At 36.1% G+C, this 576,716-nt stretch overlaps 1 protein-coding gene, 2 long non-coding RNA genes and 1 other non-coding gene across 4 annotated transcripts in view; 2 read left to right on the forward strand and 2 right to left on the reverse strand.

Annotated features, from left to right (window-relative positions):
* LOC129525635 (uncharacterized) overlaps positions 1-2,185 on the reverse strand; it is a 4,422-nt gene extending 2,237 nt beyond the window's left edge. Inside the window, exons 1-2 of the long non-coding RNA XR_008670041.1 lie at positions 1,979-2,185; positions 872-972 (exon numbers count right to left, since the gene is read on the reverse strand). This is a non-coding gene — a long non-coding RNA (uncharacterized lncRNA). The remainder of the gene's footprint in view (positions 1-871; positions 973-1,978) is intronic.
* A 12,478-nt stretch (positions 2,186-14,663) lies between these two features.
* CPNE8 (copine 8) lies at positions 14,664-270,608 on the forward strand. The gene is made up of 20 exons (XM_004052956.5): positions 14,664-16,283; positions 47,159-47,199; positions 48,625-48,671; positions 75,132-75,235; positions 83,812-83,851; positions 95,309-95,385; positions 142,485-142,548; positions 151,050-151,153; positions 156,263-156,367; positions 157,591-157,632; positions 187,865-187,940; positions 193,301-193,354; positions 194,366-194,427; positions 221,341-221,387; positions 230,412-230,593; positions 238,636-238,763; positions 246,698-246,800; positions 248,479-248,536; positions 253,447-253,520; positions 270,146-270,608. The coding sequence occupies exons 1-20, from the start codon at positions 16,186-16,188 to the stop codon at positions 270,332-270,334; spliced, it is 1,695 nt and encodes a 564-aa protein (XP_004053004.2). The 5' UTR covers positions 14,664-16,185; the 3' UTR covers positions 270,335-270,608.
* Positions 270,609-334,627: 64,019 nt separating this feature from the next.
* LOC129525740 (uncharacterized) lies at positions 334,628-377,942 on the forward strand. The gene is made up of 3 exons (XR_008670193.2): positions 334,628-334,722; positions 377,211-377,334; positions 377,823-377,942. It is a non-coding gene; the product is annotated as an uncharacterized lncRNA (long non-coding RNA).
* A 188,703-nt stretch (positions 377,943-566,645) lies between these two features.
* On the reverse strand, positions 566,646-566,768 carry LOC115930347 (U6atac minor spliceosomal RNA). The gene has a single exon (XR_004066983.1). It is a non-coding gene; the product is annotated as a U6atac minor spliceosomal RNA (small nuclear RNA).
* Positions 566,769-576,716: the final 9,948 nt, after the last annotated feature.

Here is a 576,716-nt window from a genome sequence, read left to right on the forward strand (position 1 = left end):
GAAGCCCCTTTATTAATCCTTTTTTAGGATCCTTGGTTATCATGTTAAACATCTCTAATCTAATCTCCAAAGGAAATCCAATAAATTTTTCAGCCAATTATGATTAAATTTATATTATTATAGTATTGATTTAATTTTTTATTTAAGAATATAACCTTAACTTATTATAAATAATAATCTTATTCCATTTAGTATCTTAGGAATAGAGTTTGATGAAGCATAATACATTAAAGAATAAATGCCATTAATTCTTTTTAAAACAGGATCCTTCTTCTATTTGATTGAAGTAGTACTCTAAGCAGAAGAAAGGGCAAAGAAATCTTTAGTTAAAACAAAAGTAATACAAAAATTTGAATCTGAGCAGTCACAGCTGTTCACAACAGCTTATTGTAAGAAAGTCAGTTACTGATTATTTGTACTCCCTAGCAGGTAGGCATGTGCCACCTGCTGGTCAGATAGTTTGAGCTGCGAATATTCTTAGTATGTTACATGCATGAGTCAGGAGCCTGGAGTGTGGATATATTTTTACAAAGCAAAACCTGTTGAGAGTCTATCTATCTATCTATCTATCTATCTATCTATCTATCTATCTATCTATCTACCTACCTATCTATCATCTATCTATCTACTATCTACTCTTCCAAAAGGAGGTATTTCTATTGTAACATAACTCTAAACGCCCATAGATTTAATTTGTGAAGCTATGATGTTAGTTACATATTGAACTGAAATCTACTCACTGCACAAACATAAACGTTTGCTTTGATGCTGTTGTTTTCCCTATTTATTGAATCTCCCTTTCCACCAAAGCAGATATATTATTAGAGAATTTTCAATCAAATTATAAAAACAACCCTTGGTGAGGACTTACCTATTTATCTATCTTTCACAGTCTGAGATGGAGATAAACACTAAGTGGCCTGTCAAGACCTCTTATGGTGATGTTTGAAGATTAACGGATAATTACTGGAACTAAACATGTATAAGATAATAAAAGAAGTCTTCATACACTCAAAACTGTTATTATATAATCCATTTTATCAGATAACATTGTAATTGGATTATTAATCAATAATAAAAAGATGATAAGATACTCTTTTGAGAAAAAAGATATACTCCATACAATCAATTGGTTAAAATGAAATTTGTAAAATATTATAAAGCAGCAGTCAAAGTACAGTCAGCCCTCTGTACCTGTGAGTTTTACATCCATGGATTCAACCAACCACAGATCAAGAATATTTTTAAAAGCATTTCATTTATGTACAGACTTTTTCCTTGTCATTATTCCCTAAAAAACACAGCATAGTAACCATTTACATAACATTTACACTGTACTATTATACTAACATAAATAATCTAGAGATGCTTTAAAATATACGGGAGGATGTGCAGAGATTATATGCAAATACTATGCATATTATATCAGAGACTTGAGCATGTTGGTGTCCATATGGGTCCTGGAAACAAGCTCCCATGGATACTGAGAGGCAACTGTACTCTATATCAAAACTTGTAGAATGCAGCTAAAGCAGTACTATAGGGAAATTCATGGCTTTAAGTTCTTGTATTATAATATGAAAAAGATTGTGAAAAACTAAGCATTAAACTTAGCAAGTTGGAAAAAATGAAAACAGAGTAAAGACAAAAGACACATAAGAAAAGAGCAAAATGAAAAGAACAGAAATTAATAAAATAGTAAATAGAGAAAATGATACACAATTACAGGCTGTGTCAGCAGAGCTAAATGATTGTGAGCAATTGTAAATGGTATGGACATACAGAGGAGGAACAGATTGGCTATGAGGGAATGGAAGATAAGTGCTATAGTTTGAAGAATTCAACCTTTGGAGTTATTTGATTAGAGCCATTTGCCACTTGCTATAGATATGTGACCTTTAAGTCATGGAGCTTCCCTAAGTCTAAATTTTCTTATTTGGGATGGGAATAAATAATACCTATTTTAAATAATACTTACTTCACAAGGTTTTGATGAGAAGTAGTTATTGACTTTATTTAATATACGTCAACTTTGGCTCTCACTGCCTCACGAGTGATATGATACAGAGAGTTTCATTCAAGTTTCTGAAATGCTTAATGTATAGATTTTTACATGTCATTCATAGCCTATAATATATATGTAAAAGGAAACAAAACATCTTTATTATTAGAATTCTAGATTTTAAAAACTCTCTGGATTGAAAAATCATACTGCTTCCCAGTTAACTCTGCCAATTTTCCTCCACATTAAAAAAAAACCCTCCCATTTTTAATCCATTCAATACATATTCACCATGAGTCACTGTGTGCCAGGCCCTGGCCTCAGCAGTCACGTGTCTTGGCTCACTCTCAGCTGATGGATGGCCATGGTCTCTTGGAAGCCAACTTAATTATTTTTTGTGGGTCATTTTGTTTTGGGTGAAAACATGTTTTGTGTTTGCAATTGTGGAGGGCCGGGTAAACACCAGTTGCAACCAGAAACAAAAAAAAAAAGCTTATTTGAAGTTTTTAATGTTGTTTAATTTTTTCCCCAATGGTTTGACTAGTGTGTTGGACTACATACAACTTTTTGCTTCCTTAACCAAATCTATTTATGTGGACCTGTTATACTGTTGTTAAACCACCATCTGGAACTTTATCGTTCACTTGCAAATGCTGCAGTCATGGAGCTACCATTTGTGTGAAAAAAAAGCAGGTTTATGAAAAGAGATTTGTACTGAAGATGTATTTAGCATTCTATACATTGAAGTTACATAATATCCTACTATTTTTGGCTACAGTCATTATAAAAACAAAGTGGCAGGAAAAAGTCTCTTGTAAAGAATAAGAATATTGCATCCTTCCAACCTGTGATTCTTTGAATGTTATAGTACATTATCAAGAAAGAAAAGATAACTTTTTTTTTTTTTTTAAATACAGAGTCTCACTCCGTCACCCAGGCTAGAGTGCACTGGAATGATTTTGGCTCACTGCAACCTAGAGGCATGTGCCGCCATGCCAAGGTAATTTTTGTATTTTTAATAGAGATGGTGTTTCACCACGTTGGCCAGGCTGGTCTCAAACTCCTGACCTCAAGTGATTGCCCTCCTCGGCCTTGTAGAGTGCTGGGATTACAGGCGTGAGGCACCGCACCCAGCCACCAAATTTTTAAAAATTTTAAAATCCAATGTAGTTGTCAATCTTGGCAATCAGAACAATTAACTGCCCAGCTAATACAATGAGTCACGCTAGAAATGCTTCTTAAAACAAGCATAACAACCATCACCACGACCACCATCATCAAAACCTAAGATTTAGTGGAAAATGGTTTTAGTGACCTCTTAAAGGTAAGCCATTCTAAAATATACATGGAATTAATGAATAGACCTTTTAAATATTAATTTTTCTTTTTTATGTTTGTCGACATTCTTTGACATGTTGATTCATGCTGGGATAAGCATGAGTTTTCTTGTACTGATTTTAAAAGCTCCTAATAGAGATACATTGAGATCCTGTGAACACCAGACGGAAGGCATAGAAATCAGTCTTTTTTTCTCTGCCATATGGAGAGCTACTATACCAAAAATGTAGTATCCCAGAGGCCACTACAAATCTGTGGCATAGTGTGATATTTCATAGTTTATGAAAAGAAAACAGAAGGAGGCAGAAAGAAAGGAATGGTGGGAAGGAAAGTGAGAGAAAACACACCTGCAAGTAAGATGCTTTTAGGGTCTGTTTGTGGCCAGTGGGATGGAAAGGATCACTGCTGGAGTAGAAAACAAGCAATAGTTGGTACAATTGAATTGCTTGAATATTTTCCCAGAGATCTAATAAATATTTATTAAATATTTAAAGAGTTAAGAGTTTTAGCTAACTGTATGTATCATAACAAAGATTTGAGAGTAAAAGCTGTCGTCCCTCAATTAAGTGACAGGGCCACATAATAATCATTTTATCTGACCAGGCATGGTGGCTCCTGCCTGTAATACCAGCACTTTGGGAGGCTGAGGTGGGCGGATCATCTGAGGTCAGGAGTTGGAGACCAGCCTGGCCAGAATGGTGAAACCCCATCTCTACTAAAAATAAATATTCTTTATTATGCCTGCCTCATATTCAACTGTGAAACATTCTTTATTTATCAAATTCCTTACTGATGAACACTTAATTTGTGTCCAGTCTTTTGATATTGTTAACTGGTATAATAGGTAACCTTAGGCAAATATAATTTCACACATTTGCAAACATTTCTGTAGAATGGATTCCTCAATTGGAAATGCCAGGTTAAATGGTGTGTGCATTTTTTTAAAAAGCTTTATTGAGGTATTATTGACATACAATAAACTATATGTAATTAAATTGTTCATTTTGATACATTTTGACATATTTATTCAACCATGAAAGCACCACCACAATCAAGGTTATCATTATAGCCATCACTCTCCACTGTTTTGCTTTTTCAGTATTACAAATAAAGCTGCTATGCACATCCATGTATATATCTTTGTATGAATATATGTTTACTTGGGCAAATACCTAGTGGTGGAATGGCTACATCATACGATCATATGATGAGTGTATGTTAAACTCATACATCATATGATCAGTGTATGTTTAACTTTTAAGAAACGTCCGGACTTCCGAACTGTTTTCCAAAGCGGCTGTATCATTTTACATTTCCACCAGCAGTATATAAAAGTTCCAGTTACTCCATATCCTCACCAATACTTGGTATAGCCAATTGTTTTTATTTTAGCCATCCTAATATGTGTGCTCTAGTATCTCACTGTGATTTTAATTTGCACTTTTATAACAATTAATGATGTTGAGCATTTTTTGAAGTATTTATTTGCTGTCTGTATATCTTCTTTGGTGAAGTGTGTGTTCAAACGTTTTTTCAGTTTTTCAAATTGTGTTGTTAGGTTTGTTATTAAGTTTTGAGTTCTTTATATATTCTTGTCATTGATCAGATATATGTTTTGCAACATATTTCCTCTCCTATGTGGTTTGTCTTTATTCTCTTAAGAATGTCTTTCAAATAATAAACATTTTTAATTTTGATGAAGTCCAGTATATCAGTTTGTTCTTTTCTGTATCAGGCTTTTCTGCCTCAACCTCCCAAGTAGCAAGACTTACAGGCTCCCACTACCGTGCTCAGCTAATTTTTGTATTTTTAGTAGAGATGGTGTTTCATCATGTTGGCCAGGCTGGTCTCGAACTCCTGACCTCAAGTGATCTGCCTGCCTCGGCCTCCCAAAGTGCTGGGATTACAGGTGTGAGCCTTTGCACCCAGCCAAACTGTACAACATTCTAAGGGACTCACTTGTGAAATAACAATTTAATTATTTGAACTTTCAATAAAGAATATTGCATCTGTTATCACAAAATTATGGTAAATTTAACAGCAATTAACATAACTATGAAAAACAGTTTTGTGAATTACAAGTTTTGCCTGAATCTCTAGGACAGTTAGAGAAAGGTCCTGTAGTATTTTAACATTTTCTAATTAAAATAATTATTTTCAAATATACCAAAAAGCCTAGGTTAGCTCATAAGAATGTCAATTATAACAAGTTACTAAACACCCAAGATTTATATTCTTTTTTTCCTCTCTGTCTCTATTTCCCTAGTTGCCAGCAAAATTTTTACTTTTTTGCATGGTTGCACATTCTAATTTTCCACTCAGGAAAGAAACCAGAGCAGACTCTGACCACATACTAATTAATGCTTATCTGCCCTGCTCTAGCAGCGATCTAAATCAGGTTTGGAAATGAGGCATTAGTTCCTCATACATCTGGCTATAGTAGGCCAGAGGGGATTGTTCCTATGTGAGGTCCTCAGCCATGCAGTTGCTTACTTAAGAGCTATTTTCTGGATTAATGGCATGTGAAGTAGGGTGGGCTTTATTCTCAAGACATCACAGTGGGAGCTACACTTGGGCTTCTAGGACATTTTGGTAGAAGAATCTGAAAGACAGTCCTAGGATGATTACAGAAAATCTTTAGAGGATTCTATAACATTGATAACTGCCCAAGAAAAAGAGTGAGGCAACCCACAGGGACAACAAAAACAAGGCAGAAATGTGGCCTTTGCAGCTTCTACCACAATGATCCCATTGACATCTTTCCCCTTAATAGCTTCTTCTTTTTATTTAGTGTCTTGATGCTGTTTTTTGTTTGTTTTTGTTTTCCTGTTTGTCCACGTGCTTCTTCCCAACTTGTTTCCTTGGTAGGACCTTTCTTTGTCCTTCTCTTCCAAGGCCAGATATGCATTATTTTTCTTCTTTTCCTTTCTTTCCTGGAGTACTCACCAAAATGCTTGGCATCAACTGCTAATTCTAAGCTATTGATTCCAATATCAACAATCTTGTCCTCTCACCAGTCCCAAATGCCTGTTGGACAGTCCATCCAAGTGCTCAGCTGCTGCTGAACTAAACATATCAAAGTGAATTTAGATACTTTTAACAGTCCTTGGCCACATAGCACCTCATTCACATCGGTGTACACTGAGTGCAGGGGACAATCAATGAGTAAGACAGATGGACCCCTATGCCCTTGAGGCTCAATGTCTAGCAGGGGAAATAGGTATTAAGCAAATTGTCAAACAATGCTTATTCTAATTATGACAGTTAAAAGTTATTGCTTATTTTGGGCATTTAGGAAGGTGTCTGTAGACGCAAAATATTTTAGACTTCATACTCCTTTTATAAGAATGTATATTTTCTTGTATTCTTTTGAAAAGTTTCAGAATTCTTTAGGCCTGCCCTTTCTGATTCATTCTTGCAAATGGATTTCTTTCAGCAGTCTTGAAAAATCAAACTCTCTGAATTAGCAGATTTAGTGAAAAGCTACTTAGAAGACATTTTTGATAAATTTAGAGGTTGAAAATATTTATAAAAAATAAGTCTTGTTCTGTACTTAATAATCATGAAAAAATATCCCTGTAAAATTCTTATGGACAGGCCCCTTTCAAAGACATCTGGATTTCAAGGAGTAAAGGCTTTATTCTAGGAAGTCTCTCAATGTTAGCTGGGTATCATTGAGTAATTATATTCAAATAAATGTCTACAACTCTAGAAGAAACATACTGCTATTTTCTTTATTAGATAAAGGAATCCTCAGATTTCATATATGTCTCTTCTCTATGCATTAAGTTGTCCTGCTAGATTCATTGTTTAAAAAGCAATGCAAATGAGAGTATTTATTGAACACTTCCATGAAGAAATGACATTTTAGGTAGGCCATGAGGACTGAATAGGAGTTGGCCAAGTAAGACAGAATTAAAAAGAAGTACAGTTTAAAAGCTTTGAGAAGGAGAGGGGCAAAGTAAGTTAGAATAGTTCAGGGAAGGCTGTGTGGCTGAACTGTAGTGAATGTAGATGCCTCTTAGTCATATAAGCCACATAAGTAATTTTAAATTATTACTTGGGAGATAGGTGACACTTGGAATGCTCCTCTGGGAAGCTTACGTAAGAAAATAGAGCCAGAGGGTTTAAACCATCACCACCAAATTATGGTCATCACTATAATCAGCATCACTACTCTCATTTTAAGTGTTAAGTGCTAAATGAATTACATACATTTTCTCTAATTTTCACTAACTGTATATCACACATAATGGTATCATTTAACAGGTAAGAATATTGAGACTCAGAAGTACCTGAAAAGACTGTTGAGGTAGTGACATCTGATTTGGGGCCAAATATGTAAGTGTTAGCTAAAGAGGAAGGCAGAGAGGAGTATTACAGACAAGGAGAGTGGTATGAACAATTTAGGAAGGATTTTGACAAGATCAGATTAATGTTTTATAAAGTGCATTCTAGCCATGGAATGAGGAGAAGATTGGAGGAGGGGACTGGAAACAGGGAGACAAGGTAGGAGAGTGCTGCATTCACCGGGGTGAAAGATGACCATAGACTAAACTAATGTCTACCATTAATGGAGTGGATGAGAGAATGTGAAAGTTGAGGAGATTTAAGAAATATTTAGGGAGTAGAATAGGTTGTCAGCACTATCCAATAGAACTTTAGAGAGTAGGCTGGGAGTGGTGGCTCACGCCTGTAATCCCAGCACTTTGTGAGGCCGAGGTGGGCGGGTCACCTGAGAACACAAGTTTGAGACCAGCCTGGCCAACATGGTGAAGCCCTATCTCAACTAAAATACAAAAATTAGCCGAGCATGGTGGCATGCACCTGTAATCCTAGGTACTCAGGAGGCTGAGGCAGGAGAATTGCTTGAGCCTGGGAGGTGGAGGTTGCAGTGAGGTGAGATCGTGCCACTGCACTCCAGCCTAGGTGACAGAGTGAGACTCCATCTCCCAGAAAAAAAAAAAAAGAACTTCAGAGAGTAAAGGAAATCATCTATCATTTGCGCTATTCAATAGGGTAGCCCATAGCCAGGTGTGGATATTGAGCACTTGAAATGTATTAGGTTGGTGCACAAGTAATTGCAGTTTTTGCCATTACTTTTAATTGCAAAAACTGCAATTATTTTTGCACCCACCTAATTGTGCAACTGAAGAACTGCATTTTAAATTTTATTAAATAGCAATTAATTTAAATAGCCACTTGTGACTCATGGCTACTCTGCTACAGTTCAGAATTGTATAATTTTAGATTGCTGAAAGTTTTACATATCCTCACTTTAATTACAAGATCTTTTAAGATAACTTTGTGCTGTCTATCCAAATTTGCACACTTCTTTGGTGAGTTTGGTTGTCTTTCTACTGTGCAAACATATGTAGTACTTAATTTTACTTCTATATTTACTTATATTGTAACCCTTTTCTATATTGGTCAGTTGTCTTTTTTTACCTGTTGGAAAGTGTCAAGTCCCATTTTTCCAGGAAAGTTTTAATAGCTTGTCTTTCTCATTAATATGCCTTCCTTTGAGCATCAATTACATTAGTCTATATCACATTATCTCATGACAAATCATTGCTTACTTCTTGCTCTTTCATATTCTTTATTGGTGCAATGAATTGAAGCTGGGTCTCACACTAAACTCTAAGATGCTTGGAAGGAGGGAAGATATCCTTCATGTCTTCTATATTTCTTCCTCCACCTCCACTGTTCAGCCTATAGTTGGCATAACAGCAATTCTTAAAGACAAATACTTGCTCACTACTCTGAGCCTACTCATTACAATGTATGCTATGAGATTTCTGGTTCCTTAAGTGTATTTGTTCTTTTCAATTAGAAAAAGTCTAAACTAGTGAAAAAAAAATATGAATGTCTTTTTTTTTAAAGTGGGGGATACATGCTATTTTAGCCTCTATTGACTATTTTAAGTAGGTAGTCCCCAAGGATGCCTGCCATCAATTCCTTCCCTCATAATACGTGCATGCTGCTCTACCCTGTAAGTCAAGTCAGCCACCCCGCTCCCTCCAGCTCCTTACAGTGGCCTTGAGACTTGTTTTGGCAATTAGAAATCAGTGATACTGTGCCAGTTCTGGGCCGAGGCTTTCGGAGACCTGGCAGCTTCCACTTTGGCTCTGGGAAAGCCAGCCACTGTGTTGTGGAGAAGCTCAGGAGAGACTCTAGAAGGAGGAGAAACCACAGAGCAGCTACTTGGGGGAAAGGCACTGAGCTGCCAGACATGGGAATGAAGCCTTGTTGGATTTTCCAGTCCGGCCAGCCTCTAGCTGAATGCAGCCATGTGTATGACCCAAACATGCTACATGGAGCAGAACCGCCTGGCCAAGCCGTGCCCTAATTTCTGACCCAAAGAATCATGAAAAAGAGTAAAATCATGTTGTTTTGCATGACTAAATGCTGGAGGGCTAGTTATGCAACAATAGATAGCTGAAGTATTATCATTAAAAATAATAGAAGATTCAGTTATAGTAAAATAACTAACCTCTGGTCACCTTCCTGATCTACACTCTCTCTTAACTCCTGCAAGTTTATGGCCTCCCTTTACTGAATAGCCAGTGGGTGGAGCCAGTTGACTCCGTGATAATGGAAAACAAATATCCAAACCAACCCAAGACCTTCAAAACATCATGTGAAATAAATTATATGCTTAAATATGAAGTGTGAAATTCTGAAATTGAAAAGATTTCGCATTCTATGTGCTCTCTTAAGTGTAAAATTTACTTTGGAAACATTTACTTGAGACTAGGTTTACCTAAATAATCATACATGGTCCCTTAGAAAAGTGTTACTTGATTAAAATATTGGATTTACTGTCCCTAGACACTTATTCATGACAGATCTTAACTCTGTTATTATTTGTAGTATTTTAAAGTTGATTTTAAAAGTGATAGTCTTCCGACTGTCTTAGCTATTAGCAAGGTGGTAATTTATGAGGTTGGTGAGACACTGATCTTACTTGGTCACAAAGGTAACTTTAAGCAAACAGTGTTAGTGATATTGACAATTTGAATGTTTGAAATGATTGAATTGTTTACATACTTGATCCACTTTGTATGGTTTAAAACCAGGTGGTTATCTGATCCAGAGAGAAGGCAGGTACTCAGAAAACATGTTTTGGCCACTCATCACAATGTCTTCCCTCATCTGTCACTCCCTAAAATTAAACAACTAGCCCGTTTTTGCTGTGATATAAGTTTATTTTATTTTAAGCTGTGTCTTCATAGAGCAGGTCAAGTAGCTAAAGTAATTATAAAGCTATCCACAGAGGTTAGAGAACTATGTATTTTCTTCAATTTCCTGAGGGTATTTTAAAGGTGAGCATAGGGCAATGCTGGTATTTCTGACTTATCTTTGGCTAGGATAGTTGTTGGAGCCAATAGCGCAAATGTTCCATGATGAAGCTATACCCTGAAGAAATGCTCAGTCCAATTTGTTTTGGATTATGTGTGAGCTGACACATCACTTGCCAGGCAAGGTAAATACATTTTATCCTTATATTATAAGCATACACTGTTTCAGGGACATTCTTCAAAAAGTATGTTCCCTTCTTTCTGTTTTGTTGCTCTCACTGGAGACTCAACAGTGTTTTTTTTTTGTTTGTTTTTGTTTTCTTGTTTGTTTGGTCTTTCTCTTCATGTGTTTTTCTCGTTAGCCTCTCCTTAACCAAGCTATTTTGTAAATAAGTCCTTCTGAAAATAATGGTTAATAATCATTTAATTTACAAACTGAAGTCTTCTCTAATCTTGTGAAATAATAAAATCTCAAAAATGAAAAGAACTCCGTGATTCACAATAACCAAGATATGGCATTAATGTAGGTGCCCATCAACAGTGGATTGGATAAGGAAAATGTAGTACATATGCACCATCGAAATACTAGACAGCCATAAAAACAAACAAAATCATGTTCTTTGTAACACAGATGCAGATGGAGGCCATTATTCTAAGAAAATTAATTCAGGAACAGAAAACCAAATACTGCACATTCTTACTTATATGTGAGAACTAAACTTTGGGTGCTCATGGACATAAAGATGGCAACAACAGACACTGGGGACTGATAGAGGGGGATGGGAAGGATGGAGGCAAACTTTGGGGAACTGTGCTCACTATCTGGGTGACAGGATAATTTGCATCCCAAACCTCAACATTATACAATCTATCTATTTAACAAAACTGCACATGTACCTCAGAGATCTAAAAGTTGAAACTATATAAAAAACAGAGCTCGATGATTCAGTCAGTATAATCTTTACCCAATAATGTATCTCCTTGCTAACTTTTACTTGGTCTATAAGTGCCAGAAGGAGCCTTAGCTCTTAGATCTAGTATAGTGCCTAGTGCATAGCAGACATTGAATTAATGTCTGCTAAATCACTGATTCAGTGAATGATGGTTTATTACGTTATAGTAAATGTAACTTATCTTTGATTTTTAGCATATTCCAAGGGCTTTATGTTATTAATTTAAATGAATTTTAATAAACATAAACTTTTTATTATAAAATCTCCAAAATAAAAGTTTAGACATGTCATAATTTATATTTATATTATTAAAATTTATTTTTAAAAATTATATTCCTTTCTGTATTGTGCTAACTATAGCAACAGAATTTGAGTATACTTTCAAAGTTTTATCATTTAAAGCTTACTTCACTATGATGAATTTATAAGCACAGAACTTGAAAGAGTCAGCAAAATGGAAATAATAAATGTTATTGATATGTATTACTTTTCTTAGGGCTGCTGTAACAAATTACTGCAAGCCGAATTGCTTAAAGCAACAGAAATTTATTCCTTCACAATTTTGGGGGTCAGAAGTCTAAAATCAAGGTGTTCCAGGGTCAGGCTCCTTCCAAGCTCTCTAATAAAAACCTTTCCTGGCCTCTTCCAGCTTCCTGTGGTTACTGACAATACTTGATATTTTTTGCCTTTGGTGGCACAACTTCAGTCTCTGCCTCTATCTCCACATGGCCTTGTTCTCGGTCTGTATTTTTCCAAGTCTCTCTCTCCTTAAGCACACCACTCCACTGCTGACATATATTAAGGAAGACCTAAATAAATGGAAAGATATATAATGTTCATAGATCAGAAGATAAATTTGGATCAGATGTCAATTATTCTCTAATCTGTCCATAGAATCAATGCAACCCCAATGAAAATCTCAACAAGACTTTTTGTGGACCTTGTCTAGCTGATTCTAAAATTTATATGAAAATGAGAAGGATTAAAAATGAAAAAAACAATTTTGAAGAGGATCAAAGTTGGAAAAGTTATACTACCTGACTTTAAGAGTTATTTTAAAGCTATAGTAATCAAGACTCTGTGGCATTTGTTTAAAGAAAGACAAATAGGTCAATGGAATAGGATAGAGTCTAAAAAATGGACTCATAGATATATGTTAATTTTTCGCAAAGGATGCAAAGATTTTTCAATGAAAAAGGGTAGTATTTTCAACAAATGGTGCTAGCAAAATCTGATGACAATGTGTAAAAATGAGAACTTTGATTAGAAAAACCAAAATAAATTATAGAGATAAACATAAAACCTAAAACTGAAATTTTAGGGGAAAGTATAGAAGATGATAATTTTTGTGATCTCACATTAGACAAATATTTCTTAGTTTTGACATCAATATTATGATTTATAATAGATAAAGTTGAAGAACTAGATTCATCACAATTAGAAACTTCTTCTCTTTGATAGACAGGAGAATGAAAACACAAGCCACAGACTGTCAGAAAATATTTTGTAAACCACATGTGTTAAAGGTCTTGGATACAGAATAAAGAATTCTCAAAACTCAGAAATAAGAAAACCAACAACATAATAAAAAATAAGTAAAATATATGAAGACACTTCACCAAAGAAGATACGTATACACATAGCAAAAAGACATAGGAAAATACGTTCAACATCATTCGTCATGAAGCCACATGAGATATTACTACACATCTGTTAGATAAGCTAAAATTTAAAAGACCATCATAAATGTTGGCAAGGATGTGTGCAACCAGATCTCTTATATACTGTTGTGGTAAAGAAAAGTAGTAAAACTCTTTTGAAAAAAAAGTTTAATAGTTTCTTTTTCTTTTTCTTTTTGAGACAGAGTCTCGCTCTGTCCCTAGGCTGGAGTGCAGTGGCGCGATCAATCTCCACTCACTGCAACCTCTGCCTCAGGGGTTCAAGAGATTCTCCTGCCTCAGCCTCCGGAGTAGCTGGGACTATAGGCGCACATCACCATGCCCGGCTAATTTTTGTATTTTTAGTAGAGACAGGGTTTCACCACGTTGGCCAGGATGATCTCGATCTCTTGACTTCATGATCCGCCCACCTCACCCTCCCAAAGCGCTGGGATTACAGGCATGAGCCACCGCACCTGGCCTTAATAGTTTCTTAAAAAGTTAAACATACACATTCCATATGATCCAGCTGTTCCACTCCTAGGTACTTACACAGAAGTAATGAAAACATACGTCCACAGAAAGAGTTGTACATATATGTTCATATCAGTTTCATTTGTAATTGCCCAAAGTTCGAACAACCAAAGTGTCCATCATCAGGTGAATGGACAATTTATAGCGCATATATACAATGAAATAAATTAAAAATTTATTTCATTAAATAAATGAAATTTATTAATTTAAAATAAATTAAAAATTTATTTCATTGTATATATGAATAAATATTTAAAAAGTAGAATGAACTATTGATGCTAACATAGATGAATCTCAAAAGAACTTTGCTTAGTGGAAGAAGCCAGACCAAAAATACTACCTGCTTTATGATTCCACATACATAATTTTTAAAAATGCAAACTCTTCTATAGTGACATAAAGATCAGTGGTTGCTTAGAGGGTTGTTTCAGTGATGAAAGGAGGTACTGATTTCGACGTAAGAAAACTTTTGGGTGATGGAATGATTCATTATTTTGATTTTGGTGATGGCTTCACAGGGAGATACATGAGTCAACATTTATCGAATGATGGATGCACTTTAAGTGCAGTTCATTATATATGTTATACCTCACTGAAGTGGAAACAAATTGGACGTAAGTATCCCACATGTTGACTACTAAAGTTCTCAAGTTTCATCTCTTCAGTAGGCTTCTGTAAAGTAAAATTCTGGTGAGCTTAAAAAAAACCCTAGATCTCTATGCCAAATTAACTTTGAGCAGCATAATAGAAATGCCTGGAGTTTTAGGGCATTTCCAAATCGCAGTAAACTACAGTTTAATTTGTAATAGGACAAGAGGAAGAAAAAAAAAAAGAAGAAAAAGCGGTGGGTGGGGAAATCAGGAAAGGAAAGCAAGAAGAAACAGGGGAAGTACACTCGGCAGGGGAAGCGGCAAGACTGCACCTACACACTCTCACCCGCCTCTATAGATTCTCTAGGCAGGAGGCTGCAAGTGGATTAAAATGTCACAACGCAAGGCAAGTCCTCCACCGCAAAAACTGCTCCTCCCAGACTTAGCCCAACCAGCTGGAAACTCCGTGCTTGGAGCGTTAAATCGGACGGACACCCGCCCCCTCTCCACCCTCCGCCTTCCAGCTGCGCCGCATCCTGTTCTTCGTCGCCGCCTGGTGGCGAGCGCCCGGGACCCGCAGGCGCTCGGTCGAGGCAGGAGGGAAGGCGCGGGGAACAAAGGTCCCTGCAGTGGAGGGGCGCCGCGTCTACCTTCGGATGCTTTTGCCACGACTCCGTCTTGGCACCAGTCTTGCTGCCCTGGAATGCAGTTTCCCAAACGCAGGGCTCACTCTGACTCCTCTCTGCTTTTATCCGTCAGGTCTCAGGTCTTGCGGGTGGGAGTCGGCTGAAGGAGCTGCGTTATATGGTTGTGACATCACCCTCCCCGGCCCCCGTTTTCAGGTCAGAACTTTCATGCCTTTGGAAACGAGGGACCCAGAAGAGCCCTTACTGTAGGAGGATTGTCGCCGTTAGACCTCTAAGCTCCAAAGAACCAAGGCGAGGCAGAATCCAGATTGCTTCCTTAAATCCCAAGTAGTATTGTTTTTTCCACCTTAGAGTCCGCCCCCCCGCCCCCACTTGTCCCATATATTGATCGGCCACTTTGCCACCGCGTTCCAAGGTTGGAGAGCGTCACAATGCCCCACCGTCCCCAACTCTCAAGTGGCCGACAGTGGGCAGTCCAGAAGCTGGGACCAGACTCATCTGCCCGAGGGCACAGTAGGAGGGACGGAGGGATCTCCCATGAGCTCCGAGGGCGAGGTGAGAACCAATTGTGGGGAGGGGGACCTTATAACGGGGCAGTTAGGAACGGGCAGAGGTGCCCCCACCTCCAGCTTTTAACTCAGGCGAGGAAACTTCGAGACCTTCCCGTCCACACCTGATTGACAGAAGGAAGCTGTCGCGGCCCAGGAGGCGAGTGTGGGTGTGCAGAGGTGGAGACAAAACCTAAAAGCACGCAGAGCGGGCGAGGGCTTGCCGTCCTGGACGGTAGGGGTCTGCGTCTGGTGCCACCTTCTCCATCAGGCTGCTTGCTGGGTCCACCAAGCCTGACCCCTCCAGCCAGGAGGGGATCACGGAGTGTGTCCCCCGCCCGGGCTGCTGCCTGCCGGAAGGGGGCTGGGAAACCGGGATCCCCGCGCGCCACTTGCCCGGCAGCGTCAGTTTCACCCAGGACTGGCTCGCGGTTCCCTCGTGGCTCTGCGCGGAGGTCCGCCTCCTCCCTTCCCTCCCCCATCCCGCGCGCTGCCTCCGCCTCCTTCTTCTGCCTCCACCCTCAACCCCCATCCCCGCCTGACGGGAGCTAGCCCTCAGTCCTCCCGAGCTGTGGTTGTGGGCGCCGGACAAGTCCAAGGCGCCTCCTCCCAATATGGACAGCCGCTACACCAGCACTGCGGGCATCGGGGACTTGAACCAGCTGAGCGCTGCCATCCCGGCCACGCGGGTGGAGGTGTCCGTGTCCTGCAGGTGAGGACGCAGCCCTTCCCCTCCCTCCTGCCCTCTCATCTGTGGGGTTGGTAGCACTTGGAGAGCGCTCGGGGTACCACGAGGCTTTGCGCAGGCAAGAAGTTGCGCCATGAGTGGGAAATATCTCAGTAGTGGGGCTGGAGTTACCCCGGGTCAGGTGACACAGGGGAGCGGTAATTAGAAGCGGTGGGCTCCGGGACTGAGACTTTGTATTTTCTTTCTGGGAAACGCTGTAAAAGTTGGCTGGGCTGTGACTCAGCTGTGGAAACACCGGCCGCCGCCCACATTACAAGCCGGTTTTCCGTCCCAAACCCGGGCTGGATGGTTGGGTGATGACCGGAATCGAAGGGGACAGCACTGCCAAAAGCTCTTGTGACCGCTGCACGCTTAGGCCCGGGACTTCCTCTGCCAGGCGTGTGCAAACCTGCTGTTGCTAGGGTTGGCTCCAACCTCGGCAGCTTCCTCCCCACCCGCTTCCTGGAGCCTTCCAGCTTGCTTCTCCCCCACCCTTCCGGGCTTTTTGCCTTTTGCCTGATAGGTAGAGATTTCGGCCCTCCTTGCAGACGAATCTATGCCTTACCTAAGATCTGGGAAGTCACGACTTTTGTTTTGTTTTGTTTTGTTTTGTTTTGTTTTTGGGCCCACATTTGAGTGCTTGTGAAAACTGACTCTCGGCCGGGCGCGGTGGCTCAGTACAGTTTATACGCCTGTATTCCCAGCACTTTGGGAGGCCAAGGCGGGTGGATCACGAGGTCAGGAGTTCGAGACCAGCCTGGCCAATATGGTGAAACTCCGTCTCTACTAAAAATGCAAAAATTAGCCGGACGTGGTGGCACGCGCCTGTAGTCCCAGCTACTCGGGAGACTGAGACAGGAGAATCGCTTGAACCCGGGATGTGGATGTTGCAATGAGCTGAGATCTTGCTATTGCACTCCAGCCTGGGCGACAGCGCAAGACTCCATCTCAAAAAAAAAAAAAAAAAAAAAAAAAAAAAAAAAAAAAAAAAGAAAGAAAGAAAAAAGCTGATTTTCGACCCTGTCCAGAGACTGTAAATTGCAAACTCGTTGTCCTGACCTTTCGGTTAGTTGCCCTGTAAATAAAGCAGCATCACCGCTATATATCGTAGATGATTTTGAGAAGGAGATGAGCGATGGTGCTAAACTGGTACTGGCCACTAATTTGCGAATTAATATTGACCCTGGAGCCCACTCCCTTGTTTGCATAATTGGGTCTGTCTCACTGGAAAACTGTCTCCTCATTTATCCATTTTTGCCCTAAGATTGTTTTTATGCCCTGACATCCTCCCTTTCCTTTCCTTAGCAAACTTGCCTTGAAGATATCTAACAAATTTGGGTAATCTTGATGTAAATAAGTTTAAAATTCCATCAATCTTGACTTTGCATTTTCACAAACTGAGCCTAAAGCCAAAGGAATTCTTTTCTGGGGGTGGAAATTCGAGCACCAGCAACCCTAGTAGAGGTATTATTTGAGGGTAGGGGACAGCCTTTATCTAGCCCTGAAACTATATCACCTGATTGTTTGCCGCCTCTTAAGACTGATCTGGGACTATGGAAATAATCATGCTGATAATGATAGCTATCATTAAGCTCTTGCCTTATTGCTGTCACTGCTTGAAGTGCTGCCTGAGATTTTTCTGTCAATGGAACAGGTGAAGCTGTTTGGAAAACTCTTTAGAGGATTCCTAGGCCTTTTTCTTTTCTCTGAAGCTTGCTTTCGATGTTAGAGGGAAGTTACTGGTATATACAGATAATGGATAGCCGGAAGTCCTACAATAACAGCATTACTAGAGTTCTTATCCTCTGCTCAACAGTCTGCAAAGTCTGAATGGCATGTGGCCTATACTTGGAATGAATATAAAAGAATATTGTCAATCAAATCTGAATTTTTCCATGAGCTTTTTAAGGGAAATTATACCTAAACTGGTCATTCTGCCAGTAGGGCCCATGTTTAATGCAGCCCCTTTTTTGATGCATGTTTTCTGTGAGTGTGCTGGGCATACTGAAGTCAATTGGCTTAAGGCAATTTGTTTCAGTTTGCTGCCTCAGAACCTGCAAATCTCTTGTTCCAGCTTTTTTTCATAACATTGCTTTGACATTTTGTTTTTAATTTTTAAGATTTCTAACAGGAAAAAAAGAATCCTGAAAGAGAACCCGAATACTTAGTGTCAAGCATCTCTGCCAGGGGCACTAGTGCTTAGTCTATTGTTTGAGTTGCTTCTGACTCAGCTTACTATTTACGATAAGTTTGAGGTAAAAAGCATCTTTCGGGCAAAGAGAAACATAATTAAATACCCAAGTTAGTGCCTTTGGAATAGGTTTGGGAATAGTTCCTGAAAAGGTGGGTTAAATTTATTTTTAATACATTAAAATTCAAAGATAAAAATATTTGAGTATTGTTGGATCTTGTAACCATAGGAGGTGGTTTAGTTTGGGCTTTGGCATCAGAGACCTAAGTACAAATTCTGGCTTTGTGACTTGTTCTTGCTACCTTGGAGTAAGTTCTTATTCAGTCTGTCTAAGCATTCTCATCTCCAAAAGTAAGAATAATTATGGTATTTACCTTATATAGAGTGTTATCAAGGTGGTGTGTGAAAGCGCTTACACAATGCATGAAACAAAAACATGTTTTCAAAAATGTTAGCTATTATTATAATATCGGAAATGACATTTGTTGAATAAATGTGTTATATATGATTCAGGTATGGAATTCTGTAAAAGTCCTCTTTTGAACTTCAATAAGTTGGTTAAAGAACACAAGGATAGAACCAGCATTGGGATACCTGTTCCCTCTTTCTCTATCTTCTTTGATGTGCATCAAGAACATGTTTTGTAGAAAGTTTGTGGGGATTTCACTTAGCAACAAAGCACAGTTGAAGGCCTCTGAGCCTTGCTATGGGCAGGCAGAGTAAGGAATTCCCTTGCCTTACTATACCAGAGACTTCTGAGGATTTGCCCACACTTCAAAAGCAGCTCAGGTTTGAATAGGTTCTTTCTTTCTCATTCTGTCTCTTTCTTTCTCTCTCTCCTTTCTTTCTTTCTTTCTCTTTCTTTCTTTCTTTCTTTCTCTTTCTTTCTTTCTTCTTTCTTTCTTTCTCTTTCCTTCCTTTCCTTCCTTCCTTTCTTTTTCTTTTCTCTTTTTCTTTCTTTCTTTTTTCTTTCTTTCTTTCTTTCCTTCTTTCTTTCTCTTTCTTTCTTTTCTCTTTCTCTTTTCTTTTTTCTCTTTCCTTTCCTTTTCTTTTCTTCATTTCCTTTCTTTCACCTCCTTTCACTGTCCCCTATCATTAAAAGCTTTATGACAAAGTTTTTATCTTCATTTTGGGGAAGGTGAAAAAGATCAACAATTGAAGCTTGAATATAATTCATGGAAATAATTTAGTCTGTTTATTCATCAAGTGTCTGAGTGCCTTTTATATGTCTATGTTTATGCTAGGGTCCATGAGAAATGCAAAAGAAGTTCTCTTCTCTGAAAATGTAAAATCTGATTGAGAGATAAACACTACAAAAGACACGGTAACGGGGCTAAATTTAAAGATGAGGCTCATGCATGAGGAGGGAAAGGATCATTGTGGAATAGGGTGCTTGGAATATATTACTAAGGGGAGATGGGGCTTGGGCAGAGACAAGCTGGATAGGCATGGTTTGGATTAGAGAAGGGACAGTGGTTAAATTTATAGCCACTTAAATTTGTGTTAAGGGGGTGAGAGGTAACCTTTTCTAGATGTATGTATGCAGAGGCAAGCTCCTGCTATTTGACTTCCTTCGTCTTCTACCCATTGTCTAGCTCTTCTTGCATTCATTTTCTTTTATTGTATAAATTTGTAGATTTTTAAATTAATTAGCTTACTTAATTAACTAAAAATGCCTGTAGCTGAAATGATACAACCTTGAGAGATAAACTAAGGTAATATTTCCATTTTATTCTGAAAGCTTATTACTATAGAATGAGGTAAACCCACTGGGAAAAATAATATGCAGTAATCACCTGTTTTCCTTGGGTCCTTGATTTGTTGCACTATTTCACTGATTTTCATCATTTTCTCTGATTGAGAAGTCAGCTTATCAATAATAAAAGCAGTGAGAATATTGTGTATTTCTAGACTTTGCATGTTAGGTATCAAATGTACATCCTGTCACAGAAATAATCCTATAATGGTGATAATACTGACTATTTATTTATTTGAGATGGAATCTCACTCTGTGGCCCAGGCTGGAGTGCAGTGGTGCGATCTCTGCTCACTGCAACCTCCACCTCCCAGGTTCAAGCGATTCTCCTTCCTCAGCCTCTTGAGTAGCTGAGATTACAGGTGCCTACCACCACGCCCAGCCAATTTTTGTATTTTTAGTAGAGATGGGATTTCACCATGTTGGCCAGCTGGTCTGGAACTCTTGACCTCAAGTGATCTGCCCACTTTGGCTTCCCAAAGTGCTGGAATTACAGGCCTGAGCCACTGCCCCCCGGCCAATACTGACTTTAAACATTAAAGTGGAAGGAAGACTATGAAGTGGAAAAGGGTTGAGTGCCTATGTGGTGCTAGGCATTCTAAAAAGCCCTTCCTGACCTGGTGTAAGTCTATTGCCTCATCTCCCATCACTCCTTGCATGAACCCAGCAACTGTATATAGTCTGATAAACAGATGTGTGCCGTAGCCCAAAATGCATGCCCGAGAAATACGGCTAAAAAATACTCATAAGAGGTACAGTCCCAAAGCGTGAGCGTTCATCCTAGACGACCAAACTCCTCATGCTTTTGTGGCTACACAGGTGCTGCTCTTTGCCCTGCCCTACCTCCCTTCCCCTTCTTTTCTGGATTAGGCTGTGCTCCTAAACTGGATTAGTCCCAAAGTAGCCGGGGTGTGCCAGTGTCATAGGTATATTACCACTCTTAGTCTTTCTATTCTCGTTGAGGACAAGTTTTGTCTCTTTCATGTCCATGTACTACATTCTGAGCTTGGCACAGAATATGTAGTTAGTAAATGTTTGATGCTGCAGTTCTATAGCCAAATTGTCTAATGTGGGAAGGGGGATTTCTCCTGTTAAAATATCATTCCTAGGTCCCACAGCAGATCTGTTGAATCAAAATCTCTGGGGATGGGACCCAGGAATCTGAGCTTTTAACAAGTTCAACCTGTGCTGGTTATACACACTAATTATTTTAATCTCCTGGTTTCATGAGTAAGTGACTCTAACTCTAGTCCCTTGATCTGAGTTAGTAAAACCCACCCTAGTAGGGTGTTAGGAAGATACTTTTTGATGGTGTGCTGGAGCTTAAATGGGTTTGGGAACAGAAATTTGTAAGTCAGTTGTTAAAGTGACTATTAAAAATTGAATTTTATAAACAAAATTAAATTATATTAAAAATAAATTTAAGAAATGCTGAAAGGTTATAACTTCCTAATTGCTTTACTACATGTTACTGTCATCTGTTTTTTTTAATAATCATCTATTCTCTATTTTTTAAATCTGTGTGTTGAAAGTATTCTGCAGTGCTGTGCTTCTGTTCTCTTCCCAATTCATGTATGCCACCTTGGCAGCTTGAAATAAGCCATAGTGGGAATATTTACACCATGGAAATTGGCAAACACTGCAAATCAGTGTTTGACTTACCCTTTTGTCATCTATATTTAAGAAATCATTCTGTGGGAATCAGTTGACTCTATGGAGTTTATAATAAAAGTACTATATGCAACTTATTATTTGTAGATTGTGTGCCAAGCTACATACTCTACACATCAGTAAAAAATAACAAATTTTGTACACACAAATGTTCAGCTGTTTATTGAAGAGGTTGTTTTAAAATATATACTTGCACATCACTGTTTATGGACTTTTGGAAAAGGTAAAGCCTTATATAAAAGAAAATTATTGTTGTTTGTCTGGTTCAGTTCTGGCTATTATAATAAAGTACCAGAGACGAGGTGGCTTATTAACATCATACATTTATTTCTCACAGTTGTAGAGGATGGATGTCTGCGATCAGGGTGCCAACATAGTCAGGTTCTGATGAGAGCTTTTTTTCAGGTTACAGGCTGCCAGCTTCTCACTGTACTTTGACATGGCCTACAGAGAGTGAGAGAGCTCTCTGGGGTTCCTTTTATTAGGACAGTATTCCCATTCATAAGGGCAGGCACCATCATCATGACCTAATCATCTCCCAAAGGCCCTACCTCCTAATATCATCGCATTAGGGGTTAGGATTTCAACACATGAATTTTGGGGGGACACAAACATTCAGTTCATAACACTCTTGTTAGACTGTCACTATTAGAAGTGGTAGTGTCAAGTTCAGCACTATCTCTGGTCTTCCTTCTCTACTGGAATAAGTGGGGTTGTATGATTTTATAATCATAAAAGTTGTGATAGCAAGTATATTGCAGTTAGGAACTTATAGACTTTTAAGTTTCTCCCTCTCCTTTTCATGTGGTCCTCTCTATACCTTTATTCTTCTCTTACTTTGAAGTTGTATTTTTCTTTCCCTGTTTCTCCATCCACTGGTGGCATATCCTTTGCAAGTTTACATGTTACAAGTCCAGCTACACTTAGTGATTAACTGACCACCTGCGAAAGCAAAGTTAGATTCCAAGAGAGAGGGTCTGACCCTTTTTGGAGTTGGCTGTCTGAGGTAGATACCTGTGCTGTTCTAATGATCTGTGGTGAAAGGAATCAAAGCATTAAAACACAACAGTTGGAGACTCTACCTTAGTCCACATTGGTTCATCTCTTAGCATACTTTACCTTTCTTTAGTCAGACAAAAAATTTGGAGTTACTATGTAAATAGATTTTCAAGTGATGTTGTTAGTTGATAAATTAAGTTATATAAGCTAGGGATATTAGACTGCCTGTTGTGCTGTTAATGAGCCATATGACAGGTAAACAGAGGGTAAAGTTGTTGTAGACCGTAACATCCTATTCTGTCTCTGCAGCTCTTGAGATCCTGTGGTTCAAGATTGTAGTCACCCTGTAGTGCCTTTTTTGATCATATTTAGGTTTGTCTTAGCCCCAGAGTTTCAGTAAAATTTGTCCTGGGAACTTTCTGAACTGTGGCGTTGAAGTCTTAATGTGAGAGTTGCCCTGGTATATTTTTTTTTCAGAGAAATACCTTATTTAACATTGTTGTTCCACCAGTATTTTGGTCTGCCTGTGTTTTTTAGCATTTGGGGCCTGAGGGGTTCTAAAACAGCCCTGGTATGTGGAGAATGCTAATCTAGAAGCAGTTTAAAGGACAGGATCCCACAGGAGAGGGTGGTAATAGCTGTGCTCCTTTAGGCCTGTTATTTGTGTTGTAGCAGGCAGAAGCCTACATCCCCTATTTGAGTTTACTCAAGACTGAGAAGAAACACAATTCCTCTCAAAGAGATTTCATCCAGTTGGTAGCCTGTTTGAGAGCCAGTTTTGCTTAGCGCTGAAGAACGTGGGTGTAGGGCTAGATTAGCTCTGCCACTTAGTATCTTTGAAACATCTGTTCCTCAGTTTCCTCATCTGTAAAGTGGGGATAATAATAGCCCCCAGTTCTTATATTTGCTTTGAGGATTAAATAAGTTAATACATGTAAGTGAGATAAAACACTGCTTGTGACATTAGTTAAGCACTCAATGATTACAAAGAGATAATAAAAAAATTAAAATCCTTCGCGGTTCCATCAAACTATGAGCAAATGAGTTCGTTTTTGTCTCATGTATAGCATCACATTTATATTCTCTCTCTGTGTATATGAATATATACACACATATATAATATATAATACATAATACAATATGTAATATATTAATAGTGTGTATTAATATAGAATATAATTATATATTCTATACAATATTTTTCCTGTACTTTTCCCTGAATATTATATCATGAATATGTTGTTGTTATTAGTCTTTGGAAATATAACCTTCCATGTCTGTGCAGTATTCTATTATATGGTTGTACTATATTTATTTAACTTAACCCTTGTTTTCCAAAATTTATTTCAAAAAGTTGCTATTCAAAACAGTGTTAAAAATGAGTATTCTCCATCACAAACATCTAACATCTCTGGTTACTTTTTTTCCTGGGGATAGTTTTCTAGAACTGAAATGATTAATAAGCTATCTTCTCAAAGGGATTTTGGTAGCTTGTTTTGGTTACTTCCATCCCATTCCTATTTAAATACGCAGAATCAAGGCTAAGCTACTGGCTGCACTTTTCTAAATACTTTTATTACCATAAGAATGTTGCATTTAGAGATTAATGAGAATTTGAGGCAGCAGAGTATAGCAGCAAGAAAATGGAATTAGAAATCAGACAGATGTCTTTAAATCTCATTTTTATCCCTTTTTGGAATGTTATTTTGGGTAACCTGTTTCAACTTTTGGAACCTCATTTCCTAATCTGTAACATGGAAATGATTTAAAAACCAACATTTCAAGGTTGTTGGATAAGTAAATGAAATAAAGTCTGTACAATGCCCAGCCTGTCTCAAGAAAAGCACTAAGTAGCTATTAGTCTTATCCCAGGTTCTTCAGCATTTTACTGTGTGGCACACAGCAACTTAGAAGAAGGTATCTGTATTTTGGAAAAATTTACAGTCAATTTGGGGAGCCACAGAAACATAGAACCAAGGTGACAGTGATAAAGCTGCATGTTATCCCATGCTGATTAATTCAATGTGGAGAGAGTGTGGAATAAAACAGTCGTTAGAATAGTGTGGATTTGTAAATGCACACTCAGTTTCTACAGATTCCACCCCATAGGCCCACTTCTGCCAAGACACAATCAGTCATGTGGGATTTGACAGGTAGGAGGTGGTCTGCTATAATAACCAAGTTTTACAACAAAAGAACATTCTTGTATCTGCTCAGTAAAGTCAACGGGCTGATATTTAAGACAGCTGTTTTGTGTTGGGCATGATAAAACAGATACTGCTGTAGTTGCCAATACAGGCTGAGGTAAGGCAAGTAGTTATTGCCCGTAATAAAATAGGATGTATTTAAAAGGTGCCTGCCCCAGGGACCAATGATGTTCACTCCCTGATACACAATACCTTAATATTGGCAAACTTAATGACAACTTTCAGTGTTAGTGCCTCTCCAGCCAGGACCATTAGCTACCAGACATTCTTGTTCAAACTGTGAGGGTTTTTGTCAGGTTTATTCTGTGAAGAATAATGTTGCAGACCTTCTGAGGGAATCATCAGCTGATTTTCTGAAACTCTGAAGAAACAAAATATCATTGATAGTCCCCAGCAAATATTTCTATTTATTAGACAGTAAACGAATTCAAATATAAGCTATTTTAATGAAGCCAAGAAACAAGCAACTTTTGGATATTTGCCATCTATTTTCTTTAAATTAATCTCAAAATCTAACTCTTTGTCAGACAATGTATAAAGTGGTTAATGTGGGCTAATTCATTCAATCCTTGCAATTCTGAAAAGAGGTGATGTTATGTCCTGTTTTACAAGTGAAGAAATTGAGGTTTAGAGAGAGTATAAGTAATTTGGTTGAAGTCACGTATCTAGTAAGTGGCAAAGTTGAGTTCCTATCCATATATGTCTAATTCCTAAGCATATGCTTATGACCATTAGCTATATTATGTTGTTCTTCCATAAATTCTTTATTGTCGGCTGAAGAGTGGAGCTCTTTTCTGTCAATACCAGTGTGTTAGTAACTAAAAAAAATTATAAAGCTTAGGAGATGCAATTATAATAGATCATATCAACACTACTCTACCACAAAGGATATATTTCTCTGAGGATGCAAAATACAGAATTCTTTCCTGTTTTTCTGTTCCCTACTGGTGAGAGCTTTGAGTAGAGCAATTCATAGGAGTGGCATAAACTTTAACCATGTGATGTTTTATTTCCAGTATTGATTCTTATCTTTTTCTGATGCTGAGTTACCTAATGAAGATGTGGGAAATTAAGTAATGAGAAGACTATTTAGCTAGAAATCAGCAGGCAGGGTGAGATGAAAACTAAATACTGGAGAGAGATGATAGACTGGGCAAATGAAAAGTAAGAAAAATTAATTGAAATGACTATGTGACATTCAAATTTACCAGTGGAATTGAGAATTGACCTCAGGCCCTACCATTTCAGTCCAGTGCTTTCTTAGTACTGGGGAAGTCACCGTTTAACTTGCTAGCTTTTCAATAATACCTAATTCCAGAGTTTCCCTTCATGGAAAATTCATTCTTCAGAATTTCATGTAAATAAAATAACTACTTCGATATTAATATCAGTACATTATTCTGAGCTATATGAATTGTGGCATGAGTTTGTAAAAGTCAATTTTTTCTTACCTTGCTAATTAGCTTCATGCTCTCTATGTATGTAAAATAAGTAACAAGTGACACATTAATTTTATTAAGAACGATCTCAAATGTCAGAGAGTGTAATGAACCAGAGATATGATTATAATTGCCATAACTGGTTGAAACCAACATGTGTCTCTGCCTTAGCATAATAGTGGTTTTATAATCATTTTGAGAAATGTAATTGTTTCTCACTGTCTGCAGATCCTTCTTATTGCATCCATCTCCTATAACTCTGAGCATTCCTACAATCCTCTTTTATCTAAATGTACTCCTATAAAGGAGTACTCTTTTATCTAAATGTACTCCTATTTGTGGATTTTTTGGTAATTGAAAGTAACACAAACATTTTTCTTTAATGTCTTAAGTAGGTTTTCATGTTTCCAAGCTATAAGCAAAGAATATGAGAGAGAGAGAGAGAGAGAGAGTGAGCTAGAGTGAGAGCAAGCACGTGAGACTAAGGGATACGTGGGAACTACACTAGAATAATAAATGTATTTGCTAAACCCATCTCAATTACCTACGATTTTAGATATAGCTTATTATCTGACTTATCTTGGTATCTCCACTCTCAAATTAATTATGGAAGCAGAGATATTAGAAAGTTGATTACAATTGATTTTTATGCCAGTGGTTTCATCCAAAGCCTCTTGTAGGCATTGGGGAAAGGAGGCATAATCAATATCAAGTTACTAGTGAACTTCTCTCTTAATTGATAATTTAAATTAGTAAATTTAAAAATGTTTTTTTGGGAAAAGTTTGAAGTACACTACCTAAAAGATGATTGATTTTTTGACTTAGGACATGTCTTATAATGGCTTTAATTTCTTTGTTTCACTTAAATCACTGTGCCATTGGAATGTCATATATATGGCATCTTGCTTCCTTGTGGAACACTTCAGCAAAGAAACAGCATCTGTTTTATTTCTGGAACTAGCTCTGTGACCTTTGACAATCATGCCACTTCACTGGATCTTAGATCCTATAGAAAGGTTGAGTCTCTGGTCAAGATGACCTATGATATTACTTGGAGTTTCATAATTTTATGATTGGAGAAGCAGGACCTTGAAATAAAATGGAGACATACTTCAGTTTAAGGAAATAATGTGATTGTCAAAGCCCATTGTAAACTAGCTAAACCAGGTGGTGATAATTTATCTTTAATAAAACAAACAAAAAAGGCTATTTTACTTTCAAAATATTTATCTCAGAATGTCTTTAGATAGACAATTCCTCTAGTGTATTTAAAATGATATTGATATATGAATTTTAATTTTAATCAGAACAAGTACAGATATAGAGTAAAAGTTATTTATTATCTTTGAGTTTTTTAAATAAAAGAAGGTTTGTGAAGAAAAAGTAATAGGGAAAGGAGTAGTATTGTTACTGGAAAGGGGTCCCGACCCAGACACCAAGAGAGGGTTCTTGGATCTCGTGAAAGAAAGAATTCAGGGTGAGTCTGTACAGTAAAGTGAAAGCAAGTTTATTAAGAAAGTAAAGGAATAAAAGAAGGGCTACTCCATAGGCAGAGCAGCACCAGGGTGGCTGGTTGCCCATTTTTATGGTTATTTCTTGATTATATGCTAAACAAAGGGTGGATTATTCATGCCTCCCCTTTTTAGAACGTATAGGGTAACTTGCTCATGTTGCCATGGCATTTGTAAACTGTGATGGCGCTGGTGGGAGTGTAGCAGTGAGGATGACCAGAGGCCACTCTCATTGTCATATTGGTTTTGGTGGGCTTTGGTTAGCTTCATTATAGCAGTGTGTTTTATCAGCAAGGTCTTTATGACATGCATCTTGTGCTGAACTTCTATCTTATTCTGTGACTAAATGCCTTAACCTCCTGGGAATGCAGCCCAGCAGGTCTCAGCCTTATTACCCAGCCCCTATTCAAGATGGAGTTGCTCTGGTTCAAACACCTCTGACAGTGTTAACGTATATTTAGAAAACCTTAATTTCCTCCAAACAGTTTAACTTTGTTGCCATATTACACTTGATTTTCTAGACATAGGCTCTTAAACCTTTGTGTGATCATGAGACTTTAAAAATGTAGGCTCTAATTCTAGTGTCTAAGGTTTTTTTTAAAAGAACTATTATGTTAGATTATTTCTAACACCAACTACTTGCTATTTCAGCGTCCTCATTTTCCTTAATATTCTCCCCAAGAGTTGTCAAGTTCTACTGTTGCTGTTCTAGTTTTTTCTCTCAACAGAAATCTATAACAAACTGTATTCATGGAAATGAACAGTGTTTGATATGGATAGATATCGGTGCCTTTTCAGTAATTTACTTTTCTAATACGTTACTTTTAAAAAATCATTTAGGTCTCTTTGGCAACTAGAGAGTTTTTAGTAAAATTGTCAGATGGATTCAGTCTTGTGTGCTTCCTCTGATCAGTTGTCACTGAGTGTGGGCTACCTGGGCTTTCTGGAACAGTTGACTTTCAAAATGAAATAAGCCAACACTGTGAGTCATGTATGCTATTACTTCCCTACCATTATAATGCTTGACTTACTATATTTCATAAGCTTTATGAATGGTTTCAGTATTTTTAAAATCACCTTATCAGTCACCAAGACTTGTTTATTCCGTTCTCCAAAGTGTTGGTCACCTCCTTTCCATTTCTGCTGTCTCCACTCTGGCTCAAGAAGTAATCATTTTTCCTCTTCTTCACACATGTAGTGAGCTTCACATGTTTAGTTAGCTTTGTAAACAAGGGTTGAATTGCATGATTTTTCTTTGCAGAAACTTCCCCTGTTTCAGCGCGTCCCCTTTGTTTACAGAGTAAAGTGCAAGTATGCTAGCATGTGTTCAGAGTACTTACTCATCCTGCCCAGATTCCTTTCCCAGCCTTATCTCAGACATGGGCACCAGCCAAAGTGGACTAGGTGTTAATCCCCACATTCCTTTGTGTCTTCCCTTTCTCCACCCTTGTTGACACTTTCCCTCAGCCTGAGAAGCCTTTCCCCCATTTGTGGCTCTCCTTGCCTGGTTGTCAAGATTTACCTCACTCAGTGCAATTTGTGATATTTTACTAGATTCTTGAAATTGGAATTAATTGTTGCTCCCTTGGAGTTCCCAGACAACATTTCTTGTACATTCTTTTTGTTTTATTTTGACTTAAAATTTTTTAGGTTTTTGCATGCCTGTCTTCCCAACCAAGTTTAAAAATACCTGTTTGTTTTATCATTGATTATTACAAAACCAGACTTTGTGCTTTGCACATGAAAGGTTTTCAATAAATGTTTGCCACTTGATAGATTGGAAGAATGAATGTGGACATCTATGAATTTGAATATGTTTATATATTATATGTTTATACCCTTAAAAATATTAGTTTATATTGGCTGGTTGTGGTGGCTCACGCCTGTAATCCCAGCACTTTGGGAGGCCGAGGCGGACGGATCACATGAGGTTGGGAGTTTGAGACCAACCTGACCAACATGGAGGAACCCCATCTCTACTAAAAATACAAAATTAGCCCGGCGTGGTAGTGCCTGCCTGTAATACCAGCTACTACGGAGGCTGAGGCAGGAGAATCGCTTGAACCTGGGAAGTGGAGGTTGTGGTGAGCCGAGATCGTGCCATTGCATTCCAGCCTGGGCAACAAGAGTGAAAACTCCGTCTCAAAAAAAAAAAAATTAGTTTATACACTTAGTGAGAACACTGAAATGCCTGCCTGATTTTGCTATTCAGTAAAAATATAATTATTTAATCTTTGTTTATATAACGTTCTACAAAGTTTTATTTGTGAAGAAATGAGAAACAAATAAATTTAAATTAAAACACGTTGTCCTAAAGCAGAGCAAAGCTAATTTTAGAGGTGGCCACAGTACATTCTAAATATTGACGGATAATTTGGCCAGGCGCAGTGGCTCATGCCTATAATTGCAGCACTTTGCGAGGCCAAGGTGGGTGGATTATTTGAGGTTGGGAGGTTGAAATCAGCCTGGACAACAGGGTAAAACCCCATCTCTACTAAAAAATACAAAAATTAGTCAGGTGTGGTGGTGGGTGCCCATAATCCCAGCTACTTGGGAGGGCGAAGAGGCAGGAGATTCTCTTCAACCCAGGAGACAGTGGTTGCAGTGAGCCGAAACTATGCCACTGCACTCTGGGTTGGGTGACAGAGTAAGACTCTTTCTCTCTCTCAAAAAAAAATATATTTTATATATATACATATATATATATGTATATATATAAATAAAAATGTTGACAGATAATTCGCTTAATCTGGGCATGAATACTACCCAAAAAAAGGAGACAATTTGCATGTGTGATATCCTATATAAAATACCTAAGTAGAAAAATAAGTGAACATATCTTTTACTCAAGGAAGACTTTTGTCTTGGGGAAAAATATGTCTTAAAGTACTTGGTGAACTAATAAAGTGCAGCAGCACGTGATGGTTTCACTTGGGTATAATTTAGGGTAAGAAGAGCTGTTTGGTGGCCTGGCCACTTGAGGAAGCAAAAATTTGCTTATATGCTAATGTACTTCTTCCAGACTCTGTATTTTTTTTATCACCAATTTAAATTTTGTGCCACACAATGCAAAATAAAATTTTAGAAAAGTCAAAATCCAACTAAAGAAAAGTGTCAAGGATGAGAAGATGGAAAACAATGCTTTCTATAAAAAGGAAAAGACAGAACTTGTTTACACATGTTCAAGTTAAAAATGAGCAAGTTTACTTAAGTCAAGTCACTATCCATAAATCATGTCTTTCCTACACTTGTCTGGCTATAAAGTTTCCTTGGATGGCCTAAGTAATTTCCTAAGTGCTTGTAACAGCTGAAGTATCTAAGTGCTCAGTTGATTATATTTAGCCTAAAATGTTGCCATCCCTGATTACATCAAGTCTTTCCAGAGAAACAGACCTCATTAGTGGCTATAGCTATAAAATTAGGAAAAAAAAGAAAATTATAAAGCCACTTTGTTTCAATGAGGTCAATAAATGGTAATACAAGGTGATGATGATGATGATTGATGAACAATTTCCAGCACATATATAAAATGCTGTGATTTACAAAATGCAACTGTTGTGTGGTTGTGTCATTTTCATTTTGGCAGCATGGTCTAAACCAGCTATTGTCAACAAGAGGCACCATCAAAATTGCTTCAGAGGTTTTGCGAACTACTTATGGGCACTCCTGAAAATTCTAGGTTGCTTTCCTACAAGGGACTAAGTCCTCCCCATCATTTTCTCTATGCCCCCAATACCCCAGTAAATCTTCTGTCAGTTGAGCCTCAGGCCTCATCCTCCCATTCCTTCTACTTCCGTATCGTCTCTTTAACATGGCTGACCATTCTGCTAACTAGGTCCAGGCCAGTCTGACCCATGCAAAGACTACGCACAAGTTCCTTGACTCTTCCAACCTCACAATCTCCGGCCAACCTTCTCCTCCTCGCCAGGAATCCTGTACTTTGAGCTGGTAGAGTTGTACTCAAAAAGGGCAAATGACATCATGCTATTACTCCCTTGTCTAAGACCCTCTAGTTGCCTGTATAATGAGTCATCAGGATCTTCCAAACCCTGACTTAAATTTTCAGCCTCGTCTCTTTCTCTCTATGTCCCACCACCCTCCCCTTCTCCACTTTTGCCTCTAAACTCTTTCCTAAACTCTAAGTCACTTCAGACACCTGCATTTCCTGAGAAAACCATGATGTTCACACTGTGGTTCTCTCTGGTAGGAACAGTTTGGCCTCACGTTGTTATCTCACCTGATGGACTCTGCCGATAGTTCAAGCATCACTCATACTATGAAGACTTTTCCTGATCCTTCAGATTGAATTGTCCACCCCTCCCTTTCTCTAATTTGTAATGAATTTATTTATTATACATATTCCACATTTCACTGCACATATTTGTTTACAAATCTGTCCCCTTAATGGAATATAAATAATCTAGGGCCTGGAGCCCAATGTGTTCATATCATGGTCTCCAACACTAAATCCTTTATCTGGCACTTAATAACCTAGTGCTGGTTGACTAAACATTTGAATGAGTGTCAGACAGGTATTAAACTGTAAATTCTCATAGGATAAGAATCATGTCTTATTCAGCTTTGCATCCCACTTAGCTTCTAGTCCAGTGTATTGCATATAGAAAGTGCTTGATAATTATTTATTCAATATGTAGTTGAAGAAAGGAATGTTAGTAGAAGAAAGGCACATCACATATGAACAGGAACCATGGCTGGAAGGCCTGAAGTCCAGAAAGAGTATAGTATTAATTGAGTTGAAAAAAAATCAATTGTAAAAAGGCAGGATGAAGGAGACATAGCCAAGCAATTGCGTATGCCTGTTTCATTCAGTGGTTTTTTTAGGACTTGTAGAACTGTAGGTAGGATGGGCTGCTACTGAGATTTTGTTTCCATTGTTGTTTTGTTGGTTTTGGGGCCGAGATGAGAGCCTTTGAGTCAGGGCACACTTCTGTTCTACTCACTTCTGATAAGGATGAAACATACATATTAGGAAGTCATTTTCATTCTCCTGTATCTCAGCTGATCATTTATGCTGACCTACATATTCCCATTTGGATTAGTTCCTTCTTCTGTTTAAATTCTGTTATTGAGTCTGCAAATCTCAGATTACTCCTAGGTACTTCTGAATTGTTCAATGGTCCAAAGAAATTACAGAAGATATTGCTTAAAATCTGGAGGAAGAAAAAAACCAACCTTGCCAATCTAGCCTTACCTTTACAAGCATGTTATTGTTTTCATTGTCATAGCCTATGTATTATTTTATGCATCTTAAAGAGAGCTGGCTCAAGACAACCTTGCATATAGATAAAGATTTTCTTTTGAAATGTTGAAATGTTGAGCCTGAATATACATGACTTTTCCTCCATTATAGAAGCAACATATTATTCTACAGCTAATAGACAAAGGAACAAAATGTTAGAAAATCCAGTCATATGATCAATATATTTTGGGAGTGGTGCTTGGAAGGCAGCAGTATGTGAGCTGATGTTGGGTAGAGTGATGTTAGCCTCCAGCTTTCTACTTAGTGGAGATCTGTAGGCACATCACAGTCATCAGCTCTTGTTCTTGGACAAGTGATCCATTGCACTGACTCTGGGAAAAGCAATAAACCCTAAAAGACTGCTAATCTAGCTAATTGTGTAAAATATTTGGAGGATCATTGTCCACTTAGCTGTTAGCAAGTGAGCTGAAATGTGGTTACTGCTTTTAGAGTGGGCAGGAGGAGAGACTGAGAAAAATAATGATATATAATCTCAAGTGTTGTAACATAGTTAGGGAATGGTGTAATGTATTACAGGCTTAGCAAAAGTTTAGAGCCAGAAAGATCTGGATTTAAACGGCAGCTCCATACTTTACTATGAGAGTTCAGATAAGTTAGTTTCCTTGTGCTTCTGTTTATAGAAATTCCTTCTGATACAGTTGTATAAGGATTGTTTGAGATAATATTAATAAAGTGTTTTGAAAGTTTCCATAGCTTAGCAAGGAATTCTTGTTTTTATACAGGTATTCAACTGAAATATTTGGAAAACAGTAGATCACTTCATGAAGATAAAGTTGTAAAAATATGCAAAAAAAAATCAAATTATGTTGAAAAGAGCAAAGGATAAAGTACAAATCACCCCAACTTTCTTACCCAGCAATAGGTCAGGCTAAGCAGATATCTCTTTGTGCATTTATTTAGAGGCATATAAGGCATATTTCCATTCATATTTATTTTACAATGACTTACGTAAGATGGAAGTCGAGTTTTTTTCCTTGGATTTTGGCTTCAGATATTAATACCTGAACCTAGCTGCTGCTTTTCAGGCCTAGTACCCCCTGCCTGGCGAGCATCTCTCCAAGGGAATGATCTCAGCTGTGGTCTCAATATACCCCTCTTCCTATCTGTCTGCCTCCATGGAGCCTTCACTGCTGTTGTTAAAACATTGCTGTTGACAGTGCCACTGGGAAGTTGCAGTAATGTCCTATTGCTACAAAGCCTGGCATGAGACCTTGCTGTCTGCTGTCCCTGTAACCCTGTATGTAACTCTGCTCATTGCCTCCTGGTGCTTGTCTCTCTTGATTTACCAGATCTTTGTGGTTCTATGTGGTCCTTCTAGGTTCAGTCTCAGTCAGAAGTCCTCCTTACTAAAGACTCCCTGGGTGTCGTCATTTCTTTAAATCCATATATTCACAACTTTTTTGCTCTGTGGGCACACACCCCACAGTTCCAGGCTCCAGACTGTGTGGGCCTGTCTTTGTCTCTGAATCTGGGTCTCCCATCTGAGCTCTACCTTCTTTTGTAAAGAAATTCCTCTCAGCGTTTCCTATTATATATTCCTTCCACCAGACCCTGGCTGGGCCGACAGTATAAACTTAAAAAGAGATCAAGAGGATTCATTTTTCATTTTACCAGGAGGCTCTTTGGCCCCTTTTAATTTCATAGAAGGCAAAAGGAACTTGGAGGAGCAGCCTTAGGCTCACATTACATCTCTTCTTTCTTCTACAAAGTGGACTTGAGATCAGGGCTTAACTATTCCCATACACTACTCTAGTAGTGCCTGGCACATAATACATGCCCAATAAATCTGTGTTGAAAGAAAGCATGAATGAATGTTTTCGAATGAATTTGACCTTTTTCCTTAATCACAGTTTAGGGCTTTATCACTTAATTTAGGGCATTGCACACCCACTCTACATTATTCTCTTTGCCTTTGCCTCTAATAGTTTTTCCAATATTTACTATATGCTGGGTTTGCTCTAAGCGCTTTATATTTACTTACTTACTCCTCAAACAACTCTATGAGGAGGATACTATGATCATCTCCTTTTTTACAGATAAGAAAACTGAAGCCTAGAGAGTTTTAGTTTACACAGCTAGTAAATGGTGGAACTGGTGGTTCCCAGTCGTAATGACTGTTCAGAGGTGGCACCCTGCCAGGTGATGACAAGTCCATGAGATCTGGTGATTGTAATGAAGTGGGGAAAAGCTGGCACTCTCTTCTTGGGTGCCAGAATTATAAAATATGGAGCTAATAACCCCAGCCATCTATATTAGTCTGTTCTCCCCTTGCTGTAAAGAACTACTTGAGACTGGGTAATTTATGAAGAAATGAGATTTAATTGGCTCACCATTCTGTATGCTGTACAGGCAGCATAGCTGGGGAGGCCTCCAGAAACTTTCAATCATGGTGGAAAGCACAAGGGGAGGCAGGCACGGCTTTACATGGTGGAGCAGGAGAGAGAGAGAGAAGGGGGAAGTGCTACACACTTTTAAACAACCAAATCTCCTGAGAACTCACTATCACAAGAACAGAAGGGGGAGGACTGCCTCCATGATCCAATCACCTCCCACCCGGCCCCTCCTCCAACATTGAGGATTACAATTCTACATGAGATGTGGGTGGGGACATAGAGCCAAACAATATCAGCATCTATGTTTCCCACCATGTAGTTTAGAGAAGTAGAGGAAGCAGTTAAAAAAAAAAGATTGAAATAGATAATACTTGCACACAGAAAAACAGTTTGGGTATTTCTGCCCTTGTTTTTGTTCTTCTCACAGGGTCAGCTACATGCCTGAATCTGGGCTGTATAAAATATCTGTATTTTCACCATAAATTTCCCTTTTCTTCTGTAACTTACAACTAAATGAGTTCTATTCATGCAGCTAATATTTGTCTGTCTCACAGTAGAGCATTATCTTATTTATTTTATTTGCATGTCATTGCTCATTATTCAGGATGAACTTTATTTAAAATGTGAGTGACCAAATATATTTCTTCCTCTTATAAAATGCCAATTCACTTCTTTAAGTCATTTTTCTTTTGGGGTGCTTATACTTTTTTCTCATTAATTTAGAGAGTGCTTTGTATATTTATAGCCTTAACATTCTTGTATATGATATATGTAACAAATGTTGCATTTTGAGTTTAATTATTATATCATTTTCTCTATATAAGTTTAAAATACATTCATTATCATATAAATTAATTTTTTCTCTAGGCTTCATAATCAAGCTTAGAAAGTATCCTTTACGCCAAAATTTTAAAATAGTATGTTACCTTTTCTTCATCTTTTTTTCAATTGATTGTGGTTAATGATTTTTCTCTGTAATTTACTTTAAAATATTTCAGCAGAGAGTGTCATATAGATGTGTGTGTTAGACTGTAGAGTTAAATCTCAAGGATCCTAATCAGTTTTATATACTTTGGGTGTGGTGAGTTAGCATTGGAAGTTTAATCAGTAGCTCATGCTCTGGAAGTGGCTACTCCTAACTGTTAGACTATCTTTACCCTTTATCAACACCAGAGCGTTTTGTAATTACGATGGATGTTAGACTTAAAAAAACCAAACTGATAAAACGTGTGGTGATCAGGTATGTGGATTGACTACTTCATACCACTATACAATTATAAAAAAAAAGACTGACAATAACATTGGAGAGGATGTGGAGAAATTGGAACAACTATATATTGCTGGTAGGAATGTAATATAATGCAGTCACTTTGGAAAATAGTTTGGCAGTTTTTTCAGATTTTAAAAATAGTGTTACCATAGGACCCAGCAATTCTGTTAGGTATGTACCCCAGAGAAGTGAAACCATATGTCCGCATAAAAACTTGTACAAATCTTCATTGCAGTATTATTCATAATAGCCAAAAAATAGAAACACCCCAAATATCTATGAATCGATGAACCAAAGTGGTATATCCATACAATAGAATATGATTTGGCAATAAAACGGAATGAAGTACTGACAGATACTACAACATGGCTGAATCTTCGAAACATCATGTACTTGAAAGAAGCTAGTCACAAAAAGAGCACATATTGTATATGATCGTGATTCTATTTACATGAAATGCTCAGAATAGGCAAATACATGGAGACAGAAAGATTAGTGGTTACCAGGGGCTCGGGGAAGTGGAATAGGGTGTGATTTTTGATGGGTTCAGGGTGTTTTTGGTGGGAGGAGAGAGGAAAATATTCTAAAATTAGATAGTGGTAAGTAGTTGCACAACTCTGTGAATATACTATCAACCACTGGATTGTACACTTTAAAAGGGCAAATTTTATAGTATGTCATTTACATCTGAATAAAACTGTTACAAAAAGATACTGTGGATTAGCTAGAAATATTGCTCAAGTGAACGGGAGATACCTGCCTAGTGACCTTTAGAGTGGTGCCGTAGGCCTAGGGACGCCTTAGGTAATGGATATAAATGTTTAGAGAATTCTCTACACTTATCTGACCAGAAAGTTAGACACTCTCAACAGAATATTGTCACATCTGCCTGAAGGTGCTATTTAGAGTGTCTGAAAGGACAAGGAGCTGGAAGTTGATTAAACTGATGGAGTACACTGTGTGACTGTTTTGAGTTCTTCTTGGTAATGAATATTTGTCACTTTGGCACAATTTGGCCTGAGACTTGCTTTCTTGGTAACATACTATTTTGGAGTGAGGTTATAGTGAGAGCTGCATAGCTCACATACTTCAGCAATTGAAGGCAACATATCACTACTAAACAGCCTAGTTGGATAGAATGATTAACAGTTGATACCCAGGAGAATTATTGACTATTATGTATTCATCAAGCTCCCAATCACTCTACTGAATTATCTTATTAATTTAAAAAGCTTTTATTTGTTAATTCTCTTGCTTTTTTCTGTGTACAAAATTAAATCTTCTGCAAGTAATTTAATTTTTCTCTTTCCAATACTGCCTAATTTTTATTTTATATCTTTCTCTGTAGAGTCTCTGAAATGATGCTAAATAATAACATTATTTGCAGCTCATTTCATTTTGTTCTCAATGATATAGATGAATAGTGTAACAAAAACAGACATCAAAAATCAAAATCAAATTCAGAAATCAATAGAAAATTTGCAAAGCAGCCTCCAAGTGTTTGCCCTTTCCGTGACTTTGGCCACTTTATTTAACCTCTCTGAATTTGATTAACTTATTTGGAAAATGGATCCTGCTAATAATTGCTACTTGGTAGGATTATGGTGAGGGTTAAGTGAAATGATTTATTTAAGTGCCCAGCTCAGTGCCTGGCACTTAGTAAATAAATAGAAGGTGTGCAATTTGTGATACAGATTCTTGTTGAGTGTGATGGGGCACCTGGGGGAAATAATCAGTTCTGCATGCTAGGACAGAGCCATGGAGAGAGGCTGAAAGAGGAATTCTCATTTCCTAGCAGGAAAGGGGTTGGTGAGGAAATTTTGGGAAACAGAATGCTATGGTAAAACGTAAGTGTAGAGAAGTGTGAGGCAGGATTCATTTGAGGGACCGCAAAGAATCTGAAGTGTCTGGAAGCAAAGTCTGTAAGAAATAATATGGATAGAGGTGCAGCTGGAGACATAGCCAGGGGTCAGAATGTGGCAGGTGCTCAGTGCAATGTTATGGAGTTTGGAATTTCTGGAGGTAATGGGTTTTTTTGCAAGCGAGGCATTTGCTTAAGTATTTACAGTAGAGAGCTTTCTCCTGGAGGCGTCTTGGTGAATGAACCGGGATATGGGAGACAAGATGACCTGTTACTGAGGCGTCTTGCTTGGAGGAGAGGTTGGACAGTGTTGCTGGCTGTATTCGTTTCCTGTGGCTGTTATAATAAATTGCCACAACCTTGTTGGCTTAAAAGAACAGAAATTTATTTTCTCACAGGTCTGGATGCCAAAAGTCCTAAATCAGTATTGCCGGGCTGAAATCAAGGTGTTGGCAGGGCTGATGTCACTCCAGCTGCTCTAGTGGACAATCCATTCTTTGCCTTTTCCAGCTCCTGGTGGTTGCTGCTAGCTTGCTTTGGCTTGTGACTGCATCACTCTAATATTCAAGGCCAAAATCTACAACTCTCTCTGTGCTGTCACTGTCTTGTCTCTTCTGTAAGTGTCAAATCGCCCTCTGCCTTCCTCTTATATATGATATATGTGATTGAATTTTTGGCCCTCCCAGATAATCCAGGGTAATCTACTCATCTCAGGATTTATAGTTTAATCATGTCTGCAGAGACCTCTTCCAAATAAGGTCACATTTACAGGTTCCAGGGATTTGGACCTGATATGTTTGGGTGTCCATTATTTTTCTTTCACAATTGTCATTTACTAGGACAGAAAATACAGGAGCCATAAGATTGGGGAAAAGGTAATGAATTTAGTTTTATACCTGAGATTTAGGTTTTTAAGAAGACCCATATCCTGCTCTCAGTCTCTTTTTTTTTCTGCATTTTTTTTAAAGCATAAACATGTTTCCCTTTTCCAGCTGAAATCAGGAATTGCATTCTGTATCTTTTTCTGAAAGCTTGCATTACCCTGAGTTAACCCTCCATTACTTCAAACCCGTAGGTTCTTGTATTTATCTCAGGCTAACCAGAGCTCTGACGTGTCAAGTTCTGACAAAGCATAGGTTTCTTTTTAAGTAGTTTCCAAGGATATCAATCACGGTTGAATGCTTCAGAACGAATATAAAAAAATATACGGTTAATTCTCCTCTCTTCAAATTTCTGTTAGTGTCTAACCCAAATTCACCCATGCAAAGGTTGAAACTATAATTTTATAACTGGCCTTTTCAGCTTAACAGTAGTAATAAGTACTTTGAACAACCAATTTCAGCAGAAACTGAAAAATAACTTAAAATTTCTTTTATCCCTAGTGTCTGTTGGGTAATATCTGTCATTTATGATAAACTTCTTGCTGTATATTCAGGCTACCAGAGGAAGCTGTTGAACTGAATTTTTTAGTCTATTTGTGCAGCTTCAAATCTGAAAGTCTGTTCTTAACTTTCTTGAAAGACAGATAATCTTGTTAAGTACTTTCCAATGACCCTATCCTTCAGAATTACTTGGTATCTTAGATGCTAGCTGACTTTGGCTTTTTAGTAAGTTTCGGTTTTAAAATATTTCTTTTTTTTTTTTTTTTTGAGACGGAATCTCGCTCTGTCCCCCAGGCTGGAGTGCAGTGGTGCGATCTCGGCTCACTGCAAGCTCGCCTCCCGGGTTCACGCCATTCTCCTGTCTTAGCCTCCCGAGTAGCTGGGACTACAGGCGCCTGCCACCACGCCCAGCTAATTTTTTGTATTTTTAGTAGAGACGGGGTTTCACCGTTTTAGCTAGGATGGTCTCGATCTCCCGACCTCGTGATCCACCCGTCTCGGCCTCCCAAAGTGCTGGGATTACAGGCATGAGCCACCGCTCCCGGCCTTTTTTTTTCATTTCTAAACCTTTCCTTTTTGCCTGTACACAGTTTGGCTCCCCTTGCTATAGAAATTGTAGTTTTGGGAAAAATATTTCTTCCTGAAGTGTGTTATGTTAAATTTCTCAGGGTATTGTTTATTCAGTGAATAAAATAAAAGAATGAATGAATCAGAGAGAATTAAACATTGCATTTAAATCACTTCCAAAGATTAAATTTGCTTTCAGTTGCTCAAAAAAAGTTTTGATTTCCTTGTCTTCATAAAAAAAAATTCTGAAAACCATTTTGTGTGTATGTACATTAAAAAAATATATATACATACAAATAACTTTCTGATTCCAGTCCATAAGATAACATAATGCCCTAAATAAAGGCCGTGGGCATGGTTCAGTGACATGGGGCTCAGTGATGCTGTCACTCTCAGGGATTTTCAGTTAATGGATTACCTATTAGAGCAAAGGCGCCAAATGCTGGATTCCCCTTCTACTCTGCCTTCTATAATAAAACACCTAACCTTACCTAAAGTGAAAAAAGATGATGCTGTAGATTGGAGACTAAAACTCTTCGTTCATTCAACGGGCCCCACTTATGTGCAAGCTTGTGCTAGTTTCTGTAGCTGCCTAAGCAACATTTGGTAAAGACTTTGCAGGCTATCAGTGGTCCAGAGACTACACTGAAAAATAAATAAATAAAAGGCCCTTAATAATTTACAAAATTTTAATTAAAACCAGAATCATTCTGCTTATTGACACAGGGCAATTTGCAGGGGACATTATGATTCAGAGATACTGGTCTCTGTCCACATGTGGAAAATTTATTCTGGACAGTGTTTGCAAAATGATAAAGCATTGTTTGGCTCTACTTATAAACTGTATTTTTGTCCCTATAGAAAATTAAATATTTTTTTGTTGGGCTCTATTTACAAACTATATTTCCATTCCTGTTGAAAATTAAATGGAAAAATTGCACTCAAGGTACAGCAGTAGATTTTTTAATGTGTTGTTTCACTTCTGCTGGTCACAGTGCTTTTTGGAATTAATTTTATGTCTCCAAGTTGAGGACTTAACCGCTAAAACAAGTATCTTGTATGTTTTTTTTTTTTATTGAATTAGAACTTTAAAAATTTCTAATTTTTTAATTAAATTAGAACTTTAAAAAGGTCACAAATAGCAAAATTGCCTTTACTCTGAAACTATTAACTTTAAAATTCACACACAAGTTGTCTTTTTCAAATTTCATCTGTGGAAGGATAATGATATTTGTTTCCCTTTTAAAGGATTTTTTAACAAGAATATTTATTAGGTGATTTTATCTGCTGAGCAAGAAAGAGTGAGTAGCATGCCTGCAACTTTAGGATTAACTCACAAGTCACTTTTTACTTTAAATACATCATGTTATGCTCATTATACATATGAAGAATTCAAAGTTTTTATTTTCTACTACTAAATCCTTAATACACATAAATATAATGGAAAAAATACTTAGCTTTTTAAAAATAATATTGCAGGATTTTTTCCTTAGTTTGGCTAAAGACAGGGTCCTTGTCCCATAGCCATGAAAATTTAGGCTCACAGACAATTCGAGGAGGGAGAAAAATGGGACGTATTTGGCAAAAAGGAAAAAAAAAAGGGGAAACAGAGACTCTCTGTAAAGCCAGGGTCCCTACTGGGCTGCTTCCTATCTGGCAATTTGAATCTCAGGTTCCACTCAGGAAGAGGAGTGGCCAGGCTCCTCCCCACTGCAAGTGGGGCAAACTATGGCTCCACCACAGTGTAGATTCCCAGTGCACAGGCTGGTTGGAGTTTTGCCAGGGACACCCTCCCACCTGACTGTCTCAATAAGGTACTCATTTCAGGACATATATTTATTTAGATCACTTAAATTATATATATGATTATCAATTATTTGAAAAATAGTTGGAATAAGAACTAATTACTGTACCTGGCTTTTGTTGTTGTTGTCGTAGCTGAATCAATTTGACAGTTTTTAGGTTACTGTTCTTTCTCCCTATAATAAACTGTGATTTCATATACCATCCTATATTGCTATTTAGTTATTTATGTAAGTAAAATTCAGCCTTCTTGAAATAAACCTTTAATACAGATTGTATTATTTTTGATAGTGCTTAGTTAGGTCTTGGCCATAGATTATTTGCTTGAAAAATACTTGCAGATTTGCTTTGAAGTTGAAAGAGAATTGCTACTTTCCAGTTTGAGAAAGACAAGCATGAGATACAATTTTAAGAGGCTAGCTGGCTGTTCAATGTGGGTCTCAGAATGCCGACTGACAATAAAAACTACAACAGTAAAGACAACTGTGATATTCATATTGGCTACTCAGTAACAACTATATGAGAAACTGTCTTAAATTTGGAAGATGACTTGTTGAGCATAAAATCAGAGCAGGCTGGGTTATCAGATGAGCTAACTGACTATTGTGTTTAGGGGAAGGCAGGCTGTTCTCAAGGATGAATATGCATGAGAATTGAGTAGGAAGGCCCAGGAGTCAGGGAATTCTTTATCTTGGATGGTTTTGGAAAGGTGTTGCTAAATTCCTGCTTATCTACTTTTTAATTTTACATTTCATGCAAAATACACCTCTCCAGTTAACCCAGTGATGTTACTAGAAAGGTGTCCCGATCAAGACTCCAAGAAAGGGTTCTTGGATCTTGCCCAAGAAAGATTTCTAGGTGAGTCAATAAAGTGAAAGCAAGTTTATTAAGAAAGAAAAGGAACAAAAGAACAGCTACTCCATGGGCAGAGGAGTGCCGAGGGCTGCTGGTTGCTCATTTTTATGGTTATTTCTTGATTATATCCACGGGGTGGATTATTCATGCCTTCCCTTTTTAGAACATATAGGGTACTTCCTGATGTTGCCATGGCATTTGTAAACTGTCATGGCCCGGGTGGGAGTGTAGCAGTGAGGAAGACCAGAGGTCACTCTCATCACCATCTTGGTTTTGGTGAGTTTTGGCCAGCTTCTTTACTGCAACCTGTTTTATCAGAAGGGTCTTTATGACCTGCACCTTGTGCCAATCTCCTTATACCGTGACTAAGGATGCCTTAACCTCCTGGGATTGCAGCCTAGCAGGTCTCAGCCTTATTTTACCTAGCCGTTATTCAAGATGGAGTTGCTGTGGTTTGAAGACTTCTGATAGTATTTCTTCCTACAGGTTAGAATTAAATTGGCTGGGCCTCGGCTTTAGTTATGCTATTTCAATTATCCCCCTTTAAGCTCATAGTCTAGGAATTTTAATGAAATTTGAGGATGAGTGGATACTAGAACAACTCAGGCACTTTATAGATTATAATTTTGATTAGATATTTCATCAGATAATTTTTCTAACTTGTACACTGTATTTTTCCAAAATTTCTTTTGAAGAATTTGTTCTTTTGTATTAGCTACATCTAGATTTGCAGAATAGAAAGACATGTTCAGGACTTTTAACCTAGTGTTGATGTTCAACATCATGTTATAAAATGGTAGGAACAAAGTTACAGGCATCCTAGCTCAAGCAGATGACAAGTCCATGGAGGGAAGAGTAGCCTTCTCATATAAAATCTGGTCATGGAGGGGTGTGTGTATGTTTATTTTTAAAAGTGCAATATATAAAAAACAAAGATTTTTTTTCTTTGAAAAGTATAGTGGGTTTGGCCTCTCATTCTGGTTTTCTGTCCTCATTCTATAAGCAGCATCTCTCTTTATACTAGTCTATGAACAGGAATTTATTTTCCTTTATATTCATGTGGTAGGTAAAATTGGAGGCCTTTGACATTTTCAATACTCATAGAAAGTAAGAAGTCTTCTGGACTTCTCCAGAAACTGAGGTATTTTGTAAAGAACAGAAGAATCAGATTCAGAATGATTGGTACCATTAGATTATTCTGTACTGGGCTGTGTACATTGACTCATTCACTCACTTTCTCTGAGCCCCAGCTTAGTTTCTGAATTTATGAAATGGCCTTTGCAATAATACCTATCTTATTTTACTTAATGTGAATGGGCTTTGTTTCTAATAGGATATTGGGAAGATAAAATTCTTATTCCTAAAATAAATCTAAACTGAATGGTGCATTTTAACAATCACTGGTCTTTTGCAGTGTATATATCACTAAGAATATTTGCCTTTTCCAACTTTGCGATCATATATGCTTGAGTAAAGTAGTCTTTTGGGAATTCAACCTGTCAGAGATAATCTATTCTATTATATTCATATGACCAAAGTACAGGTAAAATTATTACCAAATATAATTGGAAAGTTAAATTGCAAATTTCAGACTATGTTATGAAGATTTATAGATTTTTACTTGTCATTATACAAAGAGTTTTTTGTTGGCTTGTTTTATTTTTGATCTTACCATTATGTGTTATGGATCACAATGGCTGAGTGAAACAATGTGACAAGTAAAGTTTATGATTAAGAATACTAATCTCAGTGGGGTGCAGTGGCTTACGCCTGTAATCCCAGCACTTTGGGAGGCAGAGGTGGGTGGATCACCTGAGGTCGGGAGTTTGAGACCAGCCTGACCAACATGGAGAAACCCTGTCTCTACTAAAAATATAAAATTAGCTGGGCGTGATGGCACATGCCTGTAATCCCAGCTACTTTCGGGAGGCTGAGGCAGGAGAATCACTTGAACCTGGAAGGCGGAGGTTGCAATGAACAGAGATCGCACCATTGCACTCCAGCCTGGGTAACAAGTGAAACTTCGTCTCAAAAAAAAAGAATACTCATCTGTCCTATTGTTTATAGAAATCCTTTATTTTGTATTTGTGGTTAAAACTTGTAGTTTACTTTTTTTTACATAAGTAAGGCATTGAAACTACATTATTTTCTGTTAAATATGTACATAGCATAGTTTTTGAGTCACAGCCACATCACAATATTTTGCACTGTCATCTCTGTTTCTTTGTGAATTCTGAAAGAAACAGCATAATATTTTCCTAGGATACCTAATGAGCAAAAGCTTGAGTCACAGGAAGGATTGGGAGAATTCCCACTTAAGTGAAGAACTACCTTTGTATAATAAATGTAATATCACAGTAATTTCTCAAATGAAAATATTTTAGTTTACTGTTTGCTAACCATTGCTGGAGTCATGGTGTCTGCTCAGGGGACAGAAAGGATTAATTTAATGTGATTACTGACTAGTGGTCTTCTAATCTGATTTAATTCCAAATATGAGTATGTCTGATGTTTCTCCTTTCTAGGAATATTTCAAGACATGATCTCATTTCATTGTTTGTGCTGCATTGGTTTGTTGAATATGTTTTTATTTTTTCAGTGTATAGTGATTCAATGGAGGCAATCACTTTTGAGAACCTGAAATAAGAAAGGATGCCAGATTCATATGAAAAAGGGACTTTTCAGATACCAAGGGCAGTACAAATAAATGCACATGAATAGTAGTCCTGGTGGAAAATAAGACAGCTTGAACACGAGATTTTTATTATAAGTATTACAAATAGAAATGTAATTTAGCTATTCCATTTTAATTAATGGAAGATGATTGTTAAACACAAATTTGAACTTTTAGAACCCTCAAGTCATCATTCTGGATAATCAAATTTTTCAGAAAAGCATATAGCTTTAAATCATAATTTTATAAAAACTAATTTTAGATGGAAATTTTTCTAATAATTTCCTGCCTTGTGAATCAGAGCATATTGAATTTAACTTTTTAATGAGTACTCAGGGTTATTGTTATGAGCATAAAGTATAGGACTGCATTACTACCATTGAGGGTAGCAATACACTAGTATCAGAGGAATCCAGGCTTTCCTACTTTCTGATTTTCCATTGTTATTCTATTTTAGAAATATCTGGAAAAAAAAGTACTAATAATGGCCTTGTGTACGTTTTTAATGTTTACTGAAAAGAGTCTTCAGGCAACATCTATATGTTCATCTTAAATTCCGAAACCGTAATAGCAACATAAAACTCATCAGGGTTGATGTAACACAAATGTCAGTAGATGCTGCTTCACAACTGTATTCTAATTGTATAGACTAACGTGATCATGTGCTCTGAACTGCAAACAATTTTGCATTAACAACTCACAATTCAATTCAGGAAGCATTTCTGAACACCTTTATATTCTTAATGAAAGATTAAATGGAAACCTAAAACAGTTAATTCTCTCCAAGAGATTTTAATCTTAGGATGTAAGGAGTCATGTTATTGGTTAAGTGGAATGAAAGTGAGAAAATAAAAGCTTTCTCTTATTTTGGAGTCCAGTGATGTTCAGTCTGAATATATACAAGCAGACCCTTAGGACATGTTTATTTAGTCATATATATGTATATGTGTGTGTATGTGTATGTTTATATACACAATTATGTACATACACGTTTTAATATGTCTATATAAATATAAATATTTGCTTTTATTTTGCTAACATTTTCTGTTTTATTCAACAGAAATCTTCTTGACAGAGACACATTTTCTAAATCTGATCCAAGTAAGTATGTATTGCTTGCCTTTTGAAAAATCATTTGATTTTGCAAAAGTTGTAGGAAACTCATAGTTCTTGTTTAAAGGTTTGTTTTAAAGCCTAGAAAGCAACAGGGGAATGGTCCCAAGCCCTACATACTCATCAACCCCGGGCAGTACTGTGGGTAAAGAGGGACTTGCTGAGCACTTTGAGAATAAAATGAGAATGCAAATGACTCCAATGTGGGACAGTTCACTTTGAAATTAAAACCTCGTACTATGGCCATTTGGTAGAAATTATTATATTTGAAAGAAAACTGTAATGGGCCATAATTTAAAGTTATTTAGTCACAGAGTAATACGTTTCTTTCTTTCTTTCTTTTTTTTTTTTTTTAATGAAAGTGGTGGTCGGGCAAGGTGGTTCATGCCTATAATCCCAGCACTTTGGGAGGCCGAAGCAGGACTATTGCCTGAGCCCAGGAGTTCAAGACCAGCCTGGACTACATAGTGAGACCCGCCCAACCCCGTCTCTTAAAAAAAAAAGAGAGAAAAGAAAAATAAAATAAAAGTGGTGTATACAATTTACAACCAAGTGAAATATGTAACATCTGATATGAACCAAAGTGTTTGATTACTAATTAGAGGTATTGAAAATTGGAGATAACTTGTAAAGTGAGAAGGGTAGTTTGAATTAGAAAACAGCAGAATGAACTGTATAAATCAATGTGTTTCCGAATCTTGTAATTTTAGAAATGGGTATACAACAGTTCTCTATCTCTACAAACGTGTGAACAAATATGGTTGAATTACAGAGGGAAGGTTTTTGTCAGTTGTCAGAATTCTTGAGGTAGTCATTGGGAAAAAGGCATTGCAATTGTGGGTATTAAAAATTCCTGGGGCTCATTTGACAAGTGGGTGGGACACTTCTTATCCCTTAATCTTTACCCAAAACTCTTAATCTCCCTTTTGGGAATTCCTTTCTTGGTTGACAGGATTTCTTACCTATTTACAAATATTAAGGGTGGAAGTTATAAATATTAAATGTAGAGCATGACTTGCCCCAAGTTTTCATTCCTATTATACCTTTGAGCACTGTAAATATCTTAGGGAGAGCTTGGCTTGTTTTTCACAACATAATGAAATATTTCAAATTGTTTAAATTATGGTTTTAAAATTTATCTATGAAGACCTTAGCAAGTACTTATTATTTTATGTGCCAAGCTCAATTCATACTAAGTTCTAAAGATCTGGCATAATAGTTTGTTTTCTGATTATTTAAATTAATTTTTAGTCATATGATGATTTACTAGCCTTTTTTTTTGCAAGGGTAAGTCTAGGAATTAGGCATTTAATTTTCATGTAGCTTCTGAACAGCTGAAAAATAAATTGTATACATTCACTTATGATTTTCATAAAAGACATTTATATGTGCGTATTTTTTCATCTTTTGTAGTTTGTGTCTTATATGTACAAGGAGTTGGAAATAAAGAATGGAGAGAGGTAAGTTTAAAACTTTTTTAAAAAAATCACTGGGCTTGAAGATACAGTAAGTTATAACTTGATCAAGATGATACTTTCTATTTTCCGTTGTAAGTCCTTTTGAACCCAAAGATTGAATTGTTTTTATCTTAGGAAAGTTACCTTTGTGTTTTGTTTTTAATAACAGTGAATGTTTAGCTGATTTATGACCTTCTTGTGAGATATTCTAGTCCTGAAACTTGTACTTCCTTTATCCAGACATAAATTTAATGTGTTGCAATCTATTTGACATGATTTCTTACAAAATTTAAGTTTGTGAGTTAAGTCTTATTTTTAGAGATCAATTGCTGATACTTATAAAATGCCACTTGAAAAGATTTCAGTTGTGCTGCTTAATACCAAATATTGCCTACTTTTTGCAACATATTTAAAAATAAAGTAGAAATTCAGCTTCTTAATACAAATGTATGTTGTTTAATGAAGCAAAAGTGAAGAGACTGAATTGTTAATTTATTTTCTAGAGTGTCTTCACATTCAAATGGGTGGATGATCATTGGATGGTGGAGTGCATATTAAATAAAAGGCATTTCCATCTGCCTATAGTTGCCAGTTATCTCAGGAAGTTAGTGCATTGTTTTAATGAGGTTACAGTTTCTGGCTAGATTTCCCTAGTGAGGTTTGTGCTATTTGTGCCACAGAGTGCATTTGCCAGTCATTTTACCACTGTGTCTCAATTTTGAGTAGAGGGCAAGAATAAATCATTTAATTTATTCTTAAAACCTGGGGAAAATAATTCAAAACTTGTTTCTACTGATAATGAGCTGGTGGTCAGTAGTCTGCTGAACATGTTTATCGTATCTAACTGCTTCTGCACATTTTTTTTTTTTGTTTGAGACAGAGTTTCACTCTTATTGCTCAGGCTGGAGTGCTATGGCACAATCTCGGCTCACTGCAACCTCTGCCTCCCAGGTTCAAGCGATTCTCCTGCTTCAGCCTCCCGAGTAGCTGAGCTTACAGGCATGCGCCACCATGCCTGGCTGATTTTGTATTTTTGGTAGAGACGGGGTTTCTCCATGTTGATCAGGCTGGTCTCAAACTCCCAACCTCAGGTGATCTACCTGCCTCGGCCTCCCAAAGTGCTGGGATTACAGGTGTGAGCCACTGCGCCTGGCGCATTTCTATTTAGTTCAATATTTACCTCAAACTCTGTATATCAAATATAAACTGATCATCTTTATGCTATGTCTGCTTCTTCTTTGCTTCAAATATAGCTAAAACTACCAGCCAAAATATGAAACTGCAATTTTTGTAGTCATCCTGAGTTTCTCTCCCACATCTTCATCACTTAATGTCATCCAGTGCTATGAATTCTCTTTCATAAAAAAGAAAAATCCATGCTTGGATAAGCCAGCCTTTTTATTGAGACCCATTTTCTCTTTTGTCCTTCCTGTTGCAACAATTCTCCTACCTTAGTATATGCCCCCTTTTTCCATGTTCATCTGTCTAATCATCCCTTTGATTATCTTCCTGAAAGACATGCTGTCTTGTCATTCTCTCCGGAGTTCCCTTTCTCAAAGGCCTGAAACAATACAGTGGAACTGCTTATTGACCATAGATGCCAGGCTAGATGGGACTGAGCATTGACCAGGGTGTCCACAAAAGGGCTTTGCTTCAGGCACCAAAAAGTAACCAGGATAAGGATACCTAAGTTATAGTACCAGACATCTGGGCCAGTGCAAATGACTAATAATGAGGCAATTGGAAACTTTATTGGATAAAGGGAGTTTGAAGAAGGACAACAACAAAAAATTTTGGACCTAAACCAGGGTTCTGGGAGTTAATTCTTAAGTGGGTGCTGACCAAGTAGTGTTAGCCAGTTAGTTTAAGGGCAGCCTCAGCTCAAAATCTCCCTTCCTTAAAAAATTTCTCATGCTTTCCTATTGCCTAAGCAATGAATGATAAATTTCTTATTTAATTTACAATTTTTATAATAAAGATGGCTAACTAATGTTCCAAACCCTTCATAAATATTGACTAATTTAGTTTTCACAGCAACTTTAAGAGGTAGGTTATATTATAATCCTTATGTTTCATGAGAAAAATGAAACACAGAAAGGTTAAATGACTAGACCAAAGTTACCCAGTTGTAAATGACAAAGTGGGAATTTCTTTTTTTTAACTTTTACATTATTTAAATTTTTATTTTTATTTATTTATTTATTTATTTATTTATTTTTATTATACTTTAAGTTAAGGGGTACATGTGCAGAATGTGCAGGTTTGTTACATAGGTATACATGTGCCATAGTGGTTTGCTGCACCCGTCAACCTGTCATCTACATTAGGTATTTCTCCTAATGCTATTTCTCCCCTAGCCCCCCACCCCCCGACAGGCGCCAGTGTGTGATGTCCCCCTCCCTGTGTCCATGTGTTCTCATTGTTTAACTCCCACTTATGAGGGAGACCATGTGGTGTTTAGTTTTCTGTTCCTGTGTTAGTTTGCTGAGAATGATGGTTTCCAACTTCATCCATGTCCCTGCAAAGGACATGAACTCATCCTTTTTTATGGCTGCACAGCATTCCATGGTGTGTATGTGCCACATTGTCTTTATCCAGTCTATCACTGATGGGCATTTGGGTTGGTTCCAAGTCTTTGCTATTGTGAACAGTGCCACAGTAAACACACATGTGCATGTGTCTTTATAGTAGAATGATTGATTTATAATCCTTTGGGTATATATCCAGTAATGGGATTGCTGGGTCAAATGGTATTTCTAGTTCTAGATCCTTGAGGAATCACCACACTGTCTTCCACAATGGTTTAACTAATTTATACTCCCACCAACAGTGTAAAAGCATTCCTATTTTCTCCACATCCTCTCTAGCATCTGTTGTTTCCTGACTTTTTAATGATCACCAGGCCATCTGGCTACACAGCCCTTGCTATTAGACCATCTTGCTATGCAGAATTCTTGTCTGATACCAACCTTTATGCTCTTCTTTTATAAATGGAAAGAAACTTTACCAATCAATTTTTGGGGCTTTATTAATATTTTCTTATGCTTGGCTTGGAAAGAAAGACGAGTAGAAAGAGGAAGCCTACAGTTTATGAGAAATGGCATAATATTAAAATAGAAAAAACAGAGTATTTTGCTTATTTTTTATTTTTGAAGGAGTTAAAAGTATTGGTAAGATGGAATAATGATCAAAAACGGTTTGAAAACAAAATGAAAATGGACAAAATGATGAGATAGGACCCAGAGTTATATAGAGTAGGTGGGAGCTGAAGATGGCTGAAGATGGGGAAATACAAATTAAGAGGCATTTTCAACATAGTTTCAGAAGAGTGAAAAGTATTAAAGAGAGAATGGTCTGGAAGAATAGAAAGGAAGTGCCAAATGCAAGAGACAAGCATTTTGGAACATTTAGCAACTAATTGAACTTGCTGGATAATGAAAAGGGATCAAAAAATGAATGACACTGTGTGTGTTACTAAGCCCCACAAAACCATTTGAGAAAGAGTTTATTCTGAGAGCCAGCATAATGTTGTGGTTGAGGGCATGCACTTGATCTTTCAGTGACTCTGTTTCCTCATTTGTAACATGAGAAATAATGATAATGATTCTAGCTAATACAGCTGTTATGAGGATTAAATATGAATCACTTGTAACAGTATCTGGCACATAAGAAGTACTATACAATTAAGGATACATTATAATTCTAAGACATTAAACAACTTGTGAAAGGATAACAAAACCAGGAAGTGGCAGGTAGGTAAATTCCTGCATTATAAAATTCTGTAAAATTCTTTGCACAAGCCCAGCAGTTGATGGGAAAATGACTTATGGGATTTACTTGGCCTCAAACCTAATATGAAGCTGTGGTGTTACCCAGCTGCTAAAAAGCTAGTGCAATCTAAGGATCCATTGATGGATGTGCAGTGTTTACATCAAGGAAGATAATGCTATTATGTTGAACCATATGAAATTGTCATATTTTATCGGTCAGAAATGGTTGAATCTTGGCAGTTTCATGTGATTCAACTGAATACTGTTGCATTTTGCTCCAGTGGAAAATTGCTTTTTTATCTACATTTCAAACCATTGGAAAGCCAAGGCTGTATTTGAAGAGGGCTGCCATTTTGAAGAAAGGGATAGAAACTATACCATACGAATAAAATAATATTTAATCTGAAAAAAGGCAAAGACTGAACAATTCACAGTACTTTCTTCAGACTCTTAAAATATTTTCATTTGGAAATGGGGGTATACTTGATGTTCAAGAGAAAACAAAATTTTAACCAAAGTTTGGAGAGACAAATAGATAATATTTAGTCTACTGTGAAGAAAACCTTTGTAACACTTAAAGTATCCCACAGTAGTAGGTTTTTCAGAGCTGTATCCTGAAAGTATAGCGCATTTACTGTTACTGGAAGTATTGAATAAAAGGCTGCATTGATTCATCAGGAAAGAAGTTGAACTTCATTATCTCTATTTTCTTACAAGTTTGTGAATTCTTATGATGCTATGGAGTTCAAAGAGTTTCCTAGTCATTTTATTAATTCTACCAAGTATCTTTTAAGTATTGAACACTATTTTATAAGGATGAAAAGTAGCAAAGCTACTGTAATAATTACTGTTAGGATTATTTGAAATCAGACTGGGAAAATTTAGATACTTTATTAATAGTTTTTAAATGTATCTTTTATTTATCAATTTGACCAATATTATTGGGTGCCAATTATGTAGTAGTGAATAAAATTTAAAAATAAATAGTGTTTCTACCTCAGGGAGCATGCAATATAATTGGAGAGTTTTCTCAGCAATTTTGGTATATCTGTAAAATCAATTTATTGATGGAGGTATCAGCATTATCTCAATAATATAGCGGTTATGTTTGTATTTAAATTCAGGTATATTTTGGAAAAGCATGTATATAACAAGCCATATGAATTTATGTTCTGAGATGAATCACTTTTAGATAATAAGGGGAATAAGTGAAAAAATAAAGCTTAAAAATGTATTGAAACAAATGCTCCAAATAAATGTAAAATTATTTAAAATTAATCTGTAGTCGAAATTTGTGGTTTAAAAATCATCTCTAACATGATTATAATTACCACTATATTGTTGATAAATTCTATCTAATGAGTGAATTATGAAAAACTCTTGAAGTAATGGATGTTGTAAAATTAAAATTATTTTTAGTGTATAGTAATTTCAGAGCTAGAAATGATGTTTAAGCACCATGAATTATGAAAATGTGGAAACCTCCTAGTGGCAAATGGAAATAACAAAGTAACATCTCTAAGAATGGCCACTTTACTCAGAGTTGGGAAAATGTTCCAACTAATTTCTTGAAGTTAGATTTTAGTTATCCATAGACAATTCATTTTGTGAATTACTTTTAAACATTTAAAATTATAGAATTTGTTCCAGGTTCCCTAAGTTAGTATGTGATAAAAGAAGGCAAGCAGAAGTTGTTTATGAACTACAGTAATTATAGCATAGAGGCAAACAAGTCTGCTTTCAAATGCTGATTACTACAGTTTGACATTGTCTCCGCTCTGCTCCATTCCATTGACACTGAGCTATTTTAACATTTATTCATCTCCATACTGAATAATACTTGTTTTGGTATCTCTCTCTCTCTCTCTCTCTCACACACACACACACACACACACACACACACACACAAACACTATACTATTCAACAAACATCAAGGACTTTTTTGTAAACTTACTCTCTTACATGTCTTAGCTTCACTGTTTAGCTTTGTGCTTCCAAAGGTGAAACCTCCTGCACAGCATTTAGAATATGGCTTTCTTTGTTCTTAAAAGGTGTTCAGGGCCAGGTGCAGTGGCTCAGGCCTGTAATCCCAGCACTTTGGGAGGGTGAGGTGGGCAGGTCACCTGAGGTCAGGAGTTAGAGACCAGCCTGGCCAACATGGTGAAACCCTATCTCTACTAAAAATACAAAAATTAGCAGAGTGTGGTGGTGGGCACCTGTAATTCTAGCTACTCAGGAGGTTGAGGCAGGAGAATCGCTTGAACCTAGTAGTCGGAGGTTGCACTGAGCTGAGATCCCGCCATTGCACTCCAGCCTGGGTGACAGAGTGATACTTTGTTTAAAAACAAAATGTTCAATTAATATTTGATTGAACACCCAAATTTAGGGACACCCGAATTTAGCCTCTCAACACAGGCACATACAGTTTAACGTCATGGTTTCAGAATTTATGTGGTGGAAGAATCCCTATAGATAATTTGCTATGTAGGCCACATTTTTATATTAAATGTGAGAACATGTATGTGTCATGATAACTAGTTATGGGAGCCTAAGACTTGTTCTGCTGCCCTTTATTCTAAGCTTAACTACATGTTTTGGAATTTGAATTATAGCATCAATTGAAAACATGTTATATATCTCTTAAGGCTTAGGTATACTCATTACATTCTTTCATTTTTGTTTTAGAGAAATACTATGATGAAACATAGAAAGCTAATGATACAGGAGAGAGGAAGCTTTTAAAATTTTTAGGCCATAACTGTTGCTAATTGATTAAGCATTCTGCATGGCTACTGATACTTTCTTCACTATTGAATGCATGTTGCAGAACAACTGAATGTTTTTATTTTGTTTTGTTTTCTGTCTTTTAGAAAAGATGTGAATTGCACTATTCTGCTGTGCATTCAATCTACAACAACTATATTTCTTTAGTAGATATTGGAAGGAGTCTCACAATATGTATAAAGACTTCCTGTGATTGATTGAGGGGATTGTAGCAGAAGACATTTGCTGTGTTCTTGTAAAAACAGTTGTGTGACATGTGGTTGAAAGAACTTAGTAAAGCCAATATATTTTATGAAATGCGTGGCCATTAATATTTCAGCAAAAGTATGTTGTATGTTACTCAGACAAATACTGTATTGATCCACTTGGATTTCCAATGTCAGCAATACCAGTTTTGGAAAGAGATCTGCAGACTGGCATTGGAATCTTTCTGTTCAGAAAAGGACATAAAATAGTATTTACAAACATTACTGGATATAGATAAGCAGAAACTGTGGGTTAATATAAGTTACCTGTAGTTTATAAAGCTTAGTTGAAGTCTATTAGCTCTGTGCATATCATGTGTTCAATTGAACAAGTATACACTTTAGACAGAACTTTGCTGGTTGTTAGCTGAAAAGCAAATCCAGAATATTTTGATCTCTTAAATTATTTTTTCTGTCCCGTTTTTAATATACCTTTTTATCAAAATAAAACACATCCAAATGAAGGGCACAAACTATACAGCACAATGAATTAGAAGTAAACACACCCATGTAACCATCATCTAGATGAAGAAAGGGAACATTACTAGAAATCCAGGAATTTTGATTGTGCTCCCTCCCTCCTCCTAAATTGAACTACCATTCTGATTTCTAACACTATAGAATAGTTTTGCCCATTTTTAAGCCTTTTATATACATAGAATCATATAGTTTATACTTAATTGTGTTGTTTCTTTCAGGGAGCTCTATCCATGCCTGTGGCAATAGGTTGTTCATGCCTGTTGCTGCATGGTTCTCTATTTTATGAATATACCCCAATTTACTTATTCTACTTTGGACAGATTTTTGGCTTGTTCCCAGTTACTGAATATTATTATGTGTCTAGAACAATCTTGTACGTATCTTTTGGGTCTTACATTCACATATTCCTAATATATGTAGGAGTGAAATATCTGAGCCATAGGGGGAATGCATATTTTCATCTTCAGTAGATACTGCCAAATGGTTTTCCATAACTTTCCATCTGCCACTTGTATTGCCATACATCTTCGCCAATGCTTTTTATTGCCAGTTTAAAAAATATTTCCATTCTCGTTAGTGGGTAAAGATATCCTATTTTGTTTTTTGACTTGCCGATGATTACTATGGTTCAGAACCCTTAGGTAGGCTTAATGACCATTTGGCTATTCTCTTTTAAGAAGTGTTGTCTATTTTCTTACTAATTTTTAGGAGTTATATCTCCAGGACAGGAATTCCTTGTTGCTTGCGTATCTTGCAAATATCTTCTTCCTTTATATAGTGTGGCATTCTACTCTTTGAATAGTGTATTTTGATGAACAAAAGTTCATAATTTTAATTTAATCTTACATAGCAATATGATCCTTTATAATCATAACATATCCTTTATGATCTGTGCTTTTGTTCTCTTTAAGAAAATCTTCTTCTCTGAAGGCCATGATGATATTTCCTAGTGTTATCTTTTAGAAGTTTTATTGTTTTACCTTTCATGTTTAGACCTACAGTTCCTCTGGGATTAATTTTTGTATATGGTTTGAGATGAAATTTACTTTGATGCCACTATAGTGTTGAATTGACTCGGGAACATTTGTTGATGGGATCGCCTTTCTCCGCTGCACAATTACATCACCTTTATCATAAATAACTGTATATGTGAGGACCTTGTTGAGGATTCTATTGTGTAATACCATACTGTTTTAATGACTAGTGCTGATGGCATGAGCTTTGTAGTTTTTTTTTCTTCTTCTTTAGGATTTTCTAGGGCAGGGGCTGGCAAACTTTTTTCTGTAAAGGGTCAAATGTAAATAGGAGCCAGGGCAAAGATTTTAGGCTAGGTGGGCCTTATAGTCTCTCTAGCTACTGTAGCATGAAAGCAGCCATCGATAGTAAATAAATGGATGATGATGGGACTATGCTTCAGTGAAACTTAACTTACAAAAACCAGCAGCAGGCCAGATTTGGCCTATGGGCCATAGTTCTTGAACCCTATTTCTAGGATATTCTTAGCATTACACAGCTCAACAGAAATTTTAGAATCCGTTTGTCAATTTATACATACATTTATCCTTACTGTACTGACAGGGGACTCCTGTATAGTGTTGAATAAAAGCGGTGACAGGAGGCATTCTTTTTTTTTTTTTTTTTTTTTTTTGTGAGAGATGGAGTCTTGCTCTGTCGCCCAGGCTGGAGTGCAGTGGCGCAATCTCGGCTCACTGCAAGCTCCACCGCCCGGATTCACACCATTCTCCTGCCTCAGCCTCCTGAGTAGCTGGGACTACAGGCGCCCGCCACCATGCCAGGCTAATTTTTTTTGTATTTTTTAGTAGAGACGGGGTTTCACCGTGTTAGCCAGGATGGTCTTGATCTCCTGACCTCGTGATCCGCCAACCTCGGCCTCCCAAAGTGCTAGGACCACAGGAGTGAGCCACCGCACCCGGCCGACAGGAGGCGTTCTTGTTCTTGATCCCATGGGTAAAATTTCCATGTGTTTGCATTTATTCAGATAATTATATGATTTTTATTTTGTCATCAAGGTGAAATACATGCTTGATTTTCAGTGCTAAAACGCGTATTTCCATAATGTTTCCAGCTGAATAATAATGTATTGTCTTTTAAATATATTGCTTACTAGGCTTTGCTACTATTTGTTAGAATTTTGCCTGTTACGAATTATATTGATCTATAAATTTACTTCTTTGTCATAAACTTGTAGCTTTTGTTGTTAAGATTAGGCAAGCCTCATTACTTCTGTCTGAAAGCATTTCCGTTTTCTCTTTGAAGGAATATGAGTAAAATTGGTGTTATATTTTAGTTAAATGTCTGACAAAGTTTGCTGCTAGAGCATTCTGAGTCTGGACATTTCATTATAGGAGGTTTTAATATCAGATTCAGTATCTTCGTTACGTGCATGTCTACTTAAAATTTCAATTTCTTCTGTTAGTTTTGTGTGCCATGATTTTTCAGGAATTTGTCCATTTAACCTAAATTTTCAATTTATTGGCATAACACTGCTTGTAATACGCACTTACGCCATGTGTACTTTCTGTAGGATCTATCATGATGTCCCTTTTTTACCTTCTTATATTGATAATTTGTGTTTCTTTTTTTGGTTCTTCTTGGCAAAGGTTTATCAATTATTAGTCTTTTCAATAATCAATTTCTGCCTTTGATGGTTATCTCTAATTAAAAAACTGTCATTGGTTACTGCAACTAATTTTTTTTTCTCATTTTTGGGTTTAATTTGATCTTTTATTTCTTTTTTGAGTCACAGTCTCATTCTCTCATCCAGGCTTGAGTGCAGTCGCATGATCTTGGCTCACTGCAGCCTCCATCTCCTGGGTTCAAGTGATTCTCATTGGTCAGCCTCCCAAGAAGCTGGGACTTCAGTTGTGTGCCACCAGGCCTGACTCATTTTTGTATTTTTAGTAGAGCCAGGGTTTTGCCATGTTAGTCAGGCTGGTCTTGAACTCCTGACCTCAAGTGATCCACCTGCCTCGGCCTCCCAAAGTGCTGGCATTACAGGCGTGAGCCATTGCACCCAGCCTTTCTCTTCTAAGTTCTTGAGAATGACAGCGTAACAGTTATTGTCAGTCATTTTTCTAATATATGCATTTTAGGCTAAAAATTCTCCTTTGAGAGGCTTTAATTATATCCAAGTTTGTTATGTTATGCTTCTATTACCTTCCAGATTCAAAGTTATTTTTTAAAATTTGAAGCTATGTCGGGCGTACAGAAAAGGTGCAAATATAGTATAAAGGATTTTTTCCCTTTAAACTGTTTGAAAATGAGTTGCTGACAAGATGCCCCACAACATCTGAATGCTTTATTTACATAAAAGACATGCTTCTCCATAATCATAATCAGAATCAGGGAATTAAACTCATATGTTTCTACCATCTAATCCTCAGGATTATATAAGAGAAATATATAATGATTATAATATATATAATAATATGTATAATGCTAACAAGCTAATTTGACCCACAGTTACACAGTCAGGATCTTGTTGACCATGTGCTTATGGTGCATTTCATTATATTTTTTCTGTTCTTTGCATTTCTACAATTTGGCAAATTGAATCTGAAGGTTGAATAGAGATTTAGTTTCTTTAACAAATCTATTGGTGGTTGTATAAACTTTCATTGGAAAGCAAATTATGTCTTGTTTTCACTCTTTTGTGATATTAGTACCCTTTGATGTTTAGTGCCTAGATCATTGGAGATTTTCATGTATTAGTTGGAATAATGTTATACTATACCAACATTAGCAGATTATATTGCCATTCATGCTTTATTTTCTCTCTTTCAGCCATAATTTAGTCTTAGTTCTGTAAGTAATGCTCACCACTACTCTATATGTCAATATTTCTCTAGTAATTTTGGTTTTATAAAAATCTTTAGTAGATTCCTTAGAAAAGTTCATAGGAACAGTATTTCCCTAGTTCTTGCATGTTGATAACAATTTGTGTCCTTTATATTTGAAGAACATAAAATCTTTTGATCACATTTTCTTTCCTTGTGTATCTTTAATATATTATTCCACTTTTATTCTGTCATAAAGCATTTCTGACAAAAAGTTTGATGAAAATATAATTTTATTTTAAGCCATGTACTCATTCTGCATGAATGGCTAGTGGATTAGTTTTCTTTTTTGAATAATATTAAGTACTTTCACTAGACTGTATCTTGGTATTAGTCATTCAAGATTGATATTCTGAGTAGGTCATGTTTTCTTTTAATGTTTCAATTTGTTTTTGTGTTTGAAAGTTTAATAAGTCATTTTTAATATTCGTTCTGATTTGCTTTGCTTTGATTTTTCTTTATTTTTTATTGTGATAAGAACACTTAATATATGCCCTTTTAAAAATTTTAAGTGTACAGTACAGTATTATTAACTATTGGCATTGAGCTTACTCATCTTGCATAACTAAAACTTTATACCCATTGAACAACAATTTCCCGTTTTTCTCTCCCCCCCCAGCCAATGGCACCCACCATTCTGTGCTGTTTCTTTAAGTTTGACTATTTTAGATACCTCATGTAAGTGGAATTATACAGTATTTGTCCTTCTGTGACTTGTTTATTTCAGTTAATATAATGTCCTCCAGGTTTATTCATGTTGCTGCATATAGCAGGATTACCTTATTTTGTAAAGCTGAATAATATTCCATTGTATATTTCCACATTATTTTTTGTGATAAGAACACTTAACATAATATCTACACTTTTAGCAAATTTTTAAGTATGGAATACAGTATAGTTAACCATAGGCACCATGCTGTACAGCAGATCTCTGGGACTTACTCATTTTTCGTAACTGAAACTTAATACCCTTTGACTAATTCTTCCCAGTTTTCCCTCCCTTCAACCCCGGACAGACATTCTTCTACTTTTTGCTTCTATGAATTTGAATATTTTAAATTCATCATATAAGTGGTATTATGTAGTATCTGTCCTTCTGTGTCTGGTTTATTTCGCTTAGCATAATATCTTCTACATTCATCCATGTTGTTGTTACAAATGGCATGATTTCCTTCCTTTTAAAGGCTGAATCATGTCCCATGGTATGTAGACTATTGTGAATAATGCTGTAATGAACATAGGAGTGTAGATATCTCTTCAAGATCGTTGAGTTTTTTTTTTGGATATATACTCAAAAGTGGGATTGCTGGACCACATGATAAATATTTTTAATTTTTGGAAATTTCATACTGTTCTCCATAGTGGCTGCACCATTTTACAATTCCACGAATAGGGCACAAATGCTCTAATTTCTCCACATCCTCAAAAACAATTCATCCTTTTTTTTTTTTGATAATAGCCATTCTAACAGGCATGAGACAATATCTCAGGGAAGTGTGAATTTACAGTTCTCCAATGATTAGTGATGTTGAGCATCTTTTCATATACCTGTTGACCATTTGTGTATCTTCTTTGGAGAAATGTTTATTCAAGGTTTTTTTTTTTGCCTATTTTTAAATTGAGTTATTTGGTTGTTTTGCTGCTGAGTTTCCGATTTCTTTGTATATATTGGTTGTTAATCCCTCATCAGATGGTACACAAATATTTTCTCCTTCTGTAGGTTGCCTTTTGACTCTGCTTTCCTTTGCCATGGAAAAGCTTTTTAATTTGAGTTAATCCCACCTCATTTTGCTTTTGCTGCTTGTGCTTTTGGTGTTATAATCAAGAATTCATGGCCCAAGACCAATGTCATGAAACTTTTACCCTATGTTTTCTTCTAAGAGTTTTACAGTTCCACATCTTACATTTATGTCTTTACTTCATTTTGAGTAGCCTTTTGTGTATGATGTAGGATAAGTGGCCAGTTTCATTCATTTGTATATGAATATTGAATTTTTTCTACACCATCTGTTGAAGAAATTATCTCTTCCTCATTGACCCCCTTGTTGAAGATCGGTTAAACATCTCTGTGTGAATTTATTTATGAGCTTTCTCTTCTATTCTAATGATCCATGTGGCTGTTGTTATCAGTACTATGGTATTTTAAGGACTATAGCTTTTTAGTATATTTTGAAATCAGGAAGTGTGATACCTCGAGCTTTGTTCTTTTTCAAGATTGCTTTAGCTATTCAGGATCTTTTGTGGTTCCATATGAATTTTAAGATTGTTTTGTCTATTTTTATAAAAAATGTCATTAGGATTTTGATAATTATTGCATTCAATCAAAGATCAAGATCACTTTGGGTAGTGTGATTATTTTGATTTTCCAATCCATTAACATGAGAGGTTTTTCCATTTTTTTGTCTTTCTTATTTATTTCATTCATGCTTTGTGTTCAGTGTCTTTTACCTTCTTAGTTAAGTTTATTACCAAGTATTTTATTCTTTCTGATTCTGTTAGAAAGAAATTATCTCTTAAGTTTCTTTTTGGATGGTTCATTGTTGGTGTATAAAAGCACAACTGATTTTTGTATATAGATTTCGTATCTGCAACTTATGAATTTGTTTATTATTTCTAATAGTTTTTATGGAGTCTTTGGGATTTTTTTTTTAACCTATAAGGTCATTTGCAAATGAAGATAATTTTACTTCCTCTGTTTTGATTTGGATACCTTTTATTTCTTTTTCATGTCTAATTGCTCTGGCTAGGATTTTCATACTATGTTGATTAGAAGTGGTGAGAATTGTCATCTTTGCCTTTTTCCTGATTTTAGAGGAAAAGCTTTCAGTTTTTCACAAACGAGTATGATGTTGCCGTAGGCTTTACGTATATGGTTTTGTCATGTTCAGGTAAAGTATTTACTAAGTATTTTCATCAAGAAAGGTTGTAGAATTTTGTCCAGTGCTTTTTCTGTGTCTATTGAGATGGTCATGGTATTTTATCTTTTAATCTGTTTTATTGTGTATTGCACTAATTGGTTTGCTTTTTTTCAATCGTCCTTGTATCACAGGAAAAAAAATCTCATTTGCTCATAGTGTAACTGAGGTGGAAGTTGGGACTCGACTCCAGAGGTGAGGCTTAGACACTAGACCAAATTGAGGACTAGCAAAAACAGGGCTGGTGTGGAAGCAGCTTTCCATAAGATGTCTACCAATGTGACATGTCAGTTTACCATTGCCGTGACAATACCTGGAATTAATTGCCCCTTTCCATGACAACAACCTAATGATCTAGAAATTACCACTCTTTTCCTATAAATTTCTGCATACACTGCTCCTTAATTTGCATGTAGTTAAAAATGAGTATAAATATGACTGCAGAAGCACCTTTGAGCTGCTACTTTGGCACATTGCCTATGGTGTAGCCCTGCTTGCAAAGAGCAGTAACTCTGCTGTTGCTGTAGACTGACACTTTAATAAAAGTTGTTTAACACCACCAGCTGGCCCTTGCATTCTTTTCTGGGTGAAGCTAAGAACCCTCCCAGGCTAAGCCCCAATTTTGGGGCTCGACTGAACTGCATCATAACCATCTATGTTAGGTAATTGGCTTTATATGGAGGAAAAACAAACTTCCTGTCTTTAGGACAAAAGGTAGTTTTGCAACTTGGAACAATGACTCTACCAAATTAGGCTCCTACTTTCCCACAGAAACTGGGAGACAGAGGTGCAAGTTATTTCGATGTTTACATTATATAAAGATGGCTCCTATGTTCTTGAGAAAGGCATTCCTGGGTTATAAAGCTGACCAGAGTTTTCAAAAGGATTTATATACATTTCAGAGAGAGAAAGTACTTGTAATTACATGTTTTCCAAAGTAAATGCTCTGAATAAAAGGAGGGAGGGAAATATTTTCTCTTATTATCAACAGGGAGAATTAAGCCTCTTATTTATTTATTTTTAGACAGAGTCTTGCTCTTGTCTCCCAGGCTGGAGTGCAATGGCACGATGTCAGCTCACTGCAACCTCCGCCTCCCGGGTTCAAGCAATTCTCCTGCCTCAGCCTCCCGAGTAGCTGAGATTATAGGTGCCTGCCAACATGCCTGGCTATTTTTTTTGGGGGTTCGCCATGTTGGCTAGGCTGGTCTTGAACTCCTGACCTATTGATCCACCCACTCTGGCCTCTTAAAGTGCTGGGATTACAGGCGTGAGCCACTACCTGTAGCCTAACCCTCTTATTTTTAATTTTTGGTTTGTATTTGTCCTTACATAAGAAATAATACAGAGAAATCCTATGTCCTGTTTGCTCACTTTCCCCAAGTGGTAATATCTTAAAAACTCTAGTACATTATCACAACCAGAATATCGACATTGATAAAGTAAAGAAATAACTATAATGTAGTTCAGTGTTTTTAGTTGTACTTTGCAAGAAAAATAGAGAAACGACTCCATCTTTCTGGAAGTGAAAGTCCCATCCTTACAGTTTATCTGATAGCCAATCAATAAACAATGACAGATCTATGTTTTATTTATAGTCAATATATTCATGTACTGCCAATTATATTACAAAATAAAATATGAATTATTAGAGTTGTAGCTATGATTTTAATTTGTTGTGTCTCTTGTGTTAAGGCTACATTGGCATGAATAATACTGATATATTTTGTTGACATTTACGTATGTTAAATCAGTGTGTGATAGGGTTTTGCTATATGATTCAGTAACATTTGAAGGAAAAGTTTGAAGGTTGTCAATATAGGTTGCTAGCCTTAAGGAAAAAGACAACAAGATTAAGGTAAACATCTCTATTATCATAATTTATTTCTAAAAAAAGTATTTTTTATCAAAATATATCTAGGCTGTATATTGAAAAAAAAACCCTGATACTCATAGTATAGTCCAGTTAGAAACCTTATGCAGTCACAATTTTCCTTAAATGTGAAGCATCTAAAGTTTTAAATAAAGATAAATCACAACATAAGGTTTTGTGATAGTACATGTATACTGAAAAACCACAGCCTAAAATTTTATTCTATGGTTAATCATTGATATAGTAGCTGTCTTCTCCCAAGTTTTAAATGTGGTGATCAGTTTCTTGTAGTACAACATGAAGTACAGAACAATGTCCAGCCTATTTGTATTTTTATTTTATGGGCATTATAAACAATTCAATTTTACATAGGCATTTTGAAAAATTTGTAAGCACTACTGTCGAATTTATTTTATCGATTCAGAATATTATAGGAAAACTAAGAGAAATCTAAGATTCTGCCCTCTAGGCAACCCATGCCATTAGTTGATGACACCAGGTGTCTAGCTAGTGAGGATTATAGACAAGGATGATCCTTTTAATGTGCTGTTGAATTTGGTCTACTTGTATTTTGTTGAGGATTTTTACATCCATATTCACCAAGGATATTGGTCTATAATTTTCTTTTCCAGTTGTGCCCTTGTTTGGCTTTGGTATGATGATAATGCTGGCTTCATAAAATGAGTCTGAAAGGTGTTTCTTTTTCTTAATATTTTGGGAAGAATTTAAGGAAGATTGATATTGATTCTTGTTTAAATGTTCGGTAGCATTCATCATAGAAGCCATCAAGTCCCAGGTTTTTCTTTTTGATTACTGCTTTTGAGGTTGTTGATTACTGCTTCAATCTCTTATTCATTATTGGTCTGTTCAAGTTTCCTATCTTTTCATGGTTCAGCCTTAGTATGGTATATGTTTCCAAGAATTTATCCATTTCTTCTGGGTTATTCAATTTGTTGGCTAAAGTTGTTCATAATAGTCCCTTATGATCATTTTTATTCCTGTACCATCACTTGTAATGTTTTCTCTTTCATTTATTATTTTATTTGTGATTTCTCTCTTTTTAAAATTAGTTTAGGTAAAGGCTTGTCAATTGTTTTATTTGTTCTTTGGTTCCTTTCTGTCTCTTTCTTTCAGTTGTTTCATTGAATTTTAGAGTTTTTAACTTTTAATTGACAATAGTTGCATATTATATATTTATGGGATACAATGTGATATTTTATATGTTTATGTTATGGGAATAATTAAATCAGGTTGTTTGAGAAATCCAGTACCTCACCTACTTATTATTCTTTTTGTGGTGAAAACATTTAAAATTTTCTCTTAGCAATTTTGAAATATACAGTGAGTTATTATTATAGTCACTTTTTTCTACAGTAGATCATTAAAACTTATTCCTCCTGTCTAACTGAAATTTTGTACACTTTGATCAACATCTCTCCTTTCCACATTCTGTGTTGTGCATGGATTTATTTCTGGACTCTCAGTCCTGTTCCACTGGTCATATATGTTGTTATGACAGTAACATGCTGTGTTGGTAACTATAGCATTGTGATCGATTTTGAAGTCAGGTAGTGTGATGCCTTCAGCTTTGTTCTTTTTTTGTCAAGGTTACTTTGGCTATATGGGATCTTTTGTGGTTCTATATAAAACTTAGGATTGTATTTTCTATTTCTGTGAAAAATGACTTGGAATTTTGATAGAGATTGCATCATTTATGTAATATGGCCATTTTAGCTCTATTAAATTTTCAGTCCATGAACATAGAATAGTTTTCCATTTATTTGTGTCATAATTATTTCTTTCATCAGTGTTTTTTTTTATTATATAGGTTTTTCACCTTTTTGGTTAAATTTACTCCTCAGTATTTTGTGTTTTTTCATGTTATTGTGAATGGGATTTTCTTAATTTCTTTTTCAGATAATTTGTTGTTAGTGTAAAGAAATACTACTGATTTTTCTGTGTTGATTTTGTATCCTGTAACTTTACTGACTTTATCAGTTGAAATAGTTTATTGGTGGAGTCTAGAACTTTCTCTATATAAGATCATGTCATTAGCAAATAGAAACAGTTTCACTTCTTTCTTTCCAATTTGCATGCCTTTTATTTCTTTTTCTTGTCTAACTGCTCTGGCTAGAACTTGCAGTCCTATGTTAAGTAGAAGTGTGAGAGTGGGCATCCTTGTCTTGTTCCTGAATTGGAAGAAAAGCTTTCAGTATGATGTTAGCTGTGGGCTTTTCATATATGTCTTTTATTGTATAGAGGTATATTCCTTTAAAACTTAACTTGTTTTGAATTTTTATCTGGAAACTTTCTTGAATGTTGTTAAAAGCCTTTTTGGCTCCATTGAGTTGATCATATAGTTTTCATAATTCGTTCTGTTAATGTACTGTATCATCTTTATGGAGTTGTGTATGTTGAACCATTCTTGCATCCCAGGGATGAATCCCACTTACGATAAATTATTCTTTTAATGTGCTGTTGAATTCAGGCTGATAGTATTTTGTTCAGGATTTTTGCACCTGTGATCATCAAAGATAGCTGCCTTTAGTTTTCTTTTCTTATAATGTTTTTGTCTGGCTTTGGTATCAGGGTGTGTTAGTCAGAGTTCTCTAGAGGGACAGAACTGATAGGATAGACGCATGTATAAGTGGGAGTTTATTAAGAAGTATTGACTCACACGATCACAAACCACTGGTGTAAGTCCAAGAGTCCAAAAGCTGAAGAACTTGGAGTCTGATGTTTGAGAGCAGGAATCATCCACATGGGAAAAAGATGAAGGCTGGAAGACTTAACAAGTCTGCTTTTCCATCTTCTCCTGCTTGCTTTATTCTAGTGTGCTGGCAGCTGATCAGATGGTGCCCACCCAGATTGAGGGTGGGCCTGCTTCTCCCAGTTCACTGACTCAAATATTAATCTCCTTTGGCAACACCCTCACAGACACACTCAGGAACAATATTTTGCATCCTTCAATCCAACCAAGTTGACACTCAGTATTAACCATCACACAGGGTAGTGCTGAACTTGTAAAATGAGTTTGGAAGCATTCCCTTTTCTTCAGTTTTTGGAAGAGTTTCAGAAGGATTGGTATTACAGATTGATTGTCCCTAATCTGAAAGCTAAAAATCCAAAATGATCCAAAATTTGAAACTTTTTGAGTGTTGTCATAATGCCACAAGTGGAAAAGTTTACATGTGACCTCATCTGATGGGTCACAGTAAAATGCGGTCAAAACCCTGTTTCATGAACAAAATTATTAAAGTTATTGTATATGATTGCCTTCAGCATATGTGTATAAGACATACGCTGAAGCATAAATAAGACACACACTAAAGCATAAAACAAAGGAGTTTCATGTTTAGACATGGGTCCCATTCCCAAGATATCCTAATATGTATATATAGTATTCCAAAATTTGAAAAATTATGAAATCTGAAACACTTCTTGTCCCAAGCATTTCAGATAAGGGATAATCAATCCATATTTTTTCTTTTAATATTTGGTAGAATTCTGTGTCAGTGTCATCTGGCCTTGTTTTTCCTTTGATGGGATATTTCTTTTTTATTATTATTGATTTAACCATTTTATTCATTATTTGCTTATTCAGGTTTTCTATCTTTTTTTTATTCAGTCTTTGTGGGTTGTATGTTTCTGTGAATTTATCCATTTTACCTAGGTTATCCAATTTGTAGGTACCTTGTTTATAGTAGTCTCTTATGGTCTTTTGTATTTCTGTGGTATCAGTTGTAATGTCTTCTCTTTCATTTCTGAATTTGTATATTTGTCTTCCTTTTTTTTCTCTCTGACTAAAGGTTTGTCAATTTTGTTTACCTTTTCAAAAAATCAATTCTTAGTTTTATTGTTATTTTCTATTGTCTTTCTAGTCTCTGTTTTATTTATTCTTCTCTGATCTTTATTATTTTCTTCCTTCCACAGACTTTGAGCTTAGTTTTTTCTTTTTTTTTTTTCTAGTTCTGTGAGGTATAATGTTGTTTATTTGAGATCTTGGTCTGCTATATGCTGCTGTGATCTATTACATAGAGCTGGAACAGAAGTTCTCATTTCTGATGATAATTGCTGCATATGGTATATGAAAAATTAGAGATAATGCAAAGGTTTGAATGATTTTGTAATTTTCTAGAGTGGGTTTACTTTTACTTATGTAGATACAGAAAGGCTAGTAAAAGTTCACCTTAATCCCTTAAACATTTGAATGACTCTAATATGCCTTTCATTGCTCTTGAGGGTTGTTCTTCCGATTTATCCTTCTCAATTGTAGCCCTTTGGGATCCCAGTCTAAAGATTTGTTGACTTATTTTTTAAAATTTTTCTCTTTCACTTTTGAAAGGTTTAGACATATTAAAAATGGAAAGAAATGTAGACCAAACATGCATATACACTGCTAAAATCTCTGCCTAGTTTGGCCTTTTCTAAAGTATATGATAAAACTTTAATAAATGTTTTAACTAAAGTTTTAAAACACTATAATATAATTTTAAATGCTGGTGGACTTTAGTTCTTTCTATATTTTATGTGTGAAAATTATAGAGACATGATGTAGGTATTCATTTGTTGGTGGTTAATGATTTAGGTGAATTCCTAAAAACAGAAGATCCTAAAAATTGAATGACAGTCCCTTGTGTGAAATACTTTGTCTTATCCAAGAACATTAGAAGGAAGTCATTTTACTTCTCTTTCTCTCCGTGTGTGTGTAGTGTGTACATGTATTTTTATATCTATAGCTGCATCTCATTGATCTACAGTATTGTAAGATCTAGATAAAGCTTTCAGATATTCTACTTGTTATAATAAAGTGAGTTTCGTATTATTGGATTGTGAAAAAAATGCCTTGGATAATGAGTTATATAACAGAGCTATATGTCTTCCTCTTATAAGAAGAAGGCTGTGGAGTCTCTGTTGAGGCCAGTGTTTTATTTCCAAGAGGAAGAGTATGAGAATGTAAACCTTCTTTGTGTGTGTAGCTGTGTGTGTTTGTATGTTTGGTATCCTTCATGCAAGTTGGATATTTATAGCCCTAAATTGCGGTTTTAGATTAAATTTATCTTAATATTATGTCAGAGTATTCTGCCTACCGTAGTCATCTAATTTACTCTTGTGTAATCTCTGGAAAGTGCGGCTGTATATCATGGCTACTAAGATTTAATTATAACATAATAATTGAATTAAAGATGTGCAGTTGTTCAGATGACCTTTTGTCTTCATCACTTTCACTTGACAAGTGAATGTGAGACTGGGTGGTTGTGCTGGGCCTTCATAATATATTAAAACTTTCTGAACATTTTTATCAAAACGTAGTTCATCTGCTTGGTGCCATAAATAGATGAAGTTACTGAGTGTTCTTTCCAGTACTGCTTCTCTGAAGTAGTTTAATAATTAGTTGATTTAGAAATGAGGAGTATTTCTATTCTATCATTTTCTGCAAGATTTGTTCCTAAATTGGAAAAGTAGCTATTTATCCAATTAGCTCAAGCATAAAACAAAGGAAAACTTTGAAAGACTTGATTGTGAATTGTTTTTCACTTTTTGCTTGGAATTTTAAAGGGAACAGTGTTTTCCGGTTTTAACAAATTTAAGTTTACACACTTTTTTTTCAAATAACTGAAAATTTTCGTAGTTGGTGAATAAAAGAATAGTTTCCCAATTATAAGTTTATGAAAACTTAATACTGTATCATTATGTAAAAGTGCTTGGCTTCCGCATATTTGTACATGTACATTGTACCAGAGGTTATTGTAATTAGGTTCATAGGTACTTTTGATAATCTAGTATTATTGATATTCAGAACGAGACTTTTTAGGACACAAGTTAAAATTCTTTAAAATGTAGCTGTTTCTGGGTGTATAACATCAACAAATATTATTAATAATTGTCTTTCCTCAAAATTTTACACCCCTTTGATAGGTATAGAATGATATGCAACTGCACATTTTCCAAAGAATTAGCAATTATTTATTTAGTAGCATAAGACATTAGCTAAGATGTAAATTTTATTTCAAGTCAAAAAGATTAATCACTTGGTTGATAGCTAATACATTCCAGTGTCCAGGAAATAACCAGTGTATTTCCCATAAGCTGAACTAGTCATAACATATCTGTAGATTTCTTATTATTTCCAGTTTTCACTTTTTATAATAGAGTGAACTAAAAACAGGAAAACTGCCTGAAAGTTTTTTGTTTCTGATTTTAAAAGTAAATTCTACTTATTGCAAGAAATTGGGAAAACCCAGAAATGCATAACACAGTTTTAAAAAATTAGATGATAATCATTACATTCTGGTACACTGTATTCTATTTTTTTCCATATATATATATATGCATATATATGCTTATGTTTTAATCAAATTGGTATTATGCTATACATATACCAAAATTGGTATTATACTATATATTACCCTTGATATATTTTCTGAACCTTGATATTTATATCTCAGATCTCCCTTATTTAACCATTTGTTCAATTTTATTCAGGTGTAAATCAAACACATGTCTGTGTCCTGTTCCTTCACGAAGCTTACTGTCTAGTGGGGGAAACATAAACATTTTATTTTTATTTTTATTTTTTGAGATGGAGTTTCACTCTTGTTGCCCAGGCTGAAGTGCAATGGTGCGATCTTGGCTCACCACAACCTCCACCTCCTAGGTTCAAGTGATTCTCCTGCCTCAGCCTCCTGAGTAACTGGGATTACAGGCATGCGCCACCACGCCTGGCTAATTTTTTTTTTTTTTTTTTTTTTTTGAGACAGAGCTCACTCTGTTGCCCAGGCTGGGAGTGCAGTGGCGCGTTCTTGGCTCACTGCAAGCTCCGCTTCCCAGGTTCATGCCATTCTCCTGCCTCAGCCTCCTGAGTAGCTGGGGCTACAGGCGCCTGCCACCACACCTGGCTAATTTTTTGTATTTTTAGTAGAGACGGGGTTTCTCCATGTTGGTCAGGCTGGTCTTGAACCCCTAACCTCAGGTGATCTGCCCACCTTGGCCTCCCAAAGTGCTGGGATTACAGGTGTGAGCCACCGCGCCCAGCCTACATAAACATTTAAATGTATAGTAGCAAAATATAAGTTTTATTAAGGGGGAAGACAGGTGCTGTGAGAGAGACTAAGAATGGAGCACCTATTTCAGATTGATGTTTAGAGCTGACATGCTGACATTTAAGCAGAGGCTTAAAGGATGAGGAAAAAGTCAGCCATTCAAGAATGGGGTTAGGAACATTCTAGTAAGAGGAAATAGCAGGTGCAAAGGCCATAAGGTGGGAAAGGGTTTGGTGTGTAAAAGGGCCAACAAGAAGGCCAGGAGGCTGGAGCAAAGAGAAAGAAGGGATACTGCCTAAAATGAGGTTAGAGAGGAAAATAGGAGCCAGGACCTTTAGACCGAAGAAAAGAGATTTTATTATAAGTACTACGGGAAGCCATTAAAATTTTTTGGCTGGTGGAATGACATGGGCATGTTTACATTTTCAAAAGATTATTCTGGATGTCACATAGAAGATGAATTGGAAGGAGAATAAAAGAAGAAACAGCAGAAATGTAAGTTAGGGGGCCCTTTGGGTAGACCATGAGAGGGAAGAAAAGCTTGAGTTAGGCTGATGATGGGAGCTATGGAGAGAAGTAAACAGCTGTGAGGCATGTTTTGGAATTATAACTGATAACTTATGAGGTAGTGATGAATAGGAGTTGGCAGATTAAAAAGAAAGACTTGAGATTGATGACTTTCATTTATGGTCTGATAAATCAAGTGGATAGTGGTAACATTTATTGACAAGAAGTAAACTTGGTAAGCACCAGTATTAGGGTGATGTTTGTGATATAAAATAATTATTTTATGTTTGGATGATACTTTTGAGGGATCTATAAGACAACCACTTGTATAAGTTAAGAAAGCAGTTGTATGCATGAATACCCAGAAGTGAGTCTCAGAGCTGATGACATGCCTTTGGAAGTTATCATGTAGATGGGATTTAAAACCAAATAAATTATCCTGGTCTGTTTTGTGTTGCTATAACAGAATACCTGAGACCACGTAATTTAAAAAGAAGAGAAATTTATTTTCTCACAGTTCTGAAGTCTGGGAAGCCCAAGATCAAGGCACTGGCATCTGGCGAGGGCATTCTTGCTGTATCACATGGTGGAAGACGGAAGGGCAAATGATGGCCAAATGCTGTATGAAGCCTCTTTCATAAGGGCCTTCCTGCCATTCATGAGAAAGGTGCCCTCATGGCCTAATCACTTCTTAAATGCTCTATATCTTAATACTGTCACATTGGTAACACCTGAATTTTGGAAGGGATACATTCAAACTATAGCAGGAACAGATGAAATAACCTAATAAAAAGTGACTGTATAGAGAACAAGAGTGCCTTGAACTGAGCTCTGCCAATGAGATGTTGAATGCTTGAGAATCTGAGAAGAGGAGAAACAGAGGAATGTGGTGTCAAAAGTCAGGAAAGATGGCTTCTAAAAAGAATGAGTGGACAGCTGTGTCACATGCTGCTGAGAGATCTGGCAAGATGAGGGCCAGAAGTGACCACTGGATTTAGCAATATGAAGGTCACTGGTGATATCATCAAAAACAATTTCAGGGCTGTGTGGTAGAAGACATATTGTAATGGATCTAGTCATAATATATAGATGATTTGCTAAAACCAGGATTTTAATGGCTACAAATTAATCTTCGCTAGAGATAGCAGAGTATACTCAGTCACTCCTATTGCTGAGGAGCCAGCATTCTATGAGAAATAGGCTTGTGTGTGTTTTAAGGGCTAATAGGCTCTGGGGAGTTGCTGGCTGCACTTCAATGGGGCTTACTGTGGGAAATTTCACTTCATTTTTAAAAATTCTCTCTGAGTGTGAGTTTGGGTTAAAAATCCAAATACTTGGGAATATGGGTACTGGCTGAGCTTCTGTTTGAGAGTGTTGTGCATTTGCTGCTTTAGTGCTCTCTGCTCTGGTCTGGAAACAGTTTTTCCTCCCAGCAGTAGGAACAGTGGGAGGGTGGAGGGTCCGTCTGGTTTATACTTGAACTTACTGACCTCTGCACAGTTCTCTTGAAGTATGCAAGCACTGCCAGCCCCTGGTTATTTGGGTATATTCTCCTATTCCCACTCCCTTCAGATTAGAAAATTAAAATGGATAGGCTTATTGTTGGATCTTCTCCAGGGCCTATGTTTTACGCTTAAATAGAGGAGAGTCCTAGAAAGAATGCAGATTTTGTAGCCAAAGTGACTTAGGTTGAAACTCTGCTTTAATTTTCTTATCTCTAAAATGGGGCTAGTTCTACCATGCAGAATTATAGTAAATATTAAAAGTAATGTGTGAAAAGTGCTTGGAACAAGGTAAATACTCAATAACTGGTGGCTGTAATTGATATTATTGTTTAAAGTAAATTCTCAATATTATTGAAATGTTGAATTAGTGACGTGGGTTATAATTTGTCTGTATGATATTGGTCTGTGATATAAAACGTTGTCCAATGGCATAGGCCTCTGAAAATTTGTTCTTTTTGGGAGTGATCCGTTGGAAGTAGCCTTAGTAAATCCTATGTCATCAATATTTTGTACTACAGTTTTATTATTACAATTTAAGAAAGCTTCACATTTTAATGGATTATCATAGTTCTTCTCTTTTCCTATTAAAAAGATAATATTTCATCGAACTTTAATAAAAGTTGGTTTGTGATAAGACAGCATGCTTCATTGCCTAATGTTGCTCAGAACTAAAGTTAAAATTCTCTCATTAGAATTCCATGGGAGTTGGAAGGGAAGAATGTAAGCCAAGGATAGAAAAGAGATGTAAATTTTATATTTGTGCTCTATCTTTGGGAGAAGTGCCAAATGGCCTTCTTTCACATTGAAAGGAGGGAGGACTAGAAAGTGGAATATTTTTTCCTGTTTTCCACTTGCCCTAAGATGGAGAAACTTAGTTTTTCTAAGCTAAAGTGCAGCATATTGCTTTAAAAGATGCAAGAAGTATAGGTCCCATTTTAGCTATCTAGATATGGTAAGAATTAAAACATGATTAATCAGAAACAACTGATTGTTGTGACATATGTGTAGGAGATTTTCAGAGCATTCTCCCCAAAACATGGCTAATAAACGGCATTGTATATGGGACTGTTATGTATAAAAAGAGGAGGAAGGTTATGAATACTATGATCTCTTCAATTATAAGAATATGTATTGTCTGGCCTTCTTATATACAAGGTTAGGAAAATAATTTATAATACATTTAAATTTTAGGTAGAAATAACTTCTTTTCATTAAAAGAGGATTTAACTTACAAGTAGGGAGAGGAGAAGGAGAAGCATTATGGTTTGTCATATGAATTTTGGGGAGAAGCTGATTTTTGAATGAACTCAGGGCTTATTTTATGATTTCCCTGAATAAATAAGAGAGGTGATTTGATCGCTAAAAAATTTCTATTATTTGGATATTTATTGCTTATTTTTTAAAAGAACTGTGTGATGTTAAGTACTATACTTGTAATAAGTAGCCGTACAAGGTTTAATTTTAAATTCTCTCTCTCTTTCCACAGTTTGGAAGAACTGAAGTAATTGATAATACTTTAAATCCTGATTTTGTAAGAAAGTTTATTCTGGACTACTTTTTTGAAGAAAGAGAGAATCTTCGTTTTGACTTGTAAGTGCTACTAAAACTTGCATTTAGAAAAATTTGATTTTAAAGACAATATTACTAATGTAAGGCAGGGTCCTATGGTTGCACTGAGTTCTAGATTATATTGGCAGGAAACCAGATTAATTCTGTTCAGAGTGTGGCCCAAGCAAGCCCCCTGCTTTGCATTTTGTAGGTCTGAATACATGTTGAATGAATAGGTGAGCAGTTTAGCCATGCAGGACGGTGTATATGGACATTCTTCCCAACTGCCCCGTGCTTCAGTGGATTTCCTACAAGTTCTATGTATACTCCAAAGTTATCACATCCACTCCCATGGCTGATGTCTCTCAGATCTTAAGTTTGGCTCAGCAGCTTCTTAGCATAGCACCTGGATCTCTGCCTAAATATGGCTTCCATTCATCCCTTGGTAGCCTTGTATTTTTCCAAGGACCAGGATAATTGAATTAGCATTTTAAATATGTTAAGTATTCTTGTTACTTTGATACTAAGTCTGGCATATTAAAACATTATTGTCAAATCCAAGTTCCTGTCCACAGAGAACCTAGAGTCAGCCTGTTTATATTATTATAGAGTTTTTGTTCCACAGAAGTGAACTGTAGTGATTGTTGAAGTATCTGGATATGGTTAAAAGGAAATCTGTTGTGGGGAGGTGGGTAAAATGTGCTTAAAATATGAAAATAATTAAAGGAAATTCACGAACATTAAAAGATAAATGTCTTATTTTAAATAGCTTAAAATCCTGATGTACCATGCTTTTACAATTTATAAATACTTTTTGATAACAAAAGCTATCAACATCTTATTTGAAAAAGTCATAATTTGCTTCATAATGTAAAAAATAACAGCTCTTTACTGTTAATAGTCTTTCTCATTTTCCTCTAAAATATGCATGGTAAAATAACCTGCAGTGCTTGTGTTTAAAAAAGATCTTATACTAGCTTCTTTCTTCAGGAATGCTGAGTATTTGTCATATTTATCAAATAAAATTTATTACATCCACATTTGGTTTTTTATTTTTTAGAAACTCCTTTGCAAATAGTAAAAATGAGGCTCATTGGAAGAGAAACTGAAATGAAATGTAGTAACTTCCTGATTATGTTTATTGTAGAGGCTGCACATAGCGTTGCCACTAAAAAACAGATATAAGTCATGTAGTATGTGGTTGAATTCTCCCATTATTCTGGGCCTTGGTAGCAATTGCTTTTTAAGAATTTTCTTTTACACCAGCATGGGACTCTTAATTTTTCCTCCTTAATCCCAGACTTAAGTTTATGTTAAAACCAGCCTCTATTTCATGATTCTTTGTTCCCCCCTTTGTTTTTTCCTTTCTTTTTCTTCCTTTCTCATTCATCTGCATTGTTTTCACCGTTGAAAGTAATAAATATTTATTGCAAACTTTAAGTGATATAGACATTTAAAATGAAAGCTTCCTTTTATCCTAATACAAAAAAGCATTGCCTCCCCTCCCAAACCTGCAAATGACTCAATGTATATGCTGGGAGTTTTTTTTTCTTTAAACATACACATATGCATACAGGAATTGCAATAAATATATTTTCCTTTACCTTGTATTTTGCAGATATCCTTTTATGCCACAAAATATGCATATACCACATTCATTTTAAAGGTTATATAATTTCCATTGTTCAAAAGAACTGTAATTTATTTAACAAAACCCTTACTGATGGGCATTTGGCTGGTTCCATTTTTCCTACTACATATAATCCTGCAGTGAGTTTCCTTGGATGCAAATCTTTTTGTAGTATATATTTATATATACTTTACGTTTTCAGAGGACAAATTACTTAGAGCCAAATTTTAGGATTATAGGATGCAGACAGGAGTACCCACTGTCTGGTTCTAAATCTTTGAAATCAACTTGGTGTGAAAGTTGATTATATGAATTGAGTCATTCTTGTCATACTCAACTAAATCAGAGTCAACAGGCCAGGGGGAAAAAGCACTTATAGCACCTGTTCCAAGAATTGAATTTTCCACAAGGCCAGTTGCTGAATCGGTCCAATGTAACCCTAAAGAACAGTCATGACCTGCCATGACTCTAAGACTAGTTTTACCTACCACTGTCACTCACCAATCGCCACTTTTGCCAGCTCCCAAAATCTTCTGTAGTGCCAATCAGTTTTCTTTCAAAACAATATATAGCTTTTCTCTTTCTAATAAAATTCCCAACCTTCTCTTTGTTTTTTGGACATACTGAATGAAAATCATCCTGGTCTGCATGTATATGCCCTGAATTGCAATTCTGTGCATCCCAAATAAAAGATTTAATTTAGAGATTCATCTCTGTATTTTATTTTGATTTCAACATTGGAGATCCTATAAGTTTTGTTACTTCCCTGAACTCCTCGTCTGTTATTTAGCTCTGATTTTTAGATCCATGTCCTGCTCTTCATTCTTACCTGATACTCAAAACTTGTCTGTTCCAGGAACATTTATCTCAGAGTGTCAGGAAACTATAAAGTAACATAAATTAATGTTAAGTAAATGGATATATTTTAACTTCCTAATTGAAGTTGAAGCAATTTTTACAGAAATAGTGTAATGTTTGAAATGTGAAAGCATATTGCAAAATGGAATTAAATAAGTATTGTTTTACCTTTTGCATGTATTTTGTTAGTTTCAGAAATTCAATTCAAAGAACATCTCCATTTTATATGATTGCTGAAAAGTTCAAACAATTAGGGCTAGAAAGGGTTACCTGCAGAAGATCATCAAGAGGAGTAACAAGTCCATCCTCTTAGTTCATGTAGTGTCTTTGCTATCACTTTAGTTCCTTTTGATTTTCCATTTTTTAGAATACTCACATAATAACCTTTAACCTGAAAGAACAGGCTTATTATTATTATCATCATTATTATTGTGATTTCTTCAGGATATCTACATAAGTAAATGTGGAAATAGTGTAATAGTTCACGAGTTATATATATATATATATTATACCTGTGATATTGGTTTTTAAAATTCTTAGCAATGTGTTATTCCTGGTAAAAGTAACATATTCATGGTAAAAAAATTGGAAAATAAAAAAGATTAAAGTAGGCAATACAAATTGCCAGTAGTCCCAACCTCTACCACCCAGAGAACTACTGCAAATATTCTGACATATTGGCAGTATCAGCCTTAAGTAAATATATACAGAGATTAATCTCTAAGAAAAGTGTTTATTTAGGAATAATATACAATAATTAGAATTGCAATTTGCACACGTACACACATGTACCAGAATGGTTTCTGGTGTGTTCAGAGAACAAAAGGAAAGGCTGGAGTTTTACTGGGAAAAGAGAAAAATTACATAGGTTGTTTTGAAAGAAACTTTATTGATGCTGGTTGTGTCTTACAGAAGCTGGTGATCTCTGATTGGTAAGGGGTGGCAATTACTAGGTTAAACTTGTCTCAAAATCACAGCAGGTCCTTGAGGTTTTGGATTGGGCTTGTGAGACAGTTCTTGGAGTAGGTGTTTGTGACTCCCAAGTGATTTTCCCCATGGCTCTGCTGCCATGGGGAAAATCAGTCCTGATTCTGTTTTAGTTGGGTGTGACAAAAATGACCTCATTTTGTGTGATCAATTTTCATTGTAGTAATGTAGTTTGTTGAAGGAATAGCATGCTGAAAGATGCACTAGTGTAAATTGACCAACAGATAGATGTAAATGGTTTTCAGAATTGTTTTGTGTTTACTTAATGCCTGTTGATTTTATAAAAGTCTAAACAAATTAAAAAAGAAGCTTTGAACATGTTTTATCTAAACTGGATATTATAACAGGTTTTAGAAATGGCTTTTATAAACTTAAAAAAAATTCAGTGCTGAAATAATTGTAACGACAGTGAGAGAAAAAGAGAGAGAAAGAGATAGAGACAACTTATTTCTCCTACCACTGACCCAGATTCTTATAAGTACTATAATAGTTAACCGATAATAATTTTTTTTATTGTTACTGTGGTATGTCTGAGATATATTTTCAAGATTACCTTATCGGCTATAAGTCCTAAAATTCCCTTGCCTTTTTGATCTAGTATGTGCTTACTCATTCAAGAGACATGGTTTCTCTCATCATGCTATGTATATATCACAGAGAAAGTAATAAACTTTGACATTTATTTATTTTCATTATAATTATCACACTGATGATAATACAGGTTCCTAATAAATCCACTTTGTTGTTGTGGTTGAAAACTTTATTATTGGTAGAGTAGCTGTACCAAAATGCGTTTGAGCAGGAAGTGTGGATAGCCTTATCACTTCGTAGTATGTGCCAGATAGAGGATAATTTAGAAATCACTCTTCTCATTCGTTTTTCCATTCAGATTGGAACACTAAAAAGGGATATCTGAGTCTAGATATGACTTACCTAGATAATTATTTTCTTTCTTGATAAATAAAATGGTAATAATCATGAAATGTATAATGTTATTATAAAATATTTTAGATGGATCTCAACACTTTGAGGAAAAATAAGTTGTTTTATTTCTTCTAGTAGTTGTCCCAACACCATGTCAACTGTGGTTTTTCCCATTGGTTAAGGGCTCCCTTAACAATGTCAAAGTCTAATTTCATGCCTTTCCAGTCACTTTGGTTTCTTAGAACCATCTTACTCTGTTAATTGTTAGGTACTTTTTATTTTAAAACTTTAATCTCAAACTTCATTTAAGACTTTTCCCTTCCTCTCCCTTCAGCTGGAGCTATTACCCAGCTCCTTGCAGGACAGAAGGGAGGTGGGAATGCAAAAAGATAGGCGGTGTTGGGAGACAGAGATGGGGGTCTCCTACCGTCCAAAAAATCCAGACCTTATGTGGGAATCAGCCTCAGAGGACACATTTTAAGTACTTTGCTTGTCTTGTCCTTATGGAGGAGGGGCCAAAAAGGACATTATTCTATGTTTTTCATCGCTCAGAAAGCACTTTCTAGAACTTTCTAGTGAGTTTCTCTTTCATTGACAGCCCCAGGGTGGACTTGCAGCAGGACCCCGTAGCTTACTGATGAACCAGATGCTGCACTCCCCTTCTTGCAGGCATCCCAGATTTTGGAGCCATACTTTACTTGGCTTTGGGGAGTGGAAAGAACCTCCCTACTGCCCCCCAACAGAGAAGGAAAAGTCTTCACTTATGAATAGTGTGTTCATCACCTGGCCATGGACTGGTCCCCTGAACTTTAGGGAGAAAGTATGTGACCCTAATGTGATTGACTCAGTAGCTCTGAGCTAAGCATGATCACGTATTTTGTTTTTTTTCTTTGGGCCTTAGTTGCAATTCCAGAAATACAAGAAAAATTTCCATCAATATCTGTTACTCTCGAATCAAAAACGTAATCCTACGGTGCACCCAAATCAGCTACTGCCAATTCATTACTGTAGTAATAAGGTTTCAATGGCAGGATGAAGTTGTTTACAAAATTTGTTACTAAATTTAGGCACAGTGGATGCATCCTCTTAGGAGAAACTACCAAACTTCCTCCATGATCCTATATTCTGTCTTCCTTAAAGAAAGTATGGAACTTATAAACAGATACAAAGGTACACGTATACATTGTAACCAGTTAGGATGTAGTGTCTATGTTATGACCTGTGAAAGTGGGACTGGAGAAGTCTTGATATATTTAGAAAAGTTAGAAGAAAAATTGTGTTAAAAGAAAGATGGTAATTTTAGGCTAGGCACGGTGGCTCACGCCTGTAATCCCAGCACTTTTTGGAGGCTGAGGGGGGCGGATTACTTGAGGTTAGTAGTTCAAGACCAGCCAGGCCAACATGGTGAAACCCCGTCTCTACTAAAAATACAAAAATTAGCCAGGTGTGATGGTGGGCACCTATGTCACCTCAGTGACTCTGGAGGCTGAGGCAGGAGAATCACTTGGACCAGGGAGGCGGAGGTTGCAGTGAGCTGAGATTGCACCAGGGCACTCCAGCCTGGGCAACAGAGTGAGACTCTGTCTCCAAAAAAAAAAAAAAAAAAAAAAGGAAAAATGGTAATTTCTAATGCTTTTAATCTAACATATTGTATTCAGGTGTATCATGTAAATTACCTATGAGATAATGGTATTTAAAAAGCTTTGTAAAATACAGTGAAAGAGGATTGTATTTGAAGATACTTAAGCTTTTTGTGATGAAAACATTTTCCTTTTACTTCTTAATTGAACATTCGATGTCATTTCTCCCCAGTCCACACTCGGTTCTTTTTAGAAGATAGTTTCCAGAGTTGATTTTTGAGAAGGAGCTAGCACAGCTATGTTTCATCTCTGATATTGTTTAAGTTGCTAATTTCAATCTTACCTTTAAAAAAATTTTCTTATATAAGAAACATTTCTTGGATAAAAAATGTATTTTTTTGTACTAACAACTGTAGTTCTACAGTAAATGTTGGCAATTTGCTGATTTAAAATTCCAGGCTATAGCTGTTGAAAGTGCTCAGAATGCCTTGATGCGAAGGAGAGTAATTTGTAATTCTTCTGAGGCATGTTTTTGCATCATGCTTTTTTTTTTTTTTTTGCTATTGTAAAATTTAATTATAAAAGTATGAAAATAAATTTATTTACGTAGGTAAACAGGTCATAATGAGTGTGTGCTGTTGGAAGAGAGAGGCAATTAACTTCCTCCTTATTTAAAAAATAATAACAAGAAGTCATATTCTCTGCGTTTAATCCTTCATCTTTCTGCTTCTCCCTGTGGAAAGGAAGTCACAGGACTTCTGGAGGAGAGACTATTTTGATAAAGACAGAAAAAGCTCTAAATATTTTAAGTTTTATCTGGACATTTTGAAGCAGATTCAAAAGTGGCATGTATGTATTGCCAGTTTTGGTTCATTTACTTCCTCCAGGTTATTTATTATATACTTATTGCTGAATCACTTTAAAGCAAATCATTTCACCTACCAATACTTCAAAATAAAGCTCTCACAGATAAGGATGCTTATTTATGAACCTCCTGTTTGTTTGCTTGTTTTTATAAGACCACCACGCCATTGTCCAGCCTTACCCCAAATAACTACTTACTGGCAGCTAACATTCAGGCCATTTGGAAATTTCTCAGATTGTCTTAAAAATGCCTTACAATTAGTTTGTTTAAGTCAGGCTCAAAACAAGAGTCACACATTATATTTTTCTCCTGTGTCTCCTGTATTCTATAATACTTTCCTTCCCCTTTTTAATACCAGTTATCTGTTGATGAGATTCATAATATTTTTTAAAAGAGAAGGTGAGGCAAGAAATTCCATCTCTATAGAGTGGCTCTGTGTGTTATCTCTCACATCCCATCACTTGGAGTAATGCTAAGATTGTTCAGGTGTTGTCTGCCTGATTAGAAAAGACCCTGTCCTTTCACCTCAAAGCCTTAGTATCCCTGGATGATTATTACTTAGAACCATTGCAATTCTAAAGCTAGTTTATGGTAAACATTCTTTGCTAGAGAGTGAATGGACCCTCTGCCTAGCATCCGTATACTCAGTGAACTTTTAATGATTGAGATGTTTTCTTTATTTGTGAAAACATTCTTATGTGAGAGAGGAGACTTTAACCTTTAAAGAGGCAGTTAATTTTTGGTAGGAAGTTATTCACAAGAAATTTGAAATGAATATGATTTGGGAGAAAGACTGTAGTCAGTACAAATATTTTCCTATACAAGAATTTGGCAAATTGAAGGTATTTCGATTATCAGTGTCCTCTCTATTTCTACAAACTCTTTAATGCCGGGGGATAAAGTGATAATGAATGATCTTATTGCAGACTCTTTCCAAGAACTGATTAATTTCCAGTACCAACTGGTCAAAACCAGAACATATGGTAGTCTTATGTAAATATGTTTGTTTCCATAAAATGTATGTTTTCTTTAAGTTCTGTGATTAGGGAAAAATAATGTCTCATTACTGCAGCCAATTTAACAATAGCATTTAAGATATTAAGTAAAAATTAAAATGTGTGCTAAGGACAACCTGTTACCAGGATCTGTTTGTTAAATAATTAATTTGATTTTTTAAAATATTTTATTTTGAGATAAACATAGATTCATTCACATGAAGTTGTAAAAAATAATACAGGAATTATACAGAGAGACTTGTGTATCCTTTACCTAGGTTCCCCCAGCAGCAACATCTTGCAATATCACAAATAGGATATTGACATTTATCCTGGCAATATACAGAACATTTCTGTCACCTCAAGGATCCCTCATGTTGCCCTTTAAAATGATGTCCAGAGAAGAGGGCTTTTCAGTTTTTAAGGAATTTTGAAGTAAGTTGCACAGTACTGGGATACTACTGATGCACAGAAAAGAGAAGGTTTAAACTTATGCACAGAAAAGAGAAAGTTTAAACTTATCAAAAAGCAGAATTGATTATTGAGAAAATATTAAGACTTGTTAGGTGTTTAGAAATGAAAGAACCCAAGGATCATGAATTCTACCACTGGCATGTAAGCCACGGAATATGTGAAACTTTAAAATTTGCTAAGTTTTTCTTCCTATTTGTATTATTTTGGATTCATTTTTATATTATTTATGTGTTTTGGAAAATACTGGTTTTTTTTCTAGCTGTATTTTGTGGAAATAATTTGAGTTTTATATTTCAATCTTTTAGGTATGATGTTGATTCAAAGAGTCCCAACTTATCCAAACATGTAAGTTCATATTTTTATGTTTTTATAACATTATAATACAATGATTAGTACTTATGCTGACTTATTAATATTAAAGTTATACATCTATTAAGTTATTCATGTAACGTGATTGTCATAGAAAATAAGTAACATTTTAAAAGAACCCCAGAAAAACATTTTGGAGGAGCTTATTAAAAACGTTACCTTTAGTAAGTAAAATGGACTAATCTTCTTCTTAATTTTTAATCTTTATTTTTTCAATAAATGATGATTACAGTTCCCAGTGATGTTTGAAGTTGGATCAGGTTAAGCAAGATGAAATTGCAAGTGTCTTTTTGCAAGGTTTAACTTCTAAGAGAATGGGAAGTAGCTGAGTGTAGGCAGAGTGGTTTGTTATTCTGTTTTTTTTTTTTGTAGTTTGTTTATTTACCAATATTTCCTGAATATCTGTATATGCCAGGCATTGTGCTAGTTTCAGAGGGCATAATATGGACATGATAGACATAATCTCTGTCCTCAAGTCACTTATAGTTTTGTTTTCTTTTTTGGGTCCCTCCTTTGGTCTATTCCTCTTTTCTCAAGAGCTCTAGTTGCTAGGTAACAACTGTTACCTGGGGAAATTTCCAGGTCCAGGAGTAGTTGGGCATCACAGCTAGACAGAAAAAGAAGTGTAGATGGGAAGGGAGGAATGAGAGTGAGATACTCCAGCAAAACATTGTGCTAATCCATCAACTTGTTTATTGACCTGTGAAGTTGGAATTAGGCCACCCCCAGTAGGAAGGGCTGAATGAGGGTGAAAACAGCATTCTGAAAGGAGATAACTGAGGTGCCAAGTGAAATCTGGGTACACAGATGTAGAATTAGCAGTTGTGTCAGAGTTAGGAGGCTGGCTGGACTAACAGTGCCCAGAAATGTAGGAGGGTGAGATTTTTTTAACTTTTCCACTGTTGTACGCTGTCAAACTAGAATAGATGGGCATGTGATTTCCCATGAAGTTTGGAGAAGGGGAGTGTAATAATTCAGAAAAGAGATGAGACAGAAAGGGGAATTACGAGCTAGGAAACAGATTTGGAAAATCTGGGAGCATGAATACGTATGGTGGTAAAAATCACATTTACTGCTGCCCCCTTCATTGAAGGAGGTATGAGATTTATTTGTGTTATGAAGCATACAGCAGAATCATGTGAAGCAGTATTCAGGAACAGTCTGTCTAAGTGATTTACCTCTTTACAGGTTGAAAAAAATGCTGCAACAAGCTTATTGCTCTCCATAAGTAAAGTTCATTGTGATCGCCATGCCACCTTCCTTCTCATGATTAAGGTTTATAGCATTGTGACTAGACATTTACAATTTATTTGCATAGCTTTATATTGGAAGTTTTGCAAATGTCCTAAAAAGAATCAGAAAAGAAACTGCATTTTATAGTCAAAGTTGTTGAGTTGTAAAGAAAGAAATGTATTCACTTCTCACACATAGGTTGTTGATTAAAGGGATTATGAGCATGTCATAAATGTGAAGTGTAGGTTGGCTTTATGGGAGCTGGCACTGGAAACGGTGGTGAGTTGTGAGTGAGATAGCTATTCTCTCCATTTCTCTTTCTCTCTCTCAGGCCACATATTCTTTTTACCATGTCTTTTCTCTGAGCTTCTGCTTCTCTTTGAAGACCAAGTTTCTCTGTTTAGGGAAATGACCTCACCACTTCTGACTGGACATAGACTTCCAAGTACCACTCTCCCTGAATATAGTTTCTGTGTTTCTTAGTTCAAACTACTCTTCAAAGGGCGTAATAACTGGCAGGTAAGGACATTTCCGTGGGGTTGGATATTTTAAGTGAAGTTGGGAACATGTGTTTCCTATCAGTGGAGTTGCCTTAAGTACAGGGCAGAGAGAAGTGTATGGGATAGGAAGGTACCTTAAACATGGCTAATTCTTTTCCCTTTAATAGTCACTAGTGACTACATTTTATTATATAAGAGATACTCCTCCTAGAAATCATAAATGTATATTTCCTTTCAAATCTTTCTCTTTTGTAGAAATACTTTTATTTTCATAAGAAAATTTTATCTTCTCATCGTAAGAAATTTTATCTTGACACTGCTTTACCCTCATGATACCTCTTTTACTATCTCCTCATCAGGTTTTCACTTCTGCTTAAACTACCCCGACATAGGTGAGATTAAGATTGAATGTCTTCTCTTCACTCTTTACCTCGTAATCTCTCTCTCTCTCTCTGTTCCAAATAGGATTGACTACTCCATTCTTGAAACATTCATTTCTAACTTCCACAGAAACTTCTCCCTTGCTGCTTCTCCAGCCTCCCTGTTTACCCATTATCTGTCACTTTAAGCGTTATTTCCTCCTCTTATCCCTTAATATTATTTTTTCTCATAACTTTATTTTCAATTTTTATCTCATCTCACTATATAAACTGTTTTTGGGAGAGCTCAACCATGTCCCTACCATACCTGATGACCCTCAAGTGTTTATCCCTCTGGATACCTTAGCAAATGCAAGTTTCAATTGCTTGTTAAGTATTTCCTAGTACATACTCCACAGAAGCCTAAAACTCAAGTAGATCTAAAATTTATGATTTTTTCCTTCCAGATCATGTGCTTCTGCTTCTGTGATTTATCTTGAGAATAATTCATCAACACAGTTTACTCAGTTAGAAAATTTGGATGCATGGTTAACCACTTTCTGTGTCACGTGTGACTTTTACTGAGTCACCAAGTCCTGTTCCTTCTAACAAAAAAATGCTTCTCTTTCTGCTTTCTTCTTTCCCTTCTTGCTGTTATTGCCTTAGTTCAGATTCTCATTACTTTTCTACCGATATATTGCGTCATCTCCTGTAGGTCCCATGATTTATATTATTTCACATTTTAAGCTATCCTTTGTATTTGTGTCTGTGTTATATTTTTAAAATATATTTATTCGACTGTACAGATTAGTTAATAAGTGCCTGAGCTTATAAGTAGGTGAAGGATGTCGAAAGAGAAGAAAAATGTGTTTTTTGAATTGTTATAAGAACTGTTAGAGATGACTATCTAGATTTCTGTTAGAAATTTATAGCAAAAGCTGTTCCTTAATTGAAAGCATACAAGTACAGATTTTAGGTAAAGACGCATATAGCTCATCCAACCCAAAAGAAATTCATGAGGATTTTTGAAGACCAGACAGAATCAATGAACAAGATAGGTTTATTCCCTGAGGATATGATTCATTAAGACTGTTGTTGTCTACCTGCCAATTTTGCAAAGTGAAATAAATATGAACTGGAACCTTGTAGGAAAAACTGCTAAGTGCCCAGGTTGCATGTGGCATAAAGGCACTTACTTATTTTTTTATAAAAGGGATTTTGTAGCAAGAGAGACCCCTTGAATTAGTAATAATAATTTTTTTTTCCATTCTCTTTTCTGATAATTTTGAAAGAATTTTCTTTCAGGATGACTTTATTTGGTGTTTGGTACTTAAGACTCTTGGGTCAAATTCCTGTTTTTTGATACTGTTAGGGAAAATGGAGATAGAATATAGAACTGCACCTTAGATTTCTAACATTGCAAATAAATATGACGTAAGACATAAAGAATCATAATTACTTTAATTGATTCTATTTGCTGTGGAAACGTGTTTTAGTGAAAACCATTGTGCACCAGACAAAGACTTATGGAATCTAGGGACATCTTTTTTAGAAGATTTATTCTGTTTATGATTCTCTGAGGAAATAGCTTTACTAAGATATTTTTCCCTATAGTGTTAGGCCCTGTGAACAAAATATGGCATTTTGAATTCTGAGTTTGTTCTGTAAGGTACTAGTGAACCTACTCAACTAAATACTATTAGCAGAACTACATAGCATACTTTCATTTGCATAATTAAATTGCATAAGCCAAACCATTAATGAAAGGATTAATGACAGGCCCATAATTGGTGTGTACAGGATTCTGCTTGGGATGTTGGACCAGATAACATAGAAACTGTACTCTATATACTCAATTTTCATACAGACAAGGCAATCCAAAATACATTTATCCACTTGGTTGGTTGCGGAAGGCACCACTAAACTTTTTGTTTCAGACATATTCATGGCTCACTGGATTATTTTGTACACTAGACAGTAGCCTTCAGTGAAGGTGTATAGTTTTTAACACACTTTCTAAATATTATAAATATAAGCTTTCACATGCAGATCAGTTATATTTAAAAATTTTATTTGAATATTGTTTGGACTATGAAATGGATTTTCTCATAGAAACAGATTTTTAAGTGGGGCAAGATTCTTTCATTAGAGTATAAAGCTAATTTAACCTATATATAGATGAACTGAATTCTAAAGTATTAATATATATTCATATAGGCAGACAGGCAATAAATATAGGACAGGCACTTGTCATGCTGGGGAATATAGCAATGAATAAGACAAACAAGGCCTCTCTCCTAAAGCAGCTTACATTTTGGAATTGAAGAGGTGAGGTAAGCAGATTTACTCAATGAACATGAATACAGTAAGTGATTAAGATACTTGACTTTCTTTATGGCACTTAAACTAGTAAGACATTGACACTGGGAGAGAGTGACTGGAGAAGCACCAGTAGTCAGAAGCTGAAGTTTCCCTAAACCAACCAGCATGGTTCTATGCCATTTATCACCTTGGGTGTATATTTACTGAGGAGAAGGAGGGAATGATTGAAAATCTAGGAGAACAGCATCCCAGGCAAAAGGAAGAACAGTACAGTGGCCTTGAGTCAAGAAAGAGTTTGGGGCCAGGTGCGGTGGCTCATGCTTGTAATCCCAGCACTTTGAGAGGCCGAGGTGGGCGGATCACGAGGTCAGGAGATTGAGACCATCCTGGCCAACGTGGTGAAACCCTGTATCTACTAAAAATACAAAAATTAGCTGGGCGTGGTGGCACATGCCTGCAATCCCAGCTACTCAGGAGGCTGAGGCAGGAGAATCGCTTGAACCAGGGATGAACCAGGGAGGCAGAGGTTGCAGTGAGCCGAGATTGTGCCACTGTACTCCAGCCCGGTGACAGAGTGAACTCCATCTCAAAAAAAAAAAAAAAGTTTGGAACGTTGGTGTGACAGAAAGATGGCTACCATATGTAAAATATTATGAGTGATGAGGGGAGTGTACTAAAATAGTTCGGAAACATACATAGGAATCAGATGATGGAGAGATTTGGAGGCCACAGTTAAAAAAAGAGTTTGGATTTTTCTTTTTTTGGATGGATGTCACTGGAGGATGATGTGATCTGATTTATGCATTTAAATGGTGACTGTGACAGTTGAAGTGGAGAGTGGGGTTGAGGAAGCAAGACTAGAATTAAGGAGGTCATTTATAAGGCTGTTGTAGTTTGACTGGATGAGCAACCTTTGGTGGTTAAAAACCATTGAAGTGGTAAGACGTGGTCAGATTTGGAATATATGTTGGTAGTATGACTGATGATGAATTGGATGTCCAGTGTAAAAATAAGAGAAGTTAGAGTGGCTACTAGGTTCCTGATGAGAACAAATGGGTAAATAGTGATGTGGTTCATATAATGAGGTACATTGGGGAGAAGGAGATTGAGGCAGGGGGATGAGGATTGAGAGACCCATGGTAAGGCCAAGTTCATGTTAAATTTGAGACCCCCAGTAAGCATCCAAATGGAGATATTGATTAGGCAGTGTTTGAAGACTAAGACATAGATTTACTAACCATCAGCCAATCAAGTTGGAACTCAGAGTTATCTAAGAAAATGCAAATGGAGAAGAGAATAGGATAGAATCTTGAGGGAAGAAGAGTAGCTAGAATGATCATTTTAAAAGCCAGCTAGGACATGTCGCTTTCCAGTTTAAACCCTCCAATGGCTTTCATCCACACTTAGGATAGAAATCAGTCCTTGATATAGCCCCTGGTTACCTCCTCTCCTGCCATTCTCGTCATTGCTCACCCTGCTCTAACCTGCTGTCTCTCTTGCTTTCCTTGAGCACCCAAGTACTTGTCTCAGGGACTTTGTTCTTGCTTTTTCTCCTATCTGTAATGCTTCTGCCCCAGATCTTCACATGGTTCCCTCCCTCACATGATTAAGGTATCTACTTGAATAGATAACTGCGAGGCATTACCTGACTGCCCTGTGTAAAAGAGCTCTTCATGTTATTCTTTGATGCTTTTTCAATAAAAACTTTCTTTTTTTCCTGTAGCCTTCTTTCTAGTTCTTATTAGATGATGAGAGGTAGCCTTATACACATATTCAAGCTAAAATGTTTATGACTGTTGCTATACATGGCTATCTTTCCCATTTGCATTCTCAGTAGGGTCTTAAAGAATCTGCCTTAGACTTTCAGACAGAGATAGGGATAATGCCTGAGATGAGTTTGAATATAGTAACTTCAGCACTCATTAAGTTATATTAGGTGGGTTCGTTTGCACATAAAACTGGCCCTTACTCAGGGCTTAGTGTTTAATAATGATACTTTGTCATAGTATAATGTCATATTTAATATTATTATTTGATAATGCTATATTTCAGATATTTAATCATAATATTTAGTAAGTTTTCTAGTTATTTGGCATAGCACCTGTCTCACCATGTTTACTAGCAGTGAGAATATTTACTTATTTTCTGTTAACATATTACGTTTTGAACTTCGTTATTGATGAACTAGTGTTCTATCAAAAGTGATGTGCTGTAACAATGTAAATATTTTCCATAGATTTGTAATATTTGTGAATATAAATATTTAAAAACTATGGTAGAATGTTATTTTACTATAGCATAGCTTTATTTTGAAAAGCTGTATGTGGTATATGTTTGCAATTATTGAATATATATGTGGATCTTTTTTTTTTTTTTTTTGAGACAGTGTCTTACTCTGTCACCCAGGCTGGAGTGCAGTGGCCTGATCTTGGCTCACCGCAACCTCCACCTCCCGGGTTCAAGCTATTCTGCTGCCTCAGCCTACCAAGTGGCTGGGACTGCAGGCCTGCACCACTATACCTTGCTAATTTTTGTATTTTTAGTAGAGACGGGTTTTCACCATGTTGCCCAGGCTGGTCTTGAACTCCTGACCTCAAGCGATCTGCCGGCCTCTGTCCCCCAAAGTGCTGGGATTACAGGCGTGAGCCACCATGGCTGGCCAATATGTGGATAATTTTTAAAAATTGGTGGCCGGGTGTGGTGGCTCATACCTGTAAACCCAGCACTTTGGGAGGCCAAGGCGGGCAGATCACGAGGTCAGGAGATCGAGACCATCCTGGCTAACACGGTGAAACCCCGTCTCTACTAAAAATACAAAAAATTAGCTGGGCGTGGTGACGAGTGCCTGTAGTCCCAGCTACTTGGGAGGCTGAGACAGGAGAATGGTGTGAACCCGGGAGGTGGAGCTTGCAGTGAGCCAAGATCGCGCCACTGCACTCCAGGCTGGGCAACAGAGCAAGACTCCTGTCTCAAAAAAAAAAAACAGGTTAATTTCAGTCACTGATCATCTACTTGTTGAAAACTTAATTTTCTTTCAGTGTCTTATTTAACTGCGTTCATTTGGACTGTTAGAAAGCCAAAGGTATCTTTTCTTTTTCTTTTTTTTTTTTTTTTTTTTTGAGATAAGGTCTCACTCTGTCGCCCAGGCTGGAGTACAGTGCCACGATCTCAGCTCACTGTTACCTCTGCCTCCGGGATCAAGCGATTCTCCTGCCTTAGCCTCCCAAGTAGTTGGGATTACAGGCACACAGCACCATATCCAGCTAATTTTTGTATTTTTAGTAGAGGTGGGGTTTCACAATGTTGGCCCGACTGGTCTTGATCGCCTGACCTCAAGTGATCCGCCCACCTCGGCCTCCCAAAGTGCTGGGATTACAGGTATGAGCCACTGCTCCTGGCGTAGCCAAAAATATCTTAAAAATCAACAGTTGTGCTGAGGGAAAAGAAATGTATACACTCAGGGATAGTGTATAATTTTAGAAATTGTATTTGTAATTTAAATTTAGAACTTTGTGTTATCTCTCGGAGGTTGGATTTAGCATTTTGGTTTGTAGATGGATCTATCCGTTAAAAAGACAAATTCTTGCTTTTTTATAATATTAAAATGTGAGAAATTGTTTCTACTAAAATATTGAATCAAGCCCGGGTGCAGTGGCTCATGCCTCTAATCCTAGCTCTTTGGGAGGCTGAGGCAGGTGGGTCACCTGAGCTCAGGAGTTCGAGACCATCCTGGCCAACATGGCGAAACCCTGTCTCTACTAAAAATACAAACATTAGCTGAGAGCGCCATAAATATTTGGGGGCAAAATGTACGGTACCTGTAGAGGCCTCCATTCAAGTCGTATGTACGTTATACTCACCTGAATTTGCAAGAGCAACAGGCCGAGGTCTTCTATAGCCTTACACTTCCCAGCTTCACCTTTAAGGGAGAGGCCTGGGAAGTGATCTGGCAGTACTGCCCTGTATGGCTATATGTCCAGCTTACTGCCACAGTACTGTTTTCCTTCTCAGCTGATGCCTGTGCTTTTCATGTCTGCCATTATGGGCCTGTGTTGATTCTTCAGCAGTCCCAGTTTAGCTAACTGGGTGATTGCATTCCCCTGCGCTGGTGGAGCTGGAAAAGGAAATGACTTCTGATTTAGTTTTCTCCTGGGGCTTTTTCTGTAGAGTCCAGTGGTGTATGTCATAGTGTATGTCAAGCCACACACCCTTTCCTGTGCTTCTTGTAGGTATGAAATCGTCCTCATTACCTAGCACTCAGGTGTTTTTAATTCAGGGGTTTATCAAACCAGTCTAGTGGAGTTCTGGCCAATCAGCTAGGACTAGCCAGAGCTGGTTGACACCAGTGTGTGTGTGGCCTTTGACACAGAAATACACAGATTCACGTCATAGCTTTTTGTTGCACGTTTTGTTGATTTTGTTCAGCCAAGGTGATTGTTCATATGTTCTCTTGTATTTGTTAGTGTGTCTCCATATTAATATGATCCTGCTCAATATTTATGTTTTATTCTCTTGAGCAATTTCAGCACAGATGGCTTTTACTGAGACTCGCTACTCCATTGGCAAAGTCCATTTAATATGTAGTATTTGCAGGTGCGCATTAGCATAATTATCCTTAGAAAAGAATTCTGGAATCGCCCTTGTGTGTTTTTTTGCTGCTGACTCAGAAGAGCAGTGATACATTTCAGATCTTCAGTTTTCAGTTCTTTCTAGCTGTCATGAGACTTAAAGAAATTTAGGTTTATTAAAATTCCATAAACATTTGTAAAATCTGTTTTGATATTGATACAGAAGTGCCATTATGAAAGGTGTTTCATTTAAATATGGGAAAGTTTTATCTTAAATTCTGTTTATGTATTTGAAAGCAAATTTAAAGTGATTTGCAGTTTAATGACCATGCCGGCAGTATCCAAGTATCAGATGTGGGGTTATTTTTTGTCTCAAGTGCAAGTACGGTTTTCACCAAATCCTGTCCTTTTTCTGTGCGGTACTGTTTGGGGCCTTAACACTTTGCCTCTTATTAACTACCATAGCCTTCTGATTGATCTGGCTTCTAGTTTTTTTCCTCATTCCTGAAATCACTCTGCAAACAGGCACTTGAGTAATCTTCTGAATACACTGCTCTAATGGTGTCCCTGAATTGGTGAAAGGCTTCTGGTTGCTTCTGATGACCCTAAGACAACTTTTGTGTCTGGTCATGAGGGCCCTCTCTGGGCTTGGCTCTTCATCTCCATTTCTGCTTTTTACTTGAGTCCTTCTCTTTTCTCATTATTCTCTGGCCTGTGACTCTGATCTGTTCTGTAAATCTAGAATGTCCAATTATCTTCTCTCCAAGCAATATCTGATCTGATTCCTTACTGGCTCTCAAGAAAGTAATTCCTTTGGGAAAATGTTCCCTTGACTATGCTAGTCTACAGATATCTTTTCCTCCTGTTTTTAATTAGGGCACTTCTCACCCCCACTTTCCCCACCTCCAACACTGAAGAACATAGTTTTTACTTTTGTGGCTTGGTAAGCTTTTTTGTGACTGGGTCTCATTCCTTTCATTCGACTAGAAGCAGAGAGGCAGCATGGCTTGGCATAGTGATTAGGTGAATAGTAAGCCTTGGGTTTAGACTTGGGTCCAAATTGTAGCTCTGAGCAATTTACTTTCTCTGTGCCTCAGTTCCCTTATCTGAGAAATGGGGCCAATACTAGTTCCTCACCATGAGTTGGCTTTTTTTCTTTCATCTGAGAACAGTCATTTCTCTGTAAAACTACTAAACTAAATAGATTTGTTTATTTAGTATACTGAACACATTTTGTTTGCCATTAATCCTCTCTGTCCATCCTTCTTAGGAATTTTCTTGGTCCTGTTCACTACACAAACAATTTAGAGAGATCTCCCACCTTGTTTTAGAACAGGGCAATTCTTTGAATCATATACAGGCTAAGCTAGAAGGCACGTGTCTTTCCCTGGAACAACTTCACATTTTCTTGACCTACATATCCAGATGGTGTTGGTGCCCTTATTTTATAGATATATGAGTTTGCATTGTACTTATGGTATTTAAATTCTTATGTGGCATATCAATCTGGAGTCAGAACATCAGAGTTTGTCTTGGCTCTGCTATTTATGGAAAATCAACCTTCTAGAGTTTTAGTTTCTATTTTTTTAATTAAATTAAATTAAATTAATTTAAAAATTTTTGTGAGTACATAGTAGGTGTATGCATTTATGAGGTACATGAGATGTTTTGATATAGGCATGCAACGTGAAATAAGCACTTAGTTTCTTTATATGTGAAATGCAGTGTTAATATCAGACCTCTCACTTACAGGGTTATTCTGTGTCTTGAAAATAAGAATCATACGGTTGTATGTTAATGAACGTTATAGTATATTTTACTTAACCCATTTTTAGGCACTTACAATATGCTAGTATTAACTCTTGCAATAGCTAATTGAACCCTCAGAACAATTTTGTGAGGAGGTACTAATACATTATAGAGAAGAGTAAACTGCAGAGCTTAATTGATTGCCTACAATCACAGTTAGTAAGTGGTAGTACTAGAATAGACACCTGGCAGGTTGGCTGTGGACCCTAGTTGAGGCTACTGCATCACATGACCTTTCTCTAAGTGTTACTGGGATTAGCCACCTCTGCTGTGGGCTTTCTCATTTTGTCTCCTCAGCCAACAATTCCAGTAATTCAGAGGCATCCGAAGTTAAGCCAATTGTGCATTCAAAACCCCCAACTTTTGTCTATTTTTTATTATAACTTAAAACATAAAAAGAAAACAAATGCAATGCCTGTGAACTCAGAATAACTGCTCTGTGATTAAAAACACAAAATGCTGTACAAACATGTGAAAGTCACGTGGTAAGATTAATGCATATTGAGCTTATTTTACTTATTATTGGAAGTTAGAAATGTCAATATTTCAGCAATGAAAACAATGCAGATGTATGATGTACAAAACATATACTGTAAAGATAGTTTGGAAACTTATGAGCTTTAATCTTTTTATCTATTTCAGGACTTTCTGGGACAAGTGTTTTGTACATTGGGAGAGATCGTTGGTTCACAGGGAAGTCGCCTGGAAAAACCAATAGTGTAAGTATTTTTTAATTCAGACAATGAAATGCCAACTTTAACAGTTTCTATTTTGTCAGTTTGGAATTGGTGAATGCCTGGTTGTGGAGCAAAAGTGGGTTTTAAAATCTTGTTTGAGTTTTTTCTTTTAACAAATAATTTTGACATATTTTTAAAGAATAATTTCTATGTCACCTGTCATATGCTATGCTAAAAAATTTTCACAAGATGAAATGAGCAAATTTAAATAAGGAAATGTGTTGTTTTTCTTTTGGTTGTACTATTAATTATCAGATTTAGTACTTCTTGAAAAAGAGATTTTACTCTTTTGGGTTAGTAAATATGTGTAGTAAACTGCTGTTAATACCATGTATTTCATAAATGAACTTTCGGTTATTGAAATTTTCATAATAATTTTTACCATGGAAGTGGCTTGTAGAGAAAGCTGTAAGTAGGTAAATATTGGGAGAAGGTAATCACTAAGAATGGTCTATTCCATCTTCACCTTCAGTTACTAGGATCATGTTTAGTTTTCAGGTCAATTGCATGAGTTGATTCTGTTTTCTCCAGTTCCAAATAAGGCAGAGAGCAAATTTTAGAAATTTTTCATGGCTTTATTCTCCTTTCCTCCTTCTTCCCCTTCCCTAATCCTGATTATTTGGATTGACTTAACTGTTCATAAAATTCAGAAGATCTAGAAAGAATAGTACATTTGCAGAGCTAACCACAATGTCAAAAGCTTTAGGGAATTTTGAAGTCTTTATCTTCATCAATCTTTTAAGAATCTCAAACTCAAAAAATAAATATTCCAATACTCCATAAATCTGTTTATTTCTGACATAAATACTTGAAATGGCAAGGCATTATTCTCACATTTCTTATATAAAATTAAACTTTTTATTTAGTGTGTTCATTGCTTTGCAAGAAATTATTAGGCTAATAAGAATTCTATAAATTATAATTTTTTGAAATTTAATTTGATTTTCTTAGAAAATTATTACCGAATGTCAGTTTGAAAACTTTCATATATCAGCTCCCATTTTAAATTCTTTTTGTGTGTAATTTATTTTCACATAATTATAGGACTTGGAAGCTTATTACAAAAATATATTTATGCTCACTTTAGTAAGTAGTAAGCAATCTGTGAGGCAAATGCAAATATTTTATTGAGTGCATATAATTCTAATTGCATCTCCTATTCTAGTGACTTATGCTCACAAGGATTCCTAAGATCACTAAATCTACCTTTTGTTTTTTGTCATTAAAAAGAATCAATAATATATGCAATACCACCTTAAAGATGCCTTTAACATTCTTCAAGAGAAAACAAAAGCAATTAAAATACAGAATTTTCATTTCCAAGCAACAGAATAGAGATTTTTATGAATGGGTACACTTCTTATTCATTTATTTATTTGTTAACTTTTATTTTAGGTTCAGAGGTACTTGTGCAGGTTTGCTAGGTAGATAAATTTCACATCACAGGGCTTTGGCATACAGATTATTTCATCACCCAGGTAATAAGCATAGTACCCCATAGGTAGTTTTTCGGTCCTCACTTTCCTCCCTTCCTCCACCCTCAAGTAGGCTCCAGTGTCTGCTCTTTCCTTCTTTGTGTCCATGACTACTCAATGTTTATCTCCCGCTTATAAGTGAGAACATGTGGTATTTGGTTTTCTGTTCCTGTGTCAATTTGCTTAGGATAATGGCCTCTAGTTCCGTTACTGTTGCTATAAAGGATAAAATTTCAGACTTTTTTATGTCTATATAATATTCCATGTTGTATATTTACCACATTTTATTTATCCAGTCCACCATTGGTGGGCATTTAGGTTGATTCCATGTCTTTGCTATTGTGAGTAGTGCTGCAATGAACATAAACATGAATGTCTTTATGGTAGAACAATTTATATTCCTTTGGCTATGTACCCAATAATGGGATTGCTGGGTCAAATGGTAATTCTGTTTTAAGTTGTTTGAGAAATCACCAAATTGCTTTACACAATGGCTGAACTAATTTACATTTCCACCAGCAGCATATAAGTGTTCCCTTTTCTCTGCGGCCTCACCAGCATCTGTTGTTTTTTGACTTTTTAGTAATAGCCACTCTGACTGTTCTAAGATGATATCTCATTATGGTTTTTATTTGCATTTCTCTAATGATTAGTGATGTTGAGCATTTCTTTCCTATGCACGTTGGCTATGTGGTATACTTTTTTTTTTTTTTTTTTTTTTTGAGACGGAGTCTCCCTTTGTTGTCCAGGCACAATCTCTGCTCACTGCAACCTCTGCCTCCTGGGTTCAAGTGATTCTTCTGCCTCAGCCTCCCGAGTAGCTGGGATTACAGGCGCACGCGTGGCGCCCTGCTAATTTTTTTTTTTTTTTGTATTTTTAGTAGAGACGGGGTTTCAGCACGTTGGTCAGGCTGGTCTTGAACTCCTGACCTCGTGATCTGCCCGCCTCGGCCTCCCAAAGTTCTGGGATTACAGGCGTGAGCCACTGCGCCCAGCCTATGTGGTATACATTTTTTAAATTAGTAATTTTATTGGAAATTTTTATCTGGTGTTTTTTTAACATAAGGAAATCATAATTCTAATTTCAGAAAACGATTAAATTATTAAGTTATAAAAAATTTACCAGTGGAAAATCATATTTATATTAATCTTGGAACATATTAAAAATTTGATATTATTATAATGTGTTGATTGGGGTATGTGGTGAATAGAACATAGCATAAGATATGGTCCTTGTTCAGCTGATTCAACAATTCCCAGTAGGTGTGACCAGCAAAAATAAATTCTTGCTAAGAGGTGAAGATACCTAGGGTAGACTGGTAGAATATGCAAATGTTGGGAGAATTTGCTGGGGGTTGAGTCATGATCATTTTATGTAATCAGAAAGGATGAGATTTAGATTTTTCTTAGCTCTTGCTAAGGGCGGGATATAACATACACATATTTCATATAGTGTAATGAGGGAAAGACTTCAAAACTTGCTCATCCAACATGGATCTACAGTAACCACATGCTGTGCTTCATCTATAGGATATTCTGAAATTTAGACAACTTTATTGAAGGTCCTCAGGTTCTATCTTTCTTACTGAAAAAGGAACAATTAATTTGATTTTCTAAGCTTATATCACTAAATTTTATTCAGCCCTTCATCTCCTTGGACAGTCTTGTCAGGCAAATAAACATTAAGAAAATAGTTTAAAGGTAAGATTATTGTTTGAGCAGTGGAAGATTTCTAAATTTTTCTTAGAAAACTTATCTAGGCAAGTTTTAGTACTAAGTGGGTAAGAAAATGTAAAGCTTGAGTGTAGCAAAGAGATGGGCTACAAAAGAAAAAAGCAAAGAAACAAAACCTTAGGAATTGCAGACTGGTTGCAATTATATTCATTAAACAGTAGTGAATTGGATTAGATACCTAAGATAATCCAATAGAGGAAAGAGATGAGAGGGTGAAATGAAATAGGAGAGATTAATTAAAAATGGGAGAGTAAAAGTAAATACGATTAGTTTGCTAGTGGAAAGATATTTTGGCTTTATTAACTAAGGCATCCAGTGACATGCTATCACTGGATCAGATGTTCCAATGCAGGTGAACAATGGACTGGAAAAAACATTTTGTAGTCACCCTTCATCTTGCATAGAAAAGACTGGCTTTAATGAAAAACTCTAGCTGTGAGAGAGGCGTGTGTCTGGAGGAAGAACATGTGGATTGAAGAACAAGGTCTGTTGGCTAAGTTTTAAGTTCAGGTACTTTGAGAGAAGATACAGCTTCTCTGCAAATAGCATTTTACTCCCTTACCTCAGTCTCAAATGAAAAACACAACCATTCATACTTTGTGTTTGAAAAAAGCACAATTGGGTTGAGGAAGAGCAAAATGCTGTTTGCATGGAAGCTTTATCTGCGAATAATGCCAAGGTAGCCCTTCAGAGCAGCTGGTCCACTCCATGGAGTCCTAAATTCCACATTCATCCTTGCTAACTCCTGCTCTTCCATGTACTTCACTTTTTTTACTTTTTAACTTTTTTTCCTGAATCAATCTAATAAGCAAATAGTGGGAAGAGATGGGAACATGGGAAGATCTGAGATATTTCAGTGGAAGAGGGAATGGCTTTGGAAGAAATGAAACCAGGGAAGATATTGGAGATGATGCAAGGTCAGGAAGTGTTTTCTTCTCGTGACAGGAAGCTTGGTGACAAACACAACTTCGAAGCCTCCATGTTTTCACATGAATATGTAAGAGTAGTAAAATTTATGAATGCATGACCGAAATAGCGGAGAAATTCACACTGGGGAAATAATAGGTATTTATGGTATAGCTCTTCCATCTATTCTTCATAGTTTCCACTGCCTCCTGCTGTCTTGCTGTGTGAACCTGCCCTGACCAGATATCTTTAACTGTCTGGTTAAAGATAACATTGTAGGACAGCCACTAAACATTCTACTGTTTTTCATGGTCTGGTCCTCATGACTGAGGATAGAAATAGAATTTGCACACTCCTGGTGCTGCAGCCATTACTTTTTGCAATCATGTTTGTGAGAGGTTAGGTGATTTTCCCTATCTGGATGGGCACTGGCTTCTGAATTGCAGCATAGGACACCTCCAGAAGCAGATATCCTGAGGCAGACAGTCCACTTGCAAGTAACACACAATTGATTTATCATGAATTTAAAGTCTTCTTGTGTCCCAAATGTTATTTATCTTAAGTAGCATTATCCAAGTACCTCTTATTTATTAATTTTAGATTAGAGATTTATTTCCCAATTAGTTTCCCATTTATATTCTAAGTTATTCAGAATACTTCCTTGTTTTTTTTTGCTTTCTTTCCTTTAAATGGCCTAACTTAAATTATTTTCTGAAAAGATACTCAGAATAATTTCTTCTAGTTTTTAATTGCGATTGTGTTGTAATATCTCCTCAGAGGTAGTCTTTTTAATTTTATGATAAGTGTAAAATTGGGAGATTTAACGGAGACAACTTAGAATTTGAAATTATTTAATATCAATCAAACTTTTGACAACGAAGTTAGGATTATTATGAAGGTAAAATGGTTTGTTGTATTTAGCCTCTTGCCTCATTCTATAATGAGAATTTGAATTTAACCTCGGGCTTTTTTACTTTCTGTGTTTTGGTTATTGTTGTCATTTATAAAATTAGATTTTCTCATTTTATTATGAGAAAAAGCATTTTTATTTTTAATATTTTATATGCATAATGATGAAATAATTTGAAATTGATGTTCAATAATTTTTAGTTTACTTTTTAATAGCAGCTTAAGATTTTTGCAATTTCAATAGTCTGTTCTGTTGGATTTAAGCTTTGGGCAAACACGTTTCTCATCTGAATTGCATCCTACACTTTTGGTCTTTTCCTGGAACCCTCCTAAAATGAGTCTTGTGCTACTTAATTTGACTGAAACATTTACTGTGCTTCCTATGACTCATCGGCTCCTCTCTTTAGATCATCCCATTATTATTTAGCATTATACCCACTCAGCAGTGTGTTTTCTCATGCTGTGAGATTGTATCCAATTTTCTGTGATGCTGTCAAAGAGTCGTATGTCTTCTATCTTTAGGGATCTCAGTGATGGATTCAGCAAAGCCTTCCAAAATGCAAGAATCAGCACCGGTTTAAGAAAGATTGCCATTCTCTCCTCTGGGAGGGAAATATTTATTATGTTCCTCAAGTAATAGGCCTATTTGTTCCTGTTACTCTCAGCCAGGCATGAGTGGTTCCATATAAAAGGATCAGGGAAAAAGGCAGGCACTGGTAATAATTAGAAACTAGATTCTTACTCCAGGGAGAAGCAGGATACAATGGGAAGAAGCAGTACCAGCAGTAATGGTACCAGCAGCTGTTTTGACTAAAGGACATTTAGGAGGGCAAAGGCTATGTTTTTTGTAGGCTGGCAAAAGCGCTTTGTGATCTAGGCAGTTGGTAGTGGGTGGAGGATTAAGGGAAGGTTCCTAGATGGATGATTGTGTCCTAACAGGTGAAGAGGACAGGGACAGGGACTCAGAGGCAAGTGATAATTGAAAAACCAGCTTGTAATTGTCTGATAAATGTGGGGATCTCAATTGTGACTTAGGGTTCAAGGACAGAGACAGACAGGTGCTGAAGTACAACAAGATGAAAGCAGGGAGAGGAACAGAGCAGAAAGGAAGCTTCAGAATAAGGAAGAAGACTAAAGTAGAAGAAAAGTGTTTGAGGAGACTTGAGGCAGAGACTTACAGGGTTGGCTTAAAGATTTGACACAAATGTGGACTTATCCTGAAAGTTAGGCTTTGACTGTGAATGCACTTAGAGATCAAATGTCTGTGAGAAGGAAGAGGAGGAAGAGGGATAGGAGAATGCGTAGTCATAAAAGTGGGAAACATACAAACTCACCATAAAACAGGGCATGTTTTTAGCATGCAGCTTTTTGCCTGTAAAAATGTAATCAACTTTGGGGGAAATTTTGAGGCTCAAAGTAATCTTTATTAATTAAATTGATATTGTTATGCTCTCTAATTTACTTCAGTGGAAAGAATATTGGGCTGGACTCAGAAGATGGTGTTTTTAGTCCTATCTCTGCTACTAACTTGCTATTGCAATATTAGGCCGTTTTTACATCTATACTTTTTTTGTGTCTATGGGTCACATTTGTAGTAAGAATTTGCTGTAGAGCTAAATGAACAGCCACTGTAATGAAGTTGATAATACACGAGCTTTGGGAGCAGTCAGACCTGGGTGTTACAATTGATTAGGTATGTAATTTGAGCAAAGTGCATCAAATTCCTGAGACCCAGCTTCCTCATCTGAAATATCTGAATAATACTCATATAAGAGTATTATTGTAAGTAACATCAATACTTTATACAACTGATTTGTGATGGAGCACATTAGAATTTAATAAACACTCAAATGGTGACTATTATTAATATTGTTTTTATTAAAAATAGCCAGTATCTTTCCTTCCTTCCTTCATCTTTATTTTTCTTAGAGACGTTTTTAGCTAGGAATTCAGCAAGTTTAAGGAAAGGACCGTGTTAAACCAAACTTGATTACACTTACGTAAAGTGTTAAGTATTATCCAAATATAAATATTAAAAACTATTTGTCTGTTTTCAGTATGTAGCTGAACTATCAAATAGGGGAACTGAGTTAGATGTCTTCTTTTCATTAGCTTGGGTTTTATAAGATAGTTTTGGGAATATCCTGAATTTCCCATGTTAACATGTAATTGCAAAAAATAATCCAGAGTTCAATGTGAATTAAGAATTAGTTATATTTTTTTATTTGCAAAGACTACACAGATGTGTATACATGTTTGTAATCTTCACATGATTCAACACATTAAAAATAAAACCACTGATTGCCTTTCAGATAGATATTAGATACTTCACCAGCCTAGAGTAGAACTTTAATCTACTTCTGGGAAAGCCTCTTGAAAAATGGTATATTCTTTTTAAAGGCCAAAGATAGAAGGAATTTTAGTACATTTACTCATGTTATTATACACAAGCTTCTGAGGTTTACATATAATCAAAGTTTAATAAAAATGTTGAGTTGAACCACTTTCTTACGTTCATTTTCGAATGTGAGTGAGCTCATTCTCTGGAATGATCTCCAGGGAGGTAAATTGCTTACTCTAAATAGGCAGATTATGTGTATCTGCAGATTCCCATGATTCTCTGCTCTACTCAGATATTCCAGTAGTGACAACTAAAGTCGTACAGATGAAGAACTCTTCTGGATGGAAAGGATTGTAAAGGATATGACCAGTCATGAGAGATATAGGTAAAATGAATGAGTTTTTTACAAAATAGCCTTTAATGTCATTGTCAGAGACAAGCCTCAGAATGATTGGTTGGTTGTTCTGACTTGGTGTGGCATGTGTCTTGTTCCTATGAGACTTGTGTGCAAGTAAGCCCTTTGGGCATCCCAGTTTAGGAAAGAAAAACAAAAGGAAAAATTATTTTACGAATGGTAACTGTATAGAGCAAATAATTTACTGACAGATTCTGGTAGATAGAATCTGAGTATAATAGAGGTTTTAGGGATTGTATTTTTTAAAAATGATATATTCAACAAATCTTTACTAGGAATTGATTATGGATCAGAAACTGTTAGGTACTAAGTATACAATGATGAAAATGCAAAGTTGTTCCTGTCTTTATTGGTTTTTACCATTTATTCATTAAATGAATAATCACACAACTAAGTATAATTGCATATTGATACAGGCCCTATGAAAATTAGAATATTAGCTTAACCTACAATATGTAGGTCATTTTTAGTATTTTAAACTTTATCATAAATGCAACGGGAAAATTTATAATTGTTTTCAAAGAGGATCATTGACTTTTGTGTAGAGAATGGTTGTATGTGGTTAACAGATAGTTGTTTGGGTTAGGAAGATGAGGAAAAATGGACAGATGAAAAATATGTTCCGAAGGTTGATTTCACAAGGATTGGTGAAAGATTGATGGTCTAGGTTGAAGAAGATTTCAAGGACCTTCAGGTTTCTTTCATGAGACAGTGGATGTAAGGAGGATGTATGCTAACAAATGGAAGATCATCCATTTTTGAGGTTGCCATACAGATTGGTGAGCTTTAGTAGTAGATGGGACATTCTGTCCATCTGTTTTAGGTGCCAGTATTCACCCAGAGTTTCAACATTTGCAAGATATTTTTGTTTATATTTGCCTAACCTCATTGGGTTGGATTGAAAACCTGTTGGAAACATTATAACTGAAAGAAACAAGTGATAAGACATGATCTATATTATTTTGGAGGGTGAGTTCTAATAGTATTACCTTTATAGATTCAGTGAACAGTCTCAGTTTCACTCAAATAAAACTAATAAACAGGTTAGTTTTATTTGATACTTCACCAGCCTATAAAACTAATAAAACTTATTTATTAGTTTTATTTGAGTGACACTAAGAATGTTCTTAGTTTTCTAAATAAAACTAATTTACTCAGATGAGTTTCTATTTTTCTTTTCTTTCTTTCTTTTTTTTTTTCTGAGATGAAGTCTCACTGTGTTGCCCAGGCTGGAGTACAGTGTCACAATCTTGGCTCACTGCAACTTCTGCCTCCCGGGTTCAAGCAATTCTCCTGCCTCAGCCTCCTGAGTAGCCAGGATTATAGGTGCACATCACCATGCCCGGCTAATTTTTGTATTTTTAGTAGAGATGGGGTTTCACCATGTTGGCGAGGCTGGTCTTGAACTCCTGATCTTGTGATCCCCCCACCTTCGGCTCCCAAAGTGCTGGGATTACAGGAGTGAGCCACCACGCCCTGCCAATTCAGTTTAGCTTCCAAATGGTTACTTTTTGTATAGGAAGTGTTTAGAAGTTATATTGTGATAAAATCTTTCAGAGAAACTACAATTTCCTCTACAGTGAAATTTATTGCTCCTTTTTTTCTTTTTTTTCCTCTTGTGTATGGCATAGTTTGATGATTCTAGGATTCAAAATGCAGGCTAAAGAATATTAGTTCTGTAGTTAAACAAACTAATAGGTAAGGAAAGACCCTTATGGACCAACCTTGGAACATAAGCATCATTCTTATCTTGGTCTGAGTTATAACGCACTGATGAGTGTTTGGAAGGAACATTTGGGAATTATCTCTGCTCTTTTTTTTTTTTTTTTTTTGAGATGGAGTCTTGCTCTGTCACCCAGGCTAGAGTGCAGTGGTGCGATCTTGGCTCACTGCAAGGTCTGCCTCCTGGGTTCACGCCATTCTCCTGCCTCAGCCTCCCGAGTAGCTGGGACTACAGGCGCCCGCCATCACGCCCGGCTAATTTTTTGTATTTTTAGTAGAGACAGGGTTTCACCACGTTAGCCAGGATGGTCTCGATCTCCTGACCTCGTGATCCACCCGCCTCCGCCTCCCAAAGTGCTGCGATTACAGACGTGAGCCACTGCGCCCGGCCCTGTCTCTGCTGTTATACTTATTCTCAGATGGAAGTTAGTTATCAAAGCAAATAAAAGGACCTGTGAATTGTTATTTTAAGTAATACCAGTGGCTAACTTGATTGCATTATAATAAGTCAGTTATGGCTAGCCATATGAAGAAAACTGAAACTGGATCCCTTCTTTATGCCTTATACAAAAATTAACTCAAAATGGATTAAAGACTTAAATGTAAAACCTAAAACCATAAAAACCCTAGAATAAAACCTAGACAATACCATTCAGGACATAGGCATGGGCAAAGACTTCATGACTAAAACACCAAAAGCAATTGCAACAAATGTCAAAATTGACAAATGGGATCTATTTAAATTAAAGAGCTTCTGCACAGCAAAATAAACTATCATTAGGGTGTACAGGCAACCCACAGAATGGGAAAAATTTTTTGAAATGTATCAATCTGACAAAGATCTAAAATCCAGAATCTTTAAGGAATTTAAACAAATTTACAAGAAAAAATCAAACAACCCTATCAAAAAGTGGGCAAAGGATGTGAACAGACACTTCTCAAAAGAAGACACTTATGTGGCCAGCAAACATATGAAAAAAAGCTCATCAACACTGGTCATTAGAGAAATGCAAATCAAAACCACAGTGAGATACCATCTCATGCCAGTTAGAATGGCAGTCATTAAAAAGTCAGGAAACAACAGATGCTGGAGAGAATGTGGAGAAATAGGAACGTTTTTACACTGTTGGTGGGAGTGTAAATTAGTTCAACCATTGTGGAAGACAGTGTGGGGATTCCTAAAAGATCTAGAACCAGGAATACCATTTGACCCAGCAATCCCATTACTGAATATATACCCAAAGGATTATAAATCATTCTACTATAAAGACACATGCACACATATGTTTGTTGCAGTACTGTTCACAATAGCCAAGACCTGGAACCAACCGAAATGCCCATCAATGATAGACTGGTTAAAGAAGATATGGCACATATACACCATGGAATACTGTGCAGACATAAAAAAGGATGAGTTCATGTCCTTTGCAGGGACGTGGATGAAGCTGGAAACCATGCTCAGCAAAGTAACACAGGAACAGAAAACCGAACACCGCATGTTCTCATTCATAAGAGGGAGTTGAACAATGAGAACACGTGGACACAGGGAGGGGAACATCACACACCAGCACCTGTCAGGGGGTGGGGGACCAGGGGAGGGAGAGCATTAGGAAAAACACCTAATGCATGTGGGGCTTAAAACCTAGATGATGGGTTGATGGGTGCAGCAAACCACCGTGGCACATGTATACCTATGTAACAAACCTGCACTTTCTGCACATTCATCCCAGAACTGAAAGTATAATTAAAAAAAAAAAAAGTCAGTTACTATTCTACTGGCTTTGCATCTATTAACTCCTCTAACCTTCATAGCACTATTACGAGCTAGGCAGGTACTGTTATTATACCCATTTCATCAGAGGGAGAAACTGAGACAAGATTCTGAAAAAACTAAGTTCAAATACAGGGTGTTTGGCTTTCACGCCTGCATGCTTAACCACAGCATTATATTGCCTTCAAAAAAATGAATAAATTGGCCAGGCGCAGTGGCTCATGCCCATAATCCCAGCACTTTGGGAGGCCAAGGCAGGCGGATCACGAGGTCAGGAGATCGATACCATCCTGGCTAACACAGTGAAACCCTGTCTCTACTAAAAATACAAAAAATTAGCCGGGCGTGGTGGTGGGCGCCTGTAGTCCCAGCTACTCGGGAGGCTGAGGCAGGAGAATGGCGTGAACCCAGGAGGCAGAGCTTGCAGTGAGCTGAGATCGAACCACTGCACTCCAGCCTGGGAGACAGAGCGAGACTTTGTCTCTCACAAAAAAAAAAAAATAAAATAAATTAATGTGTAACTTTAAACGAAATTTAAAAATTTGGTATCACTTTAGTAATACAGAATCATTTACTGAAGAGTCAAGAATATCTCTAGATGCAAGAAGAGCTCCCAGGGAACACCCATTCTGATTTAGGTCATTTCAAGGATGAGGTTCCTTCCTGGTGTCTGTTACCCATGCAACTCTTCCTCAAGCACAGTCCAGTGGCCCACCTTTATCTGAGATAAACAGGGCTCAACTGTTTTCCAGAACAGAGCCAACTCAGTCTAAATATAGGAAGGCAATTGGAAGGATTAAAAAGTAAATTCATTTTTAGTTTTGGAAATAAGTACTTCTGTTTTTTTCCCCTTATTTGGAAAATCATTGTTTTGAATTGACAATGTGGTAACAAGAAAACTTCACAGTGTTGTCATCATACCTGGTCATTTTTTCTATTTGATAATTCAGGATGATTTGCCCAGTCTCTAACTCTACAGAGCTTTCTAGGGCTTTCTATCCTTTCAAAAGTTCCTGTTTAAATGGCTCACATATTCCTTGGAGAAAGGGAAGGGGAGAGATTAGACATACTGTTAGTGTTTGTATTCATTCATTCGTTTATTTAAAAAGCTTTTGAGTATTTAGCCTTGATTGGGCTGTGGCATCATTTTAGGTCCAGGTAGACTCAGTGCATCAGGCTGCCCTGAGAACAAATGCCAGTAAGTAAAAAATTCCAATAATCTTGACATTTCACTGTTTTCTTTGATAACAACAATAGTGATTGGACCCTCCCAGTAATTGTGGAGATAGATCAACTGGCTCTCAATTCTTTCACAGTTTGAGGTAACTCTGATGAAAGATTCTAAAGATGGACAGCAGTTTAGTAAGTGGACATTCACAAATACAGCTACATTCCAGTATATATTTTTAATCATTAGCAGGAATTTATTTCAATTTTTAAAATAAATATACAATTTCTAGCTAACTGTGAATTGTTAGTTTCTCTGGTATTAGAGTGATAGTTCTTTCTCCCCTTTCTTTCATACTATTTTTGTTTGTTTTAAATTACCAATTTTTCTTTCTTAAGCAGGTCTGCTTAAACAACAACAAAACAAAGAACCTTCAATAGTTGTTCCTGTTAGGTTTTTATTAATTCTCCTGTATACTATGACACAGGGAGTCCACAGCATGCTGGATCAAAGAACCTGAACAAACTTCTAAAACTCAATCAAGAGGCTGAATACCTTCCCCCATTTCTTTCTTTATAGAACAATTGTAAAAAGACTTAAAAAGAAAACATTATATTCTTTGTATTGTAGGGACCTGTTGTGCCTTGTAAATAGTAAGAGTTCAATAAATGTTTATTGCACTGAATTTTCCAGGATAATAGTCACATTTATATGTTTCCTCTTTTTCTCTTGATTATTTTAAGTATCTCTCCTGCACATTATAACTTTGCACTTGTTTCCCAAGACTTAGGAATTTTAAAATTCAGACTTTAAAAATACAGAATTTTAAAATTATAATAGCCTTGCTACATGTGTACCTTACCACATTATAAATGCAAACTATGATTTTAGTAATATTAGAAACCTCATATTTCTATAGATGGATAGATAGATAGACCTAACTTATCAGAGCACAACAATTTCTTGAAACATTTTTGACATATGTGATATGTAAGAGCTAGGAATATGCTACTCTATTCAATAATTGTTTATTTTTAAAAAACAAAATCTGAATCTCCAGAGGTTGAGCAGTTTACTTTGTTTTTGTTACTGAAAAATCTATGTATTACATAATTTATTGTACTCCTTATGATTCCTTACCATGATAATAACTATTTTGCTTTCCTTTTAATGTCAACATTTACATTCTAACTATAAAATGAGATCCCATTTAGTCTAATTACTATGTTAAAAATTACCGGGTAACAGATGGATTTTTTGATGAGCATAGTGTTTTAAATTTTAAACAAAAGTTGCCATTTTAGTTTCTGGCATATGATGTATTTTAACAGTGAGCATGGTGTGTTTCATGTGTGACAGCGAATTTATTAAAATCTTAGAAATGACATGTTGTTAATAATTTGAAAATAAAAAAGCTGCATAGAAAGATAAACGCATCTGCTTTAAATTAAATGAATCATTAGTTTTAAACTGTACTTGCATGCATCTTTTATTTTTAGTTGAGGAAAGATTGAATGATATGTGAAAAGCTCTTGGGCACAGTGTGATAGAGGATTAGATAATAAATATGACAACTAATATTTAATATGATATTATCTACTCAGAGTAAAAGGTGAGATTGTAAAAATAAAAGGCTAGGAGTGGTGAGAAGAGGAAAGGGTGAGTGCTGGGGGGCTTGAAAAAAGTTATTCATAATATTTGGAGAAGCTACTGAGTAGAAAAGGAAAATGTGCTTGGAAGGGTCACAGAACATTGCAGATGGAGCTATGGCTGGAGCCCAGGACCCAGTGGTGGCACCAGCCTGTTTGGTTCTGTAGTAGCATCCTGCAGTGCTCACACCACATGGGTCTGCCTAGGTGCAGAGAGGGCAAGTAGCTGGGGTTGACGACAACATAGAAGGATGAGGTCAGTGTGAAAGGGTATTGAAGATGTGACAATAAATTTAATGAAATGTGTGACCAAAGCAGAAAGTATCATACGTAAGGTATTGCAGGTCTCATGTGGCTAACTTAAAAAAATATATATATAAAGTTAAAATTGTTGACATATTCACTACCAAAATATAATTGTTTCAGTGGGGTCCATGACAAACCTACAGAGATTTCTAAGAGGACACTAAACAAGAAATAAAAAGCTACGTTATTTGCTGACAGCTATAATTAGTGTTACTATAGTTTACAACCTAGTATAGAATATGAAATGCTATATATTAATAGTTATATAGAGAATATTCCAGACTGCGTCAAAGCATAAGATGTAGGCCTGTAAATGGATATTTAGTCATAAGATCTTAAAATTCCATTGTTAAGCAAAGAAAAATAGAAGCCACATAAATAGCCCACCCTAAATCAATAGGGGAAGGAAGTCAGGAGCAGGACTGGTTTTTAAAATTCAGGTCTGAGGTCACAAGTTCAAGACCAGCCTGATCAATATGGTGAAACCCTGTTTCTATTAAAAATACCAAAAAAAAGATTAGCTGGGCATTGTGGTGTGTGCCTGTAGTCCCAGTTACTCAGGAGGCTGAGACAGGAAGATTGCTTGAACCCAGGAGGCGGAGGTTGCAGTGAGCCAAGATTGCACCACTGCACTCCAGCCTGGGCAGCAGAGTGAGACTCTGTCAAAAAAAAAAAAAAAGCCAGGTCTGGCTCCTTAAACTTTCTTCAGTTTTTTTTATCTCACTACAGTTGAGATATATTTTCTTTTCTGGCTTAGTCGAGCATGTTTCTCTTCTTCTCCTAAGCAGTTGCATTTATCAAAGCTTTGGATTTCGGTACACAGAGGCTTCTCTAGAGACCTTGCCTGCATCTTGAACTTCCTCCCTGACAGCCCGCAGACCCACAGTTCTGCTTCTACCTCATGCTGCAGCTCCCCCTCCATTCTTTCTATCCTCAAAGACTCTTCTTGTACAACTACTCAGCTACTACTCCCTCTTCAACTCATTCTTCATGATTCCACTCCAGTGGCATACCTGGAGTCAGGGACCTCCTCCGTGTCATGTACCCCAGGTGCTTGCAGTTATCATATTTGGCCTCTCTGTGGCTATTGGAAATCTTGACCACTTCTTCCTTGAATCTCCTCTTCCTTTGCTTTCATGACACCATCTCTCTGAGGTTTTCTTCTGGCTCTCTCGATAGTTTTCACACTGTCTTTCACAGGCCTAAGAATGACCTGGAATTTTATGCAGAATTCTGGGTGAAAATCTTTTCCTGAAAATTTCTGTAGCTCTTAATGGAGTCTCAAATGTGTCTGTGAATCAACAAAGTTTAAACCTACTGTCTGCAGTGTATATTAACCTGAGTGATCTATTACATGTCCCTGATTTTAACAGTCAACTTTATGCCATCAATGTTCATGTCTTATAACAATTATATTTCTCCCCTTGGCACAACTGCCCACTGAACATAGATGTCCCAAAGAAATCTCAAACTGAATAAGCCCCAAAATTGAATTTATCATTTATACCTCAAAACTCCTCCCGCTCTATTTTATTTCTGTGATAGCATCACTAGACAGTTTTCTAGGTTAGATAGCCAGAAGTCATATTCCAGTCTTTTTTCCCCTCTATCATTCTTTTCCCAATTAATGACCATCTTTTCTGGGACTCTTCTGTCCATCTCCATCTCCACCTCCACTACCCTTGTGTAGCAACCCTTCTTATTTAGATCATTATATGGCTGTCACAACTGGCCTTTGATGTGTATGGTCTCATTATGCATTAGTCCTGTCTGTGTATAGCAGCTCCTAATTGTTTTTTCTGGAATAAGATATAAAATTCAGCCCCCTTTCCTTGTTTGAAATCCTCCAATTCTTTTCCATGCCGTTTGAAGAAAAATAATCTCAACTCTTTATGATAGCACTTGAGACCAAGCAGTTTACTCTCATATTCCTAAACACATCTTATGCTCTCAACTACTTAGATTTTCTCCAGTGGGCCGTATTCTCACAACAATGTATCTGCTCCCTATGTCTGAAAGGTACTTCTCGTAGTCTATTTTGTACTGCTATAACAGAATACCTGAGATTGGGTAATTTATAAGGAACAGAAGTTTAATCATTCACAGTTTTGGAGGCTGCAAAATCCAAGATCAAGGCACAGTGTCCGGTAAGGACTTTCTTGCTGCATCTTTATATTGAAGAAGGCAGAAAGGCAAGAGAGGGGCATACTCTGTCCTCACATGGCAGAAGAGCAGAAGAGTGAGAAGCCACTTCCATAAATGCTTTTGAATAGTGGCGTTAATCCATTCATGGGGATGGAGCCCTCATGACTTAAACACCTCCCCAAAAGCTCCACTTCCCAATTGATATGGTTTGGCCATGTGCCCAGTCAAATCTCATTGTAGTTCCTGTAATCCCCACATGTTGTGGGAGGGTCCCAATGGGAGGTAATTGAATCATGGGGGTGGTTACCGTCATGCTGCTCTTCTCATGATAGTGAGTTCTCACGAGATCTGATGGTTTTATAAGGGGCTTTTCCTTTTTTTCCTCGGCACTTCTCCTTCCTGATGCCATGTGAAGAAGGATGGCATCCCCTTCTGCCATGATTGTAAGTTTTCTGAGGCCTCTCCAGCCATGCTGAACTGTGAGTCAATTAAACCTGTTTCCTTTATAAATTACCCAGTCTCAGGTATGTCTTTATTAGCAGCGTGAGAACAGATTAATATACCAACACTGTACCATTTGGGTGAATTTTCCAACACATAAGTTTGGATGGGACACATTCAAATGATAGGACTATTTCTGCACCTGTTCAACTTGCCTATTTGTACTCACCTTTTTAGTAGACCCAGTTCCTGCCACCTTCTGTGTTAAATCTTCTTTGTCTCTTCCAGACCATGATTATTGCCCCATTTTTGGTGTTCTTCTATTGACTTTGTCTTACTTCAGTTTATATTGCCCATTATCCTTTGTTGTTACTGCATCAGTGTCTGTATCAGTTATGACATCATTACTATGTGCTTATTTGCTTTTCTTCCCAAGAGACTGTCTAGGCTAGGGACCATATTTCTTCAACTTTGTGACCTCACTACCTAACATAATGCCTATAAAAGGGTAAGCACTACATACATTATTTTAAGAGCTGGAATCTTGCTCTGTCACCCAGGCAGGAATGCAGTGGCACAATCATAGCTCACTGCAGCCTCAAACTCCTGGGCTCAACAGATCTTCCTGCCTCAGCCTCCCAAATAGCTAGGACTACAGGTGTGCACCACCACACCCAGCTAATTTAAAACCTTTGTTTGTTTGTTTGTTTCTTGTAGAGACATGTTCTCACTATGTTGCCTAGGCTGATCTCAAACTCCTGGCCTCAAGTGATCCTCCTGTCTCAGCCTCTGAAAGTGCTGGGACTTCAAATGTGAGCCACCATGCCTGGCCAATACATGTCTTTTAAACAATTATATTATGGAACCTAAGTTTGACTTTTTTTATGTTTCTTAATTTATATAACTGAAATCTTACTGTATATATTTTTGTGACTTGATTTTTTTGCTTAAAATAATTTGTGACAACCATCCATGTAATATGTGAAGCCATAGTTTATTCATTTTTTATTGCTATGTCAATTTTATGAATTACAAATAGATTTGCCTAGTATCTAGTCAACGAGCTTTTTTGTTGTAGTTTAGTCTTTTTCTCATTGTTCTGTAATAATCTATTTTATGAATTATAAACAGATTTACCTAATGTCAAGTTGATAGGCTTTTTTAGTAGTTTTTAGGTTTTTTCTATATACGCAATACTGCAATAAAACTTATATGTCTTATATGCCTAGGAATGGAATTGTGAGATTATGGGTATGTGCAGGGTAGAAGGAAGAATTTTGGCTCTCATGATCTTAGCTGTGTGGTGTCACACCCATAGTTAGGCTACTTTACACGGCAGGAGGAAGTTTACAGGTATAGTTAAGGTTACTAATAAGTTGAGCTCAAGATGAGGGTGGGCTTAATGTACTCACATGAGCCCTTCAAAAACAGAAGAGAAAGGCAGACTAGGAAGTCGGAGAGATGCAGTAGGTGGGGAAGTCTAAGAGATTGAAATAATGAGAAGGATTTGATCTTCCTTTCCTGGCTGGAAGATGTAGGGAGCCACATGGAAATCATGAGAAGAAAATGAATTTTGCCAACAACATGAATGAACTTGGAAGTGAAGTCTCTCTCAGATCCACTAGATAAAAACATAGACCACTTGACACTTTGATTTCAGCCTTTGAAATTCTAAAGAGAATACTTAGCTGATCCTCCTAAAATTTTGATGTACAGAACTGACCAATGATGAATGGATATTGTTTTAGCCCACTAAGTTTATGGTAATTTGTTATGGCAATAGGATAGCCCCTATCCTCCACCCACTCCTCTTGCATAGAAGTGGGTGGAGAATGGGAGAATTTTGAAGAACATGTTAGAAAAAACTTCGAAAGCTTTGAATAGACATGATGAGTTGGGAAATACTCAGCTTACCCCAATGGCCGAAGACTCTCAAATGAAGAGATTGAGTATCACGAAAGTCTACTCCAGAAAGAAGCATGAAGATGTGACTCTGATACTCCTGCTAAAACTTCAGGGAGATATACAATTAGAATATTCAGTTGCACAAAAGGCTCTTTGAAAAGACTGAATATGTGATCTCTAGACACTCTCAGTTATCTCAGAAGAAAATAAATAGAGATAGTATTATCTAAGAAAGATTTGTGGAGGATGCCATTGCCTGGTGGAATGAGTCCTCATGACATATGCAGGAGACCCATAAAGATGTTGAGGATTTTTTGTCAGCAGAAGCACTGCCAACTTGGACTGAAAGAGAGAGAGGCAGAGTATAAATGAAAGTAGATTGTCATACCCTCCAACTTCTTCTGGCAGGAAACAGGCTGATAAAACTACTCAATTGCAATTTCTTGCTACCCTTTTACAAAAAAAGGAAGAATGACTCAGTTGATGGAGTTGCGAACCATGAAAAAGCTCATAGAGTTTGCTCAGCTGGATTTCAAAATTATTTTGGACTCATGACTCCATTTTACCTTTTATTTCCTCCCTGTTTGAACTGGAATGTCTATAACTGTTATCCTATGCTTGACCCATCATATGTTGGAAGCAGATAATTTGTTTCTTTACAGCCACAGGTCCCTGATGGAGGGAGCTATGTCCCATGATAGATTATATACAGAGCCCCAACCATATGTGATTTAAAGGATTTAGATGATGAGATTTGGAACATTAAAGCTGGTTAGATTTAGGGAAGATTTTTGAACTGAATTTGTGTTATAATGTGATGAGATCTTCAGGGACCTGGGCAGGGAGTGAATGTGTTTTTATATAGGAGGACCATGGATCATGAGGGCCAAAGGGTGAACTGTGAAAGCAAAATTCTGCCTCCATGATCCTCACTCTCTGATGTCACAACTATAGTTATGTTATGTTGTGTTATGTGGCAAAAGGAACTTTGCAGATGTAACTAAAATTACTAATCATGCTAATTAGCTGACCTTAGGATCGGAAGATTATCTTAGTCTATGTAGGTACACCTAATATAATCATGTGACCCTTTAAAGGCAGAAGAGATGCAATGCAAGAGAAAGTTAGAGACTTGTAGAGTGAGAGGCACTCAACCTACTTGTTGCTGACTTGAAGACATGGAGGCCACGTTGAAACCGTGAGAAGGAATTAAATTATGTTTGCTATCAACCTGAGCCTCCAGATAAGAACTCAAGCTAGCCGACACCTTGATTTCAGCATTGTGAGATCCTAAGCAGAATTCCCAGCTGAGCTCGCTCAACTTCTGACTTCATAACTGTGAGATAGCATTATTTTAGCTGCTAAACTTGAGATAATTTATTTTGGCAGTTTTAGAAAACTAACATAAGCAGCTTGAAATTTATTAGGTTACCAAATTGTTTTCCAAATGGTCATACTCACTTTACCTTTCATAGCAGTATAAAAGAATTTCACTTGTTTTAACTTTTTGTCGAAACTTGACACTTTCAAACTTAAATTTTTGTCAATATATCATATATTTTAATTAGCATTTACCTGTTTACTAGTGTGCTTGAAATCTACATATTTATTGCTTGTTTATCATATTCTATAAAATATTGGTTTATAACTTTGCCCATTTTTTCCTGTTAGGTGGTTTGCCAAAATTTTCTTACTGATTTTTAAGCATTTTTTTATATAGTCTTATTTTATTTTTTTTATTTTATTATTATTATACTATAAGTTTTAGGGTACATGTGCACAATATGCAGGTTAGTTACATATGTGTATACATGTGCCATGCTGGTGTGCTGCACCCATTAACTCGTTATTTAGCATTAGGTATATCTCCTAATGCTATCCCTCCCCCCTCCCCCCACCCCACAACAGTCCCCAGAGTGTGATGTTCCCCTTCCTGTGTCCATGTGTTCTCATTGTTCGATTCCCACCTATGAGTGAGAACATGCGGTGTTTGGTTTTTTGTCCTTGCGATAGTTTGCTGAGAATGATGGTTTCCAGTTTCATCCATGTCCCTACAAAGGACATGAACTCATCATTTTTTATGGCTGCATAGTATTCCATGGTGTATATGTGCCACATTTTCTTAATCCAGTCTATCATTGTCGGACATTTGGGTTGGTCCCAAGTCTTTGCTATTGTGAATAGTGCCACAATAAACATACCTGTGCATGTGTCTTTATAGCAGCATGATTTATAGTCCTTTGGGAATATACCCAGTAATGGGATGGCTGGGTCAAATGGTATTTCTAGTTCTAGATCCCTGAGGAATCGCCACACTGACTTCCACAATGGTTGAACTAGTTTACAGTCCCACCAACAGTGTAAAAGTGTTCCTATTTCTCCACATCCTCTCCAGCACCTGTTGTTTCCTGACTTTTTAATGATTGCCATTCTAACTGGTGTGAGATGGTATCTCATTGTGGTTTTGATTTGCATTTCTCTGATGGCCAGTGATGGTGAGCATTTTTCCACGTGTTTTTTGGCTGCATAAATGTCTTCTTTTGAGAAGTGTCTGTTCATGTCCTTCGCCCACTTTTTGATGGGGTTGTTTGTTTTTTTCTTGTAAATTTGTTTGAGTTCATTGTAGATTCTGGATATTAGCCCTTTGTCAGATGAGTAGGTTGTGAAAATTTTCTCCCATTTTGTAGGTTGCCTGTTCACTCTGATGGTAGTTTCTTTTGCTGTGCAGAAGCTCTTTAGTTTAATTAGATCCCATTTGTCAATTTTGTCTTTTGTTGCCATTGCTTTTGGTGTTTTAGACATGAAGTCCTTGCCCATGCGTATGTCCTGAATGGTAATGCCTAGGTTTTCTTCTAGGCTTTTTATGGTTTTAGGTCTAACGTTTAAGTCTTTAATCCATCTTGAATTAATTTTTGTATAAGGTGTAAGGAAGGGATCCAGTTTCAGCTTTCTACATATGGCTAGCCAGTTTTCCCAGCACCATTTATTAAACAGGGAATCCTTTCCCCATTGCTTGTTTTTGTCAGGTTTGTCAAAGATCAGATAGTTGTAAATATGCAGTGTTATATCTGAGGGCTCTGTTCTGTTCCATTGATCTATATCTCTGTTTTGGTGACTGTAGCCTTGTAGTATAGTTTTAAGTCAGGTAGCATGATGCCTCCACCTTTGTTCTTTTGGCTTGGGATTGACTTGGTGATGCGGGCTCTTTTTTGGTTCCATATGAACTTTAAAGTAGTTTTTTCCAATTCTGTGAAGAAAGTCATTGGTAGCTTGATGGGGATGGCATTGAATCTGTAAATTACCTTGGGCAGTATGGCCATTTTCACAATATTGATTCTTCCTACCCATGAGCATGGAATGTTCTTCCATTTGTTTGTATCCTCTTTTATTTCATTGAGCAGTGGTTTGTAGTTCTCCTTGAAGAGGTCCTTCACATCCCTTGTAAGTTGGATTCCTAGGTATTTTATTCTCTTTGAAGCAATTGTGAATGGGAGTTCACTCATGATTTGGCTCTCTGTTTGTCTGTTGTTGGTGTATAAGAATGCTTGTGATTTTTGTACATTGATTTCGTATCCTGAGACTCTGCTGAAGTTGCTTATCAGCTTAAGGAGATTTTGGGCTGAGACAAAAGGGTTTTCTAGATATACCAGCATGTCATCTGCAAACAGGGACAATTTGACTTCCTCTTTTCCTAATTGAATACCCTTTATTTCCTTCTCCTGCCTAATTGCCCTGGCCAGAACTTCCAACACTATGTGGAATAGGAGTGGTGAGAGAGGGCATCCCTGTCTTGTGCCAGTTTTCAAAGGGAATGCTTCCAGTTTTTGCCCATTCAGTATGATATTGGCTGTGGGTTTGTCATAGATAGCTCTTATTATTTTGAGATACATCCCATCAATACCTAATTTATTGAGAGTTTTTAGCATGAAGGTTTGTTGAATTTTGTCAAAGGCCTTTTCTGCATCTATTGAGAGAATCATGTGGTTTTTGTCTTTGTTTCTGTTTATATGCTGGATTACATTTATTGATTTGCGTATATTGAACCAGCCTTGCATCCCAGGGATGAAGCCCACTTGATCATGGTGGATAAGCTTTTTGATGTGCTGCTGGATTCAGTTTGCCAGTATTTTATTGAGGATTTTTGCATCAGTGTTCATCAAGGATATTGGTCTAAAATTCTCTTTTTTGGTTGTGTCTCTGCCAGGCTTTGGTATCAGGATGATGCTGGCCTCATAAAATGAGTTAGGGAGGATTCCCTCTTTTTCTATTGATTGGAATAGTTTCAGAAGGAATGGTACCAGTTCCTCCTTATGCCTCTGGTAGAATTCAGTGTGAATCCCTCTGGTCCTGGACTCTTTTTGGTTGGTAAGCTATTGATTATTACCACAATTTCAGAGCCTGTTATTGGTCTATTCAGAGATTCAACTTCTTCCTGGTTTAGTCTTGGGTGGGTGTATGTGTTGAGGAATTTATCCATTTCTTCTAGATTTTCTAGTTTATTTGCGTAGAGGTGTTTGTAGTATTCTCTGATGGTAGTTTGTATTTCTGTGGGATCGGTGGTGATATCCCCTTTATCATTTTTTTATTGCGTCTATTTGATTCTTCTCTCTTTTCTTCTTTATTAGTCTTGCTAGTGGTCTATCAATTTTGTTGATCCTTTCAAAAAACCAGCTCCTGGATTCATTTATTTTTGGAAGGGTTTTTTGTGTCTCTATTTCCTTCAGTTCTGCTCTGATCTTAGTTATTTCTTGCTTTCTGCTATCTTTTGGATGTGTTTGCTCTTGCTTTTCTAGTTCTTTTAATTGTGATGTTAGGGTGTCAATTTTGGATCTTTCCTGCTTTCTCTTGTGGGCATTTAGTGCTATAAATTTTCCTCTACACACTGCTTTGAATGTGTTCCAGAGATTCTGGTATGTTGTGTCTTTGTTCTCATTGGTTTCAAAGAATATCTTTATTTCTGCCTTCATTTCGTTATGTACCCAGTAGTTATTCAGGAGCAGGTTGTTCAGTTTCCATGTAGTTGAGCAGTTTTGAGTGAGTTTCTTAATCCTGAGTTCTAGTTTGATTGCACTGTGGTCTGAGAGACAGTTTGTTATAATTTGTATTCTTTTACATTTGCTGAGGAGAGCTTTACTTCCAACTATGTGGTCAATTTTGGAATAGGTGTGGTGTGGTGCTGAAAAAAATGTATATTCTGTTGATTTGGGGTGGAGAGTTCTGTAGATGTGTATTAGGTCTGCTTGGTGCAGAGCTGAGTTCAATTCCTGGGTATGCTTGTTAACTTTCTGTCTCGTTGATCTGTCTAATGTTGACAGTGGGGTGTTAAAGTCTCCCATTATTATTGTGTCGGAGTCTAAGTCTCTTTGTAGGTCACTGAGGACTTGCTTTATGAATCTGGGTGCTCCTGTATTGGGTGCATATATATTTAGGATAGTTAGCTCTTCTTGTTGAATTGATCCCTTTACCATTATGTAATGGCCTTCTTTGTCTCTTTTGATCTTTGTTGGTTTAAAGTCTGTTTTATCAGAGACTGGGATTTCAACCCCTGCCTTTTTTTGTTTTTCATTCGCTTGGTAGATCTTCCTCCATCCTTTTATTTTGAGCCTATATGTGTCTCTGCACGTGAGATGGGTTTCCTGAATGCAGCACACTGATGGGTCTTGACTCTTTATCCAATTTGCCAGTCTGTGTCTTTCAATTGGAGCATTTAGTCCATTTACATTTAAAGTTAATATTGTGATGTGTGAATTTGATCCTGTCATTATGATGTTAGCTGGTTATTTTGCTCGTTAGTTGATGCAGTTTCTTCCTAGCCTCGATGGTCTTTACAATTTCGCATGTTTTTGCAGTGGCTGGTAAAAGTTGTTCCTTTCCATGTTTAGTGCTTCCTTCAGGAGCTCTTTTAGGGCAGGCCTGGTGGTGACAAAAACTCTCAGCATTTGCTTGTCTGTAAAGTATTTTATTTCTCCTTCACTTATGTAGCTTAGTTTGGCTGGATATGAAATTCTGTGTTGAAAATTCTTTTCTTTAAGAATGTTGAATATTGGCCCCCACTCTCTTCTGGCTTGTAGAGTTTCTGCTGAGAGATCAGCTGTTAGTCTGATGGGCTTCCCTTTGTGGGTAACCCGACCTTTCTCTCTGGCTGCCCTTATTTTTTTTTCCTTCATTTCAACTTTGGTGAATCTGACAATTATGTGTCTTGGAGTTGCTCTTCTCGAGGAGTATCTTTGTGGCATTCTCTGTATTTCCTGAATCTGAATGTTGGCCTGCCTTGCTAGATTGGGGAAGTACTCCTGGATAATATCTTGCAGAGTGTTTTCCAACTTGGTTCCATTCTCCCTGTCACTTTCAGGTACACCAATGAGACGTAGATTTGGTCTTTTCACATAGTCCCACATTTCTTGGAGGCTTTGTTTGTTTCTTTTTATTCTTTTTTCTGTAAACTTCCCTTCTCGCTTCATTTCATTCATTTCATCTTCCATCACTGATACCCTTTCTTCCAGTTGATCGCATCGGTTCCTGAGGCTTCTGCATTCTTCACGTAGTTCTCGAGCCTTGGCTTTCAGCTCCATCAGCTCCTTTAGGCACTTTTCTGTATAGGTTATTCTAGTTATACATTCATCTAAATTTTTTTCAAAATTTTTAACTTCTTTGCCATTGGTTCGAACATCCTCCTTTAGCTTGGAGTAGTTCGACCTTCTGAAGCCTTCCTCTCTCAACTTGTCAAAGTCATTCTCCGTCCAGCTTTGTTCTGTTGCTGGTGAGGAACTGCATTCCTTTGGAGGAGGAGAGGCGCTCTGCTATTTAGAGTTTTCCGTTTTTCTGCTCTGGTTTTTCCCCATCTTTGTGGTTTTATCTACTTTTGGTTTTTGATGATGGTGATGTGCAGATGGGGTTTTGGTGTGGATGTCCTCTCTGTTTGTTAGTTTTCCTTCTAACAGACAGGACCCTCAGCTGCAGGTCTGTTGGAGTTTGCTGGAGGTCCACTCCAGACCCTGTTTGCCTGGGTATCTGCAGCCGTGGCTGCAGAAGAGCGGATTTTTGTGAACCGCGAATGCTGCTGTCTGATAGTTCCTCTGGAAGTTTTGTCTCAGAGGAGTACCTGGCCGTGTGAGGCGTCAGTCTGCCCCTACTGGGGGTGCCTCCCAGTTAGGCTGCTCGTGGGTCAGAGGTCAGGGACCCACTTGAGGAGGCAGTCTGCCTGTTCTCAGATCTCCAGCTGAGTGCTGGGAGAACCACTGCTCTGTTCAAAGCTGTCAGACAGGGACATTTAAGTCTGCAGAGGTCACTGCTGTCTTTTTGTTTGTCTGTGCCCTGCCCCCAGAGGTGGAGCCTACAGAGGCAGGCAGGCCTCCTTGAGCTGTGGTGGGCTTCACCCAGTTCGAGCTTCCCGGCTGCTTTGTTTACCTAAGCAAGCCTGGGCAATGGCGGGCGCCTGTCCCCCAGCCTTGCTGCCGCCTTGCAGTTTGATCTCAGACTGCTATGCTAGCAATCAGTGAGACTCCATGGGCGCAGGACCCTCTGAGCCAAATGCGGGATATAATCTCCTGGTGTGCTGTTTTTTAAGCCCATCGGAAAAGCGCAGTATTAGGGTGGCAGTGTCCCGATTTTCCAGGTGCCATCTGTCACCCCTTTCTATGACTAGGAAAAGGAACTCCCTGACCACTTGAGCTTCCCGAGTGAGGCAATTCCTCACCCTGCTTTGGCTTGCGCACGGTGCGCTCCACCCAGTGTCCTGCACCCACTGTCTGGCACTCCCTAGTGAGATGAACCTGGTACCTCAGATGGAAATACAGAAATCCCCCGTCTTCTGCATCGCTCATGCTGGGAGCTGTAGACCGGAGCTGTTCCTATTCAGCCATCTTGGTTGCCTCCTTTTTTTTATATAGTCTTGATACTATTTTTGTTGTTCAACTATTTTGAAAACTTTTCCCAGAGTATGATTTTTTCTTCTATTTTTTATATACTATGCTTTGATGAATAGGAATTCTTAATTTTAATGTGAAATCATCAATCTTTTATCATTTTTACTTTTATGACTTGTTAAAGAAATTTTTGTTGCCCTAAATTTGCATTATTTTATAAAAACTAAATATTTTTGTCTTTTCCTTTTGAGTTCAAGATTTTTATTTTTTTTTAATTTTTTGAGATGGAGTCCCACTCTCTCTCCCAGGCTGGAGTGCAGTAGCACGATCTTGGCTCACTGCAACTCCTGCCTCCCGAGTTCAAGTGTTTCTTTTGCCTCAGCCTCCCAAGTAGCTGGGATTACAGGCATGCACCACCACATCTGGCTAATTTTTTATATTTTTGGTAGAGACAGCCATGTTATATTTTTGGTAGAGACGGCCTTCACCATTTTGACCAGGCTGGTCTCCAACTCCTGAAATCAAGTGATCTGCCTGCCTTGGCCTCTCAAAGTGCTGGGATTACAGGCATGAGCCACCGTTCCTGGCCTGAGTTCAGGATTTTAAAATGTTACACAGTCTTGTATTCTCAGAATAACCTCAACTAGTCATGTTGTATTATCTATCTTTTATCTATCATCTATCATCTATCTATCTATCTATCTATCTATCTATCTATCTATCTATCTATCTATCTATCATTCTATCTATCTATGTATCCATCTATCATCATATTTACCATTTTAAATGTACAGTTTAGTAGTGTTAAATATATTCACATTGCCGTGAGACAGATCTGTAGAACTTTTTCCTCTTACAAAACTGAAACTCTGTACTCATTAAACAACACTCCTTTTCCTCTTCCCTCTAGCTGCTGGTAATTACCATTCTACTTTCTCTTTCTATAAATTTGATTACTTTAGATATTTCATATATGTGGGATTATACAGTATCTTCTGTGACTGGCTTATTTCACTTAGCATAATGTCTTCAAGATTCATTCTTGTTGTAGTATGTTATGGGATTTCTGCCTTTTTAAAGACTGCATAACATTCCGTCCTATGTATATACCACATTTTGCTTATTCATTCATCTGTGGATAGATTTTTGGGTTGCTTCTACTTCTTAGATATTGTGAATAGTGCCGCTATTAACATAGGTGTGCAAATATCTCTTCAAGACCCGGCTTTCAATTATTTTGAATATACACATGGAATTGGGATTGCTGGATCATATGGTAGATCTACTTTTAATTTTTTAAGGGAAGTCCATTGTATTAATCAGTGTTCTCTAGAGGGACAGAACTAATAGGATATATATGTATACATGAAAGGAGGTTTATTATGGAGAATTGACCTACCCATTCACAAGGTGAAGTTGCATGATAGGTGGTCTGCAGGTTGAGGAGCAAGGAAGCTAGTAGCGGCTCAGTCTGAATCCCAAAACCTCAAAAGTATGGAAGCCAACAATGCAGGCTTCAGTTTGTGTCTGAAGGCCCAAGAGCCATTGGTATAAGTCCAAGATTCCAAAAGCTGAAGAACTTGGGGTCTCATATTCAAGGGCAGGAAGTATCCAGCACAGGAGAAAGAAGAAGATCAGAAGATTCAGCAAGTAAGCATCTCACACTTTCTCCTGCCTGCTTTATTCTAGCCATACTGACAATTGATTGGATGGTGCCCAGTCTCATTGAGGGTGGATCTGCCTCTCTCAGTCCACTGACTAACAGGTTAATCTCCTTTGGCAACACCCTCACAGACACTCCCAGGAACAATACTTTGTATTCTTCAACCAATCAAGTTGACACTTAATATTAACCATCACATTCATACTGTTTTCTATAGCAATTGCACTGTTTTATAATCCCACCAATAGTGCACAAGGGTTTCGGTTTTGCCATGTTATCACCAACGCTTGTGTTCTGTTTTTTTTTATAGTAGTTTTTTTTAAATAGTAGTTATCCTCATGGCTATGAGGTGATATTTAATTGTGGATCTGATTTCCATTTCTTAATGATTAGTCATGTTGAAGATCTTTTTATGTATTTGGCCATTTGTATATCACTTTTGGAAAAATGCTTACTGAAGTGCCATGCTCATTTTTAAATCAGGTTGGGAGGAGTTCTTTATGCAGTTCTTATGTATTATTAACGCTCTATTGGATATATACTTATTTGGCAATTTGTATATAATCTTTGGAAAATGTCTATTCCAGCCCTATGTTCACTTTTTTAATCAGATTATTTAAAGCAGTTCTTTATATATTTTGGATATTAACTATCAGATTTATAATTTGCAAATATTTTCTCCCATTCTGTAAATTGCTTTTTCACCCTGTTGAGCATGTCCTTTGATACACAAAAGTTCTTAAACTTAATGCAGCCCCCATTTGTCTATTTTTGCTTTTCGTTGCCGTACTTTTGGTGTCATATCCAAGAAATCATTGTCAAGACCAATTTCAGGAAGCTTTCCTCCTGTGTTTTCTTTTGGGGGATTATGTTTAAGTCTTTAATCCATTTGAGTTTATTTTTGTGTATAGTGTAAGATAAGCATCCAAAACATTCATTTGCATGTGGATAGTTTTCCCACCACCTTTTGTTAAAGAAACTATTCTTTCCTTATTAAGAAGTCTTGGAATTCTCATTAAAGGTCTTCTCATCATGTACATTAGGGTGTATTTCTGAGCTCTATATTATTTGTCATTAGTCTATTTGTCTTTATACCAGTAACATACCATTTTGATTACTGTAGCTTGTAATATGCTTTGAAATCTCAAAGTGTGAGTTTTCTAATTTCATTCTACTGTTTCACAGTTGCTTTGGCTATTTGGAGTCCCTCGAGGTTCTATATGAATTATAGGATGATTTTTTTTTCTATTTATTTCTGCAAAAAAATGCCATTGGCATTTTGGTAGGAATTACATAAAATCTGTAGCCACTTTGGGTAATATGGATATCCTAACAACATTAAAGCTTCCAATCTATGAACATGGGATGTCTTAACATTTATCTGTGCCTTTAATTTCTTTCAGCAGTGTTTTGTGGTTTTAATTGTAAATGTTTTTCACTTCTTGGTTAGGTTTATTTCTAAGAATTTTGTTCATTTTAATGCTATTGTAAATGAAATTATCTTAATTTCCTTTTCATTATTGTTAGTATATAAAAACAGAACTAATTTTTAATACTGATTTTATATCCTGCAAATTTGAATTTGTTTATTAGTTCTAACAGTGTGTGTGTGTGTGTGTGTGTGTGTGTGTGTGTAATTTTTAGAATTTTCTACATAATGCATGAGCTTTTCTGTAAACAGAGATAATTTTATTTCTTCATTTTCAATTTTGATGACTTTTATTTATTATTCTTGCCTAATTGCACTGGCTAGTACATACAGTATTATGTTGAATAGAAGTGGGAGAGTGGGCATACTTGCCTTCCTCTTGATCTTACAGGAAAGTCTTTCAGTCTTTCACCATTGACTACAATGGTTGCTGTGGACTTTTCATATACCGCCTTTTTTATATTGAAGTAATTTTCTTTTGTTTCTAGTTTTTATCATAAAAGGCTGCTGGAATTTTGTCAAATGCTTTTTCTGCATCAGTTAAGATGATTATGTAGTTTTTTGTTCTTTATTCTGTTAATGTGGTGTATTACATTGATTGATTTTCATATGTTGAACTATCCTTGTATCCCAAACATAAATACCAGCTGGTGATGGTGTATAATTCTTTTAGTGTGCCATTGATTTCAGTTTGCCAGTATTTTGTTGAGGATTTTTGCATCAATATTCATCAGGGATATTGATCTATAACGTTCTCTTTCTTTGTGTAGTGTTTTGATGTGCTTTGGTGTTGGGGTAATTCTGATTTCCATAGAATGGACTTGGAAGTATTTTTTCCTTTCAATTTTTCGCAAGTGTTTCAGGAAGACTGGTGCTAATTCTTTTTTAAATGTTTGATCAGATTCTGTAGTTGAACCGTTGGGACTTATGCTTTAATTTTGTTGTGAGGTTTTTTGATTATTGATTTAACCTGTTTGCTAGTTATTGGTCTATTTAGATTTTCTATTTTTTCATGATCCAGTTTTGATAGTTCGTGTATTTCCAAGAATGTGTCAATTACTTCTAAATTTTTCAATTTCTTGGCCTGCAGTTGTTCATAGTATTCTTATACTTTTTTCATTTCTGCAGCATCAGTTGTATTGTCCCCTCTTTCATCTGATTTTGTTATTTGAGTTCTATTTCTCTTTTTTGTAGTTAATCTAGCTAAGGGTTTTTCAATTTTGTCAATCTTTAAAAAAAAAAACTCTTAATTTCATTGACTTTTTTTATTGTTTTTGTATTCTCTATTTTATTTATGTGTGCTCTAAATTTTATTACTCCTACCTTTTCCTAGCTTTGGGTTTAGGTTTTTCGTGTTTTTATTTGTTCTTTGAGGTATAAACTTAGGTTGTTGACTTGAGATCTTTCTTTTTGTAAATATATATGTTTACAGCTATAAACTTCCTTGTTAGTACTACTTTCACTATATCATAAGTTTGGTATGTATGCTCTGTTTTTATTTTCATTTGTCTCAAGTTTTTTTTTTTTAATTTCTCCTGTGATCTCCTCTTTGACGCACTGTTAAGTGAAAAATGTGTTAATTTCTACTTATTTGTGAATTTTCAGTTTTCCTCTGCTGTTGATTTTAAATTTCATTCCATTGTAATTGGAAAATATGCTTTGCATGATTTCAAGCTTTGTGAATTTGTTAAGACTTGTTTTGTGACCTAAAATGTGGTCTGTCCTGGAGATAGTTTCATGTTCACTTGAAGAGAATGTATATTCATTGTTATTGAGTGACATGTTCTGTATGTCTTTTAAGTCCAGTTGGTCTATAGTGTTGTTCAAGTTAGTTCCTTGTTGACCTTTTGTCTGGTTGTTCTATACATTATTAAAGATGTGGTATTGAAGTCTCATATTATTTTCTTTCTGTTTTATTATCTTTTGTTAACACACTTCAGGATTGTTGTTTAATGCTAGTTTGTTTAGGTTTTTTACACATTCTAAATAATAAACTAGTAGAATGTTAGAAGTATTATTTTCATTATTGTGCAATTCTAAGTATTCTCTTCTCTATTTTTATTCCTTTTTTTCAACCAATAAGTTTTTCAGAAATTTTTTAATAATTACCTTAGCCATTAATCTGTAACTCAATTTTTTGGTTAGTAAGTATATTTTAATAACTATTCTATAACATAGTATATGGTCCATTTTAGACTGTGTTTCATAAGTTAAAGCTAATTTTGAAGAAGAAGAAGAAGAAATACCTGAGATGAGAAAAGGTCATTGAGTAGTTGGTAGGGTCAATATTCTAGGTAAAGTCTGGGAGAAATGAAACATCTGTTCTGAGTTCAAGTGACTCTTTAGGAAGGGGTTGGGAAAGATGAAACTACATGGCTGTATCATATGAAGGCAGTTACATCTTAATTAATAAGTTTAAAATTATTGTACGATCTATATAGAGACACTGGAAGATGAAAGTGTACATAGTTAAGATTTGTTGCCAGATCAATTTGGCATTAACGAAGAATGTAAATTAAGTGGGTACTAGTCTGAGACTGCTGTGAAAGAAGAAAACTTCAGGAATTGAAGCAAAAGTATAAAGGTACAAGCTAAAGCAGTGGCAGATATAAAGGAGAAATAGTAAGAGATATGGAGAATGTTACAAAAACAAACAACTACAACAATCAGTACAGGGCAAAACAAACCAAATCACACAAAAAACAAATTATCCAGTCTCTCAAAGGTCATTTATTCTTCATGTGCTCGATTTTGTTTTTTGTTTGTTTGTTGTTGTTTTTAAACCTTTTTAATTTTTGTGGGTACATAGTGGTGTATATATTTAAGGTGTATATGAGATGTTTCGATATAGGCATGCAATGGGTAATAATCACATCATGGAAAATATGGTATCCATCCCCTCAAGCATTTATCCTTTATGTTACAATCTAGTTAAACAATTTTAGTTATTTTTAAATATACAATTAAATTATTATTGACTAGAGTCATCCTGCTGTGCTATCAAATACCAGGTCTCATTTCGTTATTTCTAACTATTGTTTTTATATTCCCATTAACTAGCTCTATATTACCCCAAGCACCCACTACCCTTCTCAGCAGCCTCCAGTAACCATCTTTCTACTCTCTGTCTTATGAGCTCAATTGTTTTGATTTTTAGATCCTGCAAATAAGTGAGAAGATGCAATGTTTGCCTTTCTGTGCCTGGCTTACTTTACTTACTATAATGACCTTCAGTTCCATCCATATTGTTTTAAATGGCAGGATCTCATTTTTCTTTATGGCTGAATAGTACTCCATTATGATCAGTATCACATTTTCTGTATCTATTCTACGTGGCTTTCAAATCTTGACTGTTGTAAACAGTGCCGCAACAAACATGGGGTGCAGATATCTCTTTGATATACTGATTTCATTTCTTTTGTGTATATACCTAGTAGTAGGATTGCTGGATCTTATGATAGCTCTATCTTTAGTTTTTTGAGTAATCCCCAAAGTGTTCTCCGTAGTGATTGTACTAATTTACATTTCTACTAAGAAGGTCCAAGGGTTTCTTTTTCTTCACATTCTTGCTAGCATTTGTGTTGCCCGTCATTCCGATATAAGCCATTTGAACTGGGGTGATGCTATATCTCATTGCAGTTTTGACTTGCATTTCTCTATTGGTGATATTGAGCACCTTTTCATATGCCTGTTTGCCATTTTTATGTCTTCTTTTGAGAAATGTCGATTCAGCTCTTTTGCCCATTTTTTCAATGAGGTTATTAGATTTTTTTTCCTACAGAGTTGATTGAGCTACTTATGTATTCTGATTATGAATCCCTTGTCAGATGGGTGGTTTGCAAATATTTTCTCTTATTCTGTGGGTTGTCTCTTCCCTGAGTTGATTGTTTCCTATGCTGGGTAGAAGTTTTTTAACTTGATGTGATCTGATTTGTCCATTTTTTATTTGATTGCCAGTGGGATATTACCTAAGAAATTTTTGCTCAGACCAATGTCCTGGAGACTTTCCCAAAAGTCTTCCTTTTTTCATAGTTTCATAATTTGAGGACTTTTGTTTAAGTAATCCATTTTGATTTGATTTTTGTATATAGCAAAAGATAGGGGTCTAGTTTCATTCTTTTGCATATGGATATAGAGTTTTCCCACTACCATTTATTGAACAGACTGTCTTTTCCCCAGTATATGTTCTTGGCACCTCTGTTGAAAATGAGTTCACTGGAGGTGTATAGGTTTGTTTCTCGGTTCTCTATTTTGTTCCATTGGGCTATGCGTCTACTTCTATGCCAGTACTATGCTATTTTGGTTACTATAGGTCTGTAGTATAATTCAAAGTCAGGTAATGTAATTCCTCCAGTTTTGTTCTTTTTGCTTAGGATAGTTTTTGGCTATTCTGGGTCTTTTGTGGTTCCATATATATTTTAGGATTGTTTTGCCTATTTATGTGAAGAATCCATTGGTATTTTGATAGGGATTGCATTGAAACTGTAGAATGCTTAGAGTAGGATGCACATTTTAACAATTTGAATTATTCCAATCCATAAACATGGAATATCTTTTCATTTTTTGGTGTCCTCTTTAATTATCTTTCATCAGTGTTCTATAGTTTTTATTATAGTCATCTTTTACTTCTTTGGCTAATTCCCAGGTATTTAATTTTATTTGTGGCTACTGTAAATAGGGTTACTTCTTTTTCAAATTATTCACTTTGGCATACAGAAATTCTACTGATTTTTACGTTGATTTTATATCCTTCAATTTACTGAATTATCAATTCTAATAGTTTTTTTGTGTGGCATCTTCAGGTTTTTCTAAATATAAGACCATATAATCTGCAAACAAGTATAATTTGACTTCTTTCTTTTTGATTTGGATGCCCTCTATACCTTTCTCTTGTCTGTTGTCTGATTCCTCTAGCTAGAACTTCCAGTACTATGTTGAATAACAGTGGTGAAAGTAGGCATTCTTATTGTCTTCCAGATCTTAGAGGAAAGGCTTTCAGTATTTCCCTATTCAGTTTGATACTATCTGTGGGTCTATCATAAATGGCTTTTATTATGTTGAAATATGTTTCTTTTATACCCAGTTTTTAAAGGTTTTTTTGATGAAGAGATGTTCAATTTGATCAAATGGTTTTTCAGCATCGATTGAAATGATATGGATTTGGTCTTTATTTTGTTGATCTGATTTATCACATTGATTGATTTGCATATGTCGAACCATCCTTGCATTCCAAGGATAAATCTTACTTGATCATGATGAATAATCTTCTTAATGTATTGTTGAATTCAGTTTTCTAGTATTTTGTTAAGGTTTTTTGAATCAATATTCATCAGAGATATTGGCCTGTAGCTTTCTTTTTTTGATGTGTCTTTGTCTGCTTTTGTTGTCAGGGTAATATTGGCCTTGTAGAATGAGTTTGGACCTATTCCCTACTTCTCTTTTTTAAAAATATTTCGAATAAGATTGGTATTAGTTTTTCTTTAAGTGTTTGGTGGAATTTAGCAGTGAAGCCATCGGGTCCTGGGTTTTTTTTTTTTTTTTTTTTTTTCTGGGAGACTTTTTATTATGACTTCAGTCTCTTTACTTTCCTTACTTGTTATTGTTCTGTTCAGGTTTTGGATTTCTTCAAGGTTCAATCATGGTAGATTGTATATGTCTAGGTATTTGTTCATTTCTTGTAGATTTCTTAACTTATTGGCATATAGTTGCTTATGTTAGCTGCTAATGATTCTTTGAATTTCTGCAGTATCAGTTGTAATGTCTTGTCTTTCATCTCTGATTTTATTTATTTGGCTCTTCTCTTTTTATTTATTAGTCTGCCTAAAGGTTTGTCGATTTTGTTTAACTTTTCAAAAACCTAACTTTGTTTCATTGAGCTTTTGTATTTTTGTAATTTCAATTTCATTTATTTCTGCTTTGATCTTTATTATTTCTTACCTTCTACTAATTTTGTGTTTGATTTGCTCTTGCTTTTCTAATTCTTTAAGATGCATTGTTCGATTGTTCATTTGAAGTTTTTCTTTTTTTTTTAATGGAAGCACTTACAGCTATAAACTTCTTAGTACTGCATTTTCTGTATCCCATAGGTTTGATATGTTGTGCTTCCCTTATCAATTTTTCAAGAAAAATTTTCAATTTTCTTCTTAATTTCTGACCCACCATTCATTTCAGGAGCATATTTTAAATTTTCATGTGTTTCTATATTTTCTCAAATTCCCCTTGTGGTTGATATCTAGTTTTATTACATTGTAGTCAGAGAAAATGCTTGATATTATTTCAGTTTTTTTGAATGTTTTTAGACTTGTTTTGTGACATAAAATATGGTCCATCTTTGAGAATGATCCATGTGATGAGGAACATGATGTGTATTCTGCAGCTGTTGGATGAAAAGGTTCTCTATATGTCTATTAGGTTCATTTGGTCTATCTATACATTAAGTCCAATGTTGCTTTGTTGATATTCTGTCTAGAAGATCTGTCCAGTCCTGGAAATGGGGTGTTCAAGTCTTCAGCTATTATTGTATTAGCATCTGTCTCTCTCTTTATCTCTGATAATATTTGTGTTATATATCTGGATGCTTCAGTGTTGGGTGCATATGTATTTAAAACTGGGTGTTCCAGTCTCCAGTATAATTGTATTGGGATCTGTCTCTGTCTTTAGCTCTGATAATATTTGTTTTATGTATCTGCAAGCTCCAGTGTTGGGTGCGTATGTATTTAAAATTGCTAGACTCCCTTGCTTAATTGACCCCTTTATCTTTATATAGTGACCTTCTTTGTCTCTTTTGATAGTTTTTGTCTTGAAACCTATTTTGTCTGATATAAGTATACCTGCTCCTACTCTTATTTGGTTTCCATTTGCATGCGATATTGTATTAATCAGGGTCCTCTATTGGGACAGAACTAATGGAATATATATATATTAATAACTCACACGATCACAAAGTCCCATAATAGGCCATGTGCAGACTGAGGATCAAGGAGAGCCAGTCCAAGTTCCAAAACTGAAGAATTTGGAGTCTGATGTTCCAGGGCAAGAAGTATCCAGCAGGAGAGAAAGATGTAGGCTGGGAGGTTAGGCCGGTCTCTCTTTACACATTTTTCTGCCTACTTACATTCTATCTGCACAGGCAGCTGATGAGATTGTGCTCACCCAGAGTAAGGGTGGGTCTGCCTTTCTCAGCCCACTGACCCAAATGTTAATCTCCTTTGGCAACACCCTCACACACACACCCAGGATCAGTAGTTTGTATCCTTCAATCCAATCAAGTTGACACTCAGTATTAACCATCGCAGTTATCTTTTTTCATCCCTTTATTTTCAGTGTATGCTTGTCTTTATAAGTTAAGTGTGTTTCTTCTAGGCAACAGAACATTGGGCTTTGTTTTTTAATCCATTCAGCCTCTCTGTGTCTTTTGATTGGAGGGTTTAGTTTATTTGCATTTAGTGTTATTATTGATAAGTAAGGACTTTCACCTGTCATTTTCTTATTATTTTTTTCTAGTTGTTTTGTGTTCTCTTCTTTCTTTCCTTCCTTCTTCCATTTTTTGAAGGTGATTTTCTCTGTTGATATGATCTAGTGTTTTGCTTTTCTTTGTTATTTTTTGTATCTCTTGTATTTTCTTGTTTGTTTGTGGTTACTATGAGGCTTGCAGATATTATCTTATAACTCATTATTTCAGCCTTTTAACAACTTAACACTGTTTGCATAAACAAGGAAGTAAGCAAAAAGACAACTCTTAAATTCTATGCTTTAACTTTGTTCCTCTGCTTTTTAACTTTTTGTTGTGTCTATATATGTCTTTTTGTATGTCTCATGGTGCTAATAAAGACATACCTGAGCTTGAGTAAATTATAAAGGAAAGAAGTTTAATTGACTCATAGTTCCACGTGGCTGGGGAGGCCTCACAATCTTAGTGGAAGGTGAATGATTAGCAAAGTCATATTTTACATGGAGAGAACATGTGCAGGGGAACTCCCCTTTATAAAATCATAAGATCTTCTAAGACTTATTCACTATCACAAGAACAGCCTGGGAAATACCTGCCTCCGTGATTCAATTACCTCCCACCAGGTCCCTCCACAACATGTGGGAATTATTTCAGCTATAATTCAAGATGAGATTTGGGTGAAGACACAGCCAAACCATATCATGTTTTTTTTTTTTTATTGGTTAATTTTTTAGTCTTTCTACTTAAGATTATTTTACACACCACAGCTACACAGTTATAGTGTTATAATATTCTATGTACTTACTACTATCAGTGAGTCAGTGAGTTTTGTACCTTCAGATGATTTCTTATTGCTCATTAATGGGTCCTTTTTTTTTTTTTTTTTTTTTCAGAGACAGAGTCTCACTCTGTCATCCAGGCTGGAGTGCGGTGGCACGATCTCTGCAACCTCCTCCTCCTCCTGGGTTCAAGCGATTATCTTGCCTCAGCCTTCTGAATAGCTGGGACTGCAGGCACGTGCCATCGCGCCCAGCTAATTTTTGTATTTTTAGTAGAGATGGGGTTTCACCATGTTGGCCAGGCTGGTCTGAAACACCTGACCTCAGGTGATCTGCCCACCTCAGCCTCCCAAAGTGCTGGAATTACAGACGTGAGCCACCGCACCAGGCAAGGTCCTTTTCTTTCTGATTTGAGATATTCTCTTTAGCATTTCTCATAGGAGAGGTCTTGTGTTGATGAAATCCCTAAGATTTTGTTTGTCTGAGAAAATCTTTATGTCTTATTCATGTTTGAAGGATACTTTCACCAGGTATATTATTCCAGGGTAAAAAGTTTTTTTTTCCCTTCAGCATTTTATATATGTCATGCCACTCTTTTGTGTCCTGGAAAGATTCCACTGAAAAGTCTGCTGCCAGACATATTGGAGCCGCTTTGTGTGGTGTTTGTTTCTTTCTCTTGCTGCTTTTGGGATTCTTCCTTTATCCTTAACCTTTGGGAGTCTGATTACTACATGCCTTGAGGTAGTCTTCTTTGGGTTAAATCTGCTTGGTGTAGTATAACTTTTTTATCCTTGGGTATTGATATCTTTCTCTAGGTCTGGGAAGTTCTCAGTTATTATCTCCTTGAATAAACTTTCTACTCCTCCTGTCTCTTTTTTGCTTCCTTTTTAAAAGGCCAGTAGCTTTTAGATTTGCCCTTTTGGGGCTTTTTTCTAGATCCTGTAGGCATGCTTTTTTGTTTTTCATTCTTTTTTCTTTTGTCTTCTCTGAATGTCCGTTTTCAAATGGCTTGTCTTCAAGCTCACTGATTCTTTATTCTGCATGATCAACTCTGCCATTAAAAGACTGATGCATTCTTCAGTATGCCAATTGTATTTTTAGCTCCAGAATTTTTGTTTGATTCTTTTAAATTATTTTAATTTTTTGTTACATTTATTTGATAGAATTCTGAATTACCTTCTGTGTCATCTTCAATCTGAGTTCCCTCAAAACAGCTATTTTTACTTCTCTCTCTGTATGCTCACATATCTCTGTTTCTCCAGGCTTGGTTCCTGGTGCTTTACTTAGTTCATTTGTTAAGGTCATGTTTTCCTAATGGTCTTGATACTTGTAGATGTTCATTGAACATTGAAGCATTGAAGAGTTAGGTATTTATTTTAGTCTTCATTGTCTGGGCTTGTTGGTACCCATTCTTCTTGGCAAGACTTTCCAGGTATTTCAGAAAACTCGAGTGTTGTGATCTAAACTGTATCTACTTTAGGGGCCAAAGCCCACCAATGCTGTGGTTCTTGCAGACTAGTAGAGATACTGCCTTGATAGTCTTGGACAAAATCTGTAAGAATTCTTTGGATTACCTGGCAGAGACTCTTGTTCTATTTCCTTACTTTCTCCCAAACAAACAGGGTCTCTCTTTCTCTGTTCTGAGCCACCTGAAGCTTGGGATGCGGTGACACAAGCCTGTCTTTGGCTATCATCACTAGGACTGTGTGACTGTAGTAAGACTAGTTTAAATGCTCCCTCTGTGGGTGGGCATCAGCTGAGTTTGGTTTGGTTTTACTTTCTGCTGTAACAGGGCAGCACTGAGTTCAATACCTCACCATTGCTGCACTCCCCTCCCCCCAGCACACGGAAATGTTCTCAGCACCACAGTGTAGCTGCAAGGGGATTAGGGAGGGGTGACACTGGTGATTCAAGACTGATTTTCTTAGTTCTTCAGTGCCTCTTTCGATGGTATGAAGTTAAAGCCAGGTACTGTGAATGCTCATCTGATTTTCAGTTCTTATGAAGATGCTTTGTGTGTGTGTATAGATAGTTGTTAAAATATAGATAGTTGTCCTTGCAGGAGGGATGATCAATGGAGCCCTCTATTTCATGATCTTGCTCCGCCTTCCACCAGTCTTATCTATGTACTAAATTTTGTGAAGGATTACTCATTTCTAATAATCTCTTGAGATCATGTTTAACTGTAATGTGGATGAGTTTTATTATTCTATGTCTCTCAAAATGTAAGAATACAGTTAAAAGAAGCAATCTTTAAAATTGATCTTTTTTGATAACCTTCTTTTCTGATATAATTTCAACTGCATGTAAAAGTTGCAAGAGTAGGCAAGGTGGGGTGGCTCATGCCTGCAATTCCTGCACTTTGGGAGGTCAATTCTGGAGGATTGCTTGAGCCCAGTAGTTTGAGAACAGCCTAGACAACATAGTGAGACCCTGTCTCTAAAAAAATGAAAAAACGTTAGCTGAGCATGGTGGCACATATGTGTATTCCTAGCTACTTGGAAGGCTGAGATGGGAAGATTGCTTGAGTCCAGGAATTTGAGGCTGAAGTGAGCTCTGATCACTCCACTGCACTCCAAACTGGGTGACAAAGTGAGACCCTGTCTCAAAAAAAAAAAAAAACAAAAACAAAACAAAACAAAAAATGTAGTTCAGAACTCCTGTTTACTTTAATCAGAAGCTAACTTTATTCTATTCACTTTCTTACCCTCTTTCTCATTCTCTTTCTGTTTCATATTCTAGGTCTTTCTTTCTGAGTCATTTGAGAGAGTAAGTTGGAGACATTGTTGGAAAAATTATGCCCTCTTTCCTCTAAATACTTGAGAGTGAATTTCTTAATAAGAATATTCTTTTACACAACCACAATATGATGATCAAAATCAGGAAACTTCACAATGATACAGTATTATCTAATCTACGCTTCACTCGCATTTCAACAGTTGTACCAATAATGTCATTATAGGTATATTTTCCTCTTCTAAAATTTAATTAAGAATCATAATTGAGATTAGTTGTTTTAATTCTAGTCTCTTTTAACCTGAAATAGTTTCTTAGCCTGTCTTTGTCTTTTATTGACCTTGCATTGTTTCAATAAACTTTGTATTTTAGAATAGTTTTATGTTTATAGAAAAGTCACAATAGTACAGAAAGTTCCTGTATTCCTGTCACACCAGTTTCTTCTAACATTAACATCTTGTGTTACCATGGTATTTAATACATTTGTCACAACTAGAAAGACAACAGTGGTACATATATTACTATAAGCTAAATTTCAAACTTTATTTGAATTTCACTCATTTTTCACTAATGTTCTTTTTATACCAGAATTCATTCAGAATTCATTTCAGGATGTACACTTTCTTTTGATCTGATATGTTACAATTTCTTAGTCTTTCCTTGTTTTGTATGACCTTGATAGTTTTGAGGAAGTATTAGATTTTTTGTAGAATGCCGCTAAATTTGCATTTGTGTGATGTTTTTCTCATCGTTAGATTGGAGTTAAGGATTTGGGTAGAAGGCCACAGGAGTGAAGTGTCTTTCTCCTTACATCTTATCAGGAATACATATTAATATGACTTATCACTGGTGATATTAACCTTGATCACCTTGCCAAGGGTGTTTACCATGAAATTGTTCAACATAATGGTGTATTCATCTTTTTGTAGTTGGGTCAATTTTGCTTTATGTATTTTGGAGCTATAATAGTAGATGCATGCAGTATTGAGGTTACTATATCTTCCCAATTAATTGAATGTTTTGTCATTACACATAACTATTTCTTGCAACCCTTTTCAATTTAAAATCTGTATGTATGCTATTAATGTAGGTATACTGATTTTCATTAGAATTAGTTTTATTTTCTGAGATATCTTTCCATTCTTTTCTTTTGAATTTTTTGAATCAAATTTTGTTATCTATTTTAGATAGTTCATGGCTGAATTTAATTTTTATATAATTACATACAATATTTGCATTTAATCTGGAGCATTTAGTTCATTTACATTTACATCAGTAACTATTCCTCTAGGTTTATTTCTACTACCTACTTGGTGATCCTCATCTGCCCCATTCTTTCTTTAATCTTAGTTCCTTTTGAACTGATTGCATTTTAGAAACATAATTTCAAAAATTTTGTTTTCTAAACTTGAAACTATAAAGTACTTAAATAATTGTAGTTTCTTTGAAGTTTTTAAACATATTTACTCATTGTTTATGAAATTCTATTTTTTCAGCATATTTAATTTCTCCATGAACAGTAAGAGACCATGAGAAGGCTTTAACTTAAATTATCACCTTGCTGATTAATGCTATCATATTCATTTGTATTTGTTATTTTAGTTTTTAACATTAGTGTCACTGATTTAAGATTAACTCGTATTTAGTATTTCCTTGCCTTCTCTCCTTCTTTCTTTTTTCATCTTAGATCTCCCATCTGTGATCATTTCCTTCAGTTTGAAACCCATTCTTTAGAAACTTCTCAAGCAAAGATTCTTGAATATAAATGTATTATTTCTTATTTGTTTCAAAATATCTGTAGTTTATGCTTGTTTTTAGAATAGATCTTTACTGTTTACGATCTTATATTTATAATTATTTTCTTTCAAACCACTGAAGATATTGTTTCAGTTGTCTTTCAGTTTCCAGTGTTGCTTCCAAGTAGTCAGCTCTTAGTTTAATCTTTGTAGATCATATCTTTGTTGATCATCTGTCTTTTCTGTCTGGTTCATCTGGAGATATATTCTTCATCTCTCACATTTTTCCATGCTCCTACCATGTGCCCAAGTGTAAATTTATTTTTATTATGCTGCTTGGGATTCACTGAGCTTTCTGAATCTAGAAATTGAGGTGGTTCACCATTTCTAGAAGTTTCCCAGCCATTATCTCTTCAAACATTGCATCTGCTCTATTTATTCCTTCTTCTACTGGAACTCTGATTAAACATATTATTAGACCTTTTACATTTGTGTTCTGTGACTCCAAACGTCTTCATAATAGTTCCCATGTCTGCTTCTCCATGCTGCATTATGGATAATTTATTTATATCCTTCTTTCAGTTCACTAATTCTCTCTTCGCCTTTGTCTAATCCAAACATATATAGTCAACTAATTTTTTACAAGGGCACCAGGAGGACAGGATGGGGAGCAGATAGTCCCTTTAATAAATGGTGCTGAGAAAACTGGACTTCCACATGCAAAAGAATTAAATTGGACCCTTACTTAACACCATACACAGAAATCAGCTCAAAATGGGTAAAACACCTAAACATAAGACCAGAAACAATAAAACTCCTGGAAGAGAACATAGAGGAAAAGTGCCTGGACATTGGCACTGGCAATGACAGCTTGGATTTACTTCTGGGCTCCCTATTCTGTTCCAAATATTCTTGCTTATTTTTTATAATCCTTTGCTAGTTATCCATATGTCCATTTCCTCTTTACATTTTAAATATATTATAAATGCTTATATTTTGTATACTATTCATAATATTTACAACATTCTAAATCTGTGTTTGATTCTGCAACCTGTTGTTTTGGAGAGTCTAACTCATGGTGGGTGCATTTTTCCTTGTGTATTTTTTAATGTTGTAAAACGAGCTTCACATTTACTTTTAAAACTTTAAATATGAGATATTTTGAGATGTAATTTGAAGGGAAACTTTTCTAGAGAGGATTTGCGTATACTAGGCAACCATGATCACTTGAATTAAATGTAATTCTTGGTTTGAAGTTTTGGTAACTACTCAAGTGATGTCAATTAAGGCAGCAAGCCTGGTTGAGCCTTAAATTATTAGGATACATTTTTTTCTCTTTCACTCATCACCACCTTTTAAGGCAGTGATTTATTTTTTAGGCCCATAAAGTGAATGTTTATATATAACTCATGCTACAATCAGGCAATCTAGTTAATGAGATATAAGCTTTATGCTGTGGGTTGGCTGTTTATTGAATTTCCCACCTTATGAGTCCTACCTCCTCTTGATTTTCTCTCTAATTTTTATGCCCTAAGTAACCATAAAAATCAGAAGCCTAAGATCAAGTTCTCCAGTGTTCAGTTCTGCTTATCTTTCTGACTTCACTTTAAACTTCTGATTGGTCCTTATTTTCTTGCAACGTTATCTGAGCATTTATAAAGATCTTTGCATACTTTATTCAGCATTGTAAAGGGTGCTCAGGTTGATGCTCAGTCAGGGTGTTTGGTTTTCCATAATGCTGAAAATATTAAACTCATAGTTCACAAATAGAAAGAAGAAGAGAAAGGTACAGCTGAATTAGAAAAATTAACTGATTAAGGATGCTGGAAGGATGCTGAAAATGATAATGTAGTAATATAAGACAAAATGTGCAATGCTATATTGAGTTCTTAGTCATAAGGACCTAGGGAAAATGGAAGATCTTTACATGTGCAATTACCCTGGTTAAGAGTAAATACATGGTGGAAACAAGCATTAAGCAATGCATTGACCGTATATTACATACTTACCTATAAACTAAACACCTGCTGTATACAGACATTTAACTCTGTGCTTACAAGAGGTTTATGTCGTGAATATTGCTCTTACAGAAAGCATAATCAACTTGAGAAAAGAAAGGTTAACAATTTGTCCTTTTAACAGTTAAGGAATAATTAAGTGCTAAACCTTGCAGTATTGACTTTAACATCAATAGGAAAGCAGAAAAGGCTGAGCTTTGTGTAAGGCTGCCTAGGATAAGGTTTTCTTGGAACAAATGGAACTTGTTCCATATCCAATTTGGAGATATGGAAAGTTTGAGGCGAAATAGGGAACAGTTAACAAGCTATAGTTTATCAAGGCATGGGAGTGAACACAAAGAAGAAATAAGCACAAAATGTCACCGAATTGATGAAAGGAGAGGGAACAGTGAAACCCACGGTTTTAGATAGGTTTTAATAACATACTAAAGAACTTAGAAACCATGAGAACATTTTGTTCTATAGTCATGCACTACTTAGCAACAGTGATATGTTCCGAGACATGCTTCCTTGGGTAATTTCATTGTTGTGAAACCACCATAGACTGTACTTACACAAACCTAGATGGTCTAACCCAGAAGTCCCCAACCTTTTTGGTAACAAGGAGCGATTTTGTGGAAGATCATTTTTCCATGCACTGGGGGTTTGGGGGTAGTTTCGGGATGATTCAAGTGCATTACATTTATTGTACACTTTATTTCTATTATTATTATATTATAATGAAATAATTATACAACTCAATGTCATATACAATCAGTGGGACCCCTGAGCTTGTTTTCCTGCAAGTAGATGGTCCCATCTGGGGGTGATGGGAGACCGTGACAGATCATCAGGCATTAGATTCTCATAAGAAGCGTATACAATTTAGGTCCCTCTAAGTTCACAATAGGGTTCGCATTCCTATGAGAATCTAATGCTGCTGCTGATCTGACAAGAGGCAGAGCTCAGGTAGTAATGCCAGTGATGGGGAGCTGCTGTGAAAACAGATGAGGCTCAGCTTGCTGGTGCCTGCCGCTCACTTCCTGCTCTGCAGCCCTGGGGTTGCAGACCCCTGGTCTAGCCTACTACATACCTAGGCTATATGGTATAACCTCTTGTTCCTAGGGTACAAATGTGTACAGCATGTTACCTCACTGAATAGGTAATTGTAACATCAGTATTTGTGTATCTAAACATAAGTAAACATATAAAATGGTATACCTGTGTAGGGTACTTACCATGAATGAAGCTTACAGGAATGGAAGTTGCTCTGGGTGAGTCTAAGTGAGTGGTGAGTGAATGTGAGGCTCTGGGACATTGTACTACTGTAGGCTTTATAAACACTGTATAGTTAGGCTACACTGAATTTATTTAAAACTATTTTTCTTTCTACATAATAAATTAATCTTAACTTGCTATAATGTTTTTACTTTAAAATATTTTAAACTTTTTAAAATGTTTTAATAATAACACTTATCTAGAACACAAACACATTGCACAGCTGTACAAAAATATTTCCTTTCTTTATATCCTTATTCAGTAATCTTTTTTCTGTTTTTAAGTTATATTTATTTTTACTTTTTAAACTTTTTTTTTGTTAAAAACTAAGACACAAAGTTATACATTTACCTAGGCATACACAGGGTCAGGATCCTCAGTATCCCTGTCTTCCACCTCCACATCTTGTCCCACTGGAAAACCTTCAGGGGCAATACCATGCATGGAGCTGTTGTCTCCTGTGATAACAGTGCCTTCTTTTGGAACATCTGCAGGACCTAAATGAGGCTGTTTTTACAGTTGGCTTTTTTTTTTTTTTTTTGTATGTGTAGAAGAAATACACTTTGAAATAATGATAAAAAGTATAGTATAGAAAATACATAAAGAGTAACATATTTGATGTTTACCATTTTCAAGTATTATGGACTGTACATACATACTTTGTATGACTGGCAACACAGTAGATTTGTTTGCCTCAGCATTACACCAACACATGAGTAATGCTCTGTGCTAAGATATTACATCATTAGGCGGTAGAAAGTTTTCAGCTCCATTATAATGTTATGGGGCCAGCAATGTATATGCAATCTGTTTCTTACTGAAACATAATTAGATGATGCATAACTATTACATTATCTTATATTTTATTATATATTAGACAATATGGAGATATTGAAGATTCTTGAGGAGAGGATCGACATGTTTAAAGTTATGTTGAAAGTTTAGTCTCACTGAGGGCCGGGTGTGGTAGCTCATGCCTGTAATACCGGCACTTTGGGAGGCCGAGGGGAGCGGATCACTGGAGGTCAGGAGTTTGAGACCAGCTTGGCCAACATTGGCGAAACCCCATCTCTGCTAAAAAAACGTACAAAATTTAGCTGGGCCTGTAATCCCAGCTACTCAAAATATATTTGTTAGGGAAGAACCATGTTATGATTATATGTTCTTTATTACAGTACATAAAAATAAACATGATATATAAATTTATATATAGTATTAATATAACATATTAATGTATATAAATATATTTTTGTTGTTTTAGAGGAATTCCAGGGAAGAAATGTGGTACAATCATACTTACAGCAGAGGAATTAAACTGTTGCAGGGTAAGTAAATATTTCTTTGGTTTAGAAAATACTTCCATACTTCAAATGCTATATCTAAAATTGTACTTAACTAATTAATTTTTAAGTAATTGTAGCAAAAGTGTTATACAATTTTATAATCCATAAAATATCATTTTAGGTACTTAGCCCTATGACCAGAGAGACTGTATTTCATAGTCTGAAAAGTATAATCAGTTATTTTAATAATCTTTTTAAGGAATTGAAAGTATTAAAATAACACCTAATATCGATACTGCTTTTTAAGCATTAGTATAAGGACTAGTCAGTTATACCAATCAGTTCAATTACTGCAAACTTTTTTGCAGTATTTTTGAAGATCTTTGTGTAATCCTGAAGGAATATTTCTTGTCATTTGAGTTTACCCCATTTGTATAAGATATTTTCCCCAATTTTTCTAATTTAATTAATCCAGAATTTATATTGGTTCCATCTCTTGTTAGCTTGGGAAGTCCACATTTGAAGAAAGGATTAGCTGCCACTACAGCTAGCAGTATGACTGCAGAGAGTGCATACTCTGTATTTTTAGAACATTGCTACTTTCAGTTGTGATTTGCTGATGCACCCATTGACTCATGATTAATGATTTCACTGTTGTCAAGAAATGGAGTGATAGCTATGACACTCCACACTGAAAGTAACAATGACCAGCTTAATCTTAAGTCAATATTGTCTGTTTAATGTGGGCCAGCAGATCTCTGGGAATTGATATTTCCAGAGGAAAAAATTTTTCCCTAGATTACCTCTAGTGCTCTTTACTTTTAATTGCTGCTTGATTGCAGGAACAGAAACTCACCCCAAATACCAAAAACTTAATATTTTGACATTGACCAGAGTTTTTATAGAGAGAGCCATAGTTTATTTTATTATCTCAAGAAGTTGTCTTTTTAACTTTTAGATAAATTCTGTAGCTTTATTTACATAATACATTTCTGGTGGGACGTGGTGGTTCATGCCTGTAATCTCAGCCTTTGGGAGGCCAAGGTGGGAGGATCACTTGAGCCCAGGAATTCAAGGCTGCTGTGAGCTATTGTACCACTGCACTCCAGCCTGGGCAACAGAGCAAGACCTTGTCTCAAATATATGTATACATTATATCTCTCAAATATAGATAGATGATCAATAGATAGATAGATAGTTGAAATAATATGCTCAGGGAATCATATGATATTGTCAGCAAATGATAGAAACTGGGTATTACAGCTGATTACATACCTTTGGGATTCTGGGGGCAGGAGTAGAACAGTGAGGTAACAATAGGGACTATAATAACAGATGAGTGGAAATAGTTAAACACTAATATTATGATTTAAGTCATTTAAAAAACATGTAAATTGAAGCCTTCCTATTGTTGTGCTCATTGTCTTTGTCCCTCTGGGCATGTCACGGTCATATCAGTCTCACTTTTCTCATCTAAAAAATACCCAAACATGCCCACATATAATGCTGTTAAAGACTATCAGACTCAAGTTTTGGTTTTGCTACTAATTTTTACTTTGTCTGATCAAGACACTTGACTACTTACTCTGTGTTTTACTTTTCATATTTGAAGGGCAAAAAACCAAAAAATGTGAACTAATCACTAGACTATTTAAAAAAAAAATCTTCCAGTCCTGGCAATTAACTACCATAACATTAAGTTTGATACTATAATGTACATAAAAGTAGTTTGCATATACTACCCAGTGCCTTAGAAAATATAGCATAATTATTTAAATGCAACAATATTACCTATCCTATTTTTTAGTTAAAATGATACAATGATTTCTTAAATTATATTATCTAATCATCATTTATACTTGTCTCAATTTGTAAATGTTTAAGATAATATATGTTTTGTATGATAAAGGAGGAAAGAAAAAAGGAAGTTCACAGTCTATAAGATACATGTTCTTTATGGTGATATTAACATGCTATTTTGTCAAAATCTTGGGTTTATTGAGCAGATTTTGTGTAAATGTGTCATGAATACAGTACTATCTGTTCTATTTCAAAGTAGAGCCAAGATACCAAGACATAGGTTGAGTATGGACAGGCTGCATCCTAAATATCTTCCACTTTCAGTTCTACTCTCTTGTTGGAAGAGCTGGGAAAATTCTTTTACCAGGCCTTAGTAAATGAAAGGGAATGTGTCATTTAGTGGTCTAGGTATTTTTATCCCTCTTTTTACAATTAATTCAATAACATCTGGAATTATCTTTCAATGAGTCAACACATATTTCTCATACTTAGAAATTATAGATTAATATTTTTATCAATATTCTTTAAAATCTTGGTGTAACTTCATCTTATGTTTTCTATGTCCTGATTCTTGGCTACAGCCTTATTGATCATCAGCATCATTATTAATACTAATAAACTTGAAATAGTATTTCATTACTACATTAGTATAGTAGAATGCACAAGTGTACTCAAAGCAATGTTCATAGTTACTTCAGAAGAATCAATGCTTTTTAAATTTATACTTTAGGGAACATTTAAAGTATTGGGCATTATTATTTATAATGTTGAATGCGATCATTTTAATTCACCTACAATATCATAAAAATCTACATTTTTTTTCTTTAAAACGAGTTGTCAGTTATTAACTTGTACAATGAACATAAGCTTTAGAGTCAGCTCACCTACATTTTAGTCTTACCTTTTTCACTATTTAGCTGAGTGAGGTTATATTGTTGAAGCTTTAAGTTATGCATTTGTAAAATGACAATTTTTTTAAACCAGTTTATTAGGTATAATTGGCATACAAATAGCTGGACATATTTAATGTATACAGCATGGTGAGTCTGGAGACAGGTATATACCCATGAAACCATCACCACAATCGATGTCATATATTAGTCACTTACAATGGTTCCCCCTACCCTGCTTATTTATTATTAATATTTTTGTGATAATAAACAGCATAAGATTTACCCTTTCAGCAGATTTTTAAATATACAGTGCAGTATTGTTAACCATAGGTACTATACTGTATATAGTAGATCTCTATGAGTTATTCATCTTGCATAACTGAAATTTTGTGCTCCTTGATAATACCTTCCAGTTTCTTCTTCCCCTCAATCCCTGGAAACCATCATTCTACTCCCTGCTTCTATAATTTTGACTATTTTAGAATCCTCATGTAAGTTACAATATGTAGTATTTATCTTTTTATGGCTGGCTTATTTCACTTATATAGTGTCTTCCAGGCTCATCTACCTTGTTGCAAATGGATGGATGTTCTTCCTTTTTAAGGCTGAATAATATTCCATTGTTATATATATATATATATATATATGTGTGTGTATAAATTTTATATATATATATAAAACATTTTCTGTATCTATTCATCTGTTGATGGACACTTCATTTGCTTCAATATCTTGACTTATTTGTGTATAATGCTAGAATGAACATGAGAGTTCAGATATCTCTTCAAGATACTGATTTCAGTCTCTTTCTTTGGATATATACCCAGAAGTGGGATTGCTGGATCATACAGTATTGCTGCTTTTAATTTTTGAGGAACCTCCTACTATTTTCCACAGTGGCTGCACCAATTTGCATTCCTACCAACAGTGTACAAGGGTTTCCTTTTCTCTACGTCTTCACTGACACTTCTTCCTTTTGCATTTGTTTTTTGATAGTAGGCATTCTAACAGGTGTGAGCTAATCTTTTGTATGGATTTGCATTTCTCTGATGATTGGTGATGTTGAGCACCTTTCATATGTGTGTTGGTCATTTGTATGTCCTTAGAAATATGCTTATTCAGGTTCTTAGCCCATTTTTAAATTGGGTTGATTTTCTATTTTTTATTTTTATTTATTTTTAGTTTTTCCAATATTTTTGAAGATTTGTAGGAGTTCCTTATATATTTTGGAAATTAACCTTTATAGTATACAGTATCTTAGTCCATTTTGTGTTGCAATAAAAGAATACCTGAGAGTAGGTAACTTATTTTTAAAAAGAAGTTTATTTAGCTCACTCTTCTACCAGCTGAGAAGCTCAAGAGCATGGCACTGGCTTGTGGTAAGGGCTTTTATACTGTTTCACAATGTGGCAGAGAAAGTGAAAGTGGAAGCAGACATTTGTGAACATAGGGAAACCTGAGGGGCACCCTAGCTTTATAAAAACCCACTCTTAATAGAATGAACTCATTCTGAGGGAATTAATCCAGTCTCATTCAAGACTGTGAAAGCAGCACCTACCTATTTATGAGGGATTCGCACCCATAACCCAAACACCTTCCATGGGGCCCCACCTCCCAGCACTGTCACACTGGTGATCAAATTTTGACATGAGCTTTGGTAGGGACAAACAAGTCATAGCAACCACAGCATATTTTCTCCCATTCTGTAGGTTGCCTTTTCATTCTGTTGATTGTTTCCTTTGCTGAGCAGAAGCTTTGTAGTTTGATGCAGTCCCACGTGTATTTTTGCTTTTGTGGCATATGCTTTTGTATCATATCCAAGAAATAATATCCAAGGCCAATATCACAAGGCTCTATGTTTTCTTCTAAAAATGTGAATATTATTAATACTTCCTTTAGATGGATACTCTACAGGAAAGAAATGGTAGCATTTAAGAGATGTATAGGTCATAAATTTATACAAATATTTATTTGTAGTGTAATAATCCTAATTATCTCAACTTATTTTGATAGTTTTATTCAAATGCAAATTTTATATTTAATTAAATGACACAGTAAAAACTAATGTAGTTTAGAAATTATGTTGGGAGTGTATCTTCAATCAGTATTTTTTTTTTTTAAATACGGGGTCTCACTCTATTACTCAGGCTGAAGTGCAGTGGCACAATTTTGGCTAACTACAGGCTTTGAGCTCCTGGGCTCAAGTGATTCTCCCACCTCAGTCTCCTTCCTAGCTGGGACCATAGGCAGGCACCACCACACCTGGCTAATTTTTTTTTTTTTTTTGATAGAGATGTGGTCTCACTGTGTTGTCCAGACTGGTCTTGAACTCCCAGACTCAAGTGATCCAAGCCCCCCTTGCCCTCCCAAAGTGCTGGGGTTACAGTCATGAGCCACTATGCCTGGCCTTTTATGTAGTATTTTAAAAGTAGCTTGAAATTTTTCATAAAGTATATTTTTTGTTTTGATTGATTGATTGATTGAACAGTGTTTACAAAATGTTATTATGTCCTTGGAATGAATGCTTAGAATAGAATGGCAAGAAAAAAACAGTACAAAAGACAACACCACAACCCCCAACCCTGGTCCTTGTTTTTAATGAACACATAGTTTGTGGGAAAGAGAGACATTAGTCGGCTGACTATGCAGGTAATATATGTCACGATATGTGACAAATGATTCAAATATATTATGAGAGTACAGCAGGGATCTAATTTATATTAAGCCTTGGGGGGATCACTGGGCCTCTTTGTGAAAGTGACATTTAAGCTAAGACCTAAAGAAGGAGTAGTGTTTGCCAGCCCAAGGATAAGAATTCCAGCAGACACAGCTGTATAAGGTCCTGAGGTGGGAAAGGCATGTGTGGGTCTGATGTGAGATGGCCAGGGGTGAGCAGTGGGAGTTGATTGAGCTAAAACATTGCCAGTCGAAGGTGGAAAAGGCTGGTCAGAACCCATTAGATGTTGGCCTTTGCGGACCATGTTAAAGGTTCTGCATTTTTCCTAAATGCAAGAGAAAGCCTTAAAGCATTTTAAGTTGTGAGCAACATGAATTTTTCATGTTTCAAGAATTTTATTCTGTCTGCTGAATGGAGAATGGATTGGATACATCAAAGAGTCGAAGTGGGAGTAAGGAATAAATGTCACTGAACATGTCTGGGTGAGAAATAAGATTGAACTGGACTGAGGTGGTGGCAGCAGAGCCAAAGTAAAGCTTTGAGCAAAATTTTAGAGGTAAATGGTGCAACCGATGGTGGTGGACTGGATAAAGGATCAGGAAAATAGAAGAGTCAAGGATGGCTTCCTTGGGCACTTGAGTGAATGACAATGCCACTAACTGAGCTGGGAAAATTATAGGAGAAGCAAGTTTGTGGATAGACGTTAGATGTTCAGATTGGAATATGTTAGAAGTGCCTGTGAAACATCCAAGTGTCTTTATGCAATAGAACGGTCGTTATATGTGGAGTATTAAAGAGAGGTCTTAAAAAATGTATTAGGTGACATTAAGCATAAGGCATAAAAACAAAGCAAAACAAAACAAAACTTTGCAGTGATGCTAGTGTATTTCTAAAAGTATATAAATACTTTCCTCTCAAACAAGATGTATTTTGTGCTTGATACAAATGTACCATTTAATCCCTGCTAAGTTGTTAACCTAGGTAATTGCAAGAACATTATTTTTCCTAAGGTTATATAATTTTCTTCATTGAAATAAATCTTTATTTTGAATCAGTTATTCATTTTGCAAGCCCTAAGGAATATAATTTGAAAAATTAAATTTAGTATTACATTTACCAGTGAGCCTATGAAAATTCATGCTTTTATAATAATACACCTCTGATGTTTTATTCACAATCTATTTGAAATAAACACATTTCATTTATCTATTATGCATTGTAAGTATACAGAATGTATCTTGGAAGTTTATATTTTGGTCCAGGTGCTTTGGGAGAAATGTGTTAAAGTGTAATGTTTTTCTGCGAGAACAATGTCCTTGGAATGTCCCCATGTTCTTAGCCATTCTCTCCCAAGGGCATTTAAATATATATGGAAATGAAAGGACATTCAAAATAAACAAACTAAACCAAACAGCTCGTCCTTTTCAATGCTGCCTTTGATTTTATAATTTGATCATCCAGAATGATTATTTCACTGCTTCTATAATAGATAGTATAGAATTTTTGATCTTTAAACCTCGAATTTAAAAAGAACATGATATGCTTGAGAGGTTTGAGGTGATAGTGATGTCCATATTGTCCTTACCTCTATTGTCACTATACCTTGCTAGAATGTATTTCCTGCTCTGTTATAAATGTTCCTCTGATAGAAGTCATCACAGCTACATGCTAAAAGTAAAATCAAATAACACTATACCAATACTTTTGAAAATGTAGAAATTAAGAAATCTGACTTTTCCAAGGGTAGATACTGCCTTGTTCATTACCCTATTCCAAGATTCTAGCTTGACTATTGCTTGCTAAATGTTTGCTAAATAAGAAAATGAATGAATAAATGAATGATAAAGGTAGCATCATGTTTTCTGTAGTCTTCTGGAATTACTGAAAGGAAATAATTAAAAGTTTAGGTGTATACTTAGTAAGTATTGCTGGACTCTGTAAGATAAAGAAGTGATGAATAAGGGAATGCTTTTTCAGACATTGTTAACATTTTATCACATAATATTCAAAATTGTAACCTCTTTGTTTAATCTGAATTACTTTGCCACTTCACCTCTTTCCGACATTTTAAGCTTTCCTGTTCAGTTAAAAAACACACAAGCCTGTAATCCCAGCTCTTCGGGAGGCTGAGGCAGGCGGATCACGAGGTCAGGAGATAGAGACCATCGTGGCTAACACGGTGAAACCCCGTCTCTGCTAAAAAAAAATACAAAAAAATTAGCTGGGCGTGGCAGCGTGTGCCTGTAGTCCCAGCTACTCAGGATGCTGAGGCAGGAGAATGGAGAGAACCCAGGAGATGGAGCTTGAAGTGAGCCGAGATCATGCCACTGCACTCCAGCCTGGTGACAGAGCGAGACTCCGTCTCAAACAAAAACAAAAACAACACACACACACACACACACACACACACACAACCCCACAAAAGTATTTATTTTGATTTTAAATAACAATACATTTTCTACTTTAAAAATGGTTATCAATAATGTGTTATGATACCCTAGCTTGTTTTCCTTTAAATCATGTAGCTGCGAGTGTTTGAGTACATAAATTGGTTTAAATGATCGATTTGACATAATAATTAACATGCAAATTGTAATTTCAGTTACAGAAGAAAATTGTTATTAAATGTGGTTACTGATTCATTATACTACACTTGTATATGATTAAGAAAGTAGGAACTTTCCTGTCCCCAGATTATAAACTATGTGGTCAGTGTTTATCTTTCTTATTCCCCATCTAATCATCTAGTACATCTCAACATTTTATACATACTAGATATGTAGTAAAAATTTAGTAAATATTTCCTTAATGAACAGGAATTTTTTTAACTATGTTCTAAAAATGTGTACCTGTATAACTGAAGATATGAATGAGGATCCTATATTATAAAATTGAGTACCTGGCATCACTTAGCTTAATATCACTTTTCAAAGGAAAAATGTTAAAAGTTTTTGGAAAGTAATAGTTTTGTAATTAGAATGAAAATTACCAGCAAAATTTTTAAAGTCATATAACCCTTTAAAAAGCAATTTTATGTTGTCTGGGATTCTCCCAAACTTGGCCATTTGCATTAAAATAGCAAATATGTTTTCTTGTCAAGTCTTGTTTGTGATCTTCAGTTTCTAGTTATTTATAGCCCAAATCTTGAACTGTTTTATTAATTTTGTTTTTAGGATACTGTTTTGATGCAATTTTGTGCAAACAAATTGGACAAGAAGGACTTCTTTGGAAAATCAGATCCTTTCCTTGTATTTTATCGAAGTAATGAAGATGGCAGGTAGATTTATCTTTTATGCATTTCAACTATATGGTAATGATGATACTTGAATTATAATTATTTTTCTCAGAGAAGCTCATTAAATTGATAAATGAAGTAAAATAGTTTGAGATTTTAAAAATTGATATGATTTTTGCATCTCAAAATAATGTGCAACTTTATAAACATTTTATGTTTTGTCTGATACTTAAAATGAACAATTTCTAGTTTCATAGAAATATTTCCTCTTTATTTGTTATACAATTATAACATTGAGTTAATAGTTTAGAAGAATTATATTTTGTGAAAACCTGAATGCTGAAACAAATATATTTTGTTACAGATTTGAACCAAAACCATTTTCTTAGAGAAGGATATGGAGCTTATGGGTTTTTTTTGCCAATAATATCTGAGACTAACTTTCAATAAAAATGTTCATTATATTCTAGTAATTTGAATACTTTTGCCAGTTATGATTAGACTAGTTTCTATAAATTTTGAATATGTCCTTATGAGTTATAGACCATAATTTAATATGTATGGCTCTGCTATTAAATATATCTGACTTGTTCTTTGTGATTCATATTGTACTATTAGTATTTGTGAGAATGTTTAGTTGTTAATAATATGGCTAATTTCTGTTGTCTAGATTTAAATAATAACCTTGCTACTTAATAGCTATAGTACTATGGCAAGTTTTTAACCTATGTGAGATTCCGTTTTCTCCTCATCTGTAAAATGGGGTAGTAATCATAGCTACCTCACAGGGTTGTTGATCAGATTAAATTAGTTACTATACAAAAAAATTACTGTTTGTCCAACACATAAGAAGAACTTAAACATTAGCTAATATTATTATTATGTATAGTTAATATTTTCTTTTTTGTTTTTTTAACTATGTGTAATATATCAGCTAAAGAGAACATGTTATTTGGAAATTAAAAATGAGGGGAATAGAATGGGAAAAAATGCTGCACTTATATATGAAACTATACAATGTGTTGTTATATAATAAGTATAAAATGTTGCATAATATAGACAGTTTGCTATTCAAAGTGAATGCACTGGCCAGTTTAAAATGGTGGTCTACTTATTGGGAGATGTTTGTTGATGCAGCTACTGAGCAACTGTTGGATATATTTGCTATAGTGTTATACTATTAGATTTTGTGTATTTCCCTTCTTTTTGGTGGTAAAAATGTCAGTGTCATATGCATCTGAACACTAATTTTATTCATAAGAAAAATGTTGCAGAGTGAAGAAAATAATATTTGCCAGGCATTTCGAAAATAGAGGAAAACCTCAAGAATGATTCCGAATTTCTTGAATGAAAATGTTCTTATGAACTACTTGCTCCCTGAATTTTCTATTTTTATTCTTATTAGTTTTCTTTATAAAGATTAGTTGTACAATTGTAAAATTTCACTTTATCACACATCTAATGCTCCTAGTGATACTTTTATTAAAAAATGTATTATGCTTGTAAAAATGATGTTCACGGCCAGGCGTGGTGGCTCACGCCTGTAATCCCAGCACTGTAGGAGGCCAAGGCGGGCGGATCATGAGGTCAAGAGATCGAGACCATCCTGGTCAACATGGTGAAACCCTGTCTCTACTAAAAATACAAAAAATTGGCTGGGCGTGGTGGCAGATGCCAGTAATGCCAGCTACTTGGGAGGCTGAGGCAGGAGAATTGCTTGAACCTGGGAGGCGGAGGTTGCAGTGAGCCAAGATCGTGCCATTGCACTCTAGCCTGGGCAAAAAGAGTGAAACTCCATCTTAAAAAAAAAATTAAAAAAAGATGTTCACTCATTAAATAAAATCTAAATATTAAGAAAAATACAACGAATCCAAAAATGTCAACTAATTTGAAAAAACTATTTTTAAAAGTTGGTGAATCTCATTTCAGAAAACTTTCCGTTTATATTTACACACAGAAACCTAGTTTGCCAGCTTGGTCCAGATATTTTATGTATGTATACGCACACATAGGCTTTGTTGTATTTTGAGTGTATACAGGTGCTTTTATGCCTGACTTTTTGTCTCCATTTTTAACTGCAAAGATTCTAGCTTTATTTTAAATATTTTTTAATATAGGACTATTTCAAAAATTTCCTAATACCTAGTGTATTTGTGGCTTATTTCATAAGAAAGACAAAAACTTAATTTCTACTGGAAGTATTAATTAAAAGCCTTCATACTATATGATCTTATACTCATATTCTTGCTTTGACATTTATTTAGTAGCTTGATATTTATATATGATTGGGTAATAATTTTCCTTTGGAATAGCTAGTTTTGGTAAATGACCTCACTTAAAGTATCTTAATACCAGTTATTCAATAAAAATATATTTTTATAATACTATTTGTAACACACACATTATATTTATATAGAAATACTTCTGAATGTTAGGCAAAGCTGCACTGGACTCCTGGCAGAATTTTTATGAGTTACACCAGCACTGGAATTCTTACCAATGAGGTTTTCCTGTATATATGATATCTAATACATTAGAAATGAGAATGATTAATAGGCAATAAATGACTACCTGCCTCATAAATATCTCAGTTAGAAGGACATGCCTTCCCTCAGAGGAAATGTTTCAAGTGTCAAAAGTATTTAATTACTGCAGCTGGTGACACTAGGAATATAAGAGAAATTTTGATTTAACCATAAGCAAAGAGGCCAAAAAGTCAGTAGATAGTTGAACATGTTGGTCTGAAGATGGTCAGTTGGTCTCTCAGTCTAGTCTCTCTCTCTGTCTCTGTTTTTCTCTCTTTCTCTCTCTCTTCCTGTCATCTATCTAGATAGCATCTATTTAGCTATCTGTATCTATCACCATACCAAAGACTTGCTGTATATTAGAATATGATACAAGAGAAGAAATTCCCCTTTGCAGATCTTTAAGAATGTATTTTATTTTTATGAATATATCTTAATGAATATATTGTTTCTGAAACAAACCAACATACAGCTCTGCCTTCCCTCTGTAATTTGTTTTCTATGAATTTTTCTTAACAATTTTTTGGTACCTTTGCCTTTTCTCTGTGTTCTGAGCCCCTACAGCTCTCCCCTAACTTGCCCTATCCACTTTGATTTTCTTCTTCAGCTTTAGACATCTTCATTACCCTTCAAGAGTCTTCTCTGTCTGCCCCTCTGTTTTACTTGTAATGCCTTTTCCCCCATTGACTCCTAAATTGCTTCAGGTGAGTCAGCTCTGAGAACATTTGACCACAGATACATTTTCCTGGGCTCTGTCAATTTAATGACACGAGTTTCCTTAGGTGGGTGAGGATACTGCCTGGAAGGAGAAGGCACGGATGCCGTAAGTCTTGTAATAAAAACTTGATCCTTTCATAAAGTATTATGTTTCTATCTTATCTCTTAATAGAAACAAATCCCTCTTGTTTGAGAGTAGGAAAATGAACTTGAGGACTTATCAAAGGGGGAATATTTCATCATGGGGGTTAGGGACAGTATATTCACTATGGTATTTATTAATATTTTCATGTGTCATTACTGTTTGATAATTGCATTTGAAACACTTTATGACTAAGGTCTTGATGAAGGTTTATGTATTGTTTCAGTGAAGACCACTTTGAATGCTTCTAGCTCAGAAACTGCTGCATAAATTCACATGAAGGAAGAACATTTCCAGGAGCTGATTGATGTCTTAAGATTGAATAGTTTTGTGGAAATGACACTGGAATTTGAATCAGAAAACCGAGCTTAAGGCTTCATGAATTCTGCCCCCTATTGTGAATTGCTGTCTTCCTTCCCTTAGGAATTCTTTAGATATATAGAACCAATAGTTTAGATAAAGAAAGAACCCACACACTAAGTGGTCTTTCTATAGATTCATGATGTGATGTTAAACTTAAATGGGCCCTTGGGGCTCCCGAGGAATTCTACTCCTTTTTCCTAATCTATGAACATTTTCTTTATCCCAGACACTTTATCACTTATGTCCCATCCTCCTTCTTTGCTCATTGTCATGCATCCTCTTTCATAAGAAAATGGTGGCAATTGGAGAGCTTCCTCATGATCCCACCACAACATCAACCCATGTACTCTGCCTTCCTGAATGTTCTTGCAGAATGACTGTCTGGCCTCTCAAGGGCAGCTCCTCCACTGATGCTCAGGATCCCATCTACTCTCACCTGCTTAAAAGACATTGCTCCCGGCTGGGCACAGTGGCTCACGCCTGTAATTCCAGCACTTTGGGAGGGCGGGGCAGGTGGATCACAAGGTCAGGAGTTCAAGATGAGCTGGGCCAAGATGGTGCAACCTCATCTCTACTAAAAATACAAAAATTAGCCGGGTGCAGTGGCAGGCGCCTGTAATCCCAGCTACTCGGAAAGCTGAGGCAGGAGAATTGCATGAACCCGGGCGGCAGAGGTTGCAGTGAGCCAAGATCACGCCACTGCACTCCAGCCTGGGCGACAGAGACTCTGTCTCAAAAACAAACAAACAAACAAACAAAACAAAAACATTGCTCCCACCTTTCTCTCATGCATCAGAAGTGGCTTCCTTTCTGCCAGATCTTTTCCTTTACCAGACAACCTTGCTGTTATTTCTTCCATCTTGAAAACAAAAATTAAAAGTAAAAACAAGAACACCAAAAACCTTTCCTGTGATTCATCCTTTCTTTTCCCTTAAATTAGCCTAACTTTTTTCTTTTTCTTCACAGCTAGACTAAAAGTTCACACACTGTGCCTCAGTTTCTCTTCTCTTTCTTAAACCCACTCTAAAACCAGGTTTCTCTTCTCAACACTCCAACAAAGCTGTTCTTCTCCAAGTTGCTGGTGATCCTCATATTCTTAGGGACCTATGGATATTTTTCACTCCATCAGCATGTCGCCACAATTTTTACAGAGATTGTTTACAAAACAACTTTAGGATTTATTGAATTTTCAGATTGCTTTTGGTAAATTTATTGCAAAGTAGGTTATGGTAAGGTGATCTTTCAGGTTTTAAAATCACGTATCTCTTTCCATGAAGTAATATGTAGCAGCAACAGCAGAACTGACTATTCTGAACACAAAGTAAACAGAGGAATGGCTACTAAAACAATAGATCAATTAAAATAGTCAAAGCATGCAAATAACTGAAAACTCTTTCTTTATAGTTTTACAATTTGTCACAAGACAGAAGTTGTCAAAAACACTCTAAATCCAGTATGGCAAGCATTCAAGATCTCAGTCAGAGCATTATGTAATGGAGACTATGACAGGTAAGAAGGATAGTTTATTCAAAAATCTTCAAATAACTTTTAAAAAAATCTACGGTGATTTGAGGAAGTGGGATAAGTTGGCTAATTAAAATTTGGTTAAACTTATTTTCCAAAAATGAAAATATTTAAATGCTAAAATACGTTGCATATTTGCTTTAAATTTTAATTTATTATTCAAAAGTTATTTCAGAATCTTCATTGCCCTAAGCCTTTTCTATAGTACAGTCCTTCTAGAGTGGAACAAGTAGAAACACGAAAGTTGCAACACTATGCTTAGACATATTATCAACCCTGAAATACTCTTGAAAATGTTATTTGGCGTAACTCATGGTTGCTGATTCACGAAAGTTCCATAGTTATAGCACAGGAGATTTTAATGTTTCACAATTACCTGGGTAAGGTGGTCCTGAGGATTTTCCCACAATATACCTGAAGATTTCTTAATATCAAAGTTTTTTTCTTATGAAACTTTATTGTATGATTATAATATAAAAACCCCATCCATCCCAAAAGAAAAGCAAATGAAAAGTAAAAATCTCAATCTTCATTTTGTTACATATGATAGAAAAATAGTTTAATTAACCCATATCATAGAACTATTATTAAGTTTTCTTTGAAATTTATCATGCCACTTGACTATCATTCTTTTCATTTAATAAGTTCATATCTTTATTTTGCTGGACTCATTTTTTCCTAAGAAAGTTCTTAGAAAAGTTCCTAAGAAAGTCATAATGTTCTTCCTGATTAGCAGCATCAGTCAGCATCACCTGGTGATCTCATAGAAATTCAAATTATCTGGCCCCAATCCAGACCTGCTTAATCAGAAACTCCAGGAGAGAGGTCCAATAATCCATGTTTTGACAAGTGCTCCATATGATTCTGATCTTTGCTGAGTTTGAGAAACACTGCTCCAAGACAGTAATTTTCAAGAGTGGAGAAGTGGGTGCATACCATCCCTTTGAGGAGCTCTATCAAACTGCACATGCTTCCCCTGTAGACTCTCCTTACTCTCTTTAAGGAATCAATGAAGATTTTAGAAGCCTGTTTTAAGATGCGAATTGGATTATAGTAATGAAATTAGCAAAATTAACTTCAAATTCATATGTAAAATCTGCAGGCATACATTGTTTTATCTAAGAAAATCAACTTATTTTTAAATTCTCAACCATACATTATTTTGATCTTACTAAGTAACTTTATGTGTATGTTTTTCTCATGTACAGAACAATCAAAGTAGAGGTGTATGACTGGGACCGAGATGGAAGGTAAGACAGTTCTTATCTTCTTACTCTTGAACTGGGTGTACTTTAAGAGGCACATACATTGAAATGACCACATTTTTAAATTGTAATTTTTAGATGGCATATTTGTTTTGTTTTTCCAAATGTTACTGATGCATTTACATGAAATTTTAAAATGAGCATATTTTCTCCAACCTCGAGATGAAAATAGAGGTTTTTCTTATTTCCAGTAACTTAGTAAAGATTTTCAACTTGAATCTGATGATTATAGATGTCTAGTTTTATAGCTGTAGTGAGTATCAAATTTCTGCATTTCAAAATTTCTCTGAACATTTCTATGACATTGATATCCCATACTCTTCAAGGGAACACAAGTAAGCTTTGCATTCACCAGCCAACTCTGCCTATATATATATATATATATATGTATGTGTATATATATTATATATATATGTATGTGTATATACACATACATATATATATAATATATATACACACCACACAACAAAACTCGAGAATTGTGTCTGGTCATTGCCAGACCAAATAGTTGTTCAGAGCTCTGCAATCACTGTAGTCCTCTGCATATCAAAGTGGATATTAAAGACTAAAAGAGAGGAAACACATTTTTTTCTTTTTTAAGCATATTTTGTTTCTACTGTCATCTTCGTAGGATGATGATGAGATGTTTGTAAAATGATCTTAAGCCAAGGACCCAGAAATGCTCAAATCCCATTTTGCCCTAGACTACTGCCTCTCTAGGTGCTCCCTGAAAGGGCTGAATATGTGGATATCAAAGGAGAATGATAAATGGGAAAGCAAATGTTACTTTTAATTTTTCAGTCGATGTGTGTTCTAAACTCAAATCCATAGCTCACTGATAAAGGAGCTGAAACATGAGGTTAAAGCTAAATAATGCTTTTCTCTCTGCATCGTGTACAAGCCAGAAACCAACCCCCAAAGGGATGAAAGTGCCTGGATACCTGAACACTCCTGTGAATACAGGAACAAGTTCAAGAAGGCTGGCCTGTGCTGAGGGGGCACCCCCTTCTCTTCCCTTCTGCTGCATTGGCAGAAAGTTGCTCAGTTGGAGAGCCACATGCCAGCATGTGTATGACACTTGCCCATATGCTTACTCACACACACTGTGCAATAAGTGTCCTGGAATTTGATGCAAATAGCATCTTTTTTTCTTTCAAGAAGTGATAAGAGAAGATGGGGAGAGAAGTGGAGATTATTATTCCACACTTTAACTGCTACCAAATAAGTATATAAGGCTCAAATATTTCAGTCTTTAAGTTGTATCACAAACATTATTATGAAAAAGAGTTATAACACTGATTTGAAGTTTGCTCTTAGAGATAACTTCATAATAATCCATGCTGTGCTACTGATCTTTACGTTTCTACCAGGTATTCATTTGGTTAATGTATTATTTAGTTCTATGTGCATTCTGGAGAAATCTTATCAGAAAACTTTCTATTTTTCCATAGGGATTTATGCTCCATTGCTTTACTAAACTTGATTCACTGAGATAATGAGTTTTGCTGCTCAGAATAATAGAAAAGGAAATAATGCCAATCTGAGTAAAGGACTTTATGCCCTGTATTATATACCCTATTTTATATTTTAATTGTGAATAGGCAAAAGTGGTGGCTTTTGCCTAGTAATTTTTAACCCATTTCCCATTTAGAAACAAAAAGTGCAGCTCACTGCCAGAGCTCCTTTAATTTTGCAAAACACAATCCTTGAGGCTGAAGCAAATCTGACTGATTTTCAGTGTGAAAATATAAAAACTGTTTTTGGAGTTATTTCTAAATAGAACTTGTCTCTAATCCTAATGTAACAGAAATGTATGTGATATTACATTAGAATTAGAGACAAGAGCATTTTTGGGCACATGAGAAATGGCTTAAAACTTTGGGAAATGGTTTTAATTTAACCACTAATAAACAAGGGGTGTAAATTTAGGTTTCATCCACATCCATAGATGTTCAATCCTAAATTTGCTGAAATTATAGATATTGTATTGTCTTCCTTCAAATGATGAGTTTCTGTGACTCTCCTATTGTCTCCAATCTATTTCTGAGCCACAAGAATTTTGAATAGCTTTGAAGATCAGAATTACCTTGGAATTTAATTATCTTTTTTCCTGACTTGAGCATTTTGAGCATTCCTATTCAGGATATGATTTATTGAAAGTTTCTAACATACCAGGTATTCTCTAAGCATTTTTAATGTTATTCCTTTTTTAATTTTCACAATAAATGATAGGTACTACATTAATTACCTTTTACAGGTAAAGAAACTGAGGCAAAGAAGTAACTTGCCTAAAGTCGCAAAACTAATCAATGGTGGAACCAGGGCTTGAACCCTGGCAGTTCGCTTCCAATAGTATATTCATAACTATTGCACTGTCTTTTTTATAGCATTGTAATCGTAATTCCTGGCATTAAGTGAAAGGCTTCAACCTGGACATTGGACTTATTCTGTGCTACTTTAATGTGATAGTTATGAAGACTATAAGGAAAATTTAAGAAACAATCTAACATAATTTTTTTATTATCTGAAATTGTATATTGTCTGGAAAAGTGGGTAAAGCATTTCTTGGTAACAGTTTTTATGTAACTAGAAGTTAGGTAGAAAGAAATGAGTATTACAGACTCTGAAAGAATCCTAATAGACATTGAAAGGACCAGTGAAATGTGAAAAAGAGGTGGCTTAGATGAAGCGAATGAGAGCTATAATAAGAGCAAGAATAGAGAGAGAGAAAGCGAGAGTTTGTTCACAGATGATTTGTGCCATTAGATAGGAAAAATATTTTTCAACAAGAAATAATAATTTACTTTTGAGACATCAGATTTAAAAGCAAAGAAACTATTTAGATATTGAGATTTGATAAGCATATTTTGTCATTGGGTCATCAACTGCTTGGGGGGAAGATTGGCAGTGCTGGAGGATATATTAATGCATTTTTAAATACTCATCTTACTATACCATCATTAACAACATGTTCAAAAGAAGTCTAGGGAGTTAAAGACTGAAAATAAAGGGGTGAGATCGGGAGGGGAAAATTGTTTGGTGAAATTTAAACATTCCTTGGAAATGAATTATATGATTAATAGAATAATTAGGGGAATGGATTTTAATTTTGTAAGTGTAAGTTTAATACCTTTTTAATGTTTGAGTAAAGTGCTCTTTTATTAATCCAAAAATAGATCTATATTTTAATGTAGAAAATTTAGTGTATAATTCTATATAATACATTTTCACCAAGAAACCTTTTTCAATGTTAGCAAAATGATCAGTTTGTGGACGCCATATAAAAAGCAAAATTAAAATAATTCTTGATAACCCTTTTAATGCAATAACTTGTCTTATGTATGAAATTTGAAAGGCGCATTAGTCTCCAATAAAATATGATACATAAACGTTTTTTAAAATCCAGATATTAATTTTATAATTTAATAATAATGATCACTGTGTGGATTATTATACAAATTGATATGAAGCTTATGATTATGTGTGGTCTAATAACATGGTTATTACACTTTTTACATGTTTTTTTAATCTGACAAAATTGTCCAATGTAGATTTTTTTAAAAAATCAGAGTGACTATGATAGGACTCATTATGTTTCATGACATAATGATCAACAGCGACTGTTTCCTATTACTTATTTTTGTATTCCCGTCGTCATTAATATTTGTCCTAAATCCTGTACATGTGTCATTTTTTACCGTATTTGTTGATCCAGAACTTTTAATTCTTCTTACTAAAAAACATTATTTGCTCAGTGGATGTTTTTTGAGAACTTGGACTAACATTGTACAATGGAAATATAATGCAAGTCACATATATAATTTTATATTTTCTAGTGACAACATTACAAAGTAAAAATAAACCAGTGAGATTAATGTACTAATACATTTTATTTAATCCCGTGTTTCCCGAATATTGTCATTTTAATATAGAATCAATACAAAATTACTAAGAAGGATTTTTACTTTTTAAAAATACTAAGTCTTTGAAATGTGGTATACATTTTATGTTTACAGCACATCTCAATTCAGACTAACTACATTTGAAGTTATAGCAGCATGTGGCTAGGGGCGGCCATATTGGTTGGTACTATGTAGACTTTAATGAAGTCCATGTAATATGCATCATAAGTAACTTTATATCAGATGAAATGTTTGTCTGCATTTAGTAGAAGTCTAGAATCGACTCCTTATAAAATGGGGAAAAGCTGGTCAGATATCTGTATTATTTTGTATGTATATTTACTCATAGAAAACCAATAAGGCAATGTGCTCTTTCAATCTAGAGAGAATATGTCAGTCAAATATTAAAGTGGCAGCCAAAGCAATAAAACAAGACCCTGTCTCTATGAAAATAATAAAAACATTAGCTGGGCATGGTGGCATGTGGCTGTAGTCCTCGCTACTCGGGAGACTGAGGCAGGAAGATGGCTTGAGCCCAGGAGGTTGAGGCTTCAGTCAGCAATTATCATGCTACTGCTTTCTAGCCTGAATGACAGAGTAAGACCCCAGTCTAAAAAAAAAAAAAAAAAAAAAAGTGGAAAATGCTTTACTTGCTTACAGTCGCATTTTGTTTTACTAGCTAGAGTATTTCAGACAATTGTGGTAATTATATTCACAGATTGGGCACTTCAGGGACTGGTGTCCTCTTGTGTCAGAATTCTGATGGCATTTTTTACTAAATTCATCAACTGAAATTAATTCTATAAGAAGCACCTCACAAATCTATGAAGCAGACAAAAATGTGGTAATGCTGTTGAGCATGTAACCAGTTGACATTAAATTAGGTATCTTGAGCTAATGTAGAATAGAAGAAATATAGTTACCTGTTCTTTTTATTGAAACAGATTGACAAGGGTCTAAGAGTTAGAGGCATTGCTTGACCTTGGTATTAATAATCAGTTGAAATGTATTTAATTTTCAACAAGTTAAACCACAATGCTAAAATCATTCCTATACTTCTCACTATTTCTTTTTTTTTCTTTTTTTGAGATGGGTGGATGAATATTTAAAGCTCACTTTAACAATTGAAAAACTAAAGTGCTGAGAAACTGCCTTGTGCTGGTTGAAAAGCAATCAGTAGTGATATCCTTGAAAAGCTTCAATTGCTTGAAGTTTTTTCAGCTAAATTTCTGGCTTAAATTAAAATTCAGGGAGCATTAGTGGAACAGTGCTGCATTAATACCATGTGGTTGTGATGTGGGACTGATTGTAAATGGGCCACCAAGTAGATTGCTGCCTACCAGAAAAATGATGCTTTGATGAAAAGGCTGAGTTAGTGAACTGTCCATCATAAAATCCCCGCTCGTGAACAGAGAGAGTAAAAGTTTCATTTTTACCACTCTGTATTTTATCAAATGTAGTCATTTCAATAATGATATTTATATAATTAAATGCAAACTTCGTTTGTCTGCAAAATGCCATACAAATGCTGTCATTTTCTGTTGTTACCTTAGAAGATAATATTTGATCAATGCATTTGATGTTTTCATTCTGGGATTGTGCATTACCATGACCAAGTGATTCCTTGCCTATTGCTGAAATGTATTTGTGAATTGTCTAAAACATTAGAACTCATTTAGAAGAAGCATTTGTAAACCTTTTATATTTTTCTTATTTATTTTGTTTCCTCACTTACTCTGTGGAATCTTCCCTTAATGGTAACCTACAATTTGCTTGCAGTTAACCCTGAATATCCTAAACCTGTATTTAACAGGCAAGTTTCAGTCTCTTTTTCTTGTTCCCTTACGTATCACTTCTTTCAGACTTAAAATGTTGATAAATGGAATTTCATAATCTATATGTGATTCATTGACATATCTAGTCTTCCAGCTGCTAAAAATATAGGTCATGATTTTTCTCAACTCTAGCTTGTGAATTTTTTGTCCCATTTCACTTTAATCTATAATTCTTGCTCTCAGGAAAGACCGATTTAATTATATATGTATCTAGTATACCTGAAGTGGTAATCAATTTTTAACTTCTGTACATCTTCATTTATTTATGACTCAATAGAAATTATATTTATTAATTTATGAAGAAATTGTTATTGAGCACTCATTATGTGTTCAACATTTTTCCAGGTAATATGACTTAACTAAAGACTTCAATCTTTATACAATATTTTAATTTTATTTAATGTGTTTTTTTAAATATATATCCACCTGCCTACCTTGAATGGTTTGGGATTCTTTCAGATAATGTTTCAGAGGAAAAGGCTTTTTCTCATTTTCAGTAACATTTTTAAGAAAATTATATAAATGTTCAACACCAGCCCTTTACTAGAAGATCTTTGCAGGATTTTTGAAAGTGGTATTTCAGCCAGTTTCACTATGCAGTTTTGGTGTTTGTCCTGTGCTCTTCTATCCCACATATTTGCTTGGCCTCACCATTTGGAAAGCCCTTCTGTGTTCATTTTGCCTGTTGATATTCTGTTCAGGTCCGATTTCAATGCTGTCATTTGTAGAAGGTTTTCCTTGTACATTGAAAGTCATTTAATCCCTCTCTCTTGTGTGTTTACTTTGCCACTTTGGAATGTTTATCAGCATATCTAACACATTATGACTTATATTGAAGTTATTTGTTTCTGCCTTGTCCTTCATATCACAGTATGTTCCAAGACCCCCAGTGGATGCCTGAAACCATGAATAGTACGGAACTCTTTATATAGCTGTATTTTTTCTTATACGTACATACTGACTTTAAAGTTTAATTTTTACCTTAGGCACAGTAAGAGATGAACAATAATAATAATATAGAACAATTATAATGTACTGTAATACAAATTATGTGAATGTGGTCTCTCTCAAAATATCTTATTGTACTGTACTCACCTAACTTACAGGTCATAGTTGACAGCAGGTACCTGAAACCACAAAAAGTGAAACCATGGTTAAGGGGGCAGGGGTGGGGGAGACTTCTGTAATTATAAACTACCTGAAATCAAGGACTGTGTTTTGTCATATTATTCTTCACAGTGTAGATTATAGTGCCTTTAATGTAGTAGCTTCTTGCTATGTTACTTCAGTAATACAGAAGAGAGGACTTAAAATAGAGCTCTGATATCTTTCTTTTTCTTGCTTTCTTTCTTTTTATTTGAGATGGAGTCTCACTCTGTCTGTCACCCAGGCTGGAGTGTAGTGGTGTGATCTCAGCTCACTGCAACCTCTGCTTCCCAGATTCAGGTGATTCTCCTGTCTCAGCCTCCTGAGTCGCTGGGATTACTGGTGTCTACCACCATGCCTGGCTAATTTTTGTATTTTTATTAGAGACGGGGTTTCACCATGTTGACCAGGCTTGTCTCAAACTCCTGAGCTCAAGTGATCCACCCGTCTCGGCCTCCCAAAGTGCTGAGATTACAGGCATGAGCCACTACACCCTGCCAGCTCTGATATTTTTCTATATCAACACTCAGTCCTCCATCAATACTTATATCCCCTCTTTTTCAAATTATGAAATTACCTTAAATAATATTAGAGCTTTTATTTCTCTGGTGAAACTTCAGATAGTGAGTAATTAATTTAGATGTCATTTTCTTAGTCTTGTTTTCACAATTTGCAGGTACCTTAGATTTTATATTCAGGAATCTATCATCTTTCTTGTCATTCAGATTAATTACTTTTTCTGCTTTATTCCATATCTAAATACCGATAATGTTCACCATCAGGAGAATTATCAAGTTCAAATCATCAAATAGATTTATATTTTAAATTTTTATTTTTAACCACCTTACTATTTAAATTCGTCTCCATTAGAATGTCATCAGTCAAATTTGGAATACAAATTAAATTCTTATTCTGGTATAAGGTGATATTAGAATCTTATGGCTAGAAGAGGCCTTTAGAGTTAACTCTTTGTTTACCAAGAACAGATTGAGCATATTTCTTGATATTTGATGCTGAATGAGTTATATTAATTTCACCACTAAATCTGCCTTTTCTCTCTCAAGTTTTATTCTGTTGTGAGGTTACCAGAGGTGATATTGAAAATATTTATCTGCCATCAAAATAGATGGGAGCTGCACAATGGGAATAGGGTCCCGGGAGGCCTTTTCTTTGCCAGAGCCAGCTTTTTAATTGCTGAATTATGGGGTGGCCCAGGGAGTCCAGGGGAAGGTTCTGGGAAGCTGAGGTAATAGCCAGGCACACAGAAAATGGTGAGCAGTGACTAATTATCAGTGGGAGGGTAGATAGATATCTTTGTATTTTTATATTTACTTTGGCTTTATTGATTTACATCTCTTGAATGTAAGGCCTAGGCATTACTACAACCCGAACCTTGCAGACTGGAGAGATCATAGCCATATTAACCCTGCCCTTGCTGTCATCCACTAAATCCAATCAGTTGCCAACTCTTGCATCTGTTAGAAATAAATAATTGAATGTTGCCTCCATTGTCACTAGAATGAATGAATTTCCTGAAGTTAATTATGTAATTATTTATAGTTTTATGACATGAAAAGATGGAATAAACACAGATGTTTATGAAAAGAGTATAAATATTTGTTACCAGGCTAAACTTATTTTGCAACAGTATCACAATTTATACAACAAAATACTGAGGATGAATTTTTTAAAAGTAAACAGATACTGAAAGAAAAGAACAGTAAAGAGAGCAGCGTAGCAGTAGAAAAAGTTTTTACAATGCAGCCTGGTGAAAAAGAAAATAAATCAGAAGTAGAGATAGCCTGAATAATAGAAATGGTAAAAAGTGATGTTATAAGGGACTATTGTGAATTAGACAAAATAGGAAGCTCTGGAATGAGGGCAAGTGGGTGGACCTGAGGTTTTATACATGTCTGTCAAAAACATCTGAGTTATAAATCCAACTTTCCAAAATAAATATATATATTTTTTTATCTCCAGTGCCGCTATTGCTGAATTAGGATTAACTCTATCACTGAAAATGAACTCAAGTTATCTGAAAGTACTAGTTTTTAATTTGGCCTGTAGGCATAATGTAGTATCAACGTTCCTAGCTTTCTAACTCAACATCCCACAGCAACTCAAGCTGAGAATTTCTATGTGAAGTCCATAGATTTAAATACATCAAGCTTTATAGGTAAAAATATCGTACAACAAAAAGTTAAAAGATGATTAGAAAATAAATTGCAACATACATAGTAAAATAAGATTTCTTTAATGTATAAAGAGCTCTAGTACAATAATAAGAAGATGCCCATACCTAATAACAAAGGAGCAAACACTTTAACAATTTTTTTTAAAAAGGTGAATAAATATTTTAAAAATGAAATTTACTAGAATATTAGTCCGTTTTCATGCTACTGACAAAGACATACCTGAGAATTTACTGTATTCGTCTGTTTTTGCACTGCTGATAAAGACATACCCAAGACTGGGCAATTACAAAAGAAAGAGGTTTCACTGGACATACAGTTCCAAGTGGCTGGGGAAGCCTCACAATCATGGCAAAAGGCAAGGAGGAACAAGTCACATCTTACATGGATGACAGCAGGCAAAGAGATAACTTGTGCAGGGAGACTCCCATTTTTCAAAACCATCAGATCTCATAAGACTTATTTAATATCAGGAGAACAGCATGAGAAAGACCTGTCCCCAGGATTCAGTTACCTCCCACCAGGTCCCTCCCACAACACGTGGGAATTCAAGATGAGATTTGGGTGGGGACACAGCCAAACCATATCATTCTGCCCCTGGCCCCTCCCAAATCTCATATCCTCACATTTCAAAACCAATCATGCCCTCCCAACAGTCCCCCAAAGTCTTCACTCATTTCAGCATTAACTCAAAAGTCCACAGTCCAAAGTCTCATCTGAGACAAGGCAAGTCCCTTCTGCCTATGAGCCTATAAAATCAAAAACAAGTGAGTTACTTCCTAGGTACAATTGGGATATAGGCATTGGATAAATACAGCTATTCCAAAAGGGAGACACTGGCCAAAACAAAGGGGCTACAGGCCCATGCAAGTCCAAAATCCAGCAGGGCAGTCAAATCTTAAAACTCCAAAATCATCTCGTTTGACTCCGTGTCTCACAGCCAGGTCACACTAATGTAAGAGGTGGGTTCCCAGGTCTTGGGCAGCTCCACCTCTGCGGCTTTGCAGGGTTTAGCCCCCTTCCTGGCTGCTTTCACGGGCTGGCATTGAGTGTCTGTGGCTTTTCCAGGTGCAAGGTGCAAGCTCTCAGCAGATCTACCATTCTGGGGTCTGGAGGACCATGGCCCTCTTCTCACAGCTCCACTAGGTGGTGCCCCAGTAGGGACTGTCCTAGCAGAGGTTCTCCATGAGGGCCCCGCCCCTGCAGCAAACTTCTTCCTGGGCATCCAGGGGTTTCCATACATCTTTTGAAATCTAAGCAGAGGTTCCCAAACCTCAATTCTTGACTTCTGTGCACCTGCAGCTCAACACCATGTGGAAGCTGCCAAGGCTTGGGGCTTCCACCCTCTGAAGCAATAGGTCAGGTTGCACTTGGCCTCTTTTAGTCCAAGCTGAAGTGGCTGGGATGCAGAGCACCAAGTTTCTAGACTGCACAGAGCATCACAGGGACCCTGGGCCCAACCCAGGAAACCATTTTCTCCTAGGCCTCTAGGCCTCTGATGGGAGTGGCTGACATGAAGACCTCCGATATGCCCTGGAAACATTTTCCCCATTGTCTTGGGGATTAACATTTGGCTCCTCCTTCCTTATGCAAATTTCTGCAGCCCGCTTGAATTTCTCCTCAGAAAATAGGATTTTCATTTCTATTACATTGTCAGGCTGCAAATTTCATGAACTTTTATGCTCTGCTTCCCTTATAAAACTGAATGCCTTTAACAGCACCCTAATCACCTCTTGAATGCTTTGCTGCTTAGAAATTTCCTCTCCCAGATACCCTAAATCATCTCTCTCAAGTTCAAAGTTCCACAAATTGTTAGGGTAGGGGCAAAATGCCGCCAGTCTCTTTGCTAAAACATAACAAGAGTCATCTTTATTCCAGTTCCCAACAAGTACGTCATCCTCAGCCTGGACCTTACTGTCCATATCGCTATCAGGCTTTTGGTGAAAGCCATTCAACAAGACTCTATGAAGTTCCAAACTTTCCCACATTTTCCTGTCTTCTTCTGAGCCCTCCAAGCTGTTCTAGCCTCTGCCTGTCACCCAGTTCCAAAGTCGCTTCCACATTTTTGGGTATCTTTTCAGCAACACCTCACTCTACTGGTACCAATTTAGTGTATTAGCCTGTTTTCAGGCTGCTGATAAAGACATACCTGAAACTGGGCAATTTACAAAAGAAAGAGGTTTAATTGGACTTACAGTTCCACGTGGCTGGGGAAGACTCACAATCATGTCAGAAGGCAAGGAGGAGCAAGTCAAGTCTCACATGGAGGGCAGCAGGCAAAGAGGTAACTTGTGCAGGGAGATTCCCATTTTTCAAAACCATCCGATCTTGTGAGACTTATTCACTATCACAAGAACAACATGAGAAAGACCTGCCCCCAAGATTTAATTACTTCCCACAGGGTTCCTCCCAGAACACGTGGGAATTATGGGAGCTACAAGATGAGATTTGGGTGGGGACACAGAGCCAAACCATGTCAACTAGTAATCAACAAAAAAAGAATTTAAAACATATAACTTAATATATAACAAATAACATTTAAACTAATGTAAACTATTTAAACTAAATAACTTTTTAAACGAAACTGGCAAATATTTTAATATATATTACCCAATGCTGTTTAGGGTGAACTGAGATAGGTATTTTTATATTTTTAAGGTATTATAAATGGGTACAATTTTTTGAAACTAATTTAGTTACATGTATTAATATCCTTAAAAATTCTGTTATGGTGGATCACAAGGTCAGGAGCTTGAGACCATCCTGGCTAACACTGTGAAACCCCGTCTCTACTAAAAATACAAAAAAAAAATTAGCCGGGCATGGTGGCGGGCGCCTGTAGTCCCAGCTACTTGGGAGGCTGAGGCAGCAGAATGGCATGAACCAGGGAGGCAGAGCTTGCAGTGAGCCGAGATCACGCCACTGCACTCCAGCCTGGGCAACAGAGTGAGACTCCGTCTCAGAAAAGAAAAAAAAAAATACTATTACGACTTTTATCTAGTAATTTTATTTCCAAGAATCTATTCTAAGGTAATATTGGAAAACTGAAAAAGGCTTGTGGTAAAAATGTTCAACTCAGTTATTTATGATAGAACAACCCTGATGTCCAAATTAAATTGTGGTACTTCCATCAAAAGGAATATTATGTATCTATTAATAGTATTGCATTCGGGTGGGGTTGCTCATGCCTGTAATCCCAGCACTTTGGGAGGCCACGGCAGGCGAATCACTTGAGGTCAGGAATTGGAGACCAGCCTGGCCAATATGGCAAAACCCCGTCTCTACTGAAAATACAAAAATTACCTGGGCGTGGTGGCTCATGCCTGTAATCCCAGCTACTCGGGAGGCTGAGGCAGGAGAATCGCTTAAGCCTGGGAAGCGGAGGTTTAAGTGAGCCGAGATCGCGCCATTGCACTCCAGCCTGAGCGACAGAGTGAGACTGTCTCAAATAAATAAATAAATAAATAAATAAATAAATAAATAAATAAATAATTACAATAGTATTGCTTTCTAGGAATGCTTACTTATTTGGGAGTATGCTTTTTTTAATAAAATGAAAAATGAAAATTACAGAGTACTTTATACTAGTACTGTCTAATAGAAATGTAAATTACTCACATATTTTCTAGTAGCCATATTAAAAATGTAAATAGAATCAGTTAAAATTAATTTTAATAATATATCTTAAATTGATATCAGAAGTATTCAGCGTGACTAGTATCTAAATTATTGAGATATTTTTCTTATGTACTATCTTTGAAATACAGTATATGTTGTACATACTTACAGGAACAATCAATTCATACCAGCCACATTTCAAGTACTCAGTGAATGCAGGTGGCCAATATCTACTATATTGAACAGTGCAGATTTATACAGTGTATCTAGAATATTTTCTTAAAATATATACATGGAAAAGATGTATCAACCATCAGAAAGATTATCCCTGGATAATCTTAAAAAGTAATACACTTTTTACTCCTTTTTTAATGCAATTCTGTATCCTCAACATTTTTTACTAGGAGCTTTAAAAATATATTTAGAAAAGAAGGTTTTAACCAACTGTCTAGAAATGTCCACATTATAAATAAGCCAACTTGTCATACCAATTCTCCATTCCTATAGGTGGCTAAATAACTTAAATTCATAATTCAATTCATACTCCTTCACTTGTGGGATTGAGACACAGATGAGTAAGTAAGCAAACAAAGACTTCACCTCGGTGTGAAAGAGACACAAAATGGAGAATAGGCAGTGACATTACAAAGGATTCTATGTAGAAAATCTTTGGCAATAGCTACAAATATTGGTGCTAGTAGTTTCATTAAGCTGTTAGTAGAGCATATAGTGTTTTATTACTGAATCAGGATCTGCTTCTCTTTAAAAATAGAGAAAATCTGGTTGCTTCTGAAAAGTGTGTGAAGATCAGATGAGAGTAATTCTATATGGCAATGATAGAGGCTTGGAGTTTAGTGTGCCTGATCTGAGGTGGCCTGCAGATCACTCATGTGTCCCACATTTCTTATTTCTCTTCATAAAAACCACATCTTAGATGTTTCCTCATTCATTTAATGAAGGTATATTACATTTCAATCTTACTAGATTGGGAGACAAAAACCATCTAAGTCATATGCAAATTCAATCTCTTTTTTATATATAGGATTCTAGTTCCTGTTTTAAAATTGAGCAGAAACAAAGAGGAAACTTTTAAGTGCACTTTATTCTCTGTAAAAATTAAGATAATACCTGCTTTATGGCGATGATTTTGATTCAAGTTCCCGTTAGCATCTCCAAGGTATGTTAGTTTTTGGTCCTTAAACTGAAAATATTTCTGTTCCTGTTATATTCAAAACATTTATGAATGATTTCTTATAAAGATGCTTTTAGCAAAAAACAGTCTTCTAATGAAAGAAAGCAGAGTTCTCAATATCATGTTAAGAAACTTTCACTTGTGTCAAAATGATATTTAGTCTTTCAATCTGAAGCACCTCAGCATTGTTTGTTATTGTCAATTTTGTTATCATCTTATGGTGTCTAACTATCTTACAATTTGTAGCTTCGGAGAAAATTAGTCTGGAAAAATACAGTTTATTTATATTGTAACATGCATGAGAAATATACAAAGTTTTCCAAAGAAAAGAAGTGAAAGCCTGACCTCTTTCCCCCATTCATGGTAATCCTTTTGACCACCAAGTTACCACATAAAATACTTCATTGATTAGCATATTCGTGACTTTAGGTAATCTTATCACCTACCTCCTAAAATATTTTTGATCTATGTTCAAAAGGGTTTTTTTTAATACTGAAGAATATTTTGAATATCTCTGTGATGACATTGTCATCTCCATCCTATGAAATAGAATACCTTGACCTCTTTCTATAATCAAGAGCAAAATATATTGAAATTGTCTTACTGATTGCAAGAAATACATATTGCGGCCACTTAAAGCAGTGGTTTTAACTGGAGGTATGCATGAGAATCACCTGGAGAGCTTTTATTGAAATATCACTTCTCCAGATGCTGCTTCAGGATGCTCAGGATGTGGTCCAACTGTGAGTATTTGAAAAAACTCTCCAGGTCGGCCTGACTCAGATTTGGGTTAAGGACCATTGCTAGAAACTCATTCTGGAATAGCATAATAAAAAACCTATGGGGTGCCGTGGCTCACGTAGGTAATCCCAGCACTTTGAGAGGCTGAGGCAGAATTGCTTGAGCCCAGGAGTTTGAGACCAGCCTGGGTAACATAGTGAGACCTTGTCTCTACAAATAATTTTTTAAAATTAGCCCAGCATGGTGGTGCACCCCTGTGGTCCTAGCTACTTGATAGGCTGAAGTGGGAGGATCGCTTGAGCCCATTAGGTCCAGGCTGCAATGAGCTGTGATCACACCACTGCACTCCAGCCTGGGAGACAGAGGGAGACCCTGTCTCAAACACTTAGTAACCTCACTTGGTTATGTTTTAACAAATGTTTTCTGAACATCTGTTAGGTATGGGTCACTATACTAGTTACTGCAGGGGAATTTAAAGATGATTGCTATCCAGCCCATGGATTGAAGAAGGGTATGTTCCTGCCAAGAATGCAATAAAATTCCAGGAACAAAATACCAGGCAAAGCATGGATGTTTCCTGAGAGAGGTATAATGTGATGCTGGATTTCAGGAAAGGATAAGTTCACATCTGTGTTGAAGTATCCCAGATGTGTTCATAATAAAGTATGATATGTGATTTATCTGAAAGGAGTGTAGGAATCAAAAAAGGATGGATATTGTGGGTGAAGAGTTCTGCTTTGGCCATGTGGTTCTGAGTACGTTATAATGTATTAGAGGGAATTCATGAGAAATGCAGACACAGAAAGATAGATGAAGATTATATGGTGGAAGGCCTGTAATGACAGACTGGATAGTATGTATTGAATCCCATTGAAATTTTGGAATCTTTGAGAAACTTTTTGACTCAGAATCAGGCACATTTTGGCATGGCCAAAGGTGCAGGAAAATATCTGTAGAATGAATTGGAATCAGATACAGAAGTGCAAGCACTAGTTCAAGATTATGGAGGTCATTAGGAGAGTAATGAAAACCTATATTAGGCTGGTAGGAAAGGTAAGAAAAAGAGTAATAAAATCACTGTTATGAATGCCATCTGAAGTACACTTTGAATACGCATAGAGCTTTTCAGTTTACAAAGTACTTTTTTTACATCCTTTTCCATTTGATCTTTGCAAAAATCCTGATAGGCATGCATAACTTATGGTCGTTCTGCTTTTGTTGATAAATGAATAGAAGTTCAGCTTCTTGCCGAAGTTTGCCTAGATGATGGCTTCAGAATGTGGAGCCTTCAGATTTCACATTTATGAGTTTTCATTTCTCCACAGCACATGAAGCTGGGTAGTAGGGCCAGTGTTAAAGAGATGACATCTATGGGTTTATAACAGCCACATTATTTTAATTGAAGACTGATGTAAAACACAATTCTAAAATTCTAAATGTAGTTGACATATATAGTATTATTGATGGGAACAGGAGAATAAGGCGTTGCTGACTTGTCAGTTTGGGGGAATAGAGGTCGATATAATGGACTTAGATTTTGAATGGGTGAATTTAAAATTCTAATATTAGCTTTTCTTTAGTTTTGATGAGGAGAATCCCAAATGTAAACTTAGCAGATAGTTACAATCCAGACAATACTGGAATTCATGATTGCCTCATGTCAGAGGAATGAAAATATTTCAGATTACACCAACCTGAATCTATTGTGCTTTCTTATGTAAGGTTTAGTTCATGCTTCCCAACAGACACAGATGTTTCCAAGACCTCTCTGTGTTTTACTCTGGTTCCCTTTTTGTGAAAACCGGCTATTTCTTCTGATATTCAGAAGTCCAGAATCTTTTCTTGAAAGCACAGATACTTAACTTTTCACGCTTGATGCTGCCTATAATAGATCCAACCTGAGATAATTAAAACCAAACAAAAATATGTTTAGCCATTTATTCATGTCATAGTCAAATCATGCCTGGAAAGGAAAATTTTATAGTTGTTCATCTGGCAGAAACAAAGACATGTAGCATATTGTCACTGCCAATAAAAATTCAGCTTTGATAAATACTCAGATACATTTCAGTGCTGCTTTTACTTACTTTAAATTTTTTTGATTGAATTACTGACACACGCTTCTCCAGTATACTGGAGATACTTTATGTATCTCCTAATGTACCCTAAATATTACTTTACAGCCTGAAGTTCGATTTTCTGCTCCCTAAATCAAGAATTTTGTCATTGCTTTTAAAATTTAGTCTCTGGAGTTCAACTGTGACATTCTTAGTTCCAGCCTGCTTATGCACATAGTTTTAGATACTCATAATTTTTAATTTGTATCAACATATGAGAGAAGGAAAATCAAGCCTTCAAATAGTTTTATTTAAAATATATATGTAATTGTATATTTCAATGATCTAAGTAATTGCCTCAATAATCCACATCATTACAAAGGGAAGCCATACTTTTTTTGTGGCATAAGATCTTTTAAAATATTTTGGATCATTTTTGCATTATAGTTTTAACCAGATAATATAGTCTACATTAAGATTTATGCTACTAAAAATTAGAGCATTTTAATATAAAGAAATACCACATAAAATCTTTGGCATTTCACCGACTTTGACATTTTCAAAGAAATTTGAGAGACTAACCCATTCTCTTCTACTTTATTAAATCTATTTCATGTTCATATTTAGTGGTTGTAATATCATTATTTGGCATTGAAATTCAGGAAGAGGAAATACTCAGTAAATGCTTTCTGACTAATAAATAAGGTCATAAATGGTTTTGCTTTTTTGATATAATTCTATGATTAATATTTATGATATAATGTTCTTTAAGAATATCAAATTAATGTGAGATTTTAGATTTTCAGTTAAATTGTGTATTTAGTTAAGTACAAATGAAATATATTAATTACTATTGTGTATGCTATGCTATGTAGGGTTTTAGAATTATTTAGACAACTTTTTCCTTCAGAAACCAAATATTCTAAATTTCTATGTTGATGCACACATGAAATAAACTATTATAAACATGAAAAAATGTTTACGGATCATGCTACTTATATTGCTGGTTTTGCTTGTATTATACTATGATTACAACTCTAGGACAGAGACACAAACTTGTTAACTTATAATTTTAGAGTTTACATTGTATTGCACATAGAACAAAATAAACATAGCAAACAACAGAAGAAATTTCTGATGTGCCATTCTTCCTATGGTTTATGTTTTATTTTTATTTATTTATATTTGTTTATTTATTTATTTATTTATATTATATTTTAAGTTCTAGGGTACATGTGCACAACGTGCAGGTTTGTTATATATTTATACATGTGCCATGTTGGTGTGCTGCACAAATTAACTCGTCATTTACATTAGGTATATCTCCTAATGCTATCCCTCCCCCCTCCCTCCACCCCACAACAGGACCCAGTGTGTGATATTCCCTTTCCTGTATCCAAGTGTTCTCATTGTTCAATTCCAACCTGTGAGTGAGAACATGCGGTGTTTGGTTTTTTGTCCTTATGATAGTTTGCTGAGAATGATGGTTTCCAGCTTCGAACCATGTCCCTACAAAGGACATGAATTCATCATTTTTTATGGCTGCATAGTATTCCATGGTATATATGTGCCACATTTTCTTAATCCAGTCTATCATTGATGGACATTTGGGTTGGTTCCAAGTCTTTGCTATTGTGAGTAGTGCCGCAATAAACATACATGTATGTGCATGTGTCTTCATAGCAGCATGATTTATAATCCTTTGGGTATATACCCAGTAATGGGATTGCTGGGTCAAATGGTATTTCTAGTTCTAGATCCCTAAGGAATTGCCACACTGATTTCCACAATGGTTGAACTAATTTACAGTCCCACCAACAGTATAAAAGTGTTCCTATTTCTCCACATCCTCTCCAGCACCTGTTGTTTCCTGACTTTTTAATGATCGCCATTCTAACTGGTGTGAGATGGTATCTCATTGTGGTTTTGATTTGCATTTCTCTGATGGCAAGTGATGATGAGCATTTTTTCATGTGCCTGTTGGCTGCATAAATGTTTCCTTTTGAGAAGTGTCTGTTCATGTCCTTTGCCCACTTTTTGATGGGGTTGTTTGTTTTTTTCTTGTAAATTTGTTTGAGTTCTTTGTAGATTCTGGATATTAGCCCTTTGTCAGATGAGTAGGTTGCAAAAATTTTCTCCCATTCTGTAGGTTGCCTGTTTACTCTGATGGTAGTTTCTTTTGCTGTGCAGAAGCTCTTTAGATCCCATTTGTCAATTTTGTCTTTTGTTGCCATTGCTTTTGGTGTTTTAAACATGAAGTCTTTGCCCATGCCTATGTCCTGAATGGTATTGCCTAGGTTTTCTTCTAGAGTTTTTATGGTTTTAGGTCTAACATGTAAGTCTTTAATCCGTCTTGAATTAATTTTTGTATAAGGTGTAAGAAAGGGATCCAGTTTCAGCTTTCTACACATGGCTAGCCAGTTTCCCAGCAACATTTATTGAATAGGGAATCTTTTCCCCATTTCTTATTTTTGTCAGGTTTGTCAAAGATCAGATGGTTGTAGATATGTGGTATTATTTCTGAGGGCTCTGTTCTTTTCCATTGGTCTATATCTCTGTTTTGGTACCAATACCATGCTGTTTTGGTGACTGTAGCCTTGTAGTATAGTTTGAAGTCAGGTAGCGTGATGCCTCCAGCTTTGTTCTTTTGGCTTAGGGTTGACTTGGGAATGCGGGCTCTTTTTTGGTTCCATATGAACTTTAAAGTGGTTTTTTCCAATTCTGTGAAGAAAGTCATTTGTAGCTTGATGGGGATGGCATTGAATCTATAAATGACCTTGGGCAGTATGGCCATTTTCACGATATTGTTTCTTCCTATCCATGAGCATGGAATGTTCTTCCATTTGTTTGTGTCCTCTTTTATATCATTGAGCAGTGGTTTGTAGTTCTCCCTGAAGAGGTCCTTCAAGGAGGAGCTGGTACCATTCCTTCTGAAACTATTCCAATCAATAGAAAAAGAGGGAATCCTCCCTAACTCATTTTATGAGGCCAGCTTCACCCTGATACCAAAGCCTGGCAGAGACACAACAAAAAAACAGAATTTTAGACCAATATCCCTCATGAACATCGATGCAAAAATCCTCGGTAAAATACTGGCAAACCAAATCCAGCAGCACATCTAAAAGCTTATCCACCATGATCAAGTGGGCTTCATCCCTGGGATGCAAGGCTGGTTCAACATATGCAAATCAATAAACATAATCCAGCATATAAACAAAACCAAAGACAAAAACCACATGATTGTCTCAATAGATGCAGAAAAGGCCTTTGACAAAATTCAACAGTCCTTCATGCTAAAAACTGTCAATTAGGTATTGATGGGACATATCTCAAAATAGTAAGAGCTATTTATGACAGACTCACAGCCAATATCATACTGAATGGGCAAAAACTGGAAGCATTCCCTTTGAAAACCGGCACAAGACAGGGATGCCCTCTCTCGCCACTCCTATTCAACACAGTGTTGGAAGTTCTGGCCAGGGCAATCAGGCAGGAGAAAGAAACAGTATTCAATTAGGAAAAGAGGAAGTCAAATGTCCCTGTTTCCAGATGACATGACTGTATATCTAGAAAACCTCATCGTCTTAACCCTAAATCTCCTTAAGCTCTTAAGCAACTTCAGCTAAGTCTCAGGATTCAAAATCAATGTGCAAAAATCACAAGCATTCTTATACACCAATAACAGACAAACAGAGAGCCAAATCATGGGTGAACTCCCATTCACAATTGCTTCTAAGAGAATAAAATACCTAGGAATCCAACTTACAAGGGATGTGAAGATTTATGTTTTAAAATGAATTCACAGTGGGATTTTTGTTTAGATCTATAGAAAAATATTGTTATATTTAAGTCTTCACACATTGACAATGCCCCTTTGAAGTCATTATTATTTAAACATATCCCTGGTGTTATGTTTCCTAAAGGTATAGAATAAGATATTACATATGTAGAAAGAGTCTACCATATTGTAGAGTCTACCTTATCTTATCTACTTTAGAGCACAAACTAATTCTGAATATATCATAGTAGAGACTAAATGAATCAAGCCATTGGAATGCATATGTTAAAATGTAAATTTTAATCTCCAAAATTAATTTCAGTATATATTGAGATTAGGGCTGCATTTTTATTTTCTAAGATAATAGTTTTCTTCGAAGAAACTAAAATAAAATTTTGGTATCCCCTAATTAATTATATCAACTTTTAAAAAGTGAATAGGAAAAGGTATTTTATGGTTTTGAGGGGGTGAAAAAAATTATTAGAAAGCCTACTAAGTGACCCAAAGTCAGTAGAACCCAAAGGTAGAACCAAGAGCCAGACATTATTTTTGCAGGATGGCAAGGATATTCCTTTCATTTTCATAGAATATTCAAAGATTTTTATAATGCGTTTTAGGAACAAGTTACCTACTATGCATATTTTAAAGAAGAGTTTCCACATACAGATATTATATCATCCAAGCAGCAGCTCACTCACCTTTTTAAATTATTAGATTTAATGTCTCTGGGGAACTCAGTAATTCTGAAATTTTACTTCATAGTTTCCGGGAGCCTCATTTGGTTAAAAAAGTATATAACATATGCAGACTTCTAACAATAAGTCTTTTATGTGGTGAACTATACTTTTCCATATTTTAATGCTTTGAGAACATTTATATTGTTAAAATCATTTTCATAAAGTAACACTCTTCAAAAACCATATAAGAAATTATTGAAGCCTATCACAAAATCTAAGAAGTTTGTTTCCCCATAAATAGTTTAAGAAAGTAATTTTAGGCTGGGCGTGGCAGCTCACGCCTGTAATCCAAGCACTTTGGGAAGCCAAGGCAGGCGATCTCTTGAGCCTAGGAGTTTGACACCAGCCTGGCCCACATGGCGAAACCCCATCTCTATGAAAAGACAGAAATTTTCTTGGTGTGGTGGTATGCACTTGTGGTCCCAGCTACTTGGGAGGCTGAGGCAGGAGGATCCCTTGGGATGGAGAGTTGGAGGCTGCAGTGAACCAAGATCATGCCACTGCATTCCAGTATGGGCAACAGAGCAAGACCCTGTCTCAAAAAAAAAAAAAAAAAAAAAAAAAAGAAAAGAAAAGCTTTAATTTTGAGAGGTGAGAAAAGTAATGATGTAAGAGTCCAAAGAGAACTTTATAAATACTGAAGGGTAATAAGGAGTTATTACTTTTACTTTAATATTAAAATATGTACCCAATCCCCCGCTGGCTGAAAATTCTTTCAAATCTGAAAGATCTGAGTTGTCAAATAAAATCAATGTCAAGGATTACAGTACACTGTCAGCTTTAAATTCAAAATGTCACTAAAGTGGTAGGGTGGTCTTTTAAAATTTCATAATGTACATTTTTTGACTAACAATCCCTTATCTATACAGCACAAAATAAAATTAAAATTTGTGAATTAGTTGATTTATTTGAGGCAAATCTTCTAGGCAAATTTGGTGGGAGCTGGGATAAGTGCTTTTGGGACTTGAATTATCTAAATTGTCTCTACATATTGATTGATTGAAAATGACAACAGCAACAATTTACATAACTTTGTACTGAGTAGACATATATTTTTGGGGTTTGTAAGACTATTAAATCTAAAATCCTGACATGATCAAAGGATGTTTTCCAAAATGCATTTTCCGCCCATGTTTGAAAAAATTTCAATAGCAAGTTTACTTTAATCTCCTCCTCTTTGTGACTTACCCTTTGCAGTTGATCCTTGTTGCCCTTTTTGGAGTCCCTCAGTCTGTCAGGAAGATAATGAACAGTATGTAGACTGGTGGCCAAAGAAAGCGTGGAAACTGGTAGCCGGCTCCACAAGCAAGAATGGCTAGGGAGCTAGAACACTTATGATGCCTGTTGGCAACTCTGGCACAACTATGGGAAGTGGTGTCCCGAAATACAGAGAGAGAGGATATGCCAGAGGCAAAGAAGGGACTGTTCGCCATTGAAAAGACCCTACCCTTGTGTAGCAGTGGACTCTAGAGTGCAACTTGCCAACTTTTGCTACTTCAGGCTGGGGGTTTTGTGTGGTATACGTGTGTGCAGGAGAGAGAGAGAGAGAGAATGAGTATGTGTTACTCCTGGCAGATTTTTTTTCTTTGTGCTTTCTTATCAAAACATGAACCTTGGTTCAAAAAGTTATGGACTCTCTGTGTTCCAGGTTTAATCTCTGTGAAAAAGTGAGAGAAATTAAGATGAAATTATTATCTTTCAATGACATGTGGTAGTGATGGCTGACAGAGAAAAAACAAAGGTAGCAATATAATAGCAAATCTAGAGAGATGATTATATTGAACCTTACCTAATGAACTCAGGAAAATTTGAGTGAAAAAAGTAAAAAAATAGAAAGTACTAATCTATATTTAGCATTGGCCCAGAATTATCCCAGTATGTAAATGAGTAGGCTATAAAAGTATATGCTACATAAAGTAAAATTTTTTGAACTACTGTGCTATATAGTTAAAGTAAAATTTTTTGAACTGCAAATTTGTTTTGTCTTGTCTACTTATGACTGAAGTATATGTGTATATTTGTTCTTGAATAAGGTATCTGTTATTAGTATGTGGGAAAGTAGGTGATGGCATTTAATTGCATTTATTTAGCCATTGACCAATGACATAAAAAAAAAAAGATACAAGAATACAGATTTAGTAGCACAGTTTTTTTTTTAACTTCAGTCTTTGTTCAGCATTGAATATGTCATCATTTTATAATAATGCTGCTTTTTTGTTTTGCGTATAATAATGATAATTATTGTTATTACTATTATTAATTCCCATTACTCTGAAAAAAATTACAACTTACTGGCTTGTAGTTTAAACTTTTGAAACAGGACACTGAGTCACACAGACTTCCTTTTCTAGAGATTAGCATTCAAGCTAAAAAATGAATTCAATCACATACAGAGACAAAGTATGTGAGTTACATAAATATTTTAAAATCCATGAAACTGGACAAGATTTTAACCTCAGACATGAGCACAGTAAAGTTTCTAATTTATATAATTCTAGATAAGTATCCAAGGTCATAACTGGATAAAGAAACTCCATTCTACTTTTCAATAGATTAAGTTACATTTGTGAAACTGTTGCTAGGTAAAAGTTATTTCCTGTTAAGAATTTTTTGTCTTAACTATCATATGCTTTCTATTTGTGTAGGCAAATTTTAATTTGAATGGGGAGCTTTTGTTTGACAATATTCTGGTGCATTCAGCTTGTTAGAAGCAATAGAAATAGAATTAAAGGTGTTTATATTTTAAAAGTATACTTCATGTGGAGTTAAAATTTAAATTACGTCTAACAGATACACATGCAATTTAAATGATCTAACATTATGAATATACTTAAAAATATGTATATATTCTGTTTTTTAAAAAAATAATTTGGCGTAACTAAATAGGCATACAATTTTGGCTTAAATGTGATAAATTATTATATGTAACATATCCTTAACTATGGCTTATAGCACTTGCTTTACCAATGTAAACCACAATAAAAATATTATCTTCATCTTAGAAAATGTGATTTGTTCTAGTCTTCGTGTATCTTTGTGTGGATATAATCAAGAGGTGAAAATAAAATTAATAAAATATTCAATAATCATAATAGATGAAATATTAACTTACTAAAATTTAGGATTATAGAAGTGTAATACACACACACACACACACACATATACATCCAGCAGGGCAATAGAACTTATTATATATATGTATAAAAAGATAATTATATCTTGTAAAAATTCTATCTGTATTAGAAATGGATTAATGAGCAGGTGTGGCTAAGACTGATAAAATTAGCCTAGTTCTCCTGCTGAACTCTTAATTTATGAGAGTGGTTTTATCTATGTATTTCCCTCTTGGAGGCGCAGAGTACTATTGTAATCTACATAGAGAGCAAAGGAAATTTAACCCTTTTGAAATGATTTAAAATGTCAGCAAAGCTGGAGATAAATGATCACTTCTACATTGAATACATTGATACATATCTTATATATAATAATTTATACTATGAATAGTAAAAACATGAACCAGGACTTTATGGAGAAAAAATTATTTTTGCTCAAAATATGCTTATAGTTTGTGTTTACTGGGGCAATTAATTAAAAATCATGCTAGTTCTGCAGATTTAGACAGAGATCGGCTCATAATCTAGGAATACTGAAAGGTCATATTTCTTACCTTTTTAAGAAACTAGATTATCAGGATTTGAAGAAGTTAAAAGGAAAAAAAAGGCTTGATTGTGTTGATGTTTTAACTACTTTCTTTAAGAATCAGTGAAGGTTGTTGATGTTATCATGTAAGAAAACATTCTTAGATGCTGACATCAATCAGGCTTAGATGTCAAACACTATGCCTACAACAAAAGCAAAGAAAGCAAAATCAGGGAGAGCTAATATGTTGTTATCTGGACCTATGAAGATGGCTTTTTGTGGTGATAGGAAAACACAAGTCTCATGGTGCATTTTACTTGTAATCATGGAATTAAAGGCTTGGTTCCAATCACCTCTGAAAAACTCTGCTGCCCTCTGCCCACAAATACAGGTTTAAACCTTTTTTACTGTTTAAACAGTAAAAATGTCTGCAACCCATGCGTTTAATTAGGGTCATCATAACTACATTTCAGTCCAAGGGGTCTTTCATTTTCGTGACTGCTCCATTTTCAAACTCACTGTTTTCAAAAATCTTGATATGTGTTCCAGGACTTGAACAGAATTGTAAGACAGGGAAACGTGGGAAATCACTGTGCTGAAGTACAAATGAGAGACAAAAACTAAGGGTGTTGTTCCCCATGAGAAAAGATCATACCAATTTTGTTCCAAAATCCCTTCAGCATCCAAATTAGAGAAGTTGTCTTTCATATACAATTTGTTTACAAATTCTCATTTGAGATATCCTTTGATACATATCTGAAACATGTCACACTGCGGTGTACTCCAAAGGGGAGACGTGCCTTGTGAATTAAGCATACCTGCATGAGAACAACACAAGCCACATGCGTGTGTAACTCCAAAATATTACGAGACAACACACATCCGTTCATAAGCCTATTACTTCTTTACAAATTAATTTGATTAAAGCTTCTTTATTGACAAAATGTATAAGTGTCTGGAGTTATAGTCTTCATAATTAGATTGTATTCTAGAAGTGACTTTTTGATAAGTTAAACACCTTTCATAGAAAGAATCAAATGAATTCTCTGGTTGATGTTTGAAATAGAAAGTAGGCATTACCTCCAATTTTAAGGTGAAGACTTAAGGACCCAGAGGCTGACTGACTGACTCAAGACAACATGGTGGTAGAGAAAGGGATGAGGTGGATTAGGTATGTATTTGCCATTGGTCCATATTATATGCAAAACTAGATAAATGTCAGGAAAATAAGCATTATCTATTGAAGGGTGGCCTTCAGGAAAATCTTCAGATGTGCCAAAAAAGGCAATATTCTCTTTTTTCCATAGCTTTGTTGTAATTACATGGGGACATTTTCATGGAAAATCATAGTTGTCTGCATTGCTCTCAGAGTTATTTTAAGGAGATAGAGAAGGTTAATATGTTTAATATAATTGGCACTTGTGCCATTCTTTGGGGCTGAATATAATTGATGTGAGGCAAATTTGTTAATATCACTGGCAAGGTAAGATCACAGCATGACTGTGCTATTGCCCTAAGTGTGTTTGCAAAATTCAGCTGCGCCCATTGTGTAGCAGGTACGGAGGGGGATGCTGGGAATCCTGAGATGAAGTTAATACCTTTCTTGCCTTCAAAACATAGGTGAAGAGAGGAAATACATGAATCGATGGGTTTAATATAATATAGGAACTGTGATGAGAGATACTGGTTATTTGTTTGCTTGTTTTGTGTTTTTGAGAGCAAAAAAGAAGGGAATGAAGCAGAAAAGACTTCTTGGAGGATATCATAGCTGAGCTGTAGAGTAAAAGATAAGTGATATAGCGGAGTAATACCCCAAAAGTAGAGGGAAATGGATAAGTTTGTAAACTGTCCTATAGGTTTCAGGTATAAATGTGACTATGCATAATGCCGTTTTCCCACTATTAATGGAGCATAGAAATGATCCTAATGAACAGATTTTATTCAACAGTTTAATCACTTTACTCAAGGACTTTTAGAGCCAAATTACTAGCTACAGTAGTAATCAGTTTGCTCAAAATACCTGTTTAATTCATTCCCTCAGACTTTAAATAACACATACATGTAATAAAAGGTATGGGAAAAAATAGAAACGTAAACAGACACAAGCCAGATAAATGGCACTGGAGTAAACTTTATTTTGTAAATGCAGTCAGAGAGCTTGGAACTTATAACATAGAATAATTATTTTAGTTATAATTACATTAACAGGAAATAGCAAAACAGTATTATTGAATCACAAGGAAATTATTGGTTGTGATTTATCATCAAAGTATTTTTCGTCACGTTTCTCTGTATAGTGAGAATTGTTTCAATATTACAGTATTGAGCATCATGAACAGATAAAATATTAATGCACATTATATTTTTTCTTTTAATCTTAGTAGAATCTAGGAATAGTTGGTAATAGTGTAAAATATGATAAAAATCAGTGAAATATACCTGTAATATTCTCTTTAGAGTAAGTATCTGCGATTTAATATATAGTATTTGAAGTCAGACAGGTTACAAAGTTTAGAAAGTATAAAAATATCCATGTATTAAAAGAGATCTGTAACAAAATTGGCCTGAGAATCTATCTACTTATCTACCCAGATTCTTCAGATATATTCTTGAGACAATGCATCTTATAGCTTAGGTTGGCTATTTTATTTTTATCTCCATATACTGCCTTATGTTTATGACTTTTAGCAAATCCTCACTTCTGAATCATCTACTTCTCTAGATGCTGAATGGATGCAATAATATGTTTTCTTAGTCTTACAGAAATGTTATGTTGGAGGCTGAAATGCAATATGTGATCAACATACTTTCTCCTCTACAACACATGGATAGCATTGCATTTACATGACATGCAAATTCAGTGTTTTGTTCAAAATAATCATCTTGAACAAGATTTAGAAAGGAGGACTAATATTTTATTCATTGTTTCATTTATGTATGTTCTATCTTATTCTGAAAAGGATCCAAGGCAGCTTATAGAGATGCTTGTAATATGAGAGTAAACTAAATTGGCTGGGGACATTGAAACAAAGGAGTAATATAGAGTGAGAAATCTGAAAATCTGCAGAGGACAGTATGTCATGAAGACATGTCTTACTAGAGACTTTAGCTGTAAGCTCTCTAACCACTAATGCAGAGGAGAAAGCTTTCTCCCTTTCATGATAAAAAGGGTCCTTTCAGAACAGAAAATATAAGTGGGCAGCACAAAAACACAGATTCCTAGTCCTGAGACCAAAGAGATTGTCATAGACCTGTTGTTCACTGCTCAGTTCTGTAGAGGCTTACAAATTTAACTAGAACAAAAGAGAACCAAATATCAAAGAACTGCTTCAAAGTTCCCCAGTGACTTCAACACAGGCAAGTCAATGTGTAGTTTGGCAAACCTGACCATTGCAGTTGGGTCCGGATTTGTTACTCTGTCAGACTGACTTTATCCAGGTGGAGGAGAAATTGGATTTACTCAAGACCAGTGAATTATCACTTCTTTCTGCCACGTTTTTGATAAGCATTGTGTGGCAGAAATTAAGTGTTAACAATTAACAGTTGAACATTGGATTGAGATAATTAACCAAGCATGGGTAAGTTTAGCACAGTCAGAAAATGATCACAAGGGCTTAAGTGATTCAGGCATTTTTAAGGCCCCTATGTTAGGTTCCCACCACTGCTGTGGTGAGCTCTGTTTATATAAGCCTCCTCTACAACTATCGATATCAAAGCGTTGGGTTTGAAGTGCTCTAATAGAACCTTTTATCTCAGTGGTTATTAAGCTATCTGAAACTTGCATAGCAATGGAGGAGGATGGATTCTAAAAAAAACCTTCATAATTCAGAAAATTTTAAGAGTGCAGTGAAATAAATCATGAGTATATACTTGCACTTTTGAAGGTCAAAGAGAATTATTTTATGTGTTCTGATTAAACCAATGTTACTGGATTTCATATGAATTGTACTAATCCAAAAGTAGTGTGTAACACTAAAGTGCTGTTTTGTGATTTTCCCTGGGTAACTTGAAAGTGAGTTCTAGAAGTTTGGGTTCATAAATAGGAATATATCAGAGCCTACAATTCTTTTTGCTTTTAACATATTCATACTAATCTGCTTCTGAAATTTAAATCTAGAAGAGGTCAAGATGCTATTGATATAAAGAGTAACGTTTCACATAAAATACCATGATATATTAGTATATACAAGATAGTTTAGGGAGAATAAAGGACTGGATACCTAAGTAAGTTTTATCTCAAGTTCTTTAAAAACATTTTTTTATTGCAAAAACTCTACTAAAATTAAGGGCAGATAGCATTTTTACCCCTCCACATCCTGTCTTTAAAAACTGGTATTTTCATTGGTTAAACACCACTTGTATGTTGCTTGTTACTGATCACAAGGTCCATAAAAGTTTCATGGATTTTAAGCGATTCAGTTTTATGGCAAGGAATAGCTTGCATTTGCAAAACAAATTGGCAGAGCTTAAATTCTATTATACAAATGGCTACTGTGACATCCCTTATGTTTGTTATACTGCTTTAGCTCCTACAATCTGTATCTTCTTCTAACATGCTACATTTCACCATTGCACTGAATACCAGCAGTTTGTACTTATTTCTCAGCAGTGTGTGTTCAACTTAGCACTGGCCATTAAATTAACTCAAAGGGGTAGAATATGAGTCTGCTCTAGATTGCTGAATGTTTAGCATGTTTTTGTAGTTGCACAGGTCAACCTCAGTTGATGAAAGCTTTTTAGTTAGAACTAATACATGTTTACTCAATCCTTACCCCTCCTCACCTAAACTGAGAAGACACCTGAGAAGGTAGTGATGATTACTTCAAGATGCAGAAATTCTGAATTAACATGTTGTTATTGATAAAATATTTATTAACTATTATAGAAAAAAAGTGTAGTGACTATTACACATATTAATATGTTATAACTTTTTAAAATAGCATCCTATTACACTCTGGCCATAGGAAAGTTTGAAGATTCTTAAATTATTATATTTTAAAAATATATATCCATAGATATGGACAATAATAAATTTATTAGTATAGTCTCTAACTTTCATCCTAGTTAATCATTTGAATAATAGATGATTTAACAGTTTTGAGAAATGTGTTATCAAAACTAGTATACCTGTTTGAAATGTTAATATTGGTGGAATAAATTAAACATTTGAATATTAATAAAATTGTCCAGCATACATAATTTTAGATTAATGAACAATGTAATTATGTATTAGTCCTTTTAAATATTTTGTAAATTATTAATTTATATTCATAATATCAAGCATTTTTTTGATAATGATTAAACCTTTCTAAAAACTTTAAAATACAATTGACAAATATATGAAAGCCAATATTATGTACTTTTTTTCCTTTAATTTTAGTCATGATTTCATTGGAGAATTTACAACAAGCTATAGGGAACTTTCTAGAGGGCAGTCACAATTCAACGTATATGAGGTAAGAGGCATTTTATTTTACCATTGTTTTTTTCTAGAATAAATAAATCTATGCTTTAAAAGTATGGATTCTGCAAAGCATAATTGCCAAAGGTTAACTAAGTATCAATGTATGTAGGAATCTTTGAAGTTGTTGAGCAGACATTTTTAGATTCAATGATATTACTTCTTCAAGTCACATTTAAATGTTTTTGATTTTTAATTCTTGTGTATAAAGCATTTTAATTTAAAAATATGGATATGAGTTTATTGTTTCTTAAGCTTCAGCCTTTATGTTTTGCCTTTTTACCAACCTCCTCTTCCATCCCTTCCTAATAAAGAAGAAGATTAGCATTTTTGTGGTGTCAGTGTGGCGTTATAAAATGAGCTGTGGTCTGCATATATATCTGAGCACCTTCACTACCGTTTAGGTGGAGACTGAAGGGAATGACAAGGTAATATGCAGCCATTAAAGAAATCCAAGTTGTTAAAGCAGACACGTTGTAGTTATTTCTGCCTAACACCACCGTGCCAGTTAATCAACAAATATGTATTGAGCATATAGTATGTTCTAGCACTGTTATTCCTTGAGCTATGGTATCTGTACATTTCCTTTAACTTTAAAATTTAACGTATGTGGATACCAAAGGAGAATATCTCAGTATTTAATCAAGAATGGTAATACTTCCCTGCCAGGTTGATGCTAAAATTGGCCTCTGTTAAGTAGAGAGTGAGAAATCTCCTTCTACCACTTTATTCCAGCATTCATTTATTCATTCATAAAACAATTTTTTAAGTAGTTTCTATATTTTATGTTCTATGTTAGGCCCTGGGGATACAGAGGTGAATATAAATTTCAGTACCTAATGGGAGAGACAGGTATAAAATATGTTTTGTGTAGATTGATATGTGCTCTATATAGTAGTATACTTAGTGCTCTATGAAATTATTACAGAGGGGCCAAACTCAGCTCAAGAAAATTTCTCAGTCAGAAAGAGACAAAGATTATGCATTAGTCTAGCTGGGTCTTTCAAGGAAAGAATATTTAGGTTCTAAACAGGAAATAAATCATATAAGACAGGTTGTAATTACGTAAATACCTATTTTGTCTGCCTAACATCAAGGCTGAGGAAGAACCACACATGCACACTAGTTCTCCTTGTACTTAGGCATCATCTACTGCTAGTCAGCATATAATACTCCAGAGATTAACCACTTTTAGTTTCTCTAGCTTTTATAGCATTTTCTCATCATTGGTTTCAGTCAGTCCCCAGACTGTCTTGTCCAATAAAGCTTGCTAACTGACAAGACTGGTGCCACATCTGATGAGATGACAAAGAAGCTTAATAATGTTTATGTGTTCTTAAATACCCTGTAAGGCCATGACTTCAAATATAAATGTTTTCTTATTATACATATTTTCAAAAGAAGAGATCAGTCTGAAGAAAATCTAGGAGACCATTATGAATTATGTACAAGTAATTTTAGGAGTTCAATGGACAATCTTTGGTCCAATACATTACAAACTTTATTATCTGCACTTGTGCAAGGGATTCAGGTTTATCAAGCAACCGAAAAAATTTCCAGCCATTAGTTCTTCACATAATTATTTCTGCCACTTTCTCTTTCTCCTCTCTCTTTTTGGTACTACCATTCTACTTATGTTGTTATGCTTACTGGTGTCCCATGGCTCTCTTAGGCTCTGTTTTTTGTTTGTTTGTTTTGTTTTGTTTTTCTTTTTTTGTTTCGTTCCTCAAACAGGAAAATCTCAGTTGACAAATCTTCAAAATTACTGATTATTTCTTCTGCCAGCTCAAATGTTCTGTCGAACCCTTCTGGTGAATTTTTCATTTCAATTGTACTTTACAAGTTGAGAATTCTTATTTGGCTCCTTTTTATATAATTTTGATTCATTTTTGATATTTTCTGTTAGGTAAGGAACTGTTTCATACTTTCATCCTTTAGGCATGATCTCCTTCTTTCAATATATTTGCAATAGCTGATTTAAAGATTTTGTTTAATAAATCCCATATCTGCAAGTCCCCAGGGACAATTTCTGTCGACTTCTTTCTTCTATGTATAGAAAAGTGTGGGCTATACTTTCCTGTTTCTTTGCATATCTTATTTTTGTTGTTGTTGAATGCTGGAAACTTTAAATAATATAATGCAGCACATTGGAAATCAGATTCTCCAGCTTCTCCAAAGTTTGTGTTTTTTGCTCTTTGTTCAGTGATTTTCATGGACTAATTCTATAAAATTGTTATTCTTTGTCAAGTGGGCTGCTGAAGTCTTTGCTTGGTTAGCTCCGTGATCAGCAGATGTTTTGACAGAGATTTGTATACATTTGGGCACTCCTTATATGCTCCAGCAACGTAAAATCCTGCCTTAGCTTTTACTTGTTTGAGCAGAGACTTGAGGTTGGATGGAGATAAGAATTCCCTAGATCTTTCTTGGGCATGTGTACACCCCTTCAAAGGGCATGGGCTTCTAGATTTCCAGCAATATGCCAGAGCTTTTAAAAGCCCCTGATAAACATCTCATTCTCTAGATCTTCCTTTTTGGTTTTTGAGTTAGCCTCTTACTTGCCTCAGATTATATCATCACCTCCAGCAGATACGCTGTTAAACACCTGCAACTGACTACTTTCAACAAATGTCCTGGAGATAGGGCATTTTCGTCTGAGCAGGCTTTGAGTTAAGTCAAATAATGACAAGCCCAAGCCCTATGAATGGAGCTTTTCCAGAAAGCTTCCATATAAGTCAGTTAATGACAATTCACTAGAAAAGACACATTTTTTTTAAGTTTTGTTTTTAATTGACACATGTTAATTGTAAATATTAATGGTGTACAGTGTGGTGTTTCAATACATATATACATTGTGTAATGATCAAATCAGGATAATTACCGTATTCATTACCTGAAACACTTTTTGAAGAACTTTATACCCATTCTGTCCCCTCCAATGGCTTTTAAACTGTTGGTTTACACAGCCACTGTAGTTGCTAGGATGACAGTTTTCAATGCTGCTACATACAGAGCTGGGAAAAGTAGGATTGCAGTAAAGCAAGTTAAAATGACATAGTGAGATTTACTCTTTTTCTTGAATGAGTGATCACTGATTTTTCCAAGCCTTTGATTACTTTCCAGATTCATGAAAAAATTTGATTTTCACAATTTTTGCTAGTGTTCTCATTTTCTTTATGGACAAGCAACTTTGCAGAGGGCCTTACTCTATCATTCTAAAGTGACTTCCCTAGTCCATTATTTAGTTTTAGAAGTGACAGTTGCTACTGTATTTATATATTACATAACTTTATTATTGTTATATCGGATGTATTATAGGCAATTGAAATGGCCCTGTATGATTAAATGAAAACATCCTTATGCAATTAAATTTAATTATGTAACTTAAAACCAAATCATGAGGTAATTTTTCTGTGACAATAGTGCATTATGATGTGCTGACAGCAAAAAGACTCATATGAACTGAAAGATGCTTATGAAATTCTACTAAAAAGTTATTCCTAAAATTTAGGAAAAACCTCCTCTAAACCGAAGGCATAATGCTAGATTCATGATTTGTAGGTGGAAAAATGCTGAAATATGGTTTTTCGAGAAAAATGTATCACTGAACTTTTTATTTTCAAACTTTTGATTGAATTAATTTTATTCACTGATTTCCTATATATTGTTCAGAGTGCTTGTTCCTCAAATTATCTGGAAGAATTGCAGAATTCTTCAAACCTCAAGATCAAACATTACCTTTCTCCTCCGAACAACCTGCTCCATATTTAATAGAATAACCATTGAACCATCTGAAAAATTTGTGATCTTGCCAGTGATGCCCAACATCCTAACTGGTGCATGTTTTCCTGTAGAATATGTTCAATTAGGGCTTTCTGAAATACACAATAAATAATATGTGGAATGAATGAATGGATGACCAATTTCTCCTTTAGATTTTCTACTTAAATCTGAAAAATGTACTTTATTCTGTTGTCTTAAATTTTTTTTTTGGTGAGCCGTTTTTAATGGGGCTTCCTTATTTAATGATTCATTACTTCTTGCATAGAAAATTTAAAAATAGGACCCTAACTGTTGCTTTCATTTTCTCCCCTTACAACTCTATCCTGTAGACCAGGGGTCCCCAACCCTCAGGACACAGACTAGTACAGGCCTGTGGACTTTTAGGAACTGGCCACACAGCATGAGGTGAGCCGCAAGCAAGGGAGCATTACTGCCTGAGCTCTGCCTCCTGTGTGCTCCTTATATGAATCTAATGCCTGATGATCTGAGGTAGAACAGTATCATCCCGAAACCATCCTCCCCACCCCCATCTGTGGGGAAACTGTCTTCCATGAAACCAGACCCTGGTGCCAAAAAGGTTGAGGACTGCTGCTGTAGACCTATTATATCATTCTCCTATTTAAACATCAACTAAATAACACCCAAACTCCCTGGCCAAGATTAAGGATCTCCTTAACATGCCTCAGCTTATTTTTTCAGATTCACTTCTGATCCAGTTGTGTGGGCTCTCTGCCCCAGCCAACCTGGGTCAGTTGCTTTTTCTTCTTTCTAGAATGATGTGTTTATTTATTTATTTTAAATTGAAGCCCTAGTTTAAGTTAATAAATTATGGTTCAAATAATACTTATTCATAAACTATTTCGTCTTTTTTTCCCTGTCAAAGGCTTTCTCCATATTTTGGATTGAGATGATCTGAAGAAGTCTCTCCTCAGGCAATTATGTATTACGTTTATCCCATTAGATAGGCAGGTCTTATTTATCTTAATATTCCCTATATCCCCTAATGTCTTATGAAATCCAGAAGTGCAATCTTATTTACTCATGGATCAAATAGTCAAAAGGCCAATCTTATGTCTACAAAGCAGACCTTTACCAATTATTATGTAGCATGGGAAACTGGTGGAAATTACTAACATTATAAAGCAATAGTGAGGTCAATAGATCCTTTAAATATTCACACATTGGATGATTTGCTATGTTAGTGTATTTAATTTTTAAAGTTATGTCACTTGAATATTCTTTAACAACCCATCATTTTTCTATAAAGCAATCATTAGTTAGGACATTAGTTGTTAAAGGTCCCTATCATATCAAGAACGTGACCATAGTTAAGGGTAATCAATATGTACAGGTGAGAAGAATATTACAGACAAAACATTTTTAAAAGATAGTCACTATTAACTTTTGCAGAAAGTTTTGACTGAATGACTGTCCAAAGTCATACTGAAAGCATTTGTAAATGAATACATGCATAAGAAGTGAAGGCTGCAGGTTAAACTTCACATTTTTAAAAATTCAATATAAAACTTCGGTATAAAACCTAACACATTTTAATTGTTTTATCTGCTTTTTAAGGTGGTGAATCCCAAAAAGAAAGGAAAAAAGAAAAAATATACTAATTCTGGAACAGTAAGTCAAATTTTATGTTATTTATTAAAGATTAAAATAAATGAATAAGCATATATGTAGATGGCATCTTTAATCCTACTGGAAGCAATTAAAAAAACTGAGCTGTGTTTCACTCAGGGTTTTAATATGAAGGAACACAATAGAAAAATCAACTTCTCAGGGGACAGATTGTAATCAAGAATACCTTATAGAAGGTAGTGACTTGGCTTCTTGTGGATTATCCTAGGGGCTGCAAGGCCTCTGAGAGAGGCTGAAGTTTTGTTATGAACTCTTCATTCAGTGGAATCCAAGTATAATGAATCAGGCAGATGTAAAAAACACAAGTGGTAGTAAGAAATACTATACTCTTTATAGGCTATACTTAACAAGTAAGACTCGTTTCGTGGGATGTGTATGTGCTCAGTAAAATTGACAACTCTGTGGGAATGGTGTACTAAATCAGTACAGAAGGCAAAGATGTATCAAAAAATATAAAAAAATCAGTATCATCCTATTTTAAGAAAAAATACTGCAGAGTTTTTTCTTAAGGTAAACTTTTTTGGAGAGTAGCAAAATCTAACTTTTCCCTCAGTTTTCTTTTAAAGATCTCTATAAAGCAAGACAGTTAAAATATTAGATGAGCTCGTTACAGAATCCTGACTGAAAACACACATTTCCTCTTGAAGGCTTTGCTCACTGATTTTGGTTTTTTGGTTTTAACCATTTTCCAACTCCCTTTCATCTTTCCTTTTATCTAAAATGGGAAGTAACACAATATCGTTGTAGATAATTTTCATGCTGGTCTTCAAAGGAAGTAAACTGGTCATAGAAAGACACTGGTTAATTTTTTTGGTCCCTTTTCTTCAGATAATTTAAAATGTAAGAACAATCAGTCCTAGCAGATGTTAATAAAAAATAATATCTTTAGTGAGTTTCAAAATGCAAAGAAATATGATTTTCTCTCTAATAGTTAGAAAAGTCTATTTGGGGTCACAAACAACTAGAAGGTAATTCTGTCTTTTTCTTTTTCAGGTAACTTTACTCTCTTTCTTGGTAGAAACAGAAGTTTCATTCCTTGACTACATTAAGGGAGGGTAAGTAATTCTCTCAAATTGTTTCGTTGCTTAGGCATTTCCTAAAATTTGTGTAACAAGCGCTACCACGAGGTACCTGGTACTGAAATGATCACCCTTATTATATTTTGATGGCAAGCCTATTAGACTTCTGTTTCAGATATAAAGAAAATACGTACATACCTAGAGCTATTACTTTTGGGGCAAATTGTAACTTTAACCAAAAGAAAATATTGTATGATTAATAGTTGTAGATATGGCTATTATGTTCACTTTCATAGGATGTTTTTGTTTGCCTAATACATAGGACATTTTACATGTACTATTTATTATTTGTAATATAGGTGAAAAGCTTCAGGGCCTGATTTAAATGTATATACTAGGTTAAGAATATTAAAGGAATGTGCCTTGTCATAAAATCAGAATGCAAAAATGGATGGTGTAGTCATTTAGTTGGTCCCACAGCTCTCAGACACGAATACATTTCAGGAAAAAAAAAATAGTTGTAACCAATTTTGAAATTTTTCAAAACCCAGACAGATCCTGTGTTGGTAATGTACTATAAGTTCTTATACCCTTGTAAATAGGGAAGTATTTTCAATTTTGCTTCTCATTTTAACCTATTTCTTCCTTTTCTTAACCTTACCAAGCATCCCCTGTATTAGTCTGTTCTCACACTGCTATAAAGAAACTACCCCAAACTGGGTAATTTATAAAGGAAAGAGGTTTAATTGACTCACAGTTCCTCACGTCTGGGGAGGCCTTAGGAGACTTATAATCATGGCGGATGACCGATGGCGCAGGGGAAGCAAGGCGTGTCTTACATGGCAGCAGGCGAGAGAGTGCATGTGAAGGAGGACCTGTCAAACACTTGTAAAACCATCAGATCTCATGAGAACTCACTTACTATCATGAGAACAGCATGGGGGAAACTGCCCCCATGATCCAATCACCTCCCACCAAATCCCTCCCTTGACACAGGGGGATTGTGGGGATTACAATTTGAGATGAGATTTGGGTGGGGACACAGAGCCAGACCATATCATCCCCAGAGATTTAAAAAAAGCATTGGTTGTCTTGCAGTATAAAATGTCTACATATTCTATTTTCCTTCACCTTGTATTTTCAATACGCAAAAGTGGAGTGAAGCAAATTTGAATGTGTTTAGTAACTTCATGATGAATAACAGTCAGAGATATCACTCACATAAACCTCTTCCTAATTATGATTCAGCAACAGCCCCCTGCCACCCCATAAAGACACTGATAGAATGTCCTCAGGTTGAAGAAGGGGTTGAGGGAGTGGGGGGACCAAGGGAAGAAAGATAGCTTCACAAAACCCAGAGAGCTTGCCTCTTGTTGCTCTTAATTAAGGATACAAAGCAAACAAACAAGCAAAATACCTACTTAAATGAGTACTCTTTGCTATATATGGGCATCCAAAATGCAAAGTGGCTGCACAGACTAAGAAGCAACAGTGGTTGTTTCAATAAAGTTAAAGTACAAAGTAGAAAAAAAAGTTTGCCAACTCTTAGTATTCCAATGTCTTTGCCTATTTTTATTTTCAGAAGATAGAAAAATAGGATGTTGAATTTGTCATAAGAATATATTTTATTCATGTAAAAACTCCTTAGTAGTTGTAGGTAATAGTGTTACAGGATCTTTAGGGTGTCGCTTTTTCTGGCCTGAAACCTCTGGCCGGTGACACCTTTTCCTGAGTTTGCTAGGGCCTGCTGGGCTCGTTCCATCCGCTTGGCCTAGCAGGCTGCACTTTTCTCATGCTACCAGCCTGGATCCCATGCCTGCCAAGGGTGAATCAGGTATGGAGTGGTGAGGGGTGTGTGAGCGTGAGATCCAGCCACTGTGCAGTCAGACATGCTGGCTGCTGCAGCAGGGTCGGCAGCTCAGGGTGCTGGCATAGGTACCAGCTCTCCGCAAGGCTATGGCTGGACCAGACGCACCACAAGCAGCTTCCCTGGCTGGCACCGGGGAATTCAGTGGCACCCGAAAGCTTGAAGATGCTAGGCACTGCAGGACACCAAAAAGGAAGTCACATCCCTGGCTCAGGGAGCTCCCAGGTCTGGGCTCCCCCAGGGGCCACAGCTATTCTCTCCTTCTCTATGCCTGCAACATGGTGAGTAATGGGCAGGTTTCAACCCTGTTTGTGTTGTAGTTTGTTTAGCTCCGCCAGTTGGCAGGTCCCAAGTTCTTCTCCTATATCCAGGAAGAATGAGGTATGCAGAAAATGAAGGGTGAGCCAAGATGAAGAGGAGTTTTATTGAGCAATAGAACTGCTTACAGGAGACCCTCAGGGGGTAGCTCCTTTTTGCAGCCAGGGCGCCCCTAGTGTTTAGCTCCTAGCAGAGAGGGGACCCTGGAGTGGGAAGCTCCTCTCTGCAGGCAGGTTGTCCTATCATCTTCCCAGATCTCCCAGATAGGATGCCTTGGAATGGGTTGCTCTTCTCTGCAGGCAGACCCTCTCATCATCTCCCCAGCTCCTAGCAGACAGAAGGCCCTGGAGTGGGTCGCTCCTTTCTGCAGCTGGCAGTCCTGATGTCCCTGCAAGTCTCTAAAGTGCTCAGCAGAAAGGAGGCCCTAGAGTGGGTAGCTCCTTTCTGCTGCTGGTCAACCCCATCCTTACCAGGCATCCATCCCGTCGGCCCAGGAATCTGCCTCCTGCTGCTCTTCTTGGCACCTGGGCTCGGCACTGACTTTGCTCCAAGATTAGAGCGGAAGCCAACAGCAGGGAGAAGCCAGGCAGTGGGAGTAGGCACTTCTGAGCCTGTGAGGGCAGGAGCTCTTCCTGGGCCCCCAAGGGTACAGGGATGCCTGAGTTTGCAGCTGTGGTTTGGGCAACTGCAGCTGTGTGGGGAAATGCGAGGGGGCAGCTCCTGCCTGCTCCATGGAGCAGGAGTGGCCTGGGAGGTCTGAGTCTGTAGCCGTGGCTTGGATGACTGCAGTGCACCTGGGGAGCTCCTACCCCAACTCGGAAAAGGCAGAGCTCCCACTTGTCCCTGGCTCCCACACGCTCCCCGGAGCATGCAGCCCCGGCTGAGCCTCCTTGCTGCAGCCAGCGTGATGGCAGCGTAAGGCTGTCTGGAGCAGCTGCTGCCATCAATAGTTGATAAAGAAATAAGGTAAGTAAATGGATATCCCTTAGCACCTTCTTTATAACTTAAAAAAAAATTACTTGATATATCTGGTTATATTTTACATGTAGAAATACTGATTTGTGGTATTGAAATGTTATAAATTTCTTTCAGTTTTTGTCTTGTTTTTTTGTTTTGCTTTATGAGCATGTGAAGAGTATGTATGTGTATATATAACAGATATCCAGTACATTCGGTCAGCGGTGCAAATCTAGCAATATTTGGGTGTGAGTCTATCAGTATAAAACATTCTCAGAATCTGGTACCAATAAATCACATTTATTGTTTGCTCTCATTCTCCTGCTGAAAATTCTTAGGGCTAATCAGAGCAAATGGCATTCTATAGTACCTAAAGCAATGACAGTCTTAACTCTATCACATTTGTCATATTTTTCTGTTGCTTACAAACCTTCGGATTCTTTTCCTTAGCTACACACTTCCTACTTATAGCACTGCCTGTGCAGGAAGAAATGCTAGTTATTCTATAAGTGGAGCCCCAACTTATGGGGTACAGTTTGCCCCAATCCTGGCTTCTTGAGGCTTTTATAAGAACCCAGTTCTGGGGAGGTGGAGCTTGCAGTGAGCCGAGATCGCACCACTGCACTCCAGCCTGGGCGACAGCAAGACTCTGTCTCAAAAAAAAGAACCCAGTTCTGATTTACAAATGGGGCCTGGGGAAATATAGTTTAAGTTTCACAACATAATTAATCTAACTAGACCTAAGATAATTTCTATAAAACTTTATTATTTGTAAAGGACATGAAAAAATATTATTTTCATATATTCCATTGTTTTTATACAAAGATATATTATAAATGTATGTAATATCCTTAAAATATATTACAGTTATACATTTATTATTCACTACAATATAATGTTTATAAGTAAAATACAGGGGTATTAACTTATTCTTTTGGATAGTGGAATCCAAATCAACAAGCAATAATAATCATTGTATTATGTATCTTTAAATGTATTTATATATCTTTGCCCTGAAGGACTTCTTAAGAGCAATTGGCACAATTTCTTTCTTCCTTTCTTTTTTTTTTTTTTTTTTCCTGAGACAGTCTTAACTCTGTTGCCCAGGCTGGCGACACTGCAACCTCTGCCTCCTGGGTTCAAGCAATCTTCATGCCTCAGCCTCCCGAGTAGCTGGGATTACAGGCATGTGCCACCACGCCCAGCTAATTTTTGCATTTTTAGTAGAGACGGGTTTCGTTATGTTGGCCATGCTGGTCTTGAACTCCTGGCCTCGAGTGATCTGCCCTTCTCGGCCTCCCAAAGTGCTGGAATCACAGGAATGAGCCACCACACCCAGCCAAATTGGGCAGAAATTTAAAATTTGACTTTTATTAATGATATGGTAAAGAGATCTAGCTTGGTCATGACACCCTTGTGTTATACAGTGACAGGCAAATCATTTAAAATATCTAAACTATAATTTCCTGTAGTTCACATGAATTGGATATTCTGAAGTCCATTTGTAAAAGGATATAATTCAATTCGATCTTCCAGCTCTTCCATGACCTTAATGACATCTTATTTATTTTTTCTTCACTCTGAAATCATTGTTTGCATTTTTACAGAAGGCTTACTCTAACCTATCAACTAACTCTCAGGTGTAATTTGTGTATGATAATAGCTAACATCTGCTATTACTATTTTTTTTATAATCATGGGATCACACTATGTGCAATACACTGCATTGTATGTTTTGTTCATTAAATGTATTGTGTGTATATGCTAGTATGTCACTACTACCTTTTTGTAAACAGTTTTCCATTATATGATTGTACATCATTTAATTTAAAAATTTCCTGTTAATACATGCTTTAGTGACATACATTTTTTATTATAAACAAAGCTGCAATGTAAATACATGGTACATGGCATTTTATGTACTTCATTAGTGCATTTGTGTATAGATATGCAAGCATATCTGTAGAGTTCCTTCCTAGAAATAATGTTATTGGATTTAATGATATATGTATTTCAGAATTTGTTAGATATTTCTAAATTGTATTGCTAAAATACTCTAAGAATTTATATTCCCCAAATCTGTGCAGGATGTTTACCATATCCTTACCCTTTCTGAATAGTGCCCCTCCTTTTTCATTTTCACTAATTTAATAGATATAAGTCCTTGTCAGTTTTCACCTGTAAAACCTTTTTATCAGCTATTTTCATGTTTCCTGTAAAAGCTCATGTCAAACCAGCTGTGTCTTTGGAAACAGACCTGTCAGAACTTTTTGTCTTCTGCTGCTTCTTCCCCCACTTCCACCATAAAGGATTGTGTATTTTCAACTAAAGAAAAAACACAGAAAGGTAGTTTGGAGCTATATTCCTTTTTTAACAAGTCAGCTAAACTTCTGCAATATTCACACCTTGGTCTTTGATCCTGCTCCTCTTCAGCATGCCTCAGGGGAGACTCTTCTTAAGTTAGCCCATCTGGCCATTATGCTCTCTGATGACACTGCAAAAGAATAAAATAAACAAAAACCTTGGGCTATCATCAACCAAACCACCCAAATTAATGCATTAGAGGGCATATTTATTAGTACATTTGAAGATTTGTGGAATTATCAAACTTAGCTTTTTTTTTTAAAGATGCTCTTCCATAATACATAATAAGTATGATATTTCAAGGTAATTGGAACAAATTGCTGAATTTAATTTGGTTTTTATAATGAATCACAGTAACTCCTCACTTTTAACTTAAAATACTAAGATAAGAGCACTGATTGCTGCATTTGTGGATGGTTTTGTTGCTGGCTTAAGGTGGCATCATCAATTCAGGGAACTTTTTTTTTTCTGACTTCAAGGCTTATTTCTTTATAGTTTTTTGGGGGGGTACAGGTGGATTTTGGTTGCATGGATAAGTTCTTTAGTGGTGATTTTTGAGATTTTAGTGCACTTGTCACCTGAGCAATATACACTGTATCCAATATGTAGTCTTTAGTCCCTCACCACACTCCCAACCTTCACCCCTCAAATCCCCAAAGTCCATTGTATCACTCTTATGCCTTTGCGTTACCATAGCTTACCTTCTGCGTATAAGTGAGAACAAGATATTTGGTTTCGCATTCCAGAGTTACTTTACTTAGAATAAATACCTCCACCTGCACCCAATTTGCTGCAAAAGACATTATTTTGTTCCTTTTAATGACTGAGTAGTATTCCATGGTGTATATATATATATATACACCACACTTTCTTTGTTTACTTGTTGGTCGATGGGCACATAGGTTGGTTACATGTATTTATAATTACAAATTGTGCTGCTATAAACATGTATGTGCAAGTGTTTTTTTCATATAATGGCTTCTTTTCCTCTGGGTAGATACCCAGTAGTGGGATTGCTGAATGAAATGGTGCATATAATGGCTTCTTTTCCTCTGGGTAGATACCCAGTAGTGGGATTGCTGAATGAAATGGTGGTTCTACTTTTAGTTCTTTAAGGAATCTCCATACTGTTTTCCATAGTGGTTGTACTAATTTGCATTCCCACCAGCAGTGTAAAAGTGTTCCTTTTTCACTACATCCATGCTAACATCTATTGTTTTTTGACTTTTTAATTTTGGCTGTTCTTGCAGGAATAAGGTGGTATCTCATCGTGGTTTTAATTTGCATTTCTCTGATAATTAGTGATGTTGAGCATTTTTTCATATGTTTGTTGGCTGTTTGGATATCTTATTTTGAGAACAGTCTATTCATGTCCTTCCTCACTTTTTGATGGGGTCATTGTTTTTTTCTTGCTGATTGGTTTGCATTCCTTGTAGATTCTGGACACAAGTCCTTTGTCAGATTCATTGTTTGCATATATTTTCTCCCACTGTGTGGGTTGTCTGTTTACTCTGCTGATTATTTCTTTGGCTGTACAGAAGCTTTTTGATTTAATTAGGTCTGATTTGTTTACTTTTGTTTTTGTTGCATTTTGTTTTGGGTTCTTAGTCATGAATTCTTTGCCTAAGCCAATGTCCAGAGAGTTTTTTTGATGTTATCTTCTAGAATTCTTATGGTTCAGGTCTTCAATTTAAGTCTTTGATCCATCTTGAGTTGATTTTTGTATTAGGTGAGAAATGGAGTTTCAGTTCCATTCTTCTACATGTGGCTTGCCAGTTTTCCCAGTATCATTTATTGAATAGGGTGTTCTTTCCCCAGTTTTTATTTTTGTGCTCTCTCAAAGATCAGTTAGTTGTATTTGCCTTTACACCTCGGTTCTCTGTTCTGTTCCTTGATCTATGTGCCTACATTTTACCAGTACCATACTGCTTTAGTAACTATAGCCTTGTAGTATAATCTGAAGTTGGGTGATGTGATGCCTCCAGATTTGTTCTTTTTGCTTAGTGTTTATTTAACTATGTGAGCTCTTTCTTTGGTTCCATATGATTTTTAGGATAGTGTTTACTCATTCTGTCAAGAATGATGCTGGTATTGATGGGAATTGCATTTGAGTCTGTAGAATGCTTTGGGCAGTATGGTCATTTCACAATATTGATTCTTTCCATCCATGAGCATGGGATGTATTTCCATTTGTTTGTGTCATCTATGATTTCTTTCAGCAGTGTTTTGTAGTTTTTCTTGTGGAGATCTTTTACTTCCTTGCTGAAGTATATTCCTAGGTATTTTCTTTTCTTTCTTTTTTTGCAGCTGTTGTAAAAGGGATTGAGTTCTTGATTTGATTCTCAGCTTGTCACTGTTAGTGTACAGCAGTGCAACTGAGTTGTGTACATTGATTTTGTAACCTGAGACTTCACTGAATTCGTTTATCAGATCTAGGAGGTTTTTAGATGAGTTTTTAGGGATTTCTAGATATACAGTCATATCACTGGCAAACAGCAACAGGTTGACATCCTCTCTTCCAATTTAGATGCACTTTATTTCTTTCTCTTGTCTGATTGCGCTGGGTAGGACTTCCAATACTATGTTGAATAGAAGTGGTGAAAGTGGGCATTATTGTCTTGATCCAATTCTCAGGGGGAACGCTTTCAACTTTTCTCCATTCAGTATGCTTTTGGCTGTGGGCTTGTCATATATGGCTTTTATTACTTTGAGGTAAGTCCTTTGCATGCTTATTTTGTTGAGGGATTTTTATCATAAAGCAATGCTGGATTTCATTAAATGCCTTTTCTGCATCTATTGAGATGATTGTATGTTTTTCTAAATTCTGTTTATGTGATGTATCACATTTATTGAATCGCGTATGTTAAACTATCCCTGCATCAATTTAGGGGCCTAATTATCATAACCTTTCCACTGTCGGGTTATGCTCATGTTGAATCTGAATTGACAAGTAAAGCTTGACGTCATCAAAAGGGTGAAAAATTACAATGTAAGATATCATTAACAACAATTATATTGATTCTCTAGCTAGCTCTGCTTAATCCAAATACTTAGTTGAGTTTTCTTGAATTTATTTTGTCCTCTACATTAATTTTATAAAACATTTCTCTTAGAACAGATGCAAGGGAGCACAGAGATAGAGAAAGAGTGTGAAACAGGCAACTGTTGTGAACTGTTCAGCAATTTTGCTGAGAGTCAAACATTGCAATTAAATTCACAGAAATAACTTATTGAATTGCAATTTAAAATTTTATCTCTTCTTGTTTCTTCTCACAAAAAAATAATGGAATCAAAAATTATAAAAATGTTAAGTTGGTTTTTTACTCATGAATCCAATTAGAAATTATGCAGAGTTAAGAAAAGACACATTTAAATACTAAACAAAATTGTTTTCATAGCCTTTTAATATCTTTTCCTTCAAAGGAACTTATTTTTAGGCCTGGTTCGTAGTATTCAATATTATACACTTCCATTAGTTTAGTTATTATTGATGTAGATATTTACATGAAAATACCAGCTTGATTGTTTGTGAAACCAGGTTGTTAGTTTGTTACTTTTCATTCATTGTCTCAATCCCTAAAATACTGTGTTTAGCTGCAGTAGACAGATTTATGGATTCAGGTACACAGTGAGCAGATGAGACAGATGCATTCTAAATCAACCCAAATCCAATTTTTATTCAAATATTCTCTGAAATACAAACCTAATTTTTAGATCTTTTTTTTTGATAAGCAGTGCTGTGTTTTTTCTGGAGTATGAGATACATTCTATAATTTGAAATAGTGAAAAGTTTTATTTTCTAGACAGAAGAAGAATATTCATAAAGGAGCTTTGTCATGGTCTCTTCTGGATTATTGACCTTGGTGTCATCATTTTTAATCACACTCTGTACTTTTATCCCTGTAGTTATTTTATTTCTCTTTACTTATTAAAAATAATTTTAGATATTAAAATTTGAATACAATTGTCTACCTAAAATGTTTATTTAGTAATCTCCAACCTTTGGCATTGAATACTTCAATTATCATTAATAAGGACAATGTCAGATTCATTTCAAATTACATACTGTTATGAAATCTAAGATAATTTCTTAGGTAGCATGATAATTATTTCAATTATTATTATTTGTGAACTGGGTTTATTCACTTTTACAGACTTATAGAATATATACTTCCATATCCCCAGCAGCTCACACTGTAAGTGTCTGAAGACAGAATCATAAATTTCAATTTGGTTCTTCTGCCTTTTAGTCCTCTATGTCTCTCAAGTGTTATGACACTCCACTTCCCCATCCCCGTAACTAAGGAACAAATATCTATAAAGTTTTCCACATCTCTTTGATTGGCAGATGAAGGAGGAAAACAGATCACAAATTTTGTTGCACACTGAGTCCCTGCTAAGCCACTAGAATTTCATGTCAACATGAAATCCTGGTCTATGCTTTTATCAGAAAATTGAGTGTGTTAGAAACTTGGAGGTCTACAGACTGTCATTTTTATCCTTTGAAAAAAGGCCAAACTCTCATCCAGCGAGTCCAGGTGAGCTTATACTAATTTCCCTGGATGTCATTTTAATTGTTTATTTGTATGATTTGTTTGTTCAAAGAGACATAATTTTAAAATATTTTTATAGGTCTGAACACAGAGTGGCCATTGAATAAATACAGACTAATTAGACGGCCATTTGGAGCACGATTTTCTACCCTTTTTTTCTCCCAAATTTCTTATCAAAATTAAAACATAATGAACAAATAGAACTTTAAATACAGAGTGTGACAAACTGGAATACAAACCCTCACATCTGTCTGTCTCAGATTTTATCAATTTGCGATCTTACTCTCTCCACGAGTCACACAGCAATCATCAGATAAAACAGATGGACCAGGCTTTCTGGAATAAGAAAACATGCTTTTGTATTGCCTCTACCAGGATTTGTCTCAGCTGAACTCTATATCTTCGTTGTAGTTACTTGGAGGAAGGGCAAAATCAAGATTAGAAGAACAAACAGCTTGTTTTCTTCATATCTTAAGAGAAAGGGAGTATGAGAGAAGGCAATAGGAGAGACAGTAAGCGGGCAGTAACTTCCTTATTGAATAAGAAATTCAATAAGGAATAAATGTTTGCGAAAAAGTCAGCCCAATTTCAAAGAAGTGGTTGCTGATAATTGAGGCATTGTATAGTAGTGGCAAAGAATTTGGGTTCTGGCATTAATTGTACAGTTCAAATCCTAGATCTGCCTCTTGCTAGCATAACCTGTTTTCATTTCTGTGAAATAGGAATATGAATAACAATGACTATTTCATAGAGTGGCTGTGAGGGTTAACTGAATTTCATGTAGTTAACCCTCAATAAATGCTAGCTATTATTTTTCTGAAAAATCTCAAAGTTCTAATATGTCTAAGCTCATCATATTGTTGTCATCATATTGCTGTAGTAATCGCCCTAGTTATAAGAGATATGAAGAAAAAAGTATGTATTCAAATTTACAAAGCCCATGAAAATCACTTTCTTATAGTTCATTTCTATTTGAGGATAACCCCAGGATACTTCTTTCAGTCCAGACAGTCCTGTTCACTCCAACCCAAACTCAACTCTAAATCTAAAACTTGTTTGAAAAAATTTTTTAAAGAGCTATCTACCTATCATAAGCTAATCTTAAAGGCTAAAGTGGGCTTCTTGATACTACTTATTTTGGAGGCTAGATCAATATCAGTAAGTTCCTTTATCAACAGACCCCATACAGATTATTTTTTTTACTTAAAAATACTTGAACAATTGAAATGACTCTGTAAAACATTTAATTTAGTTTTATAAAATTGGTGGCAGCCTGGGCATGGTGGTTCACACCTGTAATCCCAGCACTTTGAGAGGCTGAGGCAGGTGGATCTTTTGAGCCCAGGAGTGTGAGACCAGCCTGGACAATATAATGTGCCTGCATCTCCATGAAAACTAAAAAATATAATAGTTGGGTGTGGTGGCACATGTGTGTTCTCCCAGCTACTCAGTGGGCTAAGGTGCAGGGGCGGTGATTGTTAAACCCAAGAGGTTGAGGCTGCTGTGAGCCATGATGATGCCACTGCACTCCAGCCTGGAAACAGAGCAAGACCTCGTCTAAAAAAAAAAAAAAAAAAAAAAAAAAAAATGGCATCATTGCATTGGATATGTTGCTGTGTTGCTTCAGGAAGCACATCTGGCCAGAACATGCAACACTATAAAGTTTTTTTTTTCCTTAATCCAATTTCTTATTCGAAAACGGAATACACATGTCTAGAATTTTTTATAATGCTTTTTGTTGTGGCACCCAAGTACTTTCATTCATCAAATCAGTGGAAAGCTAAACTCTGTGGTGCTGAGTAGGGATAAATCTAATAAAAACAAAGCCATTCTGCCTTCTATAAATATTTTCACATGGAACATTATCATATCAAAACTGAAAAGTTTGTTTAGAAAACAAACTTTTAGGAATATTAAGAAGACTGTCATAAACATTTATTTGGTTAAAGTTTGATTCTCATTTTTGTACGTTTAAAATGCATACTTGGGCCGGGCATAGTGGGTCATGCCTGTAATCCCAGCACTTTGGGAGGCCGAGGCGGGTGGATCACCTGAGGTCAGGAGTTCGAGACTAGCCTGGCCAACATGGTGAAACCCTGTCTCTACTACAAATACAACAGTTAGCTGGGCGTGGTGGCGCATCCCTGTAATCCCAGCTACTTGGGAGGCTGAGGCAGGAGAATCGCTTGATCCCAGGAGGCAGAGGTTGCGGTGAGCCGAGATCATGCCACTACACTCCAGCCTGGGCAGCAAGAGCAAAACTCCATCTGGAAAAAAAAAAAAAAAAAGAAGTACACTTGGAAAGCTTAGAGATATCTAGTTACATACCTTATGATTGTGATTTCATTGCCAGTTTGTTATGCTGCAGATAAATTTTTTCAGAGCTCTCCATTTCAAAGTCAAAGGAAACTCTTCAGGTATGCCTCATCATCAGGACTAGCACTAATCTTGCCAAATATTGACACTCTATTGGTATTGGGCAGTTTCATAGTTATGTTGCTTGGTTACAGTGTGCACTTTTAGCCACACACAGTGAAAACTGAAAGAACAGAGTGATGCAACAGCAATGAATTTTTGCAAAACTATTATTAATAGTAGGAAAACAACTTTAAATATTTTCCTCCTGATGATGTACTAATAATTTTCTCTTGAAACATATAACTTTTCTTTGAAACTTAGAAACTTTTGTAGGAACAAAATTTTATCATCTATTTCTGTGAAATTATTCTATTGTAGACAACATACTTTGCTATTTCTAAAATAGTTTCACAGTGGTGGGCAATTAAAAGGTTGGGGGCTGGGAGCAGGAGAAACAGAAATACATAAAAACAGTAGCTTACCAAGGGCAGGAGGTAGTAGAGTGGGAAAGAATTTATCACAGACATTGCTTAGAATTGCTAGTGTACGGTGATATTAAAATGTAGGTTGCATATGCATAAGATACATTACTATATTTAAGTTCTGTACAGACAGTGTACCCCTTTACTGCCTGTACTGGTTAGAGCTTCATTGCCCCACCCTTGATACATCACTAACCCACATTATGGGAAGGACTAGTGGAAAATAAATTTATGTTAATATAACGAAAGAACTCTCTTCTTACCCAACAGAGGAGAGTATTAGTATGAACCAGGAGAAAATGGCATGGGTTGCTCACGAAATTTGTCCTACAGCATGTAGAGTATTTGCTATGTGCAAGTACTTGAGAGTTTTATTTCTAACATTTAGAAGTCTCCTTCAATGTGGTTGTTACCTATCTGTCATTTGAGAAAACTAGGACCCAGAGATCTGATAGTTTTGCAAGGAGTCACAACTAGCTAGCTAGTGGTGATTCTGGGATTCAAACTCCAGTCTGTATGACTCAAGAGTTCACTGTCTTCCTACTAGGCAGGCATTACCTCTCTGGCACCTACCTCATTTTAAATGGGATTTTGATGGATAGTGCTTACAGTTTTGGTTTGGGGTTAGTTTTTTTTGTTGTTGTTGTTGTTAGCTTATTTTGATTATGTCACATATATTTTCTAACTATTGGTTAGAACAAAGGTTGGCAATTTTGCATACCTTTTTGATAAGGTGTTCTTGAATTGCATGAAGATAAGCTAGCCTCCTTATGAAGTTGTATTTTGGAGTAGTAGTATTGTGTGAAAAAATATAGAAATCAATCTTCAAAGTCTAGAGAAATTAGAAAGTTTTGTTGATTTGTAAAAACTGAATTCAGTAAGGTTGAAGAATAAAGAGTTGAGGGATCATATCTCTTGTCTCCAGTTATTTTTTTTATTGTTACTTTTGACATTTCACTGATCCCCAGGAATCCAGAGTGCATGAAGGAAAGAAAGGATAGAAAATACGGCAAAAGTCAAAGTTTACAATTACTTCATGCAGTAGAATTTTGTTTGAGGAAGTACCTAGATAACACCTAACAAGGTTAGATTATAAATTCATGGCTCAGTTTTGGGTTGAGCAGATTGGTACCTTACTGGTGGGTGTGAAGGAAAGGAAATCTGACATGGGAGCGTCAGATTCTTTGCAATAACCTGAACCTCTGGTAGACCCAGAAATTTGATAAGCATTATACAATCCAGTATTCAAAGAAGTATGCAACACTCAGGTTCTGAAAAACTAGTATCAATAATCGTGATAATAATGAGTCATCTACTTAATGGGCCTTCTAAAGGACAGGTCCTTTTATGGACCTCACAGCAACAATCAGGGAAGGTTTTATAATTATTTACAAGTGAGCTGCAGAAGATTGAATAGTTTTTTCAAGATCACATGAATCATGAGTGAAAGTATTTATATCTGAATTTGCATTTGTGCTTCTCAAAACCTGCCCTCATTCTAGCAGATCTTACTTGGCAAGGTTAATTCACTGAGTAGTTCATGGGCATGGGATGCCAGAATTTTGAAGATGCAGCAAAGTTTGGAATGAGGCATCTGTCTGCATTGTCATTCAGGTAGTTGAACCAATTTTAAGAAAAGCAAAAGGATAAGACAGAAAAGGGCTCAGGGTTTAGCCCATGGTGAGAGAAGGTCAAGAAGGGTTAGGTTGGATGACAATGTTTGAGGCAAGTGCACCAGGGCTTCAGGGCATGTTCCAGAACCAAAGTGTGAACTAGAATACATACTGGTAAATCAAGGCAGAAGCATAGTCCTGGTACCAACATAGAAAGAATGAGAGGAATATTATTGTTAGGTGGGCATCCCAACTACATTTTTGGGTTCTAGATACCAACAGGTAGTGGATGTGAATCTGTTTGTCAAGATTAATTTAAAGAGGAGTGGGAGAAATCCATTGTATAATTTACAACGTTCAGTTTGTGCAACTGAACTAGATTTGAAATTGGGAAGAAAGAAAAACAAGCCTTCTGCACATCCCTATCACAGTTTTGTTAGTTCTCTGTAATTAATTCAAAATAACAGCTGTAGAAAACACATGTAAGATGGTATTACTCTCTGTATGTGTATATGTGTGTCTAGTTTTCTTTGATACTCACATATATACTTGCTTCCTGTGGATCTTTGCTGTGCTAGTAAATTATTCTCATCTTGACATCTGATTTCTCTGTCATTCACAGCTTTTGGAAAGATGGTAAAATAGGGACATTTTCCAAGTTCATATTTTAGTAGTACTAGGACATATGTATTGGGAGATCTCCTAAGATGTTAGTACTAACTCATGCAATTTGGCAGGCATAACTTTTTATATTCTAAAATATAATGCTGCTAACTGGATTTTATGAAATCCTTCTGTCTTTTCTGCTTCTAAAACATAAAATGACAGCTAAAGTAACACTTCCTAAACAAAATGTTTCGAGGATTTAAATGTGATTGTTTTATGAATATTCTGTCAGGAGTAATCTTATATAAATTTGGATTTTTTTTTTACTTTGACACATGATTGATTTTTTTTTTCCTCTAACATTAGGCTTCAAGCAATATTAGAGAATGAAAAAGGGTAATGACGTTACTGATTGAAATGTTGTTTGGTTTACTTTTATAGCAAATTATGCATTAAAGTCTTCAAGAAACCTGTTTTGTAGCTTGAGGTTATAGTATTGCTAGGAACTTTCTTTAAATTTTTTATCAGTTAATATTTTCTAAATACATAGAATATGACACTTGATTTAGTAAGTATGTATTATAATATGAATGGAAACTCTTAGGAATCATGGCATTGAACAAACTGATATTCACAGTAAATGTGCAGGTGAATTTTAGGTTATGCTATTGATTTTGAATTCAATGATAAAATGCTGTGCTATCTTTGTCATTGAACAATATAAAGCTGGAGTTTTGCTCTGTGAGTTCAAGAATGGTGTTTTATTTGCTCCTGTTTCTCTTCATCCTATAGCACAGTGCTTGGCAATTGAAAGGTGCTCCATAAATCATTGTTGAACTGTGGTTTTCTAAGTAGAAAAATCTCAATGGTGTGATAGTAGGCTAAGTGACCATCGCTACCATGAGCTGCTTTATTTAGTAAGCCGTAATATTTTCCTTCTGAGCTGAATGCTGCTGCTGATTCAAAGTAATAAAGGCAAGAGATTCTTCCTGACATGCAGAATGAGACAAAGAATTAATCAAATCTTGTCATCAATCAGTCATCAAATATGCTTCAGGATTCTGCTTTACTCATTGAGTGTCTCTGTTGCACCATAATTACCAAATGGTCTTATTTATCATTTAGTGCTAAATGAATGCATCCACCTTTTATACTTAGGCTTAGAGTGTCCTGGATTCCAACAGTGCTCATTGGTCCTGCCTTTCATTCTTCTTCCTTCCTTCCTTCTTACCTTCCTTCCCTCCTCTCTCTTTTTCTTATCTTGTCTTCTTTTCTACAGTTCATTGTTTTATTGTACATAGTCTACATGGTTTTATAATTTAGTTTAGCTATTGATAGTTTTAGTAAGTTTAATTCTAAATATCTGCTCCTTTTTATTTTCATTTTTTAACAGACAGAGTCTCACTCTGTCGCACAAGCTGGAGTGCAGTAGTGCAAGTATAGCTCACCGCAGCCTCAAATTCGTAGGCTGAAGAGATCATCACACCTCAGCCTCCTAAGTAGCTTGGACTACAAGTGTACGCCACCCAACCTGGTTATTTTTTAAAATTTCTATACAGACTGGGTCTCAGTATGTTGCCCAGGCTGGTCTGGAACTCCTGGCTTCAAGTGATCCTCCCACCTCAGCCTCTCAAATGCTGGGATTACAGGTGGGATCCACTGTGCCTGTCCTCTGCTCTCTCCTTCTTTTTAACTCTTATGTATGGTTCTTTAGTGAATAGCCATAACTTTTCTTTGTAGCTTTGGTAGGGACAACTTTGTCTTTGAGAGGACCTTTGCATCTGTGACTACTGAAGTCTTGTATCTGCAACCAGTGCTTCTAGGAAGCTGACGGTTATGCTGTAGCATTCTGGGCTACCCTGGAGAACAAGTTAGAAACAGTCATAAACAAACGTATCCATTTGCCCAGTGAACACAGTGAGGTTTCAATATGTGGAAAGCATTGTGCAGACACTGTTGCAAGAGAGAGTTGAATCAAGATAGTAATGTGTCTTCTCCTACAGTGTACAGAGATTGAACCAAAGACTGGACTTCTAAATTGATCTTTATAATCTGCTAAAACATATATTCTTAAAGCTCAAAGTTATTTTTTATTCCTAATGAGGTGTTATTTGAATAAAATAACATAAAAAGAATATATACATATTATTTTGTTACTTATATACTTGATAACATATTTGATAGAAGGAAAAATTTGCCCAAGCATGAGATTATATCCAGATTTTTTTATCATTAAGAATATTTACTGTCTATATCTGATAGAAGAATCCCATTTCTCATGAGAAAATCAATGGATAAAATTCAGTGTTTCTTCAAAACCAAAACTTCCTTTATCAAAACCTGTAGAACACAGGTTTCAGCAAACTTCGTAAAATATTCAGATCAAATTTTGGTTTGTTATTGATTTTCAGGAGGATTAATCTCTTTTATATTAAAAGCTCATTTGGTCACACACAAAAAAGAACATCTGTTTAGTTTTTTTCTAGGATTATGGCATAATATTAATAATATAATCCATATCCTTTATTGTGTGCCTATTATAGCCAGAAAGTTTGCAAATATTTAACTGGAGGAACAGATTAGTTGAATGTGAATTCAAATTCCAATGCTGTTGTTTATTACTGGCATGGAAATTATTAAGTTTTGCGAGCATAGATTTCCTTCTCTGTAAAAAGAGGATGATAGTATCTTCTCTTTAAAATTATTTTGTGGTTAACTGGTACAAGCCATGTAACATCACATTATATATAATGTGTGATATGTATAATGTGAATATCTTATGATATATGTATATATATATTATGTGTGTAAAATAAAATGTATATGTAATATCTCATGTTGTTTCCTTTCAGTTCTCATTTTTTTTCTATCTGCCAGGTACCTGCCCTCCAAGAGTTTTGAAATTTGGCTAAGGTCACCAACTGGGTTGCTGGGACTCAAACCCAGTTCATTCAGATTCAAAATCCACACCCTTTCTAATCTACCTTGCTGCCATGTATCACAGTCATTTCTCTCCCTACCACAGCATGACGAAGCAATGTGCTGATGGTGATTGTTCTTTTCAGTCCCTCAAAGGGGCTTTTATCTGAAAATGTTCTCCCAGAAGTCTTGCTATATTCTTTTTCTAAAAGTTTGTACTCACTTAGGTTCATGCTGGTTAGTGTTATGCTCCAAATTAGCCTATATTCTTAGCCTATAAACCTGATTTCTACTCTGAGAAAAAAATACCATATAACTATTAATATAAAGGGAATCTATACTAGTTTTTGTTAAATATAAGCAAGAAAGGTTGTTGTTTCCGTAGGAAAAAAAAAATGTGTGAATTTGATTCAATCCCTGCGTTGTATTTAGGTCTTTCCAGGCCGAATATTTGGAGAAAGAAGGAAATATCACAATAGTTTTTACTAAGAGAACTACAAGAGACCCTATGCTGTAATAGCAGAATCAGATTGCTTTATTTAAATCCCATCATTATTTATCCAATAGTTCCAAAATTGGAAGTGTTAAATCAATTGTGCTGTGTGTCAAAAGTAATTTGTTGCTAAAAAATAGTCAAAGTACTCATGTTTTCTGATGATTTACTTTTTAATTAAAAATTATTTTGTAGATTAGATGTGATTCTAGGTTATTACAGTATTTATAGCATTGTCATGTATTTGTGTTTTTATATTTTCCCTGGTAAGGAAGAGATGAAATTACATACAGAGTCATAGGTATACTCAAAAAAGTGAATTTCTTTTTTTTTTTTTTTTATTATGCTTTAAGTTTTAGGGTACATGTGCACATTGTGCAGGTTAGTTACATATGTATACATGTGCCATGCTAGTGTGCTGCACCCACTAACTCGTCATCTAGCATTAGGTATATCTCCCAATGCTATCCCTCCCCCCTCCCCCCACCCCACCACAGTCCCCAGAGTGTGATATTCCCCTTCCTGTGTCCATGTGATCTCATTGTTCAATTCCCACCTATGAGTGAGAATATGCGGTGTTTGGTTTTTTGTTCTTGCGATAGTTTACTGAGAATGATGCTTTCCAATTTCATCCATGTCCCTACAAAGGACATGAACTCATCATTTTTTATGGCTGCATAGTATTCCATGGTGTATATGTGCCACATTGTCTTAATCCAGTCTATCATTGTTGGACATTTGGGTTGGTTCCAAGTCTTTGCTATTGTGAATAATGCCGCAATAAACATACGTGTGCATGTGTCTTTATAGCAGCATGATTTATAGTCCTTTGGGTATATACCCAGTAATGGGATAGCTGGGTCAAATGGTATTTCTAGTTCTAGATCCCTGAGGAATCGCCACACTGACTTCCACAATGGTTGAACTAGTTTACAGTCCCACCAACAGTGTAAAAGTGTTCCTATTTCTCCACATCCTCTCCAGCACCTGTTGTTTCCTGACTTTTTAATGATTGCCGTTCTAACTGGTGTGAGATGATATCTCATAGTGGTTTTGATTTGCATTTCTCTGATGGCCAGTGATGGTGAGCATTTTTCCACGTGTTTTTTGGCTGCATAAATGTCTTCTTTTGAGAAGTGTCTGTTCATGTCCTTCGCCCACTTTTTGATGGGGTTGTGTGTTTTTTTCTTGTAAATTTGTTTGAGTTCATTGTAGATTCTGGATATTAGCCCTTTGTCAGATGAGTAGGTTGCGAAAATTTTCTCCCATTTTGTAGGTTGCCTGTTCACTCTGATGGTAGTTTCTTTTGCTGTGCAGAAGCTCTTTAGTTTAATTAGATCCCATTTGTCAATTTTGTCTTTTGTTGCCATTGCTTTTGGTGTTTTGGACATGAAGTCCTTGCCCACGCCTATGTCCTGAATGGTAATGCCTAGGTTTTCTTCTAGGGTTTTTATGGTTTTAGGTCTAACGTTTAAATCTTTAATCCATCTTGAATTGATTTTTGTATAAGGTGTAAGGAAGGGATCCAGTTTCAGCTTTCTACATATGGCTAGCCAGTTTTCCCAGCACCATTTATTAAATAGGGAATCCTTTCACCATTGCTTGTTTTTCTCAGGTTTGTCAAAGATCAGATAGTTGTAGGTATGCGGCGTTATATCTGAGGGCTCTGTTCTGTTCCATTGATCTATATCTCTGTTTTGGTACCAGTACCATGCTGTTTTGGTTACTGTAGCCTTGTAGTATAGTTTGAAGTCAGGTAGTGTGATGCCTCCAGCTTTGTTCTTTTGGCTTAGGATTGACTTGGCGATGCGGGCTCTTTTTTGGTTCCATATGAACTTTAAAGTAGTTTTTTCCAATTCTGTGAAGAAAGTCATTGGTAGCTTGATGGGGATGGCATTGAATCTGTAAATGACCTTGGGCAGTATGGCCATTTTCACGATATTGATTCTTCCTACCCGTGAGCATGGAATGTTCTTCCATTTGTTTGTATCCTCTTTTATTTCCTTGAGCAGTGGTTTGTAGTTCTCCTTGAAGAGGTCCTTCACATCCCTTGTAAGTTAGATTCCTAGGTATTTTATTCTCTTTGAAGCAATTGTGAATGGGAGTTCACTCATGATTTGGCTCTCTGTTTGTCTGTTGTTGGTGTATAAGAATGCTTGTGATTTTTGTACATTGATTTTGTATCCTGAGACTTTGCTGAAGTTGCTTATCAGCTTAAGGAGATTTTGGGCTGAGACAATGGGGTTTTCTAGATAAACAATCATGTCATCTGCAAACAGGGACAATTTGACTTCCTGTTTTCCTAATTGAATACCCTTTATTTCCTTCTCCTGCCTAATTGCCCTGGCCAGAACTTCCAACACTATGTTGAATAGGAGCGGTGAGAGAGGGCATCCCTGTCTTGTGCCAGTTTTCAAAGGGAATGCTTCCAGTTTTTGCCCATTCAGTATGATATTGGCTGTGGGTTTGTCATAGATAGCTCTTATTATTTTGAAATATGTCCCATCAATACCTAATTTATTGAGAGTTTTTAGCATGAAGGGTTGTTGAATTTTGTCAAAGGCTTTTTCTGCATCTATTGAGATAATCATGTGGTTTTTGTCTTTGGCTCTGTTTATATGCTGGATTACATTTATTGATTTGCATATATTGAACCAGCCTTGCATCCCAGGGATGAAGCCCACTTGATCATGGTGGATAAGCTTTTTGATGTGCTGCTGGATTCGGTTTGCCAGTATTTTATTGAGGATTTTTGCGTCAATGTTCATCAAGGATATTGGTCTAAAATTCTCTTTTTTGGTTGTGTCTCTGCCCGGCTTTGGTATCAGAATGATGCTGGCCTCATAAAATGAGTTAGGGAGGATTCCCTCTTTTTCTATTGATTGGAATCGTTTCAGAAGGAATGGTACCAGTTCCTCCTTGTACCTCTGGTAGAATTCGGCTGTGAATCCATCTGGACCTGGACTCTTTTTGGTTGGTAAACTATTGATTATTGCCACAATTTCAGCTCCTGTTATTGGTCTATTCAGAGATTCAACTTCTTCCTGGTTTAGTCTTGGGAGAGTGTATGTGTCGAGGAATGTATCCATTTCTTCTAGATTTTCTAGTTTATTTGCGTAGAGGTGTTTGTAGTATTCTTTGATGGTAGTTTGTATTTCTGTGGGATCGGTGGTGATATCCCCTTTATCATTTTTTATTGTGTCTATTTGATTCTTCTCTCTTTTTTTCTTTATTAGTCTTGCTAGCAGTCTATCAATTTTGTTGATCCTTTCAAAAAACCAGCTCCTGGATTCATTGATTTTTGGAAGGGTTTTTTGTGTCTCTATTTCCTTCAGTTCTGCTCTGATTTTAGTTATTTCTTGCCTTCTGCTAGCTTTTGAATGTGTTTGCTCTTGCTTTTCTAGTTCTTTTAATTGTGATGTTAGGGTGTCAATTTTGGATCTTTCCTGCTTTCTCTTGTGGGCATTTAGTGCTATAAATTTCCCTCTACACACTGCTTTGAATGCATCCCAGAGATTCTGGTATGTTGTGTCTTTGTTCTCGTTGGTTTCAAAGAACATCTTTATTTCTGCCTTCATTTCGTTATGTACCCAGTAGTCATTCAGGAGCAGGTTGTTCAGTTTCCATGTAGTTGAGTGGCTTTGAGTGAGATTTTTAATCCTGAGTTCTAGTTTGATTGCACTGTGGTCTGAGAGATAGTTTGTTATAATTTCTGTTCTTTTACATTTGCTGAGGAGAGCTTTACTTCCAACTATGTGGTCAATTTTGGAATAGGTGTGGTGTGGTGCTGAAAAAAATGTATATTCTGTTGATTTGGGGTGGAGAGTTCTGTAGATGTCTATTAGGTCCGCTTGGTGCAGAGCTGAGTTCAATTCCTGGGTATCCTTGTTGACTTTCTGTCTCGTTGATCTGTCTAATGTTGACAGTGGGGTGTTAAAGTCTCCCATTATTAATGTGTGGGAGTCTAAGTCTCTTTGTAGGTCACTCAGGACTTGCTTTATGAATCTGGGTGCTCCTGTATTGGGTGCATATATATTTAGGATAGTTAGCTCCTCTTGTTGAATTGATCCCTTTACCATTATGTAATGGCCTTCTTTGTCTCTTTTGATCTTTGCTGGTTTAAAGTCTGTTTTATCAGAGACTAGGATTGCAACCCCTGCCTTTTTTTGTTTTCCATTTGCTTGGTAGATCTTCCTCCATCCTTTTATTTTGAGCCTATGTGTGTCTCTGCACGTGAGATGGGTTTCCTGAATACAGCACACTGATGGGTCTTGACTCTTTATCCAACTTGCCAGTCTGTGTCTTTTAATTGGAGAATTTAGTCCATTTATATTTAAAGTTAATATTGTTATATGTGAATTTGGTCCTGTCATTATGATGTTAGCTGGTGATTTTGCTCATTAGTTGATGCAGTTTCTTCCTAGTCTCGATGGTCTTTACATTTTGGCATGATTTTGCAGTGGCTGGTACCGGTTGTTCCTTTCCATGTTTAGCGCTTCCTTCAGGAGCTCTTTTAGGGCAGGCCTGGTGGTGACAAAATCTCTCAGCATTTGCTTGTCTGTAAAGGTTTTTATTTCTCCTTCACTTATGTAGCTTAGTTTGGCTGGATATGAAATTCTGTGTTGAAAATTCTTTTCTTTAAGAATGTTGAATATTGGCCCCCACTCTCTTCTGGCTTGTAGGGTTTCTGCCGAGAGATCAGCTGTTAGTCTGATGGGCTTCCCTTTGAGGGTAACCCGACCTTTCTCTCTGGCTGCCCTTAACATTTTTTCCTTCATTTCAACTTTGGTGAATCTGACAATTATGTGTCTTGGAGTTGCTCTTCTTGAGGAGTATCTTTGTGGCGTTCTCTGTATTTCCTGAATCTGAATGTTGGCCTGCCTTGCTAGATTGGGGAAGTTCTCCTGGATAATATCCTGCAGAGTGTTTTCCAACTTGGTTCCATTCTCCGCATCACTTTCAGGTACACCAATCAGACGTAGATTTGGTCTTTTCACATAGTCCCATATTTCTTGGAGGCTTTGCTCATTTCTTTTTATTCTTTTTTCTCTAGACTTCCCTTCTCGCTTCATTTCATTCATTTCATCTTCCATTGCTGATACCCTTTCTTCCAGTTGATCGCATCGGCTCCTGAGGCTTCTGCATTCTTCACGTAGTTCTCGAGCCTTGGCTTTCAGCTCCATCAGCTCCTTTAAGCACTTCTCTGTATTGGTTATTCTAGTTATACATTCTTCTAAATTTTTTTCAAAGTTTTCAACTTCTTTGCCTTTGGTTTGAATGTCCTCCCATAGCTCAGAGTAATTTGATCGTCTGAAGCCTTCTTCTCTCAGCTCGTCAAAATCATTCTCCATCCAGCTTTGTTCCGTTGCTGGTGAGGAACTGCGTTCCTTTGGAGGAGGAGAGGTGCTCTGCGTTTTAGAGTTTCCAGTTTTTCTATTCTGTTTTTTCCCCATCTTTGTGGTTTTATCTACTTTTGGTCTTTGATGATGGTGATGTACAGATGGGTTTTCGGTGTGGATGTCCTTTCTGTTTGTTAGTTTTCCTTCTAACAGACAGGACCCTCAGCTGCAGGTCTGTTGGAATACCCTGCCGTGTGAGGTGTCAGTGTGCCCCTGCTGGGGGGTGCCTCCCAGTTAGGCTGCTCGGGGGTCAGGGGTCAGGTACCCACTTGAGGAGGCAGTCTGCCCGTTCTCAGATCTCCAGCTGCGTGCTGGGAGAACCACTGCTCTCTTCAAAGCTGTCAGACAGGGACATTTAAGTCTGCAGAGGTTACTGCTGTCTTTTTGTTTGTCTGTGCCCTGCCCCCAGAGGTGGAGCCTACAGAGGCAGGCAGGCCTCCTTGAGCTGTGGTGGGCTCCACCCAGTTCGAGCTTCCCGGCTGCTTTGTTTACCTAAGCAAGCCTGGGCAATGGCGGGCGCCCCTCCCCCAGCCTGGCTGCCGCCTTGCAGTTTGATCTCAGACTGCTGTGCTAGCAATCAGCGAGATTCCGTGGGCGTAGGACCCTCCGAGCCAGGTGTGGGATATAGTCTCGTGGTGCGCCGTTTTTTAAGCCGGTCTAAAAAGTGCAATATTCGGGTGGCAGTGACCCGATTTTCCAGGTGCGGCCGTCACCCCTTTCTTTGACTCGGAAAGGGAACTCCCTGACCCCTTGCGCTTCCCAGGTGAGGCAATGCCTCGCCCTGCTTCGGCTTGCGCACGGTGCGCGCACCCACTGGCCTGCGCCCACTGTCTGGCACTCCCTAGTGAGATGAACCCGGTACCTCAGATGGAAATGCAGAAATCACCCGTCTTCTGCGTCGCTCACGCTGGGAGCTGTAGACCAGAGCTGTTCCTATTCGGCCATCTTGGCTCCTCCAAAAAAGTGAATTTCTTATGTGACTGCCACTACCTCATTAGTTTCCATCAGCAAAAAAAAAAAAAAACTAAACTAATTCACTAAAATAACTTTGGGTAACAACCAAGTGCCGAAATTTAAATATATATATATATACACACACATATATATACACATACATACACACACACACACACACAGATGGTCCTCAGCTTACAATAATTCAGCAAGATTTTTCTTTACCATAGTGCAAAATCAATACACATTTAGTAGAAAGAAAAGCAGCATGATACTCTCTCCTGATGCTGGACGGTGGCCACAGGTCCCAATCAGCCACAGGATCACTGGGTGAACAACTGATGCTCCACAGTGTACTGTGTTGCCAGATTATTTTGCCCAACTATAGGCTAATGGAAGTGTTCAGAACACAATAAAATAGGCTAGAGTAAGGTATGACTTTCCTTAGGTTAGGTATTTAAATGCATTTTTGACTTAAAATATTTTCAACTTACAGTTGATTTATCAGGATGTAACCCCACTGCAAGTTGAGGAGCATTTTGTAACATATTTTATCAATCAGTATATATCTGTATTTATCTATATCTGTAAATAAACACACACACACGCACACATACATATACACACAAACACACAAAGAGAAATGCTGTAAGCAATGGGAGACTAGTGTCTGAAATACTTCATTTCTGAAGAAAGCAAAAGAAAATCCTGTGTGTTTCTTTTTCCAACTTTTATTTTAGATTCAAGAATTACATGTGCATGTTTGTTACCTGGATATATTGTGTGATGCTGAGGTTAAGGTTACAAATGATCCTGTCACCCAGGTACTGAGCATAGTACCCAACAGTTCATTTTTCAGCCCTCAAGCCACCCTTCTTCCATCTCTCCTCTAGTAGTCCCCATTGTCTGTTGTTGCCATCTTTATGTCCATGAGTACCCAATGTTTAGCTCACACTTATAAGGAAGAATACGTGGTGTTTGCTTTCTGTCCCTGCATTAATTTGCCTAGGGTATTGTCCTCCAGCTATATCCAAGTTACTGCAAAGGGCATGACTTTATTCTTTTTTGTGGCTTTTTCCATGGTTAGATTTTCACTCCCTCGGTTAGATTTATTCTAGATATTTGTGTGTGTGTGTGTCACTCTTGTGAATGGGATTGCATTCTTCATTTGGCCCTCAGCTTGAACATCATTGGTATATAAACAAGCTACTGATTTTTGTACATGATTTTGTATCCTGAAACTTTGCAGAATTTATCAGTTCCAGGAGCCTTTTAGTGTAGTATTTAGGATTTTCTAGGTATAGAATCGAGTGATGTGTGAAGAGAGATAGTTTGACTTATTTTCCCATTTGGATGCCTTTTATTTCTTTCTCTTGCCTGATTGGCCAGCTCTTCCAATACTATGTGGAATAGGAGTGGTGAGAGTGGGCGTCCTTGACTTGTTCCAGTTCTCAAGAGGAATGTTTCCAGTTTTTGCCCATTCAGTATGATGTTGGCTGTGAATTTGTCATAGATGGCCCTTATTATTTCACGGAGTGTTCCTTCAATGCCTAGCTTCTTGAGGGTTTTATCAGGAAGGGATGCTGGAGAAAATCGTGTGTTTGGGGGATTATCAAAAAGAATTAGTTTAAGGAATGACATTATTAGAGATGATTTTAGCAATGCAACACTTTAAAGCACATGCTAATTTCACGATTACTACAGAACAATTTTGGAAACATAAATTAATAATAAATGATGGCATTGAGGCTGGAAACTAATTATTTGCAGTTTGACTACTTTGTTATGAGTCACTTACTTACTCCAAAATAGGAACTACTTTTATTCCTGAGAGTTTAGTTTTCATTGTATGTGACTATAAATATATGTAACTATAAATATATTTTTGCCAAGTTCTTACCATGTAAAACTGCCTATCTGATGCTATCCAATATGTACTATAATATATTGCTCTTAATTAACGTTTGAGAAAATCAGTGACATTAAAAAATATAACCGAAATGGAAAAGAAACTCCTTTTATCAGGTTATTTCATTATTAATGAGTCTTGTTTACTTCTATTCCAGGACGCAAATCAATTTCACAGTGGCTATTGATTTTACAGCATCAAACGGTGAGTGTTTTGGTTATCCCCTGATAAAAATCATCAGCAATTACATGAAAAATAAATTTATATTTTCATAAGTGTTAATTTATTTCTATATTTACATACTTCTGAAGTTTTCCATATAAAATTTACATAATTTTTTCTTTCTTTTTAATGTTGTGAAATAGTTCAAATATACAAAGACTAGAAATAATATAACAAAAATGCTAATAGTCTCATTCAGATTTATATATTGAAATATTGTCATTGTTTTACATGTGTTTAAAATAATACAAATTTTAGATGTACTGAAGCCTATTGTATCTCTGACCCATTCTCCTGCCCTCTGTTCTTTTCCATCTATAACTATAATTCTGAAGTGTATTAAGTTATAATCCTCATTTTTATAGTACTTTTGTATGTATGAATTTATATAAATGTAATTCAACAGTATCTGTCCTTTATAAAGTTGGTTCACTTTTACTCAATTATTAATTTTTAATAATTACTTATGTTAACACATTAATATCTAATTCACTCAGAGGGACTGATATATAACAGCTCATGTATGGATATTCATAATTTATGTATTAAACCTTTTAAGAAAAAAAGATAGTGGGCTTTTATTTTGAAGCAACTTTATTTCAAACAGAACAATCATTTGAAATTAGTTATTATGTATCATCAGAATGTTAACTTCATTACGTAACTTTTACCAGAAGTTGCCACTAGTTTATATTTGTCTATTTTTTCTTTCAAATGGCTTATTATGTCTATGGATCCCACCTTATATTCTTTTTATTTCATTTTTATTTCACAATCATTCACGTTTTACAAAACAATAGAAATTTTAGGGAAGAAAGTACCTTAGAGGTCACTTAATTGAACCTTCTTCTTATACAAGTGAGGACACTCAGATCCAGGAAATATTTTTACTAATAAACACACTTGACTTGTTAGTTCTAGAGTTAGAACTACAGATAAGACCAGACTGTAATTCAGCTTTCACTGCATGCCACGTTCTTTCTGCAACATTATGGCTTCCAATTAATTATTTTTACTCGTGTTTTATTCAGCATAATATAGAACATAGAAATAATACCTAAGGCCAGGCATGGTGGCTCATGCCTGTAATACCAGCACTTTGGGAGGCTGAGGCGGGCAGATCACCTGAGGTCAGTAGTTTGAGACCAGCGTGGCCAATATGGTGAAACCCCATCTCTACTAAAAATGCAAAAATTAGCCAAACGTGGTGGCACACACCTGCAGTCCCAGCTACTCAGGAGGTTGAGGCAGGAGAATCACTTGAACCCAAGAGGTAGAGGTTACAGTGAGCCAAGATTGTGCCACTGTACTCCAAACTGGGTGACAGTGAGACTCCATCTCAAAAACAAAACAAAATAAAACAAACAAAAAGAAATAATACCTAAAATCCAACTGCTTTAAAATACTAGATTGTGTTCACTGATGAATACTAGCACAACAACTAAGATAAGCAAGAAATTATTAAATAAAAAGACAAACATTTTTGATTTGAGAAGAAACATTGACTTGAGAAGAAACAGATAATCAGAGTAGACCTATAACAAGTAAAATGACTAAATTAGTAGTTTTTAAAAGACTACCCACAAGGTTAATCTGAACCCAGGGCCAGGTAGCTTCACTGGTAAATTCTAACAACTATCTGAAGAGGAATTAATACCAATTCTTCACAAATTCTTCTGAAATGTGAAAGAAGCTTACTTCCCAGCTCATTTTGTGAGGTTAATATTATCTTGATACCAAGAGAATTACACACCCAAACAAAGTAAGATTTGTCCTTGCAATGAGAGGATTTTTAATACTGAAAAATCAAATAACATAACCTACCTGTATTAGTCTTCTCTCATGCTGCTAATAAAGACATACCCAAGACTGGGTAATATATATATAAAGGAAACAGGTTTAATTCACTCACAGTTCTACATGGCTAGGGAGGCCTCACAATCATGACAGAAGGAGAATGAGGAGCAAAGTTATGTCTTACATGGTGGCAGGCAAGAGAGCATTTGCAAGGGAACTCCCCTTTATAAGACCATCAGATCTTATGAGACTTATTCACTATTATGAGAACAGTATGGGAAAGACCCACCTCCATGATTCAATTACCTGCCACCTGGCCACTCCCATGGCACATGGGAATTATGGGAGCTACAATTCAAGATGAAATTTGGGTGGGGACACAGCCAAACCATTATCAACACCCTGTCGATAGAAGAAAACACAGAAACCACATGATCATCTCAACTGATGCAGGAAAAGCATTTTACAAAGTCCGGTGCACTTTCATGTTGAAAACACTCCACAAACTAGAAATAGAAGGGGACTTCTTGGCCAGGCTCAGTGGCTCACGCCTGTATTCCTAGCAGTTTGGAAGGCCGAGGCGGGTGGATTGCTTGAGACCAGCCTGGGCAACATGGTGAAACCCCGTCTCTACTAAAATACAAAAAATTAGCCAGGCGTGTTGTCACACGCCTGTAATCCCAGCTACTAGGGAGGCTGAGACAGGAGAATCGCTTGAACCTGGGAGGCGGAGGTTGCAGTGAGCCGAGATCATGCCGTTGCACTCCAGCTTGGGTGACAGAGCAAGACTCCATCTCAAAAAAAAAAAAAAAAAAAGAAGGGGACTTCCTAACCTGATGAGGGAATCTATGTAAAGTCCACAAATAACATGATACTTAGTGGTGAAAAGCTTAACATTTTCGTCTTGAGATGAAAAACAAGACAAAAATGTATGCTCCCACCTCTTCTATCCAACATTATACTGGAGGTTGTAGCCAAGACCATTAGGCAAGAAAACTAAATACAAAATATCTGGATAAGAAGGAGAGAAATAAAAGTATCCTTATTGCAGATGGCATGATCTTGTATATAGGATATCCTAAAGAATCCGCTGAAAATCTACTATAACCAATAAATAAGTTCAGCAAGTTTGCAGGATAGAAGATCAATATATAAAACTCAGTTCTTTTTATGCACTTCCAAGAAACAATTAGAAAATGAAATTCAGAAAACAATTTCCTTTATCATAGTATCAAAAGGAATATTATACTTACGAATAAATTTAACTAGCAATTCTTCTTCTGGAAATATATATAATACAGATTTACCTGCACTCTCAGAAAATGCTATAGTTCATAGTAATTTGTAAAAAAAAAAAGTTTAGAAAGCTTCATAGAGTACATTAGCTGGGTACTGGTGAAATAGACCGTGGTTCAGCCACAGAATGAAACACTATGCAGCCACCAAAAGGTAAGAATGAGGGAAAGGAAGGAAGGAAGGAAGGAAGGAAGGGTAGGGGAAAAAGAGAGAAGAAAGGAAAGTGGACCATTCTTTCTACTAATATGGAAAGACTTCTAAGATATATTGTTAAATGAAAATATCAAAGTAGAGAACAGAGTTATCAGTTATCAGTGTGCTGTCCTTTACATAAGGATTGGGGCACATAACAATGTAAATGCATAAATACTAGAAGTATATACAATGAACTAACAAAAGGTGACTAGCACCAGTGAATTAGGTGAACTAAGAACGTTAGAGAGCAACTTCTTTATGGAAATATTTTTATAGTATACTGATTGTGAGATTGTGAATACCTGTTCATAAAATAAACAAATATGGTTAAAAGAATGGAAAACAAGAGAAAAGAAGTGCAAAACTTATAGTCCAACAACTCTGAAACAAGATAAGTGCAAATTATTTTCTGAAAAAAATATTGTTGAAATAAATTAAAAATGAAAATAAAGAGAGAAACCAGCCATGCTTTTGGATTAGAAAACTCCACATTGTTAAGGTGGCACTATTCCCCAGAGTGATCTACAGATTTAAAGCAATCTTTATCAAAATCTGAAAGGATGTTTTGGAAGAAATTCATATGGAAATTAATATGAAATTTATTTAAAGCAATCCTTATCAAAGTCTGAAAGGACATTTTGGAGGAAATTCATATGGAAATTAATATGAAATTGCAAAGGACCCAGAAGAGCTAAAACAAACTTGAAAAATAACATTGAAGTAGGAAGAGTCAACATTTCTCACTTTTAAAACTAACTAAAAAGCAACAGTAATTAAGACAGTGTCTTCTGGCATAAAGATGATTATTCAGATCAATGAAATGGATACAAGTTTGCAAAAGTAAACCCTGATGTCTAAGGTCAACTGATTTCAAGAAGAATACCAAAACAATGCAAAGGGGGAAGACTGGTCTTAGCAAATGGTGCTGGGACAACTGGATAGCCACATGCAAAAGCAGGAAGTTGGACTCTTCCCTCGCATACAAAAATTAACTCAAAATGGATCAAATACTTAAATGTAAAAGCTAATGCTATATAATTCTCAGAAGAAAACATAGGGATGCATCTTCATGACCTTGGATTTGGCAGTTGATTCTTAAATAAGATACCAAACTCATGAGCAACAACAACAACAAAATAGATAAAATGAACTTCAAAATCAAAACTTTTTATGCTTTGAAGGGCACTATCAAGAAAATGAAAAGACATCCCCCAAAATGGAAAAAATGTTCGCAAATCATACCTCTCATGAGGGACTTGAATCTAGAATATATAAATAACTTACAATTCAATAAAAAGACAAATAATCCAATGTTAAAAGTGGGCAAAGGATCTAAATAGATATTTCTCCAAAGAAGGATATACAAGTGGCCTATAAACACATGAAATGATTCTTGGCCAACTTAGGCATCAGGAAATCCAAATCAAAACTATAATGAGATATCATTTCATACCCACTGGGGTGACTGTAAGAAAACAGTCAAATAACAAGTGCTGGTGATGATATGAAGAAATCAGAATCCTCATAACATTGTTGGTGATTGTGTTGTTTCATTTGCATTGCTGTAAAGGAATACCTGAGACTGGGTAATTTATAAAGAAAGTAGGTTTACTTAGCTCACAGTTCTGCAGGCTGTATAAGCATGGCACCAGCATTTGCTTGGCTTCTGGTGAGGCCCAGGAAACTTTCAATCATGATGGAATGCAAAGGGGCAGTCAGCATATTACATGGTGGGAGCAAGAGAGAGAGAGAGAGGAGGAGGTACCATGCTCCTTTTAGCAACCACCTCTCACGTGAACTAACAGAGTGAGAACTCCCTCATTACTAGGAAGATGGTACCAAGCCATTCATGGGGGATCCTACCCCATGACCTAAACACCTCCCACCAGTCCCCATCACCAACATTGAGATTTGGAGGGGACAAACATCCAAACTATATCAGTGGGAATGTAAAATTGTGCAGCCACTTTAGAAAAACACTTTGCTAAGTTCCTCACATTGTTAAATATAGAGTTACCATATGACCCAGCAATTTCATTCCTAGATGTATACTCAAGAGACTTAAAAACATATGTCAGCACAAAAACTTATACGTGAATGTATATAACAGCATAATATCCCAAATGTGGAAGCAACCCAAATGTCTAACAAGTGATAAATGATAAAATCCATACAATGGAATACTATTCTGCAATAAACAAAAATAAAGCACTAATACATGCAGGCTACAAGATAGATGGTTGTTGAGATCTATAAGCTAAGTGAAAGCAGCTAGTTACAAAAGATCACATATTATGTGATTCTGTTTTTATGAACTGTCAAGAAGAGACAAATCAATGGAGACAAAAAGATGATTAGTGATTATTTAAGGCTAGGGTGGTAACTAATGGGTACGGTTTCTTTTTGAAGTGATAAAAATGTTCTGAAATTAACTATAGTGATGATTGCACATAACTATGAATATAGTAACAATCATTGAATTGTTCTTTGTTTTATTTTGTTTTGTTTTTTGAGATGGGGGGTCTCACTCTGTCGCAAGGCTGGAGTACAGTGGTGCAATCTCAGCTCACTGCAACCTCCACTTCCAGGGCTCAAGTGATTCTCCAGCCTCAGCCTCCCAGGTAGCTGGGACTACAGGCACATGCCACCAACTCCTGGCTAATTTGTGTGTTTTTTGTAAAGACGAGATTTTGCCATGTTGCCTAGGCTGGTCTCGAATTCCTGAGCTCAAAGCCATCCACCCACCTTGGCCTCCCAAAGTGCTGGGATTACAGGCATGAGCCACCATGCCCAGCTGAATTATATATTTTAAATGGTTAATACGTAACTTATGCCATTATGTCTCAATAAACTCTTAAAAATATTCTATTAAACTGTGAGTTTCTTACAAAGGCATAGTACATCTCTAAAGCAAAATCAGATATAATTTTGATAATATTGGGTATAACAAAATATACATATTGTCAGTTTGTTGAAAGGGTTAAGTGAGCTATGATATAAAATTGTCAATACATGTTAAGTTCCGTGTTATAATTATTATGGCTATTAGTTGGGCCCCAATGTTATTAACCTACTACAAATTCATTGTTTAAAAGCATCTTTGCAGATACAAAGGAAATACAAACACTGTCCCAGACTCAAGAAGTTGACTCAATACTTTAAATTGCCATTTTTTTTTTTTTTTTTGGTATAGAACACAAGATCCATAACAGTATAAGAGAAAAGACAATAAGGGCTGGAATAAACAAAAAGGGTTGTCTGGTATGTGTGAGACATAAGTTGGAGGAGGAGAAGGTGAATTTCAGGGCAGGGTGGCAACTTGAGAGGTAGAGGTGGGAGGGAAAGTATCATTAGCAGTAATGTGAAGAGACTAGTGTAGAGGAAGATGCTGGAAAGAGATAGGTGACATCTTTGTATGGGTACAAAGGGCCCAGCTATGCATGTTAGGTTAAAATGTTTAAATGTTCTGGGGTATTAATTATATTTTTTTATTTACAGTTTTCATAGTGAAGTAAAAGTATTTGCCGTATTGTCACCATTGGATTAAAACTCTTCTATATTTGCGAGTTTGAGAGTTGGGGGAAGTGTTCGTTTGTTTGTTTGTTTGTGTTTGTTTTTGAGACAGGGTCTTGCTCTGTTGCTCAGGCTGGAGTACAGTGACACTATCAGGGGCTCACTGCACCCTTGACCTCCCGGACTCAAGTGATCTCCCACATCTCAGCTTCCTGAGCAGCTGAGACTACAGGCACATGCCACAACACCCAGCTGATTTTTGTATTTTTTGTAGAGGCAGGGTTTCACCATGTTGGCCAGGCTGGTTGCAAACTCCTGGGCTCAAGCTGTCCACCTGCCTCAGCCTCCCAGAGTGCTAGGATTTCAGGCATGAGAGTTGTGTTAAATAACCATTTAGTCTAGTAATGGTATTTTTAAATCTCTGATTCCACTGGGCTTTGGATCAAGTGGCAAAGCCCCTACTTTAGTAGAAAGTGTCAAAGAAAAATCACACTGGACACATTAAAAAGGCAAGAAAGGCTTTATTTAAGACCATTGCAAAGGAGTCAAGACTGTTACAACAGAGGACAAAAATTGAACTCAACTACTCCAAAACAAAAGGTTGGAGTGTTTGTGCTTGCTGAGGTGAGCTACTGGAAAAGTCCTAGAGGACATTAGCCCGGAAGTTGGTTTGTGTGCTTAGGCCATCTCTGTTTGCTAATTGGTGCTTATTGAAGTTAGGCTTCTATCTTCTCACGGAGACTGGAAGATAGGGCTGCTGTTTTTCTTGATGTTTATATTTCAAAGGGATGCCTTCCATGTCCTTGAGAAAGATACTCCTTGGTTGTAGAAGATTTACATCTCAAAGGGGCAGAGGAAGAATTTACAATTGCAAGTTTTCTAAAGTGAGAGCTGTAAGAAAAGAGCGGTCAGGGTCTTATAGTCAGGAAGAAACTTTCTACAAGTTTAGTCAAGTTGAGGGGAACATTAGGCCATTTTGGTAAGAAGATACTTTTTTAGTGATTTTGTTATGTGGAGCCAGCCCTTGAACGCTGGTAACTCTTGGAAATATAAAATAAAAAAGTTCAATTAATTGTTTTTAGGACAAAAATATTGTGTGTATAATTACCTGTCAAATAACCCAAGGGGAGATCTTTATTTTGTTTCTCTCTGGATCTCAAATGCTTTTTGTTACTTTTTTTCCTTATCAGAAAAACTATGCCCTGAGGCTTTTCTTCTTCAGGCAATGCTTTAACGTAAAATTGAGCTTCATGTGCTGCTACAAGTCTCATTTAACTTTCCGTTTTCATTTAAGGAACCAAATGGACTTTCAGGCTGCCTTTATGCTGGTAATTAGGGCAACTTGTTGTGAATTTCAATGTGTTTGAGTGGTGGCACATATTAATACATTACACTTTCTCTCAATTTCATCACTATTCAAGTGCAACATCCTACACAGTATAAGCATTTTGAAATTCAGAACCTTGTGGATGACCCAGACCATAATAGCTGCAGCAGTTCAGCTTACAATTTTATGGTGCTTTATTATTTTTAATCACTTTTAAACATGTAATCTCATTTTGTCCTCCGGGTAAACACAGTGGTAGGATTTATTTTACAGAGGCTGCCGTACAAATGGCAAGACTTGACTCTGGCCTCTGGCTCCTAGCTTAATGTCTAGTTTGAAAGTTGTGAATAATTTTTTAGATCTAGATATTTAATCAGCCTGCACTTGAAAATCACTATGCTTCCCTTTTTTAAGTGCTAAATTGGGATACTTCTCAAATATTCAGTTATTTATAGGAAGCCTTCATAATTATTGAAGTCCATTAAATCTATTGGGTCATCTTGCCATAGGCATAAGGATTCAAGCTAAAGGCACATGATTTTGTTTAAAAATAAAGATTATAATAAAATAAGATTAACAAAAGTACTTTTATACTTCCGGAACAAAAACTCAAAAATACCCTGTGGCATTGAAAATAAGAATCATTTCTGAAAACTTCTGCGTATGCTTTGGCATATCTTAGAACTTTCTATATGTCTAATATAATATAACAAATATTTCTGTGTTAATATCCATCCAAAAAGAAATGATTTGACACACTGTATATAGGCAGAAAAACATAAGTTTGAATATTTCATTCTGAAATAGACACCAAGAAAAATTTTGTTATATGTATTTACCCTAATTACTTATGTTTGAAATATGTGTTCTGTCATCAGGCAACCCTGCTCAGCCCACTTCCCTCCACTACATGAATCCTTACCAACTGAATGCCTATGGTATGGCACTAAAAGCAGTGGGAGAAATTGTTCAAGATTATGACAGTGATAAAATGTTTCCAGCTCTAGGATTTGGTGCAAAACTGCCTCCAGATGGAAGGATATCTCACGAATTTGCTTTGGTAAGAATTTGTCAAAAGGATTTGATGTTTTGAAAAATTAATGTTAGACCTTTTAATATTGCTTTGGTACTTATTCTTTAGTCAGTCAAGTAGCAAGCTTTACTGACTGTAGCTTAATTTTGGTAAGTAATTGACTTTGGAGTGTGAACTTAATGGGAAAAAAGGACAGCTAAATAGCTTAGCCAGAAATCTACCTGAAGTGCACCCACCTGATTTACAAATGGGGGTCTATTTTGGTTATCTATTGCTTGCTAACAAACCTTCCTAAAACTTAGAGATATCAAACAATATCATTCTATTATGCTTATGATTTGTGCCTCAGGAATTCAAGCAGAATATAATGGGAGATAGCGCATTTTTGCTTTGCAGTACCTGGAGTCTCAGCTTAGGTGACTTGAATGGCTAGAGATGCCTGGAATTGGTGACTGGGGCCATATTTTTCAACTTAGTTCTGGCTGTCTTTTGAATTCCTTACATCTTCTCCATGTTATGTCTTCTGGGGCTGATATGTCTCCTAACATAACTTCTTTGCTCATGTTCATTCATGTCTTGGGCCTGAGCTTGGATAGCTGAAAAGCTGGGGTTGCCTGGACAACTCTCCCTTGTTTTACATATGGCCTGTCTCTGTAGTTATGGAGGGCTTCAGAACTGTATAGTGGTCTCATTGTAGCAAGATTTCTTATGTAGCAGCCAGCTTTCCCAGGGTGAGTAATCTAAAAGTCTAGGACAGAAACTCCAAGGATGTTTATATCATATTCTTAGAAGTCCTAAAATGTTATTTCTGCAACATCCTGTTGGTCAGGCAAGTTACTAAGACCATCCGAGGTTCAAGGTAGAGGAATTAACCTTCACTTCTCAATGGGAAGAGTATCAAAGAATGTGTGGCTCTCTGTAATGTACCATCATTTTTAAAATCTAAGGAAAGAAATAATTGTGTTAAACTAAATGAGGTTTATTAATTTTCCTTTCATATGTTTCTTCTCACCATTGAATTTTTCCCTTTCTCTGTCTCTGTAATTCTCTCCTTTGCTGCCTTTCCTGCCTCTGTGTTCATTCCTTGTAACCAAACCTATACAAATATATACTGGTTGAGCCTCCCAAATCAGAAAAGTAAATATTCCAAAATCTGAAACTTTTTGAACTCAATAAGATACTCAAAGGAAACGCTCATCGGAGCAATTTGGATTTTGGATATTCATATTTGAGAGGCTCAACTGGTAATTATATAAATATTTTAAAATCCAAAGAAATAAATTCAAATTTGAAACACTCCTGGTTTCAGCTAAGGGATACTCAACCTGTATTCTTAAGGAAGGATTTGTGCCTTACTTTTTTTTTTTGGTTTATTTGTTTTTGTTTTTGTTTTTTGAGACAGAGCCTTGCTCTGTTGCCCAGGCTGGAGTGCAGTAGTGAGATCTCAGCTCACTGCAACCTCTGCCTCCCCGGTTCAAGCAGTTCTCGTGCCTCAGCTTCCCAAGTAGCTAGGATTACAGGCATGCATAACACCTGGCTAATTTTTGTATTTTTAGTAGAGATGGGGTTTCGCTGTGTGGGCCAGGCTGGTCTCAAACTCCTGGGCTCAAGCAATTCGCCTGCCTCAGCCTCCCAAAGTGCTGGGACTGCAGGTGTGAGCCACTGTGCCCAGCATTAATGTGTTCTTTGAGCCCAATTAAAACACATATAGGATAGATATTGCTGTGGTTTCAGTCTGTCCTCTCCAGAGTTCAGGTGCTGCTAATGTAATAGTATTAAGTGAGGCCTTTAAGAGCTAGTTAGTCTGCAAGGGCTCCGCCCTCATGAATGAAATTAGGCCCTTATAAAAGAGGCCTTACTCAGCTCATCCTGCCTTCTGCGATGTGAGGATACAGCCCTCACCAGGCAACTGAACCTACTGACTTCTTGATCTTGGACTTTCCAGCCTCCAAAACTGTGAGAAGTACGTTTCTGTTGTGTATAAATTACCCAATCTCAGGTATTCTCTTATAGCACAAACAGAATAAGACAGAGAGATCAGACCTCTTTAAATCTATGAAAAATAGTCTCCCACATTGATGATGAAAATAAGAATGATTATGTTAATGATAATGTTTCAACTTCAGTAATCCCTAATGATTATATTACTTTAAAATTTTCAAAGCACTTTTGTTTTTCTTTTGGATAAGACAGACAAAGGTTAAGTAGGTTTTCAGTGAAATAGTATTTGACTCAATGCTGAGTATTTACTGAGTATCGAGTCACATACTTTATACTCATTATCTCATATAATCTTCATAAAATTCCTATGTGGTAAATATTTCATGCTGACAAATTGCACTGCTCTAGAAACTGCCAATCTCATTACCAACGGTGAGAAAAGTGCACCCAGGAGTTGTATAACTCAACTCAGAGGCTCAGAAGTTAACCATTGTCCCAAAGGACAGGACTTGAACCCAGGTCAGTCTTATTTTAGAATTCATGCTCTTAACTACAGCTAAACCCCATCTTATAAAAGAACCTGTAATCTCACCTCTTGGATGCATGCTTATATTAACACCATGTTGTATGTACCTTTATATAAGTTTTTATATAAGATTTCATCTTTCTCAAATGTTTTAAGAGGAGTATTACATTTTTATTTTTGTATTTATTCTTACTTTTCTATTCCATCACCCACACAATTTCTAGAGAGGTTGCTGGAGGGCTTAATTCTTTCTTCCATGAAATAGCCCACATGCCACACTCCCAGTGTCATAAAAATGAGTATCTGTTGGGATTTTGTTGTGTCTTAGAAAATTAAAATCTCCCAGAAACTTATAAAACCATGAAAATCACTCATGTGATTCTAAGTCTGAAGTGCCTCAGGAAAAAGGTCATGAGCTATTTTAAAGCCTAAGAAAAGGAATAATTGTGTTAAGCTAAATGAGAGGTTTATTAATTTTCTCTCCATACATTTCTTTCTCCACTAGTGTGTATTTTTTTCCTTTTTCCTCCCCTCCACTTTTCTCCTTTTCTGCTTTTCCTACCTCCACATTTACCCCTTGTAGCCAAAGCTATACAAGTATCTACTGCTAAGGAATGATATATAGTTTTGGTTATTTACACCATAGTCTGTTCTTTGAGCCCAATTCGAACATTTATGGAATAGAGATCATACCCCTTTAAATCTATGAAGAATAGCCTCTCAAATTGACGATGAAAACAACAATGATTATGTTGATGATAATGCCTCAACTTTAATATTACCGAATGATTATATTACTTTAATTTTTTTCAAAGCACTTCTGTTTTGTTGGATAAATAAGGCAGATATGGGTTAAGTAGGTCTTTAGTGAGATAGTATTTGATTTCATTCTTGCTGAAGTATTCTGTGTTAAGCTCATCCTAAATCACTGCAATATCTATCTGTAGGTACTGAAAATGACAAATACAAAAAGTTCAGTTTCATGACAGTCTCGTCTTTCATGAACTACCTGATGTTAATAAACCCTCGTATTTCCATGGTATGAATTTGTGATATATGTTCTCTAACATTAACCTATTTATCTCACCACATTCACATAATTCTTTTGGATAGCAAGGGAATCTTCTTAACAACTTAAATTACCCCCAGTGTATAAGTTTTGGCTAGTACAGATGTTGAACTTAAGCTTTGCTCATTTGAAAAGGTCTCAGTAAATCCCAGCTTTTTATGTGAGACACACTATGAGAAAAGGAAAAGGAATGGGAGAGGAAAGGAAGAATTTCCTAATATTACCATTTCAAGACTTATGGTTATGAAAAGAATGAGTCATTGCTCTCCTCTCATTATCATTCTTGATGACTCCTTTTGGGTTTATAACTGAAAACGCAATAGTGCGGAGCTCTGGTAGAGGTATTTCTAATGAGCTTGTGGCCAGTGGTCCTCAAAAGAAGGTCTTCCATGCGGACCAATAGAGAAACGCTACACCTGTCCAAGTGATTTCTCCTGGGAAATACCTAAATGCACTTGCATGCTTTTCACTTATTTTGGCATTTATACAAATGTATGCAATTTAATATTTATGGGTATGTATTTTTTTGCCAAGTAGGCACCAGTAATTTAATAACTAAGAGTCTTTAACACTGTACTGTATATAAAACAGAAGCTCAATAGGTGTTTGTTCATTGAATAAAAGGAAGAATTCTCTCAGCTTTTTCCCACAGTAAGCAACAGTCACATTTCAGAGTAGAGCAACAGCCCCTAAGAGCTTCTTTTCAGTATTTTGTCAGCTTGTTAGCCCTGCTGAAAACTGTCACAGGCTGCAGGCAGCAACAGAGATGACAGGCTTCTTGCATGGAACTGAATCCACACCCTCAGCACAATCCCTGAGGGAGCTAAACGGGAGGAAAAATGGGTAAGAGCTGGGCACTCCTCCCCACTAAGTCTGAGTGGTGAGATTATTGATCATTTTAAAGTCAGATCTTTATGCTTTTCTATGTGTTCTACAAGTTAACATGTGTTATTTTATAAACGGAAAGGTTGTTAATTAGGAGGGAAATATGAAATAAGGCATACATTGCCCTCTTCATTAATAAACAACAAAATTAAATGTGCTTATTTTTTTAAAAAATCCTGTGTTTTACTTTTGTGTCAGAACCACAACTGGACTTATTCTAATTTGTTTTAACAAGCAATAACTGATTCCCTGCATAATTATTTCAAGAAATGAGTTTTTAAACACATTTAAAATGTTTTTACTTATTTCACTAGTTTTGGGGGAACAGGTGTTTTTTGATTACATGGATAAGTTCTTTAGTGGTGATTTCTGAGATTCTGATGCACCCATCACCTGAGCAGTGGTCACTGAGTTATCCTTCACCTTCCTCCCACCTTTCCCCACCAGTCTCCAAGTCCATTATATCATTCTTATGCCTTTGCATCTTCATAGCTTAGCTCCCACTTATAAGTGAGAACAGACAATATTTGGTTTTCTATTCCTGAGTTACTTCACTTAGAATAATGGTCTCCAACTCCATCTAGGTTGCCGTGAATGCCATTATTCCATTCCTTTTTATGGTTGAGTAGAATTGTAGTATACACACACACACACACACACACACACACACACACCACATTTTCTTTATCCACTTATTGGTTGATGGGCATTTAGACTGGTTCCATATTTTTGCAATTGCAAATTGTGCCACTATAAACGTGTGTGCAAGTAACAGACTTAAAAATCTTTTTATAACTCATTACAACTTTCTTATTAAGAAGAAAATCTCATTTTAGTAGCTATAAAATATTTTAAATAATCCTGATATAATCCAGAGCATATACTAAAAAGAAGGCATAATTTTATATAAGGTATTCTTATCATCTAAGACATATGAGGAAACCTTAGAGCAACTTATTATGGTAGGACTAATTCATAAATCATTAAACATTCCATGTTGATGAATAGAACATCTAATGATTACCTTTCCATTCTCAAAGAAGAGAAAAATGGTGACCTTGTAGTTTCAATTCCAGAGAAATAGTGATAACATACAGTTTCATCAAAACGTAAACCTCCAATCAACATGTTAAAAAATAAAAGTAGCTCAGGACTACCCTACTTTGTAACTGTTCCCTTAAGGTAGATATATAATACATTTTTATATGCCCAAAATCAGTAATGAGTTTTAATTTTAATTAGCTTCATACCTTATCAAGGGAAAAGAGCACCATAAAATCTTAAAGGAATGTTAAATAGGTCGGCTCAGATTAACATCAAAACACTAACTGCTTTGTGCTAAATATTAAACTTATCTTTTACATTCTATTTTCAGCCAAGTCATGCAACCAGTTTTATAATGTAAAGCAGGCTTTTATTTTTATACTTTCAAAAATGTATGAGGGTTAATAAAAATGTTTGAAGAAAATACAAAATTAAAAGAAAAAAAGTGGATATAAATCCCTCTGTCACGAATGATAAAATTGAAGTAGTTGGTAACATTTGGCCCCGTTTCCTAAGCTCCCCAGCCTTGTAGAAAGCTTTGCATTTTGGCCGGGTGCGGTGGCTCACGCCTGTAATCCCAGCACTTTGGGAGGCCGAGGCGGGTGAATCACCTGAGGTCAGGAGTTCGAGACCAGCCTGGTCAACATGGCAAAACCCTGCCTTTACTAAAAATACAAAAATTAGCTGGGTCTGGTGGTGCATGCCTGTAATCCCAGCTACTTGGGAGGCTGAGACAGGCAAAGCACTTGAACCCAGAAGGCAGAGGTTGCAGTGAACCGAGATCCGGCCATTACACTCCAGCCTGGGCAACAGAGCAAGAGTCTGTCTCACAAAAAAAAAGAAAAAAAAAAAAAAAAAGTCTTGGCATTTCATAATTTGGTAGCATAATGGTGTTTAAGAAATTGAGCTCCGGAGTTAGACTGCCTGGTTTAAATCTTAGCTCTCCTCTTCATGTTGTGTGACCTTAGACACAGTATCAAAGTTCTCATTGCCTTGGTTTCTTTATAAAGTGGGGTTAATGGCAGTCCTACATTTTTAAAGTTATGGAAGTTATATATGTAAATATTTTAGTATAAAACTTGGTATATAGAATTCAATAAATTTTAGTTATAAATTACTGGTTACTTGTGATTGTTCAAGTAAAAACATGTATGCTAAAATTATTCCTAACTCTGTTTAAATGTAGTTACTATCACTAGTGCATAAAAAAATATACACACAATTTTAGATATTCCCCTTCCTGAAGTGGAGGCCATCTTCTTTTTCTCAAGTGTGAACTAGACTTAGTAACTCATTTCTAGCAAATGGATTAAAGTAGGAGTAATGATATGTAACTTCTGAGACTGGCTCATAAAAGGCATTGGGGCTTTGTCCTTGCTCTTTCTCTGGGATCACTCAATCTGGGGAAAGTTAGCTGCCATGTTATGAGGACACTCAAGCAGCCCTGTGGAGAGTCCATTTGGCCTCCTGCCAACAGCCATGTAAGTGAGTCTTTTTGGAAATAGATCCTTCTGTCCACTGTCAAGCTTTCAGATGACTGCAGCCCAGGTCGGCATCTTCACTGCAACCTCATGAGAGATCCTGCTCAGGAACCACCCTGCTGAGCTGCTTCTGGATTCCTGAGACTTCAAAAATGTGTGAGATAATAAATGTTCGTTGCTTTAAGCCACTATACAGAGGGTATAACTTTGGGGGTAATTTGTTACATAGCAATAGATAACTAATACATGGTCTTGTGTTATTTGTGTAATTTGGACTAGGAGAATTAAACCTAATCATGACAGAGCATTTAAGGTGTGAAAAAGCCAGCCTAGGTGTTCAGGTTAAAGTTGCCTCAGGTCCTGTCCCCAGAATAAGAGCTTGGGTTAAAGTTGCCTTTCTGAGCGCTGTTCCCAGAATAAGAGCTTCTTAACAACAAGCTCCATTTCCCTTTAATGACCTGGATTTTTTTTTTTTATTCCTTTCCTTTTGCCTTGTCTTGATATTCCCCACACCAAATTATATTCCCTCTGACTCCTTCTCTACTTGGAGTTATCAATTGTGGCCTGAAAATGTTCATGTGGCAGATATTTTACATTTTTTCTGCTGTCAGGTAAAATTGTTTGAATTGATAGCATTTATTTTTTCTAATTTTAATACATGTTCACTGCAGAAAAATTGGAAAAATAGAGAATAGGTTAAAGGATGAAAGTAAAGTTATCAGTTATCTGACCACCCAGAGGTAGCCACTATTAATACGTTGGTTTTCTTCTTTTTAGGATTTCTATATGTTTATCTCCACATGTACCCAAACCTGTGTAAATTAAGATACTATTAATTTTAGGCTGTTGTGGTGTTCAGCTTCTTATTTAAAATTTTCTTCTGCCATTTTTTAAGAGTATAGATTTTTAATGATTGTACATTATATCATGTTATGATCTACATAATATATCATAATCGATTGTTGATCACTTAATGTATTATTGTTTTGCTATTGTAAATTTATGAATAAGTGTTCTTCAAAAAATATGAGTGTCAACGTGTATTATTCTCATCTTTTTCAATTGATCTTCACGGAGATTTACTTTTTTACTGTTGTTTTGTTTTGCCTATAAATTTCTACAGAATGGGAATCCTCAAAACCCCTACTGTGATGGCATTGAGGGGGTCATGGAGGCTTATTACAGGAGTCTGAAATCTGTACAACTATATGGGCCCACCAACTTTGCTCCTGTAATTAATCATGTAGCAAGGTAAGTAGAGAGTAGACAAGGTGCTTATTCAGATGTACTGGAACATGGTGAACTCATAACATTGTTGCTAGCATGACTCCACACATGAAAGTTGTTTTCTTCTAGTTTACCTCCAAGAAAGTGGGGAAAAAATGTATGTTAGAAAGAGTCTCTATCAAACGATCATGATACTTTGCTGAGAACTGTACATTAAAATCTCAAGTGAAGAAACATTTGCTGGGTTATGTTAGGAACTATCTTTGTTCAACTAAGGAAAACATTTTCTTAGGAAAAGGCATCCATGAGGAAAATAACAAGATCAATGGTGATGCCAACTGTGTAAATCATTCTTATCTAATATCACATTCCATAATAGTAATAAGTAGCATAGAAGTAGTAAGAGACTGAATTCTATTAAATGACTACTTGAAGCTGTCAGCGACATATAGGGCACATTATTTTAATCTCTCTGAAATGAATATAGTAGCTAATTTATAAATTCCCAGAGCTCTACCTGTATAGGGTACATAGTACTGAGATCAGAATATAATTGCTTATTACTCCAAGTACATGTTCTGAAGAAAATGTTAAAATGTTAAAAATAAATCTATACGTACTTATCACTTTTTCGTTAGTACATAAATGAATTAGACAACACTTTTTAAATCCCTAGAAAGTTTGGCCTATGTAAATCCTATGACACCCTGACTTATTTTGAGATAATTAGAAATTGCATATCCTTTCAAATATGTAGCCAGAACTTGAAAAAAATTCTGTACTTTGGTCAGTTTATCAAGTACAAAGGCAATGTGAAACCCCAGTTCTCTGAAGGTTCTAGTACTTTACCATCTTCCCTAATGAATATTACCGGCAACTTCAGTGTGCTCTACTTTTCATTATCTGGGACATGGACAAAATGCTAAAATATCCCTTGCACCCAGGGCTGACCCCAGTGCAACTTCCCTGTGGAACTCCAACTCAGGTTGACAGTGATACATTGATGACTTTTCTCTGAGTGTGACCCTTCGGCTTGAATTTTTCGGACGAAATCATCTGCAATCTCTACTAAAATATGGATTTTATTAATATATATTAACCCTGTACATACACAACCCCCCAAAAAAGTTACTCATGAAATGGTACTTAGTCTTACCTGTTTTATCTTTATTTCTATGGCACCTGTTCTTTTCTATTTCTCTTTTTTTAAATACAATCTTGGCCCCCAAAATTGATCTCACAATCCATTAATGGGTCATTACTTGCAATCTGAAAAACATATCCTAGCTTATTATACTAGCCGATGTAAGTAATGTCATATATACTATATATTGATGGCAGTCAAATAAAGCAGAATATAATACCATGCTAATGCAAGATAAATTATAATTGATGGCCACACTACCCTGCAGATCACTTTTCTATAAAAAGATGAGAGAAAAATGACAAGACTTCTTTTGTATGAACTCATGCTGGTTATTAGAAATGTGCTCATCGATGCTTACCAAGTAATTTCATAATTTTTTCTGGTATATATTTATAGTAAAAGTTAAAGTGATAGATATAAAATATCTAGGTGCATTTCTATATACATTTAAAATCAAAGGCTCCACAGTGTTCTATTGCGATTTTTTGTTTTATCTATCATTTTGTAAGTTCTTGAATATAAGAGCACCTGCTAGTGAAAGCTTTCAGACTATGATCTAATAATTCTTTATTATTTTTTACATGAGAAAATTAAGAAAAACAGTAAGAGATGGTTATTTAAGAGTCATCTTTTCCTTCCAATACAATATAGGAAGTTCCATGTATACATTTCTTAGTATAAGACTACAAAAGAAATGCTTTTATCCTTTCATCTTTGAATTTTATGTTTAATTGTATTTTTAAGCTTGTATTGAGACAGACAATTTCTATCTGACCCAAAATTATCATTCAAAAAGTTTAACAACTAAGCAGACGAGGTACTATTTTTTTCTCTATTAAGAGAAGCGCCATAGTTATAGTGTGTGTGACCTCCATTTATGTAAAATTCTTGCTTTATATAACTCTTAAAAGCTTATCAACAGTACTTAGCATCATACCCATTATGTAGGAGGTAAGTATTCAACAAATGTCTAAAAAACAAATTCTGTATATGTTAATATATTATCATTAAAAATTATTTTTAGCAACGTCAAAACAAATATATATTCATACTTTTTATATTGGCTTGATATTATTTTCCTTAAGTATATTTTCTATGTGGATAAAAGCTCAGTATTTATTGTCATTTTCTATAAGCATTTTAAAGAATGCTTACTCTTTTTAAGAATAACAATTTTAAGCACATGTTTATTTTTAGGATTCATATCTATGTATCTCTGATCTGTTTGACTTTTTAGGTAATATTAATGAGGTAACAATATTGTAAAATAGACAAGACTCAAAGCATCAAATTTATAAAATTTGAAGGTTTTATATGTTTTTTTTTGAGGCTTTCCAGCCCCTGCTTCTGATTTCTTGCCTTTCCAGTCCTCCTTTTCCAGTGCTGTCTAGGGAACAGCATTTCAAATGATGTAAAATCCTACTCAACATCTGTTGATGCCTTGTCATAAATTTAAGTGCAGACAGTTTAGCTTGGCATTCAAGAACATCCAGTATTCAACCGGCACTCACCCATCCAACCTCATTTCCACATTCTCTCAAATGTACTGCACTTCAGTCACAGGGAATCTCTGCTTCTTCTGGTCTATGATATCATTCCATGCATATGTCTATTACTAATTTGATACTACTCTGTGGTTACATGTAGATCTTTTCCACATTGAAGGGAGGAATTATTCATTGTGACATTCATATACATGCACATATATACATATAAAAATAAAAGCCACTGTACTTTGGATATACTGAGATATCTGTACCTGTTTGTTTAATTAAATTATCTGAATACCACATGAGTTTTTGTTTGTTTGCTCTGTCGCCCAGGCTGGAGTGCAGTGGGATGATCTCAGCTCACTGCAACCTCTGCTTCCCAGGTTCAAGCAATTCTCCTGCCTCAGCCTCCCAAGTAGCTGGGATTATAGGTACCCGCCACCATGCCTGGCTAATTTTTGTATATTTAGTAGAGACAGGATTTCACCATGTTGGCCAGTCTGGTCACAAACTCTTGACCTCAGGCGATCCGCCCGCCTTGGCCTCCCAAAGTGCTGGGATTATAGGCATAAGCCACCACACCTGGCCGAGTTCATTTTAATTAACAAAGTTATAATAGGAAACTAAAGAACCTTTTTGGTTTTGAGACAGAATGTCTCTCTGTCACTCAGGCTGGAGTGTAGTGATGCGATGTCAGCTCATTGCAACCTCCACCTCCCAGGTTCAAGCAATTCTTGTGCCTCTGCCTCCCGCGTAGCTGGGAATACAGGTATGTGCCACCACACCTGGCTAATTTTTGTATTTTTAGAAGAGACGGGGTTTCGCCTTGTTGGCCAGGCTGGTCTCCAACTCCTGGCTTAAGTGATCCACCCGCCTCAGCCTCCCAAAGTGCTGGGATTACTGGCATGAGCCACTGGGCCCAGCCTAAATACTCTTTTAAATGATAATGCTTAGCCAATCTTAATGACCTATGGAAATGTGATTGTGATTAACACCTACTGTATCAGTCAGGGTTCTCCAGAGAACAGAACCAGTAGGAGACATATAGACATGGACATAGATAAAATATAGAGATATATTTTAAGGAATTGGCTCATGCAATTGTAAGGGATAGCAAGAATGTAATTTGTAGGACAGGTTGGTAGATTGGAAACTCAGGTAGGATTTCATACTGCAGCCTTACGTGAGTATTCCTTTTTTTCTGGAAAACCAGTTTTTGCTCTTAAAGCCTTCAACTAATTGGATGAAGCTCCTTTACTTAAAGTCATTTGATGGTAGATGTTAACCATATCTATAATCTTTGATTAAAAAAGTGGGATTTATAGTCTAGTTGACACATAAGCATCATCATCCTACCTACTAAAACAAAGAAATATATTGCCATTATGTTGTAAATTGACAACAAATTTAAATTCTGAGAAATAATTTTAGGTTCTTGCAGATATGAACTTAATACTATGTCTAATGTCTAAAATACTATGTTTAAATCTTATTAATCACAATAGAAAGAAAAATATTTTAAAAATAATGGTTTTTGTGGAATGCAGTTTGAATAAAATGGAGTTTTAAGCATCCCCTGATTAATCTGTTTCCTCTTGTATATAGTGTAAACCATCTTTACATTCCTGTTCTTATCATTTAAAAAAAATTTCTATTCATCTAGAATTCTTCATCAGTAATTTTAAGTAATTTGAAATAAATTTAATTTGTTGGTATATTATACCAGCTTAATATTTCAAAAATAAACTAATATACTAATGAAAATTTCAAGTATCTTTTCAGACTATTATGAAAATTTCTTCACTCGATTTAAATATATTCATTATTTCCTATTAGTCTTTTGTTTCCTGTGCCTAATGAGTTACTTGTTTTGAGGCTGTCACATTTCAATTTTAAGTGGGATCTATCAGTTTCTATCTTTTGGCTATTTGTAATTTTTTTCTGTTTTTTTTTCTGATATTGAGAACCTTCTAAAATCCAGATAACTATCCAAAATGAATTTTCATTTTTTAGGAAATAACTTTTTATTTTGGAATTCTTATAACTAATTTTCAAATTAAATAATGTATTATGCTTTATTTATTCAATCTGTACAATCAATAATAAAATAAAAACTATTCTTATGGAGCCCATGATCTATCTCTAACAACATGTTCAGTGCTATAATATGGATGATCTATTCATCTTCACAACAACTCTAAGAGGTGATAGTAGTGTCATTTCCATTTTGCTGATGATAAAATAGATACATAGAGTGATCATTTGTGGTAGAGCTAAAATTCAAACTGGAATAATCTGACTCCAAATCACTATGTTTTGATGCGTTACATCTTTAACCCTTTTTATCTCTGCTACAGAGGTAAAGTCACACAAAATAAAATGCAACAAAGCTACCTATCTATGTGGATACAGTGATCACTTCATTGCCCAGTCAAAAGTAGTTTGGGGGTGACACTTAGTAACATAAAATTTGCTCTGCTACTTTGGTGTTGAAATATTTTAATGTATTCCTTTATTCATTGTTAAGTTTTAATCCATTGTGCAAATCATAATTGAACTACTTAAATAAAACATCCCTAAGTCAGTTTCTTATCTTATATTCTTGCCCTCTCTATTCTTGTGAACTAATAATAAGCTGAAAGAATATTCCACGAATCTGAGCCAACCAGATATGAACTTTTATAGACATAATCCCAGAAACTTCTTTCAAAGAAATGCAAAAGAAATGTGTTTGAATTGTACTGCCCTGACAAAGTTAACCTCTCTTTCAGATATATCATAGTAATATTAAGATATAAATTATAGATAGGCTATATTTCAAAAAAGACAGCTGGCTTTTAATAATAAGACTTAATTATGCAATTTATAAAAGGATTCCCCATCAAGTTCTTTTAAGAAGCAAGCTTCTCTAATACCTTTAAAATATAATTTGAATCTGTGAGTCTATATATCAGTGTCACCTCCTAGAAAAAGTATTGAGGTGTGGCCAGCTTATAATTTTTACTTCATCCATTTCTGTAGCATGTTAATGATTTTATCTTAAATATATAATATTTTTAAAATAATAACTAAATGAGAAGAAATGATAGTACTTTAAAATAAAAGGCTAAATAGAATAAATGGTAATACAACATTGATTTTGTTTGAAATTTAGATTTACTTGCAAAGTGCAACAATGTGCCAACGTGTAGAACAAGTGCCAAAGAAGCAACAACTGGTTTTAAAAGATTAATTTGTGGTTCTGAAGGTGATAAAGACTAAAATGGATTGGACAGCACTTAAAAGTAAAATGTAATTGATTTTCAAATTACATATGCCTAGCAGTAGTGACAGTCACACAATAAACTCGTGCAACTTTCTACAGCTTTAATGTTTTTCAAAGTGAGGAGATATAAAATATTAATACAAGCATATATTTATCATAAAGCGTAAAATTTCTATGAATTTTTAAGATAAAACAAACTTCAGCGAAATTCCAAGTTTACTATGATCTGCTTTAGGCTGTATCTATAACTCTCTTATAGTGTGAATATATTCTTCTCCTTTTCTTAGGTATACATTCTGGTGTATCCAAAGAAAATCAGTTAAGCCACTGGAAGTAGTATTTTATATGACTGCATAGTGGTCAGCTGTCTGTATTGTTTTTTAATCTGGTAGATATTTTACATTTTAAGAGTACCATTTGGTAAGAAAAGCATAAAAGCTATACTGTTATACTTAAGAAGGTTTTCACTACTATTTAGAGTCTTTCATTATTCTCATGAAATATAAAACCCTATCTTTCTGAATCATAGTAAGAAATGCTTTCTTAAAAAATAATGGATATTTAAAAATTAAAAATCGAGATCCTGGGGGAAATTGTTAGACTTCTTTTCTTTAAAACAAAAAAAGTTAAACGTGGAATAGGGGAATAGGTTTATAACTGCTTTGGACTGTTTTCCACTGGTTGTGTTACTACTAAATTAATACATATTCTTTAATGTCCAGGATCAATTGTTCAGTATTATGGGGATATTTTTAATTCTATAGTACATTATGGAACCTGTTCAACTTCCTGCTTACAGGGTGTGATTGAGCATGCCACTTACTATATTTACTTTAACAATCTTTAAAATTACCAGTATTTTATTAGTAGCATGGACAAATCTTAGTATCTGTAGTCCATGGGGAAAGTTGTAAGTATTTTTCTTCTTTATATGTTTTTAAATTCTGCTACTCAAGAAATAAGTTGTGCCCTGACATATGTTTTATACTATTTGTTTGTCACCAACTTGTTCAAGTGGGATTCATTGGGCTCCTTAAGATTGTAAAGGAATTTTCATTAATCCTTCAGGTTGTAAGGGAATTTTTACTTGATAATTTTTAGAAATACAGATCAAGGTCTTCTTTACTATCCTATCTCCTAAGAGAACCATAATGCTTACTTAGCACTGGACATGAATTGCATACCAGCCAGGTGCACAAATCGTAAAAATTATCTCTATTGAGAATATAATCTAGATATCTAGAATGTAGAAAACTAGAGGAAAAGAGAAATGAAATGTAACATATTCATAAAATTTCCCTCTAAATTACTGAGTATTATTTGATATGTTATCATATACATAATTTTGTGCTATGAAATAACTCTCCGTCTCATCTTTCATAGATTTAACATATTAAGACTTGACTGTGGATGTGTCAAAAATATTTCTTCTATTGTGTAATTTTATTGAGGTGAAATTTTCATAATAAAATTCACCATTTAAAGGTATACCATTCAATGACATTTAGTAAATTTGTAATGTTGCAACCATTACCTCTATGTAGTTCAAAAACCAAAAGCACTTATGATTATTGCTATCATTTATATAATGCTTATATTGAGTACCATACATGCAATTCTTTATTAATTCATGCAGCAATATAAAGATGTAAGTGTTATTGTCTCAATTTTAAAGCTAAGAAAATAACTTTCACATAGCTTAGGTAATTTACTGAAGATCACTTACATAATGTGTTGCTTAGTCAGGATAAGTCTATTTCCAAAAGCTATGTCCATTCCTTTGTACTAAATAGTCACTCATCTAGCACACTTTGTATTAGTAAATGAACTTTTAGGCAACTAGATATTTCTGTGTGCCAGCATGCACTAACATTGCAATTATTCTAGTGTGTTATTTCAGATAATTGTGTATTTGAAAGTTTGCATAAGATATACCTCTAACATGTTCAAATATTTTATTGAGATTAAAATGTTTGTTAACTATTCCAAATTTTATTTACCAGCCATCACATATAGAAAACTGTTTTACTTTCCTTACCTTTTCGTTGCCTTTCAGATATGCTTCTTCTGTAAAGGATGGCTCCCAGTATTTTGTGCTTCTGATTGTTACAGATGGTGTTATCTCAGATATGGCCCAGACTAAGGAGTCCATAGTTAATGTAAGTGGGGGTCACTCCGTATTGGGCTGGCTACGTGACAACATGGTGTTACTTAGAGAGAGACTAGAGTCTATTTTAGTTAACAATAAAATAAAATCACCACACCTTTGCAGCAGATTGCATCCTTAACCTTATCCAGACAACTCATATACATCTGTACCACTGATCCAGGGGGATCAAGCTAAGGGATATGAATTATTTTAGTTAAAAAAAATTCTTGCCTAGAGAAAAAAAAAAGATAATAGCATAATTTTCACAGGCATGGGTGTGTTAACCTCTATTAGTTTGATCTATTTGTGTACAATCTTGTGATTTATACTGGTTATTTCTTAACATTTACATTCCAGTTAGAGGAGAACTGTGATAGCTAATTGCTATTTCTGTAGAACTGGATAGTGACTGATTGATTAAAAAACCATCCTGCTCATTATAATTCCTAATTGTATGTTTGTTTTTTTAGGGTTATTTGATTGTTTACTAATCTATAAAATCTATATTTACTAGATGGTAATTTGTAAAGTCTCTAGGTTTAGCAATGTTTGGCACGAAGTAGACATTTGATAAATATAGGCTGCAGGAATGAGTTGCATTAATATGCACTTTAAAATATGGACTTGGTAATTTAGGTTTAACTAAGAGGACATGATGCCCTGAGGAATAATCAGTCATATTTCAGTGACCTTCATAGCGAAAGATGTGGTTGCTGTAGTGTTCCATCTATCTATTGCTGGATCAATCTCACATTCTTACTATTAAATTATTTAAGTGATGATATGTGATATGTTATATGGAAAAAACATGTTATAACATGAAATATTTAGTCTCCCTCAAAATCTCAAGGATATTTAGTGCATAACAGTACTAACTTTCTGTAATGATCATTTGTATTCACTCATTTACTGTGAAAATTGCTTTTTCTAACCTTGGGTATAAATGAGGTAGATTATGTTATACTACTATTTTATGAATCTGTTACCACTTTCCCCCTTTAGCAACTGAAATATTTTTGGAGGAGAAAGAACATGAAAAGAGGAAAAAGATACCCAAAGTCAGCTTAGAAAGGTTTTGTCTGAGAGTAGCAAGTGGAAGTAGATGCTCCTTACCTTCTATTTGATCTTACCCAGGGCTGGTCATTTCCAAAGAATGTCCCACTGGATTAATGTGTGCAGAGAGTTTGGAAAGGATAAGAGTGGAATCAAGTATATTATTCTGTATTAACAATTTTGAATATGCTCACAAATTATTTTAATGAACATCTGTGAAAAAATATTAAATAAAACTCTTGTTATATTTGCTTCCTAATTATTATTTTTTCTTTTTTAATTTTTTTTTTTTTTTAGACAGGGTCTCACCCTGTTGCCCAGGCTGGAGTGCAGTGGCATGATCATAGCTCACTGCAGCCTCAAATTCCTAGGCCCAGGTGATCCCTCCACCTCAGACTCCCAAGTAGCTAGAACTTCAGGCACACACCACCACACCTGGCTAATTATTTTTTGGTGTAGATGGGGTCTCACTATGTTGCCCAGGCTGGTCTCAAACTCCTGGCCTCAAGCAATCCTCCTTCTTTGGCCTCCCACAGTGCTGGGATTTCAAGAGTGAGATATCATGCTTGGCCTTTAATTATTTTCTTAAGAACCCAATTTCTTAATTGAAACCTAATTGTATATTCTCTTTGAAGGCCTCAAAACTTCCAATGTCAATAATTATAGTAGGTGTTGGACCAGCAGAATTTGATGGTGAGTAGTAAAATTTCAATAATATTCCTTGGGAATTCATTTAATCTAATGTAACATGCTCTTAGGTTTCTGCCATTCTTGTCTCTTTAGAAGGATGTGACTGTGTATTTGGGTTTGTATATAATGTTCATGTGTCCATAATTAGACATATACATAGATAGCTCATGATGATGTCTATTCAGGTGTGCCAATTAAAAGATCCTGTCTTTTGACTAGGATATTATCTCTCTAGTTTATAGATTATTTCAACATGTAGCTTTCTATTTCATTAGAGATAGTTTGTACCTCAAAATAATATCTCCTAAGACTGACAGAGTGATAAATTGAGTTTTTCTTCCCAAGGCAAAACACACTCTGGGTTCACTAAAACCCTTTAAGGATGAGTGCTAAATTAATAAATCATTAGGTTGTGAAAAGAAATGTTAACATAAGCATAATATGCTAATTTAATGGGTTTTCGGGCTCTAGCTAGTTGATAGACATTAGCCTTATAAATAAAGAAGTTGTGTCATATGAAAGAGAAAAGTAAAATGAAAATGGAGCTGACCAGCTGAAATTTAATGAGACTTTATATAATTATGCTAAATTGGCATACTGGGTAGTTTTTCATTCAGGCTCAAGGCTTGTTCAAATGCCCATTAAGAGACAAATGTTTGTGTAACCAGTGATCTGGGTAAATGTTCCTAGTCATCTGATAAATTCCTTTAAGAGAACTTTGTGCTAGACAGCAAGTACACAGCCACATAATATTCACCCGGTTCAGGTGTTTTATATTAACAATGGCAGCTTATTTAGCTTGAGGCTTTGGAAATGAGAATGGTTTTAGAATGTTTGACACAATCTTTGTAAGTTACTGGTTAACTTAAGCACATAGGTGGCTAACTAGATTGTAATTATCACTGGGGTGATTCTTATTTAACCACCAGTCCCTCCTGCATGAGAATAATAAAGAGCTGTCAGTCTCAGGTAAAGCACCACAGGCAAGTTGTGTTGCTGACCCTGGAATCCCTAAATTCTAATCTTGGCTGGTCATCTTTTCTAGCATGATAATCTTACAGTTTCAAAAGCAGTCATTTATCCCTCACCGACACTGCTTCTCCTGTTATTTTCTCTATCTCTATTAGCATCTACTTGAGTTGTACTTCGGGCATGAATTTCAGACACCTCTCTGGAGACAGGAAGGCTAAGACATCTTTCCTCTCCATGCTTTGCACACTTGATAATCTGCATTAACTAGTGATAGACTGTGATTCACAAACTTCACCAATTGGTAGGCTAAAATAACTCATGCTTTCTTCTTTGGCTACTATTTGCTTTTGCCTTTGAAGGATGTATCTTTCATGGGTATATCTCAGGTCTCTCAGACTCCTATGGAAGTCCACCTTTAGGCATATGACCTCAGAGATGGTAAACCTCAATCAGTTCTTTTTCTTTGAGAGCTCCCACACCTGATTCATAAATGCAAAGCCACTGACCCTTCCTGGCATATATTTCTGGTAATACATTTCTATACAGAACAGCAGGCACAGCCATTTTGCTACTGCCCTTATCCAATAGCCACAGCTATTTATTTTCTTTGTTTCTTTAGTTCCCAGCAAATTTGTTAGGGTTTTAAGGTATGATAATTCATCATTTCTCTCTGTGAGGTCCTGAACTAACTGGAAAAAAATATATGCAAGAATCATTCTGATCACTCTATCAGCTTTATTACTAGCAATGCAGAATTTGAGAACTTGGGTTAACCTGTGGACAATCACATTCCCATTACTTTTTCCCTCCAAAATTAAATTATCTGATTCTTATCTCCAGGACTTCTCCTTATAGAGGCGGAGTTTTGCCTATTAAGCATGCCACTGAGAGAAATTACACTTATCCTCAGGATAGTGCTGCTCCAAATGAGAGTGATTCAAGCTCAGTTATTTCTCCTACTCTTAGTAATCCTATTCCTCTTTCCATGCAGAAAGGTAAATGAAGATTGTAGATGAAAAGGGAAGTTGACTTCCCAGAAGTTAGAGTGAAATTTTCCTCTGGAAACATGGGAACAGGGAATTAGGCTCCTGTAACATCTGGTTTCTGTTTTCACCATGATGGAAGTTCTAATGGGATAGAAAAACTTCTGGGCCCAGTACTAGAAAAGTAGATTATTCTGCTAGGTGACAATAGGTGCTTCTCTAAAATAGTTTTCCTTTTTTCCTTTCAAAACACATCTCTTCATGGCTTAAAAAAATTTTCTGTATTAAACTCATGTTTAATATAGAAAAATCTCTGACTAGTCAAATTGTTGCTCTCCTATCAGAGGAGCCTCTCATGACACTTCCAAATCTACTCTAGAGTAAGTGTATATATCTCACATATGAACTGACTGACCTAAATCCAACTGGCAAATTGTATTAGTCTGTTTTCACACTGCTATAAAGAAATGAGACTGGGTAATTTATAAAGGAAAGAGGTCTAATTGACTGACAGTTCCACATGGCTGGGAAGGCCTCAGGAAACTTAGAATCATGGTGGAAGGGGAAACAGGCACATCCTACATGGTGGCAGGAGAGAGAGAGAGCATGTGAGAGGGCAGGAAAGAGGGCCATTTATAAAACCATAAGATCTCGTGAGAATTCACTCACTATCACGAGAACAGCATGGGGGAACCACCCCCATAATCCAGTCACTTCCCTCCCTCTACATGTGGGGATTACAGGTCCCTCCCTCAACACATGGGAATTACAATTTTAGATGAGATTTGGGTGGGGACACAGAGCCAAACCATATCACAGATTTCATCAGCTAACCACATAAAGCCAACATCTACACAATTTTTAACCTGAAAGACATTGTTTGCATGGGCAAGAAATACAATATGTTGCCATCTGTCCTTTGAAGGTACAGGAAATAAGAATAGACTATTAGATTATTTAAATTTAACTCTGTATTTTGATAAGACCACTTTAAAACTATCTACATAAATTTCCCCAGTGACTCTTTTTCAGTACTAAAAAAGAACCTTTATTAATAATAAAGAAAGATTTCTCAAAGCAAGATTTCTTTATACTTAAAAGGCAGCCAAAAAGTCAAATTAAAGCAGCATCTGGCTATCTGCTTTGATTCGAGTTAGACGAAGGGGATAAATAAAAGGGTTTCTAACTTCATTGTGTCTCCCATGGCTAGAAAGAAATGCAGATCTGTCTCATACACCTTTCCAGGAAGAGGTAATGGTGGGAGACTGGGGTTCATAATCTCCACCTGCTTGAGGACCAGATGGTCTGCACACCTGAAGAGCAGACCTGACCCCTCCACCACTTACACACCATCTCTCTTCTTGCTCTCAAAAGCACAGCCTCCACTTCTTGCTGTCTACAGTGTTTTAAACCAGACATGCTGAAAAGTGGGAGATATTTTATAGGACTTCATGCTAATACAGTATTGCCTAAATGACTGTCCTTTTCTTCATTAATTGGAATGAAACACAAAGACCAATGGGGATTGTAGAAGACTGTGGAAAGTGAGACCTAGATTATCATCTAATTCTTGTTTCCCATTTTAGCATGTGTATAGGGTAATTGTTGTAAATTATTAACATATTAGAGAATAATGGAGAAGTGTTTGTGACCACTGAGTGTTACTATTGGTGCATATTTATGTCCCAAAGTAATGTGAAAATTGTAAAAGCAAATTTAGATATAAAAAGTATTAATTACTGAAAGTATTTGAACATAATGAGTTATATTTACATATCCAAGAAGTAAGGGAGATTAAAAAATGTCTTCTGCATTGGAATAATTATCTTATTATTGGTAATATACAGATTTTACATAATTATATATTGTATACCTTGACAAATTATTGAACAGTAGCTCTCTGTTAATTATGTATACTAGCAGCGTTTCAGCCCAAGCATTGACTCATGAACATGTGTAGAAAGGTAAAATTGAAAACAATGTTTTCAACCCAAATACATTATCTAAGCACTGAAGAAAAGAGTAAAGAAGTGAGGATTGTATGCTGACTGAGCAGTATTGGGGCCGGGGAGATGGGTGATGAGGCCAAAATTATAATTGTAAGCAGCTCTCTGGAGTCTGGTGAATGTCATGTGTATACAAAATGAATTATCAGTAATAGAATTATACTTTAAGCACAAATTAGCATTCCTCATGTAATTAATTATTTAGAGAATTCTCACTGAAAACTTAATAAACCCTAGAAAATGTTCTTAATTGCAGCACTGCATTACTGTATCACCAGCTGTCCCATTATATCCCAGCATTTCCAAATACCAGCTGATCTAGGAAATGTCAAAATTATTTCTTAATCAACAAAAAAATTGTACTTCAGAAAAATCATACTTTATCCAATCAGTATAAGAGCAGAGAAAATGCCTCTGTTTTTAAATCTATTTGTAAAGTAAAAATCAGGCAGTTTGTGTGTATGCATGTGTGTGTGTGTATGTGTATGGCTCTGCCGTAGTTTCAATGAAAATAAAGTTCAACTTGTAATTGAAAATTATATGATGATTAAGGCCAAGCTTCTTAAATTAGAAAGAAAAATTAAAATGTGATGGATTAACATCACTTGCTCAATCAGTCATGCAACCATATAACCCGAAGTTTAGAACTGGTAGAATGGAGAGATAGACCCAGAGACAGTTTCACAGGGTCTACAAAGAGATACACCCAGAGACTGGCTCTGCTCACCTTTCAAAGAGTCACAAAAGATCTTGGTTCACTTTCTTTGTCTGTAAAATGCACACTTAATCAAGTTTTGTGTGAGAAATGAATGAAGACATGAAGGGATCAACATGCTTTCTGTCTTTTCATAGCACATTTTGCTACTTCATACATCTTGATTTCCTTATTGTCCACATTGTTTTAGTGTTTGGCTAAAATGTACTGAATAAATGATCATATTTTCTCTTAAAGCAATGGTCGAATTGGATGGAGATGATGTAAGAGTCTCCTCTAGAGGAAAATATGCTGAAAGAGACATTGTGCAGGTAAGAAATAAACCTTTTCCTACTTTACTATTGCTAGAAAATATCATTGGGATCTTTAACAAAATTAGAAGCTAGAAATATAACAGACTTTTTAATGATGCTTTTCTATTTGTTAGTCTCAACAAAAACTAAATATGTTTTAATCTGGTAGACACTCAGAGTGAATAAATTTAGTAAAAATATACCAAAAACTTTGTATGTATTTTCATGCTTCCCTCATACATTATGGTTAGAAAAAATAGAGAAATAGATCCTAAAATATGTCATATATTAAAAAATTACATCTACATATAGAAAAGGCTAGAATTAAGAAAAATACTTAAGTAAAGCGTATTACTCTGGAAGTGAATATAAACAACCAGTAATTAAATGTAGTCCAAATTATAATTGAAAGCAAGGTGTTAATTCAACTAAATAGTTGCATAAAATTTCCATATTTTTAGGATGTCAGAAAAAAAGCTGTGAAGTATATCTTTTTGGATAAGAAAAGGAAGAAGGTCTCAGTACCATTTAAGCACATGGTATCAAAATTTTAAGGGAGCAAACGATGAACTTTAATATTATTTCCTAAATAGTAACATATATATTCACCCATAATACAGTCATTAATAGAAAATAATTTGTGATTGTAAGAATTAAAGAAAGAGGAGAGAAACACAAAGGGTGGCTCGACAGTCAACAGGTTTTCAAACCTGGGAGGGACTTTTGACTGAATTAGATCAGAAACTGCACTCTCTTACAGACCAAGAGTTTTTAAGGATTCTGAGTGGGAGAGTTTATCAGAGGCTTGTACTGCTTCTGTGTCTCTTTGTTGTGCTTACCTGGGAGGGAGAGTTGTGTGTCTGTTCCCATACATCTTTCTGCAACTGCAGGCATATCCCCCGAGTCTGCTTTTAGCTTCCCTATCTTAGCGCACATGAAGGGGAAGGAATATGCTTACCAAGGCCCACTGTTTTACTGGGCCCCTTGTATAAGGGTAAAGTTCGGCAGTTGCCTAAGAGACTTTCCCACCCACCTCCCTCTGTGCTCAAGCTGTCTTATCTGTGTTTTACTGTCTGCTCTTTGTGGCTGCTTGTAGTTAGAAGAGAAGTAATTTCCTTAAAATGCATGAGGCTAGAAAGGGAGCTGGGACTTAAAGTGGCCATGTTTGCCCAAGATGACTGTGCTCCTGCTCTATCAGGGATCATACAGAATTTGGTTCAAATTCTGACTTTTCCACTATGATAACTTGGATAAGCTTTATAGATTTCAGTGTTTTGGGGGATAAATAGAATTGTGAAGATTAAGTGAGATAATGCATATAAAATATATTCCTGAAATAGAACTCTTAGACAAAAGAACAACAAATAATACTTGAAATAATTTGAGGAAGTAATAATATAAAGTAATCTGTTAGTATGATAATATAAAGAGTAACATTGATAAAGATCAAAAATAATTATTCTTCATTAGTCAGCAAAATTAAATTTTAAAATAAAAACTTCTGTAAAACAGTTTTTTTAAAAAGATAATTGAATATGATGTAAGCTTTTCAACCTAAAGTACTTGATACAGTAAAAATCACACTCACATAAATGATTAGGTTAACAGCAGCTGGGAAAAAGAACCTGGTGATATGGTCATTTGCTTAAGAAGCTCATTATGCGTGTGTGTGTTATTTATTTATTTTTTTTGAGGCAGAGTCTCACTGTTGCCCAGGCTGGAGTGCAGTGGTGTGATCTCGGCTCACTGCAAGCTCCGTCTCCTGGGTTAACGTCATTCTTCTGCCTCAGCCTCCCGAGTAGCTGGGACTACAGGTGCGTGCCACCATGCCCGGCTAATTTTTTTTTTGTTTTTTTTTTTTTTAGTAGAGATGGGGTTTCACTGTGTTAGCCAGAATGGTCTCGATCTCCTGACCTTGCGATCCGCCCGCCTCGGCCTCCCAAGGTGCTGGGATTATAGGCATGAGCCACCGTGCCCGGCCCATTATGTGTTTTTTTCATAATTAGACACATGATTATTCACCTTAACCTCATCAGCATAATTATAGGTCTAAGTAATTACACTTTATTTAAAAGCTGTCTAGAATATTTGTTCAGTTTCCAAAAAATCGAATTAGTGCATGGAAGTATGAATTTGAAGTCTTTAGAATGTTATGTTTCTGTTCTAATGCATTTTTACCAAGTTAGCAGAGGCAACCTCATATCTCATAGTTCTATTTAAATGATGCTTAAGAGAAGCTTGGTATTACTTTCTTCATTAGGAAATAGCTAAGATTACTCACATCATTAAGGTTTCCTTTCAGAAGACCAGTAGGTTATGTTTGTGACAACATATTTGCATTAATAAAAATTGTCCTTGATCACAAAACTAATCAATCAATAGATATACTACATTGAACAGAATATTGAGATAGGACACCAATGATCTATGAAACTATAATTATTTAGTCACTCTGGTCTTGAACAAGTAAAAAAATTTCTCTATCTTTGTTTCATTATCTGTAGACTCCAAATTCTTTCATCTTTGCCCTTCCCATGATGTTGTGAGTCTCAGAGGAAGTAACAGACATAAAATACTTTGTTACTTACCAATAGCATAGGTATATGCTAGTATAATTATATAAGTTTTTGCTTCTTGAAAGTCAGAATCCAACCGGGCATAGTGGCTCACGCCTGTAATCCCAGCACTTTGGGAGGCCGGGGTGGGAGGATCACCTGAGGTCAAGAGTTCAAGACCCGCCTGGCCAACATGGTGAAATCCCGTCTCTACTAAAAATACAAAAAATTACCTGCATGTGGTGGCGGGCGCCTGTAATCTCAGCTACTCAGGAGGCGGAGGCAAGAGAATTGCTTGAGCCCAGGAGGTGGAGATTGCAGTGAGCCGAGATCATACCATTGCACTCCAGCCTGGACAACAAGAGCGAAACTCCGTCTCAAAAATGAAAGAAAAAAAAAAAAAGCTAGAATCCTTGAGAGCAGCCTATCACCATAAAGTAACATTGGGATTCCAAAGATTTTGAACACACCTGGGGATACAGGTGAACACTCAAGGGATTCTGCCATGTAAAGTTGAACTGAAGAGTAGTGAGGTCTTAACATTTACTGAACAAGAAATTAAAATGTCCCTAGGAAATTAGTAGCACCCTGAATGACAGTGGCATCTTGACTTACATTCCTGCATTGAGTTAGAGATTTGATGTACTCATTTCTACTTTCATAGAGAAGTTTCTACATGGTGGTCAGTACTTTACATATCACATTGATCATTTACATTCACATTGTGTAAAAGAATTGGCACCTCCTCTCTCACCTTGAATAAGGCTAAACCTTCTACCATCAGAGTTTTCCAGGTTCTACCAGTCACTAAAAAGTTTTTAAAGCGAATTATTTTAAAGGAGAGAAACACTCTTGAATATTTAGAATAGTGGGGTTGCAAGTGTACATGCAGGATAATATTTTCAATCTTCCCCTGGTCAGAAAATATTGTAAACCAATTCTCTAAAATATTATCAGATAATAGGGTCTATTTAGGCTGTCTTACCTTTTCTCTGCTTTCCATTTCTCACTGCTTGAAGCGAATCCAGTTTATACACACAACACAATTGAAATTCCAGATTTCTCAAGTGGACAAAGAAAACCCTAAGGTGGCAAATAATAGTATGTAGCTGAGGTTCAGCAGAATATCAGGGGTAGTAGATGGGGTTTTATTAGTATAGTAAATATTAAATACCTTCCTTTTTGTATAATGATATTTAACCCTTTATTAAGTGTTTCATGTGCTAGGCAGGCTAAGAGCTATAGAATTAAATCACTCAGTCCTTAATTAACTTTATGTGACAGGTACTTTGATTATTGCATTTTACAAAAAAGGACATGAAGCTAGCTCAATTCCTCTTGTCCACAGTCACCCAGCTAATGAGAAGTGGACCAGGATTTAATCCTAAAATGTCTGATTCTAAAATTCTTAACATGTATTCTGTATAATTTTGATTCTAATACCTAAACATGGCAATTAAGATTCTCCGTGACCTGACTTCAGGCTCTTTTTTAGCTAAATACACACAGAAACAGACAAACACACTGTACTTTATCTTAATAAACTAACTTCACATCATACATTTCCATGGTTCTTGCTTTTACTTTCACTTGTCATTTTACCTGGAATACTCTTCCTCCTCATCTGTGCTGATCGAAATCCTATACTTTCAAATTTCTCAACGTATAGCCTGTCACACAGCCCTCTCCAAAGACCTCACTCGCCACACCTGGATGAATTTTCACTTTGTCCCCATATTACTTTATATCTTCCTAAAAATACCGGTCATTGTTTGTCTCATAGTTATTTACAGATAAGAAAACTGAAGCCAGCCCCAGATCAAAAGTTAAACAACTTTTGGAAAGTTATTTAGGTCATAAGTTGGTAGATCCAGATTTCCAAGAGTATTCTGGTTCTAAAACCTGTGTTACTCCTATTATAACACACTGTCCTAAAAGACAAAATTATACATAAAATTATTAAGATCTATTACCCTTTTTGTATTACTGAAGTGGCTAATCAATTCAAGTCAGATCCATTTGAGTTCAAGTAGTGATTCTGACATACTCAGAGCTGAGCCTGGATAAGTTAATTAAACTTTCTAAGTTTCAGTTTCCTCTTATGTGCATTAAAAGTATATAAGATATTTGTGAATATTAAATGACATATTGTGCTAAATCTCCTAGCAGAAGACCTCCCAACTACCAGTTGCTCAATAAATGCGTTATTATCAGTACAGTACATTGGTGCAGTCCAGTAGGAAGGCATTTTTTTGTCATTATTTCATGATAGCTGTGCCCTAACATAAGAAAATAAGTTACTTAAGTTTTAGAATAATAACCATCCTGCTTACTGTTTATACTATAGTGATATGAAATTAAATATTGAGGCAATGAGACCTAATCACAAATAAAGCTTACTACCTTGTCATAAGTCAATATACGTAAAGGCTATTTGTTTGTTTATGCTGTGGATTGGCCATTGTATATAAGGCAGTGCCATTCCCCCTGGCTGCATGTAGCTGCTGGCCAGCTTATCATTTCCTTAAAAATTATATTTAAATCATATTTTCCACTAAAAGGAGAATAATAACCTTGAGGGCTTAGACTTGAAAATCACTAATGGAGCTCTGCACAGTAGGAACAATAAAGCAAAACTGAGCAGAGCAGCAACTAAAAGCCCATTTGCCCAAATGAATTCAAACTTATTTTTACGAATAGGCAAAGCAAGCAGCTAGAGCAGTCATGTGGAACATTTTCCCTACACTTGTGGGTGCTGAAAAAAGATGTAGAGTAACAAGTATACCATACTTCCTATAGAATAAAATGCATTTATTGGTATTCTTTACATGAATGTAATAAATTAATGTAAAGTAAAAATTGATTTATTCTTCTAAACTAAATATTATAAGGGTCTAAATTACCATATGGTCAACATGCATTCACAAACGTGTGGGAATTATTTTGGACAAAAGGTTCTCAGGTACAGGGATCAGAAATGAGAGACTAATAGAGGTAATAAACAGAGTGGCCTAAGAAGTTGAGTGGAAACCTGTAAATATAAAAGGATATGAGCAATCTTCTAAGAAAGAGGGCAATTTTGTCATGAAAATTTTAAGATTTGAAATAAGAGGTAAAGGAAATTTCTGAAGTCACTTGTCTTTTTTCTCATTTATAAAGTAACACCTTGTGACATGACTGAAGAAATAAATGTTCCTTTGGAAAAGGTTTAGTTTAGGCTAGTGACTTTTTTTTAATCCTACTCCAAATATAAGTGTGGGATGAAGGATATTCCTGTTTGATAACAGTGACTTCCTATGACAGTGGTTCTCAACCTGTGGGCAGTGCCCCCTAACGTCCAAATGGAATATCAGACTCTGTACTCACCTAACAAACCTAAGCTAAATGTGATGTATACTCCCATCCTAGGTTGAAATTGAGGATTTCTTTTTTACCTCTTATTTATAAACATGTTTTAAAGAAGAGTAGAACTGTGTGTATTGTAAGGATAGTGATGATTATGAGCCTTAGTTTTTATGTTCCACAGTGTCATAAAATTCTTAAAAGTGAAATTCAGTTTACCTCAATTAAAAAACATCCACATATCCTGTAGGACTTGCTGAAAAGGTGAAACAACAGTGTTTTAAAATTTGAAAAGTCCAGGAATTACTGTATAACTGATACTGTACTCAAATTTGAAAGAGATAAAATTAATAATAATCTTCCTTATATTTAATGTTTGATATGAATATAAATTGAAAACTATTAACAAATTGCTTTATATTGACTATATAAATGTGTAAGTTAATGAATAGAAATAGTAATTATGATAATGATGGCTTTCATATATAATACATATTACAAATTGAACTGTTACTGTTTAAGCACTTTAAGTTTTAACTTATTTAATACAAAACAATGAAATAGGTATTCTGTAATTATCCTTTTTATTTTATTATTGACATTATACATATTTATAGGGTACAGTGTGATATTTCATTACATGTATGCAATGTATAATTATTCTATCAGGGATAGCATACCCATATCTCAGACATTTATTTTTTTGTGTTGGGGACATTCAAAATTCTGTCTTCTAGCTATTCAAAAATATTCAATAAATAATCATTAACTACGGTAACCCTACAGTGCTAGAGAACAACAGAATTTATTCTTCCTATCTAGCCGTAATTTTGTATCCATTAACCACAGTCTCCTTACCCCTCTTTCCCCACCTATCCTTCCCAGCCTATAGTAACCACTATTCTACTCTCTATTTCTATGAGATCAACTTTTTTAGCTTACACACATGAGGGAGAACATGTGGTATTTATTTTTCTGTGCCTGGCTTATTTCAGTTAACATAGTGTCCTCCGGGCTCATCCATGCTGCCACAATTGACAGAATTTCATTTTTTATGGCGAAATAGTATTTCATTGTGTACATATGCTACACTTTCCTTATCCATTCCTCTGTTAATGAATGGACTTAGGTCAATGTCATATCCTGGCTATTGTGAATAATGCTGCAATAAACATGGCAATGCAGCTATTTATTTGACATACTGATTTCCTTTCATTTGGATAAATACCCAGTAGTGGGATTGCTGAAGCATATGGTAGTTCTCTTTTCCATAATGGTTGTAATAATTTACATTCCCACCAACAATGTATGAGTTCCCTTTTCTCTACGTCCTTATCAATATTTGACATTTTTGTCTTTTTGGTAATAGCCATTCTAACTGGGATGAGATGATATCTCATTGTGGTTTTGATTTGCATTTCCCTGATACATAGTGATCTTTCAGCATTTTCTCATTTATTTTTGGCCATTTGTGTGCCTTCTTTTGAGAAATATCTATTTAGGTCACTTGTCCATTTTAAAATCAGATTCTTTGTGGGGTGTTTTTGGTTTGTTTTTGTTTTTTGTTTTTTGTTTTTGTTTTTTGTTTTGGTATTGTTTGAATTCATTGTATATTCTGGATATTAATCCCTTATTAGATGAATAAAAGGTTGTCTCTTCACTCTCTTGATTACTTCCTTTGCTGTTGAGAAGATTTTAGCTTAATATAATACCATTTGTCTAGTTTTACTTTTGTTGCCTAAGTTTGGAGGCCTTATTCACGCTATTTTTGCCTACTCATGTCCTGATGCATTTCCCCTGTGGTTTCTTTCTAGCAGTTTCATAGTTTAGGATCTTACATTTAAGTCTTTAACCCATCTTGAGTTGATTTTTTTATGGTGATAGATAAGGGTGTGGTTTCATTCTTCTGCATATGGATATCCAGTTATCCCAGCACCATTTAATGAAAAGGGTGTTCTTTCCCCAGTGTATGTTCTTGATGCATTTGTCAAAAATCAGTTGGCTGTAAATATGTGAATTTATTTCTGGGTTCTCTATTCTGTTCCATTGGTCTATGTGTCTGTTTTTATGCCAGTGCCTTCCTGTTTTGGTTTCTATGGCTATGTAATATATTTTGAAGTCAGGTAATGTGATACCTTCAGCTTTCTTCTTGTGGCTCAGAATTGCTTTGGCTATTTGGAGTCTTATGTGGCTCCAAACAAATTTTAGGATTGTGTTTTTCTATTTCTGTAAAGAATGTCTTGGTATTTTGACAAGTATTACTTTAAATCTGTAGATTGCTTTGGGTAGTATGGTCATTTTAACAATATTAATTATTCCAATCCATGAACATGAGATTTTTATTTTTGTGTCTTCTTAAATTTCTTTAATCAGTGGTTTATTGTTTTTATTGTAGAGATCTTTCACCTCTTTGATTAAACTTATTTCTAGTTTTTTTGGCTATTATAAATGAGATTGCTTTCTTGATTTCTTTTTCAGCTAGTTTGCCATTGGTATAAAGAAATGCCACTGATTGTTGTATGTTGATTTTGTATCTTATGACTTTTCTGAATTCACTTATTAGTTCTGACAGTTGTATTGTGGTATTCTCAGGGTTTTCCATATATAAGATCATGTCAGCTGCAAACAGGAATAACTTAATCTCTTGCTTTCCAATTTGGATGCTGTTCATTTCTTTCTGTTGCCTAATTTCTCTGGCTAGGACTTCCAGTGCCGTGGTGAATAAGGGTGGTGAAAATGGGCATCTTTCTCTTGTTCGAGTTCTTTGAGGAAAAGTTTTCAACATTCTCCATTCACTATGATATTAGCTGTGGGTTTGTCATATTGGCCTTTATTGTGTTGAGGTATGTTCCTTCTATACCTAATTTACAGACAATTTTTATCCTGAAGGGATGTTGTATTTTATCAAATGCTTTTTCTGCATCTATCGAGATCATGTGTTTTTTTTTTTTTGCTTGCATTCTGTTCATATGATGTATCACATTTATTGATTTGCACACATTGAACCATCCTTGCATTCCTGAGATAAATCCTACTTGATCTTTTTGATGTGCTGTTGTATTTGGTTTGCTAGTATTTCGTTGAAGATGTTTGCATCTATGTTCATCAGGAATATTAACCTGTAGATTTTTGTTGTTGTTGTGTCCTTGTCTGGTTTTGGTATCAGGGTAGTTCTGGCCTTGTGGAATACATTTGGAAGAATTCATTCCCCTTCAATTTTATTTATTTACTTATTTTTATTATACTTCAAGTTCTAGGGTACAACGTGCAGGTTTGTTACATAGGTATATATGTGCCATGTTGGTTTGCTGCACCCATCAACTCATCATTTACATTAGGTATTTCTCCTAATGCTCTCTCTCCCCAAGTCCCCCACCCCCAACAGGCCCCAGTGTGTGATGTTCCCCACCCTGTGTCCAAGTGTTCTCATTGTTCAGTTCCCACCTATGAGTGAGAATATGCAGTGTTTGGTTTTCTGTCCTTGTGATAGTTTGCTCAGAATGATGGTTTACAGCTTCATCCATGTCCCTGCAAAGGACATGAATTCATCCTTTTTTATGGTTGCATAGTATTCCCTGGTATATGTGTGCCACATTTTTTTAATCCAGTCTATCATTGATGGACATTTGGGTTGGTTCCAAGTCTTTGCTGTTGTGAATAGTGCCACAATAAACATACATGTGCATGTGTCTTTATAGTAGCATGATTTATAATCCTTTGGATATATACCCAGTAATGGGATGGCTGGGTCAAATGGTATTTCTAGTTCTAGGTCCTTGAGGAATTGCCACACTGTCTTCCACAATAGTTGAACTAATTTACACTCCCACCAACAGTGTAAAAACATTCTTATTTCTCTACATCCTCTCCAGCATCTGTTGTTTCCTGACTTTTTAATGATTGCCATTCTAACTGGTGTGAGATGGTATCTCATTGTGGTTTTGATTTGCATTTCTCTGATGACCAGTGATGATTAGCATTTTTTCGTATGTCTGTTGGCTGCATAAATGTCTTTTGAGAAGTATCGGTTCATATCCTTTGCCCACTTTTAGATGGGGTTGTTTTTTTCTTATAAATTTGTTTAAGTGCTTAGTAGATTCTGGATATTAGCCTGTTGTCAGATGGGTAGATTGCAAAAATTTTCTCCCATTCTGTAGGCTGCCTGTTCACTCTGATGGTAGTCTTTTGCTGTGCAGAAGCTCTTTAGTTTAATTAGATCCCATTTGTCAATTTTGGCTTGTGTTGCCATTGCTTTTGGTGTTTTAGTCATGAAGTCTTTATTCTATGCCTGTGTCCTGAATGGTATTGCCTAGGTTTTCTTCTAGGGATTTTATGGTTTTAAGTCTAAGATTTAAGTCTTTAATCCATCTTGAATTAATTTTTGTATAAGGTGTAAGAAAAGGATGCTGTTTCAGCTTTCTACATATGGCTAGCCAGTTTTCCCAGCACCATTTATTAAATAGCGAATCCTTTCCCCATTGCTTGTTTTTCTCAGGTTTGTCAAAGATCAGATGGTTGTAGATGTATGGTGTTATTTCTGAGGCCTCTGTTCTGTTCCATCGGTCCATATCTGTGTTTTGGTACCAGTACCATGCTGTTTTGGTTACTGTAGCCTTGTAGTATAGTTTGAAGTCAGGTAGCTGGATGCCTCCAGTTTTGTTCTTTTTGCTTAGGATTGTCTTGGCAATGCAGGCTCTTTTTTGGTTCCATAGGAACTTTAAAGTAGTTTTTTCCATTTCTGTGAAGAAAGTCATTGGTAGCTTGATGGGGATGGCATTGAATCTATAAATTGCCTTGGGCAGTATGGCCATTTTCATGATATTGATTCTTCCTAGCCATGAGCATGGAATGTTCTTCCATTTATTTGTGTCCTCTTTTATTTCATTGAGCAGTGGTTTTGTAGTTCTCCTTGAAGAGGTCCTTCACATCCCTTGTAAGTTGGATTCCTAAGTATTTTATTCTCTTTGTAGCAGTTGTGAATGGGAGTTCACTCATGATTTGGCTCTCTGTTATTGGTGTATAGGAATGCTTGTGATTTTTGCACATTGAGCAGGTTGTTCAGTTTCCATATAGTTGTGCGGTTTTGAGTGAGTTTCTTAATCCTGAGTTCTAATTTGATTGCACTGTGGTCTGAGAGAGAGTTTGTTGTGATTTTTGTTCTTTTACATTTGCTGAGGAGCGCTTTACTTCCAACTCTGTGGTCAATTTTGGAATACGTGCGATGTGGTGCTGAGAAGAATGTGTATTCTGTTGATTTGGAGTAGAGAGTTCTGTAGATGTCTATTAGTTCTGCTTGGTGCAGAGCTGAGTTCAATTCCTGTATATCCTTGTTAACCTTCTGTCTTGTCGATCTGTCTAATATTGACAGTGGGGTGTTAAAGTCTCCCATTATTATTGTGTGGGAGTCTAAGTCTCTTCGTAGGTCTCTAAGGACTTGCTTTATGAATCTGGGTGCTCTTGTATTGGGTGCATATATATTTAGGATAGTTAGCTCTTCTTGTTGAATTGATCCCTTTACCATTATGTAATGGCCTTCTTTGTCTTTTTTGATCTTTGTTGGTTTAAAGTCTGTTTTATCAGAGACTAGCATTGCAATCCCCGCTTTTTTTTTTTCTTTCCATTTGCTTGGTAGATCTTCCTCCATCCCTTCATTTTGAGCCTATGTGTGTCTCTGCATGTGAGATTGGTCTCCTGAGTACAGGACACTGATGGGTCTTGACTATCCAGTTTGCCAGTCTGTGTCTTTTAATTGGGGCATTTAGCCCATTTACATTTAAGGTTAATATTGTTATGTGTGAAGTTGATCCTGTCATTATGATGTTAGCTGGTTATTTTGCCCATTAATTGATGCAGTTTCTTCATAGCATTAATGGTCTTTACACTTTGGCATGTTTTTGCAGTGGCTGGTACAAGTTATTCCTTTCCATATTTAGTGTTTCCTTCAGGAGCTCTTGTAAGGCAGGCCTGGTGGTGACAAAATCTCTCAGCATGTGCTTGCCTGTAAAGGTTTTTATTTCTCCTTCACTTATGAAGCTTAGTTTGGCTGGATATGAAATTCTGGCTTGAAAATTCTTTTCTTTAAGAATGTTGAATATTGGCCCCCACTCTCTTCTGGCTTGTAGGGTTTCTGCTGAGAGATCCACTGTTACTCTGATGAGTTTCCCTTTGTGGGTAACCCAACCTTTCTCTCTGGCTGCCCTTAACATTTTTTCCTTCATTTCAACCTAGGTGAATCTGACAATTATATGTCTTGGGGTTGCTCTTCTTGCGGAGTACCTTTTGGTGTTCTCTGTATTTCCTGAATTTGAATGTTGGCTTGCCTTGCTAGGTTGGGGAAGTTCTCCTGGATAATATCCTGCAGAGTGTTTTCCAACTTGGTTCCATTTTTCCCGTCACTTTCAGGTACACCAATCAAATGTAGATTTGGTCTTTTCACATAGTCTCATATTTCTTGGAGGCTTTGCTCGTTTCTTTTTACTCTTTTTTTTCTAATCTTGTCTTCTTGCTTTATTTCATTAATTTGATCTTCAATCACTGATATCCTTTCTTCTACTTGATTGAATCAGCTATTGAAGCTTGTGCATGCATCACGTAGTTCTCGTGCCATGGTTTTCAGCTCCATCAGGTCATTTAAGGTCTTCTCTACACTGTTTATTCTAGTTAGTCATTCGTCTAACCTTTTTTCAAGGTTTTTAGCTTCCTTGTGATGGGTTAGAACATGCTTCTTTAACTCAGAGAAGTTTGTTATTACCGACCTTCTGAAGCCTACTTCTGTCAACTCGTCAAACTCATTCTCCATCCATCTTCGTTCCATTACTGGCAAGGAGTTGTGATCTTTTGGTGGAGAAGTGGCGCTCTGGTTTTTAGAATTTTCACCTTTTCTGCTTTGGTTTCTCCCCATCTTTGTGGTTTTATCTACCTTTGGTCTTTGATGTTGGTGACCTATAGATGTGGTTTTGGTGTGGATGTCCTTTTTATTGATTTTGATGCTACTGCTTTCTGTTTGTTAGTTCTCCTTCTAACAGGTCCCTCAGCTGCAGGTCTTTTAGAGTTTGCTGGGGGTCCACTCCAGACCGTTTTCCTGGGTATCACCAGTGGAGGCTGCAGAACAGCAAATATTGCAGAACTGAAAATATTGCTGTCTGATCCTTCCTCTGGAAGCTTCGTCCCAGAGGGGTACCTGGCTATATGAGGTGTCTGTCGGCCCCTACTGGGAGGTGTCTCCCAGTTACGCTATACGGGGGTCAGGGACCCACTTGAGGAGGCAGTCTGTTCATTCTCAGAGCTCAAACGCCATGCTGGGAGAACCACTGCTCTCTCCAGAGCTGTCAGACAGGGATGTTTAAGTCTGCAGAAGTTTCTGCTGCCTTTTTTCAGCTGTGCCCTACCCACAGAGGTGGTGTTTATAGAGGCAGTAGGCCTTGTTGAGCTGCAGTGGGCTCCACCCAGTTCGAGCTTCCTTGCCACTTTGTTTACCTACTCAAGCCTCAGAAATGGTGGACACCCCTCCCCCCACCAGGCTGCAGCCTCGCAGGTTGATCTCAGACTGCTGCACTGGCTGTAAGCAAGGCTCCGTGGGAATGGGACCCACCAAACCAGGCACAGGAGAGAGTCTCCTGGTCTGCCAGTTGCTAAGACCATGGGAAAAGCACAGTATTTGGGCAGGAGTGTCCCCTTTTTCCAGGTACAGTCTGTCATGGCTTACCTTGGCTAGGAAAGGGAAATCCCCCAACCGCTTGCACTTCCCAGGTGAGGTGACACCCCACACTGCTTCAGCTCACCCTCTGTGGGCTGCACCCACTGTCCAACCAGTCCCAGTGAGATGATCCAGGTACCTCAGTTGAAAATGCAGAAATCACCCATCTTCTGTGTCTGTCACACTGGGAGCTGCAGACCAGAGCTGTTCCTACTCGGCCATCTTGGAACAGACCTGAAAGGCTTGGTCGCAACCACCAAGGAAATACTTTACGGCTCCCACAGTGTCTATTCTCTGGTCTGTGCACAGACTTGTCTGGCGCTTATGGAGGATCCTTTAAGCTAGGTTGCTGGCCAGTTCCTTTCCACGTTGCTGAGAACTCCCCACTTCAATTTTAAAAAACAGTTTGAGAAGAATTTGTGTTAGTTCTTTAAAAGTTTGGTGGAATTTGCCGTGAAGCCATCTGGTTTTTATTTTATAGAAGAAGAAACTGAGGCAAAGAGTAGAAAATAACCTGCTCAAGATCATGCAGACAACAGGCAGCAGAACCAGGCTTTGAAACTGGGAAGTCTAATTCCAAAGTTTCTGAGAATAGGGAGGTAAAAACTTAAATGAGTTTAATGTCCATAATGTAGGAGCAAGGTAAAGAATATGAGACCAAAGTTGAGGTAAAGGTAAGATAAAAGAAGCAGGGGAGGTCTCCCCTTTCCATAGAGAAGCATCAACTGTTTGCCAACATTTCCATTAAATGTGTGTATTAGCTACATACATTTTCAAAAACAAACAAAAAAAAACTCTTCAAAAAAAAAAAGTCTAAAGACCACTGCATGTATACTGACCATACCAACATTACTAAATGTTAACATTTAAAGCATTATACCTTCTAGAATAAGAACTAAGTAAATTATAGTTACAATTAGATATATTTTCTCATTAATCCCTAACTGTGTTGATTCCTATTTTCTCTTTTCTAATTATAGTTTCAGAGAGAAAATTAACCTCAATTTGTTTTTTTGTTTTTTTTTTTTACCTCTTTGATTTTTTTCTGTTAAAAATGTCAAGTCTTGTCCATAGCTAGGGAATAAACACTTCACAAAAGTTCTAATTCTCATTCTCTTCTGAAGGAAGATCACATTTATTGTTAGTTTTTTTTTCACACCCTTAGCAAGCTGCCTTTCTTGCCCTTAGTAGGAGAAAGATATGTCACCTTTTAAATACCTATTTCTAAAAACTGCTCTGAGTTTCCCTCCTGGAAATAGGGTGTAAAGACAAATAAGGTAAAATTTTAGTCATATACATGTGCTTCCTTGTAATGTCTTATTTTAAAAAGAAAGGAATAGTTTTCTTCTCTTCTTTTAAAAGAGACTACCTTCATTGCATAAAAGGCATTATACCTAATCTTTGATTTCTTAAAATTTTTCTTGGTTTACCTGTAGCAACCTGATCATTTTAAATGCTTCCTTCCAATAATGATTGTTTTCCAGAGGCACATATTGAATAACTTTAAATAAAAAACAAACTTATTTTATTTTTCAAAATAAATGTAAAATGGTATTTTACAGCATGAGACAGGATTGTTCTTTGTCTTCATCCAGGAGAAAAATGATTTAATTCAAATTTTTATATATTGTACTCAAATTATTCAACATATTAAAATGTCTTCACTTTGCCTTTTCTCTGAAGACCTAAAATTACTGTGCTCTTAAATTATCACAACATTCACAGTTCCAATCACTTCAAAGTTGCATCAAGCATCATTATGCCCCTAAGGGAAAATTGAACTAATGCCCTCAAACAGCACAGTGTTTATTAACTTAAGTAACCATTATAAATGAGAATGGAATCAGGCAATCTATTACAGGAGTATTTGGTATTGAGCCGATAAGGGCTCTCACATAATTACATATATAAAGATATAGTAATCATTTTTATTAAGGGTGGTGCAAAAGTAATTGCGGTTTTTGCCATTGAAAAACCACAAATTACTGCAAAAACTGCAATTACTTTTTGCTTCAACCTAATATATGTTGTTAGAATGATGATATTTCCATGAGAAATATACCCAAATCTTATGCCAAGATCTTTTTTCCTGTCTTCCCAAATAGATACTCAAAAATCAACATTTGATGCAAAACTCAATGTACTGAATATTTCAGCTTCCTATTACTATGAGCTGTGTGAATTCTATATTCATAGTCCATGTGATTTTGTCTTAGAAATAATTAAAATACTTTAATGTGTTTAGGACTTTTTAACAATGTACACTATTATATTTTACCCTGAATTGGGTAATACTCATTTCTTATCCAGAATTGGGTAGTATTTTTATATCAGAAGCTGAATTAGGCATGTATTAACTCCATTTGACAGGAAACCAAGCCCAAAAGAGGTTAAATGCTCCATCCTGTTGGGATTCAGGCTGGGTATAGAACCCAAAACTGCAGAAGACATTTGGCAACATAATAAGCATATTAGGATTAAGTGACATGAGTTATTGGAGGAAAAACATAGAAAATGATTGCATTCCTTTTGAGATAAAGCATATATTACATAAGTTTAGTCACTTATAGCTATTTCTAGTGTATTGAATTTCTTTTTTTATTTTTTGAGACAGAGTCTCACTCTGTCGGCCAGGCTGGAGTGCAGTGGCATGATCTCGGCTCACTGCAACCTCTGCCTCCTGGGCTCAAGCAATTCTCCTGCCTCAGCCTCACGAGTAGCTGGGATTACAAGGGTGTGCCACCGCACCCAGCTAATTTTGTATTTTCAGTAGAGACAGGGTTTCACCATGTTAGTCAGGCTGGTCTTGAACTCCTGACCTCAGGTAATCCACCCACTTCAGCCTCCCAAAGTGCTGGGATTACAGGCATGAGCCACCATGCCTGGCCTATTGAATATTTTTAAAAATGTGTAATAATTGTTATCCATCTCTCCTTACTCTCAGATTCCCTGATTTTCCTATGACCAAATGTGTACATGTGTTGATTTTTTGTGTTTATTACATAGCCTGCTAAAGTCTGTGAAATAACTTGCTTTCGTCTCTGTTTTAGTTTGTGCCATTCAGGGATTATATTGACAGAAGTGGAAACCACATACTGAGCATGGCTAGATTGGCTAAAGATGTCCTAGCTGAGATCCCTGAGCAGTTTCTCTCCTATATGAGAGCCCGAGGAATCAAGCCATCGCCTGCGCCTCCCCCATACACCCCACCTACACATGTATTACAGACTCAAATATGACTGTGCTCTGAAATGCTAATGTCAACTACAAATCAGAACTGCTGAGTTAATGCTTTGTGCCTGGTGCTCTGTAATGAACCAGGCAATGAGATACTTTTCTCAGTTTGGTTTCAGCAGTTAATGTGCTTTCTTGGATCCAAAATTAAATATCTTCCTAAACCAAAACTGTAAATATGGTTGTTGCATGAGCAACAGAAAAAAGTGTTTAAATGCTTGAAGCAAAGTACGGATGTCTTCTCTAAATCTTTCTTTTTTTTTTTTTTTTTTTTTTTTTTTTAACGGAAACAGCTAATTTCCAATGTATTGTTGGGAAAAAGCACAAACTATGTTTTTAACTCAAATACTGTCTTCGACTGCTATGTGTATAGGAAAGCAGTCTCTGTATCAATGTTTACATGTTACTACTTTTTAAATTTCAATACTTTTATAACTGTTCTTAAAAATAAGAGTTTTAAATACTGAATCCTTTGTCTTCTAAATTGCAATAGCTATAATCACAAGAGCAATATCTCTTTGAATGACTGTCTGGACAAACACAATTGCAAATAAGGGAAGGGAAAAATGCTTTTCTATTTTTCAGTAACTGGATTGTCTTAAGAAACTACATCTGCTTAACAAACAATTTCTCAGCAATGTTTGCTGGGTATGGGAGTTTAAGCCCGGCAGATGTGTCTCCTGGTTGAACATGCATTTTTCACGGAGTTTGGGTTCTAAATTTAGACTGCAGTTGGTTTGTATTTTGTAACACTAAGTAGAAATTATAAAAAGTCAAACATTGTGATCTATAAATGCACAGAAAATACTTTGTAAAAAGTAGCATCCTTATATAATAATGCTATTTAGAAAGACTGAAACCAAGACTATTTAACTGTGAACTATGTAGCAGATGTTTTAAACTTTTTATTCCATTATATCTTGTCTAGATATTTTAATTCAAAGGGATACTGGCTCTCTTGATCGGAATTTCTTGTTATCACCATTCCACGTTGCCACACAAGGTGCACAGGCTGGAAGTCTTTTGTGAAATTCCCAGTAAAATATATACAAATATGTGACTTAGTGCACAACACATTTGTGAAATAACCTACTCCTATATACTGACCTGCCTGTCCACGAATAATTGTAAAGAGTTTTTGCATGTACAGTTTTTACAAGAATTACAGTTTTGTGAAGTTGTGTCTAAATTAAAGCATTTCTTTAGAACAAATGGCCTTAAATTCTCACGGAATTCCTGGAAATGATTGTGAATTGCCTTCAAATAATAGAAAAGTGTATTTATTTGTGTGTGTGTGTGTGTCAAAAATGTAACTGCTTTATAATATTTTTTCCTTACCTATATATTCTATTTAATACTTGGTTTATTTCTACTGTACATTGTTTTCTTTGTCCCAAGTTGACCTAGGGTGACTTTTATAAGCATGAAACTATTTTACTGGAAAGAAAAATATATACATCCACATATCTAACAGTATCAATGTTACATAACTATGTAATACTCAATTGTCGATTTTTAATTATGTATTAAAATCTTTAAATCATAACTATTTGCTTTGTACGTTTCATGTATGAATGACAATAGTTTGATGATTTCCTTTACTGATCTTAAATATTTATGCCAGTACAGTGTGTAACCTACAGATTTTTAAATTTACCTTTATTTATCAACCCAAAAAACAAATAAATAAGATCAATATTCTTTTCTTCTTGTCAAACATCAGTTATTTTTTTGAACTGTCCAGAGAAAACAAAAGTTGTACAATTCCTTGTATAAATAATAGATTGCTCAAACCTAGTGGGAGTAAATGGCCAGGAATGAAGCAATTTCTCTTTACAAATGTTATCATTTATATGGCTGAGAATGATAATCAGAAACTTATGTGAAGTTAATGCTACATGTAAGATTAGAAAATACGTAAATCTTGTGTATTCATTGCAAAAATGTAGTAAACCAAGATCGGAGGGATTAAGTGATGTATCCAAGACTATATAACTAGAGAAGAGCTCATTACCATCTTGGAAATATTTGTTATAACTTACATTTTGTTAGTTGCTATTAGGTGCTATGCAATAGGAAATCCCAGAGACATGCTTTATAAAGGAAAACACATAGTAATAGTTGTACATACAAACTGGTTATCAGGGATATTTACACTTACGGTAATGAGCAACAAGAAAGGTATATACTGAGAAGGGGTGATAGATTCAAGTCATTAAACCTGCTGCAGAAGTCAGTCTTCAAGTGGTGCCCTCAAGAACCCCAGAGACTTTGGGCACTGTCCTATCTTTCTAATCTCATTTCCTTCCTCTCCAATGAAAGCCTCTAATTATCATTTGAACTCCAGGATGAACTCTTGGTGTTATTTTCAAGTATCTCCATCATCTGAATTTGCCCAGTTATGTAATACCAATTCCTATTGCTTCTCAAATTAATATTAAAACTAACCAGGCCTGCCTCATTCCTTTTCCACAACCACTCCGAGTTTACCTGGAGTCTGTCTATAGTGTTCATACTCTGTTCTCTCATCAGGCCCTCTTCTCTGGTCTTTACCTGAGGATATCCTTTGCACTTTCCAACTCAAGCCCCAGCTTCTCTGAACCTTGTTCTTTAAAACTTCAATGCTAACAATAATCAGTACTTTCTATGAGCTCATCTTTGTATTGCATTTCAGCACATTAATTGCCTCAGATTATTTCTAAACTATTTTATTTTATCTGGGGCATCTTGTCTCTCCATCCTTATGGAAGAATAGTATTTAATGGCACCTGGTAAATTTTTAAAGCTTCCCAGTTTATTGTAATGTGTAGCTAGAGTGTGAAATTGCTGCAACTAAAGACTATTGGATGACTCAATTACTACTTTTTAAATTATCTCTTCCAACATGCAATATCGAGAGAAAAGAAGAGGTGGATATGACTCTGGTGGTGGTGAATGTGGGAAGAGAGTGGATTTGGGATTAGGGTTGGAGCATAGGTTATTTTGTTTTTCAGGCTCAGGGAAGATAATAGATGGACTCATGCACTTTTTTGTTTTATTACTGTGTCATCATCAGATTAGGAAATAAAGACCTCTCACAAAGATGAGGTGGATGTGGTTATTTCTTAGAAGACCTGAAATGCCAAAGATTTTACTGAAGAGCATGCCTTTTTCTTTCAGCTTGCGTGAATTTTAGTTATTTAATGACTCTGTGTTACATATAGCTGTAATTGAGACAAAGTGGCCAGGTTCTTCATAAAAACTCAGAGTAAAGAATAATTTTTGTGATTAGCACAAATCAGATACATTTACTAATAAATAAGCTGCTGAGTTGAGGATCAAATTGAGTGCATGTGGAGTGTTACCTATGAAGATGGAAAAGATGGAAATCTACTTGCAAAAAGTCACACTTGTGCAGAGCTTTCTCATCAGTGTGTTACAGATGATTTACAGATTTATGCCTTGCAGATGGGCTACAGGTGTGCACCTTGGGGTGGCGTATAGTGCCTGGGGTAATTGGAGCTCCCAGCCTCCATCATGTTCATTGGCTAACCTCAGGATATTTTAACAAACATTCCCATTTTTAATGTGTGTCTTGAAATGTAGGGAAGCTCTGCATTACAGAGATTATTTCCTAAATAACCTCTGCTTACAACCAGTTCCACCTTCATTTTTTCTACTTATATACCCTACCATATTTATACTGAAATTAAATTGGAAGAGTATTCACATACAATTCCATGGCAAATGTATTGTAGCAAATAAACTTCAGAGGAATAAGACATGAATGTCCTCATGAGAATTTTTTTGCATTAATCATGTATATCTTTTTACAGTGTATTACAGAATTCCTGGGAAAATTTTCTTGCCTTTTTCACCACCTTCTTCATAAACATCCTACCACTCACGAAAATAGGTGTATCATCAGATGACCCAGAGGACATCAAAGCATAGAGTCAAAGGGATTCAACCTTGTTATTTCCTTAGAATAAACACTGTTCTAGAAGACGTCCTGTTCTCCCAACCATGACTGTTCCCCTCACCCCACTTTCCCACCAAGTATCACTCTATTTGCTCTGTTGATACCTGAGCATCATTTAACAATAGGCAGTCCTTCATTTTACAAACTATTGGGATGTGCTGAGATCAGATACACGGATCTTAAGAATAAGCACATTTTAAAAACATATTGACATAATTCTTTGCACCAAAATTTTTTCTAAAAAAACCTTTATTCATCGTATCTTAGTTACTTAGGTATGACTTTGATAAGGGAAGGCTTGGTATATCATGAACATGCACATGTTTTAAAGGGCTTCCTTAGGAAATGTGAAAGGGGAAATAGAGAAGCAACAAACAAGTATTTTCTCATGAGTTATTGCCTAAGCTATGTTTATAACTCTTAAGAGATGATTATCCTAAGCAATGCTCACCTCCTAGATTTCAGGTTTTTAACCTGGAATGAGGAGATACCAAGTAGAAGTACTTTCCCAACACAGAGTAGCCCATAACAAAATTATTTTTCTTTAAATTGATATGACCCCCACCCCCAGCTACCATTTTACTGTATAGAATCTTACTTCTTTGTCTCTAAGCAAAATATGCTAACATAATACACAGAAGTCTCCAAATATAATGTCTATACTAAGATTATCTCAAAGACATAATAGTTCTAATTCATATCACAAACTTTTGAGCAGTATTTGAGGCAATATATTCACACCTCATCAGTCAGGGTTATTGCTTACCTCACACTTCATCAGCGCACCCCCAACCCCAACAGCTAACCTTGCTCTTATTTTCTGGCTTTAGAGATGCTCTGAATGTCAAACTCTGAGAGGAAAATGACCACTGAACTCTGAGTATGGAAAGAGCAAAAGCAAACTGATTGAAAGATTTGCTCATTTAGTTTTAAAGCAATAGTGGCCATGACCTCATGATTTTCTCACCACAAAGTTATTCACCAATTTAATTTCCATGAAACAGGCCTGCTGTGCATTCCTAATGTATTTAGATAAGCTGATTTCATACAGATGGGATTTGCTATCAGTCAAATGGGTGGATATCATTGACCTCACAAATTAGGGGGAAGGATAAAGGAAGGAATATGCTTAGGATTGGCTTAAAAATAGCTACTCTTTCAAAGATCTTTCTCTCCTTATGAAATAAGTGAATTAAAAGAAGTTGTAAGACTGGTTCAGTAATTTTGACAGAGAACAACCAATTTGTTAACCCTTACAATTTCTACAAGATAATGCTGACAAGAAACAATAAATAATGCACCTTTCAAATCTTTAAAACAATATTTAAATCAGAATCTGCTTAAAATTCACAAAATTTTACTATCACTTTCAACCATGGCAAAAGGCATACACTGTAATTTAGACATTGGCAAATTTGTCATGCACTTTAGATGACAATTCTGCACCAGATTTCAAAGAAAGTGGGTGATCCCTGAGAAAACGAAACGACAATCACTACAAACCACTTTGCATCATCAAGCATCAACTTTTAAATCCCTAAACATTATATGGACCTAACCCATCTCCCTTAAAAAACAGTCTGTGACATCGGCTTGCAAATCTTGAGATAGGTCATCAGATCAGTCTTGAAAGATGAATTATAGGTGCCTTTTATCTTTCATTTATTTTCTGAGGATATCCTGTTGTTTTCAATCAATGATTTGAACCCTAAATCAAAAGTTACATATGTGCTTGGTATCTTCTATAGGCTGGTTATGAAATTGCTAGAAGCTTCAATGGAAGGAGTGTGACTCATCAATGTGCCATCTACTGAGAGCCAAAAAACCTTAGTTTCCATCTTGGTAGTCTGATTTTGGGAAAATACAACATAAATGTCCAAACTTGATTTTTACCTTTCATATAATATGGTGATATTTCCAAGGGTCCTTAAAGCACCCTCCTTCTGCAATTCTCTCAGAAGGACAGAGGTTAACTTTAATTGGAGCACACCTGGCAACTTGGCTGTTTAATAGTGAGGTGGGACGAGGTTATGAAATAAACTTAATATACTGAGCTATCAAAGTACCTTCTTACAGATTGTGCAGCAAGTGAAACATCTCAGTTTCTTCTTTTACAAGGCAGGTTATTAACTTAGCCATTACTCTTAGACAGTCCTGTATTCTCACCATATTTCTTTTTACCTGAGAACCCAGAGGATATGGGAAAGATGGGAGAAAATGCCAAAGTCCCATTGCTCTGTGAAGGTCTTTGAACCTATCTGTATGCCCCCAAGCTTGTGGCACTGAAAAGAGGGCTTCTGGACACACACTCCCTAGTGATCATCTGGATGCTCAGCAGGTGTTTTCTCTATTCTCCTTAAGCACTTGCCTGAAAAAAAATACCAAGGCTACTCAAAACAAGTGTTTCTTATTAGGTAATTTAACTTGATTGATTGCATAATCTCTGCCTCAAATGCTCATCAAACTCCCTTTACTTGGCTAGCTGCTGCTTGTTCTTCAAGTCTCCCCTTTACACGATTCCCTTATAAAGTCCTTCCTTGAAGACATGTACTGGATATAATCTCCTTGTTCTGCCTTCCCACAGCACCCTGCCCTTCTCCTCCTGTCATTCATCGCATCTGTAATTCCTGGTCTGTTGGCTGTATTTCAGTTTTGCCCATGAACTTTAGGAGAGCAGGAAGCAGGCAAGTCTTGTTCACTCATCTATCTCTAACACATAACCCAGGGCCTGGCTTTCAGTAGGTCATCAATTGAATTGTGAAAGTGAATAGAATCAAAATATTGGTTACTAAGAATGTTGTATTAGTAACTTGGTATTTTAATATTTTAAGCCTGAATTTCAGTGAATTCAGATTAAGAAGATCTGTAAAATTTTAAAGCATCACCAAACCTCACTTTTCCCTTATTTATTTTTCCTTCCTTCTAAACCAGAACTGTGAAATTGAATGAAAAGAGGCCAACAGCTTCTCTCTACCTGCTCTCAGGGATAATTACCAGAAAAATGGTCAAAAGGCTGACAGCAGCACGGGAGAAGAGATTAATAAACCTTCAATACAATCTGATAGCCTGTTGGTCTTGACTCAGGACAGACTGAGGAGAAAGTGTTCACAAGATGCCAGGATCTTATGTCAGCTCTGAAATTTCCTTTGACTAAACATGCTAAACAAAACAATACAAAACAAAACAATAAAAAAGATTATTTTAAGCATATGTTGACCCACATTCTCCCTTAAAAAATGAAAGTGACAAGCATTTATATTTAAGTAGCAGAAAGGTATTCTAAATCCCTACCTTTGCATTTTAGCTGTGTCTGTGTGTATTTCCAAGTGGATTGTGCACGTATGCATATGAGGGTGAATACATGCCTTCGCTTATGCATGTGCCATCATGTATGTGTAGGCATCAGTAAAAGTGGAGATAATAAACAAGGGCAAGGGGTACAGAAGAAATGGTAATGCTAATGCTAACAAGCATTTGCTGCCTTTTCTGGTGCTGATTTTATGTACCCTGGAGGAAGTACTGATGACCTGCACAGAATGTGGACAAGAATTCAGGAGGTTAGAACTTTCCAACTGCATTAGTAACAAGACACGTTGACTTGCAAATCCTACTGTGCTAATATTTATGATTTTTAATATATTCTTACATCATCTGCTTAGCAGCAAGCAAGAAGGATTTAATGAATATGAATTTGACTGTGGGAAAGGAATGTGGAGGACTGTAGTTCTTACATATTGATATTTTAGTTTGAAATTCCACCCACCAGTTGATAAGACTGAATTCCATTTAACTTTCTAAGAAGAAATGAATACACACTCCAAATTCTACCTGCATCCCCTGTTAGATAATCTATTTTCTATAACCATTGGTATAGTAATGACTTTGGTTTAGCATTTAATCGCTTAGAAAGCACTGTCTCGCATGTAACCTTCTGTCTTCCGCTGTCAAAACTCTGCTCACTCACCAATCCTCAGCTCAAATGCTACTTTTCAACAAAGCTTTCCTGCATTCTCTTGATTACTAGAACAATCTCTCTCTCTCTCTCTTTTTTTTTTTTTTTTTTTTTTACAGCCTGTGTATCAGCATTCTACTCTGCCTCCCTAGGGGCAGACTCTGTTTGCAGTGGGGAAGTCTTATGGCCCTAACCCTGTTGAGAGTCAAACTGTCTAGTTAAGGTTAATCAACTGGTAACTTATCTGCCTAAATATATGAGTCATTCTCCTATATGACCTTTGTCAGAAATAAAATTCAGGCTTCATCTTCCATCTGCGTTCCTCCTTTGTCCTATTTTTATTGCTTCAGAGAAGCAGGGGTGATTCCTCTGGACACTCAAAGACCCAAACCATCTCCCAAGGAGTCCTGTGCCTGCATTGTTGCTTATTATCCTGCCTGGCTCTGTGCAGCCCCCCTTGACTAGAGGTAGTTTCCACTACCTTGCAAGATAGAATCCAGAAGGCTTAGTTTGTGTTCTCCTCTTAAAGTGGAGCCTGGGACCCAGACCTGGGTGCATGTAGTTCATTAGGAAGGCAATCTCCTGGGGCAGGAGTAAGGAACTTGGGAGAGGGAGGAAGTAGGGAAATCCATTATAAGAGTAGGTTATCAAGCTCACCACTGAAGGTAACAAAGCTCTCACTTGTCCCCTCAACTTCTGAGCATAATATGTTCCCTTCTCAGAATTGTCTCCATGAGGACCAACTGCAAGTATTTATCTTTAAGTTCCCATTTCCTGTTGGTTAAGGTTGCCTGCACTTTCTGGGCTGCCTATGTAGGCATGAGGAAAGAGCATTCGAGTTTCTATGGGATGAGAGCCTTTCCAGGGTGAAAAGTTAAAAAACTGCAGTACCTGCTTGAGGTAAGACACCATCTACAAAAATAAGTTGAAGTCAGTATGGAAGCCAGCCATGGCTGAAATGGGACGAGGCTAAGAGAGTGAGTTGAGTCATTAGAGTCACCTGAAACACATGACCTTCAAGCCCACATTAAGCTGTCATTACCTGTATTTCCAGCCTCCTCTCCTTCCACTTCTCCTTACCACACAGAAGGCAAATTGCATTAAAGTGCATGCGGTTCTACAAATACCCCATTCCATTTCATACTTCATGCATTCCATATGCCAACTCTTTCACATTCTCACTCCTACTCAGCCTCCAAAGCCCTGCTTAGGTGTCTGTGCATAAGAATCTCTTCCTCCTTTATTTTATGTAACTTTTTAATTGAAGTAAAATATATTTAGAAGTACAAAAATTATAAGCACATTGCTTGAGGATTTTTTGCAGAGGAACATATCTATGTAACAATTTCACAGATCAAAAATACAACATGTTCAGCACCCTAGCATCCTGCTTTTGTCCCACCATAATCACACACGCCTCCTCAAAGTAATCACTATCTTGATTTTCATCACCATAAGTATTTTTGTCTTATTTTCAAATTTTATATAAATGGCATTATACAATTTGTATTAATTTCTGACTTCTTCCATCCAATATTTTGTGAGATGTATCCAAGTACTTGTGCATAGCAAAATTTTTTCTCAATTCTGTTTAGTATTTCCTTGTATTAATATATTACAATTTGTTTTTCTCCTTTCATGAACATTGGGTTATTTTCAGCTTTGAATATTGTGAAGAAAGCTTTATGACTAATATTATACATTACTTTTAATAAAAATACACATCCATTGCTATTAGGTATATACCTAAAAATGCTTATTGCCTTAGGGCTTATTGGTCTGAAATTAGTATATCTAAACTCTACCTCCATCCTATTACTTTCAGTTTTTCTTATCCTTACATCTAATGTTTATTTTGGGGTGGCAGCATTTACTTGAGTTTGCACTTCTGCTTCTCTAGGAACAGGTTTTAAGTTTGTAGTGGGGAGGCTTGCCTGGAGTCATGCTGTGCTTGGGTTCGTCTGTCTAGTTCTGAAGTTATTAGGGGGCCATTCTGCCACAAGTCATACTCTCCATTGACAATGATAACTTAATCAGTGATAATGTTGCACCTAAGTTTACCAGATAAAATACATCATGTTCAGTTAAATTTGAATTTCTGATAAACAACAAATAAAGTTTACTCCCATCCACAGATGTGCTTCTAACATGCATATTTCCCCACATACATGTCTGTTTTCCTCACCATATTGTGAGCTTTCTGAGGATAGAGACTGAATCTTTGTGTGAATTATCCACAGGCACACATGGCCTAGCAGACATTTAGAACTCAATAAATGCAAATTAAAATGAATTGAATGTCCATTGGGTAGAAACTGTAAAAGTAGACCAGAACCATACGCATAAAACTTAACTCAAAATATATATATATTTTTTTGAGATGGTGTCTGTGTCACCCAGGCAGGAGTGCAGTGGCATGATCTTGACTCACTGCAACTTCTGCCTCCTGGACTCAAGCAATCTTCTCATCTTAGCCTCCCAAGTAGCTGGGACTACAGGCATACAGCTAATTTTTTTCTTTTAATATTTTTTCATAGAGGTGGAGTTTTGCCATGTTGCCCAGACTGGTCTTGAACTCCTTGACTCAAGCGGTCCACCTACTCAGCCTCCCAAAGTGCTGAGATTACAGGTCTCAGCCACTGTGCCCAGCCAAAAGAAAATGTTTAAGTATTTCACCCATTCTACTAACTTTACCAGGAAAAGCATAAAGCTCAACAGAGATTTCAGTGACGTGATCCCTTTTTGATATAATCAGTATTGCAAATAGCTCAGAGACTGTTTCTTCCCTTTCTTATGATGGAAATCATTTCTCCATGTAAAAAAATCAAGCCAGTAGAAAGCTATTTTGGGCATGAAATATTATTATAGGTTAAAGTGAAATAACTCTGAAAGCCTCAAACTTCAGTGGATAAAGACCTTTGCCTACCAGACACCAGCCAACCAACCTTATTGAGTCTGCATCTGCTCTGCCATATGCCTAAGACTTCTAACCCCCCATTTCTATGAAGCAATATGAAGGACCAATTAACCATTTTAGTAACTTTAGTACATTCTTGTTTATGCTTTGTCTTATAATGTTATTTATTTGGCTATTGTTTCCTAGATATGTTAATAAACTCTCAAGAAACCATATTTTTGGGAACAGTAGACACTGGGGACTACAAGAGAGAGAAAGGAGGGAGGACAGCAGGATTGAAAAATTACCTATTGGGTACTATGCTCACCACCTGGGTGACAGGCTCAATTGTACTCAAAACCTCAGCATTATGCAATATACCCATGTAACAAACCTACATATGTACCAGTGAATCTAAAATAAAAGTTGAAATTTAAAAAATAAAAACACTATTGTTATTGCTTTTAGAAAAGAAACTATCCCTTCAGAACCTGAAAACATTCTCATTCCTAAAGATTGAAACTGCTATAACATATATTCCATCAAATATTGAAAAGAATAATATAAATATGGTGTATAGACTTACATAACTCTAGATGGAAAAATCAGGATTAGTTGTAAAGTTGTAAGAAAGTATATTTTGTATCAACATAAGAAATATATATATATATATATATATATATATATTTTTTTTTTTTTGAGATGGAGTCTCACTCTGTCGCCCAGGCTGCAGTGCAGTGGTGCAACCTCAGCTCACTGCAAGCTCCGCCTCCTAGGTTCACCCCATTCTCCTGCCTCAGCCTCATGAGTAGCTCGACTACAGGCGCCCGCCACCACACCTGGCTAACTTTTTGTATTTTTAGTAGAGATGGGGTTTCAACATGTTAGCCAGAATGGTCTCGATCTCCTGACCTCATGATCCACCCACCTCGGCCTCCCAAAGTGCTGGGATTACAGGCGTGAGCCACCACGCCCAGCCAAAATAGTTTTTTAAAAAACTTAGAATCCTTTAATTACAGGGTGGATTGACCTGGAGGATAGCAAGTCTTCTCTTACTAAATCTGTTTAACAGCAGAGCTGGATGAACTCTTGGGATGTCATAGAAATACATTTTTATAAAATAACTGTATTAGTCTGTTTTCATGCTGCTGATAAAGACATACCCGAGATTGGGTAATTTATAAAGGGAAGACATTTAATTGACTCACAGATCTACATGGCTGGAGAGGCCTTACAATCACGGTGGAAGGCAAAGGAGGAGCAAAGTCATGTCTTACATGGTGGCAAGCAAGAGAGAATGAGAGCTTGTGCAAGGAAACTTCCCTTTATAAAACCATCAGAGCTCATGAGACTTATTCACTATCACAAGAATAGCACAGGAAAGACCCACTGTCATGATTTAACTGCTCCCACTGGGTCACTACCACAACACATGGGAATTGTGGGAGTTACAATTCAAGATGAGATTTGGGTGGGGACACAGCCAAAACTTATCAATAACTTTAAACTTTTCAGCTAAATCAATTTGCTCTGTTATATCCCTCAGTTATGTTTCTTCTAACATAAAACATATAAAAATAAATATATAAGCTATTAGTGTATACTGATAAGTATGAGGAAGAAAATAGACTGAGTCATATAATAGGAAGTGTTTGTAATATGATTTGGCTGCATCCCCACCCAAATCTCTCTTTTTTTTTTTTTTTTTTTTTTTTGCAGTTGCAAGGTTTAATAGAGTGAAAACAGAGCTCCCATACAATGGGAGGGGACCCAAAGGGGGTTGCCGCTCCCTGCTCAAATGCCTGGGTTTATATCCCAATCATTGTGCCTCCCCCTGTGCTCTCAGGTGATATATGATTTGACTATTTCTTTACCTCCTGCTCCTTAGCCTAATTTGTATTTTAGTGAGCCCTCTTTACTACCTGATTGGTTGGGTGTGAGCTGAGTTACAAGCCCTGTGTTTAAAGGTAGGTGTGGTCACCTTTCCCAGCTAGGCTTAGGAATTCTTAGTTGGCCTAGGAAATCCAGCTAGTCCTGTCTCTCAGTCCCTCCTCTCAACAGGAAAACCCAAGTGCTATTGGGGAGGTTGGACGATGACCGCTCTCTGAACTGCTTCCTGCTGAATTGGGGCATAGTAGGGGTCGTGCAGTTGAGATTTCCTCAGGAGGGGTGCCTTTGATGTCACTGACATTGGAGCATGGGCTAGCAGGCTGGTCCAAGGGTCCACGGTAGATCTTAGTCATGGACTGCATCTGGGGCTCCATTTGAAGAATGATTTGTAGTTTTACAGCTTTGATTCTGGAAGAGACAAACTTAACAAGGAGGTTAAAGATATAGGGATTGAAATGTATGACCTGAAGGGCAGGGGATTATTTCTTTGGCTCTCTTCACAGGCCCTGACTATCTGCTTGATAGTTTTGAAAAGGCCTGGTCCAGTAAATGATTTGGCCATCTGATGGGTGCTATCAATGCCTAAGTGAAAGGTTTGGTGAAGGGTTTTAAGTAATTTCCATTGATTAGCTGCAGGCAAAAGTATTTTCCTTCTTCGGTGGCTAGCCATCCTGAGGGGAGGAAACTATGTCCTCATGAGGTTCCCCATTCTATTTCCTCTGCTGAGTACTGGGGCTTGGTTTCTGAGAAGGGTTACCCCATACTAGGGGTCCTTCTATAAACATTCCTAATGAAGGATCCTGCCTTGTGGCTTTTTTGGCTTCAATATTCGCTTGGCGGTTCCCTTCTATTTCCCTTTCCTTTCTGATGACCCTGGCAGTGTAAGACTGCCACCTCTTTAGGTTTCTGTACAGCCAATAATAATCTCCTAATGGCTTTCTGGTGTTTGATAGGAGTTCCCTCAGATGTTAGGAATTCCCTTTCTCTCCATATTGCTGCATGGGCATGGAGGACTAGGTAAGCATACTTAGAGTCTGTATATATATTTACCCTTTTTCCTTATCCTAATTCTAGTGTATAATAGTCTCTGCTTTTGCCAGTATGTCTCTCCCTAACAAAGGAGTGGGGCTTTCAGGCATAATTAGAAAGGCATGTGAAAAGAGTAAAGTTCCTGAGTCACAACTTAGTGGCTGGGAGAACTATTTAGTGACTGCCTGTCCTAGGATCCCTCGGATAGTGACAGATCTGGAGGACAGTTGTCCGGGACAGGAGAGTAAGTAAGACTCAGAAGGCCATGCCAGTGTCCAAGAGGCAGTTAATCTCCTGGCCCTCAATGGTCAAGCATACCCAGAGCTCTGTGAAGGTGATGGCATGGGCTGGCACTTGCCCTGGGCACCCTCAGTCCTGCTACTGGATCATCCGGTTATTGGCTTCTGACTCAGAGGACCTTTGTCCCCTGGGGCAGTGGGCCTTCTAGTGATTCCCTTGACATAAGGGGCATGGACGAGGGGGTGTCTTATTTCTATTCAGACAATCTTTTTTTAAAGTGTCCTTGTAGACCGCACTGGAAGCAAGCCCTATTAGGCATTCGATTTGCCCAGCCTTTCTCTGTTCCAGAGCCTCCAAAGCCTGCTTGCCTGAGGGCCATGACTAAAGCGGTGGCCTTTTTTTTTTTATCCCGTCTGTCCCATTAACCTGCTCCTCCTGATCTCTATTTTTAAAAACCGAGGTTGCCAAGTTAAATAGGGTTTCTAAGTTTTGCTCTGCGCCTAAGGTGGACTTTTGAAGTTTTTTTCTAATGTCTGCAGTGACTGAGTGATAAACTTATCCTTTAAGATTAGTTGACCTTCAAAAGAGTCAGGTGAGAGAGAGGTATGTTTCCTCAATGCCCCCCTTAGTCTCTCCAGAAAGGCTGTAGGATTTTCTTCCTTTCCCTGTGTTATAGTGGACATCATTGAATAATTTATTAGGCTTCTTCCTAGTTTTCCTTAGTCCTTCTAGCACACAAGTTAGTAAGTGTCTGTGGCACCAATCTCCATGTTCTGATTCTGCGTCCCAATGAAGGTCTACACTGGGAACTGCCTGCTGGCCTGTGGGAAATTGTTCTTTTTCCTCTGTTGTCATCCTATCATTGACCTGACTGAGATACCAGAGATCGCCAAACTCTCAGGCTGCAGTTATGGCGGCACTTCTCTCATTTGGGGTTAGTGTCTGATCTACCAGTAACATTATATCTCTCCATGTCAGATCAAATGATTGTCCTAGCCCTTGTAAAACATCAACATGGCCATTGGGGTTATCTGAGAATTTACCTAGGTCTATTTTAATTTGCTTCAAGTGTGACAGGGAGAAATGTACATGCACTCTGACTGGGTCGAATTCTCCAGAATACATCTTAGGGGTGTTTTGCCTTGGGGGAAATGTTTCCCATCTGAAAAAAGAACATAGGGATGCCGGCACCCCTAGTCATTTAGTCATTTTCCGATGAGCATTAGTCCTAGAGCATCCTCTATGATCCTAATGCTTATTCCTTTCCAGGGTGCGTAACCACCCATGGACCTCTGCTTATTGGATTAGTTACACTCACCGATGTAGCAGTCCTGCACCCCATTTTCCACCTTTCTTGACCACAAACAAATGGGTCTGGGCTGCTGGATTCTACTGGTCCTTTACCAGTGGTGCCCAACATTGCCTTTGTGCTCAGAGGTGAATTCTAGAGCTGGACTGGGTTCCTGAGTATTTCATAACAACCCAGCTGCCCCATCAAGATGCATTCCCATAAACAACAGTTCTTATGCAAATTCATTTCAGAGATAGTGTAGGTAAACTTTTGAGTCAGGATTGAGATAGAGTTTTTTTTTTGATTCTGTAAGTACTTCAAGGCTTGGCTGAGTGTAAACAGCTTGCACATTCGAGCAGACCAATTATTAGGCAATTCTCCTAACTCTGCTTCCACAAGAGTTTCCCTATCAATTACTGAATACCCATTGTGTTTTTTTCTCAATCACCTGGGAGGAAACATCTATCGTCCTGTTCTGAAGGGAGTTCCTCCTAGGTCTTGTATGGTAATTAAGATTTAAATCCCCTGTTAGGAAATCTGCTGGGTTAAGGGATTTTTAGTGGTTAATGTTAAATCACCTTTTTCTAACAGAATAGCTCTGTACTCTAAGGTTTTTGAGTTAGTAAGCTACCTTTTTGCTTTTTTTTACTTAGGATAATTCCGAACTGGTGAGGTGTGTTCACAATAAGGTTTCCTCTAAAAGTTACTTTTCTACTTTCTTCTGCTAGCAAAGCAGTTGCCACTACCAATTGAATGCATTTGGGCCATCTGTGGGTTACTGGGTTAAGGACTTCTGATAGGAAGGCTACTGGTTGTCAGTGGTCTCAGTGCTTTCAGGCTATGCCCTTGTTTATGCTGACAACAAGGTAGTATTGGAGTGTTATAGGGTCATGGAGAGAACCTTCAATTATCAATTACAGGTTTTAAATTTACCCTGGCTTTTAAAGGAATAAGGTACACTGTTTTTTCTTTAACTACTTGTATATTTCTTTCTTTCTCTGCCTCTCTCTTTCCCTTCTCTCTCTTTATCTCTTTCCCCTTTTGTCTCTGTTTCTTTGTCTCTCTTTCTCTCTTCTCTCTTTTATCCTAGCCATTTGCAAACTTGGGGCCCTGGCAAGGGTGGTGGGCAATGGGTCCCTCATGCCCATCTGCCCATGTCAAGAGCTATATACCTAAATTTGCAGGAACACCAGGGACAAGACTCCTTGAGTTCATAGCCTAGGTGCCTAAGGACACAGCATAGAGCTTCCTTTGATCCCTTTGGAGATACAACCTGCTCTAATACTTGGGAGAGGAAGTGAAAGTCTGAAACATTAGTATCTGGAAGGCAGGGATCGGAGGAAGTAGATTCAGAGGTAAGGAGAATTTTGGGGCTGCACTTTGAAGAAGTCCATGGTCAGGACCCAGGTGGTATGGGTCAGAAGGAGAGGTAGGGGTGCACGCATGGGCAACTGTTGAGTAGAGACTTCTGGCTGTGCCATGATCTCGACCGGCCAATGCTGGGGGTTCAGGATGACAGCTTTCTGCCTCTAGTTGGCCCTCAGCTTCCCCCAGGAAAATTGAGAGTGGAAGCTGGTCCCAGGTAGACCAAAGCTCCCAACCCAGAAGGGTTGGGGGTTATTAGAAAGCCCTTCTCCAGACAGCATCACACCTGAGTCTTAAGTCCGTCAGCCACGCTAATCGTTTTTAACTAGCTGACAGGTGCCCGGTATTTTCCTCCAATTCTAAGGGAGGATAGGACAGAATAGCAGTGAAAGTGGTGCAATATTAATTACACTTTGGAGAATCCCTGTATGGTTGCCACCAAATGTTACGGGGGGCGGTCTTTGTTCTTAGAGCTCCCAAGATGGGGGTGGGCTGCTCCCAAGATGGCAACAAGCCTTTTGTTCTCTGACCTGGTGTTCTTGTCCTCATGGATTCCAAGGAATGGAACCTTGGGCTACGCAGTGAGTGTTATAGCTCTATTAGAAACCACAGGTCATAGAAGAGAACTGTGGAACCCAGCAACTAGTGTTCAGCTCCATAAGGACAAACCAGGGCCTTTAGCCATGCAGGAACAATGGTGAGCCTTTAAACTGATTGGGAGTGGCAATGGGTACCTAGCTGAATCAGGAGCACAGCGAACACCCTGCCAGATCCGGAGGGGTGGGAGTGAATGGCAGGTCTGCAACAGCGGCAAACAGCAGTGGTGGACAGCGAGTGAAAGCTCAGCTGAAGCCGTAATAAACACGGACCAAAAGAGTGTGCAGTTGTGAGATTTAATAGAGTGAAAACAGAGCTCCCATCCAATGGCAGGGGACCCAGAGGGGGTTGCCTCTCCTTTTGAATTTTAATGCCCATAATTCCCACATGTCATAGAAGGGACACAGTGGGAGGTAATTGGATCATGGGGGCAGTTTTTCCCATGCTGTTCTCTTGATAGTGAGTGAGTTATCAAGAGATCTGAAGGTTTTTGCCAGGTGCGGTGGCTCACGCTTGTAATCTCAGCACTTTGGGAGGCCAAGGTGGGCAGATCATGAGGTCAGGATATTGAGACCATCCTGGCTAACATGGTGAAACCTCGTCTCTACTAAAAAGACAAAAAAAATTAGCCAGGCATGGTGGTGAATGCCTGTAGTCCCAGCTACTCTGGAGGCTGAGGCAGGAGAATGGTGTGAACCTGGGAGGCAGAGCTTGCAGTGAGCCAAGATCACACCACTGCACTCCAGCCTGAGTGACAGAGCGAGACTCCATCTCAAAAAAAGAAAAAAAAAAAAAAAAAGAGAGAGAGATCCGAAGGTTTTTATAAGCATCTGGCATTTCCCCTGCTAGTTTTCATATTCTCCCATGCTGCCTTGTGAAGTGGTGCCTTCTGCCATGATTGTAAGTTGTCTCAGGCTTCCCCACATGTGAAACTGTGAGTCAATTAAAACTCATTTGTTTATAAATTACCAAGTCTCGGATATTTCTTCATAGCATCATGAAAAACAGACTACTATAGTTGGGGTGCTTACTTTAGACTGGGCAATCAAGAGGTCAGCTGAAGTCTGAAGACAAAGAATCAGCCATTCAAGATCTAAGTGAAGAACATTCCTTGAAGACGGAGTAGCTAGCAAAAAGGCCCTGATGAGGGAACAATTTGTCATGGGAGCAGATCAGAAAGAGGGTGACTGAGGCAGGAGCCTAGTGGGCAAGGGCAGGAGTGGCTCAGAAGAAGGTGGAGGAGGAGAGCAAGGTCTCACGCCCCATGGGTTTCTGAAATCCCTCAATCACATTGACACATTCAGGAAGATGCAACATCACACTCTTCACATCTCCTCTTTGAATCCTTCACCAAACCTTCTCTTGGGGTTTGGCCATGTCCATAGGTAGCATCATCTCTCTGCAGATAGTTTCATTTCATACTGTGGTCAATCAATGGTATTGTTAGATGCCCATACCCACTCAACGTCTTGTTGTAGGGTGGATGAAATTTTCCCCTTCTTCTGTTGCAGTAAATTATATTAAATTGTGTTATAATTTTTATTGTCTCAAACCCATTTATTTAATCTCTTTATATAAATCAATTTATTTATTTGATAAATATTTTAGCCAACAAATATCTATGTAGTGCCTAATGATATATGTCAGGCAAAATGTGATTGGGCATAAGTCCAATATGGGAGTAGAACAAGCAATAAATCTCTAATAACAAACACCATGTTGGACACAGAACCATGGGTCCCTCTGCTGACCAATATGTTGTTATTTGATAAAACTGGTTATTTCTGGCTTCTTTCTTCAGAATGATTTTCCTCAAGGAGATGCCACATTACCTCCTGTAACCAGACTTCAGTGGTTCAATCCACCCATTAACAAGATGACACTCTATTAGTTGAGCCTATGGGCAGACTTCGCCTAGACTATTAATGGTCTTAAACATGTTAATGTTTGTGAAATAATAAACTTAACAAAACATGACGTTCTAAAATTGGATTTTGGTGATAGCTGCAGAACTCTGTAAGTTACTAAAAATCAATGAATTTTATGTTTACAATGAGTGAATTTTATGGCATATAAATTATATTTCAATAATTTTTTTTTCTAAATCCAGAGGGAAAAATGCCTGCTATAATCCATATGAGCCAATATTTTAGGAGAGATTAATCTAAAAGAATTACTTCCTTTTTAACCTGAAGTTTCAATTACTACAGATAATATAAAACACTACTTACTCTATAAACATCTTTTGCTTGGTTTACTGCATCTTCCTGATCTCTTCCATGGCACTCTCAACAACAAACTTTTGGTCAACAAATTTCTGAAAGGTATAGCAGCTCACCAAAATTCCCTCTTTAGCCCACTACTCTTATTATCGAATAATTACAGGATAAGGTTTGCAAAAAGAGGCATTGGCCAGGATTTTTGGACAGGACCCTGGTGAAGCGTCACATGCTGGCCTACTTTTAGGGGCAGAAAGAATTAGGGAACAAAGTAAAATTCACAAGAAGATTAACGAACATTTTTTAAGTTCAAATATATGGTAAAAAGCAAAAGTGTGTCAAAATAACAATTTGGCGGGATTCTTGCTTGGTCCACTGCCAGCATCCTGATAATAATTTTTCCTGTATTGGTATGTTAATTAATTTATGGAATTTCACAGTTCTTTGTCATTGTTATTTTTCATTGGTTTCCTAAACAATGCAGAAGTATTCATTTATTTTTAAATAAAAAGCAATGAGATAAAGAAAAATAAAATAAAATAAATGAAAGTTGAGATTTACAATTTGTAAAAATATATTTCCCTTTTTGTTCTAATCCACTTTCAGTCAATCTTGCCAGCTATCTTTGTTTGGGAATGTTTTTGTAAACTATTACATTGTATAACTTACTTGAGTAAATGCATGGAATTATTAGAGGATTTTTTGAATAAGCATATGGCCTATAGTGAAGGCAGTTAGCCCCATTTTGATATATAAGTGCTTCCATGATAATTAAAAAGAATCTCTTCATCTCTTAGTTAAGTATTATATGAAACCAAAGCCTCCCTGCTTTAGGTGTTTGTGTCGCGAGACAGCTGTAATAGAAAATAATCATGTCTGGAAGTGTACCATACTGGCAATTAACTTTTAATGACCCATGAAAACCCCAGTATACCTTTAGTTATTTTTTTTCCTCAATGTCTGAGAAGACCACGGGGCATTTGCTGGGGATGAAAGTCTAATAGCACTTTCTGGCCAAATCAGTTTCAAGCCATTTACTTCAGCTACTTATTACACCCTTGGATGTAGCTCAGACTGTTTTCCATTTACATTTTGTCTTTCTATTGCTACGACTTTTCTTCCTTTCTTCCTTTTTTTTTTTTTTTCTACATAGATCTGCTGCACTGTCAGAATGATTTCTGCTGGTGCTTTGCATACTCTTCACTTTAGTTAAGGTTTGCCATTTATCAAATGTGACCTACACATGTTATTATATTGTTGGATTCTTGCAAGCACAATTCTCCATCTCCCAAAACTGGTTAATGCCCAGTTCGTGCCTGGATTGCCAACTTTCTGTACTACTATGCCAATTGGGATTATGTTACCTCTCTGCTTAAATCCTTCAATAATTCCCCACAGCTCTCAGGATAAAATCAAAACCCCTTTGCTTGCATACTCGTCTCTCAATACATGCCTAAGTTCTGCCTGCGAGTTCAGGCTCATTTCTCACCAACATCCCCACACAACCTTTGTTTTCATCCTTTGGAACTTTCTATAGTTCCTTTGGACGTCTTGCTTGTGAGCCTGCAGTTTTCTCCATCTTCATCTTTCTCAATCCTCACTTCTTTCATCCAATTGACTCTTACTCATTAACAAAACATGGCTTTTTATTCTACCATTCTCTTGTATTTCTTGATCACATGTTTACAATACAGTGCTGTCATTGTTGAGTTAGTGGCTGTTCTCCTCTAATAACACTTATGCTTCTCAAAAAGAAGTACCCATTATTATTTGGCTTTAAACATCATATCCTATTAAATGTTTGTTCATACTGGATATTTGACAGATTTCGAATGAATGAATGAACAAGGAATATGTGTTGGGCTTGGCTCAATTAATCGAATGAATACTGTTACCACTTTATGGGATGAAAATCCTAACAGTCATTCTAAAGTCTTAGAAAATAATTCTAATGGCATCAACTAAATCTGCATTTTCCCATATGTCTTAAAGCTATAACCGTTCTGACCCCAATAAAATGAGCTCAAATCTCCTTCTCATCTTCTCAGCCCTCCCCTTTGCTTAAAAGGCCACGGAAAATATCTATTTTAGTTTTAAACTCAACGTCCAAACCATAGAATTATTGAATGAACCAGAAGTTGTTAAGTAGCTATGTGTTAAACTAATACTTCTTATTATTCATTAAAATACAAAGACAGATATTTGGAAGCATCTGATATACAAAGACAGTACAGTTTTTTCTGTGCTTCAATATCTGATTGATACAAATTTCTTAAGGGATTCCCCTGAGACAGGTTTGAAATATACTGTTAAATGAGAAACTGTTTATAAAAACCCTCTCCCCAAAACTTGTCTTGTTCTTTGTCTTTTAATTGCTTTAGTCAATATACCTCCTTAGTCAATATACCTTCTCATATACCTCATACCTCAGGATGGTTTGTTGAAAATCCAAATTATTTATCTGCCACGCCCTAGCACTGTTCCAAAGTACCATATATCCTGGAATAATGACTTGCAAGAGAGACAAAAGCATACTCTAAAGCTTCTGTGTTTAATGTGAATTCTTTCCTGATGAGGCCCAACTGGGACTTGAGAGTTAGGACAAGTTATACCCATTGCCAAAATTGAGGAAATAATCACTGGCTCTGCAAATAGTAATGCACATGATCAATTCAGAAACCAGAAATCACTTTTAAACCTTTCTCTGTCCCCATATCCTGTCACACAATCCATCCTGTCTCTTCTGTATTTTAACTACCTCTCAAATCCACCAACTTTCTCATTTTCCACTAGCACCATCCTGTATGAAACCACTATTATTTCTGACTTCAATCTCCAAAAGCACTCTGACAGCAATCTAACTTACTTCCCTTCCGTCTCAGTGGCTGCACTTCTTTGTCCACACTACAGCCAGAGATCTCTAACAGTCTGATCACATTGTTCTCCCTCATTAACTCCATCAAAAGTTTCCTGTTGCTTTTAGGAAAAAGTCTGCAGTTGTTATTGATGCAGGTTCCAGTTTACATCTGCAGGTTTAAGACTTATCCATCTTACCTCTCTTCACTAATTCCTTTTCAAACACACACACACACACACACACACACACACACACACACACCCCACTCTTAATGCCTATGATCCACTCAATCTTTCAATTTCTTGAGTGTGACATATTTTTTCTTCTCTCTCTGTTGGAGAGAACAACATCCCATTAGGTGCTCCCAAAGTTCCTTGTTAGTGCTTCTGAAGTACCCTGCTATATTATGTTGTACTGTAATATCCTCTTTTTTTTCTTTTAACCAGAGAGTCCAGTCAAGGCCTGACACTGGCTGATACTTTTTAAAGCTCTTATGGGATTAAAAAATAAATGACTGTATTCAAGTTTCAGAATCCATGTGGGTTGGATGGCTTGTCATCATTTATATAGTGCCCTGAACTTAATAGGACAATTAAATTTATCTTCTCTATAGCCAAATGGCATTGATTTTTTTTATCTGCACATCCAGAGGACTTATTCATAAATAACTATGGAGACTGTGATCAATAACAGCCTCCATTAACATCCAACACCAATGGAAAAAATCCTGCTTTAAACTTTCTTAGTTTGAAATCCAATTTGCTTTGACATTTTTTTCACATATATCATGCAGTCTCTGCTTTGAAAGGGTTCCAAATATGATTATCTAAGTAATGTACTGATCACAGAAACCAATAATGTGTGAAGTTCTGTGATGACTCCAGGAAGTGCTAACATTACTTCGATATCCTAGATAAAGTTAAAATTTTTAAATAAAGAAAATAATTAACACTTTCAATGTATGAGAAGAAAAGTGAGCCAAGAAAGGTGAACAAAATCTCCCTTGAATGGGCTGGTAGAGAATAATTTTTTATGCTTTCTCTTGTTCCACCTAGGACTCTTCTTTATGCATAGTAGTTATTTAACAAAGACTCAATTAAGGCTGTAATACATATCAAAAATGAATAATCTTTTTGTTGTAAGGTTTAGAGTAGAATGTATCTCCTTGTGTTGGAATCTTCTGTTTACAGAAGAAAAACAAAAGCTGATCTGTTCTAGAATATGTTTCCTTAAAGCCTTCATTTGATTATGTTGCATTTAGCATGAGTGACTCCATTTTGGTTTGGTCTAGTCTGCTGGGGCCTAGTGTATAACCTCAGTCCAAACAATTGCCTCCCATAATTTTGTTTTTAAGTTTTCCCCCTTTTAGTCATGCTCTCACTTTAAGTGAGAGCATGACTAAAACATAGAGCCTTAGCATCACTCTCAGTTACCATCATTTTGGATTTCTGGTCTCAGCACATCATTCATAGGTTACAGTGCCCTCAGGATTACACATTTCTTTGAGCTCTTGCCATTCCAGTTGAAGAAAGACCATTTGACATTCCAGAGATGGCTGCATGCAAACATTTACCTTTGAGAGAATACAATGCACTAGGTAGACTACTATGGCCATCAGGAGAATAATGCCAAAAGTTTGGAGTATGCTCCTTAGCCAGAGTCCCCATGAACCAAACCAATCAGAATCAAATAGATCAAAGAATGTGCTACATAAAGAATCTACTTGCTTTAGTCAAGCAGCCTGCTTTTAATCCCTTACAACTGAATCTATGTAATACTCGCTGTATTTTTCCATGGGCAATAAGAAGTGTTACTAAACCCACTGTTCCGCTATTTCCTAGTGAGTTTCAAGACTAAATAAGTACATTTATGATGGTGATAGTGACATCAATGACTAAACTTTTGGTCAATACCTCAAAATTGAGAGGATAACTAAAAGGGGGAAATTGTTAAATCAAGTTTAGCCTAAAGAGGACTCCTTACATATTTTAAGTTTAGATTAAAGGTTTATCTATACATAGTAAATTATAACCTAAATGGAGGTATAAACAGATTGTAACTTACTCTTGTAACAATGAGTTTTGGCCAAAGGGGGCCAAGTGTTCAAACCATACTCAAATAAGGCAAATGCCAAGCTGTAACCAATCTGGCTGTTTCTGTACCTTATGTCCATATTCTGGACATCATTTTCCTTTTCCTATCCACAAATCTTCTTCCATCACATGGCTGCACTGGAGTCTCTCTGAGCCTACTCTAGCTCAGGAGGCTGCCCAAATCACGAATTGTTCTTTGCTCAAATAAACTCTGTTAAAACATTTTTTAAATTAAATACTTTTTATCAGGAATTATTGTTATAAAATATTCATTGTTTCCCGATTACTGATTAAATATATTTTTACAGACAATTCTGCCTAATACTCCTAAAAACATCCTACTGAAATTCTACTCTTTTAACCTTGCCCTGTTTGGGATTGCATAATATATTTGCAAAAGAGAGATAACTATCTAAAATCACATCTGTGCAGATATTAGTGTCAACAACACTATGTATGTTCTGTTTATTCTATTGCCTATTTAACCTTTTGGATGAGTTGAGTAGGTAATGAAGCCTTGCCTGTTTAATCCTGTGAGATGGATTGCTGTCCTAACTTCCATATCTTTTAACTCAATTGAGGCTGTTTATTCATTTATCAAACATTTAAGGAGAACCTATTACCTGTATGTTTATGAAGCTGCACAAGATAATGGAGATTCAGCTGTGAGCAACAAAAGCATGTTCCTGCTCTCATGAAACTTACTTTCTAGTATAAGTGACAGAGAACAATAATTAAGTTCATAAAACTGGCTCCTGACCTGATCCATTTTAAAAGATCGGTGACACATAGTCATTATTCTTTGGATAATTAGATTGTGAAAAATAAAGGAATTAACTAGATAATTTGTGGGAAGAAAAGAGCAAGTTTTATCTAACTTACCCAGACCTGCTCTTAGCATCTTTTACTTGGGAATTATACATTCTCAACATAAAAGGGACCTAGTTCTATTTTGTCAGTGTCATAGAACATTACATCTATGTTAGTATTTTAACAAAAATTCTACTACTTTTTTTCCTTTAAGTAAATAAATTCCATCAAAACTATTTATAGCTCATTCATTTTTCTAAGTATGGGGAATTTATAGATGTAAAGAGATACAGTGCTTTTCAACCAGTACCAATATCAAAGAAAATCTATGACGGAATACCCAGTTGCAAGACATTTCTTCTCTTTCATGTAGATGACTATCTGTGCCAAAGCAAAGATTAGGTAATTGCTATAAAAGCACTCTTATCTTATGAAGCCTCCTGGGTAAATAAAAATAGGACACATTTAACTCTGGTTAATTAGAAAAATCTTTAAACTTCTAGGTTTTGATATTTTTATGTGTAGGAGAGGATAGGCATAAAAACATGGAATAAGCAAACCCTCTACAAAACAGTAGTTTATTGCTAAACAAATACTACTTTCCTTCTTTGCTTCACTGGAAGATTGTGTCTATTTTTCTTTTTTTTTCTTCATCATAGTAATTTTTTTATTATTATTATACTTTAAGTTTTAGGGTACATGTGCACATTGTGCAGGTTAGTTACATATGTATACATGTGCCATGCTGGTGCGCTGCACCCACTAACTTGTCATCTAGCATTAGGTATATCTCCCAAAGCTATCCCTCCCCCCTCCCCCCACCCCACAACAGTCCCCAGAGTGTGATGTTCCTCTTCCTGTGTCCATGTGATCTCATTGTTCAATTCCCACCTATGAGTGAGAATATGTTCAATTCCCACCTATGAGTGAGAATATGCGGTGTTTGGTTTTTTGTTCTTGCGATAGTTTACTGAGAATGATGATTTCCAATTTCATCCATGTCCCTACAAAGGACATGAACTCATCATTTTTTATGGCTGCATAGTACTCCATGGTGTATATGTGCCACATTTTCTTAATCCAGTCTATCATTGTTGGACATTTGGGTTGGTTCCAAGTCTTTGCTATTGTGAATAATGCCGCAATAAACATACGTGTGCATGTGTCTTTATAGCAGCATGATTTATAGTCCTTTGGGTATATACCCAGTAATGGGATGGCTGAGTCAAATGGTATTTCTAGTTCTAGATCCCTGAGGAATCGCCACACTGACTTCCACAATGGTTGAACTAGTTTACAGTCCCACCAACAGTGTAAAAGTGTTCCTATTTCTCCACATCCTCTCCAGCACCTGTTGTTTCCTGACTTTTTAATGATCACCATTCTAACTGGTGTGAGATGGTATCTCATTGTGGTTTTGATTTGCATTTCTCTGATGGCCGGTGATGATGAGCATTTTTTCATGTGTTTTTTGGCTGCATAAATGTCTTCTTTTGAGAAGTGTCTGTTCGTGTCCTTTGCCCGCTTTTCGATGGGGTTGTTTGTTTTTTTCTTGTAAATTTGTTTGAGTTCATTGTAGATTCTGGATATTAGCCCTTTGTCAGATGAGTAGGTTGCAAAAATGTTCTCCCATTTTGTAGGCTGCCTGTTCACTCTGATGGTATTTCCTTTTGCTGTGCAGAAGCTGTTTCGTTTAATTAGATCCCATTTGTCAATTTTGTCTTTTGTTGCCATTGCTTTTGGTGTTTTAGACATGAAGTCCTTGCCCATGCCTATGTCCTGAATGGTAATGCCTAGGTTCTTTTCTAGGGTTTTTATGGTTTTAGGTCTAACGTTTAAGTCTTTAATCCATCTTGAATTGATTTTTGTGTAAGGTGTAAGGAAGGGATCCAGTTTCAGCTTTCTACATATGGCTAGCCAATTTTCCCAGCACCATTTATTAAATAGGGAATCCTTTCCCCATTGCTTGTTTTTCTCAGGTTTGTCAAAGATCAGATAGTTGTAGATATGCGGCGTTATTTCTGAGGCCTCTGTTCTGTTCCATTGATCTATATCTCTGTTTTGGTATCAGTACCATGCTGTTTTGGTTACTGTAGGCTTGTAGTATAGTTTGAAGTCACATAGTGTGATGCCTCCAGCTTTGTTCTTTTGGCTTAGGATTGACTTGGTGATGCGGCCTCCCTTTTGGGTCCATATGAACAAAGTCTCAGGATACAAAATCAATGTACAAAAATCACAAGCCTTCTTATACACCAAGAACAGACAAACAGAGAGCCAAATCATGAGTGAACTCCCATTCACAATTGCTTCAAAGAGAATAAAATACCTAGGAATCCAACTTACAAGGGATGTGAAGGACCTCTTCAAGGAGAACTACAAACCACTGCTCAAGGAAATAAAAGAGGATACAAACAAATGGAAGAACATTCCATGCTCATGGGTAGGAAGAATCAATATCGTGAAAATGGCCATACTGCCCAAGGTAATTTACAGATTCAATGCCATCCTCATCAAGCTACCAATGACTTTCTTCACAGAATTGGAAAAAACTACTTTAAAGTTCATATGGATTGTGTCTGTTTTTCAATCACAATCATCTGTGAGAAATATTGAAAATGCAGCAGCCACTGAGGCACCCATGTAGATAATTAGAATCACTAGAATCCACATGCTATTAATGGACACAGCAGATCCTGGTCTGTATTGTCATAAACTTAGAATTGCACCATTCCTCTGGGATGTCCTTCTACCTACAGAATCTAAAAATATATATTCTGGGAAGGGCCCGTTATATAGGGAGACATTTGAAGCTTTTTCAGTAGAACTTAATTCTTGTCATTTACTCATGCATGAAATCATTGAAAATGTATTTGTTGAGTGTCAGTGTAAGCAAACAAGTGTCAATATAAGGAGATATTACAGCTTTCTTAAAATAATCAAACCTGGATTCTTCCTAAAGTGAAGGGATGCTCTTGCTTATCTTTCCTTTGAGAATTGCTCTCTAACTCTTGCTGCCACTGTGACAAGGACCTTTGTATTTCTTTACAGACTAAATGACAGTCAGGTGAATGCATTACAGCATACAAAGATAAACAGTGTGCGGCTCCTGCCTTCAAGAAGATCACATTCAGGAGGATGATGGAGATAAGAAAGCTGATAATATCAGGAAACTGTCTTATAACTGGGTATTTAAGGAGGATTAATAGAGCACAGAAGATCTTTTAATTATCGTACATCAAGTAAGGCTCCCTAAAGACAAGGGGACACTGAAGCTAATTTTTAAAATGTGTAGAAAGGAGTTGAGCAAATGAATAAGCGAGTAGAGAAAACAGGATACGGGCATTCCAGATGAAGACACTAAGAGTACAATTGGCACAGTCATGAAACAGCACAGCATTTAGGGAAATACAAGCACTTGGGTATGAATGGAATAAATGGCATATTTAAGGAAATAGGATTAAGTAAGTCCAGAGAAGTAGACAGAAGAATATTTATGAAAGACTTTACATCTCAGATTGAGGAATTTGAATTTTGTCTTTGAAGCTTTATGGGAGGGCCACTGGGGATCTTGAGCAGGAAAGTAAAATGATTCTATTTAAATAGCATGAGCTCAAGTGGAATGAGTCTAGAGGCAGAGAGATTTGGAAGGGAGGTCATTGTAATAATCTAGACAAGAAATAATGAGAACCCAAAGAAGTGACGAGAGTAATGATTGCTGGAAGGGAGAGGACAGAACAGTTTTGAAAACAATCAGGAAGCAATCTGTGACTGATTGGGTTTTAGGGGTGAATGAAAGGCAGAAATGTCAAATGCACTCCAGGTTTTGGTTGGGAGAACTGGCTGGACAGAGAACAAAGGAAGTCAAACCTATATTTTATTGTCAAGTTTGAAATATTTGTGATATCTCTATATGCAGAAATCCAGTAGGCCAGTCATATAAAGGTGTGAAACAGAGTAGGACATTCTGGGCTAGAGATGACTATACCAGTATGTAAGGGTTTTTGGTGCTACCATTAGCCACCTACACTGTCAAAAGAGGTTATAAAATGTATCGTTTAACTAAATAAATGTGTTGTCATATTAGCATTATTGTACAGTATTTCCAGACTTACTGAATCTAAACACACTGAATTAAATAAAATAAAAAAGTATAATTTTTAATAACTTACTAACCTAAAATGTGGATTTCTTCAAAAATTTTACACAGAACCACTTTTACACAGGACCACACTTTAATGCCATAAGATCACATCATAAAAGAGGATATTCAATAACAAGACAGAACAACTGGAACAAGCTACCACTCTTCCTGCTTTATAATTTTATCATGCATGAGATGGGGGAAAGGCCATCATTTGACGATGACCTATTAACTCAAAACAAAAAATGGCCTTGTTTGCCATGCCAGAGAGTTTAGATTTTAGCCACATGATAGGGAGCCATTAAAAGGTTTTACAAGGAGAGTAACAATACCAGACTTAATATTAAATAAAGTTAATGCTAGCAGCAGTGGAAATGATGAGATGGAAAGAGGAAAGTTGTGATCAGGCAAGAATTTGGGGGAGTTATTTCAAGAATCTAAAGGAAAGTTTGGTTCATACACTAATAGGAGAACAGATTATAATTCCAGGTACTGGAAATAATAATAGCATTAGTAGTAGTAATAGTTAGCATTTATTGAATACCTATCATGTGCCAGGCACTTTTCTAACCCTAACATTAAGTAGTATTTTACTTAATTCTCATTAGCACCCTATGAAGTAGGCATTATTATTTTTCCCATTTTATATGTGAGGAAACAGATACCAAGAAACAAACACACTCAATATTACACAGCTGGTAAGTTATAGAGTTAGAATTTAAATTTAGACTCTGCAATTCTAGAGTCCTTGCTTTTAATCATGATGCTTCAAAAGAATCCCTGACAGAAAGAGTGGATATCTATGGGTCATTCTGAAGGCATAAGGCTTGTGTAGCTGTTACGGGTCATCATCTGAAAATTAAAATTCCACCCAAAGCACTCAGATAGCATGTCAATAAACACCAAATAAAGGAAGAAGCAAAAGAGTTGTCTGTATACATCTTTGAAAATTATTGGATTTCCAAAACGATTGTATCCAGTGTCAATAACACTCAACCAAGCGTTAGAAAACATATTAGTTTCACTTAGCTGAGTGACCAGATAATTGCTAGGCCTTGGACTCCTAATATACCAGATATAAGGGCTGGAATAAATTATTTTCAAGACCTTTTCCAGGACTATCACTTGACAATTCTCAGTGTTAGCCAAGAGGGTGCTACAAAGCAGCTATTGGTTTGGCTAAGCAGGCAAAGCCTTGGTGGTCATAACATGCTTGGCAAATGGTAGATTGTATTGAACAGTAGGGGTGAATGCATTTGTCCCTGTCAAGAATTAATTGTCTCATTCTGTGGTCACCTTCATCTCAAGCTATTGGTTTACTTTGCCTGGACTTCAGTTATTAATAAAAATATAAAATTTGAAAGGTCAGGGTCAGTCTCTACAAAAACATGCCTCATTGATGCAACTTAAAAGGAATTCCAAGGCCAAAGAGAATGGTCACCAAGGGGTCAGGATCTTCTGCTGAGCAACAGCAGAAAACTCAACGTATTTGCTTGCTACTAGGAGCTTTTCAATTCCTTTTTAAAAACATTTGAATAAAATCAACTGGTTCAGATAAAATCAACAGGCTTAAAGTACACAGTAAATCTCCACCTCCTTTTTTAACTTGTGTTCCTTTTCAGAGGGTAACCTCTATTTGCAGTTTCTTTCATATTGTTTCACAAAATTTATTCTTTTTTTTTATTATTATACTTTAAGTTTTAGGGTACATGTGCACAACGTGCAGGTTTGTTACATACATATACATGTGCCATGTTGGTGTGCTGCACCCATTAACTCGTCATTTAGCATTAGGTATATCTCCTAATGCTATCCCTCCCCCCTCCCCCACACCCCACAACAGTCCCTTGTGTGTGATGTTCCCCTTTCTGTGTCCATGTGTTCTCATTGTTCGATTCCCACCTATGAGTGAGAACATGTGGTGTTTGGTTTTTTGTCCTTGCGATAGTTTGCTGAGAATGATGGTTTCCAGTTTCATCCATGTCCCTACAAAGGACATGAACTCATCATTTTTTATGGCTGCATGGTATTCCATGGTGTATATGTGCCACATTTTCTTAATCCAGTCTATCATTGTTGGACATTTGGGTTGGTCCCAAGTCTTTGCTATTGTGAATAGTGCCGCAATAAACATACATGTGCATGTGTCTTTATAGCAGCATGATTTATAATCCTTTGGGTATATACCTAGTAATGAGATGACTGGGTCAAATGGTATTTCTAGTTCTAGATCCCTGAGGAATCGCCACACTGACTTCCACAATGGTTGAACTAGTTTACAGTCCCACCAACAGTGTAAAAGTGTTCCTATTTCTCCACATCCTCTCCAGCACCTGTTGTTTCCTGACTTTTTAATGATTGCCATTCTAACTGGTGTGAGATGGTATCTCATTGTGGTTTTGATTTGCATTTCTCTGATGTCCAGTGGTGATGAGCATTTTTTCATGTGTTTTTTGGCTGCATAAATGTCTTCTTTTGAGAAGTGTCTGTTCATATCCTTTGCCCACTTTTTGATGGGGTTGTTTTTTCTTGTAAATTTGTTTGAGTTCATTGTAGATTCTGGATATTAGCCCTTTGTCAGATGAGTAGGTTGCAAAAATTTTCTCCCATTCTGTAGGTTGCCTGTTCACTCTGATGGTAGTTTCTTTTGCTGTGCAGAAGCTCTTTAGTTTAATTAGATCCCATTTGTCAATTCTTTCTTTTGTTGCCATTGCTTTTGGTGTTTTAGACATGAAGTCCTTGCCCATGCCCATGTCCTGAATGGTAATGCCTAGGTTTTCTTCTAGGCTTTTTATGGTTTTAGGTCTAACATGTAAGTGTTTAATCCATCTTGAATTAATTTTTGTATAAGGTGTAAGGAAGGGATCCAGTTTCAGCTTTCTACATATGGCTAGCCAGTTTTCCCAGCACCATTTATTAAATAGGGAATCCTTTCCCCATTTCTTGTTTTTGTCAGGTTTGTCTAAGATCAGATAGTTGTAGATATGTGGCATTATTTCTGAGGGCTCTGTTCTGTTCCACTGATCTATATCTCTGTTTTGGTACCAGTACCATGCTGTTTTGGTTACTGTAGGCTTGTAGTATAGTTTGAAGTCACATAGTGTGATGCCTCCAGCTTTGTTCTTTTGGCTTAGGATTGACTTCGCGATGCAGGCTCTTTTTTGGTTCCATATAAACTTTAAAGTAGTTTTTTCCAATTCTGTGAAGAAAGTCATTGGTAGCTTGATGGGGATGGCATTGAATCTATAAATGACCTTGGGCAGTATGGCCATTTTCACGATATTGATTCTTCCTACCCATGAGCATGGAATGTTCTTCCAAAATCTATTCTTTAACAAGCATTTAAAATCTCCTTCCCTTCTACACACATTTAATTATACTTTTCTGAAACTTACCTTCGTTAATAAGTATATTGGACATCTCTTCTTATCTATGCACAGAAATAAACATTATTTATTTGCCTGCTGATGAGCCATATTTTATTTACCAGTACCATATTTTGTTAGCTATTTGGCTATACCACAATTTAATAAACTGTGCGCTATTAATTGGCATTAAATTTATTTCAGATTTTTACCATTGCAAGTAATGCTTCAATGAAGATAGTTTGTACATTCATGTTTGCGTACTTAGGATAAGTTCCTAGATGTGAAATTATGGAACTATGGTTAATTTGAAGAGTTCTTTACTTATGAAAAACATTTGTACTTTCTTTACAAATACTAAAAGTAATTTTCCTAGATGTTAAACTTTGTTCTTTATGGTGTTTGGCTAAAGAACTTTAAACGTATATGTGCAGTAAAAATTATTTCTTTGTAACTTTGATTTATTTCTTTCAAGTAGAAGGGACTTTATCTGCTCAAAGATTATTGCCTTTGCTTTCTCTAGTACTTTAATTTTATTTTTAATATTTGAATATTTGATGCATGTGAAACTTATTTTGCTGTAATAGATGACAAAAGAAACCAGGTTTATTTACTAGCTAGCTCTTTTCACAACATTTATTGAATACTTTATCTTTTCCTAATGACATTTATATGCCAAATTTTATATATAGTATATTTGGGACTATTTCCTTTTATCTAATTTCTCTGTGTTTCTCTACATCAGTATGAATTTTCTTTAATTGAAGTGGCATTTTAATATGCTCAAATATCATGTATGATTACAGTATTCCTTTATTCCATTTTTTTTTTCTCTTTTCTAAAAATCGGGTTAAAGTCAGCAGAGTTTGATACTGAGACTAGATGAAAGATGTCCTTTTTATTTTTTAAAGTTTGAGACTCCTAAATGGCAGATTAGACTTATAAGCAAATACAAACATGTATCTAGATTTGTCATTTGTGATTATAGGACTTACATCAGAGCCTCTGTCTCCTACACTCTTATAAACAGTATTATTATGGTATAATTTATCAAAAAATGAACATATTTAATATGTAGAGTTCGGACATATGCAGACTTTTGGGATACCATCACCACAATGAAGGTAATAGACATTTCTAGCATCTCCCAAAGTTTCTTTGTGTCCCTTTGTTTTGTTGTTGTTGTATTGTGATAAAAACGCTTAAAATGAGTTCTCTTAACACAATTTGAAGTGCATAAATCTGTGCTATTAATTATAGGCACTATGTTGTACAGATCTCTACAACTTATTCATCTACCCTAACTGAAACTTTATAAGCATTGAACAACTTTCTATTTCCCCCACCCCTCAGCCCCTGACAACCACTATTGTATCTTCTGCTTCTATGAGTTTCACTATTATATTTTCCTACATGTTTTGAATTATATTCAGCCAGTACAATACAGGAAGTTGTATCTTCTTTGGCCAATTCTTATGCTGATACAAATCACAGAGTATACATTTCATGGGCACAACACATGTAAAAGATCAAATAGTTGATAGTTTTGCTTTTTAATAATTCCTAATATTCAGCACTTCTAATTATGATTAACCTGCAAGATCTTATTACTTAAATTATATGTCATATTTACTATATCTAGTATATTCTTGAAGTTTTTGCATTTGGAATGGATTTTCTTTGTGTTTGGTTGGTCCTATAAAATATTCTATTTTCTGATTAAGTTTGCTTCAGTGACTGCATCCCTGGTGGCAACTGAAAGAGAAGCAGCAAATGTGAGCATCTAAATCTTTACAAATTAATGCCATTGATAACCCTGTTTTGATTACTACTTTAGCCCCCAGTGATAGAAATTTTCTTTATGCTACCAAATTTAGGCACATACACAGAGAGAGCTACTAAGCTGCCAATACCAAAGGCTTAAACCTTTCATTAGCACAGTAAATGAATCTGAACCTAGCATAGACTGTGCTGCACCTCTACAATTTCCTGGTGCACTTTGGAAATTAAGAAGTGGGAATGCAATCAACATGATAATTTGGCCAAGCTCTGGAGGAGAGATTTCAGAGTTAATGTAGAGCATATTTTTAAAAGAATAAATGTAAAACGACCTGAATCTAAAGAAAGGTAATTTTGAGAATGAGTTATTTGAAATAAGTATTCACCAAGTTTAAAATACTTCTAGAAAATATTCCATGTTTTCATAAGGGCATTTTGAGCTTAAATCAAAGACTATGTAGTAAATAATGCTCTGATTACCAACCAGAGAACTAGAGGGCATATTTACAGTGCTGCTCGACCAACTTTGGCATTCTCCTAATCTACATGCACTGTACTACTTAATTGATAATTGGAATTTGGAGCTGACCCTTGAAAAAGTATGGAGATTTGTAGTATGCATAAAAGTAAAATATATGTCTTAGGAGAATGATGACCACAAACTGGAAGCAAAATGTATAAAGAATGTATATAAAGTAAATTAGACTAAAAGAATTGGAAACCAACCTATAATCTGTGGTTCAAACTTTATGGATTGGATGATTTTTGCTTCTGTTAAAGTTTTTTCTATGCCATTCTATTTTTGCTGGATGGGTGGGTTGAGATGTGGGATGCTAGTTGTATTTTCAAGGGAACTTAGGTTCAATACAAAGGTTAGCAATATTTGGCTGGGATTAACTGAACATCTGTATGTATAAAATTGAAGTATGAGGAGTTGAGGCAGAAACTTGGGGAAAAGTTACATAGAAGTCCAGATGACTGCTCCATAAAAGGCCAGAAAAAGAGGAGAAATCTGTATGTAAACCATCAGAATGGAATTGTTTGGTTCTAAACAAACAATTAATATTAATGCCAGTATGGTGAAATTAATGCCAGTATAAAAAGGCAAGTTCAGCCCCTTTTAGTTTCTGTTTGCTCTTCTGTTTCCCACCATGTGATGACACAGCAAGAAGACCCTCACCAGAAGTCTTCTTGGTGACTTCTAACAGTCACCAATTCTAAACAGGTTCAAAGAGGGAAGTGGAATGTTGGTGAAGTAATATGCATATATTTCCTTAATCCATAAACGGTTGTCATGGCTTTTTATAAGGAAACACTAAAGACATGGACACTGTCCTGGTCCTGACCTGAAATGCCTAATTTCAATTCTGTCATTCCATTATCTACCAATCCAAACCCAAACCCATTCTTCAAGGGTTGGGTTTACTTATATCTCCTCAACAAAGTCTTCTGTAATGACAAAATTCAGGGATTCTCAATGATGTCTACACAATTAAATCAATAGTGAGGTTTTTGACATTTGTTTTTAGTACCAATGCCCATACCTGATCCTAGGTAAATTTTATCTGGCTCCTAGGAGGTAAATTCTAGGCTATTTTATAGTGGGATATTTTTAGAATTTCCCCAAGTACAGCCAAGGGTAAATTTAGACATTTCTGATCTCTCTTCTTTTGCTGTAATAGAATCCCTGACTTTTAGTTGAAAAAATGGCTCCTATCTACAGTAAAAATTATATTTTCTAGCTTTCCTTGCAGCTTTGTGTAATCATGTGACCAAGATCTGGCAAAATGCATACAGGTAGAAATGTCATGAGATTTTCTTTCTGCAATCATCCTATATTTTGTTACCTAGAATACAGATACAAGAATTTGAAGCCATGTGTGGAAGAGCAACTTGATGGTAAGATGACCATGACATCTTGAGGAGGCATGCTAACTTTAGACTGCCTTTCAGATGTTGTAAGAGAAAAACAAACTCCTATTTTACTTCTATGTCTTTTTTATTTTTCATAGATAATCTTAATTCTAAAAAAAACAAATTTAACTTCAAAGTACAGTGCTGCACACAACTAAAATATTTGACATTGTTTTTACCAAATAATAAGTAGCAAAGGCACAGATATTGCCAACTATGAAGCTAGTGGCTCCTATTGTACTATGGCAATTAAAAAAATGTAGTTAAACTGCTGCCATTGATGTCTTGAAAGGCAGTTCACATATCCACTGAGATTGTAGCATTATGACAAATAACAGGAACAGTTTAGAATATGTCATCTGTGTTGGATGGTTCATTCTGATTTCAATAAAGTAGGCATAGAGCAAATATAACTGCTAAAACAGGCACTTTCTACCTATAACCAGAATTTAAATTAATGGATAGTCTGTAATTTGAGGCTTTGCATGGTTAAAAAATCAACTACTCTGTACCCCAATGTCTCAGTTCATTTCGTGCTGCTATAATAAAACATCAGAAACTTACTAATTTAGAGTGAACAGAAATTTATTTCCTCACAATTCTGGATCCTAGAAAGTTTAAGATCAAGAGGCTGACTTCTGGTGAGGGTCTTCTTGCTGTGTCACCACATGGTGGGAAACAGAAGAGCAAACAGAAACTAAAAGGGGCTGAACTTGCCTTTTTATACTGGCATTAATTTCACCATACTGGCATTAATATCCCTCATGGTTTAATCACATCCTAAAGGTCCCAGCTCTCAATATTGTTACAATGACAATTAAATTTCAACATGAGTTTTGGGAAGGACAAATTTTCAAACCATAGTATACAAATCGAAACAGTTGTAAATGATGGCTTCAAATACACTAGTAGGTGGTTAAGACTGAAGCAGATTTTTGAAGTAGCTTCCTTTAGGAATTCTCTGCTAAACGTGGGAGAAACAGAAAGCAAATTAAAGATTTTGCCTTCCTACACAAACCTGAAGTTTCAGATGGCCTCAAGCTATCCTCAATTTAAATAAGAGAAGAAGGAATGGGCAGAGCCTGAAGCTCAATAAGTAGAAGACTAGGTTCCAGGCTAATAAAAGATGTCTAATGAAATATTTGGATTTGGTTACTTACACATGGAACTAACTAGAAACAGTGAAATTAGTTGAAGTAAAGAGATGACTATACATGTGCCATATTGGTGTGCTGCCCCCATTAACTCGTCATTTAGCATTAGGTATATCTCCTAATGCTATCCCTCCCAAATCCCCCCACCCCACAACAGTCCTCGGATACGTATGTAACAAACCTGCACGTTGTGCACATGTACCCTAAAACTTAAAGAACTTAAAGTATGATAATAATAAAATTTTAAAAAAAGAGATGACTATATTTGTGACAAAATTATTTGGCTAAAGAAATGCCTGAAATAGCCTGTTTTATTCCTAAAACAATCTTTAGCCCTTAAACATCTATCATTAACTGAGTCCCCAAAGTATGCAGTTCCCAAGAACGGCATCCGAAGAAACTTCCAGGAGCAGATCCAAAGCCCATGGAGGGCTCTGAACAAAGAATTTCATTCCAGGGCAAGAATAAGAAGCTACCAGATGGGCTCATAAGAAACTTATTTGATTGTGATAGAAGGAGGTCTTTGCAATGACAGCCCGTAGAAATCTAATAATGTTAATAAAGGATGAGTGGCGGCATGTTTTTCCCTCTCCTTTTTTCCTTTCTATTCTCATATTCTTTTGTGGTAGACAGAAAAATGGCTCCCCCAAAACACCTGTGTCCTAACACCAAGTACCTGTGAATATACCACCTTATTTAAGTGGGCCTAGGACTTTTCAGGTGTGATTAATTTAAGGGACCTTGAGATGGGAGATTATCCTGTATTATGCAGGTGGGCCCAATGTAATGACAGGGTTTTTATGAGAGGGAGCTATGAAAGTCAGAGAGAGAAAGAGATGTGACAATAGAAGCAAAGTCAGAGAAAGACAAAGTCAGAGAGAAAGACAGATTGAAGATTTTATGCTACTTTTTTTTTTTTCCTGTTTGAGACAACATCTCACTCTGTCACCCAGGCTGGAGTGCAGCAGCACAATCATGGTTCACTGAAGCCTTGACATCCCAGGCTCGGGCAATCCTCCTACTTCAGCCTCCTGAGTAGCTGGTACTATAGGTACAGGCCACCATGCCCAACTAATTTTTTGTATTTTTTCTTTTTCTCTTTTTTTTTTTTTTTGAGATGGAGTCTCTTTCTGTCACCCAGGCTGGAGTGCAGTGCTGTGATCTCGGCTCACTGCAAATTCTGCCTCTCAGGTTCAAGTGATTCTCCTGTCTCAGCCTCCCGAGTAGCTGGAACTACAGGCACGTGCCACCACCCCCAGCTAATTTTTTGTACTTTAGTAGAGACAGGGTTCCACTGTCTTGCCCAGGCTGGTCTTGACTCCTGAGCTCAGGCAGTCTGCCCACCTCAGCCTCCCAAAGTGCTAGGATTACAGGCATGAACCACCACTCCTGGCCAATTTTTTTGTATTTTTTCTAGAGATGGGATTTTGCCATGTTGCCCAGACTGATCTCAAACTCCTGGGCTCAAGAAATCCTCACACCTTGGCCTCCCAAAGTGCTGGAATTACACATGTGAGCCACCGTGTGCAGCTTGTTGCTGGTTTTGATGATGGAAAAGGGAATAAGAACCAAGATGGCCTCTAGAAGCTGTTAGAGGAAAGAAAATTAATTCTTCCCTAGAGCCTCCGAAAGAAACACAGCTCGGCTGACTCTTATGATTTTAGCCCTGTAAGTAACACCCATCTTTGATTTCTGCCCTCCAGAAATGTATAATGATAAATTTGTAGTATTTTAAGCCACTAGTTGGTGGTAATTTATTGTAGCAGCAATGAGAACTTAATACATCTCCAACATAGTTCCAAAAATACTTAAAAATTTCCGCAATACTTCCTCCAAATATTTGAATGGATGAGCTCTAATGTTTAATATCCAATACATTTTATATATTTTATACTTAGGAATATACAAAAATACTCTCTGCAACACACACATACACACATTTGGCAGGTGTATTAGTCTGTTCTCACACTTCTATGAAGAAATACCCAAGACTGGGTAATTTCTAAAGGAAAGAGGTTTAATTGACTCACACACATGGCTGGGAGGCCTCAGGAAACTTACAATCATGGCTGAAGGCAAAGAAGAAGCAGGCACCTTCTTCACAAGGTGGCAGAGTGCAGTGAGTGCAAGCAGGGGAAATACCAGATGCTTGTAAAAGCATCAGATCTCGTGAGAATCACTCATTATCATGAGAATAGCATAGAGGAAGCCACCCTCATGATCCGATTACCTCCACCTGGTCCTGCCCTTGACAAGTGAGAATTATGGGGGTTACAATTCAAGGTAAGATTTGGGGGAGGGACACAAAGCCAAACCATATCAACAGGTGAGAAGATTTTTGGTATCTCTCTTGCTATTTTTTCTGTTCAGGCAAACGTACTTATTTTCACTGCTTATCATGCTTTAAAACAATTCTGAATTTTGAAGAGATGTGAAATTTTATTTCTTCTTTTTACAATGATCTGCTCTCCCTTTAAAGTTATATCTTATTGTAGGTCAAACATGGGTCAGAATTTATCTGCTGCATGGGAACTTTCCTGAATAACCTGGGAGAACAGCCTGACAGTCTTGGCTGTCACTTAAGCAAGTCACTTAGCATATCTGAGCTTTATTGTCTAATCAAAAATCATAACAGTCAGTTCTGTTTGATTTGATTGTATTTGTACCATGGATTAAGCAGTGCTGTATTTCATGTAACACTATAGGGACTTAAGTGAACTTGGAAGTGAGCAGGAAGAATATTTTATGGGAGTGAAAGCCAATTCAATCAGGTAACCAATTGAGAGTTGAAGGCAATTTAGCTTTCTCTTATCTATGTGAGTAAAAATAAGACTTTCGAATGGAAAATAGGTACATTATCTTCTACCTAAAATGTATTAGAAGATCTGCTCTCCATAGACCACAGTGAACAGAAAGAAAATGCTATTAAGTCCTTAGTTCTATTGTCTGTTTATGAAGAAAACCTTGATTGTAACAATGATGGAATTTGTTTCCAATGAATGTCATTGACCTCTTCCAGGGAAATTAGATTTAGGAATTGTATTGGTCCATTTTTGCATCACTATAAATACCTGAATCTGGGTGGTTTATAAAGAAAAGAGGTTTAATTGGCTCACAGTTCTACAGGCTTTATAGGAAGTATGGTGCTGGTGTCTGCTTCTGGTGGGGGCCTTGGGAAGCTTAGAATCATGGCGGATGGCAAGGGGGAGCCAGCATGTCATACGGTGAGATTAGGAGCAAGGGAGACAGTGGGGAGATCTCAAACTCTTTTAAACGACCAGATCAGGTGATAACTGAGTGAGAACTTACTTATCACGAAGGGGATGTTGCTAAGCCATTCATGAGGACTCCGCTTTTATGATTCAATCATCTCCCACCAGGCCCCACCTCCAACATTGAGAATAACATTTTAACATGAGATTTGGAGGGGACAAATATTCAAACTATGCCAGAAATCAAATTTAACCTCCCTTGTCTCTTTTAGCAATTGTATGTATGGTATTTTCAGGTTTTGTGTGTTGCTTTTTTCCATACAATTTGTTTGATATTGTGTGTTTTATTTTACTTTTTAATAGTTTATTTTGCTTTTTCTGGAATATTTTAGCTATATCTCTGTGTCCACTCAATTTAATGGACCTAAATTGGAAATAGAATCCTTCTGAGATGGAAGAGGACTCTGGCAGCTTTAAGGAGTGCTAGATTGCTTTAGCTTTGATGAGCAACTTTAGCGTTCATAGTATCGGAAACACTTTGGAAGATTAGTTCCAATAAGTTCACAGTAGTTTCAGCTGAAGTGCACTAATCACAATTACTAATTCTTTTCAAAGACTGATAAAGTGATGCTCCTCAGGATTCTATATGTTACCATCCAGTAGACATCTCAAAATAGAAAGCAGTCAGCATGAAATAGAGAAAGTGATATCTGCTCCAATGACATTAATGTTTTTCTTATAGCATGATCAGTCTCATTCTGCAATACAGTGCCATCAAAGGAATTTCGTTCTTGTTTACTACAACATTCTTTCATTTTATGGACCATTCATTGCTTCAAAAAACACAAAAAGAACCCTATTTCCAACAAACAAACAAACAAACAAACAAACAAAGCTTCTTTTCTTTTTTTAAGACAGAGTCTTGCTCTGTCACCCAGGCTGGAGTGCAGTGGTGCTATCTCAGCTCACTGCAACTTCCACCTTCCATGTTCAGGTGACTCTTGTGCCTCAGCCTCCCAAATAGCTGGGATTACAGGCATGTGCCACCACACCCAGATTATTTTTGTGTTTTTAGTAGAGATGGTTTTATCATGTTGGCCAGGCTTGTCTCAAACTCACAAACTCAGGTGATCTGCCTGCCTTGACCTTCCAAAGTGCTGGGATTACAGGTGTGAGCCACCACACTTGGCCCCAAATAGAGCTTTTTGATAGCTAAAGCATTGCTATAGGGAATGGAAATTTTGGTACTTTCCCATTTATTAACTCTTTCCTTGACTATTGTTACTATCTAGAACCTTCTGCTCTATTTGGCTTTGTTATTATTGTGTTGGTACAAAAGTAATTACGAGTTTTACCATTGCTTTTAATATTTTAATATCGTGTGTGTGTGTGCATATCTCTTGACTGTTTTCTACTGGATGCTTTTAAAAAGTAACTAAATAATGCAATATTCATTATAAGAAAAGGTCTATGAGAGAGGAAAAATGGAAACGACCAAAAGGTCCCAAAATAGAGATTTAGTTGGTTAATTTAAGACATTTAGGACATACAAATATAGTTAGTCTTCAGTCAATAAAAATGAAGCAATGAAAAATCAATGACATAGGAATATCTCTATCCTAATGTGAAAAGGAGGTTAAATATGGCAAACTCAGTAAACGTGATTCTTCTCTGTACTGCCACAAAAACTCCTCCTGAAAACACTGCACTTCTAGAGAAAAATTACTGAATTACTGGGAACAACACATTAGAAAAATATACAGCCAAACTCACCAAAAGACAACAAAAGGGAGGAGATATTTGTTCATTGCTGCAAATGAAAGGGAAACATAAAACAGAACTTTTAGCTGTTACTGAAGTCGCTTGGAGGTATGAGAGCTGAGATAAAGTTGAGAGATCAGGATATTGTTACTCATATTGGAACAAAAGCTGTGCTTTTGGCACAGCTGGAATGGAACCCTCTTCAAAGAAAAGAAAATAGATGTCACTGTTGGCTATAATGTCTATGAAAATTGGACTAGAAAATCCACAGGTCCAGGGGACCATCAGGAATCATGTCAATTGCTCAGAACCATAAAAGGAAAAAAACATAACCTTGAAGAAATGAAAACTCTAATCCCAAATCACAGGCTGTGAGGTTTGAATGTTTACCACCCATGTGGTAGGAAACCAAAAGTTAATAATTTAACATTGGCCCACAATAAGACTCCCACAAATAAATCTGCCCTCACTGAAGATGAGACATAAAAAAATTTAAACTCCACATGAAAATTAATTACCCTAGTCAACAAATGTGAACAATAATATATGAATAGCTAGCAATAAAAGAACAGTACAAACATGACTATGGAATGTCAATGTTTAACATTGTTTAACAATGGGAAATTTAACGTTTGTTAACATTGTTTAACAATGTTAATTGCTTAATGTTTAAAGAGATACAAGAAGGATAAAATCCATATTGAGAGAGGTATGGGAATTGTAAAAGACTAAATGTGAAACAGAGACAAATCAAATCTCTAAGAAAAATATAATTAATAAAATTATGAATACAAAGGACAGATTATACAGAACAGTAAATTCAACTAAAGAGGGATAGTATATAGAAAAATCAATTTAGTGATGTATATAGTGAGATAAAGAGATGAAAATACAGACACGAAAGAGTAAATGAAGGTCTAACATATAGTAATAGGAATTCCAGAATTAGCAAGAAAAAAGGTTGGAAAGATCATAGTCAAGGGAAGATAATAGTTGATAATTTTCTAATAGTAACATTATTAGTTTTCAGATTGAAGACGTTCAAAATGCCTGATGAGTGAAAACAGAGTCATTGATACACATGCATCTCACGAAAACTGAAGAATATCAAAGAGAAAGATAAAATTTTACAAGTAAATTTTCTGCTAGTTTCTGTTTCTCCTTTACAGCTGTAGCTCCAATTACATATGTCTTAAACTGTCTTATACTATCACATAGGTCACTGATATTCACTTAATTTTTCTTCAATCTTTATTCTTGCAGTTCTCCAGATTTAATGTTTTCAATTCTGTATCATTGAACTTCACTGATTCTTTTACTTTCTCCAATTTGTTGTTAAGCTGTTCAATTAATTTTGATTCACTTATTATATTTTTAGATTCAAAATTTTTATCCGGCTCTCTTTTATACTTTTTATTTCTCTACTATGACTCCTCATTTTCCCATTCATTAGGACTGTATTTTTTTTTCTTTTTCTTTTCTTTTTTTTTAAAATGGAATTTCATTCTTGTTGCCCAGGCTGGAGTGTAGTGGCATGATCTTGGCTCACTGCAACCTCTGCCTCCTGGGTTCTAGCAATTCTCCTGCCTCAGCCTCCCAAGTAGCTGGGATTACAGGCATGCACCACCACGCCTGGCTAATTTTTGTATTTTTAGTAGAGACGGGGTTTCACCATCTTGGACAGGCTGGTCTTGATTTCCTGACCTTGTGATCCACCGGCTTCAGCCTCCCAAAGTGCTGGGATTACAGGTGTGAGCCACCGTGCCCGGCCCTGTATTTTTCTTTTTTAAATTTAACTTTTATTTTAAGTTCAGGGGTATATGTGCAGATTTGTTATATAGGTAAACTTGTGTCATGGGGGTTTGTTGTACAGATTACTTTGTTATCAGGTATTAAGCCTAGTAGTCATTACTTATTTTTTTTGATTCTCTCCCTCCTCCCACCCTCAACCCTCCACGGTCTGGCGAGCCCCAGTGTGTGTTGTTCCCCTTTGAGTGGCCATAAGTTCTCATCATTTAGCTCCCACTTATAAGTGAGAACATGTGGTATTTGTTTTTCTGTTCCTGTATTTGCTTGCTAAGGATAATTGCCTCCAGCTTCATGTGTGTTCCTGTGAAAGACATAATCTTGTTCTTTTTTATGGCTACATAGTATTCCATGGTGTACATGTACTACATTTTCTTTATCCAATCTATCATTGATGGGCATTTAGGTTGATTCCATGTCTTTGCTATTGTGAATAATGCTGCAATGAACATACACATGCCTGTGCATTTATATTAGAACAATTTATATTTTTCAGGTATATAACCAGTAACGGGATTGCTGGGTTGAATGGTATTTCTGTCTTTAGATCTTTGAGGAATCGCCACACTTTCTTCCACAATGGTTGAACTAATTCACACTTCCACCAACAGCATATAAGCATTCCTTTTTCTCCACAACCTTGCCAGCATCTGTTATTTTTTGACTTTTTAATAATAGCCATTCTGACTGGTGTGAGTTGGTATCTCATTGAGGTTTTGATTTGCATTTCTCTAATTATCAGTGATGTTGAGCTATTTGTCACATGATTGTTGGCTGCATGCATGTCTTCTTTGGAAAAGTGTCTATTCGTGTCGTTTGTCCACTTTTAAATCATTTTTTCTTGTACATTTGTTTAAGTTCTTTATAGATGCTGGATATTAGACTTTTGTTAGAAGCATAGTTTATAAAACTTTTCTCCCACTCTGTAGGTAGTCTGTTCACTCTGTTCATAGTTTCCTTTGCTGTGCAGAAGCTCTTTAGTTTAATTAGATCCCATTTGTCAATTTTTGCTTTCATTGCAATTGCTTTTGGTGTCTTCATTATGAAATATTTGTCCATCCCTATGTCCAGAATAGTATTGCCTAGGTTGTGTTCCAGGGATTTTATAGTTTTGGGTTTTACATTTAAGTATTTAATCCATCTTGAGTTAATTTTTGTATATGGGATAAGGCTGGGGCCCAGTTTCAATCTTTTACGTATGGCTAACCAGTATCTCAGCACCATTTATTGAATAGGGAATCATTTCCACATTGCTTGTTTTTGTCAGATTTGTCAAAGATCAGATAGTTGTAGGTGTGCAGCCTCATTCTCGTCTAAACAAGGAGCCGAAAGCTATCTACAAAGAGAACTACAAAACACTGCTCAAAGAAACCAGGTATGACACAAACATGGAAAAAACATTCCATGCTCATAGATAGAAAGAATAAATATTATTAAAATGCCGATACTGCCTGAAGCAATTTATAGAATCAATGCTATTTCTATTAAACTATAATTGACATGATTCACAGAACTAGAAAAAGAAACTGTTTTAAAATTCTTATGGAACCAAAAAGGAGCCCAAATAGCCAAGGCAATCCTAAGCAAAAAGAACAAAGCTGAAGGAATTATGCTACCTGATTTCAAACTATACTACAGGGATACAGTAACAAAAACAGCATAGTACTGGTACAAAAACAGACACATAGACCAATGGAACAGAATAGAGAACCCAGGAATATATTTTTCTGTAAACCCTGGATCTATTTATGATTGCTGCCAGAAGGATCTGGTCTCTAGAAGGCTGGAGCATTCCCAGTGTCACTGCTGCTGTGGACTGGGAAATCAGAAAAGGGGCCTCTGGACACTGCACCTGCTGTCCCTCTCCACCACATGCACAGAAGAATTGGTATTTTGATATGGATTGCATTGAGTTTGTAGGTTGCTTTGGATAGTATTGACATCTTAAGAATATTGTCTTCCAATACATAAACATGGGATCTTATTCCATTTATTAATTTATTTATCATTTTTCATTCCTTTCAGCAGTGTTTTGTAGTTTTCAGTATACCGTAGTTCCCACATTATCACTGGTTTAGCATTCTGCCATTTCAGTTACCCAAAGTCATCAAGGTTCAAAAATATTAAATGAAAAATTTCAGAAATAAACAATTCATAAGTTTTAAATTATAGGCCATTCTGTGTAGCATGATGAAATCTTGTGCCATCCTTCTCTGTCCTGCCTGTGATATGAATTATCCCCTTGTCTAGTTCATCCACACTGTATATGCTACTTGCCCATGAGTCACTTAGTAGCTTACTCAGTTATCAGACTGATTGCTGCATTATTGCAATGATTGTGCCAAAGTAATCCTTATTTTACTTAATACTGGTCCCAAGGTGCAAGAGCAGTGATGCTGGCATATTGTTATAATTGTTATGTTTTATTATTTGTTATTGTTGTTAATCTCTTACTGTGTTTAATTTATATCGTGGGTATGTACATACAGAAAAAAATCATTGTGTGTGTGTGTGTGTGTGTGTGTGTAGGTTTTATTGATGTCTGTACTTTCAGGGATTCACTGGGCATCTTGAAATGTGTGCCTCTCAGAAAAATCAGGACTAGTGTACAAGTCTTTTACCTTTTGTGTTGGGTTAACTCCTAAGTATTTTATTATTTTAATGCTTTTGTAGATGGAATTGTTTTCTTAATTTCGTTTTTGGATTGCTTATTTGTTCTGTATATGTCTGTTAGAGATACTCGTTTTATTGTGTTCTCTATTTTTTTTAACTTATCTTCTGTCTGGTTGATCTATCTATTATTGAGAGCATGGTATTAAAGCCTCCAACTATTATTAGTGCATAGACAATCAGCTTATTTTTGCATATGGATTTTGTATTCTGTTAATTTTCTGTATTTGTTTATTATTTCTTTTATTTTCTTTCTTTTTTTTTCTTTTTGAGACAGAGTCTCTTTCTTCCACCCAGGCTGGAGTGCAGTGGCGTGAACTTGGCTCACTGCAAACTCCACCTCCCAGGTTCAAGCAATTCTCCCTGCCTCAGCCTCCCGAGTAGCTGGGATTACAGGCATCTGCCACCACACACAGATAATTTTTGTATTTTTTTTAGTAGAGACGGGGTTTTGCCTTGCTGGCCAGGCTGGTCTTGAACTCTTGACCTCAGGTGATCCACCTGACTTGGCCTCCCAAAGTGCTGGGATTACAGGTGTGAGCCATCGTGCCTGGCCTGTTTATTATTTCTAACAGTTTTCTTGTGTAATCTTTGGGGAATTCTACATGTAAGATCATATCATCTAAGTACAATGATAATTTTATTGTTTCCTTTCAAATTTTGATGCCTTTTACTTCTTTTTTCTTGCTGAATTGCTCTGGCTAGGATTTCCAGTACCATGTTGAACAATAGAAGTGGTGAGAGTAGGCATCCTTGCCTTATTCTTCATCTTAGAGGAAAAAATTTTAATCTTCCACCATTGGACACTGAGTATAATATTCACTGTGGCTTTTTCATAAATATTTTTATCCTTTCTGTTAATGTGGTTTATACATTAATTAATTTTTGAATGATGAGCCATCCTTGCATTATAGAAATAAACCTCACTTGGATTTTTGTATTCATGTGCATCAGGGATATTGGTTTGAAGTTTTTTTTTACTTGTAATGTCTTTTTCTGGCTTTGGTATCAGGGCAATATTGTCCTCATAGAATGAGTTAGAATGTGTTCCCTCTATTTCGAATTTTGGAAAAATTTGAGAAGGATAGATGTTAGTTCTTAAAGTGTTTGGTAGATGCTATGGTTTGAATGTATCCCCCAAAGTTCATGTGTTGGAAACTTGATCCCCAGTGCAGTGTATTGGGTAATGAGACCTTTAAGAGCTGTTTAAGTCATGAGGGCTCCACCCTCATGAATGAATTAATGCTTTTATCACGACAGTGGGTTTGTTATAAAAGGGGGAATTCAGCCCCCTTTTTTCCTTCTTGCCCATGTGATGTCTTCTGCCAGGTTGTGATGCAGCAAGAAGGCCCTCACAAGATACCAGCCTCTTGACCTTGGACCTCTCAGCCTCCATAACTGTCAGGAGATAAATTTCTGTTCTTTGCAAGTGATTCGGTCTCAGGTATTATGTTATAGCAGCAGAAAAGAAACAAACACAGTAGAATTTACCAGTGAAGCTATTTGGTCTAGAGCTTTTTCTTTTTTAGGAGTTTTTGATTACTGATTAAATCTCCTTGCTAGTTATAGGTCTATTCAGATTTTGCATTTCTTTGTTATCCAGTTTTTGTAGGCTTTATGTTTCCAGGAATGTGTTCATTTCATCAAAGTTATACGATTTGTTCATATACAAAGTAATCTCCCATAATTATTTATATTTCTATAGAATTCATAGTCATATATCCACATTCATTCCTTACTTGAGCTTTCTCTCTTTTTCTTAGTCAATCTAGCAGTAGGTTTGTCAATTTTATTAATGTCTGTGAAGAACCAACTTTTGGTTTTATTGATTTTTCTCTATCATTTTTCTATTCTCTATTTTATTTATCTCTGCTCTGATCTTTACAAATGCTTAACTTCTAGCTTTACATTTAGTTAGGTTTTTTTTAAATCATTCCTAAAGTTTTAAATCTAGGCTATTGATTTGAGATTTTTTTTTAATGTAAGCTTTTATAGCTATAAATTTCCCCTTTGGTACTGTTTTCACTGTGTTCCATAAGTTTTGGTATGTTCTGTTTTTATTTCCATTCATCTCCATATATTTTCTAATTTGCCTTGTGATTTCTTTTGATCCATAGATTAAGAGAGTGTTGTTTAATTTTTACAAATTTTGTGAATTTTCTAGTTTTTCATCTGTTACTGATTTCTAACTTCATTCTGCTGTGGTAGAAGACACTTTGTATGATATCTCTTTTTAAATGTATTGGTATTTAATCTGTAGCCTAACATATGGTCTGTCCTGAAGAATGTCTGATGTACACTTGCATATTTTTTTGTTTTTGTTAGAAGGTTCTGTATGTGCCTATTAGAGATAACTAGTTTTATTCTCTTAAGTTCTCTATTTTTTTTAATTGATCTTCTGTCTGGTTGATCTATCTATTATTGAGAGTAGGGCATTAAAGCCTCCAACTATTATTGTAGAACTATTTCTTTCTCCTTTAAATTCTGCTCATGTTTGCTTTCTATAATTTGGTGACTTGTTATTAGGCATGTGGATGTTTATAATCATTATATCTTCTTGCTATACTAAAACTTTTATTAGTATACAGTATTTTCTTTGTCTCCTATAATTTTTTTTATTTAAAATATATTTTGCCTGATAGTATGGCCATCCCTACTCTCCTTTGATTACTGTTTGCATGAAATATCTTTTTCTATCCTTTTACTTTCAACCTATGTGTATCTTTGGATCTAGAGTGAATCTTTTACAGACAGCATATAGTTGAGTTATCTTGTTTTTTACCCATTCTGCCAATCTCTGTCTTTTGATAGGAGAATTTAATCTTATTACATTTAGAATAATTACCGATAAAAAAGAACTTGCTTCTGTCTATTTGCTATTCATTTTCTGTATGCTTCGTATCTTTTGTCCTTGATTTCCTGTATTATTGTCTTCTTTTGTGTTTAATTTTTTGTATTAAACATTATAATTACCTTCTCATTCTCTCTTGTGTGTATTCTATAGCTACTTTTTGTGTGTTTATCATGGGATTATATTTAAAATCCTAAAGTTAATGCACTCTAATTTAAATTTTTACCAGCTTACCTTCAAAATCCTATAAAAATTATGTTCCTATACATCTCTGGCCCCATTCCCTTTCAGCTATTGATATCATAAAATTACATCATTATATATTGTGTATCCAAAAATATAGACTAGTAATTGGTTTTTAATACACCAATCTCATAAATTATGTAGAAAACCAAAAGTGAAGTTACAAACAAAATTTAAAATAATGTTAGCTTTGATGATTGCCTATGTATTTTACCTTTACCAGGATCTTCATGTCATCGTATGGCTTCAAGTTTCTGTCTAGTTTCATTTCTTTTTTTCCAATTTGACTCATTTTATAAATAATGTTTCCCACACAATCACTCAACTATTTAACATAAGTTTCATATATTCTATTGCATCTAAAATAAATTCCTTAAATGCTGACAGATTCTTAATAAAAATAAAAGTTATAGAAGGAGGGAGACAAAGAAGTTCATTTTTTACAACATTTTTCTTTCAGTGTTCAGATTAATATCTTCTCTTTTTTGTCCTTAAAATATTTATGATTCTAAATCATTTCCACTAAGTGCAATGCTACAATACTATCTCTTCTTTTCCTTCTTTTCCTCTCTCCCCTTCTCTGCCATTCCATTTCTTTCATTTGTTTTTCCTTCTCAAAACACACACACACACACACACACACACACACACACACACACACACACACACACTCTAAAGGTCTCAGTTGATAGAGCAAGCCAGAAGATGAGCTAAATACTTTAGAACAGGAAGGGGCTCTCTCTCTTTCCTAAAATCACATATCACAATAATGTCCTTTTATTTAAAACTGGAGGACTCCCTTTACCATTTATTGTAGGTCAAGTCTAGTGGTAACAAACTTCCTCTGGGAATGTCTTAATTTCTCCCTCACTTTCGAAGTACAGTTTCATGAGAGATAGGATTCTATTTACTGTTTTGATATTTATGAAGAGACTAGGGAAAATATAAATGTTCAAAAAACCCAAGATTTTATTGTGGGTAAACAATGCTAGTATATATGAATTTTTGTTAGATCCTAAAAATAATAACTTCTATGACAGAAATTTCAAGGACATTCTATAGCAGGTTTTGTAAATACTAGGATGTAGATCACGACATATAGACCCCGCCAGGTTTCATCAGTAATGTGATGTGTTCTAACTAGAGAGCTGTACACCAGATTTTTATTGATCCTCAAATGAATCAGCATTATCAGTTTGATCAAACATTTGCAGAAATTCAAGAATCAGTGGTTTTGAGAGAGTAAGAGCAAAGGAAGAAAACATCCTGAAATGAGAATTATAAACACATTTACCAGTAGATACTTGAAGCCTCTGGTAGATTGGTTACAAAGCTGTCATGGATTTGCAAACCAGCAAGATCCAAATCTAGTCACAGCTCACCTCACCCCAAATATTCCTTCATCTTTTTACTCAGACTTGGTAAGATAGCCAACAAATCAACAGCTCAGAGTGAGAGTAAGCACAATAAAAAAAGCAAACACTAAAAAAAACCCTGAGGCATTTATTTTTAGTGATTATTTCCACCTGGCAGAACACAAACCTCTGTGAGACAAATAAATCCTGCCACTGCTAAGACCAGTTAGCTATGACACTTGTCAAAGGTCACAACAGCATGCAGGGAGATTTATTTCTTACTTTATTACAGAGGGATGTGGATATTCCATTCCTCAAAAGATGTTATTTTGAAGATTAAGAAGAAGTATTTTTCAACATCATATTTTAATACAGTGCACAGGAATGTATTTAAAAAATCTCTCCTTTTATGGGAATCCAACACACACACACACACACACACACACACAATCAAAGCATAAATTCAATGACATTTTCATTTAATGTGACAAATCTATGTTGTATAAATTACCAGAGGGAAAATTTCCAAATATATGAATAGCATAATAGGCTTTCATCTTCTTTTTCTCTCAGTCGGAATCTTCTTGTGAACAAAGGACAATTGAACAGTAATCCCTGTGAAAACAGAAAAAATTATAATCTCTCTAACCTGATTTTCAATTGGAAGGATTACATAATATGTAGAGGGACAGAAAATTATTACACAAACCTCAAGGAAAATATCTTCTTAATATATTCCAGGGAACCACAAAATTGTTTAATTGTAATTTGCAAAATACGCTATACTACTAAAAACATGGTTATCTGTAATATTCTCCTGGATCTGGCAATATAATAAAGCTAATGATCACATCCTTTATCTTCAAGCAGTTAATAAGTGTTAGTGAAAATAGCAATTATTTATTGGATATTTATTAGAAGAGGTCAGTACTTTATACACATTATGTCTACTTTTCTCAAAACATTGTAATATGTCATAGTCAATTTTACCATGAAGATTTCCTCAGTGTTGAATAGCTGGTGTCATTGCGTGTTCAGCAATGTTACATGTAAGAAATAGAAAGCACATTAGGTGTTTTAAGCAGAAAGAAGTAGAATAGAATGGATAATGATGCTTACAAAATTGCTGAAAAAGTAGAAGAAATGCAAGTCTGGACAAGAACAACCAAGGACCCTTGGTTTACAAATCACAACTGTAGTTATAATCTAGAGGTGAGGAAGCTATGATTGGTGCTTCTGCTACTATTGCTGACGTGACTACCTCACATGCAATCACGCACTTGTGCTATCATGGCATAGTTTTTATCTGTGGCAGCCACAGTAAGATTGTCTCCATCTCATTTTTACTTTCCCAATATTGTGTGAGTAAATCTCATTGGCAAAACCAAAGAACATCTAGAATTCCATTTGTAAGGGAAGATTAGTCAATCAGCCCCGATCATGCAAAGGAAAACATGAAAGAGAATGTAAATGGATGTGCTCCACTTTATAACACAGTCAACCTCCTTTTAGCTCAGTATTCACACATACACTTCTATCAATAAAGTTTCTAACACCAAGAATGACAAATATAAAAGTAAATGAACCTTCTTATGTAACATAATGCAATTCCCTCATGTAACTTACATTATCCCCAATAGGAAATATTATATCTCTGTGTCTATCTTGGAGTGATGTTCACTATTTTTTACACAGTAATTTTAATTTATTTTTCAAAATTTTATTTTATTGTGGTAAGAACACTTAAAGTGAGACCTACATTTTTAAATTTTTAAGTGTACATTATTGTTGACTATAGGCACAACGGTGAATAGCAGCTCTCTGGAGCTTATTCATCTTGCTTAACTGAAACTGTGTCTGTTGATTAGTAACTGTATCATGCTGCTGATAAAGACATACCTGAGACTGTGAAGAAAAAGAGGTTTAATTGGACTTACAGTTCCACATGACTGGGGAGGTCTCAGAATCATGGTGGGAGGCGAAAGGCACTTCCTATGTGGCTGTGGCAAGAGAAAATGAGGAAGATGTAAAAGCAGAAACCCTTGATAAAACCATCAGATCTTGTGAGACTTATTCACTACCACAAGAACAGTATGGGGGAAACCACCCCCATGATTCAAATTATCTCCCATCGGGTCCCTCCCACAATGTGTGGGAATTATGGGAACACAATTCCGATGAGATTTGGGTGGGGACACAGAGCCAAGCCATATCACTAATTCTCCATTTCTCCCTTCCCCCATCCCTGGCAACCACCACTCCATACTTTCATATTACAAATTTGACTATTTTAGGTACTATGTGCAGGTGGAATCATGAAGTGTTCCTTCTGTGACTGGCTTATTTCAATAAGCATAATTCATCTATGTTGCCACATATTACAGATTTTCCTTCCTTTTTAAGGCTGTATAATATTCCACTGTGTGTATATCCTACCACATCTTCTTTATCCATTCATCTGTCAATGGAAATTTAGGTTGTTTTTACAACTTAGCTACTATAAATAGTATTGTAATGAACATGGGAGTGCTAATATCTCTTGAGGATCCTGATTTTTATTTTTATTTTGGATAAATAACCAGAAGTGGAATTGCTGCATTTTAAAATATATCTTTTTGGCATTTGTATGTCTTTTTTTGAGAAATGTCTATTCAAGTTATTAGCCCATTTTAAAATCAGATTATTAGTGATTTTGTTATTGAGTTGTATAAATTCCTTATATATTTTATAGATTAACCCCTTATCAGGTATATAGTTTGCAAATATTTTCTTCCATTTCCTAAGTTGCCTATTCATTCTGTTAATGATTTTCTTTCCTGTGTAGAGATTTTTAGTTTGATGAAGCCTCACTTGTTTATTTTTGGTTTTGTTTACTGTACTTTTGGTGTCATATCCATGAAACCATTACCAAGACCAAAGTCATGAATGTTTTCATCTTTTCTTTTAGTAGTTGTACAGGTTCAGATCTTATGTTTAAGTCTTTAACTCGTTTTGGGTTGATGTTTGTGTACGGTGTAAAATAAGAACTGAATTTCATTCTTTTTTATATGGATATCCAGTTTTCCATACCATTTGTTAAAGACACTATCCTTTTTCCAATGTGTATTCTTGGCACTCTTGTTGGAGATCAGTTGACTTTATATGTGTGGGTTTATTTCAGGGCTCCTTATTGTGTTCCATTAGTCTATATAACTGTCTTTGTGAGAGCATCATACTGTTTTGATTATTGTAGCTTTGTAATATGTTTTGAAGCTAGGAAATGTGAGGCCTCCCCACTTTGTTCTTCTTCCTAATTTGGCTATTCCTAGTCTTTTGTGTTTCCATATGAATTGCAGAATAGTTAAAAAAAAACTTTCTGTAAAAAATGCCATTGGAATTTGATAGAAGTTGCATTGAATCTGGAAATCTCTTTGAGTAGTATGAACATTTTCATAATATTAAATCTGCCTATCTGTGAACATAGAATATCTTTCCATTTGTTTGTATCTTCTTTTTTTGCATAAATGATTTGTAGTTTTCAGATTGTTAGTGTACAGAAATACAACTAAGTTTTGTAGGTTGATTTTGTATCATGCAACTTTACTGAATTTGTTTATTCATTCTAATAGTGTCTTAATGGAACCTTTAGGGTTTTCTATATATAAAATCATATCATCAGCAAATGGGTAATTTTACTTCTTTTTCATTTGAATGCCTTTTATTTCTTTTTCCTGCCTAGCTGCTCTATCTCTGTCACAATTACACCTTCATGTCCTATAATTTGGGGAATAAATTAAAATTTTTTACCGTTACTGGATTGCCTTTTCATAAATTAGCAAGGAAAGGGGAAAGGAAATGTTTGTGATTATGTACATAATATAAGAAATAACCTCAATGAAATAAATTATGAGTAGATCTTAAAGTCTTTGATTCTTCATTTGGCCACTAAAGAAAACAGTACTACTAATAATGGCATATCCAATGTAGTTTAGTTATGGAGACATTTCAGGCTTTTTAGTGACAGCAATACTCTATCTTGAGGGTACTAAAAGCAGTTGTCTTACACCTATGTAGGTCAGATAGTAGACAGAAAGAGAAAAATGGATTCCCCCATACCTATTTCTAGAAGAAAGTTTTGGGTCATGGTATCATTGTACTTATCACGTTGCATCAAGAATTGAGCCAAATGTGGCCTTTATGCAGGCTAGCAGGTCCAAAAGAAAAAGATGAATGGCAGAACTCTATATGCTCGATTCTTTTACAATTACAAAGGCTCTCTTTCTTTAGGAAGGAGTGATTTGGAAAAGATGGTAGAAATTCTCTTCCCATTTAGTTCAATCAGTGGAAGCTCATGCTCTGAAATACTAGATGAAGAATTGCAGCAGAATGAGGAGAGAATGATTCTTATACATCAATTATAAAAGCCACATTTCTTGTATGCAAAGTTTTAAGACAAATTATTTGCTAATATCAGTAGTGTCATTCATCATCAATGGAAGGGCGAAGAGGAAGGCTATGAATTGGTAACTCTCCTATTTTATAAAGACAATTCAAATAGTTACTTTGCTGGTGTTAGAGATTACACAATGAATGCTATATTATTAATTAATTAGAGGGAAAAGATTGATAATTGCATTCCATTGGAAATAAAATTAAACTTTAAGAATTTAATGCTACTTATATAAATAACAGGTATCTATTTCTATATATAAATAACATATATTTACATAAATAACAGATATCTATTTTTATATATAACAGATTATATATAGATTTATACTAATAACAGATATCTATATAATTTTTTATAAATAAACTTACAAAAAGTGTTTATGGTAATTTAAAAAATCAGCAGGAATAGGTTTCTCTTTCTTAACATTTCTTTGGGATTTGTATTTGTTGTATTTCTGAATTATGTTTTAAAACTAATTCTCAGTCTTTAGTTCATCATAAATTTTCTGAAAAGGTATTCTAGTTAAAATCCTGCCTTGTAAAATACCTGGGTAAATACATCTTTGAAACCTTGAAAAGCTTTTCTACTCCTCTTCCCATGAGCGCAGACTGGCACAATTTTGAATACTCTGACTTTTTCACTTACCGTGTAGGACATCCTGTCCTCATTCTCTACATCTCTTTGATATAATCCCTAAAACAGTTCAACTTCTTGCCATCAGTTTTAGTACCTCTAGCACTTCCGTTGATAATACTTGCAGTGTCTGAACTCAGACTAATATCACTCATATCCTTCATTCTTTAGCATTTATATGGATGTTTTATGGTTTGGAATTATAGCATGTAAGGCATCCAGCTATAACGATGTATTTATTATTTTAAATGAGCTAGATATAAGAAAGGTTTTCAGCTCTTGCTTGCTAATTTTAAGAAAAATTTCCATACTCTGAAACCATGATCAGTACTTCCAATTACTCACATTTTGATGCAAATAAAAAAAGATATGAAATTTGTAAGTAATAATGGAGATCAATCCATTTCTTTACACAGCTAAAAATCAGAAATATTGTAAATAGATGCCACTCATCAAGAAACTGCTCTGGTACTGATGAGATATTCTTATATTTCTTCATCAGATTCATATGCACTGCTTTGGCTTCATCAAAAGCCTTTATATGACTAGTACCAAGCACATTATATAGCAACAAAGAGTCCATGGCTTTCGCCATACAATTTCAAAGCTTTGTTGGTTAATTCCATGTGTCAAGCAACTATAACACCCATTACACTTTTAATGTCTATATTGCTCTTACATTCATTATAAACAATGTTGCCAGCTGTTGATAATTTTTTAAAAAAAAATCTTAGAATTGGATTGGCTCAGAGAAAGCAGGAAGCAGTGACGCAGTTTAAAAATTGATAAATAGTTAGCTAACTTGATAGATGAATGAATAGATGGGTAGATAGATACATTGGATAGCGATAGAGAGGCTGCAGAAAATTTCACTCACCAGACTGCCTGTGGAGGAAATCATGCATTTTTAAAAGAAAGATTAGTAAATCATTGTGGGTGCATAGTGAACAGTCAGGGAGTAAGTTCATTATCCTTAAATATCCATTTTCCCTTTCTTTTTTGATAATAGAACTTCAGATTTTAACTGGACTCATGATTGCTCAGAATAATTTTCCAGGTTCCTTTGAAGCTTATTGTATGGCAAAATAAGAAATATTGGCAAAAGGAATTAAGTAGAAGTCGTATGTGCAATTTCTTGGAAGCATTCTTAAAGACGGATGGAGAAGTCTTGCTTTTCTTTTGGTGCTTTCTCCTTTCTGCTGATTGAAATACAGATGTCTGCATTTTGAGTAACCATGTTGAAACATGGGATGGGAACCATGCACCAAGGAAAGGATGGCAGAACAATAAGATTTGGGAGATTATTTTTTATTATAACTGTGTCATGCCCTACCAGCCTGGGATTAATATAAGAAGTTTCTCTTATAAGAAAAGAAAATAAATTTATACCTTCTTTAAAGTACTGTTACTGTGCATCCTCTTGTTATAGGCAACATTCTGAAAGCCTCATTAATCTTGTGAGCCACTAAAAACGTTTTCAAATAGCAAAATGTGATTGGTAAACTGTCTTCTATGAGTATAAATTTCTAATTCATTTCATATTTTTTAAAAAAGTGCAAATTGATGGGGCATGGAGATGTAAGTTTTGGAGGCAGAGGCCAAGAGGGCTTGATTTATTTGTGTAATAGAGAGGAGAGAAAATGTAAATTTTGGAGGGAATCAAGGGAAAAAGAGTAAACAAAAGGATTAAGGAAACAGAGGAAGAGAGTTTAAAAAAAAACCCACAAATAAATCCAAAGAAACAAAAACATAAAGCTCATGTGGCTGGACAGATGAAAGAGATTTGGGGAAACCAAATGATATAATAAAAACTTCTAATATATTTGTTTTGGCTCTGCTATCAATTTTCTATGTTTTCCCTACACAATCATTTGTGAAGTCTAGATAGCTCACTAAGATGCATCTATGTATATATATATGTACTTTTTTTCTTTGGAGTTGAAGTCATGGTGATTCAGGGAAAAAATTAAGTCTATAAGCAAACATATGAACAAAGATTTAGTTGGCTCACAATTAACTGAGATATCCTTCATCTTAACCAGAGAAATGGTTGGTCTAGAGTATGAACAAACAAAAGAAGTTTGTGTGCCAGAGGCAAAACGAAGAAAACGTTTTAGAGGAAAAGCAATCAATTATGAGAAATATTGCTGGTAAGGAAAATAAAAGGAAATTGAAATTGACCCTATATTGTGGCAAGTTGGAGGTCATTGGTGACCCTCACAAGCACTGTTTCATAAAACGGTAAATAGCTTGGCTGGAGAGCAAGATAGAATGAGAAAAGAGAAATTAGAAACTGTGAATATATCCCAACCTTTGGAAGAATTTTATTGTAAATTGGAGCATAGAAGTGGGCTGTAGCTGGAAAAGGATGTGCGATTAAGAGATTTGTTTCTGTAAGGTGAGGAAAAGTAATAGCACCTTTAATACTGATGAGGATACTCAAACTGAGAGGGAGATGAGTCAGGAGAGTAAAGGGAGATCTGCAGTAGCAGTAACCTTGAGCTGAGGGTGGACTCCAGTGGACAAGTAGAAGAATTGGTCCTAGGAGGAGTATCAGTCATTGATCCATGGTAACAGGAGGGAAAACAGATACAAATGAAGATGGCTTAGATATGTTTGATGGTGGCAACTTATGAAAGTAGCACTTATAGCACTTACTACATCTGACATTATTATTATTTATTTAGTTGTAAGGGCCATCTCTTACACTAGATTGCAAGCTTTCTGCGAGATTGGAAAATGTGTACCTAGTACATCACTATATTCTCAGCATAAAGAATAGCACTCAGATTAATAAATGCCCAATAATGGATGAGTGAATTAATAATACCCGCCCCCCCTTCACACACGCCCCTTCACATTGTGTCGTGCTTCCACCCGGTTAGGATGTGAACATTAGGTGTTAAGGGTCATCATTCTAGGGATTCTGAAATTCTAGGTTATTACAATTCCCCAAATTTCATAGCATATTTATTATATGTAAAAAAGATAAGGCTGTCTGGGTTTCTGTCATGTTTATAACCCTCTGTTAGAGAGGAAAAAAAGCCATAGCAATTACTTTTCACTTTTACTTTTTTGTGTCACATGAGTCTACTCTCTGGACCCAGTGGATTGGACCTAAAGGCATACAGCAGAGGCTCTTGAAATGGGCTTTGCTCAAAAGAGAACATCTTTACTGGATGTAACATTCAAACACCCAAATTCTTTTCCTTTTGGAAAGCATGAATGAAAGACACAGAAAGATTAAGGAAAAATTTAAGATGCAAACAGAAGGCACTACAAGCCATTGGGAAGATAGCAGTGTAGGACAAAACAAAGGTATCCAGAAGCAAAGGCAGATGACACTTGGATCAACCTTATGGTGGTAGCACTTGGGTAAGGAGTGAAGAGAGGTCTTTCTGGGAGTTTTCTGGGTTTAGAGGTTTGCTAGAATGACTATGTTAATCTGAATGATGTTTCAAAGTTTTATGACATCTGGATGTGTGGCTTCAAAGGCTGTTTCTTATTCTTCTTTTCTGCAGTAATACACCTTGAATTAAGTTAGTAGGAGTGTGACTCTGTTTTTGCAGCCTGGAATGTGCAAGCATGTATTTATTATTTATATTGAATTGTGTTCTTCATGGTACATTATCTCTGGAGACATGATTAAGCTTCATGTTTTTCATATGAATGTCCATACTAGTGTCAAATTATTCAGACTATAAACTTGGGGATGATAGGGCCAATGTCAGTTAATTTGAAACACACAGTAAAATGGTATAATTGTATTATTATAGAATTACTAAATACTGTTGGTATTTTTATTATTTAAAATAATTATTTTCACTTCTTGGGTAGCTATTACTAAATGGACAGATTGGTATGAATAATGCATTTCAACTCAAAGTAGCTATTATTTCAATTAGATATCAAAGAACTTTTTAACTAAAAATGTATTTACCTGGGAAATTGTCTTTCCAGCTCTTGACTGCTTATCAGAGCAGAGAAATTAATTGCTTCTTAACATCTTCCTTTTCTCTTTGAGACTTCCTGCTCTATGTCAATCCAGTTTTATCCAACCAATATCAAACATGGCCTAATGTCTTGAGCTCTCAGCCCTTGTAGGTTAACTATATCAGAACTCTCCCAAGACCCGCTATTTATGCCTGCATTATGACTTGCTTTTAATAGTCTTTCTCAAATATGGTATTTTATTTTATGAAGAGCCTGTTAATCTTTTTGTGGTTTCTTTCCAGACATCAACTGTCTGTTTTTTCGTCTTTGGTCTTTTCAAGCACCATCAAATATATAGTAGGGTAGATTTTTAAACAAAAATTAAGAATGGTTTCAACACAAATAATTTTTGAAATTGATGATAATTTTAATACTACTTCTGTATCAAGAACATGGAAAATACAGTCATGATGACTTATGCCCTACTTAGCATTAGAAACAACTTACAGGTCCATTTCTGGATTGTTTAAGGCAACAGTGAAAATCTTTCTATACTATTTTGTTGGGTTTATTTAAAACCATACTATGAAGATCCTAAAAAATATTCTTTGGGGGCATATTTTTAAAAGGACATGGCCAGGGTAAGGTAAGTGCTTTTTGATAGGGAACATTCCTTTTGTGGCAAATATGGAAAGGAATAGGATAACTGTTTAGTTTATACTTAAAGCTGCAGAACCTGGCCAGAAGGGAGTCTTCCTAATACTACTGGTGACCTCAACTCCTGATGTCCTTTAAGCCATATGTTGTTTATGGGTAGACCTAAACACACTTCCATTACCAGGTGTGTGAAATAGAGTAGTGGCCCTGAGAAGATGTCTACGTCCAAAACTCCAGAAACTGAATATGTTGGGTTACACGGCAAAAGAAAATTAAGGTCGTAGAGGAATTACAGTTGCCAAATATCTGACTTTAAAATAGGTTATCCTGGGCTATCCAGGGTGGACCCAATGTACTCATAAGTGTCTTGAAAGTGGAAGAAGGCAGAAGAGAGGGTAAGAGAAAGAGGTGAAGCTCTCTGAGAAACTGCTTTGTGATGTGTGTATTCATCTCACAGAGTTAAACCTTTCTTTTCATTCAGCAGTTTGGAAACACTGTTTTTGTAGAATCTGCGATTTAATTTTTTAATGTTATACTCGCTTTTTCGCCATAGGCCTCAATGAGCACCCAAATGTCAATTGGCAGAATGGACAAAAAGAGTGTTTCCAAACTGCTGAATCCAAAGAAAGGTTTAACTCTGTGAGATGAATGTACACATCACAAAGCAGTTTCTCAGAATGTTTCTTTTTTTTTTTTTTTCTGAAGATGTTTCCTTTTTACCATGGGCCTCAATGCACTCCCAAATATCCCTTTGCAGATTCTACAAAAACGAGGTTTCCAAACTGCTGAAAGAAAAGTAAGTTTTAACTCTGTGAGATGAATGCACACATCGCAAAGTGGTTTCTCAGATAGCTTCCTTCTAGTTTTTATCCTGGGATATTCGATGTGATGGTGGAAGCGGGGTCAAAGAATTGCTATGTTGCTGGCTTTGAAAATGGAGGAAAGGGGCGAGAATCTAAGGAATGTGGTTAACTAATGAAAGCTGGAAAAAATACAGAATAGATTCTCCCTTAGAGCTTCCAGAAGGAATACAGCTTTGCTAACACTTTGATTGTAACGAGATCTAGGCCAAACTTCACACCTATAGTGAGATATATGCCAAACTTCACCCTATAGCAAGATCTATCTCAAACTTCAAATGTATAGAACTATAAGATAGTACATTAGGGTTGTTTTAAGCCATTATATTTGTGGTTATTTGTTATGGCAGTAAATAAGAAACTAATACACCAGGTATAGGTAACATAGTAACACTTGCTTACTAGAGTATTTCTGTGGTATGCTGACTTGGTAAATTCCTTAGTGGGGGTAAATTTTGAGTGCTGGATCACTCATATTAAAGTTCAAGCAACTCAATATTAGCATTAACTGAGGATGGCTTTAGCTAGAAATGCAAAGCATAAGAAATATGAGAAACTAAATACATGACTATAGCTTGCTAAGAACACATTTGACATGCGGTTACCACATGATGTGTTTATTAAGAATAGTCTCTTCCTCCAAATTATCTGAGATGTCAGGAACTAAACAGTTGCGCTGTATGTTTTTTAAGATGTTTTAAAACTGTGAGCCTGTATTATTTTTACAGAATTTTAAAAATGGAGCCTGTCTTCTCCACAAAGGAGAGGACTCCCAGGTGTTATGAAAACTGAGATTAAAATTTGACATTCAAGATTTTTGAGTAAGTTGTCACCACTTGTTGCTCATGTACTAGGTGCCATACAGTGTTTTGTGGTTTAGCATATATTTCATCACATATGTATCACATATTATATACTAAAGTTGAATAAAATTAGTATTCTTCCAATTTTAGATTAATGTATCTAGGCAATATAAATACCTTGTTACAGATAGAACCAAGACTTGAACACATGCTTTTGTGCAATTTCAAATTCTTTCTATTACCCTATAGTGACTTATTTTGTTTAGCTTTACAAATATTGTCTTTATCAACAAATATTAATGTGGAAAGTGAAGATGATTGCCATCAGGGTTATTTGTAATAAGAACTCCTTATTTATCCAGGATGATTAAAATATCTCTAGAAAAGAATAATGTCACTGGTGCAATGAATTTGGTCCAAAATACATCTCGTCATTTTGTAGCATTAATTGTACAAAGCTTTCTCTAAATTTGAAATCTATGTTTTTAAAACACAGTGATTGACAAATTGACAATGACCTCATTAGGTAGTGACAGAAATGATTCTGAGAAAATAGGTGCTGTCAATCTAGCAGAGAAATGAACAAGAATTTTGGAAGATCCTGCTAATATTGAGTAGTATTTGCTATATGTGGTGAATCTAAAAACTAAAAAATGCACATTTCATAATTAAGGGGTAGAAATGGTTATGGCTTGAGTTTGGGCTAAGATAAAGTGTAACTGGCGAGAACAGAGAGTACATGTTGAAAATAAAGAGACGTGAGGTTGAATAGATTAGGATTAGATTATGAAGGATTTTTGAAAGCAGGCATGGTAGATCATAGAGATATAGAACATAAGTGATTGATTAAGTCAATGATAAGATGATCTGTTAGCAGCATTTAGGATAATCCATAGCAGGGAAAGAGCTGAATTAGAAACTACAGGTAGGAGGCCGGGCGCGGTGGCTCACGCCTGTAATCCCAGCACTTTGGGAGGCCGAGGCAGGTGGATCATCAGGTCAGGAGTTCGAGACCAGCCTGACCAACATGGAGAAATCCCCATCTCTACTAAAAATACAAAAAAATTAGCCAGGCATGGTGGCATGCACCTGTAATCCCAGCTACTCAGGAGGCTGAGGCAGGAGAACCCAGAAGGCAGAGGTTGCAGTGAGCCAGGACTGCACCACTGTATTCCAGCCTGGGCGACAGAGTGAGACTCCATCTCAAAAGAAAGAAAGAAAGAAAGAAAGAAACTACAGGTAGGAAAACATTATTACATCTCTAGGTCCTAATCCTCTCTGTTCTGAACAGTATCAATACACATAAAGTTGGAAATCTTTGGTCTTAGAAATCTCCATAGCTTATTTTTTTCTCATTTTTAAAATATGGACTAAAATACTCAATTCATTTCTTTTAAAAATAATTTATATTTTTCAACTAAATATAAAATTGGGAAATTTTATCCTAACAGTTACATAGATGTACATATTAATATAGCAACTCAGCAGTTTTACAATGCATTTCATGACCATTTTCCAACTAGAGATCCTGAACAACCCTATAAGGTGGACGAAGAAAATAGCCTCATGCTCATTTTAAATCTACAGTAACAGAGACTCCAAGACGTTAAGGGGTGAATTCATGGTAAGAACCGGTCTGCTGCCTTTTGATTTCTCATCTGAAACTATCTTCGTGGTAACAATCACTTTCGAAATGAAAATAAATTAGGTACCCCCCCCCCACCTCCGCCTTTTGGATGTAATATGAGCTCTCTGCTCTCTGTAAGCTATCTAGCTATTGCACAAGAAATCTGAAGTGCATTCTTACCAAGGATTACAATAAATTCTGGTTGGTACTGAAACATCTACTTGTATTTCTATTATTTGCATTCCAGTACTCATGAAGTTTATAATTTCTTTTAATTAAAAGTTAACCATTGTTCATGATGCATGCTCTGGAGATCTAAGTTTCTTCTATTATCTTCATATGAAATTGAAGACACAAAACAACGCCAACCTGACTGTGAGCTAACACATAGATGGTTTCCTTTGTAATATGTATGTGAAAGACTCCAGAATCTCCCCAATTTCCATTTGCTGTTTCACAGTGGCTCTTCAAACTGCTAATATGGGTGTGCCTGTGTGGACAGCAAGCCATTTTGTGTGTAAGTGCTTATAAGTGACAGGGCGAGGGTGAGGGCAAAGCAGTGTTTACCCAAAAGCAAGTATATAAGAGAAATGAGCTCTTAACAATGAGTATGGGGGCAGGGGATGTGAAGCCATGAGATTTTTTTTTTTGAGTTCTTATAAATGTGATGAAAGGAGAACTTAAGTGAATTTGGCAGTACCTAAAAAAAAATTATTTTATTTCTAAAATGAAGGTTCACAAGCCAAATCTATGTATTCGTGTTCTATTATTTGTAATATTGATAAAACTGTTTTGGTGTTTATCCAGCAGTGAAATCCCTCTTCAGAAGCTCAAGAAAGTTTCTTTTCTCTACTATGGGTTTAACAAACCAACTCATACTCTGTTAATAATAGCTAATATTTCTGCATCCTCACTTTGTGTCAGGTATGTTCCTAGGGTTTTATGTACATTATTTCAATTAATATTGCAATAGGTATCATAACAATCTTGAGAGGAAGATGGTCTTTTTTCAAACAGAATAACTGAAGGTAAGAGAGGGTAAGGAATTAGCCCACAGTGACCCAGACAGGATGTAGTGGGGCCAGGATTTGAACTCTAGTGCCTGACTCCACAATCACTCTTTTTACCAGGAGGTAATATAGGTGCCCCAAAGCTGTGACTATGGTAGTGCCAACCGAAGGGGAATACGATATCTTTGAGCTCTGTAGGTGAGATCTTTGCTTTTTTTTTTTTCCTGGGTATTTTGTAAGATCTTATTAAATATTTAAACTAAAAACTTGTAACATGATTTTGGAGTCTTACTCTCATAATTAAGCATGTTTTTGATAAGCTAGAGAAAGTGGCACACAAAAGCAATTAATCAGAACAAGAAAGAAATGAATTATTTGCTGAGTTATTTGAAACAACAGAAGTAAAAACAGAGTGGAACTCACATTTTGCAATAGAAAAAAAAATCAGGAAGTCAGCGGGAATGTCAGATGAAATGTTTCTTGCATGAGCAGGAAACATGTTACTTCATTCTGGTTTTAGAATAGGAGTAGTGATCAACACCAACTCAGTTAGTTTTACTTCTCTAATTGTAGACTTGTGGGGAACTGAGGAAGGCTCAGCTGTGCAAGAGTGACACTCTCTCTGCCTAAACTCTTTGGAAGTTGCCTTATGTTGACTGAACACTATCAGATGCAGAGCTTTCCACACCAAATTCTGTATCTGAATTTAGGGGAAAGCACCCTTCCCCAGCATCTCCCTAACATACTGAACATGTTTCCATCTTTCCAAGCTGATATCTGCAGAGGTAATGAGACCTGTTTTTTCTGTCTCCCATCTCTCTGTCTCTGCCATCTTATCATAAATCACTTAGCCAGAAGGCACAGGCTTTTGCTTTTCCTTCCTGTCTGTTCAGAACTTTCCTCTGCACTATATTGCTCTCCTTGTTGAGGTAGTGGCCATTCCTTCTCCCCTTTCTTAAAAACTGTGATGAGACAGGAGATATAAACATGCTCATGGATATAATTTGGGATATATACTTAAAATAACGTAAAGCTGTTTCACATGTTTACTTCCATCTAAACATGTGTTAGAAGAAATGGTTGTTTTTGCAATTTAAAAATTTGATATGGACAGAAGAGAATAAAACTAGGAAGTTTTGGGGTAAAGCAAAAGATAGCCAAGATGATGATGTTTAGCAACATGAGTTAAGCAACATAATAGCCTTATGAGGATACAAATAAATGATTTAGACATGAGTAGTCTGGAGCTCCAATTTAGATAGCAGACAGAAGCTTAAATGTGGTTACTACCAGGAATTATAGTGTCAGATAGAGTCTTAAAGCATTGATGTCCAGAAAGAATCCCAGTGTGTTAGAGGCTGGATGACAGTGGGAGGTATGATAAAGAGAATGAATAATAAAGATTGTGCAATTAAAGGTCTAGGGTAAGAATGTTGAGATAAAGGGAGAAATTCATTCATCTGTACAAAATATTAAATCACCATACTCATTATTGCATTTATTAAAAATGAATAAGCACTTAGGGAAGATAGCAGATTCCAAGCTGTATATTTTATGAGTGCCTAGAAAACAATGGGAGAATGTCAAAAAAAAAAAAAAAAAGCTAGGTCTCTGTTTTATAATCAGTACTTCTTTTCTTCTTCACAGACAGGAGTAGTGTGCTGCATGGGGAAGATAACAGTGTTGATAGATGATAGAAAGAAATGAGTACCTCTCTCTTCTTTGCTTCTGCCCTTTTTTTCTGGCAAAGATATTAGAATAGAGTAGAAACATCAGAATAGAATTTAAAGAATAGAACAAATATTTTAAAACAGAAATTGAAATCCAAGTTAGTCAAAAAATTGAGAGGAAACCTGCTTTTAATGAATTTAAATATTTGGTTCCAATGGATAATAACACAGGGGTCGTTGAGCCAATTTGCAAAACTTCACTGATTGTTAAAACAGTGTCACAACAGCATGTTGGGAAATGATGAAGAATTAAAAGGGTTCCAACAAACTGTAAATATATAGGCAAAGTCATTGTCAAAGTCAAGAAAATGCTTGATATCACTGTAACAAAACAATTATAGGATAGATTGTAAAAAGTAATGGTTTGGGTCTTCATTTGAATATAGTTACTAAATATCATTCTCTTTCTGGAAATTATTCACAACCAACAAGGAGAAGTGAAACAAAATTATAAAATCTGAATAAATAAATAGAATCTATTTTTGGGGAAAACTAGAAGTCAACCAAAACTCCAGATTCTCAAATAGCTGGAATGATGCTCAAAAGAATAGAAATAGAACAGGTGGATCCCTGAAAGAAAGTGGAGGAAACAAGGATCCCACTGGAAAAGTTGGCTTTGACTGTAGATTTCAGGAAGAACCAGTAAAAATACCACTATTTAAACTGAGAGGCCTACCCTGAAGTGTAAAACTGAAGTCCACACTGTGCAATATGAAGAGCAGCATGACAGAATGCAGTCTTTCTATCAGGAAAAAAAAAAAAAATCCATGGCTACTTATTCTTGTTGGTTGTAGAGAAGTCACAGCTAAACAATCCTCAGGCAGATCATGGTAATGGGATGTATCCCGCGTCTCACGTGAAAATTCTGAAATAGCAAATCCAGAAAAATACACAACAACAAGAAAACTACAATAAGGAAAAAACTTATTGAAATAAAGAATAAGTTTAAAAGGCAGGGTAGTGGGAGAAACAGAAAAAGAAAACGAAGATGAAGGATGTTGTGGCAGCTGTTGCTTTTCAACTTCTGTCGCGGTCCCCTAAACCTAATTTCATCCATTTTGTGAGCAAAAGAATCCTAATTTATAGTTGTCATGGCCCATCCAGCTGAGAAACTATGTCTCCCAGTTTCTTTTAAAGATACACATGGCTCCTTGACTAAGTTTGGGTCAAAGAGATATATAAGCAGAAGTGTTAGGTGGAATTTTGAAGAATTACTTGAAAAGAAAGTGATATTTTCTTCTCCCCCTCATCCTCCACAGTTGAATTTCTAGCCAGAATGAGATACAATGAGTCAGAAAGATCGTAGGTAATTTTGTGGGCACTCACCAGCTCCAGGCTACCGGATACCAATCTCTTTTTGTTTGTTTATACATGAATTGGGGATAAATTTTATTTGTGCTACAGTCCTTTGGGGTTTTACTGTTACATTCAGCTGGAAACAAACTCACAACAGAGAAGTGTTCTCGTGGAACAAGTAAAAATTTTCATTTGCCAAGACTTTGCTTATTATTAAAATACAGAAATAAATTAAACATTCTATAAAACAAGTGTATAAAATAAAAATGTAAGTACTCAAGGAGAAAAATGATATGATAGCAGCAGGAAATAAAAAGAAATTGGCATAATTCAGGAAAGAAGTAAAACGAAAAAATATAAAGCCATCACAAAAAGCAGGACAAATTTTGAGGATCACAGTGAGAATAAACACTGTAGAAAACAATTAAAGACATTGATGACAAACTAAAATGAAAATAATAAAAGAGTTTTAAAGGATTAGAGAAAATAATAGCTATGGAGATCAACAAAATATAATACTCATAATTATTCTTCTATGAAGTTAACTGAAATGATTGAACAGAACAAATATTTAAAGATATACTTTTTAAAATAAAAGAGGATTTGAATGGACATACTGTTTCCCATGAAAATTTACCTAAAAATTAACAAAGGCACATCTTGGTAAATATACTGCACTTCCAAGATAATGATGGTATTCTTTAGGCAACAGGTAGATAGATAAAGTCACTTATGAAGAGTGAAAAAGCCAAGCTAGCCCTAGTCTTCCTCAGACATGAAGGAAGGTAGAGTAATACCTCTGAAATCTTCCAGGAAAAAAGGAGTCAAAGATTTCATACCAAATGTAACTGTATTTCAAGTAAAAAATGTTACAGATCAATCGTGATCATATAAGAACCAGGTAGTAAAATGTTCCTATAAGACTTTCTTAAGATCAACTTCACCTAACCAAGAAACAATTGGTTAACATTGTCTACAAGTAAGACACAAACACGTGTATTTTAGGGTAGTGGGACATAATATTGCTACTTGTAGGAAGCAGGATTACATGCATTATCAGAACTTTTAGTTATCAAGTAAAATTATAACAAAAACAAAAACCTTCTTAAGATAGAAATATATGAGCAAGGGAAACACAGTAAAGGATTTTATTAAATCTATACAACATATTCTCAAATAAGCTGCAAAAGATATTTCAAAGTACAATAGAATTGTACAACACTGTGAATTTACTAAATGTCGCTATATTGTTCACTTTAAAATGGTTAATTTAATGTTATGTGAATATCATCTAAATTTCAAAAGTACAACAGAATTAAGATCAAACATTCTTGTGATATTATTTAACCTAAATGGGCTATGCTTACCTATTAAAAGAAAAAAACTCAATGGATCACAAAGTGAAACCCAACTAGAATGAACAGAAAGACAGTCTAAAGCAAAGTGTCTTAAAAAGATTGATGTTAAAAATAATTGACACAACAAAAGAAACTATCATCACAGCGAACAGGCACCCTACAGAATAGGAGAAAATGTTTGCAATCTATCCATCCCACAAAGGTTTAATGTCCAGAATCTACAAGGAACTTCAACAAATTTACAAAAAGACCCACAATCAACCCCATTAAAAAGTGGACAAAGGACATGAACAGACACTACTCAAAAGAAGATATTCATGTGGCCAAGAAACATACTTTAAAAAGCTCAACATCACTGATCATTAGAGAAATGCAAATCAAAACCACAATAAGATACCATCTCACAACAGTCAGAATGGCGATGATTAAAAAGTCAAGAAACAACAGATGCTGGTGAGGTTGCACAGAAATAGGAATGCTTTTACACTGTTGGTGGGAATGTAAATTAGTTCAACCATTGTGTAAGATGGTGTGGCAATTCCTCAAAGATCTAGAACCAGAAATACCATTTGACCCAGCAATCTCTTTACTGGGTATATACCCAAAGGCATATAAATAATTCCATTACAAAGATACACGCACGCATATGTTCATTGCAGCACTATTCTTTGCAGCAATAGCAAAGACATGAAATCAATCCAAATGCCCATTAATGGTAGACTAGGTAAAGAAAATGTAGTACCATGGAATACTATGCAGCCGTAGAAAAGAATGAGATCATGTCCTTTGCAGGGATGTGGCTGGAGCTGAAAACCATTATCCTTAGCAAACTAACACAGGAACAGAAAACCAAACATTGCATGTTCTCACTTATAAGTGGGAGCTGAACAATGAAAACACGTGGATACAGGGAGAGGAACAACACACACTGGGGCCTCTTGGGGGTGCGGTGAGGGGAGGGAGTGCATTAAGAATAATAGCTAATGTATGCTGGGTTTAATACGTAGGTGATTGGTTGATAAGTGCAGCAAACCACTATGGCACATACTTACCTATTTAACAAACCTGCAGATCCTGCACATGTACCCAGAAATTTAAAATTAGAATTAAAAAAGAATTGACAAATGTGCACTAGAAAATAAAAACAAACAAGGCAGAAATCATATTCACATGAGGCAAAATCTAATTCAGAGCAAAATGCATTACATGAGACAAAGTAGAATGCTTTATAATGTGGAAAGTAAAGATACAAAAGTTATTAATACATTTTCAATAAACAATATGCCATCAACATTCATAAAGAAAAAAGCTCCCAGTTACAATGAGAAATAGACACAAAATTACTAATAATGTAAAATTTTGGTTCATTCCTTTTAGTTTATCACAGTCGAGGCACAAAAAAAAAAAAATGAAAGCTGGCACGTGAGATTTAAATTACACAAATAAAAGGGTAAATATAATTGATTTATACGAAACCCTGAAAAGAGAGAATAGACTGTCTTTTCAAGTGGCTATGGAACTTTCGCAATATGAAATTTTGAAATGCATTTGCCCTATTAGAAAGAAATCCTCAGTAAAGGTCAAAAAGTAATATTAGATTATGCCCTCCCTTCACTGTGTAAAAATACCTAAAATTAAAAAAAACACACACAGAAAACAAAAGCATTAAAAGCTGATTTAAAAAGCTTTCCCATATAAAATTATTTATTTTAAAAAAATCTAAGTTGAAATTTAAAGTATCCAGTAAATTATAATAGTGAAAATACTGCATATCCAATACATGAAACTTATTAAGACTGTGTTCAGAGTAAAATTTTCAGCTTAAATAATTTAATCAAATGGGGCATTAAACAATTCCAAAAAGAAAGAAAATAAATGAATTGTGCATCCAACTTAAGAAATTTAGAAAAAAATTGTTAAAGCAATAAAATAATAAAATAGTGAGTTAATAAATGGCAAAAGAGAAAAACACTTAAACCAATACATCCAAAAGTTGCTTCTTAAAAGAACAGTAATAAAATAAAGCAATACAAATGAATTTATTTTTTAAAAGGAGAAATCGTAGGTGAGAAAAGGAAGAAGTGATAATATAAACATAACCATATCGAAACAGTCCTAAGACACTGATATGCTCACCCTTTTTAAATATATTTTATGGACAGAGAAAATGGCAAAGTTTAAGTGAAAAACAAAGACCAGAATGGTTATACTTATAATAAAATGAGAAATTTGTCAAGATGCTCGGTCTCACAGTTTTCCAAAATGCACGAAGCTCACATTGTGTCGGAGTAAGTTATAACAATGTTTTGAAAAACAAATATTTTCAAAATAACTTAAAATATTCTCAAACATAGAAAAAAACTTCTAATTATTTCTGTAAAGCCCCCAAAATGTGATATCAAAGCACAAAAGAATCGACTAAAAAGAGAATTAACGCTTTTACTTATAAAGAAATACAGGTAGCCCGGCCCGGTGGCTCACGCCGGTAATCCCAGCACTTTTGGAGGCCGAGGCGAGTGGATCACGAGGTCAGGAGATCGAGACCATCCTGGCTAACATGGTGAAACCCCCGTCTCTACTAAAAATACAAGAAATTAGCTGAGCATGGTTACACGCACCTATAGTCCCAGCTACTTAGGAGGCTGAGGCAGGAGAATCACTTGAACTTGGGAGGCGGAGGTTGCAGTGAGCTGAAATCATGCCATTGCACTCCAGCCTGGCCGAGAAAGCAAGACTCCGTCTCAAAAACAAAAAACAAAACAAAACAAAACAAAAACAAAAACAAACAAAAAAAACTAAAAGAAATGCAAGTGTTAAAAAATACTAAAACAAATTTGTGAACTAAAACCATGTTCCATACTTGCTGAAAAGACAGTCCAAAATCTAACATGTGTTTTTAAAATTTAATAAAATAGAGCAGAGGAACTTACTTAACATAATAAAATATATTTATCTCAGATGACAAGTCAACATCATTCTTAATGGGAAAACATTAACATCAAAAACCAAAATATTTCTTATTATTGTTCTAAAGCTACTAACCAAAATGATTAGAAAAGAAAAATGAATCATTGGTACAAATTTTTGAAAAAAAATAATATTATTGCTAGTATACAAATGATATGTTTTGTTATTGGAAAATCACAAAGGAATCAAAACAATTTGCAAGTTTATTTCCAAAAACAAAACAATTACAAAAAATTAAGATACTTTCATAATAAGCAAACAAAAAATATAAATAAATTAATAGTTCAGATATGTAATTAATAGCTAAATATGTGAAGAAAAAATCACACATAATAGCAAATAAAAGATAAAATAGAAATAAATATAAAATGGTTATGCATTATTTACATACAAAATAATAAGCTCTCCAAGGTAGACTTGAAATAAAATAGGAAGCATCCATGTTCTGGGACAGGCACATGATAAACATGTAATTATATCCAATTAATGTATATATTTAATGCATTCCTATTGCAATATCAAGTGTGTTTTTAATTTCAATAGATGAGCTGATCTTTAATATGGGAAAAATAAATATGAATAACTACAAAAATTTTGACAAAAAGAAGGAAAAAGAAAGGAGTTTGGTCTAACTCACTAGACAATATTTTATTTTTAACTTTAAATTTTAAATGTTTGTGCATACATAATAGATATGTGTATTTATGGGGTATGATGATTTGATACAGGCATGCAATGTGAAATAAACACACTATGGAGAATGGGGTATCCATCCCCTCAAGCATTTAACCCTTGAGTTATAAACAATCCAATCACACTCTAAGTTATTTTAAAATATACAATTAAGTTATTATTGACTATAGTCATCCTATTATGTTATCAAATAGTAGGTTTTATTGATTCTTGTATTTTTTTGTACCTGTAAACCATCCACTCCTCTCCCCACTTCACCCTCCCACTTCCCTTCCCAGCCTCTGGTAACCATCCTACTACTCTCTATGTTTGTGAGTTCAATGTTTTAATTTTTAGATCGCACAAGTAAGTGAGAACATGTGATGTTTGTCTTTCTGTTCCCGGCTTATTTCACTTAACATAATGATCTCCAGTTCCATCCCTGTTGCAAGTGACTGGATCTTGCTCTTTTTTATGGCTGAATCGTCCTCCATTGTGTATATGTATCACATTTTCTTTATTCATTTGTTGATGGACACAGGTTGCTTTCAAATCTTAGCTATTGTAAACAGTGCTGCAACAAACATAGGAGTACAGACAGCTCTTTGACATACTGATTTCGTTTCTTTTGGATATATACCCAGCAGTAGAATGGTTGGATCATATGGTAGCTCAATTTTTAGCTTTTTTAGGAACCTTCAAACTGTTCTCCATAATAGTTGCACCAATTTACATTACCACCAACAGCGCACAAGGGTTCCCTTTTCTTTATATCCTTGCGAGCATTTGTTATTGCCTTTTTGCATATAAGCCATTTTAAGTGGGATGAGATGTTATCTCATTGTAGTTTTGGTTTGCATTTCTCCGACTGAGCACCTTTTCATGTGCCTCTTTGCCATTTGTATGTCTTCTTTGAGAAATGTTTACTCAAATTTTTGCCCATTTTAATTGTTAGATTTTTTTTCCCGTAGAGTTGTTTGAGCTCATTATATATTCTGATTATTAATCTCTTGTCAGATGGGAGGTTTGCGAATATTCTCTCCCATTCTGTGGGTTGTCTCTTCACTTTGTTGACTATATCCTTTGCTGTGCAGAAGTTTTTAACTTGGTGTGATCCTATTTGTCCATGTTTGCTTTGGTTGCCTGTGCTTGTGGGGTGTTGCTCAAGAAATTTTTGCCCAGACCAGTGTCCTGGAGATTTTCCCCAATGTTTTCTTCTAGTAGTTTCATAGTTTAAGTTATTAGATTTAAGTATTTAATCCATTTTGATTTTTTAATATGGTGAGAGATAGGAGTCTAGTTTCATTTTGCTGCATATGGATATCCAGTTTTCCCAGCACCATTTGTTGAAGACACTGTCCTTTCCCCATTGTATGTCCTTGGCAGTTTTGTCAAAGATGAGCTCACTATAGGTGTATGAATTTGTTTCTGGACTCTACATTCTGTTCCATTGGCCTATGTGTCTGTTTTTATGCTGGTACCAATATGTTATGATTACCACAGCTGTGTAGTATAATTTAAAGTAAGGTAATGTGATTCCTCCAGTTTTGTTCTTTTGGCTCAGGATAGTTTGGCTACTCTGGGTCTTTTGTGGTTCCATATCAATTTTAGAATTTTTTTCTATTTCTATGAAGAATGTCATTGATATTTTGATAGGAATTGTATGGAATCTGTAAATTGCTTTATGTAGTATGGACATTTACCAATATTGGTTATTCCAATCCATAAACATGGATTTTTTTCCATTTTTGGTGTTCTCTTCAATTTCCTTTATCAATGTTTTATAGTTTCCCTTATAGTGATCTTTCACTTTGATTAATGCCTATGTATTAAATTTTACATGTGGCTATTGCAAATCAGATTTTTTAAAATTTCTTTTTCACATTGTTCACTATTGGCATATAGAAATGCTATTTTTTTATGTTGAATTTGTATCCTGCAACTTCACAGCATTTGTTCAGTACTTCAAATACATTTTTGGTGGAGTCTTTAAGTTTTTCCAAATATAAGATAATATTACCTGAAAACAAGAATAATTTGACTTGTTCCTTTCCAATTTAAATGCCATTTGTTTCTTTCTCTTGTCTGATTGCTCTAGCTAGGACTTCCAGTACTATGTTGAATAACAGTGGTGACTGGACATCCTTATTGTATTCCAGATATTAGAGAAAAGGCTTTCAGTTTTTGCCCATTCAATATGATACTAGCGGTGAGTCTGTAGTATATGGTTTTTATTATTTTGAGGTATGTTCCTTCTATTCCTGGTTATGTAGGGTTTTTATCATGAAGGAATATTGAATTTTATCAAATGCTTTTCCAGCATCCATTAAAATGATCATATGGCTTTTATCCTTCATTCTGTTGACATAAGGTATCACATTGATTAATTTTTGTGTGTTGAACCATCCTTGCATCCCTGGAATAAATCCCATTTGGTCATGAAGGATGATCTTTCTATGTATTATTGAACTCAGTTTGCTAGTATTTTGTTGAGGATTTTTGCATCAATACTCATCAGAGATATTGGCCTGTAGTTGTGTGTGTGTGTGTGCGTGCACGCGTGTGCATGTGTCTTTGTCTGGTTTTCTTGTCAAGGTTAATACTGGCCTCATAGAATGAGTTTGAAAGTATTCTCTCCTCTATTTTTCAGGATAGTTTGAGTAGGATTGATATTAGTTCTTTAAATATTTCGTAGAATTTAGCAGTAAAGCCATTGGGTCCCAGGCTTTTCTTTCCTAGGATACTTCTCATTATGTCTTTGATCTCGTTAGTTATTATTGGTCTGTTCAGGTTTTGGATTTCTTCTGGGTTCATTCTGAGTAGGTTGCATGTATGTAGGAATTTGTCCATTTCTTCTAGATTTTCCAATTTATTGGCATGTAGTTGCTCATAGTAGCCACTAACAATTCTTTGAATTTCTGTAGTATCAATTGTAATGTCTCGTTTTTTATTTCTGATTTTATTTATTTGGATCTTCTGTATTTTTTTCTTAGTCTGGCTAAAGGTTTTTCAATTTTGTTTAGCACAATTTTGTAAAACAAACACAACTTTTTGTTTCATTGATCTTTTGTATGTTTAAAAATTTCTATTTATGTCTTCTTTGTTTAATTATTTATTGTCTTCTACTAATTTTGGGTTTGGTTTGCTCTTGTTTTTCTAGTTATTTAACATGCATCATTAGATTGTTTATTTGAAGTTTCTGTTCTTTTTTGATGAAGGCACTTATAGCTATAAAATTCCAATTTAGTACTGCATTTGCTGTATTCCATATGTTTTGATATGTTGTGTTTCTATTGTTATTTGTTTCAAGAAAATTTTCAGTTTCCTTCTTAATTTATTAATTGACTCACTGATCATTCAGTAGCATATTGTGTAATTTCCCTGTGTTTGTATAATTTCCAAAATTCCTTGTCATTAATTTCTAGTCAGATAAGATGCTTGATGTTATTTCTTTCTTTAAAATGTTTTATTCTTGTTCTTGTGATAGTTTGCTGAGAATGATGATTTCCAATTTCATCCATGTCCCTACAAAGGACATGAATTCATCATTTTTTATGGCTGCATAGTATTCCATGGTGTATATGTGCCACATTTTCTTAATCCAGTCTATCATTGTTGGACATTTGGGTTGGTTCCAAGTCTTTGCTATTGTGAATAATGCTGCAATAAACATACGTGTGCATGTGTCTTTATAGCAGCATGATTTATAGTCCTTTGGGTATATACCCAGTAATGGGATGGCTGAGTCAAATGGTATTTCTAGTTCTAGATCCCTGAGGAATCGCCACACTGACTTCCACAATGGTTGAACTAGTTTACAGTCCCACCAACAGTGTAAAAGTGTTCCTATTTCTCCACATCCTCTCCAACACCTGTTGTTTCCTGGCTTTGTAATGATTGCCATTCTAACTGGTGTGAGATGGTATCTCATTGTGGTTTTGATTTGCATTTCTCTGATGGCCAGTGATGGTGAGCATTTTTTCATGTGTTTTTTGGCTGCATAAATGTCTTCTTTTGAGAAGTGTCTGTTCATGTCCTTCGCCCACTTTTTGATGGGGTTGTTTGTTTTTTTCTTGTAAATCTGTTTGAGTTCATTGTAGATTCTGGATATTAGCCCTTTGTCAGATGAGTAGGTTGCGAAAATTTTCTCCCATTTTGTAGGTTGTCTGTTCACTCTGATGGTAGTTTCTTTTGCTGTGCAGAAGCTCTTTAGTTTAATTAGATCCCATTTGTCAATTTTGGCTTGAAATCTATTTTGTCAATTTTAGCTCAATAAACTATCGCAAGAACAAAAAACCAAACACCACATATTCTCACTCATAGGTGGGAGTTGAACAATGAGAACACATGGACACAGGACGGGGAACATCACACTCTGGGGACTGTTGTGGGGTGGGGGGAGGGGGGAGGGATAGCATTGGGAGATATACCTAATGCTAGATGACGAGTTAGTGGGTGCAGCACACCAGCATGGCACATGTATACATATGTAACTAACCTGCACATTGTGCACATGTACCCTAAAACTTAAAGTATAATAATAATAAAAAAGTTTTAATATTTGTTTTGAGACCTAACATATGATTTATCCTTGAGAATTATCGATATGTTGAAGAAAAGAATGTGTATTCTGCATATTTTGCTGCTCTTGGATGAAATTTTCTGTAAATATTTATTAGATCCATTTGGTCTATAGTGCAGATTAAGTCCAATGTTTCTTTTTTCTTTTCTTTTGTTTTTTTTTTATTTTTATTTTTTGAGATGGAGGCTCACTCTGTTGCCCAGGCTGGAGTGCAGTGGTGGGATCTTGGCTCACTGCAACCTCCGCCTCCCGGGTTCAAGCGATTCTTCTGCCTCAGCCTCCTGTGTAACTGGTACTACAGGGTCACGCCACCACACTTGGCTAATTCTTGTATTTTTAGTACAGACAGGGTTTCACCATATTGGCCAGGCTGGTCTTGAACTCCTGACCTCGTGATCCAGCCACCTTGACCTCCCAAAGTGCTGGGATTACAGGAGTGAGCCACTGCACCTGCCTAAGTCTGATGTTTCTTTGTTGATTTTCTGTCTGGAAGATCTGTTCAATGCTGAAAGTCAGATGTTGAAGCCTTCAGCTATTATTGTATTGGTGCTTGTCTCTTTCTTTAGCCCTAATGATGTTTCCTTCGTATATCTGGGTGCTCCAGTGTTGGGTGCATATATATTTAAAATTGTTATATCTTCTCATTGAATTGACCCCTTTATATTATATAGTGTCCTTCTTTATCTCTTCTTATAGTTTTTGTCTTGAAATCTATTTTGTCTAATGTAAGTATAGCAACTCTTGCTCTTTTTGGCTTTTATTGGCATGGCATATCTTTTTCCATCCCTTTATTTTCAATATGCGTCTTTATAGGTGATGTGGGAGTCTGGCTTTTTTTATCCGTTCAGCCAGTCTATGACATTTTACTGGAGAGTGTAGTCCATTTACATTCAGTATTATTATTGATAAGTAAGAACTTACTCCTGCCATTTTGTTATTTGTTTTTTGGTTGTTTTGTGGTCTTCTCTTCCTTTCTTCTTTCCTTCCTGTCTTCCTCTAGTGAAGGGGATTTTCTCTGGTGATATAATTTAGTTTCTTGTTTTTTATTTATTATGTGTCCATTGCATGTTTTTTGGTTTGAGGTTACCATGAGGTTTGCAATAATGGGTTGTTGTATAACCCATTATTTTAACCTGATAATAACATGATTTGCATAGATAAACAACAAGCAAAAAGAAAACTAATAAAAACTCTATGCCTTACCTTCACTGCTCTGCTTTTTAACCTTTTGTTGTCTCTACTTATATCTTATTTTACTGACTATGTCTTGAAAAGTTATTATTTTTGATTGGTTCATTGTTTAGTCTTTCTACTTAGAGTAGTTTAAATACCACCATTACAGTGGTATAATATTCTGTGTTTTTCTGTGTACTTAACTATTATCAGTGAGTTTGGTATCTTCAAGTGATTAGTTATTGCTCATCAGTGTCCTTTTCTTTCTGATTGAAGTACTCCCTTTAGCATTTCTTCAAGGACAGGTCTGTTATTGATGAAATCCATTAGCTTTTGTTTGTCTGAGAAAGTCTTTATTTCTCCTTCATATTTGAAGGATGTTTTCAATGGATATACTATTCTAGGGTGAAAGTTTTTTTCCTTCAGCACTTTAAACATGTCAAGCAACTCTCTCCTGGCCTGTAAGGTTTCCACTGAAAACTCTGCTCCCAGAATTACTAGAGCTCAATTGTATGTTATTTGTTTCTTTTCTCTTGCTGCTTTTAGGATCTTTTCTTTATCCTTGACCTTTGAGAATTTGCTTATTAAGAGCCTTGAGGTAGTCTTCTTTGGGTTAAATATGGCTGGTGTACTATAACCTTCTTGTACTTGGATATTGGTATCTTTCTCTGGCTTTGGGAAGTTCTCTTTTATTATCCTTCTGAAAACTTTTTACCCTATCTCTTTCTCTACCTTCTCTTTAAGGCCAATAACTTTTATATTTGCCCTTTGAGGCTATTTTCTAGATTCTATTTTCTAGATCCTATGTGAAGCTATTTTCCAGGTGTGCATCATTGTGTTTTATTCTTTTTTCTCTTCTGACTGTGTTTTTTTTTGTCATCTTGTCTTTAAGCTTACTAATTCTGCTTAATCTATTCTACTATTAAAGGACTATGATGCATTCTTCAGTAGGCCAATTGGATTTTTCAGTTCCAGAATTTCCTCTTGATTCTTTTCAACTATTTCAATCTCTTTATTAAATTTATCTGATGCAATTCTGAATTCATTCTCTGTGTTATCTTGAATTTCTTTGTGTTTCCACAACACAGCTATTTTGACTTCTCTGTCTGAAAAGTCACACATCTGTTTCCCTAGGATTGATCCCTGGTGTCTTATGTAGTTTACTTCATAAGGTCATGCTTTTTTGGTTGGCGTTGATGCCAGTATATATTCTTCAATGTCTGGGCATTAAAGATTCAGGTATTTATATTGCAGTTGTCACCAAATGGGCTTATTTGTAGCCATCTTTCTTGGGAAAGCTTCCCAGGTATCTGAAAGGCCTTGGGTGTTGTGATCTAAGCTGTATCTATGTTTTGGGGCACCCCAAGCCCAGTAATGCTGTGGTTCTTGCAAATGTGTAGAGGTACCACCTTGATAATCTTGGACAAGATCCAGGAGAATTCTCTAGATTACCAGGCAGAGGCTCCTGTTGTCTACCCTTACCTTCTCCCAAACAGAGAAGGGGTGGAGTGACACAAGCACTCTTGTGCCTATCACTAATATAACTGTGCTGGATCAGACCTGAAGCCAACACAGCACTGGGTCTCACCCAAGGCCTGCTGTAACCACTCCCTGGCTACTGCCTATATTCACTCAAGGCCCTGGGGTTCTATAGTCAGCAGGTGGCAAATCCAGCCAGGGCTGTGTCCTTCCCTTTAGTGTGGTGAGGTCCCCAGGCCCTGGGTGAATCCAGAGGTGCTGTCCAGGAGTCATGGCCTAGAGTCAGAACTTTAGAAGTCCAGCTGGTGTTCTATATATTGCAACTCAGCTGGCACTCAAACCACAAGACACAGTCCTTCCCCTTCTTCTATCCCATTTCCAAAGGCAGAGAAGCCTCACTGTGTAGCCACCTCCACCCCAGGACACAAGGAATACTACCAGACTACCAGTCAATGTTCCCTTACGGCCCTAGAGCTCTTAAATTAGCCTGTGGAGAATGTCGTCTGGCCTGAAACTTACGCTTCAAGGAAATGGGCTCCCCTCTGGCCCAAGGCAGCTCCAGGAATGCTGTCCAAGAGTTAAGTCCTAGAATTGGGAAACCTCAAAAGCCCACTATGTGCTCTGCCTGCCTCCGCCCTCCAGAATCATGCTGGTACCTAAGGTTCAAGACAAAGTCTCCTTTATGTTTCCCTCTGCATTTCTCAAGCAGAAGAGGTTTTGTCCTATAGCCAACACAGCTAGTAATTATACTAAATCTCTCCTGAAGCCAGCAAATCTTAGAGGCTCACTCAAGTCTCTTGATGTAATACCTGGGTATTGCTGCTGGTTATTCAGTGCCCAAGGGCTCTTCAGTTAGCAGGTGATGAATCCTGCCAGTAATAGGTCCTTTCCTTCAAGGTAGTGGGTTCCTTTCTGGCCCAGGATTTGTCTAGAAATGTCATCTGGGAGCTAGGGCCTGGAAAGGGGGCCTCACTGGCCTCTGTCTGGTGCCCTATCCTGCTGTGGCTGGGCTGGTGTCCAAGATGCAAGACAAAGTCCTCCCACTCTTCCCTCTCCTCTCCTTAAGTGGAAGGAAAGGGTCTCTTTTGGAGCCATGAGCTGAGCAGCCTGGGCTTAGGGGAGGGGCGATGCTAGCACTCTCTTGGCTGCCACAGCTGGTGTCTCAGTATGTTGTGAGGTCCCCCACCCCAGTCCAGTGTCTCTGGGCCTAGTTCAGCACTAGGACTCACCTAGGAGTTGCAGTCCTTGTGTCCTGTGTTTACTTGGAGACACAGAGTTCTTGTAGCCCTTGGTGGCAAGGTTTGCTGGCATTCAAGTTCTGACCCCTGGGATAGGTGATTCCCCTCTGACGAGGGCTGGTGCTGGTTTAAATGCTCCTCTGTGGGCAGGCATCAGCTGAGTTTGGTCTGGTTTGCCTTTATGCTCAACAGGACAGCACTGAGTTCAATGCCTCACAATTGCTGTGTTTGCTGTCCCCCAACCGCCAGAGATACTCTCCAGACCACACCTCTGCTGCTGCTGGGCAGTGGGGGAAGGGTGGCATTGAGGAGTCAGGACTGAAAGAATTCTCTCTTCAGTGCCTCTTTCAGAGACATGAAGTTAAAACCAGATACTATGAGTGCTTATTTGATTTTTGGTTCTCATGAGTTGTTTTTTCTGTGTACATAGTTGTTAACTTGATGTCCTTGCCAGCAGTTGCAGTATGGCAGGGATGAAAGATCAGTGGAGTCTTCTATTTCACCATCTTGTTCTGCCTCCAAATTATATTTTATATACTGAAAAATTAAAACAGTATGTCACAAGCACTCTGATTAACAGGTCAATGGAACAGGATAAAATACAAAAGAATATACACATTGTATTTAATATGGTAGCAGTGGATCAAATCATAAAATAAAAATATATTATTTAATTAATGATGTTTGGACATATGGGTAACCAGCTGAAAAAAAAATAGTTTGATTTACGCCTAATTCTTTACACGAGCAAAATTTCAAATGGGCCTGTGATTTAAATGTATAAAATATAACCATTAGAGTATTTTTTAAACTATGGAAGAATTATTTTATAATCTCTAAACAGAATTTTATTCTATGACACAAAACTTTAAAGCCATAAACGTGTAATAAATTTTAATACACACAAATGAAAAATTATACATAAAATCTGGGAAAATATTCATAGTTTATGTAAATAATAAAGATCTAACTTTCTTAAAGTATGAGAAGTTGCTACAATCTGATAAAAAAAGAACACTTTTCACCATGGGCAAAAACTATGGACCTAGAACACTCAAAGAAAGATATACAAATGTCTCTTAAATACATATGAAGCTGTTCAACAATACTCTTAGTAAGAAAAATGCAAATTAAAACTACATTGATATATAATATTTTACCTATCAAAATAAGAAAGATTCAAAAGTTTGGTGAGTTCTTGTGATCATAAAGGTATAAGGAGACAGGAACTCTCTTACACTGGTGGCAGTAGTGTAAATTGGCACAACTGCTATGAAGGGAAATTTGGCAATATCTATCAAAATTACAAATGTACAACTTACAACAAAGCAGTTCTACTTCAAATTTCTACAGACATACTCTACATATGCAAAATAATGTTTATGTAATGTTTTTTCTTTAAGAATTCTTAATAATGGTAAAATACTGGACAAAACAAAAATATTATTAACATAAAACATGTTAAACAAATTATAGTACATTTAACCAATAAAAGACCATTTGATAATAAAAATGAGCATGGAACATTTTCAAATATTGATATGAAAAGTCCTCCAAAATATAGAATTAATAATTAACTTTAATAAATTAAAAGAACAAGGTATGAGTGTGTATGTGTGTTGTGCATGCGTCTACACACATTTAATTACTATTGAAGAATACACAAAAATTAATAACATTGGTTTTTCATGAGAAGGGAAATAATGGACTCTGAACAGATATAGGAGAGACTTTCTACCCTTTAGCCTTTCGGAATTATAAGACTTTCTGAATTTGAGCATGTACAGGCCAAGACTAGCCCCTGCCACTGAAAATAAAAAGCAAATATATATATATATATATATATATATATATAAAACAATTCATGATTTATAGATGTAGGAAGAATGCAGTCATAAAGAGAACTTCTCATTAGTGGCCTAAGGAAAAATTCATACCAAACTAACCACATTTCTTTTAATAAATTCAGTGATATTTTAAGGGACTGTTATAGTTAGGTTGTATTTTGACTCCAGATTTTTTGTTAACAAATCACTTAGGACATTTCTGGGAGAAAATAAAATAAATGCAGGACATGGCACTTGAGTCAATTTACAACCAGCTGAAAACCCACAGCCAATAACAAGAAATTTCCCCCCTGTGGTGATATAAACTGCAAGAGAGTTGTTAAGAGCCATTCCCAACAACTTGCATTGATATTAAGATTGCTAATATGGTTTATAAGAGAGTAGTCATTCAAAATAATCTTAGCTATTAAATTGGAGCAAATGTCATTGTGGTTTTCACTATTACTTTTAACGGCAAAAACTGCGATTACTTAATTGAAATAATGTATTGGATAGGTTTGGGTCCCTAACTATGCATGAAAATTTGTTGGGAAAGGCCTATGAAGAATAAAGAGGAGAAGGCAGTAATAAGCAGGAAGCACCTTCAGAGCTCAATGCAGGTATAACAGCTGTGAACAAAGAGGAAGAAGGAAGGAGGATTAGGCAGCAAGGGTCTCAGACTGTAGCCCACTTCCAAAAAGGCTTTAGGCAGGACTTCGTCCCTCAAACCAAAGTCACCTGTTAGAGGATCCCTGCTTCTGTAGAAATGGGCCAGCACTAGTATCTCTCACCTTGTCCAGTCTTTGGCTGGGAGCAGCCTGGGGAAAGTATAGCCTTATGAGAATGCGGTAGTTGTTTCTAGAGGGGTGGCAGTTACTTCTCACGGTGAAAGATCTGAAAAGCACATTTGCCATTATAGTCTATCCCTTGCACAGATCTACTTCTCTATGTACATTCAAGGGGGCAGCTCCTCCATGGCTTCTGGGGGGAGTACAGGGGGTCTTTCTTCTTTGTAAGAGGGAACTTACAAGTAGGAGGTTAGTAAGATGAATTGTAGCCCCGTCAATGCAGTTATTTCCTTACCCTCAGCTCTGACCATAGCAGGTCTTGATGGCTTATCTGAGGAATCTAAAGCATTGATAATTGCACCCCTCTCAGTATGTGATTTCTGCACATCTTTTCACAGTTAAAATTGCTCCAGAAATCACCTGAATTCCACACGTATTCCCTCCTGCCTCTATTGTGAACAAGTAGCCTTTCCTCTGCCTGATGATCAGAGCCAAATATTCTTATCAAGATTGTGATATCTCTTTTCAACTGATGGTCTTTGTCAAAAATTTTAAAGTGCTCCGGCAGCTGCAATAGATTGTGGTTCAACAGGACCTTTTCTATACTATCTGGCAATGGTACAGCAAGGTGGTAATAGCAAGGGGAGCAAGACTTCCACCCCTGCAGACCCCAGAGTTGTAGAAACAGGAAACACCAAGTCCTTCAGCTGGGAGCTGATGGAGACTGAGCCACTTCCACTTCTTCATTTCTGAATCCATACATTCTTTCTACTGGGGGAAGGTGGGGGTAGGGGAAGCAGGACAATGTAAAGGTTTCTGATTTAATGCATATACTTCACCCCGAAGGAGAAAAATCTATCTTTTCAGAGTATTTTTCCAAGGTGGCACTTTATCTTTGCCTATGAGGCTGGCTGCCTCTGATTGCATGTGATATATTCACAGGATTCCATGACTATAGACCTGTCCCTGCAACTCCTTTGCTGTGAAGGGGGCCTAGTCCTCTGACGCCATGTTGGGTGAGATTTCGTGCTTACAGATTAAGTATTCCTTAATCCCTTTCATAATGGTGCTGGATGATGCTTTTGGGGCAAGAAAGGCAAATCCATACCTGGAATAAATATCAATTTCTGTGAAGAACAACCCTGGCTCTTCCAAGTCACAAGGGGTCCACTGCAATCAACTCGTTACCAAGTGCCTGGTGTGTCTTTGAAGTAGCATCATACTGGGGCCTCAGCAGTGGTCTCTGTTGCTGACAGGTTGGAAATTCAGAGGCAGCAGTAGTTAGATCAGTAGTGGGAGTCCAAATTGTTGGGCCAATAAGAGACTTCTTTCTCTACCACTGTGGCCATCCCACTTTAGTGCCCATAGTGTCAGTAGTGGGGGTGACTAGTGATTAATGCTGGTGTCTTCATTTGGTTTGCTATAACAAAATACTATAGACAGGCTTATAAAAAAACACTTATTTCTCACAATTCCAAAACCTGGAAGTCTGAGACCAGAGTGGTTGGGTTCTGTAAAGGCCATCTTCTGGTTTGCAGACAGGTGTCTTTTCTCAGTATCCTCACACAGTAAAGAGGACAAGTGAGCTCTCTGTGGTTCCTTTCATAAGCACATTGATCCTGTTCATGAGGGCTCCACCCTTATGACTTAGTTATCTTCCAAAGGCCCCACCTCCTTCCAAAGGCCCCCAATATGGTATAACATCATATTGAAGGTTAGAATTTTAATATGTAAATTCGGGGTTGGAGGCACAAACATTCAGTCCCGTGAAGCTGGTTAATGGCAGTTGCCTGATTCATTTTGTTTACTGGGATATTCTGTGCCACTTTAATGGTAAATGCTTTCTGTGGGGCACTAACTTTAGTGCCCATTTAGAGACACAAGAATTGTCGTATTTTATTCCCACCCCCATATGACTATCCATATTCCTCTAGCCAGACCACCTTGTCCCTTGTCTCATATTTTCCAGCCCTTGTCCTCTCAGTCCCTTGATTAGAGGGCGTGACCTTGCTTCAGGATTATAGGGACCTGAATTGTCATTGACATCAACTAAATACCATATCTTTTCCCACCATTGATATTTCCAACACCATAGGCTCTTCCAGATTGTATGACCCAAGTGGCAGGGCTGTTCACCACAGTATAGACTTCCTGAAGAGCCCTGTTAATGCTTTAAGCACCACTCAAAGCTGTCAGCTTTTGACATCACTTGGTATATGGGCTACAGAAATATTTCCTGGTGTGGCAGTGTTGTGTCTAGAACCCAAAGAGGCCTACTGAGAGCTGTTTCCATTTTTATGGTAGAATAGATACAGCATTTTTATTCACTTTGAAGGGGATAACCTTGTATGCTTCTGATTACTAGATCCCTAAAATTATCACTAAACTGATAATTCCCTGAAACTTTGTGGTGATTACCTCTCATCTGTTGGAGTGTGTGTGTCATCCCAAGGTCTCAGTCATATTAGCCACCTCTTGCCCATCCTGTCCGATCACCATCATGTCATCAGTATAATGGATCCACTGATGCTTGGTGAGATACCTACAAAGTTTAGATACTTTTGGACTATATTCCAAAGAGGATAGGAGAGTTAATATACTCTGAGGTAAAAAAAGAATTAAATATTTTTGATTATTCTATTATTTTCTAAAAGAATTAAATATTTTTTGCTTATTCTATTATTTTCTAATCACAATAGAAAAAAAATTCACCAAATGAATGACCACCTAACATATATTTGAGGCCTTATTAATCTACTTTTGCAATGATACCACATTTGACAAACTGTGATCCATTCTACTATTGGTTGAGTCTGTGGTAGTCTTCAGTTATTTGCTCAGATCCATCTGGTGTCTGCAGGGGCCAGACTTTTTAATTAAACAGAAATATAGTGCTACCTGTGTATTTTTTTTGTTTTCATGGTGGCATGAACATGGGCCATCACCATGGGATACAATATTATTTTTAATTGACTATTTGGGCTAAAGAGAATGAGGAGCATTTGAGAGATTTCTCTTTGGCCTTCTCCATTACACTACCTCTTATTCCACAAGCCAAAGACCCAAATGAGTTGCAATTTCATTATAAACTCAGATGCTGGAAAAATAACCACTGTATGGATCTGCAGAAACAAATGGACTCAATATGAACTGATAGTAAATGGCCACAGTGATGTTTTGGACTCCAGGTACCAATGTCAACTTAAGATTTGTACCCAACTGTCCTCTAAATATCTGTGTATTCCCCTTTCTCTTGTATGCAGTTACCCAAGCAAATGGTTGTAGAACCCTAGGTGGGATAAGGACCAAGGGAAAACATTATCACATATACCTACCAGAGGATTGCAGGGTCCTTCTTCCTAAGGGCTAGGCTACCTCTTCAGATTTTGGATCTAAAACTCAGTTGAGGGAACTGAGAAAGTTATTGTGCTTTGTTTGTTTGTTTGCTTTTTAGAGCAAATACACTCAGCTTCCTTTTCTTCCATTCTTGTCTTTTCTGGCTGTAGATGTTAATCAGGATGCTGGTTGGCTGCCCATGCTCCAGTAACCAACGCCATGATTCCTTGATGGTCAATCCCCCTTGGCTGTTGCTCCTACCTTGCTGGTCATTATGACAATTGTGTTATACTGGCTTCTCGCAGTTAAGAACTGCCACCCGGTCCCTATTACTATGTGGTCCTATCATCCACAGGGATAGTAATGATCTCTGTGACCAACTCTCAGCCTTGGCTTACAAAGGACAGTCACCAATGAACTTCTGAGTCATTTTGGTGGCAGTCTCACCAGTGCATTCCTGATGGCCCTGGTGAATGTGTTTTCTCTGAGTCCTCTCATTGACCATGATCCTCTTGAAACATCTTCTGGCTTCACATAATGTATTTATTTCAACACTCTCTCTGCCATCCGCTTCATTATTTCTTTCTCTATTGTCTGTAAGTGCAACTCAGGCATTTCCACTTTACTCAGCTTGAGTTATAATTTTCTCTGTGCTTCTAATACCCATCTAGCAGTGACTTTGCCTTCTAGGACCCTCTGGGGTCTTTACCAGGATGTTAAATCATGTGTACCAAGTAAATGACCCCAACTTGAGGAATTCTTTCTTATTCAGATTTGTATTATTATCTCCTTGATTAAGCACTCTTAAAACTCAAACTAGGGTTTGTGAACGCTCCTGGATCCTTGCTGATACATCTATCTAAATCTTGCAATTCCTTTGGCGTATAATCTCCTTTCCCCCAATCAGGCCCAGCACACACTAAGCTAGGCTATGCTAAGATTTTGTTTTTGTTATACTCCTGGAAGCCAGGAAAGAAGGTATAAATATAGGGGGATTGGCAACTTGTAGGGGTGGATGGAGGCTCTGCAGAATCTTCCAGCTTGAAGAAATGCTAGCTGTTACTAAGGAGAGGTATTAGAGTTCTTATTAGATGCCTCAGAACCTTTGCAAGATGAGTGTGTTTTGCAGAGCCAACATCTCCAGAGGCAATCATCAAGATATTCCAGTTCCATATTTCAGGACTCATGATCAGGGCCCTGACCAGTCTTGGCCTAGAAGTCTCTGGAGCTCTGTGTCTCCATCAAACTCCAAGTGTGCTTTTTGGCTATGGTCCCTCTTCTATCTTTTGTGGTGTTCCCCTACACTGGGATATTTTCCCAGATCACCATCCATGAAATTCTTCAGGAATCAAGCTACTGCCCTGAGCCAGGAGCCAGATATATTCCCCTGACCACTCAGAATGGCTTTCATTTTGCACGGTGGGTGGTGAATGAGCCAGTCTCCAAATTTCATCTGACTGGCAGACTTCTTGGACCACTCTTAGTACTGTCTGTGTAATTCAGGTTCTTTGCAAAGCAAATGCCAAATGGAATAGGATTGTGAGAGTCACCTGTTAACAATAAAAAGAAAGAATCAGGAATAGGCAGAGAGCACCTTCAGAGTGCATCACAAACCTGACACCTACTAAAGAAAAGAGGAAGGAAGAAATTGGGAGGAAGTGTCTCAGACTATGGGAAAGTTCAAATAAAGTTTTCACCAGAGGGAGGGTAGTTCTAGAGCCAGAGTTGCTTGCTCTAGTACTCCCCATTGTGTTCAGTCATTTAGTAGGCAAAACCCAGGAGTAGCATGACCACTATGCAAATGAATTGGTAGATCCAGATGTGGGGGTTGGAGGGCTAGAGCTGTCAGTCAACTATTATTTCCAAGATGATAATCTGCGTGGCACATTTTCAAGGCTACCACATGCACAAAGTGTGACCAAGTATTCAACTGGGGTAAATACATAGTCTTAAAATTTGGATTAAAAAAACCCAAATAATTCATTCATTTCTAACTAGGATGAAAGACATAGTATGATAGAAGTTTATTTAACAAAAATCTGAGGATTCTTAATCCTCACGTTTTCAATAATGCAACAATAGGGAGTAGCTCCCTTAGACATGATTGGCATCTTACACTGCACTTGTTGGAATATTGCATCCAGTTCCCAAAGAGTGATAGCCCTCCTATTCTTCATACTCATGAGATGCCATCACTGGTTTGTTACAAGTTCTGTGTGCCAGAAGAAAGCCACGTGAAATTTTGTCAAATAAACAATTGAAGGAAATGGAATATTTAGTTGGCAGAAAAAAACACCTTCAAATATTTGAAGGCTGTCTTGTGGAAGAAAGTAAAGACTTGTTTTGTTTTGCTCCAGGGAGCAGAATTAATAGCAATGAGAGGTAATTACAGGAAGGCAGATGATAGCTCAGTAAAAGAAAAATATCTGTAACAATTAGAGTTATCCAACATTTGAACAGGCACATCAATTACATGCTAGGTTCCTGATCACTGCCTGGATGACCACTTCTCAGGGATGCTCTAGAATTGACTCATGCATTTGGAAGGGACTGAGTCTGATCTTTTTATTACCTTCCAACCCAAATGTTTTATGATTCACCAATTTAAATGGATAGAAAATCACAAAGCATTACTTGAATTTTCCTTTTTGGTTGACTGTAATCTCGGAAAATTTTGATAATAGAAGAGGAGCTTGAAACATCTAGATCAAAAACTATAGAGGTAAAACATTAGTTGCTGTGTGAACAGGGGGCATACACTTACTACTTTTGAAATATTAATGTTTTGTGGCTTTAATAGCATTTTTTCTGAAATAAACTTTAAAATCACTTGGTTCATTTTACAGATGAGCATTTACAGGCTCTTACTTGATCACGTTCATGTATCAATTTAGTGGTTGATATCCTGGACATCAGGATTTCAAATAAAAGTGAATATGTTCCCACAACACTGAATTATGACTATCACCTTTCTATAGAACAAAGTTCTTATTTGGATAGACCATTATGGGGCCAATAAATAATTTATTTGAAAGAGATGAATGATTAATTCCTTATTACTTTAACTTAATTCAATATGTATTAAATCAGCACCAATTTTGTGATCTAACATTATTCTTAGTACTGTGGGGGATATATTGCTTTATTTTTCTTCTTTAAAGAAAGACCTAGAAATACCATTTGACCCAGCCATCCCATTACTGGGTATATACCCAAAGGACTATAAATCATGCTGCTATAAAGACACATGCACACGTATGTTTATTGCGGCATTATTCACAATAGCAGAGACTTGGAACCAACCCAAATGTCCAACAATGATAGACTGGATTAAGAAAATGTGGCACATATACACCATGGAATACTATGCAGCCATAAAAAATGATGAGTTCATGTCCTTTGTAGGGACATGGATGAAATTGGAAATCATCATTCTCAGTAAACTATCGCAAGAACAAAAAACCAAACACCGCATATTCTCACTCATAGGTGGGAATTGAACAATGAGATCACATGGACACAGGAAGGGGAATATCACACTCTGGGGACTGTGGTGGGGTGGGGGAAGGGGGGAGGGATAGCATTGGGAGATATACCTAATGCTAGATGACGAGTTAGTGGGTGCAGCACACCAGCATGGCACATGTATACATATGTAACTAACCTGCACATTGTGCACATGTACCCTAAAACTTAAAGTATAATAATAAAAAAAAAAAGAAAGACCTTTAAGTGTTTATAGTTTCTTGTTAGAGACGTGGAACATATGTAGAGGAATATTGAGAAAAAATTTCTACACTCTACTTTTACAAAACCTTTTAAGTCAATTTTTAAGTACTGTTGAAGGTTTTGAAAAATTCATATTGTGTATATGTGCATGTGTGTGTGCAAAGCTTAAAATAAACATTCTGGCTAGGTGCAGTGGCTCATGCCTGTAATCCCAGCTCTTTGGGAGGCTGATATGGGAGGATTTCTTGAGCTCAGGAGATTGAAACCAGCCTGGGCAACATAGTGAGACTCTGTCTGTACCAAAAAAAAAAAAAAAAAAAAAAAAAAAAAAATTAACTAAACAGAGCCTTCTTTTTTGGTCCAAACCCTTATTTTTCTGGGAACTGTTGTTTCTCCTCCCTCATGTCCTTCATCTGCTAGTTTCCTTTAAAGATGGGCGCAGCCATTTTTAAAATAAATGTTTTCTCTGGCCAAATTGATTCAGCCAGCACTTGCCACTTAATCCATGCTTACCAAGTAGCTTTCTTTCCTGGCAATGTTGGTCTTGGGAAAGACAGAGTTAAATTAGATCAGTTTCTCTCATGTTGGTTGAAGTTGAAATTTGTAATTTGGAAATCCAATCTGGGCCAGGGTGTTTTCCACTATGTAGAAGGAAGAGCAAAGAGAAAAGAAAAAAGGAACAGAGAGACAGTCAGACAACAGAGAAAAGCCCTCAGCTCTCAGACCCTGTGTCCCAGCTGCTCCAGAAGTCCGGTGGCAACCGTCCTTCCCTCCTTTAGTCTAGTTGTTCAATTACTCTCTGGATTCTGGTTGTTCAATTACTCCTTGGATTCCCTTGAATTCTGCCAATAAATTTTCTCTTTTTTCTGCTAAAGTTAGTTCAAGAGGGGTTTCTGAAATTCACCATAGTAAGGTCCTAAAAAAATAATAAACTATATCTGAAAAACAAAGGTGGCCAGGCGCGGTGGCTCACGCCTGTAAATCCCAGCACTTTGGGAGGCTGAGGTGGGTAGATCACTTGAGGTCAGGAGTTCAAGACCAGCCTGACCAACATGGAGAAACCCTGTCTCTACTAAAAATACAAAATAGCTGGATATGGTGGCACATGCCTGTAATCCCAGCTACTTGGGAGGCTGAGGCAGGAGAATTGCTTGAACCTGGGAGGCAGAGGTTGCAGTGAGCCAAGATCGCACCATTGCACTCCAGCCTGGGCAACAGGAGTGCAACTCCATCTCAAAAAAAAAAAAACAAAACAAAAAAAACAAAAAACAAAGATGACCCAATATATGTCACCTACCCAAGTAGAGACAATGCATCATAGTGGAAAGACTGCTGACTGGAAGTGAGAAGGTTTAGGTTATGGCTCCAGCTCTGTGTTGATTAAGTAAGCTTTGATCCATTTTAAGATTCCTAGTTGGCTAACCTGAAAAGTCAGAGGGCAGGGTGGGGTTTTTAAAACTTTCTTAGTGGAAAAGTCTCTTCAAATAAAATAAAACAGATAAACCAATGTGTTAATCGAGGGAGGATGCTCTGGTTTGAATGTTTTTCCCCTAGAAAACTCATGTTGTAATTTAATCCCCAGTGTGGCAGTATTGAGAGATGGCACCTTCAGTGGTAATTGAGTCATGAGAGCTCTGCACTCATGAATGGATTAATCCATTCATGGATTAATGGGCTAAATAGATTACCGGGTTATCATAGGACTGGGACTGGTGGCTTTATAAGAAGAGGTAGAAGGACCAGAGCTAGCACACTCAACCCCCTCACCATATAATGCCCTGTGAAGCTTTGGAACTCTGCAGAGAGTCCTCACCAGCAAGAAGACCATTACCAGATGCAGTCCCACGACCTTGGACTTTCCAGCCTCCATAATCATGTGAAATAAATTCCTTTTATTTGTAAATTACCCAATTTCCAATATTCTGTTATAAACAACAGGAAATGGACTAAGAGGAGAAGAGACTAGGGATAAGGGGTCCAGGTCCTCTCTCTTACTCCCCAAAAAAAGCTTCATGGAACAAATAGAATAAAGCACTAGACAATGTCTAAGTTCCAAATAATCTCTAACATACTGTGATTTAAAAAATTAAACAATGAGGAGTTTTAGTTAGGAAAGGTAAACTATTGGTTAAATTCCAATGAGGAAAAGCAGGAAAAAAAATTCTGGGGTGGAACTAGTAGCTAATTACACTCAAAAGCTGATTTTGAGAAGTAAAAGCTCCCAGACAGGTTCTCTTTAAACATCCACAGGGAGAAGGACTTCAGTTTTTCACTGATGACCTAATAATCTTCCCTTTAGAGATCAGCTGAAGATTTTTCCTACCTGCCACTTGTAAAGAAAAGGCAAGTGATTCCTGATGACAATGTAGAAACGGGATCATCTAGACATAAATGGAATGATTATTATGATCTCAATTCTCAGATCAAAAGTGGAAAGAAATTCTGAGGATGCAAAGTAGTTAAAGGCATAAATAAAATCAAAACTAAAAATCCACCTTCAGATCACTAAAGGAAAACAAATTGGTGCTCACCTGCTGATAACCGCTAATGGAATTTTTTGACCATAAATACACATTGATTTTTCTCCCACTTGTTTAAAGAACACCACATATGTTATTTTGAAAATTATATGCTGAAAAGTGGCTTTAGTTCTCAGTTTGTAAAAGCAAACATCCTTTAGAGAAAATAGGTTTGCAATGCTTCCCCATTCTGACAGATTCATTTTCCTTTGTGAGAGACATTGTATCTAATTTTATTTTGTTTGAAATGCAATCTAATCCTTACATTTCAGTCAGTCCTACAAGTCCTGAGCATGTTTGGTTCTATTCAGGTAGCCTGAAAACCTCAATACAATAGGCTCTTTCACAAGCTTACAAATTCTTCTGTATCTCATTGTTGAACTGGAAGAGTAATACCTTGTGTTTTCAATTTTTCCAACATCTTTTCTAAATGATGGTAGCAGTTTGTAGGTTTTTTGTTAGATATCCTGGAGATAGGAGAAAGTTTTAATGACCTTTTTAAAGCAATACCGTAGGCAGCAATAGTCCTTTCATAGCAGATGGTAAAAACTGCTGCAAAAAAGAAATTAAGAACAGTGCCTAAGGTTAAACAGCAAAATTTGGGCCATGTTTAGGCTTATAATTTTTGTATCTGAATTTCTCATTAATAGTATATGTGAGCTTCCATTGACTCTCAGAAAAATGGAAAGATCCAAGAAAACTGAAACTGTATTAGATTTGGATCCTCAAAACTTAATTTTTTCCATATTCTACACCATGGTCTATGTTGTGATAGGAACTTATCATTCAATCTGTCAGTTAGTCAGTGTTTTTAATATTGTTGAAAATCTCTGCATAAAAATGCTTATAAAAATGAATATGAAGGTATAAAAATGAACTTTGTAAGCACATATAAATATAATGTGCGCATATTACATACCTGCAATATACAGAATATATTTCTTTGATTCTAAAATGAAAAATTTTTTGTTTCAAACATTTCCAAAATTGGAATGTACTTAAAATTGATATTGTCATAAAGTTGCTGTTAACAAGGCAACAGCTGTGATTCATCAATGACTGATCCTGGGTAGAGAGCAGATCTAGTTTTCCATTCTACTATTCTTTGAACTTCTCTGTTCTTTAAAATTTTTCATAATAAATGCTTTGGGGAAATCTATTTAATTAAATAATTTAAATCAATCATTAATTAAATTAAGTAATTTAATTAAATAAGCCTATTTAATTAAAATCTTTGTGGCACAGGGCATAATGTTTTGTTGAAAAATGTGGACACCAATAGCTCTCAACATAAAAGTGTTTTACAAGATTGAGACTCTGAATATGCAGAAATTTTAGGAATACCTTAACCATTTCTGTTTGCTTATCTGATATATGAGACATATAATTTTAAAAATCTGAAAGAGTTCTTTTAAAAAACATAAAGTAACAATTCTCAGTGACAAGAAAGCATTATGTCAAAGGTTAACTGGCAGTGACTTTTTCCATTTTGGTGCTCCTGAAAATAATGGTGAATTGCACAATATAAAATACTGTTAGTAATATTTCCAAGGCTACATGTCATAAAGAATTTATAGCCTTAACTTTCATATCTGAGTGTTAAATAAATATACTAGCTACCACTTAATAAACATCCATAATATGCTAAGAATTTTATGTATATCATTTGACTTAGTCCTTAAAAAATTATTTTCTTCATTTTCCATATAGGGCAACTGAGAGAGAGACAGGTAGCTTGCCAGTTGTTCTATAGTTATGGAAGTAGTAGAGCCATTATTCACACTCAGGTCTACTTGGCCCGAAGCACTATCCCATAGGAAAAAAAAAAAAAAAAAGACTTTCCTGCTGTCTGTGAGACAGGAAAAAAAAAAACCCACTAAAAGTATATAAACAATAAAAATGTTTTAAAATCCCCAAACAATTCAACAATATTGTGGATAGTAGGTGGAACCACCTTAAAAAAAAAAACAAACTATGATGCAGGTAAATGAAACTTTCAACTTCCAAAGTTCCCTCTATTCCCTCTAGAGCAGTAAGGAGTCCATAAAACTGGCAACATATTAGAATTATCTTGTGTGCTTGTAAAAATACAGACTCCTGAGTTTTATATCTGTAGACATCTCTGATTCAGATTATCTCTGAATCTCTGATTCGGTAACTTTGCAAAAGGGACCCAAGGAATCTGTTTATCTAAATGTTTCCAGTGAAAATTGGGTACATAGTCAGGTGTGAGAACCTCTGCTGTAGAAAAGAAGACATTGTGTAAATGTTAATACAGCTCAGGTTCAAATTCCAGCTCTACCGCTAGCTGGTGAGACCTTTGGCAAATTACCTTGTTACTCTGCTTTGATGTATTCATCTCTAAAACGGAGCTATTAATAGTAATACCTTACAGGGTCATTGTGAAGATTAAATAAATTAAATGCATGTGGTGTTCTTAGAACTGTTCTTGGCAGAGAATAACAACTGAATACTTGTTGTTGGCTACTGTTAGGTGTTTGGCATAGACATTCTTCTTTGTGAACTCATGGCTATTAAAAAGAAAGGCACATAAGAGAACAAAATAAAATAAATAGTGTGGAAGTTTTTACGTGCACTCAGCATAATCAGGAGTTTATTTACCCTTCCACCTAAAATGTCCAAAAACTAAACAAAATATATGATGAAATATTTTTCTAAACACTGGAAAACAGAAAACAAAGGACAGTGATCCCTGATTGATGGAGGCAAAAATAAGGTGAGATTTATCATTGGTCCTGTTTACTGCTTGAAAGAGCTTTCTAGACACGGTATAAGGAGGAGGAATCTATGCAATGCAAGTAATTAGATCCTGGAGTGGCAGGGATCATGTGGCAACACTCAACCACTAAAGGCAAGGTGGGTGTGGTTACTATAAAGGACAGCAGAGACAAAGCAGCAATGAGAATAGTCTGACTCATGCAGACCTATCACATCGGCTAATTGACTTTACAAGAAAAACGTTGAACTAACTAAATTTAGCAGAACTGATCTGAGCAAAGAACCACTCATGAATCCAACAGCCCTCAGAACCAGAAAAGGTTCAGAGAGCTCCACCCAACAAGGTCAGCAGGCAGTATTTATTAGACAGAAAAAGGAAGTGACATATAGAAACAGTTTAATTGGTTACAGTGGAGCATTTGCCTTGTTTGGCCATGATGTGATGAGATATTTGCTTTATATGAATGCAGTCTGGTCAGTTTGCATCCTGTGATTGGCTGAAGCTCAGCTGCTTTAATTGGCTAAGACTCAGATACTTCTTAGGAGAATATACTCTCAAGTTATATTGCAGTTTGTTTACATAAAAATTAGGTTGTAGTTTGCTAAGCATCCCATGTAAATAAGCAGCTTTAGGACAAATGGATGTGATATAATACATACGTAATTGGGAAGGCACCACCTGAAGTTGGACAACTGAAGCACTGCAGCCCCCTTCTGGGACATTTCTAAAGGACAGTGATGAAGGGAATTTCTTTCAGTGGACAGAACTTCCAGCAGTGTACCTGGTTGTTTACTTTGCTTGGAAGAAGACATGACTACATGCGCAATTGTGTAACTATTGACTAGAGGGTCAGGGACTGGGAAGAAGCATAATTGGAAAACTGGTGTCAGGAAAGAAAAAGTGAAATTGTGTTATTTATAGATAACAGGATTGAGTATGGAGCAAATTTGAAGGAATCCACAAAAAAGCTACTAGAACTTATAAGTGGTTTACCAAAGTTCCAGGATGGAGGATACATATGCAAATATAAATTGTATTTATATGTATGAAATGACAATTAAAACAAGTAAATAAAACTGAATTTAAAATATCATTAAATAACAAATATTAAATGCTAAGAGATAATCTGAAAAAAGGTGTGAAAAATCTGTATACTGAAAGTTATACATATTAGTGAGATAAATCAAAAAAGACCCATTAAATGGAGAGATATATTATGTTCTGGATGAGGATATTATTATTATGATCTTTAGTCTCTATAAATGATCTATGTATTAACAAATCCCAATAAATACCAGTAAGCTTTTTTTGAGTTAGAAATTGAAAAAGTAATTCTAAAATTTATTTGGAAATGTAAATGACAACAAATAGCAAAAACAATTTTTTTTTTTTTTTTGAGATGGAGTTTCACTCTGTTGCCCAGGCTGGAGTGCAGTGGAGCGATCCCAGCTCACTGCAACCTCCACCTGCCGGGTTCAAGCAGTTCTCTGCCTCAGCCGCCCGAGTAACTGGGATTATAGGCACCCACTACCACAGCCAGCTAATTTTTTGTATTTTTACTAGAGACGGGGTTTCACCATTTTGGCCAGGCTGATCTTGAACTCCTGACTTCAGGTGATCCACCCGCCTCGGCCTCCCAAAGTGCTGGGATTACAGGCGTGAGCCATAGTGCCAGGCCAAAAACAATTTTTTAAAAGAGGAACAAAACTGGAAACCTAGTTCTACTTGATTTAGTCTTATTATAAGCTCATTATAAAGTTATAGTAACCAAATAGTGTTTTTTGGAGTTATGATAGAAAACTCGATCAGCAGAACAGAATTAGAGATTCCAAAGATATACCCATAAATGTATGGATAGCTGATGGACTCTGCAAAGATGCAGAGGCAATTCAGTGCATAAAAGATTGTCTTCTCATCAGAATGTGCTGGATAAACTAGATATCCATGAACAAAACAAAGTAAAAGATTCTTACCTTGAAGGAAATACAAAAATGAATTCAAAATGGATCATACACCTATATCTACAAGCTAAAAACCATACAAATTCTAGAGAAAACATAGAAAAACTTTTATGAACTTCCCTGAGTTAGACAACAGTTTTTTTAGATATGACACCAAAACATGATCCATAGAGGGAAAAATGATAAATGGAATTTCAGCAAAAATTTTTATTTCTCTTTGGAATAAGAGAAAGAAACTACTAAAAGAATGGAAATAAAGCCATAGACGAGAAGAAAATAGGTGCAAATCATATATATAATAAAGGTTTTGTATCCATAATATATAAAAAACTCTTAAATAATAGGGAAACAAACAACCCAATAAAAAAGGAACAAAGTATTTGAACAAACATCACTAAAGATATAAAAATGACAAATCAACACATGAAAAGATGCTTAACACCATTAGTCTTTAGGGAAATGTCAGTTAAATCATGTTATACCCTTACACTCAAATTAGAACGTCTAAAATTAAAGGACTGACCACAACAAGTTTTGGTGAGGATATAGAGGAGCTGGAACACTCAAGCACTGAAGGTGAAAATTTAAAATGATACAGCCACTTTGGGAAACAGTTTGGTAGTTTTAAAAAACTGAAACATATAACTACATATGATCTAGCCATTCTATTTCTAAATATTTAAAGAAAAGATATAAAAGCATATGCCTGTATGAAACTTATATATGAATGTTTATCATAGCTTTATTTTGTAACAGTCCAAAACAAACAACTGAAATGTCCATCTATGGGTGGATATATAAACAATTGTATTCCCACAATGAAATGCAATATATTCAATGAATATATATTCAATGTGCAATGGAATACTACTGTGCAATAAAAAAGTCTCACGTTATTGATACAGGCAACTACATGTATAGATCTCAAAATAATTATATTGCGTGAAAGGTAGACAAAAAGGCTAAATGTTGTGTGACTCCTTACATATACAATTCTAGAAATTGCAAACTAATGCAAAGTGACAGAAAGCAGTTCATTGTTTATTTAGATGACAAGAAAAAGAGAGGGATAGAAAAAGTTACAAGGAAAAGTGGTAGTTGTCATTGGAAATCTATATTGAAAGCCATAGGGACTGCTGTGTAAAATGGCTGATTGAAAACACACAAATCTAATTTTACTCCAAACCAAACTCCCACTGTAAATACAAAAGCATGCTGTTTTTTGAAAAATAAACCCATAGATAATGGGAAAACAGGAAAGGAGAAAACATCACAAGAAAAATTTGGAAGCTGGGAAAACAGATGGGTAAGTGGTAATTGACTAGCACGTTTGAGAAAGTTGACTCATGAATAGGGATTAATAAGGCTAAGATTCAGCATGGTTTATGCAGAGGATCACCTAAAGACAGAAAATGAGAAGACCAGGTTCTACTGTGAGAGGAGATGAAGGGAAGGGGGGTAAATAAGGTGCATTACTTGAAAATGTAATAAATGATTGAACAGTCAGATCCCTTCCCTAACTCTTCACAGTCTAGAGATTTCTCACAACCCAGAAGAAGACTTAATAGTTTCCTTCTGCAGAAGGTAGAGGACCTTTTGTTTGCCACTTGTTCTTGGACTTAGTGACACCAAACACAATGGAAGTCCTAGGTTCTCTATCATAAATAGGGGGATTAGTAGAATGTGTACAGACTGGATTTTGAGACTCATAGATTTTTTCAACATATTTGCCAGAACAATGGTAACCATGCTTTCACTTGGCAGACAAAAAATTGAAAAAGTCTTATTTGCATAATATAATCATTCCAATGGAAAATAGTTAAATATATTGACATCAAGATTTTATAAATAAACAGGCCAGTCTAATCTTCCTATGATAAAACACATAGCTGACAAGCCCCAACCGTGTATTACTCAATAGCTTTACAAACACTATTTCAGTCCCACATTCTTAAATATGAGCATATAACCAAGGATGGCCAGACCTCTGAAGAAGCCACTAATATGAAAGTTACGGCCTAAAAGAAGTTAAGTAGAAGCAAGACACACAAGGATCAGGGGCTATTCTAAGAAAGCAAACTTGGGAGAGGTAAGACAATTTGTACTGTGAAACAAACAAATTGCGAAAATTGGGAACATTCAAGTTATTTTGTGAGGAATGAACTGGAGATTTGATGGTTTCTGAAAATTTTAACCAATTAAAGTAGTTCCATCTTTAATTCACCCTTTAAAAAACCAGGTGCTGCTGATTCCTAAGATGACACAGGGAGATTAAATTGGGTTGCAGTATAAATTGGGTTGGATTTGTCTTTTATCAATCCTTATTAATCAAATTTCTCAGATATGGTAAGACAATTACCATTTGTCCACCATCTTTCAAGTTACCTCTTTTGGGTTTTTGTTTCTGTTTCTGTGTTTTCCCTTTCTCTTCCCTTTTTTGTTGTTATTGAATTTAAAAACGCAAATCTGGAAGTGAAAATCTCAATAGAAGTAAACTATAAAATTAACCCAGGATGCCCAGTATTTGGGTAATATGTGTTCCAAAAAGAGAGAGCAAAGGATACCTAGAAGATATCACCTATGAGAGCATTTAAGGAAATAAAATCACCAAAACATAAGGGCATGATTTCCATATTTAAAGGATCTGTCAACATACACTGGTTAAAATAGAAAAAAGACACACTGGTGAAAATAATGAAATTTCAAATGCTGGGGACAAATAGATAATGCTACGTGGAAAAAGTAGTTAATATAAAACGAATTTGCAATCAGGATGACCTTGGAATTCTTAATAGCATTAAGGAAAGCTAAAACAAGATGAATTATTGCTTTTAGAATTGTGTAAAAATAATTTTCAATCTAGAATTTTATATTCAGTCAAACCATCCATTAAGTGTGAATGTAGAATAAAGCTTTTTTTTATGTACATGTTACAAAAAAAATACCTCTCACAAACATTTTTTAGTAAGCACTAACAGTCTGCTCCCATGGAGTAGACCAAAATTGAAAGACATGGCATACAGGAGAGTCATCACAAAAATTCCCATAATGAAGGCTGTGCACCAGACTAAGAATAATCAGTCAAGATGATAGCTGCAATATGGTAGTATTCAAGAGAGATGTTCTGAAGAAAAAAACGGAACCACAAAGATTAACTTATGATTTCTATTTTATTGAAAATTATGAATGAACAGCCACAGATTATTTGAGATCATTTGAGAAAATTCTAGAAATACAGAAGACACCAAAATCAACAAATAGGAAAAGTAATCTGAGAAAGAGAATGCATCAGTGAAAATGGAACACAATTTTTTTTTTAAGAAAAATAGTAAGAGGAAGGGAGAAGGATAAGACCAAGGTCTAAGAACTCACAGAGAGGGGAACTATTTTTTTTTTTTAATTAAAAGAAGGCTTTGATAAAACTGCTGTGAATTTTTACAGACAATAGACTAAAAAAAAGACCAAGATATTTGCTATGCACGTACACACGCATACACACTCATATACATTCATATGTAATATTACCTGCATTAAGTGTAAGGATTATATGGCCATAAATAATGTAGGAATCCAGTGAGGTCAGCTGTGAACAATGTTTACATAGACAACGATTTATATGCTGTATATTGAAATAACAGAAACTTTTGAAAGAAATTTTCTAAAGAACGTGGAGAGAGAGGAATAAAGTATAGATAGGATAGAAAAGTGATAAATTCTTCTCTTCTCTGGTAGAATATAAATAGATTTGTCTAAAATTGAAGAAAAGGAATAGCTTACATTGAAAATGAATGCAAAAATCAGAAGAAAAAGCTAAAAATTAAGAATGGTTTTCTCACAAAGGGGGGCCCAAGAATAGAGAAAGGCACTTATTAGAAGCTTTATAGTAATAGTAATAAAACACAAATTAAATATACCTTAAAATAAGTACAATAAGTATAATCCATAGTAGCCAAAAAGTGGAAACAACACAAATGTTGATCAATTAAGGAATAAACACAATGCTGTATATCCATACAACAGATATTAGTCAACCATAAAAAGGAGTGAAGTACCAGTACATACTACAACATGAATGAACTTTGAACATGTTATGCTATATAAAAGAAGCTAGACACAAAGGCCATATTTGGAATGATTCCATTTATATAAAATGTCCAAAATAGGCAAATTTATAGAGACAGAAAGTAAATTAGTGATTGCCCAGAGTTGACTGGTTGAATGGTAGTGACTGCTAGTATGTATGGGGTTTCTTCTTGAGATGATGAGAATTTTCTGGAAAAAAATTCTGGTTATAGTTGCAGAAGATAATGACTATGCTAACAACCACTTGATATAGTTTGGTTGTGTCCCCACCCAAATCTCATCTTGAATTCCCATGTGTTGTGGGAGGGACCTGGTGGGAGGAAAGTGAATCATGGGGGCGGGTTTTTCCTGTGCTGTTCTTGTGGTAGTGAATAAGTCTCATAAGGTCTGATGGTTTTAAAAGTGGGAATTTCCCTACACAAGCTCTCTCTTTGTCTGCCTCCATCCACATAAGATGTGACTTGCTTCTCCTCGCCTCCCGCCATGAGTGTGAGAATTCCCCAGCTGCATGAAAATGAGCTCTCCATTAAACCTTTTCACTGGTAAATTGCCCAGTCTTGGATATGCCTTCATGAGCAGCATGAGAATGAACTAATACAGTAAATTTGTACCAGTAAAGTAGGGCACTACTGAAAAGATACCCGAAAGTGTGGAAGTGACTTTGGAACTGGATAACAGGAAAGGGTTGGAAAAGTATGGAGGGCTCAGAAGAAGATAGGAAAATGTGGGACAGTCTGGAACTTCCTAGAGACTTGTTGAATGGCTTTGACCAAAATGCTGATAGCAATATGGACAATAAAGTCCAGGCTGAGGTGGTCTCAGATGGAAAGGAGGAACTTGTTGGGAACTCGAGCAAAGGTGACTATTGTTATGTTTTAGCAAAGAGACTGGTGACATTTTGCCCCTGCCCTGGAGATCTGTGGAACTTTGAACTTGAGGGAGATAATTCAGGGTATCTGGCAGAAGAAATTTCTAAGCAGCAAAGCATTCAAGAGGTGACTTAGGTGCTGTGAAATGCATTCAGTTTTAAAAGGGAAACAGAGCATAAAAGTTCAGAAAATCTGCAGCCTGACAGTGCGATAGAAAGAAAATCCATTTTCTAGGGAGAAATCCAAGCCAGCTGCAGAAATTTGCATAAGTAACGAGGAGGTGAATATTAATCACCAAGACAATGGGAACAATATCTTAAGCGCATGTCAGAGACTTTTGCAGCAGGCCCTCTCATCACAGGCCTGGAAGTTTAGGAGGAAAAAAATGGTTTTGTGGACCACGCCCGGGGTTCCTCTGCTGTGTGCAGTCTAGAGAGTTGGTGCCCTGTGTCCCAGCCACTCCATCTGTTACTTAAAGGGGCCAAGGTACAGCTCAGGGTGTTTATTCAGAGGGTGGAAGCCCCAAGCCTTGGCAGCTTCCATGTGGTGTTGATCCTGCCAGTGCACAGAGGTCAAGAATTGAGGTTTGGGAACCTCTGCCTAGATTTCATAGGATGTATGGAAATGCCTGGATGCCCAGGCAGAAGTTTGCTGCAGGGGCAGGACCCTCATGGAGAAACTCTGCTAAGGCAATGTGGAAGGGAAATGTGGGATTGGAGTCCCTACACAGAGTCCCTACTGGGGCACTACCTAGTGGAGCTGTGAGAAGAGGGCCACCATTCTCTAGACCCCAGAATGGTAGATCTACCAAAGGTCTGCACTGTGTGACTGGAAAAGCCACAGACACTCAGCACCAGCCCCTAAAAGCAACTGGGGAGGTCTGGGGAGCTATACTCTGCAAAGTCACAAAGGCAGAGTTGCCCAATGTCATGGAAGCCCACCTCGTGCATCAGCATGACCTGAATGTGAGACATGGATTCAAAGGAGATCATTTTGGAGTGTTAAAATTTGACTGCCCTACTGGATTTTGGACTTGCATGGGGCCTGTAACCCCTTGGTTTTGGCCAATTTCTCCCATTTGGAATGACTGTTTTTATCCAATGCCTGTACCCCATTGTATCTAGGAAGTAACTAACTTGCTTTTGATTTTACAGGCTCATAGGTGGAAGGGATTTGCTTTGTCTTGGATGAGACTTTGGACTGTGGACTTTTGAGTTAATGCTTAAATGAGTTGACACTTTGGGAGACTGTTGGGGAGGCATGATTGGTTTTGAAATGTGAAGATATGAGATTTGGGAGGGGCCAGGTGTGGAATAATATAGTTTGACTATGGCCCCACCCAAATCTCACCTTGAATTTCCTTGTGTTGTGGGAGGGACCTGGTGGAAGGTAATTGAATCATGGGGTTGGGTCTTCCCCATGCTGTCCTTCTAATACTGAATAAGTCTGAGATCTGATGATTTTAAAAATGGGAATTTCCCTACACAAGCTCTCTCTTTTCCTACTGCCATCCATGTAAGATATGACTTGCTCCTCCTTGCCTTCTGCCATGATTGTGAGGCTTCCCCAGCCATGTGGAACTGAGTTCTCCATTAAACCTCTTTCCTTGGTAGATTGCCCAGTCTTGGGTATGTCTTTATCAGCAGCATGAAAACAAACTACTACAGTAAATTGGTACCCATAGAATGGGACACTAATACACCATTAATGTGTACACTTTAATATTGCTGAATTATGTGTGTGAATTATATCTCAAGAAAACTGCAATACAGAAAGAGAGGATAAAGAACAATGATATAGCTCAAGTTAAAGAATGAATAATGAGTCAGAAAAGTAAAGGGAAACCTTCCTGGACATTGAGGGCATGTACTGAGGCATGAGTCATGAAAAAATATGAAAGTTCAAGAATAATGAGAAATGTAGCAAGAGTTGTTCAGGGAATGAGGGAAAGGAAAGGTGAGAAGATGAAGGTAGGGCAGTTAGGTTCAGAAAAATATGTATGATTTTATTGATAAAGGCTCCTTAGATCATGAGAAAGGGTTTGGATTTTAATTTGTCATAGAGTGCAGTGGGAAATACACAATAATGAGGAAATGACTAGGAGAGAGAACCGGTGGAACCTCTTTAAAAGTTCATGGATAAACTAAAAAGAGTGTGCATTGTGGCCTGAGGTAAAGAGGTAAAGGGGTGACAGGGCATATGGTTTAGAGGACTATGTATTTGTTACATTAGAGTAAGAGGGTTAAAATGGAATTCCTGAAATAGAAGGAGTATGATAGAAGAATAGTTAAAATTGGGAAGCAAAGAAGGCAAGACAAAAGATGAGTGAGGTTTCTAGCTGAAAAAACGAAAAAAAAATTCAGATTATAGGAAGAAGAGAAGGCTTAAAGATAACAAGTTTATTTTGGAGGATGTTAAGTTTGAGATTCTGTGGATTTTCCAGTGGAGATTTTTCCTTCATGTTTTCAGCATATTTTGATTCACAAGTTTTTACTAAAATGAGGGAAGCTTTTCTTCAGAATATGAGTAAATGGGTGTAAATGAGACAGAAATAAGTGATCTTTCATTCTTCCGAAGTCTCATGCACTTTAACACTTAGTGTAGAACTCTCTACATCTGTATTGTAATTCTATATTGATGATTACAGGATGCCAGCTTGAAGTTTTGAAAATTTAGAATTCCTTTTGCAGAAAATCACCATATAAAAATGATTTTATATCTCATTTAGTACTTTGCCACGGTAGGGTTTCTACCTATGCAAGGAAGCTGGAGTCCTGAAAATTCAAATGCATTACCCAAGGTTATCCATTTAGTCAGGGAGAAAACCAAACCTCAAGACAAGTTGTTTTGTTTGTTTGTTTAATCTGCTAGACTAGTGATATTTTTACTGTGTTCCTCTGCCTCCCTCAAAAGGCAAAATACATTGGATAAAGAGTCACGAAAGAGGTGGTACAAAATGTACATTTAATGCTCAGATTTGATAATATGTGACTTTTGATAACTGCTTCAGCTTTCTGAGCATCAGTTTTCTTCCAATAAAATGAGAATGTTTACCTAACCAATATTGACAAGGAACTCTGAGATTCTTCTTAATCAGCTTTTTAATTTGAGATCTCTTTTTTTTTCTAGTGGATGACTAGCAAAACAAGAGCAAACCAAAATGAAACAAAATAAAAATTATCAAGTCATATCAAGCACACATGTGGCAGACACATTTTGTGATAGATGACCACTTTTATATAAAAACATACAGGTATGTGTAGGTATTAATATATCCTGGACAGAAGCAAATCCCATCCCTTCCCCTCATGTCCCACCATCTTTATTACATGAATCTCTTGTTTACATTCATTTTTAAGATTTTATCTTATTCATGCTGGCATTTTTTTCTTTAAGACAAAACATCTTTAAGCAAAAATTAGAGCATTGTGCATTTTTATTTAGTTTTACAAGTTCATATAATACTTCTCAATATTAAAAGCTTTTTTGTATTTAAGAAGATTTCCATATTTCTTGTTATATAGTCAAGGAGATATTCTGAAACCCTATGGTAGATCTGTTTGGCAACTGTGGAATGATACGTAAGCACTTTGGTGCTTTAATAGCAACATTGACTTCGATACCTGGAAAATTATTTTTAACTAGATACTCTTCTTCAATATTTAGAACATGACAACACAAGAAGCAGAACTACCATTATGGCATCTCATTTCTCAGTTCTAACATTTAGCATTTTCTTAGCACACAGAGCAAGTGAAACATGACATGGAGGTAGAACCCATATACAGATTGAAATGGAGAAATTGCCTCCAACCAAAGCAGAAACAGATGGGAAAGCCTCAGAGGAGCTGTATCCTAAAGGGAAAGGTACAACCTGCCATATCCACTTATTGTGGCAAAATTGAACGCTAACTAGGATAGTCTTTTTTTTTTGCAAAAGCTTTGTAACAAAAACAACTATTTTGAGAAAATTGTTTTCATGTCCTTTTTTTAGCATTTTATTTTTTAAAAGTGCCTAAATTTACTTATGACTATGTGAAAAGTATTCAATACCTCCACATACATAAGTGATTATTATTCTGATTCCTATAGATTTTAATTTTATATCTTTGTAGATTAGACTGATATATAATGAGAACATTGTTTCAACTGATGCCTTTTGACATGTTTTGGGGTCAAGACTTCCTAATTTATCTTCTGTATCTTCTGATCTGTTCTCCCCACTATTTTTGTGTCTGCCTCCTTCCAAATATCTTTCCCTTTTGCTAGAGTGATCTTTTAATAACAAAAAGCTAGTCATGGGCTTTTTATATCTTGCTTTTATAAACCATCATAAATTTATTGAATCAATTCATATTTATTAAATGTCTCCAACTATTAAGATTCAGCTAGTCAATGTAGAAGACACAAATATTGGTAGAATACAGTATTTTTTTCAAAAAATACAATCTAGTAATAAAGACACAAGAGATACCCATGTCAACATCAACCTTTACATTATGTAGTATTTCATGATTACAAATGTCTCCTGTATATTATTATATGGGATGGTTACAATCTTTGAGGTAGGCAGGGCGAACAGATGTATTCATTCATTTTTCCTGTCCACCAATATTAGTGAGCATTCACAATGTGCCAGGAATTGAGGTAGATTCTTGGGATGGAGAAAAGACAGAATCCACATTTTTTATGACTTCAGAGATTAGCTGAGAGAAAGAACAAAAAGACAATGACAGTCCTCTGTGTCAAGGGCTCAATAGGGGGCGCAGCATCTTGTAGGAGAATGCAAAGGACAGAGAGCCATTCCAGACTCACCCAGTATTGAAACAGGGCTCTCTGCTCCTTAGGAATCACAAGACTTAAAACACGATATTTCACTTCCTCCAGCCTCAGTTACTTATCTGTAAAATGCGTCTATTTCATATAGCTATAATGAGGACTAAATAAGGTAATCTAGGCACAGTATCTGTTACATGAGTTAGAACCAGCTCATCGCATCTCAAGGAACATGTTGATCTACTTGAACTCTCTCTCTCTTTCCCTCCCTCTCTCTCTTTCCCCAGCTCCATCTAGCTCTAAGTGCTTTTGTCTCTGCTCTCAATTGTCAGACATTTTGCAAGATAAACAGCAGCATGCAATGGGCTGGAGAAAGAAACAGCAGAAAGCACAGTCGAAAGAGCCCAGGGAACCATCCATCACAAAGCCATCCTGCCTTAAAGTGAAAGGTGCAATTCCCTAAGACTCTGGTAACACCCATGACTGAACATCCTGCTAATTTTAGCAAAATAATAAATATGAATAAGTTTTGTTTATGAAACTGTCTGCAGCCAAATGAGAGTGGGAAACCTTAGCTTGCAAGAAATAAAAACCGGAAGCTCTTCCCTTTCGATCGAAACCATGATTAACAAACATTTGTGAAATCCAAGTTGTTCTCAAAAGATCAGAACTGGTATGATTCAGTGATGGCAGCTTGCTAGAAATTTTTTTGTGTGTGTGCTTGCAAAACCAGCATCAATGATGTAGGAGAGTTGAAAGAGGCAGAGAGGATTGATGAAGGAGACTATTTAGGTTGGTATGGGCTAAAAACCCAATGAAATAAAAATTGTAACCAAGGAAGAACAACAGAATATTAAAGGAAAGTATTTTCTTCGATGTTACTGCCTGCTCAGCTTCTTGGAGAAAAAAAATGAATATTTTTAGATCAGATTTAGAGAAATGAGTAATAAGAAAAGGGATAAAGGATTCTTTTTTAAGTGATTGTATCTTCTTTCTTCAACTGTGTTGTAAGTTCCTGGAGGATAGGGTTTACAAATTTCCTTCTCTGTTCTGTAGTGCCTGGAATAGGCCTTACATAGAGGAGGGGTTCAGCAATAAGTCCAGCTTGGCAGACAGCTATTAATAGAAGATAAGCAAAGCACAGGACATTGAATATTATTCTTTTATATGAATTTATATTGACATTACTTTTTCTTCATTGAAAAAGAAAGAGGACAAAAAATAGAAATGAAGCTATGTCTTGTTACTTGATTTCACTTAGCATAGAGATTGGCCCACAGTGAATGTTGAATAAACATCTATTGAAGGAGTTAATAAGGAAAACAACAGTATGCAGATATAATAGACAAGAAACACTGCATTTCTGTTGCTTTGGTAAAAAGACACATCCTCCTCTCGTTCCAGCAGGTAGACTGGCAGCAGCAGCAGCAGAGGTAAATGCAGCTGCCTTTTCTTAAAATAGGACCATGGGTCTACAGGTTAGAAACTGTGACCTCCTGAAGGGTGTGAGTCACCAGTTCTGCCAGTGGCTAGCACCCAGCTGGGTCCTTGACAATACCTGTGGAGTTGATTGAGTCATTTATTGTAGTTTACCTTTCCTCATCTCATTTCTTATCTGCCCAGGTTCTCCAGGTTTACCTGAAAATTTCTCCATTTAACCCATACAAGCAAACAAAAATTTCAACTTTTTTGATATTATGTCCTTGTACATTTGTTGTCTTTCTTTCCTGATCATAATATGATCTTATGGAAAGGAAGCCTTTTGTGAGATATGGAACATGGATCTCCCGTCACTTTCAAAGCCTCACACAGCAAAAGCTTTGAATTTATGATGTGTTCACCCTGGATTTCAGGCATGTCTTGGAATGTCAGGAGGACTTTTTGTTTTGTTAAAAACAAAGATATAGTTACATGAGGTATCACGTCTCTCTGATCACAGAGTTCATTCACGCAATAAATAAATATTTATTGAGTACCAACTAGGTAGCAAAGTGCTAGGCTTAGAAAGCTATGACCTCTGCCCTCAGAGAAGATATACAATGAACAAGTAAAGTAAGTATTTCAAAGAATTATGGAATACTATGGAAGCATATTACAAGATGATCTAAGCTAGTTTAGGGAAGGGGGTCAGAAAATACTTTCCTAGGGAAATGATATTTATGCTGAAACCTGAAGAGTGAACTGAGTCACACAAATGTGGGTCAAAGAAAGGACAGTGGGCCATGGTTAAGAGATGAAATGTGGTTTTGAGGGCAGGATGGTGTCTGTCACGTCGGTCCTATCCTGGATTAGTTTATTTCAATTGACACCTGAGACCAAGTGCAATGTCAAAATAAAGAGGGTGAGGGCAGGGAAGCTGGTGGCTGGTAGTAAGTCTATAAAAGCTGGAGACTCTCCTCTGGGAGTCCAGTGTCTATTGCTTCCATGTTGAAAAGAAATTATTGCAATAATGACTTTTGTAACTCAGAGACACATTGCACATATTAGCGGGCAGGAGGGCTTACCTTTTGTAAGCACCAACTATAATACAGTTACCACAGCAGCAAGTCAAACAAGTGCAGGGAAACAGACAAGATGGTAGTGTGATGATCACATACTTCAAGGCGATCATTCTCACATGCTCCACATTGCAGCCACTGACATTTTAAAAGCACAGATGTGATAACAGATACATTGTCATGCACCTGCTTATTTGCCCTCTCTTTGCTCTAGGAATTAATTCCAAACATGGCTTACAGTTCTCTTTATGACTTGGTCCTTTGATACATTTATAAATTTGAATATATTTAATATATATTCATAATAATATAAATTTATTCATATTATTCGTATATTAAATAGTATATTTAACATATTCAAGTATATAAATATCAAGATTTAGTATTTATTAATTATCCTCCACTTTTCTACCCATCCACTCAACACACACACACACACACACACACACACACAGTATATCCTGTATTCCATTATTCATCCATTTTTAACTCTGTTTACTTCTCTGGAATCACCATAGTCTCTGAACTGCAGGCTTGCATTTGTTGCCTCCTCTGCTTAGTATTTCTCTGTCCCACCTCCCCTCTGGCCCCTCTGGCTTGACAAACAACTACTTGTTCTTTAAAATCTCCTCTAGAAATCCTTTCCTACAGCCCCAATACTAGATATGGTACCCCCTTCCTAATTTCAAAGCACACTACACACGTTTCTCATAATGTTTATGCTACTTTATAGTAATTGTCTGATTACTTGTCCTTATCTCTCATGAGACTATAAGCTCCCAGAGGACAAATGCAGTGTCTTATGATTCATAGCATCGTTCCTGTCACATGGTAAGTGCTTCCTATATATTTGTTGGATACATATCTGACTTCTCCTACTTTTATGACAGTTACTGCCATGCCCCATATCTGACTTGATTCCATGTGTATCTGCTTGTATTTGCTGCCTGCTTGTCCATGTTGGAGAGAGGAAGCCCAGAGCTTTGTTTGCCTAACAGAAAGATGGGTGTAGTTTTAGTTGTTTTTCTAAAAATGGCATCTAGTTCTGCCAAGTTGTCTCAAGCATCCTGTCAGTGCTTCAGAAATTGTTTCTTTGTTGGAAATTTGACCTCATCATCAACAGATATATTTAGCTCTGAGATCTAATAGATGTCTTTTTGAAGGACTACTGAGCAAAGATAACTGAAATCTCCAGGTGTGCCTCTCCCAAGAAGGTCTACTAAATAAATCTGTTAGCCGGTGGAGCCTCTTCCAATTGTGCTTCCTGGGGCGTGCTTCTTGCTTCTGTTTGTGGCCACCAACCCTGAGGAGCTGGGGTGACTCACTTGAGTGGTAAATTTGGGAAGAAAAACCAGGATACTTAGTTAACTGTGGCTGTTTTCCTCTTGGGTGCAAGCTGCTCACAAGGAACAAAATGCTCACAGGAAACAGAAGCTCTGTTTTTCATGGGGCCAGGCCCTGTCTCTGAGGTGGTGGTAGTGGAGTTGGCTTGGGTGAGAAGTCTGTTAAATGAGATTCTCTATTAGAAAGGCCACCGGTTGTCAGGGTAAGCTATGTGCTCCAACTTGGCCTTTACCAAGGTTATGCTTCAGTTTCCCACCTGCCATTTGTCTTATTTATCAATTTGTCTAAAATATAAATGAGAAAGACACTTTCTCAAAGACCCCTAGTAAAATCCAATCTTTAAAAAAGTGCTTGGGAACTCTGATGATTCTTCTCCTAAGCTGCACTCTAGCTCAATCGATATCCCTTCTTCAGAAAGTTACTTATGAACAGACCTTGGACTTCTATATCTGGGGATTGATTCCAGCTTCAGCAGAAGGCAAAAATTTGGCTTACAGTGGATACAAAAGGAGGATTTAATTTAACTGACTCCAGTGTCTGCTGGCTTGATTGGTATCAGACTCTTTGCCTTTACTTAAATTCAATGTTTGTGTGTACCTAGTACGTGAGCACTTGGCTGAGTTCTAACTCATTGCCATGTCTTTATTACTGATCTCCCCGCAAGTCTCAGGTCCAGACCACTTCCATGTTTGCTCCAAACATTTGTTCTGAGGATTTTTTTGGTCCTCCTGGGACTGACTTTCCACATATCTGTATTCCATCACTCCCACACACCTGGCATAGTGAAATTAGAGACATCAGCTGTTACGTTGCTTTTTATAAAAGACAGCATGGCATAGAGAGAAATACCAGGGACTTTACCACCAGAAACATCTAGTTTGAATTATATTCCAACATTTACTTGTTCCACGATCTTAAACAATAGTAATGGCAACCACCAATTACTGACTGCTTACTCTGTGTTGGGCATTTTCTGAGATATGTTATGTCTAATATCTGTCAATCAGATATGCCAGCTTTGCAAGATATCGATATCATCACCATTTAAAAATGAGAAAGCCAGAGAGGCTATGGATTACATATAAAAGTACTTTAGCATAGTTCCTGCCACATGATAGGCATTCAAAAGAAAAAAAATTGCTTAACTTTCCTTCTTGTTTTATTTTTATAATAGTTTTACATGTAGAAGATTCAAAAATCATAATGATAAGCAATATATGCCCTAAGAAATTTTGATCACTTCCCTGTCCTCATTTACCCTATTCTCCTTCATTCCCTGTACATAACCATTTTTAACCATTTTGTATTTTTTGTTTATACTTATACTATTTATTTATGCAATATAGGAAGATATGTGTACATACACACATGTATTTTCCACCTTTGAAATAACTTGCAGCATAATGTGTTCTCTATAAAATATCACTATTTTTTTGTTGGAGAAGTCCAATATCTTTGTGTTAACCTTGATTTCTCTTTTCCCTCAGTCCCAACATACAATCCTTTACAAATCTTGTCTACCTTCAGAATGTAAATTGTATAACCATTTGTCACTTCCTCCACTCTGGTCCAAGTCACCACCCTCTCCATCTTGGATTGCTGCAATAACATTCTGCTTTACTCTGGTCCAACTCACTCCCATCTCTATCCTGGATTACTGCAGTAATATCCACAACAGTCCCCATGGCTGTGCCTGACCTCCACAGTTATTCTCACAGTAGTCAGAATAACTGTTTCAAACTCAAAGTCAGATTGTGTCACTATTTTCCTAAATCTAACTGTAAAATGCACCCCATTAAATTCAGAGTAAAATCTAAAGTTATGACACTGGTATACTTGTTAGCTATTGCTGTGCAACAAACCACCCCAAAATTTAGTGGCTTTAAACAGCAACCATATGTTTCTTCATGATTCTTTAATTTGGGCTGGGTTTACCTGGGTTTAGTCTTCTTCTGGACTCACACAAGGGCCCCATGGGTTGCCAGGAGTCACTTGTCTAGGATTCACCTGGGGCTGATGACTTCAGAATACTTTTATTCATACATATGGCAGTTCTCTAGGGTCGTTGGCTCAGATGCCTCAGTTCTTTCTTCCATGGGCTTTCCAGTAGGATAATCTGTAGCAGGATCACTTCTTTATATGGCCTTCTTAACTTCATAACTTTTTTTTCCCATAACTTCTTTCAGGAGTGTAAACATGAAAGTAGCAAAGCCTCTTGAGCCTAGGCTTTGGCACTCAGATAACATCACATATGCCACATTCTATTTGTAAAATCAAGTCCAAACTTCCAGCTTAGACTCAAGGTTTGTATAAATATGCTTCATATCTTGAAGAGAAATTTCAATCTACCACAACTAGCCTATGAGCACTTCATGATCTGACCCCTGAGACCTCATCACTCATTCTCAGCCACACTCACTCTGTGCTAGCCATACAATTAGCCTCACCATTGTTCCTCATAATGACCAGGTGTACACCAGCCTCAGGTAAGTTTCTTCCGCATGGGCTGTGGTTTGTCTGCACATCGCTCACTTCCTCATTTCCTTTAAGTCTTTGCTGATCTGTCCCCATTCAGTGAGGTAAACCCTTTTAAATCATAGGCTTCATTCATTGAACATCCTATCTACATGTTCTTTACTTGTTTTTATTTTATTCATAACACATACTATTTTCTTTTATGTAGAATAATAGCTTACTCATTATGTCTACTTTTCAGTTTTTCCTCCTTCTGCTGGAGAGTGTGAATATTTTTTTAATTTTACTTAAGTTCCGGGATACATTTGCAGAATGTGCAGGTTTGTTACATACATGTGCACATACCATGGTGGTTTGCTGCACCTATTGACCCGTTCTCTAAGTTCCCTCCCCTCGCCCCCCACCTCCCAACAGTCCCTGGTGTTTGCTGTTCCCCTCTCTGTGTCCATGTATTCTCACTGTTCAACTCCCACTTAAGAGTGAAAACATGCGGTGTTTGGTTTTCTGTTCCTGTGTTAGTTTGCTCAGGATAATGGCATCCAGCTTCATCTATGTCCCTGCAAAGGAAATGATTTCATTCCTTTTTATGGCTGCATAGTATGCCATGGTGTATATTTACCACATTGTCTTTATCCAGTCTGATGGGCATTTGGGTTGGTTCCATGACTTTGCTATTGTACATAGTGCTGCAATAAACATACATATGCATTGTCTTTATAGCAGAATGATTTATGTTCATTAGGGATATACCCAGAAATGGGATTACTGGGTCAAATGGTATTTCTGGTTCTAGATCCTTGAGGAATTGCCATACTGTCTTCCACAATGGTTGAACTTATTTACATTCCCACTAACAGTGTAAAAGCGTTTCTATTTCTTTGCAACCTCACCAGCGTCAGTTGTTTCTTGACTTTTTAAAAATCACCATTCTGACTGGCATGAGATGGTATCTCATTGTAGTTTTGATTTACATTTCTCTAATGATGAGTGATGTTGAGCTTCTTTTCATATGTTTATTGGCTGCGTAAATGTCTTCATTTGAGAAGTGTCTGTTCATATCATTTGCCTACTTTTTGATGGGGTTGTTTGTGTCTTTCATGTAAATTTGTTTAAGTGCCTTGTAAATTCTGGATATTAGACCTTTGTCAGAAGGTTATATTGCAAAAATCTTCTCCTATTCTGTAGGTTGCCTGTTCACTCTGATGATGGTTGCTTTTGCTGTGCAGAAGCTCTTTAATTAGATCCCATTTGTCAATTTTGGCTTTTGTTGCAATTGCTTTTGGCATTTTCATCATGAAGTGTTTGCCCATGTCTATGTCCTGAATAGTATTGCCTAGGTTTTCTTCTAGGGTTTTTATGGTTTGGGGTTTTACATTTAAGTCTTTAATCCATCTTGAGTTAATTTTTGTATAACGTTTAAGGAAGGGGTCCAGCTTCAGTTTTCTGCATGTGGCTAGCCGGTTTTCCCAGTACCATTAATTGAATAGGAGATTATTTCCCCATAGTCTGTTTTTTGTCCGGTTTGTTGAAGATCAGAAGATTGTAGATGTGTGGTGTTATTTCTGAGGTCTCTGTTCTGTTCCATGTTTGTATGTCTGTTTTGGTACCAGTATCATGCTGTTTGATTATTGTAGCCTTGCAGTATGGTTTGAAGTCAGGTAGCATAATGACTCCAGCTCTCCAGCTTTGTTCCTTTGCTTAGGATTGTCTTGGCTATATGGGGTCTTCTTTGATTCCATATGAAATTTAAGGTAGTTTCTTCTGATTCTGTGAAGAATGTCAGTGGTAGTTTGATGGGAATAGCATTGGAACTATAAATTACTTTGGGCAGTATGGCCATTTTCACAATACTGATTCTTCCTGTCCATAAGGATGGAATGTTTTTCCATTTGTTTGTGTCCTCTCTCATTTCCTTGAGTGGTGATTTGTAGTTCCACTTGAAGAGGTCTATCACATCCCTTGTTAGCTGTATTGCTATGTATTTTATTCTCTTTGTAGGAATTGTGATTGGGAGTTCATTCATGGTTTGGTTCTCTGCTTCCATACTGTTGGTGTATAGGAATGCTTGTGATTTGTGCACATTGATTTTGTATCCTGAGACTTTGCTGAAATTGCTTATCAGCTTAAAGAGTTTTTGGGCTGAGATGATGGGGTTTTCTAAATATAGAATCATGTTGTCTACAAATAGAGACAATTTGACTTGCTCTCTTTCTATTTGAATAGGCTTTATTTCTTTCTCTTGCCTGATTGCCCTGGCCAGAACTTCCAATACTGTGTTGAATAGGAGTGGTGAGAGAGGGCATCCTTGTCTTATGCCAGTTTTCAAAGGGAATGCTTCCGGCTTTTGCCCATTTAATATGATATTGGCTGTGGGTTTGTCATACTTAGCTCTTGTTATTTTGAGATATCTTCCATCAACACCTAGTTTATTAAGATTTTACATGAAGGGCCGTTGAATTTTATCAAAGGTCCTTTTTTCAATCTATTGAGATAATCATGTGGTTTTTGTCTTTGGTTCTGTTTATGTGATGGATTATGTTTATTGATTTTCATATGTTGAACAAGCCTTGCATCCCAGAGATGAAGCTGACTTGATTGTAGTGGATAAGTTTGTTGACATGCTGCTGGATTCTGTATGCCAGTATTTTATTGAGGATTTTCACATCGATGTTCATCAGGGATATAGGCCTGAAGTTTTCTTTTTTTTTTTGGTTGTGTCTCTGCCAAGTTTTGTTACAAGGATGATGCTGGCTTCATAAAATGATTTAGGGAGGAGTCCCTCCTTTTCAGTTGTTTGGAATAGTTTCAGAAGGAATGGTACTGGCTCCTCTTTGTACCTCTGGTAGAATTCGGCTGTGAATCTGTCTGGTCCTGGGCTTCTTTTGGTTGGTAGGCTGTTAATTATTGGTTCAATTTCAGTACTTCTTATTGGTCTATTCAGGTTTTTTACTTCTTCCTGGTTTAGTATTGGGAGGGTATACATGTCCAGGAATTTATCCATTTCTTCTAGATTTTCTAGTTTATTTGTGTAGAGGTGTTTATAGTATTCTTTGATAGTAGTTTGTATTACTGTGGGGTGAGTGGTTATATTGCCTTTATCATATTTTATTGTGTCTGTTTGATTCTTCTCTCTTTTCTTCTTTATTCTTCTAGCTAGTGGTCTATTTTGTTAAGTTTTTTAAAAAACCATCTCTGGGATTCATTGATTTTTTGGAGGGTTTTTCATGTTTCTATCTCCTTTAATTCTGCTCTGATCTTAGATATTTCTTGTCTTCTGCTAGTTTTTGGATTAGTTGGCTTTTTTCTATCTCTTTTAATTGTGATGTTAGGGCAATGATTTGAGATCTTTCTGGCTTTCTGATGTGGGCATTCAGTGCTATAAATTTCCCTCTTAACAATGCTTTAGCTGTGTCCCAGAGATTCTGGTACATTGTCTCTTTGTTTTCATTGGTTTCAAAGAACTTCCTGATTTCTGCCTTAATTTAGTTATTTACCAGGAGTCATTCAGGAGCAGGTTGTTCAATTTCTATGTAATTGTTTGGTTTTGAGTGAGTTTCTTAATCCTGAGTTCTAATTTGAATGCACTGTGGTCTGAGAGACTGTTTGTTATGATTTCAGTTCTTCTGCATTTGCTGAGTGTTTTACTTCAAATCACGTGGTCAATTTTAGAATAAGTGTCATGTGGCACTGAGAAGAACATATTCTGTTGATTTGGGGTGGAGAGTTCTGTAGATGTCCACTTGATCCAGAGCTGAGTTCAAGTCCTGAATATCCTTGTTAATTTTCTGTCTCATTGATCTGTCTGATATTGACAGTGGAGTGTTAATGTCTCCCATTATTATTGTGTAGGAGTCTAAATCTCTTTGTAGGTCTCTAAGAACTTGTTTTATGAATCTGGGTGCTCCTGTATTGGATCCATATATGTTTAAGATAGCTCTTCTTGTTTAATTGTTCCCTTTACCATTATGTAATACTTTTCTTTATCTTTTTTTGATCTTTGTTGGTTTAATGTCTGTTTTGTCAGAGACTAGGATTGCAACCCCTGATGTTTTTCTGTTTTTTTGTTCTTTTTTTTTTTTTTTGCTTTCCATTTGCTTAGTAAATATTCCTCAATTCCTTTATTTTGAGCCTGTGTGTATCTTTGCATGTGAGATGGGTCTCCTGAATACTGCACACCAATGGGTCTTGACTGTTTATCCAATTTGCCAGTCTGCATGTTTTAATTGGGGCATTTAGCCCATTTACATTTAAGGTTAGTATTATTATGTGTGAATTTGATCCTGTCATCTTGATGCTATCTGGTTATTTTGCACACTGGTTGATGCCGTTTCTTCATAGTGACATTGGTCTTTATATTTTGGTGTGTTTTTGCAGTGGGTGGTACTGGTTTTTTCTTTCCATATTTAGTGCTTCCTTCGGGAGGTCTTGCAAGGCAGGCCTGATGATGACAAAACCCCTCCATGTTTGCTTGTCTGGAAAGGATTTTATTTCTCCTTCGCTTATGAAGCTTAGTTAGATAGCGAGGATGGGAAATTCCAGTTAAACTGAGTTAGCAGGATTCTGGCTAAAACTGGACAATGGAGAGACAAACACAGAAGCCCAAAAGCCAAGTCCTAGTTACAATGAGAACTCAGAAGAACCTGATCAAAGTTTGGTTAAGGGAAGAATCTTTGTTAGTAGTCAGAAACATTGAAGCTAAGTAAAATTTCCAGAATGCTTATGCATACCTAGCCACCTAACTGAAGTGATGTCATTTACTACAATATTTTCCACAATTCAACTTTTAGAACATATTTGTTTAATTTGTGATGCTCTTCTTAAAGATTTAGGAAACTGAAGCCAAACAGTCTTTCTGGGGGGAGTAGGGGTCTTTCTAGTTGTGTTACGGACAGAGGCTACGTTTTCTATACTGATTATTCTTTCAAAGAAAGGAATATAGCATTTTCTATAGGTCATAAATGCATGCACTTGAGAATAAGCCAAGGAATAAATTTATATTGTATAAATGAAGTAGTCAAAGGCACTGTGCAGCCTACCCTGAAACTTGTGGAACAAAGAGCATAATTCAGGGCAGAGGTGATTCTATAGCAGACACCAGCCCCAGAACATTTCATCAAAGAGAATGCTATGTGAAAGACTAATTACTCTGTTGAAAAAAGCACAACTGAAAATACTAATTAATTCACTCTACGATTAAAAAAAGTACTGATGATTTGTTGTTCAAATTGATTGAACTTAATACAGCTAAGACATTTTCAAGCCCTGGGAAGCTAGCTTCATTTTTAAAAATCATTGTGCATGATAGTTTTTTTGGCCATTTCTTTAATGACTAAGAATAAAGGGATTAGACTAGAGAGATTTAGAAGAAACAAGTTAGTATAAAACTGAGGGGCACCACTTTTCTTCTGTACTTGTTCTACAGGTTGCTGGGAAATTAACTTCAGCAATTCACTAAAGCCATAAACACAGTAGGGTTTTTCTTTTTTTTTAAATGAATTTATACCAGTTTATACAACTTTGTAAAGATATCATAAGTCAAGCAGCAGGAGTATTGGCACAGAGCTCCACCTCTGAAGAACCTGATGAAAACTCATCCTCTGTAACATCTTGTCAGGCTAGTCTTTGGATGGGAAGGTATATAATGCATAAGTACTGTACCCCAAAACTGCTCTCAGATACAATACCAACTGAGAAAAAAAAAAAGATTTAAGATGCCACAGTAGGGTTTTTCACAAGAGCAACCATAAAGCCACACCTTAAAGAAGAATGAAGTTAATAGGGCAGACTATTGAACATCTTAACTTATGCTAAAGATTTCCCTTTGTGAATAAAAATGTATTGATTAACTAACTGGCTATGTTGGCCAAAAAAATAATAGAACCGAGTGAGAGAATTAGGTGTGGAGATACCAGAACAGAACAAATCCATAAGACAGTCACACAAGCATAAATCTGATAGTCACACATCTCTAGCATATGAGTTCAAATAGATATTATTATTTTCGTATATATTAACACTACTAAGAAATTGTTTATTTTTAACTTTAAAAGTAAACATTTTATAGCACATTTTTGAGGATTCTGCGATTACTTAAAGTGAGACTCTGTTGTTTATGTTTTTTAAATTGAAGGGTTCAATACAAGAGTCCATAAATCACGTAAAATATAAAATAAAAATCACAGCTCACCCATTTAGTAAATGTCATAGAAGTACATTACAACATTGAAATTTGTTACCAGTGTGGTGATCTAAGATGCCTACTTTTTGATAGATGGATATAAACTATTTTAAAAATTAAGATATAAGAAATCGAAACAAAAAGAAGGCAGAAAATGAGCTTTTGAAATGAGAATTTTCAAATTGTAAAGACAGGTTCACTGTAGCCTCTCAATCAAACATGTATACCACCTAAAAATTATGTTGTAAAGATAGATACGTTTTATGCTCTGATGACTCCTGCTTATAAAATATGTATATAATAACAAAACAGAGCAGATCATCAAATTGAGGCATTAATGTATCCCATGGATTGACAAAGATACAGATTTTATTTCATTGTAATTTCAGGCTTTATAGCTACAAAGTTCATCAAGCCAATATTTTGAATGAATAACTTTCCTTCTGAAAGACTAATAACATTTTCTGTTTAACAATAATACTTCAAATTATACTATAAGGCTACAGTAATCAAAATAGCATGGTGCAACTCTGGGCACATTGACCATGGGTTAGCCTGCTCCATAAGGCATAGTAAATAATAATAATAATAAAACAGTACAAGAAACAGACACATAAACTAGTGAAATGGAGTAGAAAATCTAGAAATAAATTTGCACACCTATAACCATCTGATCTTCAACAAAATTAACAAAAATAAGCAAAAGAAAAAGAACTTCCCATTCAATAAATGGTGCTGGGATAACTGGCTAGCCATATGTGGGAGATTAAAACTGCGCCCCAACTTCTCATCATACACAAAAATTAACTCAAAATGGATTAAAGCTTTAAATATAAGACTTCAAACAATAAAAATCCTAGAAGAAAACCTGGGAAATACCCTTCTCAACATAGGCTTTGCTAAAGAATTTATGGCTAAGTCCCCAAAAGCAATGCAACAAAACCAAAAATTGACAAGTGGAGCCTAATTAAACTAAAGAGCTTCTGCACAGCGAAAGAAATTACCAACAGAGTAAACAGCCTACAGAATGGGAGAAAATATTTACAAACTTTGCATCTGACAAAAGTCTAATATCCAGAATCTACAAGGAACTTAAACAAATAAACCAGCAAAAGCAACGACAACAAAAATCTAATTAAAAAGTGAGCAAAGGACGTGAACCAGACATATCTCAAAAGAGGATGTGCAAGTGGCCAAAAAACATATGAAAAAATAACTCATTATCACTATCATCATATCACATTATCATCAGAAAAATGCAAATCAAAACCATAAAATAATCTCACACCAATCATAATGGCATAATAAAGTCAAAAAACAACAAATGTGGTTGGGACTGTAGAGAAAAGCGAAGGCTTATACACTGTCAGTGGGAACGCAAACTAGTTCAGCCACTCTAGAAAGCTGTTTAGAGATTTCTCGAAGAACTTAAAATACAGCTACCATTAGACTCAGTCATCCTACTACTTTGGGTATACTGGTATATACTTAAAGGAAAATAATTCATTCTATCAAAGATGCACACACCTGTATGTTCATTGCAATACTGTTCACAATAGGAAAGATATGGAATCAGCTTAGGTACCCATCAATGGTGCATTGAATAAACAAAATGTACATTTACACCATGGAATACTATGCAGCCATAAAAAAGAACAAAAACTTGTCCTTTGCAGCAACATGGATGGAGCTGGAGGCCATTAACCTAAGCAAATTAATAATGCAAGAACAGAAAAACAAATAGTCCATATTCTTATTTATAAGCAAGTGATAAACAATAAATACACATGAACATAAAAATGGGAACAATACACACTGGAGACCACTAGAAGGTGAGGGGGCGAGTGGGGCATAAGCTGGAGAACCACCTGTTGGGTACTATGCTTACTGTCTGGGTGATGGAATCATTAGAACCCCAAGCCAGAATGTCACGCAATTTACCCATGTAACAAATGTGCATGTGTACTCTTTAATTGACAATAAAATTTGAAATTTAAAAAAAAGAGGACCCAAAATGCCAAATGACCTTTCTCACTCAGCAATTAATTGTCCATTGCTAATCCAGCTGATAAATTCTCTCAGCCATGCCCACTACTGAGATAGAAGTTTAGTTACTTTTTTTAAATTAAAACTTTTTTTTTTTAGAGATAGAATCTCACTCACCCATGCTTGAATGTAGTGGAGCGATCATAGCTCACTGCTGCCTCGACCTCCTAGGCTCAAATGATCCTCCTGCCTCAACCTCTCAAGCAGCTAGGAAGTTAAACAACTTTTAAAGGCAGTCAAATTATAAAACTTTTCAGTTTTGTCTTGAGTCTGACCAATGATTCTCACTCTTGCATCCTTTCAGTCTCCTTTTACCCAACTACCCCCCACACCTGCAACATTAGTAAGACAAATGGAGAAAGTTCTTTTAGAGTGGGACAGAGAGGAGACTGTTTTTGCCAACTCTACAGTACATAAAGGATTTGAATTATAGAATAAGGATAAGTATAGAGTCAAAAAAGTTCACACTAGTGAAATATCAAATGTGTAGCCAGAGGAATGTTATTGTCATATAGACGGGGTGTCAAAGTTGGCTTTTTTGTTAAGGTTTATGTGCATATTTATGCACTATCAACCTTTGAAATCTGCCTCTCTTTATTAGGCAATTTTTATAATTAAAAAGAAATTAAAGCTAATCTCTAATGTATGCAGAATGATTGACAGGCTTTCATGTTGAACCTATCCCTTAATTGTCCAATTCATAAAAAACATGCCACCCATTTTATTATTTTAGGATGTTCATATTGTTGATTTACAAAATGTATGAGACTATAAAAAGGATTCAGTTCTGTTATCTGGCCATGGACTTGTCAAACTTCCCACGCAATCAAACGACTGCATAAAAGGATGGGTGTTGAGTTTTGTCAAAATAAAGTGGGAGGCTAGTTCTGGAGATAGAAATCATCCTTAGGGAAATACTACTCCACTGACAGTATTGTAGAATCCAAGCTTTGGTAGAAGTGTGTTTGTCTGGCTTCAACTCTTTAAGGTGCTATAGAGATGGCAATGTGACTTAACCAGTTAGTAGCCCTGGCCACAAACATGGAGAATTTAATGATGAAAATGTGTATCTTACACTACATTGAAATTAAGTCAATTTATAAATTTTTTAAAAGGTGAAACAATCAACTTTGATTTAAATGCTCTCGTGAGTAGGTACAAAAATGATATGAAAGTTTGTTTTTCATAGTTTGAAAAACATGTAAATCAAACTATTAGATTGGTGCAAAAGTTATTGCGAGTTTTGCTATAACACTGGCAAAAACCAATCTAATCTAATACATAATACGTAAACTTAATTAAGGTGTGCAAAATGTGTCCAATATAGTGATTTAGAGAAAGCACAGAAAAAGCTCTTGCTCCAACCAGATGGGAACTGTTCACCCAAATCCACTCAAATTCTGAGGGACATTAGTTCTCTCTGTTTTTCTAACCTAAATTCTCTATTTTATCCCTCTCTCATTCAAATGTTTCTGGCTTCTGATTTTCAATATAAAATTCCGGCCACTTCTAAGGCATATTACTTTAGCCCTCCATAATCTCTCTCTCTTTAGAAACACTTAACATTGCACCAAAAAGAGGACTTGGCACTTAGAAGGCACTCAAGAAATATTTCCTGAATAAAAGAGTAAACATGCACAGTGCTTTACAAAGTGGTCTTATACATAACTATGTTTTTGATACTGAGAGCAATCCCACATGCTGGGGATAAGACAGATATTATTCTTTTATTTTTATACTGGCTAACAAATTCAGATAGCTTTATGCCTTATCCTAGAAAGAGCACAGCCCAGGTGGGAACGTAGGTTTTGTACCTAATGTAGTTCTCTCACCCCTTCTCCTGCTAGCCCTTTGGCCTGGATTATTTGCATCCTGAAATTGCATGCAATAACGTATTCTTTTAAGAATGAAGTTATTCTGAAAGCGTCCATTTTTTATGTAATATTTTTAGAGACTAAACAATTTAAGACATTGCCTTATATGGAAGTAAAAATAGATATATTGAGAAGAATTCACAAGTCACATTATTTAAAAAAAGGATATATCAAAGATTGACATGGGACAAGCATGTATCTTTTAGAAAGCTTTCCTCTTCATATCTGTTCATGCTTTCCCAAAACACACACACACACACACACACACACACACACACACACACACACACACACAAACAGACACACACTGAGTTGAAGACAGTATTCAGCCCAGAAGAGAACCCAAGAATTACATACAAAAAGTGTAAATACAGAAACAAGAAACAAAAATGAAAAACAAATGAACCCTAACTGCATTCCAGGGAATGATTTCTACTCGGGTGTAGAAAAAGTGCAGAACACAATAGAGGGAATTTCAAGGTAACTCTAATGACCACGAAAGAAAATAAAGGTCAACAAAAAAATAATAATGGAAACATAATTTTATGCAAAGTGAAATGAACATAATAAAGCCTTCCTTATGTTAGCCATGAGTCAGAGAAGGCAATGTCTCATTTTGATTGTCTGCTCCACCCCATGTATACCAGAGGGAAGCCTGCCTTTTGACATAATCCATTCTTTATACAAAATCCCCAGTCAGTTCCCATTCAAAAGAGAGACGCATTTGGGAAACCAGTCTATATAAATATACGGGGATCCTTTCTAAGCTATGTAGAATCATAAACCTGGTCTTCTATTTGTTAACATAAACACAAATCAAGAATAGCAGAATTGAGGAAAAGCAAAAACCCAAAAGACAGTAGAGGATCCCAGGTTGAATCTGGGAAGAGAAAAAGGACATTAGTGGAAAAACTGGTGAAATCTGAACAAAATTTGTAGTTGAGTTAATAGTAATGTACCAATGTTTATTTCTTACTTTTGATAAATGCACTGTGGTAACCTTAGGGGAAGATGAGTGAAGCATATAGGGGAAACTCTGTACTATATTTGCGACTTTTCTGTAAATCTAAAATCATTGCAAAAACAATTAAAGATTTTTAAAAATCTGAAAGAAAGGATTAGGTGAACAAATGGCTGACAAAGTTTATTAAAAATATAGATCCTAAATTAAAAATAAGTCTAACTAACAGAATGATAACCATTCAAGTTTAGATTAGGGACTGAAAGATGAAAAGGAGGTCTCCCAAAATATAAAACAAGAAGAAAAAGATAGAAAATACTTAAAAATATTAAGAAGCATAAAGAGTTAATCAGAAGGTCCAATAGCCATCTAATAGTAGTTATATAGGAGAGACCACAATAAAAAAAGAAAATATATTAGAAAAACATTAATATTCAGAAATTTTCAGAAGTTAGAGAAGAATAAATCCTCAGAATTAAAGTTTCCATTGAGTGTAAGGCAGGATAAATAAAGATACACATTTATATATCGGGTTGCAATTTCAAAACCTCAAGGATACACCCCCCCACCAAAAAAAAAATCTTAAAGCTTTTGCAAGAGTGGAGGAGTCAGCTTGCCTGCAAATAAACCAAAATCAAATAGTTATCAAGAATGTGACTTGACCTCTATTTCAGATGACACTGGTTTCAATTCCGACTGTAACAGATCTTTATCATAAAACAGTGAACAAACCACTTCTGTTTTTAAGCCACATTTTTTTACTTGCATTATGGACAATAACAGAACATATTTCATTGGTTTAAGTATTAAATGATATCAATATATACGCTTAGTAACCTCGCTCTTTGTAAACTCTTGATAAATATTATCTTTATTATGATGATTAAGAATTCTATTGAGTGGAAAAATATTTTTTGAAAACTGAGGAAAAATGATTTTGAAGTTAAATTTCAATAAGCAGCCAAATTATTACCAAACATGGGAGAAGAATAATGACAATTTAAATTATAAACAGGCTCCAACAGTTCAACATTTGCAGACTGTATTGAAATAATTCCCTACAGATTTATAATATCCAAATGAAAAATGAACCCAAGAAAGAGAAAGACATGCAATATATAGATACAATAAAGTGGCAAAGTCAGAGTTGACGCTTCCAAAGATAGAGAAAAAAATTAAACCATGAAATAAAGGAACAAAAAGACCATTGAAGAAAGGACACTACATAAAGGTCTAAAATGAAGAGACAAATATGGACAATTGCCTCTAAAGTATATAGAACGAATTGCAATGGAAAACAACCAAACACTTAATGTAAGAAAATTATTTATAAATGAATGAAAATCAGAAGCTTCAGATTGAAAAAAACTATAGAGTTAGAGGGAAAATTAATTTTAAAATCTTAAAATTTCAAGACATAGCTTAGTGATATCATTAAATTATAAACTTTTAAAACTGCATAAAAATAGAAGGTGTTCACTTAGAAAGTATGTATGGGGTGCTGTGGGTAGTATGTAGTAGATTACAGAGTTATTGTCAACAATTTTGGAAGCCAGGGACAATGGAGCACCTTCTCTAGATTATAAGTTCTTTAAATTTGCTACATCCTTCAAAATTTTTCTCAGATATTATATTTCTAATGAGGTCTAGTCTGATCATTTACCATTTAAAACTCTAGTTTTTATACTTTCTAACATTTCACTCTTTACTCTCTTACCCCATGCAACTTGTTTTCTAATATGCAACATTATTTACCTATTTTCATGTGCATTGCTTTTTGTCAGTTTCACTCTACTAGACTGCAAGCTTTTGGGGGAATGTGCAATATGCCTAGGACCTGGCATGAGTAGATGTGCAATGGTTATTCATTAAAGGAATGATTAAATAAACATACACTGTTGGGAAGAGTATGGGAAATGGGTTCCCTCATACATGGCTGGTGGGTGGAGTGTGTAAACTGTAAATTGTTACAGGCTTTCAAATAGCAACTTGATAATATATTAAGCTTTAGAAATGCTCATATTCCCCTATTAAACTTTTATGTTTCTAAGTCTGCATTCTAGAAAATACGCCACATCTACAGAAAGACTTGTAGGATGATTTTTCACTGCAGCATTCTTTGCAATTGTTAAATATTGAAATAACCCAAATGTTCATAAAAGAGAAAAAAACTATGGTATATGTAATCTAGGTAAAACACTGTAGCATGTTTAAATGAACCATTTACATGAAAACAAAATAAAACAAAGCTGAATTATCTGGATATGCATATATAAACTAATATAAGTGAATAAAAAGGATCAGAAAGGGCACAGACTAAGTAGTTAAATGGTTACTTGGAACAACACTGGAAGAGCAGAGAAGGATTAAGTGATGAAAAGTATAGGAAGACTTCCACCATTTACTACACATCCATATATTTCTACATTGTCTGAATTTTTTACAGTGAGGATTTTTCAGATTTTATTGTGTAATATCTTTATGATTGAAAATAAAACAAAACAAATTCTCCATCATAAGAATTTTTTCTAATGAATGATAAAAATGTTTATGATAATATTGATGTCTATTGTTTGTTGTAGCAATGTTACAATAATATATAGCCATTATAATATTATTAATTCTAGCATTTGTTAAAGGCTTATAGTGAGGCTCCTTGCAAATGAATGTACTTACATTATTTCATTTGGTCTTTAAAACCATTCTGGTACTATTGTAATCCTTTTTTATAGGTGAGAATACTGGGGTTTAGACAGGTTAAATAACTTACCCAAAGTTCCGTGGCAAGTATGCAGCAAATTAAGATATGAGTCACATACCATTTTTTTTTTAACTTTCCAAAATCCTGCTTCCTAGGCTGTTCTAGTTTTTGTTGTTTTTATTTTTTGGGGGGTTGATTAGGAACAAAAACTATATCTTATACAAAATTGTGTCTCTACATATAGGAGAACTAAATAAAGGTCCTTGGATTATGACTTGAAAAGTGCATAAAGGATATCTACACTATTTTTATGGACATATGCTGCACATTATGATTCAATGCAGGTCTTTTACAATGGCATGATTTTCTCTATTTTAATGATGACATAGCAAAGATTGACTAACAGTTATATCTGCACAAGATTAGAATGCTGTTGGCTTTCCTCCCTGAAAGTTTATATTTTCAACCTGTGGTTACAAAAGTGAATTAAATGTACATTTTTTAGACTTACATTGAACTTTTCTGATGTTCCTAGTTAAATAATGAAACTTAGAATTAATGCTTTAATTTTCCTAAGCTATTTAGTTTGTCTGTACTTTCTCTTAATAACGCTTTAGTAATAAATTAGATTCCAAACTGTGTATCTTACCTATACTTAGTTGCAATTTGTGGGATCTGCTTTTTCTATTTTAAATGTGTGCTTTGCTTTAGAAAACCAATAAAGAAATATTAAAAGCATAAATTAAGGCAAACACAAGGCTCTGGAGGAATTTCCAATATTAGATTTGAACACATTTTAAATGAAGAACATATTTCAGGCTCTGAATAGAACCAAATGATAGAAAAGAAACAGCCCATTTACATTCAACCAGTGGCCTTAAGTTTAGGTTCAAATATTTGAGATACTGAATATTGAGTCATCAATCAAACTTCTGATTAGTGGATACTTTCGCTCCCATTAATTTGCCCAACAGAATCAGTGACTATTTCATAAGCATTAATAGGTTATATTTTCCTTTTCAATACAATGAGTTTACAGAAGTACCATGAGTACATGTTTGTATGTTGTTTTCTTGGTATTGACAATTGCTTCCCACTATATTGTGAGTTTCTTGTTGGGCCCCTGCTAAGTCTCTTGGCTGGCTGAAGTCAGAGGTTGGACCCGTGATGATGGAACTGGGTAAAAGTGACTGATTCCCAGAGGTTTTCATGGCTGACCTTGACTTCATTAGTTAGAAACTAAAATCAAATCTAACTGGTTTGTAATAGCTTGACTATTTTCTTTGTTTGTTTGTTTGTTTGTTTGTTTTTGAGATGGAGTCTTGCTCTGTCGCCCAGGCTGGAGTGCAGTGGTGCGATCTCTGCTCACTGCAACCTCCGCCTCCCGGGTTGAAGCAATTCTCCTGCCTCAGCCCTCTTGAGTAGCTGGGATTACAGGCATGCACCACCACACCCGACTAATTTTTTTTTTTTTTGTATTTTTGGTAGAGACTGGGTTTCACCACATTGGTCAGGCTGGTCTTGAACTCCTGACCTCATGATCCGCCCACCTTGGCCTCCCAAAGTGCTGGGATTACAGGCATGAGTCACCACACCTGGCCCTCACTATTTTCATTAAGGTAATTTCCTCCTGAAAGGAGGGATACTTTCTTTCCTCTGTAATTTCTCATATTCTTCTATCTCACTAGGTGAATGAAAATGTATTTAACATAGTCCTCTTTAAATTAAGCCTCCCTTTCTTCTTCTCTGATAAAATGGGATATCACTTTCTCATCATATTCTGAATTTATAGGACCTTAAAAGAAAATTAAATAAAATCTGAGTTTGATGAATGATCCAAATGTACTGAGTTAGGTGGTATGGGAGTTGAGGGAAAACAAACAGACTTTTATTCTCTATTTTCCTCCTTTTTACCTCTCCATTTCTTGGAATAAAAGATGCAAAAAATTAACTTAAAGGTAGAACTTTATCTTTTAAAAAGTGAGATTCAAGTTTTAAAGTATATAGTAGGAAGAAGAGGGGGGAAAGGAGTGATGTAAGAGATCTAGATCAATGATTTATGCCATAGTTTTATATTGCATCTCCTTGTTGTAAGACTACTACCCACGTGCTAAACACCTTTTCTGCAATTTTTAAGATGGGTACTTACTTCCTATTGTTAATTCCTTTCTAATTCCCAGAAATGAACAAGAATGTGAAAAGAAGCAAAATAATCAACAAACCGTTTTTGAAAATGCATTAATTTTTTTAAATGATAGAAATTCAAATACTGTCTGATTTTATTGATTCTATGAATAAATGTGGTCAAAAGAGTGATGCATTAAGTATGTGTGGACAGGAAGGCTGCTAAGGAGTGTCTCTCCACCTGTAATCATGCTAGGCAAGGAAAATTGGTCTGAGATCAAAATGGGTCACAGTGTCTCACTTGCATTTGTTTCACAAGGATATTACCTAGGTTATGATTTTAGGAGCGTCAAAGACCCTAAAGTACTTGCTTCAAGTCAGTCTCTGGAATGATCCGTAATTAGAAAACATTTTTAAATAATTTAAGATATTTTGCTTTCAGAAAGCTTCTGGCTAAATTTTCTGTCTTCTAGCTTTTCTTGCTTACTTTTTTCTTCCTTTATTTCTACCCACAAACACTTATTAAGTATTTGCTCTATGCCAGAATCTGATTGGAAGTGAGGATAGGAAATCATATAAAGCCCCTGCACTCAACTGTAGAATACAGATTGGGTCACATTTGTAAATAAGTAAATACAGCAACATTTTATGTATGATAACATGGTTGTACCTATGTGGCACATCAGGATCTTAAAGGAGAGAGGAATCTGAAAGTGTCCTCTAGGAGAATTAACATATTAAGTCATTAGTGAAGCACAGATTAGCTTTCATCACAAAACTAAAACTAATTAATTTTGGCAGGAGCTAAAAATATTTGTTTAGGAAATGAGGTAAGGAATAGGTTAGGGTGGGTCAGTATCAGACACATTTACAAATATATGTATTTTGTACCCCCAAAAGTGATTAAATTAATAAGAAGTTCCAGAAGGATGCCATCAGGATGTAAAGGAGGAAGAGGTTCCTTCCAGCAAGGAAATACGAAAAGACTGTACACAAGAGGTAGAATTTTTCTCTGGATCTTAAAAATTAGAAATAATATAGATTTATGAAACTGAGAAAGAGAACTTCTAGGCAGTGGGGAGATTACCAAAAAAAACATACAAACCTATATACTGCTGCATATGCAGCAACAAATAAAATTGTTCATTTTTTCTGAATAAAGGATATATAAAGTAGCATAGTAGGGAATATACTTGGAAAGGATAAAGGGAAATTAAGTTATTTCTGATCGATTGCTTGATAGTATGGCACCTAGTGAATATCCTGATTTTAGCATTCATCATATTTGATTCACCATATCTTAGGAATCATATTTGTAATTACTTGTTCACATAATTGATTTTCTCTCAGAGCTGGATATTTTCTCAAGATTTGGGGCTGACTATTCATTGTTAAAATTACAGAACCCAGCTCAATCTCACAAAAATTACTGACCACTTACTATGATGCAGAGTGCTAAATACATTAAAAGGGACAAGTAAAAAAAAAAAATACAAAAAACTTCCTACTGGGAAAATATAAAAAACAAAAATAAATGATTAAAATATATTTCAAGGGTGGGAAAATTATACCTTTAAATACGAAAGACCTCACCATTAAGATGCCATTTGTGCTAAGACTTGTAAGAGAAGGAACTATTCATACAGGTATTCAGCAGAAGCAAAGCTAGGCAATGGGAATAGCAGGTGCAAAAACACTGAGGCTTAAGTCTGGCTAAAAACTGAGGTTGATCAAGAGACTGGTATTGATGACATCAGTTGGTGGGTACCATAAGATGAAGTTGGAGAGATAATGTGGAGTAAGAAAAGAGGGTAGCAGATTGTGTATGTTGATTAAAATGTGTTTACTCGGTAATTCAGAGTAAAATGTGGCTTTTACTCAGAATGAGATGGGAAGCCATTGGAGAAGTTTGAGGAAAAAATAAAAAACCTTTTTGGTTTTTTATATTTTAAAAACCAACAAAACCATATTTTATATTTAAATAAATATAATATTTATATTACATTAAAATATAAAAAAACCATTTTTTATGTTTTAAAAACCAACAAAAATTGGTTTCATATATTTTATAAAGATTAGTCAGGGTAGATGGCAGCTACAGCAATATGTGTGTGTGTGTGTGTGCGTATTTCCTTGACACCCTCCCTGTACACACACACACACACACACACACACACACACACAAAGAGATAAAGCAACTGGAATAGCAAAACCCCAACCCATAGACAGCATCTGCAAGTAAACCAGAGGATAAGATTTCCATACAAATTCCAAATCATGAGTGAATGCAGAAAAACCACTGACAGCAACAAGGTCTGCCGTGTATCAGCAACTATTCAGAAAAAAAAAAAAAAAAAAAATGGAAGGCAAGCAAAAGCATTATGCAAAGCCTGAGAACTAGAAAACTCCCCATTTGAAAGGTTTTCAAAGGAAAGCTCAGTGGGTCAATTTGTGGTCAGCATCCAAAACTGGGAAGTGGCTTTTTCAGGTTATATTTCATGGATGAGTGCAAGCTTGGAGGAAGATTGAGTTGTCTGGACCATGAGAATTCTCCTTTCTAATCCAAGGCCCTGTATTGAGAGGAAATTCCTGTGTGCCTGCCTTTAAGGCAGATGGGGGTGAGGAAACAGAAGAAACAGTTAAAAGTAGGGGAGAGGACAGAGCTAGAATATCTTAGTTACTTCCAAGACATTTTTGAACACTTTAAAATAACTAAAGAGAAATCTCTAGAATGCGAGGCTTAAAAGATGTCCCGCCCATGTTTTCCTTTGAGGAGAAGAAAAGCCCATTTCACTTAAACATGAATAGTCCATAAAGATCCAGTAGAATTTCACACAAATTAGTTTTTGGAGGAGGAGAGAGATAGAGAATGAGAGAGAGAGAGAAAGAGAGAGAGAATGATAAGTAGAATAACATCTCTTCAGTCTCTTATGTCTTGGGACATAAGTCATGTCCCAACTTAGTTGTGTCCACTGAAAAGTACTAGAAACAATACCCATCAAAGAACACTAGTAGTGCCTAGATTATTATCTCCATAGCACATTTACCACTAAAAGGGAGCAGGGCTCATTAAATGGCTGATTCTAGGTTCAGAGCAAGAAATATACAAAACGAGCCTGGAAACTGTCATACCAGAAATTAAGGAAGTTAAAACCACTAGGCTCATGGCAAAATGACTTAGGAGCCATCTTCAATGGGTGCCTACTGACAAACTATGTTACAATTTCAGTATCAATACGAATAATAACTTCAATAAACACATACCTTATAATTCGTGAATTCATATTCATTTAATTGCCATTCAGAATGGCAATTATTAAAAAGTCAAGAAACAACAGATGTTGGCAAGGTTGCAGAGCGATAGGAACATTTTTACACTGTTTATGGGAATGTAAATTAGTTCAGCCATTGTGGAAGACAGTGTGGCAATGCCTCAAAGATTTAGAACCAGAAATATCATTTGACCCAATAATCCCATTACTGGGTATATACCCAAAGGAATATAAATCATTATATTATAAAGATACATGCATGCTTATGTTCATGGCAGCACTAATCACAATAGCAAAGATATGGAATCAACCCAAATGCACATCGATGAGAGACTGGATAAAGAAAATGTGGTACATATACACCACAGAATACTATGCAGCCATAAAAAGGAATGAGATCATGTCCTTTGCCAGGACATGGTTGAAGCTGGAAGCCATTATCCTCAGCAAACTAATGCAGGAACAGAAACCAAACACTGCATGTTCTCACTCATAAGTGGGAGCTGAACAATGAGAACACATGGACACAGGGAGGAGAACATCCCTCACTGGGGCCTGTTGGAGGAGGGCAGGGAGGGGAGAGAGCATTAGGGAAAAGAGCTAATGCATGCTGGGCTTAATACCTAAGTGATGGGTTGATAGGTGCAGTAAACCATCATGGCACACGTTTACCTATGTAACAAACCTGCACATCCCACACATGTCCCCCAGAACTTAAAAATAACGGCATATAACTATAAGTAAAAATAAAAAAATTGCTTATTGGAGTCGAGCCTCATTCTGTGTTCTCCCTTTGAGAACACCTAACCAAAAATCCAAATGTATGAAATACCTAACTTGTGAAGGGTTTACCTACTTTACAAATTTATTACTATTTTGTTATAAAAATTAAAAGTAATATCGATATAATACTGTATTGATATTAAATATATCAATAGTGTATTGATAGATACAGTATATGATCAATACAGTATTATGTATCAATATAACAGTCTTGATATTAAATATTCACTATAACAGGATATTTGAAAAATACAACTTTTCATGAAATAACTTCACTTGGAGAACTGATTTTAGTTTTTGCCTACTCACAGATATATGTTTTTTTAGTTCCAATCATAGTATGATACAATTTTGTAACACATCTGTTTCTGTAATAATAATATAAAATAAACACTATTTTAAGAGGTCATATGATCTTTTTGGTCATTGTTTTAATATCACATAACTTTGGGTCAAGTAGATATTGATTGAACTAATAATTTTCCTTTGATATTTCTGGTGGCTATCATTTTTCTGTAATATTAAAAATAGCATCTCTCTCTCTCTTCCTCTCTCTCTCTTATTCATGGAGTTTTTTAAAAAAATTCTTTTAGATGATTTTCTCTAGCACATATTTTCTAAAACTTAGCAGTTATAAGTGTTCGTGAAATTATCAAATTATTTTCTAAAAGGTCGTGGCCATTTATATTCCCTTACAGCAATGCCTGTGTGCCAATTTGTCTGTACCTTTGCCAACCTTGCTTATATTGTTAAAATATGCTTTAGCAATTTCAGATTTTATTTCATTGTTTTACTTGTATTTATTTATGTAATTGTAAGACATAACCTTTTAAAATTATTGTTTCCTCTTGTGAACCTGATTTATCTCATGAACATTATCTATTAGTGTTTTAATGTTATTTCATAACAACTTGCATGCTACCTTATATTAATCTTTGTCCTGCTTACTGAGATATTTTTTCAATCTTAGCAGGAATTATTTATTTTAACAAAAGATTCATAATTAACTTTCATAGTCATGTAAAACCTAACCCTACTTAAATAATAATGTATGCACAACTTCCCATATACTCAACAATTGTAAAAGATGACATTTATAATCTATTATATCATCTATGTAGTGAATTTAGCTCAATATTCACAAGTATTATTGTAATGGCAAAAATGTATAGAACACAAGTGTAAATCTCTTTCATGTATTAAAACTCAATTATCACAACAACCCTCTGAGCTAGGTATTATTAACACTAAATATATCAAGATTCCCAATTAATAATAGAAAATAGATCATCAGACACCATGGATACATGAGTACTTAAAGAATAATTAGACAGACAATACAAAAGTCACATTTTGGAGGAAAATTTTAAAAGCATTTTTATTGTTGCTAGTTAGTCTTTTGTACACGAAGAAAAGAAGCAGAATTTGAACTGTAGGAATCTTGTCCTTTTCTTATCAGGTTGTAGTGGCCTTTAAACATGTACCACCCTTGTTCTCATTTCAGTGTTTTATGCAGTAATGGCCATTGCTCCAATGTCTTCCTTTACTGATGCTTTACTTTGTACTGCTGATGTGCAGTAGGCAGAGAAGTTAGATATACTCTAAATCAGGCAATAGGGAAAGACTTTGAGGTCAGCCATTGGCCATATAAAATACTCTCACTGGGGCTCTTTATTTTTTGTTTATAAACAAAGCTTCAGTGTGGAGAATGGTCTCACTTAATCCTCTTTCTCTGGTTTATCTGGAATGGAAAGTATTGACCTCAGTGCCACTGAGCCCTGAAAGGAAAAGAAAAAGATTTGGATCTCTTGATGTCACTGGGAGTGAATGAGAAATGAACATTTTTAACTAGGACTTTGGCAAACTTGTCAGATAAGCAAACTCCTTTTTTTATAAAAAATGCTCTTTAAAGCACGAACTGCTTCACGTAGATAAAACTGCTTGACTTCTTTTTTAGTAACATTTGCTAAATACTGCAGTCCAAAGTCAGATATTTGTAAAATATATTCTTTATTTGAGACTGAAGTCCTTGCTATTTTGTTTCTTTTCTTTGGCTGAAAACATGCTGGATACTTTTGCAGTGAATGGAATTAATTATTAATCAAGTACTGTTGGCATATTCTGTGCTATATACACACTTAATAGAGGAGACACAGTTCTTGCCCTAAATACCTTTTATTCTGTGTTCGACAAAATGACAATACACTTTGTACCCAGTCCTGGTAGTATTTTTACACTGCAATGTGGTGTAAGATTGTCATTTCATTTGGCTCACACCCATAGTTTCCTTTACTGGACAATTGCTTGGCAGTGTTCAAGGACATAAATTGTGAGGAGAGTTCTGAATAGTAAAAATGAAAACAAAATCAAACAAAAAGCAGAGTCTGAGGTTCCCAAAGGAAGATACTGGGTCATGAGTGATGTAAGTAGGAGTGGTGAGAAAAACCTCAGCTAAAGTGGAAAGAAAGCATTGAAACAAATATGGAACGAAGAATGAGGTAGTTTTCTTACTAGAAGCTGAAGAAAGAAAAGTCTTATTCAGAGGTTGGTTTTTAATTCTTTTACCGATCTCATCCTCTGTTTATTTAATTCCTTCTGCCTATTATGTAAAGTATCATCATCTAAGAATGCTAAGCATTTTACACAGTTCTCACCATTTCTTAATGTTTAATTTAAAAATATCTTTTAAATTTAATTGCAATTTTTATCAAGACAATGTCTGCTTAGTTAGGAAAATCAAACAGTAGCACAGGCATGTAATAAAAATAAAAAACCTTTTTTAATGGCCACTGCCAGAGATGACAAAGTATAATTTTCAAAAGTGGTAAAATCATATCCTTCATCCAGATATAAAATGAATATACAACAAATATTTTATTTAATTCATTAATTACTAAGGCAATCATTTTTAAAGGAGAATCACAAAACTAGACAAATATGTAAGCTCATTAGAAATTATTTGCATTATTGTTAGTTTCCTGGAAATTTCTTCTTTCTCTACAGAGGTGCAAAATAGCTGAAAGTCAGTGAAAGGCAAGAGTCCTGTGGAATTTTATTATCCGGAAGGATATGCTCTGAACAATGCAGGTTCATTTATTGATGTCACCTCATGATTTTTTTTTCAGTCCATTCCGAAGTCTTTCACAATTTTTCCTCACAGAGACCACCATGTTCTACTCTTGCAGCTATTTTAGTATTTAGCCCCATGTTTATTTTATTTTATATATTTTATATTTTCAACTTTTATTTTAGGTTCAGGGGTACATGTGCAGGTTTGTTATATAGGTAAATTATATGTCATGAGAATTTGGTGTATAGATTATTTCATTGCCCAGGTAATACACATAGTACTCGAATAGGTAGTTTTTCAATCCTTTCCTTCCTCCCACCCTCCACCCTCAAGTAGGCCCTGGTGTCTATTGTCCCCCTCTTTGTGTCCATGTGTATTCAGTGTTTATCTCCACTTATAAGTGAGAACATGCAATATTTGGTTATCTGTCCCTGTGTTAGTTCACTGGAGACAATAGCCTCCAGCTCCATCCATGTTGCTGCAAAGGACATGATCTTGTCCTTTTCTATGGCTGTATAGTGTTCTACGGTAAATAGGTACCACATTTTCTTTATCAAGTCTATTGTTGACGTACCCCAGATTTTATAATAGCACACTTTATGCAGTTTTTCCATAATTGTTCAAGTTTACATATGAGTTATTGACATTTGTTATATAGAAAATGAGGATTTAATTCTCATATGTGACTCTTCACACAAGTTCTTCTTTCCCTGTCTCAATCATCATCAAATTCTCACCAAATTTGGGCTGATTCTCTATGTGGCTGACGTTCTGGGATTTTCTTACAGAATACATATGAATTAATTCCTTCTACATGCTTCTTCTGCTAGGGCCTCTATTTTCACGATCCTATATCTTCTTTTTTTGGAGTGAAATTTTTTTTTATTATACTTTAAGTTCTGGGACACATGTGCACAATGTGCAGGTTTGTTACATAGGTATATATGTGACATGTTGGTTTGTTGCAACCATCAACTCATCATTTATATTAGGTATTTTTCCTAATGCTATCCCTCCCCTCACCCCCCACCTGCTGACAGGCCCCTCCCTGTGTCCATGTGTTCTCATTGTTCAGCTGCCACTTATGAGTGTGAACATGTGGTGTTTGGTTTTCTGTCCTTGTGATAGTTTGCTGAGAATGATGGATTCCAGCTTCATCCATGTCCCTGCAAAGGACATGAACTCATCTTTTTTTATGGCTGCATAGTATTCCATGGTGTATATGTGCCACATTTTCTTTATCCAGTCTATTATTGATGGACATTTGGGTTGGTTCCAAGTCTTTGCTATTGTGAATATTGCCACAATAAACATATGTGTGCATGTGTCTTTATAGTAGCATGATTTATAATCCTTTGGGTAGATACCCAGTAATGAGATTGCTGGGTCAAATGGTACTTCTAGTTCTAGATCCTTGAGGAATCGCCACACTGTCTTCCACAATGGTTGAACTAATTTACACTCCCACCAACAGTGTAAAAGCATTCCTATTTCTCCACATCCTCTCCAGCATCTTCCTGACTTTTTAATGATCGCAGTTCTAACTGGTGTGAGATGGTATCTCATTGTGGTTTTGATTTGCATTTCTCTAATGACCAGTGATGATGAGCTTTTTTTCATAGGTCTGTTGGTTGCATAAATGGCTTCTTTTGAAAAGTGTCTCTTCATATCCTTTGCCCACTTGTCGATGGGGTTGTTCGTTTTTTCTCATAAATTTTTCTTGTAAATTTCTTTGTAGATTCTGGATATTAACCCTTTGTCAGATGAATAGATTGCAAATATTTTCTCCCATTCTGTAGGTTGCCTGTTCACTCTGATGATAGTTTCTTTTCCTGTGCAGAAGCTCTTTAGTTTATTTAGATCCCATTTATCTATTTTGGCTTTATTGCTTTTGGTGTTTTAGTCATGAAGTCTTTGCTCATGCCTATGTTCTGAATGCTATTGCCTAGGTTTTCTTCTAGGGTTTTTATGGTATTAGGTCTTACGTTTCAGTCTTTAATCCATCTTGAGTTAATTTTTGTATAAGGTGTAAGAAAGGGATCCAGTTTCGGCTTTATGCATATGGCTAGCCAGTTTTCCCAACACCATTTATTAAATAGGCAATCATTTCCCCATTGCTTGTTTTTGTCAGGTTTGTCAAAGATCCGATGGTTGTAGATGTGTGGCATTATTTCTGAGGCCTCTGTTGTGTTCCTTTGGTCTATATATCAGTTTTGGTACCAGTACCATGCTGTTTTTGTTACTGTAGCCTTATAGTATAGTTTGAAGTCAGGTAGCATGATGCTTCCAGCTTTGTCCTTTTTGCTTAGGATTGTCTTGGCTATGCAGGCTCTTTTTTGGTTCCATATGAAATTTAAAATATTTTTTTCTAATTCTGTGAAGAAAGTCAGTGGTAGCTTAATGGGGATAGCATTGAATCTATAAATTACTTTGGGTATTATAGCCATTTTCACAATATTGATTCTTCCTATCCATGAGCATGGAATGTTCTTCCATTTGTTTGTGTCATCTTTTATTTTTTGAGCAGTGGTTTGTAGTTCTCCTTGAAGAGGTCCTTCACATCCCTTGTAAGTTGTATTCCTAGGCATTTTATTCTCTTAGTGGCAATTGTGAAGGGGAGTTCACTCATGATTTAGCTCTCTGTCTGTTATTGGTGTATAGGAATGATTGTGATTTTTGCACATTGATTTTGTATCCTGAGACTTTGTTGAAGTTGCTTATCAGCTTAAGGAGATTTTGGGCTGAGACGATGGGGTTTTCTAAATATACAACCATGTCATCTGCAAACAGAAACAAATTGACTTCCTCTTTTCCTAATTGAATACGCTTTATTTCTTTCTCTTGCCTGATTGCCCTGGCCAGAACTTCCAACACCATGTTGAATAGGAGTGGTGAGAGAGGACATCCTTGTGCTGGTTTTCAAAGGGAATGCTTCCAGTATTTGCCCATTCAGTATGATATTGGCTGTGGGTTTGTCATAAATAGCTCTTATTATTTTGAGATACATTCCATCAATACCTAGTTTATTGAGTTTTTAGCATAAAGGGCTGTTGAATTTCGTTGAAGGGCTTTTCTGCATCTATTGAGATAATCATGTGGTTTTTGTTATTGGTTCTATTTATGCGATGGATTACGTTTACTGATTTGCCTATGTTGAACCAGCCTTGCATCCCATGGATGAAGCCGACTTGATGGTGGTGGATAAGCTTTTTGATGTGCTGCTGGATTTGGTTTGCCAGGTTTATTTTATTTATTTATTTTTGAGACAGAATCTTGCACTGTTGCCCAGGCTGGAGTGCAGTGGTGCAATCTTGGCTCACTGCAAGCTCCGCCTCCTGGGTTAACGCCATTCTCCTGCCTCTGCCTCCCAAGTAGCTGGGACTACAGGCTCCCGCCACCACATCCTAATTTTTTGTACTTTTAGTAGAGACGGGGTTTCACTGTGTTAGCCAGGATGGTCTCCATCTCCGACCTTGTGCTCTACCTGCCTCGGCCTCCCAAAGTGCTGGGATTACAGGCGTAAGCCACTGCACCTGGCCTTTGCCAGTTTTTTATTCAGGATTTTCTTATCTATATCATCAGGGGTATTGGCCTAAAATTCTCTTTTTTTGTTGTGTCTCTGCTAGGTTTTGGTATCAGGATGACGCTGGCCTCATAAAATGAGTTAGGGAGGATTCCTTATTTTCCTATTGATTGCAATAGTTTCAGAAGGAATGGTACCAGCTCCTCTTTTACCTCTGGTAGAATTCAGCTGTGAATCCATCTGGTCCTGGACTTTTTTTGGTTGGTAGGCTATTAATTATTGCCTCAATTTCAGAACCTGTTACTGGTCTATTCAGAGATTCGACTTCTCCCTGGTTTAGTCTTGGGAGGGTGTATATGTCTAGGAATTTATCCATTTCTTCTAGATTTTCTAATTTATTTGCATAGAGTTGTTTACAGTGTTCTTTGATGGTAGTTTGTGTTTCTGTGGGATCTGTGGATGATATCCCCTTTATCATTTTTTATTGCATCTATTTGATTCTTCTCTCTTTTCTTCTTTATTAGTCTTGCTAGTGGTCTATTTTTTTGATCTTTTCAAAAAAGCCAGCTCTGGATTCATTGATATTTTTGAAGGGGTTTTTGTGTCTCTATCTCCTTCAGTTCTGTTCCGATCTTAGTTATTTCTTGTCTTCTGCTAGCTTTTGAATTTGTTTGCTCTTGCTTCCTTAGTTCTTTTAATTGTGATGTTAGGATGTCGATTTTAGATCTTTCCTGCTTTCTCTTGTGAGCGTTTAGTGCTATAAATTTCCCTCTACACACTGCTTTAAATGTGTCCCAGAGATTCGGGTACATTGTGTCTTTGTTCTCATTGGTTTCAAAGAACATCTTCATTTCTGCCTTCATTTTGTTATTTACCCATTAGTCATTCAGGAGCAGGTTGTTCAGTTTCCATGTAGTTGTGCGGTTTTGAGTGGGTTTCTTAATCCTGAGTTCTAATTTGATTGCACTGTGGTCTGAGAGACAGTTTGTTGTGATTTCTGTTCTTTTACATTTCCTGAGGAGTGTTTTACTTCCAATTATGTGGTCAATTTTAGAATAAGTGCAATGTGGTGCTGAGAAGAGTGTATATTCTGTTGTTGGGGTGGAGAGTTCTGTAGATGTCCATTAGGTCCACTTGGTCCAGAGCTGAGTTCAAGTCCTGGATATCCTTGTTAATTATCTGTCTCATTGATCTGTCTAATAAAGACAGTGGGGTGTTAAAGTCTCCCACTATTATTGTGTGGGAGTCCAAGTCTCTTTGTAGGTCTCTAAGAACTTGCTTTATTAATCTGGGTGCTCCTGTATTGGGTGCATATATATTTAGTATAGTTAGCTCTTCTTGTCGAATTGATCCCTTTACCATTATATAAGGGCCTTCTTTGTCTCTTTTGATCTTTGTTGGTTTTAAGTCTGTTTTATCAGAGACTAGTATTGCAAGACCTGATTTTTTTTTTTTTTTTTTTTTTTTTTTTTTTTGCTTTCCATTTGCTTGGTAGATCTTCCTCCATCCCTTTGTTTATTTATTTATTTATTTATTTATTGAGATGGAGTTTCACTCATGTTGCCCAGGCTGGAGTGCGATGGCACAATCTTGGCTCACTGCAACCTCTGCCTCCTGGGTTCAAATGATTCTTCTGTCTTAGCCTCCTAACTAGCTGGGATTACAGGCATGTGCCACAATGCCCAGCTAATTTGGTATTTTTAGTAGAAATGGGGTTTCTCCATGTTGGTCAGGCTGGTCTCGAACTCCTGACCTCAAGTGATCTGCCCACCTGCAGCCTCCAAAAGTTCTGGGATTACAGGTGTGAGCCATCGCGCCTGGCCCCATCCCTTTATTTTGTGCCTATGTGTGTCTTTGCACATGAGGTGGGTCTCCTGAATACAGCGCACAGATGGGTCTTGACTCTTTATTCAATTTGCCAGTCTGTGTCTTTTAATTGGGGCATTTAGCCCATTTACATTTAAGGTTAATATTGTTATGTGTGAATTTGATCCTGTCATTATGATGCTAGCTGGTTATTTTCCCCGTTAGTTGATGCAGTTTCTTCATAGTGGTGATGGTCTTTACAATTTTTACAGTGGCTTGTACCAGTTGTTCCTTTCAATGTTTAGTGCTTCCTTCAGGATCTCTTGTAAGGCAGGCCTGGTGGTGACAAAATCTCTCAGCATTTGCTTGACTGTAAAGGATTTTATTTCTCCTTCACTTATGAAGCTCTTAGTTTGGCTGAATATGAAATTCTGGGTTGAAAATTCTTTTCTTTAAGAATGTTGAATATTGGCCCCCACTCTCTTCTGGCTTGTAGGGTTTCTTCTGAGAGATCCGCTGTTAGTCTGATGGGCTTCCCTTTGTGGGTAACCTGACCCTTCTCTCTGGCTGCCCTTAACATTTTTTCCTTCATTTCAACCTTGGTGAATCTGGCAATTACGTGTCTTGGGGTTGCTCTTCTCGAAGAATATCTTCGTGGTGTTCTCTGTATTTCCCGAATTCAAATGTTGGCCTGCCTTGCTAGGTTGGGGAAGTTCTCCTGGATAATATCCTGAAGAGTGTTTTATAACTTCGTTCCATTCTCCCCGTCATCTGCAGGTACACCAATCAAACGTAGATTTGGTCTTTTCACATTGTCCCATATTTCTTGGATGCTTTGTTTGTTTCTTTTCACTCTTTTTTCTCTAATCTTGTCTTCTCACTTTATTTCATTAATTTGATCTTCAATCACTGATATCCTTTGTTCTGCTTGATCTATTCAGCTATTGAAGCTTGTGTATGCTTCACAAAGTTCTCATGCTGTGTTTTTCAGCTCCATCAGGTCATTTACTTTCTTCTTTACACTGACTATTCTAGTTAGCCATTCGTCTAACCTTTTTTTTTAATGTTTTTAGCTTCCTTGCAAGGGGTTAGAACATGCTCCTTCAGCTCAGAGAAGTTTGTTATAACCCACCTTCTGAAGCCTACTTCTGTCAACTCGTTAAACTCATTGTCCATCCAGTTTTGTTCCCTTGCTGGCAAGGAGTTGTGATCTTTTGGAGGAGAAGAGGCTTTCTGGTTTTTGGCATTTTCATCCTTTCTGTGCTGGTTTCTCCCCACCTTTGTGGTTTTATCCACCTTTGGTCTTTGTTGTTGGTGACCTAACGATGAGGTTTTGGTGTGGATGTCTTTTTTGTTGATGTTGATGCTATTCCTTTCTGTTTGTTAGTTTTCCTTCTAACAATCAGGATCCTCAGCTGCAGGTCTGTTGGAGTTTGCTGGAGGTCCACTCCAGACCCTGTTTGCTTGGGTATCACCAGCAGAGGCTGCAGAACAGCAAATATTGTGCCTGATCCTTCCTCTGGAAGCTTTGTCCCAGAGGGGCACCTGCCAGATGCCAGCCAGAGCTCTCCTGCATGAGGTGTCTGTTGGCCCCTACTGGGAGGTGTCTCCCAGTCAGGCTACACAGGGGTCAGAGACCCACTTGAGGAGGAAGTCTGTCTGTTATCAGAGCTCGAACTTCATGCTGGGTGAACCATTGCTCTCTTCAGAGCTGTCAGGCAGGGACGTTTAAGTCTGCAGAAGCTGTGCCCACAGCTGCCCTTACCCCAGGTGCCCTGTCCCAGGGAGATGAGGGTTTTACCTACAAGTCCCTGACTGGGGCTGCTGCCTTTTGTTCAGATATGCCCTGCCCACAGAGGTGGAATCCAGAGAGGCAGTCAGCCTTGCTGAGCTGTGGTGGGCTCCACCCAATTCGTTCTTCCCAGCAGCTTTGTTTACACTGTGAGCGTAAAACTGCCTACTCAAGCCTCAGCAATGGTGGACGCCCCTCCCCCTGACAAGTTCCAGCACCCCGGGTTGATCTCAGACTGCTGCACTAGCAGCAGGAATTTCAAGCCAATGGATCTTAGCTTGCTGGGCTCTGTGGGTGCGGGACCCACCGAGCCAGGCACCAGAGGGAATCTCCTGTTCTGCCAGTTGTGAAGACCATGGGAAAAGCACAGTATTTGGGCAGAAGTGTACTGTTCCACTTGGTAAAGTCTCTCAAGGCTTCCCTTGGCTAGGAAAGGGAAATCCCCTGACCCCTTGCCCTTCCTGGGTGAGGCAATGCCCTGCCCTCCTTTGGCTCACCCTCTGTGGGGTGCACCAACTGTCCAACCAGTCCCAATGAGATGAATCAGGTACCTCATTTGGAAATGCAGAAATCACCTGTCTTCTGTGTCAGTCTCGCTGGGAGCTGCAGACCAGAGCTGTTCTTATTTGGCCATCTTGTGGGAAATCCTTTCTACTTTTGCATATTAACTTGTCCACTTCTGTCAGATTAGTTACAATTTAAAGTATTTTGCTTATTGTAGAACTAAAGAGATAATAAGAACTGATGAGGCAAGATCTAAGCAAGTATGAGGTTTTCTCAGGTTCCTGAAATCATCCCATATGATATTCCACCTACTCTGCCTATATGTGACACTTAAGATGTGGAGACATCTGAGATGTCTGAAAAGGAAACATCTGAGAAGGAGATCTCTGAGGTGGAAAGTAACTATTCCTTCCCATGCTGGTAATGTATCTCAGAAGAAGTGGTCATTAAAATGCTTTTCAATACGCATTTTGAATTTTTCCATTTCAACATTACATATCCATAAACTCCTCCTTTTTCAGAGGATCATTTCAGAAAAATGAATTTCACAAAATTAACCTCAACAAGAGTGGAAATGAGCTGCTGTTCCTTTGGGCCATGTATTATAGAAATACAAATGCTGAGAATAGATTCTTGGAAAGGGAAGATAGCAAGGTGCTTCACCTATTCATACCCAGGCCAGAAAGAATAAAAATAATTAGATAGACTCTTACAGGGATTCTTTACTCTTAATTAGGAGCATAAAAAGAAAACTGAACAGGGTGTATTTGGTCTGAAGATAACAAGCAAAAATTTTCAGGGAAACAGTGAAACTTCTTATCCTGAAAAACGTAAAATTATTCTGAAGAATGTACTGAAAATTATACAATAATAAGTGATATTGCCTTGAAGATATAATGAAACAAATGTATTCGCTCTTTTTTCTCTTATATTTGTGACTTAAGAATATATAAAAGTTTGAGTGCTTTTCCACAATAGCCTCTCCAGCCTCAGCTTCTTTCCATCACTGTGCTTCCAGACCTTGCCCTGAGCATTCCATCTGCACCATGTGAAAGACAAGGGGCGGGGACTGGGGGCAGTCCTATTGCGAGTGGATCTAAGGAAGCCTAACTTGTTTGGTAGTTATCATCAACCACAGGTAATTAGCATGTGGGAAACACAACTCCATATAAGATCCCCTCTGGCATGCTCTCCATTTTATTGTGAATACAAATCTGGGGTTGTTAATGTGCAATTCCAAACAAATATTTAGAGTTGTTTGTAATTATAGAGCTGTTGAATGTATTTATTTTGTTGTTTAATAGAAAGAAGTCTTGGGAGAGAAGTGTTATAAAAATCATCATGGAGAAATGTTGGTAGTATAATTAGTAAATTATTAGCTACCGGAGGCATTATCATCATTTCACAAATCTTGTAGGACTTACTTTTTGGTTTTAACTTGCTTTCTTTACAAATCTTGATTCTAGTTTCAAAGGTGCTTGAATCTTGTTCAGAAAGCTAGTACTATTCCATAATATTTCCTTTTGCTTTCTCCTGCAAAAAGGAAGCTCTCTGGGTTTCCAGAGTGGTATCACACATCTCATGTTTTACCTGCTCTTTTAGATATTTTCTTTAGCTACAGTGTTTGTTCATCCTTTCAATAGAGAGAGAGAGAGAGAGGAAAGTTGTGTTGGCTGCTATTGACTTAGTATCAGATAGATATTCAGCTGCATTTTGTTAGAAAGCAGTGCAGGTTCCTGTCCAAATATTTCACTGGGGATTTATTACACTCAAAGTACACTAGGAGCAAGAAATTTTTCTGCGTTTGATATGGTCACCCCTGCCACGGCACAAGCCAGGAGACCGTAACGATACTACCGGTGTCCAACTGCTTGAATGAATGGATCCTAGCTTTACGAATATGATTCCAGGAGTTACAAACTTGCTTATCAATGTGAAAGAAGTAAGAATAATCCAGGATCCCAGTGTTGGAGAGCCAGGAAAGTATTCATTGAGAAAATGGCATGAGGTAGCTTTCGAGCAACGATGAGACATTTCCCAGGCAGAAAACACAGGCTGAATCTATCCTGGGCGAAGGAAGTGGTGTGAGAAAAGCAGGGATGTATGAAACAGCATGGCACATTGAGGGAAACAGAAGCCATTTAATGAAGCTGGAAAGCAGAGGGGAGGGTAGAGTTAGCAAGAAAACAGGCCAAAAAACTAAATGAAGACCAGATCATGCAGTTCTCATAAAATGGGCTACTGGAATGGTAAAACATGGAAATACTTCCAATTGGCAAGCAAGTGTGTGTGTGTGTGCGTGTGTGTGTGTGTGTGTGTTTGGTGTGTGTGTGTGTGTGTGTTTGGTGTGTGTGTGTGTGTGTTTGGTGTGTGTGTGTGTGTGTGTGTGTGATAACCTACAGGTCACATTTGACAGATTTTCAAATTAACCCGCCTTGGAGATGTCTTGTGATTCATGGAAACATCCCATCTCTGAATAAAGAATCTTATTGTGAGTTCCCCATATTGTTGACATACTGATTAATGCATGACCTGCTGACATTGAAAAGGACACTGATTTGTTTATGAATCATGAAGCTTTACTGATTAATTTGCAGGTAAACATTTTAGCTTAGCTATTTTCGTCTATTAATATATGTTACAAGATGTAGCTGATGATTGTAACTTCAGTATAGTACCCTCCAATGAAAAGGACAGCTCCAGTATCATGAGTCCTCTTCCCTTCTAAACTTTCCTCTAAAAGTCTTCCAATTTGTAGCAGACTCTGGAACTCCCAATTTTGTCAGTGTCTTCCTGGGGTGATACTCTCATTTGGGTTCAAATAAACCTTTATCAAATTACTTCTGTCTCAATAGTTTTAGTTTTGGTTGAACTGTATAAAATCATATATTATACATAATTTATATAGAGTTTATAATGCAGAATTTAGCTTATTTAGAAAATAAATTGGAATATATTTGTTTTCTGTTGCATTATATATTAGTAGTACCATAAATTTTGTTGAATGTTGTTAATATCCTCTGTTCTTAGCCATACCAGGAGTAGGGTGACTAAGCCTCTACCATGCCATCTTTTAACATTTTAAACACAGTAATATATGCACATGGGTCACCCTTCAAACTTTTTTAGAAAAGATTTGTAGAGAAAAGCATTAATTTCCCAAAGGTACTGTCGAAGGGATCTTTCCTAACTACCAGTCTCCCTTCCAACCTCCAGACCTGCTTCCTTAGGACAAGCATATCTAACTCTTTCAGTAGTTAATTGAGAGAATACTCAGACAGTAAGAAGAATTTTTGCATGGTTGTTAAAATATATAAAATTATTTCCTTTCTGTATCTCAATGAACTGAAACCCCTCACTATGTGATTACCTAAATAATTACAACATGGAGATATGTTGCAGAACAACATATTTTAAATAAATGTGCAAACGTTGATAAAAATTTGGGGCCAATGAAAACCAATATGTGCCCTAATTACATAGTACACAACACTTATTGAAGTTCTGTGTGTGCCAGGGACTACATGAGGCATCTTATCTTTAATATCTCATTTAATATTTGTAATTATCACATGAACTAGACTTTATCAGCACATTTAAAGGTCATAAAATCTGTTCATTGTATAGTAAGTCATTACTCAATTGTTGGTCTGTCAATTTCTTAGAACTGTTCCATTTTCCAACACTATCCAAATGGTCAACAGTATATCCACAATTGGTTGATCTAATTCCTCTCCCAGGACCCTAGACCCTTTCTAGGACCAGAGAGATCTCTGTACTATTTGGCTTCTGCCAGTCTTGCTTCCCCAGAGTTGGACCCTGTCCCGTATCACCCACATGAATGGAAGAGCCTGCAATTTTCTGGGTATTTTCTAACATAATTACCTGCCCTCGTGACTCACAAAGAGAGTTTGCACCTGGGATGTCTCTCTTGTTTCTGTTCACCAGATTGGACATCTTTGTATTGATGATAGCAAAAACCTCACCACCTTACTTGAGGATTTTTGTATTACCCGGTTACCTTCTCTGCATCTCACCTCTGAGTAGGGTTCTTTTCTACAGATCAGTCCTATATCTTCCATTCAGTGTTAGTTTCTCCCAAGGCCCTGTCAGCCACAGAGACTGACATATGAGAATGTTTCATGTTCAAACTCATCCACATCTCACCAAGCAGAAACTGCCACATGTCACATGCTAAAGGTATTGTTTTGCTTATCTTTTCTCACAATTAATGATTATTTTATTGCCCGTAAACTCCTTTCAAAAATTGTTGACTTTTCACTTACTTTTGAATGTCCAGTTGTTCTTTTCCTACAGGTGGTTCAGATGAACATATTAGGGTTTGTTGATTCACACATTTCCTCTAGGGTTTCCTAATCTGGAAGAGTTTTGTTGTCTTCAAGTGATGCTTGTTTTATTGTGTGTGTGTGTGTGTGTGTACGTGTGTGTGTGTATACACAGTGGTGCAGTCCCATGGTCCTGTCTTGATCTTAACCTTCTAGAAGACAGGAGTTTTACAGTTTAAATGATGCATCATTTTTATGATGACCTGAATGCATAGGAGAGGATTAGTTTTTGTTTGTTTGTTTGTTTGTTTGTTTTTGTTTTTTTTAGCTGGAGTTTAGCTCTTGTTGCCCAGGCTGGAGTGCAGTGGCACCATCTCGGCTCACTACAACCTCCATCTCCCAGGTTCAAGCAATTCTCCTGTCTCAGCCTCCTGAGTAGCTGGGATTACAGGTGCCTGCCACTGCATCTGGCTAATTTTGTGTATTTTTAGTAGAGACAGTGTTTCATCATGCTGGCCAGGCTGGTCTCGAACTCCTGAACTCAGGCAATCCACATGCCTCGTCCTCCCAAAGTTCTGGGATTTCAAGCATGAGCCACCATGCCCATCCAGGATTAGTATTCTTACCCTGGCTCTACCATTAATCAACCCTGGGTCTGTTAGGGTCCCTTAAATTCTTCTGATGTAAGTTTCCTTATGTACAGAATAAGATATTTCTCTCTCACCCTCCTAATTTCCCTCCAGCAATACAGTCCAGGCCTTTACCATAAGACTTTCTCCAAAACATTTTTATGAACATCAGCAAATTGGAAGGCTTAAATACCAAGTCACAACAAAGATGGTTAAATATTATATTAACCATTTCTATTATTTATATGTTTCAACTTCTTTTAAAAGCATCTGGCTATCCAGAGCTCAGGTTTTGTTCCCCCCTTGTACCATGTGGTTCAGGAACCATATTTTTAGTTTTGCTAAATTGCTAAGCAGGTAGCACAGAGGATTTAGGCTAACTGATAAGCTAAAAGTAAAGTTGCAGTTGCTGGTGCCAAAAAAAAAAAAAGTTTCTCCTTGATTTCCTCTCATAATTCTCCTAAGAAGACATACAATCTCCAGACAGGCTCGTTTAAGGAAAAAACCTTTTGTCAAGACAAAACACCCGCCCTGGAACCAGCTGAACAGATTGTGCAGTTCTACTCCATGACAGCTGTGAGAAAGAAGCTTGGAAACTGCTAATTCAATCAAGAGCGGTTTAATGCAATTTGAAAGATTTCCAATATAAATCGGGCCATGTTGCTATTTGGAAAAAAAATGTCCCTTACAGAAATGCATAGCTTAAGGACAAGCACTGGCAGACTGAAAATTTTGCGGGGACTCTTGATGAAATTGAGAGTTAATAGATCTGGTCTCCATCCAAAGCAAATCTATAATGAATTGGAATGAAGTAATTAGAAAAGTATCTAATGGGGAAAGCCAGAAACTTTACTACATATAAAGGCAAAACATTTGATGAATTGAAAATTCCACTAAACAGTTAAGCCCATGCACTATCCTCTTCAGATTTCCAGGCCCCAAACCAAAGAGTAAATCTGTTTGGTTTACACAATATAAGATAATAAAACCACTGGAGAAGTCAGTGACTCATGATCTGGGATCAAGAAAGAATAATAAATGAAAAAATAGACTCCTTCTAGACAAAAGTACTGAGTATCTGAGACATGCAGGGGAAGTTGCTGAGATTGAATTGTCTCTCTTTAGTTGATTAGCAAATACCTTAACCCAGGAATTGCAAATGTAAAGGTCAAATTGGTAAAAATAAATGAGATAAATATAGAAATGGTGGGACCTGCTAGCACAAAGCCTGTCTCAAAGTGACAGCCAATACTTAGTTCCAGCTGTTCGTGGTCAAGGGTGTATTTGTCCCCAGTGTGCCAGATCTTCTGAAATTTTAAGAGAAACTAGGAACCCATAATTTCTGTGAAACATTCAAATTTTAAACGTTGGCTTAAATTTAGAATAAAACAAAAACTTTTTTTTGAGTGAAACCAAGCACACTTGTGGCCCTCTGGCTGTGACTGCTCCAGCCTCTCTACTTCACAGAACTCATTCACAATAGGGACGACACCTTCTTCACATTTCTTGCAAAAGAAATTTCTAGGTTTGAAAGCGGTGGGGAAAGAATTTGCATGTTCTAATACTTTTGTTGTATATTGTCATATTACCTCAGCAACTGCAAAACAGTTCATACTCCCACAAGCAGTGTAAAAAATAGCTACTCTTCATTCTCTGAACAATACTGGTACAAATGTGCATATATTTTTAAATTCATTAATGATTTTTTAAAATTAAAGCATCCTTATTTCTACTTATAATTTTTTCTTTTTTTATTATACTTTTAGGTTCTAAGGTACATGTGCAGAACGTGCAGGTTTATTACATAGGTATACATGTGCCATGGTGGTTTGCTGCACCCACCAACCCGTGATCTACATTAGGTATTTCTCCTAATGCTATCCCTCCCCTAGCCCCCACCCACCGACAGGCCCCACTGTGTGATGTTCCCCTCCGTGTGTCCATGTGTTCTCATTGTTCAACTCCCACTTATGAGTGAGAACATGTGGCATTTGGTTCTCTGTTCTTGTGACAGTTTGTTGAGAATGATGGTTTCCAGCATTATCCATGTCCCAGCAAAGGACATGAACTCATCCTTTGTTATGGCTGCATAGTATTCCATGGTGTATATGTACCGCATTTTCTTTTCCAGTCTATCATTGATGGGCATTTGGGTTGGTTCCAAGTCTTTGCTGTTGTGAACAGTGCCACAATAAACATACGTGTGCATGTGTCTTTATAGTAGAATGATTTACAATCCTTTGGGTAGATACCTAGTAATGGGATTGCTGGGTCAAATGATATTTCTAGTTCTAGAACCTTGAGGAATCGCCACACTGTCTTCCACAATAGTTGAACTAATTTACACTCCAACCAACAGTGTAAAAGCATTCCTACTTCTCCACATCCTCTCCAGCATCTGTTGTTCCCTGACTTTTTAATAATCACCATTCTAACTGGTGTGAGATGGTATCTCATTGTGGTTTTGATTTGCATTTCTCTAACGATCAGTGATGATGAGCTTTTTTTCATATGTTTGTTGGCTGCATAAATGTCTTCTTTTGAGAAGTGTCTGTTCATATCGTTCTCTCACTTTTTGATGGGGCAGTTTATTTTTTTCTTGTAAATTTGTTAAAGTTCTTTGTAGATTCTGGATATTAGCTCTTTGTCAGATGGATAGATTGCAAAATTTTTATCCCATTCTGTGGTTGGCTGTTCACTCTGATGATAGTTTCTTTTGCTGTGCAGAAGCTCTTTAATTTAATTAGATCCCATTTGTCTATTTTGGCTTTTGTTGCCATTGCTTTTGGGGTTTTAGTCATGAAGTCTTTGCCCATGCCTATGTCCTGAATGGTATTGCCGAGGTTTTCCTCTAGGGTTTTTATGTTTTTAGGTCTTACATTTAAGTATTTAATCCATATTGAGTTAATTTTTGTGTAAGGTGTAAGGAAGGGATCCAGTTTCAGCTTTTTGCATGTGGCTAGCCAGTTTTCCCAACAGTATTTATTAAATAGGGAATCCTTTCCCCATTGCTTGTTTTTGTCAGGTTTGTCAAAGATCAGATGGCTGTAGATGTGTGGCATTATTTCTGAGGCCTCTGTTCTGTTCCGTTGGTCTATATATCAGTTTTGGTACCCATACCATGCTGTTTTTGTTACTGTAGCCTTATAGTATAGTTTGAAGTCAGGTAGTGTGATGCCTCCATCTTTGTCCTTTTTGCTTAGGATTGACTTGGCTATGTGGGCTCTTTTTTGGTTCCATATGAATTTTAAAGTATTTTTTTTTCCAATTCTGTGAAGAAAGTCAATGGTAGGTTAATGGGGATAGCATTGAATCTATAAATTACTTTGGACAGTATTGCCGTTTTCACAATATTGATTCTTCCTGTCCATGAGCTTGGAATGTTTTTCCATTTGTTTGTGTCCTCTCTTATTTCCTTGAGCAGTGGTTTGCAGTTCTCCTCGAAGAGGTCCTTCACATCCCTTGTAGGTTGTATTCCTAGGTATTTTATTTTCTTAGTAGCAATTGTGAATACGAGTTCACTCATGATTTGGCTCTCTGCTTCTCTTTTATGGAGTATAGGAATGATTGTGATTTTTGCACACTGATTTTGTATCCTGAGACTTTGCTGAAGTTGCTTATCACCTTAAAGAGATTTTGGGCTGAGACAATGGGGTTTTCTAAATATACAATCATGTCATCTGCAAACAGAGACCATTTGACTTCCTCTTTTCCTAATCGAATACCCTTTATTTCTTTCACTTGCCTGATTGCCCTGGCCAGAACTTGCAATACTATGTTGAATGGAGTGGTGAGAGAAGGCATCCTTGTCTTGTGCCAGTTTTCCCAGCGAATGCTTCCAGTTTTTGCCTATTCAGTATGATATTGGCTGTGGTTTGTCATAAACAGCTCTTATTGTTTTGAGATTCATTCCATCGATACCTAGTGTATTGAGAGTTTTTAGCATAAAGGGCTATTGAATTTCGCTGAAGGCCTTTTCTACATCTATTGAGATAATCATGTGTTTTTTGTCATTGGTTCTGTTTATGTGATCCATCACAATTATAATTTTTTAAAAGAATACTTATTGGAATGTAGAAAAACTAGATGAGAAAACCTTCAAATCTTTCATCTTTCCAAATGACTCCCTTTAGATATATTTACACAGACACACACAGACACACACACACAAATACACAGATGAATTTTATATCAATGAATATTATTCATTGATATAAATATTATTTTGTTATCTGCTCTTTTTCACTAAATAATGTGTCAGAAAGTTAATTCTGTGTCACTACCAGTATAGCTATACCTTATTATTTTAATAGACTTTAAAGAATTCCAAGATAAATATCTTTACTCAAATAAATTAAAATATAAGAATATTACAGCTGTTTATTTAAGCAGACCCTGTTTTGGACATTAAGCTTGTTTGCAATAGTTCACTGTTAAAACAATGTAACAATAAACATTCATATAGTAAACATATTTAACCACTTGGCAATTATCTCCTTGGAATTATTTCCCGAGTCATGGTGAATATATATTTAAATTTTGGTGAACATTGTCAAATGAGTTTTTAAAAGGTGTGCATTAATTTACATTCTTACCAACAAGATAGGATACATTCACAGTTTTGTGCTTTTGTATATCTTTTTGTTCTTTAGGGGGAGGTGGGTCCATCTGATAGATAGAAAGTATGTAATCAATTTTGTATTTATTTCATTTTCTCTATTAATTAGCCAAGTTGAATTTTTAAATATTATATTAAAATTGAATTTTTTGTAAATTGCCTGAATGTTTTGTGCTTTTAATTTTAGAGCTATTTGCATACTATACTAGAATTATCAGTTTATTGTCCGTCAAATGTGTAGCAAATGTTATTTTCCAAATTTAGTATTTGTATTACAGTTTTGTTAGTCATACATTTTGCCATAGAGAAATTTAATTGTTATTTATTTATTTTTATAATTAAGTCTACCAAAGTTCCTTTGCTCTCTACATTTAGTTATATATTAAAAAGCCTTTCCTCATCTAAATTCCGCTTTAAAACTTACCATATCTTGTGGAAAGATTTATGACCAAGTTCTGAAAGGTAACTGCAACAAAAACAAAAATTGGCAAGTGGGTTCTAATTAAAGTTCTGCATAGCAAACGAAACTATCAACAGAGTGAACAACCTATAGAATAGGAGAAAATACTCACAAACCATATGTCTGACAAATGTCTAATATCCAGAATCCATAAGAAATTTAAACAATTCAGCAAGCAAAAAACAACCCCGTTAAAAATGGGCAAAATACATGAGCAGGCACTTCTCAAAAGAAGACACACAGTGGCAAAGAAACACATAAAAAAAAGTTCCACATGACTAATCATCAGAGAAATGCAAATCAAAACTACAATGAGATACTATCTCACACCAGTCAGAATGTTTATTACAATAAAGTCAAAAAACAGCAGATGCTGGAAAGGCTGTGGAGAAAAGGGAACACTTATACACTGTTGGTTGGGAATGTTAGTTCAGACAGTGTGGAAAGCAGTTTGGAGATTTTAGCCAGTACAGAAAGCAGTTTGGAGATTTTTCAAAGATAAGACGGAACTACCATTTGACCCAGGAATCCCGTTACTAGGTATATTTCCAAAAGAAAATAAATTGTTTTACCAAAAAAACACAAGCACTCATATATTTATTGTACCACAATTCACAATAGCAACAATGTGGAATGAACCTATGTACTTAATGGTAGCAGGCTGAGTAAAGAAAATTTAGTACATATACACCATGGAATACTATGCAGCCATAAAATAGAACAAAATCATGTGTTTTGCAGCAACACGGATGCAGTTGGAGCCCATTGTTCTAAGTGAATTAACACAGGAACAGAAAACAAAATAACACGTTATCACTTATAAGTGGGAGTAAACATTGGGTAATTGTAGACATGATGATGGCAACAATAGACATTGGGGGCTATTGAGGAGCGAAGGAGGGCAAGGTTGAAACACTATCAGGAACTATACTCAGTACCTGAGTGAAAAGATCAGCTGTACGCTAGACCTCATCATAATGCAATGTACTCAAGTAACCTGCACATGAAATCCTACCCCCAAATCTAAAATAAAAGTTGAAATTATAAAATAAAATAAATTATCAAAAAACCCTCATATTTTTTCCTATAATTTGGGTTTTAATACTCACATTTAAATCTGTATTCTTTTTTAAATTTAAAATCTGTTTTATTGAAATCTTTTATCCCATATATGTCTATTACAGTACAACATTAGTTTAATTACTAAAATTTTACACAGTATATTTTACAAATGAGAAAGAGACAGACTAAAAGTTTTTCAGTTTTTCAGAATTTCCTGATTTCTCAAAAATGTATACTTTTGGCTGAATTTTAGAAACACTTTGTTTTGTCAGAAAAAAATTGTATCTTTTTCACTGAATTTTTATCGTACTTAGAGATTGTCATATATTTATGACTTTATAATATTTTGTTTTTTAATAGTATTATATTTTATTTTTTAATAGTGTTTATTATAAACATCATATATTTATAGTGTTGCATCTTTCTTGCCAAGAATAAGTTATATTTCTCCATTGATAGACATATGTATGTCCTTTAATACATTTTAATAATTTTCTTTACATCAGTTGTATATGTTTCAGTATGTATTTGCTGAGTTGTTTTGTTGTTTAGAATGACATATTTTACAATTTTATTTAAAATATGCAGTTGGTTATTTTTAGTTAATAAGAACCTTGTTTTGAATCTTTTAAACTTTTTCTGTCACAATTAAGTGGTTTCACATATATATATATATTTTTATTTAAGCTAATTTAATCAGCAGATGGTATAGTTGATATAACCACACAAACGACTTTCAAATATATGGAAAGTGATTTTAATTATATATTGACTACCCATATTAAAATTCTGTAAAATTAATTATAGCTACCATTCATGATCCAGAAAAGTCAGTAATTTGCAAAGAAAGCAAGAAAGAAACTTACACACACACACACAATATATGCATATACATACACTCTATTCGGCTCTCTATTTCTTAATAAATATCATCCAAATTTCTCTTCTCAGTTGTGTAAGGGTGAAATGATGAAATTAAATTATCTTTGTTTCATAAAAACAAGGGAGGCAGCTACCTCCCCATTCTCTCCTTAGAGTGTCTGTTTATAAACATAATAGGCTTAATATGAGGCCTGAACTTTTTATTTTAAAGTGCAAAGTCTTGGGCCTTTCTGTTCTTTGGGACTGCAAATATACTTCCAAATCAATTCATGATTTCATTATGGACTTTACAGAGGACAATCACCAGGTGCATGTATTTATCTTTCAAGAAGATACAAGACATTTTCATTGTGTTTTTCTTCTACTTCACTCAGTAAATTTGTGTGAAATTCTATCCAGAGTTTGTAGTCACTTTCATGCTACCTTACATCCATATAAATCTGACAATGCTTCTCAATAATAAATTGTGTTCTTTCTTCTGTATTGGTACAAAATAATTTTTTTTCTTGGCAATATTGTTTTATTTTTCCAGCATTTGATAAGATATGCATGCAGTGGCTTTAAAACGAACATCACATGTAAGAGAAATTTGTGGAATCAGAACATTAGATCCAATCAACATTATTTCAAATTCTTCTAATAATCTAATCTAATAAATGTGATCAATTTCACTTTGGAGTAGTCATTTTTTCTTTTATAGTATAATGCTCCTTATGATTTTGTTACTGTGTATATGTGCACATCCTTGTTGTAAATGTATCCTAAATAACATAAACTTTGCCTTTTATATTTTCTGTTCCAGAAAATATTATTGAAAGTTAATGATGTGTTTTCCTGCAGCACTAATTAAGTACTTGCATAAGCCAAAGCAACATCATTATTGCTAAAATCCCATATTTTATCTTCTCAAAGAATTCCTCTTGGCCCAGGCAAATAACTGAAACTTCCAAAGCAGTGCCAAATTCAGATGAACCCTGTGGATCACATAATGAATTTTTAATTGCATTGGGTAAAACAAGTGCCTGGGAGCACTCAAAAGAAAAACAAAAATATCTGGGTGGGTTTAAAACAAATGAGGAGAAAAATCAAATGACACAAAAATGGTTAATGATTAAAAGAAGCTAACTCTGCATTTTTTTTTTTTTTTATCACTTTGGGGCTCTGAGCTGTCATCTTGAGATCACAGACCTTTGGAATATGGCTCCCATGGTGAATCTGATGGGTTTGATAGTGACAGCTGCCAAACTTTGCCCAAGTAGCAATAGTTTTTTAATCCTCTCTCACTAAGAGATCTCAAGGAGAACCACATTCCATCCCTAGACAACACTGTTTGTTCTTCTTTCCTCTTCTTTCTTTCATAATTACTAAAAGTAAAGAGTGAGTCTCAGAATACAGTACTATGTTATAGGAGTTAGATACTCACAATTGGGAAAAACAACTTCATATGATGGAGCTAACTAGAATTCATTCACGCATTAAATTAGTTGATTACATATATCTTTCAAAAAATAATACACTTTGAAACATGACTTATGTGTATATTATTGAGGTGGGTGTGTACTCCTCAATATTACTAGGCAACCAGGAAACTATCAATTCACATGTAATGAGTACAATTAATGCAAAATAGGTTGAAATCCTGAAAATGACCACACGCACTGAAGTCATATTAAAATAATGGAGGAGATTTTGTAATCAAAGAAGAGATACAGATTGTCATATACTAGCACTACTAAAAATGGGGATCTATCGAAAAATGGTAATTATGTAGGCCCCATTACTATCCAGAAAATATTTTTGCTAACTAACTGATATTAGGATTCCTGTTTCTTTTCCAAGTATTTTTACAGGAAACAATGATGTACCAAGTTGCCACAACATTATAAGAACTTTCTTTAAAGTTTTCAACCACCTTTTGCTTTCTGACATTGTTTTTCCATTGTTGGAGGAATGTTCTGGAAGAGAATTTTATACTTGCTGACGTGTGTTCGGTAATTTTGGCAGTATTAATTTCAGAGAAAACAACTAAGTTGTTATATTGGTTTATGAATAAGATTCATCTGAGTTGAGCATGAATCAGTCCCTCAGAGAATGATCAACTTACAACTTAATAAACTAGCATTTTGCAAATTTGCTGAGTAATGGAAGTGTAAGATAGCAATAAAAGAGCAACATAAAACAACCCCAACACACATGCATACATACACACAAAACACACAGAGAGAATAATACCTAACACTTACATGACACAAATTTCTAGACATTATTCTAAACTATTTTCTTTTTTTTGAGACGGAGTCTTGCTTTGTCGCCCAGGCTGGAGTGCAGTGGCGCGATCTCGGCTCACTGCAAGCTCCACCTCCCGGGTTCACGCCATTCTCCTGCCTCAGCCTCCCGAGTAGCTGGGACTACAGGCGCCCACTACCACGCCCGGCTAATTTTTTGTATTTTTAGTAGAGACGGGGTTTCACCGTGTTAGCCAGGATGGTCTCTATCTCTTGACCTCGTGATCCGCCCGCCTCGGCCTCCCAAAGTGCTGGGATTACAGGCGTGAGCCACTGCGCCCGGCCTAAACTATTTTCTTAAAATAATTTGTCTAATCCTTACAATAACCTTGTGAGTTCAGGGCTAAATTATTAGTAAGTAATAGAACAGAATTCACACCCAAAGTAGCCTGGTTCCACGGTCTGTACTAAACAAGAAACTCTACTGTCTCACCTCCATATAACTCACTTTTTTCCTCGATCTGCAACTATATCCTTATCTCTCTGGCAATAACATAAATATAAGTCATGGGGTGCAAAATAAATGTTTGATAATAGTCCCCTCCACTCTGCAAAATAATTGAATCTTCTTTGGTATTCTTTTTTTCAATATTGAAGTTGTTGGAAGCAAGCCCATATTAATTTTCATTGTTAATTCTTACCTTCTTTTGCAAACTTCAAAATCTGTGTAGGTCAACTAAATCTCTTGGAACTTTCTGTGACTAGAAATTGAAGTAAGGCATTGTAAAACTTGTTTTCTGACTTCTTTCAAATCCTAACTCCAAATCACAAGGCAATCCTGTTGGGTCTACCTTCAAAATATATCCACAAACCATTTACCACCATTCCCACTGCTATCCCCTTGTCCAAGCCTCCATCATCTCTCACCTCTGATACTCTAATCACTTTCTAACTGGTCTCACTGTGTCCACCCTCACCTCCCTAGAGAATACTCTCAATGCAACAGGCAGTGGGATCTTGAAACATCAATCAGATGGTGCAGCTTCATCTCTTGAATCCTCCAATTGCCCCCCAAGTGTAGGTCTTTCCAGGGATTTACAAGGTGTTCTCGCTTTGACTTCAGCTGTTATCACAGTCCTCTTACTCCGTCTGCTCCAGGCAATCTGAGATCTTTAATACTCTCACACTGTAGGCAGACTCTTGCCTGAGAGTTTTTGCACTGGCTGTTGCCTCTATCTGAATAATTCTTCTGCTAGACATGAGCATGGCTAAAACATTTCTTCAAATCATGTGTTAAATGTCATCTTTTCAATTAGACTTACCCTGACTACTCTGTTTAAATTTGGACATTTGTCCCATCCCTAATCATAACACTGCCTATGCACTCCCCCTTCCCTATATTTTTCCCATAGTGATAATCATTCTGTCTCAATTATTAGGCTTATTGATTATTGTCTGTCTTTCCCTTCCTCAAACCAGAATATAAACTCTGTAAGAGCTGGAATCTTGTTTATTATGTCAACTTTTATAGCCTAAATCCTTATAACAGTGCCTGGCACATGGTGGGTGATAAATCAATTTGTTGAATGAGAATGATACTAACGAAAAAGTAGTAATACTGATCAATGCTTACTTGTTTTTGGAAGAGTTCTAAGATTCTGTCTCTATAACTTTGTTTAATCTTCATAGCAAACCCCTGAAGTAAGTGTTATATTACTCAGTTCCCAGATAATAAAACTGGCACAGATGGGGACAAATGTCTACCAATTAATTATTAAAATTAACTAAGGTTTTGATAGAGTGTTAAACACAGAGACAAAAGAATAAAAGGAAGGGATAATCATCAAATGAGATGTTTAAACTTCCGGGTCCTGGATCCGAAAAGTGTTATTTTAGTCTATTTTGATTTATAAAATATGATAATTTTTAAACATTGAAAGTATAGAATTACTGTATTTATATATGCTCCAAAGAACAGCTGTATTCTAAATCTAGATGTCCCACTTACTTGTTTCATAGACTTGACCAAGGACTGAGCTTTGGCCTGAATGTTCGTATTCCCCAACATTTATAAGTTGAAATCCTAACCCCCAAGGTGATGGTGTTAGTAGGTGGGTCCTCCAGGAAGTGATGAGGTCATGGGGCAGAGCCCTCATGAATGAGATTAGCGCCTTTATAAAAGAAATTCTGGAGGGCTTGTTTACCCCTTTCACGGTGTGAGGTCTCAGGGAGAAGTTGCCATCTGTGAACCAGAAAGTGATTCCTCACCAGACACTGAAGCTACTGGTGCCTTGTTCTTGGACTTCCCAGTCTCCAGAACTGTGGAAAATAAATTTCTGTTGTTAATAAGTTACTCAATTAAGTTTATTTTGTTACAGCCATCTAAGCAGACTAAAGCAGACTGCTTTGTCTCTTGTCTGTTAACTGACATGAAGACACACAGTATAAAACAAATAGGAAATGTTTGTGCCACTTTATAAATATAAAATGCCACAGGTAGCAGATGTAAATTTAATCTTTGATCTGGTTTGTCAGAAGCAAAGAGTTGCATATAATAGAAATAATAAAAATGGTATTATTATTTTGAAAACTTTTTAGTTTACCATGTACTTTCATATATGTTATCTAATTTTATCACAGTAACTCTTTGAGAAAATTAGTAAGCATTATCACTTCCATTTCTTGGATACAAAAATACAGGTTCAAGAAAGCTTAAGTTGCTTCTCTAAGATCACAAAATTGGCAGAGCTAGATTCAAAAATCAGTGCTTTTTCCAAAAAACCAATCTCACAAAGACTATTAGAAAATATTCTGAAACATATAATTGCATTTCCTGCTCAAAGTTATAAGTGGAATATCTTGAAATGGATTTGACTTTAAAACTCCAAAGCATATCTACTAACAAATATTTATTAAAAGAATGAAGCTGGGAAATAAAGACATTCATAGAGAGAAGACCTGGATGGCTTAGGTATTTTCTCAATGGTGGTAGAAATGACAGCTATGGTGATTGTGTATGTGGGAGGTGGGAGAGAAGATATAACTGTTGTGTGTGTCAGGGCGTTTGGCTCTGTCTAAGGAATTTACTGACTAAGAACATTCCCAATCTGTCATTCTGACTATTTGCCAGGTGCAATTAGGGAAGGGAAGGTTGGTTTCTTCTTTGCATTCATAAATAGCAGGGGACTCAGGAGAAACAGATTCCTGCTGCATTCACACACAAAAAATGTCACTTGTGCAGCATCAAACTTGTTATATCTGATGATCTGGGAGAGAATTTTTGTTCTCTCTTAAAAATCTGCTTCTTCTGAATACCAAACGCACTTAAAATTTGTCTTCTATATGTCTAAGATGTCTTCTGCACATTGTCCTCCACAGAACACCATCAATATATTGCACCCCTGATTCCATATTTGCAAAGCAGTGGACTTAAATGACTCTTCTCATTCTAAAAAGAGAAAGAATATGTTTATGATCAAGAGACATCATTATCCATATTGTACACTATGCACTTTTTCATCCATCAGGGCATCCCCTCGGTAACAAAAGAACCATATTGTTTTGTGTGTGTTTGCTTTTTAGCATCTAACATAATAAAGGCGGTTACTGAGGGACTGTTCTATTCCCCTTCATTATAATTAAAGTACCATAAAAAGTCTTCAATTTTTATGCTGTATCTCAAGGGTTGGTTTGTTACATTTAAACTAAACCCATTAAAAGTTAGAGTTTATAAGGTTAGTTTTTTCTTTTTTTCTTCAGTAAGAACAAATGCCATACGCCGCTTCTTTTCTTCTCCCGTGGAGTTAGCAGGAAAGATATACTGTAGAAGGAGTCTCCAGCTTTAATGCTGGCTCAGTTGAGCCCATGGAGAGAAGCAGGAGCAAACCCCCTCCCCATTAGTATCTGAGGCAGTCCTTGTATTGACTGAGCTCCAGAATCAGCTTGTAAGTGCACCAATGCAGGGAGTCCCTCTAATCGCTCCACATCCTTCACTTCTATTAGGATAACATGACATATATCAGAATGTACAAGCTGCTTTTCAGAAACTGATTTCCCTTAAGGCTGTTTGTCTCTATGGCTCAAAGTATAGGTCACCATCGTGACTCATTTTAATGTGTAGTCTGTGATCAGGGCTTGAAACATTCCCCACATGATTTTAAAAATATCACAGGCAACCTACTTTGCTGATTCCATCAGGAAAGTAGTGGGCTGTTTTAGGGAGCTTACAGAATTCTTAGTTTACTCTGTACTGTAAAACTTCCAATATCAGAAGCTCACACTTCCCCACTTCAGAGTCTTTCATAAGAAGGATTGGTGTGGAAAACTTAGAATGTTATTTGAGATTATGTAACTCCAAAATCTTTCTATTTTCAAGTATTTATAGAAAGCTCTGATTAGTCCCAACTACTGTGATAAACACAGTTACATTGACTGGAACAGAGATTCATAACCTGGGATTCAAGAACACCTAAGCGAGTCCTTGAATGGGTTTCATGGGGTCCATAAACAGCTGAAATTTTACATATATTTGCCCATGTGAATTTATAAGATCCATAACTTCCACTGAAATCTCAAAAGGCACCGTGACTCTAAAAATGTTAAAATCACTGCCTGAAGTTTTGAGAAATATGCATTTTTAACTTCTTACTCTAGACAATTCAGAATGAAATGGCCAAGTGTTTGTGATGAGCAAAAGCAGTTATCATAGTGCCCTAGAAATTTCCACGTGTTTTTTTCACAGCTAAAATGATGAGAAATATAATATTAAATCTGCCAAAATAAGACAGAGTAACATTTAAAAAAAAGAAGCTTTAATTTATTGGAAGAAAAGGGCACGTTATTCAAGAAATGTAAATGCTTACTATTTCTAAGTAATACAAACATGAATGAGTGAATAGGAAGGATGTCTACTTCTGTGACCCTAAATTTACTATTCATCTAAAGAAACAAGAATGAGTGTTGTGAAAGAAACATTAACTGTAAATATAACAGAGTATATGTCTTACTCTGCTCAGGCTGCCATTAAAAAATACCATAGATTTGGTGATTTAAGCACCAACAATTTATTTTCTCACAGTTTTGGATGCTCCAAGGCCAGGATCAAGGTTCTAGCCTATTGAGTTTCTTCCAGACTGGCCCGGGGCACATGGCTGGATGTGGGAAGTGGGGCATGTAGGGAGGAGTAGGAAGCACTCTCTGGCGTCTCTTTTTTATGAGGACACTAATCCTATTGGATTAGGTCTCTACCTTTATTATTTCATTTAACTGTAATTACCTCTTTATATGTCCTATTGCAAAATACAGCTGCACTGAAAATTAGGGCTTCAACATATGGATTTTGCAGGAGATATAAACATTCAGTCCAGAACTGATCTGTAATAGAAAAATATCTTTGGAGCAAGCAAAACAAGTTATAATGGCTAAAGAAAATTGTGCGGAAGGGGTGGTACTCAATTTGGGCTAGTCAGGTGAGCTTATTTCAAAATGTTCTCTTTATTTTAAATGTATGGCTTCCCTTCTAGAAAGTATAGGTATGTTTGAAAACCTTTCTTTAACAAGAACTTCTCATCAGTTTCCATAGAATGTACTTAACAATAAAATGCACCTCACATATTGGACAGAAGCCACATAATGTGGTGACAAGAGAGGTGAGATATATTAGAAATAAGCTCCCCATACCTCCAAATTTGGAATAACAAAAGTGAGTGTACGTTCATGACACACGTGCATACATGTACACACGTATGTAGGAATACAGAGGCAGTTTCACTTGTTTTAGCTTTTTGAAGACAGAAATCTTGGCTTATGCAAAATTTTAATTTGTGTCCAAAATACTTGGATTAACAATTTGTTCATTTATCCAATGTTCAGACCAGTATTCACTGAGTACTCATTATGTCAGAAAAATGAATACAGTATGTAAATAGATGAAACATGGTAAAACTCAGTGAGTATATGATTGAAGCCTGAATATTGTGAGGAGAGGACATAGAAAATAGGCCAAAGATCTGGCGAGGATGTGGAAAACCCGGCAGAGAAGATGGCATTTGAGCCAAATCTGGTATGAAGGGCAGGAAAGAGTAGGAACAGCTATTTCAAATAGCAGAACAGCCTAGGCTAAGCTGCAGTCATGAAAGGTAGGCCTGGGTAAGACTGTACATGCCTCCCAGTTGTATCAAGCCCCAAACTCCATATGTATGCCCTTAATTTACATCCATATGCAAAATAAGTAAAAGGGCTTAGATTTTGACTCTTGAGTACTTCTAGTGTGTCACTTAAAAAAGCTATCTGTAAATTCAAACTGCATAGGTTTAAAGCGTAGTCTTGGTATTTAACCTCTCTGGGCCCCTACTTTTTAATACTAATGAAAATGATGAGTGTAAAATGGAACATACTTTGTTTTATTATGAAAGTAACATTTGAACAAGGACCCAAAAAAGGTGGTTGTTAGACAAGTGGATATTTACAGGAAGAATATTCTAGAAAGAGGGAACCTTGGAGGGAAGGCCATAAGCATCTGGTGTGTGCATGGTAGGAGACTACCATGGTTAGGGCCAAGCAAACAGGGTGAATGGCAGTGAGTGATGAGGTCAGATCACATAGAGCCTGATGGAGCGTTGTAAGGACTTTGGTGTTTGAATGAAATGAAGAACAATTGTAGGATATCGACACAGGAGAGACAAGATGTGACTTAAGTTTTTAAAGGATCACTGTGCTGCAAAGAGATTGGGATAAAAGTAAGATCGGAGTAGAAAAAGAAAGACTCATTACGAGCCTATTAATCCAGGCAAGACGTCTGGTGGCTTGGACTAAGTTGAAGGCAGTGGAGAGGATAAACAGACAGGTTCTAGATGTATGTTAAACATACATGGACAGGTTCTAGCTGTATGGTTATGGACATGGATTTAGAGAGAAAGAGAGTAATCGAAGATCACTCCAAATTTTTGATCTAAGCAACTGGATGGATGATGTTGCCATATATACATGTGTGCATGTATGCATGTGTATATATATGCATGCACATATACATAAAGTCTACTCAGAGACATTATATACATATATATATAATATATGCTACTTCCATATATATTATTTACTCTCTACTCATAGGGTTATTGTGATGACAATTTAATTACTTAGCTTGTGTAAATCACTCAGAACAGTGCTTGGTACATAACAGGTATTCAATAAATATTAGCCATTTCTATTCATGCCTGCCTTGTTATACATGTCTCTTTAGGGCCAAGTTAGCTATTTTCTTGTGGGACTTTGACTCATTAATAGCTTCTGGGGCAGAACAAACCTACTGTATGACCCAGAAATTCAGCCTGCTGAGTGGAAAAGAAACTGTAAAACTTTCCTTTAGCAGGTATATTCATAGCAGGTCTCCTGGAAAGAGCAAAAAAAATCACCTTTGGAGAGGAAATGCCCGATACCTAACAGATAATAGCTCGTAAGCTGCTTCATCTACGAAACAATGTTGCTCTTATCATCACAAAAGAATAGGAGAGAAGGTGGGGTTATGCAGCTCACAATGAAGGCCCTGACATGAGCCACAAGATTAAATTGGTGTTAGAGGAAGTCTCCTATCTTTTTACTCAGATGGGAAATTGAGAGAGTGACATGACACTAAGTCAAAAAGTCAAAGGTTGAGAATCCAAATAAACTGATAAAAATGTCAACTCACAATCCTAGACCATTAACATAGTCATTTGGGATCTCACCTGTATTTTTGGAATACCTATACTTGTATTTAATCCACACTTGTATTATTTATGTCAAATAAAGTCACAGTATCATTTTCCACACCTACAGAGAAGCAGCTTTTTTTTTTTTTTTTTTTTTTTTTTGATGGAGTCTCGCTCTGTCGCCCAGGCTGGAGAGAGGCAGTTGTTTTTATATCTTGCATGGGAATACTCTGAATAACTTGACAAAGCAACACAATACTTGGAAATTTCACACATGGTTTCAACTAGATAAACACCACCTAGACACTAGCAGAAAGGATCAGGGACAGATTAGAATGTTTTCATGAATAGCCAGATCAAATCTAGTGTGTGCTTTCTTTAAATTATTAAACCAGAAGTAAGAAATTGACCCCAATTTGAGCAATATAAAAAAGAAGCTGCAAATAGGCAGCTAAAATTCAGCCCACAATAGAAATGAAACAGATTATCAAGTCACAGAAGAAACTCCAAACACTCTTTAGTTTTCAAATGATAGATCTATTAGCAGACCTCCCTCCTAGGCAACTTCTCCGGACTATATATTATACTCGGAATCACATATTTTTCTCTTGACATTTTAGTGTCATAACAGGGGGTAAATTAAAACTTGAACTACCTGCATAATGGATTTTTGTTCTGCTAATTAAGATAGCAGCTGGAGTTTTGACTTCTATTGACATGTTTAGGAAGAGAAAGAAAAATGATCCTTGACCAACATGCTAGAATCTCAGTGGGGTAAAGTGGTTTTCCACAGGTGTAATAATTAATCCGAACTCAGAAGAGCTCCTAAAACACTTACTTCTCTGTAGATTTGATAATTTTGTGTTTCAAAATATTCAGCTGTGACAGAGTTTACAAATAACATGGCCTTGTAATATGCATGATAATCAGAATTTACGTTAAAAATTTTCTATGTCCAAAGGATTTGGAATACTGATTTGAAAAACAAACCTGGATAATCCTAAACACAAGTTGATTCTATCCATCAATCTCACAAATAGAAATGTGAATTTATTTTTACTGCAGCCATTGGAAAAAAGAACAACATGATGCTCACAAGGAAATTGTTTTTCCTCTTTCCTTTTTGCACCCAACTCTTTCTGAAATCTAAATTTCAGTTTTATTTATATACTTGGTCAGATGGTAAAGAATGTCAGAACATCAATCTGATTAATTCAAGTCTGTGGATGGAATAGTGACACTCCTTGTAAGTGTTGCCTTTTATGTCATCATACTGCAAAGGTTAAGTTGATTTGACCTGCTATAATCAAAAGCAGCCGATCGACCGCTTCATTTTAATTACAGCTCTTTAGGACTATTTTGATGCTAAGGAAGATTCTGCACTTGCTTTACGAGGAGCACAATTAAAGTTGTCAGTCTTCAGACATTAAAGTGCATGAAAACAGAAAAGAATGGGTTGCTTTAGGTTTCTATTTAATTGAGACATAAAAAGAATTAAATATAGATGAGGTATATTCAAGTATTTGATTTGCAAAATGCTAGGGACTCTTTAAGATAAAAGGATTGTATAAACCTAAGTTATTATCATTGATTTTCTGCAAAAATGGAGAAAAAGATTTGGGAAAAAAATAGAAGCAATGAAAAGGAATGCATGCTAAGGGACTCATGGATGAATGCTCCTTTGACTTTCTGGTGCATTCCCAAAATTTTGCAATCCCACACAAAATCCAGGAGCTTTGTCAGACTAATGTTTTTATAATTGATGAAAGTTATTTATATTACTTTCTACTGCCATTGCAATTCCTCTGCCTCTAAGATCAGTGATAATCCTTGGACCCATGCATGTTTTTGAGAAGACCTATGAAAGTGAAATCTTCTGGATTCCATGGTAGAAAAATATTTTAAAATTTTTGTTTCTTCATGGTTATTTTAAAGAGCATGGAGAAATTTAAATATCCTTGAATAAGAGAAAAATAATGGAAAATTTAAATTATGTTCAGTAAGAACATCAATATTCACATGAATCAACAAGCAAAGAGAATTATAAATTATCATCATTCATTAAATATAAATTAAACATTTAGTAAATGGTATTCCCTTTTTAGAAGCAGCAAACACAAATGAGTTAGATAATATCCTTGCCCTTAAGAATATCATTCTTTCAAAGAGAAAACATAGGTTTTCTAAAGGGAGCAAGAATTAAAATCTAAGAGTGGCTTGTCTTTAAGGATTTTTGTTGTTTTGATTAATGCAGAGCCTGAAAGTCCAACTTCTTTCCCACCAAGACAGAAAAAGGCATAAAGAGTAGATTTAAGAAAAATAGCTCAGGATCCAGAAGAACCAGAATAACAAAACCTAAAGAATTCCTTTAAACATGGGATTTGATAGTTTATGGTAAGTAGGTCAAGGACTCTCACTAAGGAGAGTTTCAGAGTCTTAATAAAATACTTCCCCTATTCCACAAACTGTAAATATATTGACTTCTTTTCACCGTGTGGTCCAGAAAAAAATGATTCTAGTTTCATACAATATGAGGCAAAAGTTTAAATTTATACATAAGTTACTGGTACCAACAGAAATGACACTGATAAATAAGGTAGAGCCAGTAACAACATCATAAGCCAGAAAGTATTTTGGAGGTAGTACAGTTATGGAAAATTGATCTTAATAAGGCCAAGGTAAAGGTTATGTCTTCACTGTGTCCTTGTGAGAAGTATAACCTACAAGGATAAAACTCCTTTAAGTTCTTTATTGAATCTAGGAGGAAGTCAAATTTGAGCTTAAAATTTTACTCTTGCCTCTGCTGGGAAATTTAGCTGTGGATTTTAACCCCCAGCACTCCCTCCCACCACATATTCATCTAAGTCAAGATTTGAATATCTAGTGTATTTACCTACTTAGGGACTTTTAAGAACTCAGATCAAGAAGACTCCTAAGCTCAGTTTCCTTGTTGCTTCTGGCTGGCATTAAAATGTCACTGAGTTTTTATGCTTTCCATGTAAACCATGTTTACTGACTACTTCACTGGCTAAAATGAATAAACAAATCCTGACATATACATATAAATACACTTCAGGTACCCTAATTACTCAGGCAACTCAAAAAGATGCTCCACTGGGTAGTTTGACAGACCCAAGAGTGAGATGTGAAAGTAGAGAGCCTGCTTTGTCTGCAGAGTGCATAAAATGCTATAATCAAAAGTAAGTGTTTTCTTATTGGCTGCTAAAATGAAAACCAACTATGCAGGTTTCATCATTTAGATAAGTTGCTTGGAGACATATTTGTGATTCTAACATCTCCTTGTTGAGAAGGAAGGCATGTAAAAGGAAAGACATGAAGAAACTCTGTTACTCTTACCACTACTACTACAACTAACAATAATTGAGTGCTTCCTAGCTTCCTATCTTCTAAGCATCACATGCATATCATCCTGTTTAATCCTTACAATAACCTTACATGGTAGGTATTATCATTGCCTTCATTTTTAAGATGCAGTAACTAAGGCACAGAAAAAGGGTGAATTACTTTGCTCCAGATTAACAAAGCTGCTAGATTATCATCTAGAGATATGATTCCAGACATAGGAAGTCTGGCTCTATTCCTACCTTTATTTTGCTAAAATCTCTTGTAATCTATTTTATTTTGGCCCTAAATATTAACAAGTATTCATAGACAATTGGTCTCTGAAGGAAAAAGATGAAACCAAGTTTTGTTGCTGTTTTTAAATAATTCTTCTCTAGGACTAACTTGCATCCCACAGCAGAGGACATATGTCAGGTAAGCAGTGCAGATTGCTCGTCTCTGGGATCTTAGGATATTGCCTGAAGCAAAAGAAAGTCTTTGTGTGGGATCCTTTTCTGATGCCAGAATCAAGGCAGAGAAGATGCTCTGTTTCATCACTTCCCTTTAAACAGTACAGGCAGTTCTCTCTAAGGCACGTGAAATTGGGCTAACTGATCATTGATAGTAATCCTTTGGATTTCCTTTGATATTAAGATAGGGAAGTGAGACTCCATATGCTGAATCTGTGAGACTTAGATATTTTAAGAGAAGAAATCATTATATTCTAAATTTTATTCAAATGTTCTAATTTCCAAAGTCAGTGAAACCGAGGAAATATTTTCTACATTCTTTTGATTCTAGAAATGAGGTCTTGATTGCTTGACTTGACCGAACTCATCCAGTAAGTTGTGAAATCTGTGATTATACCCAGGTTGAGGCAATTCCAAAAAGAGCAGGAAGAACAGAATAGGTGGTGTCTTAGTTCTTCTTCTGCTGTGATAACAATACCTGAGACTGAGTAATTCGTAGAGAATAGAAATTTATTTCTCACAGCTCTGGAGGTTGGAAAATCCAAGACCAAGATGCCTGCATCTCGTTAGGCCCTTCTTGCTGAACCCTCACATGGCGGAAGGCAGAAGGGCAAGTGATAACAGCATGTTGCATTAAGTTTTCAAATGCCTTAATTCCATTCTTCTTGAAGGAGGACCCATAGTGGCTGATCATGTTTTGAAGACCCCACCTCTTAATACTATCATATTGGCAAACCTGAATTTTGGAGGGTACACATTCAAACCATAGCAGGTGGTAAGGATCCAGTTGTACTTAAGAAAATAAATAAACTGACAATAAATACATCTGTGATTGCCAATCAGAAGATACAGCAAGTTAAGAGTGGAGCCGTTATGCTGGTAATATGACTAGGAAGTAAAAACAGATATGACAGGAGTTAATGAGGAAGTTTGTAGATTGCATACTCTGTGCCAGGCTTCACTAAGTTGTTTTTGTTTTAAAGACATGCACTTTGACTTTAATATTCCCATCGACCTGATGAGATACCTCTGATTACTATATCCATTGTATAAAGAAAGAAACTAAGACAGTAGGTGGTAGATCTAATATCCAAACCTAGACTAATTTCCCTAACCATGATAGTATGATGACTGTTATACCAAATAGTTTTTACAGACAAAAGAGAATTGCTTTTCAGTGAGCTTCTTCATACTCAACAAAATTGTCTAAGACTGTGCAAGGGTTAGGAGTGCAGCAGCTGTAAGTAGTACATATGTTTATGGTGAAACTGTCACACGGTTTAATTCTCACTGAAGTAGTTATAGAAAATCTCAGAAGTTTAGCACTTCACATTTTGAGGTCACTTTAAAAAGATTTAGATTACTTAGCTGCAAGGGAATCCCATCATAAATTGATGATAACTCTACTTCAGGGAAACAAGATCATAAATGTTTAAACAACAGCAAAGAATTCATTAATAGTTGAGCTTTCTGCATTTCTCTATTTGAGAAGTGCACCTTGGAACAACACAACTGCTGGAATTGGTCATATTAAATGTTGAGACTTCAGTCTCAACACACACTTCTTGCAACACAAGCTTATGGGAAAGTTGCAATGCATTTGTCAAAGGAATGTAGCAAAAGAATTAACACTTTAGAATTGCTCAAACTGAGTTTGAATGTCGACTTTAACACTAGTAGCTGTATAATATTAATGAGTTTTATTCTCATATCACAATTTATAGTACTCATTCATTGTTATAGGCACAAATTAAATTAAATAACATGTATGCTTATATAAAACCTGGTAAATAGTAAGCAAGAATAAATTGTGACTATTATTATTGGACAAATGCTAAAGTATAAAAGAAATTAGCCTAGGAGAATCTGTTTCAGTATGTGACAGCTTCTGGGTGTGTCTATTACAGAAGCATTCCAGAAAGTTCAATCACATTGGCCTAATATATAAAGATCTTCATGAGCTTGTCAGCATAGTGCAGAAAAAAAGAGCATGAGTTCTGAAACCCTTCCCTTGACTCAAATCCTGCCCATATGACTTTGTCTAAATGATTTAACACCTTTGTGCCTCAGTGTTCTCATCTGTAGAACTGAATAGCAACAGTCTCTAGGGTTGAAAGTTGTAAGGATTAAATGGAGTATCCGTTGACAACACTTGCCTCTATGCCTGGAATATAGGAAGCACTGAATACATGTTATCTACAGTGTAAACTATCTGGTCCCACCTCTTTTGTCATTTGATCTCCTACCACACTGCTGCAGATACTTTTGGCCTGGCCACACCAACCACTGCAGTTCCCCCAACATTCTTGTTCTGTGCTTCCATCCTTTCCTTAATGTATGTTGTTATGGCTGCCTAGAATTCCCTCTCCACTCCTCCCATGTAGCTCACTCTCACTGTCCTTCAAAATTCAGCTCAAATACGCCTCCACCAGGCAGCTGCTCTGACTTGCTTAGATTTAGATGTTCCTTCATTGCTCCTCAGTTTGCTGTCTGTACCACTAGCTCATAGTACTTGTTACATAGCACTGTAATCGTGGCTTTACTTTTAAGTCCTTCTCACTAAACCTTGTACTCCTTAACAGAAATGTCTTGTGTTTATCAAGGGCCAAGCATGGTAACTGGTTCTCCATAAATTCCCAATAAATGATGTTGAATAAATTAATGAATAGAGATGGCTGAATTGCTCAAAAGTACAGTAGTAAACCATATCCAAAATTAGTATCCTTCACTTAGGGCAAAACAGCAAATAGGTTAGGAGCAAGTGTAGGCTTGAGAGTTGACATGGATCCAAATCCTGGATTGCTGTTCCCAGCTCTGTGGCTTTGGGGGAGTTAAAGTCTCTGTTCCTCAGTTTTCACATCTGTATAAGGAAGATGCTAATATTAATAATCTATATCTCTTAGGATAGTTATAGGGGTTAGGGATATAATCCCTGTCAAGTGCTTGGAATAGTGCTCGGTACATAGAAATTGCTTAATAAATGTTAGCTATTCAGTAGGAACTGCAAACTCAGAATATGAAGCAAAAAGTTGAGACTACTGTCTCAAAAAGTTGGAAAAGAGTTTGCTGTTCAGTTAAGAGCAGTAACATCGGTTGCATGAGACTTAAACACAGCCCTTGGTTTACTGTCCAAGGGACCAAAGGATGGTCTGGAGACAGCAAATAGCACACTCAGATAAATGATAGCATGAATGCTCCATACAAAATGTAAAACTGGTTGGAGAAGTTTTCATTTAAACTAATTATTTCCTGAAAAATATTCAGTATTTTTTAGTCTCCTACTTTTGGCGCTCTCAGGTAACATTCTAATTAGTTTTTCCTTCCTGTAGAAACCATAAAGGTAGTTTGTTCACCTCTCATCATGTGGGAATAATGGGGGACTTCTTAGTACTGTGCTGAATTTTTAGAAAGTCCTTTGAAATGGAGAAAATATCTAGTCTGCAGGCAGAGCAACATTAGAAACTGACTGAATTAAATGCTAGATTCCTGCTCTGTTTTCACCAGAAATATTCCTTCCTTACTGCTTGAGAAGTTGGAAAAGGTAACCCCTAAGATTTATTGCAAAGACAAAAAAATTAACTATGATATGATTCTATGGATTTCAATAGAAATGTTATTTTCTAGAAGGATCAATAAAACCAAAACAAATTTAAAACTTAGATGAAAATTTAATTCCAGATATTTTTAATAGAGGGGATGGTAAGTTTTACTATTATCTATTTTTTTGAATCAAAAAAAATTATAGCAATATAAGACAGACTATATAAATTCATATGAATATCAGAAATTTAGACAAATAAACAAACATGGAAAATGCCAAGTTTAAGCAGAGAATTCATAGTATATGCAATTGAAGTTCCTGGGGTATCAGCTCAGAGACTGAACCTCACTCAACATCTCTGGATAGTGATTTATCCACCATTAAAAAAGAATAAAAATATCAGCTCTGCTCACTTTACAGAGTTATTAGAGAAAAGGTAATAACAGATGGAAATTCTTTGTAATGTTACCCATGTGCAATCTGGGTTGAGTGTGTCCAGCCTTGAAAATCAATGAAGAGTAATTATGTCTTTATGGAAGATAGAATATCTCAACTCCAAATCTCACTGCTCTGGGCTCTTACTCAACTTGATATCAATATGTTCCTGTAATTATTTGCCTCCAATATTCCTGAGAATTCCCAGATGTGTTTATATATGTAATAAAAATGTTGTCTATTTTCCACCAGTTCGAGAGTCTCAGAGAAGGACATTAACCCACAAGAAATCACTGGGAGCAGATGTAGGTAGGACATACACAAGTAGCTCCCAGGGAGTGGGAGTGGTCGTCTCATGCAGAATCAGCCCACTGCTGTTGCTTTTCTCCTGTTCTGCTCTCCTTGGTTGCTCTGCTGTGCACATACTGCCCATTTCCTCTAACTCAGCCAGGAACATGCTCATTATTGCCCTCCTTCTGCTTGTGCTTTCAGGATCTCTGGGTTCTTCCTCAGTCTAGGATTTCCTTCTGGTGAACCCCCAGTAGAGTTCTGCAACTCCCGCCCATGGTAACTTGAACTATTCTTCAATGTTAGGGTCTTACCCATACTCAAATCATAAGAGCTCTTGCATCGGTTGATAGGCTGGGAAACTGGAGGGAGCAGAGCTGGCCCCCTTGAGCAAGAGCCTCCTGGAGACATGCTTTCTGAAATTGTGCTGGCTGATGTCATCAACTCTTGTTCACTCAGAGTAATTACCTTTGTTCTCCTGGGTTCTAGTATCCATCTTCTTCAGGTGATCTACATTCAGTACAATTCCAAGCTTCCAAGGTGTGAATGGGCTTCATGTTCTTTATCTCTTGGGCCCATACAAATCACAAAAGCTGTTGTAAACACCAAAGCACATATTTTGTATTCTGATACTGCAAACACAATGTGTGAAACCTTCTGAGAGAGGAAATTCTTCTGCCCAGGGCATACAGAGGGCATCAGGGGAATGGTGGGGGCTTATCAGAGTCTTTATTTAGCCCAAATACCTTATATATATCATCATATATATGATTATTATTTTCATATGAAGAGGTCATGAGTGACTCTAAGACATTTAGTAACAGCCATGACACAACCTGGTAGCACAAATTCTCCCCTCTTCCTTCCATGCTGTGAAACCATTTGCTTTTATTGCACAACTCCTACTTACGGCCAAATACCAGAGTAACATATTGCCACTCCCCAAAACCTTCCAGCCAGAAAACTAGCCATCAAGTAAGCAAAGAAAACCACAAACCATTGTTCGTTTTAATCTATTTTATTTATTTTCCCATATGAATAAAGGTTAGATTGTTGACTTAAATTAAGAAGAAAAAGACGTATGTTAAAACAACCTGGACTTCACAATGGCATTAAAATTAAATATTAGTAATAGGTTGTAGGATGCAAACTGAAGCTTGGTCTCAGGGAGTTAAAAATCTAATGCAATTTAGTTTTACAGTAATGATACTATCAAGATAGAAAATGAAATTACTTTTATTTGAAGTCATGATGGGAATAGGCACTTGTTACAAGAAATAAAAGACTGGATACTTAATTCCAGTTGACGCTAAGATCCATTTAGATATGGCACTCCTTAATAATCTCATCACTGAAATGTGAGGAAGAATTACTGCTTACCCTATACCTCAAACAATTTTAGATTTAGACAGGCATGGTGCCTTGATAATGGCACAATATATTCAAAGACTAAGCCATTCTCCACTTATCCTATCTGTAGCTGGCAGCTCTGAGGGAACAGCTTCTAATAAAATATAAGAGAAGAAAAAGTAGAGAAACTTTTCTCTTAGACACCATTGGTACTCTGGGATTACTGGCTTCTTATTTTTAAAATATTTTTCCAAGGAACTATAGTCATCAACACTAATTCACTTCTAAATTGTGACTGAATAGTCCTGCTTGGGCTATTTATTACCTTCTATTCTTCTGCACAGTCTAAGGGTACAAAAAACAGGTAATTTTATATCATTTTTAAATTGAGAAGGTAGATGTGGGAGGTAGGGTACTCCTAGAAAAAGAAAAACTTTAAGTGTCTCCTTATCAATACTTCATCTAAAGTTCATTTCGATCATTCTTTCACTCTTATTCATATGTTCATATTTATTTTCTTCAAAACTCTTAGGTCTATCCAAAATTATAATGCTGTCTCTTTACTGTTATCTTCTCTCTCTGCTCACTGGAAGATTTGATCCTTCATTGCCATGGGATTTTAATTTTTTCGTCATTGTTTCTCTAGTTAATAATACCTTCAGTAGTCTCAAAAATGTATTGAATAAAAAAGTGATAAGTGAATATTTAATGTGTTCAAGAGAAAAATTGCATCACAAAGGAGCACTGTCACCGCAAATAGCCTCAGTGCTAGGTTAAAAAAAAATAATGTCAGGGATCTCAGCTTCTAAAGGTTTCTTTCAAACTAATACATTGATTTATGATTAATTGATCAACTAACTGGAAAATACATAATTTATATTCAAATGTAGTTAGTTCAATTGTACACTATCCGCTCTAAATATTATGATGCTTTTAAAGTGTTAAGATAAAGCTTTATGCGGCTAAATAGAAACTTGTACATACCAGTTAAATTAAATTAAATTAAGTTAAATTCATTTAACTAGTGTTAAATGAAATAACTGTATAGTAAAAAATGTTGCCTAATCTTATAAAATTATAGAAATGAGGAAGTAAAATTAAATCAAAATGGTTCTTTTTGCTAAAGTGATGATGCTCAGGATGACTTCGTGTTTTTATTTTTTAACCTGCTATTTTCGCAATAATGCTTATTTGTGTTTTCAAAATATGGACATTAAAAATCTCTTGGGATCTGTCTCAGGCTGATTCAGCATTTGAATTGATCATATATATATGTCACTTACATATAATTATTATATATAATATAATAGATAATATATAAATATATATTATTGTATTATAGAATTGTATGTTATATATAACACAATTCTATAATATAACAATATTAACTATAATATATAATTAATTTCTATTAATGTTATATTATAATTCATATTATAAATTATATATTATAATATATAATTAATTTATATTAATAATATTTTAATTATAATGATATATAATTATTATATGTAATAATTATATATATAATTCTCTAAAAATCTCTAAAATTGACTACTTTCTTATATATTTCTCTAAGCAAAATATCTGTTGCCTCTGATTTTGGTTGAATAACAATTGACATTTACTTAATGCTCTCAGTGTTTTTATCCCATAGCAATTAACTCCATTACTGCCTCTTTCTACTGATAACTTCCTCCCCACTCTTTCTTGTTTTTACTCCAAGAATAGCTGTCACAGACATTATCTTCTTAAAATCATCATGGAAATTGTGTATGTGTGGGTCTATGTGTGCAAATGTTGGATAACAGGGGAAAATGTTAAGAAACACTTGCCCATAGAAACAGAGCAACCCATATAATTCTTTCTGCAGGAGCTGTTATCAATTTCAAAAAAAAATTCCTTTAAACATCAAAAACGCATAAAAATGCAAGTGATTTTTCCAGTAATAATAAAAATGGTAATAAATACTCCACATTTGGCATTATCTTATTGAACACACACCTTCTTCATGTTTTATTTTCTTTGACACAATAGCCCCAGGAGAGAAGTGAAGCAAGCATTAATTAGTTTTTCAAAATGATTTTAATAAATATATCCATATATAGGTTCTGTAATATACTTGTTCTTTCTACTGTTTGCCACTGACTTTCTTTTTCTAGTGGATATTACATAAATACATTTCTCTAGTACTGACGTCTTATTTGCTCTTTAAAACAAGATCAGCTAGAGCATGCTGCATTTCCATGAAATTTTTTATTGTGTAGACTTTAACATTAATGAAACTGAATGATTTTATGAAGCACTTGATTTGTACTCTCAAGAAATTGTGTTATAATTAATATCACTATGGATAATTTATCTTCAAGATGATTTAGATTGGAATATTAAAGTTGTTGACTGAAAAGTCAGGGATTAATCATTTTGGCTGCAATTATTTATATAAAATGACTGAAAGGACTCTCAGATCTTCAGTGTATTTCTGCAAAGGAGACCTTTATATGAAGATGGGATAAATTTGAGCTCACATGGTTACCCACTAGTTTAATTAATGTTTATAGTTCTCTGAGAAGAAAATAATTGACATTCATAATTGCCAAAGAGGAAAACTGAGACACAAAATAATGAACTTCAGAGAAGGTCATACTTTGTTTTGTTTTTGTTTTTGTTTTGCAGTTGCAAGATTTAATAGAGTGAAATAGAGTGAAAACAGAGCTCCCACACAAAGGGAGGGGACCCAAAGGGGGTTGCCATTGCCGGCTCAAATGCCTGGGTTTATATCCCGATCATTGTCCCTCCTGCTGTGCTCTCAGGCAATAGATGATTAGCTATTTCTTTACCTCCTGTTTTGCCTAATTGGCATGTTAGTGAGCTCTCTGATTGGTTGGGTGTGAGCTAAGTTGCAAGCCCCATGTTTAAAGGTGGATGCAGTCACCTTCCCAGCTAGGCTTAGGGACTCTTAGTTGGCCTAGGAAATCCAGCTAGTCCTGTCTCTCAGTTCCCCCTCTCAACAGGAAAACCCAAGTGCTGTTGGGGAGGTTGGCTGATGACCACTCTAACTGCTTCCTGCTGCATTGGGTCATAGTAGGGGTGGTGCAGTTGAGATTTCCTCGGGAGGTGTGCCTTTGATGTCATTAACATCAGAGCATGGGCTAGCAGGCTGGTCCAGGGGTCCACGGTAGATCTTAGTCATGGACTGCATCTGGGGCTCCATTCAAAGAACGATTTGTGGTTTTACAGCTTCGATTCTGGAAGAGACAAACAAGGAGGTTAAAGATACAGGGCTTGAAATGTATGGCCTGAAGTGTAAGGGATTATTTCTTTGGCACACTTCACAGGCCCTGACTATCTGCTTGACAGCTTTGAAAAGGCCTGGTCCATTAAATAATAATTTGGCCATCTGATGGGTGCTATCAATGCCTAAGTGAAAGGTTTGGTGAAGGGTTTTAAGTAATTTCCATTGGTTAGCTGCAGGCAAAAGTATTTTCCTTCTTTGGTGGCTAGCCATCCTGAGGGGAGAAAACTATGTCCTCATGAGGTTCCCCATTCTATTTCTTCTGCTGAGTACTGGGGCTTGGTTTCCTGGAGGGGATTACCCCATACTAGGGGTCCTTCTATAAGCATTTCTAATGGAGAGTCCTGCCTTGTGGCTCTTTTGGCTTCAATATTCGCTTGGCGGTTCCCTTCTGTTTCCTTTTCCTTTCCTTTCTGATGACCCTGGCAGTGTAAGACTGCCACCTCTTTAGGTTTCTGTACAGCCAATAATAATCTCCTAATGGCTTCCTGATGTTTGATAGGTGTTTCCTCAGAAGTTAGGAATTCCTTTTCTCTCCATATTGCTTCATGGGCATGGAGGACTAGGTAAGCATACTTAGAGTCTGTATATATATTTACCCTTTTTCCTTCTCCTAATTCTAGTGTCCAAGTGAAGGCTATCAATTTTGCCAGCTGAGCACTAGTTCTTGGAGTGAGGGGATTACTTTCAAGTATTCCATTATCACTGACCACTGCACACCCCACTTGTCAAAGTCCTTTTTCTACAAGGGAACTTCCATCAGTACACAAGTTGAGGTCGGGATCAGTCAAGGGAACCTCAAGTGGCGTAGGTTTGAGCAATTACTTGTTGACAGTTATGTTCTATCTTTTCTTCATTGTCTGGAAGAAATGTGGCTGGGTTAAGAGTTGCACAAGTGTGCAGTTGCAGCACTGGCCCTTCAAGTAATAGAGCCTGATATTTAAGTAAACGGTTGCCTGACAGCCACAAGTCTCCTTTAGCAGTGAGTATGCCATTCACATCATGAGATGTCCACAGAGTAAGATCTCTTCCCTGTATTATTTTAACTGCTTCAGATACTAAGACTGCTACTGCCACCACTATCCATAAACAATGAGGCCAACCCTTTGCCACTACATCAATTACCTTACTCAGGTATGCCACGTGTTGCAAGCTCATCCCTCGGACCTGCGTAAGGACTCCTAAAGCTATTCCTGTTTTTTTATGACATATAAAGAAAAGTCTTGTCCCATTGGCAAGCTTAACACTGGGGCTTGGGTTAGGGCCTTCTTTAGGGCCGGGAAAGCCACTTCTGCTTCAGGTGTCCATCTTACTAAATGGGTATTGGCTTTCTGAGTTTCCTTAATTAGTGTATATAATGGTCTCACTATTTCACCGTACTTGGGAATCCATATTCGGCAGAAACCTGTTATGCCAAGGAACACTCTTAGTTGCTTTAGGGTTTTGGGAAGAGGATAAGCCAGTATAGGCTGGATACGTTCCTCACTGAGGGCCCTGGTGCCTTTGGATAATTTTAGCCCTAAATATTTAACCTGCTGTAAGCAGAGCTGAGCCTTTGGTTTGGAAAACTTGTAGCCACAGGTGGCAAGAAAACTTAAGAGCACTTGGGTGGCTTGATGGCACAAGGTTTCTGAACAGGTGGCTAAAATTAAATCATCCACATACCGAAGGACAAGAGTGTCCAGGTATGAGAACTGGCTCAAGTCTTGGACTAATGCCTGGCCAAATAGATGGGGGCTATCCCTGAACCTTTGGGTAAAACAGTCCAGGTGAGTTGAGATGTTGGGTTCAAAGGATCTTCAAAGGCAAACAAGAATTGAGAGTCAGGATGTACAGGGATGCAGAAAGAGGCATCCTTAAGGTCCGGGACTGTAAACCACTCTGCTTCCTCTGGTATTTGGGAAAGCAGAGTATAAGGGTTAGGTACAGTTGGGTATGAAGGGACAACAACCTCATCGATAATCCTGAGATCTTGCACTAACCTGCACTGTCCATTGGGTTTCTGTACTCCTAAAATTGGAGTCTTGCAGGGGCTACTGCATGGTTTTACTAGGCCTTGGGCTTTTGGGTCCTTAACAATCTTTTGGAGTCCTTGTTGGGCCTCGGGTCTAAGGGGGTACTGCCTTTGGTAGGGAAAGGAGGTGGAATCCTTTAGTTTAACTTGAACAGGATGGGCATTCTTTGCTCATTCATATTGTCCTTCTGTTGCCCAGACTTCAGAGAAGGTCATACTTTGAGTAAATAATGACATTCTGAGATTCCACCCTTTAGTCTGCCTCTGTTAGCTTTCTGAGGGTGATAACTATGCTGACCTCCTAAATGTACAACACCTAACATATAGCTACACATATCCTAGACTCCTAATAAATGCCACTTGTCACCTGGATAATGCTTCCTTCATGGAGCTGTGCTGCCTAATTAGTTCTGTTATACTCTCCTTAAGTGTCCTTAGCCTCCTTTCCTCTTCTCTATACTGCTCTCAGGTAACACTAAATATCCCCAGTCATTGTACCACAAAGTGGGTTGTATGGTGGCCCCAAGGCACATAAGTCTACATGGTAATACCCAGCCCCTGTGAATGTTATTTTATTTGGAAAAAGTGTTCTTTGCAAATGTAACTTAATTAAGGATCTTCAGATGCGATCATCCTGGATTATTTGAGTAGGCCCTAAATCCTGACACATGCTCTTGTAACAGACCGAAGAGGAGAAGACACAGACACAGAGGTGAAGGCCATGTGAAAATGGAGAAAAAGATAAGACTTACCCAGTCATAAGCCAAAAAGTGCCTAGAGCTGCCAGAGGCGAGGCTAGGCAAGGAAGATCCTTCTCTAAATCATGAGCAGAAAGTGTGGCCACCCACACCTTTGATTTCAGACTTCTGCTTCCAAAATTGTGAGATAATTAATTTTTTTTGTGTAAGCCATCCAATTTGTAGTACATTGTTGCAGTGGCCCTACAATACTAATATGAGCTGCAATGATAGCTGTTAGAGAAATGGTTTTGAATAGGTAAAATAGGAAATATTCTAAGATTTATGTATTTAATTTAGACAATAGTCCAAGAAAAAAGCACACAGGTATATGTAATAAAATAGAAAAGAGCTACATTTTAATAAATTGATCTGAGACAGGAATAGATTTGCTGCAGATGTTCAGCCCACTTTCACAATTGGTTAGTTCTTCTCCTTAGCAGCCACCAGTCTGCATTGAGAAATCAAACAAACAAATCTCCTCTATTGCTCTAAATAAAATACTAAATGGATACTTCGTATCTTCAAATAATGTTTTCTCCTGCCTCAGATTTTTCTGGCTGTATGTATAAGGGATAGTGGTTACTATGATGATCAAAAGTTCTCTTTTTTTCCTGGAGAAATAAACTTAAATTTGCTCTGCAGCAGAAAGGTTTGAGGATTGTCCCGGATAAAAATGAAGCCAAGAAGTTGAATTATTTACCATGTAAAAGGTATTTTTTCCTAAGGTTGTGGTCACTTGATGTTATTCCTAGAAAAGGGCACAGTTGTCTGTATATTTTAGAATATAAAACTAAAAATAACATTTCTAAAAGTAAAGTGATTGTTTTCCCATCTATGGGATGCATTTTTAAAAACTGTAATCATTACATACGTTGATTTACAAAATAATAAACCCTCAACTAGCTACTCTAACGTGAACAAGTCACTATACAGATAGAACATTGGCTAATCAAAGAAGTCACTGGCAATTTTTTTTGAGGGGGTGGTCATAATGGTTGTGTCGCTGAGAGACTAGAGAGCCCAGCTGTATCTGCTTAAGCGTGATTAAAATAGCTCCATCAAGCGTGAACAGTTCAAGTGGAGTCCAGAGGCACTTACCAAAGGGTTCTTTGTCTGTGATTTTCTTGCTGTGGTCGTTTGATCAGGAGACTCAGTCTCCAACACTTTGGAACTCCCCTGCTGAGAACTCTGGTGCTGAGAGTACAGCTGTGCAGGGCACGTGCTAATCGTGCCCTTCATCAGTTATCTCCATGTCGTTGTCTTTGCCACCAGATTCTGAACTTACTTTTTATTCCTATATTACTTGCTCTTGTAACTCACTTTTGAAAATTATTACAACATTGTCGCTTTAACTTTTAACGTTAAAATGGTAACAGGAAACTCATGAACAAAGGAGACGTACATAGAGATAGCCTATTCATTAAGCCCTGGAAGTTGCATACATTTCCTCCCCACTGGCTCTTCCAGGGTCCTGTGCAAGATTTCCCTTTTCTATTCCTAGTGAAGTCCTTGACACATAAACCAGCCCTTAAGGAAAAGCTGACAACATTGCTAAAGAAACAAATGAGCCAGGCAATTCAGAAGAACCAGAGGCCAAATTTCCCCTTAGGATAACAAGTTCAGCTCCAGTGACAGTTCAACCGAAATTACTAGAAGTATATTAATTCCCTGTTGGTCTCTTTAAAATGAAATTAACAGTCTAAAATCAATAATTTCAAATCTATACAATGATTAATAACCTACCACATGTGACAGAAATATAGAGATTCCTCAGTTCTAAATATGGTGACTAATTATAAATATTTCAAGGCCTCCAGCAAGACTCCAAGGTCCAGTGGACCCTGAGTCTCTAAGTTATTGAAATCCCTTTTGCACTTGGCTGCAATCATGTTTTGCCCAAGTGGAACCAGAACGCTTATTTTGAGGTCTAGGGTATCTCAATCTATTTTTCTTAATAAGATCAAAGAGAAGACTTTTCAGACTGGGATTATGACTTATATAAGATTTTAAGGAAAAAAGTGGAGGTCATCCTGCACTGGGAAGTTTCCACAACATACAAAGGAGAGGAACTTCATCCGTCAACCAATACTTGATTAGATCTTACACCCTTCCAAACAGGGAATGATGTCCTTTCCCACAACATACAAAGAAGAGGAACTTCATTAGTCAACCAAGACTTGATTAGATCTTACACCCTCCCAGAAGAGAATGACGTCCTCATTTTCAATAATAAACCTCAGTCTTTCAAAAAGAAATAATCTGATGGCATGAATCCCATTTTAGGAAGACATTTTACATATCTTTTTTCATCTGAAACATAATTAGAAGATTTTCATGAGCAACTTAAGCCCTTCTAAAGCATATCCAGAGCCAATATATAGGGTTTGATCATTATTAGGATGAACCATATAATATTGCCTCATTCAGGTCAAAACTATAAAATATTGGCCAAAAAAACTATGGTATTAGGGGTCAGTCTTGGGGGACAATGACCTGAAACAGGTAAAACAGAATTTCTGAGGTTCTGATAATGTTCTGGTTCTTTATTTGGGTGCTAATTAATTTTTTAAAATGCATTGAGTTACATGCGTGAGTTTTCCTATGTATATTATACTTCAATGAAAGTTGATATTAAAGTAAAATATAGATGTACACTTCACAGAAATAAAGAAAAAGAGGATAAAACAATAGAACATCTCACTAGAGAATTTGAATCTATGAAAACAATCAAATAGATATTCCAACAAGGAAAATATAATATCTAAAATTAAAAACTAAGTAGATGAGTTTTATAACATTGGTGCTGGAGCGGACAGGATTAGTGAAAATACTCAGACCAAAACACACAATGCAAGCTGTTATCAGTAGGCAGTTTGCATGGGCTCAGTACTGTCATGAAAGTTAAGTTGCCCACCTAAATACATAAAGTGAATTCAAGCTTTTACAGAGGTAGTTAAGTTACAGAGGTAGTTACAGAGGTAGTTAAGTTTTTACGTGTAGATATGTAGGATAAAGAGAAGAGATTATGGATAATAATTATGCTTACTTTTTATGCTTTTGATTCAAGACCTTATATAATTATCACAGCAATCCTATAAAACTGGTTAACACCACTTTTAAAAGTTATAAAACTAAAAATCTTAACTGGTAATAATTTGCTAAAGATCCCACAGCTAATACATGAAAAAGTTGGGACCTAATACTAGTTTTGTATCATGCCAAAGCCATTAAAGTCTTTTCAAGACTTTAATTCATTTATGAAAGAAGCAGATTAACAAATTACAGTATCTCTCTAGCTTTAACTATCTCTGTTGTTAAAAATAATTGTTAATTAATATCTTAATGGCTTGAAGAATACCAAAAAAGATTATGTAGGGCTCTGTGTTAAAATTATTGCAGAGAATTTGTGTTATGTGCTGTTTCAACTTAAATACACTTTATCAGATAATTCTAGAGAGCTAGGGGATCTTCTCTCTTTACAAATGAGAGAACTGACCTCCTTGAATGATAACGTCACTGCAGGATCACACATAACCTACAGCAGATCTGATATTAAAACCCAGGGTTTCAGAAATACAGTCAAGTGCAACCGCAATGTCCAATCTCTGCTAACAAATTCTTTTGATGAGGATCTCTATGAGGCTCCAATTGTATTTTTTTTTTCCTTTTTGAGGTGGAGTTTCACTCTGTTGCCCAGGCTAGAGTGCAGTGAAGTGATCTCAGTTGACTGTAACCTCTGCCTCCCACGTTCAAGCCATTCTCCTGCCTCAGACTTCTGAATAGCTGGGACTACAGAAGCCTGGCTTTTTTTTTTTTTTTTGGTATTTTTGTATTTTTAGCAGAGATGGGGTTTCACCATGTTGGCCAGGCTGGTCTCAAACTCCTGCCCTCAAGTGATCCACCTGCCTCGGCCTCCCAAAGTGCTGAGATTACAGGCACCACCCTCCAGTTGTATTTGAAAGATAATTCGACACAAGAATATTCCAGCTCCTGGCATTAGCATCATCTTCTTGGAAACCTCTGTGCCATGAGAGCCAACTGGAGGAAGAAGCAAATGCGTGGAAGGAAGCAGTGCAAAAGAAGAAAAGTGAGACAAAGGTCCAGTAAACTGCTTAGCTTGTGTGCCCATGAAAACCACAGGAGCAGAAACATGGAATGCCAGAGGTTGGAGATGCTGTTACAAGTTGATGGGCTGCATGCTACTTGCTAGAACTTGTCTCTCAATGGATCTAGAATTTTCCTCACCATCTGGTTGCCGAGACCATCTCTGAGAGAACCACCTTGCTCATACCCAAACAGTCCCTGTCAGTCCTTTGCCTTGGACCTGTGATGTTCTGGGCTGTTTCTTTGTTCAGTTGTGGCCAAGTGTAACAAGTATACAACAAATCACCTATTTTGCTGTCTTAGCTAAAGAATCAAAAAAAAAAAAAAGAAAGAAAAGAAAAAAGATTCTTTTATTATTATTTCAATAGTTTTGGGGGAACAGGTGATGTTTGATTACATGGATAAGTTATTTAGTGGTGATTTCTGAGATTTTGGTGCACCCATCACCTGAGCAGTGTATGCTGCAGCCAGTGTGTAGTCTTTTATCCCTCACTCCCCTCTCATCTTTGCCCCCAAGTCCCCATAGTTCAATATATCATTCTTATGTCTTTGTGTCATCAAGTGAGAACATATGATGTTTGGTTTTCCATTTCTGGGTTACTCCACTTAGAATAATGGTCTCCAACTCCATCCAGGTTGCTGCAAATGCCATTATTTCATTCCTTTTTATGGCTGAGTAATATATCCATATATATATATATATATATATATATATATATGCCCATGAAGGCCACATGAGTAGGTATATATATAGACATATATCTATGTCTATATATACACCACATTTTCTTTATCCACTCATTGGTTAATGGGCATTTACACTGACTCCATAATTTTGCAATTGTGAATTGTGCTGCTATAAACATGCGTGTGCAAGCATCTTTTTCATATAAAGACTTCTCTTTTTCTGGGTAGATACTCAGTAGCAAGATTGCTGGATCAGACGGTGGTTCCACTTTTAGTTCCTTAAGGAATCTCCGTACTGGTTGTACTGGTTTACATTCCCACCAGCAGTGTAAAAGTGTTCCCTAGAAAAAGAAGATTCTAGTTTAACAAAGATCTTGAGAAATGTATTAGCATTTCATTTATTTAGCCAGAAATCCTTGGTATCTTAATCATTTGATGTCTCTAACATTTTTCTAAATCAAAGAAACCAATTTCTTTGTGACTCAAAGTGAGCAAAACTCACCTACTACACAAAATCACCTGTCATTGTTAAGAAAGTTCTTGAAAGAGTTGAGAAGGAACTGACTGTATGTTGAGGACTTAGTGTAGAGCATCAAGTTATCCCATTACACCATTTGAAACCCTGGGATGTGTTAGTCCTTATTAATCGTTAAGCATTGGTCATTTCTTTGTGTTCATCTTGTTCTCATTTTTCTACGAAGAATGTCAAGAGATTCATTTGTGAAGGTACTGAAACAATCACCTGAAACATGAAACACCGGTGTTTTCCTTTTTAAAATGAGCAACCAGGGACATTTTCTTCACTCTCCTCTTAAAATGAGCAGAGATTTAGGGACAGCTGAGGAGGCCAGAATCTGGAAGTCTGCCTAACAGGTCATTTGTTTCCAGTTTTTGGAACATGAGACAGTCACAATGATTGATGCTCTCATGTATGGGCTTTTTTGTTCTTGTGCAGTAACAGTGAGGGCATGATTAGCCATCTTTGCCAGCTGATGTCTTGTTGGCACACCTGCCTTGTTACCACTCTAATTAACAGGCCCGTGTCAGCAGCTCCGCTTCCTCCTGACAAGCTCCGAGCACAGGAGACAACACGATCTGAAACTCTTACGGATACCAACAGCAACAAAAATGAAAGCAGTTATGGTGGGGCAAGCATTAATCTAAAATTTTTTTTAAAGGGTAAGCTTTTTTATGTTTGACTCCTACTAATAATAAGGATTTGGTGGGGGGAAAGAGAAAATAAATTTCAATAAGATTTTTCCTCAGGGGAAGCAAACTTAGTTGTTGAAGTTTAGATTTCCTATGTAGTGAGAAATTAATATTTTAGTAACTTCTATTCGATTGAGCCAGAGGAAACATCTTTTGAGAGAGCATTCTCCTTTTTACTGATAAATACTGTTTTTTCTTTTGAGATGGAGTCTCGCCCAGACTGCCAGGCTGGAGTGCAGTGGAGCAACCTCAGCTCACTGCAACCTCCACCTCACAGGTTCAAGCAATTCTTGTGCCTCAGCCTCCTGGGTAGCTGGGATTACAGGTGCCCACCACCATGCCCGGCTAATTTTTGTATTTTTAGTAGAGACTGGGCTTCACTATGTTGGCCGAGCTGGTCTCAAACTTTTGACCTAAAGTTATCCATTTGCCTCAGCCTCCCAAAGTGCTGGAATTGCAGGCATAAGCCAACACCCCGGCCCAGAAAAACATCTTTGAATTTTCAAAATTTCATATAAGACTGTTAAACTCCAAATTTGTCTTCAGGAATTTAAGCTAAAGCCAAGTAGTTTCCTAGCCAATGGAATTTCTTTTTCTCCCTTTCCTCTTAGTAGCCATAGATTTTCTACTAATTTAACCATTTTATTTCTTTTTAATTTTATGGGTTTTTTTGGTGCTCTTGTACAAATTGATCAACAAATAAATCAATCATGAAATATTTATTGAGAGAAACTGATGACAAGGGAGAAAATATGGGCTCTGAAGTCAGAAGACCTGAGTGCAAGTCCCACTTTGTCATTATCTGCTTGTGTGATTTCAGGCACTTACTCTCTTATCAAGTTCCTCATATGTACAATAGGGAAGAAAAGGAAGATGTTCCGCTTCTTATAGTTACTATGAAAACTAGATGGAGCAAAACTAGGTGTCTTAAGTGTAAAATTAAATAAGATTTATGATGCATATTATGAATTATACAGTACAGGTAGTTGTTAATTTTCTGTATCAACTTGGTTAGGCTATGGTGCTCAGTTGTTTGGCCAGATACTAGTCTAGATATTGCTGTGAAGGTATTTTGTAGATGTGATTACTATTTATAATCAGTTGATTTTAAGTAAAGCAGGTTACCCTCCATAATGTAAAGGGCTTTATCCAATCAGCTGAAGGCTTTAAGAACAAAAACTGAGGTTCCCTGGAGAAGAAGAAATTCTCCCTCAAGACTATAATATAGAAATCCTAACTGAGTTTCTAGCCTGCTGGTCAGATATCTTTGAATATCAGACTCAAGACTGTAACATCAACACTCACCTGAATTTCTAGACTTTCTGTCAACCTGCCCTACGTGTTTTAGACTTGCCAGACCCCACAGTCATGTGAGATATGAGCCAGTTCTTTATTTAAAATCTCTCTCTCTCTGTCTGTCTCTCTGGAGAATGCTAACTGATACAGTACTTTCCACAATTAGCAAAACCTTATTGAGTCCTTGCTCTGTGATAGACATTATATGAATATCATTTTTTTTAAAGTCCAGCATGGTAACTACTAAGCAACAGGCAACATTTTTATTATTATTATTCCTAAGTGGTGGTTAACCCAGATTTAACTATTGTCCCAAAACTCCAGATATTTTCCCTTAAACATATTGCAAAATAACAGAACCAACCCTATGGACTTGAGCACAATTTATCTCCAAGCCATGTGAAGAGAGATGGGACTTCACAAGAATTAACTGAAGACATTAGAGGTGCACATGGGAAGGAGACATTGGAGGCTTTTGCAATTCAGCAACCTCGGTACTTGCTGCCTTCCATGTAGGGAGGGTGTGGAAGAGTTTAGAGTGTTTGTGAAAGCATGGAGCTTTTTTCTAAACACAAAAACTGATGTTTACTTCTCATCTGGAGATTCCTGAAGTAAGCAGCTTGTTGGAAAAGCCCCAGAACCAGAATAACAAAGAGCTGTAGTGTAGAATTCCCCGGGGGGAGCTAGAGGTGGTTGGGGAAGAATAGGGTACCTCTATCCCAGTTATCCATAGCCCTTGGAGAGGGTACAAAGCCAATTCCTATGGCTTCACATATAGGAGAAAGGGGATTAGAAGGAGAAATGAATCCATAGAGCTGTAACATCGATGACAGATCATGCGAGGAGATACCATTCCCTGTAAGGATTTGGTGCTGCGGTCAAGATTAAATAACATAATTCTCTAAGAAGATCTTCTTTCATCAAGAGCACCAGGCCAATTTGAACACTGTCCTAAACAACCATACACATAACTGCAAAGGTCACCAGCACCACATAGAGCCAGAAAGAACTAGAGAAGACCAGAGCCATTCTCTAGCAGCAATGTAGGGCTAGCTCACATCAGAAAATGTCACTCTGTCACTCCTGGTCTCATCCTGGCTCCATCCACTAAAGGAGGTATGCCTTCAAAAGAGAGTACTCTCCATCTTCACCATGCAAGCAGCCAGCATCACAGTTCAAACTAGAGATTAGTTGAGAATTCTTAGCAAACTAATTATACAAGGTAAAAGATAATATATGCCAGGCTAAATAGCACCTCATCTATATAATGCTCATTTCCAGCTTACAGGGTACTTTTAATAATATCATCTTACTTATAAGGATCCTATGAAATACTTTTTCCTATGTATTTCCTTACAATGTAGTACTATTCAACCATTTAAAAAAATGAGATCATCATTTGCAACAGCATGGATGGAACTGGAGATCATTAAGTGAAATAAGCCAAACACAGAAAGACAAACATCGCATCAGTTACTTGTGGGATCAGTTCTCAGTTATATGTGGGATCTAAAAATCAAAACAATTGAACTCATGGACATAAAGAGTAGAAAGATGGTTACCAGAGGCTGGGAAAGGTATTTTTAAATTTTAGGTTCCTGGGGTACATGTACAAGTCTGTTACAGAGAATGTTGCATAATGGTGAGGCTTGGGCTTCTAGCTAACCTATCATCCAAATAGTGAACATAGTCTGCGATAAGGTAGTTTTTTCCATCCTCATCCTCCTCCATTTCTCTCACTTTTGGAGTCTATTATTTCCATCCTTGTGTCCATGTATACTCACTGTTTGGCTTCCACTTATATTTGAGACTATGTGGTATTTGACTTTCTGAGTTATTTCACTTAGGATAATGGCTTCCAGCTCCATTCGGGTTGCTGCAAAAACATAATTTCATTTTTTATGGCTGCGTAGTATCCCATATATATAATTTATATATATAAATAATAGTTTCCATATTAGTCATTTTATATATATGGAATGTATAGCCATATAATATATATAGTATTTTATATATGCGCTATATATATAGTATTTTATACATATACACTATATATAGTATTCCATATATATATAATACGGCTGCATAGTATTCCATATATATAAACATGTTACATTTTCTTTATCCAATCAACTGTTAATGGACACTTAGGTTGATTCTATGACTTTGCTATTGTGAATAGTGTGGCAATAACATACAAGTGCACATGTCTTTTTGATACAATGATTTCCTTTGGATAGATACCCAGTGATGGAATTGCCATGTCAAATGGTAGTTCTATTTTTAATTATTTGAAACATTTCCATACTGTTTTTCCTTGCAATACTTATTTATGTCTTTAAAAAAATAAGGGAAATTCAGTTTCAGAATGATTAAGAGACTTGCCTAAGGTCTCAAAATTATGATGCTAGGCCTAAATTTGTCCTAATGACCAATATGGTCTAATCACAAACTTTTCTTTCAGCTACACCAGGTTTTATGGGTTAATCATCCCACTAGAAATCCTCTGAAATAGTGGAGTATATTTTCTAATTCCTGGAAAGTCCTAAATTCTCTGGTACAAAAGCCAGAATTCTAGAGTAATGGTGACATTACTTACTATATACCACAAGGGCACATTAAGAATGATCAACAATTCTAATAACAACTTTTCATTAAACTCTGATGTTGAATGCCTTATATACATTATCTCCTCTAACCACATTAACATACTAATGCCAAATCTGCAAAAAGGTAATTTTTCCTTGATTTCACCTTCCTGCCTTCTTCCTGTTATCTACAATCAAACAACTCAGCTACATAATAGATGAATATATGTGGTTTGAATATATTCATGAAGGATTAATGAAATAATAACTGTAAGTTGACAAGCAGCACATATTGACTTTCACTCTATCATTTAATCCCTCAAGTAAGCCTCTGCTTTTGAGTACTCTGCAAATATTTGCTGAAATAACTATCAAAGAGTTATCATTACAAAGAGAAATCTATCCTATTTTAAGAATTGCCCAGAAGAAATCTACATCATTTTCATTTTCAATATTAGAAGATCGTATATTTTTAAGTTGTTGTCATCCCCTCTACTAATCTCAGTAACTAAGATTTTAAGTTAGCATAATTATCAAAGGCCCCAAAACTTACCTATGACTCTGCCTTCTTTCTCTGAGCAAGTGAACATATAGGTTATTGAAAAATAAAATAATATTATTCTTCATGAATGAAATTCAACACACTCTTGTACCAGCTTCACTAATCAAATAGTTCTTTCTTATGCTTAACATAGTTTTTCTTCAAGTGATTTAAAATATTTCTTGTTGCTCTTTGTGAATCAAATTAAAATGATCAAATAAAAATCATTTTTATTTCTCAAATTCAAGCTAAACTGTTTTTTAGATAGGCTAGGTTCAATTTCAAGCAATAGAAATTTAACTCTGGCTTAAATAATGAGGAAATTCATTATTTCATTAAACAGGAAATCCAGAAGGAAGGCAGGCTTCAAACGTGGTTGCTCTAGCAGCTCACTCTTCCATCAAAGACCCAGGTTCTTTTTTGTTGTTATTTTTTGTTATTGTTATTTGTTTCCCTGCTGTGCTGGCTGCAGCCCCCTACTGAATCCTAAATCAAGATCTGGCAATTAAAATTAAAGCCACAGTACGTAGGATGGATGCAACATCTTTGTGACACTTACCATCCCCTTGACTCTCTCACCTTGTCTCCCTCTGCTCCCTCTCCCCTACTCTCTGTTCCTGGTTCAGTGATCTTCATGCCACACTGTTGCTTGAGGCCTTTGCTCTGTCTCCTGAGCCTAACACACTCTTCCCTCACATCGCATATCCATTTGCCCAATTCCATCGTGTTCTTCAAGCCTTTGCACAAATCTCACAGCCTTATTCTGACCACTTAATTTAATTAAACAACCTATCCCTGGGCACTCTCAATCCCCACTCTCCTTTTATTTTACACGGTACTTGTCATCTTCAGATTTATTACATAGTTTATCAATTTATTATGTTGACTGATTATTTTCTTACTCCTATGTCAATCTCCTACTCCTAAATCTCTTGCTCCTAAAGTCAATCTCTGCAAAGGCAAGACTTCTTGGTTTACTCATTAGTATATCTCAAGTACCTAGAACAGTCATTAGGAAATAATAAGTGCTCTATTCAATATTAGTTGAATATTGTTGAATGAATGTTTATAAAATGGCTGCCTGTACTAATTAGGTCCATAGGCTTCCTTGTTTATTTACAGGAGGAAAAGAGAACTGGCTTCTCTAGTTCTGAAGAAAGCAAGGAAGCATTTTAGACTAAGGCTCTTTAGAACAAGAAAGCTTCTATTTCAGAAAGAACAAGCAGGACTCTGCTTAAATCTCATTGGTTAAAAATTAGATTACACACCCTTTCCTGAACCACTCCAGTGGAAGAAATATAATTACCAAGATTGGTTTAAATTAATCAGAACCTACTTTCTAAGTTTGGTAATGGGTTGAAGTCATCTAAACTGAGTCACACGGGTTTTGTGAGGAAGAGATGAATATCTTTACAAAATTCAGGTTTTATAGGAAGAAGAGAATAGATCTCAGTTAGATAATCAACCATGCCCACTACATCTCCCACATGTGATGCTTAATTGTTCTTCTCCTAGTTCTTATTTCTGTCATGGTCCCTCAGACAATAAACCTCAGAATTATTTTTTTTTCAGTGCTCAGCCCTGGCTACATGCTTTAATCACCTGTGGAGTTTTCAAAGCTCCCACTGCCTAAACTGTACACAATAACAATTAAGTTAGGATCTGGTGTGGTGGTACAAGACATGAGACATTTTTAAAGCTCTAAGTGATTCTGCAAAAGAAATTGAAATGGACCCAATAAACAAACAAGGAAGACTTTATTTAAGGCTATTGCAATTAGGGATAGATTGTATAGCAATAGAAGAGAGACGCTGAACTCAACTTGCTGAAACAAAAGGCAAGGAGCATTACTAAGCACTGAGGTGAGCTAGTTGATGGAGAAGTAGTACCAGAAGATATTAGGGGAGAGATTGGTCTGTGGGACGAGGCCCTCTTTGTTTGCTGGTTGGTGCTTATTAAATTTAGGCTCCCCCGTCTCCTGCAGAGATGAGAGAGGGGAACTATCTTTCTTGATGATTAAGTTTCAAAGGGATGGCTCCTCTGTCCTTAAGAAAGACATTCCTGGGTTGCAGAAGACTTACTTCTCAAACAGACAGAAAAATTCAGTTGCAAGTTTTCTGAAATAAATCCTCTAACAAAAAGGAGGTCAGGGACCCATCTTCAGGAAAAACGCTATTTAAAGTTTAGTCAACCTGAGGGGACTATTAAGGCCATCTGGGTCAATTCCAGTGTGCAGATTGTTGAGAACCACCACTCTGCCCCTTTTTCTTCCTCGATAACCATACACATTCAGTTACTGAGTCTTCTTAATTTTATAATTGGTAGGTAAAATTAGGTATCTCTAGTTTGATTCCTTCTTGCCTTATATTTTTGCCCGGGTTCCTGAAAGGGATTCCAAACTATTATTCCTAGCTAGGTTATCCTGCCACTTCAGTAAAATTGCAACTGACTGCAAGAGTTATCTCATTAAATTAAAATATATCTCTTTATATTATTTTCCTACTTAAAACCCTTCACTGCTCCCCATTAGCCTAAGAATATCATCAGATTCTCCTAACATAGTTTGCAAGGATCTTATGAAGCAATCTATGGCCTCCACTTATTTGTTCATTTCCAAACTACTGAAGGATTACTATTTCCTTTAGATCTAGATCCAATTTCAGCTTCTTTGGGAAGTCTTTCCAGACTCTGCCCAAACTCCCATGACAGGTGTTATTATTATGACAACAATAGTTATTTGCCTTGCATTATGTTTTCCATGCAATTTTTGTGAGCTCTGGTAAGCTAAGTATTCCCCCTCCACATCTGTTTGTTTGTTGCCACACTCTCTTGCCTCCAGGACTAACATATGTTGGATCAAATGAATTAAAGGTAATTTTGACATTACACTATATCCCATACAAGTATATATAGCTAGTAAGTGGTAGAGCTGAGATTTGAACCTAAGAAGACTGCCTCCAGAAAATGTATTTGTAATACAAATCTGTATTGTTCAGGAGTGAAGATGACATGGAACAAAGACTAGGCTGCAATACAACGTGAATGAGAAATCAACCCTTGTTGTTGGCTCCATTTGTTACTGAGACATAACTTAGCCTAAGCTCATTGATACAACTCCCTTTAGCTTTGTGTGTGTGTGTCTGTGTGTGTTTTAATGTTTTTTTTTCCCCCTATGGTGGTTTTGGCTGTTGTACAAGTGGTAAATTCTTAACACATTGTTATAAGACCAAATTTACAATTCAGTTAATTAATGTTTTATTTTGCAAATAATAAAAGAATTTCTTATGAATTAGTTTTTGTTTGTTTTGTTTAGAATTATAAACATAAGAAACCAATGAGTCAAGCTAGGATTCTATCTTTTCTTTGCCTGGTTACACGGGTGTTTCCACTTTTAAGTAATTTCAGGGAAGCCTACTTACCAAGTGTCTGACTCCAGTGCTTCATAAATAGCTAATGGAATCACAACTATACCTTTTTTTTCCCACTGGGGAAACAGTTTTTTATATGTGGGAGTTTTAAAGTTATGTCAGAAAGTTCACACCTTTACTCTTGGATTGGCAGTGAACTTGAAATTTTGCCTTCTCCAGACTCAAAGAAAAGCTGACCTGAGTCAGAAAGGCAATTGCCACAGAATGTGCTAAAAGAGAATAGCCTCTTCAGCTTTTATCTGTGCATTCACTGCTGCTGACTAATTCTGTTCTGCTAATTGCTGTCAAAAAGAAATGCCCATGTTCTTCTGTCAACCTGGGCAAGGCTGACATATTTCTTGGCTCAGGTTCACAATAGCCTTTGTAACAAAACATATTGATCTCCCTTGAAGTGAATCTGACATAGAAATATGTAGCTTGCAGTTAGATGCTTTATACTCCTATATATAGACAGATACTTCTCAAATACTATTAGCTGCATTGTAGCTAGTCCATAGCAAACATTCTTTTACCCTCTGTTGACATATGAAATCACCTATGGTATTCTACTTATGTACTTTCTTGACATCTTTCTTTCTTTTCAACAATAAACATTTATTTGGCTTAATTATTTTTGGTATGTGAAAATCTAGCACTCTCTACTTTTTTCTTAAGTGCTTTTTATTTCTAGCAGAAAACTACTTTGTAATTGAAGCCTATAACTACTGTCCATGCTCCAGAAAATATATTTTTTAAAAAATTGCTGCGCTTGGCTTTCATCTGAGCTTGGTATTTCTGCCCTGGCAGCTGGGAGAATATAATAATGGTTGAATACTCACTTTCCTTAAAAAGTTTTCACTGTGATATTTTATTGTTTGATTTTTATGGGACTTAAAAATGATGTGGTCCCACTCAGGGTTAAAAATAAGAGCACATCTAATGTGAAATACAAATTAATGTTTGAAGTGACCATCATTGTGTGTTATCCATTTAACAGCTCTCTACTTGTTCAAATAATTTAAAGGTGACTATGTGTAATATTGTTCCCAGAATTCCAGTGTCAATCAATAAATAGAAGCTGTGCTGTGGAGAAAGTATGCTGGATTGAGACAGGTAGAGGGGAAATGGCTACAACATTATAACGGAAGATACTGCTGTAGAAAATCATCTATGCAGACAATTTTGGCTTGTCATTTTCATCAGAAGGAATTCTTGTGTTTTTAAGCAAGTTATGGAACCAGAGCAAGCTCTCCACTATCCAGCTCTGTTATTATGTGAACATGAACATCACAAAAATTGTCAAAGTCCTCCTTAAAACTTACAGGCTGGGTTAGACACAACTTTCCGTCTTCTACAGCCTGTTTCACTTAGAATGTTTTAAATCATTTGTTAATTTTTATTCTTAGTTGATTATACCTCACATTCTGTTTCTTAAAAAAGTAAAACTGTCATCTTTTCTATTGTCTTTTAGACTGTAATTATATAATCCTGCTCATTTTCAGTAGATCATTTCTCCTTTCACTTTGTTTTCCCTTCTCATTTTAGATCCCCTCTTCTCAAAGTTTCTCATTTTGTTTTCTTTTTATTCTAATCACCGGACATTTCTTCTTTCCTAAAACTGACTTCTCCCTTGGCACTCTTGACCCTATGCCCATCTGTCAGTTATGTAATCATGCTGTGTTAGCTATCCCTCTGTTTCTTCATTCCCATTCATTCTTCAAAACACATAGGACTTAATTTGCCTCCATGAATCCAATGAGACCATTCTTTGAAAAATCATCAATAGCCCCACAGTACCCAGCCCAGCAGCAGCGTGTCAGCATCTGACCTGTTCAAACTCTCAGCAGCATCTCATTTATATTTTCCTGCCTTTCATTTGATCAGTTAAGCTGCTGAAACTTGGATTCCCATAAGAGTCTTTGGGATTATCTTAAGTTCATTTTACCAGTCTCTGAAAATATATGTATCAGGTTGCTTTAGGTGACCGCTCAGCCTCTCTGTTACTCTATCCATTCCTCTTGTTGGTGTGGAGCACATTCAGACAATTCTCTCTGTTTCAAATGCTGTCTTGTCTTCTCTTGCTCACACTATAGTGAGACACTATGGTAATATTCCTGAACACAGCTATGATTATTTCTCTCCTCTTTGCAAAACACTCAATAGTTCTCAACTGAATAGAAAACAAAGTTCGAATTCCTAACTAATGTGTGAAAATCCCTCAACAATTTGGGTCCAACATTCCATTACAGTCTTTATTTCTTACTATGCTTCAACCCACACAACATATATGATACCAATCACCCACCTCAAGGCATTTCCCAAACATGACTTATGCTTTTTAATTATTTTCCTTTGCTCCATCTTCTCTCTTTCTTGAAATGTCCATTTTTTCTTTCCTTAACTGACAATAATCTTTGAACCCATGGGGCATATAAAATGTCTTGTCCAAATTGAAGTCTTCCCTGATTAAGCCAAGAAAATTAATCTTTCTTTCCCATGGTCTGCTAACATTTTTCATCAATTATTTGTTGAGTATTAAACTATATTCGAAGAACTAGCAATAGAGTGATAAACAAAATGTCACGATTCATGAACATTGATTGCTGATAGAAAATGTTATAGTTTGCATTAGATTATTAGATTATAGTCATTTGTGTATAAGCCTGTCCATCTTACAAAATTATAAGGCATGGCTTCCTAAAGGATCATGATTTGCCTTTCACAATACAAAGCTCCTGTGTTAGATGAAAATGCATTCAATAAATATTTGTTAAATCAATTCTCTTTAATTGATGTTCAATCATATGATTCATAGCAAATAAGAAGACACTCAAGCAATCTGGATGAATGATTGACTTTAATCTGAAAATCTGAGAGGCAAAACTAATAACTAAATAAAAAATGTTGATCATTAATTCATTCTGTACCAGTACAATACTAAAGATGTTTCATTTATTATCTTTCTTACTTTTACAAACAACTCTATGAGATCATCGTGTTCATTTTCCTATTTTATAAGTGAGAAATAGAGGGATAAGGAAATACAATAACCGTCTTCTCTGATTCCTAATCACTAACAGCCAATCACTAACTCTATTGCATAGGCTGCCTATTAATATTTAGTAGTAATAAATATTCAACTTAATTAAAGACACAATTTGATTTTACATTCTGCCAGATCTCATCAATTTAATGTATCAGTCCAATTACGAATGAAACCTAGGTTAAGGCATTCTTAAAATTGTCTTTTTTCTGGGTCAGAACAAGTCATATGGCACCTCTTAACCACAAGAGGTCCAGGAAACACAATCATCTTTGTGCCTCTAAGGCAGAAATTCGGAAAAACTGGTGATCAGCATTCCCTAAGACTACCAAAGTTTATCCTTCTGGTCACCAAATACTAGACTACTACCCTTCTTCCCCTAGGCAAAAAATGCACTTATTCATCCCCAAAGGAAGACCACATTAAGCTCTCATCCAGTCTCACAGTCAAACTGAATGTCCAAATATCTGAATGATGCACAGTACTATTTATATCAGATTCTAGTGGTATAGGGACAGAAGAATACCTCATTTGGAAAAGGGGATGAATGAGGAACACAGAACTGTCACACATCCCTAGTAATTCTGAAATCCTGCTGGTCAGGTGGTATAAGGACTCTTACCCAGAGGGAGGTTAATGTTCCTTAATTAGACTGTGAATCTGCTTCTTGACAGTAACTCCTTATCCATAGTTTGTCATGGCCTCTGAAAGCTCCTTTAAGGAAATTTCTTTTTCATCATTTTTCTTGGTCATATCTGAATTGGGCATGAGAGAAAAAAAAATCCTCCTTCATAAATTAGTAGTATTCTCAGCCCCCTCCCTATATGGACATGCTAAGCACCATTTTAAGACAGTGACAGATGCTTTCGATTCAGCCTGTTGATATTTTTGATAGTGCAAGCCTCTCAAAAACATACTGAATGTTTCTGATTATTTAATAGTTTCTTTCACTATAAATAAGTATTTTCCATAATATTTTCTAATCAATTATTGCCAGGATTTAGGAAAACTAGGATTTTTTGTGTATTCATCTTCTATCTAGTTATTTTTCTAAACATTGTTATTAACTTGATTAAACTCCTAGTAGATTTCCTTGGATTGCTATGTTATCTGCAATTAACACTTATCGCTGTCTTTCTAATATTCTTCATTAGCTAATTTTCTTGTCTGATAACATATTTTTGATCTTCCAACATAATCTGGAATATAGCTATGACAGCATATATTTGTGTTTTATTACTGATTTTGTCAATGTCTAATGTTTCACCATACTTTTTTTAGTTTCCCACTAGATTTTTTTTACCTTTAATAAATAAAAATGTTCTCTTCTATCTTAGCTTTCTAGGAGTTTCAAATACATAACAAACTGACTTTTATCAGTTTATTTTGATTCTGTATTTAGATTATAACATACGTTTTTCCCTTTAATTTGTAAATATATTAAATGACATTGTGGATTTATTTCCACTATTGAAGGATTCGTGTATTACTGGAATTAAGCAAACTTGGTAATTTTACTTTTTTTTCTGGCTTTATCTATGTGCATAAGTGAGATTTTTCTCTACATTTCTTGCATTGACTTTATCCAGTTTGCTACTGCAATTAGGTTAGACTTGAAAGATAACTTTTTCTATTATGGAAATAATCTAATTGTTAGAATAAAATAACCACATATTTGAATGATAGTGTAATTGAATATGGAACTCTGGATTCTAAGCCATGGAAGATATTATTCCATGGTATTTTTGCCTCCCATGTGGCTGCTGAGGTATCTGATAATAGTCTGACTCTTGTTCCTTTACAGGTAGTATCCCCCCTCCCTTTGGTACCTTTAAAGATTTTATCATTGATATTTTAAAATTTTACTATGATCTTCTGAGAACCAAGATTTGTTTATATGTTGTTTTGTTTTTGTTTGCTTTTTAATTTATCCCTTTAGTACTTAATCTTTCTTCACCATAGGCAAATTATTTGCCATCTTCTTTAAGTAATGATTTCCTTTTATTGTACCCATTTTCTCTATCTGCAACATCTATAAGATACATTCTACAATTTCTGTGTATATCTTCCATGCACCTTATATTTTTTATATATTCCTTTCATTTCAGCTCAATAATTTGCTATTCAGCTGTGTCAATTTTGCTATTTGACCATAAAAATATGTGTAGATTTAAGTCCCAACCTCTAATTCATTCTTTTTATATGTAACAGCTTTTTGGCATGAATGGCATATTCCTCCTGTTCCTTCAAAAAATTCTACTGGTTATAATTTCTGTACTTATTTTTAGTTAACTCTCCATCTTCAAGTATATGTTCTTGTTTGAAATCTCTTTTATTCAATATGTTAATGCTACTCACATAGTTGGTGATGTGCTCATCATTTTAGTTGCTGTAACCATAGGCTGTCTGCTTCTGTGTTTACAGAACTTGCCTTGAATAGGGCAGGAACTCTTGCCCAGCTTGTACTCTATATCAAGATGGTGAATACTCACCATGAAATGCTACTAGTGGTTCACTTCCATGGCTTATCTTCTGACTGTTGATGTTTTTTGTTCTTTTCAGATATCATCAACCATTTGGATCCCTGTCCTCTCATTTATCCTCAGGTCCACCATTTATTACTCCTGTGTGCAGACAGTTAACTCATTATTGCCTGGTTCACTTGGAGTTGGGGGTGAGACATGTGTCCAGGAGACACCCATAGCATTTGAAAGTCTTGCACGTTTCCGTGGCAGAATACAAATGAATTCCCTGTGAGATCCCCCAGGTTTTCTCCTGCTCTTTTCTTCCACAACTTCTGTGGCAATATTTTTTTTCTGCAACTTCTGGCATTTTTTCTTTAATAATGTCTGCTTTCAGTATTTCAGGAATTTTGCAGGTTCAAGTTCTAGCAAATTCTCCTCCTTGTGTTTGAACAGCTATGAGCTTTTACGTAGAAAGGGGAATTGCATCATGTGCTTGTTTTACCATCCTAAATATTTTTTCAGATTGCTATCAAAATTTTAAAAATTCTCATTTATAACCTTCAGATTCCTGAGGTCAGCTCCTCAGATCAAAATTTTTTAAAACACTGCACTTTACCATATGACCTCTAAGTTAAAATAGCACAGTTGGATTTCTTCTGCAATTGGATTTGCTTTACTACTGTTTTGACAAGCATCTCAAAGCAATCTGGAAAATATTTTTGTTCATGAAAAATCTTCCTTGCCTGCACATCAACTTCTGAAACAAAACAGGTGTGAAAAGCACAAAGCAGGGCAATTTGTACAGATGGTATGGAGGTCAAGAGAAAAAATGTTACATTCCCCAGAGTTGACAGTTGTGTGTAGTGTTAAAAAGCCAGTTATAATGTCTTGCTAATAATCAGTTATTTAACAGGTTTGTGTACTCAGTGGCTCTCCAGTAACATTGTTCTTTAGAATCGAATAGTTGGAAATGGTGTGTTAGACAATATTGGAACTTCTTATAATGAGACGGAATACCAACCAGGGATAGTTGTAAACAGAGACTATTTAAAAGACTAGAAATATTGTACCTAATTTAGTGAGTTTTGTGAAGGCATCTTGTACATTTTTCATTATCAAGCAGCACTGCATTAATTATTTAGCCAAGATTCTTGAGACAGCCACCAAATTGATGTATTGAGTTGTCAATATAAAAATGAGCCATTTATAATTAATTAACCCTAAAGCAATCCTTTTTAACATCAACACATTTTCTTGGGTTTATTAACTTTATAATAAGCCTATCAATATTTTCACTTGGTAACAATCTGAAAGAACTGGACATAAGCACATTTTGCTAGAAATGTTAGTAAAAATTACATAGTACCAAATTACCAAAATATTAAAAATTTAATTCTCATTTAAGAAATTGCATAAGAGATTTGCAGAATTATCTGCAATTTATATACTTTCATTAGACTCTTCCTACTTTGCTTTATGCACTTTTGGGTCACAGGCTCTGGGTAGCACTGCCTTTTTGGCTCGACATCACATGGGTGCAGTGAAGCATCACAAAAATTTCTCCACTTTTAGGGCTATATTAAGCTCTTAAATCTACTTTGGGAAGCCATCTATGAATATTCTTGTTGGAACAAGCATTTGTCCTTTACCATAAATTATTCACCATGGGGGATCAAGGGAAATATATCTCATCAAATTTTAGGGGAACATAAATTAGTATAAAATCATTTGGGGTATGAAAGTAATCTTGAATTTCTGTATAGTGTGGTAAGGGGCAACCAGATTACACAATCCAAGGACTAGAATTTACAGAGGAAGACTGAAGCCCAAAATAGTTTTACCATCAAGCATGGCTATATCTGCCATTTGAAATTCGTACTTATCTGGCTAGTTCATTCATCCATCTATACCCTTAAAGAAAATTTGTCATTTAACAACATCATGATGACTACTCATCCAACTGCATTTAGACCTAGAGATTTTGCAGCATGTTTACAAATTTTGATAAAAAGTAAAATGCATTTGACACTGAAGGCTTACCTGGTGGTATTTATGGTATCTGTTACTGCTTATTTAGTCTTTCTCACGAAGATCTGTTAAAGGTTTATGACTGTAATGAAAGACAAATACTTTGCCTTTCATTCTGAGATGTTTACTAAGTAGTTCATCTTCTTGATTTTAAACCAGTTTTTAGTTCAGTGAGCAGATATTATGTCAGCTCATAAGTGCTTTAATGCCAGTTTCTTGAGAGAGAAGCATTACTGGCTCCCCCAGGAGTTTTTTGTTTGTTTATTTTAGACTTGGGAAAGTTTCACAAGTATACAGAGTCTCAGATCCAAAATAATACTCTTAGAGTCAGGACAAATAGAAAAGCTCTAAAATGGTCCCAGTCACTTGTTATTCTGCATTTAGACAGCCTAGATATTGTAACTGGACAGAATTAAGTTTTTGTCTTAATTCCACATTTTACTAGCTTTGTTATCCTGTAGAAACTGCTTGGTTTCTCTGTAACTGGACAGACTCAAGTTTTTGGCTTAATTCCACATCTTCTAGCTTTGTTATCTTGCAGAAACTGCTTGGTCTCTCTGGGTTAGTTTCTCATTCTGAAAAAATTAATAGAATATGTACTTTTCATGTCTGTCTGTATGTGTGTGTAGATATAGCAACAGCTTCAAGAATTGTGAGCACTTCATACAAAATCTTGTTTAATACTCATGACACTCCTGTAGGTAACTACTATTGTTATATCCTATTTTACAAAGAAAGAAGCCAAGTTCAGAGACAATAAGGAACTTGCCATAAATCAATGAGCAAATAATTATTGACATTGGGGTGTATTTATAGTGCCCTCACAATTTTCTTCTATTTTATGGTGCATATTTGGGCTTTGTAACTCCTAGGGCAAAGAAATTCAAATGACTTCTGCTTTCAACTTCTGTACATACAAAGATTGAGCCCATTGGATCTAAGTTCCAAGGGCCACAATATATCAAAGCTGAGAGTCCTTGGAGCCAAGCAAGAGAACTATATTTCCACCAAATGAAACTTTGTAGAAATATAGGGAGACACGTGGGAATGAGAATTACTTATGTCAGGATAGGTCAATTATGCAAATTTGTACTTAAAAACAAAGGAAAAGACTAAGTGGGGTACCACAGACAGATACAGTAATTGCCAAAAAAAACCAAAAAAAAACCAAAAAAACTTGCATTATCATTGTCTTTGGTCCTTCCCCATCTTGGCTCTTTCCATAAAATCATATTTCATCTTCAAAACAATCTTATGATCCAAACAAACTTATTCTACTTTTTAGATTATAAGACCTAGACTCAAAAGGTAACTTTCCCAAGGTCAGAGAATTTTCAATAATGCACTTAAAACTCGACTTTGATGACCTCTGTGGTTCTGGCCATGGGTTTATCTAAATACTCTTGAACTTAGCTTTACTTACTTACATATATTCTGAATGGTAGCACATTTAAGAATTTTACTGCCACTGTGAGAAGTGCTTTTATCTTTGGTTCTGAAAATTATTTCAAGGTGCTGATATAGAGGTAGAGGTAGCAACTAAAACAAGAAGAAAATAATGGAATTAATGAGATATGGTGTTATGATCTGAATGTTTATGTCCCTTCACAATTCATATATAAAACCTAACCTCCAAGATAATTGTCTTAAGTTGTGGAACCATTGAGAAGTGATTAGATCATGAGGCTTTACCTTTATGAATGAGATTAATGCCTTTATAAAAGTGCTTGAAGGCGTTTGTTTGCTCCTTCCACTGGGTGAGGACACAGCAAAAAGGTACCATCTTTGAAGAACAGCAGCCCTCACTAGATACTGAATCTTCTGGCACCTTGATCTTGGACTTTCTAGACTTCAGGACTGTAAACAATAGATTTCTATTGTTTATAAATTACCCAGTCTAAGGTATTTTGTTTTAGCAGCTGGAACAGTCTAGGACATAAGAATTTTCTCTAGGCCTTCATTCCATTAGGTATATATTGTATATATACCTATTGTGTATATATATACACACACATATATATGTATATATGTGTATGTATATATTTATATATATATAAAAATATATATATATAAATATATATAAAAATATATATATATAAATATATATATATAAATATATATATAAATATATATATAAATATATATATATAAATATATATATATAAATATATATATATATATATTAGAATAGAAGTCAACTAGACCATTCAAAGTCCATGGAGGTCTATTTGTCTGTGGAAGGGTCCCAGAACATTTGTAATCCTTCTGATACAGGGAAAATTATATGTGTATTTAAATATCTGCAGTTGCTTTAGGGTGAGAAACCAAGCCTAAGACACATTTTTATTACATACCTAATGTGGGCTGTGAACTGTGTTTGTCCTAGGCTTATGGTGGTGACTTTAAAAAGTACCAAGAGTCTGAAATTCTACTCTACTTTCAAGCTTACAAGTTAGCCTGCCACAGGTGCATGAATACTGGCATAATGCATGAAACTCTTTGGTCAGAAACAAAGGCCAGTTCATTATTCACAATAATATCATTAGCTGAGCTATAAGCATTTGTAGCAGCTCTCCAGGCCTAGATTTTCCCTGGGTGCTGTAAAGAGTGCTGGGTAGGTAGCAAATGTACACACAATGGAATGTGTTACAGGCAAGGACCCTGAGTTTAGGAAATTCTAATCTTTTATAATGTGCAGTAAGCATGCCTGACCTTTGCATTATGTATACTACACTAAACAGCAAGAATGACTGCTTGAGATACACTATGTTGTTACATATGTTAGCAAACATGCTTGAAAGATAGGAGAAAAGGCAGTCGATGTTTCTGCTATCAACATGTGTAGGTACCTGAGACACTCATGGACGCTTGTTTCCCAACGATAGCCAAAAGACTAGTCATACAGTTATCTGCCTTCATGGACATTTTTTTGTCTTGCTTTGTAAACAAATACCAAGGTTAATATTATAGGCCCTCATATCCATGAGTTCTACATCCATGGATTCAACCAATGGCAAATTGAAAATTTTTGAAACAAAATTGCATCTGCACTGTATATGTGCAGACTTTTTTCCTTGTAATTATTCCAACAGTACAGTATAGCAACTATTTACATAGGTTTTACATTGTATTAGGTATTATAAGTAATCTTGAGATGATTAAAAATATACAAAGGACATACCTACAAAGTATTTGATAGGTTTATGCAAATACTGTGCCATTTTCTGTAAGGAACTTCAGCATCCATTGATTTCTGATATCCACAGGAAGTCCTGGAACAAATCCCCAACAGACACTGAGGAACAATTGTAATTATAAATTGTGATAATAATTGAGAAGAAAAAAGAGCAGTATGCTATCAGCAATGCAGAAGCATGAGTTAGATTCAAGGAGCTTAGAAATGGCTTATCTGAGAAAGGGACTTTTAACCTGAGGTGTGAAAAGAAGTCAGGCAGGTAGAATTGAGAAGAAAGCATTGTAAAACAGCATATTTGAAGGTCCAGATTCCCTAGAATTCAGAGATTGTTAAAACAGCCAGGATAGTAGGAATATTCAAGGGAGGAGATAAAGGAAGGAGATGTGACTGAATGGGTAGGCAGAAACAGATTATTATCTGTTTCAAAGAGCAATGAGAAAGCCACGGAATGCTTTAACTGGGGAGTCTAGTCGTCTGATTTACATTTTAAAAGATAGTTATACTATATGTGGGATGCAGAGGAGGAAAAATTAGTGGAAGAGAAAAATCAGATAGGAAGCTGCTGGATGATAGTGTTTGGCAATGATGACGGCAGTAAAGATGAAGATGAGTGATACTCAGGGCTGTCTTTTTTGTTTTAACCTTCTATTTTCTGGCTGTTAAAAAATTGAATATATTTTCACTTTTCCATATCCTTCCCAATTGTGCAGTTTAGTACTGAATAGAAGTAGTAAACCATGAGGGAGGCTAAGCTACACTGAAATGTGGGATCTGCAATGGCATGATGATCAGAATGTTATTGTAAATCCAATTGTTAACAAATATTCCCAGGTTTAGGTCCAATTTGCATATATATGTGTTGTTTCCTAGTTGCTGAAACTAAATATTTTTTATCTTTATACCTCATTTCCTGGAATAGTGTTTTGTTTAGTGACCTTAAATATTTGCAAAGTAAATTACTTAATTCATGAATCATGGATGAAAGCATAAAGGATCTGTGATCATCAGGATTTATTTTCTTGTTTTTATGATCACTCTAAGAAACAGAATGGATCTCCAACCCCAAATTTGGTTCAGGTATCAAAATTGATGATACTGCACTCATACCATGAGGGTAAGAAAAGATTTATTAGTCACACAATGAGGCTTTCTGGGCAGAGCAGGGCATGCCTCCCAAGCTGGTCCAAAAATGTCTTGAGAAAACAGGGAAAGGAGACTGGCGTGGGGTTTTTATGAGCTGGGGGTGGGACTGAGGTGAGGGTTCATATGCATAGTTTGAACTTCCTGCCCGCACAAAAGGAGGAAGCTGGGGGGCTTTGCCAGCTATAGGGCTTCCCGGGAAGAGGATAGAATGAAACTTACACACTATCAGTAATCGAACATCAAAAAAATGGGATTGGACTCTCGATTATACTTATTTACTAGAATGAAACTTGAGAGACAAGTTTGTATATGATGTATATGTACTGGGGTATGGCAATGTTCACTACAAAGTATAATGTAGTCTTTTTTTGCCATTAAACTTCTGGTCAACAAAGAGGACATTGAGATCAAGTATCTCTCAATACTTCACAATAAGTAGCTATCTTGCAGAATAAAGTTGATCTTGCTAGCTAGATATTAGTTTGTTATTAACAAAATTTTGGTCATTATATTCCTATCACAAAATTATATTTGTATTTAGTAGATGGCCATTATTATGTATTGTTATCTTATTGTAGGCACTAAGGAGAATTGGCAGGACTTTCAACATAAACACCATTGCATTGTACCAGGAAATTTGGCTAGGGAACAAAAAGAAGCTCTAGTTGACATTTCTTTCCCAAAGCTTAATAATCAGAGCAGGCACATTTAAATAGTTCACCTTTTCTGGGCAGTAAACAGGTTTGGCAGGACGGAAACAAATTGGATGTGCCCATCATAATCAACTTAGAAAAGAAAAGAATGGGAAAAATGCCCAGAAAGAAGAGAATGTATTAATATAAAGTCTTGCAAAAAAAAAAAATATTTAGAAACAGAATGTGTGCTCAATTACAGCCCAAAAAATGGAAACAAAATAATTGGATGGGACATTTCCTCAGCACATTTGCATATTTGAAAAAACAGACCTCCATTTTTTTCTGGTATGAGGATGTAATAGTCATTCACATTCTTACAACGATGAGACCATTGCAACTCATGATTATTCTGGAACTGATTATCTAGTTTGGGGGCTCTCCACTCCCATTGCTTCTCTCTCTCTTCTTTTGCTTCCTGCCTTTTGGCTGCTTCTCTGACCATTACCATTTATTCAGTAGTGAGTGTCTGCAAATGAAGTAATAAAGGAAATGAAATTCAAGTGAATCTGTTGGCTACCTATTAGAATCTTGGCTAACAGGATTAATGAAGGTAAAAATGGGGTTTTCTGTCTGCGAAAAGATTTTACTTTTCTATGCCATTGTCCCTCAATCATCATGGATGATTTAGGGCTGGCTGCATATAACTGAACAAAGACTTCTGTCTCTTCTGGTTGTGCAGACATTGTATGAGGTCGTAGATACTGGTTTCAGTGATTGTGTGATTTTGGAGAAAACAAAAAAACATAAGCACATACTTATAAAACCAGTCAGGGTTTAGATATAGATACCCCTCAAATAGCTACAATTATAGTAAATTAATGATTTGGTGGTTTTATAATTGGCATAAATAGTAAAGGATACTTATAAATATTTGTATGGAAAATTCTTTGGCAAGAATTAATACTATTTCTCTATTAGTATTTTATGCAAGACAATCAATACTTGACAGGTAAGATCAGATACTTCTCTCTCGACTTCTTAAACTTTTAGCTTAATAGAATTTACCACCATTGAGATGCACTGAGAAGTAAAATTTTAAAGAAAGACTGGAAAATGATGTCTTAAAAAGACTTGGTTAATGTTATCAAATGTTGCTGTATGTTAAGATCTTGTATTTTAAATTTGATATTGTTTAATATTTTTACTTTTAAAAATGCATAGAGTAATGTGTCCGGAATTGGTGGGTTCTTGGTCTCACTGACTTCAAGAATGAAGCCACGGACCCTCGCGGTGAGTGTTGCAGTTCCTAAAGGTGGCGTGTCCGGAGTTTATTCCTTCTGATGTTCGAATGTGTTCGGAGTTTCTTCCTTCTGGTGGGGTTCGTGGTCTCACTGGCTCAGGAGTGAAGCTGCAGACCTTCACGGTGAGTGTTACAGCTCTTAAGGCTGCGCATCTGGAGTTGTTCGTTCCTCCTGCTGGGTTCGTGGTCTCGCTGGCTTTAGGAGTGAAGCTGCAGACCTCCCCGGTGAGTGTTACAGCTCATAAAGGCAGCGTGGACCCAAAGACTGAGCAGCAGCAAGATTTATTGCAAAGAGCGAAAGAACAAATCTCCCACAGCGTGCAAGGGGACCCCAGCCGGTTGCCACTGCTGGCGCGGGCAGTCTGCTTTTATTCTCTTATTTGGCCCCACCCACATCCTGCTGATTGGTAGAGCTGAGTGGTTAGGGTGCTGATTGGTGCGTTTGCAATCCCTGAGCTAGACACAAAGGTTCTCCACCTCTCCACCAGAGTAGCTAGATACAGAGTGTGATTGGTGCATTCACCAACCCTGAGCTAGACACAGGGTGCTGATTGGTGTGTCCACAAACCTTGAGCTAGATACAGAGTGCCGATTGGTGTATTTACAATCCCTGAGCTAGACATAAAGGTTCTCCACGTCCCCACTAGATTAGCTAGATACAGAGTGTCCACACAAAGGTTCTCCAAGACCCCACCAGAGTAGCTAGATACAGAGTGTCAACTGGTGCATTCACAAACCCTGAGCTAGACACAGGGTGCTGATTGGTGTGTTTACAGACCTTGAGCTACATACAGAGTGCTGATTCGTGTATTCACAAACCCTGAGCTAGACCTAAAAGTTCTCCATATCCCCACCAGACTCAGGAGCCCAGCTGGCTTCACCCAGTGGATCCCACACGGGGCTGCAGGTGGAGCTGCCTGCCAGTCCTGCACTGTGCGCAGGCACCCCTCAGTCTTGGGCGGTCGATGGGACTGGGTGCGTGGAGCAGGGGGCAGGGCTTGTCTGGGAGACTCAGGACAGGCAGGAGCCCACAGTGGTGGGCAGGGAGACTCAGGCATGGCGGGCTGCAGGTCCCGAGCCCTGCCCTGCAGGGAGGCAGCTAAGGCCGGGGTAGAAATCCAGCACAGCGCCAGTGGGCTGGCACTGCTGGGGGACCCAGCACACCCTCCGCAGCTGCTGGCCCAGGTGCTAAGCCCCTCATTGCCTGGGGCCTGCAGGGCCAGCGGCTCCAAGTGCAGGGCCCGCCAAGCCCATGCCCACCCAGAACTCCAGCTGGCCCGCAAGCACCACACGCAGCCCCGGTTCCCGCTCACGCCTCTCCCTCCACACCACCCTGCAAGCTGAGGGAGCCGGCTCCGACCTTGGCCAGCCCAGAAAGGGGCTCCCACGGTGCAGCGGTGGGCTGAAGGGCTCCTCAAGTGCCGCCAAAGTGGGAGCCCAGGCAGAGGAGGCATCAAGAGTGAGTGAGGGCTGCGAGGGCTGCCAGCATGCTGTTACCTCTCACTAATAGAAATTACAAACAAAATATGCGTTTTTCCGTTTTTGTCATTGTCTTGGTCCTCCTTAGCTGTATCTACCTATTTGAAAGACGACATTCCTCTGCCTTTCTCTGAGCCTTTGGCTTCGGGCCATTCTTTGTATTTACTGCATTAATTATTAGCTACTTAACATTTATACTGAAGACCTGACAGTTCCTAGGTCTGGAAATTTCTTGAGTTTTGCAATTTCAGGAACTTCCTCCCCATGTTATATCAAATCCTTACATACATTGTGGCACTTTGAAATCATTCACATTCAATCTTTAAGATCTTAAATGCTGACATCTCCTTTTCTGACTATACCGTTTGTTCCCCAGATGCCTAATGTCCAGCCTATGTTTATATTCATTGTAAATTCCAGCTTCTAAGAAATAACAATGCTAAATTATTTTAAAAACATACACAATTTTTTTCTTTTGAGACAGGGTCACCCTGTCACTCAGGCTAGAGTGCAATGGGGCAATCTCAGCTCACTGCAACCTCTGCCTCCTGGGATAAAGTGATCCTCCCATCTCAGCCTTCCAAGTAGCGGGAACCATAGGTGTGCACCACCACACCTGGCTAATTTTTGTCTTTTTTGTAGAGATGGCGTTTCACCATGTTGCCCAGACTGGCTGCGAAGTCCTGGGCTCAAGCGACCCGCCCACCTCTGCCTCCCAAAGTGCTGGGATTACAGGGGTGAGCCACTGCATCCAGCCAAAAAACATATATTTGCAAGTAAAAATTGACCAGTAAAGCCAACAAAATATATATTTATAGATAGGAATGAAATCTCATTCATTTTCACTCCTCCAATCCTGCTTCCAGTAGCAAAACATCTTTCTAAAAGTTTGAGACACCTCGTTTTATAATTTGGCTTGTACAGATTTTGGAATCAATTTACATATAATATCTATATTGTTAATCTAATTTTATTTTTAACCCTTTTTGGGGTTGATTAACTTTCCTTGTTTGGTTTTATTAGCTTCTCTAATCTGCTTGGACAATGCAGCTTATCATTAATGCTATAGATGAGCAGTGTAAGAATAATCTGGGAGTTTATTAAAAAGGCAGAATATCAGGTCCCATAACACAGGCATTGAATCAGAATCTGCATTTTTATAAGATCTCAGGGACTTTATTTGCATATTAAAATTTGATAAGCATTAATTTTTGCCATGCTTCCACCATGCTCCTAAAAAATGTAACTACAGTGGTGCCAAGCACAAAATGTGAATACAAATCAACATAATACAAATTCTGCCTTCACCACATACAGGCCTACCCCATTTTATTGAGCTTTGCAGATACTGAACTTTTTACATATTTCTAAAGGTTTTTGGCAACTTTGCCTCAGGCAAGTCTGTGGGAGCCATTTTTCCAATAGCAAGTGCTCACTTTGTTAGAAATTTTTAGCAATAAAACATTTCTAAATTAAATTGTATACATTTTTTAGATATAATGCTATTGCACACCTAATAGACTACAGTATAGTGTAAACATAACTTTTACATGCACTGGAAAACAAAAAATTTGTGTGACTTGCTTTATTGTAATGTTTGCTTTATTGCAGTGGTCTGGAACAAAATGTGCAATTTCTCTGAGTTAAGTTTGTATTTATTTCATGACCCTGAAAAAGTTATTTCATCATTCTGTGACTCATTGTATTCATCTATAAAATGGATGAACAATTATGGATGGTATAAAGATTGAGTGAGATTATATGTATAAGTATACTAAACAGTACCTAGCACAACAAATAATAACCACTATTATAATGTTTATATTCTCCTTCTGAATGATTCAATCTTATATTCCCCCAAACATCCTTAATTGTATGTTATTCAAAAATTTTCCCTCAAATCACTGCAACAAGAGAGAATCTTTAATACATGATGTAGGGACAACTATACATTTGGAATAAGATAAAATCAGATCCTTCATACCTCAGACCACACTCAAGAATAAACTCCAAGTGAATTAGGGAACTAAACGTTAAAAAAAAAATCATACTAGAAGAAAACATAGGTGAATTATTTTTAAATATCAATTTAGGGAAAACCTATCTAACTATGACACAAAATCCAGAGACAATAAAAGAAAATGACAAATTTGACTACAAAAATATCTCAAAATTGCAGGGACACAAAACTATTAAAAAAGTTATTTTGACGAGCTGGGAAAAAATACTTGCAACCTATATTACATAAAAATTGCTAATATTCCTAGTATGTAAAGAATGCTTTCAAATTGAGGATGAAAAAACACCAAAGCTTGTTTAAAAAAAAAGGGGACAGGGCATGAACAGATAATTATTAGAAGATATAAAAATGTCCCATAGCCGAGGCAGAGCTTGCAGTGAGCCGAAATGGCACCACTGCACTCCAGCCTGGGAGACACAGCAAGACTCCGTCTCAAAAAAAAAAAAAAAAAAAAAAAGTCCCATAGCCACATTAAGCATGTTTAAAGTCACTCAAAATTAGAAAAATACAAATGAGACAACACTGAAATGTGACTTCTCATTAATAACTTGAAAATTAAAATGTATGGCATGGCAACATATTCTGTTGCTTAGACCCTGGGGAAAAAGGCAGTCTCATACGTTGCTAGTGAGAATGCTCACTGGCACAAATCTTCTGGAGGAAAATCTGGCAACATCAAACAAAACTACATATGCAGTTAGCTTTAGACATACCATCCTTATTTTTAAGAATATGTCTCCAACAATATAAAGATATATATATGTACAAGAGTATTTGTTGATGCAATGTGTGTAATTTCAAAATAATGTAAACAACCTCTGAAATACAAAAGTGATTCCAAAAATTATGGTACATTCCAAAATGGAATATTATGCAGTTGTAAAACAAAAATGAGGATTATCCCTATGAATTCATGAGGAGTGATTTACATGCTTCATTTTTAAGTTGAAAAGGAAAGTGCAAATTGTTATGCTACACTTATGTAAGAAATAAGAAATACAAATATACATGTATCTGCTAACCTATGCAGAAAGAAATACAGAAAAAAAACTAAGAACTATTGAGATTGGTGGGTAGGAACTGGGTGAAAAGAACAATGACATAGGAACAAGTTAAATGGGCTCAAGGAGATGTGCTCTGCATTCACCTTTTTGTATAGTTCTGAATTTTAGAATTATGATGATAGTTCACTTACTCCCCAAAGTAACAATCATCATCATCATCATCGAAAATGTGGGAGCCAACCAAAATGAAATAAAAACAGTAATGCATTGATGTGGTTTGGCTGTGTTACCACCCAAATCTCATCTTGAATTGTAGCTCCCATAATTCCCACATGTTGTGGAAGGGACCCAGTGGGTGATAATTGAATCATGGGGTTGGTTTTCCCCATACTGTTCTTGTGGTAGTGAATAAGTCTCACCAGATCCGATGGTTTTATAAGGGGAAACCCCTTTCACTTGGTTGTCATTCTCTCTTTGCCTGCTGCCATGTAAGATATGCCTTTCACCTTCCACTATGATTGTGAGGCTTCTTCAGCCACATGGAACTTTGAGTCCATTAACCCTCTTTTTCTTTATAAATTACCCAGTCTTGGGTACATCTTTATCAGCAGCATGGACATAAGCTAATACAATAAATTGGTGCTGGTAGAGTGGGGTGCTGCTGTAAAGATACCCGAAAATGTGGAAGCAATTTTGGAACTGGGTAACAGAGAGGTTGGAACAGTTTGGAGGGCTCAGAAGAAGACAGGAAAATGTGGGAAAGTTTGGAACTTCCTAGAGACTTGTTAAGTGGCTCTTTTTTTTTTTTTAATTATACTTTAAATTTTAGGGTACATGTGCACATTGTGCAGGTTAGTTACATATGTATACATGTGCCATGCTGGTGCGCTGCACCCACTAACTCGTCATCTAGCATTAGGTGTATCTCCCGATGCTATCCCTCCCCCCTCCCCCCACCCCACAACAGTCCCCAGAGTGTGATATTCCCCTTCCTGTGCCCATGTGATCTCATTGTTCAATTCCCACCTATAAGTGAGAATATGCGGTGTTTGGTTTTTTGTTCTTGCGATAGTTTACTGAGAATGATGATTTCCAATTTCATCCATGTCCCTACAAAGGACATGAACTCATCATTTTTTATGGCTGCATAGTATTCCATGGTGTATATGTGCCACATTTTCTTAATCCAGTCTATCATTGTTGGACATTTGGGTTGGTTCCAAGTCTTTGCTATTGTGAATAATGCCGCAATAAACATACGTGTGCATGTGTCTTTATAGCAGCATGATTTATAGTCCTTTGGGTATATACCCAGTAATGGGATGGCTGGGTCAAATGGTATTTCCAGTTCTAGATCCCTGAGGAATCGCCACACTGACTTCCACAATGGTTGAACTAGTGTACAGTCCCACCAACAGTGTAAAAGTGTTCCTACTTCTCCACATCCTCTCCAGCACCTGTTGTTTCCTGACTTTTTAATGATTGCCATTCTAACTGGTGTGAGATGGTATCTCATTGTGGTTTTGATTTGCATTTCTCTGATGGCCAGTGATGATGAGCATTTTTTCATGTGTTTTTTGGCTGCATAAATGTCTTCTTTTGAGAAGTGTCTGTTCATGTCCTTCGCCCACTTTTTGATGGGGTTGTTTGTTTTTTTCTTGTAAATTTGTTTGAGTTCATTGTAGATTCTGGATATTAGCCCTTTGTCAGATGAGTAGTTTGCGAAAATTTTCTCCCATTTTGTAGGTTGCCTGTTCACTCTGATGGTAGTTTCTTTTGCTGTACAGAAGCTCTTTAGTTTAATTAGATCCCATTTGTCAATTTTGTCTTTTGTTGCCATTGCTTTTCGTGTTTTAGACATGAAGTCCTTGCCCATGCCTATGTCCTGAATGGTAATGCCTAGGTTTTCTTCTAGGGTTTTTATGGTTTTAGGTCTAACGTTTAAGTCTTTAATCCATCTTGAATTGATTTTTTATAAGGTGTAAGGAAGGGATCCAGTTTCAGCTTTCTACATATGGCTAGCCAGTTTTCCCAGCACCATTTATTAAATAGGGAGTCGTTTCCCCATTGCTTGTTTTTGTCAGGTTTGTCAAAGATCAGATAGTTGTAGATATGCGGCGTTATTTCTGAGGGCTCTGTTCTGTTCCATTGATCTATATTGCTGTTTTGTTACCAGTACCATGATGTTTTGGTTACTGTAGCCTTGTAGTATAGTTTGAAGTCAGGTAGTGTGATGCCTCCAGCTTTGTTCTTTTGGCTTAAGATTGACTTGGCGATGTGGGCTCTTTTTTGGTTCCATATGAACTTTAAAGTAGTTTTTTCCAATTCTGTGAAGAAAGTCATTGGTAGCTTGATGGGGATGGCATTGAATCTGTAAATTACCTTGGGCAGTATGGCCATTTTCACAATATTGATTCTTCCTACCCATGAGCATGGAATGTTCTTCCATTTGTTTGTATCCTCTTTTATTTCGTTGAGCAGTGGTTTGTAGTTCTCCTTGAAGAGGTCCTTCACGTCCCTTGTAAGTTGGATTCCTAGGTATTTTATTCTCTTTGAAGCAAATGTGAACGGGAGTTCACTCATGATTTGGCTCTCTGTTTGTCTGTTGTTGGTGTATAAGAATGCTTGTGATTTTTGTATATTGATTTTGTATCCTGAGACTTTGCTGAAGTTGCTTATCAGCTTAAGGAGATTTTGGGCTGAGACAATGGGGGTTTTCTAGGTATACAATCATGTCATCTGCAAACAGGGACAATTTGACTTCCTCTTTTCCTAATTGAATACCCTTTATTTCCTTCTCCTGCCTGATTGCCCTGGCCAGAACTTCCAACACTATGTTGAGTAGGAGTGGTGAGAGAGGGCATCCCTGTCTTGTGCCAGTTTTCAAAGGGAATGCTTCCAGTTTTTGCCCATTCAGTATGATATTGGCTGCAGGTTTGTCATAGATAGCTCTTATTATTTTGAAATACGTCCCATCAATACCTAATTTATTGAGAGTTTTTAGCATGAAGGGTTGTTGAATTTTGTCAAAGGCTTTTTCTGCATCTATTGAGATAATCATGTGGTTTTTGTCTTTGGCTCTGTTTATATGCTGGATTACATTTATTGATTTGCATATATTGAACCAGCCTTGCATCCCAGGGATGAAGCCCACTTGATCATGGTGGATAAGCTTTTTGATGTGCTGCTGGATTCATTTTGCCAGTATTTTATTGAGGATTTTTGCATCAATGTTCATCAAGGATATTGGTCTAAAATTCTCTCTTTTTGTTGTGTCTCTGCCTGGCTTTGGTATCAGAGTGTTGAGTGGCTTTGACTGAAATGCTGATAATGATATAGACAATGAAATCTAGACTGAGGTGGTCTCAGACGGACATGAAAAACTTGTTGGGAACTAGAGTAAAGGTTACACTTGCTATGTTTTAGCAAAGAGACTGGCAGCATTTTGCCTCTGCTCTGGAGATTTGTGGAACTTTGAACTTGAGGGGAATGATTTAGGGTATCCGGCAGAAGAAATTTCTAAGCAGCAAAGCATTAAAGATGTGATTTGGATGCTATTAAAGCATTCAGTTTTAAAAGGGAAACAGAGTGTAAAAGTTTGGAAAACATGCAGCCTGGTAATGTGATATAAAACAAAAACCCATTTTCTAAGGAGAAATTCAAGTCAGCTGCAGAAATTCACATAAGTAATGAGGAGCCAAATGTTAATCACCAAGACAATGAGGAAAATGTCTTCAGGGCATGTCAGAGACTTTGTGGCAGCCCCTCCCATCACAGGCCCAGACGTCTAGGAGAAAAAAATGATTTTGTGAGCTGGGGCCCAGGGCCCTCGTGCTGTCTGCAGCCTAGGGACTTGGTGCCCTGTGTCCCAGATGCTCTAGCCATGGCTAAAAGCGGACAAGGTACAGCTTGTCTGTGGCTTCAGGGGGTGCATGTGCCAAGCCTTGACAGGTTCCACATGGTATTGAATCTGAAGGGTGCACAGAAGTTAAGAATTGAGGTTTGAGAACCTCTGCCTAGATCTCAGAGGATGTGTGGAAATGCCTGGATGTCCAGGCAGAAGTTTGCTGCAAGGGCAGGGCCCTCATGGAGAACCTCTGCTAGGGCAGTTCAGAAGAAAAATGTGGAGTTGGAGCCCACACACAGAGTCCCTACTGGGATAGAACCTAGTGGAGCTGTGGGAAGAGGGTCACCATCCTCCAGACCCCAGATGGCAGATCCACTGACAGCTTGCACCATGTGCCTGGAAAGGCCACAGACATCAACACCAGCCCGTGAAGGCAGCCAGGAGGGAGGCTGTACCCTGTAAAGCCATAGGGCAGAGTTGCCCAGGACTGTGGGAACCCACCCCTTACATCAGTGTCACTTGGATGTGAAACATGGAGTCAAAGGAGATCATTTTGGAGCTTTAAGATTTGACTGCCTCACTGGATTTCAGACTTGCCTGGGGCCTTTTACCTCCTGGTTTTGGCCCAAGTCTCCCATTTGGAATGAGTGTATTTATCCAATGCCTGTGTCCTCATTGTACCTAGGAAGTAACTAACTTGCTTTTGATTTTACAGGCTCATAGGCAGAAGGGACTTGCTTTGTCTTGGATAAGACTTTGGACTGTGGACTTTTGAGTTAATGCTAAAATGAGTTAAGACTTTGGGGGACTGTTGGGAAGGCATGATTGGTTTTGAAATGTGAGGAAATGAGATCTAGGAGGAACCAGGGTTGGAATGATATGGTTTGACTGTTTCCCCACCCAAATCTACCTTGAATTGTAGCTCCCATAATTTCCATGTGTTGTGGAGGGACCCAGTGGGAGATAATTGAATCATTTGGATTGTTTTCCCCATACTGTTCTTGTGGTAGTGAATAAGTCTCATGAGATCTGATGGTTTTATAAGAAGAAACCCCTTTCACTTGGTTGTCATTCTTTCTTTGTCTGCTGCTGTGTAAGATGTGCCTTTTTCCTTCTGCCATAATTGCGAGGCCTCCCCAGCCACATGGAGCTGTGAGTCTATTAAACCTCTTTTTTTTTTAATAAATTACCCAGTCTCAAGTATGCCTTTATCAGTAACAAGAAAATTGACTAATACACACATGAACCTAACTATACTAAAAACGAATAACATCAACACACAGTAAGTTGTCCTGGAAAAATATTAACTTAAATACATTTTGAAAACTTTACTTTGACTATATACTGTAAGGCTAAAGACAAAGAGAACTGAACACAAATATTGCACTCCAGTTAGTACATTGGCTTTTCACAGGAACATGAGTTAGCAATCTTAAAATAGGTTTACATGTATTCTAGAATTGAGAAAAAACATATTGTGAAGAATATATAAAAATTTTCTAAGTACTGGATATTGAAATTACAAAAAAGGAAGAAAAGCTAAAATTAATCCTATGATCTTAAATTGGAATTTGAGATTTTAGTATAAACTCATAGTTTTTAAGACTGATCTATAGATAGATAGATAGATAGATAGATAGATAGATAGATAGGTAGATAGATAGACAGATGGATTGATAGATTGATACATAGACAAATAGACATAGGAATAGATACTGAGGTAAATATATATATGTGGCAATTTTAAAATATGGCCACAAATTATTTGATATTCTTCCCTTCAAAAAGCAGAACATTTCTCTTCCCTTGAGTGCAGACTGTACTTAATAACTCACTTCTAATGAATTGAGAATGTCTGCAGATATGACAATATGTGACTCTGAAATTAGAACATAGAAAGCATGTGGTGTCTTCCATTTCTGTTCTCTTGAATGTTTTCTCTGAGAAAAGCCTCTGCCATGTCATGAGAATACTCAAGCAGCCCTATGGAGAGGTTCATGTGTCAAGGAACTAAGGCTTCTTGCCCTAGCCAGCAAGAAACTGAGATTTTTTTGCTAAGCATAATGTCACATGAGTAAACCATATTGGAAGCAGACCCTCCAGCACTGGATGAACTTTCAGCTTACTGCAGCTCAAGTTGATATCTTTATTACAATCTTGTAAAAACTGAGTCAGAGCCACCAAACTAAGGCACTACCAGATTTCTGACCCACAAAACTATGAGAAAATGTATTTTTTAAGCTGCTAAAGTTTGGGAGTAAGTGGTTATGCAGTAATAGCTAACTAATACAGATATTGGCACTAGGAAAGGGTGCTTCCATAACAGAACCTACAATGTTGGAATGACTTTACAATCAGGCGACAGGTATAAGCTAGCAGGACTTTGAGGAAAATGTTTGTGAAACCCCAGAGACTATTGAAAATCTTGTGAGTAGAAATCTGATGGCTTTTGAGGAGGCTGCCAATAATGGGTTAAAGAAAGTGAGAAGAACATTATTGGAAAGATACTGTTAGAAAGGGAGTCCTGCTAACTAGTGGTGGAAAGTTTAATGACATTTTTTTCCTGTGGTAATGTGGAAAGTAGAAAATGTACCTAAGTGCTTTTGCTAAGGATTATTTCCAAGCAGAGAGGTGAAGGTGTACCAGATTTCTTCTTGCTCTGTACAGTAAATTTTGAAAGGAGAGAGATAAGCTAAAGTGTGGCTTGTTAACAAGGAACCAGGATTTAATAATTTTGAAGATTCTCCAGATGGCAAATAATATCACACATAGGAAATGATTTCAAGATCAAATCAAGGGCATGACAGGGAATATTTGGTCTAGAGATAAAGCTAGAGATAAAGGGTAAGACTCTATAATTCATAGGAAGACCTTAAAAATAAAAAAAAGACAGTATCTCAGAAAACAGTTCCATCAATAATTCTTCTTAAAAGCTTAATAGTATTGGCCCTCAGAATTTTCAGCAAAAGGTCAAAGGAAAAGATTAACAAAAACAATTTTGGGGTTAGCTTTTGTTTAATAAATATCAGTATGATTTATAGATGATCCACGTTTTTAAGAGAGTTATATTTGTATAAACTGAACTAAAAGGGAAAGAGGCAGACAATAATATATATATAAGCCCTTTAGATCTCAAAAACTATGTAACAGAAGACATTGGCTACATTTCATGGTATTTTTATTTACTATTTAATGTCACACTCCCTCAGGCACAAAGATACTCACAGGGCAAGTGTAGATCCTCACAGGTGCCTGGGGCATGAGGGTTACAATGTGTCCAGCCTCAACTCTCCTTATGTCAAGGCCAAGCCCACACTGCATGTGGAGGGCAGCAGTGGTTCCTAGGTAGGACATGGGAGTGGACAGCTGAGAACATCTCCTAGGGAGGTGGGGTGGTAGCAGGAAGTGGGATTAAATGTGGGCCAGGGCTGCAAGTGTATGCTTCATTGTCCTGTCAAACTTCACTTACAAAACAAGAAATTTAATAACAAATTTATTATTTTATTTTATTTTTGAGACAAGGTGTCAGTGTTTCACCATGCTGGAGTGTAGTGGCATGGTCGTAGTTCACTGCAGCCTGCAGCCTTGACCTCTCAGACTCAAGTGATCCTCCTGTCTCAGCCTTCTGAGTAGCTGGGACTATAGGAGTGCACCACCATGAGTGACTAATTATTTTTTATTTTTTTTATAGAGATAGGGTCTCACTATATTGACCAGGATAGTCTCAAACTCCTACATTCAAGCAATCCTCCCACCTTGGCCTCCCAAAGTACCGGAATTATGGGCATGAGCCACACTTCTGGCTGACAAATTTATTAAGAATATAAACACTAAATCCAAAGTGTGAGGTCCCCTCACAAAGAGTGAATGATGGCACATACATTTGTGTGTTGGAGAGAAGAGGACCAAGGAGAAAACAATGGGGCATCCCATAACTTATTGAGTAGAGAGAAGAAATATAACAAGAAGACTGAAAGGAATGATCTGAGAGATTGAGGCAGAATCAAAAAAGGGTAGAAGCAGGGAATAACAGCAAATTGAGATTTTCCAGGAAAAGATAGTGTTTACTGGTGCTTAATGCTGCAGAGTGGTTAAATAAAATGAGGACTGATTCTTGCCAGAAGAACTACCATAGAGTCGTGACATAAAAGCCTAACTGAATGGATTTTATGGGTAAACAGACATATCACAAAAGTGAAGATAGCTCATGGAAACTATTCTTTTAAGTTTGACTATGAAAGAGAAAGATAGAATCCTAATCTGAGAGGGGCTTGAACATGTTATTAACTGTAGGGAAGAGACCACTGGAGAGACAGCCTAAAAATAAAGGCAAGGAAATAGTGAATGGCAAAAGAATCTAAAGTAAGGAAAATGTTAGACCCCAGAGCGTATTTTTTTTTTTTTTTTTTTTTTGAGACAGGGTCTTGCTCTGTCATCCAGGCTGGAGAGCGGTGGTGTGATCGTGGCTCACTACAACCTCAAACTCTTGGGCTCAAGTGATTCTCATGCCTCATCCTCCCCAGTAGCTGGAATTACAGGTGCGTGCCACCATGCCCAGCTAATTTTTATATTTTTATTAGAGACGGGGTTTCACCATGTTGGCCAGGCTGGTCTCAAACTCCTTACCTTGAGTCATCACCCCACCTTGGCCTCCCAAAGTCCTGGGATTCTAGGTGTGTACCACAGCACCCAGCCCACAGCATGATTTTTAACAAACAAGAAAGAGCACAGGTTTCCTTCTGGTACAGATTCCTTTCTAAATATATGGCTAGGAATTTGAATAAATCTAACCTGATAATGTTAATTTTCCTGAAGGACCAGAAGACAAAGTCATTTTGTAACAAAGAGAGGGATGAAGATATGGTGAGGAGCTTTTAAGGGTTATAAATGTTTTGGAATAGCCGTATTGAGAAAGTGAGGAGGGGATTAGGATCTATTCAAAAATTAAATAGCACTGTGGCCCAGCTGATTTAGAAAACATGCTACTGAGGAATGAGCTAGCACAAAAGACAAGTAATAGAAGGCATTTAGAATTTGCAAAATACTGAAATATATGATACAGGCTAAAAACAAGCAGAAAAACAAAGTAAGGGAAAGCACCACAGCAAAAAGCTTTCCTTAGATTGTATTAAGCAGACACTTGGGTGCCAAGTGACCCCATCTCTAGCATAATAATATGAAAGGGAAAAAGTTATGGATTCTTTGTTCCCTGACCTGGAGGGCTCCTCAATCCTAGCAAGCTTCCTAACTTCAGATGCAACTCAGGAGGATTCAAAAATGTTCCAAGAAGCTGTGGCCATTCAGTCACCTTACATTCTTATCTGGTGAAGAGTCTGTTGTTTCTGGTCTACTTGAACTGAAGTGAATATAACATTAAACTAAATCAGAGTTGTCATTTTTACCAAATTCAAACACAGATGATCCCCCTATCACATAGCCTAGTTTAGATGAAGAAATGGAAGTCAAGATATGAAGAAGAGGTGGACAAGAAGACAGTGGGGTGACTAAGTGTTGGAGAATTTCATGAGGTAGAGAAATAGCTATGGGAAGAATGAAGAAGGAAGATTTCCAGGGAAAGAGAAATAGGTGATCAGAATCTGAATTATAGTTTAAGATTTTAGAAAGTGACACTTAATGATACATCCATAGAGTTGGGCTGCTGAAATAAGAGACATAAAAAATTACTGGAATTCTGGAGGTCAAAAAGCAAAAACCAAAGTATTTCATATAAATTGACCACATGAATATTGACTCAGGGTGCTAAAACTTCCTTTGTTATTTGGATTTTTTTTTTCATTGTAGCCTAGATTTTTCTTAAAACCTAAATAAATGAATAGACAAATACTGAAATGTTTTCTGTTCATCTAATTTCCTCTATTTCCTTTTCAGGAGCAAACCCAGGAGAAATTGTTAGAATTTCTAAGTCAATACAAAAATCCCTTATTCTTGGCCCATGGAAACAATATAGCACACATCTGGAACTCATGATCTTCGTTATTCCGTAAGGTAACCTCAACTTATTATTTCTTTTTCTTTCTTTTTCCTCTCTTTACTATTAACAGATATTTCCTCTGCATTCTGCAGGTTTTACTTTTTCTAGTACTCCAAATCACAAATTTAACCCTTAAGGAGTCATTTTCTAGATCAGATTTATGACTGCAATGCTCATAGATTCATTATCTATACTTTATTACCACTTACACTTTTTTGCAAAATTAAGAAAAATACCATTTTATTTACACAAAATACTGTGTTTTGATTTACTTTTTCTTTTACAGTTGCACCCAAACTTTTAAGATTTATAACCTCATGTTATTTTCTCATGCCATAGAACTGCTTAAACATATTATTCTCACATTCTCTATAGGGAGGCTGAGGGCATATTTGTCACTGATATTTTCTGTCCTTTTCATTGTGTTTGCCATCTCCCTTGCTGTCATTTCAGCATTATTAATAGTGAACTACAGCACCAAAAGAGGTCAGGTCCAATACTCACAAATGTTTTCATTGCATTTCATTTTCCTATGGATCTCTGTCAGAAAATTCATCATTTTTCCAAGTGCTAGATCAAATTCTCCCAACTAATTTAAGCCTTTGCTCTTTCACACTATCCCACATATTCTCCTTTTTTTCTGAATGGAACTCCTTATTTCAAGTCTCATTTATTTCAAGTCTCGTTAATCATTGGACCATTTATTCAATAAACATTGACTGCCTCCTGCCTGCCAAACTCTTGCCAGCACTGGGAGTATGAAGGGATACTCCCTCAAAGAGGTCTCAACTTATTAGGGAAGGCCACTGTATAAACAAGTGTTTGCAATACAACTTAAATGCAGTTATTAAAAACATTGTTGTATCATGGTTATTCATATAATTATGTTCTTTCTCCCAAGAGATTATGTGCTTCTGTGGGCAGCAATTCTGCCTATTCATTTTGGATCTGAGAGTGTTTAAGCATAGTCTCTGGCCAGTGGTAGAAACTCTCAGTAAGTGATGGGAATCCACAAGGCTCCTCCAATTCTACCCTTAATTAAACTGAATTTATTAACATTTTAAATATAAATCAGCTTTCTAAACATGTTTCATTACCACAGATGCATATATTGCTACCATTATGATTCAGCAACTATACTCCTAGTAGGAATAACTGCTGCAGTGGGTACACCGCCTCTATTTCTTCAGCGCACTTAGTCTGTATCCCATCACCTTCTGCCTCCCAGCCCAGGCTACATGTGCCATTATGGGCTTCCCTTTCATCCAGGCCTCAGATTGTAGATGATTTTCAGGTTGGAAATTTTACTCTACCCAAATCTTCCATTTATGGGTCATTAGACTTCTGGTTCTATAACAGCTCTAATGATGGGAAACACAATTTTTGCTTCTCTGCCTTCATTCTCCCCACACAATGGAATCACTCAGAATTGCCAGGGAGCCCTGTATCTTCAATAACTGAAGTCATTTGTGGCCTATAGTAGTTAAATGAAAGAAGGAATCATAAGGCGGTTTCTTCCATTTCCAGACAGTTCTAATTGTTATTCAAGGTTTTAAAATTTCAGAGTAAGAATAGACTTTAAATAATATTCCACTACTTTATAATAAAAGTAAAATCTGCACTTGCTAAAAAATTAAAATGTTACAGACAGCTATCAAAGGACAGTTAGAGCGGAACTTTTCCTTATACTTGGCTACATGAGAAGAGATTTTCCTCTAGGGGCAACACTGATTCTATTTTCTCCTTTACTCATTCTGCTCTTGAAAAGACAAAGTGGTCTGTATTGATAAATATGGCTGGAATGAATGGCATGTTTAGCTTAATTCTACCCTCCTCTTTCCTCTTTGGGTCTTTCCATCTTCAAGGAACAGGCTGTTCACAGGTTCCCAGGGTGATTCCTCCTGCAGGTGGAAAGGGGTTGGAATGGGGATGGGATTTACCTGTGAGTAAGCTGGTTCTGAGATTCACTTAGCAGATGTATTTGAGCCTCATATTCAACAACTTCCCCCATATGGACCTTTATCTATGTGAAAGTGGGATTTTTTTTCCTTCATTATTATTTTGTTTCTCAAATTACTGATGGCTTTGTATGAAGAAGAAATCTGTTATCTCCCAACAATGATAATAACTCACCCAATCTGAACATTAGTCCTCTTTCTACATTAAGGAGTGATATGTATTCCCTTCTAAGAAAACAATACACACATATATATTTATATTTATATCAGTTTTTATATACAGGTAGGATCAGTAGGGTTATATCTTTGATTCTGTCCATCATTGTAAAATAATTCATTTTGCATTGAATATTATATCTTACTGAGTTTTCCATAACACTCAATGTATGTCTATAGCACTTTTCTTTTTGTTGTTGTTTTTGAAATGCAGTTCCAAACTTGGTTTTGTGAAGCCGACTTGAGGGCAAGTTGTACTAAAAGCCCTTCCCTAGGCTGCTTCTCTTTTCTTATCCTATTGCATATGGCAACTTATCTCTTCTAATTATCTCTTCCAAACACTTCTTTTAGTATCTCAAACCTTCTCTGAAGCTATAACAATATTATCACTACAAAGATTCCCTCTCCAAATTATTTTATGCCACTCTTCAAGCAATGTCAGAATAAAGGAAGAGCTCTTTAAGAGTAGGGTCCAGATTTTATGAATCTTTGTATTTCTTATCACAAAACAAGAACATGAAAGTATGCATTTCCTTTAGAAAAATCTAGCTTGCTTAATACAGTGGTTTCTCATCTCTCTGTACTTTTAAGACAACTTAAATGTAGACAATATTAAAATTGCTAAAAGCATAAATGAACTGAATACAATTGTACCTTAATCACAAGATCTATATTGCATTGGAAGAAACTGTGCATCCATCTGGGAGCTATACACAGCTTTATGCTTTATATTCACAGTCCTATGGGTAGGACTGGGTTTCAGATCCATGTTATTTAACATGGACTATTTCAGATCCACATTACCTCCAAAGGTGTTCCTGATCTAGGACTGGAATTAAGGATTTAATAATTTCATTCTTCAGTCTAAATAACTTTTCAGTAAGAAGATTCAGTGAGGAGATTTCAGGGAGATAATTTGGAGACTATTTAAGAAGGCTCTGTACAAATAATAGCAATAGTATCATTAGCAGACATTTTTTAGTGCCATTTAATAATTATATTTAATTATTACTCCCCCCTTTAGGTGTTTTATATTAATACCCACCCTCTGAGACAGAATTTATTAGTTCTCTTTTTATGAAGGAGACAATGAATCACAAAGACATATTGCTGCATTAAGAAGGGACATAGTCAAGATTTGCACAAGATTTGCACCTGGCTCTCCAAATTCATTCTGTTTGTATTGGAGAACAGAACAGCAAGCCGCATGTTAAAAAAAAAAATTAAGAAATTATGAAAGAGCTCCATGGAAAAAAAAGATAATCAGATAAAGTTAAAAGTTTCTGTAATTTATGTGAAATTCCATTTGTTTAGGGCCCAGCAAAGCACTTCACACAACTTGACATTTAATAAAGGTTTGAAGCTTCCCCTTTTCATGCCTATATCATTATTAGCAGCAAATATTTAAATGCTATCAAATGTTGTTTTTCCAAGGGGGAATATCAAACAACAAATTTTAAAAACATTTTTGGAGTAATGTGTAAGGCACTGAGAATACAATCCTGAACATGAAAACTATCCCTGTAGTTAAATAATTTAAAAGCTCATGAAAAAGATAGAGGCATAACCTTTTAAAAAAAACTCCATTTTACAACTGAGATGACAGAGAAGCTCAAAAGAGGCTGTGATCATAAGAGAGTATTTCACAGAAGAGATGGATTTTGAGTTGAACCTGGAAAGAAGAAGAGCATAGCAAAGTCATGGGGCAAGGTTGGGAGAACTAAGACATGTTTGAAGGACAATTTGAATACAATAGAGGGAAAATTCACGTTGGGAATAAAAGAAGAAAGATACAAAGAGGTTGGTGTCCATTTTTATCCCTTTTAGGATTCTCCCTGGTACCCAGAAGATATCTTTCTGCTCTTTCCTCTCTATTGTCCTTGGTATATGACCAAGAAATTTAAACGAATTTGTGTATCAGCATAAGCAAAATACCAGAAAGTTAGCTAAGCTATGAAAATTATATAACCCAATTCCAAAGCTAACCACAAATGACTTTTGTATTTTGTACTATACTCCATTATTCATTCACTCTCTCCCCTCTATTATGAGGATTTTGGAGAAGTGCCTGTGTATTACAAATGAAAAGTTTTCCAAAAAGAAAAAAAAAAATAGCTGTTTTCTAACAGAACCACTGTATTCTCATACCAGTATCAAGGACCTCTTTTTTTTTTTTTAGCTTATCATTTTGTGAAACACTTGCTTATAGAATAGTTTCTTTGTGCCTCACATGTTGTAGTACTTAGGAACAATAGTTTCAGTTCAGGAGAGCGCGAGGTAATAATGGCTTTCTGAAAGCAAACTCAGAAATAGTCACTGTGCCCAGCAGAACTCAAAACAGGCAGGAAAGAACTCAGGAACCACAGAGGCAGAATCCCTACTTTTGTTTTCTCTGTTAATGGGAGGTATGTGTGTATATGTTGGGTTGTGTGTATAGGGATGAGAGTAGATTTCACTTACAAAAGCAAAACTACAATAAAAAACCATTCGTCTTTGTAGAAGGAAAGTTTTACATCAGATTTCTGCTTATCCTGGCATAAGGAAACTGAGAAAAATTTAGTAAAGAATATTTCACAACACTGGCTTTATGCTCTCACCTGATCTCACAAAGCACATTTCAGAAAGCTAGATGGGAGCTTTTAACCCCTGGTGTGTATAATCAGAAACATGTTAAAAGGGATATATGGCCCCTTGCCTGACATTCCTTTATTCTATTGACATTGATTGATTTAGGCTTTTGAAGTGTCCTCGGTCTCCAGTCCCAAAATCAAAGACTCCTCTCTGTCTCAGTGTTGAAGCACATTTTTGAATTGAAGAATCATAAACTCCTAACCTGTTTTGCCTCGTTTCCCACATTAAAATTTTAAAATTTCCTCCCTAGGAGGCATTCAACACTGTTGTTGTCAAAATAATTGTTGTATAATTCCTTTTCAGGATTATTTATTGAACTGACATTTCAGTATTTTCCTTCCTCTTTCAGAAATTGATAACAGTGTGCCATGGAGACTCAGATAATACATGGTACACATTGAAATATACATTTATTGATCTAGCATATTAAATGTTGAGAGGACGAATATACAAAAGGACAATGGCCAGCCTATTTGACAATAGAATTCTGACCTACAAGTTCTAAAGCAACTAGTCCAAAACAGTAAGGACTTGGTCAATAACTGCCAGCTTTCCTAATGTTTGCTTCCTTTCCCAACTCAGAGCCAATCAGAGAAAGCCAAATATGCTCCTCTAACCAATCACAAAAGGTGCCCACTTCCACTGCACCTACCATCAGCTTCCCCAATGTTAACTGTCTCCAAACTGCATTCCTGAAGACTTCCTGTTTTTTATTATAAAGCTTCCCCACTCCCTGGCCTGACTTTGAATTTACATCAAATTCAAGTGATGGTGGCTGACTGCCATAATATAGCAAACTCTGAATACATAGCCTCTGTTTTTTCTCACTTGAGTTTTCTTTGTTTATGGCCAGAATGTTGTTAACTTAAGGACCTGAACCTATAAGGTCAAACAGCCCTGTAGGTACCTTAGAACACATATTACATCTTGAAAATAACTTTCAGACAGCAAACATGCATTGCTCTTGTCTATCTGCCTTAGAGACAATTAGACTAAAGGTAGTAAGAAATAGAAGCCAAGTTATATTGTTACTCTAACTTTTGTTGTTGATTTCTACTTAAATCTTTTTTTATTTTTTTTTATTTTGATAAGTTTTGGGGAAACAGGTGGTGTTTGGTTACATAAATAAGTTCTTTAGCAGTGATTTCTGAGATTTGGGTGTACCCATCACTCAAGCATTGTACACTGTATCCAATGTGTAGTCTTTTATCCCTCACCCTTCTCCTACCCTTTCTCCCAAGTCCCCAGAGTTCACTGTGTCATTCTTATGCCTTTACATCCTCACAGCTTACATACTTAGCAGCTGGTGGAACCCCCACATTGGCTCCCTGACTGGTAGTGTAAGAGTTTTTATGGTGAGAAAGGCCAAATGGAAGCCGTTAGAGCTGCCTCTACCTAGAAAAATAGTAAATCAAACAATATCGCATCCCTGGAGGGGTTGTGAAGATTAGCCCCACCAGCAAGGACTTGAAAGACAAAGGGGTAATGATTCCCACCATATCCCTGTTCAACTCTCCCATTTGGCCTGTGCAGAAGACAGATGGTTCTTGGAGATTGACACTGAATTATCGTAAGCTTAACCAAGTGGTGACTCCAATTGCAGCTGCTGTACCAGATGTGGTTTCATTGCTTGAGCAAATTAACACATCTCCTGGCACCAGGTATGCAGCCATTGACTTGGCAAATGCCTTTTTTCTCTATTATTGTCCATAAGACCCACCAGAAGCAATTTGCCTTCAGCTGGCAAGGCCAGCAATATATCTCTACTGTCCTACCTCAGGGATATATCAACTCGCCAGCTTTGTGTCATAATCTTATTCGGAGAGACCTTGATCACTTTTTGCTTCTGCAAAATATCACACTGGTACATTACAATGATAACATTATGCCGATTGGATCCAGTGAGTGAGAAGCAGCAAATGCACAGGATGTATTGGTGAGACATTCTCATGCCAGAGGATGAGAAATAAATCTGACTAAAATTCAGGGAACTTCCACCTCAGTAAAATTTCTAGGTGTCCACTGGTGTGGGGCCTGTGGAAATATTCCTTCTAAGGTAAAGGATAAGTTGCTGCATTTGGCTCCTCCTGCAACCAAGAGGCACAACACCTAGTGGGCCTATTTGGATTTTGGAGGCAACACATTCCTCATTTGGGTGTGTTACTCTGGCCCATTTATCGAGTGACCTGAAAGGCTGCCAGTTTTTAGTGGGGTCCAGAATAGGAGAAGGCTTTACAACAGGTCCAGATTACTGTGCAAGCCTCTCTGCCACTTGGGCCTTATGACCCAGCAGATCCAATGGTGCTTGAGATGGCAGTGGCAGATAAGGATGCTGTTTGGAGCCTTTGGCAGGATCCCGTAGGTGAATCACAGCAGAGTCTTCTAGGATTTTGGAGCAAGGCCCTGCCATTTTCTGCAGAAAACTACTCTCTTTTTGAGAGGCAACACTTGGCCTGTGACAGGGCTTTGGTGGAAACTGAATGTTTGAGTATGGGTCATCAAGTCACCATGCAACCTGAACTGTCCATTATAAACTGGGTTCTTTATGACCCATTTAGCCATAAAGTGGGTCATGCACAGCAGCATTCCATCATCAGTTGGAAGTGGTATATACATGACTGGGCTCGAGCAGGTCCTGAAGGCACAAGTAAGTTACATGAGGAAGTGGCTCATAGGCTCATGGTATCCACTCCTGACACCCTGCCTTCTCTCCCTCAGCTTGCATCAGTGGCCTCATAGGGAGTTTCCTATGATCAGTTGCAGAGGAAGAGAAGACTAGGGTCTTGTTTGCAGATGGTTCTGCACAATATGCAGGCACCACCCAAAAGTGGACAGCTGCAGCACTACAGCCCCTTCCTAGAATATCCCTGAAGGACAACGGTGAAGGGAAATTTTCCCTATAAGCAGAACTTCGAGCAGTGCAGTACACCTGGTTGTGCACTTTGCATGGAAGGAGAAATGGCCAGATGTGCAATTATATACTGATGTGTGGGCTGTAGCCAGTGGTTTGGCTGGATGGTCAGAGACTTGGAATAAGCATGACTGGAAAAAGTGGTGACAAAGAAATTTAGGGAAGAGATATGTGGATGGACATCTCTGAGTGGCCAAAAACTGTGATAATATTTGTATCCCATGTGAGTGCTCACGAACGGGTGACCTCAGAGGAGGAGGAGGTTAGTAATCAAGTGGATATGATGACCTGTTCTGTGGACACCACTCAGCCTCTCTCCCCAGCCACCCCTCTCATCACCCAATGGACCCATGAACAAAGTGGCCATTGTGGCAGGGATGGAGGTTATGCATGGGCTCAGCAACATGGATCTTCACTCACAAAGGCTGAGCTGGCTACGACCACTGCTGAGCACCCAATTTGCCTGCAGCAGAGACCAACACTGAACCCTTGATATGGTACCATTTCTCAGGGTGATCAGCCAGCTACCTGGCGACAGGTTGATTATATTGAACTTCTTCCATCATGGAAATGGCAGGGGTTAGTCCTCATTGGAATAGACACTTACTCTGGATATGGGTTTGCCTATCCTGCATGCAATGCTTCTGCCAAGACTACCATCCATGGACTCACGGAATGCCTTATCCACCGTCATGGTATTCCACACAGCATTGCCTCTGACCAAGGCACTCGCTTTATACCTAAAGAAGTGTGGCAGTGGGTTTATGCTCATGGAATTCACTGGTCTTACCATATTCCCCATCATCCTGAAGCAGCTAGATTGATAGAACAGTGGAATGGCCTTTTGAAGTCATAATTACAATGCCAACTAGGTGACAATACTTTGCAGGGCTTGGGCAAAGTTCTCCAGAAGGCCTATATTCTCAAAAGCACCATGTAATATCTGGTACTGTTTCTCCCATAGCCAGAATTCATGGAGCCAGAAATCAAGTGGTGGAAGTGGAAGTGGCACCACATGGCATCCCCCTAGTGATCCACTAGCAAAATTTTCACTTCCTGTTCCCACAACATTACGCTCTGCTGCCCTAGAGGTCTTAGTTCCAAAGAGAGGAATAATGCCACACAGTGTACACAGCTTAGCTCCCACTTACGAGTGACAACATACGATGTTTGTTTCCCCATTCCTGAGTTACTTCACTTGGAATAATAATCTCCCATTCCATCCAGGTTGCTGTGAATGTCATTATTTCATTCCTTTTTATGGCTGAGTAGTATTCCATTATATATATATTTATATATAACATATATTCATATATATTATATATATTTATATATTATATATATTCATATATATTATATATATTTATATATTATATATATTCATATATATTATATATATTTATATATTATATATATTCATATATATTATATATATTTATATATTATATATATTTATATATTATATATATTTATATATTATATATATTTATATATTATATATATTTATATATTATATATATTTATATATTATATATATTTATATATTATATATTTATATATATATAACATTTTCTTTATCCACTCGTTGATTGATTAGCATTTGGGCTAGTTCAATATTTTTGTGATTGTAAATTGTGCTGCTATAAACATGCATGTGCCAGTATTTTTCTCATATAATGACTTCTTTTCCTCTAGGTGGATACCTAGTAATGGCACTGCTGGATCAAACAGTAGATCTATTTTTAGTTCTTTAAGGAATCTCCACACTGTTTTCCATAATGGTTTACTAGTTTACATTCCCACCAACAGTGTAAAAGTGTTCCCTTTCACCATATCCATGCCAATGTCTATTTTTTTAAATTTTTTTGATTACGGCCATTCTTGCAGGAGCAAAGTGGTATCTCATTGTGGTTTTGATATGCATTTCCCTGATAATTAGTGAGGCTGAGCATTTTTCCATATGCTTGTTAGCCATTTGTATATCTTCTTTTGAGAATTGTGTATTCATGTCTTTAGGCCACTTTTTGATGGGATTGTTTTTTCTTGCTGATTTGTTTGAGTTCCTTGTAGATTCTGAATATTAGTGGACAGATATACAGATTGTGAAGATTTTTTCCCACTCTGTGGGTTTTCTGATAACTCTACTGATTAGTTATTTTGCTGTGCAGAAGTTTTTTATTTTAATTAAGTCCAATCTATTTATCTTGGTTTTTGTTGCATTTGCTTTTGAGTTCTTGGTCATAAAGTCTTTACCTAAGCCAATGTCTAGAAGGGTTTTTCCAGTGTTATCTTCTAGAATTTTTATAGTTTCAGGTCTTTGATTTAAGTCTATTATCTATCTTGAGTTGATTTTTGTAATGGGTGAGAGATGAGGATCTAGTTTCATTCTCCTACATGTGGCTTGCCAATTATCCCAACACCATTTGTTGAATAGGGTGTTCTTTTCCCACTTTATGTTTTTGTTTGCTTTGTTGAAGATCAGTTCGCTGTAAGTATTTGGCTTTATTTCTGGGTTCTCTATTGGTCTATGTGCCTATTTTTATACGACTACCATGCTGTTTTGGTGACTATGGCCTCATAATATAATTTGAAGTTGGGTAATGTAATGCTTCCAGATTTGTTCTTTTTGCTTAGTCTTGCTTTGGCTATGTGGGCTCTGTTTTGTTTCCATATGAGTTTTAGGATTGTTTTTTCTAGTTTTGTAAAGGATGATAGTGGTAATTTGATGGGAATTGGATTGAATTTGTAGACTGCTTTTGGCAATATCATTTTTGCAATATCGATTCTACTCTTCCATGAGCATGGGATGGGTTTGCATTTGTTTGTGTCATCTATGATTTCTTTCAGCAGTGTTTTTTTACTTTTTCTTGTATAGATCTTTCAAGGAAAGTCCTTGGTTAGGTATATTTCTAAGTATTTTATTTTTATTTTTGCGGCTGTTGTAAAATTTGTTGTGTTCTTGATTTGATTCTCAGCTTTGTTGCTCTTGGTGTATAGCAGAGCTACTAATTTCTGTACATTAATTTTATATCCTGAAACTTTACTGAACTTATTTACCAGTTCTAGGAGTTTTTTTTTTTTTGATGACGATTCTTTATGGTTTTCTAGGTATACAATCATATCTCAGCAAACAGCAACAGTTTGAGTTCCTCTTTACCAATTCGGATACCCTTTACTTCTTTGTCTGACCTGATTGCTCTGGCTAGGACTTCCAGTATTATGTTGATTAGAAGTGGTGAAAGTGGGCATCCTTTTCTTGTTTCAGTTCTCAGGGAGAATGCTTTCAACTTTTTCCACTCAGTATAATGTTGGCTGTGGGCTTGTCATAGATGGCTTTTATTACCTTAAGGTATGTCCCGTCTATGCTGATTTTGCTGAGGTTTTTAATCATAAAGCGATGATGGATTTTGTCAAATGCTTTTTATGCATCTATTGAGATGATCATGTGTTTTTGTTTTTAATTCTCTTTATGTGGTGTATCACATTTATTGGCTTGTGGATGTTGAGCCATCCCTGCATCCCTAGTATGAAATCTACTTGATCATGGTGGCTTATCTTTTTTGACATGCTGTTGGATTTGGTTAGCTAGCATTTTTTTTGAGAATTTTTGCATCTATGTTCATCAGGGATATTGTTCTGTAGTTTTCTTTTTTTATTTTGTTATGCTTTTTCCTGGTTTTGGTATTAGGGTGATATTGGCTTCATAGAATGATTTAGAGAGGATTCCCTCTTTCTCTATCCTGTGGAAGAGTGTCAATAGGATTAGTACCAATTCTTTTTGAATGTCTTAGAGAATTCAGCTGTGAATCTGTCTGGTTCTGGTCTTTGTTGGCAATTTTTAAATTAGCATTTTAATTTTACTGCTTGTTATTTGTCTGTTCAGAGTTTCTCTGTGTTCCTAGAGGAAGATATAGATCAACCCTTCTAGGGGGGTTGTATATTTCCAGGAATTTATCCATCTCCTCTGTGTTTTCTAGTTAAAGGTGTTCATAGTGGCCTTGAATGATCTTTTATATTTCCGTGGTACCAGTAGTAATATCTTCCATTTCATTTCTATAATAATTGAGCTTATTTGGATCTTCTCTCTTCTTGGTCGATCTCCATAATAGTCTATTAATTTTGTTTATCTTTTCAAAGAACCAGCTTCTTGTTTCATTTATTTTTTGTATTTTTGTTTGTTTGTTTCAATTTCATTTAGTTCTGCTCTGCTCTTTGTTATTTCTTTTCTTCTGCTGGGTTTGGGTTTGGATTGTTCTTGTTTCTTCAGTTCCATGTGGTGTGACCTTAGATTGTCTATTTGTGCCTTTCAGACTTTTTGATGTAGGTATTTAATGCTATAAACTTTCCTCTTAGCACTGCTTTTGTGTATCCCAGAGGATTTGATAGGCTGTGTTGCTATTATCATTCAGTTGAAAAAAAACTTTAGATTTACATCTTAATTTCATTGTTGACCCTACAATCGTTTAGGAGCAGGTTATTTAATTTCCATGTATTTATATGGTTTTGAGGGTTGCTTTTGGAGTTGATTTCCAATTTTATTTCACTGTGGTCTGAGAGAGTACTCGATATAATTTCAGTTTTCTTAAATGTACCAAGACTTGTTTTGTGGTCTTTCATATGGTCTATCTTGGATAATGTTCCATGTGCTAATGAAACAAATGTATATTCTGCAGTTCTTGGGTAGAATGTTCTGTAAATATCTGTTAAGTCCATTTGTTCTAGGGTATAGTTTACGTCCATTGTTTCTTTGTTCACTTACTGTCTTGATGATCTGTCTAGTGCTATCAGTGGAGTATTGAAATCCCTTAATATTTATTATTGCATTGCTGTCTATCTCATTTCTTAGGTCTAGTAGTAATTGTTTTATAAATTTGGGAGCTCCAGTGTTAGGTGCATATATATTCAGGATCATGATTTTTTTTGTTGGACAAGGCCTTTCATCATTAGATAATGTCCTTCTTTGTCTTTTTAAACTGCTGTTGCTTTAAAGTTTGTTTTGTCTAATATAAGAATAGCTACTCCTGCTCATTTTGTTGTCCATTTGCATAGAAGAACTTTTTCCACCACTTTAGCTTAAGTTTATGTGAGTTCTTATCTGTCAGGTGAGTCTCCTGAAGATAGCAGAGACTTGATTGGTGAATTCTTATCCATTCTGCCATTCTGTATCTTTTAAGTGGAACATTTATGCCATTTACATTCAATGTTAGTATTGAGGTGAGGTACTATTATATTCATCCTGCTACTTGTTGCCTAAATACCTTTTTTTCATTGTGTTATTATTAGATAGGTCCTGTGAGACTTATGCTTTAAGGAAGTTATATTTTTGTGTATTTCAAGGATTTATTTCAAAATTTAGAGCTTTTTCATTTATTTATTTTTAACACTTCTTGTAGTGTTGTTGGTAGTGGTGAATTCTCTCCGCATGTGTTTGTCTGGAAAAGACCATATCTTTCCTTCATTTATGAAGCTTAGTTTTGCTGGATACAAAATTCTTGGCCTAGTATTGTTTTGGAGGCTAAAAATAGAACCCCAATACCTTCTCACTTGTAGGGATGATAGGAGGAAATGTGAGCTCCTGAGAATAATAATTAGGCAAATTTAGGACCATGGTCTTATATTTGGAGAAACCATTCAAAGACTTTTTTTTAGTGAAGTGCATAATAAAAAATACTATTCCCATAATAAAGAATATTTTGAGTTCCTTCAAGATGAATTATGGAAATAACTAAACAGTGATGTTAGACTTTCCATAGTGGTTACATTATAACGTTGTTCCTTCTTCTACTACATCCCTCCCTAAGAAACCTGAAGTTTCCCCAAGGAAGTTATATTGAATGATTTTGTTGAGGAGGTAGACAAAGAAGGAATAATGAAGCTAGAGATCAGTTTTTAATAAGTAGAAAATTATTTAATTACTAACACTCTAGAATTAGATATATTTCTGGAGCAAGGAGAAGAGTTGAAGGGTAATGCAGAAGGGGTAATTTTCTTTTAATCTTAAAAAGACAAAACAGAATATCTGTTGAAAATCTACTTTCTGAAAAATCTAACTTGGTTAATGTGCTATATATTTCTGTATCATTATGATATTCTTCAAAATATTAAACTCAAATATAACAACTTGATAGGAAAAGAAAGTAACTAAACTGTACTTAAATTTAGAGAGAAAAAAAGAATTAATGGAAGTTTATCAGGAATCACCAGAATACTGCTCAAAACTTGGCTCCTTTCAGTTCAGATAAATGAAACACTTTACCAGCTACCTAAAATGAAAAAAAAATCAACTGAGATGGTTTCTTTTATACTTCTGTGCACAAAATGAACTGCTTTTTAAAAAAATTATTCTCCTATGAAGTAGCTATTTTTCACTTCTCTTTTCTTGCCACAGTCTTAAAACACCACCTTGGAGAAAAGAAAAAAAAAAATCAGTTTTTTTTTTTTGTGTGTGTGTGTTAGTGCTCCAATGTGCTCAGATATATCTAAGAAGTGTAATTTTTTAAGGCTTACTGCCCAGGACTGGTGGATCTGAAACAAGAGATTAAGGTTAGATTGCCTTGATTTTCAGTTCTTTGGTTGTGCAGAATGATATAGGTGGATCAAAGGGGCCTGGTGGGAAACACAGAAGAGACACTTGCACTGTGTGTTATCCATCACTCAACCTGAGTGTCCATTGTTGTGTAGCTGACTCTATTGCACTATCTTTGCCAAATGGTCCACCCAGCCATGGGTGATGCTATCACTTTTGATGGTGAGTAGATTAGATAAATTGGGAAAATCCAGATTAGCACACCAGATACACGTTTATTCTTTCATGAGCATTACGCTTTCCTGAGAAAGTTTCTTCATCCCTCTATAGTAAAACAAATAAATAAAGAATAAAAATAAAATTACCTACAAGGCTATTTTCACCAATTGTCTTGCAAAGGTGTTTATATCCTTAGATTTACAGGTTCTCACCATTGTAAAAAAAAAAAATGAAAGAAAATACATAAATTCAAAAATAGTTCAAAATTATTATTATTTTTTTATTTTATTTTTTTATTATACTTTAAGTTTTAGGGTACATGTGCACATTGTGCAGGTTAGTTACATATGTATACATGTGCCATGCTGGTGTGCTGCACCCACTAACTCGTCATCTAGCATTAGGTATATCTCCCAATGCTATCCCTCCCCCCTCCCCCCACCCCACCACAGTCCTCAGAGTGTGATATTCCCCTTCCTGTGTCCATGTGATCTCATTGTTCAATTCCCACCTATGAGTGAGAATATGCGGTGTTTGGTTTTTTGTTCTTGCGATAGTTTACTGAGAATGATGATTTCCAATTTCATCCGTGTCCCTACAAAGGACATGAATTTTTACAGGTAGGAAAAAAAGAATGCTTATCTAGATAAATGTAATGTTATTATTTTCCTAAATTACATCTTTGAGTTCATATAAAGAAGTTTATGGAAGAATAGCAGTAGGTTATGGAAACATTTGATTCAAGTTCTATGTTAGAAATAAATTTTTGGTGCCACAAAAGAAATAGCACTTCAAACATATATAATTTCCTCAGCAAGACAATTTCATTTCTATAGAAGGGTGTGACTCATGGATGGAGCAGTGGCGAGAGCACATCTGAACAAGGGAGGGGAAGGCGTTTTTATTCCTGACGCAGGTAGCCCCTACTTCTGTTTCATTCCCCTATTGGCTAGGGTTGGACCACACAGTCTAAACTTATTCCGATTGGCTATTTTAAAGACAGCAGGGGTACAAGTCAGAGTGGCAGGGTAAGTAGTTTAGTGGGAAGGATGATTACAGAACAGGTGACTCAGGATGACTCAGGATGGAGCAGATGACCAGGGGTGACACAGGATAGAGCCGTGACCAGGGGTGACTCAAGACAGAGCAGGTGATAGAGACTAGGAGGAGGTTGTTTATTAAAACTAGGGGCAAGGAGATGAAGAGAACGAGGAAGTTAAACTTTAACATGAAGAACAAACAGAAGAGCTGACCATACTGATACACTGGTTCCTTGGAGAGGATCTCAGAACTCATTGTACTTAATTTACAGGGTAAAACCTTTAAAGAGGAATTTATTATATCCTACATTCTGTAATAGAAATATTGAATAAAAAGACATTTGGTTTACTGCAAAATATTATAGGCAAAGAGAATACCATGTACAAAGACATAATAGAGAATAATTCTAAGGCATGGTTAGAAAGCTATGAATTACAAGACAGGCATGGTGGCTCATACCTCTAATCCCAACTCTTGGGGAGGAGGAGGTAGCAGGATCTCTTGAGGCCACAATTTTGAGACCAGCCTGAGCAACATAGTGAGATTCTATTCTCTACAAAAAACGAAACAAAATAAATTAGCTGGGCACACCTGTAGTCCCAGGTACTGGGGAGGCTAAAGTGGGAGGATGACTTGAACCCAGGAGATCGAGGTTGCAGTGAGCCATGATTGTGCCACTGTACTCCAGCCTGGGCAACAGACCAAGACACTGTCTCAAAAAAAAAAAAAAAAAAAAAAGAAGCTATGAATTATATTAATTACAGATTCTCCTCAACTTGCAATGGGAATAAATCCTGATAAGCCGATTGTAAATTGAAAATATTGTAAGTTGAAAACATCTTAAATTGAAAATATATTTAATGCACCCAAATTACTAAGCATTATAGCTTAGCCTAACCTCCCTTAAACATGCTGGGAATACTTATATTAGCCTACATTTGGGCAAAATCATCATTCAATTTATTGAACTCTGTACTGAAAGTGGAAAGCAGAATGGTTGTATGGGCATTCATGTATAGCTTCTACTGAATGCATACCAAAAAATTGTAAGTCAAACTATTGTTATTTGAGGATTGTTTGTATTTGATATAGAGAATGGCTTGTACCAAGAACCCCCAATAACAGTGAAAACAGGATTTGATCCAACAGGACCTTAATATGTCATGGTAATATGAATGAATTTTGTTCTGGACAGAAAAAAATAGAGAAGTCTTCAAAAGTTTTAAAAAGAAAAGCAGTATGACTGATGAAAATGTTAAAAAATCCTTTCAGTACTAGAAGACATTAGAAGGAAATGAGATTGAAAGTGGGAGATTAGTTGAGAGGTTTTTCAATCATATGTGTGTGGAATTATAAGGACTTTAACTAAAAGAATAGTAGAGAGATAAAGAAAAGGTGACATTTAAAGGTGACATTTAAGTAATGATAAGATGTGATACACCCATCTTTCTGATAAATTGGTTGTAAGAAGTAAAAAGAGACTGAGAAAACTAGAATAACTCAACTTTCTGCCTTGAGAAACTAGTTGGATGATCGTACTGGGGAAAGGTGTTGAGTTTCATTCTGAACACAAGAATCACAGTGCCTGTGAAGAACCGAGTAGAAATATCTGGTGGATAATCAGACATATGAACTAAGGGGAAAAAACCTGTGTTGGAGATTGAGTGGGCAGTCATTAATATATCTGTGGTTGGGAAGAGTAATGGGAATGAATGAAATTATCCATCAAGAGGATGTAAAATAAAAAGGAGCCACATTCATGAAGGCAGATGAAGAGGCAGTAATGAAAGAATTTGATTGGGAAGCAATGAAGAACAGCTAGGAAAAAAGTAATATGTCAGTTGCTACACATAGGTCAAATAAGATAAAGTTAAAAGTTTTCATTGGTTTTAAGAGTTGAATTTGGCCACAGCAGTTTCACTAGAGATTGTAGAGGGCTAAAGTGTTAAGTGAGGAAGTTGAGACATTGAGTGGAAGCTTTTCTACCAAACATGGACTACAGTGTAGGCAGTTTAAAGCATGGACATTGGATACAGATTGCTTAGATTTGGATCTCGGCTCTGCATTTAACTGACTGACTTTGTGAAAGTTATATGACTGCACTGTGTTTCAGTTTCCTCATCTGTAAAAAGTAATACTGTAGCACTTAATTAAGAGAGTCAAATAGGTTGATATATATGGAAGGTTTACAACAATGCCAGAGTACTAGTAAGTACTCAGTGAGCATTAGAGTTGTTATTAAGTAATGTGGCTAAAAAATATAAAAGAGTTTAGAGTGACAAATGGAATAAAATTTAAAAAGTGGGCTTTTTATTTTATTTTTTACCATTTTGTTGTTGTTACTCTTGTATAAATTGGAAGGGACTTGATGTAAAAGTCATCAGTAGGAAAAACAAAATAGGTAGAGATAGAAAAAAGATGATTAAAGAGGAAATTTAAGTTGGTGGAAGTGGATGGGATTTATTGCTGAGTGAAAATGATGATCTTTAAAAACTAGAATATCCTTCACCTGAGATGGGGAGGAGGGAGAGATGGATGGAAAGAGAAGGGAATATGTTGAAATACGGATATATAGGAAATTAAACTTCCACTCATGTGGCAGGCTGTATTGTTTAGACAGTGGAATGGGTAAAACAAGGATAGAGAAGGGGCCACAGTAGTCAGAAGACTTAATTGTATATGCTAATGTTGGAGAATAAAAATTATCAGAGAAAGTTTCTATAAAATTAAGAAATTCGAGGGGGAAAAAAAAGAGTAGGTTAAAGCTTCCAGATGAAAAGCGTGGCTTAGTTAAGAAGTACCTTGGTCCTCTTCTTCCCTCTGAGAGGACAGACAGAGAAGTTGCTTATTTGTGTATTCATTAGGGAACATTATCTATCAAACATACAAACCCATATACATATGAGAGCTGTTTTCTGATCTATTCTAGTTGATGAAAGACTCTTGCTAAATGCTTCTCTGCCTTAATTTCAGCAATTTTACATGTGTTCCTAGGTTTTAATTAAACATTGTTATTGGCTGGGCATGGTGGCTCACGCCTGTAATCCCAGCACTGTGGGAGGCCGAGGCGGGTGGATCACCTGAGGTCGGTAGTTCTAGACCAGCCTGACCAACATGGAGAAACCCCGTCTCTACCGAAAATACAAACTTAGCCGGGTGTGGTGGCACATGCCTGTAACCCCAGCTACTTGGGAGGCTGAGGCAGGAGAATCGCTTGAACCTGGGAGGCAGAGGTTGCAGTGAGCCGAAATCGTGCCATTGCACTCCAGCCTGGGCAAAAAGAGTGAAACTCTGTTTCCAAAAAAGAAAAAAAAAAAAACATTGTTTTTATACTCACTCCTAAACCCATCTAATTTTTAATTTTTGCTCTTCTTGTTTCTGATATCTCTTCCAGCAAAGACCATTAAATCTTGTTTTTCTTTTCCTAATAACTTGTGTCAATTCTGGAGCACGTATGGTTTTTCTGCTGAGTTGCTTATAGATACTTTTTTTTGTAGTTAACCATTAGATATTTTGTAGCTATAATTGAAGGAGAAGACTGGCCCTTATTAATTATTACATATAAGCTTTGCTTTCTTCATGACATGCATAAGATTTTATTCTGAGGTTACATACATCTCTATGTTATTTCTACAGAAAGAGAGAAAAAGCTTGAGGCAGTACAAAAGATTCTCATTTTATCAGACATATTAACAACATACAGAAATATTTGTATTCCCCTGGTATGTCTTACTGACTTATGCTATTCTTGGTAACTTGGCAAAATCTTTGAAATAGAGAACATTATTTTTCACCTTTGATATGCCTTGAAAGAAATCTTAGGCAATTGTTTGAATACCAAAACAGCTCTGTGAAGAGCTGCGCATTCAAGGTGAGAAAACACTTTTTAACAATATTTTTTGGTGGTAACATTATAGAGGCAGCTAAGAAACATACGGTTGTCATCACATAGCAATCTAGAAAAGAAAGAGGACAGACTATAACAACCAGATTATTTATTCAAGGACATATATTAACACTTCAAATGCTATGCAAACAAGTTTGCATGTGGGGGTGGGGGTTGCGGAGGAGTTTCCCAAAGCAGTGATTAGAATTATTTCCTAAGGAGGTAAAGTTTGAATCAGGTAGTAACTGAAAAAAGAGTAGAGTATGAATTGATAGATAATGAGCAACAAAAAGACAAAGAAGCAAGAAAAACGAGTAAGAGAGAGGCAGAGTAGATTTGCTTTTTTGAATGCTATAGTAGGTGATATGATGGCTCAAGAAAATAAAATAAAATAAAGAAGTTTAAATAAGGGGCTTGATTATCTGTCTCAGATATATTGGGCAAAGGAAATCCTTTCTTAGTTTTAGTATATAGATATGAATGATCAAAATGGAATTTGTGGGAAATGATTCTCACTTTAAGAATAGGATGGATTGAAAGGAGGATAAGTTAGACACTAAGAAAGTGAAATACTAGGTGGTAGATATCAAATGGCTGAAAACTAATTAGGATTGAGCTAGCAAAATATCAAGAAAAAGAATGAAGAACATTGTATCTGATATTTATCGACAGATAGACAATGTTGGGTGATGAATGAAAGATGGTGATAAAATTTAAAAAAAGTATTCAATCATTTATTCCTTCCTTCAGTCTATCACTTATTTCTTCATTTTTCCAAGCATTCATTAAGACATTTTAGATTACAATAAAGAGAAAAAGAATCAGATTGCTGACCCCTGACTACTTATAAGTTTCTTTCAAATAGCTTAATGTGAAGCTCAGATTCTTCTTCTACACTGTGTTTAAAATAAAATTTTATCATCCATGAGGATCAAATTAGATATTTATAGTCAACAAAGCCCTTTCACTTCTAACTGAAAGGTACCCAGTCAACATATGTAAACCCTAGTTTTCATGTAGATAACATAGGTAAAATGTTATAAAAAGTATAAGGCCCCATATAAAGTTACTATGTATTATTCTTGTTATTTCATTACATACTTTGGGCACAGCATGGCAGTAAGTTCCCAAGCGAAAGTAAAGGTAGGATAAAATGTATTTGCTGCGTTCCAAAAGAAATGTGACTGAAATAATTGAATGCTGTAGTAGGTGATAATAGTGCACATCAATATCTGATAAAGAGGAGAATAGAGGCATAAAAGCAACACATGATTAAAGCCTTATCATCTAGGGTCCTTGGAAAGACCATATGGAGGAGTTAGGATTTGAATTAGGGATTAAAATCTGAATGGGATTTAGTTAGGTAGATACATTGTAAAATATGATGACCTTGCAGGTTTTCCCTCAATGCCTTCAGAGAAGGGCTTGTTTACCTTTAAAAAAAAATTTCATTTTCAAGTCTAATCAAACACTGCATCTAAACCATTCTAGAATGTTTCAAAGGTAACAAAAATTGATCATTGGGTGAGGTTCAACCTAATATAGCTGTAGCTAGTCAAAGACTTAAATCAAAGGTGGGAAAAGATCTTTGAGTCACCCAAGTTAAAGACAGAATCATAAAGGGAAGGCTTCGTTTGAAATAGAATGCAAAATTTCCAACAGAACTGTCACAATGAATGTTCTTAGCATGAGGTAAATTGCACTTTAAGTCGTAAAACATAAATAAGGACATGGTGTAACTATAAAAGTTTCACCGTAAGAAAATTAGTGTTCAACTTTTAATTAAGAATGATTTCAAAAATGCTTGCTGTCTATGAAAGCAAGTTTTCCACTTACCCCAATAGCATTGTTATCCAATGTACCGTTTGGAGGTTATGTAAGAACTTATCATGGGAGCTCAGTCTCATTGTGTTGCTGAGCAACAACTTCCCCTTTCATACATCTGACAACTTTGCTGGCAGGAAAACTTTGTTTAAGATTGAACTTCACTGTTTTTCATTTAAAAAGAAATTGGGAGACCAATAAATTGTTCTTTATTCTCTACTGAGTTATTGTTATAGTACGTAGTTAGCTATTTTCTCTCTGTTGATACTGCAAGGAGAATATTTCTTTTTATGAAATCATGACTAGAATTTAATTAATTAATTAATTTTTTTTTTTCGAGACAGAGTCTCACTCTGTCGCCAGGCAGGAGTGCAGTGGTGTGATCTCGGCTCACTGCAACCTCAGCCTCCCGGGTTCAAGTGATTCTCCTGCCTCAGCTTCCAGAGTAGCTGGAACTACAGGCGTGCGCCACCACGCCCAGCTAGTTTTTGTATTTTTAGTAGAGATGGGTTTTCACCATGTTGGCCAGGATGGTCTTGATCTCTTGACCTCATGATCCACCTGCCTCAGCCTCCCAAGGTGCTGGGATTACAGGCGTGAGCCACCATGCCCAACCAGAATTTAATATTTTTAAGTAACAGTATGTTTGGTTTGTTTAAAAATAAAGGAAAATTTTCTTCTAAAATAAGTCCATTATAATATAGTTCAAGTATGGAGTGAATAACACAATTCTTCTTAGCTAATAATGAGCACTAAAATGTATTTGGTACTTACTACACGCTGTGTATTGTGTTAGGCATATTATTTTCATTATTTCAGGTTTCTGCTTAAGTGTCACCTTATCAGAGAACACTAGTCTGTCCACCTTAACTATTTAAAATAGCACACTCCTCCACTCATAATTATTGGTCCCTTTACCTATCTTGCTTTGTTCAAAGGACTCTTTTTTACCACTGAATATATTATATGTTTAGCTGTTAAATTGCTTGTCATATGCTTACTCCCTCTAGAACTATGCTGTCCCATACAGTAACCACTGGACACGTGTGGATATCAAACTTTTCTATAGAGTCTTTATAATAACAAAAACAATAGGTTCATCATGCTGCCTCAGTCAGTTTGGGATACTATAATGAAAAACTCATAATCTAGGTGGATTAAAATGAACAGAAATTTAATTTTCACAGTTTGGGAGACTAGGAAGTCCAAAAATCAAGGCATCAGCAGACTCATTGTCTGGTAAGGTTATGCTTTCTGGTGTCTAAATAGGCATTCTTCACTCTGTCCTCACTTGACAGAAGAGGCAAACAACTTCCCTCAGGTCTCTTTCATGAGGGCACTTATGCCATTCATAAGGAAAAAGCCCTCTTGACCTAATCCCCTTGCAAAGGCCCCACCTTCTAACACTATCACCTTTGACGTTAGAGTTTCAATACATGAATTTTGGGGGTATACAAACATTCAGATCATATCGCACACAGCATAATATTAGTGAAATGGATGCATGTTAGTTTAAAAGTTAGTTCCATTACATGAACATGGTTAATGATAATAAAGTTTATGATTTCAGTGTCTTAGTATGCCAGTTTTGTAACCCATGATAATTAAAAAATGTATTCTTAACCTTACTGTTATATTATAAAATGTTATGACTGACACAAGAACACAAGAGACAGCAATCTAAGAATTTTATAAGTGGAAACCCTGATCTCTTTTTCCTATATGAAAAACTCCTCAAATTCACATTCTTGCCAATGTGATAAGAAGAACTTATTCATTATGTTAATAATAGTAACACAGTCATGTATTAAGATGGGGGTAGTTTTTGTTTGTTGCATGAATTCTGCTAAAAGATTTCTTATTTGGGAGGTGTAAGGCAACATCTAACTCCAGTAAGACTCACTTGAGGTAGTAATAATGAACTGGCTTCCAAAATCTTTGAAATTTATTGCCTCATTTGTGTAAAGATATTAAAAGACTAGGAGTTGTTAGGAGGAATTCATTTTCATCAATCCACAAGATCCACATCTTTAATAATTAAGCCATTTTTACGGTCTTTTCAAACTACATTTTCAATTTTATTTATCCATGTTCTCCCTAGAGGAATATAGAGTATACTCTTTATATACTAATATTCAGACTATGAAAAGAACAGAGATCACTTGAGCCTGGTAAACCCTCCCTGACAGCACATCCTGTTCGTACTCCTGCCCACCGCCATTGTAGACAAAATTCTTTAATCAGAACTGACAGTTATAGTCTTGTGAACAGTGACTCTCAAACACTCAGATGAGCAGAGAGAGGAAATGTCACCAGATATTTGGTTCCCAGGAAAAGAAAGTAGCCACAAACTTAATAGACCGAAGAACTAATGCTGTTGAGAGAGAAGAACAAACACAAAGTTAAATTAAGTATAATGTGTTTAATGAGGTTTTATGAGGTTTTGAGTAGACATTAAATCCATGAAAAAGAAACAACTAGAGACAAAGGAATTTAAAATATAATTTTTAAAGTCTCATTAGTTGTCTTCGATTATAAAAATAGATACAGCTAAGAAAGAAGTTATAACTGGAAATGAACATGAAAGGTTTCCACAGTATGAGGTGCAAATGTATAATCTCACAGTAAAAGGCTATATATATGAAGAAAAAAATCAGAAGTTTTGAAATCTATCTAGAAGCATATACAGAATTCAAAACAGAGAATGAGCAAAGGCAAATAATAAAATGGAAAAATTATTTAGTGGCTATGTGGTAATTTAGACAGAAATGCTTTTCAAATATGTGAATAAGGGTTTAAAAAGACGCCAACGTATGTAGGATAAATGTCAGAGCAACAGGAATAAAACTGAAAATTTAAAAGCTGCTATGGGGGAATAAAAATATTGAAACCAATAATAAGTAAAATATGTCCACAAAGGAATAAAAAACACAGTGGCATGAGAAGCCTATTGATCACATTTGTGATAGAAGATAATGGAGCAGCAACTTCAAATTCCAAGGTTGAAATTATTTTGACCATAAAATACATATTCAACTAAATTAGTGTGGTGACAAAACAAAGAAATCGTCAAATATGTGAGGATCTATAAATTTTCCACAGATGTGTTTGAAGAAACTAATAGAGCAAATAATGGAGAAAAATGAAAAATATATCTAAGAATGAGGAAGATGTAGTAGACAATAAATGGTTGTAAGGAAATAAACCAATGTAATACATGTTAAAGCTTAATGAAATATTAAATTTAAAAAGAAACAACCTGATATTTACCACTCAGATGATCTAAAAAAGGGCTGAGGAGTAAAGAAAAAATTATTCTAACACCCTTTTATTAGGGGAGAATGTAAATACTAATTATCCTTGGTGTGTTCATTTGTTAGGGCTGCCATAACAAGGTACCACAGACTGGGTGACTTATTAAACACACAGAAATTTTTTACTTTCTCACAGTTCTGGAGACTAAACATCCCAAACCAAGGTGTTGACAGTGTTGTTTCTTCTGAGGTCTCTCTACTTGGCTTGTAAATCAATGCCTTCTCCCTGGGTCTTCACAAGGTCCCTCCATCTGATATGTGCTTGTATCTGAATGTCCTCTTGTTAAAATGGACACAGGCCATTGGATGAGAACCTACCTTAATAACTACATTTAACCTTAATTGCCTTTTTAAAGACCCTATGTTCAAATAAATTCACATGTTATAGTATTAGGAGTTAACTTATTAGGGGAACTTCAACATAAAAATTTTGAGGTGTGGCACAATCCAATTCCTAACAACTGGAATGGGAGAATTTACATGATATAGCAAACAAAGTAAATGTATGATACAGTTATTGCTAGAGAATCAAATATATATAACTTTCAAACAACTAGAGAAAAACATTGAATGAATAAAATTGAGTTAACAAAATAAGAAGTAAGAAAAAAGATTCTTTTTTTAAAAAAGAAGCAGCAAGTACAGCTGACCCTTGAACAACTCAGAGGTTATGAGTACCAACTGCCCTCACAGTTGAATATCTGTATATAACGTTTGACACCCCCGAAATGTAACCAATAGCCTACTGCTTATTGGAAGCCTTACCAACACATAAACACTGGATTAACATATATTTTGTATGTTCTCTGTATTATATACTGTATACTTACAACCAAGTAAGCTGGAAAAAGGAAAATTTACTAAGAAAGTCATAAGGAAGAGAAACTACATTTACTGTTCATTAAGTGGAAGTGGACCATGATAAGGTCTTTGTCCTCATTGTCTTCATGGTGAGCAGGCAGAGGACAGGCAGAAAGAGGAGGTTATACGTGTATAACTGGATCTGTGCAGTTCAAACGCATGTTGTTCAAGGATCACCTGTATTCTAATACAAAATATAAAGTTTGATAGTATAAATTGATCCAGACATTAGCAATTAAGCTACAGTAACCAAAATAGCATGGTACTGGTATAAAAACAGGCACATAGAATAATGGAACAGAATAGAGAACTCAGAAATTAAAAAAAAGTACATCTACAACCATCTGATCTTTGACAAATCTGAAAAAAATAAGCAATGGGGAAAGGATTCCCTATTTAATAAATGGTGCTGGGAGAACTGGCTAGCCATATGCAGAAAATCAAAACTGAACCACTTCCTTACATCTTATACAAAAATTAACTCAAGATGGATTAAAGACTTAAATGTAAAACCCAAAACTATAAAATCCCTAGAACAAAATCTAGACAATACCATTCAGGACATAGGCACAGGCAAAGATTTTTTGATAAAATCAGAAAAAGCAATTGCAACAAAAGCAAAAATTGGCAAATGGGATCTAATTAAAATAAAGAGCTTCTTCACAGCAAAATAAACTATCATCAGAGTGAACAGACAATGTACACAATGGGAGAAAAATTTTGCAATCTATCCATCTGACAAAGGTTTAATATCCACAATCTACAAGGAACTTCAGCAAATTGACAAGGAAAAAAACAACCCCATTAAAAAGTGGGCAAGAGACATGAACAGACAGTTCTCAAAAGAAGACATTTATGTGGCCAACAAACATATGAAAAAATGCTCAACATCATTGATCATTAGAGAAATGCAAATCAAAACCACAATGAGATACCATCTCATGCCAATCAGAACGGCAATTATTAAGAAGTCAAGAAATAACAGATGCTGGCGAGGTTACAGAGAAATAGAAACACTTTTACAGTGTTGGTAGGAATGTAAATTAGTTCAACCATGGTGGAAGACAGTGTGGTGATTCCTTAAAGATTTAGAACCAGAAATACCACTTGACTCAGCAATCTCATTACTGGGTATATACCCAAAGGAATATAAATAATTGTATTATAAAGATACATGCATGTGTATGTTCATTGCAGCACTATTCACAATAGCAAAGACATGGAATTAACCTAAATGCCCATCTACAATAGACTGGATAAAGAAAATGTGGTACATATACACCATGGAATACTACGCAGCATAAAAGAGAATGAGATCATTCCTTTGCAGGAACATGGATGAAGCTGGAAGCCATTATCCTCTGCAGACTAACACAGAAACATAAAACCAAGTACTGCATGGTCTTACTTATAAGTGGAAGCTGAGAAATGAGAACTCATGGACACACGGAGTGGAACGACACACACTGGGGCTTGTTGAGGAAGGGCAGGGTGGATGAGAGCATCAGGAAAAATAGTTAATGCATTCTGGGCTTAACACCTAGGTGCTGGGTTGATAGGTGCAGCAAACCACCTTGGCACACATTTACTTATGTAACAAACCTGCATATTTTGCACATGTATCCTGGAACTTAAAACTAAAAATAATTAACCTGTCATATTAAATATGCTTGTTTACTTCCCTATTAAAAGACAAGAACTCTCAGAATGTGTTTAAAAATATTCTAGCTATATATTATATGAAAGACAGACACCTAAAATAAATTGAAACCAAAGGTTTTACATAAAGGGATAGCAGAAGAAATAATAGAAGAAAAGTTAATAAAAAGAGGTTTAAGAATATTAGCATGAAACAACAACAACAAAGAATATTAAGATGAAACAAAAGGAATTTCAAGGTAAAAACAAAAAACAAAAAAACCCTAAAAAAAAGGGTCTGTCTTCCTAAGATGGCTGAATAGGAACAGCTCTGGTCTACAGCTCTCAGTGAGATCAGTGCAGAAGGTGGGTGATTTCTGCATTTCCAACTTAGGTACGTGGCTCATCTCATTGGGACTGGTTGGACAGTGAATGCAGCCCATGGAGGGCAAGCTGAAGCAGGGTAGGGTGTTGCCTCACCTGGGAAGTGCCAAGGGTCAGGGAACTCCCTCCCCAAGCCAAGGGAAGCCATGAGGGACTGTGCCATAAGGAACGGTGCACTCCAGCCCAGATATTATGCTTTTCCCATGGTCTTCACAACCCGCAGACCAGAAGAGTCTCTCCAGTGCCTACACCACCAGGTCCCTGGGTTTCAAGCACAAAAATGGGTGGCTGTTTGTGCAGATCCTGAGCTAGCTGCAGGAGTTTTTTTTTTTTTCATAGCCCACTGGTGCCTGGAATGCCAGTGAGACAGAACTGTTAACATCCCTGGAAAGGGGGCTGAAGTGAGCGGGCCAAGTGGTCTAGCACAGCAGATCCCACCTGCACAGAGCCCAGCAAGCTAAGATCCACTGGCTTGAAATTCTTGCTGCCAATCCAGCAGTCTAAAGTCAACCTGGGACACTCAAGCTTGGTGGGAAGAGGGGTGTCCACCATTACTGAGGCTTGAGTAGGTGGTTTTCCCCTCACAGTGTAAACAAAGCTGGAAATGGTATTGGGAAAACTGGCTAGATATATGCAGAAAACTGAAACTGGACCCCTTCCTTACACCTTATACAAAAATTAACTCAAGATAGATTAAAGACTTACATGTAAAACCTAATACCATAAAAACCCTAGAAGAAAACCTAGGCAATACCATTCAGGACATAGGCATGGGCAAAGATTTCACGACTAAAACACCAAAAGCAATGGCAACACCAAAAGCCAAAATTGACAAATGGGATCTAATTAAACTAAAGAGCTTCTGCACAGCAAAAGAAACTATCATCAGAGTGAACAGGCAACCTACAGAATGGGAGAAAATTTTTTCAATCTACCCATCTGACAAAGGACTAATATCCAGAATCTACAAGGAACTTAAGCAAATTTATAAGAAAAAACCCCATCAAAAAGTGGGTGAAGGATATGAACAGACACTTCTCAAAAGAAGACCTTTATGCGGCCAACAAACATATGAACAAAAGCTCATCATCACTGGTCATTAGAGAAATGCAAATGAAAACCACGATGAGATACCATCTCATGCCAGTTAGAATGGCAATATAAAAAATCAGGAAACAACAGATGCTGGAGAGGATGTGGAGAAATAGGAATGCTTTTACACTGTTGGTGGGAGTGTAAATTAGTTCAACCATTGTGGAAGACAGTGTGGCGATTCCTCAAGGATCTAGAACTAGAAACATCATTTAACCCAGCAATCCCATTGCTAGGTATCTACCCAAAGGATTATATATCATTCTACTATAAAGACACATGCACACGTATGTTTGTTGCAGCATTGTTCACAATAGCAAAGACTTGGAACCAACCCAAATGCCCATCAATGATAGACTAGATAAAGAAAATGTGGCACATATACACCATGGAATACTATGCAGCCATAAAAAGGATGAGTTCATGTCCTTTGCAGGGACATGGATGAAGCTGGAAACCACCATTCTCAGCAAACTAACACAAGAACAGAAAACCAAATACTGCGTGTTCTTACTCATAATTGGCAGTTGAATAATGAGAACACATGGACACCAGGAGGGGAACATCACACACCAGGGCCTGTCAGGAGGTTAGGGACTAGGGGAGGTTTAGCAGGAGAAATATTTTATGTAGATGACGGGTTGATGGGTGCAGCAAACCACTATGGCACGTGTATAACTATGTAACAAACCTGCACGTTCTGCCCATGTATTCCAGATCTTAAAGTATTATAAAAAAAAAAAAAAATTACCAACAAAAAAAAAAGGCCAGATGGATTCACAACTGAATTCTACCAGACATGCAAAAAAGAGTTGGTAACAATCCTACTGACACTATTCCAAAAGATAGAGAAAGAGGAAATCCTCCCCAAACAATTTTGTGAAGCCAATATCACCCTAACACTAAAACCAAGGGTTTAACACCAGCCTGAGCAACATAGGAAGACCCCACCTCCACAATAAATAAATAAATAGCCAAGTATTGTGGTCCATGCTTGTGGTCCCAGGTACTCTGGAGGCTGAGGCAGGAGGACTGGTTGAGGCTGAAGTGAGCTGTGATCAGGCCACTGCACTGTAGCCTGGGAGACAGAGTGAGATCCTGTAGCAAACAAACAAACAAAGGAAAAAAAGAAAAAGTGCTCAGTATCATTGATCATCAGGTAAATGCAAATGAAAACTAAAATGAAATATCATCTCACTGCAGTTAAAATGGCATTTTTCCCAAAATATAGGCAATAACAAATGCTGGTGAGAATCTGGAGAAAGGGGATCCTTGTAAACTCTTGGTGGGAATGTAAATTAGTACAACAACTATGGAGAACAGTTTGAAAGTTTCTCATAAAACCAGAAGTACAGCTACCATACGATCCAGCAATCCTACTGCTAGGTATATATCCAAAAGAAGGGAAATCGGTATATTGAAGTGATATCTGCACTCTCATGTTTATTGCAGCACTGTTCACAATAGCCAAGATTTGGAAGCAACCTAAGTGTCCATCAACATATGAATGGATAAAAAAAAGTGGTGCATATAGACAATAAAGTACTATTAAGCTTTGAAAGAAAAAAATGAGAGTCTGTCATTTGCAACAAAATGGATGGAACTGGAGACCATTATGTTAAGCAAAATAAGTCAGGCACAAAAAAGACAAGCTTCACATATTCTTACTTACTTGTGTGAACTAAAAATTACAGCAAATGAACTCATGGAGACATAGTGGCTGGGAAGGGTAGTGGGGGTTGGGGGGAAGTTGGAATGCTTAATGGGTACAAATAAATGGTTGGAAGAATGAACAAAACCTACCATTTGATAGTACAACAGGGTGACCATAGTAAATAATAATTTTATTGTACATTTTTAAGTAACTAAGAGTAAAAAAAATTACATTAAATAAAATGACTAAAGGTTTAATTGGATGGCCTGTAACAAAAAGGATAAGTGCCTGAAGTGAGGGATACCTCATTTACCCTAAAGTGATTATTATGCCTTGCATGTCTGTATCAAAATATCTCATTTATCCCCAAAGTATCTACACCTACTATATCCTCACTAAAATTAAAAATAAATAATTATAAAAGAGAAATAACCATGTAGTTGATATTTAATACTGTTGTCTTTCTAGAAAACTAAGGAGAGCCAACTAAAGATATCGTTAAAAATATTAATATGAGAACGTTAAGTAAATACTTTCTAAAAATCAGTATTTGTATTATATGCCAACTGAAGCAAACTAAAAACCAAAACAGAAAACAAAATTTTACATTATTTGTAATCACAAAATATTAATTATCTAGGAATTGACTCATAAGAAATATGTGGGACATATTTGAATAAAGTAAAAAACTTTACCATTTTTTAAAAAAAACACTTGATTTCCTAGATTCAAGAACTTAATACTGTAAATATTTTAATTCTTCTCAAACTAATTTGGTTGGTTTAATGTAATTACAACCACGATCTCAATGACTGTATTTTTGCAACTTAATGTGTTGTAAAGTTTATCTGAAAAAATAAGTTTGTAATAATAACAAAATGATTTCTATCAGGAAGAGATGTTAAGGGTCACTAAAACATAACAAAACATATTATAAAATTGTAATTTTTTAAATAGTATATTCCTGTGGTGAGATTAGAAAATTATATCAATGGGCCAAATTGGAAAGCCCTCCAAAATTCTAGAATGTAAGAGGTTTTATATTCTTATTTGGTTAACATGCCATTGCAAATGCATAAAAGTAATTAAAAAAAGATAGTAGTCAATTAATTTATTAAAACTAAGAACAACAAATCAACATTATAGTATGTACTATTATTTTATTAAATGCTAAGGGAAAATGTTAGTAGATAAACTAAAACAAAATGCTTTTTTATTACATAGACTTGTTACTACATACCAGGGAAAACTTGCGCCCACTGTTACTGTCAATGAAGTTTCATTGGACATAGCCACGTCCATTCATGTCTGTATTGTCCATGACCGCTCTTGCACTAGAATGGCAGCATTGAAGAGTTGTGAAACAACCTGCCTGGCCCACAAAGCCTAAAATACTTACTATCTATTCCCTTACAGAAAAGTTTGTCAACTCTTTGTCTATATTTTTTGAAAGAGCGATTTTAGACTTCTTTAGATATAAGACTTTTAATCTGTAAAGATTTTCTGTAAATATAAAAATATAGTATAAATGTAATAAATTATTTATGACATGAATAAAACTTCTTGCCATTTAAAGTATAGCTCTTTGACTGGGTGCAGTGGCTCATGCCTGTTATCCCAGCACTTTGGGAGGCCAAGGCGGGTGGATCATTTGAGGTCAGGCGTTTGAGACCAGCCTGGCCAACATGGTGAAACCCCATCTCTAGTAAAAATATGAAAATTAGCCGGGCATGGTGGTTGGTGCCTGTAATTCCAGCTACTCAAGAGGCTGAGGTGGGAGAATCACTTGAACTCCAGGAGGCAGAGGTTGCAGTGAGTCGAGATGGCGCCACTGCACTCAGCATGGGCAACAGAGCAAGACTCTGTCTCAAAAAACAAACAAACAAAAACAAAAAACAAATAAAGTATAGCTCTTCAAGTTTCCTTTTTCACTCAGGGTTGTTCATATCTTTTTTTTTTTTTCTCATGTAATAGTGTCCTCTGTTCATCTAGAACTTCAGTAATATGGCATTTCCTAAAAACATGTCCTATTTTTTCTGGTATCTTCTTCCAAGACTCTGACACCTACTATCCAAGATTAAAGTTGACACTGACTTGATCTTACCAGATAGAATCAGGTGAGAACTGTGCCTGACAGTGAAGGTAAGACCCCTCTGGTTCTATAAGGAATTCTGCTTTCAGAGATATTAAAATGTGAAAAATTAGTGTTTTTGCAATAATGAAATACAGTTGACTCTTTCTTCACACTATCTGAGAATAAATTCTAGATGGAAAAAAAAGCATAATAATGAAGTTCAAAAGAACCAGAGGAAACAGAAGTGAGTATGTACATAATCTGGTAGTGAGGGAGTCTTTTCTAAAAATAATAGCATTAGAAGAAACCATAGTGAAAAACATTGATATACTTACTTGTACTGTGATCTCGGGCAGGAACCTATCTCTTTGCCTCACTTTCCCTATCCTTAAGATGAGAACAACAATATTATCTACCTCACAGGGCTATTTTGAGTCTTAAATGAGTTGATATATCAAGCAGTTAGAATAATGCTTGGTATATATATAGTAAGGGCTATATAAATTTGAGCTTTCATTGTTTGACCAAAAAAAATGGAAGACTGGTATCTACAAAAATATGACCATATACATTTCTGCTGTGTATAGATTTTCCCCCATAACTATATAATGTTGACTTTGCCCCAGATAAAGATGTCTTCACTCTTTGGGTATAATTATGTTCTAAATACATGAATTAGATATTTCATAACTGAAAGAGACATTGACTGGTCAGCTTTTAACATGCCCTATCAATCTTCATTAAGTTAAAATTCAAACTTCTTAGATATTCCTACATTTCCTTTGCTGTTCACTTGGGTGCAACATTTCTGCATCCCTATTTCTTACTCATATTGAAAGGGACTGACAGTTAAAGGGAGATGTGGAATCCTATGTGGGTCAGTGTTGTATGTGTGCACACGTGGGTGTAGGCAGCAGCCTATAACTAAGCAGTCTCTCATGCAACTGGAGAGGTTGCCTTAATCCCTTTCTTAGACATTTCACAGAGTGGGAAGGCAGAGGTTGTGACTGATAATCCACTCACAGCTTTCACAGGGATTAATTCCATTATATTATGCAAAGTTCCTATCTAGGCAATCCTATTAGAAGGTAAAGAAATCCTCTCTCTAAACAAATCTTCCTTATAAATAGATCTAAACAACTGAATGGAATTTGCATATTTTACTCATGTTCTCTCAGTGCAAGCATGCAAATAAGTTAACATAGGGAAGAGTGCTTTTTGGCAAACCTTATCTAGAGACAATTATTGCGATACAATATTCTCTATTCCAATAAGTAAGGGAAAAACATTCATGTTCTGATATCAAGAGACTTTCAGTCCTCATAGGGGTTTCTGTAAGAATCTACCCTGGCACTATGCATTAATTAAAAAAAAAAAAAAAACACCCTACGTAAGATTAAAAGACCAATTATACGTTGGGAAAAATGTTTAAAAAATGTGTGGTGGATAATACCTTGCTTTTCTTCATACAAAAAGATATAATAAAAGTGAAATGATGAACACCACATTTAGGACAAGATGAGCATATAAAACAAGAATGTTTGGGAAAAAAAGAAAAACAAACAATCAATAAATTGTTTGAAAATATGTGTCACCACCCTAGTGGTCAGATAAATGCAGTTTAAAATGTGATACTATGCTTCACCTGTCATACTTGTAAAGATTAACAATAATAATGATTCCCAATATAGCAATGAATTCTTTAAAACATAATTTCATACACTGTTGTTGGTATAACTATTCTTTAAGGCTTCTTGTATCTACAAAAAGCTTTAAAATGTGAATATACTTTGACCAAATGATTCTATATATAAAATATACCTTTGAAAAATAACAGGAAAATTGAGCAATATACAGGAAAAATTTATTTCATCATTATCTAAGTAGTTGAATTATTGGAGATAACCTAAATTATCCTAAATAAGAAAGTGTTAAAATTTGTTACATATTCTGAGTGCTTTGTTTCTTTTCTTCTCAGGGGTTTGGGGATGGATTTGGATAACGTCAGAGTAATCAAGCATACCTGCCCATATACCTTAAATCACATTTATCACACCATTATAATTATATCTCTCAGTATGGCCTAAGCTGATAGACTTCTTTCTCAAGGTAATTTCTTTGACTTAGGGATTGTCCCTTTCTCCAACTTGCTTCCTTAAATTATTTATTCATTTATTTATTTCTGGGTATCTATAAGGTCACACACAGAGCTGTGCATAATCTCGCTGGCTAAACTTAAGTTTCTGTAAAGGCAAGAAGTGAATACTAATGCTGTAAATGGGCATGAACATTGAGGGTATAACCCAATAACTGCATAGAATTCTTTGGCAAAGAAAAGAAGCCTAATTTGTTCAAAAAATTTATGAAAACCACTGACCATGTAATAGCTGACCAGACCAATAAGCCAACTGAATAGAGACTTCATCATCATTGTCAAATTATCAAAATCCAAGAACAAAGTGAAAACTTTAAAGTACTGAGAGAACAATAATGTATCACATACAAAAGATACTCAAAAAGATTAATAGCTGACTTCTCATCAGGAACCAGGGTGCTCAGAAGGCACTGGAATTTATTTAAAGTGCTGAAAGAAAAGGATTGTCAACTAAGAATTCTAAATCCAGCAAAACTATAATTCTAAAATGAAGAAGAAATTAAGACATTTCTAGATAAATAAAAACTGGACAATTTATCACTAAGAGATGTGCCCTAAAAGAAAGTAAAAGGGAGACACCAAGACTGAAATGAAGGGACATTAGACAGTAACTTGAATCCACAAAAAGAAATAAAGAGGATCAGTAATGATAATTATCAAGGTAAATGTAAAGATACAATAAACATATTTTTTTCTTGTAGCTTTTCTGATTTAAAAGAAAACTGTACAAAGCAAGACTTATAAAACTATGTGGATAGGCTTCTAATGAATAAAAGTCTAGTTTGTTTTTCAGTACTCTCACAGAGAAAGGTGAAGAAACTGAAGCTGTTGAGCAAAGCTTCTGTATGCTACTTAAATTAAGTGTTAATCCTAACGACTTTGATTGACCTTAAAACGCTAATTGTGTATACTCAGAAATATATAGTGAAAGAACAGAAAGAAAAGTGAATGATACAGTAGAAAATTATCTATTTAACACAGAGGAAGGCAGTGTTGGAAGAACAGAGGAAAAAATTAGGACAGATAGAAACAAAAAGTGAAATGGTAAAAATCCTACCCTACTGCTGATTACATTTAATACAATTGGATTAAGCATTTCAGTAAAAAGGCAGAGGTTGGCAGAATGAAGTTAAAAAACCCACAGTCCAACTATATCCTGTCTAAAAGAGATATGCTTAAAGGCAAATAGTCAAATAGATTGAAAATAAAAAGATACACACATATATATATATATACACACACACACACACACACACACACATATATATATATAACACAAACACTTACTAAAAGAGGAGTGGCTATTTTAACATAAGACAAAAAGAGAATTTAAGACAGAAGTTAACAGAGACAAAGAATATTTTATAATGATAAAAGTACAAATACATCATGAAGGTATAACAACTATAAACACATACGCACTGAACAATGGAGCTACAAAATTACATGAAGCTAAAATGGACAGAATTTAAGCAGAGGAAAAGACAATCTAATAATAAGAGTTTGAGACTTCAATACTCCACTTTCAGTAATGACTATAAAAGTAAGCATAACACCTACAGAAAAATAGAATACTTGAACAACACTTAAATCAACTAGACCTATAGAATACTCCTCAAAGCAAAGAAACACGCATTTTTCTTAAGCAAACATGGAACGTTCTCCAGAATAGATTATACGATAGTCCATAAAGCAAGCCTTAATAATTTAAAAAAGCTGAAATCATACAACATATGTTATTTGATCACAATGGAATTACATTAGAAATCAACAATAAACATTTCTAAATAAGCAAGGGATCAAAATATAATGAGAGATCAAAATATAGTGAGAGATCAGAATATAACTAGAAACTACTTTGAGATTAATGAAAACAAAATTACAACATACCAAAGCATGGCGTGTGGCTAAAGCAGTGCTTAGAGGAAAATTTATAGCAATAAACACTGATATTTTAAAGAATACAAATCTTGAGTCAATAACCTAACTTAATACTTTATACAACTAATAATATAATAATATGTACAGATCATAGATGCACATATATATGTGTGTGTATGGTATGTACATATATTCTCTACCTTTCCCTCTTTCCTTTGCCCTTCTTTGCCATCTCTCTCTCTTTCTCTGCTATCTACCTATCTATCATCTATCTATCTATCTATCTATCTATCTATCTATCTATCTATCTATCTATCTATCTATCATCTATTAATATCTATCTACCAAGGCTTTGTGTGTGCCAGGAACTGTTCTAGCCACTATAGATGTGCAACTCCCAAGTAGCTTATGTTCCAGTGAGTAAAATTCCACTAGGTATCTGGGACCCGAGCAAAACAAGAAATGTTAGTTTTCATTTTTCAATGTCTCTAAATACTCTGTGACATGTAAGATAAACCCTTGACTTTGTAAAGTAGTTAGGCAGCTTGTTTGTGTCTATGTCCAGATGATACATAAAGACCATTACCTCATCCAAACCCTAGCAAATCTTCTCTGACTCAGTTAAGATTCTTAAATTTAAATTCCAAATGTTCTACAATAAAAGTAGGATGTAAATAATTTGCTGAAATTTGGCAGGGGAAATTGAGGAAGAAGACTTTTAAGGCAGAAAAAGTCATTAAAAAAAGCATAAAATCATATAAGATATTCTGGAAATATCAAATAGTTCCGTTTTGCTGGTGCAAAGAAAAGGTGAACGGGAGCACTATTGTTCAGGATTTAAAGTCTAATTGGAACAGGAAAATGACTTTATGTGAACATGGATAAAGAGAATGAACATAGCCCCTTGCCTGCTGAATGTGTTGGAGTGTGGAGTGATTAGCAGTATTATAATTTTTAAGCTCTTGCAATACTTCAACCAAGTAAGGTAAGATGGGGAAGGGAACAAAGGTAAAGTCTAAGTGGAGAGAGAGGACCATTGAAAGGAAGAACACAAAGATGATTCTATAGTCACATTAATAGTACATTACAGAACTTTCTCTCACTCACAGTCAAGAGTCTTCTTTGCTAGATTAGTAATAACTCCCTTGATTAAAAGGAATGATCCTTATTTAAACTAACAGAAGCTCTAAAAAGAAATTTATTATCTAAGAACGAAGAGGTATCTCATATAGTCCAAAGACAGTGATACAAAAATGGGTTGAACCCTGAACCTAGAACACCATCATGCCCCATTTTTCAAATTGCTTTAACTTTTGCATTTCCATAAGTTGGCTTTATTCTCTTTCTATTTCTCTCTCTGTAGAATATTTTTCTCTCTTTTTCTCATAAAACAACAATGTAATAAAAAATACAAAGGCCTTTGATAGGTCCTGAATTTACATGTTCAGGAGAGTTGAGTTATCTTAAACTCTGTTAATCCAATATTCTCAAAGCTCACCACTAGACAAATCAAATTTCACAACAGGGCACTTTCAGGTTAAAAAGCATGATTCTCAGAAATTTCTCCAAAAAGAACCAAAGGAATTTCTTCAAAGATCACTGTGATCTCAGGACACAATTCATGCTATCTAATATTTTACTATAAACACAATCTGTGCTCCTTGAGTTACTTGAATATTTGTTTCCATGGTGTAGTAGACACATCATGTTAACTCATGAAATCAAAGTTTGTAATGAAAAAATTCTCCATTCTTTTACTTTTTCAATTTTAATTCTCTTAATATTTATTTCTGAATCCTCTTAGAATGTGATAGATACTATAAGAATTTGATTAATGCTGAAATTAATATAATCATTACTTTCTGACTTTTGCATGTTTGCATACCTTTTAGTATATCCAAGTTATCATATTACATTTTTAACAACAGCATTGCATTTTTTCCGCACGGTCAGTTGGTAATCATTTATTTTTGTAGTCATTTATTATCCCTTGGCTTTTTCTTATTTTCAAAATATCTTTCTTCAACTTGTGTTTGTGGTTTTGCCTTGTTTTTGCCACCAAAATGTTTTATTTAATTGAGACAGATCTATTTCCTAATATATTATACTAATAGGTTAATTTAAATTATGTTCTCATTTTCTTGGAGTCTATAATCATCAGCTACTTTGAGGAGAATTTAAAAAGAAAGTATAAGAAGAAGAAAAAAGAGACATTTGGCCCTGGACATGTTCCTTGTAGGTACCTTTTTACTGTCCCTTAGTATCTATCATTATTAATATCACTTAATTTTGATTTAGTGAAAAATTAATTTATACTTAGTTTTTCCATTTATTCCTCTCCCATTTACTCCTCAAACTAGAGCCAACATATTTCTCACTCCTCCATCAAAAAAACAAACAGAAAACTCACCCTATCAAAAAATAAACACTGGGTAATTCTCTCTCCCTTTCATGATCTTTCAGCAGCATATGGCAGGTTGATTCTTTTTTTAACTAGCTTTCTTCATGCTTCTATAACAGTTTATTTTTGATTATTTTGTAGGTTACCTATTATCTGCCTACATTTTATTAATATTTCCCCAAAGCTCTTCCTGGCCCCATTCCTAACCTCCTGGAGTGATTTCATGAACTTCTTGTCACTTCTGTTGTAAGAGTATAGAGTATAAACTCTAGAATAAGATTTGCTGGTTTCAAATCCCAACTCTAGGCAAGTTAATCTTGACTTGCATCAATTGCCTCTTCTGTGTAAGAGAAAACATAATAGTAACAATCTCAGGTTTGTTGTGAGTACTAAATTAAGATATGTAAATAGTTTTTAAAATTCCTAGTATATAATAAAATAACATAAATATTAGATCATATGGAAACTAGTACTTTTTATGTTGATAAAATTCATGTATCTATCTGTATTAGTCCATTTTCATGCTGCTGATAAAGACACACCTGAGACTGGGAAGAAAGAGAGGTTTAATGAACTTACAGTTCCATGTAGCTGGGGAGGCCTCACAATCATGGCAGAAGGCAAGGAGGAGCAAGTCACATCTTATATGGATGGCAGCAGGCAAGAGTGACCTGGTTCAGGGGAACTCCTCTTTTTAAAACCATCAGATCTCATGAGACTTATTCACTATCACAAGAACAGCACAGGAAAGACCTGCCCCCATGATTCAATTACCTCCCACTGGGTCTCTCCCACAACACATGGGAATTCAAGATGAGATTTGGGTGGGGACACAGCCAAACCATACCACTCTATCCCAAAATTTATCTTTTGAGATTTTTTTCTTCTTTTATGATCATTCTATTTTTAATGCACAAATATAGTCTATATTTTAAAACAAAGTAATATAAGAATTATCTGCCTCAGCATTTAATATTTCTGTCAGCTATATGATGCATACTCCCAGTCAAAAATCAGAGATTCATAACTTCATTTTTAAATGGGTGAATAGTGTTCTCTTATGTGGTATACTGCACTTTAATTAATCTTCCACAGTTGGACATTTGTATTGTAATCCAGTGTATTTCTATAATAATACATTATTAATTTAAAAAGTATTTGTTGAATATTAACAGTTAGAAAATTGATAGACTAGAGAGCTATTCAATTTCTTACCATTCAAGCACATAGTTTGCAATTTAGACCTCAAAGACCAAGAATACTACTACAGTGGCAGCACACTTGTGTAGACTAAAGATATTGGTTGGGAGGCCAGCACTGCTATTGAAGATGTGCTTAAATGTCAAGCCCCCAACTGCCTTTGATCTTAGAATTACTTGTAGCCATTATTCCCTTCCTGCAAGACTACAACGTAAAGTGGGATACACAACAATTATTTTAGTTTGTTTTGGACAGCAAGGTACCTAGAAAGACAAGAATCACCATAAAACATGAATGTTTCAAAGATCTGTGCAGACTTCTGGCAAGGACATTTCCTGTTTTCAAAGATGAACTGGTGAATCTGGTAAATAGAGAAATTCAAAGAAGATATTCATTACAACTTTCTAAATTAGGTTTTTGAGAGTTTCTAAGGCATGACAGAAGCTTGGAGTACTGAATTAGCCATGTTTTGTAAAGCAGGCACTGATATTTTTAAAGTAAGAATGCTAAGGTGACTCATTTTGTTGAGGCTGCAAGGCAGATACCTCAGCTAGAATGCCTTGGGCGATTGCAAAATCTCAATGGCAGTAGCAAGATACTGAACATGGCTTAACAGTTTCTAAATATGAGTCCTTAAGCTAGTTCTTAAGTAATATAAGCTTGAATATACAATTAACAGATCAACCCCTCCCCTTTCTTCCCCATCCTCAGCTTACTCAATAGGAAGACAAAAAGGATCAAGACGCTTATGATAATCCACTTGCACTTAATAAATAGTAAATATATTCTCTCTTTCTTACAACCTTCTTAGTAAATTTTGTAAAAATACAGCATATAATACATATAACATGCAAAATATATGTTAATCAACTGCTTATATTATCAGCGAGGCTTCCAGTCAACAGTAGACTATTAGTAAAGTTTTTGAGGAATCGAAATTTATATGCAGATTTTCTACTGTGCAGGGCTCAACACACCTAACCCTAATTGTTCTAGGGTCAACTGCAATTACTTTTCTCCTTTGTAGATTGATTACTTGCCAGGCAACATATTGGCTCTGAGGATTGAAATGTAAATAAGACGTGGTCTGATGTCTCAGAACTCATGGTCTAACAGCAGATGTGGACATATAAACAATTAATAGTACTTTCCAATTAGAAAAAGAAAAATGGCATTTCAGAGCATAGGAATCGTGCAGAAAAGCACAGTGCCAAGACCTTGTTATGACATATTTGGTAACTGGACAGACATGTTAGCCTTCTAGAAATGAAAATTAATAAAATCAAACAACTCTGAAAAAAAAGGAATAACAATAAAGCCCTAACATTCTGTCTTTGACAATCCCCTCTCCTTGGGCAAGCACAAATCCTCAGTGAGAAGACAGTATTCAAAGTTATCTTCTTTCTGGAATACTTTATCAAATTATTATATTAGTATAATTCCTGGCAATCCCTCATATTGTAAGAATTATGTATTACTATGTGAAGACTTTTTTAAAAGTTTACAACATATCTTTCCACTAAATTACTCATACTATAGTAATTTTGCTATTTGATTGTATATTTGGGCAACACTGAAAAGATTTAAGTTTGTGTCTCTGTTGACTTTTGATAGGAAATGCTCGTACTGTGAGATGCATAGAACATTCCCCAACTTTTCACCTAACTCTCATTCATTCTTCATGTCTCTCCCTAAATGTGACTTTCCATAGCAAGCCTTCCCCGACCTCTTAGACTATTTTTACTCCCAGATTATACTCTTTTCATGTCATCATAAGAATCATACTTTACTATAATTCTTCATGAGATTATTTTTCTCTCTCACTATGAAACTATAACCAGGGAGCCATACCCTTTTTACTTAACTTTGTACACCCAGAATCTATCACCTGCTTTCTCACATCAACTAAAACCATTAAGTGATAGAGTCTGTTAATCAGCCATGGCCTTAGAAGTAGTTTTTCCTGAAATTAATGGCACATGACAGTAATATGGCCTAGGTTGACACATATTTGAAGGATAGTAGAGTTTAAGCAGGACAGTCTCTCTTTTCTGGGAACACAGCAAAAACAAACCTGCATATTTGAATATCAAATTCAGTGTTTTTAGCAGGGTATTCAAGGTAACTGAGCTAACCAGTCACAGAAAGGTCAGTCTTATTGTTTGGGCAATGTGACCAGGGATACAAGTAGTGACATTTCAAAACTGATTGAATCAAACAGTAGAATATTAGTCACTGCCTATGATTCTGTCCTGACAAGAGAATGAACTGGCTAACTTAACCACTGTCAGAACTCTATATGGTTTGAAGAAATCTCTATTATAACAGAACTCTATATGGTTTGAAGAAATATCTATTATAATACAGGATTTTTAAAGTTTATGATATATCATTATCCTAAAACATTAAGGTACAGATGTAAATAGACATGAATGGAAATATCCTCCTTCAGCCTCTAACTCACAACCCCAAGTTACTCCCCTTCCCTAAAGTAGCTACTGTTAATCTTTTGTTGTGTGTTCTTAAAATTATTTAGATATATTTGCATGTGTGTAGAGACTGCATTTTTATATCACTGATATAGATTTAATGCCTTATATATTAAATAGCTGTATTGTATATTTTATAGTGTATATGTCTATAATTTAACCATTTTCCCATTATTCAATCTTTTGATTACCTAAAGATTTTTGCACTTTAAAAAATACTGGAGTAAATATTTTTTAAGTACAGACATCTTTGTGTACAGAATATAGATTTCTTTTAGATACCAAAGAATGAAAATCCAGATGGAAAGACATCTATGTGTTTTTAAATTTTGCTGAAATTATTTTAAAAAGGCCTTTCCTTTCCATAGTCTCATCAGTTGAACATGCGTGTACATATTTCTCCACACTTCATCAATTTGAATATTATTAATCTTTCAGGGAGGCTAAAATACCCCATTTTATTTTGGTTGTATTTCCATAATTATAAGTAAAATTGTGTGTTTTTTATACATTTCTTATTTCTTCTTTTACTAATGACCTGTTCATAACTCTTGCCCATTTTTCTATCATTTTTTTCTCATTGACTTGAATGAGCTTTTAAAATATATGATGGCTATTATTTGTTAGATGTGTTGCAAATGTTTTCTGTCAATTTGTTACTTTTTCATAAATTTGTCAAGACGTCTTTTATTATGTAGGTTGTACATTTCTTTTATAATTCTGAAAAGTTTTAAGAAAGTCATTCCTACCTACGAGACAGCCTAACATTTAGGTTTAAATTTTCTTTTTAGATTTACTACTGATTCTTTTTTAAAATTTGATTACTCCTGGATGTTGAGTGAAAACAAGAAAGTCTATCTTATATTTGTTAACGGAGGAATTCACCTATGTTTTTATAGTGCTTGATTAGATTTTCTAAGGATTTCAATATTTGGTTTATTTGGTAATTTATTTGTATGTCTGCAGTGAATAATGGATCAATTTAACTTTTATATGGTTATCTAGTGCCCTAACTTTATTTATTAAAAATCTGTCTCATTCACAGAAATGAGAGATATCCACTTAATCATATGTTTGTCTTCTGAATCATATCATATCACATATCTATTTCTGAACTTTCTATTCTATTTCATTGGTTTGTCCACTCATGTGCCAGTGCCACACTGTTTTAATTATAAAGGCTTTATATGTTTAACATAAGATTGAGTGAATTCCTTTCCCTTAGCCTTTCTTTTCAATATTTTCCTAGCTATTTTTGCACATTTATTTTTCCTATATCAAATTTAATATTAATTCATCTGGCTTCAGAATAAATGCTAATTAGTATTTAGTTGGGAACACATTACATGCATAGGTTAATTTAGGGAACATTAACTTATTTATAATTTTGAGATGTCCTGTATATACACAAACAGTGTCTACTTATTCAGTTCAATTTTTTTTTTTTGAGATAGGATCTCACTCTATTGCCCAGGCTGGAATGCAGTGGCACGATCTTGCCTCATTGCAACCTCCACCTCCTGGGTTCAAGTGATTCTTGTGCCTCAGCCTCCCAAGTAGCTGGGACTACGGGCATGCACCACCACACCCAGCTAATTTTTGTACTTTCAGTAGAGATGGGGTTTTGCCATGTTGGCCAGGCTGGTCTCAAATTCCTGGCCTAAAGTTATCTTCCTGCCTTGGCCTCCCAAAGTACTGGGTCAATTTAATTTTTGTGCTTTTTGGAAATATTTTATAGTTTTTATATAAGTTTTGAACATTTTAATCTATTTTTTTCTGTAGAAGTTTTCCCTTACATTATAACTTTAAACTGGTTATTATTTATATATGTGATGCTATTGTTTTATTATTGATTCTTTAAGAGTTTTCAGATATACTATTCCATCATTAACATATATGTCAATATAATAAGATAAATTAGCCAATGCAGTTAGATAAGAGAAAACAAATGAAACAAAGTAAAGCCATGAAGCATATTATAGTTTTATATATTACGTCTATGTTTCACTTTAAATAAGACGGTAGATTTTTGGAGATACACAAAAGTTGCAGAAGCAGCAATTTATTCTATTTTCTTGAGAGTTTGTATTAGAAATGTAGAAATATTCAATTTTGTCAAGTGGTTTTTCACTGTCTATAGAAATAATGATACAATTTTTTTCTCATTAGTCTTATATTGTGATAATACATAGTATTAAACTATGCTTAGATTCATGGTATAAATTCTACTTAGTCATACTGTATTGTTTCCTTAATGTGATATTAAAGTCAAATAGACAAAATTTACTTAGGATTACTTCCTCAATACTCATAAGCAATACTGTTCTGTAATTTTCTTTTGTTTTTGTGCTATCTTTGTCAGGTTTGGGAATCAACATTGTTCTAGCTTCATAAAAATAATTGTAGTTTTCTTTTTTTTAATACTCTGAAAAAATTTATTGAGCATTTGAAATGTCTGGCCTCAAAAAGTTTTAATTTATCTTGACTCCAAATGGGCCTGTGCTTTTGTTAGTTGGATCCTTGTTGAAATTTTTTGCTTCATCTGTGAGAGTTGATCTTTTATATGCTTTCAATTTTGGTAACCTGTATTTTCCTAAGAAAGTTTGTGTTTCATTTAGGCTTTCCAATTTACTTGCATGGGGATGCTCAAAATAATCATATATATATATATATATATATATATATATATGAATTTACTTGCATATATATATATATATGAATTTACTTGCATATATATATACGCACACATACACATCTATATATACACATACGTAAATTGCATATGTATATATACACACACATATACATACATATATACATATATACACACACATATATGTATGTACATGTGATACATTTACAGTGATAGTCTTTCTTTATGTGTCAACTTGACTGGGTTACAGTCCTCAATTATTTGATCAATCATTAATGTAGGTGCTACTATGAAGATATTTTGGAGATGTGACATGTACATATGTACATGTATGTGTATGTGAGTACACACATACATATAAGTTTCCTCACTATCAATACAAAGATAAGGATATGGACATCTTGGGGGAAGGTGGAGTCATTATTTAGCATACCAAAATCTGTCCTTTTCAACTGCTTTTGTTACCAATGTGTGTAGTAGTCAGTGTTCAACCAGGCAAATAAAAACAGTGGGGAATATGTGTTATTCATTGCAAGGAATTAGTTAACATGATTGTGTAAGCTGGCTAGCTCAAAGTCTAAAATCCACAGGGCAGGCTGGAACTCTCAAGGGTAGGCTGAAGCTGCTGTCCACAGGTGGAATTTTTACTTCTAGAAACCCTTACCTTTGTTTTTAAGATCTTTCAACCAATTAAATCAGGTCCACCCAGATTATCTAGAAAAAATTGCCCTCCTTATAGATAAGACTTTAATCACATCTCCAAAACATCTTCATAGAAGCACCTACATTAATGTTTGATAAAGTAACTGAGGACCGTTGACAGATAAAGTCAACAGTCCAGTCAAGTTGGCACATAAAGGAGAGTATCACTGTCCCCCCATTGTCAACTTGGCACCCTACACATTTCCTTAAATCTTAATCTCCAAATAAGACAATAATAAAGTCATACTTTCACATAACACAACTATCTTGAATACAACCTAAAACATGTTAATCCCTTCCCAAAGGGGATGCAAAGTACATGATATTCCTTCTTCTCCTTTGATATCCTTTAACTTAAATGCTGTGATATAAAGTAAATCATTATTACTATGTATTACATTAGATGATAAGTAAGAAAAGAAAAATAGTTAATATACACAAACATATTCATAACAAAATAAGAAAGAAATGCTGATAAATACGAGAGTACTTATTTCTGTACATGGTCATATAGTCACAGTTGGTATTTCTAACTACCCTCTTCTGCTACCTATTCCATAGTCCCTTTGCTCTCTGCAAGAACCTCAGTTGGTGTGATTCTATGCATGACAGGGTGATCCACACGTTCATTCCTGAAGGTGCTGACCCATTAGTAATCCTGCCTGAATTTTGGGCACAGTGGTTTGCCCTGCCACCTCACTTCTCTTATGGATCTAAGCAGAGTTGATTTTTCAGTTTTTTTTTTTTTTCCAACTTTTTACTTGTTGTTAAAACAGAGTGACAACTTTCAGTTCCTTTCAAATGGAAACAGAAACTGGAAGTCCCTTTGTTATTCTTTTTATTGCCCAATAACATCCCATGGTATAGACATACCACATTTTATTTATCTATTTCTTTAATCAATTGATAGACATTTAGTTTTTTCACTTTTTTTGCATAATGCTGCTATGAATATTCATGTACAAGTTTTTGTGTGGACCTAGGTTTTCATTTCTCTTGGATAGATACCAAGAGATGGAAATACTGAGTCATATGGTAATTCTATGTTTAAACTTTTGAGAAACTGTCAGATTGTTTTTTAAAGTAGTACCATTTTACATTCTTACTAGTAGTGTATAATGGTTCCAACGTCACTACATGCTTGCCAACTCCTATTATCTGTCTCTTGACTGAAGACATAGTAGTGTGAAGTAATATCTTGTAGTTTTTATTTACATTTTTCTGATGACTAATGGTGTTGACCATCTTTTCCTGTGTTCATTGGACACTGGCATACATTCTTTGGAGAAATTTCTATAAAGACCCTTTGCCCTTTTAAAATTTGGCTTTTATGTCTTTTTCTTCTTAAGTTGTAAGCATTCCTTGTCAGAGATAGGATTTGCCAAAAATTTCTTTCATCTTGTGGATAGTCATTTGATTTTCTTGATGTTATCCTTTGTAGCACAAAAATGTGAATTTTCATGGTGCCCACCTTATCTAATTTTTTTATTGTGTTGCTTTCACGTTTGGTGTCATATCTAAGGAAACATTGACTAACCCAAGTTCATGGAGACTTATACCTATTTTTTGTCTAATAGCTTAATAATTATAGCTCCTAAATTTTGGTCTTTGATTCATTTTGAATTAATTTTGTGTATGATGTAAAGTATAATTCCATGCTGGGAGGCTTGAGGGATCATGGTGGACGAGAGGCAGGGCTAGACTGCAGCTCCAGACAGAGCAGCATGCATTTTGTTCTTGCATAATCCAGATCAACTGCAAGAACAAAACAGCAATCTTAAGAGGACCCACAAACCCTCTGAAGGAAGCAGACTGCTACTCCAGGACCTGGGAGACACCTCAAATACTGTGAGTGCCCCAATTGCAAAAGTGGGAAAGGGAGACACTCCTGTCACAAACACACACCCCCACTGCAGAAGTTGAAGGTCTGCTTGTAGGAGAAGTTCCCGACTTTACCTGGAGCTCAGTCAAGTTAGAGATCAAAGCCAAGCCAAATACAGGGTGGGGTGGAGGAGGCAGTGGAGAGGCCCTAGGATCTCACTGGGTCCCCAAGCAGCCCAATCCTGCCTGGCACCACAGGGATCCATCAGGAGGGTGGCCAGAGGAGCAGGGGATAAAACTCCACAGGGAGAAGGAATTCTCTAGCCGAACTTGGTAACAATTTGAATAGGGCAAGAAGCCTCCCGGCCAGAAGCTGGGGGAGGGCATAAATCTGGTGTGCAGACTTCACAGGCAGGGGGAAGAACTAAAGCCCTTTTCTTTCGCAGCTGGGAAGTGCAAAGCCTCCGGCAAGTTTTCAAGCCCTTCTCACCCTCCACCTGGAAATGGGAGGCACGGTGGGAGTGAGACCAGCCCCTCAGTTTGCATGGGAGCTGGGTGAGGCCTGTGACTGCAGGCTTTCCCCCACTTCCCTGATAACCTGCATGACTCAGCAGAGGCAGACATAATCCTGCTAGGTACACAACTCCAGTGACCTGGGAATCTCACCCCCATTCCCCACAGCAACCACAGACTCTCCACCCAAGGAGAGTGTGAGCTCAGAAACCGCAGCCCCAGCCCCACCTGATGGTCCTTCCCTATCCACCCTGGTAGCAGAAAACAAAGGGCATTTAATCTTGGGAGTTCTAGAGCCCCACCCACTGACAATCCCTCCCCACACCACTACAGCTGATACTTTCTGGAAAGCGCCACCTCCTGGCAGGAGGTCAACCAGCATAAAAATAAGGCATTCAAATAGGGAATGCTTCCAGCTTTTGCTCATTCAGTATGATATTGGCTGTGGGTTTGTCATAAATAGCTCTTATTATTGTGAGATACGTTCCATCAATACCTAGTTTATTGAGAGATTTTTAGCATGAAGGAGTGTTGCATTTTATCAAAGGCCTTTTCTGCATCTATTGAGATAGTCATGTGGTTTTGTCATTGGTTCTGTTTATGTGATGGATTATGTTTATTGATTTGCGTATGTTGAACGAGTCTTACATCCCAGGGATGAAGCTGACTTGATAATGTTGGATAAGCTTTTTGATGTGCTGCTGGATTAGGTTTGCCAGTATTTTATTGAGGATTTTTGCTTTGATGGTCATCAGGGATCTCGGCCTGAAATTTTCTTTTTTTGTTGTGTCTCTGCCAGGTTTTGGAATCAGGATGATGCTAGACTCATAAAATGAGTTAGTGAGGAGTCCCTCTTTTTCTATTGTTTGGAATAGTTTGAGAAGGAATAGTACCAGCTCCTCTTTGTACCTCTGGTAGAATTCAGCTGTGAATCTGTCTGGTCCCGGGGTTTTTTTGGTTGGTAGGCTATTATTTACTGCCTCAGTTTCAAAACTTTTTATTTGTCTATTCAGGGATTCGATTTCTTCGTGGTTTAGTCTTGTGGGGGGTGTATGTGTCCAGGAATTTATTCATTTCTTGTAGATTTCCTATTTATTTGCATAGAGGTGTTTTTAGTATTCTCTAATGCTAGTCTGTATTTCTGTGGGATCAGTGGTAATATCCCCTTTATCATTTTTTATGGTGTCTATTTGACTCTTCCTCTTTTCTTCTTTATTAGTCAGGCTAGTGGTCTATCTATTTTGTTAATCTTTTTAAAAAAAACAGCTCCTGGATTCATTGACTTTTTGAAGGGGTTTTTGTGTCTCTTTCAGTTCTACTCTGATCTTAGTTATTTCTTGTCTTCTGCTAGCTTTTGAATTTGTTTGTTCTTGCTTCTCTAGTTCTTTTAATTGTGATGATAAGTTGTTGATTTTAGATCTTTGCCACTTTCTGATGTGGGCATTTAGTGCTATAAATTTCCCTCTAAACACTGCTTTAGCTGTATCCCAGAGATTCTGGTATGTTATCTCTTTGTTTTCACTGGTTTCAAAAAACTTCATTATTTCTGCCTTCTCTCACCACTCCTATTCAACATAATATTGTATGTTCTGGCCAGAGCAACTAGGCAAGAGAAGGTACAAGGTGTGTTCAAATAGGAAGAGAAAAACTCAGATTATCTCTATTTGCAGATGACATGATCATAATTTAGAAAATCCCATCATCTCAGCCCCAAAACTCTTTAAGCTGATAATCAACTTCAGCAAAGTCTCAGGATACGAAATCAATGTGCAAAAATCACAAACATTTCTATAAACCAGTAATAGACAAGCAGAGAACCAAGTCATGAGTGAAATCTCATTCACAATTGCTACAAAGAAAATAAAATACCTAGGAATACAACTTATAGGTGACATGAAGGACCACTTCAAGGAGAACTATAAACCACTGCTCAAGGAAATTAGAGAGAACACAAACAAATGGAAAAACATTCCATGCTCATAGATAGGAAGAATCAATATTGTGAAAATGGCCATACTGCCCAAAGTAATTTATAGTTTTAATGCTATTCCCATAAAGCTACCACTGACTTTCTTCACAGAACTAGAAAAAACTACTTTAAATTTCATGTGGAACCAAAAAAGAGCCTGTACAGCCAAGACAATCCTAAGCAAAAAGAGCAATCTTGAGGCATCACACTACCTGACTTTAAATTATACTACAAGGCTACAGTAACCAAAAAAGCATGGTACTCGTAACAAAACAGATATATAGACCAATGGAACTGAACAGAGGCCTCAGAAATAACACCACACATCTACAATAATTTGATCTTCAAAAAATCTGACAAAAACAAACAATGAGGAAAGGATTGCCTATTTAATAAATGGTGTTGGGAAAACTGGCTAGCCATATACAGAAAACAGAAACTGGATCCCTTCCTTAAACCTTATACAAAAATTAACTCAAGATGGATTAAAGACTTAAATGTAAAACCTAAAACCATAAAAACCTTGGAAGAAAACTTAGGCAATACCATTCAGGACATAGGCATAGACAAAGGCTTCATAACTAAAAAACCAAAAGCAATTGCAACAAAAGCCAAAATTGACAAGTGGGATTTAATTAAACTATAGAGCTTCTTCTCAGCAAAATAAACTATCATCAGAGTGAACAGGCAACCTACAGAATGGGAGAAAATTTTTGCAATCTATCCATCTGACAAAGGCCTAATATCCAGAGTCTACAAAGAACTTAAACAAATTTACATGAAAAAAAACCAACTCTATCAAAAAGTGGGCAAAGGATTTGAACAGACATTTCTCAAAAGAGGACGTTAATGTGGTCAACAAACATATGAAAAAAAGCTCATCATCACTGGTCATTAGAGAAATGCAAGTCAAAACCACAATGAGATACCATCTCACACCCGTTAGAATGGTGATTATTAAAAAGTCAGGAAACAACAGATGCCTCGAGGATGGGGAGAAATAGGAATGCTTTTACATTGTTGGTGAGAGTGTAAATTAGTTCAACCATTGTGGAAGACAGTGTGGTGATTCCTCAAGTATGTAGAAACCAGAAATACCATTAGACCCAAGAATCTCATTACTAGGTATATACCCAAAGGATTATAAGTCATTCTGCTATAAAGACACATGCACACGTATGTTTATTGCAGCACTATTCACAATAGCAAAGACTTGGAACTAACCCAAATGCCCATCAATGTAGACTAGATAAGGAAAATATGGCACATATACACCATGAAATACTACGCAACCATAAAAAAGGATTAGTTAATGTCCTTTACAGGGGCATACATTAAGCTGGAAACCATCATTCTCAGCAAACTAAGACTGGAACAGAAAACGAAACACTGCATGTTCTCACTCATAAGTGGGAGTTGAACAATGAGAACACATGGACACAGGGAGGGGAACATCACACACTGGGGCCTGTCGGGTGGTTGGGTGAAAGGGGAGGGAGAGCATTAGAACAAATACTTAATGCATGCAGGACTTAAAACCTAGATGATGGGTTGATAGGTGCAGCAAACCACTTTGGTATATGTATACCTATATAATAAACCTGCATGTTTAGCACATGTATACCAGAACTTAAAGTAATACTTTTTTAAAAAAAATAGAGCAGTAAACCACCAAAGCTAAGGACTCGCATGCCATGGCATCCTCTGCCACCTCCACCAGAACCGGCACTGGTATCCATGGCTGAGAGACCTATAGACAGTTCACAATAGAAGACTCTGTGCAGACCAACCCCAGTACCAGCTTGGAGACAGGTAGACTTGCTGGGTGGCTAGAACCAGAAGAGAGACAACAATCACTGCAGGTTGGCTTACTGGAAGCCACAGCCACAGGAAAAGGGGGAGAGTTCTACATCAAGGGAACACCCCATGGGACAAAATATTCTGAACAACAGACTTCAGCCCTAGACCTTCCCCCTGACAGAGCCTACACAAATGAGAAGACACCAGAAAACTGACTCTGGTGATATCACGAAACAAGACTCTTCAACACCCCCAAAAAATCACACTGGTTCACCAGCAATGGATCCAAACCAAGAAGAAATCCTTAATTTACCTGAAAAATAATTCAGGAGGTTAGTTATTAAGCTAATCAGGGAGGCACCAGAGAAAGGTGAAGCCCAGTGCAGGGAAATCAGAAAACAATAGAGGAAGTGAAGGGAGAAATATTCCAGTAAATAGATAGCTTAAAGAAAAAACAATAAAACATTCAGGAAACTTAGGACATACTTTTAGAGATGTGAAATGCTCTGGAAAGTCTCAGCAATAGAGTTGAACAAGTAGAAGAAAGAAATTCAGAGCTCAAACACGAGGTCTTCGAATTAAGCAACTCCAGTAAAGACAAAGAAAAAAGATAAGAAAATATGAACAAAGAATCCAAGAAGCCTGGGATTATGTTAAATGATAAAATCTAAGAATCATCGGTGTTCCTGAGGAAGAAGACAATTCTAAAAGCTTGGAAAACATATTAGGGGGAATAATCAAGAAAAACTTCCTCAGTCTTGCTAGAAACCTAGACACACAAATACAAGAAGCACAAACAACACCTGGGAAATTAATCACAAAAAGATCTTCACCTAGGCACATTGTCATCAAGTTATCTAAAATTAAGACAATGGAAAGAATCTTAAGAGCTTTCAGACAGAAGCACTAAGTAACCTATAAAGGAAAACCTATCAGATTAATGGCAGATTTCTCAGCAGAAACCCTGCAAGTTAGAAGGGACTGGCACCCTATCTTTAGCCGCCTCAAACAAAACAATTATCAGCAAAGAATTTTGTATCCAGTGAAACTAAGCATCGTATATGAAGGAAAGATACAGTCGTTTTCAGACAAACAGTTGCTGAGAGAATTTGCCATTACTAAGACACCACTAGAGGAACTGCTAAAAGGAGCTCTAAATCGTGAAACAAATTCTGGAAACACATTAAAACGATACCTCTTTAAAGCATAAATCACACAGAACCTATAAAACAAAAATACAAGTTAAAAAGCAAAAACAGAAAACAAACAAAAAAAACCCAAAGTACACAGGCAACAAAAAGCATGATGAATGGAATGGTATATCACATTTCAATGCTAACATTTAATGTAAATGGCCTAAATGCTGCATCTAAAAGATAGAGAACCGCAGAATGGATAAGAACTCACCAACCATTTGCTGCCTTTAAGAGACTCATCTAACATAATGACTCACATAAACTTAAAGCAAAAGGGTAGAAGGAGGCATTTCATGCAAATGGACACCAAAAGTGAGCAGAGGTAGCTATTCTTAGACAAAACAAACCTTAGAGCTATAGCAGTTAAAAGAGACAAAAAGGGACATTATGTAATGGTAAAAGGCCTTTTCCAACAGGAAAATATCACAATCCTAAATATATATGTACCCAACACTGGAGCTCCCAAATTTATAAAACAATTACTAATAGACATAAGAAATGAGATAGGCAGCAACACAATAATAGTTGGGGACTTCAATACTCCACTGACAGCAGTAGACAGGTCATCAAGAAAGAAAGTCAACATAGAAACAGTGGCTTTAACTATACCTTGGAAGAAATGGACTTAAGGGGCATACACAGAACGTTTCATCCAACAACTGCAGAATACGCATTCAATTCAACAGTGCATGGAACTTCCCCCAAGATAGACCATGTGATTGATAGGCCATAAAGTGAGCCTCAACAAATTTAAGAAAACTGAAATTATATAAAGCATTCTTTCAGACTACCGTGTGATAAAACTGGAAATCAACTCCAAAAGTAACCTTCAAAACCATGCAAATACGTGGAAATTGAATAACCTGCTCCTGAATGAGTATTGGGTCAAAAATGAAATCAACATGGAAATTAAAAAATTCTTTGAACTGAATGACAATAATGACACAACCTATCAAAACCACTGGGGTACAGTTAAGGCAGTTCTAAGAGGAAAGTTCATAGTGCTAAATGCCTACATCAAAAAGTTTGAAAGAGCACAGACAATCTAAGGTCACACCTCAAGGAACTAGAGAAACAAGAACAAACCAAACCCAAGCCCGGCAGAAGAAAGGAAATAACCAAGATCAGAGCAGAACTGAATGAAATTAAAACAAATTAAAAAATACAAAAGATAAATGAAACAAAAAGCTGGTTCTTTGAAAAGAAAAGTAAAATTGATAGAACATTAGCAAGAATAACCTAGAAAAGAGGAGAGAAAAGCCAAATAACCTCATTAAGAAACAAAATAGGAGATATTACAACTGATACCACTGAAATACAAAAGATTATTCAAGGCTACTATGAACACCTTTATGCAAATAAACTAGAAAACCTAGAAGAGATGGATAAATTCCTGGAAAAATACAACTCTCCTATCTTAAATCAAGAAGAATTAGATACCCAGAACAGACGAATAACAAGCAGAGAGATTGAAATGGTAATTAAAAAATTACAACAAGAAAAAGTCCAGGGCTAGATGGATTCACAGCAGAATTCTATCAGACATTCAAAGAAGAATTGGTATCAATCCTTTTGACACTATTCCACAAGAGAGAGAAAGAGGGAACTCTCTCTAATTCATTCTGTAAAGCCTGCATCACCCTAATATCAAAATCAGGAAAGGACACAACCAAAAAGGAAAACCGCAGACCAATATCCTTGATGAACATAGATGCTAAAATCCTTAACAAAATACTAGCTAACTGAATCCAGCAACATATCAAAAAGATAATCCACCATGATCAACCAGAGATGCGGGGATGGTTTAACATACACAAGTCAATAAATGTGATACATCACACAAACAGAATTAAAAACAAAAATCACATGATCATCTCAATAGATGCAGAAAAAGCATTCAACAAAATGCAGTATTCCTTTATGATTAAAACTCTCAGCAAAACTGGCATATGAGGGACATACCCCAATGTAATTAAAGCCATCTATGACAAACCCACAGCCAACATAATACTAAATGGGGAAAAGTTGAAAGCATTCCCTCTGAGAACTAGAACAAGACAAGATGCCCACTCTACTCTTCAACATAGTAACAGAAGTCCTAGCCAGAGCAGACAAGAGAAAGAAATAAAAGGCATCAAAATCGGTAAACAGGAAGGCAAACTGTCACTGTTTGCTTACCATATGATTGTTTACCTTGAAAACCCTAAGGACTCCTTCAATAAGCTCCTAGAACTGATAAAATAATTCAGCAAAGTTTCCGAATACAAGATTAGTGTACACAAATCACTAGCTCTTCTATACACCAGCAGCAACCAAGCAGAGAATCAAATCAAGAACTCAATCAGTTTTACAATAGCTGCCAAAAATAATAATAATAATAATAATAATAAAATACTTAGAAATATACCTAACAAAGGAGGTGAAAGGCCTCCACAAGGAAAACTACAAAGCACTGCTAAAAGAAATCATAGATGACATAAACAAATGAAAACACATCCCATGCTCATGGATGGGTAGACTCAATATTGTGAGAATAACGTTACTGCCAAAAGCAATCTACAAATCCAACACAATCCCCATAAGAATACCACCATCATTCTTCACAGAGTCAGAAAAAACAATTCTAAAATTCACATGGAACCAAAAAAAAAAAAAAAAGCCTGCAGAGCCAAAGCAAGACTAAGCAAAAAGAATAAATCTGGAGGCATTAATAGGCACATAGACCAATGTAACAGAATAGCAAACCCAGAAATAAACCCAAACACTTACAGCCAATTGATCTTCAACAAATCAAACACAAACATAAAGTGGGGAAAAGACACCCTTTTCAACAAATGGTGCTGGGATAATTGGCTAGCGACATTTAGGAGAATGAAACTGGATCCTCATTTCTCACCTTATACAACAATCAACTCAAGATGGATTAAAGAATTAAACCTAAGTCCTGAAATTATAAAAATTCTAGAAGATAACATTGGAAAAACCCTTCTAGACATTGGCTTAGGCAAAGATTCCATGACCAAGAATCCAGAAGCAATGCAACAAAAAAAAAGATAAATAGCTGGGACCTAATTAAACTAAAGAGCTTTTGTACAGCAAAAGGAACAGTCAGCAGAATAAACAGACAACCACAGAGTGGGAGAAAATCTTCACAATCTATACATCTGACAAAGGACTAATATCCAGAATCTACAACGAACTGAAACAAATCAGGAGGATAAAAACAAACAATTCCATCAAAAAGTGGGCTAAGGACATAAATAGACAATTCTCAAAAGAAGATTTACAAATGGCCAATAAACATATGAAAAAATGCTCAACATCACTAATGATCAGGGAAATGCAAATCAAAACTACAATGCAATACCACCTCACTCCTGCAAGAATGGCCGTAATCAAAAATTCAAAAAACAGTAGATGTTGGCATGGATTTGGTGAACAGGCAACACTTTTACACTGCTGGTGGGAATGTAAACTAGTACAGCCACTATGGAAAACAGTGGGGAGATTCCTTAAAGAACTAAAAGTAGAAATACCATTTGATACAGCAATCCCACTCCTGGGTATCTACCCAGAGGAAAAGAAGTCATTATTCGAAAAAGATACTTGCACACACATGTTTTTAGCAGCACAATTTACAATTGCAAAATCATGGAACCAACCCAAATGCCCATCAATCAATGAGTGGATAAAGAATCTGTTATATATATATTATATATATAGCGGAATAATATGCAGTCATAAGAAGGAATGAATTAACAGCATTTGCAGACCTGATGAGACCAGAGGCTATTATTCTAAGGGAAGTAACTCAGGAATGGAAAACCAAACATTGTATGTTCTCACTGATATGTGGAAGCTAAACTATGAGGATGTAAAGGCATAAGAATGAAAAAATGGACTTTGAAGACTTGGGGGTAAGAGTGGTATTGAGGCGAGGGATAAAAGACTACAAATAGGGTACAGTGTTTGCTGCTCAGGTGATGGGTGCACCAAAATCTCACAAATCACCACTAAAGAACTTACTCATACAACCAAATACCACCTGTATCCCAATAACTTGTGCAAAAATAAAAAAATTTAAAAAATAAAGTATAATTCCAACTTCTTTATTTTTTTTTAATGTGGCTCTCCAGTTATCCCAGGACAATGTCACCCCTTTCAAAATCAATTGACCACAAATGTGGTGGTATATTTCTGGATTTTCAACTCTATTTCATTCATACATTTGTCTCTTCTCATACCAATACCACACTGGCTTGATTACTATAGCATTATAGTAAATTCTGATATCAAAAATTATAAATCCTTCACATTTCTTTTTCTTTTTAAATACTGTTTTGGCTAAGCCCCTTGAATTTTCTTCTAAGCCCCTTGACTTTTCATGAATTTTAGGATCAGCTTACCAATTTATTCAAAAACGGTAGCTGAGATTTTTGAAGGAACTGTGTTTTCTTGTAGTTTTATTACCATAGTCTCACACAGCAATTTAAGCTACCTCTCATATGATACTTAACACAATTTGTTTTGAAGTATAGTTGTTTATATTATAGTGTTATCTCTTTTTCTGGATTGTAAACTTCATGACAGTGGAAGCTGTATCTTATTCTTCAATTTCCTGAAAAGTCTTAAAAAATATTTGCAAAAACCAGATACTTGAAAATACTTAGCTTGTAGAAAATTTTTAAACTAGAACAGGCTGAAATCTAGTTAATAAGATATTTTTGGTCTTCTTCAAAGTGGATTTACATATATCCATTGTCAATTTGATCAATTACTGTCAAATAAGGACATGATCAGTTGGTTTTACAATATATGTATGATAGACTTGGGAATACCATTTTCCACTTTCTATCTCTATGCTTGTAGGTTTCACTTTGAGTACAAGGCTTGTTCATAGCTGCTATTTTATTTTAGTCATTTAATCAGTCTTTGTTTTCTGGCCAGCGTGGCTTAACCATGCCCCTCCCAACCAAAGAAAACAAAACAAAAAAACATGGAAGTACACATATTAGTTTTTTTTTTTCCCCCAGGAGTTCACAGAAATTTCAGTAAATGAATATAAGCATGATTTAAAATGGTTTAAAAATAGAAATATGCTGGTGGTTGAGTGTGGGTCATGATTCATCAACTATTCATAAACAGCAGGAAAATAATAGTTACTCTGTTCATGCCATCTTTTTGGCTAATGAAGAAAAAAAACAAAACACTTCTATATGTAGCAATTTTCCAGCCAAAAAATAAATGGGTATCACTTTCAGGTTTTAATTGCCACATCTGTTTTTCCATGTAGTCATGGCATTAACACAATGGGACATGTCTTAATGATTAGTAGACATAATATGCATTATTTTCAGCTCACAGAAAAATCTTGCCAAGAGACTCCCATACATGGAATAAAGGTCCAGGAAGTTTTTCAAATTGTAACCAATGCTAGTTCATCTATACCATGGTTAACAATGAATTACTTGACACATCTCTAATTAAAACACCAGAGTGGTGTTTCTAGTCAATAGGAATCACAGTGTGATCAGTGTGAACACATGCTTGCCAAGTTTCTGATTATTGTATGGCAATACACACCCAGCTGGTGTAGAGTTCTTTATATTTGATCCTCTGACACTTAAAATTGACACATGCCTGACTAGCTGTTCACTGTGGTAATGTATGCAATTCCCTGACTGTTTTCTACTTGTATATCCTGAACCACCTACTAAAAATTATTTTTTGTAAGTTAAGCAATTATTCTGATCTGCATAATTGCATACTCTCCAAGTCCATTATCTACAAATCGCATTCTATAGTTTTATATAAGTATGTCTCCAATTATTTACAAGTAAAAGATGATTTATAATGGAATAGATACGCCAACAGATGTGGCTAAATATACAAACAATGCAACTCAGTTTGTAACCAACATACATTCAATAGTCACTGCATACTTCTAGACTTCTTGATAGAGACAGACATTATTTTTAGATCAGTGTTCAGTATTCATTGTCATTTATTAGTATAGTCTAAACTCCTCACTGATTATTTCAATATCCTCTCAGCCAGCCCTAGCTTTGTGATATTCTGCAGTTTTCCTTTTTTTCATATTATCTCTCTATTCTCCACTCAGACATGTTAGACAGTGTCATTCTAAGGAATGAGTATAGGGACTGGAGACAGGAAGCCTTCACATCAGCCACCAATTGGTCCTGGGTCAAGTCTTCATTTGCATAGGGTGTAACCTTAGTTCAGCCTCCAATTGGTTGCAGGCCATCTTCATTTACACAGGGTGTAGCGAATAGAAAACCTCTAAAGGGTACTTAAGCACCAGAAGATTTTGCAGCCAGTGCTCTTGAGCTGCTTGCTCCAGCCTTCTCCCACACTTTGGAGTGTACTTTCACTTCAATAAATCTGTGGTTTCATTGCTTCTTGTATTATTTCTTTTGTTGTTCTGTTCTTTTGTTGCTTTGTGCATTTTCTCCAATTCTTTTTTCAAAATGCCAAGAACCTGGACAACTGGTAGTCAAGACCTTCCACGGGTAACAATTCCATCATTTTACTTATGTGATGTTGCAGTACGACATGCAATGCAAAACCAGTGAACTATGATCCCTCCAGTTCCTGTGTGGCCTTAGGCAGATCAGAGAAATTTCACAGAGTGTCCAGTCTTTCCTCACTAAATTTAAGATGACATTAACTTACCTCACAAAGTTTTTAGAGTTAAGTAAAATAATGTAATTATAAGCATTTAACCTATGTAATTGATTCATTTTATTTCTTTATCATCTGCCTTTATTTCTCAGGTTCCATTTAAAAATAGTCTGTTATTTATTACGCAGAATCTCACCTCCATTTTAGGTTTAAATGTAAAGGCGTTTGAGCCACTGCAATGCCAAGTGAGGCCCACTGGTTATCCTTAAGAAGTTCCACAAAATTGTACTATATTTTCAAAAGCATACCAGGCCAGATTTTCAAAATCAAAATTTGGTTTTGTCTGTTTCTTAGACTAGTTCAAACTTGAAGATCTTTATTCACTCTTAAACAGCATAAAATGGACTAGTGGAAAATGCTAGAGTATTTATTCCATTTTCAGTGGGAAAAATAATCGTCAAGTGGGACAGATACTCATTTCTCTGACCATCATATTCTTTCTCTGTAGGAAGCTGCATAGAAAGTAAAATTATAATCAGAGGATTGCTTGGTGATCCTGGAATCAGAGCAGAGGTTGCTGGAACTTTGATTGCAGGGCTTAATGGCCTCTTGTTTTGACAGGTGGATGTGCTGCATTTCCACAGATACACCTGCCTCCCAACTAGAGCAAGTTTGTTCCCGGGTCAAGCAGTGACAGGGCTGCCATAGAGCACAAAATTAGTAGGCACCATTCACATGACAGTTTGTTTTAATTTTACCACCTGAAATTGTGTAACGGTGGTCATGGTAAAAAAAAAAAAAAAACAACAACAACCTTTTCCCTAAATGATATTTTAATACACCCTTGCCAGTGTTATGTTTCCTTGACACTCTTTTTCTTTCTTTCTCTCTTTTTTTATTTCCAATGATTGCCAATTCTCTTCATAATTGGCTGTTTTCTTTTTTCAAGTTTTGCATTGCATTACCTGTTTTTAAATTTTATCTTATTACTGTCAGAAAAGCTACCTTTGCAAATCCTTTAAAATGACTTATAGGATAAACATTTTATTTAATGTGACATTTGGTTACATTTTAAAATTTTGATATGATTTGGAACGCAGCTTCCAAAAGAAAGGGTGACCAAGGCTATAATGGTCTTTAAACATCCTTGCACCTTACAATCTGAACCTCCCTTAGCCAAATCCTCTTAAATTGCTTGCCAAGAGAAGAAAGCACTTTTTGTTCTAAGGGAAATAGAAGGTGAGTTACTAGACTCTACAGCACACAAAGAAATTTCCCCTAACTTTGCAACTAATTCTATAGTCAACAAAATATAAAAGCACTGTATTCTAACCCCTGCCATCTTATACTGTGGTGATGTACGTTAATGGTTTGAAAAAATTCTTCAGTAATAAAACTTGTTTACCTTTGTTTAATATAGGGTTTTTCTAAACTTCCATGATTCTGATTTTTTGGTAAGACTTATTAAAATTCTTTGCCATAGACTTTTAAAAACAGAGCGCTATTTTTTATTCATTTCTGCAGTGAACATTATTGACATAAGGTAGAGAAAGTACAAGGTAATAATTTTGAAAGAAAAATCATTATATCAGCTGTTTGTATGTTTTAAGGTTTAACTTATAAAAAGAAGGAGGCTTCCCAGGTTCTATGTTGCACTTACCCGTTACAGTCCCATGGGCCTGGCTTAATCTGGGCTAAGATGAACACTCAATGAACGGTCTGGCAGAGCTACAGATACTAGATGCTGAAAGCTTAAGGTTGCATCTTTTATCACTTCACAACAAAAATCAATCCACCAGGAATTAAATGCCTGTGGTGGTGGACATCTCCAGTTGACTTCTCTCTACTATGGAACTCCTGTGTTTGGCACACAATAACCAAGAGCTGATGGATTTCCGCTTTTCCAAGGCTCTCTCTCTTTCTCTCCTCCCAACCCGCTCCACACAAAGATGAGAAATTTTTAAAATGGATTGAAAAGCATTATGACAAGAAAACTTTAATATATTCTTGTTATACATGTTCACAGATTTTTCTGTTATGAGAGTCTCATCTCCTTAGGAATTTTATGTCACTTTAAGTAAAAATATCTCCAGAATCTTTTATGACAAGATTTTTCTACATGAATGCATCCACCCAAATGCTTCATTAATTTGTTTACCAAGACACATTGTATAACTTTCAGGTTTCCAGTTTAACAATCCAAGTATCTTATGGTATTGATTTGCCTAATTAACCAACTCAAATACTTTTTTATTCCTGAAAATATGATGCAATCCCTATGTCCTGCAGCATATGTGAGGGAAAAGATATATACTTTTTCTTATCAGTCCCTCTTTTTCAAAAATGAGGAAGATTGAAGAAAAGGAAGAAGCCTATAATCTCAGAAATATTCTGCTTTAAAATACACAGAAAAATTTGAAAATGTCAGGACCTCCAGAAAAGAAGCCACGGCTCTCCTACCATTTAAATGACTCTCAGTGCTACACCTCTATATAACAATAACTTCCCTTAATACCATGTAGATGTCAAAGTCTTTCAATATTCTCTCCTTTTCCTTTGGTCAGCATAAGATCCCTTTGCATTTTAATGTAATAGTAATTGAAGCCATTTTTTACCAGGTGCAATGGAGCCATGTATCTGTAAAGGGAACTTGTAAAGTGTTATTGTAATGTGGTCTGTAAACAGACCTCCTATAAGATAAAAATCAAATTTTTGATAATTAAAATAATAAAATTCCCTAAATTAGGGCTCCCCAAACAGAGCTAAGTATCAAAACATCCTAAGAATATCCTTCACAAATTGGGACTTTGCTGAGTACCTTAGTTTTTCAGGTGTAAAGTTATTGTGGTTCAACAGGCACTCAATGTTTAGTGGCTTCCAAGAGAGGAATTTGCTGTATCGGATAATGGCAAGAAGAGACCAGTGATTTATGTGCATGAAATTCACTCCAGGTTGGGGTACATATTCCCTTTATGTGCCTGCAATATCCTATATTGAGCTTTATCACTCATCTAACCACACTGCTTGGTAATGCTTGTTATTTGTTCATCTTCTGAGTAGACTATGAATTCCTTGTTAATCATATAATGGGCATCTTTGTATCCTAATGCCCAGTAAAATGTCCAGAACTCAATGAATGTTTTCTCAATTACTTAACTATGGAACTTAACCACTGCCACCATCACCACCTCTACTAAAGCAAAAGAAGTGGGACGCTCTTTCTCTATTTTTTTTTTTAATCTTCCAGCACATATCCTGATTGTTCATTCAAATCTGATTTAAGGTCATGGAACTTAGCAGGATTTTGATATAATGAATATTTATTGAGACATCCAAGTAGCCATTGCTTTTTATGTGTTATCCCCTTTAATCCTTACACAATGTAATTAAACAACATAAGGCTCATTTTATAGATGATGAAACAAGTTCAAGACAAGTTTGAGTAGTTAACACTAGCAGAGTTCGGATTTGAACTGAATCTGTTGAACTCTAAAGGCTGGCATTTCCCCAGTATTCTGTACTGCATCTTTTAGAAAAAAAAAATCTCTCATTTTACAGACAAAAGAATTGAGGATTAAAAATACTTATGAATTGTCTGACTCTAGATGACTGAATAATGTTGTTCATTACTGAAATTTTAATTTCTGGACTGAAAATCCAGTGGAATTTCTACTGAAAATAACTTAAGAATAATGTTTCCCATGGTCTCCACATGCTCTGTCTCATATCCTATCATGGGCCTTATAATCAGTCCCAGAGACTAGAATTTTCAGCGTGATAATCTGGTATTTTTTTGTGGCAGAGGAGATAGTGATGGTAATAGCAATGATGCTGGTTATGGGAGGGTAGATGGTGGAAAATACTCATTCTCCCTGGTTCCTTTCAATGCAGCCCCATCTTTCCCAGGATTTAAGATTTGCTCTGAAGGCAAAAGAATGATACAATGGACTTTGGGGACTTGGGGGAAAGGGTGGGAGGGGATGAGAGATAAAAGACTACCAATTGGGAATAGTGTGTACTGCTCAGGTGATGGGTGCACCAAAATCTCAGAAATCACCATTAAAGAACTTACTTATGTAACCAAACACCACCCATTCCCCAAAAACCTATGGAAATAAAAACATAAAAATTTTAAAAAATCGCATTTGTTCTGATTCTCATCTTAGTTAACAAAGTTCCAAACGGAACTTTGATATCCATGGTCATTTCCAAGATGTACTGCTTGAGTTGTTTGTCTGTTTGTGAATGTATATGTGTGTTCTATGAGTGTATGTAAAAATAAGGGAAATACTGAAAATAAGAAAGAGTTTTTGGGGAAAGGGAGAGAGATTATATAAGGGGAAAAAAAAGCATAAGCATGGGAGTCACTATTCTAAGTTATATTGTTCTACAGCAAAATTCTTTCTGTTAAGTCAAGGTATAAAGTTAAATTCAGCTAACTCCTGTCATGTAAAGTTTCATGCTTTGCAGTGTTTCATTAAACAAAAATCACCAGATGGAAAGAACTTTGGCTAAATCTATTATTTGAAATGCTAATGATTTTGATTTTCACTATTCAAAGGGACATCTTTAATCAACAGAGAAAATTAGTTCTGTTTCTGTAGATAGGAGAGAGAAGGCTTATTTTTAGTTCCTTTTATCACACAAAGATAAACTGAATTTAAAATGGAGAGGTCTGCTCTTTCACTCGAGCCTTAGTTTTCCAACAGTGAAATAAAGGGGCGAAGTTAGTCATTTCATCCCTGTGGTTAATTTTTGCCTTAAAAATTTCACAGCTATAAGTACGATATTTAAAAAATGTGAGGAGTATAGCAATAGAGGTTAAGATTGTAGCTTTGGCATCAAACAAACCTGGATTCAAGTTCCAGTTCCACTCTCTCCTAGCTGAGGGAATTTGACATGTTATGTAATCTATGTAAGGCTCAGGTTAGTGGTGTCATAATCGCAATAGCATTTAGGCAATTGCTCAAAGTAGGAAATCAATTCTTAACATGTCTTTGTTAAACCCACCTGTCTTCAACACCCAATCCAATCCAAAACCCTAGCAATTCTATATTTCAAGTACACCTTGAATCTACCCTGTTAGTTTTTTAAGGGTGCCATACTAAACTGCCTGAGTGAGTGGCTTAAGAAACAGAAATGAATCCTCACAGCTTTGGAGGCTAGAAGTCTGAAGTCAAGGTGTTGGTAGGCTTGGTTTCATTCTGCTATCTTCTGTTTGGCTCGCAGATAGCCACATTTTCCCTTTGTCTTCATGTGGTCTTCCTGCTGTGCTTCTGTGTCCTAATCTCCACTTAAAAGTAAACCAGTTATATTGAATTAAGGCCCACTCCCATGACTTCATATGACTTCAGCACCTCTTGAAAGACCTTATCCCAATTATAACCACATTCTAAGAAACTGGGGGTTAGAACTTCAATGTACACATTTTGGCCATGCTTTTGACCTCATTCTTTAACTGACTGACTTCTTTCTTCATATGTTGGTTAAAATTTTGTAAAAATGAATACTGGGCAAGGTGTTGTGGCCCATGCCTGTAATCCCAATCCTTTGGGAGACCAAGGTGGGTGGATTGCTTGAGCCCAGGAGTTTGAGACCAGCCTAGGCAACATAGTGAATCCATCTCTACCAAAAAAAAAATATATATATATTTTCCAGATGTGGTGGTGCACACCTGCAGACCCAGCTACCCATAATGATGAGGCAGGAGGATAAAGCAGAAGGATTGCTTGAGCCCAGGAGTTCAAGGCTGCTTTGAGCTTTGATTGTGCCACTGCATTCCAGCCTGGGTAACAGAGCAAGACCCACGTTTTCAGACTCAGGTACACACCCAAGATTCTGATGCTGGTTGTTCACCTGGGTCATGACTGGAAATTGCCAGCTGGTCCTGCCATAAGTTCCCCTCATTCCTTCCCGCATTCCTTCCACCCCTAGCCCAGCTCCCAACTCAGACAAAATGGTGACATCTCTAGTCTGGTTGCAATTCCAACATGAGTACTACTATGCTGTTTTTAATAATATAGCCATTGTAAAACTGACTCGCCAGTTTTCCTTACTTCCAAAAGGTAAAAAATCAATCAAACAAATAATAAAACAAATCTCATGATCAAATGATTTCAGTTTTGCCTCAGTTCTAAATTAACCCTTCAAGGCATCAAAGACTTTTAAATTTAATAATTGTTATCTGTAATAAAAATAGTTGGAGATCTAAATAGCAATTATTTTATTCAGAAAACCTTATAATGCATAATAAAAATGCCTCAATATTTATTCTAAAATAACTTGAGATGCAAAAAGTGCCTTTTTATGTGTATAAATTTAAGAGGTACAAGTGCAATTTTTTTACATGGGTATACCACATAGTGGTGAAGTCTTGGCTTTTAGTGGGTGTATCACCCCAATAATAATGTACATTATACCCATTAAGAAATTTTTCATTACCTCCCTCCCCGACTTTAACAAAGAATTAGGGCTTTAAAGAAATGAGGACATTCACTTTTAGTGTCAAAGAACATTTATACAATGCACTTCACTATGAAAGCAGTTAATAATCTCATTCCAATCAAACTAAAGAAAATTATGCACTATTACCTCATTCACCTTCTTTTTTTCCCCTATTTTTATCCATTCTCTTTCTGCTTTTATTGATAAGTGAGTGGCTTCCAAATCTCCCTTGCTGTTCTCCTATCTTTCCAGAGCTTCAACTTATAGCTTATAGTTTATTTATAGCTTCTCTCACATTGCTGTCTTTCTTCTCATTCTTACCACAGTCTTCCTACTTCAAGTCTTTTTAGCCCTATTCATGGTTAAAGCAATCTGCATCCAATCTTGTTCTATCCCAATTTTTTCAGGTTGACCTGTGCCACAGTCATATGTAGCACCTCTTTTTTGGCTCTTAAATTCTTTGGCAAAATAAAATCATAGTAGAAAAAATGAATAAATAATGGAAAAACACAGGGCAGAACCACATTCACTTGACTGCTCTAATGGGCATTAGTTACTGAGCGGTTTTGGAGTTTACTTAGAACGTTTTCCTTAAGAATGAGACCAAATCATACAACTGATTTTTCTCTTTAGATTAGGTATTTTTCAATATGTAGGCAGTGCTTTGCACATAATAGTTGTGTTGAGGGGAAAGATATTAATCTGTTAGCATCCATAGGCTTTTGCTGCTATGCACTCCCTAAGGAGGTTCTGTGTTGGCTACTAGGTTTCAATGAAAGTTTTAAATAAGAGAGAAATGAAGAGCCTACAGAAGCTATTAGCATTCATCTGGCAATAGGTGAATGTTACCATTTCTTTAGTACTCACTAAAGAAAGAGACAAAAATGGGATGAGGAAGATAAAGAACATTTATGAACTGGGATTGAGACAATTTTCAGAAACTTGAAGTAGAGAAAGAATCTTTAGCTTTTGATAAAATGCCTGTGAGACATTGGGGATGGAATGCAAGGACGGGTGAAAAAGAGAAATTCAAGAAGTTTAGTTGCATGCTGTGAATATAACCACTGTGACCTTTTAAGAGGAAGCAATACAGATATGAAATTGCTTTCAATTATTTTTTGATGCTGGATTGATAGTTCTTTGAATGTGATGTGGGGACAAGCTCGGTCATCAAATAGCCCTGGCATCATTTAGGTTTCACAATGATGACAATGTTCGAAAGCAGTTTGATTGCTACAGCAATAGTTAACACTCAGAAGCATGATTCCCAGCCTTTTCATGACTTTTATGAAACTTAAATGCACTCTATTTTCAGTTTTCCTAAAACACCATCATATACAGTCTCAGATATATAATTATAATAATATATACATGAATTGCTTTTTGTAGGTAACAAAAACAGTGTTTATTCATAATTTTATTCATCCTTAAAATAATTAGGTAGAATACTTAGGGTAGATGTCATCTCCACTTTACAAATTAGAAAACATAAACTCATAAAAGTGAATTACCTTGCTCGAGTTTATGAAAAAATATAGGTAGAAATAGGCAAAGTGAAAACTAAAATTATATCTTCAGATTTTTATTTCAGAGTTCCTTAATAAATGATAGACTCCAAAATTCTTGTGCAAATAGAAGTACAGAGTTTTTCTGTTTTTTTTTTTTGTGTGTGTGTGTATGCTTTTTCTTAAAGTTTCTTAAAGTTTTCTAATTTGATAGAGGACTCAGGAGGCTGTAAGCACTAACAAGCCACAAGACTTGAAAGGTAATTCCTATTGACAATCTCCTGTTGCCCACTATTCTTCTGAAAGGAAGCTGCTTTTTAAAAAAAATTTTGCTTAGCTGAATCGCAGCCTTGTCACTTGTAAATTGTGTGGTCTTGGGCAAGTCATGTATGGTACTGATAATAGTATTATCTTGCTGGATATTTGTAAGGATATAATGTAACAGCATAGGGTATTAGCTATCAGTATCATCTTCACCTTCTTTTTTTTCTTTCTCCAGTCATCCCATCCCAACCTGTCAATACCTGTCCATCCACTCTCGTCTTTTTTTTTTTTTTTTTCCTTTTTGGAGATGGAATCATGCTCTGCTGCCCAGGCTAGAATGCAGTGGCATGATCTCGGCTCACTGCAACCTCTGCCTCCCGGGTTCAAGGGATTCTTCTGCCTCAGCCTCCCGAGTAGCTGGGACTACAGGCGCGCACCACCATGCCCAGCTAATTTTTGCATTTTTAGTACAGATGGGGTTTAATCATATTGGCCCGGCTGGTCTCGCACTCACGACCTCATGATCTGCCCGCTTCGGCCTCCCAAAGTGCTGCGAATATAGGCGTGAGCTACTGCACCCATTTCATTTCAATCCCCAAAGGGCAAGCTACATTAAAACATCAACTTTTCCTTTCTTTTTACTTTCTTATGGTTAAACCAGTTAAATGTGGCTCATTTTAAATAATAGTACAAATTTCATACAGAACATTTATGAAAAATATCAACTCAATATTACCAAAAATACCAACTTAATATGACAAGACAAAAAAAAACTCAGTGGTATAATCTAACTAGCTAATAATGGTCTAAAATTCATAGTAATATGAAAAATGGCAGGTCTGGTTATGCTATTTTAAAGTTACCTTTACTTCAATGCCTTTATATGATTTGAAAAATAAAAAGGAAAATATACAATTGTATTCTCACCTTGTACAAACTTTTTTTTTAAGTTTCATTGTTTTTTTCAACACTGAGAGTCATGATAAATTTCCCTGAAATTTCATTTTCTGAAAAAATGTAGAGAGGAACACATTTTATTTTATGTATTTATTTATTTATTATTTTTTAACTTGCCAAACATTTATTATGGGAAGTGATAATGTTTCAAATTTTTTCTGCACTTTGTTTTATATTTTTTAACTCAGCATGATTTTGTTTTCCTGTTCTACTTTTTCTACCTTTATTGGAATAATTTTTTACTTATTGTGCTTTTCTATTTTTTTATTATTATACTTTAAGTTCTAGTGTACATGTGCACAATGTGCAGGTTTGTTACATATGTATACATGTGCCATGTTGGTGTGCTGCACCCATTAACTCGTAATTTACATTAGGTATATCTCCTAATGCTATCCCTCCCCGCTCCTCCCACCCCGCAACAGGCCCTTCCTGTGATGTTCCCCTTCCTGTGTCCAAGTGTTCTCAGTGTTCAATTCCCACCTATGAGTGAGAACATGCGGTGTTTGGTTTTTTGTTCTTGGGATAGTTTGCTGAGAATGATTGTTCCCAGCTTCATCCGTGTCCCTACAAAGGACATGAACTCATCCTTTTGCATGGCTGCATAGTATTCCATGATGTACATGTGCCACATTTTCTTTATCCAGTCTATCATTGATGGATATTTGGGTTGGTTCCAAGTCTTTCCTATTGTGAATAATGCCACAATAAACATACGTGTGCATGTGTCTTTATAGCAGCATGATTTATAATCCTTTGGGTCTATACCCAGTAATGGGATGGCTGGGTCAAATGGTGTTTCTAGTTCTAGATCCTTGAGGAATTGCCACAGTGTCTTCCACAATGGTTGAACTAGTTTACAGTCCCACCAATAGTATAGAAGTGGAGAGGAGCACATTTTATATATGGCAGAATACACAGTTAAATTCAATCATTTGGTCAGAGATAATCACAAGGTTGTTAAGCATAAAGTAGCAGATACTATAATTATAAGGTATTACGAGAACTTAATTTAAAAGTTTAAAGCAGCAAACAGTTTTTAGGTTATTCTGATTCCACGAAGCTTTAAAATGTTTACTGATCACTCATGATGTGCAAAATTGACTAAGTAAGGCAGGTGGTGAAAAAAACAGTTAAACAAAATTTCTCCCATTGAAGGTTAGAATCAGAAAACAGAGGATAGGATAAAATATATAGTACATTGTACACATGGCAGAAGATAATGCAATCCATAAAAAGGAGGCCTGCAATAACTGTAAAGCAACTCTTAAAAAAGGGAGAGACCATATTCTGAAACAGGGTGGGAGACAGTGACCCAGAACAGTCTGATGGAGACTGGGACATTTGAATTGGTACTGGAAGGAAGTATAATTTCAACAGAGTGGTAGAAACTCTTCAAAGAAGAGTAGCGTAAGACTAGAAGTAGACAAAGTCATGTTTAGACTAATAATGAACTGTACTTTTGTTTAGTTTAAGGCAAGATTGGGTGAGAATATTTCTTGGAAGTAAAGTATGGAGGCCTCTAAAGCCATATTAAAAATTTTAACTTAATTTCATAACCAATAAGGAGTTGCATGATTGAGGCTCTGCTTATGAAAACGAATCTGTCAATTGCAATTAAAAGTAATTGAAAGGGAGAAAAGTGTGGAAAATTAACAATTGTTTAGCTTAAAATAATAAAGGTCTGAGATAAACATGTGTACACTGGAGTGTTAAGGAGGTAACAAAGATGAGAACTATTGAAGAGGCAAAATTTACAGAACTTTCAGTAATTCTGAAGTATCATATGCATGCCCCTAAGAGCCCATATCTTAAATTTACTGTGAAGTATATATAAACTCACTTAATTTTCAAAAACTAACACCCAGATCAAGGAAACGAATATTACTAGTAGCCCCAAAAGACTCCTGCTTCTATTACTGCTTCCACCGATGATACTGACTTTTAACAGCATAGACTATTTTCAATTGCTTTGATACTTTATATAAATAAAATTATCCATTACATTCATTTTGTCTGTCTTCTTTCACTCATTATCATCCTTGTGAATATTTATGCACATTTTTGTGTGTTGGCAGTCTCATTGCTGTACAGTATTATACTATGTAGGCAAACAATAATTAATTAACCCATTCAACTGTTTGTGGGCATTAGAGTAGTTTCCAGTTGGCAGTAATAACATACAGTGCTGCTATGAGCTTTTGTGTTCATGCATTTTGGTGAATATATCCAAAATTTCTGTTGGATATATACCTCAGTATGGAATCAATGGATCATGTACATATGCAGCTTTAGTAAATAACGACGGTTTTCTAAAGTAGTTGTACCAATTAACAATCACATCAGACAAAAATGAGAGTTTCAGTTGCTTTGTATCCTTACAAATATTTTGTATTTTCTAACATTTTAGTCCTTCTGGCATGTGTATCATAGTTTGTCTTGGTGGGTTTCATTTGCATGTCTTTTAAATAATTTGTAAAATTACCATCTTTTTTTCCCTTTTTTCCATTTGTATATCCTCTTTTGAGAAGTGGTAAGAGCTTCTCAAATATTCTGGATATAATTCCTTTGTCAGATACATATGTGGCAAATAACTTCTTTCACTCTCCAAATTGCCATTTTACTCTTTTAATTTTGTCTTTTGATGAAAACAAGTTTTTAATTTTAATGTGGTTTAATGTATCAATTTTATCTTCTCTAATTCATGCAAAGGACATGGTTAGATGCCATAAAGTAAGTACAATACCTTAACTATGAATCTTTTGTTCAGGTGACTAGAATCTTCTTAACCTTTTTAAGGAGAATGCTAACTTCTTCTTTTATAGGACACACATTTACAGGATTTTACAAGTAAAGGAGAAGATATAAAGAATTACTCTAAATTGCCTATTGTGGGTGAACCAGAGTTACTATTGGCAAAATCAGATAAGTCAGTGAAATTCCTATTTAGGGGCAATTATGGCTTGGATTTTAGACACGCTGAATTTGAGGTATTTATGAAACATCTAAGCAGAAATCTCTAGTAGGCCTCAGACTTTAGTAGGAGGGTGATGGTCGGAACTGTGGAATTGTTTGGAATTACTGAGGGGAAGACTGTGGACACAAGAATGTGACCAAGAACAGAACCTTAATATATGCCTCTAGCTAGTGGTTGGATATTACTAATCCATATTTCAAATTGTCTGTTAGCAGTTTTAACTAGAAGCATCCTTGCCTCATACTAGAGGCATTTAAAACAAAACTCATTACCCTTTGTCCCCTGCTGTTCCCACTGTACTTCACATTTTCACTCCCACTGCACTTCACATTTCTGGTATCAGCCCTGATTCTTCCAGCCACTCAGATGCCAAACTTGGGAGCTAACAGTGACTCCTTGTTCGTTTTCATCCCTTTAGTTTGTCATAAATGTCTGTGAGTTCTTCCACTCATTTCTTAATTTTATTCTCATTGTCATTCCCTTGATTATTTTAATGATCTCTGAAATGGGTATTTCAAATTCTGGGCTCTTCCCCACTTGAATCCTTTTGTTGCAAAGCATTTTTATTTTTTTTTAGCTTCTGTTTACTGAGCCAGGCACTGCACAAAGTGGTTACATAAATATGTCCTTTAATTTTCATAAAATCCTGTTAAGAAATTGGGACTTAGGAGTTTAACTTTCTGTTGGTCAACACAGAGTCAGGATTCCAACCTAGATATATGGGAGTCTGAAGTCATCTAACTACTGTGCTCTCTTCCTTCACACAATCACCACATCTATAGTCCTAAAACCCTTTCACATGTTGCCTCTTCCACACCCCTTTTTCCCATGCAATAAAGAATGAAAGGCCTCTGGCCTGTATGCAAAGCCCTCCATAATATGATTTCCATCCATTTCCTCAAACTGTTATCAGTCGTCTGGCAAAACTGGTATGATCACTCTCTCCTTAATATAATACACACTCTAGAGTCTCCACGCCTTATCTCACACCATAGCCTTGGTTGTTACTCCAGCTTATTCCTTGCAGCTTAAAATAAATGTAGTGTACCTCTATAATGTAAACTGTAGTTACCTGAAACATTTATGTGTTTGTGACTGTATGCGTGCTTTTTGAAAGTCTGTCGTCCAAATTTTATTTTCTCCCTAAAGAATGAAATTATTTTCATGGCACATCCCATTAGTATTCTCTGCACACATAATACTGTAAATTCTCAAATTCCCTTTAATACATTTTTATTCTGTAGTGATGATTGTTAAGGCATGCTAACTCTTCAGTGGTATCATTTTCACAATTTTGTATCATTAATGAAGACCGTAAAGGCCTTTGTGCCAGCCTAACTGCCTTTCTAAGTTAGATATATGTATAATTTTTGGATATAAAAATTTTCCAACTGACTTCAAGTCACTTGACAGTAATTTTATTCACAAGAAAACTTCAACTCTAATTTTGTTTAAAAAAATGTTAAATAAACTAATGTCTTATATCTGGTGTCTCTCTTTAGTCACTTACTTTCCAACTCATTGAATACGTTTGTCAAAATATATCTGGCTGCACGTTTTCTTGGTAAAACATTAGTTTATTGTTCATGATTTAATAACCTAAATATCGATGGACCTGGTCTCCTAACACTTGTTCCTTTATTTAAATTACATTACAAAATTTGACACACATTGTTAGAAAACTACATTTTCATTACCTTATTTTTCTTTTCTACTTAATCATTAAACTTCCTAGAACCTGTTAAGTTTTTTAAAAACCTTAAAAATCTGGTATTATTTCTTTAGATTGTGTTTATTTTTTCCACTGTCATAAAATCATAGAGTGGAAGGTCCTTTAGCCATCATCTGTTCCAATCTTTCAGCTCATAAATGAGAAAATGAAGACCTATGGTTGTGCTGTGCTTAAAGTCATATAACTTGTTAGTGCAAGCACTGAGGATTTCTAAATTTCTGTCTAATGCTTCTCCATTAAACACACTACTCTATCTTTTTTTATTTATATTTAATAAGTTTTCTTAGAAATATGTAGTTTAAACAGTCAACAACTGCTTTAATACTGAGCCTTGCTCCTCAGAAGCAACTGATTTAACTACTCAAACTCTTTCTTCTGCTGTTTATATCTCTAGCTCCAAACAAATGTGTTACTTTTTCATATTTTTCAATTCAACTGCATTGTCTGTAGAATTTTTCCTCACGCTACATGCTCATTCCTCAACTCCCTAACCTCCCAATATTTTTACATCACAAATTTTGGTAATAATATTTCCTGTCTATATATAATGACTATTTTTTGAAAGCTGGAATTTATAATTGCCTCATTTTAATTTGCTTAATTTAGTACATATCTATTACTAATTCTTCCCCTAGACTACTTTTGGTAGTCAAACAAATCAGGTAAATTCCCCCATGTACCTGTGTGATTCTAGGGTACATAATTTTTAAATAAACTTTTTAGGATAGCCTTAATTTATAAAAAAATTATGAAAATAGTATAAAGAGTTCCCATACACCCATATTCATTTTTTCCTATTATTAGTGGGATACATTTGTCACAATTAATGAATCGATATTGATTCATTTTTTATTAAGTTCTTACTTCACTCAGATTTCCTTTTTACATAATATCCTTTTTATTTTCCAGAATCTCACCCAGAATCCAAATTACACTTAGTTGTTATAACTCTTTAAACTACTCTTGGGTGTGACAGTTTCATAGATATTTCTTGTTTTTGGTGAACTTGATAATTCTGAGAAATGTTGGGGAAATAATTTTAGAATGCCCCTGCTATGGTCTGATGTTTCTCCTCCCGCAATTCAAATGTTGAGACCAAATCCTTAGTGCAATAATATTAAGCGGTGGAGTCTCCAGGGGGTAATTAGGTCATGAGGGCTCCACCCCATAAATGGGATTAGTGTCCTTGTAAAAGAGGCCTGAGGAAGCATGCTTGTGCCTTTGCCATGTGAAGATGAAGCAAGAAGGCTCCATCTGTGAAGCAGAGCAAGCTCTCACCAGACACCAGATCTACTGCTGCCTTGGTCTTGGACTTCTTAGCCTCCAACATCGTTAGAAATAAATTTCTGTTACATATAAACCACCAAATCTAAGGTATTTTGTGATATCAGTCTGAATGGACTAAAACAGCCCCTCATTTGGGATTAGATACTTTTCTTATGATTAGATTGGGGTTATGGATTTGGGGGAGGAAGACCACAGAATAAAATCCTCATTACAGTGAATCAAGAATACATACCATCAACATGACGAATCACTGTTGGTGATTGCCTTGATCACTTAGCTGAGCTAGTGTTTGTCAAATTTCTTCACTCCAAGTTTATTCCATTTTTCCCCCTTTCTGTACTGTCTCTTTTTAGAAGGGAGCTAATATTGTTCAGCCCACACTTAAGAGGCTGAGAGTTACCATTCACTTCCTTGAGGGTAGATACCTACATAAATTATTTGGAATTCTTCTGGACAGGAGATTTATCTATTCTTCTCCATTTATGTATATATTCAGTCATTTATGTCATTATGGATTAATGAATATTTACTTTACATTTTTGTTTGTACTTTAATGTTACTTTATTTTGTTGTTTTAATGATTCTAGCTTTGGTCACTGGGAACTCTTTCTGTTGGCCCCTGTGACTCTTTTACATGGAGACACAATGTCCATCATTGTGAGATTTTTTTCTTTTACCATTTTCTTACTTTGTGGCACTAGCATATGCTCCAAGGACATTGTGTATATTTTCCATCCTGGTCTAAAGACCAGCCATTTCTGTAAGAAGTCTTTGTTCCCTTATTGGAGAATGGCATTAAAAATCAAGATTTGGGCATGGGGCATGACTGTTGCTTCTGCAGCATCATTGCTTCCAGGTTTTCTCAGCTGATGGGCAAGGAAATATGTGCATACTAATCTATTTATGCAAGTTACATTTTATATGTCATTTATGGATTACATTAAGCTAAACATGAGTTCACATTTGATATCTTCAGTATATTTCCAAATTTAATCCTTTATGACATGTATCATTCTAGCCTCCTTTCTTTGCTTATTTCTAACCTTCCATACCAAGAGTGAGAAACATTGCTCCCAATTAAGTAAATACATCCCTTGTGTATTTACTTAATTTCTCAATTCCAGTATACATATTTAGTGGTTTCAGAATTGTTAACCTATAGCTCTGGAAGAAACCACCTTATCTACTAGAGTATAATGCTTATGTTTTGTCTTCATCCCTACAGACCATATTCATATCCAAATTCAGAACCATCTTCCCTCACTGTAGTAATACAGTTAGATACTTTTGATGCATTCTGAGTTCCATTCTAAGATTCCTTGACCTCCTAAATGACTTTTAAACATTTTCATACAATAGAGTTAAGTATTTGTACTGTAAAATTCTATAGGTTTTGACAAATGCATAGTGTCAGGCAGTCACCGTTATAGTATCATACAAAATCTTTTTCAACACCCTAAAAGCAATCCCTACATTTCACTATTCAACTCTCCTCCTTCCAAACCCTTGGCAAAGACTGATTGGTTTTCCAAGTCCAAATTTTGCCTTTTTCAAAATGTAACATAATTGGCATCCTATAGCACATAGCCTTTTCAGACTGGCTTTTTTTCATTTGGCGGCATGCATTTAAGATGCATCTGTATTTGTTTATACTTTGATAGCTCATTCCTGTTTTAGTGCTGAATAGCATTACATTATATGAATGTACTTGAATTTTTCTATTTACCTATGTAAGGACATCTTGGTTGTTTTCAGTTTGAGGCCATTATGAATAAAGCTGCTACAAACATTTGTATATAGGTTTTGTATGAACATAAGTTTTCAAAGCACTTGGGCAGATATCTAAGAGTGTAGTTGCTAGATTATATGGCAAGACTATGTTTAGCTTTGCAAGAAACCACCAGTCTTCCGAAATGGCTCCACCATTTTTTTTTCCCACCAGGAATTAATGAGAGTTTGAGTTGCTCTGCATACTTGCTATCATTTGGTATTGTCAGCTTTTTTTTGTATGCTAAACAGTCTAATAGGTGTATAGCAGTATCTCATTGTTGCTTTAATTTGCATTTTCCTGCTGACACACGATGTTAAATGTCTATTTGTATGCTTACTTCCTGTCTGCATATCATCTTTGATGACATGTTTGTTCAGAACTTTTTCTCACTTTTTAATCGGGCTTTTTTTTGTTGCTGATTTTGTTGTTGGTTTTTCTGGTATATTTTGGATATAAGTCCTTTATCATATATTTGTGTTGTACATATTTTCTCCCAGTCTATGAATTGTGTTATTGTTTTAAGAGTCTCTTTTGCAGAGCAGAAATTTTTAATTTTAATAAGGTTTTTTAGATTTTTATTTCATGGATCATGCTTTGGTGCTGTATCTAAAAACTCATCGACAAACCGAAGGTCAATTAGATTTTCTCCCATGTTTCATCTTCCAGAAAATTTATTGTTTTGCATTTTAAATTTAGGTCTCTGTCTTAGTCCATCTGCGCTGCTATAACAAAATACTTGAGGCAGGGTAATTTAGAAAGAAGACAAATTTATTTCTCACAGTTCTGGAGGTGAAGTCCAAGATCAAGGCATCAGAAGGTTTGATGTCTGGTAAGGGCTCCATCTTGGCTTCTAAGAAGTTGCCTTACTGCTGCATACTCTGGAGGGGTGAAATGCTGTGTCCTCAAAGGGTGGCATGAATGGCAGGGCTAGAAAGGAGCAAACTCCCTCTGTCAAGCGTTTTTATAAGGGCACTGTATCCTGTTTATGAGGGCAGGGACTTCATGACTCAATTACCTCTTAAAGGCCACACTTCTTACTACTGTTGCATTAGGAATTAAGTTTCAACATAAATTTTGACAAAAGCATTCAAACTATAGCAGACTCTGATCCATTTTACATTAATTTTTGTGAAAGGCCTGTAAATATCTGTTATAGGAGTGTTTGCTTGTGTGGCTGGCTCATGTGGCAGCATTGAATCCTTCTCAATCTCTTTAAGCAGTGAAAAAGCTCAGATGTAGAGTTCTACTCTCTGTAATTTACTGTAATTTAAACTTTAGCACAAAAACATTTTCTTCAGTATAACTCTAGATTTTATTCAGTGCACGTGTCTATGCTAAAATTTAGAGGCACGGGACATTTAAAAAGTTTCTCTATAACTTTACAGAAAGTTTCTGGCTTTCCCAAACTAAGACTAGATACCTTGCAGAAAATGAAACAGAAAATTTGAACTATTCTATATCTTATTTAGAAATTTTCATTTTCCTTGAGCCATGTAAAATTATAAACCACTGTTTATAATTATTTGGGGTTTAATAAAAAAAGTTCATTGATCACATTTATAGTTAGTGTTCTTAATGATAAAGTGAGATCTTTCTAGATTTATTTAAGATTCTAATTTCAATTTTTTAAAGCATTTCCAATTTCAGTTAACTTACACAATTTCTTAAGTAGGAAAAAAGTTTTACTGAATACAGTTAAGATAGTTGGAAGCTGGGGTCCTAATTTCCTCCCCAATTTAGAAAATGAAAGAGATATTGGGGATACATTTAAGAGTGAGCCAGGAAAAAAACTCAGACTCTCACTTCTACCATAGCATTTTCAAGTAAGAAATCATACAGAAAACTGCTATAATATTGGCAACACAGAGTGAGATTATCAGTAAGGGAGGAAAACAGTATTTTATTTATCAATCAAGAGGAAGTCCCACATGTTCCCAAGTAAAACTTTTCATCATACTCCTTTTAATAACCAGAGGATGTACCTTTTAGTGCTGTGGTACCAAGTTAGCCCTTAGTAAATGTGGAGCCTATAAATGTCAAGTAAAGAAAGCTGTCAAAATGGAATCAGAATCCTTTGAAAATATTCACCTTTGCAGTGATGTCACTCTAACTGTGCAATGCTTTTAACTTTTTAACGTGTTTCTAAATATTAAGCACGCCAAGCTCTGAATTCTAAGATACAATACCTCAATAGATTCAAATCTTAGTGGATTGGACCTTGACCTGGATATAAGGCTTTCCCTTTTACTAAAACTGAATTTAGAGATAAAAGCTTTTTTTCTCTTTCACTATGGAATAGGAAACTTGACTGACTTAGTGTCTAGCATCAGCTACTACTTTAAGAAACATTTTCTTGCCAGGATTTTGATACCCTTTATTAGTGTCTGCTGACTGGTAGAGAATATATACGAGGGAGAAATGCTCAGAAGATTCTAGCTTGTGGCAAATCTGATAGGAAACAGGTCAAATATAAATCATAGCATTGACAAGGAAGACAACTCTAATTAGCATTTCTATTTATGCTTAATTTTTCAGCATGTTAAGAGAGGGAATATGAAGATGAAACTGTAACTGCTTGGTGGCAAAAATAATCTGTTTTCTGGCAATTTTTGAAAGCATCAACTAAAATAAGAAATTATTAAATATAGATATAAGTTATTTTATATCATACTTATGTAAGTATCAAATTTTGATTAAGGTCACCTTTAACCCATAAAAGAAAAAAACTAATATGAATGGGTCAAGAAGAATAATAAAATGATAGGGGAGACTCAGGAAAACAACGGATGTTATTATATAATAGTAAGAGAAATCACTGAGTTAGGATTCAGGAGGACTGAATGTTTGTTTTAGCTCGGCTGCTACATGGCTATTTGATTTTAGGCAAAGTGGTCACTTCATCTCTTGGATTCAATTTCTCCATCTGTTACATTGGGGTCACAGCATCTGAGATCTTTTCCATCTTTCAGTTTCTCTGAATACATAAGAAGAAATAACACAGGTCAAAACATTTTGAAAAATATAAAACTCTACACAAGAGCAAGGTGTTACTGTCATTGGTGAAATTTCTTACCTAAAGACAACAGGGACAGATTTCACAGCTGTTACTGACAAGTGGGGAGATTCTGCAGGTGGGTCATGTAGACATGCTGCTTCAGGCTGAGCCTTGCAGGAGTGAGGAACTTCACACCCAAATAACTGCTAAGAGGAACAGTGCCATTGATGGCCTCCATGCCTGGGAGTCTTTACAGCAATGTACACAGGACTAGGAGGGCAATGTTGCAAAACCTCATAATCTTGTAGCCCCTTCTTGAAAGCAGAAATATAATAGGACAATTTCCATAGCAGAATTTTACTTCTTTTAGCCTCCAAAAAGATCAAAGAATTCCCAGGCGTCTCTACAGATTAGCTTTCTTCAACTGGCCTTTCTAGCCCTTTAAGAATCAGCATTCTCATGAACATAGGCTTCTTTATTCCTTAAGAAAAAAAAGATGAACAAAATGTGATTGGTTGTTATTTACTAATGTTTACATACATACACTTCATCTGAGAAGTCTCAGCTCCAAATGCAGTTGATGAGGGCTGGAAAAGTGACAAAATGAACACTTGTTTCACTTCAAGTTTCCCTAGGCCCTTCTTCCCTACTGTCCCCACCCCCTTGCCCCCCACAGCTATTTAAAAGATGCCATTTTTATTTATTTATATACTCATTAAATAGGTAATAATTTACATGATCATCAAAATGATATAAAAAATCTATTAAAAAGTTTGCCCTGTTGGATATCCTCTCTCACCACTCCTATTCAACACAGTGTTGGAAGTTCTGGCCAGGGGAATCAGGCAGGAGAAGGAAATAAAGGGTATTCAGTTAAGAAAAGAGGAAGTTAAATTGTCCCTGTTTGCAGATGACATGATTGTATATTTAGAAAACCCCATCGTCGCAGCCCAAAATCTCCTTAAACTGATAAGCAACTTCAGCAAAGTCTCAGGATACAAAATCAATGTGCAAAAATCACAAGCATTCTTATACACCAATAACAGACAGAGAGCCAAATCATGAGTGAACTCCCATTCACAATTGCTTCAAAGAGAATAAAATACCTAGGAATCCAACTTACAAGGGATGTGAAAGACCTCTTCAAGGAGAACTACAAACCACTGCTCAACGAAATAAAAGAGGATACAAACAAATGGAAGAACATTCCATGCTCATGGGTAGGAAGAATCAATATCATAAAAATGGCCATACTGCCCAAGGTAATTTATAGATTCAATGCCATCCCTATCAAGCTAACAATGACTTTCTTCACAGATTTGGAAAAACTACTTTAAAGTTCATATAGAACCAAAAAAGAACCCACATTGCCAAGACAATCCTAAGCAAAAAGGACAAAGCTGGAGGCATCAGGCTACCTGACTTCAAAGTATATTATAAGGCTATAGTAACCAAAACAGCATGGTACTGGTACCAAAACAGAGATATAGACCAATGGAACAGAACAGAGCCCTCAGAAACAACACCATATATCTACAACCATCTGATCTTTGACAAACCTGGCAAAAACAAGCAATGGGGAAAGGATTCCCTATTTAATAAATGATGCTGGGAAAACTGGCTAGCCATATGTAGAAAGCTGAAACTGGATCCCTTCCTTACACCTTATACAAAAATTAATTCAAGATGGATTAAAGACTTAAATGTTAGACCTAAAACCATAAAAACGCTAGAAGAAAACCTAGGCAATACCATTCAGGACATAGGCATGGGCAAGGGCTTCATGTTTAAAACAGCAAAAGCAATGGCAACAAAAGCCAAAGTTGACAAATGGGATCTAATTAAACTAAAGAGCTTTTGCACAGCAAAAGAAACTACTATGAGTGAACAGGCAACCTACAGAATGGGAGAAAATTTTTGCAATCTACTCATCTGACAAAGGGCTAATATCCAGAATGTACAAAGAACTCAAACAAATTTACAAGAAAGAAACAACCTCATCACAAAGTGGGTGAA

Source organism: Gorilla gorilla, chromosome 10, assembly GCF_029281585.2.
Source record: "Gorilla gorilla gorilla isolate KB3781 chromosome 10, NHGRI_mGorGor1-v2.1_pri, whole genome shotgun sequence".
In the NCBI taxonomy this organism is placed as follows: domain Eukaryota; kingdom Metazoa; phylum Chordata; class Mammalia; order Primates; family Hominidae; genus Gorilla; species Gorilla gorilla.

Bases quoted from the DNA above. Each gene is read 5' to 3' on its own strand.
- CPNE8 (XM_004052956.5), top strand. From the start codon at position 16,186: ATGGACAGCCGCTACACCAGCACTGCGGGCATCGGGGACTTGAACCAG. The intron at 48,672-75,131 runs GTAAGTTTAAAA...CTCTTTCCACAG, and splicing joins GAAATAAAGAATGGAGAGAG to TTTGGAAGAACTGAAGTAAT. The intron at 156,368-157,590 runs GTAAGAAGGATA...TCTCATGTACAG, and splicing joins TGTAATGGAGACTATGACAG to AACAATCAAAGTAGAGGTGT.